Below are 576716 nucleotides of genomic sequence, written 5' to 3'. Positions count from 1 at the left end.
GCTAAGCTATATTTTTATTTGGAAAGATGTGCTATGCTATGGATACGTGCTATGGATGGCTTCCCTACTATCGATACATCGTAAACTCAACCTCATGCACAGGTTGAGTTTCCTCACACAGCTATATAGCTTAGTATCACAGGAAACGGTCACATAGTTTCACAGTTTAAAAAAAACACGTTTAACTGATAAAGAACCTTTGTTTGAAAGGCAGAACAAATATTTGTCAATTATTATTTTTTAATTTACTTAACGAATTAGACATGTCAGTTCATTTCATAGTTTTAAATCTTGTTTAAACAAATTATTAGATTGAGTACGTACTTACAAATTAATTTTCAAACGGGTCGGGGTAAATTATTCTTTGAAAGTGGCAACACTGCTTGATATTTTTTAAAGATGGCGGTTAGTTTATAGTAATTGAGTAGAATTTGATTTAAGATTGGTCATTGATTTTGCTGCCAAGAGGGGAGATTATGGCAAACTTTTTTTATGGTATAAGCCGGTAAACGAGCAGACAGATCATCTGATGGTAAGTTGTTGCCGCCGCCCAGATACCCGAAACATCAGAGGCCTTACAAGTGTGTTGCCGATCTTAGGAATGTGAAAGTTGTTGGGGAATCGAGGATTGGCAAGATTGGGAAGAGGGGTAATTGAGCCTCCGGTAACCTCAACCACACAACGTAACACAATGCAAGCGTTGTTTCACGACGAGTTTCTTTGAGCCCGTGGTATCACTGTGGTCGAGTGCCGAAGCATGGCTCTCCCACACTTAAAACTCTTATGTAGAGAAGGCTCATAGTCCAGCAGTGCAACATCACTGATTCTTGATGATCATAATGATTCTCGACTACATTATTTACGTTTAAAATAAAATAAACACAAATACACCAACGAAATCTAGAAATTATCAGTACACAGGCTTTTCTTATCGTCAAACATAATAATATAAGTAGTTTATAATATTCTAAGATTCTAAAAAAACCCGTGCTACCTGTCTTGGAAATTCTAGATAAAAAGGTTTATAAAACATAATATTTTTAGTAAATATAATTATATGAATGAGTGGCAATTATGTTGGTACCTACTGTATTTTATTATGTCTTCTTGTGGTATATTTAAATAAAAATACCTAAAGCAAATGGCTACTAAGTGCGTAGATTAAGATATTTTATGTAGGTATTTTGAAGATAGGCTTAACGGAACTATAAGTAGTACTCGTTCACAGAAGCATAATATAACTAAATATTTCAACTAAAAAAAGTTAAAAGATTAAATTTTCAAACAAAATATTAAATCCTGTATGAACAGCTCCATGTTCCTTGACCACAGAAGAGCTGTAATGTAGTAGGTTGTCTAGGAATGTTGTGGACATGCGGCGCGGCTGGTATAATGTCGTATTTGTAAAGAGTGTTCAAATTACCTCAAAGGGAATAATGCACTTTTTGGCTTACCTACTGGGCCTATTTCGCTCATTTTTCGTATATTGTCAGTCAAGATGATAACAAATAATGTGGTTTAAATTAAGTCATAACTGGTTTCCCTATACAGCATGTACCTACATAAACTATAGCCTATTGTAAAAATTAGGCTTAATTTACGACTGTGATTATACAACGCGTGTGTAAAGAACTAATTACTCGTATATTAGTTTATTTTCGTTTTGTTTACCTTCTTATTATGTCTATCTAAGATTCAAGTGATTGTTGGACACATAAAATTAAATAATCTTCACGAAATGTCTCATTTTCGTTAAAGTAAGCATATTTGCCAAATATACCTGGTATAATTCTAAAATACGTGTATTATAAGGAAGGAAAAAGAATGAAGCAGGAGTAGGAACGGGGTGGTTTTTAGTCAGTAAGAGTCTGACACTCCCTCTCGCTTCGCCTAAGGCGGGAGAAATCATTGGATGATTATCCCCTCTTCTTTTGAAAACCCGAGTAACGCTGCCGGTAAAAGCTGATTCTATAAATATTTATTACCAGATGTTGCTTCGTCCGCGTAGAATAAATACTTCTGACAGAATTTCGGTTCTTTATCAAATAAAATATATTTTTTAAAGAAATGTAGCCTAAGTTACTCCTTAATACATCAGCTACCTGTCAATAAAAGTCCCGTTAAAATCGGTCCAGTCATTTCAGAGATTAGCCAGAATAAACAGACAGAATAAAATTGCAAAAAAATCTTATTTTGTGTATGTGTATGCATGTAGTAAAAAGGTGGTTATTACAATTAGACACTCCCAATTTTATTTATTACTCTAAATCTAGACTAGGTAGATGCTGAGGACTACCTAGCGGGTTACCGGGGCTCTTCCTCGAAAAGCAGGAGTAGGAACGGGGTGGTGTTTACTCAGTAAGAGTCTGACACTCCCTCTCGCCTCGCCCAAGGCGAGATAAATTATTGGTTGATTTTCCCCCTTAAAATAAAGACTAGTTAGATAGTTAGGTACGTACTTTGAACTCCTCCTGTCTCTTCTCTAAAGCATCCAATCTTGTCTCCATCGTGTCCAGTCGTCTCCTGACATCGTCGGCGATGCAAGTGCACAGTTTCAGCGACTCACCAAATATACGCATCTTACATTTAAACTCGTTGAAGTCGTTGCGAAATCTGAAATAGAAAAATTAATTGCAAATTACAATCTAGCTAAAGGGTACTTTTCTACCAGAGATGTGCTATGTAACTAATGTAGCTATGCTTTTAAAATCATCCGTTGACTTCTCCCGGTTTGAGCGAGACGAGAGGGAGTGTCAGACTCTTACTGCCTAAAAACCACCCCGTTCCTACTCCTGCTTTTCGAGCCGGAGCCCCGGTAACCCGCTAGGTAGTCCGCAGCTCCGGATAATCTAGCTATGCCACGAAAATGTAATATAGCTGTGAAACTTCGCTACGTGACAGTTTCCACTGATACTAAGCTATGTAGCTGTGTGAGGAAGATATGCTATGAAGATACGGTTTTTGGGGGCTAGAAATTTAAGGGTTGTTGGGAAGATTGGAAAGGGGGGAATTGGGCCTCCGGTAACCTTACTCACACAACGCAAGCGTTGTTTCACGCCGGTTTTCTGTAAGGCCGTGGTATCACTCCGGTCGAGCCGGCCCATTCGTACTGAAACTTGGCTCTCCCACATTTTCTCTCAGTCAGTATGTGTCATTCTGACTTCTACTTTAGTTTTTAGTTTTTGATGTGTATTCCTGATCCGGAGCTGCGGACTACCTAGCGGGTTTACCGGGGCTCCGGCTCGAAAAGCAGGAGTAGGAACGGGGTGGTTTTTAGTCAGTCTAACACTCCCTCTCGCCTCGCCCAAGGCGGGAGAATATATTGAATGATTATCCCCAAAAAAGACTAGTAAAGTAAATACATAAATATGTATCTACACCTTAAATAAAACTAAAACAGTGAACGAAAATAAACTAAAAAAAAATCAACAATTAGTCCTCCATACTTGGTTATAGAAGACGTCAGGGAAGACCGAGAGGTACCATCATTCTTTTCTGGCAAGGGAGTCTTACCACCATCATAATTCTCTTTTAAATTAGGCCCATCACTGCTACCAGATGAGGAGTCCTGAAGACTGATACTGATTACTGCACCATTACTTATTTCATGCTCAAAGACTTTCTTGTATTTATTCTGTCTGTATTTCAAGAATTCGCGCAATGAGCTCTTTGCTATAACTTTAACTTTGTCTTGAGTTGTTTTCTTATGGTATGAGTTTGTTAAAGAGGTTTTTGGGAGGATGCTGTATGCTGGGCAAGGTTTATCCTTCCCCTTTTTTTTAAGTTGTGGGATCCTTGTTGGTGATCGCCTTGAAGACATTTTTTTTTGGTTTATTTTTCGCGGTTTTTGTTGTGTTATTATTGTTGTTGTGTAGTTGTCATTTTTGATTGATTTTGTTTTGATAGAAGACAGAAGATGGTTTTTGGTACGTGTGTATATTTTTGGTTCTTTGATAGCAAAGGCTATTTATGTAGTGAGTTTTCTTGTATAGTTGTGATATACAGAAAATAATTATATTTTAAAGTATTAAACGTAGATTATTTAGTAAAAATAAAGTACATTATTAATATTTTAATAAACAATTTTTCATTACAACAAGTTTACTAACGCCATCTATCCTCCGTATTGCTAAAACTATACGTATGGTTTCTACCTTAGTAATATTGCTATTCAACACGAGATGGCGTTGTCATAATTAGTAATGCTACTACGCACTAGATGTCTCTTACCCTTTTAGTTCTAGTAACGGATAAGAGATGGCGTTAGTAGTCTGAATATGGTTTGAAAATATTTTTTTCAATTTTTTTTCAAACGTGTTATAATTATTTGTTAATATTGCCATGCATCAGATTAAGTGAAATTATTAAGTGATATAAAATTTTGTAAGTATATTTTTTTTCTTTTCCTAGCTAAGTTCTCATAAGATTTGCATTATTTGTGTTTTAGTAATGAGATTTATTATTTTTTTCACATGCTTCTGCTTTTTCTGCATTGTGCCTATGTCAAAATAAATTACTAATATTATTGGTTCATGCTTAGCGTGAAACAATTGAACAAGTATTGAAAAAAATATTATTGACCCGAGCCAGGATTCTAAAATCCCGACTTAATATTTTATTACCAAGTAAACTATGGTCACTTCTTTTCCTTTCCCCATGTCCATCAGTTCATGGCTTTGGTCATCAACGCCCTTACCATCATCATCATCTGGTATCTGTACAATCGCTGAGCAAAGGTCTCTTCTCACAAGGAGAAGGAACGAGCATTAATCACTACACTACGCTACTAATATTATTTGGAAGTGAACCTCGAAAGAGTTAATGGGTCACCGCGGCTGTGGCTCGAAGGAGGAGTAGGAACGGGGTGGTGTGTATACTCCCCCTTTTTGGGTGGGGAAAATCATACAATGACTTCTCCCACCTTGGGCGACGCCAGAGGGAGTGTCAGACTCTTACTGTCTAAAAACCACCCTGTTCCTACTCCTGCTTTTTAAGCCAGAGCCCTGGTAAGGCTTAAGGCAGTCCGCAGATGAATTGTCCCCCCTTAATAAAATCTATTTGGAAATAAAAGTGAGGTTATAATTTTTACAGGGCATAATAAAACAAAAAAATGTTATTTGTAAAATCCATTTATTTCAATTATTTAAATCTTATTCTGTAGACAATAATTAGAAAGAAATGTTGTATAATAATACATATATTTTATTTTATTTTAATTATTATAAGTAAGCTGATTGGATATTTACTAATCGGCTATTTGTCATACTTTATAAGTATTATAAAAAATAGACTTAATTTTTATCGTTCTTACACCTCACTGGTTTCAATTTTAAATTTAAAAATGATTTTTCGTTTTAAAATTTAAAGTTCAATTTTAATTATAAAAATGATTTTTCGTTTTAAAATTTAAAGTTTATTTTTACATGTTTGCTATTTTTAACACATTGAACGTCGTGGTGGTCACCGGTGACCGACGTTAGCGGAGGATTTGCCTTCAACAGTTTTCTATTGGCAGTCAAAGACTTAAGATTAAAATCAGTGAGTTTTTTTTATTTTGTTTTTACAACTTATTACCAATCTCATTAGATAGTCGACCATGTTGGCATTTGCTTATCACCCAATATGGTCAAATTTCTAATTTTTCATATTTTTCCTTTTTACTTAAAAATCAGTATAAAAAAGATTATCAATGTAATTTACTTATACAATATACTTAGTTATAAAATAAGATTTATTAAAAATAAGAAGCTGGGACGGGGGGCGAGTAGAAAAATTAATACTTTTAATCATAATTACAAAAAAAATCTTGGCAGTTTTCAAATTATAAAAAAAAACTTAAAGCCCTTTCTTTTAAGTCAAAATATAAAAATTACAAAATAAAATAACATACTGGGAGACTAAAAAATTATAAATCATACATACATACATTACAGAAAAAAATAATTAAATATAACCTACCTATTTACAGAATCTTTATAAATATTTATTTATATTTATAAATAAAAAAATTAAAATATTAATAAACAAAAAAAATCAGAATTATTTCGCTCGCAGTTTTCTTGTACAAAAAAAAAACAACAATTATTATTATTTTAAGTATATAAAAAAAACAAAACCTAATTTTGACCAGAATGATGGTAACTTCGCTTATAGGAACTGGAGTATAACATATAACTTTCTTTCAGTAAATTTAATTTACACAAAAAAATCCCAAAATAATAAAAATTTAAATTCAAAAAAAAAAACCTAAAAAAAAATTTTATACGGTCGAAAAAAAATGAAGAAATTATGGCACATGGTCCACTCCAAAGCATTTAAGTTACCAATTTTATTTCGTTTTTTAATATCAAGTTCGTTTTTTTTTATTTTCCTTCAAGACATTTGCACTTAGCGTCGTGAACATGGCCGGCTCCCACCACTTCGGAAAAGGAGGGGTTGAAAGATACGCTAGGGGCTACCACTTGCTGATTTGTCTGACTTCCAGAGGTCTGGTAATCATACCTGATGATTTGAGGCTTAGTGGTATAAGTCACAATCTTCGGCTTAGTAGTATAAGTAATAATTTCAGGTTTTGTCGTGTAAGTTACAATTTCAGGTTTCGTGGTGTAAGTTACAATTTCAGGTTTCGTCGTGTAAGTCACGTATTTCGGCTTCGTTGTGTAAGTGAAGTATTCAGGTTTTGTCGTGAACGTGACAATTTCAGGTTTGGTGGTGAAAGTCACGATTTCAGGTTTCGTTGTGTAGCTGATGATTTCTGGTTTCGTGGTGTAGGTCACGAATTTGGGTTCGGTTTGGAAGAACTTCTTTTCCGTGATAGTTGTGGTGAAAGTCTTCTGGATAGGTCCCTTGACTTCAGTGGAGAATTCTCCTGATCCAGTGCCGAAGTTAGCTGATCCGAATTGGGTGAACTGACCTGATTGGCCTTGTCCAGCTAAACCGAAGCCTTTGATGCCTAGGCCTGCTCCAGAGCCTGATACCTCGAAGCCCTTAATTCCAAGTCCACTACCGGCGACGGCTGTGGCTGTAGCTCCTGAGCCCTTGATGGCTGCAGATGAGCCTTTAATGCCAAATCCAGAGCTACCCTTGATGCCAAAGCCAGTGGTACCCTGGACTCCGGTGCCGTAAGTGGTCTTGGTGCCAGTTCCTTGGGTGATAATCTTGTTCTTGGTGACCTTGATGACGGTGTACTTCTCGAAGCGGACGCTCTCGATGAGACCGATGGCCCATTCGTACCATTCGAGGTCGAATTTGTAGAAGGAAGCGAGTTGGTTGCCCGTCTGGCAGCCTGGAAGAGAGAATGGTGGGTTAGAACTGGTGATGGGAGAGAGTGGTCATACTCTTAGATATGTAGTGTATGTGCATGGATGTTTGTTGAGGATGCCATACCTAGATTTTATTCAAAGGTTTGGTTGGCAAAGAATATTGTGTTAATTTTTATAAATGGACATTTTGTTGTAACATTGTGTTTACCCATTTAAAGAACATTTAAAATACATTTGTGTGAAGATATACTATCGATACATCGCAAACTCGACAGCTACATAGTTTAGTATCAATGGAAACGGTCACATGAGTTTCACAGCTTAGCTATTACATCTTCATAGCATATCTACATAGCACATCTCAGGAACAGCACCCTTATAGTCAGATCGGTTAGTAGAAAAAAGTATTCTCAGTTTTTTTCCAATGTCAAAATTCTCAATAACACAGAATTTGGGAAAGTTCTCAATGGATTAATTCCCTAATATATAAAGTCTTTAGCCTAAATCTCCATGAGGAGTCAAGCACCTTGACATCCAAGAGTAACATAATTAAGATTCTGATGCTTACCAGAGTCCCAGGAGTAGATTCCTCTGAGGACGTAGTGGTTGTCGCCGGTCGTGCAGGCGAGAGCGCTGCCGATGTCAACCTGAAATTATAGCGTGATGTTAGAAAGCTCTTTATGTTGTGAGGCGAGTCACCATCTCGGCTGGTGGTGCCCGATGATGTGGCTTACGATGGAGCACTAATTCCTTAAATTCCTAACCCCCAAAAGGAAGGCAACGCACTTGTAACGCCTCTGGTGTTTCATGTGTGACGAGTGACGGTCATTGCTTACCATCAGGTGATCCGTCTGCTCGTTTACCACCTACATAAGCAACCTATTCACTCGGGCCTTGAAGACACCCAGCTTATACCCATCAGGAAATACAGACTTTGGCAAAGAGTTCCACTACCTAGCAGTTTTTATCCAGAAACTTGAGTTACTTCTTCTATAGTTTATTCACAGTTCTCAATTCAAAATCATACATACATACATAACCTCACGCCTGTCTCCCATGGTGGTAGGCAGAGACAATAGAACGCCAATTGCTACGATTCTTACACACCTCTTTCGCTTCATCAACAGTCATCAAAATCTTTGACAGAAAACACCCACGTGAAGAGTAGCGGTGCTGACTGCTGACTAAATCTCCTTACCTTGCAGATATTATTGGCTGGGTTGGTGGGCTGTCCGCAGACGCAGCTGTCCTGGCTGTAGTGTTCCAGAAGGTGTGGGTAGTCCTGGGTGATCTTGGACTCGCATTCTCCAGGGTTCAGGAGTGACACGTTCATGCTGTGCATGATGCTGCCCAGAAGATGAGCTGGAATGGAGAAAGGGGGGTTTAGTAGGAGTGTCATATTTTTTTTAAGGAGTAAGGGATTTTCTCCCGTGTCGTAGGTGCGATTATAAGTAGGCTAAGATTTAGAACAAGAATTTCGGACTACACTGTTGGACTATGAGGGTCCTCTATATAATAGTCACTTACCGCTGTACTTAGAGTAATTTAATGGTTACTTAACCCAGTCCTTAGCAATTGTTTTCGGAACAAAATCGTTAGTAAGAATTTAAGTAATCATTAATTAACTCTGAGTACGGCAGTTAGTCTACTTCATTAACATACGCGGGAAGAGACAAAAATATTTTCTACTCTTGCGCAACTGCTAAAAAGATCTATGATTATGACAGACTGGCTTCTGCTAGCTGGCTTCGCCTGCGCTCTCATTTTTTTGTGGGATGTAAATCATCCAATGAATTCTCCCGTCTTGGGCAATGCAAGAGGGAGTGTCAGACTCTTACTGACTAAAAACCACCCCGTTCCTACTCCTGCTTTTCGAGCCGGAGCCCCGGTAAACCCGCTAGGTAGTCCGCAGCTCCGATTGATATGTATGTCATGTGATTGTCATGTCATTGATCCGGATTTACCAATTGTGGTGATCTTATTTCATCAGCTCTTTGCTATTAGCTAATATTTTCATAATTCTATGCAAAGAGAAATATTTGTTTAAATAATTCTATATTTTTTATTATTTGCTATTTATAGTAATCTATATGTAACATCTTTGTGAGAAACATTGTTTGTTTGTTATAATTTTAAACACTTAAATGTCTAAATAAATTATGATAAAATTTGGTACATGATAATTTTGTACTACATAGTATAAAACAAAGTCGCTTTCTCTATCCCTATGTCCCTTTGTACGCTTAAATCTTTAAAACTACGCAACGGATTTTGATGCGGTTATTTTAATAGATAGAGTGATTCAAGAGGAAGGTTTATATGTATAATACATGCATAATATATCACCATTGCACCCATGTGAAACTGGGGCGGGTCGCTAGTAGATGATAAATAGTAGTTCTATAATATTTGAAACGGGATATTTACCATGCTTATTTATGTGTATGAGTTTCCGATATTTCGGCACTGTTGCAAGCGCCATGATCACGGATGAACTGGAGTATATGCGGGTGGATGTTTATGAGCAGACGAATCGAATATCGGATACTCATAGACATAAATAAACATGGTAAATATCCCGTTTCAAGTTCAAATGATATGTGGTAACTGCTCTACCAATTTAAATGAAATCTTGCACAGAGATAGACAAACAATAGGAGATAATTATCAAGTAAAACGTAAAGACGTGAGCAAATCCACATGCAAAGGCTAGTTGCAGAAAATTACGAAATATATTTTTGCAATCATTGGCATTTTAATGGAATCAATTTTCGCGTATTTGTTCAATGTAAAACCATCAAGGTTAATTATTTTAAACTTATAAGTAATAATATATTGATTATTCATGTTTTTAACCGACTTCGCATAAGTGGGAGGTTGTGTGTTCGACCTTTGTTGTGTTAGCGTGATTCATTGCATATTATTATGTTCTAAACGACAAATAAGATTATAACTTTGACATACTAAATTAATTATTATGTTTTTTGGCTTAATCATGCAACGGTTTTTTTAATAGATAGAATGATTCAAGAGGAAGGTTTATATGTATAATACATGCATAATATATCACCGTTGCACCCATGCAAGCTAGTATTTAATAAAATTTAATTATGTAAGTTATAAATCATATAATTTTGTGATATTTGCAAATAAAAAATCAATTATAGAAATGAAATAATTCATTAACTATTTTCACAATTTAATAATGATGTACATATATGTATAATATATGTACATATATGTTTGTATGTAAATCTATTTATTTATTTATTACCAATATATGCATAAAATCAATATTGTGTATAATAAATTCTATATTTTTATGAATATGTCGATCGTTCAAGGCGAAAGGTTTTTTTAAATTTATTAATTTATTTCTTGTCAATGATTTATTATTAGTGTTAAATATATGTTTTTATTAATTCAAATTTTTATTATTAGATAGATATGATACATAGTGATGTAAATATCAAATGACATCATTTGACACTCGATTTGTTCCCCGGAGGGGTAGGCAGAGGTATACATATACAATGTAACACCCACTTTTCACCAGTTATGTTATGAGTCCCATGTAATAGGGGGTGAGTCTATTGCCATATACTGGGCACAATTTCTAAATTCTAGCCTACTACAGAGTTTTCTGATTTTTCCTAACCTGAGAATCAAAGCTCAAACCCTTTACTAGGCACTTCTGCATGTACCAACTCAATCAATCAGATATTTCGCGACGAATAGGCCGGTTCGACCGGAGAGATACCACGGCCTAAACAGAAACCCGACGTGAAGCAACGCTTACGTTGTGTGAGTGAGGTTACCGGAGGCCCAATTACACCCCTTCCCAATCTTTCCAATCCCCGATTCCCCAACAACCCTTAAATTCCTAACCCCCAAAAGGCCGGCAACGCACTTGTAACGCCTGTAGTGTTTCGGATGTCCATGGGCAGCGGCGATTGCAGGTGATCCGTCTACTCGTTTAAATAGTTATTACTTTTAATTTCAATCTCAATTAAATGTTTAAATCTCATAATAAATCTCAATTACGTTATATATTAAAATGTGAGATGTATATAATAAATCTTATATATTATCTACTGTATATAACATATTAGCATAATATGATTTGTAACATTCGTTCATTAATCGTGAAAGAAATATATCATAAATCATAATCAATATCTTCTTTATTATACATTTTTTTTAATACAAAAAGCTGAAGAATTTGTTTATTTGTTCGAACGCGCTAATCTCCAGAACTACTGGTCCGATTTGAATAATCCTTTTTGTGTCGAATAGCGCATTTATCAAGGAAGGCTATAGGTTATGAAATATCACGCTATGACTAATAGGAGCCGAGCAGTGTAGTAACTCACGTCTCTGTCTTTTCTTAACACCTAAACCATTGTACCAATTTGAATAATTATTTTCGTGTTGCATAGTCCACTTATCGAGGAAGGCTATAGGCTATAAAACATCACGCTATGATCAAACAGTACGGAGCAAAATAGAGGGGGTGAAATCGCGCGGGAATATCTAGTATGTTTTATTATAACATCACTGGACGACGAATGACTTAAAAAATTTAGTGATGATGAGTATTCAAAAAAGTTTTAATTCTCACCAAAGTTATTTGTAATCATGAGTACAATGACGTGTTTAAATATCGTTCACTAATTACCGTGTCACCCTTATAACATTCGTAGCTGCGGACTACCTAGCGGGTTTGTGACAGGGGATCAGGCTCGAAAAGCAGGAGTAGGAACATCGGTGGTTTGATTTAGTCAGTAAGAGTCTGACACTCCTTCTCGCCTCGCCCATTTTTACATGGCGGGAGAAGGGAATTGGATGATTTTCCCCCTTAAAAAAAACACTATGATAACATAAGATAGCTGACTTAATGCGGGATGGCATCCTCTAATAGTTAACCATTGGTTTACAATAATAGCGCATTTTTTATTGTCCGTCTTGTAGATTATATGTAAACATATTGACCACGAATGAGCTCATTATAATTAAAGCCTTCACGCCGCCTACCCATTTTGGAGCGTGCAGAATTGTGAATAATGTAATACCGAATCAGTCACGGGGATTTGCATTTAAAATATGAGAGAGCTCTTTAAACCTATTGCCAAACTCCGGGCAGGATTGGGATCTTAAAATATGTGTTCTGTATTTGGTAATTGGGTCACCTCATATTACATGTAAGCCGGTAAACGAGCATACGGATCACCTGATGGTAAGATCGCCGCCACCCTTGCCCCAAACACCAGAAGCGTTACAAGTGTGTTGCCGGCTTTTGGAGGTTAGGAATTTAAAGGTTGTTGGGGAATCAGGGATTGGGATGATTGGGAAGGGGGGTAATTGGACCTCTTTATTCCCTTACCCCCCTCCCCCCCTAATTAATAACTTGTCTGTCTCTACCGAGGTTTATACTTCGTAAATTTAAGCCGAATCGTGATGTTATATTACGTAAATTCAAAAGAGGTAATTTGCATAATGTTTTTATACGAGAACAATGTAAATATATGACATTCAGATTCTTAATTGTTTAATGATATAATATTGGTTTATAATACCTAAGGAATTCACGATGTCAATATAAATTTGAATAATTTGTGATTATTTTAACCTTAAGGTACCAGTCACCCTTATAACATTCGTAGCTGCGGACTACCTAGCGGGTTACCGGGGCTTCGGCTCGAAAAGCAGGAGTAGGAACGGGTGGTGTTTAGTCAGTAAGAGTCTGACACTCCCTCTCGCCTCGCCCAAGGCAAGAGAAGTCATTGGATGATTTTCCCCCCTTAAAAAAACCCTAAATAAAGATAGATGACTTAATTGGCATCCTCTAATGTCCATTGGTTTACAATTAGCGCATTTTTTATTGTCCGTTAGATTATATTTAAAAATATTGAACGTTCATTATAATTAAAGCCTTACGCTGCCTAATTTTGGAGCGTGCAGAATTGTGAATAATGTAATACCGCAGTTACGGGGATTTGCATTTAAAATATGAAAGAGCTCTTTAAACCTATTGCCAAACTCCGGGCAGGATTGGGAACTTAAAATATTATTATGTGTTCTGTATTTGGTAATTGGGTCACCTCATATTACATGTAAGCCGGTAAACGAGCATACGGATCGGGTAAGATCGCCGCCACCCTTGCCCCAAACACCAGAAGCGTTACAAGTGAGGTGGTAAGGGTTATTGGGGAATCAGGGATTGGGAATAAGGGGGGTAATTGGACCTCTTTATTCCCTTTTATTAATAACTTGTCTGTCTCTACCACTGTTTATACTTCGTAAATTTAACAATCGTGATGATAATCATGTTACGTAAATTCAAAAGAATTAATTTGCATATTGTTTTTTATGAGAACAATGCAAATATATGACATTCAGATTCTTAATTGTTTAATGATAATCGGTAATAAACCTAAGGAATTCACGATGGAATTTTAATAATTTGTGATTTTTTTAACCTTAAGGTCATGGAAGAGGTAACAAACAAACAAACGAGTGGTAAGCGATCAGCCGCCGCCCATGGACACTCGAAACACTAGAGGCGTTACAAGTGCGTTGCCGGCTTTTTAAAAAGTGTTACTGTCTGTTTTTATTCGGACAAATTGAACGTTTTTAATTTAAAAAAAGTTGGAATAAGCCGGTAATACGAACCGACGGATCTCACCTGATGGTAAGCAATAGCAGCCTCCAACGAAACAGAACGCAAGCGTTGTTTCAAGTCTGGTTTCTAATGTTATTCAAATTGATTTTTACAAACAATTTAAAACTTTAAATCAATTAACTAAAGATTCCGATAATTGTCGATCCATTTTGCATAATTTTTGTTATTTCTTTTGTATTTATATTTAATGTATTTGCATAGGAATGCTTTTATTATATATCAATGCCATCTTAACTGTTACCTGACCCACATTTACGCAACTACGAGCCTTTTTTGAAAAAAGACGAGCAGTTATTATAATAATATTATGATCGAATTTTTAATATTGTAACTCAGGATTGTGAAACTGATTGGAAAAGAGTAACCTATGGAGTTTCTTGCTCGTTCTTCTCCATAAGAATCTACACTTTGGAACGAGCAAATAGAGCAACTAGAGGACTGACCGAAATACCAAAAAAAATTTAGGTAAAGGTGTCAAGATGTGTTGAGAATCAGAGAAAAAGGTCTTTTTCTAGTCCTATTTTTCGAGCCGGAGCCCCGGTAAACCCGCTAGGTAGTCCACAACTCCGGATCAATAGAAAAGGGCCTAGAATTTTATTTTTTGGCAATACAATTTAAAGCTTTTTTTGGTATTTTTAAGTTGTAAATAATGTGTTAGTTTAGATTAATAATTATTCCTAGCTACTTAATTAAAATACAATAAAAGGTATATCAACCTACTTAAAAGCCCGTATGTCAAATCGCAACTGTGTGTGTCATGACATTTATGTTTTAAAATCACAACTATTTGTCAACAAAAATCAAGCTCGCGTTTATTTTGAGAAATAATTTGATTTAAAGCTTCTTATGTATTGACATACAGAAGTTAAGCATTGGCTTAACTTCTGTCAATTTTCTCGTGGGAGAAAAGTATCCTATCACCCAAGTCAGCTTATACCCTGTCTGTATACCAAATTTCATCAAAATCCGTTCACTAGTTTCAACTTGATTGACTGTCAAACATCGAAACAAAACTTTCACATTTATCATATCAGTGTGATGTACCACTGCCTACTTAAACGCATAAGAAGCGACATACTATGACTTTACTTGATTATTTCATAATAACATTCCTAGGACGACATTTTAGTAATATGACCAACACCTAGACCATATTTTAGACATCTTAGCACATCTGAATCTAATCCTAAATGAATACTAAACACATTTGCATGTTTCTAATCCGTACGACATTTTCAAACTGATTACATGTGAACAAAATATTTGCAATTACTACTTAATGTGGTTTATTAACTGGTCAAATATTCAATTACTAGTTATTACAAAATTGCGTGTAAGATTTGGTTTAATTAAATGTCAGAATCGTACATCTTCTTATGTACACATACTTCTTTTTTTTTGAGGGGGAATATCATCCAATGACTTCTCCCGCCTTGGGCGAGGCGAGAGGGAGTGTCAGTCTCTTACTGACTAAAAACCACCCCGTTCCGACTCCTGCTTTTCGAGCCGGAGCCCCGGTAAACTCGCTAGGTAGTCCGCAGCTCATGTACACATACTTAGACAAATATAAGTTTTTAGACTGACAGGAGCAAGTATTTGTGTGATCCACAAATTTTTGTTTCGGGCCTGGGTGTAATGTGTATGTGAACTTGTATGTTTGTAAACGCACCCACGACACAGGAGACAATCCTAGTGTGGAGCAACGTTTTTTAAAATAATCTTTAGGTAAATTGGTAACCCCCAAAAGGCCGACAACGCACGATGCACAATGGTAAGCAATCGCCGCCGCCCATGGACACTTCAAACACCAGAGGCGTTACAAGTGCGTTGCCGGCCTTTTGGGGTTTAGGAATTTAAGGGTTGTTGGGGAATCGGGGATTGAGAAGATTGGGAAGAGAGGAATTGGGCCTCCGGTAACCTCACTCACACAACGAAACACAACGTAAGCGTTGTTTCACGTTGGTTTTAGGTGAGGCCGTGGTATCACTCCGGTCGAGCCGGTTCATTCGTGCCGAAGCATGGCTCTCCCACACTTAAATTGATCTCGTCAAAAATGTATATTAAAGTTATATTGACAATCAAACAAATATTTTAAATGGGAAAGTTTGTATGTATGAGTAACAAACGTTACTCAATCACGTCAAAACGACTGAAGCGGTCGTTATCAAGTCTTGCCTACAAAATATTGACATTATGTATAGTAAATTATCTAACAGGTCCTGTGTGAAGCAGTGTAAACATTAAATAGACGTTTTAATGCCAACTACATAGCTTCGGACATCACCTAAATAATCTTGTACTAATCAAATATTCAAATAACTGCATAAGATGGTAATTTTAACATTTCCCACTTAGCTTACATATGTTGGAATAGGGTAGATGACTAATTTTTATTTTAATGTCCGTCTTGTAGATTATTTTAAAACATTACTTTTTTTTATGGAAACAGACGTATCACCTGATTTTAGGCAACCGCCGCCGCCCATGGACATTTGAAACACCAGAGGCGTTACAAGTGCGTTGCCGGCCTTTTTATGGGTTGATGGGAAATTGGTGATTACACAGGTATTTTCTATTTTCTTCCGGACTTTTGGGGGTTTATGAATTGAAGGGTTATTTATGTACGTATTTTTTATTTTCTTAAATAAAGATCTTAAATAAGTTTGTCCGTCAATCACGCTGCAACTAGAGCAACTTTCTCCATGTGAGAAGACACTTTGGTCTGCAGTAGCCATTTATAGGCTGATGATGATGACGATGAAGCCGCTGGCAGAAGCTAGTCTTCTATTGAATTATTATAGAGAAACCGCAGTAAAGAAGCTAGTATTACATAATTTATTCAATTAAAACTATTTGTTTGCTAATTCCATTGAATCAAGTCAACCTTGAGTTTATTTATATTATTATTTATTCATTTTATAACCATTCGTATGGAGCGAGATTAGATTTACGAAATAATACAGCAATTTTATCCTCAAAAGGGTAGGCAGAGGTGCTCATTACGGCACATAATGCCGCTATACAATGTACACCCATGGGTGTGAGCCTATTGCCACATACCGGACATAATTTCAGACCCCGTGCTACTAAATTAATCAAGTATTAAATTCTGTGGGATCAGCGTCATGTTTCTTGACCACAGAAGAGCTGTAATGTTGTAGGTTGTTACGGACATACGGTGCGGCTGTTATAACGCCGTATCTGATAAGAGTTCAAATTAGCTCAAAGAGAATAATGCACTTTTTGGCTTACCTACTGGGCCTATTTCGCTCATTTTTCGTATATTGTCAGCCAAGATGATAACAAATATGTGGTTTAAATTAAGTCATAAGAGGTCTCCCCATACGATATAATATGTATTAGTCTAGTAAGTTACAGCTGTGTACAGTCTGTCACTCTCTCAGTCGTCAGTAACGGAAGAGTTTTTATATATAAATATGCATTATTTATTATGTATTGATTAATTTTAATGATGCTTCCCTTTTAATACCAAGGTTTTTGTTTACGATGAGCTATTGAGCATATTTTTTTAATGTTAACTTGACGTAATTTAGATTTCCGTATTGATTTATTTATAGAATTACTTATATATCATAATAATTATAATATCTTGTCTGTTTTTGTGTAAGGGGCAGGTAGGAGGCTTGTTGTAGTATATAGATTTTTCTCTAGTAATCTTTTTTTTTTGCCCCACACTAGGATTCTCTCCTGTGTCGTGGGTGCGTTTACAAACATACAATTTCACATTTACATGACACCCAGACCCGAAAAAACAATTTAGGGATCATACAAAGAGTTGCTCCGTGCGGGAATCGATACCACTACACGTTGCATGGTATGGATTCCCAGGTCGGGCAAAGTATTACTGGGCTTTTCCGGAGCTGCGGACTACCTAGCGCGTTTACCGGGGCTCCGGCTCGAAAAGCAGAAGTAGGAACGGGGTGATTTTTAGTCAGTAAGAGTCTGACACTCCCTCTCGCTTCGGCCAAGGCGGGAGAAGTCAATGGATGATATTCCCCCCCCCCCCCTCAAATAAAAAAAAATATTAGAGGGTGTGTCTATTGTCAATTACTAAAGCCAATTTACCATGATCTCTCTTTGTATGATCTTTCAACAAATTCGACGGTCAGTTTATACTGGTAATCGTATAATAACCTTTGCTGTTCACCGCTTCTTGGAACATAAGGCATGATGTTATATCACGTCTACAAGTCTGCGGTTTGTTGAACAAATAATTAATTATTCATTTATACCTACATTATTTTATGTCAATCTGTGTTTAATGTAAAGATGTCGACATATTGAGGTATTTCACGGAGCTTGTTCAAATCTTTTATTATATATTAACGCAACGCAATGCGCCTTTTACCCCCGAAGGGGTAGGCAGAGGTGCACATTACGGCACGTAATGCCGCTATATTATGTGCACCCACTTTTCACAATTTACCTATATTGGAAGTTCCATGTAATAGGTGGTGAGCCTATTGCCATTATAAATTAATTGATGTAATATTATATATTAATGTAGATAACTTTTTTATGGAATAGGTGGCAAACTAACAGACGGGACACCTGATGGTAAGCGATCAGCGCCGCCCATGCACACCCGCAACACCAGAGAAGTCACAGGTGCGTTGCCGGCCTTTTAAAAAGGAGTATACTCTTTTCTTGAAGGTTTGAAGGTCGTATCGGTTCGGAAATACAGCCGACGACAGCTCATTCCACAGTTTTGCTGTATGTACGAGCAAATAGGTTCATAAGAGAACTGACCGACAGACAGACGTTATTAATATTATTATATTTGCTTTGACTTTCAAAAGTGCCTTCCTGGTCTATTTCAAATAAATAATTTTGACTTTGTTGTCACTAAACACTGAATATATTTAATTTCGCGTCTTTACATATTTTCACTCAAAATTTCGTAATAAAAACGGATGTATCTTAGGTAACTGAAATTCACAGACATAAATAAGTGCACGCTTAAAAATCGCATCATTACGTCTATTTGTTCCTAATTATAGTTTCGTACATGATATGAATATTAAAGAAGAAAAAAACTACTTTTACTATGAAAATTTAAGTAAATTTTGTCATTAAGCGTTATTGTGTGGCAAATCTATGCAAACTGCTCTCATTTATTTTCATAATTTCAGAAAGTTTAAAGTAGGTACCTAAGTACGTGTGTCGCCTGGACAGTCTACGCTATATCCTTGTTGACTGGACATCTACACTACATGAGCTGCTGTTTACATGTGAACATTAGCTCATGACGATACCTAAGTACGTGTGTCGCCTGGACAGTCTACGCTACATCCTTGTTGACTGGACATCTACACTACATGAGCTGCTGTTTACATGTGAACATTAGCTCATGACGATACCTAAGTACGTGTGTCGCCTGGACAGTCCACGCTACATCCTTGTTGACTGGACATCTACACTACATGAGCTGCTGTTTACATGTGAACATTAGCTCATGACGATACCTAAGTACGTGTGTCGCCTGGACAGTCTACGCTACATCCTTGTTGACTGGACATCTACACTACATGAGCTGCTGTTTACATGTGAACATTAGCTCATGACGATACCTAAGTACGTGTGTCGCCTGGACAGTCCACGCTACATCCTTGTTGACTGGACATCTACACTACATGAGCTGCTGTTTACATGTGAACATTAGCTCATGACGATACCTAAGTACTTGTGTCGCCTGGACAGTCCACGCTACATCCTTGTTGACTGGACATCTACACTACATGAGCTGCTGTTGTATATGCCTAGTGTATAAACAGCCTAAGATGGTTAAGTGTGGTTGAAAAAACCTTTTTATTTGATTCTTCAAGGTTGTCTTAATATTTGTCAGAAATGTGAAAAACACGCGGTTTTTATGTTAATACCATTGTGTTACTATAAACAGAAGAGCTTTTAGTATGTTGTATCATTACATAATTTGTTATGTATTTAAGTACATATATATGCGTGTATTATAAGTACATATAGTATGTAAACGGAGTAAGGTAAATATGTAATCAAAAATATCGATATATTGAATGAGGATAGTATAAAAATTGTGTGTTTATAAGTGTGAGAGAGCCATGCTTCGGCACGAATGAGCCGGTTCGACCGGAGTGATACCACGGCCTTACAGAAAACTGACGTGAAGCAACGCTTGCGTTGTGTGAGTGAGGTTACCGGAGGCCCAATAACCCCCCTTTCCAGTCTTCCTGATCCTCGATTCCCCAATAACCATTAAATACCTCCAAAAGGCCGGCAAAGCACTTATATCGCCTTTGGTGTTTCGAGTGTCAATGGCGGCGGCGATTGCTTTGCATCATGTGATAAGTATGCTCGTTTTTTTATCGGCTTATACCAGTCCGGGGAAGGTTTAAATGGAGAAAATAATGTTTGAGGCGGTACGAAGTTCGGTAGGTCAGTTAGTTATTTTAAATAAAAAAATGAGGTCAATGTCACATATAAGAGATGTTTAAGAATTCACTTTTTTAAACGCTTTTTAATATCGATTTTATTAACATTTAAATATTTGTTTTTTTAATAAAAGTAAGGTTAAGTGTATAGTTAGTTTTAAATGAAAGGTTAAATATATAATTGTGTTTCAATTCAAAGTTTAACTGTCGGTTTGATCTTGGAGTACAACTTTTAAATGCGTAACGTCACGCCTTTTATCCCCAAATAGGTAGGCAGAGGTGCGCACTTAATACCGCTATAAAATATACACTCACTTTTCACCATTTGTGTTATAAGTTCCATGTAATAGGGAGTGAGCCTATTGCCATATACTGGGCACAATTCCAGACTCCGTGCTACTACTGAGAAATTTTCTAAAAACCGAAAAAAGCCCAGTAATACTTTGCTCGTCTCGGGAATCGAAGCCGTTACCCCCTAAGTAGGGATTTCCTCGTTAGCAGAATGGTCGCAAATGCGACTGCTGGGCAAAGGGTCTCGGCTTCGATTCCCGCGTCGGACAAAGTATTGCTGGGTTTTTTTGGGTTCACCGCGGCCCGACGACGACAATGAAACGATCAAATGATTATTTTTGTTTATATGTGAGCATCGTACCTCATATTACTCATAATACTAAGAAAATTAACAAAAACTAACCCGGATATAATTAGAATTATGTAAAATAATTATGTTTTGTTGTAATTAACATTATATATAGTTGTTAATTACTATTTACAAGTTATTAACTTGTAATTTATACTCGTATATCATAAGATTTTTTATCCCCGAAGAGGTAGGCAGAGGTGCACATTACGGCACGTAATGCCGCTATACAATGTACACCCACTTTATGTTATAAGTCCCATGTAATAGAGGGTGATCCTATTGCCATATACTGGGCACAATTCCAGACTCCGTGCTACTACTGAGAAGTTTTGAGTAATATTTTGCTTAACCCGGAAATTTAAGCCTCTTGTCCGGCAGTTGAACTTGCGGCCACTCGACCCACGAGGTAATCTGTAGAGTGTTACTAGAGAGGTATTATCTAATTCTTCATTATTTAACGGGAAGTAACTGGCTTTTGTCTATAATATACATAAGGTGTTCTAAAAGTATCTGCCACGGCTTTAATGGGAGGTAGTGTAGTGTTTGAAGATTACAATAGTGAAGAAATTTCGTACCCCGGACCAGTTAATTCAATTTGAGAACATAAAGAAGTTAAATAAACATTGACTCTACTCTGCATAAAGTGAAAGAGATAGCTCTTTCATAAGAAACTCATACGCAGATTTTTTATGGACACCCGAAACACCAAAGGCTTTACAAGTGCGTTGCCGGCCTTTTGGGAGTTAGGAATTTAAGGGTTGTAATTGGGGCTCCGGTAACCTTACTCACACAACGAAACACAACGCAAGCGTTGTTTCACATCGGTTTTCTGTGAGGCCGTGGTATCACTCCGGTCGAGGCGGCCCAGCAGTGCCGAAGCATGGCTCTCCCACACTTAGAGATCTTCATCACTTAAGTCTAGAATTGTGTCCAGTATATGGCAATAGACTCACCCCCTATTACATGGGACTTATAACATAACTGGTGAAAAGTGGGTGTACATTGTATATGTATTACCTCTATATGTCTGATTATAACATACATATAATATGACATCATAATATTATTATGTTACATTATATAATTAAAAAAAAAGAAATCTCAAAAACGAATAATTGACTTTTAACCCCTGACACACAAAAAATAACTAAAAATAATACATTTAAGAACTGACCAATCAGAATGCAGGATTTGTTTTTTTTTCTAGGTCACACTAATTTAGTGTTTAATTAATGATATGTTTGACCTAACCTGACCTTAGTGTTATCAATAGTTGCGTGGACCGTATACCGGCTGCTAATCGTAAGGTATTTGGTTTTTTATGTTAAATGGGCCGACGTTTGGCCGCTATCTCGCCTGATGGTAAGTGATGATGCGGCCTACGATGGAGCACGTCTGCCCATAAGCAACCTATTTACTCGGGCTTTGAAGACACCCAGGTTATACCCATCAGGAAACACAGACTCCGGCAAGGAGTTCCACTCCCTAGCAGTTCGCACAAGGAAGCTTGAACCGAAGCGCTGGTTTGTTCCGGTCAGTAAAAGTGGTATAGAAAACTAACTTTTTTATGGAATAAGCCGGTAAACGAGCAGACGGATCACCTGACCATGGACACTTGAAACACTAGAGCCGTTATAAGTGCGTCGCCGTTTGAGGGTTAGGAATTTAACCCGCCCCAGCTTCGCATGGGTGCAATGGTGATATATTATGCATGTATTATACATATAAACCTTCCTCTTGAATCACTCTATCTATGAAAAAAACCGCAACAAAATCCGTTGCGTAGTTTTAAAGATTTAAGCATAGGTACAAAGGGACATAGGGACAGAGAAAGCGACTTTGTTTTATACTATGTAGTGATATCCAACACTAAAAGATATATGCCCGAATAGGTACTCAACGCTACTCAATTTTAAGACGGTCTCAAATGTAGTTCTGTCACTATCAATTCTTTATAAAATGACACAGATAGCAATATATTTAAGTACAACTTAAAGTTGATTAGCCTTTGAGTATTCGGGCGTAACTCAATTTGAACCAGTAGTTCCGCAGATTAGCGCGATCAAACAAACTCTTTAGCTTTTAATATATTTTTAAATCAATGGATTTCCAAATAACAGACCGAATCTGTCATAAAATGGCATAATCTTTCGACATTGTTAAATTCATTGTCACGAAACTATGTCAATATGATATGTGAAATCTCTTTAGCATCCTCTAACATAACTAAACTCCTTATTCCTATAACCATAAGGTCGATATTCCAACGCAAAATGACGAAAACAAATGAAAAATTAAATTTGTATGCGAGTGGAGATAACCAGTTTATGTTGGTCTCTGGTCTAGAAGAAGTTTGTTTTAAATTGCTTTAAGGTGAGGGGTCTTCTTATGTTGGGTGCTAAAATATTATGTATATATGCATGGATTTGTCCCAATGTTTGTCTTTACATAATTCTGGTTTTTAGAACTCTATGTTTTTAAGTGTTTCATAGGTCAATTGTCAATAGATTTGTGTTACAATGATGTTTTAATTTGAACGTAACAATATTACGTACGAGTAGATGACTAATTTTTATTTTAACGTCCGTCTTGTAGATTATTTTAAAATATTACACACGTATTTTTTATTTTCTTACGGAAACAAATCTTTTCGAAGATATTATATCGATTTGAAATATCGCATGTCGTCACGTCACTTTTAGGTACGTTTTATCTAAGCATTGTTGTTTGTATTGTCTAATATTTTTTCGTTACCTAACTGACGGACTAAATAGATTTTTAATTTTCATACCCCGTCATTATAAATATTTATTCATCACGCATTTTATTTATTATAGAGATAGGCAAAAAGTCCATCTTGTACACATTTATGTACATAAAGAGCTAATAAATAAATAAAAAACCTGCCCCTAAGAATTTTCAAAAACACTTTTCTGAAAACCACATCAAAATCAGTCCAACCAATCGTGAGATAACCGCGCACAAACATACATACATGCCAAACACAGCACCTCCTTTTTCAAAAGTCGGTAAATTGAAGAAAAGAACATACTCCTTTATAAAAAAAGGCCGTTAACGCACCTGTGTCTCCTCTGGTGTTGCGGGTGTCCATGGGCGGCGCTGATCGCTTACCATCAGGTGACTCGTTAGCTCGTTTGCCTCCTATTCCATAAAAAAATTGACTTACCTTGCAAAACAGATTTGCCCCATCCAGTGACGATGCATTCACCAGCTCCATTGTAGAAGGCATCCAGGGTGTCTTTGGATGATGGAAGGCATATGGGCCAGATGTTCTTCGCAAGCCTCAGGTTTTCTGAGAGGACGAGGATAGCAGCGTCATTGACGTAGTTTCCAGCTTTGTAGCCAGGATGACGTAGGATAGTCTTCACCTGGACAATCTGGAATGGTAGGGGCTCTTCATCGATTCCAAGTTTCCATTCTCCTCCCTTGATTAGCACGTTTTCTGCTTTAAGTCTGTTGAGGATAAAATTGGGTGAGTTTTTGGGTGATGGTAGTGGAAAAAAGGTCTATTAAGGCTACAAAGTATGGTTTGTCACCACCGCTGCTCTTTACGCGGGTATCCTATACCCGAGTAAGGTACTAGTACTACTCAGTCATTTGACATGATCAACAGTATATGATAGTCCAATTCTGAAGAGAAAAAATACACTACCATAACTCTTCCCGCGGGTATCATATACCCGAATAAATGTGAACGACTAAACTTTTAAATCGCTACCTCCAATTCTGGTAAGCTGGGATTGAACTGCTATCGTCGTCTCCCAAGCGTGGAGATTATGGTAAACCTTCTTATGAACAGGAGGTTTCTGGTTTAAGCCTTAATAAAATACCTTAATAGTCTCAAAATTTTAAACAGCTTACATATTAGGTAGGTATCTATTAAAGTTTTAATGAATAACTTTGTTTACAACTTATGGCACCAACTACTAACCTATTAGTGGATAGATAACCTATCAATCCTTATTATAATAGTAATGTTTTGCTATTTAGTTTAATTATTATGTTATCGGCTTACTCACGTAACTGTTTGACGAGGAACTCGACTAGGGAGTAAGCCGATACCATAATAATTAATTTAGTATGTCTCACGAAAATTTCAAAAGTTCCTAATTTAGGATTAATTGAAATAGCTATTGGCTTTGACTTTGACTATAATAAAGGCTATTTAGTTTTTAATTTTTGATTGTTTTTATTTTTTATTTTTTTTAAACAAACTTTGCCCCACATTAGGATTTTCTCAATGTGTCGTGGGTGCGTTTACACACATACAATTTCACATGCATGCACATGACACATAGACATGAAACAACAATTTGTTGATCAAACAAAGAGTAGCTCCGTGCCGGAATCGGATTTCCTACAACTTTGGGAATCGACACGTTGCACGGCAGCCAGTTGCCCAGCCACCGCACCAACCGTGCAGTCAATGCATGTCTCACGATAGTTATCATAAAAAAAAATGTGTCCATGGGCGGCGGCGATTGCTTACCATCAGGTGATCTGTCTGCTCGTTTACCGGTTTATTCCATAAGAAAAAACCTATCACTACTTATAATAAAGAAAATTTTTGCTTTTTAATTTTTGATTTTCTTAATGATCATCAGTTTTGACTTACCCTTCGACGCAGCTAGCAGAAGTGATGACGACATCGGGTCTTGTGATGACTCCTCCACACAGGAGGCTCCTGTTGGTCTGCAGCAGTACCATCGCCTGCCAGGGGATCTCCGCGAAGTCTACCTCCAGATCCTTGCGGTTTCCGTAAGGCTTTTGCGGCTGGTGATGGAAATAGAACCAGTTAGGAGATTATGAATTTCTTTTTTATTCTATTTCGATATTGATTTAATGCATCTCAGAATACCACTGCAAAGGGCTTTGTCATAGTTCTACGAAGGTTCTCAGGTTCGATTTTAAACTAGTTACTGGGCTTGCTTTGTTCATTGTGTGGAAGTGAGGATTTTCGAGTTGGACAAATTAAATGGTATATGGCTAACGTTTACTTCCCTATCGGAGCAAATGCTTCACTAATGGAATGATCGACAGACAGACGTTTTTAATATTATAATATTGGTTTTGACGTTCAAAAGTGCTTTCCTAGTCTATTTGTAATAAAAAGGTTTGACTTTGACTAGTGTGATATGTATTTTTTCTAGTATTTTATAGCGTGTCGACTGCGAGCTTGCGTCTCGTTGGCAATGCGCCGTAAGCATGCTGGCAGCTAGCGGTTGTTAAGTGTGTTTAGAATTTTAAAGTATCTTGGGGTCGATTCTTGAGTTGAATATTGTTATTAAAATTCGTTTTAAAAATAATTCTCAGCAGAATTTATATGATCGCTTACTTGAAAATACTCCTGGCATAATAAGACTCGATAAATTAATATTATTAATATTGAGTACTCTTTCTACCTACCCCTTTTAAATGAAACATATGTATTAATTATATAATTACGACTGCTCTGTCGATGCGATGGATGAGCAACATGTAGCGGGTTCGATTGCCGCACGGAGCATGTCATGTGTATGTGAACTTGTATGTTTGTAAACGCACCCACGACACAGGAGACAATCCTAGTGTGGGGTAACATTTTTAATAAGTAATAATATATAATCACCAACACATATGTATCTAGGTAGAGGCCAAGAGGTTAATATTTGACCCCCAGTGACATTGTACATAATATATTATATAAAGTTTTATATATCTCTTTATATATTATACTTATACATATATGAATGGAATAAGGATTACGAAATGAGTCCTTGCATCATGCTGTCCTTATCTATACTTAGATCTTTAAAACGTGTGTGCGTTTACAAACATACAAGTTCACATACACATGACACCCAGACCCGAAACAACAATTTGTGGATCACACAAAGAGTTGCTCCGTGCGGGAATCGAGCCCGCTACCCGTTGCGCGGCAGCCAGTTGCCCAGCCACCGTGCGTAACATAGTATTATACAAAGCTATCCGCTGTTTGTCCCTCTGTGTGCTTAGATCTATGAAAATGCGCGACGGATTTTGATGCGATTCGTTGTTGTAGATAGAGTAATTTCAAAAGAAGAAAACGACGAGAAACGAAGCACTGTTACATGTGACAAATAAAATAGCTCTAGGAAAGTGGGTGTAAGAATTTTTTTAAAACGTTACCCCACATTAGGATTTTCTCTTGTGTCGTGGGTGCGTTTATAAACATACAAGTTTACATACACATAACACCCAGACCCGAAACAATAATTTGTGGATCACACAAAGAGTTGCTCCGTGCGGGAATCGAACCCGCTACACGTTGCACCGCACCAACCGTGCAGTCAACTAAAACCATTTAACCAATAAAAGCGTGCGTGTGAAGTTAAAGTTACATCAATTAATATTAGTTAATAACGGCATCCCGAAGCCTACAAATAACAAGGTTATATTACTTAACTGACCAGTTAACTGTGTAGTTACAATACCAGTTAAAGTAACCGATAAGTGACATTAAGACATTTATATGTACACATCTCCAAACGGTAATATTTCGACACTTTAACTGTTAGTTAATTATAAGAAGTTAAACGAAATGTCACTACGAATTAAGAAACCCTTTGACGGTTAGCGTGAGAGAATTTATTGGTTTACAGTTTGTAACTAACTTTAAGTGTGGGAGAGCCATGCTTCGGCACTGCTGGGCCGGCTCGACCGGAGTGATACCACGGCCGAGCAGAAACCGACGTGAAACAACGCTTGCGTTGTGTGAGTGAGGTTATCGGAGGCCCAATTACTTCTTCCCAATCCCCGATTCCCCAACAACCCTTAAATTCCTAACCCCCAAAAAGCCGGCAACGCACTTGTAACGACTCTGGTGTTTCAAGTGTCCATGGGCGGCGGCGATTGCTTACCATCAGGTGAAAATATGTGAAATGACTAAATCTTTACAATAATTGTATCATCTATATCAATAAGCGAATTTCAACCAAATCTGTCCAGCCGTTTAAGAGCTAGAGTGCAACAAACAAACTTTAGCATTTAAAATATTAGTTCGAATGATATTATTGATTCAAAATAAAGTTGTACTCATAAATTAAACCAATAAAAATGTCCGAATTATAACCAATGGCATTTAGTTTACGAAATAACTAATTCATTTACTGATTTATTGTTATTAAATATCATATAACGTATATATATTATAAATATATGTAACTTCTGTTTTTATTTTAGTTTATAAATATAGTGTCATATTTAAATCTAGATTTCCTAGACATAATACCTCATCTTGATTTTTTTTATATATAATCATTTTCGACATGTAAAAGTTCTCTTTTGTAGCCTATTTACAGAAAATAAATTCATTCCATTTCAAATATATCGTCAGGCCTTTTATCCCCGAAGGGGTAGGTAGAAGTGCACATTATGGCACGTAATGCCACTTTTCACCATTTGTGTTATAAGTCCCATGTAATAGGGGGTGAGCCTATTGTCATATACTGGACACAATTCCAGACTCCGTGCTACTACCGAGAAATGTTCAAACATCCGAAATAAACCTAGCGAAACTTTGCCCGACCTGGGAATCGAACCCGAGACCCCTTGCCCAGTCGCTCTTGCGACCACTGAACGAAACAGTCTACTAGAAATACAGTACTAAACAAATATATCTGGTACTCACGTTCAATATTCCACATTCTCCGGATCCAGTGTATCTGGGCAGGTAGACCCTCTGGACAGACTCTGCGAACTCATTCTCCACTCCAAATCCTCCACCGTTGATGGAGTAACTTCCACCACCCTGGATCAGCTTCTGCCCCTGACCTTGAAGAATAGCCTGTCCCTGACCCTGCTGCACTCCAAAACCAATGCCTTGGCTGACTCCGAAGCCACCACCCTGGGATACTCTGAAGCCGTTTCCTTGAGAGACGCCAACTCCACCTCCCTGGGAGATTCCAAATCCTTGTCCTTGAGATACTCCGAATCCTTGTCCCTGGCTGACAGCCGAACCCTGGCCCTGGGTTACTCCGAATCCAACTCCTTGGCTAACGGTCTGCCCCTGTCCTCTGGAGACGAGAGTTCCTTGACCCTGGGTGGTGTACTGTCCCTGGCCGCCGGTCACAGCGAATCCTTGTCCTCTGCTGACTCCAACACCCTCTCCTTGAACAACACCGATTCCTACACCCTGGGACACTCCCTGTCTTTGACCCTGGGTAACGGCGAATCCTTGCCCTTGAGTGACAACTTGGCCACCTCCCTGGATGACACCCTGGCCTCCTCCCTGAATAACTCCAACTCCTTGCCCTTGAGACACAAATTGGCCACTACCCTGTCTCACTCCCTGGCCCTGACCTTGAATAACTCCTACTCCTTGACCCTGGGATACGAGTTGCCCTTGACCCTGGGTTACAATTTGCCCTTGACCCTGGCTGACTCCGAATCCTCCACCCTGTACGACGGCAGATCCTGATCCTTGACGGATTCCTTGTCCGAATCCTTGAGAGACGCCGAAGCCTTGTCCGCGGGAGACGGTTACTCCTTGGCCTTGTTTGATCACCTGGCCACCACCCTGGGTGATGCCGAAGCCAGCACCTGGTGAAAGAGAAACCACATTGTTAACTGGTTGAACGCCATGGGAAACCATTATGGGCTAAGCTTAAGACTTCATAAGAATCTACATTCTTAAACTTCGATTCGTTTTATCTAAGCAGTGTTGTCTTATATGACAAAATAAAAAAAATACGTGTCTAATATTTTTTCATTGCCTAACTGACGGACTAAATAGATTTTTAATTTTCTTATCCCGTCATCATCCCTATTGTCTGTCAGTAAAGCTAGGTATTCGTCGTCAGTATTAAACTAGGTATTTTCGTCAATGAAGGCGTATTTTTGGTAATGGACCTAAAGGATTTTTTGTCCAATGAGACATTTCTATAATGTTCTAGCTACAATGATTTTAAAAAATAAGATCTTAAACTATATCACTAGTTTTATATACCCACACATCCAGATATACATAACCAGTATAAACTGACCGTCGAATGTACGGAAAGATCATACAAAGCGGGGTCATGATAAACTGGTATTGTGTGGCTTGATGAGCCGATGAGCGTAAAAAAGCTTGTCCCCATTAGATATTTAAATTGAAGGATATAAAGTAAAAGTGGGTATTTCCATTTTTGGTAATCAATGGTGCTAGTATGAAGTTAGGTATTTGGATCCTATAAGGCTATACGCCCATCCCATATCCTCAGAATGCAGAGACGGATTAAATGTGGGAGAGCCATGCTTCGGCACTGCTGGGCCGGGTCGACCGGAGTGATACCACGGTCGAGCAGAAAACAATCCGTGAAACAATACGTGCGTTGTGTTTCGTTATGTAAGTTAGGTTACCGAAGGCCCAAAAGAGCCCTTCCGAATCTTTCCAATTCCTGATTGCCCAACAACCCTTAGATGCCTAACCCTCAAAAGGCAAAGCACTCGTAACGCCTCTGGTGTTTCGGGTGTCCATTGTCACAATCCGGCGGGGATTGCTTACCATCAGGTGATCCGTCAACTGGATTACCGTGAAACACCAGAGGCGTTACAAGTGCGTTACAAGCCTTTTGGGGGTTAGAAATTTAAGGGTTGGCTCCGGTAACCTCACTCACACAACGCAAGCGTTGTTTCACATCAGTTTTCTGCTCGGCCGTGGTATCACTCCGATCGAGCCGGCCCATTCGTGCCGAAGCATGGCTCTCCCACACTAATCTGCTTATACTACACTATGAAGAGGTGAGCAAAAATGTCAAAGTTCAAACCGATTTATTTTGAAATTAGATCATTTATCAAATGTCTTTTGAAAGTTGAATTGCGTCATAAGTTAAGTTGGTATGCTTATGAAGCATCTCAAAGTCGCTTGTCTCATTCATTGGACGAAGCGTCGCAAGATATTATTACGACATTTTAACAGCTAATAAGTGATTGAGTTCGGTGTTTGGCAATTTGCTTGCAATAGCTTACAACTGTATTGCTGATCAAGTGGTCTTTGGTTCGTTTCCTGGGTCGGGAAAAGGATTAACCGGAATATTTTGTTTTTTTTTTCGAAAATTTTCAGTAGTGGCACTAAGTTGTGATCTGTAATCAGTATATGGCAATAGACTCTTCTCATTACCATGTAACACTTAAGTTATGATTCCCATGTAATAGGGGCGCACAGTGTTTTAGAAACCCTTGGGGGAGGACATTTTTAGCTAATAGCATATATCGATGTAGTTAGTCCTAATAACACAAATTGCAAAAGAAACCCCATGTCAATTATTTTTAGTTTTCGAGAAAAAAAATACTAAAGTTGCTAATTCGGAGTGTGGTTTAAATAGGATTTTTTTAAATTTCTCTTTTATCTTTAAAATAAAGAGCAAAATTTGATATCCGGATTTTATCACATATATTTATGTGTTATTCAAGCTTTACAACACGAATGAATTGTAACTAGGTACAAAGATATTTGCAAAAAATCCAATTTTAGTTTCTATTTTTTATTTTTTTATTGACATAGTTTCCGCACGAAATCTTCATGGTAAATGATAGTTAGCCTTTTGTACTATGTACTTAAATTAAATCAGCCACATAATCCGTGGTATTACAAAATTATGTAAAATTGAAAAAAAAACTAAGCGCCTTTATTATTACAAATAGCAAAGTCAACAATCAGCACTTTGCTTTTTAAATGATACAATAATTTTATCTAGAGAAGTCGAAATTTTAGAAGATGATGCTTAAAATAAATTCTTATTTAATCTACCATATAGATATGTTTAATATATACATGTTTTAATGTGTATTTCTTTCAATTACGTAGGTCCTAGTAATAGTCACCACACGATTTTTAATTGCAAACTATCATGACATGACTTTTGCTATATGGTAGATTAACTAAGAATTTATTTTAAGCATCATCTTCTAAAATGTCGACTTTTCTAGATAAAATTATTGTATCATTTAAAAAGCAAAGTGCTGATTGTTGACTTTGCTATTTGTAATAATAAAGGCGCTTAGATTTTTTTTCAATTGTACATAATTTTGTAATACCACGGATTATGTGGCTAATTTAATTTAAGTACATAGTACAAAAGGCTAACTATCATTTACCATGAAGATTTCGTGCGGAAACTATGTCAATAAAAAAATAAAAAATAGAAACTAAAATTGGTTTTTTTGCAAATATCTTTGTACCTAGTTACAATTCATTCGTGTTGTAAAGCTTGAATAACACATAAATATATGTGATAAAATCCGGATATCAAATTTTGGTCTTTATTTTAAAGATAAAAGAAAAAATTAAAAAAATCCCATTTAAACCACACTCCGAATTAGCAACTTTAGTATTTTTTTTCTCGAAAACTAAAAATAATTGACATGGGGTTTCTTTTGCAATTTGTGTTATTAGGACTAACTACATCGATATATGCTATTAGCTAAAAATGTCCTCCCCCAAGGGTTTCTAAAACACTGTGGGGCGGAGTCAATTGCCATATACTGGTCACGATCCTACTCTAAGTACATACTAAAAATTATCGTTAAGACTTTTCACAACTCAGGAAACGAATCCAATACCATATGAACGGCAATACAGTCCCAAGTTTGGCAAACAAAAACTAAGTTAGGTGTCTTCAATGCCCGAGTGAATTATGGGTTAGACATGCTCCGTAGTAGACTGCCTTATCGCTTATCGCTTACGACCAGACGAAATTATTACCAAATCTCAACCATACACATAAAATAATACATCAAATAAATTAAAAATGTCAACACCATAATCATCTAATCTTCAAGAGCCTTACAACATAACTTATCTTCATTAAGTCTTTGCCTGCCAATAGAAAACTGTTGAAGGCAAATCCTCCGCTAACGTCGGTCACCGGTGACCACCGGGGCGTTCAATGTGTTCTTAACACACACACATAATGTCATTCATGCCTTTTATCCCCGAAGGGGTAGGCAGAGGTACACATTACGGCACGTAATGCCGCTATACAATGTACAACCACTTTTCACCATTCGTGTTATAAGTCCCATGTAATAGGGGGTGAGCCTATTGCCATATACCGGGCACATTTCCAGACCCCGAGCTACTACTGAGAAATTTTCGGAAAACCGAAAAAAAAGCCCAGTAATACTTTGCACGACCCGGGAATCGAGACCCCTTGCCCAGCAGTCGCACTTGCAACCAACGGCCAACGAGGCAGACATAAAAAATTACATCAAATAAAATGTCAACCATAATAAAAATCATCTAATCTTTAAGAGGCTTACAACATAAGTCAGCTTCATTAAAAACTCTTCAAAAACCGATACATACCTTGGCTACCTTGTCCAGCTACTCCATATTTGCCCTGACCCTGGATAGCCACTTGCCCTTGACCTCCTTGGGAGTAAGAACCCTGTCCGTATTGGGTTTTCTGGACGAAAGACCCGGGTGTTACTGTGGTAGCGGCGAAACCTTGGGTGACCTGGTTCGGTCCGACTGGTAGAATTGGTTTGGGTGTGGGTCTGGAAAAAAGACTTTGGTTAGAAGTGGGAATACTTGTAAGTGGTTATAAGTGGGTGAATGGGATTAATGCTAATTAAGATATAAGTTGTTACATTAATGAGAGATTTGGATTAAAGATTGCGTTATCTGCCTCTATAATCATATAATCGGTTCAGTTTTTAAACTAAATTGAATCCATGTCAGGGTTTTTTGGTCAATTTTTTGTGCTTTTTAACCACAAGTGGTACTTATGGAACCCATTTTTTGCCCATTTCAAGGTTATCCGATGCACGTCGAACAAAATTTGTTTGTTTGTGTGTTTTCATGCGATCAGAGGTGTGTGTTGCGGTTTTATGTATCAATGAATTAGAATAGTTACAATATTTGCCCACCGCGTCTATAGCAACATCTTGACACGAATCCCACCTTTATACACCAGATTATAAAGGCGAGATTTGCGTCACACACATAGCTATCGACTTGCGGTTTCGTATTAAACCATTCTGTTTCTTTTACTGTGTACAATAGAGTTGTATTTTGTGTAAAAGGTGAAGGGTGAATGAAAAAAAAAATTGGTGTTGCAATGTATTTTATTTAAATGCCGTGTTTGGGTGTAATAAAAGATATGTATGTATGTAATTAATGATTTATTGTTATCATTATTGTCAATTGAAGTTGGGTCTTGATGTAGTGTATCCATTGGAGAATCAGCAACGCTTATGTGTAGATAGTCATGAGAATGTGATGTGGTGAGTGAAGAACGGCGTGTAGACCTCCAAATTGCAGTGGTATCTTCAATTCTCCTTCACCCATCATCAGCGTGAGTGATGTAGAAGCGAATGCCAAGCGGTGCGGTACGACCAAGTCAGTTGGTCGCTCTCCGCATCCCACGTGCTTTGGTCACGTAGGCCACGTCAATATATTTTGATAGTGTGTTGTTTTCGCACCGCGGCGCATCGCTTCGCGTTCGCTTCTAGATCGCTCACGCAAGACGTCGCATCAGGTCCGTCGTGAAGTCAGTATAGTTGTTTGCAGTGTGTAAATATATAACTTTACGCCCGAGTAACAAAATATGATCTTGTAGTGGTTCCGCGACCAGGTCTATAACAGGCTAGTAAACGTTTATAACCACGAGAAAGGGCCCATTTTATATGCGTACTTTTGCTAATAAAACTCTCATAGCAGACTTGGCGAGAGAAACACCACTAAGAAACAGTTACTAGAACTGTAAGCCCGTAAACCGTGTACTACAGGAGAACTTTGTCACTTGAGCGTTTATGTCTAACTTATAAACGACATAATTTAACTTCTAAATCAGTGATTACGTAATGTTGATTTGTGCAGAGAAAAAAGGCCTTTTGGCTAGTGTAGGAGCAGTGTCAATAGATTTTTTTGGGAGATAGAATAGAATAGGTTTGATTTAGAAGACTTTTGAGGTATTTTTAGGACGGATTTTTTTTGCCGTTCAAAGGGCATAGAGAGAGAGAGAGAGAGAGAGAGAGAGAGAGAGGATCAGACGATTATTGTGAATCAAATGACATTTAAAGTGTAAGAATGCTCTTCCACAAGAGATGTGCTATGCTACGTTGCTGTCGATACGTTTGGCTTCCACTAAAACCACGGTTTACTCGCGAGTAACAAAGTCTGCACGCTGCTCATGATGAAGAGTCCCTCTGTGACTCGAAACTAGTAGAGCTTTTCTCCATTAATGTACGTGAGTAAACCGTGATTTTTTAGTTAATTTAGTATGTCTCACGATAGTTATTATAACAAAAATATTATGATGTAATATGGCAAAATTGTGTAATTATTATTGTCTTATCGATAAATATATTATGTATTTATTAGTCACACACTTAATATATATGTATAGTGTAAAGTTAATAAAACATTTGAACATATAAAATGAGTATTAAAAAGATTTATTATTTAAACTAAAATTACATTACAAATTAATTATATTACATTACAAAAAATAAAAATATAAATTCGACGACAATTTTTTTTTAATTTTAGTTTCACTTTATCTTACACAAGCAGTTTTAATTAAAATAAAAAATAATAATACAAAAATATAGTAAAAAAATAATACTAAAGAAAAATAGACATGGAGGTGTTGCCCTCTGTCGAGTATTAAAAGTAATCTCTCCAGTGTTGTGTAGGGTGCGCATGCGCCGCTAGATCTCAGTATCGAGATCCACGAGCACGAGTGAATTGGCTATAATGGCAAAAGTGTAATTCTGTGTTATTTTTTAAATACATACAGTCGGCGTCACAAAAATCGCACCTCTTGAAAAATTCCCTTCAAAGTAATTTTAACCCTATTAATCAATGGCAGACATATGACTGTAAGGTATATATAGGTTATTAATTGAAAGGTCGTTAAACATGCTTTCAATTGATACCAATATTAATAAGGTTTAATGTATTCGTTACTGGCAGGACATGTTTTAAACTTATTTTCGAAGAGGTGCGATTTTTGTGACGCCGAGTGTATATGTATGTATATTGGGCCCGGTAAGTATATGGGTATGTAAAATTGTATGTATGTATGTTTGTTTGTGTCTAACACAAGAAATGCTGAACCGATTATGATGATACTCTCATGTATTAGGGGATGATTTTTGAGTACTTACTTGGATGTTTTTTCAAAAAATAAGCCAGACTTATGTCTGGTCGATTTTCTCATCTAGGTATAAAACATTTTTGCAGATCTATGTATTCGTTTTACGCAGGAATCGAACCCGCTACAGATAACGCTATGACCAATCGTTAATCCATTGCTTGAATAGGGACAAAAATATTGCCAATCTAAATGTTATTCACAAGAAAAGCTGGGACTAATTGCATTAGTAGTAATTTTAAAGCATTTTTCGAAGGGGTAGGCAGAGGTGCACATTACGGCACGTAATGCCACTATACAATGTACACCCACTTTTCACAATTTGTGTTGTAAGTCCCATGTAATAGGGGGTGAGCCTATTGCCATATACTGGGTACAATTCCAGACTCCGTGCTACCACTGAGAATTTTTTAAAAAAGCACAGTAATATTTTGCCAAACCCGGGAATCGAACCCGAAACCCGTTATCCGGCAGTCGCACTTGCAAACCACTCGACCAACGAAGGCACCAGTCTTACACGATAGTCATTTTACAAAAAAAAAACCTATAATATATAGAGGTCTTCTAAAAAAAACCCTGAAACAGGCAAAAAAATCATCAAAAACCTTACCCAAGGTTAGTGTTCAGAAGAGTGGACCCAGTAATGGGTGGCCTGACGGTCACTCCAGGCTGATTGTTGGAACTGCCACGGTTGTCTGGTACGTATTTTCCATCGTTTCCGAATGCTCCAGGCACCCATTGACCGAGCTGATTGACTGGCCATGGGTCAGTGTAGAAGGGATCACGGCAGCATTTTCCAATGATACCACTTGCGAGATCCTTGCAGTCCTGTTGTCAAAGTCAAAATCAAAATTATTTATTGCAAATACACCAGAAAGGCACTTTTGAACTCGCGGTTTCACCCGCTCTGCTCGGTTCCTATTGATCGTAGCGTGATGATTTATAGCTTATAACCTTCCTCGATAAATGCGCTATCCAACACAAAAAGAATTATTCAAATCGGACCAGTAGTTCTGGAGATTAGCGCGTTCAAACAAACAAACAAACAAACTCTTCAGCTTTATAATATTAGTATAGATTAATAACGTCTGTCTGTCAGTCAGTCCTCTAGTTGCGCTGTTGGCTCGTTCCAAAATGTAGATTCCTATGGAGAAGAACGAGCAAGAAAATCCGTAGGCTACTCTTTTTTAGTACTCCATAGGTTTACCGGGGCTCCGGCTCAAAAATCAGGAGTAGGAACGGGGTGGTGTTTAGTCAGTAAGAGTCTGACACTAACCCTTGCTTCGCCCAACGCGGGAGAAGCTATTGGATGACTATCCCCCCTTAAAAATAGGGGTGGTAGAAGGAATGTGAGGGTTACTTACAGTTAAAGGCACTCTGTAAGCCTCCTGGTCTCTCGTCAGCACGACGGTGGTGTTGGAGATGATACCTTCAGCGGTACAGTATTCGATCGGTGTGCACTTCAGGGCAGCGGCGCAACCAGCGGGCAAGTCACCTGGGGTAGGAACACAGTTATATAGCTTTGGTCTACTGGTCTTTTGGTCTACTGGTCTTTTGGTCTTCTGGTCTACTGGTCTATTGGTACATACATATGATCACGCCTTTAATCCCCGAAGGGGTAGGCAGAGGTGCACATTATGGCACGTAATGCCACTGTGTACACCTACTTTTTACCATTTGTGTTCTAAGTCCCATGTAATAGGTGGTGAGTCTATTGCCATATACCGGGCACATTTCCAGACTCCGTGCTACTACTGAGAAATTTTCGAAAAACCGGAAAAAGAGCCCAGTATTACTTCGCCCGACCCGGGAATCGAACCTCAGAGTCCGAGACCCCTTGCCCAACATTTGTGTTATTAGTCTGAGAAATTTTCGAAAAACCAGAAGTAAAGTCCAGTAATACTTCGCCCGACCCGGGAATCGAACCCGAGGCCTCTTTCGGCACTTCCACTCAACCAGCGAGACACTTAGTGTATTCTAATCAGTATTCCGTTTTCATGGAAGCAAAAAACTTACCAATAGGAACAATAGGAATAAGAGGCCTTTGAGTCGTGAGGGTTTCATCTAAGATGGTACTTCCTTCAGAGTAACTAGTAGTAAAGGTATTGACGTTGGAATCAGCTCCGGTTACATCAGGTGGAAGGTACCCAGGAGCGCCGGTTGAAGGCACATAGGGCTTAGGCGTCGAATAAGGCCTAGGGGTGGTCACAGGACGAGGACTGAAGGGGCGAGGGGTGGTAACAACAGGTGGTAAGTAGGAGGCGGTGACCACATTCGATCCACTGGAACTAGTGTCCACAGGAGGCAAGTATGGCACACCAGGTTTAAGCCCGGACCCAACAGCACCTGGGCGGTAGACACCACTGTTATCTGAACCAGCGGAGAAGGAATCAGTTTCAATGAAATTGGATTGGCTGGTCGATTTGAAGCCAGATCCGAATCCAGATCCGGACGCTCCGAATTTGTTGCTGTTGAATCCAGATCCTGATGCGAATTGGGTGCCGAATCCACTGCCCCTGTTCCCATTGAAGCCAGCTCCGAAGCTGGATTGGCTGCCTTGGCTTGAGCCCTGGAATACTCCAGATCCTTGACTAGCCTGGAAACCGGATCCTACTCCAAGGGATCCTTGGATCCCAGCGCCTGAGGTTTCGATCCTGCAGCAGATTTCAGTTCTGGTGTTGCAGTATTGTTTCTGTAACAAGAGAAAAATGGTTTTTGCTTAATTTGTTTCATAATTTTAATAATCTTTTTATGCCTAATCTACTGAAATGATTTTCATGTAATTTAACGTGGATATATGGCATTTTATGCAAAGGCAGAGGTGCACATTACGGCACGTAATGTCGCTATGCAATGTACGCCTACTTTTCACAATTTGTGTTATATGTTATGGCATTTTGTGACGATTGTAAAGTAAAATAAATCGATTTGCGTAATCTATAATATAAAAATATGTCGGGTTTTCCTTCCTATAACTCCAGAACTCACGAATCGATTTCATCTACTCTGCTATCAAAATAAGATATTTAAATAAAAATGTCTATATCCTAACTATATGTATATTGTTTCAAAGTCAAAGTCAAATCATTAATTCCAATTAAACCATATACTTAAGTACTTTTGAAACGTCAACAAAGAAAGAAATAAACAATAGTCTGTCAGTCTGTCCGTCAGTGAAGCTAGGTTTTGTATGCTAACCCATCCTTTAACGGACCTTGCAAAGCATTGCTTAACCCACACTAAAGTTCTAAATTCCTTTTGATACAAGTGACATTTATGAATCAAACCGGGCATCAAACCTGTACAATTACTTACTTTGTCGTAATTTATCGTTTAGCTGTTAAAATGTTGTAATTTTAAACGTTTGGTTTTAACTTTATCTAGTCACTAGCTATTTACACGCGGTTTCACTTGCACTGCTCAGCTCCTATTGATCGTAGCGTGATGTTTTATAGCCTACTAGCGACCCGCCCCAGCTTCGCATGGGTGCAATGGTGATATATTATGCATGTATTTTACATATAAACCTTCCTCTTGAATCACCCTATCTGTTAAAAAAACCGCATCGAAATCCGTTGCGTAGTTTCAAAGCAAAGTTTTAAGCATACAAAGGGACAGGGGTAATTGGGTTTGCGGAACCTCACTCACACAACGCAAGCGTTGCTTCACGTCGGTTTTCAGTAAGACCGTGGTATCACTCGGGTCGAGCCAGCACAGCAGTTCCAAAGCATGGCTCTCCCATACTTCACTACATAGTATAAAACAAAGTCGCTATCTCTGTCCCTATGTCCCTTTGTACGCTTAAATCTTTAAAACTACGCAACGGATGTTGATGCGGTTTTTTTAATAGATAGAGTGATTCAAGAGGAAGGTTTATATGCATAATACATGTATAATATATCACCATTGCACTCATGCGAAGCTGGGGCGGGTCGCTAGTATTACTATATAATAAAGTCGAGTTCAAAAGCTACTAAACAGTAAACAAGTTAGATAATTATTTTAAACATCTTGTTAACATTTACGAAAACATTTTAATATTATTATAATTATGTTTAAACGATGTCAATTTAACTACAAAATATAAGTTATTAGTTAAGCCAGTAGTTATGTATGTTTGTATGTATGTATGTTACAAAGTTATTTAAAATACACTTTACAATTTGTCTGTGATATTTTATTATATCGACACGCCTTTTATCCCCGAAGGGGTAGACACCGGGGCTCCGGCTCAAAGCAGGAGATGGAACGGGGTGGTTTTTAGTCAGTAAGAGTCCGACATTCCCAAGGCGGGAGAAGTCATTGGATGATTTTCTCCCTTCAAAAAAAGGAGGTGCACATTATGGCACGTATTGCCACAATACAATGTACACCCACTTTTCACAATTTATGTTATAAGTTCTATGTAATAGGGGTGAGTCTATTGCCATATACCGGGCACATTTCCAGACTCCGTGCTACTACTGAGACATTTTACATTTTCGAAAAACCGAAAAGAAGCCCAGTAATACTATCGCCCGACCCGGGAATCTAAGCCGAGACCCCTTGTCCGGCAGTCGCACTTGCAACCACTCGGCCAACGAGGCAGTCTGTCATATTATTTTAATTGTATATGATTATATATTTACAATTTATGTACTACGAATTAACATAGACACTCCGTTAATCTTACGTTAGCATTTAATATTTGTTAAATTGACAGTTCAATATTTACTATGCCGCTCGTTAGGGGAATAGATAATCATTTTACAGAGTAAAATATGTTTGTACATTTGTCCTTTTATACTCTTCTCTTCTCACTCTCCTTTTTTGAGGGCAGACTTCTCCCACCTTAGGCGAGGCGAGAGGGAATGTCAGACTCCTACTGACTAAAAACCACCCCGTTCCTACTTCTGCTTTTTGAGCCGGAGCCCCGGTAAACTGCTAGGTCGTATACCCGACTAAGGGTGGTTTTTCACCAGAGATGTGCTATGCTATGTTGCTGTAGGTGCGTTTGGTATCCATCAATCATATGCTAAGCTATGTTTTTTATATGAAAAGATGCGTGCTATGGCTGGCTCCCCTACTGGTTATTAGTCAGTAAGAGTCTGACACTCCCTCTCGCCTCGCCCAAGGCAAGAGAAGTCATTGGATAATTTTGCCCCCTTAAAAAATGGTATGTTTTTTATATTTATAGATTTGATGGGTCAACATTTGGCCGCTATCTCGCCTGATGGTAAGTAATGATGCGGCCTACGATGGAGCACGTCTGCCGATGTATAATATGAACTCGATCAAACCGGATGTTTGAAACATTTTTTTCTTTGTATAACATTTATAAATTCAAGGAAACGTTGTTTGCGGTCTAGTCTAATTAAAGTTTTTTTTTCTACGTGAGAACCATTGTCCCATTGTTTCAATGTAGTGTCAGTAGTTTTTCTTTATAAACGTATTACTTTTTTATGTAATTATCATTTGCAATCATGTTTAAGTCGTAGATCGAAGGAATTTTCATTAATATGTTTCTCTAAGTAAATCATATGCTTGACTAGCTACTTCCGCGCGGTTTCACCCGCTCTGCTCGGCTCCTATTGGTCATAGCGTGATGTTTTATAGCCTATAGCCTTCCTCGATAAATGCACTATCCAACACAAAAAGAATTATTCAATTCAGACCAGTAGTTCCTGAGATTAGCGCGTTCAAACAAACAAACAAACAAACTCTTCAGCTTCATAATATTAGTACAGATTAATAGAGAGGGAGAGCCATGATACCACGACCTCACAGAAAACCGACGTGAAACAACACTCGCGTTGTGTGAGCGAGGTTACCGGAGGCCTAATTACCTTTCTTCCCAATCTTCCCAAGCCATGATTCCCCAACCACTCTTAGATTCTTAACCCACAAAAGGCCGGCAACGCACTTGTAACGCCTCTGGTGTTTCGGGTGTCCATGGGCGGCAGCGATTGCTTATCATCAGGTGATCCGTCTGCTCGTTTATCGGTTTATACATATATATGCGGGTTGGAGATCGCAGTATAAAAGGTTCAGGTTTATCAGAGAGTGCTGCTGCTCGGTCTCTGTCTAATGTGTAGTCTATCAATCGGGTATATGCCACCCGCGGCATGAGAGGAGGTGGTGACATTTTTTGTAAGTTGTCAATGAATTTGTAATATTGACTATTTGTTTTTCGAAATTGATTTAATTATTGCGCGAATTGGTAAATAATTGAGTTTAATGAACAAACATGCTGATTGATTTGCATTCTATATACATATTTATTTATTTATTTAAAGCTAATATTTAATGATTTCTTTATATTCAGTTTTGCAATAAGAGATCGCACAAAGACGTTGATCCTAATTGTCAAATATTACATTTATTTGATTTTAGTGGACTTCGGAAAAAAAGAAGTATGCGTTTGGCTTCCACCAATCATATTAATTGGTACACATAGCTTAGCACTGGTGGAAACGGACTCAGGTAAGCTGTTTTTTTTTTATGGAAAGATACGTGCTATGGATGGCTTCCTTACTATTGATACATCACATACTCCAGCTGCGCATCTTCCTCGCACAGCTACATAGCTTAGTATTAATGGAAACGGTCACATAGTTTCACAGCTCAGCTACAATATTCTTTTAAAAAACGTTGCCCCACACTAGGATTGTCTCCTGTGTCGTGTGTGCGTTTACAAACATACAAGTTCACACACACATGACACCCAGACCCGAAACAACAACTTGTGAATCACACAAAGAGTTGCTCCGTGCGGGAATCGAACCCACTACACGTTGCGCGGCAGCCGGTTACCCAGCCACCGCACCAACCGTGCAGTCACATCATCGTAGCATAGCTACATAGCACATCTCAAGAAAAGCCCACTTATTCCCCCTCAAAAAGACCTATTGCACATAGTAGAAACTAACTCTAAAAGTCAGTTTTAAACTAAAGGGCAAAAGGGTTTGAACTATACATAAAAGGTCAAAGTAACTTTGTCAGTTAGTTGACCCAACCGTCAGTTAAGTCAGACGGGTAACGCAATCAGTAGCCTACCTGGCTATAACTCGAATTATTTAAATAGTTTAAAGACGAAAATTGACAGGGAAACGATAGCGCAATACTCATATCAAATATCCTACTTATATTGTAAATGCGAAAGTTTGTGATTTTATGGTATAAGCCGGTAAACGAGCTGACGGATCACCTGATGGTAAGCAATCGCCCTCGGCGTTAAGGCGTTACAAGTGCGTTGCCGGCCTTTTGGGGGTTAGGAATTTAAGGGTTGTTGGAGAATTGGGGATTGCTCCGGTAACCTCACTCACACAACGCAAGCGTTGTTTCACGTCGGTTTTTTGTGAGTCCGTGGTATCACTCCGGTCGAGCCGGCCCAGCGGTGCCGAAGCATAACTCTCTCACATTTAAAGTTTGTGTGTATTTTTGTTACTCAATCACGTCAAAACGGCTAAAGGGATCGGTATGAAATTTGGAACAGGGGTAGATTATTGTCTGGAATAACACAGGCTATTTTTTATCCCATATAGTACGAAGGTAAGAAAATAATGGTATAGATTCAGTACAGAGACAGTAGTTATTGTTATACTGAGCTGCGGACTACCTAGCGGGTTTATCGAGGTTCCGGCTCGAAAAGCAGGAGTAGGAACGGGGTGGTTTTTAGTCAGTAAGAGTCTGACACTCCTCTCGCCTCGCCCAAAGCGGGAAAAGACATTGGATGATTTTCCCCCTCAAAAAAAGCTATTGTTATACTAAATTGTACGCTTTGTAACGAAGCCATATCTTTTGTAACTCAGTCGGCTCTAGACAACCAATGGTTGCTGTCTCTGTACTGAATCTATCTTTATTTTCTTACCTATATACTAAATAACTTAGCTGTCAGTACATAAATCAAATATGTATGTTTAGACACGCAATATATAATAACGGTATATTATTTACACGGCATGTAAATAGCTATTATATAATCATAATGATAATCATTTTGCTATTAAGTGGCTAATAATAATGATTACTAGTTTCAAGCCTCTGCGAATATGTTAAAGAGGAATGATTTGACATGTTTGTTTTGTATAGAATATGCTTCGAAACTACTGGACTGATTTAGAAAATTGTGTTATCTTTGGAAAGCTTACTTTTTAGGGAGTAGCATAGATTCGTTTTTATCTCCTAGTTTAGTTTTTAGGCGTATAATTTCTAACATATAAGTTTGAAATCGCCAACCCGCATTAAGCAAGCGTAGTGATTAATGCTTAACTCTTCTCCGTGTGAGAAGAGGGCTTTGGTCAGCAGTGGCCACTTATAGGCTGTTGATGTGTGAATAGCACGTGTAAAGAATTAGTTTAGGTGCTACATAAAGCTAAGTGACTCTTAATTCAGTGACAGTTTCGATTGTGACAGAGCAACTCTTTGTGTGATCCACAAATTGTGTGAAAATTCTAGTGTGGGGAATTCAACGTTTTTTTAATTAAGAATAACTAGCATACCCGGCAAGAAGTCCGATGTCGCCATTTAATTTGAATTGAGAGACTTGTTACATTTCATCTTGTATTACATTTTATTTTGCAAATTATTATTAATGAGGCACTTTTGAAACGTTAAACGTTAATGAGGCAAATTGAATTATGCGTTATTATATCTGTCAGTGAAGCTAGGTGCTCGTTCTAAAGTGTAGCTTCGAATGGAGAAGAACGAGCAAGCAATTCTATCGTTACTCTTTTCAAAAATAATGTTTTTTTACAATCTCAATATACATTTGATTAGACTAATAGAAATTATTAATAATTGTATATGAATACTACCCAATTTCTATGTATCATAACGAGCAAGAAACTCCACAGTTTACAAACTACTAACTTAAACTTTACCAAGTAAAATACATTTGCTATGACTATTAAAATACTTAGACAACTATTAATCATAAAACACAGACGTGTACTGTCAGACACATAAGTGTAAACACGGTCTTTGCATTCGGTTACAAAATACGTTTGAACGATTTCGAAATTTTCGTATGGGATTTTGACCTATCGGAAGGCTGTGTCAAAATGTGAGAGAGTAGCTTTGGTCCGCGGTCGCGCACGCACTTTTTAAGAGGTTGGGAGCAGATTTACAAATAAATTATGATTTTTTTTTTAGTCATAAATAGTCAGTATACTTATTTTTTACTTTCTATACAACGTCACACCTTTTATCCCCGATGGGGTAGGCAGAGGTGCACATTACGGCACGTAATGCCGCTATACAATGTACACCCACTTTTCACGATTTGTGTTATAAGTCCCATGTAATAGAGGGTGAGCCTATTGCCATATACTGGGCACAATTCCAGACTCCGTACTACCACTGAGAAATTATCGAAAAACCGAAAAAAGCATAGTAATACTTTGCCCGACCCGGGAATCGAACCCGAGATCCCTTGTCGTTTTGTCGTTTTGTTTTCAGATCTGAACAGACAAACAAACATACTTCCCCATTTATAGTATTAGTATGTAAGTTCGATATAGTAGTTCGAAGCCCGTGTTAGGCAATAGGCTCGCTGCCTTCTGACATGATTTATTATTCTTTAGCTTTGGTATTTGGTTGTGTTGCTATCGGTAATGTACGGACATGTTTGAATGTGATACAAATCTTATCCTATCTATACATATATACGGCATAACTCAAAAGTGACTGACTGACTTAGTGATCTATCAGCGTATAGCCAAAACCACTGGACGGATCGAGCTGAAATTTGTCATACAGGTAGATGTTATGACGTGACGGATTTTTAATTCCATTAATAATTATACTTCTTAACGTGAGCGAAGCCGAGGGGAAATATTAGTTAATATTATAAATGCGAAAGTTTCTGAGAGTATGTAACTTTTGTAACTGTGTAGTGCATAAACTACTGAACGGATTTTAATATTTTTTTTTGTATAATGTAAGCGATGAAGTATGTAATCGAGCAGAAGGACGGGATCCGCCCATGGACACCCAAAACACCAGAAACGAAATTACTGAACGGATTTTGATGAAATTTGGTATACAGACAGAGTATGAGCTGACTTCGGTGAAAGGTAACTTTATTCCATGGGAACGCGAGCGAATCCGCTGGCAGAAGATAGTTATACAACATGAGAACAACATTAATCATTCTGTATGCGAGTGTACTTGAAGACAACCGAGTAAGACACCGAATCCGTTTGACTTCATACATTATGTATGAGATTGTATGTATGTATGTATGTTTGTTTGTATGATGTAAAACAAGGTTTAAGTGGTTTTAAAACTAACTGTGTATCCATTATTATGTTATCGGCTTACTCATGTAACTGTTTGACGAGGAACTCGACTAGTTTCAAGCTGTGCTAGAGGCTCATATTTATAGAGCGGCGAACTACTTAGTGGGTTTACCAGGGCTCCGGTTTGAAAAGCAGGAGAAGGAACGGGGTGGTTTTTAGTCAGTAAGAGTCTGACACTCCCTCTCGGTATTATTTGTGTGTGTATATTTGTTTCTCAATCACGTCAAAATAGCTGAAAGAATCGGGATGAAATTAGGAACAACGTAGGAACCTTTTTATTCGATGAGAACGTGGACGAAGCCGATGGCAAAGGCTTGTATTGCATAGAGTTTTAAAGTTCCGTATCATGACTATGGGCCCTTAGCGAGGCTTGAAATGAGTCGAGTTGCCTTAAACAGTTACATGAGTAACAAGGGTAATTGGAACAAGGGTAGATTATGGTTTGGAATACCACATAAGATACGGAATGCGGGCGAAGTCGCGGGACATACTAAATTAACTAAAAATCGCAGTTTACTCATGTACGGTACTTTAATGGAGCTCTACTAGTTTCGAGTCACAAAGGGACTCTTCATCGAGAGTAGCGTGAGCAGACGCAGCGACGTCAGTAGGTTGCGCGACATAAGTAAACCGTGATTTTTAGTTAATTTAATAAGTGTGTAACTGTCTGTCTGTCTGTCTCAAAGTTTGTATGTATGTAACGAAGGTATGTGAAGCGTAAATATAATAAAGTTAGTTATCCTAGCGGTTTGCCGTCGAGCCTCGAATGTTGCGACACTGACGTCGACACGACGCCGGTGTAAGGACGAGAGCGTCAGCAGAGATGTCAGATAGGAGTATTTAAATATATATGTTTTTTGTTTTTAAGTTTTTTGAAATATTTGGATTGGAATGGATTATTTTTGGGCTAAAATGGCTAATAATGATAGCGACTATAACATAATGAGGCTAGAGATGTAAAAAGTCTAAAAAAAAAGCTTTTTTTTTCACAACAGAATCTTAGTACGAATTTGAAACGAGAGCGCGTTCGCGCTCTGATTGGTTGGTTCATTCGCGCCGGCCAATCAGTACTTCTCGTTTCGATTACTTTGATCGTAATGCAAACACGTACTAAGGCCCTAGATAAAAGTGTTTTAACTGGTCAGTTGCATAGCTCAAGGCTCAAGTTCGATTTCTAGACCAATCAGACTTACTATATGTATTAAAAAAATGTACCATCAACATGATAACCACAGCCTATAAGAGTATCCACTGCTGACCAAAGGCCTCTTCTCACACGGAGAAGATTTGAGCATTAATTACCACGCTTCCTCAATACAGGTTGGCGATTTCAAACTTATAATTGGAAATTATAAGCCCAGGTTTCCTGACGATGTTTTCCTTCACCGTTAGTCAGTGGTGTCTAAATAATCTTACTATCAGCGCTGCGACTCGAGCTATCGCGCTCGGGTCACGGCATTTTAGCTGAGTACTGGCCTTTTTGCGCCGTGTATACTTTTTTTTATCAATTATTTATGTTTATTATTTTTGTAATCGGTGCAAATAAACTGTTTTTCTTTCTTTCTTTTATTCTACTAGAACAAAATTTATTTTAGTACCTAACCTAACTATTATGCTATCCCTACCTGTCTCGTTTCACAGATGGTCATCACAATATTTTCTTTACAATTGCATAAACACACAAAACGTGTTAGCTTTTTCTACTGACCTTATTACAAGCCACTATGTTTTACCCGTGGTTTGCCCATCAACAGACCGTGATAGTCCACTCTTGGACTATGAGCCTCCTCTACATGAGAGGGGTTTGTCATAATCTCCGCAGGGAGGCGGGTTGGAGATTGCAGTATAAAAGGTTCAGGTTTATCAGAGAGCGCTGCTGCTCTGTCTCTGTCTTGTAGTATCTTAGTAGAGTACGGTAGGTGATAAAATGTAATCTACTCTGCTGTTGATGATATATTTAATATTTAATTTTATACATATAAAGCTACAGAGTTTGTTTGTTTTGAACGCTCTAATCACTGGAATTACTGGTTCGTTTTCACCAAATCTTGTTTTGAAGGAATGTTATATATAGGCTTTAAAACATCACGCTACTACCTATAGGAGTCGCGCAGAGCGGGTGAAATCTTGCGAGGGTAGCTTTTTTAAGGGGGGAAAACCACCCAATGACTTCTCCCGCCTTGGGCAAGACGAGAGGGAGTGTCAGACTCTTACTGACTAAAAACCACCCCGTTCCTACTCCTGCTTTCGAGCCGGTAAACCCGCTAGGTAGTCCGCAGCTCCGGATCAGGCGCGAGAATAGCTAATCAATACATAGTATAAAACAAAGTCGCTTTCTCTGTCCCTATGTCCCTTTGTACGCTTAAATCTTTAAAACTACGCAACGGATTTTGATGCGGTTTTTTTAATAGATAGAGTGATTCAAGAGGAAGGTTTATATGTATAATACATGCATAATATATCACCATTGCACCCATGCGAAGCTGGGGCGGGTCGCTAGTGTTTAATAATATTTAGTCTTTTAGTATTTAAATTAGAACCTATCTTAGATCTTAAGTTAATTTAATCCTTTTTGAAACAATGCCAAGGCGTACCTCTTCATATTATTCGCATGTGACGCATATTATATGCTTGTTTACTACATAACATTACGACTTTTATCCTCAAAGGGGTAGGCAGAGGTACACATAAGCTGCAGACTAAACTTTGGAACGAGCACCTAGCTTCACTGACAGACAGACTGTTAAATTTGATCGTTTTAAAACACACACAACGTCACGCCTTTTATCCTCAAAGGGGTAGGCAGAGGTGCACATTACGGCACGTAATGCCGCTATACCATGTACAGCCACTTTTCACAATTTGTATTATAAGTCCCATGTAATAGGGGATGAGCCTACTGCCATATACTGGGCACATTTCCAGACTCCGTGCTACTACTAAGAAATTTTCGAAAATCCGAAAAAAAACCCAGTAGTACTTTGCCCGACCTGGGAATCGAACCCGAGACCCCTTGTTCGGCAGTCGCACTTGCGACATGTCAAATCAGTCGCATTAAAATTGTTTCATTAGTTTTCGAGTTTAGGTATAAATAACAGACAAACAGACGACGGAAAATTTGAATATTATGTTTTATAAATAATTATGCAAGATAAACCTGACTAAATAATAAAAATAAAAACGTATTCAAAAAACCGGTTTCTGCCCAATTAAAGTAGAAAAATAGTAGGTACAATAATCAATTAGCGTTCTTTTGTCAAATCTATTGTAAATAAAGAATCCGACGCGTCTATCAAAATGAATCCATCAGTTTCGTAGCTTTGTGTGGACAGACAAACAAACAGATGTGAATTATTGATGATTTATTGATAGGAGGATCCGGGTTCGAGTTTCGGTTGTGCCATTATGGATATCCTTGACATTTGTGACTAATATGCGTAGAATTTGTTTTTTTTTTTTTATAAGTCTTACGCATTATAATTCTATTTATGTCAATATGCTATGTTGGGTCTTATTTGTGTAGTGATTACTAAGCACGTGGTTTTTACGTTCGATTCTCGGGTATGGTAATTTTTTTTTTCATTGATATTTGTACTACGCGAGTCTTTTGGTCATAAATCGGGATTTACCTTATTACAAATTATAGAGAATTTTCATAAAGAAATATGTCAGCAAATTGCTTAGGATTGGATGTTTTGGATGTTTGTCCGTCAATCACGCTGAAACTACTGAACGGATTTTGATGTAATTTGGTATACGGACAGGGTATGAGCTGACTTGGGTGATAGGATACTTTTATCTCACGGAAACGCTGGAAGAAGCTAGTGTTTCATTAATATGGCAAAATCCAGTTCACACCATTTTTTCATGGAATAGTGGGGCAGTATACCGAGCATACAGATGGTAACCTGATCAGGTGGAAGCAACACCAGAGATTTCACAGTTGCCATTACCAATCTTTTAACACATTGAACGCCGTGGTGGTCACCAGTGACCGACGTTAGCGGAGGATTTGCCTTCAACAGTTTTCTATTGGCAGTCAAAGATTTAAAAGGAATACGGTCTTTTCACCAACTAGGAATACCATCACTAAATGCATGTTTTAAAGAATTTTGATAGCTAGTCAAAACTATCTATACAACATAATAAGCGACTTGTCCTTGGCTAAAAACTTGACTTCGTCAAATTGTCGGCTGTCAAGCAGGTACTTGAGAAATACTTGTCCGATGATTTAAATCATCAGTAACGCTGACCTTTGAATTATTCACATTCATTTGTTTAAATATTTGACCTTAAGATTGTACTAGTAAAGGATTGTGGCTTCGCTCGGTTTGGTATTTCATTTATGAATCCGTCTTAATAATAATTTAAGTGTGGGCTCGCCATACTTCGGCACGAATGGGACGGCTCCACCGAAGTGATACCACGGCCTTACATAAAACCAACGTGAAACAACGCTTGCGTTGTGTTTCATTGTGTGATTGAGGTTGCCGGATTTCCAATTCCCCCTTTCCAATCCCCGATTCCCCAACAACCCTTATATTCCTAACCCCCAAAAGGCCGGCAACGCACTTGTAACGCCTCTGGTGTTTTAAGTGTTCATGGGCGGCGGCTATTGCTTACCATCAGGTGATACGTCTGCTCGTTTACCGGCGTGTTCCATAAAAAAAAAAATATATAAATCCGAAAATTAGAGTGTACTCAATCGCTGTAGAATTTATCAAAATCGGTTCACTCGTTTAGGTAAAACTGCGTTACAAACATACTGACTCTTTAAGAAATATATTATTAAATACGATTATTAATTACAAAAGGGCAAATCATATATTAAAATTCCAAATGTTTGATAATATCATCATTTCCTTGATATAGTGATATGTATCATATATTTTGATTAATAAATAAATTCCGCTTCGGTAAATATTATGTTTACTATATTTTTTAATGGGACAAGTCCGCCACGTCGTTCCAAAACCGCTGCAACTCCTGTGCACCAGAATCTACAGTAGATACAACCATGAAAACACCGGAACACTGAAGTCCGACGTCTCAGGGACATGAACGAAATAAATCAGAAGATATTATTAGAGGAGAAGAAAAAAAAACGATAGTTTCCACTTGGTGAATTTAATGCCCTTAAGCAACGAGATTGCACAAAGAAGCCCAGTCGTCAAGCACCGCGGAAAATCAAAAGAAAATGGGTCCTACGTGTGGAGCTGTTATACTTGCTTCTAATAAAAGGTAACTCGAGAAATTTGAATAATAACTAAGTGGGTCCTATGTTTGGGCTGCTGAAGCAATCGAAACAATGTAACCAAGTATTGTATTGTGAATCTAATTGAAAAAGAGTAACCTATGGAGTTTCTTGCTCGTTCTTCTCCATAGGAATCTACACTTTGGAACGAGCAAATAGAGCAACTAGAGGACTGACCGACAGACAGATGTTATTAATATTATTATATTTGCTTTGACGTTCTAAAGTGCCTTCCTGGTCTTTTTGAAATAAATAATTTTAACTTTGACTTTTGACTTTTGACTTTTGTCTCTTGACTTTTGACTTTGACTTAAACTAAATCTCTTAAAAACACCCTAAAACGCTGGCAATGCCTCTAATCCTACGGAAACATACAAATGCTACAGCTGTTAACTTCTTTCCATCAGTCCAAATCATGATCATATATTCTGATATAAAGAAGACACTTACCTGAGTGTTAGCCTGCAGAAGACCACCTCCATTAGTGTTGACAACACCGTTGTTGCATTGAGACTTCAACACACACACGTATCCTTGCCCAGCGCAAGTCTGCTGCAAATCACCTCCAGAGTTATCATGAGCATTCACATTTCCAGTGCTCTGGAAGATCTCGTCAATATTCTGTTGTGTCTGCTGGGCATAGTCGAATTCGTTCTTCTGCGAGTTCTGGATCAAGTTCACGTTGGCACCAGAAGAAGCAGCGAAGGGAGATGGAGAAGAACCAGTGTAACCAGACCCGCTTGATCCAAAGTTGGAGCTTGAACCAGAGCTGAAGCTGTTGAAACCGCTCTGTCCAGCTCCGAAGTTACCTTGAGCACTGCCGAAAGAGTTCTGACCACCGAAACCAGTAGCACCTCCGCTCAAGAACGGGTTCTTGCTGATGTCGATCTCCTTTGTCGAGGATGATGATTCGAAGGACTGGCTTCCAGCGAAATTGCCACCGGCACCAGTAAAGCCGGCATTACCAGCCAATTTCGAGAAACCACCGTTCAAGAATGGGTTGGCGCCCAAATCAACGCCACCAGCACCAGTGTTGCTTGAGCTGGTGAAGCTGGAAGAAGACTTGCTGAACTTCTCAAAAGAACCACCAGCACCAGCGTTCTTGAAGGGGGAGTTCTGTTCGTTCATCCACCAGAAGGGTCCACCGTTGGCGACACCACCTTCGAAGACGCTGTTTCCAGCTGCCTGGAACTGGAATTCGTTGGCTGCGTCAGCGTTGGCTGCAGCCTTGAAAGCCTGGAGGTTACCGAACTTCTGGACAATCTTTCCATCCTTTATCTTAACTCCAGCGCATCCCTTTTCGGATGAGCATTCCTCGAAAGTGGATTGAGTGTGGACCTCAGCATTTGGGAGGGTTTTTAGCGAGGCTAGGAGTTCTTTGGGGGATTTTAAGCTGTGGGTGCCAGCGCAAGCTGTGCATCGTTCTGTTCTCGCCTGTGGCTCGCTAGCTTCTGCCTCCAGGACTGGTTCGTGGCTTTGGGGCAGTTCTTTGACTTGCTCGATGTTTTCTGGGTGTGCGTTTGCCGCGATCACCAATATGGCTACCACTATAGAGAATAGTGGCTTCATGGTTCTGTAACAAGAAGAAAGAAGATGGTTATTGCACTGTTTGGTAAAATTTTGAGATTGATTAAGTGTGGGAGAGCCATGCTTTGGCATGGATGGGCCGGCTTGACTGGAGTGAACACTTGTGTTGGTGAGTGAGGTTACCGAAGACCAATTCTTTCTCCAGTTTCTTCTATCTCTATAACCTCAAATCCCCAAATGTTTTATAACTCCACTGGTGTTGCGTTTGGCCATGAATGGCGGCGATTGCTTACCATCAGAGGATCAGTCGGCTGGTTTGCCGCCTTATGTCATAAAAATATATGTAAGGATCGTAGTGGATGGTACGTGCGCTTTTGTATGTATTGAAAGTAAAATTATAATAATATTTAATGACAAACGGTGCAACGCTAGCGGATTCTATTCCCGCACGGAACAACTCTTTGTGTGATCATAAATTGTTGTTGCGGGTCTGGGTGTCATGTGTATGTGAAATTGTATGTTTGTAAACGAGCAACTAGGGGGCCGACTGACAGAAAAATATTATTTATATTAGCTTTAGACATTTAAAAGTGTCTTCCTGATCTATTTGAAATAAATAATTTTGACTCTAACTTTGACTTTGAAAAACCCTAGACTAGATTAACTCGAATATGACTCACTATTAAAAATCAAATAACAATATCACACCTTTCAATAACCATAAATGAAATCTATGACACATACCAACACACAAATCAAATATACAGCGCGTAACAAAATACATCAAGAAGCACTGAAGAATACAGGTTGAATAGAATCTCTACACAAAGTTTCAGCTTAAAATACGTTTAAAAAAATTGGTACCAAATACTTGGTGTCGCATGGTTCTTGATTTTATAAATCATAATACAGACGTGTCACAACACTACACGGGTCACTCGCTTATTACGAAATATTTCCTCTATAAATCTGATCGCCTAGTACCTGTATCTATTTGAAATAAATAATGTTCGGTTTCTGGACTTTGATGTATTGGAAAAATTCCCGAAATAACTGTGTATCCATGAAAACACGAGTTTAAAATGACCCTTCACGTATCGTTTGTTATGTTATCTAGATACACACTTAATATGTATACCCCCTTTTGTTACATCTATGTACACAATACCAACATACAAATCATGAAGCTATATATAACCAGTTTATCATGACCCCGCTTTCTATGATCGTTTCGCACATTCGACGGTCAGTTTATACTGGTTTTGTATAACTTAATGTGCGAATGTCTACATTCCAAACGATATTGTCACCAAAATTAAAATGGCGGCTTAGCAACTATCTTGACTAGTATAATTAACATATAAATAGCTTCATTACAATACCTATAGGTATATTTATCAAGTGTGGGAGAGCCATGCTTCGGCACGAATGGGCCGGCCCGACCGGAGTGATACCACCGGCGAGTGGAAAACCGATGTAACACAATACCTTTTTTTATTGAAGGGATAAAATCATCCAATGTCTTCTCCCGCCTTGGGCGAGGCGAGAGGGAGTGTCAGACTTTTACTGACTAAAAACCACTTCGTTCCTACTCCTACTTTTCAAACCGGAGCCCCGGTAAACCCGCTAGGTAGTCCGCAGCTCCGGATCAGGCATCAGCCTATTAGGTAGATAGGCACTAGGCGATCAGATTGACAGAAGAAATGTTTCGTAATATAGAGAGTGATCCCTGTAGTGTTGTGACACGTTTGTATCATTTAAAATCAAGAACCATGCGACACCATGTATTTAGTACCAATTTTTTTTAAACGTATTTTAAGCTGAAATTTTGTGTAGAGATTCTATTCAACCTGTATTCTTCAGTGCTTCTTGATGTAAGTATATGGGTGTTTTGTTACACGCTGTATATCGTTAAAAAAACTAACGAAACGATTGAACTTATCGTCTTTAAAAAGAATATGATCAAAACGAAGATATCTGACCTTTAATGTAATAATAATATTTTGATTATCCACACAAGATAAGTCAAACCCAACAATAGTTCACGGTCCGGAATCGAACTTTGAACTTTGCGGACAAAAGCCATAATTTATCAGTTATTTTAACTGTCTAGTCTTTTAAACGAATAGCTTTTTTGTTATGTAGTTAGTTTGAAACTTTTTAAACTTTAACTATTGAAAAGCAAGATTTTATATAGTTTAGCATTTATGGTCATGCAAACTAAACGTGTACCTATTCAAAATTTCAGTTCAATCGCTTAAAGATATCTGCTTCAAAATTTGGTTGCAACATTTCATAAAATATTATATTATCATCGAAGACTGCCTCGTTAGTCGAGTGGTCGCAAGTGCGACTGCCGACAAGAGGTCTCGGGTTCAATTCCCGGGTCGGTTAAGGTATAACTGGGCATTTTTCGGTTTTTCAAAATTTTCTCAATAGTAGCACAGGGGTCTGATATTGTGCCCAGTATATGGCAATAGGCTCACCCCCAAATACATGGGACTTATAACACAAATGGTGAAAAGTGGGTGTACATTGTATAGTGGCTTTACGTACCGTAATGTACACCTCTACCTACGCCTTCAAGGATGAAAGGCGTGACGTTGTTATTATATTATGTAATTCATGCGGGCAAAGTCAGGGCACAAGCTAGTTATTTTATATATTTTCTGTTTTATATGACCGATAGAATTAGACTACTAGTTCGTTGGTGCTCAGTGAGGGAATTAAACCCGCTACACGTTGCACGGCAACCAGTTGCCTAGCTACCGCGCTAACCGTGCAGTCAAATTATCCAAAGGGCCTTTTTATAACGGGGGAAAAAGCCTCCAATGACTTCTCTCGCTTTAGGCGAGGCGAGAGGTGTGTCAGACTCTTACTGTCTAAAAATCACCGCGTTCCTACTCCTGCTTTTCGAGCCGGAGCTTCGGTAAACCCGCTAGGTAGTCCGCAGCTCCGGATCTATAGGGGTAGGCAGAGATTTTATCTATATACCCAATAATGAAACAAAACGTAGCTTAGCTACTAATTTAAGTACACATGTACTGAGATCATCAATGTGTGAACAAAATTTATAATTTTATCAAAAACCTCTGTTCTAACGTACTTATTGATTCTTGTGTGTAAACCAAGGTTGAATTCCTAATCAGGTAGAGATGACACCCATCATTAACTCAAAACACACCTTATGACTAAGCCTTAAAGTTCACAATCAAATAACAATGTCCAACTAACACCTGTCAATATGAAATTACGTCTTTATTATTAAGGTAGTAAGAGAGGTTTTCGCATAGCAAAATCTCTAAAGTAATTGTAGAATTTTTATATATTTAGAATTGACATTTAACTAAAAAAAAAGGACTTGGTGTTGACTTAATATCATGATAAAAAAAAATGAATAATAAAAATCAGTTTTCGGAATAGAAATGAACCTTCTACTCTTTGGAATAAGTATTAAAATACATTGGACGAAGAAATTTTTGATATTTTTTAGATTAGGTATGTGCATCTCGCTACATCCTTGTTGACTGGACATCTACACTACATGAGCTGCTGTTTACATGTGAACATTAGCTCATGACGATACCTAAGTACGTGTGTCGCCTGGACAGTCTACGCTACATCCTTGTTGACTGGACATCTACACTACATGAGCTGCTGTTTACATGTGAACATTAGCTCATGACGATACCTAAGTACGTGTGTCGCCTGGACAGTCAACCTCGCTACATCCTTGTTGACTGGACATCTACACCACATGAGCTGCTGTTTACATGTGAACATTAGCTCATGACGATACCTAAGTACGTGTGTCGCCTGGACAGTCAACGCTACATCCTTGTTGACTGGACATCTACACTACATGAGCTGCTGTTTATGTATCACCTAGAATCCTTATTAACTGGTCACTACATGAGCTGCTGTTTACCCGCCCCATCTATTTCTAAGCCTCAGGAAACCACAGCTTAACCTCGCTAATTCATCACCAAACATCTTAAGTCAACTTAGGAAGTTCAAATATGAGGTAGGCAGAGGCCGAACTGAGTCCAAATATTTAGTTTACGAATCACATAAATAGAATAAATGTCCTTGGTTTCACCGTGTTACCTATAGATGTTAAATGTGTTAATAAAATAGGTATAATTGAGATTGTTAGAGTATTTCAGGTGGGTAGGAAGGTAGTTCCGATATGGTTCAGTTTCCTCTTCCGACAAATATAGGTATTGATTTTTTTGAACTTGAAAATTATGTAACAGACAATTTTGGTATGTTTTTGTTAAAGAACAAATTTTATGAGGTTTCGAGTCCTATTAAGGAGTTGAGTAAACTATTATTTAGTACATTACGAATGGACTTTTTTTTAAACTTGACCCCAATGGAACATTTTTTTACCTTTAACCGACGAGTATGCATGAAAAGACTGATGACTGTTGATAAAACGAAAGAGGTATGTAAGAGTCGTAGCAATTGGCGTTCCATTGTCTCTGCCTACCCCCATGGGAGACAGGTGTGAGATTATGTATGTATGTACTTTGGCCTGCTTTAGGATTTTCTCCTGTGTCGTGGGTGCGTTTACAAACATACAAGTTCACATACACATGACACCCAGACCCGAAACAACAATTTGTGGAGCACACAAAGAGTTGCTTCGTGCGGAAATTGATCCCGTTACCCGTTACCAGCAATATTGGTTGCCAGCAATATGAAATGTATCGATATTTTTCCAGTGTAATTTAACCAGGAATCGAACCCGAACCTTTCGCTCGATATAAACAGGAGTCAAAATCAACGTAAAAGTCTAACAGTCCCTCTCACCTCGCCCAAGGCGGAAGAAGTCATTGGACAATTTCCCCTCACTCAAATAAATGGGACGTTCCCCCTCTCAATAAAAATGGTTTCCTCACGATGTTTTCCTTCACCGTTTGTTAGCAACACGTATCTTTGTAAACCTACTTCTTATTCGAAGGTCATTTCTATTTACTCATTATTACATAACTTATGTAACATTACATACAGTCAGTTTTTTTATCACCAGCCAAAGTTTTTCTGAGAGTTATGTTAAGTTGGGTTAAAAAAAAAAAACACTTTTTACAAAAAAAATCAAACATCCCATTTTTAAACAAAAAAAAAAAACTTATAAATAACCGACTTCACTGAAGAAAGACGGTTAAAAAAACATTAAAAGGATCAAATTGACTTTGATTTCGAAAGTCGTTGTTTCTCGTTATTGTTCGTTTCTTATTTAACACCGACCTCCGAAATCAACTTTGTAACCAATTTTCTTCAGTGAAATCAAAAAATGTTTTTTTTTTTTGTTTATAATAGAATGTTTGAATAATGAGATGATGAATTAATGATACCTAACTCACAGAAAAAAAATTTGGCTACTGATAAAAAAAACCAGGCTGTATTACATTATACATATAACAAAAAAAACATTACATTATCACATTACATAAGATAGGCACATAAAGTATCCTTTTTTCATTGCAAATCGGTCAAAAAAGTGAAATTTCGTTTGTACAATTATTTAGCAAGGCTGTGTATGTGTGTATGTGTGTTAATTTGCATAAGGCAGGCACTGAATCTTGTACTATACGTCTTATATAGAATGAGTACTTATGAGCTACCTACGCTGTAAAGGTAGTGCTGTAGTGTTATAATTTGAGCTATATTTTATCGCTTAGCAAGGTGTAAGCTACACCTGGTATGGTATCGTCATAATCATCATCATCAATTGGTTTATTCCACAAAAGACGGGTTTGTCTCGTTGTTCTCCTTGTTGGAGATCAGTTAAGATTTAATTAATAAAGGATAGTCAAATTATTACACAGCCACTTTAAAAAAAATTGATAATACCATTTTCTTCAAATTGCTTATCAAAGTCAACGTCAAAGCATTTATTTCAATTAATCCTCAATTGAACACTTTTGAAACGTTTAACTGAATTATCCATCAGTCTGTCAATATTTTCGGTGAGTGCGACCGCAGAGATAGATTTTTAGAATTAATAATAAAAGTACCTCAGCTACTTGCCAATAAAAAGTCCCGTCAAAATCAGTCCAGCCATTTCAGAGATATCTAAGCCAAAACAGACAGACAAAAATTAAAAAAAATGATATTTTGTGTGCATCTATAGTATCTATATTCACATGCAATTATTTCAATATTACAAATAGACAGTCCAATTATATTTATGAGTGTAGAATTACAAAATCAATGTTGTAAATTATCAAAATCATTAAGTTTTGATTGATTAGTATTTAAATAAATCAATTTATATGTAACATCTGCCGAACTGTTGAGAAATTCATCATAAATTAATGTCAAAGACACAGAATATAAGATCACGACTTTTTAACCAGAACGGGGTAGACAGAGGTGCATATATAAGGAGCTTTAAGTATCTGCCACGGTTTTAATGGGAGGTAGTGTTGTGTGTTTTCATCGCATCGTGCGTATTTGTGAACCACTTTATGCAGAGTAGAGTCAATGTTTATTTAACTTCTTTATGTTCTCAAATTGAATTAACTAGTCCGGGGTACAAAATTTCTTCACTATTGTAATCTTCAAACACAACACTATATGGGGAAAATGCACCAACTTTCACTCATCCATCCGGATGTGATCAACCTCTGTCAAATAAGTAGTCGGGTACCATACACCCACAGAAAGAGCAGCGTTAGTAACAAACGTATTCTACTTTACAAAACACAAGCTATACTATAAAAATCAGCTTAGCTTTCCATGTACAACTATACTAAGCCTCTCGACAATAACTTTCGCTCAACCTTGCGCCTACGCAGTGCTTATTTAGACAGCCTAGGACAACCTTATGACCTATTTTCTAGCTATAGTATTATGCATGTCAAAGATTCTTAGTAAGTACTTAAATGTAATTTGTATAGGCTTGCTTCTTATTGCATATATTGCTGATAAACGATGCTTTTTGTCATACATTTGGCAACCTCCCTTATTCTTCTCGTGGGTGTAGTATACCCGATTAAAAGATTACATAGCATCGCTCTCTGATAAACATCTACCCTAAGTAAAAAAAACTTCTGGGAAAATCATCCAATGACTTCTCCGGCCTTGAGCGAGGCGAGAGGGAGTGTCAGACTCTTACTGACGAAAAACCACCCCGTTCCTACTCCTGCTTCAAGCCGGAGCCCCGGTAACCCGCTAGGTAGTCCGCAACTCCAGTACGTTAACACAAAGATGTTATACATCGAGAAAGTTTATTTTTTTATTGCATTTTAACGTACCCAGTGCAGGTTATAGTTACAAGAATGAAGGACTAAAATAAACGCCGTTTGTACTTTCGTTTTTATCAGCGAAAGTTGTTTTTTTATGGACATATAACAATACGGCTTCAATTCCACGAAGTTGTAGGCAGATGTATTTATATAAGGTGTTCTAAAAGTATCTGCCATCGGCTTTAATGGGAGGTAGTGTTGTGTTTGAACCGGCTCGAAAAGCAAGAGTAGGAACGGGGTGGTTTTTAGTCAATAAGTTTTTGTCCTATGGAAACGTGAGCGAAGCCGTTGAAAGATGCTAGTTGTATTATAAATTTAACGTAAAATCATGTTTTATAATCCCCGCAGAGGTAGACAAAGGTGCACAGAGGATATACAATGTAACACCCCGCAATTAAAGCCAGTGTAAGGCAATAGGCTCACCCCCTATTACATGGGACTTATAACACAAATTGTGAAAAGTGGGTGTACATTGTATAGCGGCATTACGTGCCGTAATGTGCACCTCTGCCTCCCGTCGGGGATAAAAGGCGTGACGATACTATACTAAATTATAATATACCTTTTCACTAAAACAAAACATATATCTATAAAAGGTTAGTAATAATTTTATTAGAAATACTGTGACTCATATCTAATCGTTATACAGACGCATATAAAGCTATACCACACTCTCAATATCCATTATCAACTCTATCATAAGACATTAAAGTTCATAATCCGTCATAAAAATATGATATTTTGGTATATTTCGACCTGCTTTTGTTTCTCCGTTCCTATTGTGTGTCGCCCACGACACACCTACTGCTCTGCTTGTACCCACAAGGTTAATATGTCTAGGTCATAAAAAATAAAGATGATCTTAAAATTATCATCTACACTACATGAGCTGCTGTTTACATGTGAACATTAGCTCATGACGATACCTAAGTACGTGTGTCGCCTGGACAGTCTACGCTACATCCTTGTTGACTGGACATCTACACTACATGAGCTGCTGTTTACATGTGAACATTAGCTCATGACGATACCTAAGTACGTGTGTCGCCTGGACAGTCCACGCTACATCCTTGTTGACTGGACATCTACACTACATGAGCTGCTGTTTACATGTGAACATTAGCTCATGACGATACCTAAGTACGTGCGTCGCCTGGACAGTCTACGCTACATCCTTGTTGACTGGACATCTACACTACATGAGCTGCTGTTTACATGTGAACATTAGCTCATGACGATACCTAAGTACGTGTGTCGCCTGGACAGTCCACGCTACATCCTTGTTGACTGGACATCTACACTACATGAGCTGTTGTTTACATAAAAATGTAGGGCTTGAGATGAGTAAAAAAATGGCGCAATGTTTTCGAACAATTTATAATGTGTCTTTTTAACTGAACAGGTTAAGTTATATAACCAACTGGTATTCGATATTTTAACCACATTTTTAACTGAGCTACGGTTTAACTTTACTTATAGTTTTTATTGTTAAATTCAATCGTTAAATTAACATGCGTATAGCTATTTCTATTTATTTAAATTGTTATTGATTTATTTTATTTTATGTTATTTATGAAGCATAAAATGTTACATTTGGTTTTTTGTAATGTTTATTTTTGGTTTTTATTTTAATTATAACCTTTTTAAATGTCGAAATTTTTTGTGGTAGATATTTGAACTTTGCAATAGGGTAGATGACTAATTTTTATTTTTAAGCCCGTCTTGTAGATTATTTTAAAATATCAGACACGTTTTTTTTATTTTCTTATGGAAACCAATACTTTCGATTATATATCGACTAGAGGTGTACGATCTATACGTAGAAATGACGTATTTGCTTCCACTCCTAAACTTTGATACGTTTTATCTAAGTATATGACAGAATATATACGTGTCTAATATTTTTTCATTACCTAACTGACGGACTAAATAGATTTTTAATTTTCATGCCCCGTCATCATCTCTACTGCCGCTATACAATGTACACCCACTTTTCACCATTAGTGTTATAAGTCCCATGTAATAGGGGGTGAGCCTACTACCATATACTGGTATTTTTAATTCTTATTAATAATATTAGTCCCATATATTAATAAAAAAAATACCATTAACATATACCAATAATAAAAACTGGTCACAATAAATTTCGTAAAGCGAAAAAACCCAATAGGTAATATTTCGGCTTGACCTGTAACCTACGACCTTGCGGTCGACTGGCGAACTCGCGGCCACTGGACCAACGACACAAAAAAAATCATTATTTCTTAGAAATTTGGAATTTATAAGCCGATATATGGTAATAGGCTAGATCCGTATTATATGAATCTCAGATTTTAACAGGAAAAAGTGAGTAAATCTCTTTTTAAAAAACACGTTGCCCCACACTAAGATCTTCTCCTGTGACGTGGGTGCCTTTTACAAACATACATAAAATACCCAAACAACAATTTGTGGATCACACTACAAAGAGTTGCTCCGTGCGGAAATCGAACCCGCTAAACCGACTAAATAATAGGTAGAATAGAATACATTCATAACCACCGCTATTTTTCCCGGCGGGCGTCTTATACCCGACTAAGGGACTACACATTTGATAGAGACTACGATACATAGTTTCAAATCCTGCGAAGATTATGGCAAACCCCTCATATGTAGAGAAGGCTCATAGTCTATCACGGACTGACTATCCGTCATATACGTTAAAAATAGATTAAAAAATAAACAATTTTAATAAAAAATCGACCTTCAAAACACCTATCTAAGCTTCAATTTTCAACAACGAAGTTTAACCCCAAGATATTGATAGTGACAAACAAAAATTACGTAAGAACCAATAAGTATACGGACGGACAGAGGACGCAACCGTCTTGTGTAATATAAAGGTAAACGAGTGCCGCTCAAACGAGTTTCGGACGCTACCAAATTCTTCACTGCCCATGTAACTTTTATATGTACAGCCTTTTATATAGGTAGGCAACCGTGTATCAATGTGATGGAAGCTAAAGAAGTATGTAAGGAGCGTAGTAGGTGGCGCTCTGTAGTTTCTGTATACCATCAGATGTGTACCTATAAAATTGAAGTGTGGGAGAGCCATGCTTCGGCACGAATAGGCCGGCTTAACCGGAGTGATACCACGGCCTCACAAAAAACCGACGTGAAACAACGCTTGCGTTGTGTTCCCAATCCCCGATTCCCCAACAACCCTTAAATTCCTAACCTCCAAAGGCCGGCAATGCACTTGTGACTGGTATTTTGAGTGTCCATGAGCGGCGGCGATTGCTTATCATCAGGTAATCCGTCTGCTCGTTTACCGGCTTATACTATAAAAATGTATGTAAGGATCGCAGTTTAAAAGGTTCAGGTTTATCAGAGAGCACCTTTGTTCGATCTCTGTCAAATATGTACTATTTTACACATATAATGAAATGAACTACTCTATCTAGAAAGAAGGCATCGCATAAAAATTTGCTTAGCAGTTCATAAGTTCATCGCGAACAGACAAAAGCTGATAGAATCAATAATAAAGTTGACCCAAGATAATTGCCGAGTCTGCGTGGGTACTGAGAATTTTGGAAAAACCCCAATGACCTATACATACATATAACAATCAATCTTGTGACCCCTTGCTCGGTATGGCACATTTAACCATAAGGACACGTGGCACAAGTACTTAACAGTTGTCGTGGTGTCCCGGAGGTTTAAGACGTCCGCTTCTCATGCATGAGGATGCGCGTTCGAAACCTACCAACGGCAAGTACCAATGTGACTTTTTCCAAGTTAAATGTACTTTCTAAGATTATTTAGACACCACTGACAAACGGTGAAGGAAAACATCGTGAGGAAACCTGGGCTTATAATTTCTAATTATGAGTTTGAAATCGCCAACCCGCATTGAGCAAGCGTGGTGATTAATGCTCAAACATTCTCCGTGCGAAATATCATTTATCTACAAAAAATAATTATCAGTAGGTACCAGAAAAATGTAATGCATTTCATCTTCATCTCAAATTTGATTTCACTTTTTCGTTATTCTGAAACTAGTTAGCATACCTAAGAGTCTGGAAATATTTTAAAAGTCTAGCTAGGACTTCTTTTTAGACGGAATTCTAGACAAACTGGTTTTTTAAGATAATTATGCTAATGCAAGTAAAAGTGCCTTGGAGTAAAGCGGTGATGTCGCGTGCGTGTCTTATTTTTTTTTCTTTATAAATATTATTACATTACAAAAAATGCGTTTTTAGATATTTTGCAAAATGTAATAATACATTTGGTGATATTTCAGAAAACATACGTTGATATATTTTATTATTACACTACAAAAAATGTGATATCTATTTTTTGGAAAATATAATTAGATTTTTAAATGTCATTTTTGTTATGTTTGTTAATTAATTTAAAATGGTTTTGAATTTCTTTTTTTATCAACTGCAATTATTAATCAGACATTTGAAGGAAGGATTGCACAATCGAAGAATCAAATAAAAAATATGTATGCTTAAATTAGTATCTTATAATTCATTCATCTTTTGGAGGTTAGGATTTAAGGCTTATCGGGGAATAGAGGATTGGGATGATTGGGAAGGGAGGTAATTAGGTCTCCGGTAACCTCACTCACACAACGAAATACAACGCAAGCGTTGTTTCACGTCGGTTTTCTGCTCGGCCGTGGTATCACTCCGGTCGAGCCGACCCAGCAGTGCTGAAGCATGGCTCTCCCACACTTAAATGGTAATGGTGATGGTTTGATATTGTTGCATCATATTTGATACTATTTTTTTAACTCTTAGACGTAATAAACATGTTATGTATATGTATATGAGTCAGAGTGGCATTGGTGCCAATGTCATATAGGAAGATTAGTATATAGAGTCAGCTGATGACTGCCTTGTTGGTTCAATAGTTGCAAGTTTGGCTATCGACCAAGGAATCTTGAATTCGAGTTATCATAGCCCATGATGCCCTCATCTATAAAATGGGGGTCCAGACTTCTTAAGCGTGTTGGACTGCCTATCGGGTTTTCCGGGGCTCCAGCTCAAAAAGCAGGAGTAGGAACGGAGTGCTTTTTAGTCAGTAAGAGTCTAACACTCTCTCTCGCCTCGCCCAAGGCGGGAGAAATCATTGGATGAATTTTCTCCCCTCAAAAAATAAGTATAAAAGGTTAAAGTTTATCAGAGAGTGCTGCTGTTTGGTCACTATCAAATATGTAGTTCCTTAGTCGGGTATACGACACCAGGGGGAAGAGTAGTGGTGTTGACAAATGTATTCTACTCGAAATTAGTATTTAAATATTGCCTAATTCAGGGGTATGCGACACCCACGGTAAGAGCCGTGTAATAGTAATGTGGGGGTAAAGACGGGTTTTTATGTATGTATGTGTCCATGTTATGTAGACTTAAGAGTTTCATATAATATGAAATCATGCTGTAACTTTAAAAAAGTGTTGCAACGAAGAATCCTATAATTAATTGGTCATTTTCGAATCTGGGACAGTCCGTGATCTTGCAACCACTGAACGAAATAACGCACGTGGTTTGTGTCATCATATTATGACGTTAACGTTTGTATATTTGTGACAGTCTAACACAAAAACTGCTGGACAGATTTAGATGCAATTTTGATCACTACATAGTATAAAACAAAGTCGCTTTCTCTGTCCCTATGTCCCTTTGTATGCTTAAATCTTTAAAACTACGCAACGGATTTTGATGCGGTTAATATTTACATAGAAATGCCATAAACTTAACACATACCGGATTCTTGAAGGAAAATATCTTGATTTTTAAGTATATATTAAATAAATATATATATCTAATAAGATTATTAATATTTGTGCGGTCATCCGTTCATTAAAATAGTTGTATAAAAAATAACACACACCCTGTATATTAAAAAAAAATGTGAACTACATGAGCTGCTGTTTACATGTGAACATTAGCTCATGACGATACCTAAGTACGTGTGTCGCCTGGACAGTCTACGCTACATCCTTGTTGACTGGACATCTACACTACATGAGCTGCTGTTTACATGTGAACATTAGCTCATGACGATACCTAAGTACGTGTGTCGCCTGGACAGTCTACGCTACATCCTTGTTGACTGGACATCTACACTACATGAGCTGCTGTTTACATGTGAACATTAGCTCATGACGATACCTAAGTACGTGTGTCGCCTGGACAGTCCACGCTACATCCTTGTTGACTGGACATCTACACTACATGAGCTGCTGTTTTGCACAAGAATAATACTTAAAATATGATAATTAAATAAATTAAACATTGATTTTGCGATAATGATTGATGACTTTTAAAGAATTTTTCATTCATTTAATTTTAAAAATATGAGTTATTATTAACAGTAGAGATAGTAATAAAATCATATAATTTATGACTACGATATAACACCTTATTTTATAATAAATCCGTTTTGTAAATAATTTCCATTGAAAGAATCATTGTGGTGGCAGAACAACCAGTTTTTTTTTCTTAATTAAAATATTATACAGAAAATAAACTAGTGTCAACCCGCCACCTGGTTTGGCGTGACAAAATTTACATTAATACGATATCAATGTCTGTATGTTTATCCATCACGATTCGCTAAAACTGCTAAATCGATTTTCATAAAATTATTCAATTTTATAGAAGTGAGTCAGTGATTTAAATAAACATCTACCTAAACTACTGAATCGATTGATTGGTGCGGTGGCTGGGCAATTGGCTGCCGCGTAAATGGCAGCGTGTTCGATTCCCGCACGGAGCAACTCTTTGTGTGATCCACGAATTGTTATTTCGAGTCTGGGTGTCATGTGTATGTGAACTTGTATGTTTGTAAATGCACCCACGACACAGGAGAAAATCCTAGTGTGTGTAAAGTTCTTTTATTTTAATTAACGGCAAAGATAGATTAAATTCAGTATCAGTATTCTATGGTATAAGCCGGTAAACGAGCAGACGTATTACCTGATGGTAAGCAATCGCCGCCGCCCATGGACACCCGCAACACTAAAGGCGTTACACGTGCGTTACCGGCCTTTTTATTATTCATTATATAGATAATAGAAAAAAAACCTAAAGTATTATTGGTTTTTAGCACGTTTCTCTAACACGTGTCAACAATCAGGTTTTGCCATATAACAACCATATATTTGGTGATAAAAATGTATATTATTAAATGTCTAGAAGATATATAAAATATACCTACACTTTCACTTGTTTTTTTTTTTGTAGTCTTTCTGGTTATATTATTATCCTTATTTATAGTATAAAGTGCCATTAAACAAATGGATTGAGCCATCAGACCACCACAGATGGGGCCCAGTAGGGCTGATGATCCGGAGCTGCGGACTACCTAGCGGGTTTACCGGGGCTCCGGCTCGAAAAGCAGGAGTAGGAACGGTGTGGTTTTTAGTCAGTAAGAGTCTGACACTCCCTCTTGCCTCGCCCAGGGCGAGAGAAGTCATTGGATGACATTCCCTCCTCAAAAAAAAAAGACATATGGACCAGTAGTTCCAGAGATAAGCGCGTTCAAACAACCAGACAAACTTCTCAGCTTTATAACATTAATAGATTCCACTATCTTTCTTTGTTTTCAACTTATTGCCATATTTTATGTTAATTTTAACAATAAACTTGTATCAAATCGTTGTTGGGATGTAAGTTTAAGGTTATAGTCTTTTATAGGCAGATTTATGAGGTTATAAGCAAAGATTGTTGGCCCTGAGGCGATTAGGGTCTGATTTTATTCGTGGAAAATATCTTAAGGTCAATATGTGTGTTAAACATCATATATAAGGTGTTCTAAAAGTATCTGCCACGGCTTTAATGGGAGGTAGTGTTGTGTTTGAAGATTACAATAGTGAATATAAATTATTGATTATGAGTAATTTTGTTTTTCATACAAAAAAAATCTATGTGTTTGTTTGTTATGAAAGAGCTATCTCTTTCACTGTCTCTGTCGCTTCGTCAATGAAAACAATTGTTTTCATTGCATCGTGCGTATTTGTGAACCACTTTATGCAGATTAGAGTCAATGTTTATTTAACTTCTTTATGTTCTCAAATTGAATTAACTGATCCGGGGTACGAAATTTCTTCACTATTATAATCTATAATATAAAATATATATATTGGACTTTATTCTATACAACTTTATGTGATATTTGTATGTATATATATGTATATTTAAAAAGATTTGACGTAGCAACATAATATACATATATAAAGCAGGTTTTTCTAAGGACACAGGTCAATATTAGTTTTTGAATTAACATAACAAGTTGTTGGTGAACCCTACTGATTTGAGGTACCGTAATAAAATATGTCATTATATTGACAGATGACATCATTTCTATATTTCTTTTGTCATATTTAATGTATTATATGTAGATGTAGTTTTTTTTTTCTTGATCTTATAACTACTTTATTTTATTTTATATTATAGTAGCTGACTCGATAAACTGAGTGCCGCTTCAAACATTATTTTCTTACGTTTTAAACCTTTCCTGGACTTCCACACATAATTCAAGGCGAAAATTTGCCAAATCGGTCCAGCCGTTCTCGAGTTTTAGCGAGACTAAAAACAATTGATTTATCATCATATAAGATAATCTCTAAATATAAAATAAAGAGATTATTATACATATAAATATATAAGAAATTATGTAAAGCTGACTTATTTGTTTGAACGTGCCAATCACTGAAATTCCTGGGCCGAATTGAATAGTTATTTTTATTGGATAATCCATGCATCGAGGAAGGCTATATATAGGCTATAAAACATTGGCAACTATTCCACGCGGACTAAGTCAGAGACACAGCTAGTAACAAAATATATAGAAATATTTTTGTTTTAAAAATAAAAATATATTTAAAAAAAAACGATGTCTCATTCAAGTCTAGCTAGCTAGAATGCACCAATTAACATATGTATAAATATTTTAATGAACGAAAATCATTTTTATTGATCTAGCAATAAAAACTATTATTACTTAACAAAACTGGTCTTCACACTTTTATTTTTATTTGTTTTTTTAATATTGTAAAGTAATAAAACTCTGAGAGTAGATAAAAGTGAATTTCTACTTTATTATATTAGCTCATGACGATACCTAAGTACGTGTGTCGCCTGGACAGTCCACGCTACATCCTTGTTGACTGGACATCTACACTACATGAGCTGCTGTTTACATGTGAACATTAGCTCATGACGATAGCTAAGTACGTGTGTCGCCTGGACAGTCTACGCTACATCCTTGTTGACTGGACATCTACACTACATGAGCTGCTGTTTACATGTGAACATTAGCTCATGACGATACCTAAGTACGTGTGTCGCTTGGACAGTCTACGCTACATCCTTGTTGACTGGACATCTACACTACATGAGCTGCTGTTTACATGAGAACATTAGCTCATGACGATACCTAAGTACGTGTGTCGCCTGGACAGTCCTCGCTACATCCTTGTTGACTGGACATCTACACTACATGAGCTGCTGTTTACATGTGAACATTAGCTCATGACGATACCTAAGTACGTGTGTCGCCTGGACAGTCCTCGCTACATCCTTGTTGACTGGACATCTACACTACATGAGCTGCTGTTTACATGAGAACATTAGCTCATGACGATACCTAAGTACGTGTGTCGCCTGGACAGTCCTCGCTACATCCTTGTTGACTGGACATCTACACTACATGAGCTGCTGTTTACATGTGAACATTAGCTCATGACGATACCTAAGTACGTGTGTCGCCTGGACAGTCTACGCTACATCCTTGTTGACTGGACATCTACACTACATGAGCTACCATTTTTGTATACGGAACTCAGAAAACTAATACAACCATCTATTATTAAGTTTTATTTTAAACGTTTTGACAAATATGGTAGTGTGTTAGATACGATAAAGCATTATGATTTATTTTATAGCATGTTGAGTGGTGTTCGTATATAATATGTTATTTTATTTAAATTTATTATATCTCCGCTTCCTAATAGGGACGGGCAGAAATGTCACGTGTTTTAGTTGTTTTGGAACAACTGTAATAAAGTTATCAAATTGGTATGTGTTTTTTTTTGCTACTATTGTTTTTTATCTCAAGAACAGCTGGATAGGTTTTGGTGATATTTGATTTAGTAATGATAGGTTAGCAGGGCTCTTTGGTAATCCGATATACGTTACGTTGCCATATTCAAATAGCTTGCCAAGGATAGAGATTATAGGAAACCGTTAATTGCATCATGGTCATCAAAGAAGTGGCTGACCAGTGCTGAACTCTGTCTGTGCCTCCTCTACATAAGAAGGTTTGGCATAATCTCCACACTTAACAAACGGGTTGGAGATAACAGTATAAAGGGATCAGATTTATCAGAGAGCGCTGCTGTCCAATCTCTTTCAGATATGTAGTCCCTTACTTTTTTACTGAGTAAAGTATTTACTTTTCCTTTCCCGCACACGATATTATTATCTTAATACAGACATATATTATCTACTATTAGGAATCTGAAAGTTTGTATGTCCGTTGAAGGGATCGGAATGAAATTTGGAACAGAGTTACATTATGGTCTAGAATAACATACATACTATTTTTCCTACAGAAAAGCAAGTGAACCCGCAGGCAAAGCTAGTACAACAATATTTCGTTTTCGTATAAAGTCGTGTGTACGTAGTTTTTAAGTTTATTATCAGCGTTGAAGAACTTTCGTAACGTGTTGCGACACTGTCGAGAGACGAGACGTTTAGTGATGTGCTTGCAATGTATCGATGAGTTGTATCGATAGTATTTACTATGACCTTGATTTCTTGTATGGTGAACGTGTATATATATATGTATATATTAAATATATTTATTATTAGTGGAGGATAGGTTTTTGAGAATAATACAAATGATTTAAAAATGAAATACATATTATTTTAATAAGGACTCTTAAGGGTGACAGTCTAGTGATAGATTATTATATAATAATCAACACTGAATTAAATGACCCATATGGGTCATATGATTCAGGTTTATCAGAGAGCGCTGTTGTCCTGTCTCTGCAATGTGTTTATGATAGTCTATGTTATATGTTTCAAGTCTCTCTATCAAATGTGTATTCTCTTAATCAGGTATACGATACCCACGAGAAGATTAGGTGGTGGTCACTAATCCGCTGTATCAAAATTCTCACGTGATTCTTAATGTGAAAGTAACTATGTTTCTTATACTCACTTTTTTAAATTAGTATAGACATTTAATTGACCTTGACAAAGGAGATACAACTAAAAAATTAAATAAAACTCTTCCTAAAATGAGTATAGCACACTAATAAAGCCGCTTATAAAAGTTAGTACATTTTAAATCTAAAACCGATCGGTCGAATGACGCAATAACCTAAATCTAATCTAGTGCACCTATACCATTTATAACCAATCGGGGACAAATCTAAATACATACATTTATAATAATAAAAAATGAATTTGGATGTTTTTGACATCCAAATTCAATATTTCTCATACATTTACATACACGCTACATCCGTCGTGATATCATCGTATTGCGTAACGAAATTCCTTCGCCGCAGAACGATGACAATTCATTTTATATAATCTTGAAATTTTTGCGTATACACACACTAAATAACAATATATTTCTTTTCTCTACAAAATTGGGTAAATTGAAAGAAGAAAAACAGAAGAAAAGAAAGAAAAACTATTTATTTACACCCATTACAAAAGTTATTAACATAAAATAATTGATAAAAAAAGTATATACGGTGCAAAAAGGCCAGTACTTTGCTAAATGCAACCCTGTTCCTTAATATCATCATTGTCAAGCCTTTTATATCCCTGAAGGGATGGGCAGAGGTGCACGTTACGGTACTTAATGCCACTGTTCAATTGATTGGGAAGATTGGGGAGGAGGGTAATAGGGCCTCCGGTAACCTCACTCACACAACGAAACACAACGCAAGTGTTGTTTCACGTCGGTTTTCTGTGAGGCCGTGGTATCACTCCGGTCGAGCCGGCCCAGCAGTGCCGAAGCATGGCTCACTACACTGTTTATTAATATTGTAAGTCTATCTATGTAACTAATTCTCCAATATTTAATCATAGTTACTTAGTAAACTAAAATAATGAACTGGTAAACGGTACAAAAAGTGACCTATACTTTTTGTACCAGAAATATATACCAAAAAGATATTATAATGAATGGGTTTTAACGGCTTTAAGTCTTGAGCATCATCCGACAATTAAATATTAGGTGTTGCAGACACTTTTGGTCACATAAAAGACTAAGTTTTACACACAGCTTGGCTTGCTTAATCAGGACAAAAAGATATAAGAATAAGAATAAAAATAATAATTCCTTACTTATAAGACCGTCAATCAGACGTGCATAGAAAACAGACGTGTTGTAACATTTTGTAATATTTAGTAAATTCTTTATCAGTTAGCAAGTTTTCTTTTATATTAGGCGTTAATAAGATTGGAGGTCGTATGCGTGTACGCAATATTCACGACACATTCAAACGTAAAACGCGTCAATATTTGAGATGGGTGTCGAACTTTGTACTTTAGCTGTGTGTTTTAAAGTTTTAAATGGGATTTTGGGTTTATTTTGTGAAATTATTATGGTTAATAAAGATTTAAATTGGTAAAGATATGTTTTAATTATTGTTAAAAAAAAAAGCATACTTTAGTGTTTAGTAATTATTGACAATAGAATCATTACGATATTTCACATTATTGTGGATTTTCTACTCTTTCCTGGCTTGAAAAGCAGGACTAGGATCGGGGTGGTCTTTAAAACCATTTCAAAAATTCCATCCAAAGGTTGTCTGTAAGAAATCGCCTTATGTGATAAGCCTCAAGCCTCGCCCATTGTACTCAAGTTACTATTACAATGTAAACGTACTTTATGTATGTATATGTATAGTAAAGTATAAATGAAATTAATAATATAAATGATTATATTTATTGAAGCTTCAAAAACTTAGTGTTTCAACAAAATTCAAAATAAAAAAGACTTCGAGGCTTTTCTTTCCAACATGAGAATAATTAAAATTAATATCGAGTGTCTCCACAAGAAAACACGTGTCTATATAACCAGATAAACTAGTCACCCTAATTAAAATAAATTTTTAAAATTTCCCAATTTTTTAAACCGCACACTAATAAAGCCGCTTACTATTATTCGTCTCCAGACGTAATAACATTAAATTTATTCGCAGGAAATCACAGGATGACGTTACCAAACCACATTATAGCGTTTAATAATAGACGTCTACAAAGTCTAAGTATGTACGTAGAATATTAAAACGTGGGATTTTATGGATTTTACTAAAACAATCACGTTTTACCACTCACCACTCACATGTGTTCAGTTAATCGAAATTAAATTATGTTGTAGACATGTTAATAAGGTAATTAAAACATTTATAGCACAATTCTAAGTATTCCGATGGTGTACGGGATTTGTATCCGGTTTCTTCTTAAGTTCTTTATGGAAAAATGAATTTTAATAAGTGGCGATATAAAGAAATAGGTTACTGTTTTCTTCTATGGCTACGTTTTTATAGCTCTTTGTCTATTTTGTCTTCCTTCTCCGTGCGAGAAGAGGCCTTTGGTCAGCAGTGGCTAGTTAGTGGCTGATGACGTGATATGTGTGATGTGATATAAAAAAATTGGTTTCCGTTTTCTTCTATTATATTTTGGCTATGTCTTTATAGTTCAGACTTAAATATTTTAAACTAGCTGACCCGGCAAAGTTCGTACCGCTTCAAAAAAAATTTTGTCACCTTTTAAATCGTCTCCAGATTACAAATAATTCAAGACCAAAATTTTCCAAAACGATCCAGCCGTCCTCGAGTTTTAACGAGACTAACAGTAATTGCTTTTTATATATAGAGACAAAATATGTTTGTGAAGTAAATATAATAAATGCAGTCTTCAATAATAAACTTTTAAATGACTCAAGAAATAATTTCATAATTAGTTGTTGTTATTTCAAAGTTCCCATTCATTAATAAAATGAATAGAAAAACCACTTTTTTGTCGTAAAAAGCAAAAACTCACAGTAATAACTAACTAACTGACCACATATTATTACATTTAAATAGCAGATCATCTTGACTCCAATTAGAAGTAATTATTGTAATACCTTTAATTGCTTCGCGAAAATAATAATTATTCATGAATAATTAATTCAGGACGGATGTAGAAGTACTGAAAAATAATTATTCAAAGTGACTCACTTATTTATATGAATAAATTAAAATAACCAACTGAAAATGACGTTGTTTGAATTTAATATCATTTTATTATTCCAACAAAAAAAACTTGCGCTTTTTTAAGCTATCATATTTTGTCATATCATAAATTCTAATTTAATTATTAATGAATAGATTAACAACAACAAATTATTAATACTAATAATTTTGTCATTAATAAATTTAAGAATTCTTGTATTTCAAGTACATCAACGTATTATTACTAGTCAGGATTATTATAATATGACATTTGACATTTTTTGCTCGTCTACCAAAGTTATGCATAATTTTAAATTTCTGCTTTGGGCGTTATCCTAACATATTTTTTATGTAATATTGTGCAATGTTTAAAAACTAAAATAAATATTCCTTAAAAATGAATATTTATAAAACCTAAAAACACGTGTTTAAATGTTTTTTTTTTAATTTCCACAACAGGAAATTTTATTTTTAATAAATTTAATATAAAATGATAATTTATTTAAAATAGTATGAGAATTAAAAAAGTCAGTAATATTGCTTAAATATCGAAATTGTATAATTATGTATTTTCACTCGCATATTTTTCAATAATATTTACTTTTATTAAAATATTTACATAAATAATATCTCCATAAAATTAAAATAAAAAAAAAATATTCTCAAAAAAATCACAAAAACTTAAATTCCCATACAATAGACATCAACGCGCGTACCATCCCTGTGCTTAAAAAGTAAAAAAAAAATAGCACAGTAAAAAAGACGCTCACTATTTGAACTAAACACTAAAAATAAAAAGAAAATAAAAATTTAAATTTAAAAAAAAAAATTAAAACTCACATTAAATTATCACAGCAACCACTCTACACTGACAGTCACAACACACTGAAACCGAACCACGACAAAATCCTGCTTAATACTGTTTTCGTATCACAGATGTGTATATATTTTTTTGTAATATTAATTATTTAAAGTTCGCGTGCGGCACACCACTTTCGTCCGGCAGACATGAACAACCGTTGTTAAGATGCGTCCGACGCTTATATACAAAGGTTTATGAAACTGCTATGACCTCGCCGTTTTCATACAAACCATGCTTCGGAAATAATGTGCTGAATCAGATTTTTTCCTGTTTTTTTTTCTTAGTGAAGCGCTTCTATGGGAAAACTTTTTTAGTGTGCACTTTTTTTTATACAACTTTGTATAAATTCGTGGTATCTCGTTATACAAATATAATTGATATTTGAGTACAATATGTACTCGTATAAATAAGTGTTTCTGGAATTTTTCGGTTTGGAAATTCTTTGGCGTGGTTTGAGGCTTAATTACTGAGAATTTTAAAAGTTTTTTTGTTAATGAGTTATCATTTGCCTGTTGCGTGAAAAATGTGTGGTTTTAATTTTTTTATGGACAGATTAGACGGATCTCCTTACGGTAAAGCAATCTGCGTCTATTACAAGTGCGTTGCCGGCCTTTAGGAGGTTGGGAATTTAAGGGTTGTTGGGGAATCGGGGCTAGGGAATATTCCAGTGACCTCAGTCACACAACGCAAGCGTTGTTTCACGTCGGTTTTCTGTGAGGCCGTGGTATCACTCCTGTCGAGCCGAAGCATGGCTCTCCCACACTTAAAATAAAAGTATCCTATTATCAATGATATAGGATACATTTTCCCTTTTTAACTAATTGAATGAAGCCGCTAGCAACAGCTAATAATTTGTGATGCAGAAACCGTCATGAATTAATCAGTAACTAAGTATTAAACATAGTAATTAATTGGACGTCTCCTCAATTAAAATACTACCTACTTTTGATTAACTCAATATTAATATTACATTGATTACCTTTCAATATTTTCGTGTTAAAATTTTATTATAGAATAATTTGATTTCATTTAAATAATAATTTAATAAAAATATTGATGATTTGTAATCTGCCTCGCTGGTCGAGAGATTGCAAGTGCGACTGCCGAATAAGGGTGCGGGTTTGATTCCCGGGTTGGGCAAAGTATTACTGGGGTTTTTTCGGTTTTTCGAAAATTTCTCAGTAATAGGACGGAGTCTGGTATCTTGTCCCTATATGGCAATAGGCTCACCCCCTATTACATGGGACTTATTATACAAATGGTGAAAAGTGGGTACAAATTACGTGTTGTACTGTACACCTCTGCCTACCCCTTCGGGGATAAAGGGTATGACGTTGCACTTAAAAAAAAATCGATTAGTTATTTATTGATGTTATCTCAACAGTAGCCAAAGCAACATATTTCTCTAGAGGTCTGACTTGTTATTGTGTTCCTGATTTTAATTGTCTCTATAGGACAGATATCAACAGTAATCTTCATTAGATTTACCTCCTTACGTATAAAACGTACCTAGAAGTGACGTCATGCGATATTTCAAATCAATAAATCTTCGAAAGTATTTTGTTTCCGTAAGAAAATAAAAAATACTTGTCTAATATTTAAAAATAATCTACAAGACGGACATTGAAATAAAAAATAGTCATCTACCCTATGATAAGGAACTCTTTGTGAGAAGCTGATAAAATAATTTACCACCTGTAATGTACTACAATGCTTTGGAAATAAAAAAATCATTTCATTTCAATTAATTTCATTCCATTACTTAATAAACCTCTGTAGGGTTTTGAATTTATAAATGAAATAATCATTTGTACTAACCCAAGAATCGAACTCAATAACACAACTAGGTCAACATATTATAGTAACATAGTAGCAATAACACATAGACAAGAAACAGCAACAGTTAAGTTATTTTTTTCTCCAATAATTACAATTTTATTGCTTCAGGAAATAGTTAATTAACCGTTTGTAATTAAGCTGTTAATAATTACATTACATTATTTTTACCTCTCGTATTGATCTCGTTTTTACCTCATCTGTGTCAAACTGTTAATTACATATCATTATTAGCTTTTGCCTGCGACTTCGCTTGCGTATAGAAGTATTATTTTTAATGATATTTATGCCAGGATGTGCATCTCTGCATGCCCCTTTGGCGTGACATTGGGTTGCGTTGGGATTTATTAAAATCTTTTTTAGGGTATACCTACGTCATAGTTGCTTTATGCATGCAAAGTCTCAGCTTGATCGGTTTAAAATTGACAAAGTTTCATCCCCTTATTTTTGAACAGGGAAAGTCATGCTATGACTTCTCCCGCCATGTGTGAAACGAGAGCGACTATGAGACTCTTACTGACTAGAAACCACCCCGTTCCTACTCCTGCTTTTCAAGCCGGAGCCCCAGTAAACCCGCTAGGTAGTCCGCAGCTCCGGATCAAAAGTTCAAAAGGATTAATTGAAATAAATGCCTTGACTTTGACTTTGACTTTTCAGACTGTGTAGGAAATTGATCAATATCCTCTATTTCATTGTCTGGACTTTAAAAGAGACTATGACATCTAAGTTTGTTTCGGCATTTCTTCTCTGAGTAGTCGGATAGGAAATGCCGGCCTCATCTAGCTATTTGAAATATTGACGTGTAAAAGTGTTATTTTATAACCTATTTACAGAATTAATATCATTTATCATTTAATGCCTTTTCCGGGGATGAGGATACTCCGAAAATGATGATGATATCAAATGCTACCATATTCGGAGCAGGATTGGCAGACAACAATTAAACGTAGGTAATTATAAACTAGTCGCAATTATTTTTCGATGAATCGAGAATCGAATCTGCGTCCAAGGTTACGTGTCATTAAATAGTCTTTATATTTGAACTATTGATCTTTTCAGTCATAAATCCAGATTAAATTCATTTAATTGTTAAAAAAATATGTTTAGGTAAAGATATTGTAGATTTTATTAATTACCAGTTCTTAGGTTTGTTGGTTAAACGAATGCTTGGGTAAAGACCGGTCCTGGGTTCATTTTATTTATCCAATGAAACACGCCGGTCAACGAGCAGGCGGATCACCTGATGGTAAGTAATCCCATGGATACTTGAAACACCGGAGGCGTTACAATAAGTGTGTTGCCGGCCTTTTGGGGGTTAGGAATTTACGGGTTATTGTTTGGGAATCGGGGATTGGGAAGCCGGCCCATTCGTGTTGAAACATGTCTCTTCCACACTTATCAGTTTGGGACAGTCCGGTACACCATGTCACCACTTTTAATCCCTGAACGAGGAGATGCACATTACAAAACATACCTACTGTTAACGAACATCAGTTTTCTTTGTAAAAGTGTTTTTTGTTCCAATAAATATTTTGTACTTAATGCGTCTATAAAATGTACACTAAATTTTTACCATTTGTGTTATAAATCCCGTGTAAGTAATGGGGTGAATCTATTGGTATATACTAGGCAATATCGATAGTATCAATATGTAGTCGGGTACACGACACCCGCGGTAAGAGTAGCGGTGGTAACTTCATCCATCAATACAGCGCTCTGGTCGTGCCTATGTAAATAAATATTTTACCGTGTATTACGGGTACGTAATAAAAATATTAACCAGCAATTGAACCCGGATCTTCAAGGTTGTTGAATATCAATGATTAATGTACCATCGGAGTAAGGGACACAGAGTACAAAATATGTACAGTAAGGAGAATCATAATATCATACTAATATTATAAATGTGAAAGTTTGTTTGTTTGGATATTTGTCGGAGTGAACGATTTTGATGAAATTTGTTATACAGACAAGGTATTTTTTAAATTGAGAAAATCATGACTTCTCCCGCCTTGAGTGAGACGGGTGGGAGGTATCAGGTTCTTACTGACAAAACACCAAACAACCCGCTAGTTCGTCCGCAGCTCCAGATACAGACAGGGTATGAGATGACGCGGGTGATAGGACTTTTCATCCCACAGGAACGCGGCCGAAGCTAGTCGTTTTAATAAGGATAAATATGTGCACTTCTGACTACCCCTTCTGCTTACAAAAGCTATCCCTATATATCCCTTTTTTAATAATAGGCAGTGAAATCATACAATGTCTTTTCCCGGCTTGGGCGAAGCGTGTCAGACTCTCACTGACTAAAAACATCCACGTTCCTATTTCTGCTTTTTATTCCGGAGCCGCAGTAACCGATATATATCCTTTCGTATAATATATTACATATCGTCACGCTTTTTATACCTGAAGGGGTAGGCAGAGGTGCACATTGTGGCTCTATGCAATGTACACCCACTTGTCATAATTTATGCTGTAAGTCCCATAGGGGGTGAGCCTATTACCGCATACCGGGCACTTTTCCAGACTCCGTGCTACTACTGAGAAAAAAGTCCAGCAACACTTTGCCCAACCCATTCAAACTCGAGACCTTTTTTTCAGGGGAAAAATCACCCAATGACATCTCCCGCCTTGGGTTAGGCCACCCCGGTAACCTTTAACGTTGTCCGCAGCTCCGGAACCCAAGACCCCTTACCCGGCAGTCGCACTTACAACCACTCGACCAACGAAGCAGTCCCTTCTGCACATATATTCAATCTATGCCCCCATAGTGTCATCCGGAGTTGACATTCTTGTCTTATAAATGAGCCATCAATAATTAAGTATTATAGTTATTACTCCCAGGATTCGAACCCGGATCCTTGCGTGGGTGTAGCTACATAGTTACCTGATTACTGTACTGGGGTAACCAAATCATAATGTTGTATTGTTTAAGGTTTATACGAAAAGGAGTGCCAATACATACGAAGCGAGTCCTTTTAAATAGAATTTAAAGTTATATTGATTTAATAACTGATGCTTACGGCTTTTTTATGGTATAAGCCGGTAAACGAGCAGACGGATCAGTTGATGGTAAGCAATCGCCGCCGCCCATGGACACCCGAAACTCCAGAGGCGTTACAAGTGCGTCACCGGTCATTTTAGAAAGATGATTTTATTTGGGTAGCTTAGAAAGGGTGGTAATTGGGTCTCCAGTAACCCGACGTGAAAAAACGCAAGCGTTGTTTCACGTCGGTTTTCTGTGAGGCCGTGGTATCACTCCGGTCGAGCCGAAGCATGGCGAGCCCATAACTGACTGTTGTAACTAAAGAGTGATTCCGAAATAAAATAAGTAATTTAAAAAACTAAAAACCCGACTGCGTTTCTTTATAACATGAAAATGAAAAAACCTTAAAACAAGAATACAAGAAAAATTTAAGCAGTCGGGACCCATTCTTTAGTGAGGGCACACACGGCTGGCTTTCTAGAATTTGGCGCCAAAAATCCGCCATTTTGTTTTTTTAAACATTTTGATATATCCAGTGTCACTCTCACAGTAAATACGAATCTAACGACACCTCTCAAGTCAAAATCCATCAAGCCGTTTAGGCTGCAGGGCGTGCCAAACAATTATACATACATACATACTTACATACATACATACATACATACATACTCTCGAAAAACATAACCCTCCTTCTGGCGCAGTCGGGTAATAATGCATTTTTGCGCAACTTCGTCAGCCTTTTTTTTTTGAGGGGGAAAATCATCCAATGACTTTTCTCGCCTTGGGCGAGGCGAGAGGGAGTGTCAGACTCTTACTGACTAAAAACCATCCCGTTCCTACTCCTGCTTTTCGAGCCGGAGCCCCGGTAAACCCGCTAGGTAGTCCGCAGCTCCGGATCAGAACTTCGTCAGCCTAGGATATTAATTTTAAGACATAGTAACTTCTTTTATGTTCCAATTTTCAAAAGTAGCCTAAGTACTTAGTACGTCAGCTACCTTCCCATAAAATTCCCATCGAACTCAGTCCAATCAAATTTCGACTGCACAGTTGATGCGGTGGCTGGGCAACTGGCTGCCGTGCAACGTGTAGCGGGCTCAATTCCCGCATGGAGCAACGCTTTGTGTGATCCATAAATTATTGTTTCGGGTCTGGATGTCATGTGTATGTGAACTTGTATGTTTGTAAACGCACACACGACACAGGAGACAAACCTAGTGTGGGGCAACGATAAAAAAAATCATTTCAGAAATTTGCCGGAATTAACAGACAGACAAAAATCGGTAATAGATTCGACCCTGTTACAAAAAATATAAAATAATAATTAAAGAAGTGGGAGTAATATTAATCACTTCTGCCCACGCATTCTCGCAAATAGCGCGATGTTAAGGTTTCTTTGTTTTATTAAATAAATCTAGATTTTTTAGGTACCTATACATATATCCCTTTTTTGTCTACAATCGAATCCGGATCCTCATGGTGGGTGGATCACATTGCTAACAACTTACTGAATCAGATAGTCGATTCAGAAATCTAAATTATGACTTTTTATAGCAATCTCCAACCCGCATGCCAAGGGTGGAGATTATGGTAAAATTATGTCGTGAGGGCGTTTACAAACGTATAAGTTCACATACACAAGACACCTAGACTCGAAACAACTATTTGCGGATCACACAAGGAGTGGTTCCATACGGGAATCGAACCCGCTACACGTTGCGTGGCAACCGTTTGCCCTACCACCGCGGCAACCGTGTAGTCTTTTGGTGAAGATGCCCAAAGGCCAGCAACATACTTGTAACAAACTTGCAGATTTTTAATGTACCCAATCTTTACAACCCCGATTCTCCAACAACGCTTAAATTACTGCTCGTTTACCTGCTTAAATCACAAACAACATATTTTCAAAATACGACATTGAACCCATTTCAAAATAATTCAATCATAATATTGCAAAAACACAGAAAACCCTCAAAATCTATTGATTTAGATCATTTACCAACTACCGTGTGTAATAACCTTTAGGCCATATTACCGAGCACCATCAAATTGACCGGAAATCGAACCCAAGGTAGTTTTGAGGCTTAATATTTTGTATAAAAAAAACAGAGTTCCGTAGATCGTTTTTCCAAATAAATAGTCCTTTAGGAACCCTTTTGGGAGGTAAATCCTCAAATAAGAAATAATCGAGTTGCTAAGGAGGTATGAGGGTCCGGAGCTGCGGACTGCTTAGCGGGTTTACCGGGCTCCGGCTCTAATAGCAGGAGTAGGAACGGGGTGGTTTTTAGTCAGTAAGAGTCTGACAACCTTCTCACCTCGCCCAAGGTGGGAGAAGTCACTGTACGATTTTCCCACCTTGAAAAAAAGCAGGTATGAGAATGACTCTGACGTTGAATGATTTTGCTGACTGATTACCATCGAATAATCTATCTGCTCATTGCTTATCAATGCCTGATTCCCCAACAACCCTTAAATTCCTAACCCCCAAAAGACCGGCAACGCACTTTTAGCTGTAACGCCTCTGGTATTTCGGGTGTCTATGGGCGGCGGCGATTGCTGACCATCAGGTGATCCGTCTGCTCGTTTACCGGCTTTACTACATAGTATAAAACAAAATCGCTTTCTCTGTCCCTATGTCCCTTTGTATGCTTAAATCTTTAAAACTACGCAACGGATTTTGATACGGTTTTTTTAATAGATAGAGTGATTCAAGAGGAAGGTTTATAAGTATAATACATGCATAATATATTACCATTGCACCCATGCGAAGCTGGGGCGGGTCACTAGTATACTAAAATATAACTAATTGTAAAGAACCCATACAAAAATTATCAGGGTCTTACTAAGTACCTATTATTATGATTATTTCTAAAAATTTTCCTTCGATGAGAACCACAATCCTTAGCGGTATGACCTTTTAATGAAATGGACAAAAAGACAGACAGATTGTGCAATGTATGTATGTACCCATTTAGCCCATACATCGGCGTTTAACCACAAAATAAATAATTAAACTTTACTCGACTATGCGAAATCTATTTAAGACTAGGTCATGTGATCTGTTGTTAGTTAGGTCGGTTAAAAAGAGGTTGTGGTTTTTCTTTGTGTACTATTTCAGAACCGATAAGACCTTCAAACCTTCAAGAAAACGTCACGCCTTTTATCCTCGAAGTGAAGGTTTTAGTGAGGTAAAAATCCCACACTCCCTAGCCTTTCTCCCCAAAAAGCTAGGCGCCTTTTAAAGGTGTCCCCCATCGTCAAAGAATAAAAGGGGAACTTGGGCTATCGATATATAGCTTATTCCTCGCACAGCTACATAGCTCAGTATCAGTGGAAACGGTCACATAGTTGTAGATTACACGATTGGTACGGTGGCTGGGCAACTGGCTGCCGTGCAACGTGTAGCGTGTTCTTTGTGTGATCCACAAATTGTTGTTTCGGTTCTGGGTGTCATGTATATGTGAAATTGTATGTTTGTAAACGCACCTACGACACAGGAGAAAATGCTAAAGTGGAGCAACGTTTAAAAAAATGTTTCACAATTTAGCTATTACATCTTCATTGCATAGCTACATAGCACACCTCTGGGAAAGCTGTCTAGGTAAGCGTCCACATGTCCGCATCGTACATCGGGTATACGACACCCGCGGGAAGAGTAGTGATGGTCACAAATCTACTATGATGTCACCAAACGCTATAATAATATGCAGCGCTAGCTAGTCTAGTTCAAGCTTAGTCTGAAATATCAACTATTATTCACAAGGACACAAGTTTGATTCGTGAGTCAGACAAATTTTATATGACGGATATTTGAATACAAAGTGATAAGTGAAAAACAAACTAATATTGTTAGGAAGTTAAAAATGTTCATAAATTTTATCTTACTTTTGATATTCTTCTCATATAGTTGAACTAATGAAATAATGTAACCAAGAATTGTATTGTGAACCTGATTGAAAAAGAGTAACCTATGAAGTTTCTTGCTCGTTCTTCTCCATAGGAATCTACACTTTGGAACGAGCAAATAGAGCAACTAGAGGACTGACCGACAGACATGTTTAATTCCTGATCCGGAGCTGCGGACTACCTAGCAGGTTTACCGGGGCTCCAGCTCGAAAAGCAGGAGTATGAAAGGGAGTGCTTTTAGTCAGTAAGAGTCTGACACTTCCTCTCGCCTCGCCCAAGAGAGGAGATTTTCCTCCTCAAAAAAAAAAAGAATCGTTTGTGCAGGACGCATGCATTCGTCAAATGACGCAACGTGGTCTCTTAATATTTTTTTTGATCTCTTCCGATAACATCGTGCTATGATTATGTATTTATACAATCAAACATATACTAAGCTAAGCTTACTGGTAGCATTCACGACTCTATAATAATACAACACATGATTGAACTAATATATTATTGAAAGACTAGCCTCTGCCTGCGGCTTCGCTGTCGTCAAACTCTGTGACCGCGGTTCATACCTAGCTGTCAAGCACGCAATTTATAGCAAAACCCCTCTTTTCTAGGTGAGGCCCATAGTCAAAGAGTCAAGGCCTACGATGGAGCACATCTGCCCATAAGCAACATATTCACTCGGGCTTTGAAGACACCCAGGTTGTACCCATCAGGAAACACAGACTCCGGCAAGGAGTTCCACTCCCTAGCAGTTCGCACAAGGAAGCTTGAAGCGAAGTGCTCGTGCGAGTGGGTGGGATATCCACCATAAAACGGTAACGCCTCGCCGATTGTCTTGTGGTTCGATGATGGAAAGGACTAGGAGAAATCAAGTTGTGCGATTCGGCACGAATGGGCCGTCTTGACCGGAGTGATACCACGGCCTCACGGAAAACCGACGTGAAACAACGCTTGCATTGTGTTTCATTGTGTGAGAGAGGTTACTGAATAACACCCCTTCCCAATCCCCGATTCCCCAACAACCCCCAAAAGGCCGACAACGCACTTGTAACGCCTCTGGTATTTCAAATGTCCATGGGCGGCGGCGATTGCTTTATTAACATCAGGTGATCGGTCTGCTCGTTTACCAGCTTATACAATAAAAAGTGCTCCATGGTATGAGCAGCATTTTTTTTTAAACGTTTTCCACACAAGAATTTTCTCCTGTGTCATGGGCGTGTTTCCAAACATACAAATTCACATACATATGACACCCAGACCCGGAACAACAATTTGAGAATTGTTCCATGCGGGAATCGAACCCCCTACACTATACGTTGCGAGGCAGCCGGTTATCCAGCCACCGCGCTAACCGTGCAGTCGACTATCTATAACTTATCAAATACAAAAAAGGTTGATAAGTAAAGTCAAACAAACATACAATCAACAGTTTCTTCTTCATAACATTAGTATAGATAATCCGAGAGAAAGTATCTCGCTTTGAGGTCTAAGGTCACCTGGTCAAACTCGTCCAAATTGGACCCACATACTTTAAATTATGTAACACCGTTGGCACAGTGACTGAGTGATTGGCTACCATGCGGGTTGTAGCAGGTTTAGTTCCCATATCATTTTTATGGGGGTTTTAGTGTGTACAATAAAAAATTACACCTCGGAGCCTTGGGTGAGGTAAAAGGGACTTTTTGGAAAGGGTAAAATCATCCAATAAATTCTCCAGGCGTGGGAGAGACGGAGCTTCAGACTCTTACTGACTAAAAACCCTGTTCTTACTCCTGCTTCGTGTCAGAACTCCAGTAAACCCGCTAGGTAGTCCGCAGCTCCGGATCAGGCATCAGCCCTACTAGGCCTCATCTGTGGTGGTCTGATGGCTCTCTGAGGCGCACGCTGAACGCTTTGTGCCGTACGCAATGACCCGCAAGGTTGTCTGCAGACCCAGTATTTTTGTTTTTGAATAGATATTTGAGGTCACATGCAACCGCTGAATGCAGGTCGCTTCCAACCGACCGAATTGGAAGTCATTGGGAGAAGGCAGTGAACAGTACGTGGCTGATATGGTACGTGAATAAAGAGTGGTGAACGAACAGAAAGATCATCTGATGTTGAATGAGCTTATGTTCCCATCAACAAGGATGTAGCGAGGTTAACTGTCCAGGTGACACACGTACTTAGGTATCGTCATGAGCTAATGTTCACATGTAAACAGCAGCTCATGTAGTGTAGATGTCCAGTCAACAAGGATGTAGCGTAGACTGTCCAGGCGATACACGTACTTAGGTATCGTCATGAGCTAATGTTCACATGTAAACAGCAGCTCATGTAGTGTAGATGTCCAGTCAACAAGGATGTAGCGTGGACTGTCCAGGCGACACACGTACTTGGGTATCGTCATGAGCTAATGTTCACATGTAAACAGCAGCTCATGTGGTGTAGATGTCCAGTCAACAAGGATGTAGCGAGGTTGACTGTCCAGGCGACACACGTACTTAGGTATCGTCATGAGCTAATGTTCACATGTAAACAGCAGCTCATGTAGTGTAGATGTCCAGTCATCAAGGCTATATAGGAGACGCCCAAAAATTCTTATCCAATTTAAACTATTTTTATGTTAAAAGTAATATAAAAATGTGTATGAAAATAACAATTTTGTGCGGTCAAGGGTCAATTGCATCCGTCTTGGTAAGCAACCGATCCGGTTTGGAACGAGATGGGTGTGCAGAATAAAAAAAAATATAGTAATATTATTGTCATTCGACGATGACGCTACTGGTAGTTTTTTTATAGTAATTTTCGCATCTAATAAAAATTTCAAAATTTTATTTATTCGGAGTCTATAAAGATGTGAAATTTTGTTTTATTTTTTTATGGTTAGTTTCGCTTCAAGGTCTTGTTAGATTTTTTATTATTATGATTTCGTTAGGCATTTGCGGTTGCTAATGGATTTGGATTCAATTCTGATTCATCGGAAATATTTTTGAAAATTTTGTCTTCGGGATTTCTTATCAGTAAAATATTCCGATGTCTGATTTACTTAATGTAGGATAGACTTTGTGATTTTTTATTAGAAAATATTCAGAAATGTGATTTTGATGAAGGATAATTAATTTGAGCTGCGGACTACCTAGCAGGTTCAATGTACAGAATTGAGCCTTCTACAGATTTATTATATGTATATTACAGTTTTCCTCGATAAATGTACAACATAAACATAATTATTCGAATTATGTTTGTAGTGTTGTTCATTCATTTATTTTTATAGTTCATTGTTCATTGGTGAATTATTCAACACATAGCCTACCATTGAGTTGACTTTGTTTATAAAGCATAAATCTTCTTGTTTCAATCATTATTGAATAATTTCGGAAATCTCCTAAAGCTAAAATGTGTATTTCTTTTAATATTTATCCTTCCTCGTTTTCCTTTTTATAGCAATATCTGAATAGAGTGAGATCAAAGGCTTTATTACAAGACAGATATCACTAAACAAAATCGCTTTCTCTGTCCCTCTTTGTACGCTTAAATCTTTAAAACTACGCAACGGATTTTGATTGCATCCATGCGAAGCTGGGGCGGTAGCATTTCTATTATGACTATCATGAGACATACAATTTTTTTAGGGAACTGAGAGTAAAGTTCCCTAAGAAAGGGAAGGTCTTTCGACCAGGCGGGGTGATCCTCATACAATCGAGGTTTTGTGAGAGAGCATTAGGCCTCTGATAATCTCACTCACACGACTGTGAGATCTGAGACTGTTACACAACGCAAGCGTTATTTCACGTCGATGTTAATACAAGGCCGTGGTATCTCTCCGGTCGAGCCAACACAACAGTGCCAAAGCATGGCATTTTTTTTTAAAGGGAAAATAATCCAATGACTTCTCCCGCTTTGGGCGAGGCGAGAGGAACTGTCAGACTCTTAATATAGCGGCATTACGTGCCGTAATGTACTCCTCTGCCTACCCGTTCGAAAATAAAAGGCGCGACGATACACCTGTTTATTATAATTAGAATAATGGATTTGAATGACATTATAATACTTTGTATCAACAGAATAATGAACTTGTTCTCATTGAGTTAGGAAATTAGTGTTTTATAGACGTTAAATCATGATTTTATTGTACTTTATAAAAGGTTTTAGTACTTATTATGAACCCGTGTTGATAACTCACGTGGGCAGCCTTGCTTCGGTCCGGAGCTGCGGACTACCAAACGGCTCGAAAAGCAGAAGTAGGAACGGGGTGGTTTTTAGTCAGTAAGAGTCCGACACTCCCTCTCGTCTCGCCCAAAGCGGGGGAAGTCATCGGATGATTTTTCCCCTCAAAAAAAAACACGGAGTCTGTAAATGTGCCCGGTATATGGCAATAGGCTCACCCCCTATTACATGGGACTTATAATACAAATGGTGAAAAGTTGATGTACTATAACGAAAATGAGATTCCTTGTGCGAACTGCTGAGGAGTGGAATTCTTTGCCGGAGTCTGTGTTTCCTGATGGGTATAACCTGGGTGTCTTCAAAGCCCGAGTGAATAGGTTGCTTATGGGCAGACTTACCATCAGGCGAGATAGCGGCCAAACGTCGACCCATCAAATGTAAAAAAGTACCTACGTTGATAGCTGCTATCAATTCAATCTGCATTTGTTTTTTATTTTATCTGGGGGCACGGTAGTGCCCCCGCCAAGACGAGCCAAGCGAAGCGCAAGGGCACTACCTACCTTTTCTCGAAGCGCTTCGTCGTATTTTTGAACCTTCATAACTTGAGTTTGGGTTATACCAGATAAACAAAATTTTCAGGATATAATGTCAGTGGTAGACTTAATAAACCTCTAAAGTTTCAATTGCATAGCTCTTATACTTTAGATTTTATTGATATCTAAAATACCCCGATTTCGTCACTCACTCACTCACTCACTCACTCACTGATGATCAACAAAATTCTTAAGGTACTTCCTGAAGTCCTAGAAAACTGAAATTTGGTATGTAAGCTAGTATTAGTAAACAACAAAAAAATCCTAAAACTTGGAACTTTTACCCCCAACCCCTTAAACTAGGGGTGAAAGTTTGTTCGAGACTTCCGCAACTTTTGACGCTAGAGGTCTGAATGCGGCCGCGGAGGGGTAAAAATCTGAAATAGGGAAGCTTAATTCCCTATTTCCTGCTTGAGATCTGAAAATTATACACAAGTACATACATAGAACACAAACTTTTCATCAAATCAAAACATTATCCTACCCATAAGTACTTAGATATGAATAATATTACTACACTTCACTTCGGTAAGTGTTTATTAATCAACCTATACTTTTGAACATAAGCATCGTAAGTATAGTATGCGCCAACGCCCGCCGCCTGCCCCCTCGTCCCCGCGCAGTAGCTAAAAATAATCGGCCCGTCAGCGAGCGCGGCACCCGAACGCGGGCAGACGCGCGAGGGCAGACGTCGTGGACGGTTGTCTCGTTGAATGAAAAGTTTTCGGAATATTTCGGTGATTTAAAAGTTTGCTATCGCGGAGAAAAAAACCATTTGCCTAATATTTAATTGTTAGTAGTTTAGTAGGTAAAGGTTTAGATACTAGTGTTTTAATTTTCATTGATAAAAAGTATTAGGATTACGTTTCCAATTTTCTTATAAATTTAGTAGTTTAGTAGGTGAATTTGTCGCTCATTTTATCTTTCTATCATAAGCAACCTACAAAAAGAAATGAAATCCCACAAAAACATTTCATGTTAAATGTTGCCAAGACGAGACCATATAGCTCGCACTGTCAAAAAGTAATCAGATCCCGTGTAGAGCCAAGTTTCTAACCCTATACTTTTGAACTGGCGAGTTGGCCGCACGGAAAGAGTTTAGAAGATTGAATAGATTTTTAAGCTCAAGCCCATATGACGAATAGCAAAAAGTCCGTGCGGCCGACTCGCCAGTTCAAAAGTATAGGGTTAGAAACTTGGCTCTACACGGGATCTGATTACTTTTTGACAGTGCGAGCTATATGGTCTCGTCTTGGCAACATTTAACATGAAATGTTTTTGTGGGATTGTCCTTTGCGTTTATATTTATATTTTCCTTCCTTCCCATCTTAACCTAGAGACGTCCTTAAGAATAATAAACAAACCAGGATCTTACATAATAAGTACATACATAACATACTAATATTTGTTTTTATGGTATAAGCCGGTAAGCGAGCAGACGGATCACCTGATTGTAAGCAATCGCCGCCGCCCATGGACACTTGAAACACCAGAGGCGTTACAAGTGCGTTGCCTTTTGGGGGTTAGGAATTTAAGGGTTGTTGGGGAATCGGGAATTGACAAGATTGGGGAGAAGGAGTGATTGAGCCTCCGGTAACCTCACTCACACAACCATACACAAAGAAAGCGTTGTTTCACGTCGGTTTTCTGTGAGGCCGTGTCATCACTCTGGTCGAGCCAGCCCTTTCGTACCGAAGCATGGCTCTCCCTCACTTATGATAATACAGCTTTAAATTCATATCATAGTTAGATAGGCGGACATATCTATACAAACTATACATATATAATAAAACTGTACATATGGAAATTCTGTACATTGAAAAACGGATTAATACCCAACAGCCTCGAAAACCATCTTAGGAGGCTGGGGTTGGGCGGATGGATCAAGGGCCTGATGCAGAAGGCAGTACTCCTCGAAACGGCATTGTGAGGAGGTTTCTGTCTCTGGAGCCCTAACCACCGGTTGCTTGGACTATGCTCCCGCTACTGGTTGGCTCCTATTTTTATATTTAAAAATGTAAATTTAGAGGATTTTGAATAAATATATGAAAATAGTATAGTATTGTTGACAACAAAAGACCCACAATACGAGTAGTATCACGTATAACTTGTTCAGCAGTCGCACTTACCACCACTCGACTAATGAGGTAATCTCTATGACAACCTTTCCCTTGGGTGCGAACGAAACGGTTTGAATCCACGTTCCTAATCCGTGCAGCCAGAGAATGGAACAATCTGCCGGCTTCTATCTTTCCTGAGAAATACAACCCGGGTCTTTTCAAGGTCAGAGTGAATAGGTACTTTCTAAGTCTGTGTGCTCCATCTTCGGCCACATCTTCGCTTCGCCGTCCTGGCAGTAAGCGGGTTGGTGGCCAAACGAAGACTTATCAACGCAAAAAAAAACTACATCAAAATAAGTTCAGCTATTTAAGAGTGTGAAAAATTTAGCCGTCTTGGCATTATTTTAAACTATTACTAAGCATTACAAAATAGCGTGAAACTATTATTAATAATTATTATTATTGTGACGGAGATAAGATTTAACGATTATTACCGTAATAAACTATGAATAAATTAATATCTAATGTCTTTATTAATTATACACGGGGTTTATAACATAACATAACTGGTGAAAAGACTGCCTCGTTGGTCGAGTGGTCGCAAATGCGACTGCCGGACAAGAGGTCTCGGGTTCGATTCCCGGGTCGGGCAAAGTATTACTGGGGTTTTTTCGAAAATTTCTCAGTAGTAGCACGGAGTCTGAAATTGTGCCCAGTATATGGCAATAAGCCCACTCCCTATTACAGAGTCTGGAATTGTGCCCAGTATATGGCAAATAGGCTTACCCCCTATTACATGGGACTTATAACACAAATGGTGAAAAGTGGGTGTACATTGTATAGCGGCATTACGTGCCGTAATGTGCACCTCTGCCTACCCCTTCGGTGAATAAAAGGCGTGACGTTGTGTGTGTGTGCTACCTATCTTATTAACGTGTCTAATATTTTAAAATAATCTACAAGACGGGCATTAAAACAAAATTAGTCATCTACCCTATTTGTAACTTGCAATGGACAGTGACAAAGGTACTAAATATTTTCTTAAGTCATTGGATTTCAACATCCAGGATGAGAAAGGGTACCTTTTTACAACTCGAACATAAATTCAATATTATGACGTTACTCATATTATGTGTATTGGGTTTTAAATATTTCACAACCGGGGCATGAATCAGGGACCTTTCGTAATACATTGTAAACTTAATCTCGTTCTCAGTAATAGCTCGCATTAATTTGAAATTGTGCATCATGCATTTTTAGTGTGAGAGAGCCATGCTACGCTCTACCGAAGTGATACCATGGCCTCACAGAAAACCGACGTGAAACAACGCTTGCGTTGTGTGAGGTTACCAGAGGCCTAATTACTATAATTACCCAATCTTCCTAATCCCCGATTCCCCAACAACGCTTAAATTTCTAACCCTTTGGGAGTTGGGCCGGCAATGCACTTGTAATGCCTCTGGTGCTTCAAGTGTCCATGGGCGGCGGCGATTGCTTTTACCGGCTTATATTACCATAAAAAAGGAGGTTCTCAATTCGGGTGGTATGTGTGTTTTCTATGTATAAGCCTCCGATTAACCAATTATGCCAAGGTATGGTTGGTATAAACCTTCGAATCGATTTAGGTACGTCATTTTTTTTGGTCGACTCGTATACACTCTATCTGTACATTTGCCTACTAGAAGTAGAATTTTGACTGCCTCGTTGGTCGAGTGGTCGCAAGTGCGACTGCCGAACAAGGGGTCTCGGGTTCGATTCCCGGATCGGGCAAAGTATTACTGGGCATTTTTCGGTATTTCGAAAATTTCTCAGTAGTAGCACGGAGTCTAGAATTGTGCCCAATATATGGCAATAGACTCACCCCCTATTACATGGGACTTATAACACAAATGGTGAAAAGTGAGTGTACATTGTATAGCAGCATTACGTGCCATAATGTGCACCCCTTCGGGGATAAAAGGCATTTTTTTGAGGGGGGAAAATCATCCAATGACTTCTCCCGCCTTGGGCGATTCGAGAGGGAGTGTCAGACTCTTACTGACTAAAAACCACCCCGTTCCTTCTCCTGCTTTTCGAACCGAAGCCCCGGTAAACCCGCTAGGTAGTCCGCAGCTCCGATATCTAAGTACCTACGTCAGTTCGACATATAACATAGCGTGTCCTTACATCATAAGATATTCTTCAACAACAGTAAAAAGTAGTCCTACGTCAGAATTGAATCGATTGATCCGACCCATTGTCTGTGCATCGTGACTCTAATTATAGGTAATTATAATAATTGCTATCCACAGTTGTGTCGAACTAATGTCAGATGTGCACTTCCTATATCTAGAATAGGATTCTTGTATCGTATTTGTATTTTGTAATCTTTTTTTTTATTGGGACAAGCCCGCCACAACCTCCCATACCGCTGCAACTCCTGTGCACCAGGATCTACAGTAGATACAACCATGTAAACAGTGAAATGAATGACAATCTTGGATCCCGCAACGAAATAAATCAGAAGATGTTATTAGAGGAGAAGAAAAAGAAAACGATAGTTTCCACTTCCCTCGGTGAATTTAATGCAGGAGACAGAATGACTTAAGCCTAAAGGCACAAAAGAGATACTAAGGGTTGTAGAGGGTAATTGGGTCTTCGGTAACATCACTCTCACAACGAAATACAACGCAAACGTCGTTTTACGTCGGATTTCTGTGAGGCCGTGGTGTTACTCCGGTCGAGCAAAGCATGGCGCTCCCACACTTATGTGTGTATGTTTGTTACTCAATCACGTCAAAACGACCAAAGGAATTAGGATGAAATTTGGAACAGGGGTAGATTATAATCTGGCATAACACATACTTTGTTCCCCTCAGAAACGCGAGCGAAATCGCTGACGGAAGTTAGAATTATTGCAGATGTGTATGTCTGTTACTCAATCATGTGAAAACGGCTGAAGGGATCACGATGAAATTTGGAACAGGGGTAGATACTTTTTATCTCACAAGAACACAGTCAAAACCGCTGGCAGAAGTTATAGGAAATAGTTTAAAAAAATGTTTACCAATACAACGTCACGTACGCAACATAAAACCTTGAATTTCTCGCACTGACACCTCAGGGAAATTGTATTTGAGTCAGTATTGAGTCATTGTGTGAATTGAAGGCGATTTTGACTCATCTGCGGATATCCAGAGTATTGATTTACATATACAATACAACGTCACGCCTTTTAACCCTGAAGGGGTAGGCAGAGGTGTACATTACAGAAGTGTAGGTACATGAAGTTTCTTGTTTCATATATGTACAATTATATTGATTGGAAAAATGTATCAGAGAAATAAAATTGTAAACATATATTTTTTTATAAGAGTAACGATGGAGTTTCTTGCTCGTTCTTCTGCATTCGAAGCTACACTTTGGAACGAGTACCTAGCTTCACTGACGGACCGACTGTCATAACAGAGTTTATTTCTTTCTCTGTTGATATTTCAAAAGTATCTAAGTAAGTATATGATTTAATCAGAATAAATGATTTGACTTTGACTTTACGGCACGTAATGCCATTATACAATGTAAATTGACTTTTCAAGTCCCATGTAATAAGGGGTGAGCCTATTGCCATATACCGGGCACAATTCCAGACTCCGTGCTACTACTGAGACATTTTTGAAAAAGTGAAAAGAGTCCAGTAATAATTTGCCCGACCCGGGAATCGAACCTGAGACCCCTTCATTGCGATCACTCGACCAACGAGACAGTCATTGATTTAGTTCGAAATATAAAGATATTTTTCTTAGAAACCTCGTGTTAACTTCAAATTACCGTGAAATTGTAATGATCGAATGTTTGACTTATTGAGGGTCGACTCTAGTTGCCATTTGATCTCATAAATATTTATTTCAGTTTAGTCTAATAGTTTTTATTATACGGCCATTGTTATTGTGTTGTTCCAAAATAAAACTGTATCCATTTCTTTGTTTTTTTTTAAATGTTGCGCCCACACTTTTTCTTTATTTGTGGGGAAATCATCTAATGACTTCTCTCTCCTTGGGCAAGGCGAAAGAGAGTGTCAGACTCTTATTGAATAAACACCACCCGTTCCTACTCCTGCTTTTCGAACCAGAGCCCCGGTAAACTCGCTAGGTAGTCCACAGCTCCGGATCAGGCATCAGCCCTACTGGGCCTCATCTGTGGTGGTTTGATGGATCTTTGAGGCGCGCGCGGAACGCAATAGGCTGACATAACTTCATGCCTGTCTCCCATGGCAGAGACAATAGAACGCCAATTGCTACGACTCTTACACACCTCTTTCGCTTCATCAACAGTCATCAGTCTTTACATGCATGCTCGTCGGTTAAGGGTACTTTTAATTTGGCCCTTCTTTAATATATCGACAATCTGGTCTCTATATGTCCGTCTAGGGCGTCCTCTACCGAAACCCCATTCAAATTCGCCTTGTATATAATAGCACTTTTACATATCACGCGAAAACCCACATTACGAGTTTGGCATAAACCAAAAAAAAATAGCATTTTAAATTCAAACTACACAATTTACAAAACCAATTATCACAACGCTGATATTATCAGATTACATATAAAATATAAATATTTGACTAATGATTGTGATACTAAAATGGAGAGTGATAATCAGAGTGTGTGGGAGGGCTCATTGTGACCTCCCAGAGTGGCGCCAACATTGTTAGACCTTATTGCTCAAGTAGACCTCTCAAATGGAGGTACTGGTCCACTTTTTATGCCATCGTACCTATAAATATAATAGATATTGATGATACAAAAGAGGTGTCATAATCATCATCATCATCAACAGCCTATAAGTGGTCACATCAACGTCAACGTCACGCCTTTTATCCCCGGAGGGGTAGACAGAGGTGCACATTACGGCACGTAATGCCGCTATACAATGTACTTATCACCATTCGTGTCATAGGTCCCATTTAGTAGGAGGTGAGCCTATTGCCATATACCGGGCGCAATTCCTGACTTTGTGCTACTACTGAGAAATTTTCGACATACCTAATACTTTGCCCGAACTGGGAATCGAACCCGAGACCCCTTTTCCGGCAGTCGCACTTGCAACCGACCAACGAGACAGTCTATAAGTGGCCACTACTGAAGATTAGGAAGAGGGTTAATTGAGTCTCCAGTAACCGGTTGTTTCACGTCGTTTTTCTGTGAGGCCGTGATATCACTCCGGTTGAGCCGGCTCAATAATGCTGAAGCATGGTTCTTCCACCCGTAAAACTTGCTGATGATCATCCAATTCTTTTGCTACTAATAAAACAAATGACCTGAGAGAAAATAATAAAAAAAATCAACTTAGAGTTTCGACTATGATTACCAAAAAAAATATTTTTGGTCGAGTTTTCTGTAATAGCCTCTGGAACTATGTCTACTATGTGTAACAGAAACAAAACTAACATAACATAACTACTACCACCTAACATATAACAGGTGCGTCTCTAACAACACAACACTACACAGAACTCAAACCGAAGACCTTCGAACAGTCATCAAAAGCAAATCATAATACAAGCTCAAAGAATGTAATGACGCATACTACGACCTTTATAAACAATACCGCATCGAGCCACCCATCCATTTCCATTCCTAATTAAAGGTGACTTAACGTTGCCAACATTTTCTCTTAACCTTCAAGATAGACTTGTAATATGTGTCAGCGTAGTGTTTGTGAGTCATTCTAATATGTATAAAGTTGCATAGCTAATTAGCTATTTGTTTTTTTATGGTATACTACCCGCCCCTCGACTGCCTCGTTGGTCGAGTGGTCGCAAGTGCGACTGCCGGACAAGGGGTTTCGAGTTCGATTCCCGGGTCGGGCAAAGTATTACCGGTCTTTTTTGGTTTTTCGAAAATTAATCAGTAGTAGCACGGAGTCTGGAATTGTGACCAGTATATGGCAATAGGCTCACCCCCTATTACATGGGACTTATAACACAAATGGTGAAAAGTGGGTGTACATTGTATAGCGGCTTTACGTGCCGTAATGTGCACCTCTGCCTACCCCTTCGGGGATAAAAGGCGTGACGTTGTGTGACTGCCCGCCCCAGCTTCGCATGGCTAGCTGCGGACTACCTAGCGGGTTTACCAGAGCGCCGATTAGAAAAGCAGTAGTAGGAACGGGGTGGTTTTTAGTCAGTAAGAGTCTGACACTCCATCTTCGGCCACATCTTTGCTTCGCCGTCCTGCAGTGAGCGGGTTGGTAGCCAAACACAGACTAGTTTATCAACGCTCAAAAAAAAATAATTCCTAACCCCCAAAAGGCCGACAACGCATTTGTAACTCCTTTAGTGTTGCGGGTGTCCATGGGCGGCGCCGATTGCTTACCATCAGCTGATCCGTCTGCTCGTATGTCCCCGATTACATTAAAAATGTATGTATGTGTCTAAGTAATGATTATATTTAGCTCTTGACTGCATAGTGGGCGGAGGGCGTAGAGGTTAAGTCACTGTTAGCGCACGCAACAATTGGATGGGTGGGCGTGTCAAATGGTTTAACTTTGATGATTTCATTGGGACAGACAGACAGATGATATTTTAATTGTGAATGATTATCATATACACGGTGTAACAAAAAGGGGGTATACATATCAAGTGCACGGTTTCTAGACAACATAACAAACGATACGGGAAGGGTTTTTTAAACTCATGTTTTCATAGAACGAAGTTATGATTTTTTCCAATACATAAAATTCTAGAAACCGAACATCAAAATTAGGTAGATACAGGTACTAGGCGATCAGATTTACAGAAGAAATGTTTCGTAATTAGCGATTCGAGTGACCCCTGTAGATGTTAGAGGCTCGGGTTCCAGAACTGCGGACTACCTAGCGGGTTACCGGGGCTCCGGCTCGAAAAGCAGGAGTAGGAACGGGGTGGTTTTTAGTCAGTAAGAGTCTGACACTCCCTCTCGCCTCGCCCAAGGCGGGAGAAGTCATTGAATGATGTTCCGCCCTTAAAAAAAGGAGGTTCAGGTTTGATTCCTAGTTATAATTAAGGTAATAGGAACAAAAATATAATGATATTGTTGATCATATTAATACATACATACACACGTAACCTCACGCCTATCTCCCATGGGGGTAGGCAGAGACATTGCAACACCATTAGGGATCATAAAAATTTGGGTACAAAAATAAAAAATCTATTTAGTCCGTCAGTTAGGTAATGAATAAATATTAGACACCTTTTTTGTCATATAAGATAACAATACTTAGATAAAACTAATCAAAGTTTAGCAGTGGGAGCAAATACGTAATTTCTACGTATAAAACGTACCTAGAAGTGACGTCACGCGATATTTCAAATCAATACATCTTCGAAAGTATTTGTTTCCGTGAGAAAATAAAAAAATACGTGTCTAATATTTTAAAATAATCTACAAGACGGACATTAAAATAAAAATTAGTCATCTACCCTATTGCTAATCTTACATACCTCTTTCGCTTCATCAACAGTCATCAGTCTTTTCATGCATGCTCTTCGGTGCACGATGTACAAATCTACCTACATCCTAGGTAATTAAAAGTCGTAATGTTAAATTAATTATTGATTTGCATTAATCTATACTCAAGGTGATGAGCAGTGAATTATTACTTGGTATTGAATTCATTTCAATTGGTGTACAGACAGACAAATTATTTAGTTTGCAGGTAAGAAAATAAAGAGAGATTCAGTACCATTGCAAAGCTGAAGAGTTTGTTTGTTTGTTTGAACTCCAGAACTACTGGTCCGATTTGAATAATTATTTTTATGTTGAATAGTGTATTTTCCGAGGAAGGCTATAGACTATAAAACATCACGCTATGATCAATAGGAGTCAAACAGAGCGAGTGAAACCACGCGGAAGTAGCTAATATATAATAACTGTCGTGAGATATACTAAATTAGCTAAAAATCACGATTTAACCACCTACTGAGGCTAGGCTGCGCGTCTGCGCACGCTGCTCATGATGTAGAGTCCCTCTGTGACTCGAAACTAGTAGAGCTTTTCTCCATTAATATACTTGAGTAAACCGCGACTTTTAGTTAAACCATTGGTTGTCTTTGTTTTTGAATCTATCTGGATACTAAACAGCTGTGCTGACTGTACATAGTATGAACTATGTACTATGTATGTATTAGGAGATTGCCTAATGACCGAAGATAAGGTCAAGTAATGTCATCATTACTTGCACTGCGGGTTCGATTCTCGACGAGGCTTTTCTGGAGAGGTGAGGAAAAGATTATGTGGTTTGTTGTTTATGTTTACATAGTATTAAATTACTATGTAAGTTTGGTTACATGTCATAAAAGGGTAAGCAGATCAGGTGCCTGATTAAACACTTTTCTTTATAGTTTCAGTTGTTCAGCCGTACCGCAGACGGCGAGCAAGGATAGCTCGCCGCCTGACTTATTAGTCAATACCAGAGCCATGCATACGGGCCACAAATGGGGCCCAGTAGGGCTGATACCCGATCCGGAACTGCGGACTACCAGCCAGACTTACCGGGGTTCCGGCTCCAAAAGCAGGAGAAAGAACGGCGTAGTTTGCAGTTAGTAAGAGTCTGACACTCCCTCTCGCCTGACTTAGGCGGGAGAAGTAATTGAATGATATTCATCTCTTTAAAAAAATTAACGTCTCTGGTGTTTCGGGTGTCCATGAGCGGCGGCATTTTCTTACCTTCAGGTGATCCGTCTGCTGTCCTATGTCATAAAAAATCTTTAATTACACTTAAATGTATTAAGTGTGGGAGAGCCATGCTTTGCCACGAATGGGCCATTTCTACCATAATGACCACGGCCTCACAAGAAAACCGACGTGAAACAACGCTTGCGTTATGTGAGTTTACCGGAGGGCCAATTCTCAATATTCCCAATCCCCGATTCCATAACAACCCATAAATTCCTAACCCCCAAAAGGCCGGCAACGCACTTGTAACGCCTCTGGTGTTTCGAGTGTCCATGGGCCCTCCCCTCCTCACAGCCACCGCGCCAACCGTGCAGTCAAACTTACTACTAACTACTACATAGCTTAACAAACAAACTGACTGACGATTTATCAATGACATAGTGTATGTTCGAGTGCCGTGTCATGACACGCCGCGACTCATTGCTTGGAAAGGTCAAAATCACATCGGATAGGGCCTCAGGCGGTGGGCGTGGAGTATAGAGCTATGGAGTACTAACAAATCAAACAACGACATCGCTGAATAATACGGTAGTTTCCAACTAGTTAAATTCAATACTTTTATCGTAATGTCAAAAACGATACTTTTCTTAGAATTTTGTAGGATATCGCAACTTATGACGTCATAATTTTTTGCGTCAAATAACATACTTACTTCTGTAAAATTAGCTAGAACTATTTTGGGATATTTTATTATAATGAAACGTCATAATAATTTATTTTTGGCCTAGGAAACTGCCCAATTAATATGTAATAGTCAACATACCTAGCTGAATTAATATTGTGGAAAATGCAGGGAAAAAAGAGTATATATAAAAAAAAAACTTAACTAAGTACTTAATGCCGATCTCATCTGGATTTTTATACATAATCATTTTTGAGTATAAAAGTGCTCTTTTATAGCCTATTTACAGAAACTAAATTCAATCCATTTCTTTTCATATGTTTAAAAAGTTGTCTCCAAAAACTGAGAAAGAGCAACTAATGTTGATTGCACGGTTGGCACAGTGGCTGGTCAACTGGCTGCTGCGTAACGTGTAGCGGCTTCGATTCATGCAGAACAAGAAATTTTAAACGAGCACGTAACCTCACTGATGGACAGACTGACAGACTATTATTAATTTCTTTATTTGTTGCCATTTCAAAAGTGATTACTACAACACAATAAACGATTTGACTTTGACTTTGAGTTTAACTGTCCTCCTATCACCCAAAGTTAGCACTCCTTTCCCTCTATACTCCGTGCCAAAAACAAAAATACTTTAACTTATAGATAAAAAAAATATTTGCGGCCGTGCCTCCACCTAGCTATTGCAAAAAATATGTTTTTTTATAATCGAACCGCAACCTATAGCGGTTGCGAAACCAAAGGTCATTCAACAATTATTATTTAATTAATGTTTTCAAAACATTTGTTCGGAATGTGTGTAAACAAAGAATTCTATGTTATTTGGTCGCGTAGTTGAGGTTTCGAGTTTGGTTATCGAGTCGGAAAAAAAATTGTGATAAAATATGTTTTTTTCTGACCTGGGAATCGAACCCAAAACTCCCTGCTCGACAGTCATAGTAGTGGTAACTCCATTAAAATACTAAATTTTGATTTGATGATGATTTCAGCCATGGTCAATAAATATGATACTTAGATAAAACGAATCAAAGTTTAGGAGTGGGAGAAAATACGTCATTTCTACGTATAAATCGTACCTAGAAGTGACGTCACGCAATATTTCAAATCAATATAATATGTTCGAAAGTATTTGTTTCCGTAAGAAAATAAAAAATATACGTGTCTAATATTTTAAAATAATCTACAAGACGGACATTTAATAGTCATCTACCCTATTTATTTTCATTTGATGGGTCGACGTTTGGCCGCTATCTCGCCTATTTTTTTTTTAAAGCTAATTTGTCCTATGGGGCATCGAACCCAACACAGCGGGTCATCTGATTTCCCAATTAATAAACATTGAATGCCAAAAAAATAACATCAATTTGGTTCCCTCAATTATCAATTATAAATCATATATAAAATAAATCAATTAGACATGCCTAGTATTGTTTGTTTCTTGTCTATGATATCATTCTCGAAAACGTACTTTTGTAAAATATTTTAGATAATAACTGTCTTCCGTTTGCATATTTTTTTGGCATTACATTATACCGATCCCCCAATTCTTAAATTTCTAACCTCCAAAAGACCGGCAACGCACTTGTAGCGCCTCTGGTGTTTCGGGAGTCCATGGGCGGCGGCGATTGCTTACCATCAGGTGATCCGTCTGCTCGTTTACAGGCTTTAAAAACATATTTGTTTGTCTGTCTGTTTGTTCTGGAAAATCTCATTTGCATACTTTTTTTTGGCATTACATTATGCCAAAAAAAATATGCAAACGGAAGACAATTATTAAAATATTTTATAAAAGTTAGTTTTCGAGAATGATATCATACACAACAAACAATACTAGGCATGTCTAATTGATTTATTTGTACTTATAACTCGTTTTTTGGTGTAATACATATCGACGGTTTAAAGATTTTTTTGCGCTATGTATGGAGAAACCTCTTATGATTCAATTTAAACCACATATTTGTTATCATCTTGGCTATATCTTGACAATTAAAAATGAACGAAATAGGCCCAGTAGGTAAGCCAAAAAGTGCATTATTCTCTTTGAGCTAATTTGAACACTCTTTACAAATACGGCATTATAACAGCCGCGCCGCATGTCCGTAACATTCCTAGACAACCTACAACATTACAGCTCTTCTGTGGTCAAGGAGCTGTTCACACAGAATTTAATACTTGATTTATGTAACTTGTAGTTTCATTTCAATCATATGAGTGATCTCCATACTGTACCTACCATTAGATGGAGAAAAATTCGGTAATTCCGAATATGTATATCAATTAATATTAGTAGTATCTCTCCGGTCGAGCCGAAGCATGGCTCTCCCACACTTGAATATATAATATGCAATTAATAGAATACCTAATAAATTAGATCAGTTATACATATTGGAATTAAATACATTTTAAATATATAAATGTCAGTAGTGTAATTATTATTTCGTTTGCCGAAGCCGACATTAGGAGTGTCTATACTACCGTGAGAGGTCCTTGCTAGTCGCAAATGCATCCACTCGACCAACAGGCAGCTAACTGAAATATGATGTCATTTTAATGTAATAGGTGTTTAATAGTACTAGCGACCTCTCACGGCAGTATGGACACTCCTAATGTCGGCTTCGGCAAACGAAATAATAATTACACTACTGACATTTCATTATTTAATAAGTATTTAATTCCAATATGTATAACTGATCTAATTTATTAGGTATTCTAATAATTGCACATTAGGTATTCAAGTGTGGGAGAGCCATGTCAAGGTCGGGCGGGGTCTTGGTTCGATTCACGTGTCGGGCACAGTTTACTGGGTTTTTTTCGTAAAACAAGACTTGCGTTGTGTTTCGTTGTGTGAGTGAGGTTATCGGAGGCCCAATTATCCCTATTCCAATCATCCCAATCCCTGATTCCCCAAAATCCCTAAAATGCCTAACCCCAAAAGGCACGCACTTGTATACGCCTCTGGTGTTTCGGGTGTCAATGGGCCGCGGCGAATGCTTACCATCAGGTGACACGTCGGTTTTCTCTGAGAGCCGTCGAGCCGGCCCATTCGTGCCGAAACATGGCTCGACTCCACTCTTAAAAAGAAACCTCTCGGCAAGTATACATATTTATGCGTATAACCACTGAACTACTAGTCAATATTAAATTAAATTATTGCAAACAAAATAATTACTTTCATATCGATAACCTTCTTCGATCGCAAAAACCAATTTTGTATCAAAATTTAGGTCAAAATAACATCTTAGGATTGCGTGTGAAACCGGGTCAATTAACTATAGTGAATGTTAACTAGCTAATATATTACATATACTAGTTTTTGTCTGTGACTTCACTTATACAACGTGTAACAAAATACCCATATACATCAAGAAGCATTGAAGAATACAGGTTGAATAGAATCTCTACACAAAGTTTCAGCTTAAAATACGTTAAAAAATAATGGTACCAAATACTTGGTATCGCATTGTAACTTGATTTTAAATCACAAAACGTGTCACAACACTACAGGGGTCACTCGCTAATATACGAAACATTTCTTCTGAAATCTGATCGCCTAGTAAAATATACCTAATTTTAATATCGCATGAAAAATAAAAAATACACCATGTATATGTATGGGAGTATGCGAGAGTCACGCTTCGTACGAATGGGCCGCCGGCTCGACCGGAGTATAACACGGCCTCACAGAAAACTGACGTGAAGCAACGCTTGCATTGTGTGAGTGAGGTTACCAGAGGCCCAATTATCCCTTTACTCCCCAACAACCCTTAAATCCCTAACCCCCATAAGGCCTGCAACGCACTTGTAACTCCTCTAGTGTTTCAGGTGTCCAGGGCATTCTAAGGGTTGTTTAATCATGCCATATTGGTGATCCGAATGCTCGTTTGCCAACCTGTCCCCTAAAAATGTTAGTATTTCTTTTATTCTAGATTTTTAATATTCCTAATATATAAAATTCTCTGTCACCAATTGTTTATTGCCATACTCCTCCGTTTCAGGCTTGACCGAAGAAGGATGGGTTTTTTGTGCTTATCCATCTATGAGAACTCTTTCTTTCCTAAGCGGACGAAGTCACGGGCATGATTTAGTAATTAATAAAAGTTTAGGATTAAGATTAGCAATAACGATCTTAATAAATCTCTCTCTCTAGGCTAATATGTTACTGTTTTAATCTGAATCTAACTATGTAGTTATTAGATATTATATAACTTTGACATATTATAACCATCTCGTTAGTAGAGTAGACTAAATCGTGATGTTCGTGATTTTTATGAAACAAGCTGGTAAACGAGCAGACGTATCACCTGATGGTAAGCAATCGCCGCCGCCCACGGACACTTGAAACACCAGAGGCGTTACAAGTGCGTTGCCGGCATTTTGGGGGTTAGGAATTTAAGGGTTGTTGTTCGGGAATCGGGGATTTGGAATATTGAGAAGAGGGGAATTGGCCTCCGGTTGCCTGGGTCACACAACAAAACACAACGTAAGCGTTGTTTCACGTCGGTTTTTTGTAAGGCCGTGGTATCACTCCGGTCGAGCCGGCACAGCAGTACCGAAACATGGCTCTCCCACATTTATATGTTCGTGATTATTAAATACCATATAAGCGTAACTGGCTCCGCCTCAAAAATCAGAAGAAGGAACGGGGTGGTTTTTATTCAGTAAGAGTCTGACACTCCCTCTCGCCTAAGGCGGGAGAAGTCATTGGATGATTTTGCCTCCTCAAAAAAATATCTGAATTATCGAGTTACCAGAGATCCGGGGGCCTTAGTCTGCTATTACAATTGTGTCAGAATGGTCGATTACTGAGCAGTGCGAAAGGGACGGAGCTATGAAGGTTGTATAGCTCCGTCCCTCTTGCACTGCTCAGTGATCGACCATTCTGACACAATTGTAATAGCAGACTAAGGCCCCAGGAGTAGGAACAGGGTGGTTTTTAGTCAGTAAGAGTCTGACACTCCCTCTCGTCTCATCCAAGGCGAGAGAAGTCATTCAGTGTGTATATTTTAAAAAATAGTTACAACATATAGACCTGTGACCTTAAGATACATATTTTCGATGCTATTTCAAAACGTGATCTACATTATTTGAGCACGATTCTGCTATGATTTATATACCACTAGTTGATGGGTGTGGCTTCACTCGTGTGGATTATGGGCTTTATTTTTTTACTAGCTGCTTCCGCACGGTTTCACCCGCCCTGCTTGGTTCCTATTGGTCCTAGCGTGATGTATTATTAGCCCATAGTCTTCCTCAAGAAATGCACTATCCAACACAGAAAGAATTATTAAAATTGGACCAGTAGTTCCAGAGATGCGTTCAAACAAACAAACTCTTCAGCTTTATAATATTAGTAAGTATAGATATGGAATGCGTGGCAAACGAGCAGATATGTCATGTGATGGTAAGCGATCAGCGCCGCCCATGGACACCCGCAACACCAGAGGAGTCACAGGTGCGTTGCCGGCGTTTTAAAAAGGAGTATGCTCTTTTCTTTATGACTAACTTGCTAAATAAAATGTTTTCTAAATGAAAGTAGCCCTTTTTAAGGGGATAAAATCATCCAATGACTTCTCCCGCCTTGGGCGAGGCGAGAGAGAGTGTCAGAGTCTTACTGACTATAACACCGTTCCTACTCCTGCTTTTCAAGCCGGAGCCCCGGTAAACCCGCAAGTAGCTTCACTAGAAGACTGACCGACAGACAGACGTTATTAATATTATTATACTATAAGTACTTTCAGATATGTACTTACATAAATAGGTACAGCAATAAGTGATTGTCAGACTGATTACTTTATTATTAAAAATAGTTTCCATAATTTGATTTAGTACAAATAGTACCAAAAATTACAATTAATACCAAAAATATAAGTAAAAGTGATTTTATTTTCCATAAATACGTATTTTATTTTCTTTTTATACATTAGTATCAAAACTAAAAACCACTAAATACTAGGCCCTAAGTAACTTTAAAATCCGGCCGGATCCGTCCGGATCCGCCGGATTAGCATCAATCCGGTGAAATCCGGCCGGATTGAAAATGATACCGGATTGCAATCCCTAGTCTTGCCATTTCAGAGTTTAGCCGGAACAAACAAACAGACACACAGAAAAAAATGTAAAAAAATAACTTTAGTATGTATATGTATCGTATGTATATTCATATGCATGTAGTAAAAAGTGATTATTTCAATATTACAAACAGACACTCCAATTTTATTTTATAGTCTAGATAAAAAATTATTATTAGCATATAATAGGACACAATGTAACTTTGGATTAAAGGCATTTATTTATTAAAATATCTGTATGTTAGTATGCATGTATGTTTGTGCACGATTATCTGGCGTTTGGCTGAACCGATTTTGATGCGGTTTTCAACATAGCTATTTTTTTAAGTGGGAAAAATCATCCAATGACTTCTCATGCCCTGGCCGAGGCGAGAGGGAGTGTCAGACTCTTACTGACTAAACACCACCCTGTTCATATGAACGGGACTCCGGGACAGGAGTAGTCCTGCTTTTTGAGCCGGTCAGGCCGATCAGGCATTAGCCCTACTGGTCCCCATCTGAAAAGAAACCCGACTTTAAAAATTTTGAAGTTCTTTTTTTTTTCTTTAAAAAACGTTGCCCCATATTAGGATTTTCTCCTGTGTCGTGGGTGCGTTTACAAACATACAAGTTCACATGCACATGACACCCAGACCCGAAACAACATTTTGTGGATCAGACAAAGAGCTGCTTCGTGCGGGAATCGAATCCGCTAACGTTGAGCGGAAGCCAGATGCCCAGCCACCGCACCAACCGTGCAGTCGAGGATCGAACTTTAACTCTTTTTTTATGTTTTAGGAATCAAACTTGACGCCTCGTGATATGTTATTGCTGTCATACACGTAACTACTGGACTGACAAGTTACATTTAGCAAAAAAAAAATTGACCTGATTCTCAAAAACAGAAGCACGCATTGACCTTCCGTTAAAACTTAACTATTTATTAAACCATTACTTAGTAGTAGTTATCTTACTAATATTACATAAATGCTAAAGTTTGTACGTATGTTTGTTACTCAATCACGTCAAAACTGCTGAAGGGATTGGAATAAAATTTGGTACAAGGGTAGATTATAGTCTTTTTTTAAGGGGGAGAAATCATCCAATGACTTCTCCCGCCTTGGGTGACGAGATAGGATGTGTCAGACTCTTACTGATTAAAAACCACCCCGTTCCTATTACTGCTTTTTTAGCCGGAGCCACGGTAACCCGCTAGGTAGTCTGCAGCTCCGGATCAGGCATCAGCCCTACTGGGCCCCATCTGTGGTGATCTGAAGGCTCTTTGAGGCATATTTCTGAATGCGACGTTCCGTACGCATGGATCAGGTTCTGGTCGGACGATAAGCTACCCGATACACCCTTCATGCCTTCAAAAAAAACGCCTCCTACTCCACTCCTTTTAAAAGGCAACGCATCTGTGACTCCTCTAGTGTTTCGGGTGTTCAAGCCAATGGCTTACCATCAGATGATCCGTCTGCCCTTTTACCATAACAAATATCCGGAATTACCAGACTACTCTGAGAAATACCAAAACCTCAGAGGTCACAGTCTCTTTAAAAGTTCAAAATAAACGAGAAGTCTTGAGTTCATTCCCCGGATACACCAAGGTGCTATTTATCATATGTTTTTTAGGGTTCCGTAGCCAAATGGCAAAAAACGGAACCCTTATAGATTCGTCATGTCTGTCTGTCTGTCCGTCCGTCCGTCATAAAAAATATATGCTGTAGATTTCAATAGAAACTAACAACGAAAATTGGTTTGAACGAGATATCATGATTAGTTTTTAAGAAATAAAACATTTTCAAAAACCGCAAATATAACTTTATCGTTCATACAAACACTATGTAAAACCTAGTTATTTTACAACGTTTTTATTATGTCATCTACTTGCTGCTACGGAACCCTTCATGGGCGAGTCCGACTCGCACTTGGCCGGTTTTTTTTTATTAAAGTATTCTCAGTAGCAGCTCATAGTCGTTTAAATATAATGTATCTATTATGTTATTTCAATTTGATTGATATCAGTAGAAGCATAATTTTATTTTATTTTGAAGACTAGCATTTTGGTTGTGGCTTCACTCGTGTCTATTTCAAAAACGGTTAGAATATTAAGATTTTTTTAGGTGAGATAAATCATCCAATGACTTCTTTCGCCTTGATAGGGGAGGGAGTGTCAGACTGTTAACTAAAACACCCCGTTCCTACTCCTGCTTGTCGAGCCGGAGCCCCGGTAATCCCACTAGGTAGTCCGCAGCTCCGGATCAGGTGTCAGCCCCACTAAGCTTAACACTGGTGGAAACCGATTCAGCCATTCTATGTTCTTTTTATATAGAAAGATGGGTGCTATGGCTACAGCTTCCCTACTATCGATACATCGCATACTCGAGCTGCGCATCTTCCTCGCACCGCTACTTAGCTTAGTATCAGTGGAAACGGTCACATATTTCCACAGCTTAGCTATTTCATCCTCGGAGCATAGCTATATAGTACATCTCTGGTGGCAAAGCACCCTCATCGTCGTGTAGGTAATGTAAAAATAATCAAACCGACCAACACAAACATGATCTATTTGGACCAGTAGTTCCGGAGATAAGCACGTTCAAACATCCGGAGCTGCGGACTACCTAGCGGGTGTACCGGGGCTCCGGCTCAAAAAGCAGGAGTAGGAACGGGGTGGTTTTTAGTCAGTAAGAGTCTGACACTCCCTCTCGCTTCGCCCAAGACGGGAGAAGTCATTGGATGATTTTCCCCCTTAAAAAAACGCGCGTTCAAACAAACAAACAATTCTTCATCTTTATTATACTAGTATAAGTTAAGTATAGGAGTTTAAGATAAGATCTAAACTTGACTAATTTATAAAAGGATCCTATTTGATTGATGGACCACATTTAAATAATGATAAAGAACTTGGTTCACAGTTAAATTAAATAATATTTTTAATATAATAGTGGTGACAGCCTCGTTGGTCGAGGGATCGCAAGGTGTCTCAAGTTCGATTCCCGGGTCAGGCAAAGAAGAAAAAAGAAGGGCTGGGCCTATTTCGGATTTTCGAAAATTTCTCAGTAGTAGCACTGAGTCTGGAATTTTGCCCGGTATATGGCAATAAGCTCACCCCCTGTTACATGGGACTTATAACACAAATGGTGAAAAGTGGGTGTACATTGTATAGCGGCATTACGCGTCGTAATGTGCACCTCTGCTTACCCCTACGGGGTTAAAAGGCGTAAAGTTGTGTGTAGTGGTGACAGCAGAATAGATACATCTATCACCAGCACTACCTCTACTATTCCTGCGGGTAGCAGCGCTCTCAGCTAAACCTAGACATTTTAACGGTTGTTGTGGAATGGGGGCTTGGGGAGATTAGGAAGGGGTGTAATTGGGTCTCCGATAACCTCACTCACACAACGAAACACAACGCAAGCGTTGTTTCACGTCGGTTTTCTGCTCGGCCGTGGTATCACTCCGGTTGAGCCGGCCCATTCGTGCCGAAGCATGGCTCTCCCACACTTAATACATATAAAATACCTATGTCAGTAATGTACATGATATTTCAGATAAGCAATAATATAAAAATAATGTTTTATATAAACCTATTGACATTTTGTACAGTCTCAAGGTTTATTCAGACGTAAATCAAATTGCATTGAATGCAAGTTGAAAAAAAAAAGTTGCTTTTAAAGAGGTTAGAACTTGAACTATAGAGATTTTTAAATTCAACATTGAATAGGAAGTTTTTTTATAGAATAGAGAGATAAAAGAGCAGACATATCGCCTGTTGGTAAGCGATAAGCGCCACGCATTGACGTCCGCAACACTAGAGGATTTACAAGTGCATTGCTGGCCTTTTAGGGTATTTTTGAGTAGGGAAAATCATCCAATAACTTCTCTCGCCTTGGGCGAGGCGGAGATTAGCGAGTGCAAAAAAACAAATTCTTACATAATATTAGTATACATAGATAGAACCTATGGACTGATCCAATACCAATCAAACGGATCACCTGATGGTAAGCAATCAGCGCAGCCCATTGACATCCGCAACACTAGCGACAAAGGTCATTTTATTATGATTGCACGGTTGGTGCAGTGGCTGGTGAGTGCAACGTGCAGTGTGATGCACAAATGGTTGTTCCGGGTCTGGGTGTCATGTGTATGTGAACTTGTATGTTTGTAAACGCATCCACGACACAGGAGAAAATCCTAGAGTGGGGCAACGTGATAAAAAAAGAATTTTTTATGGTATAAGCCGGTAAACGAGCTGACGCATCACCTGATGGTAAGCAATCGCCGCCGCCCATGGACACTTAAAACACCAGAGGCGTTACAAGTGCGTTACTGGCCTTTTGGAGGTTAGGAATTTAAGGGTTGTTGGGGAATCGGGGATTGGGAAGGGGGGTTAATTGGGCCTCCGGTAACTTCACTCACACAACGAAACACAACGCAAGCGTTGTTTCACGTCGGTTTTCTGTGAGGCCGTAATATTTGTGCTGAAGCATGGCTCTCCCGCACTTATACTAATACTAAATATGTATAAAACTGAAGAGTTTAAAAAAAGATAAAATATAGATTTTAACAAAGGTAATTTTATAATAATCCCAATTATTTTATAAAGCGAGAATCAAAACCTATGACACTCGATGACAAAGCTACATCATCATCAAATGACAGTACCTACTACAAAGTTATTTTCGAAACAACCTTCAAGTAGACGAGGCCTATGAACACAACTCGACCTATAGTGAACTGATCTAATCTGGTCGAACAATTCAATTCTGATGATCTAAGCGAGGTACATAAATTACAAATGTATCGAGCATGACATTAGTTAGCACGCGTAATATTGTAAAGGTGCGTTTATAAGGCTATATGATGCATGTACTTCTCTATAATCTATACTAATACTAGTGGACCCGACATTATGAAATTGTCAACCCGCACTGAGCAAGCGTGGTGATTAATGCTCAAACCTTCTCCGTGTGAGAAAAGGCCTTTGGTCAGCAGTTGCCACTTATAGACTATTAGTGTGAATTGTGTGCGTTTATAACAAAAATAAATGTTATATTTTTATAATCATACTACTTAAATTAATTAAATATCACGTTTGCACACAGTCCATTAAGATAAAACGTACATAATCTACCCCTAGTTCTAAATTTCATCAGAGGGATCTCCTTCATCCATTTTAGCAGCGTGCGCAGACGCGGCGATATCGCGCTCCCTACTCCTGGGCCTATTCCAAAAACTAGTAGAGCTATTCTTCCTTAATGTATGCAAGTAAACCATGGTATTTAATTTTATAAAATACTAAATTGGAACTTAAAACGGGATTAACATGTTTTTAAATTTTAACGAGTTTCCGATATTTCGGCACTGTTTATAAAATAGTTTAAATACACTTATACAATGTGATAGGGGTGGGACTTCTAACCCGTTAAGGCTGAGTACTACATCTAATTTTATCGACCTACAAAAATGTGGGGTTGAACCCCTAATTGAAAATATTGAAAAATATTGATTTTTTAGGTAAAAATAATTCACAAATGATTTATTTTCTCACCAAAACATTATCAAACATGTGAAAAAAGTAATGAATTAGTTAGCCAAGGTTATTAGATACCGTTTGTAATTTTTTTTATGTTTCTACGACGCATACAACCTTTGATATCAAAAAAAGTAAAAAAAATATTAAAATAGCCATAATTTTTAGGGGTCTGGGTTCGACCCCTTCGACCCCTGACTTTTGTCGATAAAATTAGATGTAATACTCAACCTTAACGGGTTAGAAGTCTCGCCCCTATCACATTGTATATTACTTCACACTAGCTTTTGCCGGGGACTTCGCTCACAGTCCTGTGAGATAAAAAGTACATAATCTACCCCTGTTCCTTTCATCCCAATCCCTTCTCCCATTTTATTCTTATTTTAACGTGATTGAGTAACCGACATACACACCCAAACTCACCAACTTTAACCAAAGACGCGACTAAAAGCTTACTAACTAAATAAATTAATCATACATCAGAACGTACCCTAACATAGCAGCACAAATGTCAGTCCTGATGCAAAATTAATAGTCGTTTAGGCTATTTATTCATTGTTTCTTGACGGATGACCAAACACGGCAGACGGTGGCTACCTTTTAAGGATGTGGCGTAAAGGTTAATCTAGCCACACCTAGACGGTTGTTGAATGTACCTACAGACGGGCTGTAGTTCACAGTACGTTAAAATGAGTTTTTAAATCTTCTTATTATGTCTGTCTGGGGCAGACCACCGCAGATGGGGTCTAGTATTGATCAGTCCTACCTGAGTCGGAGCTACGGACTACTTTTTTTATGGTAAACGAGCAGATGTATCACCTGATGGTAAGCAATGCCGCCGCCGCCTATGGACACTTGAAACAACAGACGCGTTACTGGTGCGTTGCCGGCATTTTGAGGGCTAGGAATTTGAGGGTTGTTGGGGAAGCGGGGATTGGGAAGATTGGGAAGGAAGAAATTGGGCAGCCGGTAACCTCACTCACACAACGAAACACAATGCAAGCGTTGTTTCACGTCGGTTTACTGTGAGCAGCAGTGCTTACTTAGCGGATTATCGGAGCTCCGGGCCACCACGACATCTAAACATTATTAGATGATAATTTGTTAAAAGTTAAGGAAAAGTTGCTTTGGGTTTTTCGATTAAGGAAACTACGTCAAACACTAAGTTATTAAAAATGTCACAAATTGTCTAGTCAAAATAATATTTTAAAGGATACTTTTTTGTTTCTTTATTACCTACTATCTTCCTCTTGAATCACTCTATCCATTAAAAATCATATCAAAATCCGTCGCGTAGTTTTAGAGCAACGTAGTTCTAAGCAAGAACCCAGTCAGTGGATACCACAGCCTTAAAGAAAATCAGCCTGAAAATAACATTTTTATTTTTACCGAGGTTACCAGACGCTCAATTCTTCCCCTGCCTAATCTCTCCAATCCCCAGAACTGCAAACCTCCAATCCCTAACACCAAAAAGGCCATCAAAACACAAGTCCTCTAGTGACCATAGCAGCGCCGATTGCTTACCATCAGGTAATCCATGATTACCTTTTCACATATCCCATTTATTTTATTTTTTTAAAGTTGAAGTTCTTGTTGGTTTTCTTGAACACACAAATCTCTGGAACTACTGATTCGATTAAAATAGCGAAAAAAATATTTTTGTGTTCGATAGAGTATTTACCGAAAGAGGCTATAACATCACACCACAATGAACAGGGGCCGAGCAGAAGGGGTGAAACAGCGCGAAACTAACTAGTTTAAAAACATAATATCATTTAAAAAACAAATCCCACCTTATAAGTTTTTAAACTGACATGGTCACTAACATTAGAACTTAAAACGGGATATTTAATAATATCGGAAACTCATAGACATAAATAAACATGGTAAATATCCCGTCTTAAATTCTAAATACCACCTTACCTATGCTATCTTTCGATCAAAAAACCCAAGTTTACCTGCTACTGTAATATTCCAACCCGGATCTGAACTTTAACATAACAAATACCGCGGTTTCGCCTACATATCTACATACCTATTTGTTTTATTAGGCCGACAAATATTTATTCTATTTTGCTGGCTGCCTCAATCACGTTGTCACGGCGTGAGTTTTCATACAAATTTTCAAGTCATACTTGAAACTTTATATTCGTTTCTCATCACTTTAAATGTGGGATAGCCATACTTCGGCACGAACCGGAGTAATACCACGGCCTCACAGAAAACCGACGTGAAACAACGCTTGCGTTGTGTGAGGTTACCGGAGGCCCAATCTTCCCAATTCCCGATTCCCCAACAACCCTTAAATTCGTAACCCCCAAAAGGCCGGCAATGCACTTGTAACGCCTCTGGTATTTCGGGTGTCCATGTGCAGCGGCGATTGCTTACCATCAAGTGATCCGTCTGCTCGTTTACCGGCCTGCTCCAAAAAAGCAACTCTTGGTGTGATCCACAAATTGTTGTTTCGGCTCTGAGTGTCATATGCATGTGAACTTATACATATATTTGTAAACGCACCCACGATACAGGAGAAAAGCCTAGTGTGGGGCAACGCTTTTAAAATAAAAAGTTGAACTTGAAAGTTTGTATGAAAACGTGCGCTGCGTAAACCGTCTTAATGTTTGGTAATCCCCAAATTGTATGAATCATAGTTTGGTTTAGATTTTTTAAAGTTTTTCCTTGAGTAGGCACGGTTACTGGTATTGTTAGAAATACGGGTTTTACGTGTCATTTCTGTGTGAATTTATTGTATTGTTCTGTTAATCTGTTCTGTAGTAAGATAATAAGGCTTTTTCTACCAGATACGTGCTATGCTACGTTGCTGTGGATGCGTTTGGCTTCCACCAATCATATTCATTGGTATAGCTTAGCCCTGGTGGAAACGGACTCAGCTAAGCTATGTTTTATACCGACTTCAAAAAAAGGAGGAGGTACTCAGTTCGCATGTTTTTTTTTATTTGTTTACCGATTTTTCCGCCATTTGTGGACCGATTTTTTAAGTATTTTTTTTCGAGAGATTGTACTCCCGACAGCGTCCCGTTTCCACCAAATCAGGATCTGATGATGGGATCCTAAGGAAACTGAGGGGAACTTTCGAAAATCGTGCGAGCGCGTATGCGTACACTACAATTTAATATTAAAGGTCTGAAGATGAAGCTGACAGACAGTTGAGGGAACTCTTTAACGGTTTACAGTATCTAACTTACCAAGAGTGGAAATTAAGGCAACCCCTCTTATATGTATAGAGGAGGCTCATAATCCATAAGTTGACTATGTTTATTATCGATATTTTAATAGACATCATCAAAAATGTCAATAATTCACACTCTGCCCGCGACATTCTCTCTATAACATTATTAAATAATACTGTATCAACCGTTTCTATACGTATTATAATATATTACTTAATGGATTATAAAAAATGAACATTTTAACACAATTCTTATATAGACGCCATGTTGGAAGCCAAACTATAGGTAAATAGATATAGCTACAGGTTGTTTAAAAATGAGGATCATTAGTACCAACAAGTTTGTGTTACGTTTAACGAAAATATGAAATCGATTTGATTGACCGGCTCGAATGTACCAATCAATCAGTTCCTTTAGTAAGAATTTTCAAACTCAAACTCAAATCATTTATTGCATTCATGTGTACATTTAGATGATACATAATTAGGAGCATTTGTGTCAACATGAAACCCGGTTAGGTTACGGCAACATACATTTTGACACATTTAGTATCTAGTCACTTACGGTAGTACTTATTATACTTAACTATTATAAATTAGTCAAAACAAGGGAGCTTTCGACGCTCTGATTGGTTGGTATATTCGAGCCGGCCAATCAGAACGCCGAAAGCTCTCTCGTTTCAATTAAACATAAAGAAACTCGTAAAGGGTACAGAACGCCGAACGCGCTCTCGTTTCGTTTTCATTCAACGTAACAATGGTTGATAGAAAACTTTTTGTCAGACGATTTTATAGGAATACGCTGGCTGAAGCTAGAAGATAACAATACAAAATAAATATTTGCCTTTACTTTAACCAACTAATAACAACCTCATGGGGATTCCCTTGCCATGAGAATGAAAAGAACCTATTACTAAGCACCGGATACGATTCCGGATTTAACATCTAACTATTTTATATTTCTATGAAAAACCCCAAAGTTATTTATATGTAGGTATAATTAAGTCATCTGATGGTTTTATGCATTGTTTTAAAAACTTACATAATATTTTGTAAACTTCATATTTCTCAGATCTTTTTTTAGGATACAAGGAGATAGATCACTTGATGGTAAGCAATTAGCACACCCGCAACACTAGAGGCGTTATAAGTGCGTTTCAGACCTTTAGAAAATAATAATAATAATTATAATTCTTTAATAATGATTTAAAAGTCCAATAGGACTGAAAATTAAAAATCTATTTAGTCCGTCAGTTAGGTAATGAAACAATATTAGACACGTATTTTTTATTTTGTCATATAAGATAACAATACTTAGATAAAACGAATCAAAGTTTAGAAGTGGAAGCAAATACGTCATTTCTACGTATAAAACGTACCTAGAAGTGACGTACCGCGATATTTTAAATCAACATGTCTTCGAAAGTATTTGTTTCCGTAAGAACATAAAAAATACGTGTCTAATGTTTTAAAATAATCTACAAGACGGATGAATAAAATAACACGCTATATTTATTGTTTGAAACATAAACCCATTAGGTAAATGTCAATAATTTTAACATTTTTTACTCGTGACTTAGTTTAAAATAACCGTGATGATTTTAGATATTTTAGAATATATTGTTATTTAGAACTCACGATGTTATTTTAATTGTTTTGGCGCCTAAGAAAAAGGTTGGCTTCCTAATATATTATTGATAAATGAAAATATCATTTATCATTATATTTTTGCAAATAGGTTACAATGTGACTCTTTTACACGTCAATCTCTTAACTAACTAGATGATGCCGGCATTTCCTATCCGACTCCTCTGAGAAGAAATACCGAAACAAACTCGAGTTGGAACGAGCACCTAGCTTCACTGACAGACAGACTGACGGACAATTCAATTTGACGTTTCAAAAGTGCCTAATTTAGGATTAATTGAAATAAATGCTTTGACTTTGATTTTGAAAACTGGGAAGCTATCTTTATCTTCAGCCAGAGTAGGGGGGTGGGGGTGACACCGTCCCCCCAAGGCAGATGTAAATTAGATATTTTAATTTTAAACGTGTAAAGTATATGATTCGGCACGAATGGGCCGGCTCGACCGGAGTGATACCACGGCCTCACAGAAAACCGATGTGAAACAACGCTTGCGTTATGTTTCGTTGTGTGATTGAGGTTACCGAAGACCCAATTACCCCCTTCCCAATCCCCGATTTCCCAACAACCCTTAAATTCCTAACCCCCAAAAGGCCGGCAACGCCCTGTAACGCCTCTAGTGTTTCAAGTGTCCATGGGTGGCGGCGATTGCTTACCATCAGGTGATCCGTCAGCTCGTTTACCGGCTTATACCATAAAAAGGTTATGGTAATTCTAAGCCTACCGCAACATTGATTTTTACCATGGTTTCTACATAACTAGTAAGGTCAAATTTGAAGTATTTTGACATTTATTTTCCAACAATGTGATCGGCCTTACAATGCGGTTTATAACCATTATATAAATACATATAGGAATTTAATTATTATTTGCCTATGTAGCCACAGGTTTATTTTTTAATTAACTAGCTTATATACCCTAACTTCGTTCGTTTACACATAGACCCAAAAGAACATTTTATAGATTATGCAAAGAGTTCCTCCGTGCGGGAATGGAACCCGTTACACGATGCACGGCATTAATTTAAACCACATATTAATTTTCATCTTAGTAGGTAAGCCAAAAAGTGCATTATTCTCTTTGAGCTAATTTGAACAAATACGGCATTATAACAGCCGCGCCACATGTCCGTAACATTCCTAGACAACCTACAACATTACAACTCTTCTGTGGTCAAAGAACATGGAGCTGTTCACAAATTAATTTAATTATTTATTTTGTTAGATTTTTTTAATTTCCTTTTCATTGAAATATTATGCTTCTGTGGACGAGTACTACTTGTAGTTTCATTTAAGTCTTATGAGTGATCTCCATACTGTAAATCAGGTGATCTGTCTGCTCGTGTCAGCAGTTCTTGGTATAAAGAGTAACATACATACACACACAAAATTTATAATATTAGAAGGATTATAATATTAGGCGTGGCATTTTATTTCGGAATCCATTCTTAATTATGTTTGCAAAGAACCTCAAATCAAATCTTCGTGTGCCAATTCTATTTGGGTCACATTAAAATCTGCTTGTTTGAAACCACAGCTATTTATTTTTACTAGTGGTCGCCTAGTGGTCGAAATTCAACCACATACGATTTAATTTACAGTACCACTTAACATACGTTCAAGGATAATTTTTATTTAACTCAAACTCAAACAAACTCTTTTATAAAACTCTTTTCATATGAGACGTGAGAATATCATCGCAATGTCTATAGATTTTGACGTTTTGTCAAATACGATCAGATACTATGCATGTGTGTGTAATGTTTTATTTATTGATTTAATGTACTTTATAAGCATTATTTTTGAAAAATATTAGCATCCTGCACTTCTCCTACACATAAACTATAAGTGTACCAAATTTTATGCTCCTACGTCCGCGCAATTTTCGTAAAAAGCGGTCCAAAGTTTTTGCATCACGTATTAATATATAGATAGTAATGTCAATATAATATCACACCTTCTGTTTGTTAAAGGCGTAGGTAGAAGCTTGCAATGTCATTATTTTTAACCGACTTCCCAAAAACGAGGAGGTTTTCAACTTGAATGTTTTTATATAGTATTTGCATTATTCTCATCAACAGCCCGTGAGAAGCAACTGCCGGAGCCACCCCTCTCCCCATTCGTCATTCGTCCCGTGGGTTTCTTATACCCGACTAAAGGACTACCCATTTGACAGAGACCAGTATCAGCGCTTTCTGATAAACCTGAACCTTTTATACTACACCTGATAGTAAGCAATCGCAGCCGCACATGGACATCCGAAATAGTAGAGGCATTACAAGTGCGTTGCCGGCCTTTTGAGGGTTAAAAATTTAAGGGTTGTTTGGGAATCGGGGATTGGGAAGTAATTGGGCCTCCGGTAACCTCACTCACACAACGAAACACAATGCAAGCGATGCTTCATGTCAGTTTTCTGCTCGGCTGTGGTATCACTCCGGTCGAACTGGCCCATTCGTGCCGAAGCATGGCTCTCCCACGCTTAAATTAAAAAAGCTAATTACAAAAAAACTTGATATTATCTCAAATTACGCATTTAATCTTAACCAAGAATTGAACTGTGGAATTTACGTACCACAAGTATTCGTGGTTAGCTAAATAAAAGGATTATACAGAAATACCAACCAAATGTTTTTCAACTCATTATTATGTATTTATATTATAATACTACCGCGTATTACATACTAGTTATTTCTCGCGGATTCACTCGCAAGGAGAAGCAATATTATACGGAGCTGCGGACTACCTACTGGTTACTGGGGCTCCGGCTCGAAAAGCAGGAGTAGGAACGTGGTGGTTTTTAGTCAGTAAGAGTCTGACACTCCCTTTTGCCTCGCCCAAGTCGTGAGAAATCATTGGATGATTTTCCCATCTTAAAAAACAAAAAATGCCTCGTTGGTCGAGTGGTCGCAATTGCAACTAGGCAAGAGGTCTCGGGTTCGATTCTCGCATCGGGCATAGGATTAGTGGTTTTTTTTCGGTCTTTCGAAAATTTTTCAGTAGTAGCACGGAGTCTGAATTTGTGTCCGGTATATGGCAATAGGCTCACCGCCTATTATACATGGGACTTATAACACAAATGCATTGTATAGCGGCATTACCTACATGCCGTAATGTGCACCTCTGTGTGCCTACCTACCCTTTCGGGGATAAAAATCGAGACGTTGTTTATTTTTATTTATTTATTAAAACACATAAAATAGCTTATTTTTATCCCACGGGAATGCGACTGAAACCGTTGACAGAAAAGCTAGTTGTGATCTAATTATAACTTTATCTAATTTTTTACATGTGAAAAAGTCTCTAAAGTATGGGAGAGCCATGCTTCGGCACTACAGGACCGGATGGACCAGAGTGATACCACGGCCTCACAAATGGTCTATTCAACACAAAAATAATTTTCCAATTCGAGCCAATAATTCCTGAGATTAGCGCGTTCAAACAAACAAACTCTTCAGCTTTATAATATTAGTATAGATTCTTAGAATTCCAACTATGTATTGGGATTATTTACATAGCTATATATCATTGTATGTATTTGATTTTCCCATAAAAAACTATAGTACGTACTTGTAATGAGTCGAACGTCTCATTGCAAATGAATGAACGAAATAATACTTCCTATATTAAATATATAAACTATAAATATATAATGGTTCTGTATAGAATTAAGATTTATTTTTTGTTTTCAGTGGCAGCACGGAGACTGCAATTGTGCCCAGTTTATGGCAATAGGCTCACCCCCTATTACATGGGACTTATAGCACAAATGGTGAAAAGTTGGTGTACATTGTATAGCGGCATTACGTGCCGTAATGTGTACCTCTGCCTAACCCCTTCCCCTTATCGGGGATAAAAGACGTGACGTTGCTTTTTTAAAAAATACCCATAGTAAAGCAATTTAGTACTTCTGACGAGCTAATTCAAATTGAGAACATAAAGAAGTTAAATAAACATTGTCTCTACTCTGTATAAAGTGGTTCACAAATACGTACGATGACAGAGACAGTGAAAGAGATAGCTCTTTCATAACAAACACATACGTGATTTTTTTGGTTGAACAAAAAATACTCGTTATCAATAATAATTTATTCGTTATCGTAATAATTTATTTTGACAGAGAACCCCAAACATATTAAGATATCTACCGAATAATTGACAAAAACGTGTCTATAGTATTTATAGTAATATTATCCTCATATTGTAAAACGTTTTTAGCATAGATTCAAAGTATAACCAAATACTTCCCCAATTAGATCTATTGAAATAATTATCAATACTACTTGAATACTATTAGCTTTTGCCTGTGGTTTCGCCTGCGTTTATGTCGATAATTAGAGTTCCTGGCCATTTTGAGTGCAGGGCTTTTTTTAAGGGGGGGAAATCATTTAATGACTTCTCTCGAATTAAGCGAGGCGAGAGGTCGTGTCAGACTTTTATTGACTAAACAAACCAGAGCCCCGGTAAACCCGCTAAGTAGTTCGCAGCTCCGGATCAGGCATCAGCCCTGGCCCCATCTGTGGTGGTCTGATGGCTCTTTGAGGAATGCAGGGCTTGGTGCGATTACTGGGCAACTGGCTGCTGCACGCTGTGTAGCGGGTCTGATTTCCACACGAAGCAACTCTTTGTGTGATCCACAAATACCTACGTATTTTGAAACTTTTCGCGCGCGTGTTAATGAAACTTTATCGTTTTGTTATTGTGATAAAAATAAAACTAATGAATATACAAAAAAAGTTTCTTTGGGAAAGTTGTTTGTAATCATGAGTACAATCACGTGTTTAAATATCGTTCACTAATTACATTTATTGTGTTTGCTGAGTTCAAGTGATACAATTTTAAAGTGATCAAGCAGACCTGTCCCCCACATTACATTGATGATTCATTCTTCACACAGAAATGCACTGCCAAAACGTATAACGCAACTTCCATTTAAAAAATTTTGTGATGAACTACAAAAATGGTTGGTATCTGAAAGTTTTTATTCAATTAATGAATTTTTTTACAAATATCCATGTAAAAACTACAGTCTTGACCTAGCCTCTAAATATCGGCCTAAATATATTTGTATAAGTCCAAATAAATAATATAACGTTCCTACTCTAGTATATAGCTACAATTTTAATATGATGTTCCTATTCTAGTATAAGGCATAATTTATTGTTTTAAAGAATGTATGTAATAGCTTCATGTTTGTTACTAAAATGTTGGTGTCAATAACTGTAGTCAGATTAAGAATAGTTTAATATATTAGTATTTAAGGAAAATAACTTTCAAAATTTGCATGCTGCTATGACAGCGAAACATGTTGATCTTTTATTATATACCTATGTATTTACAACAACAACTTTGTATTTACCGTGTTTCTGGCAAATAAATATATTATTATTAAAAAAAAGAAATCTAAGAATTCTGGAAAATATTGAATGAAGTGAAGTAGGTAAAAATGGGATTTTCCTTTCCGCTTATCAAGTAAAATATGAATGCTAATCATGGGACCTTGGGTTCATTTCTCGTATGAGGATAATTAAATTAGCTCCGGTTTCCTACACGGTGCAAGTGGGACATTCTATTTTTAGTGATGACGTAGGGGTCCCAATCCTCAACTACCTATATTAATTGGTTTTAAAGTATGGGAGAGCCATGTTTCGACACGAAAGGGCCGACTAGACCGGAGTGATACCACGGCCGAGCAGAAAATCGATGTGAAACAATGCTTGCGTTGTGTTCCGTTGTGTGAGTGAAGTTAACGGAGGCCCAATTACTTCCCATCCCTATCTTCCCAATCCCCGATTCATTAAGATCCCTTAAATTACTAATCCCCAAAAGCCCGTCAACGCTCTTGTAACGTTCCTGATGTTTCGGATGTCCATGGGCGGCGATTGCTTACCATCAGGTGATCCGTTTGGTCGTTTACCGGCTTATACCATAAAAAAACATATATTTTTTGTACTAGAAAAGATTTTTTCCTCGTCAAACCGATTATCCTTGTTGAATATCTTAACTATAAAAAATGGGAAGTTTGTGAGTTTGTGTGTATGTTTGTTACTCAATCAAGCTTGCAACTTGCGAGCGACGATCCGTAAGCTGGCTGGCAGCTACTGACAGCCGCAAAACGAGCCTGAACCGAGCCGGAGCTGTGCTCGTTAAAGGTACGCGTCCACAGTTCCGGATCGTACGCATCGCACGTATCGCACGCAACGGCTTTAGTTAGTCTTGTACAGAAACTCATACAACTGCGTCCACTGATCCGCATCGGACGGACCGCATCATCGGCAATGCTTACATGCGATGCAGGCCTGTGGATGCATAGCTTAAATGTGCTTAAACCTTTAGTCGGGTATACGACACCCGCAGGAGAATAGCGGTGTAACAAAGGTATTTTACTCTGTCGTCACCTGCTATTAAAAGCTGATATATAGCTTCTAAGAAACTGTATATAAGTATGCAAATTTTCCCTGATAAATGGGAAACCATTGATCTACAACGTGTCATGTCGTAACCAATGGGTTGCGTATAATTATTGGAAGGTAATTATATCTGCATTAATTGCCTTCATTTGCTAATCTAATTATCTTATCGTTGGTCGGGCCATGAAGTGAGCGGGATATTTTAGTCAGTAAGAGTCCTTTTTAGTCAGTAAGAGTCTGACGCCTGAGACTCGCCTCGCCCAAGACGAGAGAAGACATTGGATGATTTTCCCCCACAAAAAAAGCGGGATATAAGCGTGCTTTTTCCACCAGAGATGTGTTATGTAGCTATGCTATGACGATGTAATAGCTAAGCTGTACCGTTTCCACTGATACTAAGTTATGTAGCTGTGCGAGGAAGATGCGCAGCTCGAGTTTGCGATGTATTGATAGTAGGGAAGCCATCCATAACACGCATCTTTCCATATAAAAAACATAGCTTAGCTGAACCGTCCGCACCGCACCAGTGTTACGCACATTTGAAACAACAGTCGATTGGTGGAAGCCAAACGTCATCCATAGCAACGTAGCGTCAACGTTTGGTTGTTAGGAATTTAAGGGTAGCTGAGGTAAACCGCCGCCCATGCACACTTGGTAACAGCGTCAATAAAAGCGTTAGAAGTGCTCTACCAGTGTACTGGGGTTAGGACTTTAAGGGTTGTTGGGGAATCGTGGATTGGGAAGATTGGTAATTGGGCCTCCGGTAACCTCACTCACACAAAGAAACATAACACAAGCGTTGTTTCACGTCGGTTTTCTGTGAGGCCGTGGTATCACTCCGGTCGAGCCGAAGCATAGCTCTCCCAAAATTCATCCTAAAATATTACATCGGTATAATAACTAAACCTACTGTTATATAAAAATCGCCTCAGCTTCTAAACCCGCTATTCTAACAGCCCCACACTAAGTGAACTATCTTTTCACAATAACAATGATTGTTTGTCAGTTTTTCCTTACGTAAATATAATTATTCAATCTGTTTGTCCGTCTGTCCATTATAAACACTGGTTATGTAACTCTATGTACGTAGGATACCTAAGAACTGAGGTATTTATTAACAAAAGAATTGACTGTATATTTTAAAAAGAAAATATTTGTTACCTAAGTTGTTTTAAGTGGTCTATTTATTCTCCGAAGTGGTGTGTGATCGTCATCGACATTAATAGGGATGATGACTGGGTCAAAAATAAATTAATAAAACTTTTCAATACAATATAATATTAAAAAATAATCACATTCTCATTCATAAATTTGATGAACTATGTACTTAACTTTCGATTTTTTCTAGCTAAATTTCTAGAAATAAGTTTGCTATTTGACGTAAAAAACTTATGACGTCATAATAGAGTATTTCATACAAAGTTTATTGAAAATATCGTTTTTGACATTTCGAAAAAAGTATTGAATTTGACTAGTAGGAAACATGCCTATTGTGGAAGACAGTCCACTGCTGGACTATGAGCCTCCTCTACATAAAGATACATCATGTACATCAACAGCCTATAAGTGTCCACTGCTGACCAAAGGCCTCCTTCTCGTTGGGAGAAGATTTTTTTATGAAACGAACGGACGTATCACCTGATGGTAAGCAATCGCCGCCGCCTATGGACACTTGAAACACCAGAGGCGTTACAAGTGCGTTGCCGACCTTTTGGGGGTTAGGAATTTAAGGGTTATTGGGGAATCAGGGATTAGGAAGGGGGGGACTTGGGCCTCCGGTAACCTTACTCACACAACGCAAGCGTTGTTTCACGTCGGTTTTCTGTGAGGCCGTGGTATCACTCCGGTCGAGCCGGCCCACACTTTCCAGGCCGTGGTATCGACGCAACCCTGTGGATATCAATAGCTATAGAAACCTCATACGACCTTGTTACTATAATAAAAACCACATAAACTAAATACACCATTACATTGTAGGATGTTTAGCAATATTTACTCAAGTTAAGTGTCAATTGACATGGATTTTTGACCATTAAAAATATAACTATTATGGTGGTAACATTCCTCTAAGTTTGTTTCGGCATTTCTTCTCAGAGTAGTCGGATAGGAAATGCCGGCCTCATCTAATTATATTTAAGAGACACACACACAACGTCACGCCTTTTATCCCCGAAGGGGTAGGCAGAGGTGCACATGCACATTACGGCACGTAATGTCGCTATACAAAATACAATGTACACCCACTTTTCACCATGTGTGTTATAAGTCCCATGTAATAGGGGTGAGCCTATTGCCATACACTGGACACAATTCCAGACTCCGTGCTACTACTGAGAAATTTTCGAAAATCCGAAAAAAGCCCAGTAATACTTTGCTCGACCCGGGATTCGAACCCCTCGTCCGGCAGTCGCACTTGTGACCACTCGACCAACGAGGCAGTCGAGGCAGTCAAGACAGTTATTTATTATTATTCTATTTGCAGAAATAAATATCATTTATCTGATAATTATCGCTCACGGAGCTCATTGCTGGCCTTTTTTCCATTTCTAAAATGTTCTCAGTAGTAGCACGGAGTCTGGAATTGCGACCAGTATATGGCAATAGGCTCACCCCCTATTACATGGGACTTATAACACAAATGGTGAAAAGTGAGTGTACATTGTATAGCGGCATTACGTGCCGTAATGTGCACCTCTGCCTACCCCTTCGGAGACAAAAGGCGTGTCATTTTGTTGTTTATCGATGACCAAACCTATCCTAACATACCTTTCATAATATTTGACACTGCATCTTCTTTGGAACCGCAATATTTACTGAATTTTGAGGAAAAACGCATAAAAAAAGGTACGCGTTTTGCACCGGTAAATAATTATTTAAAAATTGCGTAAGGTGCTGATCGGCAGTGTAATACTCGAAAGAATAAGGCCTTTTTTAATGGGAGAAGGGGAGAAAATCTTCCAATGTCTTCTCCCGCCTTGGGCGGGGCGAGAGGGAGTATCAGACTCTTACTGACTAAAACCGGCCAAGTGCGAGTCGGACTCGCTCATGACATGACATAATATAAAAGTTGTAAAATAACTTGGTTTTACATAGTGTTTGTATGAACGACAAAGTTATACAATGTGTTAGGGGCGAGACTTCTAACCCGTTAAGGCTGAATACTACATCTAATTTTAACGACAAAAGTCCTGGGTCGAAGGGGTCGAATCCCCTCCCCCTAAAAATTATGGCCATTTTAATATTTTTTTAACTTTTTTTGATATCAAAGGTTGTATGCGTCGTAGAAACAAAAAAAAGACGACAAACGGTAGCTAATAACCTTGGCTAACTAATTCATTACTTTTTTCATATGTTTGATAATGTTTTGGTGAGAAAAAAAATAATTTGTGAATTATTCTTACCGAAAAAATCACTATTTTCCTATATTTTCAATTAGGGGTTCAACCCCGCCTATTATTTTTTTGTCGATAAAATTAGATGTAGTACTCAGCCTTAACGGGTTAGAAGTCCCACCCCTATCACATTGTATATGCGGTTTTCGAAAATGTTTATTTCTTAAAAACTAATAATGATATCTCGTTCAAAACAATTTTCGTTGTTAGTTTCCATTGAAATCTACTGCATATATTTTTTTAGCGTTCTCACTCTCTTATTTTAAAAGTTAGTGGGACACATTTTTTTCCACTTTGGAAGCGACTTTCAAACAATTGATTTTGACGAAAAGTGCTTTTAAGAACCTTGGTGATGGGTGTCTATGGATAAGAGACCTATCCATAGACACCCATCACGGATATATAAGCTGAAAAAATTTTTTTTTAATCAGTTACATGTATGGAGTGCCCCCTTTAATTTTTAAATTTATTAATTTTTATTCAAAATTCTAATAGCGGTTACCGAAATACACCATCTTACAAAGTTTCAACTATGTAGGCCCAACAGTTTCGGAAATAAATGGCTGTGACATACGGTCGGACGGATGGACAGACAGACAGACAGACAGACATGACGAATCTATAAGGGTTCCGTTTTTTGCCATTTGGCTACGGAACCCTAAAAACCACCCCGTTCCTACTCCTGCTTTTCGAGCCGGAGCCCCGGTAAACCCGCTAGGTAGTCCGCTAGGTAGGTAAATAATGCCCAATCATACACAACTTTCCGAGGTCAAGTATTAAATTCTGTGTGAACAGCTCCATGTTCCTTGACCACAGAAGAGCTGTAATGTTGTAAGTTGTCTAGGAATGTTACGGACATGTGGCGCGGCTGTTATAATGCCGTATTTGTAAACAGTGTTCAAATTAGCTCAAAGAGAATAATGCACTTTTTGGCTTACCTACTGGGCCTATTTTGCTCATTTTTCGTATACATATATGAAATATGTGGTTTAAATTAAGTCATAAGAGGTTTCCCCATACGGTTTATATTCTGGTGTTTATTTTTACGAAATTTAAATGGTTTAACGTAATGTTGTCTTAAATTTTAATGTGCTTTCGTTAAAACAAGAATTTATTTCTTAATTTCCTTTCCTCTAATGCATTTGCATATTATAAATATAAAAAATATACTTATGTATGTATGTTTGTCAACTGACATTAAGAGTCTGACACTTCCTCTCTCCTTACTCAAGGCGGGAGAAGTCATTAGAAGATCCCCCTTCCTTCCACCCTTAAAAAATGAGTACCATAGGCAACAATTGGCTACTTTTCATTTTTTTTTTTTAAACGTTACCCCACACTAATATCGCTATACACCTGTATCGTGGGTGCGTTTATAAACACAAATTCACATACACATGACACCCAGACCCGGAACAACAATCTGTGGATCGCACAAAGAGTTGTTCCGTGCGGGATCGAACTAACTACACGTTGCGTGGCAGCCGGTCACCCAGCCATTCGCCAATCCGGATATTCTTACAGAAATGGGACTTAATTGAGAACAATCTGAATTAAATGCGGGCGAAGTCGCGGGCAAGAAGTTGATCTGAGGAAATTATGTTAATTACCTTTTTAAATTAATTGTCACGAGGGTCAATCAGACCATTTGTGACGTAAGACATATTATACAAATAATTCTTACGAAAATTCAGGTTAATCTAATCCGAGGTAACAACTTCGAACCCCGGGTCGTGTAATTAATTGGTTCTTTTTTGGTTTTGAAACTTATTTGTTAAATCGAAAGGTCGGTTCAGATTAAATTGGTGAGTTAAGTAAAGTATAATTATTAGGTTAAAACATTTTGGAGAAGCGTAACCTATGGAGATTTTTGCTCGTTCTTCTCCATAGGAATCTAGATTTTTTTTAAATCTTTATTTATTTAAGAATATATGTATCGTCACGCCTTTTATCCCAAAAGGGGTACGTAGAGGTGCACATTACGGTACGTAATGCCGCTATACAATGTACACCCACTTTTCACTATTTGTGTTATAAGTCCCATGTAATAGGGGGTGAGCCTATTGCCATATACCGGGCACAATTCCAAACTCCGTGCTACCTACCTATCAGTAGATTTGTTTATTATAGATACAACATTTACACAAACTTCATATAAGATGTATCAAATTCATATATTCCTTACCCCCAAAAGCAACGCCTCTGGTGTTTAGGGTGTCCATGGACGGCGGCGATAGCTTACCATCAAGTGATCCGTCTGCTCGTTTACCGACTTAACAATACCATAAAAATCTGAGATTTTGATTCATTTGCTAAACCTTGATACAGTATATCTGAATAATATAGCCAGTAAAAAATCTCAAGTAAACAAATCTACATAGATAGATTTGAAACCGACCGTCAGAATATTTCACACCTGCCCTTTTATTAAATCCCTTATCTTAGTTGTCAGTATTTGGCCCCTAAGTTACTTTACTTCTTTCATTCTTTGAGAAGTCCCCTATCTATAAAAAGCTATTGTCATGCACTGAACACAATACAGCATTTCATTCATGCATTTTGTACGTCGTCTTTCTTAAAGTTTATGCCATTATTATTACAGATGGGGCCCAGTAGGACTGATGTCTGATCCGGAGTTGCGGACTACCTAGCGAGTTTACCGGGGCTCCGGCTCGGAAAGCAGGAGTAGGAACGGGGTGGTTTTTAGTCAGTAAGAGTCTGACACTCCTTCTCGCCTTGCCTAAAACGGGAGAAGTCATTGGATGATATTCCCCCCTAAAAAAAGGGTGTTTTTCCACCAGAGATGTGCTATGTAGCTGTGCTGCGAAGATGTAATAGCTAAGCTAAGATATAGTCTTACGACACCCGCGGGAGGAGTGGGGATGGTGACAAATGCATTCTATTATATTCAGTTTTAATTTGAATTTTAACGTTTTACAACGTGTGAAATATCAACATGTCACCAATGTGTTTTATGATAGCAGAGTTTCGAAATGTCTACACAGATTAACATATTTAATTTTAATTATGTAAATAATATCTAGCAGAAGATTTATTTGATTTAACTTTAGCAGATAATAATATAATTGGTAGCTAAAGTATTTCATTTTATTCTTGTCGAAAAATCATCCTATCACGGGTGAGGTGAGAGGGTGGTGTTTAGTCAGTGAGTCTAACGCCCGAATACTCAATTTTAAGTTGAACTTAAATATCGTGCTATCTCTGTCATTCATTCGCCCAAGGCGAGAGGGAGTGTCAGACTCTTACTGACTAAAAACCACCGCGTTCCTACTCCTGCTTTTCGAGCCGGAACTCTGGTAAACCCGCTAGGTAGTCTGCAGCTCCTGCCCATGGACACGTGAACCACCAGACGCGTTACAAGTGCGTTTCCGGCCTTTTGGCGGTTTAGAATTTGAGGGTTGTTGGGGATTGGAAAGATTGAAAAGGGGGCTAATTGGGCCTCCGGTAACCTCACTCACACAGCGAAACACAACGCAAGCGTTGTTTCACGTCGATTTTCTGCTCGGCCGTGGTATTACTCCGGTCGAGCCGAAGTATGGCTCTCCCACACTTAATTTCATGGGAGACAGACATGAGGTTATGCCTGTATGTAATTTAAGTTATTTTATATGTTTTCTTTAAATTGAGTGTTCGTTACTCCACTCAATTCTTTTCAAAAATTTAACGATTGTAATCCATATTTCCATAGATATGTCTCATACTATCCAATCCAACCAATAATATTATGTTTAATTGAAATCAGTCATCAACCTAAGTAAAACCATGTAACGAAACCATAGCGCGATTCAGGATCCGTATGCAAATTTACAACGCCATCTAGAGAGCTTGTTAGTAACTTTTCTATTCGTACCATCATCTTTGACATTCAAAATAGCTTTTTGACGTTCAAAAGTGCCCTTCCCTGGTCTATTTGAAATGAATAATTTTAACTTTTAACTTTTTAAGGGAGAGGAAGAAAGAATAGCATTTATTTAGTAAGAGACAATAGCACAGCGGGATAATTAAATTTTGTAGTTAGCGTCGTATTAATAGTGACATCTAGTGATAAGTAGCAGAACTACAAGTCTACTTACCTCTGCTATATTTTATTGATTAAATATACATCTAACGATATTGTAAATAGACAGATAAAAAATTGCTAACGCGTTTGTAGGGATTTCCACATTGCCCGAATTACAAGAGTTCCCTACTTTATTTTCCAGTTCCTTGCATCTGTCGATAAATTACCATGTGATTACTAAACCTGAATAGCTTCTTAACTCAGTTCCGCTATTGCACAATAGATGTCGCTATTTGATGTAGACCACAAAATGAAGGAGATGCTACATAACTATGAGTCAATTTTTCTCCTTCAAATACCAATAATACTTTACTTATCATAAACTTAAAACATATATCAGTGTTCATTTGTGTTTAATTTGAACTCACTTAACTCCGGAACAACTGGTAATCGAATAAAATACGATATTTGTGTGTTCATTTATCTATGAAGCCTATTGACTACTACTATGAAACCGGTTAATCAAGAAATCATTATTATCTCAGTAAATATTTTATTTACTTATTTAACAACTCAATCTACAAGGGTGAGCTTAATGTCACAGGCATTCTTACTATCCATATATCAAAGATACTTTACCCAAAAGCTATAAAAACTTCAAAACCATTTAACACATTGAACGCCGTAGGTGACCGGTGACCGACGTCAGCAGAGCCTTCAACAGTTTTCTACTGGCAGTATAAAACTACAAGTTTTTAAACTGACATGGTCACGAACACTAATATTAGAACTTAAGCCGGGATATTTACCATGTTCATCCGTGAGCATGGCGCTTGCAACAGTGCCAAAATATCGGAAATTCATCGAAGTGAATAAACATGGTAATTATTAAATGAAACCACAAAACTAATTGAAACAAGCATTTATTACATTTATTAGCAAATATACATACACGATACAAGCGCACCTTGCACTGGGCGTTCAACAAACAATTTTTAAGTCATATTTACAGCAACGGGGAAAAATTTTGGTACAAGCACTATAGGGGCGCAACCGCGAACATTCATTATATTTTTACAAAATATTCTCAAAAAAAAACAACACATGTAGGTTTGACAGAAAATTTTCTTAAAAAATACATGTTTATGCGGAATTATAACTAAAAATCTATTATGTAATCCGGATAGATTCCGCAAAGTAACGCCTGATTGTAGAAAATTTCTTTTTGGTTCAAATACATTAAAATATTTACATTAAAATTACATTATTATTATTATATTAAACATTTAAACAGAAAAATCAAGAGACGTGGTCACAATACGGATTTATTACAAAAAATATCCAATTAAATTTCTTATCAACTTAACTGGATACAAAATGACTTTATCACCACATTTTACATGGACAAACCCACTTTTCACCACATACATTATAAGTCCCATAAGATACACCGGCAAATTTTCTGTCAAACCTCAGTTCTTAAAAGGATGTTATTCGCAGTTAAAACCCGAAAAAGATAATAATGAAAACAGTATGAGATCAAACTAATATTTAAAAATAAACCTTGCCACCTTGTGGTAAGGTTGAAAATTTATAAATTATGTTAAAAATACAATGGACATAGGTCCTTTTATACTACAAAAAAGATTTTTTTATATCTCACAGTCATAATCATTACGTTATTAATTCATAATTGACCCTGCTACTTGTATTTAGCTTAATTGACAGATAATTTAACTATATGGGTGCTTTTCCACCAGAGATGTGCTATGTAGCTATGCTACGAAGATGTAATAAGTAAGCATGTGAAACTATGTGACTGTTTCCACGTGATACTAAGCTACGTAGCTGTGCTAGGAAGACATCTATAGCACTCATCTTTCCATATGGGAAACATAGCTTAGTAGAGTCCGTTTCCACCAGTGCTAAAGCTATGTGTACCAATGAATATGATTGGTGGAAGCCAAACGCATCCACAGCAACGTAGCATAGCACATCTCTGGTGGAAAAGCACCGTAACCGCTGATTTTTCCAACATCAGATAATGATTACTTAAACTATTCCTTAGTAACGATTTTGTTGCAAAAAAAATTGCTAAGGACTGGGTTAAGTAACCATTAACTGGCAGTTAACTTATCTGTCAGTTACGCTAAAAGCACATTTAGCTAGGCCTTAATAAAACCATACCTAAAAATGAAATATGAACAGACAGACAGATTCTGAAAAATTGAAGCATGGACTATTTTAAATACTTTAAAATTTATCATAAAAACTGCAGTATTGGCTTATAATAATTCATTTTGATATTAGAGACATGTATTTTTATCAATGAGAGTTTATGATTTAGCTTAACAGATAGCACTAGTGTTTTTTAAGGTTCAATTGGCTTAGATAAAATAATCTATTGGTCAATTGTACCTTAAGCGACACAAGCGCCTCTAATGGCGAGAAAACCCTCATTTGTTGGTAAACAGTGTTTTAAATGTGATATACATATCTATCTAATATCAAAATGAATTATAAACAAACCAATATAGTTAAACAATTTAAATTACATGAGTTTATGTGCTAAAACCAATAATAATTTTAAGAATTTTCTCTTGTTAAACTAAAATCTATTAAAAATAATTACATTTTGAACCTTAATATAGTAGTTTTAAACCATGAAGGGGTAGACAGAGGTGCACATAATTATACAATGTTTTCACCACTTCTGTTATGGGTCAACCCACTTTTCACCACTTACGTTATGAGTCACATGTGAGTGAGTCTATTGACATTTACCAGACAAAATATATTGATGAGTAATAAAAAAAAATAGTTGTTAACAAGAGAAAAACATACTACAATTTTTTAAACTAAAACTTAAATTAAATTAAGAATTTTCAAACTATACAATAATTAGAGGTCATAGTGGGTAATCTATAATTTTTGACCATGCTTAGAAATGACGAAAAAACAATCGGTTCAACTTCAAACTTAATATTAATTGTTTATTTATTTAATTATTTAATACATACTAAACATTAATTCAATTTAAAGGAGGGTTTCAACACGCAATTGAGAGTTGCAATTACCAGTCGCTGTCTGTTTCTATGTATGCTTAGATCTTTAAAACTACGCAACGGATTTTGATGCGGTTTGTTTTAATGATTCAAGAGAAAGGTTTATTATGTATGTACCTACGTTTAAGGCGTGCGAAACCGCAGGCAAAAGGTTAGGTTTAATAAATTTGAGAGTGATAGACTGTACACAGCTGTAACTACTGCGCGTAGCAAGCTGTGTGACATGTAGCGCGCTAGGGGAGTGTAGGGGAGTGCTGAGAGAGTGACAGACTGTACACAGCTGTAACTACTGCGCGTAGCAAGCTGTGTGACATGTAGCGCGCTAGGGGAGTGTAGGGGAGTGCTGAAAGAGTGACAGACTGTACACAGCTGTAACTACTGCGCGTAGCAAGCTGTGTGACATGTAGCGCACTAGGGGAGTGTAGGGGAGTGCTGAGAGAGTGACAGACTGTACACAGCTGTAACTACTGCGCGTAGCAAGCTGTGTGACATGTAGCGCGCTAGGGGAGTGTAGGGGAGTGCTGAGAGAGAGATTTTCCAATTATTATATGAAATTAAGGAGTTGATAAGCTATCACAACTCTCAATTTTACGTATACACAAAAATTTTCTTCGACAACAGAATCTTAAAAGTAATAATTCTTAAATTTTATCATCTTTAATTACATTTCAATCAGTAAGATATTGAAAATGGGCAAAGCCCTTAACTATTGACGCGTCCGTAGAATGGATTTATTGACAAATAATAGGGGGGTAGACAGAGATGCACATATACAATGTAACACCCACTTTTCACCAGTTTTTACAAGCCTATGACTATACAAAGTATTTTTATGGTAAACGAGCAAACGGATCACCTGATGGTAAGCAATTCACGCCTATGGACACCCGCAACACTAGAGGCGTTACAAGTGCGTTTACCGGCCTATTAAGAGGTGGAATTATTATTATTATTTGTCTCTTTCAAACCCAAACTACTTACACATCACAAAACCGGTAAGTGATTCTTCGAAAATATTTAACAAAATATGTTTCAAAAGTACCTAATTTAGGATTAATTGCAATAATTATAAATGTGAAAGTTTGTTTCTTTGGATGTTTGTCCGTCAATCACGCTGAAACTAGTGAACGGATTTTGATGAAATTTGGTATACAGAGAGGGTATGAGCTGACTTGGGTGATAGGATACTTTTTATCCCAATATGAGTTAAAATTTTTCAAAGAACCACATCGGTTAAACAATTTGAACTTAATTATAATAATATTTTTTTACAAAACCTATACATATTACGATATTACATATTATTCATTTTCTCATAAATATTACATTTATAATATATTTGTTTTAATTACTACATATTAAAAAGAAAAGCTGCCTTATTCTATTCTTTATGAGACATCGGTAATTGGGTATACAGAAAACTTGACTTTAAAACAATCTAATTTTTGCGATCAGTAGATGGCAGCACTGTAGATTTAGGTCATGTTAGTACCATTCTTATTTTTAGTCAGATATGAGCAGACGGATCACTTGCATAAGCAATCAGCACCGTCTATGGACACCCGCAACACTAGAGGAGTTACAAGTGCGTTGCCGGACTTTGGGAGTTATCAACCCGGGCCAAGCGTGGAGATTATGACAAACCCCTCTTATGTAGAGGAGGCTCATAGTCCAGCAGTGGACTGCCACGGGTTGTTAGGTAAAAACTACAGAGCGCCACCTACTACAATCCTTACATACTTCTTGAGCTAATTATTGAAAGAAAATCAACTACACAACCTCCTACTTTTAGGAAGTCGGTTAAAAATACAGACAGCACGTCTCAAAACAATTCCTTAAAACCTAAAAATACATTACTTCTCTTTTTTTCCAAAAAATTGATATCACATAGTATGCAATGGAAGATTTCAATTCACATTTAAAGACAACAGGTTTGTTTAAACTATACTAAATATGTCAAAATCTACAAAAAGGGGTAGGCAGAGGTGTACATTTTATTTTTGTGGGACAAACCACTGTACTATAAGCTAGGATCTACAGTAGATACAACCATGAAAACACCGGAACACTGAAGTCCAACGTCCCAGGGACATGAATGACTGTCTTGGATCCCGCAACGAAATAAATCAGAAGATATTATTAGAGGAGAATTTGGGTATGGACAATGTAACACCCACTTTTCAGTAGTTATGTTATAAGTCCCATGTAATAGGGGGTGAGTCTATTGCCATATACTGGACACAATTCCAAAAAAAATATGTAATAATAGTATTTCGACATATTTAGCATATTGGTACACTGTCGTCTTCAAAAACCCTTTATTTTAATTATTATTTTCATTACCTATACAAGTTACTATTTTTTAAATTCGATTAAAAAAAGCACATTTTTAAAAATCACATTTGTTGTTAAAAGGCACTAAAATTAAGACCTAATACACTAAATACTAATTACTAAGACTTTCTCGGTTGCTTGATAAGCGTCTATACCCTTAGTATGAGTTTATTTTACGTTTAAAGTAATCGAAACGAGAACGCGTTCGGCGCTCTGATTGGTTGGTTTATTCAGAGAAATTGTAAACATAATTATATATTTTGTTTTTTATGGATTAGGTGGCAAACGAGCAGACGAGTCACCTGATGGTAAGCGATCAGCGCCGCCCATGGACACCCGCAACACCAGAGGAATCACAGGTGCGTTGCCATATTTTTAAAAGAGTAACGAATGGAGTTTCTTGCTCGTTCTTCTCCATTCGAAGCTACACTTTGGAACGAGCACCTAGCTTCACTGACGGACAGACTGACAGACTATTGTTTATTTCTTTCTTTGTTGACGTTTCAAAAGTACCTAAGTATATGGTTTAATTGGAATAAATGATTTGACTTTGACTTTGACTTTGATTCGAGCGCGTAGTTTCGATTACTTCAAACGTAAAGCAAACTAATAACTAAAGTTACTGATAAGCTTATCTGGTAGATAGAACACTGTTTCATAGTTACCGTATACTAAACTGACAAAATTTCATACCAGTGTCTTTTACTTTAAAAAACATATAAAAGTGAATGACTCGGGAAACTGTGGGCCTACTCCGGTTCTCGAATCCGAAGTTTCGTTTAATCTTCGGCCGTAGGTTTTATTGATTTACTAATAGAATTACTTGAAATAATGTTTTATTTTTAATTTCATATCAAAACCTATTTATTTATCTTCATTCAATTCGTTCATTTTTGTTCACGAAAGTTTGCAATAAATGGAATTGTAGTATGAAATCTGCGAAGTTTCGGACGAAACTTAGTTTTTCGTTGAATTAGAGTAGACCCCTGAATACGAGACCGCGTCGGTCAGCAGTAGCCGACTGAGAAGTCAAAATTGAAAAATTTTGCGAAAAAAAATTTGAAAAAAGTATTTTTTTTAAAAAACTTCGTCAGATACTCTATCATGGATATAATGAAGGCATTTTTTTAAACTGATGGTTACGCAAAGACCAAGCTAAGATATTTTGGATTTTTTTCTGTCAAAATTAGTTTTTTTTTTGTTTGGCAAAACACTGGCGCATTACTGTCAAATTTTACTGTCAAAAAGCACTGGACATGTATCATACATTGTCAGCATTGTAATTCAGTATATAGATAAGAAAATAAAGATAGATTCAGTATAAAGACAGCAACCATTGGTTGTCTAGCGCCGACTGAGTTACAAAAGATATGGCTTCGTTACAAAGCGTACAATACGGTAGATGACTAATTTTTATTTCAATGTCCGTCTTGTAGATTATTTTAAAACATTACACACGTATTTAAGAAAAATACTTTCGAAGATATATCGATTTGAAATATCGCATAACGTCACTTCTAAGTACATTTTATACGTAGAAATGACGTATTAGCTCCCACTCCTAAACTTTGATTCGTTTTATCTAAGTATTGTTATCTTATATGACAAAATAAAAAATACGTGTCTAATATTTTTTCATTACCTAATTGACGGACTGAATAGATGTTTAATTTTCATACCCCGTCATCATCCCTATTTTAGTATTAACAATAGCTACTGTTGATCTGAATCTTTATTTTCTTATCTATATACTAAATTAAAAGCTGACTACCACTTATATATTTTGCTTTACATAATATTTTTTTGAAAACGCAATGAGAGAGAAGTTATCATATTTTGTACATTTTTTTTTAATTAAAACAATATTATGACAATTATAAATTTAATCTTTTTATACATAAATCCCTATTACCCTTAAATTAATTAAAAAAAAACGACTGCACCGAATTCGATCATCTCATAAAACTAACAAGACTTATTAAAATAAATAATATTTATACTACTAGAAATACAGCATATTTCGAGAGTAACTCTACAACTTTCGAGCCAAGACCAAGACCCTTAACTACGAATCAATCACCGAAATATACAATTTTCGAGCACGCTCGTCAACTTTCGACCTCCAACGGGGCCCTTGACAATTTACGAGCGTTCTCAAAGTTATACAAACATTACTTAATCAACGAAATCTCATTAATTACTTGTCAAAAACGAGGACGAAATCGTCGCCATATTATAGAGACGAGTGTTGCTAGTTTTAAAAATTAAAATTATATATAATGTTATACCTTTTTCGTTCTTCTGTATGTCCTGTCTATTCTGATTGGTGACGTCACGGATTGAATCATCTCGGCGATGTGCGTATCGACTCGCGGCTTCTGCAATCGCTTCGCCGATCGAGTGCGGAACTTGGCCGATTCTTGGTTCTGCACTAAGTTTGGCGTTAATGATTTTATACATCTGTGAAAGAGGAGAAATATCGGTTAGTTTCACAGGTAATAGGTATATTTAAAAAAAGAGTATTTGCTTTTCTTAGGTAGGTAAAGGTATATACGCGTCGGAGAGTCATGCTTCGTCACTGCTGGGCCGGTTCGACCGGAGTGATACCACGGACTCACAGAAAACCAACGTAACACAACGCTTGCGTTGTGGGAGTGAGGTTACCGGAGACCCAATTCCCCCTTCCCAATCTTCCCAATCTCCGATTCCCCAACAACCCTTAAATTCCTAACCCCCAAAAGGCCGGCAACGCACTTGCAACGCCTCTGGTGTTTCAAGTGACCATGGGCGGCGGCGATTGCTTAAAATAAAGTGATACGTCTGTTCCTTTACCGGCTTATACCAAAAAAAGTAATTTATGGTATATATTTTTGTACTGAACTTAAGTTTAAGCTTAGCGTTTTATTACAATATTTTATCATATAACTTCTTAAGATAGTGTACGAATATAGTGTAAAAAATAAGATAGATATTTTTAAATTTTCCACCATTATAATTATAAACTTGTAACGGTGAAAGGTTTGTATACATTGTATAGCGGCATTACGTGCCGTAATGTGCACCTCGGCCCACCCTATCGGGGATTAAAGGCGTGCATTGTTTAAACTTGTTAATCTAAGAGATGTATACCTAGCAGCCTCCTGCAGCTTCCTGGCGAGCAGCTCGTTCTTCATCTTGGCGGCGGCGAGCTCGCGGCGCAGCTGCGTCTTGGTCTTGTTGCCGGCCGGGTGCAGCAGCGGGTGTCGCCGGAGACGCGCCGCAGAGGGGCGGCACGACGGGTCCGGGTCCACCATTTTCTGGGGGGAGAAAGAAACGGGAATTTTATATAAAATAAACTTGTAGAAATCGAACCCGTAACTAGTAGTTCATCCAACCACTGTATCAACACACTTTCTGTCATTTTTCCTGATTAACGCCCGAACACTGAAACGCTACTCAATTAAAAGTTGCACTTAAACATCGTGCCATCTTTGTCATTTTCCAAAGAATTTATAGCGACAGAACTACATTTGAGAGCGACTTAAAAGTGAGTGGCGTTTTAATATTCGGACATAAGTGACAAATCAGAGTCAATAGTCTATCTAACAAACAATTACAAATACTACTTATGACGGGATATTTACCATGTTAATTTATGTAATAATATAATATCTTAAGTTCTATGATTAGTGTTAGTGACCATGTCATCAGTTTAAAAACGAATAAAACAGTTATTACTAAAAAATGATAAATGATATAAATTAATGCAAATTGGTTACAATGTAACTCTTTTACACGTCAATCTCTTAAATAACTAGATGAGGCCGGCATTTCCTATCGGACTACACTGAGAAGAAATGCAGAAAGAAACAAACTCAGAGGTCATAGTCTCTTTTAAAGTCCAGACAATGAAATAGAGGATAATGTGAGAGAATAATCTATATATTTTTTTTAAACGTTGCATTTACAAACATACAAGTTCACATACACATGACACCCAGACCCGGAACAACAATCTGTGGATCACACAAAGTGTTGTTTCGTGGGGAATCGAACCAGCGACACGTTGCACGGCAGCCAGTTGCCCAGCCATTGGCCGCTATCTCGCCTGGTGGTAAGTGATGATGCGGCCTACGATGGAGCAGGTCTACCCATAAGGAACCTATTCACTCGGGTTTACATTAAGTCATAAGAGGTTTCTCCATACGGTACCTATTATTATTTTTGATCCATTCGTATTTTACCACTCATATAATAATTATTATCAACTACAACTCACCCTCAACAGCTGATTAAACTCCCGGGACAGTTTGGGCAGGTCGGGCAGCTTGCCGTCCCTGTAGTCGTGCCACTGCTGCCCGTTCTTCACTAATATAATAATTATTATCAACTACAACTCACCCTCAACAGCTGATTAAACTCCCGGGACAGTTTGGGCAGGTCGGGCAGCTTGCCGTCCCTGTAGTCGTGCCACTGCTGCCCGTTCTTCACTAATATAATAATTATTATCAACTACAACTCACCCTCAACAGCTGATTAAACTCCCGGGACAGTTTGGGCAGGTCGGGCAGCTTGCCGTCCCTGTAGTCGTGCCACTGCTGCCCGTTCTTCACTAATATAATAATTATTATCAACTACAACTCACCCTCAACAGCTGATTAAACTCCCGGGACAGTTTGGGCAGGTCGGGCAGCTTGCCGTCCCTGTAGTCGTGCCACTGCTGCCCGTTCTTCGGCAGCGGACCGCCGCCGCCCGCCTCGAACAGCGTCAGGCCTGGAATTGTTACATATTGTTAGCAAATTATGCATGCATGAAAGGAATGATGACTGTTGATGAAGCGAAAGAGGTACCCATGTAAGAATCGTAGTAAACATAAACCAACATAATTGGCAATCCATTGTCTCTGCCTACCCCCATCGGGGACAGGCGTAAGGTTATGTATGTATGTGAGATATGAGACGCTGATATTCTCGCGGGTGTCATATACCCCGATTAGAGATTACATATTAGTCAGTGTTCTGTTACAAAAGTTTGTTTTAAATGAAATCTCCAATCTCTCTCTCCGCTTGTCAAACATGGAGATTCCGGCAAACCCCTTTTGCGAAGTATCTATAGTCTAGCAGAAGACTGTCAAAATACCAAAATACATAGTCTCTTAGTCAAATAGGTATGCCACACCCGCGGGAAGAATGGTGGTGGTGAGAAATGCTGTGACGACACAATTTCGACATTTCTTTAATTTATTTTTACTATGTTTTACTCTACATACAAATATGTTATTTTAAATAATGTTACATAGTACTTGTTTATTATTTTGTCTGTACCACTGTAAATGATAAATGATATTTATTTCTGTAAGTAGGTTATAAAATAACACTTTTATACGTCAATATTTCAAATAGCTAGATGAGGCTGTACATTTATTATATTGTGCCAAATAAATCCTTTCTTTCTTTCTGACTTACCGAACGCGAATATGTCTGCCTTAGTGAGCTGCGTGAGGTCCTCCTGTAGCACCTCCTTGGGCAGGTAGCGGCAGTCGCCCTCCTCCACCGACGGAGACGACACGCACGTCACGTGGCCCAGGTCGCCTGCGGACAAACATTGGTTATATGAAATTAACTTTGTTTAAGCCAACATTCAGTGGCCTTAGTACGAGTTTGTCTTTACGTTTAACGAGATCGAAACGAGAGCGTGTTTACGTTCGGCGCCACCAACCAATCAGAATTAAAACGTCGATTGATTGGTTGTTTCATTCGGGCTGTTGCTGTTGTACGAAGCGACGTCGTAACTTGATTATGTGTGGGAGTCCTAAATGGGTCCTACAGTCAAAAATATACAACGTGTAACAAAACACCCATATACATCAAGAAGCGCTGATGAATACAGGTTGAATAGAATCTCTAAACTCAGCTTAAAATACGTTTAAAAAATGTCAAATGATTCTTGATTTTAAATCATACAAACGTTCAAACGTTTGTATGATTCCTGACCTACCTAATTTTGATTCGCATGTAAAATAAAAAAAATAGTAATAATATTGGAAAAATTCATAACTTCGTTCCAAGAAACCATGAGTTTAAAAAACACTTCCCGTATTGTTTGTTATGTTATCTAGAAACCTTGCACTTGATATGTATACCCCGAAAACGATTTGTTATACGTTGTATATGCCACTCTCCTGTATTTCCCAAGTATTTACTGGGTGATTTTTCAAAAAACTTTAACTTTTATTTAACAAATCATTAATCTCCCGCGTTATTAAGCATCGCGATAGCTTATTATCATCCTTATTTTTATTGGATTGGTTGAGAGCGGTGTCACAGCTTAATTTATCGAAACGAAATTTCGTGTTCTAATCGGCAGAATTGTTAACTTTTGGTTGAGGATAATGACGCCGTTAACATTTTGTGTTTTTTTTTTCGGAAAACCGCCCTACTACAGTATAATACAATCTCCAAGATTTGGTTGACAAACATTGTCTCTGCCTACCCCCATGGGAGACAGGCGTTATGTATGTATGTATGTTATAAAAAAACTCACCAATCTTATACTTATGATGTGACTGCGGCTCGTCGTCGTCGTAGCCGTCGTCGGAGTCGTGCGAGGGCTCGCCCTCCCCGCTGCAGATGAAGATGTTGCCCGGCTTCACGTCCATGTGCACCAGCTGCAGCGAGTGGATGTAGCTGCGGAGAGAGAGAGAGAGACATCATTTATTATTCATTTTATTTTTTAAACGTTGCCCCACACTTGGATTTTCTCCTGTGTCGTGGGTGTGCGTTTACAAACATGACTGCACGGTTGGTGCGGTGGCTGGGCAACTGGCTGCCGTGCAATGCGTCGCGGGTTCGATTCCCGCACGGAACAACTCTTTGTGTGATCCACAAATTGTTGTTTCGGGTCTGGGTGTCATGTGTATGTGAACTTGTATGTTTGTAAACGCACCCGCGACACAGGAGAAAATCCTAATGTGGGGCAACGTTTAAAAAAAAAACCCCGTTGTTGTGAAGCCACTTTTTACTGGTTATGTTATGAGTCTCATGTAATAGGGAAACTCAATAATATTTTGTCTAACCCCAGAATTCAACCTCAAACCTTCCTACTCAGATTTTTTTTATGGAATAGGTGGCAAACGAGCATACGAGTCACCTGATGGTAAGCGATCAGCGCCACCTATGGACACCCGCAACACCAGAGGAGTCACAGGTACGTTGCCGATTAGAAAAAGTGTTAGTTTCTTACCAGTTCAGTATAAAAAATTACACAAAAGAGCATGCTCCTTCGAGCAACGCACTGTAACTGTCTTCTAACTGGCCTCTAGTGTTACGGATGTCCATGGACGGCGCTGATTGCTTACCATCAGATGATCCTACTCCTTTACCATACATTTTCAATAACCTATGCATCGGTAGATTTGCTTTCTTTCTTTTTTCAAGGGGGTAAAATCTTTTATTGACTTTCTTCAGTGTCAGACTGTTACCGTTTAAACACCACCACATACCTGCTACTGCTTTTACTACTATTACCCGGGAATAGGTTAGGCAGTCTGGTAGATTTGCTTAGCAGAGAAACAATTTTTACACATTTTGTGTATTGTATACCTAAGTTAAAACATTGTATAAGTTATACACATTGTATAAGTTAAGTTAAGATATCACTAAGTTTTGTGAGAGATTGTTTTATCATAAATAAACGATGTATTTCTTCTTTTATAATAATAAATAAATAATCTACAGATAGATGTCGAAACTAGCTGGAAGACAATCGATTCACAAAAAATATTATAATATACTCACGCCAACCCATCAGCGATGTGAGCCAGTAGGAGAAGCAGTTCAGCCTCAGCCAGCGGTCCGGACTCCATCTTCTGCTGCAGCGAGCCACCGTCGCAGTACTCGTTCTGGATTATCATGTGGTCGTCCTCCGCCCACGCTGAGTAATATCTGGTGGGGAAATGTATTTAAGTTAGTGTTATAATATTTATCAAAATAATATATTAATTAATAAGACAATATGGCAATAGGCTCACGTAATAGAGCATTACATGGGATTTACAACACAAGTGGTGTGTGTCAACACATTTTTTTTATATTTATCAAAGCCAACAAAGATCAGCCCTCTAGTCAATTAATTATGGTTCACGAAACCAATATGTCTTGTATATTAATTTAAACCGAATACGGAATTAATTTCCGAATCAATTTCCAAATGATATAGTTTTTTTACCGATTTTGTCGATAACGATTAATCGATACTAAACTTGGTGTACTCAATACACTTAGTATGAGTTTGCTTTGAAAACGAAATGAGAGCACGTTCGATGTTTTGATTGCGCTGTTTTAATGTCCAGACAAATCAAATAAAGATGTAAGAGAACCGTGCAAGTTGATTCTGTAGTGATTTTATGGTAACTTTCGTGAGACATACTAAATTAATTATTATGTTATTGGCTTACTCACGTAATGTTTTGACGAGGAACTCGACTAGTTTCAAGCCATGCTAGAGGCTCATATTCATGAGCAGCATTCCGCGACACACGACGCGGCGATTGTCGCGCTGCTACTGCTAGCTAGTAGCAGCGTGACAATCGCCGCGTCGATCAAAAACATTACGTGAGTAAGCCGATAACAATAATTAATTTGATTCTGTAGTGGTCTTTTGAGGAAAAAACCACAACAGTTTGAGCGGACCTGTTCGTCAGTCCTGTCAGTTATAGTAATATCTAAGTGTACACATGAATGCAGTAAATAATTTGAGTTTGAGTATAAACTCGCTCACCTGACGACATGCGGATGTTTCCCGAGCGCGGCGTGCGCGTAAACCTCGGTGAGGGCGGCGCGCTCGGCCGCGGAGCCGGCGACGGGCCGCAGCGACCGCTTCAGCGCGTACACGCACCCGTCCAACTTGTTCACGCACTTGGTCACGCGACCGAACTGCCCGCGACCTATCACGCCTAGCTCTAGGAACTCCACGTTGTAACGGGATATGTTCGATTCCTGGGTGACGGGAAAGAAATTTGGTTAGTGTTTTTGTAAAACTTTGTTTTAAAGTCATAGTCAAATCAATTATTCTAATTAAACCATAATAAATAGTTGTTTTTGAAAAATCAATAAATAATAGTCCTTCAGTCTGTCCGTCAGTCTGTCCTGACGGACGCGACTGACTAACTGTGCAGCTAAAGTCCCCGTCACGAGAAGCTAAGTGTTCAGGAGTTCACAACGTAAAAGTAAAAAGTGATAACGAAACAATAACAAAATTAACAATAACAACCAGATCCGCGATATATGCAAAGCAATGAAACAAACTCGTAAGCATTCGAAACTCGAATGACTGTTTATTTCAAAATGGCTTCCCGATAGTTTACAATCCCTGCGACGGACGCGTTCCGGTACCAAGAAACACAAACGATAGCGCTTTGCGTCGTTAAAATATAATTCGAATAAATTAAATAGGTTGTTACTTTCATATAACCCGTCTATATTTCATGTCGATTGAATATGTTCAAGTTATTATTATCTCGCAGTATAAAATGTTTACTTAGTAAAAGATGTTTGTTTACATAATTTATAGCTTCTCGTGACGGTTACTTTAGGTGACACGATGACATCATAAATCTTACATCGCACATATAAAGTTTACATGCGAATAACATAGATAGAAAATCCCAATCATAATCTTTGAAAAGTTTTTTAGTTAAATGCATGGTTTTTTTTTAAGAGAAAAGTCATCTAATGACTTCTCCCGCCTTTGGCGAGGCGAGAGGGAGTGTCAGACTCTTACTGACTAAAAACCACCCCGTTCCTACTCCTGCTTTTCGAGCCGGAGCCCCGATAACCCGCTAAGCAGTCCGCAGCTCCGGATAGTTAATTGTATGGTAAGGTTTACATACCCTGAGCCTCTTGGCCGGCTGTTCGGGAGTAGCGTCGCCCCAGGTCGGTGTTTTTGACAACGCCCGCTTCTTCTTATTTAGGGCTTGGCCTGAAAGTAAATAAAATATATTTAGTTCCACATATTAAGTGTGGGAGAGCCATGCTTCGGCACGAATGTGCCCGCTCGACCGGAATGATACCACGGCCGAGCAGAAAACCGACATGAAACAACGCTTGCGTTGTTTCGTTGTGTGAGTGAGGTTACCGGAGACCCAATTACCCCCTTCCCAATCCCCGATTCCCCACCAACCCTTAAATTCCTAACCCCCAAAAAGACGAATAGACTGATGACTGTTGATGAAGCGAAAGAAGTGTGTAAGAACCGTAGCAATAGGCATGTTTCCTACTAGTCTAATTCAATACTTTTTTCGAAACGTCAAAAACGATATTTTCTATGAACTTTGTATGAAATACTCTATTATGACGTCATAAGTTAGTAGTTCATCAAATTTATGAATGAGAGTGTGATTATTTTTGAATATTTTATTGTGTTGAAAAGTTGTAATAATTTATTTTTGACCCAGTCATCATCCCTATTGGCGTTCCACTGTCTCTGCCTACCCCCATGGGAGACAGGCGTGAGGTTATGTATGTATGTATGAGAAGTTTAATTGAATTAGTCTTACCATCAGGTGTGAAAGGATTGATGTTGGCGACTGCTCGTCTGTTGACCCTGGACTCGTCCAGCTCGTCTGGTGGTAGACTGCCGAGCGCGCTGTCATCGTCTCCTGACGGTGGGTGCAGGTGGTGACTGGAGCCCGACGGCATGCCTGGTGGAAGATGGAAGAGATGATGATATAGGTAGGTATAAAGGTAGAAAGAAATTATATTATATTGGAACAAGCAAATAGCACTCACTAGAGGACTGACCGATAGGCATCTTGTATTTTTTTTAGTAACTATTGTAATATTTGCTTTGATTTAAATGTCATTTTATTGGAACGAGCAAATACGAGTAGCTTTACTAGAGGACTGACAGACAGACAATTTGTTTTTTTTCTTCTATTGTAATATTTGCTTTGACGTTCAAAAGTGCCTTCTCGGCCAATTTGAAATAAATAATTTAGACTTTTTTAGACTTTTATTCGACTTCAAGCTCAAGGACCTGTATATAAAAATTGTACGCATTGTTTTTTATAAGCTGATAGTTTGTTTGTTTTAGCGCTCTTATCTCTGGACTACTAGTGCGATTTGAATAATACTTTTTCCGCCGCACTCAGAGACATTAAATGATTACTTAAACAATCCCTTCGTAACGATTTTGTATCGAAAACAATTGTAAAGGACCGGGTTAAAAAGTGATCATTAAATGACTGAGTACGGCGGTTTGTGTTGGATAGTGCATTTATCGAGGAAGGCTATAAGCTATGAAACATTACGGTATAACCAATAGGAGAATCATTAATTTCAATTAGTTCAAACATTTAGTTGAAACAACAACAGGTTGAAAAATTTATGATTTGACTTTACCCATCAAGACCAGGTGCCCAGTAAAGCTTCAAAAACACACAATAACACTTCTCTTACCCGACTGCGCGTTTAATTTGGGCGGGAATAGCCTGGAGCGCGGCGGATGGTGTGATGGAGTGGAGCATTTCTCCAGCAGGGTCTTCGGCGTGTGCGGACTGTCGAATAACCTGGAAATAAGAGGCAATTTGTTAATAACAACTTAATACCATTTTGGACAAAGGACTGAGCATTTTTTGGTTGTTCAAACACTTACTTAGTAGTAGCACGGAGTCTAGAATTGTGTCCAGTATATGGTAATAAACTCACCCTCTTATTACACGGGACTTATAACACAAATCGTGAAAAGTATGTGTACATTGTAGTGGCATTAAATGCCATAAGAGTGCTTTTTCTTCAGAGGTGTGCTATGTAGCTATGCTATGAAGATGTAGCTAAGCTGTGAAATTATGCGACCGTTGCGACTGATACTAAACTATATAGCTGAGCGAGGAAGACGCGCAGCTCGAGTTTGCGATGTATCGATAGTATTGCCATTCATAGCTTAGCTGAGTTCGTTTCACCAGTGCTATGCCGTTTACCAATGAATATGATTGGCGGAAGCCAAACGCATAGACAGCAACGTAGCGTAGCACATCTCTGGTGGAAAAGCAACCTTACGTGCACCATGGCCTACCCCTTCGGGGATAAACGCAAGACGTTACGTAACATTACCCAAAAACTTTTACGCAACCCGGAAACCCGAATCTATCGCCCAAAACCGAAATCAAAAACAGCTGTTCCTTCGAAACACCGCCAAAAATAACCTTTTCAAAACATCTTAACAATACGAATGACTACACAGCCGTCTTTGGGGCACACCTTTTGGGATCTCCCCTAAGTTTTTTTTTAAACCTTGTACCTTATAAGTGAATTCAGGTGTTCGAAAATTTCTATAGTTATTCACAAGTGTTGAACATTGTTATAATAATCTTACAAGACGGGTGATTCGATACCTGTGTGTTATTATTATTATTATATATTTTAAATAGATAGGTGTTATTATTGTAGATACGGTATTATTATTATTTTTTGGTTAAGTTTAGGGTGGGTGAAACCGGATTTTTGGTGTGATGGCAAGATTTTTGACTATGTGACAACTGTGTTGGGTGGTTTACAAGTGCGACTACAGAATAAGGTGTCTTTTTTTAAGGGGGGGAAATCATCCAATGACTTCTCCCGGTTTGGGCGAGGTGAGAGGGAGTATCAGACTCTTACTGACTAAAAAAACCACCCCGTTCCTACTCATGCTTTTCGATCCGAAGTCCCGGTAAACCTGCTAGGTAGTCCGCAGCTCCGGATTAGAATAGTCTTGGATTAGATTTGTATTGAACCTGATTGAAAAAGAGTAACCTACGTCGTTTCTTACTCGTTCATCTATATAGGAATCTACATTTTGGAACGAGCGAATATCTTGACTATGGGACTGACCGCCATACAAAAGTTTATAATATTATTATACTTGCTTTGATATTCAAAAGCGCCTTCCCAGTCTATTTGATATAAATAATTTTGACTTTGACTTTGATTCTTGGGTTGGGTGAATTCCTTTTGGGGGTTAGGAAGTTAAGGGTTGTTTAAGAATCGGGGCTTGGGACGGGGGTTAATTCGGCCTCCGGTAACCTCACTCACACAACGCAAGCGTTGTTTCACGTCGGTTTTCTGCTCGGCCGTGGTATCACTCCCGTCGAGCCGGCCCATTCGTGCCGAAGTATGGCTCTCCCACACTTTAAACTTTGTATGTAAGCATCCTGCCTTTTATATCTCAACAGTATAGGCAGGTGTGAATTTATTACCTACAATTATTACAATATAACCTTTCACCAGTTATGTTATAAATCCCATTGTTATAGAAAATAAGCGTATAACCAAACACCGGGCTCAATTCCAAACTTCCGAGAACCTCAATGACACAATAATTTCACCCGACCCGGGAATCGAACCCACACATTACCTAAACGGCAAAAATACGTTAACATTATTTACTCAAATCTTCGCAAAAAAAAAGAAACCTTTTTTTGGCGAAAAAACCAGTATTCAGAATCACCAATCTCGTTTTAATGTTTTATTTAAAAACAAACTTTAAAACTATCGCTTTTGAATTCACTTTCGCGAAACGGTTTACACGTAAAACCACTTTCCAAGCTAAAATATACCATAACCCTACACATATACGACACAAAATGCCTTGCACGAGAAAAAATTCCTACGTAAAACTAACCTTACATGGTAAAATACACCGTATCATTCAACTAATAAGGCATAAAATGCCTTGTACGCAAGAAAAGGTGTGTGGGTGTTTTTTTTTTATTTGCTCACAGCAGATGTCAGCTGTTTCGATCATATGTTTTTCTCATATAACTGTAGTATAACTGATTTCAAACGAAATACCTTTGACTGAGTCACTAGTAGGTAGATTCTTTGTCAATTTTTTTTTGGCCAAAAGCTGTGCCTATGAAAATTGCGTTTTGGGTAGGAGTTTAATGTAATCTCGAAATTGGCGTGATCTCGCAAGATTTGCATTCCATAAGTAGGATTCTTGGGGTGCTTTTCCACCAGAGATGTGTTATGTAGCTATGCTACGAAGATGCAATAGCTAAGCTGTGAAACTATGTGACCGTTTCCACTGATACTAAGCTATGTAGCTGTGCGAGGAAGTTGCGCAGCTCGAGTATGCGATGTATCGATAGTTTCTTCTCTTTCTCTTTAAAAAAAAAGTTGCGACACACTAGGATTTTCTCCTGTGTCGTGGGTGCGTTTACAAACATACAATATGTGCTACGCAACGTGTAGCGGATTCGATTCCTACACAAAGCAACTCTTTGTGTGATCCACAAATTGTTGTTCCGGGTCTGTGTGTCATGCGTATGTGAACGCATCCACGACACAGGAGAAAATCCTAGTGTGGGGCAACATTCTATATGGAATTTCTTGCTCGTTCTTCTCCATTCGAAACAACACTTTGGAACGAGCGCCTAGCTTCACTGACAGACAGACTGATGGACAATTCAATTTGACGTTTCAAAAGTGCCTAATTTAGGATTAATTGAAATAAATGCATTGACTTTGACTTTGATAACTGACTGACTGACTATGAAAAAAATCTCATAATATATTACCCATATACCAATTCACAGGTCTAAAGCCACTAGTTACGTATAAAACGACCATATAAGGACATAACCTAACCTATTGCCATATACCGTACAAAACGACTCTTGCGCAGTTGTCGTGACGAACCAACTTAAATATATTCAGTTTTAAATGTCAATATGTTAAAGAGCTATCTGACATCTTCAAAATAGAAATATCACGACATTTTGAGACTATGTTTGGGCTATGGTTTCTCTCGAGTTTATGTAGATTTTTTTGTAAGGGAGCGAGAGAGTGGATTGATGATGTGATGGTAAGCAATCAGCACCGCTCATGGACTCAAAATCTTTACAATGACTATTTAAGTGTGGGAGAGCCATGCTTCGCCACGAATGGGCCTGCTCGACCGGAGTGATAACACGCCTAACACGGTCTCACAGAAAACTGTCGTGAAACTTTACTTGCGTTGTGTGAGTGAGGTTACCGGAGGCCCAAATACCCCCTTTCCAATCCACGATTCCCCAAAAACCCTTAAATTCCTAACCCCCAAAAGCCCAGCATCACACTTATAACGCCTCTGGTGTTTCGGGTGTCCATGGGCGACAACGATTGCTTTCCATCATGATTCGATGGCTCGTTCTATAAGAATATTTGTCAAAAACATGAATAAGTCTTATTTTGTATAATAAAGATCCGTGATCGGAAAAAAGTACTAAAACTATCAAAATCGACACATCAGTTTTAGAGAAACTAACGCACAAACAAATAAACATTCACATTTTATAAAATAACATTAAGATTTGAATCTTAGCATTTCGCTACGACGCAAAATAACAGTATTATGTATAGAAACAGGTTTGGCTAGTTCCAAATGAGGTCAACCTATGAATGTTGGAACAAGCTTCGTTAGGCGAGAGCAAGAGGTTTGAGGTTCGATTCCCGGGTCGGGTAACGTCTCCATCATCATTATAATCGTATCTTCGTCTACTCCTTTTTTAAGGGAAAAAGTCATCGGATGACTACTCCCACCTTGGACGTGGCGAGAGGGAGTGTCTGACTCTTACTGACTAAAAACAACAATGTTCCTACTCCTGCTTTTCGAGCCGGAGCCCCGGTAAACCCGCGAGGCAGTCCGCACCTTCGAGTCGTTCACAGCTGGACTATGAACCTCTACAAAAGAAGGGTTTGTCACAATCTCTAACTACTATATGGCAGGAGGATTGGAGATTCCAGTTTGAAAGCATTAGGTTTATCAGAGAAAGGTGCTAGCTTCTCTGATTCTCAGTAAAACTTGTAGCCCTCTAGTCGGGTATATGACACCCTCTGGAAGAATAAGTATTGTGACAACTGTCATGATATACTTTGCTTTTACTGCACAACAATGGCTAAAGTATTATTATTGTAATTTTTTTGAGAAATTCTCGATAAAAGCACTGAATCTGCAATTGTCTAATATGGCAATAGACTCACCCCCTATTACATGGGACACATAACATAACTGGTGAAAAGTGGGTTAGATAGTTACTTTGTATATGTCCTCCTTTGTCTATCTTCAGGGATAAAAACCATGAGGTATTATGATACCTAGTATAAAAAAATATAACTATAAACGAAAACTGGTTAAACAAGTTTTGAATGAGGTCAAAATATGAATGCTGAAGGGTTCCGCTTAAAATGGACATGTTTTAACATGTTAGACATATTTTAGGGTCACGAGGATGTTTCTAGAACATTCATGGGGGGGATATTGCGACTCATTTGAGTGGGGGGGTAAGTAGAAGTGTCTTGGGCTGTAATATTTTTAGGCTTTTGTGGCAATAAATCTCTATAAATCAAATCAGAAGATATATCTTATTCTTTAAAGGGTAGGCATGTAATGCCACTGTACAATGTCCACCCACTTTTCACCAATTGTTTTAGTCCCATGTAAAAGGGGTTGAGCCTATTGCCATATACCGGGCACAATTCCAGACTCCATGCGCCTAACTACTGAGAATACTTTATTAGTGAATCAATTGAAACAATGACTTTCTTCAAACTAAAAAATTCCCAAAATTCTTTGTACTCAAACTGCGAGATGTCTTACTTGGCAGACGCACTTGCGACCACTCGACTAAGGGGGCAATCGACACTGATAAATAATAATAAGAAACAGGAAATTAATAATAAAAAGATATTGACTATTGACCGTTCACAAAGACCTATTGTCAACTCCCAAAAATAGAGGGGGAGAGACCCAAAAAATGGGACTTGTCCATACTTGTTTTAATATAAAAAATCTGGAATAACACATAACTGAACTTGGTAACAAGTTAAAACCTGTTGAAACATGTTTTACATAACATCATGGTATTTGATGGTGTTAGTTGGTGAGTCATCAAGTTACAAAATGATAGTGAAATTATGAAATGAAAAAGAGGAAAAGCTTATAATATCCATTTAAATTTTACTTTTCCTTATAAAACATTGCCCCACACTAGGATAATCTCCTGTGTTGTGTGTGAGTTTATAAACATACAATTTTACATACACATGACACAGTCTCGAAGCAACAAATTATGGATCACACAAAGAGTTCCATGAATCAGACCCCCTATCTGTTGCATGGCAGCCACTTGCCCAGCTAGCATGTCAACCATATAGTCTGATTACTATTTCCTTTGAAATAACATCCTACTGCCTAATTCCTATCCCAATATATGAATATGAAGTTTGTGAGAATGTCATCTACACATTTTATCACTTTTTAATACAAGATTTATTGATTGTATCTTCATAAAACTTTTTAGTTACAGAGATAGATTACTAGTTTGGAATAACATACAGGCTACTTTTTATCCCAATAACATAGACAAAGTACATTTCTATGCATTTTAATATGAAAAAGTGTGACAAGAGAACAAATAGATAACTATGTTAAGTCAATTTAACTAGTATAATAATTTTATATACAGCATTTACTGGAGGAGGACCAAGGGGGAGGCCTTTGTTCAGCAGTGCACATCTCTCGGCTGATGATGATGATGATTTACTAAATGCAAATTACATCAAATTCTATGGAGCCGTTTATGAGTATTGAACAAAAAAATGGAATTTTTTTCACATTTATTATGAGTTAAATTTTAAGGACAGTTTTGATTAATGCCAATATTACCATTTTTTATGGCACTACTGTTATTATAGATATTTATTTCTATGCACAAAAAAAAAAACAATAGTTTTGTATGCCCAAAAGACCATCATGGCTCACTCCGGAGTAAACGCCTCTTCTAGCACGGAGAAGGTATGATCTTAATCACCACACTTGCTCAAAGCAGATTGGTGATTTCAAACTACCTAATACAAATGTATTAAGCCATAGAGTTGTTTAACAAAGACTAAAAGTCTCTATTAATTTAACTGACACATATTTTAACAATAATTCCTACTAAAATACTTTAAATTACCTACAAGTTAGTCTAAAACAAACTCTAAATTGTGATATAGTGAGGCCTTAAATTTCACTTTAATAAATTTCATTGCACCACAAACTTGGGCATTTTTTTATACAATCTCATTGTATCCTTTCTTCAGCATTAATTAATGTGAATAGACCATAATTTTAAGTTAATTTAATGGCAGTGTTCAGGTATGTTATTACCGCACTGAGAGACATTTAATGATTACTTAAACTATTCCTTAGTAACGATTTTGTTTAGAAAACAATTGCTAAGGACTAGGTTAAGTAACCATTAAGTAACTCTGAGTGTGGCAGTTAGTTTCTTACTTCTTTACACTTTATTTACTCAAGCAATTTTCTTGGAATTTTGCATACATATAGTTGGGAGTATAAAGAAAGACATTGGCTTATTCATTTAGGCAAAGCTGCTGGTGAAAGCTAGTCTTTTATCTTATATGATACTGGAATTAGGTTCTTATTTTGAAATCAACCCTTTTAGACATAAATAAAGTAAGTTTAAAGGGGTAGAAAGGTTATTTAGAGTTAAAACTTCATTTCAAATTAGATATTACCCTGGAGAATGTAAAATTGACGATCCAGAGACGAATTAACGGACTTTAATGCATAATTTGACCAATTAAAACGGATATTCTTGAATTAAAAGTTAATTAGCATCATAAATTAGTGTGAAAGTATAATTTCTAGAAAACTAGAGCTAAATAAACAACAAAAACATGAAAATCGGTCACTTGGCACCAATCCAAAACGAGAAAATTTGAAAACGAGGGCTGAGAGTTACTAATTACTGTGACATTGAAATTTAAACAGATTCTAAAGTGAAAGTTACAACGATAATTATATCATAACAACGGCCTACAAGACGCTACCGTACTTGTAGAAGCCAGGGAACCATGTAGCGTGGTGATTCTCGAAAGAAATTGCATGCTTAAGACCTAAAGACGTACCTTAAAGCCCTAACTCGTTTATACGGAGGACTGTGTGTAACCGGAGGAGGTACAGCATCCCTCATGCCGTCATCGTCATCCATGCTGCTAAAATCCAACTTCCTAGGCACTATTGACGAAGGAATCGGACTCAAATTATCCGAAAATATATTGAAAGAGTCTGACATTTCACATGAAGTTTCTGTCGACAATTCTGATGAATCGTGCTTGTTAATAAAGCCCGTCTTCATTCTATACCACTCAGTCATCTTTGTTAACACATTAAACACTTTTACAACAAAAATATCACAATAAAATCACTTTTTTATTTAACAATTTCACAAAACGATCTCACTTTCACGCACTAACAACGTTATGGCGGATGACGCATAGCACCTGTTCAATTGTTCAACCAATAAGAACGCGTTATTCGACCGGTGAGTTGAATACTCAAATTCTATTGGTTGACAGTATTTTTTTTAAATAACGAAGCTGCTTCTTTCAATGTGATTGGTCCTAATAAGGATGCGTTCGTATAAGAATTTAAAAAAATACGCGTTCAAATAAAATCTTTTAAGACAAAATTAAATCGATTACATGATCTGTATAAACGATTAACTCGATCTAGAATGAAAAGTATTTTAACCGGTTTTAGGTGTCTAGTGGCTAATATAAATATAAGATTTAGAATGTAGTGATACTTGAAAGCTAGCACATGTCGGCCATAAAATGGTATTTCCAAAACGTAAGAAATTATTAGATTTTGAGTAATCGATTTTGAATGCCATGTTTCTGTATTTATTGTGCTTTATCGAAATTTCATCAATTAATTTATTCATGCTATTATTTTAATTTTGATTAGATGCAACAATGAAAAAAAAACAAATGAAAAATAATTTACCATACATTATACATACATAACTTCATGTGTGGGACACACGTTTCCGGAACGCCAATTGCTACGATTCTTACATACCTATTTAGCTTCATCAACACTATTTTCATGCATGCTCGTCGGTTAAGAGTATTTTTAATTTGGCCCTCCTTTGATACATTGCCAATCTGGTCGATACATATTATATTCGTTTAGGGCGCCGTCTACCGACGGTCTCTCTCAATCATATCCATTAATAACTTACCATGTCAAGATAACTGTTAAAAACCTTATGATATCACGATAAACTAATACTTACTTAATTTAACAAACGAGCATGCGTGAAAAGGCTGGTGACTGTTGATGAGGCGAAAGAGGTATGTAAGATTCGTAGTAAAGACGTGAGGTAGGCAGAGGCGTATTGCTATAGGAAACAGGCGTGAGGTTATGTATGTTATGATACCTATATTAAACATTGCCCTAAGCTACTACAAACCACAAAAGACGGATAACTTATCCTCTAAACATGTGGCTTAAATCAGGTCGTGATCTAACCACAAAATCGACGACGCTTATCAAGCGTGGTGATTAAGTGAGTTGATTACCGAATATGGTCACTTCTAGAGAAAGCATATATCGAAAATCAAGCTTTTTTTAAACATTAACAGCCAAATTAACTAAAAATCACGGTTTACTCACGTAAATTAATGGAGAAAAGCTCTACTAGTTTCCCCATCCGTAGGCTGCGCGTCGTCGCCGCGTCTGCGCACGCTGCTCATGGCGAAGAGTCCCTCTATGACTCGAAACTAGTAGAGCTTTTCTCCATTAATTTACGTGAGTAAACTGTGATTTTAGTTAATTTAGTATGTCTCACGATAGTTATTATAAAAATATTAACAGCCAAATGCTAATAATATGGATTATACCAAGTTCAAAGCGATAGATATGGTTTTGATCGCCTTCATCTCCCTCCAAGGTAATATAAGCTTTTAGCGATCAATCATGCTAACAAACCATGCAGCCTGTCGAATAAAACAAATAGGTAAACATTTTTATAACAACTATCGTGAGAAATACTAAATTAAATAAAAATCACGGTTTAGTAACGTAAATTACTTTGTCTATGTAATTATTACACGACGCTGACTCCCAATATAGCTTTTCTCCATTAATTTACAAGAGTAAACCGTGATTTTTAGTTAACGGTAATAAAATACTTAAATATTTAACATCTAAAGCGTGTGTGGCTGATTTTTAAGCTGATATTTTCTATGTAAACAAGACTTAATTACCTTGATTAAACTATAAATAGACACGGCCAAAGAAGCTATCTACTTGGTATACATATAAATATCTAGTTTTAAGTACTTATGCTACAAAGTTAACTTAGCTTTATATACATACCTCTATGTTATATCTACTGCAATGCAGATGAACCATCCAAGTCGACTTTGCTAAACCTAAACATTAGCCGATTTAAAATCGATTAACACTTGAGTAAATCGACTAACGGTAATCGGTAATCATGTATTCGTTTGAAATAGTTATGTTGTGTGGTGTGTTTGTTTGTTTTTATAGAAGTATTTTATTGTTTTTTAATTAAAATAACTGAAACCTTTCTAAATGAAATATGTAATAACAAATGAATTTGTATTTTTACATACATGCTACTAAATGAATTTTTATAAAATGACAAAACTAATCTTCTTTAATCAAATTTTTATATGATTTTAGTCCAAAATCTCAGAAATACTAAACAAAAATAAATTTCATTATAGCTAGATTTAATTCGTATGTTGATTTCGATTATTAGTCGATTCCAAAACTTACTAAAATAAATCATACAAACACTTCCTTACAACGTTTTGACGTTTCGATTTGACAAATTCACTGATAAATCAATCGTGTTTGTAAAAATATCTCGTTTTCTTCGCTTGTTTGGCTCACAAATGGGGTTTTCCCTGAAGAATTTAAAATTTAATCGAGATTAGTGCTTAGAATACTTAGTAAATGACTCAATTCCACCATAAAACAGTTTAGTGCCGGCAAATCGGATCATGGCGGTCTTAGGATGGATGAAATTCGTATTTTTGTTCAGCTTTCCTTATTTGTGTTTGCAAGAAACAATAAACAAAGGAGGAATAATATTCCACTATAATAATACGTAAGTCTAAAAGTTGACTGTTGGCTGTATGTTGCATATCTTTGCCTTACTTCCTCTACTTGTTATCTTTTTTTAAAACACAATAGAAATTTAAAAATAAAAAATCTGCTGATGATTCATTTTTCTCAATTTCGTTCGTTGCCTCTATTATTACTATTCTACAATGAAACATCTTAATATTTAATTTTAAGGAGATTACTAGCAAACATAATTAAATATGACAAAAATAATATTTATTAAGGAATTTCACAATGATGGTCTTATAATTATATTTAGGTGTTAAATGTAGCGCCAGTCTCCAAGCTAGGATGATTCTGTATCTTAGATGTAAACATTTTGTTTAGTAGGATGTTTGAAGAAATAATAAATATTAAGATATCAATGGTAACAAAAATAATTTGTTATTGGTTCTTCTATTTCTAATTGAATGTTAATTTGACCTATTTGTAATTAGGAAACCAATTAAAAACTATTATGCATTGAGGGCCTAGTATGACTATGTATGACAAGATTATAATGTTAGCCGTCAGGTCCATTCAATCAAGCCAATCAGAGTGCGCAATGCGGTATAGTTTTAATAGTTAAACATAAAACGAACTTGCTCTGGGCCCTCAGTTAATTGTCTATATAAGGAAGGTTTAGTTGTTTTATTTATAATACAATAACTACCTTATTGGTTGAGTGGCATGCTGATATATGGCTGCTGTGTTAGTGGTTTAAGATATTTCGAAAATTTTAGTAATAGCACAGGGTTTAATAGGCCCAGCTACTTTTACATAGGACTCATAATATAACTGGAAAAGTGTGTTACATTGCATGTATAAGTGTTAACTCTGCCTACCCCTTTGGAAACCTTTTTGCACAGCATAAATCACAATAACTGATCTTGTTCTCAATTTAGTTAACCTTGTTAACAGATTTCTCTTCTAAAATCAGATATTAGAGGTAATACGAAGTCGACACTCGTTAATCTGAAACTTGAGGGACGGATGTTCAAATTATCATATGGTTCGAAATTTGAATTTGTCTCATTTTCGGTGCTGACCTCTGTAAGATGTGAGATTATACTGTCCCTTTCTCTCTGCAACGTTGAATCAACAAGTTATTTGATTTACTTTTTCATTCAAATTACTGAATTTAAAAAATGTTTTGATTAATTTCTAAATAGGTATAAAGAGATTTTCTAGGGACGTAGTGATAACTTTACATATTTACATTTTTAATATTATTTTATTTAAAAAAAAATAATTTTAAATAAATATATGTGATAAATATAACTAGGTAGACTGTCACCTCATTACGCAGCTGAGGAAGAAATTATTATCAAAAAGCAATAAATAAGTAAATAAAATAAAGAGTACAATGACTACCTAGTACCTTGTAATGAACAACGTTAGATAACAATATTTATATTGTTTTATCTAGAAAACGTATGATGATTCATATTTATATAGGGTGACTGGTAATTAGTGAACGATATTTAAACACGTGATTGTACTGATGATTACAAACAACTTTCCCAAAGAAACTTTTTTGTATAAGTACTCATTAGTTTTATTCTTATCACTATTGTGATAAAACGACATTTCGCGCGCGCGTGCTTTCGCATGATCAGCTGTTAGCAGCGAGGCACCCGCGTCCGCATTATCGGAAGATTAGTAGGTATATTGGACGCGCGCCTGTTAATGAATTTTTGTTGTTTGCGATAAAAAATAAAACTAATGAGTATACAAAAATAAAAGGGCTATCCTCGGGTTAAATTATATAGTTTTAAGACATATGTTTTGTCTATCTTTTTGGAGAGCGTGGCATTTTGTTATAATTTATATAATTTAAACTAGTATAGCCTTTCACCATTAATTTACGTAATTTATAGTTAATTTTGTTATATACTAATATATTTTTTGTTTCAGATATAAATATGATGTACCTTACACGGTGGCTGTGAATAAAAGCACGGAATACATACTGGAGTTTGGAGGGGTGAGTAGTAATCCATCCATTGTCATCATCATAATTATCAGCCACATGATGTATTATGCCAGCCACAACTACTTGTCACCATACTACCACATGATGTCCATTGTCCACTGCTAACCAAGGCTTATTCCATCTGGTGCTTCATCTTAAAACCAATCTCAATGTCAATGAATTACATTACTGCCGCAATCAGAGACATTTAATGATTACTTAAACTATTCCTTAGTAACGATTTTGTATCGAAATAATTTTTTAAGGACTGGGTTAAGTAATCATTAAATGACTCTAAGTGTGGCAGTTACTTTGCTTAACTTAGTTAATCAACGTCCGATTTATAATTTTTATCTTACCAAAACTGCTAATTACAATTGCCTCTTTAAAAATATTACACTTTTAAATAAACTCTCAAACAGTAAGTCACCGATAGATGGCGTTGTCCTAAACTTTTCACCTTTGTTTCCAGGAGTTGGAAGCGTACGATACTCCAGCGAGAGTGACCGTTGCCAGTGACTTCGCTAATAAAACATATCCGCTGTTCATCACTGCTAGGCAACAGAAAGGTATGTGCGTTTGTTTGGGTGAAATATTAAGAAAAAACACCTGTAATATGATTACAGACGAATAGGTTTTCTGGAGCTGCGGACTACCTAGCGGGTTTACCGGGGCTCCGGCTCGACAGGCAGGAGTAGGAACGGGGTGGTTTTTAGTCAGTAAGAGTCTGACACTCTCTCTCGCCTCGCCCAAGGCGGGAGAAGTCTTTGGATGATTTCCCCCCCTCAAAACATAAATAAATAAAAAAAGACGAATAGGTTTTGTGTTCGAAACTCAGTCAGAATTAGGAATTTAAAAGAAGTGATAAACTCAGAAGTTGGGCTCGATGAACACTCAAAAATAGCCTTTACAGGTTCAGTAACTTTAAAGGTTCAGGTTTATTAGAGAGCGCAGCTGGCTCTCTTGGCTTTAACGAAAACGAAACGAGAGCGCGTTCGCGGCTCAGATTGGCCGGCTTGAATGAACCAACCAATCACAACACCGAACTCGCTCTCGTTTTGATCTTGTTCAACGTAAAACAAACTCGTACTAAAGGTACAAATTAAAAAGTCTTGTTCATACAAATTCGTACTAAGCCCTCTGATTGGCCAGCGCGAATGAACCAACCAATCACAGTGCCGAACGCGCTCTCGTTTGCAACTCGTTTAACGTAAAACAAACTCGTACTAAGAGTTTATTTATTTATTTGATGGGGGAAAATCATCCAATGACTTCTCTCGCCTTGGGCGAGGCGGAAGGAGTGTCAGACTCTTACTGACTAAAAACCACTCCGTTCCTACTCCTGCTTTTCGAACCGGAGTCCCGGTAAACCCGCTAAAAAGTTCGCAGCTCCAGATCAAGCATCAGCCCTACTGGGCCCCACTGAATGGTTTTAATGAACAAAACATTTATTCCTGCCTCAATGGCCGACTGGTTGCAAGTGCGACCGCCGGGCAAGGGGTCTCGGGTTCGATTCCCGGGTCGGGCGAAGTATTACTGGGCTCTTTTCGGTTTTTCGAAAATTTCTCAGTAGTAGTACGGAGTCTGGAATTGTGTCCAGTATATGGCAATAGGCTCACCACCTATTACATGGGACTTATAACACAAAAGGTGAAATGTGGGTGTACATTGTATAGCGGCATTACGTGTCGTAATGAGCACTTCTGCTTACCCCTTCGGGGATAAAAGGCGTGATGTTGCTTTTTACTAAGAAATGTGGAATTTTCATACATTTCTTATTTACAAATCATTAGTCAAATAATTTAAGCGTTAAACAAACTCGTATTAATCCCTCTGAATGGATTTAATGAATAAAACATTTTTTTTCTTTAAAAAAACGTTGCCCCACACTAGGATTTTCTCCTGTGTCGTGGGTGCGTTTACAAACATACAAGTTCACATACACATGACACCCAGACCCGAAACAACAATTTGTGGATCACACAAAGAGTTGCTCCGTGCGGGAATCGAATCGAAATAAAACATTGTTTCCTTCTGTTTTCCAGGAGTATTCTCATGGCAACTGCCAATGATAGTTCAGACTCCGGTCAGCCTGGAACAGTTCACCAACATATCCCGCACGCTCTGCCCACATAACAACATGTTTACGGAGGATGAAGATACTTGTGGTGAGTTGTGCTTAGATTAAGTGGCATTTTTTGTATAATACTTCGCTTTTTTTTGTTATATTTCGTAACGGCATCAATCGGTTTTGGTAGAATTTTAACGAATATGTACGAATGCTGTGAAAAAAATTAAAAAAGAGACAAAACCTTTATCTTAAAGTGAGTTAGTGAGTTAATGAGTGACTGTGAGTTTGAATAAGAGCGGGTAAACGAGTAGACGGATCACCTGATGGTAAGCAATCGTCTCCGCCCATGGACACTTGAAACACCAGAGGCGTTGCCGGCCTTTTGGGGGTTAGGAATTATAAAAGTTGTTGAGGAAGATTGGGAAGGGGGTAATTGGGACTCTAATAACCTCACTCACACAACGCAAGCGTTGTTTCAACCTGTCGGTTTTCTGTGAGACCGTGGTATCACTCCGATCGAGCCGGCCCATTTGTGCCGAAGTATGGCTCTCCCACACTTTATAAGAGTGAGAGTGAGTGAGTTAGTAAAAGTGTGTGTGTATGTGCGTATATGTGTGTATTGTGAGTGGTAGCAGAAAAATAGTTATGCTTTTTCCTCTCCTAATATTGCTTACATAATACCTAGTTTAGTTTTTATTTATCCAATAGATTTAAGCCATTAATGCCTTACATATAGATAAGGTACAAAAAACCAACGCCCTGCTTTCTAAGTAAAATTCCGACTTTTCCGACTTTTTGTGACTCATCCGACTTTTCCGTAATTACCGACTTTGTCGACTCCCTTATATAATTTGACTTCTCTTTTTGTTCACGCTGACTTAGTCGATGGGAAACGGATTAGAGTCTACTGTGGCCCACTTATACGTAAATATATATAATTTATAACACATTTTTTTATATATTTATATTATAATAATTATAATTTGTAAGTGTACTTAGATTTTTGGTGACCCTGTGAGTTTAAAAGTTTAATAGTTGATGACAGCCCTATCAGGTCTGATTATAACTAAAGAGTATATCTAAGTTTACTTAGCTGTTTAGGAAGAAGCAATTTTTTACTTGATAAAATGATTAACATTTTTGGTAGAAATTTGAAATGAAGGTGACCACCAAGGTAGTTTTGGGTTCGATTCCCGGACACGTATAAAATATTTACTGACTTTTTTAAACTAACTTAAAATCACGGTTTACTCACGTAAATGGACTCTTCATCATGAGCGGCGTGCGTAGACGGCGACGTTGCGCAGCCTATGCATAAGCCTGTTATAATTAATTTTGTAATAACTTTTATTCCAAAATTTTGTCCTATGTTACCAACCACTATTACATGGGACTCATAACATAAATAGTGAAAAGTGGGTGTTACATTGTATACATATATCACTCACCTAGTAATATATTGTTTACGTGTTTAGAAGTGCATATTTATCTATTTATTTCCATATTCATGAAGTCCAGAGAGGTCGTAAGTATCATTATACCATTATTGTAGTTTCCCACCTCACGCACGTAAAACAACGGTTCATTGGTCAGTAAACTAAAAACTAAACAAGTCAGGTAAACTATGAATACCGTAAATGTGCCAATATATTACTAGGTGTGTTATATGTGCACCTCTGTCTACCCTCATTTGTATGTAAAATTCCATTTTTCTCTTCCAGACGTTTCAACCCAGAACACACCAATTATCCACCTAACCTCGTCATCACCGGATTCCATAAACGTAACCATATTGGTTGAGACCGTCCAAGACTTTTTCGTCAGGTTGAATTCAACCACCAATCTAACAATTACGCCAAGTCAACCTATGTACTACTTTTTTCCGTTCGACCAATCGAATAATTTAGATTTGAGCTACCAACATGCTAAAAGGAAGTATTTGTGTAATCAGATGGATGAAAATGAAGGTACTAGTTTTCATAGGTACCTTTTAAGGTCTAATTTTGAGACTAGAAGCTGGATGTCTAGACCTAAAAGCGTCATTGTCATGATTGAGTCTGATGACGATATATGTGCTGTCGTTTCTATACAGAATTTTTCGGTGAGTAAAATTATTCTTAATAATAATTATTGTTTTAATATGAGTATTATTAATTTTAAAAATAATTGTTTGTTGATAGTAGAATAGAATATACTTTTGACTGTTGTTACTCTTCTCGTGGGTATCTGATACCCCTCCTTTTTGAGGGGGAGGGGAATCATCCAATTACTTCTCTTGATTTGGGCCTAGGCAAGAGGCGTCAGACTCTTACTGACTAAAATCCAGCTCGTTCCTATTTCTCCTGCTTTTCGAGTCGGAGTCCCGGTAACCGGCTAGGCAGTCCGCAGCTTCGGGTCTGATACCCCCTTTTTTTTTGAGGAGGGAAAATCATCCAATGACTGCTCCACCCTTGGGTGAGGCGGGAGGGAATGACAGACTCTTAACTGACTAAAAACTACCCCGTTCCTGGGTGGTTTTCCGAAAAACGTTAACTTATATTTAACAAATCCAAATTCTCCCGCGTTATTAAGCATCGTGGTAGCTTATTATCATCCTAATTTTTATTGGATTTGTTGAGCATAATGACGCAGTTAACATTTTGTGATTTTTTCGGAAAACCAAAAAACTCCTACTCCTGCTTTTCGAGCCGGAGCCCCGGTAAACCCGCTAGGTAGTCCGCAGCTCCGGTTCTGATACTTCTAAGGCCCTCTCTGATAAACCAGAACCTTTTCAACTATGTTCTCTAAAATCCTGTACATCGTAGAAGCTCTGTTATGTAGAAAAGGCTCATAGTCAGTTTCTTCGGGAAAGTAGTTTGTAATCATGAGTACAATCACGTGTTTAAATATCGTTCACTAATTACCAGTCACCCTATATGAAAAATAACCCCTCTTTTCATTACAGTGTCCAGTTTTCGATAACGAGAGAGATATTCTATATGATGGGTATTATTTGACTATGACGAGAAGAGGAGGGATCACACTAACTGTAAGTATATTTTTAAGTTAATAATTAACTACAAGCAAACTCAATCTTCACCTGGGTATTAGTCACCATTTTAAGTGTGGGAGAGCCATGCTTCAGCACTGCTGGGCCGGCTCGACCGGAGTGATACCACGGCCTCACAATAAACCGACGTGAAACAACGCTTGCGTTGTGTTTCGTTGTGTGAGTGAGGTTACCGGAGGCTCAATTACCCCCTTCCTAATCCCCGTTGCACCAACAATCCTTAAATTCCTAACTCCCAAAAGTCCGGTAACGCGCTTGTAACGCCTCTGGTGTTTTAAGTGTTCATGGGTGGCGGCGATTGCTTACCATCAGGTGATCCGGCTGCTCGTTTACTGGCTTATACCATAAAAAAATCTTTTCTTTTTTTTGCAATTTCTTTGCAACGTCACGCCTTTTATCCCCGAAGGGGTAGACAGAGGTGCACATTACGCCACGTAATGCTGCTATACAATGTACACCCACTCTTCACCCATGTAATAGGGGTGAGCCTATTGCCATATACTCAGCACAATTACAGATTCCTTGCTACTACTGCGAAATTTTCGAAAAGCCCAAAATAGCTCAGTAATACTTTAACCAACCCGGGAATCGAATCCGAGATCCCTCGTCCGCAAGTTGCACTTGCGATCACTCGACCAACGAGGGGCGATTGCTTACCATCAGGTGATCCGTCTGCTCGTTTGCCCCCCCTATTCCATAAAAACAAATCCTTCTCTTTTTTGTTGACTCACAAAATTACTTTTTTCTCCAATTTCAGCAAGACACATTCCCAGTAGGATTCTACATAGTATTCATAGTGAAGACGTCTGACGAGGATTGTACGGAGAAAGGTGGCAATGCCACCCTCCCCCACGTGGCGCAGTACCTGGGCTGGTCTCAGGAGGAGCAGGTACAGGTGGTCACCAACGATGGGAGAGTGAAGACCTTCAGGTAAGTTGGTGGTCAGACCAGTTATTTAGTATAGTCTTCGGCACGTAACTTGGCAATTTTTTTTTAATAGTGAGTACCACGGCCTCACATAAAACCGACGTGAAACAACGCTTGCGTTGTGTTTCGTTATGTGAGTTGAGTTACCAGAGGCCCAATTCCCCCTTCCCAATTTTCCCCATCCTCATTCCCGAACAACAACCCTTAAATTCCTAACTCCCAAAAAGCCGGTAACGCACTAAAAATAGTAAGTTCCGCCAATCGCGCAGGGATTGATCCTCACAAGCATCGTGCGCAGACGCGGCGACGTTGCGCTAATTATTAAACGTCCGCGCCCGCGTATTTTTAGTTAATAAAGTAATTTTCTTGAAAAAAATTATAACAAAATCTTGCCAAGTTATCTGCCAACCTTTATAAAATCATCCAATTACTTCTCCCGCCTTGGGCGAGGCGAGAGGGAATCTCAAACTCTTACTGACAATTTTCTCACGGAAACAAATACTTTCGAAGATATATCGATTTGAAATATCGCGTGACGTTAACGTTCTAGGTACGTTTAATATTTAAAATGACGTATTTGCTTACTCTTAAACTTTGATTTGTGCCATCTAAGTTATACGACAAAATAAAATTATACGTGTCTAATACTTTTTTCATTACCTAACTAACGAACTAAATAGATGTTTAATTGTCATACCCCGTCATCATCCCTATTGTAAATGTCACATATTATTAGGCTATTTTACAAACTAACTTAAAAGTAAAATAAAGAAATAAAAATGAAATAAAAATTGTCGTTAGGCATCGAAGTACTCGTCCGCATCGCTGTCATTGGGGAACGTTCCCAGAAGACTGGCCGCATTGCCACGTTGTATGGCAATGCTTATCTTCTGACCGAAGAAATAGCCAGCCTTCTCGTCACGCGTAGAATCGAATAGCTTACGTGCAATCTCTCTCTCTCTCTCTCTCCCTCTTCCCCCCTCTCTCTCCCTCTTCCCCCCTCTCTCCCCCTCCCCCCTCTCTCTCTCTCTCCCTCTCTCTCTCTCTCTATCTATCCTGTTTTTTACTATGCACATTACGATATGATATGACATAGTATCAATATGACAGTTTCAGAATAATACAAACGATATCGTACCAGGAGTATGCGATAGCGGCGGGCGCGGCGCTGGCATTCTTCGGCTCGTTCTACGTGGCCTTCGTCATAGCCGTGCTGTGTCGCAAGCGGATACAGCGCACTGCTGAACTTAGCGAAGAAGGTATTTTATTGTAGTTTAACACATTCAGTGCCACCAACACGCCCAGAGAGTCCACGTAAATTTAATTCCAGAACCGTAGAGTCGCACCCTCTATGCAATTCTTTAGATTAGGGTATCTTTAGTCTTCAGTATTATTTTAAGCAGAAAATACACCATGCATTTTGGAAAGAAATAGCAAAAACATTAAACTCGCAGGGCGAGTCTACGGCATTCAAATAATATATACGAATAAAATTTACATGGACTCTCCGGGCGAGTCAGTGGCATTGAATGTGTTAAATTATTTTTTTACGGTATAAGCCGGTAAACGAGCAGACGTATCATCTGATGGTAAGCAATCGCCGCCGCCCATGCACACTTGAAACACCAGAGGCGTTACAAGTATGTTGCCAGCTTTTGGGGGTTAGGAATTCAAGGGTTGTTGTTCGGGAATCGGGGATTACACACTCCGGTAAACTCCTATATTATAACGTTCATCAGCTAATAATTAGTATATTTCCCCCCCACAGAAGGCCACCTCACCCCCCCAATAGTCCCCCACGACGCGGGGAACATAGCGCCCACACTTATATAACGTTGATCTATACTTACTTACTAATATTATAAAGCTGAAGAGTTTGTTTGTTTGTTTGAACGCGCTAATCTCCGGAACTACTGGTCCGATTTGAATAATTATTTTTGTGTTGGATAGTCCATTTATTGAGGAAGGCTATAGGCTAAAACATCACGCTATGACCAATAGGAGCCGAGCAGAGCGGGTGAAACCGCGCGGAAGTAGCTAGTCAGTTATAAAATTGTATGTTTCCCCCCACAGAAGGCCACCTCACCCTCCAATAGTCCCCCACGACGCGGGGAACATAGCGCCGGCGGGGGCGACAAGGCGACGTCACGTCCACGTCGCAGACACCAGCGGGGAGAGCACCTCGCGGCAGTGTCTCGTGGGGGAGGGGGACATCTATACTTCTACACGGACAGGTACAAACATTTGCCACCGCTACTCTTCACGAGGGTGTCATATACCCGACCCTTAACACATTGAACGCCGTGGTGGTCACCGGTGACAGACGTTAGCGGAGGATTTTGGGTACAATTATTAACCACCACCATTCTTCTCGAAGGTGTCGTATACCCGACCCTTAACACATTGAACGCCGTGGTGGTCACCGGTGACCGACGTTAGCGGATGATTTGCCTTCAACAGTTTTCTATTGGCCGTCAAAGGCTTAACATCATACAGGGTTGCTCCGTGCGGGAATCGAACTTGCGCCAACTGTGCCGTCAAGTTTTGGGGGTTAGGGATTTGATTGTTGGGGATTGGGGTAATTGGGCCTCCGGTAACCTCACTCAGTTGTCGGTTTTCTGCTCGGCCGTGGTATCACTCCGGTCGAGCCGGCCCAGCAGTACTGAAGTATGGCTTTCCCACACTCGAAAAGGGCTTAAAATATACCACCGCTCCTCTTCAAGCGGGTGTCGTATACCTACTTAATAATGATAAAGTCAAGGTCAAATCATATATTCCAATTAAACCATAAACCATAAACACGTTGTAAACGAGCTGACGTATTACCTGATGGTAAGCAATCGCCGCCGCCCATGGACACCCAAAACACCAGAGGCGTTACAAGTGCGTTGCTAGCCTTTTGGGGGGTTAGGAATTGTTGGGGATTCGGGGATTGGGAAGATTGGAAGGGAGGTAATTTGGCCTCCGGTAACCTCACTCACACAACGACAACTCGAGAAACATTTTTAGATTAGATTATTATTATTGTCCCATAGTTTTGACGTCGTATTGTCGTTACATTGTTCCTACATATATATACAATAGGTAAATGATCAAATAATGTATCAGCCATCTTGTAAAAATCATTTTTTAAAATGTGTAACGATGGAGTTTCTTGCTCGTTCTTCTCCATTCGAAGCTACACTTTGGAACGAGCGCCTAGCTTCCCTGACAGACAGACTGACGGACAATTCAATTTGACGTTTCAAAAGTGCCTAATTTAGGATTAATTGAAATAAATGCTTTGACTTTGACTTTGATTTTTGTTCACTAATATTTTGTTTCCCTTTCCTCCCACTAGATGGCAGTTCGTCATCCGACACAGAATCCGACTTCTCGACGCTAGACGATGTGAATACCGACAAGGATATATACCGGCTTGGAGGGAAACTGTGTGTCGCCAACCTGGCTAGGTGAGATTGGCACTTATTGCTATGAAGATAAGGTGTAATTTAGCTTAGAATGTGTTTTACCTCCGCCACTCTTGTTGCTGGGTGTGTGATACCCAACTAGAAGTGTGTTAGATGTGAATACCGACAAGGATATATACCGGCATGGAGACAAACTGTGTGTTGCCAACCTGGCTAGGTGAGATTGGCACTTATTTATATGAGTGTAAGGTGCAATTTAGCTTGAACTTTTGATGGCCACTACTATTCTTCCTCTGGCTAGGTGAGTTTGGCACTTATTTCTATTGGTATAAGGTGTAGTTTTGCTTGTGGTACCCAACTATAGGAGTGTGACAGTGAAATAGATGTGAATACCGACAAGGATATATACAGGCTCGGAGGAAAACTGTGTGTCGCCAACCTGGCCAGGTGAGATTGGCACTTATTTCTATTAGTATAAGGTGTAGTTTAGCTTAATTATACTTTTGTTGTCCACTACTATTCTTCCCCTCGCTAGGTGAGTTTGGCACTTATTTCTATTGGCATAAGGTGTAGTTTTGCTTGTGGTACCCAACTATGAGTGTGTGACAGTGAAATAGATGTGAATACCGACAAGGATATATACCGGCTTGGAGGCAAACTGTGTGTCGCCAACCTGGCTAGGTGAGATTGGCACTTATTTCTATTGGTATAAGGTGTAGTTTAGCTTATACTTTTGTGAATGTGTTTTAATAACGCTACTCTTGTTGCTGGGTGTGTGATACCAACTATGAGTAACAAGGATATATATCGTCTCGGGGGCAAGCTGTGTGTCGCCAACCTGGCTAGGTGAGATTGGCACTTATTTCTATGAGGATAAGGTGTAGTTTAGCTTTTAATGTGATGTTGTTGTTTGTGTTATTTCTATCGCTACTCTTGTTGTTGGGTGTGTGATACTCAACTAAGCTATTATAGGGATGATGACGGGGTATGGAAATTAACGGAACGTCACGGGTTTTATCCCCTAAAGGGTAGGCAGAAATGCACATTGCAGCACGTAATGCAGCTATATAATGTACAAACACTTTTCACTATTGATGTTATAAGGCCCATGTAATAGGGGGTGAGCCTATTGCCAACCTGGCCAGGTGAGATTGGCACTTATTTCTATGAGGATAAGGTGTAATTTAGCTTGTAATGTTTTACTAACGCCACTCTTGTTGCTGGGTGTGTGATGACCCGACTAAGGGGTCTATAGTGATGATGACGAGGTATGAAAATTAATGTAACGTCACGCCTTTTATCCCCGAAGGGGTAGGCAGAAATGCCCATTACGGCACGTAATGCCGCTATACAATGTACACCCACTTTTCACCATTTGTGTTATAAGTCCCATGTAATAGGGTGTGAGCCTATTGCCACATACTGCGCACAATTCCAGGCTCCGTGCTATTACTGAGAAATTTCTCACCCCCTATTACATGGGACATTAAAAGTCAGTATCAGGATGATTTTCCCCCTAAAAAAAACTTACTTAATATTTATCCATTTTGAGTATTTATCCCAAAAGATAGCCAATCTATATCAACTAAATACAGCTTAAACCAATACATTATACAGTTATATTTAGAATTGAAACTTAAAACGGGATATTTACCATGTTTTTCAATATTTATGCGTTTCCGATATTTCGGCACTGTTGCAAGCGCCATGATCACAGATGAACTGAAAAAAAAAGTTATATTTATATTGATAACAAAAAAAATAATACAATAATTTTAATTACTTAAGTTTGTTTCTCCTTCCCCCCCCCAGATGTCGTCCCCGCGTCCTCTCGGCCCGGTCCAAGATGTATCTGTGGAACGTGCTCACAGTGGCCGTGTTCTACACCCTACCGGTCATACAGCTTGTTGTCACGTACCAACGGGTGAGTTATTAGTTATTATGGGTCCCGGTTGTAGCTCGAAAGTAGTCGGGTGTGCTCGAAATTGGTCGGGCGTGCTTGAAAAGTTTATGTTAGGTGTAATTATTATTAAACTAATAATATAGAATGAAGGAAAATGTATCTCTTAATTGGTCTCAAGTTCGATTTCTGTTTAATAATTAGTCAAGCTTGCTTAAAAATTTTACTTGTTAAATTTTATTTAATTTTAGCACAGATAAATAACGATAAAATAATATCATGATCCAATTAGGTCTACAGAATTAAAATTAATTGTTAATAAGGTAATTGGGCCTCTGATAACCTCACTCACACAACGAAACACAACGCAAGCGTTGTTTCACGTCGGTTTTCTGCTCGGCCGTGGTATTACTCCGGTCGAGCCGGCCCATTTGTGCCGAAGCATGGCGAGCCCACACTTACACCAAAAAAAGTAATTAATGTTTTTTCTTTGCAGCTCCTAAACCAATCAGGGAACCAGGACTTGTGTTACTTCAACTTCCTGTGCGCCCACCCCCTACTAGTACTATCTGACTTCAACCACGTGTATTCGAACCTGGGATACGTGTTACTAGGGCTGCTATTCCTCGCCCAAGTCTGGAGGAGACATAATACGCATCAGAATAAAACTGCTGAACAGGTTAGTTTGTACTTTGTTTTGTCGTAACGTTAGTCTTGTCGTGGGTGTGTGATACCCTGTGAAGACCAGATAGTAGCGCTTTCTGATAAACATGAACCTTTTAAACTGTAATCTTCAACCCAATGCCTTCAGGCTTAAGTCATTCTGTCTCCTGCATTAAATTCACCGAGGGAAGTGGAAACTATCGTTTTCTTTTTCTTCTCCTCTAATAATATCTTCTGATTTATTTCGTTGCGGGATCCAAGACAATCATTCATGTCCCTGGGACGTTGGACTTCAGTGTTCCGATATTTTCATGGTTGTATCTACCTCCTGTACTCCTGTGCACCAGGATCGGGACAGTGGTTGCAGCGGTTTTGGGAGACAGTGGTGGGCTTGTCCCAATAAAAAAAACTAATGTTCCCGTGGGTGTGTCATACCCGACGAAGGCCGGACAGCAGCGCTCCGATAAATATAACCCCTTTAAACTGAAATCTCTAGTTAATTTTGTATGTCTCCCGATAGTTATTATAAAAATATTATTATTCTTCTTGTTACCAGAAGGAACTAGGTATACCTCAGCACTTTGGCCTGCTGTACGCGATGGGTATAGCCCTGGTCAGCGAGGGTCTACTGTCCGCAGCCTACCACGTCTGTCCCAATAGCATGAACTTCCAATTCGGTGAGTGGTCACTATCACTACATAGTATAAAACAAAGTCGCTTTCTCTGTCCCTTTGTCCCTTTGTACGCTTAAATCTTTAAAACTACACAACGGATTTTGATGTGGTTTTTTTAATAGATAGACTGATTCAAGCGGAATGTTTTTATGTATGCGTAATATATCACCATTGCACCCATGCGAAGCTGGGGCGGGTCGCTAGTATTATGTAAATGTGAAAGTTTGTATGTATGTCTGTTACTCAACCACGTCAAAATGGCTGAACGGGTCGGGATGAAATTTGGAACAGGGGTAAACTATGGTCTAGAATAACATATACATTTTAAATGCTTTATCCGGTGAACGAGCAGACAGCTATCGCCGCCGCCCATGGACACTTGAAACACCAGAGGCGTACAAGTGTGTCTTTTGGGTCTTTGGGGATTAGGAATTTAAGGGTTGTTGGGGAATGGGGATTGGGAAAATTGGAACGAGGCTAATAGGGTAGATGACAAACTTTTATTTTAATGAAAGAAAGAAAGAAAATAAGTTTATTTGTACCATTAAAAAAAAACAATAAACATAAAAAAATATATTATGAATCATACAAAACACATTTTTTTTAATTTCTTAAACACGTATTTTTTATTTTCATACGGAAACAAATACTTTCGAAGATATATCGATTTGAAATATCGTGTGAAGTCACTTTTGAGTACGTTATATACTCAAGAGTGACGTAACTAGTTAGCTCCCACTCCTAAACTTTGACAGATTTTATGTAAGCATTGTTATCTTATATCACAAAATAAAAAAATACTTGTCTAATATATGGCGGACTAAATAGATTTTTAATTTTCATACCCCGTCATCATCCCTATTCGGCCTATAGACTAAAACATATAATATTAACATATTACATTTTGCTTGTCTGTATGTTTGTAGACACGTCGTTCATGTACGTGACGTCAGTGCTGTGCATGGTGAAGATCTACCAGTCGCGCCACCCCGACATCAATGCGCGCGCGCACGCCACCTTCGGGGTGCTCGCGCTCATTATATTTATTGGTGAGTTTATATTATATTTTATATCATCATCATCATCATCATCAGCCGAGAGACGTCCACTGCTGAACAAAGGCCTCCCCTTAGTCCTCCACGTAGAACGACAAGCCGCCACCTGCATCCACTGGCTCCCCGCCACTCTGACGATGTCGTCGGTCCACCTAGTGGGAGGTCTGCCCACGTTGCGTCTTCCGTCTTCCGTCTTCTTATTTTATATAGTATCTTATTTATATTGTAGTAGGTTTTGTTAAACTTGTACAATATTTAGGGGATTTATAAGGTTTTGAAATTGATGGTTGAGTTTCCAATGTCACATCTTTTATCCTCGAAGGGGTAGGCAGAGGTACACAATGTACACACACTTTGCACCATTTGCGTTATAAGTCCCATGTAATAGGGGGTGAGCCTATTGCCATATATCGGGCGCAATTCCAGACTCCGTGCTACTACTCAGTTTTTTTTTCGAAAAACCGAAAAAATCCCAGTGATACTTTGCCCGACCCGGGAATCGAGACCCCTTGTCCGGCAATCGCACTTACGACCACTCGACCAACGAGGCAGTCAAAAGTGCGTTTATGTTATAAAATTGTATATTTTTATAATTTACTAGCAAACTCTCGTTCGAAGCTCGAAACTCCGTTTCGCCATCGATGTTTTTCCCTGTTTTCTTGCTTTTCTCTGGAATCGTAGTTCTGAAGTTATAGCGTCAGGAAGGAAAACCCGACTTATTTTTATATTATAAATTATATTATCGGCTTACTCACGTTATTGTTTGACTTAGGAACTCCACTATTTTCAAGCCATGCTAGCTAAGTTCATATTCACGGGCAGCATTCCGCGACTCACGACTCGGCGATCGCCGCGTTAACAGTTACGTGAGTAAACCGATAACATATATTATAATAATTAATTTAGTATGTCTCACGAAGATTACAATAAAATTATATTATTATAGATTTATTTTGTCGTGTCCAGGTCTAGTGGGCGTGCTGAACGCGAACTTCTACTTCTGGATCGCGTTCACGGTGCTGCACCTCGTCACCTGCCTCGTGATGACCTTCCAGATCTACTACCTCGGGAGATTCAAGCTAGGTGAGTCACATATTGTCCAAGTCAGTGCCAAACACCAACGCAATGCATCGTTCATGTCTTACACACACATATAAACATCTAATACAGTCCACTTATTTTCTACCCATTTGTATTAAATCAGCTGTTAAAGAAACGAAAAACAACCCTCAACCAAAAGTGCACCTTATTGCCGTGAACACATATCATTGTGGACAATTAGGAATTATTATTTTCCACCAGAGATGTGCTATGTAGCTATGCTACGAAGATGTAATTGCTAAGCTGTGAAACTATGTGACCGTTTCCACTGATACTAAGCTGTGTAGCTGTGCGAGGAAGATGCGCAGCTCGAGTATGCGATGTATCGATAGTAGGGAAGTCATCCATAGCACGCATCTTTCCATATTAAAAAACATAGCTTAGCTGAGCCCATTTCCAGTAGAACTTAGGTATGTATACCAATGAATATGACTGTTGGAAACCAAACACATCCACAGCAATGTAGCATAACACGTGTATGATGGAAAAACATCCTAATTCGAAGTCTGATGATTTTCATGATGTTTTTAGTGTTAAAATTCAGAATTTTCACATCTAACTTTTACTATGATTCACTTGGTAAATCTTAAGATTAGGCATTTTAGAAAAAAATAATGTAAAGTGGTTTACTAAAATAAAAAGATCTGCCGGATCTCATGAGAGTTTGTATGTGTGTATGTATGTTTGTTTTTCTTTCACACAAAAAAATATTGCGGACTAGAATTTTTATTTCGTGTTATTCTGAATAACACATACACCACTAGTAAAAACAAGGCGTTTTATAAGCAAAGTTTTTTTTTATGTTATAAGCCGGTAAACTAGCAGTTGGATCACCTGATGGTAAGCAATCGCCGCCGCCCATAGACACCTGAAACACCAGAGGCGTTACAAGTGCGTTGCCAGCCTTTCGGGAGTTAGGAATTAAAGGGTTGTTGGGAAATCAGGAATTGGGAAGGGGGGTAAATGGGCCTCCGGTAACCTCACTGACACAATGCAACACCGACACAACACAACACGTGTTGTGTAGGCCGTGGTATCACTATATTTTTTATTCTATGTTATTCCGATTAACACATACGCCGTTTATCCCCCCAGACGGCGGGCTGGTATGTCGCGCGGCCCGCGAGCTAGTGTCGCGCCCCCTGGCCGCCATCACGCCCACCCACTGCGGACGCTGTGTGTTGCTCATCATTGCCAACCTGTCCAACTGGGCTATTGCTGCTTATGGGTGAGTAGCCTTATAATTTATACTATTAAACCATTTTATTGTATAAAAAAACTAGGACAAGTATTGTCTCAGAATGTAAAACTTATTTCAATTTTTGAAGAATTTCTCAGTGGTAGTACGGAGTCTGAAATTATGCCCAGTATATGGCAATAGGCTCACCTCCTATTACATGGGATGATGGGACTTATAACACAAATGGTAAAAAGTAGGTGTACATTGTACAGTGGCATAATTTGTACGTCTGTCTACCCCTTCGGGGATAAATGGCGTGACTCTCCAATTTTCACCATTTGTATTATAATTCCCATGTAATAGTTGGTGATCCTGTTATCTGAAATTATTTGTTTGTAATTACACTGACATTTTACTTCTGTGTCCTAGTTACATTTTATGTGTGAACTCATGTGTATCTGTGTGAACTTATCCGCAATACAGGAAAAATCTTCCTGTGGGACAATGTTAAAAAAACATTGTTTTTTTAATCCCGATAGTCCGGAATTCGGGAACTACTAAATAGAAATTTTGTAAATCTAACAACTTGAAAAGCTAATAAATTGTAATATATAATTATAAATATTTTCCTACAGAGTGGCCCAACACAGTCGTGACTTCGCGTCCCATCTACTCCTTGTCCTCATGAGCAACCTCTTCCTCTACACATTGTTCTACATCGTCATGAAGTTGCTCAACCGGGAGTCGATCCGGTGGTACAGGTATGTATATTCCATTTCTCCATCACTACATAGTCTATACTAATATTATAAAGCTGAAGAGATTGGTTGTTTGTTTGTTTATTTGAATGCGCTAATCTCCGGAACTACTGGTCCGAATTGAATCATTATTGTGTTGCATAGTCCATTTATCGAGGAAGGATATAGGCTATAAAACATCACGCTATGACCAATAGGAGCCGAGCAGAGCGGGTGAAACCGCGCGGAAGTAGCTAGTATAAAATAAAGTCGCTTTCTCTGTCCCTATGTCTCTTTGTACGCTTAAATCTTTAAAACTACGCAACGGATATTGATGCGGTTTTTTTAATAGATAGAGTGATTCAAGAGGAAGGTTTATATGTATAATACATGCATAATATATCACCATTGCACCCATGCGAAGCTGTGGCGGGACGCTAGCAGTTTTACTTACTGCTCGGCTCCTATTGATCGTAGCGTGATGTTTTATAGCCTATAACCTTCCTCGATAAATGGACTATCTAACACAAAAATAATTATTCAACGAGTAATTCCGGAGATAAGCGCGATAAAAAAGAGACTTTTGAGTTTTTTTATGGTATAATTACAAGTGCGTTACCGGCCTTGTGGCGGTTAGGAATGTAACTAGAGGGGGGGGGTAATTGGGCCTCCGGTAACCTCACTGACACAACGAAACACAAGGCAAGCGTTGTTTCACGTCGTTTTTCTGCTCGGCCGTGGTATCACTCCGGTCGAGCCGGCCCAGCAGTGCCGAAGTATGGCTCTCCCACACTTAAAAGCTTTATCTATTATAAGTATAATTAGTTAATTTTGTCTTAATTATTATTTTAGTATGTTTATTACACATAATTAATTTAGTATCTTTACTAATATTATAAAGCTGAAGAGTTTATTTGTTTGTTTGTTTGAACGCGCTAATCTCCGGAACTACTGGTCCGATTTGAATAATTCTTTTTGTGTTGGGTAGTGCATTTATCGAGGAAGGCTATGGGCTATAAAACATCACGCTATGACCAATAGGAGCCGAGCAGAGCGGGTGAAACCGCGTAGAAGTAGCTAGTCATACATAATAATTAATTTAGTATGTCTCACGAAAGTTACAATAAAATTAATTCTGTCTGTTTGTCCACAGCTGGGTGTTCATAGCGCTGACATACTCGATATGGTTCGGATCCAGTTACTTCTACTTAGACCAGAATACTAATTGGGCCGTGAGTATATTATTCATTTCTATAAACCACTAACATTAGAACTTGAGACGGGATATTTACCATGTTTATTTATGTGTATGAGTTTCCGATATTTCGGCACTGTTGCAAGCGCCACGATCACCGATGTAACTGGAGTATATGCGGGTGGATGTTTATGGGCAGATATTTGTAAACTAGGCAATTTACTAATAGGGTAGATGACTAATTTTTATTTCAATATCCGTCTTGTAGATTATTTTAAAATATTAGACACGTATTTTTTATTTTCTTACGGAAACAAATACTATCGAAGATATATCGATTTGAAATATCGCGTGACGTCACTGCTAGGTACGTTTTATACGTAGAAATGTCGTATTTGCTCCCACTCTTAAACTTTGTTTCGTTTTATCTAAGTATTGTTATCTTATATGACAAAATATAAAATACGTGTCTAATATTTTTTCATTACCCAACTGACGTACTAAATAGATTTTGAATTTTTATACCCCGTCATCATCCTTATGGGCCATTCATAAATTACGTCACACGAATTTCATGATATTGACCCCCTCCCCCGTCCTTGTCACAATTGGTCACATTTGTGAGACCTCCCTAGTGTGACGTCACATTTTATAATTTTACATCTAGATTTCTTTGAGTGTTTCGATAATAGTTACAAGTTAGTGTTTTAACAGTTAGATTATAATTCCTCCTGCTCCCTTGTCACTTCAAGTCATACTTCGTCGACCCCCTCCCCCCTTAGCGTGTAACGCAATTAATGGATGGCCCCTATTACAAAAAAGACGTTGGTTTATTTTACGGTTTAACTAATTACTAAAACTAGTAGTCGAAATTCGAACATATACGATTTAATTTACAATACCACTTAACATACGTTCAAGGATAATTTTTATTTAACGAATTGCTATTAGTTTTGTAAAATTCAAATTAATATATTCCGACGCATCATGAACAGGAAAACTCTATTCATATGAGACGTGAGAAAATACGATCAGATACTATGCATGGTAGTGTGTGTAATGTTTTATTTATTGATTTAATGTACTTTATAAGCATTATTTTTGAAAAATATTAGCGTTCTGCACTTCTCCTACACATAAACTATAAGTGTACCAAATTTTATGCTCCAATTTTCGTAAAAAGGGGTCCAAAGTTTTTGCATCACGTATTAATATATAAATTTCTTTGCAGTTAACTCCAGCGCAGTCTCGCCAAAGCAACCGCCAATGCTCCCTACTCCAATTATACGACTCTCACGACATCTGGCACTTCCTGTCGTCAACTGCGATGTTCTTCTCGTTCAACATGTATTTAACCATAGACGATAACCTCTCTAGGACGCCTAGAAGCAATATTATGGTGTTTTAATTTTAAAATCTTAAAAAAATATGTTTTATGTGGTCCAATTCTTCCTCCCCCTTTGTAATTGTCTAGTCTACTAATGTACCCAGTTTTCCAATCCCGCAATTACAAAATCCTCTGTAACCCTTACCCCTACCTCCCTCCCTCTGCTACCCCCTACCCCTCAATCCCCCAATGAAATTAAATGAAATCTATTTCCTTCATTCATATTCATTTCATTTCATTTCATTGATCTCCCGATCCCCGGATCCCTATTTTCTATGGGGGTTGGTAATCCAACCCCCTTCCCCTCAATTGTTCGATCCCCCAATCCCTCAATAGAAAATTTTATCGAGGCTTATTTTTTATTTTTGTGAATGATAAATTATTATTTTAATGCATGATTATTTTTGTAAAAGAAATATTATTTAATTTTAATTGATAATGTTGTAATAATTTTATGTTTTGTATTGATTATGTGATTTTATGAGGTTTTTAAAACGGGTTATTCTAGATTTAGGTTAACCCCTATTACATGGGACTTATAACATAACTGGTGAAAAGTGGGTGTTACATTGTACACCTCTGTCTACCCCCTTTTAGCGATTTTAAACGAAATTTAAATTACATATCTTTGTATATATATATATATATTTAATTGGTATAATAACTATTAAAAAAAACATTAAAAAATATAAAAAGCAGTAGCCCACCAGTAATGGGAGAAATCCAAGCTATCCGGAGCTGCGGACTACCTAGCGGGTTTACCGGGGCTCCGGCTCGACAAGCAGGAGTAGGAACGGAATGGTTTTTAGTCAGTAAGAGTCTGACACTCCCTCTCGCCTCGCCCAATGAGAGAGAAGTCATTCGGTACTCTGATTTGGCCGGCACTAATCAAAACTACCGGCGGTCAGGGCACAAACCCGCATCGTACGCATCGCACGCAACGGATACGCAGTTGTGTCTTGTATAGAAACTGCATACAACTGCGTCAGGCACTTGATCCAACCATCGTAACGTTACCGCTACTCATCGGCAATGCCTACATGGTCGATGCGTTTTGATAACGTCATACGTTCGATGCGTGCGATGCGTACGATGCGGGCCTGTGGACGCTTACCTCTAACCAACCAATCAGAGCGCCGAACGCGCTCTCGTTTCGATCTACTAAGGCCTTATTTGTCACAGACGTCGGTTACCCATCCAAAATAAGACCGCGGTAAGCAATGTCTTAATTTTCATTCATCCATGACATTAGTTAGTGCTCAAAAAAAGTATTACATCGAACAAATGAAGTAGTGTTTATATAATGTCTAAATAAATTAGTGTTTCTGTCTACCTACTAAAGTTGAAGGCGTGATGTTGTTTTATATAGGGTGACTGGTAATTAGTGAACGATATTTAAACACGTGATTGTACTCATGATTACAAACAACTTTCCCAAAGAAACTTTCCTTGTATACTTTGATCTGATAGCATTAGCAGCTAAAGCAAAATACCTACCTAGTTACTAGTCTTCCGATACGGCCGCGGGCTTATCGTGCGCGCGAAATTTAGTTGTTTTGTTATTGTGATAAAAATAAAACTAATGAGTATACAAAAAAAGTATCTTCGGGAAAGTTGTTTGTAATCATGAGTACAATCACGTGTTTAAATATCGTTCACTAATTACCGGTCACCCTATATTTTGCTCAATTCGGTAGTTTCCTAGGTCAACAATAAATTATTTTTGCTTTTCAATGCAATAGGAATATCCCAAAATAATCGAGAAAAACTCAACCAGTTTCGAGTCACAGAGGGACTCTCGGCGACGTCGTCTGCGCACGCTGCTCATGATGAAGAGTCCCTCTGTGACTCGAAACTAGTAGAGCCTTTCTCCATTAATGTACGTGAGTAAACCGTGATTTCTTTTAGTTAATTTCGTACTTTCATTCATTAATTTGACGATTATACTTATTTTTTTCTTGCAAAATTCGATACAAGTAATGTATTTCACTAGTAGGAAACTACCGTATTTCATTAGAAAAAATGTAATTTAATTCTGAATTAATTAAATTTAACTCTTATGAAATTTGTAAAATGTTTAATTTTAGTTTCTTTATAGAAAAATTCATTTGAATTGTATATTTATTATTTTAATTTTGATAATAGGGTAGATGACAAATTTTTATTTTAATGTCCGTCTTGTAGATTATTTTAAAACATTACACACATATTTTTATTTTCTGAAACAAATACTTTCGAAGATATATAGATTTGAAATATCGCGTGACATCACTTCTAGTTTTATACGTAGAAATGACGTATTTGCTCCCTCTCCTAAACTTTGATTCGTTTTATCTAAGTATTGTTATATTATATGACAAAATATAAAAAATACGTGTCTAATATTTTCATTACCTAACTGACGGACTAAATAGATTTTAATTTTCATACCCCGTCATCATCCCTATTGTAAATATATTTTTTTGAATTATAATTATTAATGTTTGTTATTTACTTATGTATTAGTAAATGTTCTTATGTACATGTATATGACTATTGTATATAGTTATACATAGTTTTTGCAAAATTTAAGAGAAATATGAGATTTACTAGGGCGTCTGAAAATTTAGAACCAAAAGTTTTTTAAATTAATCTAGTTAAAAATACTAAAAACTTGCTTTTAATCAGAAGAAATGGGCATATAGGGTGACTGGTAATTAGTGAACGATATTTAAACACGTGATTGTACTCATGATTACAAACAACTTTCCTAAAGAAACTTTGTTTGTATACTCATTAGTTTTATTTTTATCACAATAACAAAACAACAGAATTGAGCGCGTGCGTGCTTTCGCATGATCAGCTGTTAGCAGCGAGGCGCCCGCGTTATAGGAAGACTAGTAACTAGGTAGGTATTTTGGAACTTTACCTGCTAACAGCTGATCATGCGAAAGCAGACTTTGGCTCTTTTTTCAGGCATCCTAGTAAAATATATCGCTCACCTAGTAATATATTGGCACATCTGCAAAAAATGCGAAATTGATTTTATATGGTTTACGTGTTTAAAAGTGCATATTAATCTATTTATTTCCATATTCATCGAGAGAGGTCGTAAGTGTCATTATACCATTATTGTAGTTCCCCCTCACGCACGTAAAACAACGGTTCATTGGTCAGTAAACTAAAAACTAAACAAGTCAGGTAAACTATGAAAAACGTAAATGTGCCAATATATTACTAGGTGTGTAATATGTACCTCTGTGTATCTTATCGGCAATAAGATGCGTGATGATATGTTTATAAGTGAAGTAAAAGAATTTTTAACTATAACTAGTGATTTTAAGATCTTTAAATATTTAATTTTTAATGTTTATACAAGGTTAGTTAAAACGCAGGATTTATTCTAAGATTATTTGGACACCACTGACAAACGGCGAAGGAAAACATCGTGAGGAAACCTGGGCTTATAATTTCTGATTATAAGTTTGAAATCACCAACCCACATTGAGCAAGCGTGGTGATTAATGCTCAAACTTTCTCCGTGTGAGAAGAGGCCTTTGGTCAGCAGTGGCCACTTATAGGCTGTTGATGTGATAATATACCAAATTGCACATAATTATTTAAAAAATATACTAAATTTTCACGCGTTAAAGCTATGTTTCGGCACTGCTGTGTCGGCTAGACCGGAGTGATACCACGGCCTCACATAACCTATAGATTTTTTCCAATATTTCTAGCGTTTTAACTAACCTTGTTGAATTTATAAATAATTCCAATATTATATAAGCTTCCCAACACGGCTTAGATATAGTCTTTATACACCAAAGCTTATTAAATTAAATGATTATATCGATCTATTTCAACCATATGTATGAATGTGATGGAAGCTAAAGAAGTATGTAAGGAGCGTAGTAGGTGGCGCTCTGTAGTTTCTGTATACCATCAGATGTATGAATGTGATGGAAGCTAAAGAAGTATGTAAGGAGCGTAGTAGGTGGCGCTCTGTAGTTTCTGTATACCATCAGATGTATGAATGTGGTGGAAGCTAAAGAAGTATGTAAGGAGCGTAGTAGGTGGCGCTCTGTAGTTTCTGTATACCATGGAATAAAGAGGGGTTTTTAAGAATGTGTGTTTCAATTAGAGAAATGAGGTGCTATTTGGTATTTAAAGTTAAAATTTTAAATTGTTGCTTAAAGCTTGTTATGAAAAGATTTTCAGAATTTTAAGTAGTTTTGTTGCACAGAGTGTGGAATTGTGTAGAAATACATTGTATAGCTGCACCTCTGCCTACCCCTTAGACTATCAGACACCTTAATTAGGAATTGTGTATAAAGTAGTTAGAAAAATTCAAAATGTTCCTATCATAAGAAAAAAAAATGATTATTTTTAAGTAATTTTATTCATAAAGATTGAATTAATTAAAACATAGTTTATAAATAAAAATATTGATTGTATTCTTACATAAATAACATTTGTCATTAAATAGAATTAACAGCGTTGCACTATGTCGCTCATTGTCATGTTTATAAGCCCCGATCTTAGCTTGAAATTAGTTGAGCTCCCTCGAACATATTCGATACGACCTTCAAACCTTCAAGAGAAGCATATTCTTTTTAAAAGGCCGGCAACGCACCTGTGACTCCTCTGGTGTTGTTGGGTGTCCGTGGCCGGCGCTGATCTGTCAAAAAAATGTCTATCTGTCGGTCAGTCCTCTAGTTGCTCTATTTGCTCGTTCCAAAGTGTAGATTCCTATGGAGAAGAACGAGCAAGAAACTCCATAGGTTACTCTTTTTCAATCAGGTTCACAATACAATTGTTGTTAAGATATTTGTCAGTGAAAAAATAGTGATTTCATCTCGAACTCTTAACAGTCGATCTCTTAGTTTTATGAATTTATATCTGAAGGCGTTTCTATGCAGAAATAGTTGTAATTATTGCACTTACTACCATATTCAGAGACATTTAATGGCTACTTATACTATTCCTTTAGCCATCAGACCACCACAGATAGGGCCCAGTAGGGCTGATGCCTGATCCGGAGCTGCGGACTACCTAGCGGGTTATCGGGGCTCCGGCTCGAAAAGCAGAAGTAGGAACGGGGTGGTTTTTAGTCAGTAAGTCTGACTCTCCCTCTCGCCTCATTCAAGGCGGTAGAAGACATTGGATGATGTTCCCCCCTTAAAAAAACTATTGTTTAGTAACGATTTTGATCCGAAAACAATTGCTAATGGCTGGGTTAAGTAACCATTAAATGACTCTGAGTAGAGCGGTTAGAATATAAGTAATGAAATATATTTTTTAAATAATGTAAGGGTGGTTTCTTCGAACAAAATGACATGTCATTTTTTTTGTTTTTAAATCTAAGTTGATTAGTAAATTCAAATTAATATATTCTTAATGGATTACTTGAGAACATATTAAACTAAATTGGTTAATTGACTAGCTTCTGCCAGTGGCTTTATCCGCCTGCCCGTGGGATAAAAAGTAACCTATATGTTATTCCAGACCATAATCTACCCCTGTTCCAAATTTCATACCGATCCCTTCAGCAGTTTTGACGTGATTGAGTAATAAACATACACACAAACTTAAGCATTTATAATATTAGTTAAAATTAACTTTACATTAAAGATGTGCAATTTTTTTCGAAGAAACAACCAATAAAGGATTTGAACCACTTTTCCATTTTGCAAATTAGCTACATAGCACATCTCTGGTGGGAAAGCACCTTTAAGGTAAGCGTCCACAGGCCCGCATCGTACGCATCGCACGCAACGGATTTTAGTTTGTCTCGTATAGAAACTCATACAACTGCGTCCACTGATCCGCATCGTACGGACCGCTCATCGGCAATGCCTACATGCGATGCGTGCCGATGACGTCATACGGAATGCCGATGCCAAAAATCCGAGTGAAAGTGGCATCGGCAATCCGATTGTTAATACTCGCGTCGGCAATCCGATCGCTGCCGATACAGTGGACGCAGTCTGAAAAATTAATCCGTTTGATGCGATCCGTCCGATGCGTACGATGCGGGCCTGTGGACGCTTACCTTGAGCCGTGTGTCGACCCGTACGTAACACAGTCACGCCATCTATCGCTAGTGTAGTGAACAAGTTTAAGACTGTCGTCATTTCTTCGTATTGTTATGAAATTGTAAATAAATATTGCTTTTTGTATATTTTTTTGTTTTATTTTTCTATTATTTTAATTACCTTGGGCAAAGGGCAGGCGAAAGCATCATGTCTTGAATTCGACTATAAAGTCGAGCAGGTTCGTTTCCCATTTTGTCTAATTATTTTGGAAAACAGTCATACTTCAGCACTGCTGGGCCGGCTCAACCGGAGTGATACCACGGCCTTGCAGAAAACCGACGTGAAACCGCTTGCGTTGTGTAAATAAGGTTACCGGAGGCCCAATTACCCCTTCCTTATCTTCCGATTTCCCCAAAAAAACCCTTGAATTAAATACCTAACCCCCATAAGGCCGGTAACGCACTTGTGGCGCCTCTGATGTTTCGGGTGTCCATGGGCGGCGGTGATTGTTTACCATCAGGTGATCTGTCAGCTCGTTCGCAGGCCTAAACCATTTAAAAAAACATTGAAGCAAGTACAAAGAGGTTAACGTTTAAAAGTTCCCGTAAAACGAAAGGAGTCGGTTTGCTATCTCGGTCTAGTCTTAGAAAAAAACTTTTCGTTTATTGAACATATTAAGGCTATTAGTGAAAAAGCCAAAAATTATTTCTATGCACTCACGCGAATTTCGAAGGCTACCTGGGGTCTCTCTTTTCTTACGCTCAAAACCATATATGGAGCAACCTACCTGGGATGCGTGTGCTACGGGGCACCAGTATGGGCTGATAGGGCCACAATAGGCGCGGTACGGCGGAAGCTTCTTCAAGGTCAGCGTCTAGCCTTGATCTTTCTGTGTAAGGCTTATAGGACGGTTAGCACAGAGGCCCTACCTGTGCTCGCGGGACTACTTCCAGTCGATCTTGAGGTGACGCCATGTACTACGGACAGTGGACAGCGTACGGACGTGCTGCCATGTACTAAATATAATGCGAGACCTAATTTTTCCGCAAACTTTCTAGCACAACGTGATCGAAACAAAATTGATAGACTGCTTAAGCCATTAACGGACGTCTTTTTTTTTTTTTTTTTTTTTTTTTTTTTCAAAATCATCCAATGACTTCTCCCGCCTTGGGTGAGGCGGGAGGGAGTGTCAGACTCTTACTGACTAAAAACCACCCCGTTCCTTCTCCTGCTTTGAGCCGGAGCCCCGGTAACCTTTTACGTTGTCCGCAGCTCCGGAATTAACGGACGTCTGGGATGAGCTTCTGATTGAATGGCAGTGCAGATGGGAATCTTCTACCAAGGGCCGTCACCTTTACCAGTTCTTTCCATCCGTGCATGAGCGACTGGAGAGGACATGGTTGGAGGTGGATCACTGTGTTGCCTAATTTCTTACTGGCTATGGCAACTTTAAAAGCAAATTGTTCTCATTTAAACTCGTTGATTCACCATGGTGCCAATGTTCGACAGCGGAGTTGCAACATGAGCAATCCGCCCATCACATACTCTGGGAGTGTGGTCTCTGGCAATCTGAGCGTAACGCTATGTTGGATAATTTAATTGTTTCATCAGGTGTAGTTTATTATACGGACCTTGTGGAGTCTAGAACAAATTTCCGTACGTTTAGGCGTTTTTGCCATACCTATTATTGGAAGCAAGTATAACAGCTCACACATAGGACCCACTTAGTTTTAAGTCAAATTTCCGTGGTGCTTGGCGACTGGGCTTCTCCCAGTTGTGGAGTCTCTTTGTGCCTTAAGGCTTAAGTCATTCTGTCTCCTGCATTAAATTCACCGAGGGAAGTGGAAACTATCGTTTTCTTTTCTTCTCCTCTAATAATATCTTCTGATTTATTTCGTTGCGGGATCCAAGACAGTCAGTCATTCATGTCCCTGGGACGCACCGGACTTCAGTGTTCCGGTGTTTTCATGGTTGTATCTACTGTAGATCCTGGCTTACAGGAGTTGTAGCGGTATGGGAGGTTGTGGCGGGCTTGTCAAAAAAAAAGTACGGGGAGAGGAGGAGATGCCATAATGTGATTGTGCACTGTGACAAAACAAATGGGCTCTGCCCAATGATATTATAAGTAAACAGGTGTAGATAGGTTATAAGCGCTCAGAAAGTGACACATTAAAATGTGGACAATTGGCAACGTGTTTGTAGTATGGGACCGCTAGATGGAATATAGAGAGTGGCGTGGTTTGTAACGTCCCGCGCTCCCCGTAAAGTGTCACGCGTTATGTTAAAGGGAAATCCAGTTATGATATCTCTTTGTATTTGCTTCATGGGCAAAACTCACATCGAGTACTCATACAAACCTAAATTATAACATTTAATTCCACTACTCTGCTATTTGGTAAATAAACTCAGTAGGTAATGCCGCGTGAGTGCGGTTACAATCGGCCCAATTCCTCCCCTCCCCAAGCCCAATCCTTAAATTCCTAAATCCCAAAAGGCCGTCACCGCACTTGTAACCTCTAGTGTTGCGGGTGCCCATAGGCGCTGATTGCTTACCATCAGGGGGCTTACTCTTGAAACCAATCTCAATGTCAACACCATTTTAATCCAATATAATCTCAATAATGATAAAATGTCAAAACTATACAGCCCCAATCGTAGGTTGATTCAGAGTACGAAATATAAAGCCAAACTCAATACCATTTAGTTCATTCAATATCCACACAATATATATATATATATATAGTCCTCCTTACCGATTTCGGTAACGGCGACCTTAGAGAAGCTATTTCCTGTCGTGGGCCCTGATGTGACTGGCCAGACCGAACTTAGTTTTAAAAATCCGATCGCAGTTAGAGCAGTAAAGCTGGCCGGCAGCGTTGTATGTGTAAATATAGGAGGGCTTGGGTCGGTCTTTACGTAATTGACGCTTTACGTCTAACGTATCTAAGCGCTGGTGTTCGTACGCTTTAATATTTTCATTGACAGCAATGCGCCAAGACTGTCGGTGGATAGCAAGCCTCTCCCATTCCTTCATATTAATGCCGCATGCGTTGAGATGCCTCTTGAGCACATCCTTATAGCGGAGATGTTGACAATAATGACACACAATACGGATGCAATGGGTGCTAGTGTTGCAACTCGAGAGTACGAAACACAGTATCAATGTTGATCGATTGGAATTGGATTCAAAAGGAAGATCCTAGATTTCTAGTGGATTATTTTTCCATTCTAAGATTACCAGGGGATCAGAACTCCTCTCATCTCCCTTTTCCAATCCCCTATTTCATCCCCAATCCCCAAATCTACAATCCTCACATCCTTAGGGATTTAAACGTTTAGCTTTTTGGATGTTAGCCTCCAAAAGGCCGGTAACGCACTTTTAACTCCTCTGTCCTGGGGCGGCAGCGATTGCTTACCATCAGGTAATTCGTCTGCTCGTTTGCCGGTTTATATACCATACGAGTTGATTCATATCTGACGTATTGCGTATCAGCGGTTACTCTAACGTATAGTATTGAGTGTGAAAAGTCAACTGTTTATCTGTTCTGGTGTTATGTGATCTATAATACGCGACGCATGTTCCGTCAGATATGAACAACTCTAAAAAAGACTTACAAGTGCGTTCCCAACCTTCTGAAAATTAGGAAAAAATTGGGCATCCAGTAACCTACTAACTTGTCATAGAAAAAAAACAGCCAAATAATTCCGCAATATGTTTTTATTTGTCATAACCTACATCTACAAGCCGACATAATGACATTATAATATATTACAGATTATCCACAGGGCACAGTGGCGCCCTCTCTGTTCCTCTTACGAAGAACTTTAAAGCTCACCATTTCACAAAGTTACAGATAAAAATTACAAGACTTACGGCCGTATTCAGAGACATTTAATGCCTACCTAACCTAGTATTTAACAGAACAAAATCGTTACTAAGGAATAGTTTAAGTAATCATTGAAAGTCTCTGAGTAAGGCAGTAAAACTATCAAGTTTGGTTTAAAAAGTCAAGTCATGGAAGATGAGAAATTGAATTCAGATCTTTAGGACTCAAAAATCTGTTATAAATACCTATTTATATGTAGATTTGGTTACAAGAGATACAATATAGACATTTTTTTTTCAAGGGGGAAAATCATCCAATGACTTCTCTCGCCAGGGTAAAGCGAGAGGGAGTGTCAGACTCTTACTGACTAAAAACCACCCCGTTCCTACTCCTGCTTGTCGAGCCGGAGTCCCGGTAAACCCGCTAGGTAGTCCGCAGCTCCGGAGAATATAGACATAAGCTCCATACAATTTGTGTCAAAATTGCTTTTCTAAGCAAATCTACATATAAACATAAATTTTTGAACTGAAACCAGAACTTGACAGAAAAAGGGGGTAAAAATACACAATTTTTTGTTACATTTTTCTTTAAATAATCATTACATTAGGTATATTTTATTTATACGCCTTAATTTTAAACCAATGAGGCAGTACTTACCTCAGTCGCTTATAACAAATTTAAATTTCAAAATTACACAATTTGGCAATGTTGTTCGCGCTTTGCGTGTGAAATTGTATGTAATATGTTATTTGTTATATCGTCTTGTATTCTCCGAGGGGTGGGCAGAGGTGTATATATACAATTTAACACCCAGTTATTTAGTATCCACATAATAGGGTAGATGGCTAATTTTTATTTTAATGTCCGTCTTGTAGAATATTTTAAAACGTATTTTTTATTTTCTCACGGAAACAAATACTTTTGAAGATATATCGATTTGAAATATAGCGTGACGTCACTTCTAGGTACGTTTTATACGTAGAAATGACGTTTTTGTTTCCACTCCTAAACTTTGATTCGTTTTATCTAAGTATTGTTATCTTATATGACAAAATAAACAAATACGTGTCTAATATTTTGGACCTACCCTGGACTTCCACAAATAATTCATGCCCAAAATTAGCCAAATCGGTCCAGCCGTTTTCGAGTTTTAGCGAGACTAACGAACAGCAATTGATTTTTGTATATATATTAAATTCAAAACATAGTAATTGAAATACATACATTTAAAACATATTACATACAATTTCACATCATAATAGTAGCAAATATTGTTTTTAATAAAATATTCAATCATTATACATTTGGAAGCTTTAACGTATTAGCTTTGAAGTTACAATTCCAAAAAGGGGTAGGCAGAAGTGTATATTATATACAATGTAACACCCACTTTTCACCATTTGTGTTATAAGTCCCATGTAATTGGGGGTGAGTCTATTGCCATATACTGGACACAATTCCAGACTCCGTGCTATTACTGAGAAATTTTCATAAAACTTCAATAATTCTTTACTCGATCCGGTAATCGAACCTGAGTCTCTTAGCTCGGTAGACGGCCATATTTTATTACTTTTTTTGAGTTAAATTTATTTTTGAAATTGTAACTTCAATCCTTTTATAAATAGGTACATAAGAGTCAGCATCAATATTTTTTTAATTAATAACTTTATAGGTACAATCGGTATATACATTTAGCAATAATTCGCTCCATAGCTAATTCAATAAGAGTCCCAGTTTGGCTCGAAACTAATCGAGCGTCCTCGAAAATTGATTTTAATTTTAATTCATTTTGTAAAAACAAATCCTGTTAAGATTTATAAAATACATACAATAGAATATGATTTTTACAAAATTTTCAAGTATTTTCAGGAGTTTTATAAGTTTTATTGTCTGACAAAGTATATTTTCAAAATCCTATGTATTTGTAGATTTACTTATTAGAGATACATTTTGTATGGAGCTTATAGGCAAGCGTCCACAGGCCCGCATCGCACGCATCGGACGGATCGCATCAAACGGATAAATTTTTCAGACTGCGTCCACTGTATCGACAGCGTTCGGATTAGCAATCGGATTGCCGATGTCTCTTTCACTCGGATTTTTGACATCGGCATTCATATGACATCATCAGTACGCATCGCATGTAGGCATTGCCGATGAGCGGTCCGTACGATGCGGATCAGTGGACGCAGTTGTATGAGTTTCTATACAAGACAAACTAAAATCCGTTGCGTGCGATGCGTACGATGCGGGCCTGTGGACGCTTAACTTATGTCAACATTGTATTTATAATAAGCAAATCTACTAAATTAGGGTCTGCGACAGTCGTCCCCTACTGTAGTCATTAGGGGGGGGGGGGACTGTGTGAGACAAGTAGACAGTATGTGGCTGATTGCATGAGGATGATGATCTATTGATAAATAGAATATTAAAATACGAGTTGTATATCAATTCCATATAGGAACGAAAAGTTTTACTGAAATATATCGCACACCTAGTAATATATTGGCACATTTACGGTTTTCATAGTTTACCTGACTTGTTTAGTTTTTAGTTTACTGACCAATGAACCGTTGTTTTACGTGCGTGAGGGGGAGAAGATACAATAATGGTATAATGACACTTACGACCTCTCTCGATGAATATGGAAATAAATAGATTAATATGCACTTTTAAACACGTAAACCATATAAAGACTCAATTTCGCATATTTTGCAGATGTGCCAATATATTACTAGGTGAGCGATATATTACATGGGACTTATAACATATAACTAGTGATAATTATAATGTTTTTTAATGGGAAAAGATCGCCACAGCCTCCCATACCGCTGCAACTCCTATGCACCATACCTCGTCATCATCCCTATTGTTTTCGAAACAAAATCGTTACTAAGGAATAGTTTAAGTAATCATTAAATGTCTCTGAGTATGGCAGTAAGACTTAAACATAACATTACGCCTATAATTTGCATAGGGGTAGACAGAGTTGTAAATATACAATGTAACACCCACTTTTCACCAGTTATGTACACCCACTTTTCACCAGTTATGTTATCCCATGTAATAGGGGGGAGGTCCATGTAATAGGGGGGGGGGGGTCCCATGTAATAGGGGGGGAGATCCCATGTAATAGAGGGGGAGGTCCCATGTAATTGGGGGGGAGGTCCCATGTAATAGGGTGGGGGGAGATCCCATATAATAGGGGAAAGGGTTAACTTTATTTAAAGATTTCTTCAAATTTCAATTAATTTAAATTCCATTTGATGCATGTCTTACTATATTCCATAATATTTGTTAGAATTATATTAAGAACGTACTATTCTATAGAATAAATACATCTTATACAAAAATATAGTAAATGCATATTTCAATGGCCACTCTGTATTCCTTGAAAGTCAAAGTCAAAATGTTTATTCGCGCCGGCGATCTAAGGGTCCAGTAATGTTATAAGTCCCATGTAATACGGGTGTAAACAATCAGGCACAATTCCAGACTCTATGCTGATTTTTTTTAAATATCATATCTTTTATTATAGAGAGCCATAATATCATCTTCCTGGATGTCCTAAGAGCTATATCTAACCAGGATACTATAATAGTGAGACTGGTCGCGTCACCATGGTGTCCGTAAGCTACCAAAGTAGACACCAGTACCCATAGTTTTTTTGTATGGTATAAGCCAGTAAATGTGCAGATGCATCACCTGATAGTAAGCAATCGCCGCCGCCCATGGACACACGGAACACCAGAGGCATTACAAGTGTGTTGCCGGCCTTTTGGGGATTGAATTTGAAGGTTGTTGGGAAATCAGGGATTGGGAAGGGGGTTAGTACGAGTTTACTTTACGTTTAAAGTAAACGGAACGAGAACGCGTTCGGCACCCTGATTGCAAGTGCGCTTTTGTTTCGATTACTTTAAATACAAAGAAAACTTATACTAAGGGTGCAGACTCTACACCAAACTGCGACAGTATCAAGATGAACATCTAAGTACTGGCGTCCTTACCGCCATATTGGTTGCGCAACCATGCGGACACCATGTGAGGAACTCTCTTTAAAGCTGTATACATGTTATTGGCAGCGGTGACCAGCCACGTCACCGTGGTGTCCCGGTGAAATATAGTCCTATGATTGGTAAATAAATGTATGTATGTATGAAAATTAAAAATCTATTTAGTCCGTCAGTTAGGTAATGAAAAAATATTAGACACGTATTTTTTTATTTTGTCATATAAGATAACAATATTATCTTACAAGGTATATGATGATTTATGAGAAAGTTTGTGAGTGAGTTTGTGTGTATGTATAGTAATTAACTTTTCAAATATAGCCAATGACTTGTACCACTATGTTTGTTACTCAATCACGTCGAAACTGCTGAAGAGATCGGGATGAAGTTTGGAACAGTGGTAGATTATGATCTAGAATAACACATAGGCTACTTTTTATCCCACGGGAACGATGACAAAGCCGCAGGCAGAAGCTAGTACTTAGATAAAACGAATCAAAGTTCAGGAGTGGGAGCTAACTATATCATTTCTACTTATAAAACATACACTAGAAGTGACATCACGCGATATTTCAAATCAATATATCATCGAAAGTATTTGTTTCCGTAAGAAAATAAAAAATACGTGCCTAATATTTTAATATAATCTACAAGACGGACATTAATACCTTTTCAAGCCCAACCTAAATGAGTTGACAAAATAATAATTAATAATGTATTATTATTAGTTAATAGTAAAGTAATAATAGTCAATAAATAATAATTTAACATAACAAGTGACTTATTTCATAAAAACTAGATCTTTTTAGTTGTTTTTTGTATATATTTTTATGTGTATATGTTTTTATTAAGGGGAGAAAATTATCCAATGGCTTTTTCCGCCTTGGGCGAGGCGAGAGGGAGTGTCAAAATCTTCACCATTTGTGTTCACGTCCCATGTAATAGGGATGAAATTTTTTTGCAAAACTCAAAAATCGAACCGGCTTCTTTAAAATAGACAGTCTCGCTAACTAAACAATATTTTCCCCAATCCGGGAATAGAACCCGTCACCCATACGACAAACATACACACATAAAAATACATATATAAAAACAAACTAAGTCATAATGCATACTTAAAGACAAAAACTTAAAACAAAAATATTTCACAATTACAATACATGAGTTTTATTTTTTCATATTTATAATAATCATAATTATAATTTAATAACAAAATTACATGGCTACTGTGATGGGAGACGGCAGAGTTGATTACATTTATCACCACCGCTACTCTTTCCGCGGGTGTCGTATACCCGACTAAAACAGTTCTTGGAAGCTATATCAGCTTTAATAGCAGGTGATGATAGAGTTGAATACATTTATCACCACCGCTACTCTTCCCGCGGGCGATGTATACCCGACTGAGCGACAACCCATTAGACTGAGACCAGGCAGCAGCGCTCTCTGATAGGTCTGAACCTGAGCGTGGAGATCTACTTGCAAAGACTTCTGGTGCAGAGGACCCTCAGAGTCCAGCTGTGGACTGCTACATGTTAATCTGTACAAGCTCAAATGCATATTTTTATTGCAGAAATTTTACTTGGCTATGATGGAACTACCATGTTTAATAAAGAATAACTCTGAACGAACTGAGGTTTGGAACTTGGCGACCATACGGTAACTTTTATTCAGCTTACGATTGGCTATCCAATGACTGTACCACCATCACACCGATAAAAAGGTGGGAGCTACAATTTGCTTTTTTTTAACGTCACGCCTTTAATCTCCGAAGGGGTAGGCACAGGTGCACATTATGGCACATAATGCCAATGGACACCCACATTTCACAATTTATGTTGTAAGTCCCATGTAATAGGGGGTGAGCCTATTGCCATATACCGGGCACTTTTGCAGACACCTTGCTACCACTGAGAAACTTTGCATCCTCTTTTATTGTATATCTTCAAATCTGATAACTTCATCAAGTCAACATAAGAAAAAAACATAGTTGTTTTCATGGAATAAAGCGAGCAAATGAGCAGATATTTATTAAGGAAGGCTATAAGCTATAAAACATCACGCTATAACCAATAGGAGCCGAGCAAACCCCACGGGAGTAGGCAGTACAATAATATAGAGTTTCCTAGTCCCCCATCACAGTTTTATTAAACAATATAAAACTAATTAATATTAATAAATACTTGTGTGTGTATGAGATTCCTTTCAACCGGAGTGCGGATGGGCTTTCTGCTCGAAGATTGCTGTCATATCTCTTATGTTGTATGAAGGTGACATCTTTTCTTTCCTATAAAATAGAAATTATAGAAATTTTAATACATATAAACAACGTAACGTGACGCCTTTTATCCCCGAAGGGGTAGGCAGAGGTGCACATTACGGCACGTAATGCCGCTATACATTGTACACCCACTTTTCACCATTTGTGTTATAAGTCCCATGTAATAGGGGGTGAGCCTATTGCCATATACTGGGCACATTTCCAGACTCCGTGCTACTATTGAGAAATTTTCGAAAAACGCCCAGCAGTACTTTGCGACACGGGAATCGAACCCGAGACCCCTTGTCCGGCAGTCGCATTTGCGACCACTCGACCAACGAGACAGATTTAAACAATTTCGTATAATAGAGATGGTGACGGGGTATGAAAATTAAAAATCTATTTAGTCCGTCAGTTAGGTAATGAAAAAATATTAGACACGTATTTTTTTATTTTGTCATATAAGATAACAATACTTAGATAAAACAAATCAAAGTTTAGGAGTGGGAGCAAATACGTCATTTCTACGTATAAAACGTACCTAGAAGTGACGTCACGCGATATTTCAAATCGATATATCTTCGAAAGTATTTGTTTTCGTAAGAAAATAAAAATACGTGTCTAATGTTTTAAAATAATCTACAAGACGGACATTGAAATAAAAATTAGTCATCTACCCTATTGCGTTGATTTACCTAAGTAAAATTTTGGATATTATTCAACAAGTCTAATACTACGAATATGTGCTACGTAAAATTTTGGTTATTGTTAAATTTTTAAAGCCAATTGTCACAAAAACGACAGATATAAGATATATAAGAGAATTGATCACAAAGAAGTATAGTATGTATAGCTTTGGAAGATATTTTTAATTCTCTATTCTATGAGTGTGATTTTAAAGTTCATTTTAAAGTTTATTTTTTCATGGCAATAGAGGTGATTTTTGCTTGATTTTGTATAATTCGACATAGATAAAAAAGTGTGTTAAGTACATACTTAATTTACCCCCCACAAAAATAAAATTGTTTAAAAATCCAAATAGTTTTTTTAAGGAGGGAAAATCATCCAATGACTTCTCCCGCCTTAGGCGAGGCGAGAGGGAGTGTCAGACTCTTACTGACTAAAAACCACCCCGTTTCTACTCCTACTTTTCGAGCCAGAGCCCCGGTAAACCCGCTAGGTAGTCCGCAGCTCCGGAACCCAAATGGGTACAAATCTATTGCCATATACCTAATATATTTCATTTTAAACACTACTCATCATAAAAGACTTAAAAATATCTTCCAAACAATCATTTCCGAAACGACACTTACCTCTCATATTGACTCCGATCATCCTTTTCACTCTTAAACTCCCTCTCATCAACAGGACTGGTAGGAGAGGGTATAGACTCCAAATTAGTACTACTCTTAGCTAAACTGAACCTAAGTCTTTGACCTAAGTCTACCGTATTCCTTCTCTCAAACTTAGGCTCTTCTTTTAACCTCTCACAAGTCTCTATTTTATCTTCTTTATCTTTCCTAATTTTGATTCTAGTTAGCTGTTCAGGGTTCGAACGGAAAGATTGAGAGCTGTACTTCTCTCTGAGGAAATTTCTCCTCTCTTCTTTATACTTCTCTATTCGCTCTCTACTCAATTTCTTATCACAATCGAAGCTGATTATGTTTTTCACGTCTGGTCTATCAAAGCGTTGTATTAAGGAGATTTTGTTCTCTGTTGTAGGTGTTATTATGACTTTATGTTCAATGTCTGTGTTTAAATTCAAGTCAGGGAGCTTTTTAGACGTTTTTACTTCTAAACTTTTACGTCTATCATTAGTTTGGTCGTTACCAAATTCTTTTACGAAAGCATTTTCATCTAAAGACCTTGCGTTACACGAGTTTTTGGACAATTTATAAGACTGTGGTTGTTCTGAGGCTGTTTTTAAGTCTATCTTTTTAATTTCAATAACTTTTTTCTCGTCTTTCCGTTCTAGGCTCGGGTATTTGATTTCAGCTTTGAATTTTTCGAATGTAAACGCTGATTTCTGTTCAGTAGGACTCTCGAAGCGAATAGCTAGTTCCCTGACATTCATAGTTTTAAAATTACCATTTTCTACCGGCTTCGTGTTATCAACATCACTGACGTCTTTATCACATATCTTTAGCGTATCTACGTTAATATTCTCATAATCTTTTTGTTTCTCAAAGGCTATATTTTCATAATGTCTATCTTCTGGTAATAACATAGCATTGACTTCATCTATACTCTTTTTAAAGAACTTCACTTGACTGTAGACATCCAAATCTTCATCTAGGTTCGTTTCTGTTGGAGTTTCTAGGATTATAAGGTCTTGTATGTCGTTTGGTTGACAAGCCTGTTGGGTGGGTAAGCAGGCGTCTGTTTGCGGAACACTCGCGTCTTCAACTATAGACAAATTCTTTTCTAAATCAATATCTTCGTAGACTGAGTCCCTATCGTTAGTCGGCGTGTCTTCAAAACCCTTGTTTTTCGTCGGCGATCTGAAGGTTATACTTATAGTAGATTTCAAAGGACTTTTTAAAGGGCTACCCGGAGAACTTTTACTAGTGCTTGAAGATTGCAAATTTATATAATTCGGCCTCGTATAATTATAGCATTCGTACAATTCGTCTCCTTTAGTCAAACTTACGTTTGAATAACTCGAAGAACTCTCATGTGATGACGTCATAACTTTCATGACGTCACTCTCATCTTTTTTTTTATCCGTGTGATCGGAATTCGAGGAGTTGGACACAGCTGATAGCCTATTAAGATTATGGTAACTTATATCAGTTGAATGCGGGCTATGTTCGAGGCTATCGTGAAGATTTTCGCTGAAATCTTTAATATTTTCGTAATCAGTCGCTTTTAGCTCGCATTTTAGACATTTCTCTTGCTCACATGAGTCGCAAATCTCACTCTTAATCTGTATAGTATGTTTGTTTGCCTCGCTGACTTCCGAATCGCTTTCTAGTGGGTCGTAAATTGGTGTTATGGGCGTTAATGGACTAGAATTTATCGTGCTTGTAGTGAGATTACTGACTGAATTTTCTGCGGGCCAATCGATTTTTATAAGGGTAGAATGCCCGTCTTTTGTAAAGGTCGAATGGCCATCTTTGCCGTGCCAACTGAGCCTGTTAGTTTGCTTGTCTGTATCAAAGTGCATGCCACTGTATCGAGCTTTGGATTTTCTTGGAGAGTTTCTTTCTCTGTAAATGTTAGATGTCAGTTGTAAAGCGGAAATTTAGGAGGTTTGGTTATAAACATCTATTGGTGTTAATTTTTTGGAGATTTTCCGTTGTTCTGGATTTGTTTCAAATGTAACCAAGAATTGTATTGTAAATCTGATTGAAAAAGAGTAACCTATGGAGTTTCTTGCTCGTTCTTCTACATAGGAATCTACACTTTGGAACGAGCAAATAGAGCAACTAGAGGACTGACCGACAGACAGACATTATTAATATTATTATATTTGCTTTGACGTTCAAAAGTGCCTTCCCAGTCTATTTAAAATAAATAATTTTGACTTTGAAGTCAAAGCATTTATTTCAATTAATCCTAAATTAGGTATTTTAAACGTCAAATTGAAGCCTTGACCTTTTATCCCCGAAGGGGTAGGCAGAGTAATGTACACCTACTCTTCACCATTTGTGTTATAAGTCCCATGTAATAGGGGGTGAGAAAATGGGAGAGCAGTCGTTAATAGTTTTTTATAGACAAAAACAACTTTAAAACTTGAATCTATAGATAAACTTGACTAATTTAGACAAAAATACTACCTACTTTGATTATATATTATTAGAAAAACTCTCTAACTATACAAAATAAGTATTAAACCCCTACTTTCTAATAATATGTACAACGTAACAAATCCAAAACAACGGAAACTAAATCTAATTGTTTAACACATAAAGTATAAAATTGCTCACACATTGTTTAATATAAATATGACATTAGACAGATATATGAGTGTAAATACTCTATAATAACTACTCCACTCTTCCCGCGGGTGTCGTATACCCGACTATATATTTGACAGAGACCGGGCAGCGCTCTCCAACTCGCCTGGCTAGTGTGATTATCCTCAGACTCTTTGATTTTGTCTGGACTTTAAAAGAGACTAAGACCTCTAAGTTTGTTTCGGCATTTCTTATCGGACTATCGATAGGAAATGCCGGCTTCATCTAGTTATTTAAGAGATTGACGTGTAAAAGAGTTACATTGTAACCTATTTACAAAATAAATATCATTTATGACATGTAGAAGAGGCTCATGGTGTAGTAGAAAATTGCTATTGGTATAAGCCGGTAAACGATCATCACCTGATGGTAAGCAATCGCCGGCGCCCATGGACACTAAAGGCGTTGCTGGCCTTTTGGGGGTTAGGAATTTAAGGATTGTTGGGGGATCGGAGATTTTGAAGATTGGGAAGGGGGTAATTAGGCCTGCCGGCTTTTTGGAAGTTAGGAATTAAAGGGTTGTTGGGGGATCGGAGATTTTGAAGATTGGGAAGGGGGTAATTAGGCCTGCCGGCTTTTTGGAGGTTAGGATTTTAAGGGTTTTTGGGGAATTGGTGATTGGGAAGATTGGGCCTCCGGTAACTTCACTCACACAACGAAACGTCGAATTTCTGCGAGGCCGTGGCTCTCTCACACTTTAAATCGTGTTACATGTTTAATTAAATAAATCTATCTATTTCTAAACTCATATCTGTCTGATGTCATAATTATTTTCGAATAAATATATACGGTGTGTAAAATTATAAATATATATATACATAATAGTAAGATATATGTAACCTATCTATTTAACAACAGCGATAGTATTCAATTTTAAAACTGTTTGAAATGAGTTTACGATTAGTGAACACTTATAATATGCAATAGTAGTCAAACCTAATAGATTTTTTTAAACATTGCCCCACAGTACGATTTTCTCCTGTGTCGTGGGTTCACATTATACACATGACACCCAGACCCGAAACAACCCTTTGATCATCACACAAAGAGTTACTCCGTGCGGGAATCGAACCCGCTACACGTTGTTTATTTTAATTTAAAAACTATTTAATTATCTTAGAGAAATTATATTAAATTAAATACTGTCGCTTTTATTATAGTTTATGTTGTACGTATCTGTATATTGTAGTAAAGTGGATTTATATTCCCTGTAATAGATGAGAGAAGGAGTTCCTATACACAACCCGGAAATCGAACCCGAGACCTTGTCACTTAATCGAAGAGGTTATTGCATTGTTAAAGTATTTTACAACACAAAATATTTTAGTAACAGATTAATTTGTAGGTCTCTATATGTCCGTCTCGCGTTCTATTGTCTCTGCCTACCCCTATGGGAGACAGGTGTGATGTTAAATTCTAGTATTATTTACAACGTACAGACACGTAATGAAATATATATGTTTATGTATAAACATAACTAAATAACAAACTATACATACACATAATAATGAAATGGTACTCAATTTTACCCCCTCCCCCGTCCTTGTCACAATTGGTCACATTTGTGAGACCCCCCTCCCTTGTGTGACGTCACATTTTATAATTTTACATCTGGATTTTTTTTGAGTTTTCCGATAATAGTTGAAATGTGACGTCACGAACTTTAAGACCCCTCCCGCCCCCTTGTCACATAAAGTCACACTTCGTCGACCCCCTCCCCCCTTAACGTGTGACGTAATTAATGGATGACCCCTTAGAGGAGGATTTGCCTTCAACAGTTTTCTATTGGCAGTCAAAGACTTAAATGACTCTAAGTACGACGTTAAGACAAATTTTACCATACAACAGAGATATTGAGTACCATTTCAATATATGAAAGGAAAGACATACACTATTTATATAGTATTTGTACATAATGTGGTATATATATATATTTACCTGAGTTTAACATTGGCTAGGGAGGTCGGGAAGTCTGTGAGGGACGCCATCGGACTGTCTCGGTCTTTGCAGAGTCTGGAAATAAAATGTAAATGAGATTTCGTCGTGTTTAAGTTAAAAAAATATAATTATATTGCATTTATTAATTACAGTCTGTTTATCAAGTATAAAGACAAGATTTTTTTTTAATGGTATATCTTTTTTTGATGGTATAAGCCGGTAAACGAGTAAATGGTAAGTAATCGTCGCCGCTCATGGACACCCGAAACATTAGAGGCGTTACAAGTGTGTTGCCGGCTTTTTGGGGGTTAGGAATTTAAAGGTTGTTGGGGAATCGGGGATTGGGAAGGGGGATAATCCAATCCCCAATTTTCCTAAGATGCGACTCTAAATACTCCCCAAAAGGCCGGCAGCGCCCATGTAATGTCTCTGGTGTTTCGGGTGTCCATGGGCGGCAATTGCTTACCATCAGGTGATCCGCCTATTCGTTTACTAGACTGTATCATAAAAAAAGTTTTTTTTTAATTTACTTTACACATATACAGGGTGTAAGCGGAACGCTCCCAAACGTCGCAAACAGGTTATGGTAAAAAACGTGTATTATTTAAAAAAAAATAAAGAATTCAATGTTTATTTTAAGTAATAATAGTTGTAATCTAATGCTGAATTTTAATATCGTATGAATAATACAAACACAAAAACGATTAAAATTATAAAAACATAAACAATTTGTGGCGTTTTTCGGAAGCGTTCCGTTTACACCCTGTATTTCCTTTTTAGTGCATCTAAACTTACCCCTTACCTAACAATCCTATTCGGTGTCACTTATGGGTTGTTGACACAAAATATGTTTAAATGTCACCTATCTTAGGTTAAGTTTAGATTTAGGAGAGGTTGTTCCTTGCACGGCAGCTGGTTGTCCAGCGCCAACAGTGCAGTGACTATGAACAGTGCAACTAAATCTATACCTCTTGGCGATGTCGGTGTGTGTGGGCGAGGCGGGCCTGGCCGAGTGTCGCTTCTCGGGCGCGGGGCGGGCGCGCGGGGACTCGCCGTCGATGTACCCGATCTGGGATAGTTGCTCCTCCAGGGCCACGCGACGGCTGCACGGGAACAAATTGGTATTAGTTGCAGTTCAATGCTATAAGTCAAACACTATTTAACGCTTGTCTACATGTAGAGTAGTAAACTAAATTCTATTGGGATTGACGTAAATTTTTACACTTGTCAGTTTCATTCTACAGGTGTCAACCTCTAACAGACAACATTCTTATAGCTGTAGCACTATATAAATGTAAAATGTTAAAAAAGGTTGTTTTTTTTTTATTCCCATACAACATTTAATTCCGATATAACATACTTAAGTAAATTTTTTTACACTCTTTATAGTCACGACTAAGTAATTTTTTCTCCTGCATTAAATATATCCCTATTTTAATGACAAAAACAACACGGTTTTAATCACAATGACATGTCCATATCATAGAAAGAAATGAGCATATCTAATGAACACAAACCACTGGACGGATCGGGTTGAAATTTGGCATGCAGGTAGATGTTATGACGTAGGCATCCGTTAAAGAAAGGATTTAAACAATTTTACCCCCAAGGGGATAAAATAGGGGATGAAAGTTTGTATGAAACTTTGTCAATTTTAAACCGATCGGGCTGAGACTTTGCATGTATAAAGCTATTATGACGTAGGCATCCCCTAAGAAAGGATTTTGATAAAAACCATTAATAATAATACTTTTTAAAGCGAACGAAGCTGCGTGCAAAAGCTAGATGAACATAATTTGTTTGCACGAAACTTAAATATAAATAAAAATATGAACAACTAACAAAAACAAGACCAGGGTCCACTTCTTTAAAATAAGTAAAACTTCATTAAATTCTTCGATTAAAAATCCACAATTAACTTGGATAAATTCACGTGCCATTTCGTTTTGAATAAATATCTGTAAATATAATACATAGAACTTCCTCAATATTTATATATATATACAATGTGATAGGGGCGAGACTTCTAACCCGTTAAGGCTGAGTACTACATCTAATTTTATCGACAAAAGTCGGGGGTCGAAGGGGTCGAATCCCCTCCCCTTAAAAATTATGGCTATTTTAATATTTTTTTTTTACTTTTTTTGATATCAAAGGTTGTATGCGTCGTAGAAACAAAAAATGTAGCTAATAACCTTGGCTAACTAATTCATTACTTTTTTCATATGTTTGATAATGTTTTGGTGAGAAACAAAATCATTTGTGAATTATTTTTACCGAAAAAATCACTATTTTCCAATATTTTCAATTAGGGATTCAACCCCCATATTATTATTTTTTTTGTCGATAAAATTAGATGTAGTACTCAGCCTTAACGGGTTAGAAGTCCCACGCCTATCACATTGTATATTTAGTATAGGTACTGCTAGTGTATTATATTAATAACCTTCTTTTTATTTCTTTTTGTGCACGCATCTACCCCTTATCTGTTTTTTTTTTAAATGTTCCATCCAAAGGTTGTCTGGAAGAAATCACCATTGTGTGATAAGACCGCCCATTGTACGCATATTACTAAAAATGTATGTAACCTAGGCTACTTAAATGTGTACAATAAATCATGTAAATAAATAAATAAACAACTTGATCATGCTTTGTAATCCGCCATATACAATGTAACACCCATTTTTCATCAGTTATGTTATAAGTCCCATGTAATAGGGGGTGAGTCTATTGCCCGATGGAGAGTACCCGATAACTATTAGCCTGACTCAGGAATCGAACACCCGGAACCATTTACTCAGCTGTTGCACTACTCCAAAGGGGTAGACAGATGCTTGTTACTCTCTCATGTATTTAGTGAACGGATTTGGATGAAATTTAATACAGAGATAGATTATAGTCTAGAATAACACAGGGTGTACTTTTTATTCCGGGATCGCGGGCGAATCCGCTGCCAGAAACTAGTTTATATATACCGTCACGCCTTTAATCCCCGAAGGGGTAGGCAGAACGTGCGCATTCGTGGCACGTAATGCGTACAATGTACACCCACTTCCACAATTTATTTTGTAAGTCCCATGTAATATCCGGAGCTGCGGACTGCCTAGCTTGTTACCGGGGTTCCGACTCGAAAAGCAGAAGTAGGAACGGGTTGGTTTTTAGTCAGTAAGAGTCTGACACTCGTCAGTCTCGTCTCGCCCAAAGCGGGAGAAGTTATTGGATAATTTTCCCCCTCAAAAAAAGTCCCATGTAATAGGACTCCGTGCTAATACTGAGAAATTTTTCAAAATCTGAAACAGACCACTCGGTCAACGAGGCAGTTAAACCAGTTTAATAAATATGTATAATGTTATTTGTGTGTATGTATGTAAGTACACTCACCGCTCAGCAAGTTCATTAGCTTGATGTATGTCCACCCTGAGGTTCCGGCGCGGACTGTTCTCGGCGCTGCATAGACCTGACTCTGGAGGCGTCGAGCATAGCGAGTCCTGTGTGACAAGCATTATTGTTTCTACTATAGTAGGGTAGATGACCAGTTTTTATTTCAATGTCCGTCTTGTAGATTATTTTCAAATATTACACACGTATTTTTTATTTTGCTTACAAAAACAAATACTTTCGAAGGTTCTAGGTACGTTTTAATCGTAGAAATAACGTATTTGCTCGCACTCCTAAACTTTGCTTCGTTTTCGTAAAAAAATACGTGTCTAATATTTTTTCATTAGGTACCTAACTGACGGACTAATTAGATTTTTAATTTTCATACCCCGTCATCATTTCTATTACCTATATTTTCGTTATATAAAATCCATAAGTGCTTCACTGACAATCGCCACTGGATTAACATTCATCATTGTAATATCAATCACCACTTAAAATCTTAATCTTAATCACCACGTAACTCCCAATCACCACTTCCCCAACATACCTGTGCATGATTGATCTGTAGCTGCGTATCGTCCTCCTCGCTAAACATGTGGTGATCTCTCTCCTGTGGGGACAGACGTAGTCTCATGTCTGCTAGCTCCGCCTGCCACGGCTCGAAGTAGGAGTCGCACGATGATGATCTGGGGATTATCGTAAATGGGGTGGTGATTAAAAGTAATTAAGTTATTAAGAGATTGAACCTACTCACTAGGCTTAAAATATACTCTTAGACATAATGTCATCTAAATAAGAATGTTTAATAAAAATACAAATGCTCACTAAATATGTTATTATAATCATAGTTAATTTAATATTTTTTGTATAAAAATGACATATTCCTTTAATGTGCCCGACAGGATCCCGTAATATGTACACTAGATTTTTTTTTCACCCGCAAAAACGAATAAACATGGGAAATATCCCGTTTTAAGTTCTATTGATAGTACTAGCTGAAATTACCATCAAGTCAAACATTTGAGAATGTAATAAAGGATTTCAATTTGACTATCTGGTAAATCTCATTAAAAATAGTCTTCGTTTTGGAGGAAAAGAGAAGAATTTATATTAAAGAAGGGCCAAATTAAAAGTACCCTTAACCAACGAGCATGGATGATAAATATTACCTGGTATGATGTTTGAGCGGCGCGGCGGCCCTCTCAGCGAGAGGGGCGAGGGTGTCGGTGTCGGACGTCAGGGACTCGCACGACTTCACGGGGCGGAGCCCTAGCGCGGGCTGGGAGCACATTGGGACGTCCTGGTGACAAATCACATAAATTATATTTGCTTTATTTTCAGTGATCAATAAAATTAAGTTATTTGTTAGCTGTAAGTCCTGCATGTACTATATTTAATATATAAAATTCCCGTGTCACAGTTTGCGTTACCATACTCGTCCGAAACGGCTTGACCGATTTTGATGAAAATTTTGTGCTTATCCGGTATCTATGAGAAGCGGCCAACATCTATTTTTCATCCCCCTAAATGTAATAACCCTAATTTTTTTAATTTTCCGCGGACGAAGTCGCGGGAGAAGCTAGTAAATAAATAAAAGAGTTATTTGTGAAAATGGAATTGTCTGCCAGTAAATCTAGGTATAACTGTAATTTCTAAAAATCATCTCCGGTCGATCCGGCCCATTTGTGCTGAAGTTTGGCCCTCCTATGACAGTTGCTATATATAAAGTACAATAATGTCCATACCAGCGGGGGCGCGGGCGGCGGCGGGGCGCGCGGCACGTGTCGGACGCGCGTCTTGTGGCGGACGAACAGCCCGCGCCACCCCGACGGGGACCGCTTCAGGCCGCGCTTGCCTGGAATACAGCATTCAAAATTAATAACAAGTAATACATAAAATCTTTTTTAATGGTAAGATTTTAATGGTAAAATCGTTATACATTAAAGAAAAAGATATAGACACACCTGTAATTTTGTACAATATAATTCCATAATTATATTGTACAAAATTACAGTAGTGTACCCACATTTCGTTTTTTCCCGTGTCCTTTTGTAAGAAAATTTGGAAAGAATGACCTATAATTCATGATCTAAAGTCAAAATATATTTATATAAAAAAAAAAATATAGAAAATAGTCCGTCAGTCCATCAGTGCAATTCAATTTAATTGGGACTTTTTTATCAAACAATACCATCTATTAACTTTTTATGTTTTTTATATTATAAAGTATAACTTACCGGGCGCTGGTAGATCTAACACGGTGTGGTACTGCGGTAAGTTGTTTGGTCCCGATCCCACCTGGAATAAATTGAATATTTTCAATATTTTCTGCGTCAGTATAATAAATAGCAAATTGCTAAGAATAACAATGTAGGTATCTTAATTCAATTGATATTACGAGTGAATGCGAGTGAGTCTGACTGAGTGATTAAAGCAAGTCAGATGGAAGGTGATAAAATGAATGAATATGATTTAAGACGTGAATTAATTTATAAGTTAGCGTAAATTGCAAAGAATGAATGAGTGAATAGTATAAGTATGCGCGAATGAATTAATTAATAAATGATTAAATAAATGTGTAATAATGAATTCAAAACGCATGAAAAGACTGATGACTGTTGATGAAGCGAAAGAGGTGTGTAAGGTACGTAGCTTCCTTTGTCTCTACCTACTTCCATGGGAGGCAGACGTGAGATTATGTATGTATAAATGAGTGTGTGACAGAGTGAGTGAGTGTGAGCGGGTAAATATGATAGCGTAAGTATTATCTATATCTATACTAATATTATAAAGCTGAAGAGTTTGTTTATTTGTTTGTTTGAACGCGCTAATCTCAGGAACTACTGGTCTGATTTGAATAATTCTTTTTGTGTTGGATAGCGCATTTATCGAGGAATGTTATAGGCTATAAAACATCACGCTATGACCAATTGGAGCTAAGCAGAGCGGGTGAAACCGCGCGGAAGTAGCTAGTTTTTTATAAGAAACACATTTGCACATGTAACTACCTCGATGTAGTTGGGCCGTAGATGTCCGGAGGGCCGCAGCTGCGTGGCGGCGGCGGCGGCGATGGCGCCCGACGGCGGCAGACGCGGGCTGCCCGGGCTGCCCGGGGCTCCGCCCGCCTGGCCCCGGCGACGGGCTTCTTCCAGGCTGGAAGGTTATCATTGTAAACATTATGTATTTGTTTAAACTGCCTCGTTGGTCGAATAGTCGAAACTGTCGGACAAATTTCGAGTTAGATTCTCGGGTCAAGTAAAGTAATACTGGCATTTTTTTCAGTTTTTCAAATATTTCTCAGTAGTTACACCGGAGTCTGGAATTGTGCCCGGTATATGGCAAATGGCAATAGACTCACCCCCTATTACATGGGACTTATAACACAAATGGTGAAAAGTGGATGTACATAGTGGCATTACGTGCCATATTGTGCACCTTTGTTTGTATCCTTCGGGGATAAAAGGCGTGACGGTATGTATGTTTTTATTTATTAAATATTTAAAAATGTGCTAAAGAAGTATGATAAATAAATAAATGTAAATAGTAACATACCTGAGTAACTTAGTAGGCGGGTTGATCGGCAAGCTCTTGGGACGCCGACACGAGTCATTGCCGCGAAGCTCTATCTCCGACTCGCAGCGGTCCTGGAAATTATTAAAAAAGTAAAATATTATTAAGTACACAATACAATATTTTTGAACCCTTATCCTACTATTTATACAGGGTGACTTTGAATTCGACATATTCCTCCGGTAACCTCACTTACACAACAAAACACAACGCAAGCGATGTTTCACGTCGGTTTTCTGTGAGACACCTGATGCTACCTTCGTGCCGAAGCATAGCTCACAATTATACCGTAAGAAATCGCCGTTACCCATGGACACCCACCCGTAACCCCAGAGATGTTATAAGTTTTATCTATAGAATATTATAACTGAAGAGTTTGTTTGTTTCGAACCGCTAATCTCCGAAACTACTGCGTCCGATTTGAATAATTCTTATTTTGCGGATACTCCATTTATCGAGGAAGGTTATAGGCTATAATCACGCTAAGACCAAAGGAGCCGAGCATAGTGGGTGAATGCGCGGAAGTACCTAGTATGGTATAGCAATCAGCCGCCACCAATGGACACCCGCAACACCAGAGATGTTATAAGTTTTATTATAGATATACTACACACCTGTTCCAAAGACTCAGGTCCAGACTCCTCTCCCTGCTCCTGAGCGAACAACTCCTCAGCGTAGCAGATCAGGAACTCTGTCACCACCGCCTGGAATAAAGACATAAGAGCATTAAATAGACGTAGGAGAATAATATTTACCTACTTTAGGTTGCACCGCCTGGAATAATGACATAAGAGCATTAAACAGAGATAGGAGAATAATATTTACCTGTACTTTAGGTGATATTGGGGGTTAAATAGACGTAGGAGAATAATATAAAGTAGGTTGTAGTGAAAGGTGTGAGTGAGTATGAGTGAATGCGTAATTGAGTAAGCGAGAGAGAATGAGGGTGTTTGTGTGTGTGTTTCAAGTCTTTATTGTATAAGTTCGACCTTAACAAACGAAATTTCAAAAACTGTAAAACTGAGTCAGTGCATGAGAGACTCTCCCCGCACTAGCTCTCTCTCTCTCTCTCTCTCTCTCTAACTCTCACTCTCTCTCTCTCTCTCTCTCTCTCTCTACTCTATAACTCTCACTTTCTCCCTCAGTCTTACTCTCTATCTCATTCTCACTCTCATTCTCTATCTCACTCTCATTCTCACTCTCTATCTCTTTCTCACTCTCTTTCTCACTCTTTATCTCTATCTCACTCTCAATCTCTATCTCACTCTCTATCTCTATCTCTATCTCCATACTATCTCACTCTCACTCTATCTCTATCTCAATCTCTCTCACACTGTCACTCACAATCTCATTCTCTATCTCTAACTCTCTCTCCACTCTCTCTCTGTACCTGTACGGCGACGCCCTGCAGCGCGTGCTGCGGTCGCGGCGCGCGCAGCAAGTTGGGCGCCCACACGATGGCCATGTTGCGCGCCGTCATACCGGTCTGCGCGCCCAGTAGCGATACGCGACGTAAATGGCGCATCAGGTACGCTAATGTCCTGTTGGGAGCATACAAATTCAAGTCTTATTGTCATCATCGTAATCAATCAGTTCCAATTTAGATGGATTTATGATAGGTTAAGTTTAAAATTGCCATAAAATCTAATAAGTTTTATCACCACCCCTACTCTTCCCGTGGCTGTGTGTTTGCCATCATTTTGTTCCATAGCCATGCTTCGGCACTGCTGGGCCAGCTCAACCGAAGTGATACTACGGCCTCACAGGAAAACGGACGTGAAACAACGGTTGCGTTGTGATACACATGAGTGAGGTTACCGAAGGCCCAAGTACTCCTTTCCAATCCTCGAATACCCCACAACCCTTAAATTCCTAACCTCCAAATAGCCAGCAACGCAGTTGTAATGCCTCTGGTGTTTCAAGTGACCATGGGCGGCGGTGATTGCTTACCATCAGGTGATCCGTCTGCTAGTTTACCATAAAATAGTAGCTTAAGTCATTCTGTCTCCCGCATTAAATACACCGAGGAAAGTAGAAACTGTCGTTTTCTTTTTCTTCTACTCTAATAATATCTTATGATTTATTTAGTTGCGGGATCCAAGAGAGTCATTTATGTTCCTGGACGCGCCGGACTTCAGTGTTCCGGTGTTTGCTTGGTTGTATCTACTGTAGATCCTGGTGCACAGGAGTTGCAGCGGTATGGGAGGTTGTGGCGGGCTTGTCTCATTATAACACAAATGGTCAAAAGTGTGTGTACATTGTATAGCGGCATTACGAGCCGTAATGTGCACCTCTGTCTACCCCTTCGGGGATAAAAGGCGTGACGTTGAATATTGGATCTAGACACACGGCCGCCAAGTTCGAGCAAAAAACCGACGCACCGGCCGTGGGTTATATTACACGAACCATTTCGGGCCAAGTTCGACCCACCTATAACTCAAAATCTATTTTATCTACGCATATGAAATTACTAGTATCTATCGAGATCTACTTACTTATCTAAAATACAAAATTTCATTAATGTACCTATTGTAGGTCTTGAGATATTGACGTCAGAAAATCGCTATTTTTACTATACACTCACTGACTGACTGACTGACTGACTCACTCACTCATCAAAAACCTAGACCACTTCCAATGGTCGTATTGACTTGAAATTTGGCATGGAGGTAGGTCTTTAGGTCAAGGTAAAGGAAAAAATCTGAAAATGGCCAAGTGTGAGTCGGTTTTAAAAATAATGAAGGTGTAAATTCATACCCCTAAGGAACTAAAACAAAAAAATTATCTATATCTTCCAATGGTCGTACCGACCTAAAATTCGTTACGAAGGTTTGTATTTAGTCAAAGTAAAGTAAAATAAGAAATAAAGAAAATAAACCTTACAAAAATAAATGAAATCCCACCCAAAACATAAATGTGAAAGGCTGCCAAGTTCGATAATATTGGAATGCTTCGCCTATAAAAGAAGTGAGATCTAAATAAGTACCAAGTTCCATACACATACCTCAGTTAAAAATGATATAACTTGGCAAGTTTTAATAGAAAATTATATACTTGACTCATTGCGTTTAGTAGGTTTATACCAAAGTGTGTGAAAACTTGCCAACTTGTTATATCATTTTTAACTGAGGTCTGTGTATGGAACTTGGTACTTATTTAGATCTCACTTCTTTTATAGGCGAAGCATTCCAATATTATCGAACTTGGCAGCCTTTCACATTTATGTTTTGGGTGGGATTATATTGACATTGAGGTTTTTTTTTTATTGTTAAATGGGTCGACGTTTGGCCGCTATGTCACCTGATGGTAAGTGATGATGCGGCCTACGATGAAGCACGTCTGCCCATAAGCAACCTATTCACTCGGGCCTTGAAGACACCCAGGTTATACCCATCAGGAAACACAGACTCCGGCAAGGAGTTCCACTCCCTAGCAGTTCGCACAAGGAAGCTTGAAACGAAAGGAAGGTTAGAGTCAAGAGTAAGTCAGTGAGTCCCAGTACCGGTAGTGCGGCGGCGGCAGCTTGACGACGGTATCCCTGACGGCCCGCAGTCTCGCGGCCTCGTCGGGGGCCTGCACGGCGCTCACGAAGCTCTCGTACAGCTGGTACGTGCATAGCGGGTTCGGCAGCTCGCTGTGGGGGGGGGGGATATATTTAACTGATACACCATTTATATATTATATATTAATACATAATTTTGGCACAGGTTTTGCTAGTAGAAAATGCCTATGGCATTAAGCCCATCTTATGTTATACATTCATGTGTATAAAAAATTCAATAAATAATTATAGAAAACACAAAAAGCCCTTTGGTTTTGCAGCAACACAAAAAGTACAGAAATGATTTGACTAATTTAAATTTTGAAATATTCGTAAAATGTTTATAAGATAAAAAGAAAATTTAAAAGTAAGGAATTCAGTAAAATAGGGTAGAAGATAATTATTTATTTCAATGTCCGTCTTGTAGATTATTTTAAAATATTACACACATATTTTTTATTTTCTTACGGAAACACTCGATAATACTTTCGAAGATTTATGAATTTGAAATCTCGCGTGACGTCACTTCTAGGTACATTTTATTCGTAGAAATTATATATTTACTCCTATTCTTAAACTTCAATTCATTTTATCTTATACGACAAAATGAAAATATACCTGTCTAATATTTTTTCATTATCTAACTGACGGACTGAATAGATTTTCTAAATAAATAGAAATCATCCTTATTGACGTTTTATAGTCTCTGTCCATGAGAGACAGGCGTAAAGATATATGTACATATGTATGAATTTGTTCTGAAAACAATGACTAAGGACTAGGTTATGTCTCTAATTACATCAAATCTCAAGAACTAACCGAAAATACATCTTAAGCAGCGAGGGCACGGCGTGCGGGTCCCGTGTGGTAGGGGGCGCGCTGAGGTCGGGCGGGGCGCCGGCGTCGAAGGCGGCCCGCAGGCGCTGCGTCAGGCCCGCGCCCCCCGACAGCCGGTACACGCCGTCCACCGCGCCCCGCGCCTCTATGGCGCGGGCGCACTCTACTAGCACTTGCGGGACTGGGGGGAAGGAACACTGATTTTATACGTGGACTATGATTTTATTGTAACTTTCGTGAGACGTACTAAATTAATTATTATGTTATCGGCTTACTCACGTATTGTTTTGACGAGGAACTCGACTAGTTTCAAGCCATGCTAGAGGCTCATATTCATGAGCAGCATTCCGCGACACACGACGCGGCGATTGTCGCGCTGCTACTGAATATGAGCCTCTAGCATGGCTTGAAACTAGTCGAGTTCCTCGTCAAAACAATACGTGAGTAAGCCGATAACATAATAATTAATACATGGACTTTTTTTATGTGTGTAATACACAAATATAATCTGAGTCTAGCTTTAAATCAGACTACTAGACTTCTTAGTTTTTACTAACTTTCCTATAGATATAGATAGATAGATAGATAACTTTGCACATAATCTAAGGAAGGGATGGAAAACAGAAGTTATGGACCTCATGTTATCACATCACACATTACAACTACTTGTAATACCTGTAAAAAATATGTCGCTTAAAATTTTAGTTAAAAGTAAAAAAAGACAGCTCTGCAGAGAACCTTATTATATTTAAATCATACATACAGCCATGCTTCGGCACGAATGTGCCGGCTCGACCGGAGTGATACCGCGGCCAAGCAGAAACCCGACGTGTAACAACGCTTGCGTTGTGTAATGTTACCGGCGGCCCAATTCGCCCCTTCTCAATCTCAACAACTCTTAAAATCCTAACTCCCAAAAGGCCGACAACGTACTTGTAACGCCTCTGGTGTTTCAAGCGTCCATGGGCGGCAGCGATTGCTTACCATCAGGTAATCCGTCTGCTCGTTTACCGGCTTATACCATAAAAAAGTCTATGAAAGTAATGACGTTAACACATTAAACGCCATGGGGGCAAAAGTGAACGGCGCTAGCGGAGGATTTGCCTTCAACAGATTTTTGTTGGCAGCCAAAGTCTTAAGTGACCTACAATCTGTTTTACAATATTTTCGTATTATTTTACAATCTATGTTTTCCTTATAAAATAACATCTAAAACATCATATATCCTCACCATCATGTCCACAATTCAGCAAATGCTCCCCAAGGTCACAGCCGAACACCCGCTCCCGAAGTATACCCTGCTGCTTCAGACTCCTGCGCGAAGGTCGGGACAGGATGAAGCTCCGGAACAGGGAGATCAGCTTGCCGTGTTTTCGTAACACTGGCTTTATTGGAGCTACTGCTACTGAGCTGTAGGGGAAATAGTAATCTATATTAATATTATAAAGCTGAAGAGTTTGTTTCTTTGAACGCGTTAATCTCCGGAACTACTGGTCCGATTTGAATAATTATTTTTGTGTTGAATATTGCATTTATCGAGGAAGGCTATAGGCTATAAAACATCACGCTATGACCAAAAGGATCCAAGCAGAGCGGATGAAACTGCGCGGAAGTAGCTAGTATAATATATAGGGTGACTGGTAATTAGTGAACGATATTTAAACACGTGATTGTACTCATGATTACAAACAATAAGCTAGTTTCCTACTAGTCAAATTCAACACCTTTTTTCGAAAAATCTATGAATTTTGTATGAAATAGTGCTTTATGACGTCAAACATAAAAGAAATAGTTTTTCACTTCAAATAGAATTAGAATTATTTTTAGAAAATCGAAGAATCGAAAATTAATTAGATCATTTAAATATTTCATTAAAACTTATGACGTCATAATAGAGTATTTCATACAGAGTTCATAGAAAATATCATTTTTGACGTTTCGAAAAAAGTATTGAATTTGACTAGTAGGAAACTAGCCTATTGAACCAACGAATCATTGTAACCAAGAATTGTATTGTGGAACGAGCAAATAGAGCAACTAGAGGACTGACCGACAGACAGACGTTATTAATATTATTATATTTGCTTTGACGTTCAAAAGTGCCTTCCCGGTCTATTTGAAATAAATAATTTTGAATTTTTTTTTTATGTTAAATGTGCCGACGTTTGGTCGCTATCTCGCCTGACTTTACTTTACTTTGACTTTGAAAAAAAAACCGTCGCGATTCCATCCTGGTAGTGAGGACCAGGTTCCTCCTACTCACCCGACAATAGGCGGCGGCTGCGTCATATGCCTGGGCACCTTGTCCCCGATGACGGCGACGCAGTGGTGCGGGAAGAACCCCACGCGGAACCCTAATCCCCACTGTCCCCTCTACTCACCCGACAATAGGCGGCGGCTGCGTCATATGCCTGGGCACCTTGTCCCCGATGACGGCGACGCAGTGGTGCGGGAAGAACCCCACGCGGAACCCTAATCCCCACTGTCCCCTCTACTCACCCGACAATAGGCGGCGGCTGCGTCATATGCCTGGGCACCTTGTCCCCGATGACGGCGACGCAGTGGTGCGGGAAGAACCCCACGCGGAACCCTAATCCCCACTGTCCCCTCTACTCACCCGACAATAGGCGGCGGCTGCGTCATATGCCTGGGCACCTTGTCCCCGATGACGGCGACGCAGTGGTGCGGGAAGAACCCCACGCGGAACCCTAATCCCCACTGTCCCCTCTACTCACCCGACAATAGGCGGCGGCTGCGTCATATGCCTGGGCACCTTGTCCCCGATGACGGCGACGCAGTGGTGCGGGAAGAACCCCACGCGGAACCCTAATCCCCACTGTCCCCTCTACTCACCCGACAATAGGCGGCGGCTGCGTCATATGCCTGGGCACCTTGTCCCCGATGACGGCGACGCAGTGGTGCGGGAAGAACCCCACGCGGAACCCTAATCCCCACTGTCCCCTCTACTCACCCGACAATAGGCGGCGGCTGCGTCATATGCCTGGGCACCTTGTCCCCGATGACGGCGACGCAGTGGTGCGGGAAGAACCCCACGCGGAACCCTAATCCCCACTGTCCCCTCTACTCACCCGACAATAGGCGGCGGCTGCGTCATATGCCTGGGCACCTTGTCCCCGATGACGGCGACGCAGTGGTGCGGGAAGAACCCCACGCGGAACCCTAATCCCCACTGTCCCCTCTACTCACCCGACAATAGGCGGCGGCTGCGTCATATGCCTGGGCACCTTGTCCCCGATGACGGCGACGCAGTGGTGCGGGAAGAACCCCACGCGGAACCCTAATCCCCACTGTCCCCTCTACTCACCCGACAATAGGCGGCGGCTGCGTCATATGCCTGGGCACCTTGTCCCCGATGACGGCGACGCAGTGGTGCGGGAAGAACCCCACGCGGAACCCTAATCCCCACTGTCCCCTCTACTCACCCGACAATAGGCGGCGGCTGCGTCATATGCCTGGGCACCTTGTCCCCGATGACGGCGACGCAGTGGTGCGGGAAGAACCCCACGCGGAACCCTAATCCCCACTGTCCCCTCTACTCACCCGACAATAGGCGGCGGCTGCGTCATATGCCTGGGCACCTTGTCCCCGATGACGGCGACGCAGTGGTGCGGGAAGAACCCCACGCGGAACCCTAATCCCCACTGTCCCCTCTACTCACCCGACAATAGGCGGCGGCTGCGTCATATGCCTGGGCACCTTGTCCCCGATGACGGCGACGCAGTGGTGCGGGAAGAACCCCACGCGGAACCCTAATCCCCACTGTCCCCTCTACTCACCCGACAATAGGCGGCGGCTGCGTCATATGCCTGGGCACCTTGTCCCCGATGACGGCGACGCAGTGGTGCGGGAAGAACCCCACGCGGAACCCTAATCCCCACTGTCCCCTCTACTCACCCGACAATAGGCGGCGGCTGCGTCATATGCCTGGGCACCTTGTCCCCGATGACGGCGACGCAGTGGTGCGGGAAGAACCCCACGCGGAACCCTAATCCCCACTGTCCCCTCTACTCACCCGACAATAGGCGGCGGCTGCGTCATATGCCTGGGCACCTTGTCCCCGATGACGGCGACGCAGTGGTGCGGGAAGAACCCCACGCGGAACCCTAATCCCCACTGTCCCCTCTACTCACCCGACAATAGGCGGCGGCTGCGTCATATGCCTGGGCACCTTGTCCCCGATGACGGCGACGCAGTGGTGCGGGAAGAACCCCACGCGGAACCCTAATCCCCACTGTCCCCTCTACTCACCCGACAATAGGCGGCGGCTGCGTCATATGCCTGGGCACCTTGTCCCCGATGACGGCGACGCAGTGGTGCGGGAAGAACCCCACGCGGAACCCTAATCCCCACTGTCCCCTCTACTCACCCGACAATAGGCGGCGGCTGCGTCATATGCCTGGGCACCTTGTCCCCGATGACGGCGACGCAGTGGTGCGGGAAGAACCCCACGCGGAACCCTAATCCCCACTGTCCCCTCTACTCACCCGACAATAGGCGGCGGCTGCGTCATATGCCTGGGCACCTTGTCCCCGATGACGGCGACGCAGTGGTGCGGGAAGAACCCCACGCGGAACCCTAATCCCCACTGTCCCCTCTACTCACCCGACAATAGGCGGCGGCTGCGTCATATGCCTGGGCACCTTGTCCCCGATGACGGCGACGCAGTGGTGCGGGAAGAACCCCACGCGGAACCCTAATCCCCACTGTCCCCTCTACTCACCCGACAATAGGCGGCGGCTGCGTCATATGCCTGGGCACCTTGTCCCCGATGACGGCGACGCAGTGGTGCGGGAAGAACCCCACGCGGAACCCTAATCCCCACTGTCCCCTCTACTCACCCGACAATAGGCGGCGGCTGCGTCATATGCCTGGGCACCTTGTCCCCGATGACGGCGACGCAGTGGTGCGGGAAGAACCCCACGCGGAACCCTAATCCCCACTGTCCCCTCTACTCACCCGACAATAGGCGGCGGCTGCGTCATATGCCTGGGCACCTTGTCCCCGATGACGGCGACGCAGTGGTGCGGGAAGAACCCCACGCGGAACCCTAATCCCCACTGTCCCCTCTACTCACCCGACAATAGGCGGCGGCTGCGTCATATGCCTGGGCACCTTGTCCCCGATGACGGCGACGCAGTGGTGCGGGAAGAACCCCACGCGGAACCCGCGCTTGCCGCGCCACCACAGCGACTCCGCCGGACCTGGCGGAACTTGGCACCATCAGCATGTGTGTGGCTAGGGGGAGGGGGGATGGGGAAAAAGGGCAAGGGAATAAGCCTCCTTTCGATTGCTATGTACAGAGTGAGAGAGGTATAGCAAGGCGAAAGAGGGTGAAAAGTATAGCAATAGGGGGGGGTGATAGGTATAGCAAGGGGGGAGGGGGAGGGGTATAGCAAAGGTAGGGGGTGAGTGAGTGGAATAGCTAGAGGAGGGGGTGAGAGGTATAGCAAGGGGAGGGGGGTGAGAGGTATAGCAAGAGGAGGAGGGGTGAAAGGTATAGCAAGAGGAGGTAGGGTGAGAGGTATAGCAAGGGGAAAAGACTCCCCTATGTCATTAAAGAGATTAGGATATGAGATATGGAAGTTAGTAATACACGAACATTCTCATTTATAATATTTTAGTAGGATAGTAAGATGACATGCCTGTAATGTTTAGTTTAGTAAATAATAATAATTTGCTATTCTGCGAGACTACAACACTGCCTCGTTGGTCGAGTACAAAATATTACATGGGACTTATAACACAAATGGTGAAAAGTGGGTGTACATTGTATAGCGGCCTTACGTGCCGTAATGTGCATCTCTGCCTACCCCTTCGGGGATCAAAGGCGTGACGTTGTGTGTGTGTGTGCTATTTCATATAATTATGTATGTAAAACTTACCAGGCATGTCTATGATCGAGATCATATCGCCCACTTCGAAACTGATTTCGTCTCGCGCCTGTAACCAATAAAAACACAACAATTCAGTATTAAGATATTAATTGATTGACGTATAAAAGAGTTACATTTTAACCTATTTGCACAAATAAATATCATTTATCATTTAATAATGCCGTACCGGTTTCAGGAACCCGGTTTCCATCGCGCAAAGGTATGAGCGGGAGCGAGTTTCTCGTCAAAGAGTTAAATGAGTAAGACGAAAATAATAAAACATAATTAACTATATATTATAAATTTGAAATCGCCAACCGGCATTGAGAAAGCGTAGTATGAAGCTCAAACCTCCGTGTGAGAAGAGGCCTTTGGTCATGATATATGTATGTATGTATGTGCGTACCTGCGAGACATATTTCCTGACGGAGTAGGCGGCGGCGACGGCCGGCGTGTTGATGGACGACGAGTCTTCGTTCGCTACCAGTAGCTTGTGGCCTGCAAATATAAGGTAAAGTATTCATATAATCTAGGCAGGCTTGATGGCAGATTAAAAGACAATTGTCACCAACCCTGGGGCCTTAGTCTGCTATTACTATTGTGTCAGAATGGTCGATCACTGAGCAGTGCGAGAGGGACGGAGCTATGAAGGTTGTATAGCTCCGTCCCTCTCGTACTGCTCAGTGATCGACCATTCTGACACAATTGTAATAGCAGACTAAGGCCCCTGGTCTTCTAACGGGTGGATTAAGAACCAACTAAGAAACAAAGGTGCTCTCTGATAAACATGAACCTTTTAAACTGCGATCTTCAACCGGTCATGCGAGGAGATTATAGGAAGTGTGGTAAAAAGTACATGTAATATGTATATATAGGGTGACTGGTAATTAGTGAACGATATTTAAACACGTGATTGTACTCATGATTACAAACAACTTTCCCGCAGAAACTCTTTTTGTGTACTCATTAATTTTATTTTTATCACTATAAGAAAACAACAAAGTATTGCTGGGCTTTATCGAAATTTTCTCCGTCAGAAGCACGGGGTCTGGAATCGCAATACCCGGTATATGGCAATAGGCTCACCCCTTATTACATGGGACTTATAACACAATTGGTGAAAAGTGGGTATACATTGTATAGCGGCATTACGTGCCGTAATGTGCACCTCTGCCTACTCCTTCGGGGATAAAAGGCGTGACGACACGCGGTTACGAACTACACCAAGTAGTTAGTTTAATTTTATTGTGGGCTCGCCATGCTACGGCACTGCTGCTGTTGGGCCAGCTCGACCGGAGTGATACCACGGCATCACAGAAACCCGACGTGGAACAACGCTTGCGTGGTATTTCGTTGTGAGAATAAGGTTGCCGGTGGCCCAATTACCCCCCTTCCTTATTTCGCCAATCTCTGATCCCCCAACAACCCTTAAATCCCGAACCCCAAAAAGCAGCAATGCACTTGTAACGCCTCTGTTATTTCAAGTGTCCATAAGCGGCGGCGATTGCTTACCATCAGGTGATCCGTCTGTTCGTTTACCGACTTATACCATTGTGGCGACACATTGACAAGTAACAAGTGACAGATGACAGAAGTCGCACATAGACTATCGACGAGCAAATCAACGGATGACGTCATAAACATTCTGCATCACACAAGTGAAATTTACATGCGAATTAACACGGATAGAAAATCCCAACGAACAACAGTGGGGCAGAAAGCCCGCCAGGCACGATCACCTCGCCTGGTCGGAGGATCCTCCTTTTCTTAGGGAACTTTACTCGCTGTTCCCTAAACCATAAAAAAGAACAAATTACCTTTATTATCCATCTGTAACCAATTCAGCACGGGCCCACAATTGATAGAGTCGTCGGCTATGATGGACAGATGATGTACATAGTCTGCTATCAGCCTCTGGTACTCCCCCTCCGACTGTGTGAGGGAGGAGGATATCTTCTCACGGAGGTTCGGTAGCCCTGATACTTTGCGGTCGTAGATACATCTGGGGGGAAACAAAATGTTTATAAATAATTTAAAATTAAATTGTCTGTACGGTTGGCTGGGTGGCTGGGTAACTGGCTGCCAGGGGCCTTATGTCCGAATACTGAAATGCTACTCAATTTTAAGACGCTCTCAAATCTAGTTCTGTCCCTATCAATTCTTTATAAAATGACAGAGATAGCACGATATTTAAGTACAACTTAAAATTGAGTAGCGTTTCAGTATTCGGGCGTTAGTCTGCTATTACAATTGTGTCAGAATGGTCGATCATTGAGCAGTGCGAGAGGGAAGGAGCTATACAACCTACATAGCAATGTGTAGCGGGTTCGATTCCTGCACGGAACTCTTCGTGTGATCCACAAATTGTTGATCACACGAAGACACAAGAAGACCTCAGATCCGAAGTCTGGCTGAATGCGAACTTGTATGTTTGTAAACGCACCTACGACACAGGAGAAAACTTTCTGATCAAGTACATACCTATGCAGCATGTCGTCGAGCTGCAGCAGGTTGTCCCTATTCCTGGTGAGGGTCCACTGCCTCACTACTTCCACATCCAGTACATACCTATGCAGCATGTCGTCGAGCTGCAGCAGGTTGTCCCTATTCCTGGTGAGGGTCCACTGCCTCACTACTTCCACATCCAGTACATACCTATGCAGCATGTCGTCGAGCTGCAGCAGGTTGTCCCTATTCCTGGTGAGGGTCCACTGCCTCACTACTTCCTCCAGTACATACCTATGCAGCATGTCGTCGAGCTGCAGCAGGTTGTCCCTATTCCTGGTGAGGGTCCACTGCCTCACTACTTCCTCCAGTACATACCTATGCAGCATGTCGTCGAGCTGCAGCAGGTTGTCCCTATTCCTGGTGAGGGTCCACTGCCTCACTACTTCCTCCAGTACATACCTATGCAGCATGTCGTCGAGCTGCAGCAGGTTGTCCCTATTCCTGGTGAGGGTCCACTGCCTCACTACTTCCACATCCAGTACATACCTATGCAGCATGTCGTCGAGCTGCAGCAGGTTGTCCCTATTCCTGGTGAGGGTCCACTGCCTCACTACTTCCACATCCAGTACATACCTATGCAGCATGTCGTCGAGCTGCAGCAGGTTGTCCCTATTCCTGGTGAGGGTCCACTGCCTCACTACTTCCACATCCAGTACATACCTATGCAGCATGTCGTCGAGCTGCAGCAGGTTGTCCCTATTCCTGGTGAGGGTCCACTGCCTCACTACTTCCACATCCAGTACATACCTATGCAGCATGTCGTCGAGCTGCAGCAGGTTGTCCCTATTCCTGGTGAGGGTCCACTGCCTCACTACTTCCTCCAGTACATACCTATGCAGCATGTCGTCGAGCTGCAGCAGGTTGTCCCTATTCCTGGTGAGGGTCCACTGCCTCACTACTTCCACATCCAGTACATACCTATGCAGCATGTCGTCGAGCTGCAGCAGGTTGTCCCTATTCCTGGTGAGGGTCCACTGCCTCACTACTTCCTCCAGTACATACCTATGCAGCATGTCGTCGAGCTGCAGCAGGTTGTCCCTATTCCTGGTGAGGGTCCACTGCCTCACTACTTCCACATCCAGTACATACCTATGCAGCATGTCGTCGAGCTGCAGCAGGTTGTCCCTATTCCTGGTGAGGGTCCACTGCCTCACTACTTCCACATCCAGTACATACCTATGCAGCATGTCGTCGAGCTGCAGCAGGTTGTCCCTATTCCTGGTGAGGGTCCACTGCCTCACTACTTCCTCCAGTACATACCTATGCAGCATGTCGTCGAGCTGCAGCAGGTTGTCCCTATTCCTGGTGAGGGTCCACTGCCTCACTACTTCCACATCCAGTACATACCTATGCAGCATGTCGTCGAGCTGCAGCAGGTTGTCCCTATTCCTGGTGAGGGTCCACTGCCTCACTACTTCCACATCCAGTACATACCTATGCAGCATGTCGTCGAGCTGCAGCAGGTTGTCCCTATTCCTGGTGAGGGTCCACTGCCTCACGGCGCTCGCCTCGGTCCAGCTGGAGCTGAGCGCGCGCGGCGACTCCGACTCGCTCGAGTTCACGTGCGAACGGACTTTCAGACAGATCCAGCCTGCGAATGTAGATATATTATAAGATTAGTACAAATATTGCAATAATGCCTTTTATCCACGAAGAGGTGCACAATAAGGCATGCGAATTCTTTGCCGGAGTCGGTGTTTCCTGATGGGTATAACCTGGATGTCTTCAAAGCCCGAGTGAATAGGTTGCTTATGGGCAGACGTGCTCCATCGTAGGCTATCACTTACCATCAGGCGAGATAGCGGCCAAACGTCGAACCAATAAATGTAAAAAAAAAATCTAATGCCGCTATACAATGTACACCCACTTTTCACCATTTGTGTTATAAGTCCCATGTAATAGTGGGTGAGCCTATTATTGCCATATACTGGGCACAATTCTAGGCTTCGTGCTACTACTGAGTAATTTTCGAAAATACGTATAAAAATAAATAATAAAAAAGCCCAGTAATACTTTGCCCGATCCGGGAATCGAATCCGAGACCTCTTGTCCGGCAGTCGTACTTGCGACCACTCGACCAACGAAGAATTCGGAGCACTCATTATGAGATTAGTAGAAATATTATTGTTTCAGCTTGATTGACGGACAAACATCCAAACATTCAAACAAACAACACGTTTCCAATATTAGTGTGATTAGCACGAGCAAATACTAGTCAATCTTTATCTTTATATTCTTTATATGTGTATAAAAATCAATTGCTGTTCGTTAAGTCTCACTAAAACTCGAGAACGGCTGGATCTGATTTAGCTAATTTTGGTCTTTGAATTGTTTGTGGAAATCCAGGGAAGGTTTAGAAGGTGAGTAAAAAATGTTTGAGGCGATACGAAGTTTGCCGGCTCAGCTACTATCTATACTAATCTATACTAATATTATAAAGCTAAAGAGTTTGTTTGTTTGTTTGAACGCCCTAATCTCCGGAACTACTGGTCCGATTTGAATAATTCTTTTTGTGTTGAATAGTTCATTTATCGAGGAAGGCTATAGGCTATAAAACATCAAGCTATGACCAATAGGTGCCAAGCAGAGCGGGTGAAACCGCGCGGAAGTAGCTAGTTTATAATAATTAACATAACCAAGTTACCTTCATCGAGCGAGTCCTGGCACTTCTCCTCACACTTGACAGTCTCAATGCTGAGCCCTCCGAGCGAGACCCTCTCGTAGTGGAAGTGGGCACACTCCTCCAGTTTTGGAAACCGGCACGAGGGCAGGGGAGGGGCCGGCTGGAAGGTACAATGTAAACAATTAATTACTTATGTTAATATGATGTTTGGTTTGTGTATTTGATCGTAAACAAACACATAACTTTTTTTCAAAATTTTTGATCTAAATGACATAAATATTAATTAAAACTTTGTTAAAACTTATTTTGTAACAAATTTTATTTTTGATATTTTTACATAAATATCAACACTTATTTTAAATATGAATTAATAACAAGACCGAGAGAGATTTTTTTATAAAAAAATAGGTAACTTTGTTAATTTAGATTTCATTTAAAAAAATCAAACAAACAACGTCACGCATTTTATCCCCGAAGGGGTAGGCAGAGGTGCAGTCAGATATGGCACATAATGCCAATGTACACCCACTTTTCACCATTTGTTTATAAGTCCCATGTAATTGGGGGTGAGCCTATTGCCATATACTGGACACAATTCCAGACTCCGTGCTACTACTGAGAAATTTTCGAAAAACCGAAAAAAGCCCAGTATTACTTTGCCCGACACGGAAATCGAACCCGAGACCCCTTGCCCGGCAGTCGCAATTGCGACCACTCGACCAACGAGGCAGTCGATTTCATTTAAATAGGTGTTTATCCTTGATTTGATGTAGTGAAGGCAAGCCTGTTCCAATGTTCATGTTTTTCTGTATATCCAACAACGAAATATACGTATCAAAACTCTCAACCATCCAGTACATTATAATGTTAAAAGTAAAACATACCGTATCCTCATCATCATAGTTGACGGAGGCGGAGGGCAGCGACTGGCTCATGGCGGAGCCCTGTGACGTCACCGGGGTCACCGTCAGCGCCGTCAGGGATATAGAGCCTGGAAATTGTAAATAATAATAAGTTTATAGCGAGAAACAAAACTACAATATTGGGTTTTAACTTTATTAAGTGTGGGAGAGCCATGCTTTGGCACATTTGGGCCGACTCGACCATGGCCTCACAGAAAAACCGACGTGTAACAACGCTTGCGTTATGTTTCGTCCTCCCTAATCCGCGATTCCCCAACAACCTAAGTAACAACACATTTAAGTGTGGGAGAGCCAAGCTTCGGTACGAATGGACCGGCTCGATCGGAGTGATACCACGGCCTCACAGAAAAGCGATGTAAAACAACGCATGCGTTGTGTAAGTGAAGTTACTGTAGGCCCAATTACCTCCTCATCTTCCCAATCCCCGATTCCACAACAACCCTTAAATTCCTAACAAAAGGACGTCAACGCACTTGTAACGCCTCTGGTGTTTCAAGTGTCCATGGGCGGCGGCGATTGCTTGCCTACCATCAGGTGATCCGTCTGCTCATTTACCATATATCACTACATAGTATAAAACAAAGTCGCTATTTTTGTCTGTTTGTCTGTATGCTTCTTTAAAACTACGCAACGGATTTTGATGCGGCTTTTATTAATAGATAGAGTGATTCAAATGGAAGGTTTATATGTACTAGTGGTCGCCTAGTGGTCGAAATTCAACCATATACGATTTAATTTACAATACCACTTAACATACGATCAAGGATAATTTTTATTTAACTCGAACGTGAAACAAACGCTTTTATAAAACTCTTGTCATATGAGACGTGAGAATATCATCGGAATGCCCATCGATTTTGACCTTTTGTCAAATACTTTCCAGATCCTATGCATGTGTGTGTAATGTTTTATTTATTGATTTAATGTACTCTATAAGCATTCCTTTTGACCCCAAATATTCAGCATTCGCCACTTCTCCTACACATAAACTATAAGTGTACCAAATTTTATGCTCCTACGTCCGCGCAATTTTCGTAAAAAGCGGTCCAAAGTTTTTGCATCACGTATTAATATATAGTTACTATTACTATATAATTATATACTACTACCATATACTATATAATTAAAATGGACTCACCAGGCGTCTCCCTTTTATTCTCCGCATCGTTTGCCCTCGTGGAGCTTCGAGAATCTGAACTGAACCGCACTGATCTGAAATCGATTAATTACAAGGTCAATATTACGCCTCAATGTAAGTTTATTTCTGATGCCTTAACACGTAAACTGCTGAATCGGTTTTGATTTATTTTAATACAGAGTTATATGGGACCTTGACAGGTCAGATTTTTGGGAAAATAAAGCTTCTGATGTAGTCACAGTTTCGTTGGTTCCAGCTCGAAAAGCAGGAGTAGGAACGAAGCGGTTTTTAGTGAATAAGAGTCTGATAATCCCTCTCGCCTCACCCGAGGCGGGAGAAGTCACTGGATCTGGATGAGTTCCCCCTCCCCCAAAATAGCAACGCAACGTCACACTTTTTATCCCCGAAGGGGTAGGTAGGATTGCACATTACGACATGTAATGCCGCTATACGACGTACACCCACTTTTCACCATTTGTGACATAAGCCCTATGTAATATGGGGTGAGCCTATTGCCATGTCCTGGGTACAATTCCATACTCCGCGCTACTACTGAGAAATTTTCGAGAAACTAAAAAAAGCCCAGAAATACTCGAGACCCCTTGACCAGCAATCGCATTGGCTACTCGACCAATGAGGTAGTCCTTCTCGCCTTACCCAAGGCGGGAGAAGTCACTGCATAATTCTCCCCCTCTCTCAAAAACATAAATAAGCATAAATAGAATTATGGTGCAATTATCTCACCTGTGGAAACCACTGCAATGTGTCATGTCCTTCTCGGGCTCGGCGAAGGCGCGAGCGGCGAGCGACTGGCACGACATCACCGATCCGTGGGGCGAGCCCTGCAAGCAACACAAATACGAAATTAAGAACAGGGATAATAGGTATGTTTCCTACTAGTCAAATTCAATACTTTTTTCGAAACGTCAAAAACGATATTTTCTATGAACTGTGTATTATTACTATTATGACGTCATAAGTTTTTGACGTCAAATAGCAGACTTATTTTTAGAAATTTAGAAAAAAATTGAAAATCCTCGGAACCCTTAAACTTAAGTGTGGGAGAGCCATGCTTCGGCACGAATGGGCCGGCTGGACCGGAGTGATACCACGACCTCACAGATAACCGACGTGAAACAACGCTTGCATTGCGTTTCGTTGTGTGAGTGAGGTTACGGGAGGCCCAATTATCCCCCTTCCCAATCTTCCCAATCCCTCATTCCCCAACAAACCTTAAATTTCTAACCCCCAAAAGGTCGGCAACGCACTTGTAACGCCTCAAAGCATACCTACGAGAATCACCATACCTACAAGACAGTCTACAAATTGTATAAAATGTACCAAATTCCATCGGATTCAGAAAGAAATGTTCGTATTTGGAGAAAATATCATACAGTGGGTCGGAAAGACGTTTATGGGTTACATTTGTGGCCTATAAAATGTTCAGGTGGGGCTTTATTGAGAGCGGGTAGCGGGTAGCGTTGCGGATTTTACTAAAGAAAATTACGGTTATTTGGCGTTATGGTGACTTGAGAATATTATGTTTAAGTTAGATTTATACCATTGCCATATACCGAGCCTATTGCCATATACCGAGCACATTTCTAGAGTTCGTGCTAAGTAGGTAACTGAGAAATTGAAAAACCAAAAATAGCCTAGCAATACTTTGCCGGATCCGGGAATCGAACCTTAGACTATTTGTCTGGCAGTCGCACTTGTGACCACTCGACTAACGAGGCATTCTACTAAAATGTAATCTTTATATATATAATTCTTCTGTAAGTGTGTATGTCACTGAACTCCTCTTAAACGAGTGGACCGATTTTGATGAACTTTTTTGTGTGTGTTCAAGGGGATCTGAGAATGGTTTAGATTCACAATTTTGTCCGCTGGACAATGTTTTTTTAATTAGTTTTTAATTTATTAGTAGTTGTTGATTTTGGAATGTTTTACATTGGATCCGACAGACGGCGCTACCATCGCAGTGTCAAATATTAATGACGTTAGATATTGTCATAACATTTGAATAACAATTTTCATCAAAAAGGTCCAGAATGTTTTAGCTTATTAAAAAATTTTCAAATTAAAGACGTGTAGACAGGACAATGTCTGTCGGGTCCGCTAGTATAATATAAAAATAAGTCGGGTTTTCTTTTCTCCAGCTCCAGAACGCACGAACCGATTCCACGCGTTCGTTGGAATGGTCTCGGACTCCGTGAGTGAGATTATAAGAAAAGAAAATTCAGGAACATTTCAAGAGAAAAGCAGGAAAAATCATTGGTGGCGAAACGAACACCACACCTAGTTTGCTAGTCTAATATAATAAACAACTACTATACAAAAATATCCACTGAAACTGCCAATATTATTATTATTTTACCAAAACCCAAATCGCTCTACACCTCCTTAAAATCGCTAACACAGGCACCACGGCGCTCTCTCACAAAAATCATAGAACGCCACGTTAACCTACATTCGCAGCCATTTTATAATGTCATAAAACGTTATGTCGGACTGTTCTCGTTAGTTATAATCATCACATTATACTGTTGTATTTGTGGACAGTGGTGTTTGTGTTCCGGTGTATAGGGAATAGATGTAGTTCATAATAATATTACCTACGTCTTCCATTCTAGCTCTGTAGTTGGTTAGGTGATTATTTATTTCAATGGATCCACATAACATATCTACACTAAAATAGAATAATCTGTCCTAAATGTGGAAGAGCCATGCTTCGGCACGAATGGGCCGGCTCGACCGGAGTGATATCATGGCTTGGAGTGAGGTACCGGAGGTGGTATCTTCCCAATCCCTGATTCTCCAACAACCCTTAAATTCCTAACTCCCAAAAGGCCAAAAGGCAATTTTCGTAGCTGTACTTAATATTATGTGGTGATGCCAGAGCAGAATACATTTGTTAGTCTTCCCGTGGGTATCGTAAGAGCCGACTAAGGGACAGGAGACTGGGCAGCAGCACTCTCTGATAAATTTGAACCTTTTATACTGGAATCTGTTCAGCGTGGAGATTATGGCAAATCTTCACATGTAGAGAAGGCCTATAGTCCAGTATTAGACTGACTTCATAATAAATATTTGAAAAGATATGATCTTGCGCTGGTATTCTAGTAAAGCATGAGAATCTCCATGTAGATTCTCGTGACTATGAGTCCCTGGCAAGGCTTGAAACTAGTCGAGTTACCTCGTCAAACAGTTTCGTGTGTAAACTGAAATTATTGTTTGTTCTCAGAATAACTAGTTACTCAGATAAAAAATGATTAACCTATCTATATAACTAGTTTAAAAAAGTGTAGTAATGCCAGTAGCAGCGCGACAATCTCCGCGTCAGGCTTGAAACTAGTCGAGTTCCTCGTCAAACAGTTGCGTGAGTAAGCCGATAACAATTAGTTTAAAAAAGACGTAAAATCGTGGTATTTTAGTATTACGTATACTACATGAGTAGAGTAAACATAATATCATTTCGATGTAAATAAAATAGGTACACTGTGCAGAATGTGCTAAGACTAAAATAAACTTTGCTAGTCTATACTAATAAATATGAAAAGGAAATATTTCAATGTTTATTTAGATACATTGAATATGCTCGCAAACTACTGAACCGATTTGAAACATTCTTTCACTATTCGAAAGCTTATTTTTTAGAGATTAACATAATATATGTTAGTATTTATCCTGATATTCCTACAGGTTCAGATATCTATAGTTAGTTAGTGATTTTTTTAAATTAGGTAGAAGACAGTGGAAAATTAGAGGCCAATCTCTTATCATATTATCTTTTTTTAACAAAGTCGGTTAAAAAGACGTTCGACTTTCGCGTCTGTCAGTCTGTAATCGAATCGAATCAAATAAAACCCAACCTAAAAATCTTACAGATGGTGTCCAGAAGGACAGATGGTGGCCCAGTAGGGCTGGTGCCGACCCAGAGCTGCGAATTACCTAGCGGCTCTGGCTCTAAGAACAGTAGTACAACAAGTGATAGTAAAACAAGAGTTAGTCAGTAAGAATCTGACACTCCTTCTCGCCTCGCCCATGGCGAGAGAAATCATTCGATGATTCCCCTCCCCCTACCATTAAAAAAACCTAACGACCTTAATCTTAAAGCAATTAAAACAGTATAGCTAACTAACTAGATTAAAATTTAACTAGTTAAATCATTTAATTGACTGATAAAGGCTAACAATACTTGAGTATTCGAGTTATCTACACGATATAGTTATTTCAAGTACCTAGCGCAGTTAACAAAGTGATAACGTTGAAGTGGATTGTTAAAAGTGTATTAAGATTATATTTTATTGTAGTTTTTGTAAAGATATAGTAGGTTTTTTTTTGTGGGGGGAAATCGTCCAATGACTTCTCTCGCCTTGGGCGAGGCGAGAGGGAGTGTCAGACTCTTACTGACTAAAACCACCCCGTTCCTACTCCTGCCTGTCGAGCCGGAGCCCCGGTAATCCCGCTAGGTAGTCCGCAGCTCCGGATCAGGCATCAGCCCTACTGGGCCCCATCTGTGGTGGTCTGATGAAGATATAGTAGGTAGGAAGTTGGCAGTAAATACTTCGATTGGGAGTAATGGTTTATGATTAGTGGATGAGTCGTTTTGGAAGCCGTTTTAAGGCTATAATCATAATTGGGTTTTTTATGGTAACTATAAGCCGGTAAACGAGCAGATGGATCACCTGATAATAAGTAATCGCTGCCGCTCATGGACACCCGAAACACCAGAGGCGTTACAAGTACGTTGCCGGTCTTTTAGGGGGGTTGTTGAAGAATCGGGGATTGGGAAGATTGGGAATGGAGGTAATTGGGCCTCCGGTAACCTCACTCATACAACGGAAGCGTTGTTTCACGTTAGTTGTCTGTGAGGCCGTGGTATTACTCCGGTCGAGCCGGCCCATTTGTGCCGAAGCGTGGCTCTGCCACATTTAACACATTAATCGCTAGTTAGTTATGGGGGCAATTATTAACGCAAAAATTACCTTGCTTAAAATTGATTTGCTTTTAAACTGCCACGTAGGTCACCTGTGACCTACGTTAGCGGAGGATTTGCCTTCGACAGTTTTCTGATGGCAGTTAAGGGCTTAAAAGATTTTTGTTGGCAGTCCTAAGTCTTAAGATCGATCGACTCAATCATAACCTTATTAAACACACATTCAAACGAACCACATCAAAGAGGAAGCGTCGCAGTTGTAACTATAACATGTTTTTACCATTCATCTAGTGGTATCAACAAACAAACTGCCTGTATCATAAGAACAATCACGTTACGTCACAGGGGATCGTTGTGTGCCAACAGTGAGCCGCCATTGAATCTCGGTGCGATAGGCTAAACTGCATTCGTCCGCCGGCCATTGTTTAGCTATGTTTTATTATCATTTAGTTTTGGTAACGGAGTGACTGTGTGGTCTGGCTACTGACTAGGTAGTTGAGCTGTATACTTGACTATGAGTACGTGGTTCAGTTTGGCGAGCTAACAAAATAAGTGTGGTAGAGCCATGCTTCGGCACGAATGACCGGAGTGATACCACGGCCGAGCAGATAATTGACGTGAAACAATGCTTTCGTCGTTCCCAATCTTTCCAATTCCGCAACAACCTTTAAATTCCTAACCCCCAAAAGGCCGGCAACGCATTTATAACGCCTCTGGAGAAATCATTGGATGATTTACTCTCCTCAAAATGCTCGCTTACTATCTCGTTGAAAGGCTTTCGAGCATCATGGTCCAAAAGTAGTTTTTTGTGATCTTTCATCTTGAATAACTATCAATCTCTACACTACATGAGCTGCTGTTTACATGTGAACATTAGCTCATGACGATACCTAAGTACGTGTGTCGCCTGGACAGTCCACGCTACATCCTTGTTGACTGGACATCTACACTACATGAGCTGCTGTTTACATGTGAACATTAGCTCACGACGATACCTAAGTACGTGTGTCGCCTGGACAGTCCACGCTACATCCTTGTTGACTGGACATCTACACTACATGAGCTGCTGTTTACATGTGAACATTAGCTCATGACGATACCTAAGTACGTGTGTCGCCTGGACAGTCCACGCTACATCCTTGTTGACTGGACATCTACACTACATGAGCTGCTGTTTACATGTGAACATTAGCTCATGACGATACCTAAGTACGTGTGTCGCCTGGACAGTCAACCTCGCTACAAACACGCACAATAATTATATGCGTTCATTAGTCAGTGTAATCTTATATCATTTGGCTTATGTAACTATATAACTAGGATACCTACAATGTGGTTAAGAATACTAAATTACTTTAAAAATCGCTTCTTAGTTAGTTGTGACTTTGATTCAGAGATTTCGCATTTTAGATAACTAAATATTTAAAGTGATGACTTAAGCATACCTGTTCTTTCCCTAAGGGATTTCCCAGTCGACGAGTGTAGTTTGAGAATACATACTTCAGTTAAGATAGTGAAGAGCATTATATAGCATTAATATTATTATATTATGTGTGTGTGTTTACAGTAAATGAAAGGAGAAACAGGCTTACATTGAAATAAAGTACTTACTCCTTCATAAGGTTTTGGTCAGACCACATCTTTTTTTTTTTAAACTGACATGGTCACTAACACTAGAACTTAAGACGGGATATTTACCATGTTTATTTCTATGAGTTTCAATTCATCCGTGATCATGGCGCTTGCAACAGTGCCGAAATATCGGAAACTCATAGACATTAATAAAAATGGTAAATTCTTATGTTAATACTACATCTTTATATCCCCTAAGGTTCCCAACTGGTGAACCATGGACCACTGGTGGTAAGCAGAAGGCAAAATATGGTCTACGAAATAAGAATGATATACAAGACAGCACCTAATAAAAATACCATTGTTAACAACCAAATAATATTGAGAGGATCAACTGATTTCTCTGTTTTAACTATGAATAGATTCAATGCAATCAAACAATAAAAATTTCCTCTTTATTATATTATACCGTACAATGATGTACAAGTAACTATATTTAACTATATTTATATATTTCCTATGAGGAAAATACCTGCTACATAAAATCAAGAGAAAACAGTATTAAAATAGAACATGCAACATCACACCTTTTATCCCCGAAGCGGTAGACAGAGGTGCACATTATGGCATGTAATACTGCTATACAATGTACACCCACTTTTTACCGTTTGTGTTATAAGTCCCATGTAATAGGGGGTGAGCCTATTGCCATATATTATGATATTGGCTTACTCACATTTCTGTTTGACTAACTTAACTAGTATTAGGCCATGCTAGAGCAGTATCAGTAGCAGCGCGACAGTGCTACGTCATGTGTCGCGAAATGCTGCTCATGAATATGAGCCTCGAACAGATAACATAATACCTAATTGATTTTCCTTGAGTTTATAGTTAATTTACCGAGAAATATTTTATGATTTACCTCAAGTAAAATAAAAGGTTTTAGCCTCATTGTTAGTCGAGTGGTCATAATATGAATCAAAGGACTTCAAATTAATTTGTGGTACACTTAATGATTGGATAGAGTTCTTTCACATTGGTCTTCATCAAGTTGAATCATTTGTGCCAAAGCATGGCTCTCACAAACTTAATAACAGCTTCAGTTCTTTTCTTTTATTATAAAGCTGAAGAGTTTGTTTGAATGTGCTAATCTCTGGTACTACTGGTTCGAATGGAATCAATTTTTATATGCTGGGTAGTTCATTTATTGAGGAAGGCTATAGGCTTTAAAACATCATGCTATAGTCCCTATTTAAAATGAGCCAATGCAGCTTGAAATAAATGGGTAAATTAAATAAATAATAGTAGAGAGTTGGTACCTAACTGTGCCCTGTGCACAGGTACTATTCAGGCACATAACAAAATGTTTGATTTAATAGCTTATTTACCTTAAAATGTTATTATATAGAGTTTGGTGCTTATTTTCCTTCAGACAAATCTACAATTGGGAAAGTACCTTGACTGATAGACGGACTGCTGGTTAATTCTCTTTTTAGGCTCCATAAACTGTAGCTGCAGAATACCTAGCGGGTTTACCGGGGCTCCGGCTCGAAAGGCTATAGTAGGAACAGGGTAGTTTTTAGTCAGTAAGAGCCAGACTCTCCCTCTTGCTTCGCTCAAGGCAGTCAGCAAGTCATTGGATGATTTTCCCACCATAAAAATAAGGCTTCATAATATGAAAAGGTACTTGTATGTGGATTACTACACAACGTCACGCCTTTTTATCCCCGATGGGGTAAGCAGAGTTGCACATTATGGCACGAAATGCCGCTATACAAAGTACTCTCACTTGTGTTATAAGTCCCATGTAATAGAGGGTGAGCCTATTGCCATATACTGGGACAAATGCCATATTATATTGTAAGTCCATGAATTAATTCAACTTAAATAGTTTTGTTTCAAATATTAACTGTTTCATTGATCTTAATATTAACTGTAGACTCCTACAATGTAAAGAAATCTTAAATCGAAGGTCAAGACCTACATTGGGTCACTATGCAACAGTCTAATTGGACATCGTAACTATTAAACGGTTCTAAAACTATCTAATATCTTAATAAAACAGTAAAACACCCACCTTATTCATAAAATACGTAACACACATCATGCAACACATAAAAAACAAAAGAAAAACACATTTAAGTATAAAATATTAAAACAACCACAAAATTGTTATAAAAAATTCTTCACAAAGGTTGTCAGTTGCGGAAAAAAAATTAAATAAAAAAGAAATAGACATACAGACAACATCTAGGACAGCCTGCTACGAATACCGCCTCACATTCTGACCGCAGAGCATCCAGCTGTCGGTGCAAACACCGAAAACCCGCCTCATCCTCGTATTTCACTAATATTCGGCAATTTATACACATAAAGTGCCATTTAGTAAAGTAAATATTCACTAGTTACAAAAACCACTACAAACTTTGAAGCACTCAAACACGCATCGCATCGAAAAAAATCAAAATTCTAAATTCAAATTGTATACTTTTTTTTTTTATTTGGTACAAAGACAATTTTTGTTTTTCTTACAATTTGGCTTATTAGGTATTCTTGTTACACTGTTAATTTTAACACTTTGGCACTCAAGTTTTCGAAACGAAATCACTTTTTGTACAACAATTGGCACCGATACGTATCTTAGAGACCTGAATTTCGAAAGTATTTCTGCAATAAAACGTCTAAACGCAACAGCTTCACGGTCCGTCGATGATCACAGTGTTAAAAGTGAGAAATAATGTGTAAAAAGCAGCACTGCACCACAATTTCGACACTTTTAAAAACAATATTTACACCGAACTGAGCTACAAACAAAAATAGCAACTCCTATGGCCACGGACGTAAGGCAATGGACCGACGTTTTTCGATGTCCGTTCGATAATTCGTGATCGCGAATCGTTAGCGAATAAACGAATACACTAATACACAGTAAATTAATTCACGAAAAAGCTTTTTTCTAATGAAAATGATCGCGAAATAATAAGTCAGGAGCGTAATTTGATTTGACAGACGACACTCCCCCCACCCCGCTCGCGGCTCACTGCGGGTCGATGACGGTGTTGCCAGCGCGCAAACATTACCTCACCGTTGCGGGAGAATTTTGACATAAATAGACCGCCGGGGAAAATGTAGTGGTAAATATAATCTTCATTTTTATTATTGTGTGTTGCGTTGAAATATTTTATTGAGTTCTATAAACGTAGTAGAGCGGAGAGGTAACCGTTTTATTGAACATATTTATCATTCTGATCTTAGTAAGAGGTTGAATTTATTTCTATTAATTTTATCTTAGAATCTTGATGTAAATCGATGATTGGCTTCTATCTCAGATGTTGATTTGAAATGCATTATAGAGATAACAAAACATATGTAATAAGTATAAGCAACCTGCATTGAGCAAGCGTGGTGATTAATGCTCAAACCTTCTCCGAGTGAGAAGAGGCCTTTGGTTAGCAGTATCCAGTAGTAGTAGCAGTGCTGTTGATGTGGTGTGATAAGTCACTTTATACGACTTGCTAAACCGCATTGAGCAAGTATGGTTATTAATGCTCAAAACTTTCATTTGAGAAGAGGCTTTGCTCAGCATTGGGTACATAAAGAGCTGTTGACGATGACTTTAAAAACACTTTTTAGATTTTTTTATGGTATAAGCCGGTAAACGAGCAGACGGATCATTTGATGGTACCCAAAATACCAGAGCCGTTACAAGTGCGTTGCCGGCCTTTTGAGGGTTAGGAATTTAAGTGTTATTGGGGAATCGGGGATTGAGAAGATTGGGAAGGCAGGTAATTGGGCCTCCGATAACCTCACTCACACAACGCAAGCGTTGTTTCACGTCAGTTTTCTGTGAGGTCGTGGTATCACTCCGGTCGAGCCGGTCCAGCAGTGCCTGTTGCCGATGACGATGATGACTTTACACGAATCACAGTAATTTTAGAGTTAAAATTGTGTTATTGTAACTTTCGTGAGACATACTAAATTAATTATTATGCGCTGCTACTGTAGCAGCGCGACAATCGCCGCGTCGTGTGCCGCAGAATGCTGCTCATGAATATGAGCCTCTAGCATGGCTTGAAACTAGTCGAGTTCCTCGTCAAAACGTTACGTGAGTAAGGCTATAACTTAATAATTGAGTTAAAATTGTCTTTCAAAGGTCACAAAGATTGACATTGATTGCACGGCAGGCTAGCTGTATCAAATACCTACGTACATATGTACCTAGGTAAATAAATAACGAGACGCATTCATAGCTGATTAGAATATAAATAACCAGAGCGACAGACTTGTGAATCTAGTCACAGATGCATGTTAGATAGAGATTACAAAATTGGAATGTTTTTCTATGTATAAGACAAAATTACGGTGTATCTATTACCTAATTGGAATATTGCCTATAAAATAGTACGACATGTTTTGATTCTTGTTTATTGGTTTTTATGCGCTAATATCCCGAACTACTGGTTTGAATTCATTATATTTGTTTTGGATAGGATAATCAATAGGAGTCGAGTAGGAGGTAAAACCGCACTGTTCGGAGCTGCGGACTACCTAACAGGTTTACCGGGGCTCCGATTCGAAAAGCAGGAGTAGGAACGGGGTGGTTTTTAGTCAGTAAGAGTCTGACACTCCCTTTCGCCTCGCCCAAGGTGAGAGAAGTCATTGGATGATTTTCCCCCTCAAAAAAAGGGAGCAAGTTAGCAAGTAGAGAAATATATATGTTTGGTAGTTTATTACCTTATAGGAGATGCAAATGACTTTGTTTTATTTAAATTTTATCATCACCATTGTTCATTGTTTAGCCACAAAAAAGGTTGACATAAAAATATACAAAATCATAGGGAAAGTAAGGAATCAACACAAGAGCAAAGCCGATACGGGTTTTTACGTATGATTACGAGCTTCAATTAGAGAAGAAAACATATAAACATAAAGTGAAGATATTTATAAACGCTTACAACTTTGATGGGCTATAAAATATTACATTGTACTTATTGGAGAAATTAATAAAGTTACAGAGTTGATCAATACTGTCATTATATCAGACTTTCTCTGTACGTTCATTGGTTATATTTTCTTCGAGATATTGTATACAGTATATCATAACAATAAATTATTTTACTAGTCATAGTGATAATTATAAGCAAGCTGCAAGTAATTTGTGTTTGAAAACTAACTTTTATTATTTACGCATTTTTCTGAAGAAATCGTGTGTGAAAGAGAAAGACTAAGTATGATTTGCCAGGATAACTTTTTTTATGGTATAAGCCGGTAAACGAGCAGACGGATTATCTGATGGTAAGCAATCGCCGCCGCCCATTGACTTTCGAAACACCAATGGCGTTTCAATTGCCGGCCTTTTAGGGTTGTAATTGGGGATAAAGAAAATTGGGAAGGGAGGTAATTAGGCTTCAGGTAACCTCACACACACAACGAAACATAATGCAAGCGTTGTTTCACGTCGGTTTTCTGCTCGGCCGTGGTATCACTCCGGTCGAGCCGGCTCATTTGTGTTGAAGCATGGCTCTCCCACACTTAAACTTAATCAATGATGCGCCAAGAAATTTTATAGGTCACATGCTATAAATCTGGAACACGGGATATTATCGAGATTCCTAACTTCGACGTTTATAGCCTAACTTCGGTTATACGTAACTGCCAAATACTATATGCGTACGTTTGCCTAACACAGGGAAAATACTATCTCTTTAACTTCTCTAAAAGCTTGATTCACGTGAAAAAAGAAATCTAGGAATTTCAGGATCTTTTCATACGAAAGCCGCTACGGAAAAAATGCCATCGTTCGACTATATTATACTTTTATTAACCGACTTCAAAAAAGGTATAAGGTATGTATGTTTGTGCGCGATTATCTTGCGTTTGGCCAAACCAATTTTGATGCGGTTTTAACATAGTTTTTTTCAGACTTAGGAGAATTTACCAGAGAATTATCAGCCTTGAAAAAATTGAGGCGACAAAGTAAACGTAAGGCGGTTCACATTCAACAAAAACAGTTTTTTAAAACCTCTATTCTCATAAAAAAGTAGACAAAACAAGCTCTTTTAATATGAAAAACCGCCGAAGAAAATTCATATCAACACAGGCAGACCGGGACACTAAAGACATACTAGTCAACAGATCTATGAGACGACTTTCTCCGACCGCTTTAATTGATTACCCACTCCGCCATTTCCACCAGTTAGTCAGCTATGGTGTTTTATGACGACATAATATTAAAGCAGTGACGTCAGCATACGGCCACGGTGCGTAGAACATATATACGGTTAAAGTAAATGAGTCATTTTATTGTAATTGATGTGTGTTTTGGTAAAAACAATATTAAATGTCTAGTTTTCCCGTAGTCACAGTAATATTACTCATGTCTTTACTACTCTATTAGATATTGTTGTTTGGTTATTGGGGCAGTTGAGAAAAGTATCTTAGATTTTATACGTTCTTTTTAGAGGGGGAAAATCATCCAATTACTTCTCGTAACTTGGACGAGGCGAGAGGGAGTGTCAGACTCTTACTGATTAAAAGCAACCACGTTCCTACTCCTGCTTTTCGTGCCGGAGCCTCGGTAAACCGCTAGGCAGTTCTCAACTCCGGGTATCAGTCCTATTGGGCTTCATGTATGGTGGTCTGATGGCTATTTGAGGCGTGCGCGGAATGCGACGGTCTGGTTCTGATTGGGTGGCGAGCTACCCGTGCTCGCAATACATTTGATACCTAGTACAGCTAAGTATTATACTATCTGTATCAAAATAAACTCGCCCTCTAAAACATTGGACCACAAAAACTGGTATAGATTCAACGTCACATTGAATTTCCATAACCCTTCCTCACTCACTCACAAATAAAAGACAAAAACCATACCAACACAGAACACACCATTTAACCAACACGACCTCTTAAAACAGAAATTACAATAATCCCCCCAATTAAACCCCTATTTTACTACAACAGAATCCAATCTACGCATCAATGAACAAGACTCCGGACTAGATGTGAACAACAAAAGGTAGGGAATGGGAGGGGAGGGGAAGGATCCATTTCAATTCTATTACCGCATTCCTATTCAATATCAGAAATTTAATATTGCGTTTAATACTGAAAGAATGGAAGGTCGAGAGCTACTGAGAAAGAATGCTGAGTCGAGCTAAGTGTAATTTACATAGACGAGACGGTTTTTAGACACCGAAGAGGTGGACAGAGGTGTTGACTAAATTAATAAGCCCCGGTTACTTTACTTAGGTAAATAGCGAAAACTGCTCCGAAATCGGATGTTTGGTTTCGAAAATATGTCTGACGTATGGAGAAAATATAAGTTTTTAAACTGACATGGGCACTAACACTATCATTAGAATGATATGGAGAAAATGTTCGATATAGGTGGATTTTAAAAGTCAATGTGAGGTGGAATTCAAAATTTAAAAATCTTGCAATGTAACTCATTACACATCACAACATTTCACTACACATCCATTGAGGTAACGCGAGGCGAGAGCGAAAGAGGTTAGCTATTTACAAAATAGTGCGCATAGAATCTGGGATTCTGGTATTTGGTAATTAGAAAATTACCAATATAAATTACCATCAGTACGAGTTTGTTTTAGGCTTAAAATAATTGTAACGAAAGGGCGTTCGGCGTTCTGAAAGGTCAATTCAGATCGCCGAACGCGCTCTTGTTTCGATTACTATAAACTTAAAGCAAACTCATACTAAGGGTACAGACAAGTCACCTGATGGTAACCAATCGAAACAACATTTAACCACGCGTTACTACAGGCATTACGAAAGATGTTACCTACCTATATTGTAAATCATTACACTAACCATACCGTCATGGCGTCGGTGTTCTAAATTAATCAATAAAACTGATGCATACATTTTCCTTATTGTTTTCCTTGTTCAATAGAAACATTTTGATTTCAATTAACGTCAACGGTGTCTACATAAATAATGTAGTTATTTGGCGTAAATTATGACATAAAATAACGTCACGTGTTTTGATCTTCGAAGACGTAAGTAGATCAAGACCCTTAGTATGAGTTTGCTTTACGTTTAAAGTAATCGAAACGAGAGCGCGGTCGGCGCTCTGATTGGCCGGCTCGAATAAACCAACTAATCAGAGCGCCGAACGCGCTACATACTAAGGGTACTGCACATGTGAAATGTAACACTCACTTTTCCCCAGTTATGTTATGAGTCCCATGTACCACATGTTTTGACGTGTGAGTGAGGTTACCAGAGGCCCACTTACCTCCCTTCCCAATCCCCAACAACCCCTAAATTCCTAACACCCAAAAAGGCAGCAACGCACTTGTAACGCCTCGTTAAAGACCACCCCGTTCCTACTCCTGCTTTTCGAACCGGAGCCCCAGTAAACCCGCTAGGTAGTCCGCAGCTCCGGATAACCCTTACCCTAAAATTGCTTAACGCTACTTATTACGTGTATTCAGCGATCAGAAAGTCCGACAACGGGTATAACCATTGTGTCACCCCTATCTGGTTGGAAAGGGTAGATCGTTATCTCATCGCAAAATACTTGGTATTAAGTTGAAAATTTAACTTCAACTTATACAGGTGAATTTCAGAAATAGCACGGAGTTTGAAATTGCGTTTGGTATATGACAATAGAGAGTCTAGTCTATTTTTTATGGTATAAGCCGGTAAACGAGCATACGGATCACCTGATGGTAAGCAATCTTGAAACACCAGATGAAGATCATTTTAAACAAAATTTTGCAAATTAAGATGTTTTTCAAATTGCCCTTTTTACTTGATATTCTACTTATCATCAAGTTGTTAATTTATTTTTTATTATTGAGAATTTTGTATATAATTTTACGTTTATGGGGAGCTAATAAACCAAGGAAGTTTTTCTAATAGTTTGTACGCTTAGTGTCATATATTTTTTTCGAAATAAATCCAGTTATCTATTGACCAAATTAGTGAAACAAAACAAAAGTTCATAGGAAATTACTTGCTATTTTAAAACGAATAATATTTCTGCCATTATTAGTATTCATAAATGATAACTGATGTATTGGCAACTGATTAAAACTAAAATAACTAAAATCCAACCAGTATTTTTTTATTTATTGATGTTTTTGTAATCAATTCGGGATATTTTTACCAAAACCAAAAATGTTGAATATCTCAGAAACTAGCCACTTTCCGCCCAAGGACCTCAGGGCTATTTTTGTAGGAAATTAGTTGTATTATCACCTCCCGAGAGGAATACGTCGAATTCAAAGTCACCCTGTATATACTGGTTATTCATACTACATATAGGTAGGTACATAAACTATGTATTACGGATGGGTAACACGCTAGACGGCGAGTGACGTGAGCGGCTGAGCGTCTCTATTATACTAACTAATCAAGGATACTACGCAGTTTCTTTATAAGTGTGAGTATTTATAAATCCTTCGTTGACATCATGAATCACGACGACATTATAATCCCTTATGGGGCCCAGTAGGGCTGAATCCGGAGCTGCGGACTACCTAGCGGGTTTACCGGGGCTCCGGTTCGAAAAGCAAGACTAGAAACGGGGTGGCCTTTAGACAGCAAGAGTCTGACACTCCCACTCGCTTCACCCATGGCGAGAGAAGTCATTGGATAATTTTTTCTCTTTCAAAAAATAAAAGAGCCGAAATTCTTAAACCAAAATAATCTAATCAAACATCAGAGGCGTTACAAATGCGCTGCCGGCCTTTTGGGGTTAGGAATCTAAGGGTTTTTGTGGAATTGGGGATTGGGAAGGGTAATTGGGCGTTATTTCATGTCTGTATTCTGTGAGGCCGTGGTATCACTACGGTTGAGCCTACAAAAATACTCAAAGGTACCTACTTATTCCTGCCAAACTTAACCACAACCAAACCCATTGTACCTGTTACGTATTCCTATTATTATTAAATCCAACAACTAATACTACAAATTAAATTAACCACGATTGTCCTACATGAAAATGTATAGTCCCAACTAATTAATGTCAATTATATAATAACAAAATGACTAAAATACCTCAATTACTAACTGTAGGCTACAATCATACCATATTACGGCGTACATCAGATTCCGTGATAGCGATATGACCAGTCCACTAACAAGCCACCTAGTCATCAATTTATATTAGTGCAATAAACTAAAGTGTAGGTGGTATTGTATTGAGGTAATGTAGGGAGAATTTGCTTGTTAGGCTGACCACACAAAACTTTGTAACCAATCAGCGTAGAAGAAAATGTAAACGAAGTTGACTGCCTCGTTGGTCGAGTGGTCGTAAGTACCACTGCTGGGCAAGGGGTCTCGGGTTCGATTCGCGTGTCGGGCAAAGTATTACTGGGCTTTTTTCGGGTTTTCGAAAATTTTTCAGTAGTAGCACGGAGTCGGGAATCTCACTCCCTATTACATGGGACTAAGAGCAGTCCCTTTGCGACTCGAAACCAGTAGAGGTTTTCTCAATTCATTCTTTTTGTTTAAGTATATCTCACCAATGGGTAGGAGGGGGAGGCCTTTGTTCAGCAGTGGACGTCTCTCGGTTGATGATGATGATGTCTCACCATACTTATTATAAGAAGAGAAGAAGAATCAATAAAATATTTACTAGACATAGCTATACTCCGGAGCTGCGGACTACCTAGCGGGTTTACTGAGGCTCCGGCTCGAAAAGCAGGAGAAGGAACGGGGTGGTTTTTAGTCAGTAAGAGTCTGACACTCCCTCTCGCCTCGCCCAAGGCGGGAGAAGGCAATGGATGATTTTCCCCCCTCAAAAAAAAAAAAACATAGCTACACTACAGGGATCATTACATAAAAATGCTAGTCTCACAGTCTCACCTATCACTTTCACAAAGCACAACAATAAACAACAGGCTTGATTGATCGAAGGACACTAATTGACTGTCGGTACACTTTTGTTCGTGACCGCACTATCTTGGAACAGGACACGGCGCCAACCTTAGCTGGCTAATGAGAGCCGGCCGCGCATATAGATTGAGAATTTCACTTTTATATAACTATACTATAATTGCTGTTGGTAATTGTAGTGACAATTTAGTACTACGATTTATAAATCCGAGCCCGATACCGTACAGCCATCGATTAGGGGCCTTTTCCGTTTAATTTATCCAATGTTTTTCCCACTTTGGGTAGGGCAAGAAACTAAAAATCAACGTTCCTACTCCTGCTTCGAGCCGGAGCTACGGTAACCCGCTAGATTGCCTGCAAGATACAGATCACAGTTTTAAAGGTTTAGACTATCAAAGAGCGCGGATGCCTGATTATGTTTTATTGTATAAGCCGGTAAACGAGCTGACGGATCTCCTGATGGTAAACGATCGCCGCCGCCCATGAACGCCCCAAACACCAGAAGCGTTACAAGTACGTTGCCAGTTAGGAATTTAAGCTTATTATACGGGTATTGAGAAGATTGGAAAAGGGGATAATTAGGCCTCCGGTAACCTCACTCACACAACGAAACACAACGCAAGCGTTGTTTCCCGTCGGTTTTCTTTGAGACCGTGGTGTCACTCCAGCCCATTCCTGCCGAAGCATGGCTCTCCCACACTTAACGTTGTCAAATGTATAGTTCCATAATAATCCATTTCTACTTAAACACTCAATACTTTACCTATGTATAAAAAAACTAGTCATATAAAAGTCGACGCGAAATCATCCACAACCACAACTAATGCAGATCATAAACTCTCACTATTCCAGTTCCTTTTGTTACGGAACATCTATTATTATATATTATATAGCACATATACAATATAATACATAATCATCATAAATAACAAACTGGTTACTGTAGCGAAGCAACGATTCGAAAGTGACGTATTACAATTCCGTCGCTTCATTTTATTGGCATTATAAATCATTGTAATGATAAATAATAGCTCTACTTGTTGTAAATGCATTAATCTAATATCTATATTTATCTGAGGAACGACCGGTTTGCTGAGTAATCGCGTGTGCTAAGGAATTCGGATGCGTTTATTTATTACGTAAGTGTAATAATAAAATTACCCTAAATACGGGTAATTTTATTGTTGTTGCAACACTGTAGCTGTCAAAATTTTGATTATCGAATTTGAGACCGTTATAATGTCAACAGAAAGTTCTTCATATCTTCATTTAAATAATCGAATAGTTACTTCATTTTTCATTAGAAGCACAAACCATTAAGTGTGGGAGAACCATGCTTCGGCACTGCTGGGCCGGCTGGACCGGAGTTATCACTCTGGTCCAGTTATCCACGGTCTCATAGAAAACCGACGTGAAACAACGCTTGCGTTGTGTTTCGTTGTATGAGTGTGGTTATCGGACGCCCAGTTACCTCCCCTCCCAATCCCCGATTCCCCAACAACCCTTAAATTCCTAACCCCCAAAAGGCCGACAACACACTTATAACGTCTATGGTGTTTTTAATGTGGACGGCGGCGATAGCTTACTATCAGGTGATTTGTCTGCTCGATTACCATTCTAAAACAAGAACTAAAGGACTTATATCATTCTAGTACAACAACTAAAGGACTAAAATAAATAATAGTCATGTTTAACACATCGAACGCCGTGGTGGTCACAGGTGACCGATGTTAGCGGAGGATTTGCCTTCAACAGTTTTCTATTGGCAGTCAAAGACTTAAGTCCGAATACTCAAACGCCACTCAATTTTAAGACGCTCTCAAGCATAGTTCTGTCTCTAAAAATTCTTTATAAAATGGCAGAGATAACGCGATATTTAAGTAAAACGTAAAATTGAGTAGCATATCAGTATTCGGGCGTTAAACACAGACATCGATCAAAATAAAGTGAAAATACCTACATATAAAACAAAAGTCGTGCTATTTAATAAAACTTTAAATTCACCTCACATGGTAAGGGAAAGGACTGTAATGAATACATGAATACATAGCCAAGTATTGGTAGACATCAAAACAAGGTCGGTTTGTTTAAAAAATACTATGTTTTGTGATACAATGAGGGGTCGAACTGTAAACAGTACGCACGGCTAGCTTCATGAACAGACTAACGGACAATAGGGTAGATGACTGATTTTTATTTTAATGTCCGTCTTGTAGATTATTTTAAAACATTAGACGCGTATTTTTTATTTTCTTAAGGAAACAAATATTTTCGAAGATATATCGATTTCAAATATCGACTTCTAGGTACATTTTATAAGTAGAAGTAACGTATTTGCTCCTACGCCTAAACTTTGTTTCGTTTTATCCAAGTATTGTAATCTTATATGACAAAATAAAGAAAATACGTCAAACGTCGGCCCATTTAACATAAAAAAAAAAAATACGTGTGTAATATTTTTTCATTACCTAACTGACGGACTGAATAGATTTTTAATTTTCATACCCCACCATCATCCCTATTCTATTTTGTTGTTATAAAAGTGTGTGTGGATTCCATCGAAGTATAGGGTATGCCGTCAATGGTACCGTTTATTGAATTAAATACTTCGATTCTAACAATAGACTTAACTAAAGTAAACAGTACTTGTAGCAGAAATCGTACTAATAAATTCTCCAAGTATGAGAGAGCCATGCTTCGACACGAATGGGCCGGCTCGACCGGAGTGATACCACGGCCTCACAGTAAACCGATGTGAAACAACGCTTGCGTTGTGTGAGTGAGGTTACCGGAGGCCCAATTACCTCCCATTCCCAATGTTCCCAATCCCCGATTCCCCAACAACCCTTAAATTCCTAACCCCCAAAAGGCCAACAACGCACTTATAACGCCTTTGCCTATTTATTTTGCCTTTGGAGTTACGGGTGCCCATGGGCGACAGCGATAGCTTACCCAATCTGTCTGATTGCATACCGGCTTATTCCATAAAAATAAAAAGAGAAATATCAGGTAGTAATTATTGAGTATCTCATGTGTAATGATTATAGCATAAATCACACCGGATAGAACACGTAAAAACCAGTCGTTTATGTTTATAAACGCCAACTGAAAAACGTTAAACACGTATTATTAGGTTTTGGCGTGCATGAGGAGACGTGTTACTAGGTTGAAATTTTTGACCAGTTTTGTTTGTATATTTAAAAGTTTATTATAGAATATTAGTTTTCCTAGTTAATACTAGTTAGTAGAGAGGAGGTTTAAGATTTCCAAAAAATATTTGAGACACGATTACACAGACTTAACTTCGAAAAAGACATATTTTCTTTTATCTGTCATTTCATTATCCCTCTTTGACTGTCACCCTGACGCTCTGACGCTTACCAACAAAAGCTTACAAATGAAAAGATCAGACCATAAAGCATAAAATTAAACAGACACTTTGACCGTCCCCTTTAAAAAGAGCAACGTTAACAGTACCCAGTACTTGAGTCACTGTTCACCCCTCGACGGAAATGGAACAGGTTTTTTAACTTTTAATTACTGCGGCCGAGTCCGTTCCGTGTGAAAACTCCATATTGTTAAGACTTGCTTTACATTAAGTATTATTTATGGTATAAGCCGGTAAACGAGCAAACGGGTCGCCTGATGGTAAGCAATCGGTGTCGCCCATGGACACTTGAAACATTAGAGGCGTTACAAGTGCGTTGCTGGTCTTTCGGGAGTTAGGAATTTAAGGGTTGTTGGGAAATTGGGAATTGGGAAGAATTGGTAATTGGGCCTCCAGTAACCTCACTCACACAACGCAAGCGTTGTTTCACGTCAGTTTTCTGTGAGGCTATGGTATCACTCCGGTCGAGCCGATCCATTCGCATTTATAATATAAGTTAGACCAAACCATTTGAGGTGCAAAAGTGACCAGAAAATCAGTTCATCTAGTAATCAGTGTTTACCCCAGTCGAAGCAATTAAAGTGTGAATATTACAACCGGTGGTCAAATTCGGCGGTCTGATTGATTGTTTCATTCGCTCAGACCTATCAGTATCTTTAGTATGATTTTGTTTTACGTATAACGAGAACGAAACCGCATTTAGCGCTGCGATTGGCCGGCTTCAATGACACAACCAATCAGAGCTCGTCTCGTTTCGATCTCGTTATACGTAAAACCAACTCGTACTAAGGGTACTGATCGCTGAACGCACTCTCGTTTCGATTACTTTTAACGTAGAGCAAACTCATACTAAGGCTACTATGGACAATAACAACGCTCCCACCCAATATGAACGTGCTCTTAGCAACTGTATCGACAACACACAGAGTAAACAACACCGGCGCGCGGTGATTGGTTGCAGTTGTTTTCATTGCTACTGTTTTGAATTACGAATTCAGGGTTGCCAGTGTTGATTTTAAAATTACCCCACCAACGTTTGTACGCAGGAAGACGTCAATTAATAAGAGTTGGTTTTGATTGTACGGTTGGCGCTGTTGTTGGCTTGCAATGCCATCAATGGCGGGTTTGATTCCCACTTGGAATAAAATATTTGTGTGATCTACAATTTTTTTTTCGGTGTCTAGTTTTCATGTGTATGTGAAATTGTATGTTTGTAAAAGTACCTACGGTACGAGACATGACATGATCCACGGGTAGGGAGCAAAGTTCTTTATTTAATCTTAAACTATTATTTAAGAAAGCGCTAATATCTGTAACTGGTCCGAATTGATTTCATGAAATATACGGCCAACGAACAGTCAGGTCACACAATGGTAAGCGATCAGCGCCGCCCATGGACACACCCGCAACACCAGAGGAGTCACAGATGCATTGACGGCCTTTTTAAAAAAGTTTAATATTATTTTTATGTTGCATTACATGACATGATGCTACGATCAATAGGAGCCGAGCAGAGGGGCTGAAACCGTGCGGGAGTAGCTAGCAATATACAAAAATACACAAAATATAAACAATACTCTATGCTTAATCCCCCACGACGAATAGCAGTCCGATATGCATTTTACTCAATAACACCGAAGAAGCAAGCCCAAATGTTTAGCTGACGCCCTCATTCAGATAGCTTAGTACAAGTTTACTTTACGTTAAACGAAAACGAAAGGAAAAGTGCGTTGGAGCTGCGGACTACCTAGCGGGCTTACCGGGGCTCCGGCTCGACAAGCAGGAGTAGGAACGGGGTGGTTTTTAGTCAGTAAGAGTCTGACACTCCCTCTCGCCTCGCCCCGGCGAGAGAAGTCATTGGATGATTTTCTCCCCTCAAAAAAAAGGCGCTGTGATTGGCCAGCTCTAATAAACCAACCAATCAGAGTGCCGAACGCGCTCTCGTTTCGATCTCGTTCAATGTAAACAAAACTCGTACTAAGGGTACAGATGTTTAGTTTCAGACGTTATAGTTCGAAAATAAAAAAGGAAATCTATTGGACATTTTAAATTACACTCTCAGAATGAGGATAGTCGAGAATTGTGTAATTTTATGTCTATTTTAAGGTGGAAACATTTGGAAATCTTATTTTTAAACATTCGTTGGGTTATTGTCTAACTTCCAGATGACACAACAACCATAAGTGGGGTTGGGAATCGTAGTTTTAAATGACCAGGTTTATCAGAAAGCGCTGCTGTCCGGTCTCTGTCAAATGTGTAGTCCCTTAGTCGAATCTTCAGGACATCTACTTACTGAAGGAATGAGAGTAGTGACAAATGTAATCAGAATAGACCATCACCACATGGCTCAAAATCAAGAAGAAAATATGTGGCATTTAAGTGTGGGAAAGCCATGTTTCACTGCGAATGGGCCGGCTCGATCGGAGTGATACCACGACCTCACAGAAAACTGACGTGAAACCACGCTTGCGTTGTGTGAGTGAGGTTACCAGAGGTCCAATTACCTCCCTTCCCAATCTTCCCAATCCGCGATTCCCCAACAACCCTAAAATTCCTAACCCCCAAAAGGCCAGCAACGCACTTGTAACGCCTCTGGTGTTTCGGGTGTCCATAGGCGGCAGCGATTGCTTACCATCAAGTGATCCGTCTGCTCGTTTACCGGCTTATACCATAAAAAAGTAGGACATGTCAAATTACACTTTAGGAATGAGGATGCATGTATGTTGTGCAATATATCAGCTTTTAATGGCGCATAGATTCTATTTTAATGCGGAAACATTAGGAAATGTTGTTTTTAAACGATTATTAGGCCATTGTTTACGTTTGGTCGTGAATCGTGATTTAATAAATGGCCATGGTGTTTGGGAAACAAGATATTCGTTGGTGTATCTGTCGCTTGGATTTAGGTCTTGTTAAATTTGTTATTAGATTTGTTGGTGTAACCTATTAGGGGAATTAGGATTACATTAGTTACGTGTCTCTCGCCTTGGGCGAGGCGAGATGGAGAGTCAGACTCTTACTGACAAAAAACCACCCCGTTCCTACTCCTGCCTTTCGAGCGGGAGCCTCGGTAAACCGGAGTGCGTAGCACCCTTTTAGAGTATAAAAAAAGTTATGTGATAATAATCGTTACTTCATAAAAAATACATCATAAATTTTATGTCAATTTTGGGGAGAATTTATTTTATTATTGGCAACCCAATCAAAAATCTAACAATTTGACTATGGTCATAAATAATATGTATTAAAAACTAATCTAACAATTTGACATTTAATCGAAAGTTACAATAAAAAAAAGACTATCAATCAACAGAACAACAGATGGTAAAAAAGTAAACAAAAATCATAAACACACAAAGATTCAAAATGAACGCTTCCATTCAAACTAAACAACTATAATACTATACTACGGTATAAAAATTAGTCTAAACAAGAAATTTCTCTTTGGCCAACATCTACGGCCTTAATTGCATCTCATTTAAAACCATTTACATATTAATTTGTCATTCAACACTCGGGCCTGAGGTTCTCAAACTTCTCTCGCGGGTAGCGGTAAAATCTAAGGTATGAATGAAATGAATTTATTTTCTGTAAATAAGACTACAAAAGAGCACTTTTACATGTCAAAAAATATTATATAAAACAATCTATATGAGGTCGGTATTTCCTAACAGACTACTCTGAGAATAAATGCCGAAACTCAGAGTCTAGAAAAGTGTTAACTTTTTAGAATAAGACATCGAAAAACATATTTTTTGCGGGAGGCTAATCATCCAATGACTTCTCTCGCCTTGGGCGTGGTGAAAAGGACTGTCAGATAGTTACTGCCTGAAAACCACGCCGTTCCTACTCTTACTTTTCGAGCCGGAACCTCGGTAAACCCGCTAGGTAGTCCGCCTGGTCTGATGACTCTCTGAGACTGAGCTCCATTAACAATTTATATCATCACTAGCGACCCGCCCCAGCTTCACATGGGTGCAATGGTGATATATTATACCTGTATTATACATAAAAACGTTCCTCATGAGTTACTCTATCTATTAAAAAAAACCGCATCAAAATCCGTTGCGTAGTTTTAAAGATTTAAGCGTTCATAGGGACATACAACATGACAGAAAAAGCGACTTTGTTTTATACTATGTAGTGATTAACATACTACAAAAGTTTGACAACCACATCTCACGAGACGGTAGGCCGCGGCCGGACCGGTATTCCGAATCCTAAGTTCAAGATCACTTTATACCGCGCCTTATGCCATGAATCCGTGGTATGCCACGCATCTGTCGTATTCGCCTCACTTCGCAATATAGACCACGAAGAAGATATGAGCGCTTTCGGGAGACATTTTGCGAATTTTGCGGCATAAAGGGTGACCTTGACCGGATTTTTGGGATTTACTTGGTTTTGTGTTATGAATTTATCACATCAAGTTTGTTTGGATGTTTGCCCGTCAATCACACTGACTAATGAACGGAGTTTGATGAAATTTGGTGTACAGACAGGGTATAAGCTAACTACGATTCTTGTCGTAGTTGTGTAGGCTAGTCATAAAATGCAGTCATGCTTTTCATTTCTCCGAAGATGTACAAATATGCCAATGTGATCCACTTTTCAACGGTGTTTTATGTATGAATCCCTATCATAGAAGATCAGCCAATAGCCTGATTGAAACTTCAGACTCCGTGCCACTAATGAGAAATTTTCAAACTTTTTTTTTTGAGGGGGAAAATCATACAATGATTTCTCCGAAGCCGAGGCGAGAGGGAGTGTCAGACTTTAAGGCGCGCGCGGAACGCGACGGACCGAAATTTTCAAACCATAAAAACTCCAATTACATTTTAATTCTGATAAACAACTTATAATAGACCATAATAATCAAAAGCACCAACAACAAAAAAAAGCCCACTCACAACATAAACCCACCATTAAGCCCAAATGACGCGGACACAAGAAGAGAAAAAAAAACTGCCAAGAGAAGCCATCGGCCATTCATCGGCACACTAGCGCCAAGAAAAAAAACCACAATGTCACAAGACGGGCCCATCTGTTGTCCATACGTGCTAATGACGTCACGGTATAAAAATATGGCCGCCTGTCACGAACGACAATGTGTGTAGTCAGCGATTAAAATTAAATTGTCGCTTAAATTGTAACTGTTGTCGTTATAAGATTGTCAGTTTATTTGATGGGAAAACATGTTTAATGTAATGATGTTTGCCATTAACTGGCAATTTTCAATACTTAGCCTATACCTGTCTGTAGACTTGCTTGTTAGACAAGATATACAATCTATGGCCACATTTTGTATGTAGCTTATGGATCTTTAATAAGCAAATCCACAGATCCATCATCCAACGACTTCTCTCGCCTTAGGCGAGGCGAGAGGAGTGTCAGACTCTTACTGACTAAAAAGTACCCCGTTCCTACTTCTGATTTTCGTACCGGAGCTCCGGTAAATCCGCTAGGTAGTCCGCAGCTCCGGATCCACAAATATCTAGGTTATTGAAAATGACTAGAACTGTGGATAAAGAGGTACAGGCAATAGACTCACACCGGAGCTGCGAGAGACCTACCCGGGCTCCGACTCGAAGCAGGGGTAGGAACTGGGTGGTGTTTAGTCAATTAGAGTCTGACACTCCCCTCTCTCCTAATACATTGGATGATTTTACCCTTTCAAAAAAGGCAATAGACCCAATATTGAACTCATAACATAACTAGCTAGCTAAAAATGGGTGTTACATTGTAAAGTGCACTTCTGTCTACCCCTTCTAAGATTAAGTAATTGATGTAGCAAATTGGACAATTGCACATTCGTGTCATCCGAAGATTTCTTGATCATACTCTAGTGATCTAACATGAATTTGTTGACATTCATAAAACTGACATAGAAATACAAAATTACGTATGTAAGAGAATCATTATGAAATCCTCCATGTCTCGAAATTAATGTCATCAGTTTCAAAATATCAATGACAACATGATTGACCTAGTCCCGATACTGTTTAAAAGGTTAGCGAAGATAGTGAAGTTATATAATCTTGTTTATTTACTTCCTAGGTAAAATCCACGGTTTTGTTTGCGTAGAAAGAATGTTGCTGAAACTCGTATTGCGGGTGCTATGTCTGAAGCAATTTCTGTCGTTTATAATGACTTAGCTAACTCTTCTGAGCCTATAGCCAAATATATGGGGATGACACTGACAAGTGTTAATCGTATACAAATTATTTTTCTTTTAATAACAGCAATAGGAGCATCGGGAGCAGGAGTAGGAACGGGGTGGTGTTTAGTCTCTCGCCTCACTCTAAGCGGGAGAAGTCATTGAATGATTCCACCCCCCCCCCCTCAAAAAAGGCAGTGTGCTTTTAACTAAGAATTTAAGAAAAACCAGAACACAGCCCCAATAATCATTTTAACTAAGATGTAAACTTTACGCGCGTGCCTCAAAGAGCCATCAGACCACCACAGATGGGGCACAGTAGGGCCCTTAGTCTGCTGCTAGTCAGGGATGATGCCCGGCCATAATCCGGAGCTGCGGATTACCTAGCGGGTTACCTCCAGCACGAAAAGCAGGAGTAGGAACGGGGTGGTTTTTAGTCGGTAAGAGTCTGACACTCCCTCTCGTCTCACCCAAGGTGGAAGAAGTCATTGGATAATTTTCCACCCTCAAAAAAAGGCAGCGTGCTTTTACTAAGAGTTTTAGGAAAACCAGAAAACAGCACCAATAAAATCCTTTTAGCTATGAAGAAAAATTGATAGGTAACAAAAATTACATAAATCACAACGCAACTGTCAAAAATTAGGTGCTCAATCTAACACAAGCAACCAACTACCAATCGAAATAAAAGGTGTGAAATGCTATATTCTACAAGTCACGTAGCTCATAGATGGAGAAACTTGTCCAGTGTTGGACAAATCATAGCTGACTTTGTTTTCAACTCTCACTAATTATTGTAAAGTCATTGTTGCGTCATGGTGCAACTGGCTAGCTGGATGCGAAAGTGTATGTACCTAAGTGTATTGCTGTCGAGTAGCCTTTGTGGATGATCATGTTGTTTTTGTGATAATATTTCTTTTCTCTCTCATTTTATAAGTATGTTCCAGTTACTTTAATTAGTTTTGTACCAGTTAGTTTACCGGTAAATGCCTCTTTTTTTAAAGGGGAAAATTCATCCAATGACTTTTCTCGCCTTTTCGCCCAAGGCCAGAGGGAGTGTCAGACTTTTACTGGCTAAAAACCACCTCGTTTCTACCCCTGTTTTTTGAGCCGGGGCCCCGGTAAACCCTCTAAGAAGTCCGCAGCTCCGGACCGGTAAATGCCTAAGTATAAGAATTAACTGTTTTGGAAAAAACGCGATAACAACTAGTCACAAAATAATTTGCTATAGTATTAAAAAATGTAAGTTTACGGGAGAACAAACTAAAAACTATCGGTGAACTTCGTGTTTTACCTCGTGTTTCATGTAAACCTTTACCTTTACCTTTTTCATTGAGCCAGTATAGTGTTACCAAATACATTTTGGATAAATCTTACCGTAGTTATTAACACGTTAAACGCCGTGGGGGACACCCGGTGACCGACGTTAGCGGAGGATTTGCTTTTAACAGTTTTCTATTGGCAGTCAAAGACTTAATATATTATTTTCAATTCATTTACCTGAAAAAAGAGAGAATTTATTTTAATTAATATATTTTTCGGCTTACACATGTTATTTACGTTTATTATATTTGATGGGGAACTCGACTAGTTTCAAACCATGCTAGAGGCTCATAGCTCAAAATTAGGGCCGCCTATGACGCCTTGGGCGTTTTCTAAATTTAGGGTGTTTTTACACAAAAGATGTGCTATGTAGCTATGCTGCGAAGATGTAACAGCTAAGCTGTGGGACGGTTTACACTAGCTGTGCGAGTAAGATTTGCTATACAGATATGCCGACGCAAAGTAGCCGCACGTGGAAGATGCGCAGTTCGAGTATGCGATGTATCGATAGTACACCCATCCATTCATAGCACACATCTTTCAATATAAAAAATATAGGTAGCTTAGCTGAGTCCGTTTCCACCAGTGCTTTATGTGTACCATATTATGTGTACCAACATAGCATAGCATCTCTGGTGGAAAAACACACTTAGTCCACCTCTGACTGGTAAAGACTGATGACTGTTGATGAAGAGAAAGAGGTATGTAAGAATCGCAGCAATTGGCGGTCTTATTGTTTCTGCCTACCGCCATAGGAGAGAGGCATGTGTTTATGTATGTATGTATTAAATTTATTTACGATTAAGACTAAATGACTCATACAGTGGAATCTACTCCAAGATAATTAGATACCGGTTGACATTGAGATGCCACATGCTAGTATGTACGTAATTATAATTATGTATCGACAACACTACTGCGTACTTTGTTAATTGATATTAAATAACTAAGTACATCTTTACTAAGGAATCAATAGAAGTGACTTAAGATAAAGATAGATAAATAAATTCAGTATAAACAGCAGCCTAGCTGAAAAGTGTAGATGACTGATTTTTACTTTAATGTCTTGAAGATTACAGTGATTACACCACCTGGATTAACAAATCCTGTTATAGAGAAGGCCAACATTTTCAGTGGACTGTCACCTGCTGTCATTAAACGCAACCAGAAACATCTTGAGAGTACCTATTCTATTTTTTATGGTATAAGCCGGTAAACGAGCAGACGGATCACCTGATGGCAAGCAATCGCCGCAGCCCATGGACACCCGAAACACCAGAGGCGTAACAAGTGCGGCGCCGATCTTTTGAAGGTTAGGAACTTAAGGGTTGTTGGGGAATTGGGGATTGGAAAGGGGGTAATTGGGCCCCCGGTAACCTCACTCACACAACGCAAGCGTTGTTTCACGTCGGTTTTCTGTGAGGCCGTGGTTTCACTCCGGTCGAGCCGGCCCATTCGTGCCGAAGCATGGCTCTCCCCCTTAAAATTACTTTCTTAAATTCTAACTATATCAATAATAACAGACGTAATATATGCCATATCATAAACACACTAATTAATCCGTACCACTTGAACAGCTAATTAATGACTAAACAAATCAATGGCCATAGATAATGAACGGGCGTGTAAAAACCTCCTTTGTTGAACAGAGGCTGCGTGACGGATACATATCATTGCTTTTACGCGTAAAAAAAGTTAACTGTTTTACTCTATTGTTAGGCTTGTTACATATTGTCGGGGAGTAATGTTTGAATTTAATTTAATTGATTAGTTTTTATTAATATTATGTATGTATTTGTGTGTTTTATTTCGTAAATGTGAGTGTGGTGCATATGAGTGGGTATTACGTAACATGCACTTTAAATTAGGCTAAATAGTACCTAAATATGTAAATATTATATAATTACTATTACAATATAAATGTGTTTGATGTATGTGTGCAATAATGTATAAAATAAATATTTTCTTTTTAAGTAGGTAGCTATGTTTTAGAGAACAGATAGTAAAATTCCCTAAGAAATGGAGGATCCTTCGACCAGGCGAGGATATCTTGCCTGGCGGACTGTCTGCCCAAATGTTGGGCGTTGGAATTCTCCGACCTAATAGTTAATAGTAATCTAACCCGCGACACGTTGCACAGCAGCCGATCACTAACCACTGCGCCAACCGTGCAATCAACAAAGTCATTGAACGACATATTAGATGAAATATTGGACAAAAACAACGTTTAACAACTTTACTTATCTATGTGTACTAGTGGTCGTCTAGTGGTTGAAATTCAACCATATACGATTTAATTTACAATACCACTTAACATACGTTCAAGGATAATTTTTATTTAACTCAAACTCAAACAAACTCTTTTATAAAACTCTATTCATATGAGACGTCAATATCATCGCAATGTCTATCGATTTTGACGTTTTGTCAAATACGATCAGATACTATGCATGTGTGTGTAATGTTTTATTTATTGATTTAATGTACTTTATAAGCATTATTTTTGAAAAATATTAGCGTTCTTCACTTCTCCTACACATAAACTATAAGTGTACCAAATTTTATGCTCCTACGTTCGCGCAATTTTCGTAAATAGCGGTCCAAAGTTTTTGCATCACGTATTAATATATAGATTCGCAAAAAACAGAAAAAAATACATAATATGCAGTATGTACGCAAATATGAACCTTATTTCTTTAGACATGTAACCTAAAATCACATGACAATGATAAACAAAAGACGAATCACACTAAATTGGAACCTAAAATCTTATAGACAGAGTACAATTTCGTTAAAACAATAAACTTCTAAATATGTAAGCAATTTGCAACCTTATTGCATTGCAATAAAACCTAGACATGTACAATTTCGTTAAAACGATAACTTCTTACAACTAAACAAAATATGCAAGCAATTTACAACCTTATTTCATTGTAATAAAGTCTGATTGTTTGCTATAAGTGTTGCCATATGAGAAAAATGCGTTTCCCATAGTTTACGGGCGCACAATGCGCGGAAGTCGAGACGCGACGTCATATGTTTTATATTTTTCTTTTTATTAGATTTACAAATGGGGGGTGAGTAGAAATTAAACGGTTTATGTATGTAAGTAATAAATTATTTTCTAGAGCAGTGATTTAACGCCACGCTTTATACGCCATGGTGGTCACCGGTGACCGACGTTAGCGGAAGATTTGCCTTCAACAGTTTTCTATTGGCAGTCAAAGACTTAAAAAGACCAAGAACTGCCGAGGCTACGGACAACCTTGCAGGTTACCCTGATTCCAGCTCGAAGCAGCAGTAGAAACGGGGTAGAGTTTAGTCAGTAAGAGTCTGACACTCTCTTTCGCCTCATCTAAGGTGGGAGAAGTCATTAGACCTTTGAATGACTATCCTACTCAAAAAAAGTCCTATAAATAACTCGAAACTAGATCAAATATACAGATTATACACATTTGACATAGACCGGGCTGCATTTCTCTGATAAACCTGAACCTTTTAATCTGCGATCTCCACCAAGGCAAGCGTGGAGATTATGGTATACCATTCTTATGAAGAGAAGGCCCACTTTATGAATAAGATGTGGTATAAAGATGCACCGTCGCAAATTAGTTGTACGAAGATGCGCAGCTCGAGCATGTGATGTAAATCATAGTAGGAAAGCCATCCATAGCACGCATCTTTCCACCTAAAAAACGTACGTAACGGATCAAATATACAGATGATACACTTTTGACAGAGACCGGACAACAGTTCTCTGATAAACCTGAGCCTTTTAAACTGCGATCTCTAGTCTCTATCAAGCCAAGCGTGGAGATTATGGTATTTCATTCTTATCTTAGGCAGAGAAGGACTATATTTCAGCATTGGACTGTCATTTTTTTTTACATTTAATGCGTCGACGTTTGGCCACTATCTCGCCTGATGGTAAGTGATGATGCGGTCTACGATGGAGCACGTCTGCCCATAAGCAACCTATTCACTCGGGCTTTGAAGATACCCAGGTTATACCCATCAGGAAACACACGGAAACATCAAAATCACCAGTTTTCCTGAGTCATAAGCAACGAAAACTTTCGCATTCATAACAGCACTAATTATAGAAATTAACACTGAGCAGACACAAGCTTTCATTTTCAATTTACATCTAGTTTTTCAGATAGAAATCTAGACTAGATTGAGCTGTGACCTAGTTAGATGACCTAAATTCAGCATTACCGGTGAGATTTCACTACTGGACTATGAGCCTCCTCTACATAAGAGGGGTTTGCCATAATTGGCAAAGCTGTAAAATTATGCATGTTTTTTCTACTAAATAAATATTCCCCCATCTCCAATGCACAAATCTCTACAACCAGCCCGCAATGCACTGTAACTCCTCTAGTGTTGCGGGTGCCCATTGGCGGCATAGCATTGCAGACGGGGCCAATTGCTTACCATCAGGTAATTCGTCTGTTCGTTTGTGTCCCTATCTAATGAAAGAAATCACCACACTTAGCAGATGGTTTAGAGATAGAAGTTTATATAGACAAAAGCTCTACTAGTTTCGAGTCACAGAGGGACTCTTCATCATGAGCAGCGTGCGCAGACGCAGCGACGTCTCGCAGCCTACTAGTTAGACCGTTGCTCATGATGAAGAGTTTTTCAGTGACTCAACAGAGTGGTTTCTAGTCAGTAAGAGTCTGACACTCCCTCTCACTTAGCCCAAGGCGGAAAAAGGCAACGGATGATTTCCCCCCTCAAAAAAAATACTCTGTTAAATACACAATACCTTAGGTTTACGATACCCGCTGGAAGAGCAGGGATGGTGCCAAATGTATTCTACTCTACAGTCACCGACGAGCATGCATGAAAAGACTGATGACTGTTGATGAAGCGAAAGAAGTGTGTAAGAACCGTGGCAATTGGCGTTCCATTGTCTCTGCCTACCCCCATGGGAGACAGGCGTGAGGTTATGTATGTATGTATGTATGTAGTCACCGCATGGCAATGTAGCGACCTAGTCAGACGACCTGAATTCAATTAGGCATAATTGAATGGGGCCTAGCGGCTACCTGTCAAATGTAGTCGGAGCCAAAAGACGACAACGTGTTTAGAATTTTTATACTGGTTTAGGTAACTAGGGCCCCTTTTTAGGGCTAATTAGATGTAGGAGCTAAAAAAGAGGTATTTAAGTAATGAGCTGCTATTTTTAAGTATAGGGTAACATAGTGTGTCTTCATTTCAGCTATGGAGTTTTTGGCTCGTTCTTCTCAATTCAAAGTTGCATTTTGGAATAAACATCTAGCTTCACTGACAGACAGACTGATGGACAATTCAATTTGACGTAAAATTTAATTTATTTAGTTCGCCTAAAAATTACATCCTTTTCCAAACTAAAGCAGTTGACTCAGAATGTATCATTCCATATTACTGAAGCACTATTCAGGATAACGTAAGCAAAAATACAGAACAGTTAAAACACTGGCACAGGGTGAACTTTTTCGTGGATAACACATAAGTCACTGTAATTTAAAAAAAAACTATAGAACTTGGATTTTTTTTACATTTTACTGACTAACAGTTGGAACCTTGCCGATCATCTGATGCCATTTGGACGTCAACTTACGGGACAGCCTGTATGACAAAATAAAAAAAAATACGTGTCTAATATTTTTTCATTACTAAATAGATCTTCAATTTCCATACCCCGTCAGCATCCCTATTGATTTAAATAAGGTTTTTAACTAAGACAATGGAACCAAAACCAAACATCTAGCTAAACCAATCTACATACATAGGTACATAGACCATCCATCCAACTTCAGCAAACTACACTACAAGTTTATGGGAACTACACCATTCACAATTCACATGCAACGCACGCGATACGACGCGGAAGCGGAGACGTCACGCGTGCACGCGCATGCGTGCTGCGCGCGCGTGTTGGATGTCGCGTCACCTGCACTCCAGAGGTAAGTGAGTAGATAGAACTTCACGGTAAAGTAAATGATGCTTTAGTAAAGTGGATTGGTTATATCTATCTATAAAAGCGGAATAATATGAGAGAAATTGTAAACATATATTTTTTTATAGTTACAAAAATATGTCAGGTTTTCCTTCCTGACGCTACAACTCCAGAACGCACTAACCGATGTCCACGGTTTTGCATTCGTTGGAAAGGTCGCGGGCTCCGTGAGGTTTATAGCAAAGAAAATTTAAATAATTGCTTTAGCCCAAATTCTGCCACAAGTCAATATTGTACGCGGATGAAATTGCAAGTAACTGCTAGTTTTTTAAATAAAGAATGGAGTTTCTTGCTCATACTCCTCCATTCGAAGCTACACTTTCTATCGAGCACCTAGCTTCACCGAAAGACAGACCGACAGACTATTATTTATTTTTTTATTTCAAGATGACGTTTCAAAATCATTGGCGAGGAACATAGGAATTGGGTGGTTTTTTGTCAGTAAGTGTCTGATAATCCCTCTCGTCTCCCTTAAGGCGGGAGAAGTCATTGGATAATTTCCCCTCAAAAAAGAGCGCCTGTGTGACCCCTTTATATAAGTTTTTCTTGCTATCCAGATAGTTCATACAACTTAAGCGACTATTATCTTAGTCTTCTACACTTTACCCAGTAAAAAAAAAAACAGTTAACCAAAAGACGATCTTCAAGTTCAAACACAACAAAACAATTTTGGAAAGCCATCAACTAATATTAGATGCCTTTTGCGTACAATAATAAATCTTACCCGACTATTAAAATGTATTCAAAACCGAACCGGTTTATACTTTCGCCTGGTCCAATCAAGCGAGCTAGGTTCGCGACCTCAGCAACGTTTGCAAAAAACATTAACATTACCGGCGAATTGTCAAAAGGTCGACGACTTATTCGAGTACTGTCAATTTTAATAGACGTATGGGTACAGCGTGTTTTCAGTTTCAGTAGGGTAGATGACTATTTTTTTATTTTAACGTCCGACTTGTAGATTATTTTAAAACATTAGACACGTATTTTTTATTTTCTCACGGAAACAAATACTTTTGAAGATATATCGATTTGAAATATCGCGTGATGTCACTTCTAGGTACGTTTTATATGTAGAAATGACGTATTTGCTCCCACTCCTAAACTTTGATTCGTTTTATTTAAGTATTGTTATATAATATGAAAAGCCTGTCAGAGCCTCCAAACGCTGCAACTACTGTGCACTAATATTTACAGTCGATACAACCATGTAACTGACCGGAACACTAAAGTCCATATTTCCCAGGGACATGAATGACCCCGTCTTGGATACCGTTTTAACGAAATTTAGACGACTTAATAACTCATGAAATTAATGTTTTCAATTCATTGATATTAAAATGAAAAGACATATATCCTTTAAAAATATTGGTATAATCTCGTATTACTAGATCATCAACATGGTAAAACTACCCCATTCTATTACCAATTTCTAATTCAATAGAATTAGTGTGTTGTCTTAGAAATATCTAAGACAACACACTGTATATGTATATGAATCGCAAAGACTATTAAAAAGTAACCACAACAAAGGAATATGCTTAGTTGTAGACTTGCAGCCATTCTTTCTCCTAACCTTTCGTAACTGGGTTAGGGTCGGCACTGAAGCTTGACCAGCTTTAGCTAAATAGAGAGATAATATAAATGAGATCTTTGTACACCTTCTACAAACTTAGTAACACTGGAGGTAAATGAGCAGACGGTTCACCTGATGGTAAGCAATCAGCGCTGCTCATGGACACCCACAATACCAGAGGAGTCGCAGTCTCTTTTAAAGTCCTTATTTGGTTTGTCTGGACTTTACCTCCTATTACATTAAAATAACCGTCCTTCTGGCGCAGTTGGGTAAAAAGTATTCTACTCTGTTGACTATAACCGGGTTATTTCGATTTTTCAAAAACAAGATTCAATAGTAGCACAGAGTCTGGAATTGTCTCCAGTATATGGCAATCCCTTACCACCTATTACATGGGACTTACAACACAAATAGTGAAATGTGGGTATACATTGTGTAGTGGCCATGCCTACGTGCCGTAATGTGCACCTCTACCTACCCCATCACATGTTCACCACACTGCTAACATCAAAAACACGATTATGTTATTAAAAACACCAAACAAATATCCGCTACCATCCATAACTTTTAATAATACCATAATAAGCATTATAAATTATGAAATAAACCTTTAAAAAAACCGTTTATCCATATGTCAAACGACACACACACACAAAAGACAAAACATTAATATTACCGCGCACGTGGGTTAATTTAGATTCTAAAACTGGCAACACCGTCGCCCTACGGACGCGTTCGGAATAAATTAAAAAATAATTGATCGCGTTCGTGTCGTTTAATGGCGTATTATTTTATTAGTATGGAGTTTATTGTGTAATATTAGAGATTATGGGGATTATTGTAATATATTTGACGGCTTCTTGGGTTTATTTGCAAATTAATATGATGTATGAGCGGCATTTTAATTTGATGTTCAATAAACTGCAGTTTTGTGTCAAAATACAAGAAAATCTAAAACTTACAATGTCATAATAATGACTTCCTAGCTAAATTACATTATATTGACATGACTGACTGACTGCCTCGTTGGGCGAGAGGTCGCAAGTGCAACTGCCAGACAAGGGGTCTCGGGTTCGATTCCCGGGTCGGGCAAAGTATTACTGGGCCTTTTTTCGGTTTTCCTAAAATTTCTCAGTAGTAGCACGGAGTCTTGGGTGAGACGAGAAGAAGTATCAGACTCTTACTGACTTACAATTACCCCGTTCCTAGTCCTGCTTTACAAGCCGTAGCCACGGTACCCCGCTAGGTAGTTTGCAGCTCCGTCGCTAGGAAATCCGCAATAACTATATCTAACGTTATAAGTAGTGAATTATTTTGTATATATCTTTAAAATAACAAAGCAAGTAACACTAACCTATTGTTATACTTTTGAGAATGAGAAATAGGAACAAAAAATCACAATGCAAAATGATTTTAACCAGACACCTAAATATTCTTAGAAACTCTCACAGCCACGAATAACAATTTTATTCTAAAAATGACTCATTGCAACACGGAACTTACAATACCAAATGATATTATAATCGGAGCTGCGGACTACCTAGCAGGTTTACCGGGGCTCCGGCTCGAAAAGCAGGAGTAGGAACGGGGTGGTTTTTAGTCGGTAAGAGTCTGACACTCCTTCTCGCTTCGCCCAAGGCGTGAGAAGTCATTGAATGATTTTCCGTTAAAAAAAGGTAATATTTATAAATGCGAAAGTTTGTGAGGATGTGTGAATGTATGTATGTAACTCTTTTTCGCAAAAACTACTGGACGGATCTAAATTAAATCTAGTGTATAGTCTGGAATTGTTGTGCCACACAGGGTCCACATTGTGTCATACTTAAATTTACCACCTAACTCTTACATGAGGAAAGCAATAAAGTATTGAGTATTGAATAACATATAGTGAACATTTTTATAATGCGGCCGCAATCAGGAGCAGTAGCTCCTCTCATAATACGTAGGTACACTATATTATGTGTCTTTTTTGATAATAACTATCGTGAAACATACTAAATTAACTAAAAATCACGGTTTACTCACATAATTTATGTGTATTTGTAAACGCTTCCACGTCACAGAGACAACCCAAATGAGGAAAAAACATAAAAAAATATATGAAAATTTGCAAACAATTTTAACTATTAAAAAACTCGGTAGTTACTTATAAATCTTTGAATACTAGCTACTCGAGTAATTTCTCTAGGGTAATTGAACCGGCGACGTCTCAATCGTTCAAACATAAGTAAACGTTGCATCAATATTAGCAATCGTGCGATCAAGTGCCATGAAGGTCTTTGACCAGTCATTCGGAGATATTGCCGGGTTTGACTCACTATCTTATATCATAACTAGTGAATGTCAATGGTTTGGCTTGCGCAGTTTGATGAAAAAAGCCTCTTTTACATCCCATTAATGTTTGCGTTGCTCCCACATATATTACGTGTCCATTTGTAGATTACACAAATAGATAATTGTTTTGTTCCGAAATCGAACACGCGACATGTTACGCAGTAGCCAATTGCCCAGCTACGACGCTAGCCCTGTAAGACTAACTCTATCGGTTACTGTGTTAACGAACGACTAGCCCTCGCGAGGGACATTCCGGGCATCGGGGATCGCAAGACGATCTCCGGCACCGTAAGTGCAGGTTTGCAGACAGCGACCAAGGGTAGCTCGCCACCCGACCAGAATCAAACCCGGCGCGTCTCAAAGAGCCATTAGACCACCACAGATAGGGCCCAGTAGGGCTAATGCCTGATCCGGAGCTGCGGACTACCTAGCGGGTTTACCGGGGCTCCGGCTCGAAAAGCAGGAGTAGGAATCAAATTACTGGCTTTTAGTCAGTAAAAGTCTGACACTCCCTATCGCCTAACCCAAGGCGGGAGAAGCTGTGTTAACGAGATAAAAAGTGGCCTATGTGATATTTCAAAGTATAATTGAGCATCATCTACCACTGCCCCAATTATCATCCATATCCGTCTAGCCGTACATGAGATTGAGTCACAATGTATTCAAACTTTCGCATTTATAATAGTAGTGTAAATGTCACGCTTATTTAACTTTCAAGTGATAGAGTTTAAGTAAATATCAAAGTTTATTTACCAATCGATTTCTTTAACTTACTTAGGCGGTGTTACATTAGAACTTATGTAAGAATTGAAGTTATAAACTACATATTACTTGAAAATCAACATTACAACATGCAGGTGGCGACTTGTCGATCTATGTGGAGGACTAAGGGGAGATCTTGATGATGATATAGTCTTCCTAGAAATATAAAATCTTTGACAGGCTGGTTAACTATCGCATTAAAAACAGTTCAAGTTTTTTTATGGTATAAGCCGATAAACGAGCAAACAGATCACCTGATGGTAAGCAATCGCCGCCGCCCATGGACACCCGAAACATCAAACGCGTTACAAGTGCGTTGCCGGTTAGGAATTTAAGGGTTGTTGGGGAATCGGGGATTGGGAAGGGCGGTAATTGGGCCTCCGGTAACCTCACTCACACAACGCGAGCGTTGTTTCACGTCGGTCTTCTATGAGGTCGTTGTATCACTCCAAGTATAAAGGTAGCCCGGTTTCTATCAAATGTGTAGTCCCATAATCAGCTCATACGACACCCACTGGAAGAGTAGAAGTCGTGAAATAAATTTTACCCAGAAGAGAAACTAATAAACACACAACCAAAAAATCATATAACACACACCCATTGTCCAGTTATTACTTAACCGACATTCAGAAACTGGATTAGCGATTACTAATCAGATTACGATTACAATGAACAAAAGCTCACAAAAACTAGCCCATTACGTTACTTGCTATTGTGTAACAATGCTCTATGTAACTGAAGCTGTTTTTTACATAAGTACGGTACATAAGCAGCTTAACTGGTACCATCTGAAAGTGAATTGTCGTTAAGGAGATGTCACTTCGTTGTGTTTTTTCTATCGCTTAACCACGAGGAGTGCTCTGCGGCATTGTTTGGTCTGATACCTTTTTTTTGAGGGGGAAAATCATTCAATGACTTCTCCCGCCTTGGACGAGGCGAGAGGGAGTGTCAGACTTTTACTGACTAAAAACCACCCCGTTCCTACTCCTGCTTGTCGAGCCGGAGCACCGGTAAACCCGCTAGGTGGTCCGCAGCTCTGCCGCTTCGTTTCGCCATCGACCTACACGACAGCACTTCCATCCACAACTATGTGCTTCTCACGAAACTTTCTGCCTCGCACAGCAAAACTGTGAAATAAGCTGTCGTCGGCGGTATTTCCGAACCGATACGACCTTCAAACCTTCAAGAAAAGATCGTATTCCTTCTTAAAAGGCCGGCAATGTACCTGTGACTCCTCTAGTGTTGAGGGTGTTCAATGGGCGGCGCTGATCATATACTCATCAGGTGAAAAGAATTGAAGTAATTCCTCGTGTACTTTGCTTAACTTTTATATCCATTTCTGTTAATTGATTCCACGCCCCTCGTTAACTGTAGCACCATCAAGTCTCTAAGGTCCTATCAATCTCAGTTTTAAAATGCTTTTAAACTACGTAATTCATCTCCGTAGACGTGCCATGACATAAGAAAAAAACAATTACTTATGCATTTATAATATTAGTACTTGTTAGATTTCCTACCCTGGCGGTTGTGAAGGGAGCACTTTAATCTCTGGACCACCGAAACATTCACTTTTTTAATTTATTTAACCCGTAGCATTCCGGGCACGCAGATCTACGCAAGATGCAATGGGTTTTCTATTGTGTCTCATATACCGACAGCAAGAGGTTAATTTAGATACGATTTTTTACCAGTTGGTAAATAATCAACTGATTTTACGAGTCCCATATAATAGTGGTTGAAGCTTAAAACATGGTTAGTGCGGTGACTGGGCAACTGGCTGCCGCGCAACGGGTAGCGGGTTCGAATCCCGCACGGAGCAACTCTTTGTGTGATCCACAAATTGTTGTTTCGGGTCTGGGTGTCATGTGTATGTAAACTTGTATGTTTGTAAACGAACCAACGACACAGGAAAAATCCTAGAGTGGGGCAACGTTTTAAAAAAAATCTCGTCCATCAAACAACCGACAATTACAGTGATCTACCGTCTCATTGTGCAACAGTTACATACCAGTAGTTTCTCTTTGCATAATTCTTAACGACGCCGCGTAATAACTGTGAACGCGTACTTGTCACATCACTTGCGTGTTTTGACAGTTGTTGGTTAGGGTTGCCATTGTAGAAAAATGTGGAGTAAATGTGGGAGAAAATATGGGTCCATGAATAACTTTTTATTTTGAGTGGGAAATTAATCCAATTTAGAATACATAGATTAGAAATGTACAATACATTAGATTAATTAACCACCTTGGGGAGAAGAGAGGGAGTGTCAGACTCGTACTTTCTAACTGACTAAAAACTACCCCGTTTCTTCTCCTGCTTTTCGAGCCAGAGCCCCGGTAAACTCACTAGGTAGTCCGCAGCTCCGGATCAGGCTAGACGTAGAAACTAACTATACCACCTATTAAAAGGAGATTAACCCCACAAATAAAAAGAAACCTTAAGACATATAAATCACAAACAAAAGTCATGTTTTTACCGTAGCAATATTTTCATAATTGGCTTTCATAAATATAATGCAATTAGAAATGTTAACTCAATAAGTGGAATGTAATACTTAGTACATCCTTAACAAGTTGAGTCTTGAAAAGCGTCGCGTCGTTACGTCTGTTTGTTCATGGCGAACTCTTAAACTACTGAACAGTATTCCATGCAATGTTCGTTAGTGTTTAAAGTGGTTATTAAGGAAGGTTCAAGTTTTATTTTGAAGTCCCTAGTGTTTGTGCTACCACTGAAAAAAGCCCAATTACCCCTCTTCCTGATCTTCCCAATCTCTGATTCTCCATCAACCCTTAAATCGGCAAAGCACTTGTAACGCCTCTGGTGTCCATGTCCATGTTCGGCGGCGATTGCTTACCATCAGGCAATCCATCAGCTCCTCTATTAGTTTGCCGGCTTATAATATAAAAAGAAAAGCAATTTGGCCTGAAAACTTCACAATTTTGCGCTATCAGACAATCTAAAATATTTTGCTCAGCAATCTTATTTGCAGTCATTCATTCCACAGATTGACAGACAAAACTTTTTTTTATGATATAACAGTACTAGATTTATAGTTAACAAGTTCCGTAATAATTTAGCCTCGCCACATTATTTTTATTAACACTATCGAGTGCCAAATTTTATATCGGCCGTAACATAAAACAGGAACTCTGCAAATAGATTTCTTTATATATTTTTGTGTTTCAAAACGTGGATTTTGATACAAATATTTTGACACATAAACTAAAAGATAATTACTATGAACGATACAAGTGCGTCGCTGTCGTTTGTGATGTGAGCATTGGAAATATTAGTAAAGAGAAGCAATCGAAACAATGTAACCAAGAATTGTATTGTGAACCTAATTGAAAAAGAGTAACCTATGGAGTTTCTTGCTCGTTCTTCTCCATAGGAATCTACACTTTGGAACGAGCAAATAGAGCAACTAGAGGACTGACAGACATTTTTTTTTATTAATTATTATGTTATCGGCAGTCTCATGAATATGAGCCTCTAGCATGGCTTGAAACAATAGTCGAGTTCCTCGTCAAAAGATTACGTGAGTAAGCCGATAACATAATAATTAATTTAGTATGTCTCACGAAAGTTACAATAAATTTTTTAATATTATTATATTTGCAGTGCCTTCCTGGTCTATTTGAAATAAACAATTTTGACTTTGAAATTCACATTGAGAGAAATTTGATCTCCGGTAACCTAACTCACGACACAACGCAAGCATGACGCCGTGGTATCACTCCGGTCTGCATGGTTCTCCCAGAGTTATCGTTCCTTACTTTTTCTTTCCAAATTCCTTTTGTTAAGCAATGGCTAACGCTAGTTATCCAACAAAGATCTACTATGTAGTTATACTACGAAGATGTAATACCTAACCTGTGAAACTAAAGCTGTGCGAGGAATGCGCAGATCGAAGATGCGATGTATCGATAGTAGCCATCCATATCACGCATCTTTCCATACAAAAAAACATAGCTTAACTGAGTCCGTTTCCACCATTGCTAAGCTATGTGTACCAATGAATATGATTGGTGGAAGCCCAACGCATCCACAGCAACGTAGCATAGCACATCTCTGGTGGAATAGTCGCCTAAGTCCGGTATAGGACACACGAAGGAAGATCATGGATGATGGTAAATGTGTTCCACTCCGCAGTTACCGCACGGCGTTGTGGGTAAAAGTCATTTAGACATTCGTTTTATGTTTACAAATACGTGATGTAGGAATGACGGGTACCGGTAACCGGCATTGTTGATAGCCCGTAAATAAACCATTCATGCATTCTTACATACTTCAGTGAAGACTGCGGTTGTTAAGTTGATTCAGGTTTTTTTTTACATTTAATGGGTCGACGTTTGGCCTCTATCTCACCTGATGGTAAGTGATGATGCGGCCTACGGTGGAGCACGTCTGCCCATAAGCAACCTATTCACTTGGGCCTTGAAGACACCCAGGTTATACCCATCAGGAAACACAGACTCCGGCAAGGAGTTCCACTCTCTAGCAGTTCGCACAAGGAAGCTTGAAGCGAAGCGCTTCGTTTTAATACGATTGGTTAAAACTAGATCCTTTCCGAGCATATTAACACATTAAACGCCGTGGTGGACACCGGTGACCGACGTTAGCGGAGGATTTGCCTTCAACAGTTTTCTATTGGCAGTCAAAGACTTAAAAGGGACTATACGATCCTGTCTTCAGCATCACAATTAGGTTGCTTTTCACCAGAGACGTCCTATGCTACATTGCTTGGGATGCGTTGGTTGTATAGATAACTAATGTACCAACTGTATAGCATGGGAAGCACGGCAAGCTAATTATGCATTGAAAACAATTGTAGGCTGATTTCTTGATGCTTACTGAGCATTTTATAATACTGATAACACAATTATACTTTAACCAACACGCGGATAGATCAGAAACCGCAGCAGGAAATTTGGAATTGCTTGATCAACGCAGGAATTCATTTCCTTTGTGGGTGCTTTTTCACCAGAGATGTGTTATGCTACGTTGCCGTAGATGCGTTTGGTTTCCACCAACCATATTCATTAGCTTAGCTTAGCTTAGCACTGATGGAAACGGATTCAGCTAGAGACATTTGATGTGGTATTTTACTGATCCCAACTTGATACTAATCGCTAGCCCTACATTACAATAGTTGGGGCTTCGCACCGCAAAACTGGTTTTTCTAACAGAAAAACCGGTATTACGTTAGATTTCTCTCAGCCGTTTGTTATTCAGTGAAATACATCGGATATATATGCCGATCGCGAGCCGTCTGATACGTTTACAACAGTTAGTCTTAATAGTTTAGTATTTAAGTTAAAGGTAGTTTTCTTTAGCGTCATTTCCAAAAAGAAATATGTAGATAACTTATAAAGCCATCAACCACTCCTAGACCATATTATCTTAACTAGAAGTGGCTTACCATGTGTCACTTGTAGATTGGTGAAAACCGAAATGTCAGTAAATGTCACCTATTTTAAGTATTTTTTTTTTATGGGGTGTTATCTAATGACTTCTCTCGCTTTTAGCAAGGCGAAAAGGAATGTCAGACTCTTACTCACTAAAATCTACCTCGTTCCTACCCACCTTACCTACTAGATAGTCCGCAGCTCCGGATCAGACATTAGCCTGGGCCCTGGCACAGGCCCTGGGCCCTATATGTGGTGGTCTGACGGCTCTTTGAGGCGCGCGCGGAACGTAACGCACCGCATGCACGAGTCTGCCTATCTTAACTTATGCGTTCCTTAAAATTTACGTGAGGTCGGTAAAAACGGGCATTTAAGTTATTTAGGAGTCTTTCGATTCAATTAAAAGATAGCATCGGCACACAGTCTATTATTATGCTCGAGAAAATGCTACATACTCCTGCCACAGGAAACTCATTGGTTCAAACTTCAAGTTTGTATTCGCAGTAGCAAAGTTTAATAGAGTAATGAATTGAAAATGTCACGGGACCGCGACTCACCCCATCACGAACAAATAGGGCGTGAAGCTGAAAGGTCATATGCATAAAAACAATCTAGAAGGTTATAGCTTTAAAAATAAATTAATATCTATAGAAGCTCCCCTAAGTACGTGTGTCGCCTGGACAGTCAACCTCGCTACATCCTTGTTGACTGGACATCTACACTACATGAGCTGCTGTTTACATGTGAACATTAGCTCATGACGATACCTTAGTACGTGTGTCGCCTGGACAGTCAACCTCGCTACATCCTTGTTGACTGGACATCTACACTAAATGAGCTGCTGTTTACATGTGAACATTAGCTCATGACGATACCTAAGTACGTGTGTCGCCTGGACAGTCTACGCTACATCCTTGTTGACTGGACATCTACACTACATGAGCTGCTGTTTACATGTGAACATTAGCTCAAGACGATACCTAAGTACGCGTGTCGCCTGGACAGTCCACGCTACATCCTTGTTGACTGGACATCTACACTACATGAGCTGCTGTTTACATGTGAACATTAGCTCATGACGATACCTAAGTACGTGTGTCGCCTGGACAGTCTATGCTACATCCTTGTTGACTGGACATCTACACTACATGAGCTGCTGTTTACTGCTCATGACGAGTCTTTCCTGATCAGAATTTTTATACGATCAAAGACCTTCCACCACAAAAAACTTATCAAAAAAACCGTTTAGCGAAAAGCAAAAACTTTGCAAACGGCTTCTAAAAAATTCAATCAACCGCACGTTGAAGAAAAAATGAAAATTTCAAATTTGTATCTAGCCTGATGGACCAAAAGAACTAGATCCCCGACCCCATTCGATTCGTAACGGTTTTTGGATAAAATCACGGACAGAATTATTATTATTAATATATGCTTTAATAGTTAACTATATTAGAAAGCTGTGGATACCGGTCGAAGAGCTATCTGCTTGATTTTAATGTTCACAATTCACATAGACCGGTTTCGGTATTAGAATTTTGATAATGGCTTTTTGGATTCAAGATCAGCCTATGCTAAATACTTGGTTTGGTCTGGGTGCTAAATGAATATAGAATGTTATGAATTCGACATCAATCGAATCTTATGAATTAGATTTTGGATAGAGATCAGTTATATCTTATAACCATCTTACCTCCCACTAGGTGGACCGACGACATTGTTAGAGTGGCGGGGAGCCAGTGGATGCAAGTGGCGGTTAGTCGTTCTACGTGGAGGATTAAAGGGGAGGCCTTTGTTCAACAGTGGACGTCCTTACAGACTAGCATAAATATTATAATATACAGTTGATTTTAGTAAATAAACTTAAGCTTATGTTAACTAGTAGCAATTTACTATTGCATAAATTCTATATGGGTATAGGTCGGCTTAGGTCACTATGTCACCTGATGGCAAGAGCTGATGCGGCCTATGATGGAGCACGCCTCTTCTTTCATATATAATCCATACTAAGAATGCCTCAAAAAAAAAATGTACCTTTCGAGAAACAAAGAGTCTGGCAAATGGAAAATAAAGATCCTTCGCTATACCAGATCGCTGAGTGACTAAGGTATGGTTTTCGAAATGCTTTATTTCGAAAACCATACCTTAGTCACTAAAACTCCTGACAATTCCACCAAAACTCGAGCCCTCTGATGACGCTTTAAACTTTAAATATATCACCAATCTGATCCCCCATGAATGGCCCGAAATAGAGCATTGACATGCAGTCTATTCTCGGACGGAGACACGACAAAAATCAAAATGTATTTTTGTACCGACGCGATTGTTTGACTCGACTAACGAGAGGTTAATTCGAGGATAATGTACCTACAGATCTTGTGAATTAAATTATATTACCATGTGGCAATGGTAGATAATATTGCATTTGTCACCACCCCTACTCTTCCCGCGGGTGTCGCAATAGATGAGCAACTAGTTATATGAAGGTTATGGTAAACCCTTTTTTATGGTATAAGCTGGTATACAAGTAGACGGATCACCTGATAATGGTAATGGCCGCCGCCCGTGGACACTTGAAACACAGAAGCGTTATAAGTGAGTTTCCGGCCTTTCGGGTCAGGCGTTAGGTTTTCCCTAAAGACTTCCAAAGTTCGAAGCTATCTGCATCCAGTGGCTTACGCCACTAAGGACTCGAGCTAAGTTTAGTAAAAATATCTTTTCAAATAATGGTTGTTGAAGAATTGGAGATTGGGAATGGGAGTAATTAGGCCTCTAGTACCTAACTCATACAACGAAACACAACGCAAGCGTTGTTTCACGTCGATTTTGTGTGAGGCTGTGGTATCACTCCGGTCGAGCCGGTCAATCTTATGTAGATGATGCTCATAATCCATCAGTGGACTGTCACGGAGTGTTAATGAACTTGAAATAACTACGCCTCTTTCATTTAATTCTTTACATATTTTTCAACAGATATTAGTATAAGTATGTAAAAAATGCATCATTATTTACGTAAAACAATTTACTTACATATAAATTCATGTTACAATAGAAAAAAGAATTATAGTAGTCAAACAATCACATGCATTCGTCAAATAGTGATGTTATATAGCCCATAACCTTTCTCAATAAATGAACTATCCAATACAAAAAGAATTATTCAAATTGGACCGTTTCCACTGATACTAACCTATGTAGCTGTGCGAGGAAGATGCGCAGCTCGAAGGAAGATACGATGTATCGATAATAGAGAAGGCATCCATAGCATGCATCTTTACATAGCTTAGCTGAGTCCGTTTCCACCAGTGCTAAGCTATGTGTACCAATGAATATGATTGGTGGAAGCCAAACGCATTCACAGCAACGTAGCATAGCACATTTCTGGTGAAAAAGCCCCTTTAGTCAGTCTTACAACACGGATGAGACTAGAGATGTGCTATCTCTGGTGGAAAAGTACAATTTTTTTAAGGGGGAAAAATCATCCAATGGCTTCTCTCACTTTGGGCGAGGCGAGAGGAAGTGTCAGACTCTTACTGACTAAAAACCACCCCGTTACTACTTCTGAGCCGAATCGCCGGTAAACCCGCTAGGTAGTCCGCAGCTCTTAATATGTTAATATTTCAACTCTTCGGAAGCAAAAAGTCCTAGTTAAATTATTTATTTATTTATTTATCATCATCATACTTAAATCTACCATTACAGTTATTATTCAGGAGTAACTACTAGTTACCAGGACTTTGCCTCACAACCACTCATGCCCGCATTATAAACGGGAACCACGTTGTTCTGAAGCCACAGTCATACTCTATTTAAATAAAATATGCAAACTAAACTAACTATTTCGAACTAACAATTGAACATAACGTTTAACCGAGAGATCAAGAGGTTACATCTATGAATAATCGATTACACACCAGTTGATGTTTACAGTAGTTACTTGTGTTCAATCGATTTATCATGCGTTATTTTATGGCTTTAGATTTAACTATGTATGTTAGTGTAACGACTGCATGGTTGGCGCGGTGGCTGGGCGATAGGCTGCCGCGTAACGTGTAGCGGTTTCGATTCCCGCACGGACGGAACAAATCTTTGTGTGATCCATAAATTGTTGTTTCGGGTTGTGTTTGTAAACGCACCCGCGATACAGGAGAAAATACTAGTGTGGGGGCAACGTTTTAAAAAAACAGCTAAGAATTTAGGTCTTAGTTTCATCATTTCTGTGATAATAATGAGTGACACCGCTTCACCGCTTTTGTGGGAAAAATTTTAGGGTTCACCAGTGATGTGCTATGTGGCTATGCTACGAAGATTTAGGGAAGGGAATGGGAAGGGGATGTAGTAGGGAAGCCATCCATAGCACACATCCATAAAGCATGCATCCATATAAAAAACATAATGTAGCTGAGTCCGTTTACACCAGTGCGCAATGTGTAGGTACCAATGAATATAATTGGCAGCAACGTAGTATAGCAAATATCTGGTGGAAAAGCACCATTAATCTTCCAGAAATCTTACTCGAATAGCGAAACAAAAAAGTGTTATTTTGCAAGGGTTATAAAACGAAAACTGTAAAAAGTCTCATCTCATCACAAGCATCGTTTGATCAAAGTAATGGCTGTCATTCAAATCCCGCCAAATCACAAACACCACAGACAACGAACGAACAACAACAAAAAACTAATGTTGCCATAAAAAAATTCGCGACCAAACTTTTTATACACAAAAAAAAAGTTTTCATTATTCTTTTTTTTACCAAATTTCCGAGAGTTGTCAGCGTAAAAAAAGTACCCAACTAAATGGGAAAAAAATCTTGTTATTTTTTTTTTCTCAAGCTTATGAAGTGGCAACGAGGCATGATGGCTTTAAGGCAGTTGGGGCAATAATAAAAAGGTAAATTAACACAGTTGTGAGTACCGCTATAGGCCGGGCGGCTGACCTTGGCAATGACCAGCGTCATTCTGTTACCAACATGGATGACTCATGGATTTCGTCATGTTTTTAGGGGCCCGTCGGACGTTTTTTAATGGTATAAGCTGGTAAACGAGTAGACGAATCACCTGGTGGTAAGCAATCGTCGCCGCCCATGTATTCCTGAAACACCAGACGCGTTACAAATGCGTTACCGGCCTTTTGGGGGTTAGTAATTTAAGGGTTGTTGGGGATTCTGCGTTTACGAAAGGGAGTAATTGGGCCTTCGGTTAAGCTTACTCACACAATGACAGCGTTGTTTCAGGTCGGTTTTCTGTGATACCACGCCCCTTTACACTTCAGGATTTTAGTCAACATTCATCACATCAACAGCCTATATGTGGCTGACCAAAGGACAGGATCAAACATGGAGAAGGATTGAGAATAAAACACCGCGCTTGCTCAATGCGGGTTGGCGATTTCAAACTTATAATTAGAAATTGTAAAGCCAGGTTTCCTCACAAAGTTTTTTCGCCGGCTCAAAGCAGGAGTAGGAACGTGGTGGTTTTTTAGTCAGTTAGAGACTGGCACTCCCTCTCGCCTCACCCAAGATTGGAGAAGACATTGAATGATTACACTCAAAAAAAAAAGAATAACAAAAAGCTAGTTATTGCCTTAATAATTATTTTATCGGCCTACTCAAGTAACTGTTTTACGAGGAGCTCGACTAGTTTCAAGCCATACTAGAGGCTCATTTTCATAGGCACCGCGACACACGACGCGGCGATTTTCGCGCTGCTGATGAGTAAACCGATAACATAATTATTAATTTAGTAAGTCTCACGAAAGTTATAATAAAACCTATTACCTCTTTGAGACAAAAACTAATTACCCAATATACCTACAGAACCACTACATAATGAACAGTTACTAACGTTTAACTCATAAACAAGCTAACAGTACAATCTATCGTCATTAACCGCCATTCTGTTACCTAGCAACTCCATAAGGTCATTTCCACGTACATTTTTGACAGGGCAATGATGTGACGATGCGGACAAATGGACAGGCGTATTTTTTGTAGGTACATAGTTAATAGAACTTGCAATGTCATTGCAGTGTCAACGTATTTGATTTTGTAGCGTATGGTGACTGTCACCGTTTTTCATTTTCTCATCGGTGTTGTAAGGCTTGACTAAGGGTGTTTTTTCACCAGAGATGTGCTATGCTACATTGCTGTGGAAGCGTTTGCTTTTGACCAATCATATTCTCTTGATGGTAAGCAATCGCCGCCGCCCATGGACACTTGAAATACCAGAGGCGTTACAAGTGCGTTGCCGGCTTTTTGGGGGTTAGGAATTTAAGGGTGGTTGGGGAATCGGGAATTGGGAAGATTGGGCCCTTCCCAATGTAATTGAACCTCCGGTAACCTCACTCATACAACGAAACACAACTCAAGCGTTGTTTCAACTGTCAGTTTTCTGTGAGGTCGTAGTATCAGCCGGCCCGTTCGTACCGAAACATGGCTGTCCCACACTTAAGAATAACAGGGAGTTAGTTATAAGAATTTTCCCCGACGCTATAATATTGAATAAATCTATGGTAAAAGTACACTAATTTCATCCCAAATAACTATATTATTCACTAATAAAGACTAGGCCTATTCAACACAGCACAATTTTCCACAGTCATTCTCACCATAATTGGTACTCCAATACATTAGCATTGATATGCCTGCTTATACCGTTTCGATTTCACACTGATTCAAAGATTATACCTTTTGTCTGCTAACAATGATCATAGCGTTAAAGATAACTGTCTTTTGTAGGGTTCTGTATAGCAAGTTAAGTGTGGGCCGGCTCGACTGGAGTGATACCACGGCCTCACTGACAACCGAAGTGAAACAATTTTTGCGTTGTGTTGTGTTATGTGAGTGAGGTTACCGGAGCCGGAGGCAGAATCACCCCCTTCCCAATCTTCCCAATACCCGATTCCCCAACAACGCTTAAATTCCTAACCCCCAAAAAGCCGGCAACGCACTTGTAACGCCTCTGGTGTTTCGGATGTCCATGGGCGGCGGCGATTGCCGGCTTATACCATAAGAATATCCCATACTCTTGGGATAGTAAAACAGCTTATAATGCATCTAATGAAGTTATCGTAGCCTATTCATTTCTTCGTATGTCTGTAACTACACAGGGGACTACAAACCACATCTTTCCTTTTTTAAGAGACCCACTGTATGTAGTTCTTTGGGCTCCGGCTTGAAAAGCAGAAGTACAGTAAGAGTCAGACATTCTACTACGCCTCGTCCAAGACGGAAGAGATCATTGGATGATTTTCCCCTCCTCAAAAAAATAAAAATCCTATTCAAAAGCACAGTATATGTAGATTTTATACAAAAACAAAAAAAGGAGTTAAAAATAACTCCATAACAATCTCTAATCTACACCAATAATAACTAAAAACGATGCAGACTTGAAGAGTTATTTGTCCAAATCATCTCTGACTCGAAGATGATGCTAAGGTCAAAATAATGTCGCCTACGCAGGCAGATTATTATTCAAGACGTTTGTACTCTATAGTACTGTGTGTAGTCGATAATATTATGCGGTATTAATTTTATTATGTTATCGACTTACTCACGTAACTGTTTGACGAGGAACTCGACTAGTTTAGAGCTCAAGCCATGCTTTTTTTAGGGGGAAAATTCATCCAATGTCTTCTCCCATAGTACTGTGTGTAGTCGATAATAATATGCGGTATTAATTATTATGTTATCGACCTACTCACGTGTTTGACGAAGAACTCAACTAGTTTAGAACTCAAGCATGTTTTTTAAGGGAGGCAATCATCCAATGACTTCTCCCGCCTTGAGCGTGGTAAGGGGAGTATCAGATTCTTATTGACTAAATACCACCCCGTTCCTAGTCCTGCTTTTCGAGTCTGATCCATAAACTCGCTTGGTAGTCCGCAGCTCCGGATCAGGCATCAGTCCCAATGGGACTCATCTGTGGTGGTGGCTGATAATAAGGATGAGATTTATAAACGAACAGATGAAACTAAAGTGTCATATAGCAAGAAATATCTGTATAGTAAGTATTATTAGTGACTATAAAACTGTGACTATTTTGTATGACAAGGGCACGGACTCGAGTCCGTGGAGAATAAAAAATCTTAACATGAAAAAAAAAGAAACTCAAATAAAAGACCAGAAAAGTTTAACAAAAGAATGGCGGAAATTACTAGTCAAGTAATTCCTTTTTCCTTGCCTTTCATTATCGAAACTAAACGTGCAATATTATCTGTTTGTTGCCACACAAGTTTAAGTATGGGAGAGCCATGCTTCGGCACGAATGGGCCGGCTCGACCGGAGTGATACCACGGCCTCACCGAAAACCGATGTGAAACAACGCTTGCGTTGTGTGAGTGAGGTTACCGGAGGCCCAATTAACCCCCGTCCCAATCTCCGATTCCCCAACAACCCTTAAATTCCTAACTCCCAAAAAGGCCGGCAACGCACTTGTAACGCCTCTGGTCATTTACCGGCGATACGTATGCTCCATAAAAAAAAACACAACACAAAATCATTAAACCCGCTACAAACTACAAGGAAACGACTATAACAATAAATAAAACCGTCATTGTTTCCCGACCATTTTAGCACTTTCTTTTTATTATACTTAGTTAAGTACCTTCCGCGACATTTCACCACATTTTACGCAACGAAACCGACAAGCATAAAAAAATTCGAATCGATATAAAAAAAATCAACAAGGAAACAATCGATTATAAAAATAAAATCGATACGATCACGTCCCTACAAACAACAATTGATCCGACGGAAGCGCCAATGAACTTGGCGGGAAGCGGTCGTGGGTAATTTAAAAAGAGAATTCTTTGCCGAGGTTAAAACCTCCTTGTTGTTATTGACATTAATCGAGGGAGACACATTTATTTGGGCTGGCAAGGACGTGTTATTTTGGGCACAGATAAAAAATTACGCGATTAAAAAATGAAGGAAGTGAATTTATCAATATATGTTTTTAAGGGTTATTGCGAATATTAATAGCTTGAGGGCATGTCCTAGACCTGAAAATTTCAGACATTATGAGTCATCATGACCTCATCCAGTCGGTATTATGGCCGTCTGCTTTATTACTTAAAAGTAAATTATTTATTACATGAGACTTATAATACAAATGGTGAAAAGTGGGTGTAACTACATTGTACAGTAGCATTATATGCCGTAATATGTGCACCTCTGCCTATCCTTTCGGGAATAAAAGGCGTGGCGTTACTTTTTTTTTGTAAATTATTTATTGACTGCCTGCCTTAGTCGAGTGGTCGTAAGTGCTACTGCCCGACAAAGGGTCTCGGGTTCGATTCCCGGGTCGGGCAAAGTATTATTGGGCTTTTTTAATTCTATTTACATTTGTTATCAAGGGTCCGTGCCCTTTTCGTACATTTTTTTACAATAAATCTTATCAATATAGTCCCTACGTTGCACACTACAATAACATACACTTGCACATGACACTCAGACCAGGAACAACAATTTATGGATCACACAAAGAGTTGCTCAATGCGGGAATCGAACTCTTTGCGTGGCAGCCAGTTGCCCAGCCAAAGCGCAAACCGTGCAGTGCAATTGCTTGATCAACGCAGCAATTCGTTTCCTTTGTTTTGTTTTATTTCCACTCAAATAACTACAGTTTTCAGTTTGTATAAGCACAGGTAATTATTAGTTAGCTGATAGGGTTTCAAAAACCCATAACTTTCTTTCTATAATCTCGTTAAGACAAATTAAGAACGGAAGGCAAGCGAAACCGTAGTACAGAACCAGTCCATAATAATTATTATTACACCTCACTTAACATGGCTGTATGTAGGCTTTCCTTCGCCTTGATTTTTGTTGTAATATAAATTCGTGCCTTCTATAGTCTATGCTCACATACTTACTAAACATTGCTTAGTCTATGTCAACTCTCTATTCTATCCTCTTTGCCATCACTAGCGTAAGAAAGCGCTGTGTAATTTTACTTTAAATAAAATTATACCATAGAAGTTTTAAGCCAAGTTATTTAATTTAATGAACAACCATTTTTTAAATATTTATGTTATCTGTGGTATCTTTAACCAAATAGGTATGGCGCTGTCGAAGCGTTTGACTGCACGGTTGGTGCGGTGACTGAGCAACCGGCTGCCGCGTAACATGTGGCGGGTTCGATTCCCGCACGGAGTAACTCGTTATGTGATCCACAAACTGTTGTTTCGGGTGTGATGTTTATGTAAACTTGTATGTTCGTCGTAAACGTATCCACGACACAGGAGAAAACCGAGTTTAGGGCAACGTTTTTGTACAAAAAAAAGTGGCAATATTGTTTCCTACGTAGATTTTCTTCAGTGTATTGAAAAAATATAGCAACTTTATGTTTTATTTACTTTACCAGTAAAAAGTTAAAACCAACATCTTGTTTATTACCTGCAAATAAAAAAGAGTATTTGTTAGTATAACATCAATTAAAATAAAATCACAATGGCCTAAATGAATCATATAACAACAAGGTAACTATGACAACGCAGTCACCGGATTTTCTAGGAAAAAAGAATGAAATAATATTCTAGGAAATAGGTGAGAATAATATGAAAAAAAAAAACAATCAGTAAACAACCTTTTGTTAAGCACTGAGCACAAAAACTCAGTGCCTAACTACCATTAGTTAGTTGCAAGTAGGGAATGCAAATCTTGTGAGATTAGGGCTTAAGCGAGATCTAGCGAGATGTTGTAGTAATAATAGTTTTGTATGTTTTTGTGCAAATAATTATAATATTCGGATAAATTATGAAAAAAGCTATAAGATACAAGATAAACATTTATTTTTACGATTTTTTCGGATGAAAATCCTTATAATATTGTACAAGCCACGAGAAATAAACCATTAAACCTATCATTATTTTAAAATATAACCAAATTACCTTGATTTACTCAATAAATCAATTATTAACATAATAAAAATACGTCACCAAATCACGACAAAACTTCCTATATAGTATATAATATAATTACCATTATCTACATAACACATATTAACTACTTATAACAAGCATAACACACAATAAATATTTACACAATTGGTTAAAAATAACTTCTTTAAACAGTTCGTAGATATAGGTCAGGTATTTCGTCAGCACTAACACAGCCCGGCTAGCTCAGTCGGTAGAGCATGAGACTCTTAATCTCAGGGTCGTGGGTTCGAGCCCCACGTTGGGCGAAATCTTTTTGTTACTGAATTTTGTATAAAAACATTTTTTTCTATATTTTTAATGCTTTTTTACTGATTTTAACCGATAATTTTGACTTAAAATAACTTATTTTTGAACATCGCGTGACGCCACTACTAGGTACATTCTTATACGTACTTAGAAATGACGTATTTGCTCCCACTCCTAAACTTTGATTCGTTTTATCTAAGTATTGTTATCTTATATGACAAAATAAAAAATACGTGTCTAATATTTTTTTATTACCTAACTGACGGACTAAATAGATTTTTAATTTTCATACCCCGTCATCATCCCTATTAGCTAGATCGGCTTTTAAATCTCTCCCATGTTTACTTACTAAGAAATATGATAATATAAACAGTTACGAAGTTATTCTTCACACTTGACTAACCTATTCGACTTCCGTCTGATGCAAAACGTTTAACAAAGAAAATACAATCTTATTTCTATGTCGCTAAAGTCGATTTTAATTGACCACGTATATACGGTATATAATATAAACGCCTGCCAAAGTAAACACAATCTTATGTCTTTGTAACTAAAGTCGATTTTAATTGACCACGTATATAATATAGCAAAATGTTTGTTAAGGTAAAATGAGACGTATTATTAGTTCGAAATAAAGTTTATTGTCGAAAACTTGACGTCTGACAAAGTAAACGCATTCTTATATCTTTGGTACTAAAGTCTATTTTAATAAAGCATTGAAATTTAACTCATTTAAAGTGTAAGAAAATCTTTGTCAAGGTAAAATGAGACGTATTATTAGTACAGAATAAAGTTTACTGTCGAAAACTTCCTCAGATAAAATTGTGTGTTCGAATTTCTATTAACTACATTTAATTTAAAATCAAACTTATTTTTTCATAAATTAAGCTTAATTTTCCTTATCAAATAAAGATAGACTTGGAGCTTTTCATGTACAATGCAATTAGAACCTTATGTATTAGAACATTTGGCATATTTCCAGAAAATAGCAAAAGGACTCATCCCGATTCCTAGAAAAACTAACTTAATCATCATTTATTTGTATTTTCACTCAAACTCATCAAGCTACGGACAACCAGTATAAACTGACCGTCGAATGTACGGAAAGATCGTACAAAGCGAGACCATGGTAAACTGGTTTTATATAGCTCGCTCAATGCGTGTCACAGTGGGGAATAAAACCAGTATAAACTGACCGTCGAATGTGAGAAAAGACCATACAAGGCGGGGTCAAGGTAAACTGGTTTGTATAGCTCGCTCAATGCGTAGTTACCCAGTATAAACTGACCGTCGAGATGTGGGAAAGATCCAAAGCGAGGTCAGGGCTGATGCCCGCTTCGGAGCTGCGGATAACCAGTATAAACTGACCGTCGAATGTAGGGACAGATCGAACAAAGCGGGGTCAAAGGGTTTTTAGTCAGTAAGAGTCTGACACTCCCCCTGCCGTCGAATGTACGGAAAGACCAGGGCGGGATGAAAACTGGTTCATTGGATAGATTTTCCCCCATCAAAAAAAAAGTGGAATATAACCCAATATAAACTGACCGTCGAATGTGTCGAAAGATCGTACAAAGCGGGTTCATGATAAATCAAGGTTATTTTCTTTTTTATCCCTTTAACTGAATATTAGTGTTACATTGTTCTCACATAGTTGAAGCAATCGAAACAATGTAACCAAGAATTGTATTGTGAATCTGATTGAAAAAGAAGAACCTATGGAGTTTCTTGCTCGTTCTTCTCCATAGGAATCTACACTTTGGAACGAGCAAATAGAGCAACTAGAGGACTGACCGATAGACAGACGTTATAAATATCAAAAATGTTTTCCTGGTCTACTTGAAATAAATAATTTTGACTTTGACTTTGCAGAAAGATCGTACAATGAAAGACCATGGTAAACTGGTTTTTATGTAGCTTCATGTCAAGTAGCTATGATGCGATATGACGTCATCCATGGGGGTGACGGCGACGTCTAGGCGGGGACGAAATACCATCGACAACAAAGGTTATGTAGGGTGGCGATTATTTATATTGGTTTGGTATTTTCTTGGCAGATTTTTACGCATCAGCGTCTAATGAGAATGCCATGTTGGAATCTTATCTATACTTACTAATATTATAAAGCTAAAGAGTTTGTTTGATTGTTTATTGAAACGCACTAATCTCCGGAACTACTGGTCCGGTTTGAATGAGTAGATTTGTGATGCATGGTAAACAATCGCCGCCAGCCATGCCACCCATGGACACCCGAAACACTACAGGCGTCACAAGTGCGTTGGTCGGCAATTCTTTTGGGGGTTAGAAATTCAATGGCTGTCGGGGTATTGGGGATTGGGAAGGAAAGTAATTGGGCCTCTGGTAACCTCAATCACAAAACGCAAGCATTGTTTTACGTCGGCTTTCTAGGAGGCCGTGGTATCACTCTGGTGGAGCCGGCCCATTCGTGCCGAAGTATGGCTTTTCCATAAAATAAAAAGTCGCACGACCGTCATACATTATTTATTTATTTAATCCGTGCTATCACTGAGAAATTTAGGCATTGGGAAGGTAGGTATTTTATTTTGGTGTCTGTATCGCAGTTAAGTATATTTATATGCATGTAATAAAATATTATTTATTATATTATTATTTATTATTATATTTATATCGGTTATTTCAATATTACAAACAGACACTCCAATTTTATTAATTAGTCTAGATTGCAATCAGAATGCACAGGCAAATTGAAAAAATAATACATTTAATTTTTTTCTCACTAGTCCCCATTATTGTAAAAATACAATACATTCACCATCCTTAAAAACCATCCACGTGCTAAACATCAACTTCCATTTAAATACCTAAATAGAATTATTCACAACGCAAAGGATTCACCACCACTTGACCCAATTCTGTTAATTTCGCCATGGAAGTTCGCATTAGCACGTGGTCGGTAGATGGTTATGGAAATGTGATTAAGTTTACTAGGGAAGTATAAAATTAAAAGACTTTCTCTTTGAACCCTAAGGTTGACTGGTAGATAATGCCATATGGCATTAAATTCGCCTTATGTACCATTATTTAAGTGTATTGTGTACTTAATGTACAAAAGTTGACTGCCTCGTTGGTCAAGTGGTCGCAAGTGCGACTGCCGGACAAGGGGGCTTTTTTGGGTTTTCGAAAATTTCTCAGTGGTAGCACGGAGTGTGAAATTGTGCCCAGTATATGGCAATAGGCTCACCCCCTATTACATGGGTGTACATTGTATAGCGGTACTACGTGCCGTAATGCTACCCCTTCGGGGATAAAAGGCGTAACGTTGCAAAAAAAAGTATAGACAGTGGCTATGGCAACAATAGATGGTTTCCTTGAACCGTGACGCATCAAAAGAGAGGGGAAATAAAATTCTCCGTACAGGGGGATAATTTAACTAGATCGCTTCTATTTTCCGAGAACGGGGGGAAGGAGGGTTGTATAGACATTCGCAGAAACAGAATGGAATCTGGCATCGTGCCCAGATTTTTGGGATGATTCGTACCCTTATTACAATGTGAGTAATAACTAGGCGCCATCATTAATATAGGGTGACGGTCCACTGCAAGACTAACGCCCGAATACTGAAATGCTACTCAATTTTAAGTTGTACTTAAGTATCGTGCTATCTCTGTCATTTTATAAAGAATTGATAGAGACAGAACTAGTTTTGACAGCGTCTTGAAATTGAGTAGCATTTGAGTATTCGGACATATGGGTCTCTACTACATAAGAGGGTTTGTTTTTATAAAAAAACTATCGGGAGATAAACTAGATCAACTAAAAATCGCAGTTTACACACGTATTAATAATGGAGAAAAGCTATATTAGTTTTCAGTCATAGAGGGACTCTTCATCATGAGCAGCGTGCGCAAATGCGGCGAAATTAGTTAGTAAACCTTTTCTCCATTAAAAAAAATAAGAGGGTTCGTCATAATTTCTACGCTTCGCATGTTTATTTATGGGATAGGATCAGCGCCGCCCATGAAGGGTGTCCATGGACGGCGCAACACCAGATAACGGAGGTGGATTGGAGATCGCAGTTTAAAAGGTTCGGAGTACTGCTGCTCGGTCTCTGTCAAATGTGCGGTCTATTGGCTACTGACTACTGAGTCTGCCAATGGTTACAAAAGATATAGCAACTGCTATTGTCTCAAGTCAAAAATCAAATTAAATATTATGATTGCACGGTTGACGCAGTGGCAGGGCAACTGGCTGACGTGCAACGGATAGATTCTCGCACGGAGCAACTCTGTGTGATCCACAAATTATTGCTTCGTGTTTGGATGTCATGTGTATGTGAACTTGTATGTTTGTAAACGCACCCACGACGCAGGAGAAAATCAAAGTGTGGGACGAAGTTTTTATTAAAAAAAATCACTTAAATGCATCCATAGTGTACAGTGTGGTTTACAATTTAAATACTGTCTCTATAGTTACTTAATTAATCTTTATTTTCTTACCTGCATACTAAATAAAATAGCCGACCACAAACTTATTTAGCAGGACAAACTACCATCCTCCGTTTTCGATCTCAACCAAACAGACAGGTTACTTATCAATTATGTAAAGTTTTATACCTTGAAAACAATAGTCAATAAACAGTATAGACAGAATATATTCAGCCTACAAATATGGTATACTATTTCTACTGACCACAATGACTTGCGGTCAGTCTGTGGTTCAAGGAACATATAGTATTATTATATTCACTTATTAGACTATACTGTTGGCTTGTTACTTCATTATTTAGGTAACCTTTATTAGGAAATAGTACAAGCAGTATGGAGTTGTCAAATTATTTGGATCATTAGATTTAAAAAATGTTTTTTTTTATAACAAACTAGAATAACATCCTCAACCGCCACTTGCATTGATAATGTTTTCTGTAATTGTGACTACAAAGAAAAACATATTATAAACAGCTTGCCATCCGACTACTGTGGACTAATGGTTGCGTATAGCTCTTATTTACCTTTGCTAAAAATTCAAATAAGATTTAGACAAACTACATTTAAAAGGGGGAAATCATCAAATGACTCCCGCTCCCGCCTTGGACGAGGCGAGAGGTAGTGTCAGGCTCATACTGACGATAAACCGCCCCGTTCCTTTTTTTTTAAGGGAGGAAAATCATTCAATGACTTCTCCCGCCTTGGGAGTATCAGACTTTTACTGACTAAAACCACCCCGTTCCTACTCCTGCTTTTCGAGCCGGAGCCCCGGTAACCCGCTAGGTAGTCCGCAGCTCCGGATTATTTAGGTGGGTACCTAGATTTGCAAGTAAAACTGTGGTTGGTGAAGATATCTGCAATTCTGTTAATCGCTTCCAACCGACCGACCTTGAAGTCATTGGGGAGGCCTACATTTTTATGGAATAGCAGACACAAACTAGCAGACGAATCACCTGATGGTAAGCGGTCAGTTGCGCCCATGGACACCCGCAACACCAGATGAGTCACAGTTGCGTAGCCGGCTTTTTAAAAAGGAATACGCTCTTGTCTTGAATGTTTAAAGGTCGTATCAGTTCGGAACGATGCCTATGTGAGCTAGTGGACGTCTTGTGACTGATGTGAGGATGATGATGTATGAAAATGACATTAATTATTTAAATATTCAAGAATAACTAGGTACTATCATTAGAACTTGAGACAGGATATTTACCATGTTTATTTATGTCTATGAGTTTCCGATATTTCAGCATTGTTGCAAGCGCCATGATCACGGATGAACTGTGATAAATATCCCGTCTCAAGTTCTAATGATAGTGTTAGTGACCTTGTCAGTTTAAAAACTTAATAATAACTAGGTACTGTGACAAAGTTCGAAACACGGGCGATGATACAGTAGGTAACTACATGTAAAACCCGGTCGCTTGCAATATTTCGACCACCTTGACCTAAAAACGTTTGGCGCAGTGCGTATATTCATTCGATGTGACGAGATTTTCTCGATCTCGTGTTGGTATAATGAAGATGATTGATCAATATCAAAGTAAGACTAGATTATGAGTGTCATGTCATGTCAACATATATCATCAGAAATATACAAAGAAAAAAATCATAATCTACACATTTTTTTTAAGGCATCAGCCGGTAAACGAGCAGACGGGTAACCTGATGGTAAGCAATCGCCGTTGTCTTTTTTATGGCATAAGCCGGTAAACGTGCTGACAGATCACCTGATGGTAAGCAATCGCCGCCGCCTATGACACCCGAAACATTAGAGGGCGTTACAAATGCGTTGCCTGCCTTTTAGGGGTTACCAATTTGAGGCATACCTTAAGTTAGTTGGCGAATCGGGATTGGGAAGGGGAGTAATTGGGCTTCCAGTAACCTCACTCACACGACGCAAGCGTTGTTTCACGTCGGTTTTCTGCTCGGCCGTGGTATCACTCCGGTCGAGCCGGCCCATTCGTGCCGAAGCATTAACTGACGCATTATTTTAAAGTGAAACCCAGTTAGTTATAACATCTCCTCTTTTTAACCAAGTATTTGCTTCACGATTAGAAAACAAGTGCGAAACAAAACACCATTAACGTCCCAACCCTTGCATTACATCACCAGGCCACAGGGGTGGTTGAAGGCCACAGCACAGGGGCTCGGCTCAAGGTCACACCACACACTATGAGTCACTGGACACGGTGAGGCGTGACGTAATGCTGAACACTTACTTTCCCGACCGGATACAATATTATGAAGTCGCGTGATCGAAATTATGAATTTTGGTTTTTGAGTCATTACATTAAAGATATTGTTGAATTAAAGATTTTTTGTGTGATTATTTGTTGTAAGCTTTGTAGTTAGATTTGTATGGGATAAGCAATTAGACGGGTTACCTGATGTTAAGCAATTATGGACATCCACAACTGCAGAGGAGTACTTAATAAAACATGAGGGTTCTCAGTTTGACGTATGTAATATATTATGTACGTTTGTCCACTATTATCTCTCGACTGCCTGAACCGATTTTATGTAATTTTCAAAAAAATATAACTATTTCACTTAGGAATAAGTTTTAGTAACTATAAGTAACTAGTAAAAAAATTCAAAAATATTTCTATTTTGAATATGATACGAAACAAAAAATTGTGGGAATCGAAACCGCGATACGTCGCGCGACAGCCAGTTGCCCAGCCACCGCACCAACCGTGCAGTCTAGTCTAGTTGACTGCGCGGTTGGTGCGGTGGTCGGTGGTTGGTCCGCTACACGTCGGCCATGCAACGTGTAGCGGGTTCAATTTCCGCACGGAGCAACTCTTTGTGTGTTCCACAAATTGCTGTTTCGGGTCTGGGTGTAAACGCACCCACGACACAGGAGAAAATCCTAGTGTGGGGCAACGTTTAAAAAATACTTTAATATCCAGGTAACTTAGGTACTAGACACCCGGAGCTGCGGACAACGTGGAGCTGCGGACAACGTAACAGGTTACCGGGGCTCCGGCTCAAAGCAGGAGAAGGAACAGGGTGGTTTTTAGTCAGTAAGAGTCTGACACTCCCTCGCCTCACCCAAGGCGGGAGAAGACATTGGATGAACCCCCCCCCCCAAGAGGTACTAGACACATTTTAAAACAAACATACTAACAAACAAACTACCTACACTAACTATAATATATCAAATCCTACAACCATAATGGACTAGTTAGAAATGTACCCCGCTCACGTATAGCTTTCCACTTTCGAGGCCCGGCTGCGCTTGCGCATACAATTGTGATCAATTTATACTTTAACGTGTAGCCAGTTAGTATTTTACTGTTTCACTTTCTTCGTGAGTTGTGTATAATTTATTTATTTAGGTTTGATTTATTCGTTGGTTTAGTGGTTGTGAATGTGACTGCCGTGCTAAGGGTCTTCGGTTCGATTCTCAGAACTTAAAGTAGTTATCGTGTAATTAGGGTTGCCAACCCTGTTATATTATAACTATAGTATTGTACTATATTTCGTAAAAAAATACTATATTTCCCTCCACTTTTTGCTTTATTAATATATTTTGAATATTAATTGAAAACTGATGGAAACATACAGATATTTTTGCATTTTAACTACCATTAAATTATTCAAATCGGACCATATACTACCATAAATTAGAGTGTTCAAACAAACAAAGTCTTCAGTGTAGAAGTAGGTACATATAGATCAAAAATGTACAATTTCTGCTTACCCACAAATTATACCAGAGGCTATCACACTAAGTATTACTTCAGATCACGTCACCGCACTTCTACAGAAGCAGAACAATGGCACGCACACATACATACTGGAGCATGTATGTACACAGTGGACACGGATTAAGTAATGAATGGAGTACTTGTGTCTAAGGTTAGTGATAAGGGGATTGTGAGAATTAGCTTAGTTACAATGTTTTTATTGATAGACTTGTAACTTAAAATGAATTAATTTAATAGTGAGTTTGATGTGGGGGTTCGATATAAAAGGTAAGTAATATCTATTACGAAAAATGTTAAATGTGGCATGCGATTGTTCGAACGAGCTAATCTCCGGAACTACTGGTCCGATATAAATAATTATTTTTGTGTTAGATAGTCCATTTGTTGAGGAAGGTTATAGGCTATATAACATCACGCTACGAGCAAAAGGGGCCTAGTACAGCGTGTGGAAACGCGTAAGAGTAGCTAGTCGGGGATTAAAATTCAATGATTGCAAAAGCGTGATGTTACATAGTAAGTATCACAAGCGAAATAAATAAACTATTTAACATCATAAAACCAAAATTCAAATTCCAGTCGGTGGCCACCAATAACATACCATCAGATGACTTTTATGATGATTTTGTATTTTTTTATTTTTGTAAGGTAGTGACGAATAAGAATAACTAAGAATAGTGTCATTGGTTCGTACATCATTTTTGTTCATCTAACTACTACTACAAAAAAAATATATTAACCCTCCACGCTACACATACTCCGTGCTACCACGACATAACTAAGAAATAACTAATTACATACCCACACTAAGTACAACAAGCTGCTACATTAACAATTAGCGAGCCAACGACCATTGACCAGCTTCCTGCGGCATCACTTGCATCCTGACTCCATTGTGTCGCAATCATACCCTGATTGTTTGACAATGGTTACCATTTCTCATGTTACGTGTTTCTCCAATCCGACTTAAGCAGTCCTTAAGTATGGTGGTTAGACCTGCGAACTAACTAGCAAGTTATCGAGGCTCCAGCTTGAAAAGCAGGAGTAGGAAGGTGGTTTCTAGTCAGTAAGAGTCTGACACTCGCTTCGTCCAAGGCGGGCGAAGTCATTTGATGATTTTCCCCCCTTGATATTGAATACTCATTCGTTCTTCATGTGAAGAGGCCTTTGCTCAGCAATGAGACAGTTGTAGATCCCCGGTAAACCCGCTAGGTAGTCTGCAGCTCCGGAACAGGCATCAACCCTACTTGGCCACATCTGTGGTAATCTGATGGCTCTATGAGGCGCGCGGAAAACGTGATGCGTCGCACGGTCTTCTAGGGCTTATAGCCATGACAGTGTTACTGTCTATGAGCTTCCTCTGAATATGCAACCCTTATAGTGTTGCCATTATTTCTACGTTTGTCCTATTACTTAATAGTTAGTCTAATTTACATGAACCATTCCACCTCACGAAACACGATACACCCAAAACAGTTCGACTGCACAGTTGGCGCTGGCTGCCGCGTAACGAGTAGCGGGTTCGATTCCAGCACGGAGCAAATCTTTGTGTGATCCACAAATTGTTGTTTTGGATCTAGGTGTCATGTGTACGTGAACTTGTATTTTTCTCCTGTGTCGTGGGAAACGCACCCAAAATCCTAGTGTTTTAAAAAAAAATGGACCATCTTGCCTCACAACACTCAAAAATCTACTAAAGACAATATACAAAATAGTACACTTAATATAATCTAAAACCCTATTCTAAACAATCCAACATAACTAGTTATAAACATAAACGAACAAACAAAACTAAACTAGAGACTAGAGAGTACAAAGGGCTAATCTGTTGTGACAATTGAGGTCAATTAATACGTAGTGCGTACCAAACGGATAGATTAAAAGAAATTTAGCGTGGGCAGACGTTCACAGCGTTTTATTGGTACATAACTTTGCTGGGCGAAGTGAAAGGGTTAGGTATAGGACGCTTTGTCTTAATCAAATAATGTATCAGAGATATTGTAAAAAACATTTTTTAAAAAGAGTAACGATGGAGTTTCTTGCTCGTTCTTCTCCATTCGAAGCTACACTTTGGAACGAGCGCCTAGCTTCACTGACAGACAGACTGACGGACAATTCAATTTGACGTTTCAAAAGTGCCTTATTTAGGATTAATTGAAATAAATGCTTTGACTTTAACAAACATGAACTAAGCAGTCGGTAATAATTGGGAATCTTTCATTATAAATATTTTGGAGTAACTATTCGAAATACGACTCTACTATCGACTTAGGTTAACTGACCACGTTGCGCCATTTTTTTTATGGTATAAGCCGGTAAACGAGCAGACAGATCACCTGATGGTAAGCAATTGCCGCCGCCAATGGACACCCGAAACACCATAGGCGTTACAAGTGCGTTGCCGGCCTTTGGGAGGTTAGGAATTTAAGGTTTGTTGGAATCGAGGATTAGGAAAATTGGGAGGGCGTGCAACGCACTTGTAACGCCTCTGGTGTTTTAAGTGTCCATGGGCGACGGCGATTGCTTACCAGGTGATCTGTCAGATCGTTTACCAGCTTATTCCATAAAAAAGAAGACATAGCTTTTTTCATATTTTTTTAAACAGAAATGATGCATAACTAATCTCCTAATGTCCTATAGTTAAATCGATTTTTTTATCAAAAGTTGATTTAGTTACTAATCAATTTTCATAATCCTTAAAAACTCATCTCTTAAAAACGCTGAATCCTGGCTATCTTCGGTAGAACTACATATCATCATCTACATCAGCCAGACAAGTAATTTACGCACCAGGCCAACTCAATGATTGTTATACCTATCAGACGCGTTCACTTGCGTGAGAGATATAATTATAGCGCGGTACCTTACACGCATGCGTCCTTCCTAATGATTCTATTAACGTCGATACACCTACCTACTATAGTTACGTTTGCGCAGCGTAAAGAACGGATAGGTTGTTTATCAATACTAGTAACTACTTCTTTTTTATAGTATAAGCCGGTAAACGAGCAGACGGATCAACTGATTGTAAGCAATCGCCGACGCCCATGGACACCCGAAACACCAGAGGCGTTAAAAGTGCGTTGTCGGCCTTTTGGGGGTTAGGAATTTAAGCGTTGTAGGAAGGGGAATCGGGGATTGGGAAGTGGGGAATTGGGCCTCCGGTAACCTCACTCATACAACGAAACACAACACAAGCGTTGTTTCATGTCGCTTTTACAGTTACGTGAGTAAGCCGATATTACATAATAATTAATGTAAATAACAACATCATTAGGAAGATTAAACTAACTATTCACCTTTCGATAGCTGAAATAACCTGTTTAGAAGTTAGTTATTATCATAACTATCTTGAAGTAGCAAACAAAAATACCCTCTTTAATATACTGCTTGACAGTATATGAGATGATGTCATGTGAACTGGACGGGCGAATACATAGCTTGCCGGAATTAGGAGAAAAATGTCCTTTGTCTTCGCGAAATTGGTAATGAGATCATACGTGGAAAGCAGGAAAGGCGTGTTGTTAGTGTTATATGGTTTAGTGGGATTATACTCTTCCGTTACTAGTGCTGAGAGAGTGTTTCAAGTGTCCATGGACGGCGGCGATTGCTTACCATCAGGTGATAAATCTGTTCGTTTGCTGGCGTGTTAAATAGGCATCCTAGAGGCTCATATTCATGAGCAGCAATCCGCGAGACTGCTATTGGCTACTACTGAGTGCTCGTTCCAAAGTGTAGTTTAGTTTCCAATGGAGAAGAACGAGCAAGAAACTCCATCGTAACTCTTTTCAAGCGTTATAGACAGTAGACCTTCTACTTTTCCGACACCCTCAAGAGTAGAGCTGGTGACAAATGTACCCTTCTCAATCACCAGTAACATTCATGATAACTGGACCACCATCAAGATCTCTTTACCTAAATACCGCACACCGAAACTACCGGCATACCAGGTCAACGGTTATCTCTCGCTAACCACACATTGGCTGGCCAAAAATTAGCAAGCACTGGGGGCCTACTCTAATTCAACGAAAACGAAGTTTCGTCCGAAACTTCGCAGATTGTATACTACAATTCCATTTATTGCGAACCTTTGTGAACAAAAATGAACGAATTAAATGAAGATAAATAAATAGGTTTTGATTTGAAATTAAAAATAAAACGTTATTTTAAGTAATTTCATTAGTAAATCAATAAAACCTACGGCCGAAGATTAAACGAAACTTCGGATTCGAGAACCGGAGTAGGCCCCCTGCTAATGGTAACACCGTTACTAACGCTACAGTTGTTTTGCAATTTTAATTAATTAACATCCGTGAAATTGTAACGTGGGTGCGTGAGTAATGAATGGATGGATGGAGAGTGAAGTGTTGAGGCTGAATGCTGTAGTGATGGGTTAGGTTAACCTCAAAAAATACAACGCAAGCGTTGTGGCACGCTGGTTTTCCTGCTAGGCCATAGTATCGCTCTGCATCGAGCCGGCTTAAGTGTAGGTAACTATCCCACATGCATTCTTTAATCATAGATATACTAAATTAGGAGATTTCAGAAGTCATGTTTTTTTTTAGGGGGTACATCATCCATTGACGAGAGGGAGTATCAGGCAGAGGTCATGCTTAAACTGTTTATTTACGACATTTTGGATTCTGGTTTTTTGAGTGATTTCGATTTCATTCATATTTCGAAACATAATTACCTACTTATTTGAAATTTAGTAATTTTGCGTAATAGTTAAGAGTTATCTGATGACTTCTTCACAATATTATTTTATTAACATTTCATTTAGTAATCTACACAAAAAAATATTAACACATTTTACAAAGTGTGCTCTCTGTCTCACTACATACTCTGTGTTTTCCGTAAAAATCGCAAGTTTCAGCGTGTTCCACTAAACTCAATTAGAATGCACTCATTAGATGGAAAGAAAGCGAAAGCTTTTCACTTAGTTACTAGAAATTTTGTTGTAATAGGTACTGCAAATTGAACTACCTACAAAATTTCACATCACCTCATCAGCCTATAAATGGCCACTGCTGACCAAAGGCCTCTTCTCACACGGAGAAGGTTTTGAACATTAATCACTACGCTTGCTCAATGTGGGTTGGCGATTTTCAACTTATAATCGTAATATAATCAGAAATTATAAGCCCAGGTTTCCTCACGATGTTTTTCTTCACCGTTTGTCAGTGGTGTCTAAATAATCTTAGAAAGTACTTATAACTCGGAAATGGACCTGCTCTGGACCCCTATAGTGCAACGCCTATTATATGTATCCCCCCTAAGCCTGGCTGTGCAAGTTGCATTGCAACATGTCACCACTACACTACTGTTTTCCCTGAGGATAATTAAGGTAACCTAAACTATAAATAATTAGTTACTACAGAACACAGAAAGCATAATGTCACATGACAACATATAACTATGACTAACTATAGCAATTATTTTTAACTTAGCACTCATTTCTAATAAACATAAAGTGTTTGATAACTAAACTGAAGTCGGTATGACATCATTAGTTCAAGTATAATGTTTAGTTATTTAACTAATAGCTTTAGTATTTAACCTGGTGACCACAATTACACTTTGGAATGAGTAACTACGTAGCTTCACTGACAAATAGACTGATGAATAATTTGACATTACAAAAGTGCCTAATTAGGGATTAACCACTTGTCTGTCGGTATATAAGACACAATAGAAAACACATTGTGTCTTGCGTAGATCTGCGTTCCGACAGACAACGGGTTAATTAAAATATTTTTTCTGATATAAGCCAGTAAACATGCAAACAGTAATTGTATGGTAATGTAATTGTGAGCAATCGACGCCGCTTATGGTCACCCGAAACACCAGGGGTGGTAGAAGTGCAAGGTTACTTACACAATTTTCAAAACATGGCATGGCTCTCCCACACTTATAAATACTTCGATTTTGACTTAACTAGTTACATGTAAACTGTATTTACAACTAGTGCAAAAAGTGCTTAAATCAAATCACTTTAATGCATTTATAGTGTGTAGCCCCAGTAACCTGTTACACCTGCAACTCTGGAGAAGAGCCCTACTTGCGATTCCAACCCTTTGCATGGAAGTGGTACATGAAACCACTTGACCTATGGCCTCATTGGTCAAGTTTAATCACACTAACATTATAAATGTAAAAGTTTCTCTGTTTAGATGTTTGTCCATCAATCATGCTGTAACTACTCTGTATTGATGGTGATGTATTTTGGTATACAGACAGGGTATGAGCTGACTTGAACGGAGGAGAAGCCACTAGCAGAAACTAGTCTATGAATAAATCTAAGTAAATACAAAGTTATGTAGTTAAATAATTTGAGTTGCATAAGGTTGCATGTGTGTAATAAATAGGTGATGTTGCCTAATTCACTCAAAGAAGTAAGTATAGTTTCGTATCAAAATATATGAATAAGAAAGTAATCAAGTGTACTACTTTACTTTATAATATTAAATCATAAGAATAGACCACGAAATCAGATTTTTTTTTCTTAGTTTTTAAATTAAAAGTTAAATTTGGTGAGTGAGTAATATATAATAATAAGGCTAATTTCGTAATATATTTCTTTGTTCTTCAGTTAATACTCACTGTAAATAAAACCCAATGACGTATATAACAGTAAAATATTCAAATTTGCCTGAACAAAGATTCGGTCGAATCGAAAAATTTTAGAGTTACGAATTAAAAATAGAATTCTATATTTTTACCTTCAAAGCAGGGGGTAACAGCTTCCTTTCAGATCCATAGTTTCATAAACACATTATTAAACATAATAATAACACTAGACACTGACACAATAATTAATAATATTAAATTATTTTTCGATGAGAAAAATACTTAAAACTGTTTACGTTTTTTTTTTACACAGACACTTCACACACAAGCACAGGTATCACGGGAAACAGCCAATAAGAATAACACGAATAGAAAATGCACGTTTTAAGTTTTCAAAACAGGATGTGGGCACGAAAACAATTTTCACCAGTCCGACACGATTCTATTTCATATTTTGCCCACAAAATAAGTCTAGTACGTCGCCTTATCAAGCTAAACTCGCGTGTTTAACGCTTATTGTTTTTATTTCATCATAATTAAATAATAGTTATTTTTCCGTGATAGTAAACGATAATAATGTTTGCTTTTATTTATAAAATTGATGCGCGAACGAAAGAGATACACCCAGAAAAGTCAACAACCGTTTGACAGGTTTTGGCACTTGGACGCGTCGCCATTTTTTTTCAACGTTACCAGTTTATTTGTGAAAATTCCCTGCTTGCGTGTTTTTCAGCAATCTTTCTTATTTAATCGTATTCCTATCATAGTACTATAATTATAAATGATTTTGTACAAAAAATATTATAGAGAAAATTAGTGTATTCTTCGATAGCGTCGAATAAAACTCGAAATAAGTGTAGAGCAAATAAAACTGTATTAATTATAAATTATAAAAGAAACTATATAAAATTGCTGCGTCACCGCCGTGGATAGAAAGAGAAGTGCGCAGATTTCTGCGCAGCGACGCCGGCAAGCCGTCTTAGTAAAACTGCCTTGTGCGCAGCTTTGGTGCGCAGCGACGCCGACAAGCCGCCGTGATACCAATTGGTAAGTGCGCAGCTTTGGTGCGCAGCCGGCGAGTCCAGCGCCCCCAGCCGGCGGCAGGCGGCAGCGATGTCTTGTATAGACATGCTCCCCGGGTTGAAGGGTACTTCAAAGAGGAAGTGGGCAGATGTTGTTGAAGCCGCGCCGAATCGTCCCTCTCTTCGTCTTCAGCTCCGCGACTCTCGTGACGCCGTCGCTGCCAGGGTACACCTTCGCGACGCGCCCCAGCGACCAGCAGAGCGGCGGCAGTGCCTTATCCTTAATCAGGACAAGCGATCCCAACGCTATGTCGCCATTCGTGGAAGCAGGCCATTTTGTTTTCTGCTGTAAGCTGGAGATGTATTCAATATTAAATCTCTTCCAAAAGTGTTGTTTGATACATTCCACACGTTGATAGCGTTCCAGACGACTGATGCTGGCATCAGTGACCTGCGGATTTGGAACAGACATTAGCGAGCGTCCAATAAGGAAGTGAGAGGGAGTGAGGGCAGAGAAATCGAGAGGATTGGTGGAAAGAGGAGTAAGGGGCCTTGAATTCAAAATTGCCTCTATTTGAGTTAGGCATGTAGCCATTTCCTCGTAAGTGAAATGAGTAAGCTGCAAAAGTCGCTTTAAATGGTGCTTAGCTGAACGAACCGCAGCTTCAGCGAGACCGTTAAAGTGCGGCGAATACGCCGGTGCAAACCTGAACTCTATTCCTTCCTGAGCGATTTCGAATGCAACGTCAGAACCCTGCAAAAATGCATATAATTCATTACACGCTCCGACAAAGTTTGTGCCGTTGTCGGACAAGATAGTACGTGGCCTACCGCGACGAGAGACAAAACGGTTTAAGGCAGCCTTGTAAGCCTCTTTAGAAAGGTCCGTGACAAGTTCGAGGTGCACAGCTTTTGTAGCCATGCATACAAAAATGCACAGGTAGGACTTGATTAGTTTTGATCCCCGACCTTTCCGGTCAGATATCAAAATAGGCCCAGCATAGTCGACACTACTATTGAAAAAGGGAAATTCTAAGTTGCTTCTGGTTTCGGGTAATTGTCCCATGATTGGCTGCACATTTTGAGCTTTAAATCTATAACACTTAAGGCATTTATTTACTGTCACCTTAGAGAGATTTCTGCCTCCCAAGGGCCAATAAGTTTGGCGTATAGTAGCTAAGAGCAATTGGGGACCCGCGTGCATTAGCTTTTTATGTTGCATTTCAAATAGTATTTTTGTTAGATGATGCTTACTACAGAGTAAAATTGGATGTTTTACATTATAGTCGTACGGGGAATTATCTAGTCTGCCCCCTACACGAATAATGTTGTCAGAATCTAGAAACGGAGTCAAAGAAATTAGCCTGTTTTTACGCGACAACTGCTTCCCAGACTTGAGCACAGCGTACTCATGTTCGAACATTTCAGCTTGAGCTACGCGTAAAATAAGTGACAAAGCATTTTTTAGTTCTTCAACAGAAAGAAAACCCGTTAATTTAGAATTAGTATTCTTTAAATTGTAAATAAATCTTAGAATGTAAGCCATGACACGTTGTAAATAGTTAAAATTAGAATATTTATGAATTAATTGTTGTATAATAGAAGTAGATGTTAGGTTACTACTAGAATTGTTATCGCTATTGTGACTATCTGCTACGTTAGATATCACCTCAGGTAGATCCTGTTTTACGGGTTTATTGGGCTGTATGGGCCACGTGTCTTCATTATTAGTTAAAAATTGCGGGCCTGACCACCAGAGTGCAGAATCGCTGATAAGATCAGCCTTCAGGCCACGAGAGATAAGATCCGCCGGATTGTCCATAGACGGAACGTATCTCCAACCACCACCAGAGCTACTTTCCTGAATCTCATTGACACGATTTCGAACGAAAGGCTTTAGTTGCTGAGAAGATGTAGACAACCATCCTAGCACTATTGTGGAGTCACACCAATATTGAACTCGGTGTACTGGCAACGTGAGAGAGTCTTTGACTTTCGTGCACAACCTGGATCCCAACAGGGCCCCACACAGTTCTAATCGTGGAATTGTAGTTGGCTTGACCGGTGCCACACGGCTTTTGGAAGCTAACAAACGAACAGTGACCGTACCTGAACTCGTTACCGAACGAATGTATACGCACGCGCCGTAAGCCCTTTCAGATGCGTCTGTAAATGTGTGAATTTCATGGGTTAAAGAATTATCACCTAAAATCCATCGTGGAATCTTCAACTTATTTAAACAAGGCAATGTATTTGCAAATAACGACCATGAGTGTGCTACCTCCTGTGGCACTTCCTCATCCCAGTCGCATTTGTTTAGCCAAAGTGTCTGCATTATTATTTTGGCTTCGACGATGCAGGGACTGACCAAGCCTAATGGGTCAAATATTTGACTAATTACAGACAATATATTTCGTTTTGTTATTTTAGTAATAGTTTCAATATTAATAAAAAAAACTAATTGATCAGACTTGCATAACCACTGTACTCCTAATGTTTTTGATGGGGTATTATCGTAGTTGTCTGAAAGATCTAATATAGCGTGACTTGATTTGTTTAGACTACCTAAATCCTTTAAAACTTCAGAATTGTTAGCCTGCCACTTTCTCAAATTAAATTTAGCCGATGCCAGGATAGATATTGTTTCCCTGCATAGCTCTTGTGCACTTGAAATGGTGTCTGCACCGCTTAGAAAATCGTCTACGTAAAAATCGTGCTGTATAGCACGCTTTACAGCAGGATTCGATGTTGTGTCAGCTAAACTAACTAAGCATTTAGTGGCCAAGTACGGAGCAGACGCTGTGCCATACGTCACAGTATTCAGTGTATACGATTTTAAAGTTTCTGTTGGAGTTTTACGAAATAATATTTGTTGTAATGATCGTTGAACCGGGTTGATTTCAATGGCGCGGTACATTTTTTCAATATCCGCTGAAACCACGAATTTATGTTGTCGAAACCGTAACAATATTGAAAATAAATCGTCTTGAACCGTGGGCCCTACAAACTGTAAGTCATTAAATGATACGCCTGTCGTGGTTTTAGCAGACGCATCAAATACGGTACGTAGCCTAGTAGTGACACTAGACTCGCGCATGACACCGTGGTGTGGCAAATAGTAGTTCACTTCGGCGTTCGGCTTTGAGCTAGAATTTACCGTCATGTGACCTAGGCTTTCGTATTCTGACATAAAATCTAAGTACATAGATTTGAACTTATGGTCGCGTTCAAATCTTTTTTCTAAAGATAGAAAACGGCGTTTAGCGATACCGTATGAATCTCCTAGTACAGAAGGATCAGACTTCAAAGGTATTGTAACCACAAAACGACCGTCGTCCTTACGCTTTGTGTTATTATAAAAGCTTTCTTCGCATGCCCGTTCTTCTAAAGAAAGGGAATGCTTTTCAGGAACTGAATCCAGTTCCCAAAATATTGATAGATCTGTGCTGGGTTTGGTTTTAGCAAGGTTACACACATGTGACGAACGTGCGTGACTACCCGTGCCTGAAACTAGCCAGCCCAGTTTACTTTCACATAGCGTTGGTTGATTCTTACCTAGCTTTATGTGATTACCTAAAATGACGCTCCAAAAAACGTCTACACCGACTAATATATCTATAGCTGAGGGAATGTTGAACGATGGATCCGCCAACTGTAGGCCTCTAGGTATAGTTATGTCTTTTAAATTTATTGGAGATGATGGCAAAACATTTGTGATTTCTGGTAAAATTAAACAATCAATATTTACCGAATAGTCACCATTAATGGATTCGATTGTGAGGTTGCAGCTTTGCGCGCTAGTGCTAGTTTGGTTGCCTACACCCGTTATCGTGGACCTCGTGTCATCTTTAGACAAACGCAGCTTGTTACATAATTTGTCTGTGATGAAGTTGGCTGTGCTCCCATTATCCAGCAGAATACGGGCCTCACACCGCTCACCACTGCCACTCACCGCTGTCACCATTGCTGTGGAAAGTAAAACAAACGAGCGAGTACATGGTTCTATGTTAGCCGCAGAGTTAGCAGAAAGAGCAATACTTTCTGACGTACTGGGCATTGGATTTTGTATGGGAGCGGGTTCTGTTCTTTCCATGTGCAATAGGGTGTTATGCTTAGCTGAACAGTACTTACAGCGCGTCATTCTACACCTTTTTTCATCGTGACCCAATCTTAAACAATTAGTACATACTTTGAGGTCGTTGGCCTTTTGCTTACGTTCCTCTATTGTCAATTTTTTGAAAGAGTCGCACATGTAGAGTAAATGATCGCGGGAACACATTGGGCATGTAATTTTATTTTTATTTATATTAGTAATATTTTTATTTATACTAGTATTGTTATTTTTATTTGAACCGTGTGAAACTATCGCATAACTTTTTTGTTTATTATTGTTGTTTATATGTTTATTATTATCTTCTAATGTTTCCAAAAGATCAGCTTTATTATTTATAAATGTAGTAAACTGAGCGAGTGTAGGTTTACCTGATAAAGTATTACGATACTCTTCCCAATATCTACTAGTGGTTGCATCTAATTTCACTGACATCATGTATATAATAATAGTATCCCAATGCTCTGTGGGTTCGTTCAGGCTTTTGAGTGCTCTAATGTTTTTACTGGTAGTATCTATAAGACGTCGCAAGACAACGCTCGATTCACTAGTGACTGGTGCAACTTCAAACAAAGCCTGGAGGTGTTTATCAATGAGAAGACGACTGTTGTCGTACCTCTCACACAGCAGATCCCATGCTAACTTATAATGGTCTGCTTTAAAGTCAATGTTTTTTATTACTTCGGCTGCCTTGCCCTTTAACGAAGCTCGTAAGTAATGAAACTTGTTTATATTATCTATGCAACTACTGTCATGAATTAAAGAAATAAAGGTGTCCCTATACTCGAGCCAATTCTGATAACTGCCATCAAAGTGTGGTAAATCAATTCTAGGTAACCTTACAAAATTGGTTTTAGTCCCACCTAATACTGTTGCCTCAGAACCTGTGGAATCGCGATGCTGAGATTTGCCATCCGTCCCGGGCAGCAAACTCCGCGCCAAGGCTACCAGCGAGTAGTACTGCTGCTCAAACTGGTCTCTCGTCGCGTATGCCTCGTCCGGCTTGTCCGAAGAAACTTCAATCTCCGTCTGTAATTCATCAAATTCTGTGTATAAGGCGTTAAATTTGTCGAAGCGGGTTTCCAATTCGATTATTTGCAAGTTTGAAAGATTGTCACAGCTCTTAAGCACATTCAAATAAGCACTAAAGGTCGTTAGCTTGGCCTTCATTGAGCTGCGTCTTTTCACTAACTTGTCGGCCATTATGGTGTTAAAAGAAATCACTAAGTAGAAAATTTAGCCATCAAAAATATAAGTAACGATTAATAAAATTATGTCACTGTGCTATCACGAATTATTATAACGCGATGCACTAAGCAATAGAAGCAGGAATAAACATGCACTTAAATTCGTTACTTGTAAATAACTCGACGCGAATAATCACGCTTTGTGCTCATGCAACATAACAAACACTGTATTTCAAGCGAATACGAGTGAAAATAGCTAGTTAACCTAATCAATAGGGCAATGAATAGGAACTATTAAAAGGAAAAACAGCGTTATACTTATAACGTGTATAGAAAGGAGGACTGGAACAACGGTTATCAAGGAATAATTGGAACGAGCTCACTAATATCCGAATCCGTTATCCGCAAAGTCCTGAATGCGACTTCAAATCTTCAACCGTAGGCGACGATGACACTGCTATTTTCTCACGCTGCAGATTGCGACGCGGGAATCCACCGACGTCTCGCACGCGTGGATGTTTCTTAACACACAAAAATCTTCTCGCTGTGTTGCAGTTGTTCTTGCGAAGGACCAAAATGTTAGTGTATTCTTCGATAGCGTCGAATAAAACTCGAAATAAGTGTAGAGCAAATAAAACTGTATTAATTATAAATTATAAAAGAAACTATATAAAATTGCTGCGTCACCGCCGTGGATAGAAAGAGAAGTGCGCAGATTTCTGCGCAGCGACGCCGGCAAGCCGTCTTAGTAAAACTGCCTTGTGCGCAGCTTTGGTGCGCAGCGACGCCGACAAGCCGCCGTGATACCAATTGGTAAGTGCGCAGCTTTGGTGCGCAGCCGGCGAGTCCAGCGCCCCCAGCCGGCGGCAGGCGGCAGCGATGTCTTGTATAGACATGCTCCCCGGGTTGAAGGGTACTTCAAAGAGGAAGTGGGCAGATGTTGTTGAAGCCGCGCCGAATCGTCCCTCTCTTCGTCTTCAGCTCCGCGACTCTCGTGACGCCGTCGCTGCCAGGGTACACCTTCGCGACGCGCCCCAGCGCCCCCAGCCGGCGGCAGGCGGCAGCGATGTCTTGTATAGACAGTATTCCTTTTCAGCCGAGTTAAAATGATCGAGAGTTTCGACATTACGAAATTCTCAAAACTCGATCTATCTTGAGTTTATCTTTTTGATTTTTTTTTCCAGGACCTCTTTTTAGTCCCGGTTGCAAAGGGTTATAATAACTTATTGTCATTCGGTACATAGAGGTAAATGAAACTTCAAAATTAATTTGCTTGGTTATATAATATTCCAATATCACATTAATATATTTTTTACAGTTTAAATAAGCGTATATATTATATTTTTACCCGAAGTACATTTTAAATATTATTTTATAAATTATAATAGCAATATAAATTCTTAAAACTAATGACTAGAATAATAGGGAACTAGAAGATACATTTCTTTGGTATCTATAAGCGTAACATTTCTACCTAGGAGGCTGGCGTTAGGTGGATGGATCAAGGGCCTGATACGCAACCTCCCATACCGCTGCAACTGTGCACCAGGATCTAAAGTAGATACAACCATGAAAACACCGGAACACTGAAGTCCGGCGGGTCAAAGAGATGAATGACTGTCTTGGAACCCGGAACAAAATAAATCAGAAGATATTATTAAAGGAGAAGAAAATAGGGCCTGTTACAGAAGGCAGTTCTCCTGGACGCGGCACGCATTGTGATGAGGTATCTGTCTTTGTAGCCCTAAACACCGGTAGATTAGACCATGCTCCTGCTACTGGGCGACTCCTATTTTTATATAATATAATTATTTATAAGTAGTATTTAATTTTTGAGGTTTTTAAACAAATATATGGAATAAAAATCCTACGATAATTATAATGAGATCATTGCATAGAATACACGTCATTATTGCTTTTACTACATTAAACATTTCCCCATAAATGGGCTAAATTAAACTTCACTACAAATAGCAACACCGAATATTGTTTTAAAAACTTTATTCAATGGCCAAGGCCATTAATTTTGAGGACTTCGTATCTTTCTCTACGCCCGGGAACACAAAACCTTTTTTGGCCAATTCTTCATACGTTATTTCGAATAGATCGACAAATCCTGCTTTCTTTGCGACCGCTTGCGACGCGCCCGCTGTGAAGACAGTCGCTGTTACCTTGATGTTGAGAGCCTTGCATAGTGGAATCCTGTTAACAATGAAATTATTGTTAGTTTAATTTTAATAATGGTGTAGCCGTATGGATATGACAGAGAGAAGAGAGAAGAAGAGGTATCAGCGCTCTCTGATAAGCCTCAATCTTATACTGACCGACAGACAGACAGATATCTATAATATAAAAATAAGTCGGGTTTTCCTTCCTGACGCTATAACTCCAGAACGCACGAACCGATTTCCACGGTTTTGCATTCGTTCAAAGGTCTCAGGCTTCGTGAGGATAATTCAGGAAAAAATCAAGAAAAATCAGAAAAACAGTTTGTTAGTTTTTAATCTGTACTAATATTATAAGGCTGAAGAGTTTGTTTGTTTGTTTGTTTGTTTGAACGCGCTAATCTCCGGAACTACTGGTCCGATTTGAATAATTCTTTTTGTGTTGAATAGTGCATTTATCGAGGAAGGCTATAGGCTATAAAACATTACGCTATGACCAATAGGAGCCAAGCAGAGCGGGTGAAACCGCGCGGAAGTAGCTAGTAGTACCTATATTATTTACTTTGACGTTCAAAAGTGCCTTCCTGGTCTATTTGAAATAAATTTTAACTTTGACTTTGACTTTAAAGAATGGATGTTTTATACAGAGACTTTTTTATATACTGTAGAAAAACCAGTAAATAGTTTTACCATAGCCACAATATAACCCTTTAAAAAAAAAGACAAATTGACATACACCTACAAGACGACATGTCAATTCTTATTTATAACAATTTTTGACAGCTACGTAGTTTACAACAACAACAATAATTATTTTTGAATATTTATTTTATTACAACAGGTAACAATTTGGTTTCCACAACCCACAATGCAACCGTACTACTCCTACTTCAAAAACAAGAAACCGGGACAGAAGCCAAAATGCCTGTGCGACACCGTCGCCATTCTCGGCAAAATAACACAAGAAAACGAACGGTTATCGAAGACAGAAATCAACCAAATCAGGTTAAACTTAATTATCATGTTATCGGCTTACTCACGTAACTGTTTGACGAGGAACTCGACTAGTTTCAAGCCATGCTAGAGGCTCATATTCATGAGCAGCATTCAACTGAGAAATACAACCCGGGTCTTTTCAAGGTCAGAGTGAATAGGTACTTTCTAAGTCTGTGTGCTCCATCTTCGGCCACATCTTCGCTTCGCCGTCCTGGCAGTAAGCGGGTTGGTGGCCAAACGCAGACTTATCAACGTTAAAAAAAATGCTAGAGGCTCATATTCATGAGCAGCATTCCGCGACACACGACGCGGCGATTGTCGCGCTGCTAGCCGATAACATAATAATTAATTTAGTATGTCTCACGAAAGTTACTAAAATTACAGGTTAAATTTATTCACGGAAAGAAATTCCGATGGCACTGGGTACCTGATGCTGCGAGGCAAAGACATTGAAGGGAGATACCGGCGTAGGATCCAGGATACTGACATGAGAGCTATCTGTGCTTACGTCCAGCAGTCCTCACGTCGCATCACAAGACTGGATCTAAGCTACAATAACATCACAGACCGTGGCTTCTTCAGATTACTAAAAAAGTTACTCATTAAAGGAAGATCAAGCATAATAAACTTGAATATAATGAATAATCGACTAACACGCCACTCGATTGCCAAGCTCGCCAAATACTCGAAGGTTTTAAAACTAAAATACTTAAGGATTAATGGAAATCGATTCGGATTGAAAGGGATTGAGCATCTAGCTAAGTTTTTAATTTATAATACATCTGTTGAGTATTTGGATATAGGCGAGACGAATCAAAATTTGTCGAGTATCGCTCAAATCATTACTGCTTTAAGAGCCGATCATGGTGGTAACAAAACAATCCGAGTGTTAGACTTTAGTCGAGTCATACCGCTGTTTAATCGATATGATTACGAATCGAAATGGTTTGCGTATCACCTCGAGTTTTTACTAGAGAGGAACTCTACTATAATCGAGTTGCATTTACAGAAAAATGATTTCATTAGTCATGATGTGGAATATTTTGCGCGCGGTTTGAGAAGGAATACTACGTTATTGTATTTGGACCTCGCTTTTAATAGGATTGGTGATTACGGAGCTGAATTGTTAGGACAATATCTAGCCGAAGGGCCGCAATTATTATTCATAAACATAGCAGGGAATGGTATTCAAAATACCGGAGCTAGAGCGCTCAGTTTCGGGCTCCCATACTCGAAAATCCGCGCTTTAGACATCTCCCGCAATTTAATAACAGATAGTGGCATAATTGACATTTTGAATACGATAAAAAAACCTTACTTTCTGCGGTTTTTAAACATGTGGGGGAATAAAATTACTCATGATTCTTGTGTTATTATTCAGAGAATGTTGACGAGTGGGGTTTTGTTCCAACATACAATGGATGTTAAAGTGTATGAAGTAGATGGTGTTTTACACGCAGCCTATTTCCCTAATCCGGCGAATCGGAATAAACATTTCTATTATGATGAATTAGAATACGGTTGCGTCCAACCTATATACCATATAACTAGGAATATTATGGAAGAAAAGAAAAAAGTTAAAGTTGATTGTAAACAACGACATAAGTTGGATAAAACTGATAAATTGAATTTTTAAAGTCTGGTAACACACTTGTAACACTTCTAGTGTTGCAATACGTTTTTTAAGGTGGGAAAATCATCCAATGTCTTCTCCGGCCTTGGGCGAGGCGAGAGGGAGTGCCAGACTTTTATAGACTAAAAACCACCCCGTACCTACTTCACCCAATCTCCGATTCCCCAACAACCCTTAAATTCCTAATCCCCAAAAGGCCGGCAACGCACTTGTAACGCCTCTGGTGTTTGAAGTGTCCATGGACGGCGGCGATTGCTTACCATCAGGTGATCCGTCTGCTCGTTTACCCCTTTATACCATAAAAACCCGTTTTCTAAGTTTCGATATTATAATTTTTTTAGATTTTTAGTTTTATACGACTATTTTAAAATAATTTTAGATTGCATATTTGTTTATATTTTAGTACTTATTGTATAGTTTTCTTAAAATCAAATCGTTGTTTGATAAAATCGAATTACTTATTAATAAATTATTCCATTTATATTATTATGTACCTTTTGTCTCATTTACAAGTATCAAGCTCTGTTGACTATTATTACAATTGTCGTGGTGGCCCAGAGGTTTAAAACCCGCTTCTCATGCATGAGTATGCGGGTTCGAAACCTACCAACGGCAAGTACCAATGTGACTTTTTCCGAGTTATACGTACTTTCTAAGATTATTCAGACACCACTGACAAACGGTGAAGGAAAACATCGTGAGGAAATAATTTGTATGTGGGCTTATAATTTTTAAATATAAATTTTAAATCGCCAACCCGCATTGAGCAAGCATGGTGATTAATGCTCAAACCTTCTCCGTGTGAGAAGAGGCCTTTGGTCAGCAGTGGACACTTATAGGCTGTTGATGTAGCTCTAATGAACTTTATGTTACACACGACTGTAACTCGGCTTGTGGTTAATTATAAAGTTGAAGACAAACTAAATCTAAAAGGGACGAGATTTCTTTTAAGTAATGGAAACGTTTTATACGTATTATTATAGAACTGAATGTAGAAGTAAATGTATTTTTTATTATTTATGTTAATGTTCCTATGAGGTTGACATAATAATTGTGTGATCAAATTCTCTCATTAATTTAATAAATATTTAAAAAAAATAAAGTATTGTTATACAACTACAAGTGTAGAACACTAAACAAGAACAAAAAGTAATGAAATAATAATTATGGATATTTTTATCCGAATTTTACGAACTTCTCTTCCAAGTTATTCTCTTCCTAATTTCTAACGTTAAAGAGGTCTTCAAGTATTTAAATCATTGTCAAACTTAAAAACTTTACACAGAAGATACAATACGCTTCGCCATAGCAATCTGATTACATAGGTAAGAGAAGCGTAAGACGGGCGGACGGTCCGTATCAAACGACGATGCGTGCGATGCTGGCCTGTGGACGCTTAACTTAATGCTACGCCGTAGCAGGCTAACTACAAAGGATACGAAATGCTACGCCGTAGTCATGCCGTAGCAATCGTTATAAACCGCAGTTTAATAAAAAAATAAAAACTTTTTACAGGGTGACTGAATCACAGAAACTAATGAGTACAAAAAAAAGTTTCTTCGGGAAAGTTGTTTGTAATCATGAGTACAATCACGTGTTTAAATATCGTTCACTAATTACCAGTCACCCTATCTTATACCAATTCAATATCACTAAATAACTATCTCAATTACAACCAAACAATTCAATAAACACGTTAATTATCCCGCAAACTAGAGACGTGCCAGTATCCCGCATTCCGGGATAGATTCCCGATAAATTCCCCATTACCCCGCGACTGAAGAATCTGAGAGGCATCCGTAATATCAGCGGTAATTGGATGGCGGGTTTCTATAGACCAGCAGTGCTATTCTGAAATTGGTAAATTCATCTCGAAAGATATCTCGCAAGTCATTGAAAATTAATTTACTTATTTTATGGGATATGTCAGTACACGAGCAGACGGATCACGTGATGGTAAGCAATCGCCGCCGCCCGCCCATGGACACCCGCAACACTCGAGTTAATGTGTTGGCAGACTTTAGGAAGTTTTTTTATGGTAGGAAAATCATCCAATGAATTCTGTCACCTTGGGCGAGGCGAGACTGAAACTATTTTTTTATTAGACTCTTACTGACTAAAAACCACCCCGTTCCTAATCCTACTTTTCGAGCCGGAGCCCTGGTAAACCTGCTAGGTAGTCCGCAGCTCCGGAGCCTTTGGGGGTTAGGAATTTAAGGGTTGTTGGGTAATCCGGGATTGGTTAGGGAACGAATTGGGCCTCCGGTAACCTCACTCACACAACGCAAGCGTTGTTTCACGTCGGCTTTCTGTGAGGCCGTGGTATCACTCCGGTCGAGCCAGCCCATTTTCAGAATAACACTAAAGAGAGGCATTCGTAATATCGTGGGTAATTGATCGGCGGTTTGTATAGAGCTGTTCGAGTCCCGGGTTAAATCGTTTAGTGAGATAAGGAGGGGAAATTAATTTGAGCCGTGTTAGGGTATCTTTCAAATGTTTTTTGTGATCTAAAATTATTAATGGAGTCTTTAAAATAGGGGTAAAATGCGCGATAATACAAGAAAAATGCGGATACTTAACGTTTATTTTAGGTACAAGAATAATGCGTCATAATGTTACACCTTGTAGAAGTCTAACTTCGATTTTTCAAAAGTTATGTCATGAATCCTATTAAGTCCTCTGAAATGTAATAGAATGCGAACCTATATACAATAGGGCAGATGGCATTTTTTTTATTTCAATGTCCGTCTTGTAGATTATTTTAAAATATTAGACACGTATTTTTTATTTTCTCACGGAAACAAATACTTTCGAAGATATATCGATTTGAAATATCTCACTTATAGGTACTTTTTATGCGTAAAAATTACTTATTTGCTCCCACTCCTAAAGTTTCATTCGTTTTACCTAACAATATCTTCGAAAATATTTTTGTAATGGCATATAAAATTTTTACCAACAAAAATGAAAGTCACGCCATTCTATAAAAAAAATCACACCCACCTAGCCAACAGCAGTTCCTTCCCAACCCCGCAGCCTCTCCAGCTGGGGTCCACCACCAGGCCGTACGCAGTCAGATACTTGTCCACCCCGTACCGCTCGAACACATCCACCGACCTCGTCACCAGGTCCACTGCGCCGAAGAGTTGAGCCCAGATTTTGTCGTCCGTCTGGAAAAGGTGGTTATGGTCTGTTTTCTCTGAAGTTAAATGTCAAAGCAATTATTTCAAGGCATATTGCATACTAGCTACTTCCTCGCGGTTTCACCCGCTCTGCTCGGCCCCTATTGGTCGTAGCGTGAAGTTTTATGGCATATAACGTTCCTCGATAAATACACTATCCAACACAAAAATAATTATTCAAATCGGAACAGTAGTTTCGGAGATTAACGCGTTCAAACAAACAAACTCTTCAGCTTTGTACATATATTAGTAATAAGTAATATGTAGAGTATAGATTTAAAGGCACTTTTAAACTGACATGGTCACTAACACTTACATTAGAATTTAAGACGGGATGAACTCAGTTCATCCGTGATCATGACGCTTGCAACAGTGCCGAAATATCGGAAACTCATAGACATAAATAAACATGGTAGGTAAATATCCCGTCTTAAGTTCTAATGTTACTTTTAAAATATCAAAAAAAAAAAGTTGTTCGTTAGTGGTCTGACTTATTTAAAACGTTGCCCCAAACTAGGAATTTCTCCTGTGTCGTGGGTGCGTTTACAAACATACAAGTTCACATACACATGACACCCAGACCCGAAACAACAATTTGTGGGTCACACAAAAAGCACTCACATGGAAAGGCTCTTCCTTATCCTCCTTGCAGACGACAGTGAGGATGTTGACTCCAACGACCTTCGGAGGCTGGTCATCATTATCCTCCACACAGACCAGGGACAGGTGCTCCTTGAGAGGAGACCTCCACAGCTTCTGCAGCTCTTTCATAGCTGAAGGATAGTTTTGGATACCTGGTGAAAGAAAAATACTTTTAAATGGGGATGGAAATTTCTTGCTTCCCTGGCCGAGTAGACGCAAGTGCGACTGGCAGGCAAGAGGTCTCGGGTTTGATTGCCAGGTCGGGCAAAGTATCACTGGGATTTTTACGGTTTTTCGAAAATTTCTCAGTACGGAGTCTGGAATTGTGCCCGGTATATAGCAAATGACTAACCCCCTATTACATGGGACTTATAATATGTAATGTGCACCTCTGCCTACCCCTCCGGGGATAGAAGGCAAGACGTTGACGTTGATAATTTCTTTTTATATGATAGTGTACCTTGCAACTAGTCCTATCACCTGATGGTAATCAATCAGATTGCCGCCACCCATGTACATCCGAAAAACCAGAGGCGTTATAAGTGTGTTGCAGGCATTTTGTGGAGTTAGGAATTTAAAGGTTGTTAGGAAATCGGATATTAGAAGGAGGGGAAGGTACTAGCTTATTACAAAAGTAAAATAAAACTCTCACCAATATACTTGCAAGGAGGCTCATCCCTCATGAAGTACCGAGTCAGGAGATCCACTGCCTCATCAAACAGATCGTCCGTCAGGTCCTGGATCCTCAGAGGACCCTTGTTAGATGAGAATCGACGCCATATCGTGGGGAAAGGAATGTCTGAAGGTCTTGTGAACACCATCTGAAGAATAGATTATAGATTAGAGACAGAAGATATAAATAAAGGGACAGAAGAGAAGAATACATTTGTCACCACCCTCACTCTTCCCGTGGGTGTCGTATACCCGTAAGGGTAATAGGGTGTTTTTCCACCAGAGATGAGCTATGCTACGTTGCTGTGGATGCGTTTGGTTTCCACAAATCATATTCATTGGTACACATAGCTTAGCACTAGTGGAAAGGCATGCTAAAGATGTGTGCCATGTATAGCTTTTCTACTATCAATACATCGTATATTCAAGCTGCGCATCTTACTCGTACAGATCATAGCTTAGTATCAGTGGAAACGGGCACATAGTTTCACAGCTTAGCTATTACATCTTCGTAGCATAGATAAAATGACACGGAAATGCATCCTAAAGTATTAATATAATTTAATAAAAAAAAGAATTGGGTAATTGGGCCTCCGGTAACCTCACTCACACAACGCAAGCGTTGTTTCACGTCAGTATTCTGTAACACCGTGATATCACTCCGGTCGAGCCGGCCCATTCGTGCCGAAACACGGCTCTCCCACACTTAAAAAACTACTTAAACTTCACCCACTTACCTTTAACTTAATCAGCTTACAAAGTTACTAAGTATTAACTTAGCAATATAGAGAACCGGCAAGGGATGTTTACCCCCCAAGATGCCGCGATATAATGCCGTCTCCAAGGGGCCGGTGCCTGTGACACAACCGGCGCAAAATGTAAGGAATTTTTCAATTAATTTTCTTAGGACACTTTGTGTTATACTGTGGTTTTGCTTGTAGGGTTATGAAATGTAGTTTTTTGGAGTTTTTGTAGTGTTCTTGTGTTTGTATATATTGTTGTCTTAATTTTTAAATGTTGTTGTCATATCAAATTGAATAAATTTTAAAAATGATCACGCCTTTTTATCCGAATTTGGTAGGCAGAGGTGCTTTAAATTACGTCACGTTTGACGAGCTACGGCACGTAATGCCGCTATACATATGTATACGTATTTTTCACCATTTTGTTTTATAAATCCCATGTAAGTGATATTGCCATATAATGGGCACAATTCCAGACTCCGTGCTACTACTGAGAAATTTTTGAAACACCGAACAAAGTCCAGTAATAATTTGGCCGAACCGGGAATCGAACCCGAGACCTCTTGCCCGGCAATCGCACTTACAATCACTCAGCCAACGAGGTAGTTTATTGTTATTATACCTATGCTATATTCTCCGTGTGAGAAGAGGCCAGCAGTGGCCACTTATAGGCTGATGATGTGACGATAAGATCTCCATACAAATTACGTCTCTATTTTGAATTGAAGATGGATAGACAAACACACATCTGTACATAATATTATATTGCTATATAATGGAAATATGAACTCCAATACACGTACCTTGGTTACGACTTTATTGGAGAATTTGGAATACCGATAAATACCAGACAAGAGCGAAATGAAGTCTCCGGATTGCGGACAACGTAGAGGGTTACCGGGGCTCCGGCTCAAAGCAGGAGAAGGAACGGGGTGATTTTTAGTCAGTAAGAGTCTGACACTCCCTCCCGCCTCACCCAAGGCGGGAGAAGTCATTGCTGGCCTTTTGGATTAGGATTTCCTCCCTTGGGGAATCGGGCGAAATGAAGGAGTATAATTCAGGATTCCACAATTACTCAAATTCTTTTAGGTTTTAATTAAACTACCTTTATGGAATTTTTTTTAACGACTTTGGATTACATTGGTAAGCAATCAGTCCGGATTCATAAAATAACTGGTGAAAAGTGGGTTGTTTCATTGCAGTTTTTTGTTTTTACATTATATACTATATGTGTTTTTATATTGTATCATATGTGCGCATTCTGTCTACCCTTTCAACTCCTCAAGAAATAAATCACGTGATTCTGTATTAACTGTGTTACTGCCTCGTTGGTCGAGGTGGTCGCAAGTCCGACTGCCGGACAAGAGCTCTCGGGTTTGATTCCCGGGTTAGGCCAAATTATTACTGGAATTTTTTTTTGGTTGTTCGCAAATTTCTCAGTTGTAGCACGGAGTCTGGAATTGGGCCCAGTATATGGCAATAGGCTCACCCCCTATTACATGGGACTTATAACACAAATGGTATAAAGTGGGTGTATGTTGTATAGCGGCATTACGTACCGTAATCGTTTACTGCCTACCCCTTCCGGGGATAAAAGGCGTGACGTCACAAAAAACTGTGTTAAATAAACCTCTCAGTGTAACCCCCACCCTTACAGTATGCCGTCATCATCTAACTCGATGCTAACCGCTGTATAATTGTAGCGGCGATATCTAGTTTGTAGTCTCGTCACGTTGTCGGCTCGTAGCTTCACCGTCTTGTCTGTGAGAGATAAACTAAAGACCTATACAGAACTTATTTTTATTTTATACTAGCTACTTCCGCGCGGTTTCACCCGCTCTGCTTGGCTCCTATTCGTCATAGCGTGATGTTTTATAGCCTATAGCCTTCCTCGATAAATGCACTATTCAACACAAAAAGAATTATTCAAATCGGACCAGTAGTTCCGGAGATTAGTGCGTTCAAACAAACAAACAAACTCTTCAGCTTTATAATATTAAGTATAGTATAGTATAGATGGGCCAAGCCCGCCACTAGCTCCCATACCGCTGCAACTCCTGTGCACCAGGATCTACAGTAGATACAAAACATGAAAACACCAGAACACTGAAATCCGGCGCGTCCCAGGGAAAACTTATTTAAAAAAGGCAGTAAGATCATGTAGATCATTCTTAATTATTATTAAGTAAGTGTGGGAGAGCCATGCTTCGGCACGAATGGGCCGGCTCGACCGGAGTGATACCACGGCCTCACAGAAGACCGACGTGAAACAACGCTTGCGTTGTGTTTCGTTGTGTGAGTGAGGTTACCAGAGGCCCAATTACCCCTTTTCCAATCCCTGATTCCCCAACAACCCTTAAATTCCTAACCCCCCAAAGGCCGGCAACACACTTGTAACGCCTCAGGTGTTTCGGGTGCCCATAGGCGGCGGCGATTGCTTACCATCAGGTGATCCGTCAGTTCGTTTACCTTACATAGATACGATCAGGCAAATCAAATGTAACAGCTACCACTTATAATCTAAACATGACATTAAACGTTTGTCTTATAACATTACAATTATAATTGTAAGCAACAAGTTCGTTGTCTTCGCGAAATCTTTGTTCGCAAATGGTATACAAAGGGAGATGCAAGGTGTAGCGCGGAGTAGGGTGGGGGGACCTGTATACGGTATAGCGAATATTTATTTATTTGTGAAAGATAAAATTGGGTGGAGGAGAAGGAAGGCTGAATATTTCGTTGGTCTAGTGAAAGAAAATAAAGAAGGAAAAAGCATTTATTTCACACGCTACATAAACCAGTAAATAAAAATTGCGGTGAAATGGGCCAAGACAGGGCCTTGTGCTGGTATTCGACAGACCCCATAGGTGACTCACATTTTTTTTAAAATGAATAAAACAAACATATTTATTATAAAAAAAAACATTTAATTAAATAAAAAATCACAACCAGGAACTGACTAAAAATGTAGCAAAATTACATTAATCTGAAAACAATCAAACATCACACAGCACATTAATAAACAAAGCGAGACGGAGCGGCCCCCTGCCTCGTGCTCTCATGATCTTAAGCGCTATATAAATATACGAAAAGGATAAATTAGGTGAGGGGTGGTATCATCTCTCGTTGACTCGCACACAACTTAACGGGTTATTTGGGCTCCGGCTCAAAGTAGGAGTAGGAACGGGGTGGTTTTTAGTCAGTAACAGTCTGACACTCCCTCTCGCCTCACCCAAGGCGGGAGAAGAAATTACCTGATGATTATCCCCTCTCAAAAAAAAGCATCCTTACTTTCTACATTCTGAACAGCCTCCAAAAATCATTAAAAAGAAATTCCAGATCCCAGTTTCCTTTTACGTCAAAACAGTTCAAAGTTCAGTTCCGATGGCCGATAAAGCGCCATCCACCCTACAACGGACGCAACGCACTTCGTATTTGGCAGAGTGCCAGTTTGGAAACCCTCCAATTACATTTATACGTCTCGACAACAGTTCAATATCGCCATTTTCACTGTACGGACGTCTTTTTAAAAAGAAAATTAACAAAACAAAACAAATAACTAATCAAACTTATTGATTTTCGTCGAATCGATATTTTGAGGTTATAATTTTTGTAGTTTGACAGGTGACAGCGCGGGAAAAGCGCGCCATTTTGTTTTACTAGACAAAGATCGTTGTGTGTTATTCCTTTGTGTTTTTTTTTTCGACGTCAGGTGGTGAAAAGGTGAGTTTCTTATTTTTATATATTCTAATACTATGTTTCGTAATATTACAGGTGCTATTTATGATTGTGTTTACAGAATTATAGGTATTTAACGAATTATTATTTAAAATTGAGCAAGCTTTTGTCTTTTGGTGTCAAGCTTCTTTGTTTCCGTGGTTTTTGAACATATTTTGTTTATTTGATTTATATTTTTATGAGATAAACCTGGATTTATTTTCGTCGTAAACTTGATTCTAATTTTGCCAAAGCTTAAACAATATTTTAAATTACTTTACTTATCCCGTTCGTATACGACCATGATTGCCTTGCGAAATACCTATTTCTAGTTTTATCTGAATTCTCAACCTAGGTAAAGCTTTATCAGGACATTTTGACATTTTGAAAATTTCACAATAATACCGTGGCATTTAAAAGTGTCCAATGATGTAATTCTGCCCTTTTCTTCAAGATTTATGGAGCGAATACCCTGCCATTTTAGACTATTGATAGTGTATTTAGGTAGTCTAAGTTCTTTTATCAAATACTAGCTGACCCGGAAAACTTCTTTTAAACCTTCCCTGGACTTTCACAAATAATTCAAAATTCAAATTTAGCCAAATCAGTCCAGCAGGTCTCGAGTTTTAGCGAGACTAACAAACAGCAATTGATTTTTATATATGTGTATAGATAGATTGCAAGTTAAAATTTTATTATTGCACCACTGAATGCTTCAAGTAATGACGTCAATGGTTTAAGATATAGGTATATATTCATGTAGTATATTGAATTATAGGTTATGCACGATTTATCTCAAAATGGTTGGTCCAGGAATAAATGCGTGGGTTGTGTTTGTAAATACCATCTGTTTTGGATTCGGATTTTCGTTTGAGGTATTGGAATAATAGATTGGAGTTTTGGATTTAAGGTTGTTGACATTCAAAGTTAATAAATTGTATAAGCCTTTAGAAATTATGGATTTCGAATTCAGTAGTATCTTCGGCCGTAGGTTTAATTGATTTACTAATAGAATTACTTGAAATAACGTTTTATTTTTAATTTCATATTAATACCTATTTATTTATCTTCATTTAATTCGTTCATTTTTGTTCACGAAAGTTCGCAATAAATAGAATCGTAGTATGCAATCTGCGAAGTTTCTTCGTTCGTTCGTTAAATTAGAGTAGGCCGCGTTGCAAGCGCCATGATCTTGCATGACGCTTTCACCGTCTCTAGTTCTAACTTTTCGAGTTGCTTTTTATGTCATCATATTGTTTTATGTCTAATATCTTTATTGCAGCCAATTAGCTAGCAATACTGCCTTGTTAGTCGAATGGTCGCAAGTGCGACTGCTGGGCAAGAGGGTTTTGTCGGACAAAGTATAGCTGGGCTTTTCTCGGTTTCTCGAAAATTTCTCAGTAATGTGCACCTCTGCCTGCCCTTTCTACGAAGATGTAATAGCTAAGCTGTGAAACTGTGACCTTTTACACTGATACTAAGCTATGTAGCTGTGCGAGGAAGATGCGCAACTCGAGTATGCGATATATCGATAGTAGGGAAGCCATCCATAGCACGCATCTTTCTAAATAAAAAACATAGCATAACTGACTCCATTTCCACCAGTGCTAAGCTTTAACCAATGAATATGATTGGTGGAAGCCAAAAACACATCCACAGCAAAATAACACATCACATCTCCGGTGGAAAACCACTGTAAATGGGTAAACAAGAAACAACAAAAAACAAAACACAATGCAGAAACATGCCCATGCATTAATTCCAACACAAAGACCAAAAATAAACACAAACACATATTTGGAAGATAAATTCAATGACTTTTCATGAACTGTTTTACATCGGGGTCACGGCCGAGGCCAACACTGCGCGCTAAATATAATCCACCATTTTGTTTTGAGCGGCAGCCATTTTGAAATGACCCGTTTAATAATATGGCCGTGTAGGGATTAAAAGTAATCCGGTGGTATGGACTATCTAGCGGGTTGACTGGGACTCCGGAAAGACAAGCAGGAGTAGAAACGTGGTGGTTTTTAGTCATATGAGTCTGATATTCTGTCTCGCCTCGCCTAAAGCGGGAGAAGGCATTGGATGATTTTTGGCCATTAAAAAAAGGGACTAAAAGTGGATAAAATGGTTTATATCAATATTTTTAATGTTATAAGCCGATAAACGTGCTGACGGATCACCTGATGGTAAGCAATCGCTGCTGCCCATGAACACACGCACGAACGTTAGGAATTTAGGAATTTTAGTGTTGTGGGGTAATTAGGCCTCCGGTAACTTCACTCACACAACGAGACACAACGCAAGCGTTGGTTCACGTTGATTATCTGTGAGGCCGTGGTATTACTCCGATGGAGCCGGCCTATTCGTGCCGAAGTATGGTTCTCCCATATTTCACAATATTACTATCCCAAACAAAACATATTTTTCAATTCGAACTTGTAGCTCCGGAGATTAACGCGTTTTTAAATAAAGAAATTCGTCAGCTTTCTCTAAATATAAAAAAAGGCGAAAGTTTGTGTGTGTATGTTTTTTTCAATCGCGTCAAAACAGCTAAACGGATTAGGGTGAAATTTGAAACAAAGGTAGATTATGGTCTAATCTAACATGTAGAATAAACACTATCCTACAGGAACGCAGACAGGAGCTAATTATTAATAAAAAGTACCTACTTAAAGATTTTTATTTTTATGCTTTCAAATTGGCACTTAAATTTAATGTTGCAGATAAATATTTTGAAATATTTGTTTGTCTTTTCACTTTTAAGTACTTTTTTGATAACATCACGGGCTATTAAACGATTTATTTGTTGATGTTTTTGGCAATGATCATTGAATAAACAGTGAAATGAATTATTAATATTGGTTTGAGTAAATAAACTGCATATGTAGACGACCAGAATAATGTCGCAGACAGTCGCTTTCGGAGCTGCGGATTACCTAGCGGGTTTACCGGGGCTCCGGCTTGAAGGGCAGGAGTAGGAACGGGGTGGTTTTTAGTCAGTAAGAGTCTGACACTCCCTCTCGCCTCGCCCTGACGAGAGAAGTCATTGTGGAGATCTGTGGGAGGCAGTGGAGAGTACGTGGCTGATTACATGATGAAACCTTGCATTTTTTAAGCTTTCATTTCAAAAATATTATTGTAATTAAAACTTAGTGTTAAATTTATTAAAAATAACGTCTAAATTACGTCAAACATAAACTCGATTAGAGCCCTTAGAACTCATAACACAGTTCCGCCTACCAATAGTGATCAATACCTAAATTAAATCAACAACTTGTCTGACCATCCAAACAACATTTGATACAATCAAAATGTTCATTCAGTCCATCATTCATCGCTTTATCTATCCCACTACACTTACCTAACTACAAACGTTTAAAATACACCAACAAATCACATTTGACAATCTCAATGAAATTAAATCAATAATTCATCGCGTGTAAACGCCCTAGCAAGGTTACGTCGTGCAGTTCGGCTGTCAAACGCGAGCGGTTGCCATAGCAACGGGCGCGTGATTGGCAGACACGTTCGATGGTCGACGTCGGCGATAACCTTGTAGCGTCGTCGTCATATAAAATTTGTTGCACGTCAAGTGTAATTTAAGCGCGGATTTTGTTATTGCCATGGTGTTGTTTATCTGTTCTTTGATACTAGTCAATATTTAATTGGCATTGGGACTGAAAAATGGACACAAATATAAATATAATAGACTGAAAATACCTGGTTTTAACTACCAAATTTATTTAATAATGTGTTAGAAACTGTTGCTAACTCATCACTTTTCCTTTATAATATAACATAGATGTATATAGGTACCATAAATAGCCCATAATTTTTCAGTTACATAAAAGACACAACATATAATTTTAATGCCTTTTTAAAGTAAATTGCCATATAACCGTGAATTTTCCACTAGAAATTGTATCGCTATGTCCGGAAATTGGATCTGTGCCCGATATTGGGTGAGGAACCTGTTTTCTAGCCATCGGCCATTAGTGATATGTGAGTGTTGGAAAGTGCATCTAAAATCTAGACTGAATTCTAGATGTTAGTCTGAAATATGAAGATTTGTTGTAAAATTATTTCTGTGAAAAGTGATGCGTCTTCGTGAAAATAATGTCGTGGGGACACATCGAGATTTCTTGGACTTGTATGTATTTGAATTTTAGTCATTTCTATCATTTTTATGCATATGATTTATTAGTATTCACTTAGCAAACACATTAGTGCTTTAAAAAAGCAGCAAGCTAAAAAACTTCCTAAACTCCCATGTTTTTTTTTATATGTTATAATGGGCCGACGTTTGTCCGCTATCTCGCCTGATGGTAAGTCATGATGCGGCTTACGATGGAGCACGTCTGCCCATGAGCAACCTATTCACTCGGACTTTGAAGACACCCAGGTTATACCCATCAGGAAACACATTAGTGCTTTAAAAAAGCTAAAAAGCTTCCTAAACTCCCAAATATAATCGTCTCGTGGTTGAACCAACCCAACATAAGAATTTCACACATTTCATCGCCCCAGTACAACAGTCACTTGGCGGCACTCGGCAATAATCGTGTCCAATAAATGTATCGGCCATATTGATTTGTATTCTGACATTGGATATTGGATAACTGTCAAAATATGCACAATTTCGTAACTTTCGATTGAAACTGTTACTTGCATATTTAATTTGTTTGCCAAATTATGTAGAGATGGTAGAATGAATGGTTTCATTCACAAAATCAGTGTGTTGTTTGTGTAGGTAGACCAAATTTATGAATTGGTTGGCATTTATCGTTAAAAATATACATATAAATGAAGCTAGCATTAGATACAGTATGTAAGATGCATTACTATTAGTTTTTTCCTTTTATAAAAGCCCGCAACGCACCTGTGACTCCTCTGGTGTTGCGGGTGTCCATGGGCGGCGCTGGTGACTCGTCTGCTCATTTGCCACTTATTTCATAAAAAAAATAATGTGGCGAAAATCATCCACTGATTTCTCCCGCCTTGGGCGAGGCAAAAGGGAGTATCAGACTCTTACTGACTAAAAACCACCCCGTTCCTACTTCTGCCCTTCGAGCCGGAGCCCCGGTAATCCCGCTAGGTAAGAGCATTGCCATAACGGTGCTTTTTCACTAGAGATGTGCTATGCTACGTTGCTGTGGATGCGTTTGGCTTGCACCAATCATATTCATTGGTACATATAGCATAGCACTGGTGGAAACGATGGATTTGGACTCATCTAAGCTAGTTTTTATATGGATCTATGGATGCGTGTTATGGAGGTGTATTATGGATTTGGCTTCTCTACTATCGATATACTACATAGCTCAGTATCGGTGGAAACAGTCACATAGTTTCACAGCTTTTGCAGGGCAGCAGGGTTTATAATCAGTAAGAGTCTGAGTCCCTCTCGCCTCGTCCAAGGCAGAAAAAGTTATTGGATGATTCCCCTGCACTGGTGGAAAATACTCACTTAAGCTATGTTTTTTATATAGATTGATGGGTGCTATGGATGTGTGCGTGAAGTATCGGGATGTTGACAAATGTATTTCACTCTAATGTCTTAACACTTTCCTTTAAATCATCACTTTTTTCAAGTCACCTTGAGCGTATAACGAACCTTTTCTAAGAAAATTTCGTCATCAAAAAAACGATTACCTCAACCATCGCTTTTCCAACTATCATCGTACGAAATTAAATTAAAAATAAACAATTTCACCTTGAAACGAAAAAGCACGCATTTTCCTATTTGGACCATTCCCAAATAAACAAAAACCAATTTACCCTGACACGTTAAAATGTACGAAATTCCTATAAAATTCAAAAGAAAGAGAGTTCTTTATAAACTGGTCGTTGTAACGGTCAATGACATTTCATTGCTTAGTTCCGATTGTCATATGGCATGGATAGGTGGCGCCACGAGCGTTTTGTGTTTACAAACAATTTCGCTATTTGCGGTGTGCGCCTACGCTTACAGTTAATTATGAAAGTTTACATAAATGAAAGATATGAAAGCACGGAGCAAGTCTTTGTGTAATCCAGAAATTGTTGTTTCGGGTCTGATTTTCATGTGTATGTGAAAATCTTTAAAACTACGCAACGGATTTTGATGCAGTTTTTTGAATAGATAGAGTAATTCATGAGGAAGGTTTATACGAGTATGTATAATACATGCATAATATAGCTGGGGCGGGTCGCTAGTATCACTATACTTAACCATAAACTATAATTTATACTCATATTAAATGATAATTTCAATAAATAACAAAAGATAAATAGCATTAAAGCAATATAAAATAAATCATGTCTCTCAACTCAAACTAATTTATTAATACGAATCTCCTACCAGTCTGTCTAGTTCCAATGATGGCGTCATTAATTTAAAAGGAGAATTACCAAAATGGCCGCCGTCCAAAATACGAGAAAATGGCGCATTTTCGCGCCAATTCTGTGAGTTTTCGTCGAAGTGTTTCCAACAACAGTATTTAATTGATTGTCTGTTTTGTTTTTGAAGTGTAATGTTATAAATATTATTGTTTTTGTGAGTAAATGTTACGATTAAATTTAGTTCACGGCATATATTTCGTTTGTAACGTAAACATTTGAGGTTATATTTTTAGGTTACGAGTATGTTAAGGACTTACTAGAAATTTCGAACGTTTTAGGTAAAACAGAGTTTATAAATATTACAACAACATATTTTGTGGGGCATGATATGGGGATATTTTTTTTAAGGGCGAAAAATCATCCAATTACTTCTCCCGCCTTGGGCGAAGCGAGAGGGAGTATCAGACTCTTACTGACTAAACGGAGCTGCGGACTACCTAGCGGGTTCCTCCGACTTGAAAACAAGAGTAGCAACGGGGGTTTTAGTCAGTAAGAGTCTGACACTCCCTCTCGCCTCGCCCAAGGCGGAAGATGTCATTGGATGATTTTCTCCACTCAAAAAAAAAGATTGTTTCTGACTAAAAACCACCCTGTTCCTAGCTCCTTCTTTACTACCAGAACCCCGGTAAGCCCGGTAGGTAGTCCGCAGCTCTAGATCAGGCATCAGGCCACATCTGTGGTGCACATAGACTGCGGATTCTAGATGCCCATCCGGCCGCCTCAGGAAAGACGGTAGTACAGTGGTCGGTTGTCACTTCGTAAATGTGTATATTCTACTTTAAAATAAGATAGGTCCGGGTTTGTTATTGTCGGAATACAAACACTGTATATAAACCTCTTGTATACATAATATATGTGTAATCTTTATAGTAAACAAACGAATTTTCGGCGCAATTCACGAATCCAAGCCGACTTTGTTTTGTTCTCAAACCACATGATTGTACTACGCAAAAACTTTTTTGTTTCAATCGTAGCAGTTTTAGAGTTCCGTATCGCAAGGGTTTATCGTCGCTCTCGCTCGAAGAGCAGGAGAACGCACTGAAAAGTATACTTTTTTTAATGGGACAAGTCCGCCACATCCTCCCATACCGCTGCAACTCCTGTGCACCAGGATCTACAGTAGATACAACCATGAAAACACCGGAACACTGAAGTCCAACGCGTCTCAGGGACATGAAGGACTGTCTTGGATCCCGCAACGAAATAAATCAGAAGATATTATTAAAGGAGAAGAAAAAGAAAACGATAGTTTCCACTTCCCTAGACGAATTTAATGCAGGAAACAGAATGACTTAAGAATGCGGGCGAAGTCGCTGGCAGATATTAGTTTATAATATTAATAAGATAGGTACGGAACCATTCGAGTGTGAGTTTGATTCTTCGTAGCTTTGTAGTGATTCTCTTTGTGTATGATTTGAGGTTATTGTTCCGAAGCTGCTCGTGGCATTTTGCCCATAACTCGACGTTGTTTTGTTTCTGCATTCAGGTTAAACCTTGTATTTGTTTCTCAATAAATTGTGTTAGTTGTACGAATTCCGAATAATCTGGAATGTTTTGGATGAATAGTAAGTTCATTTAGGTCATATAGTAATATTTTTATCGCATTTCAAGTTCAATTTACGGTTAAGGCAAAGGTATTTTCTTTTTTATTGAACGTTACCCCACACTAGGATTTTCTCCTGTATTGTAGGTGCGTTTACAAATTATACAAGTGCATGATGATGCAGGTTAGAAACGTACCAACGACAACTAGTTGCCGTGCAACGTGTTTCAGTTTCGATTCCCGCACGGAGCAACTCGTTGTGTGATCCACAAATTGTTGTTCCGGGTCTGTGTGTCATGTGTATGTGAACTTGTACGTTTGTAAACGCACACACAATACAGGAGATAATCCTACTGTGGAGCAATGATTTTTGTAAGGAAAAAAAATGTAAAAATAAATATGCGGGATGTCTATGAGCAGAGGAATAAAAAATTAAATTAAAAATTTAAAAAACCCCCGACATAAAAACTTAATTTCCCTTTAAAAAGTAAAAAATAATAAAAGAAATCTTAAAGTAGCTAAGAATGTACTAATAATTCTAAAAAAAAATCCGTCTCTCGTTGGGGGACCGCACCTAATTATTTTTTACTTATCTACGATTTGTTCATAAGTATCACATGCTTGGTGTTAACATTAAAGTAAAGCGCGGGCGGCGGTGTACAGTCCGTATGAATGCGGTCCCCCAACGAGACGTATTTTTTTTAGAATTATTAGTACATTCTTAGCTACTTTAAGATTAAGTTTCTTTTATTATTTTTTACTTTTTAAAGGGAAATTAAGTTTTTATGTCGGGGTTTTTTAAATTTTTAATTTAATTTTTTATTTTATACTTTTTATAGGTAGGTTAGGTTAAGTTAGGCTTAGTATATTACATATACTTACTATAATTTCGATTCTTGTTAAGGTAAAGATTACATCTAAGGTCAAACTCGTTCGCTTTTATTTTATTTTTTTTGACTTATTAATTACTAGTTTTTGTTTCTATAAGTAGGCTAAAGATTACATTGGTGCAAAATTTTTTGTTTATAATAAAACGTTAAATTAAAAATTTTATATTTTTGTTATTAAATTTTAAATTTAATTTTTATTTTTTAATTATTTATTTAATTTTTTATTTTTGTTAATACGAAAAAATAATATCTTTCAATATCTTCTTTCAGTGCGGTTTAATTTGAGACCCCATCTCAGTATATTTGCAGACCTTCGGCTAATCTCCCGCTTACGTCACTTTCACCGCTCATAACTTTAAAACGGTTCAACCGATTTTCATCAAACATGTCTATGAACACTCGCATATAAGTCCCCTTTCCGTTCGGGAGTTATGATGCCACAGACAGACAGACAGACAGACACGTCAAACTTATAACACCCCTCTTTTTGCGTCGGGGGTTAATAAAAGACAGTTCACAAAAACTAATAAACACGGTAAGTAAATATCCCGTCTCAGCTTCTAATGATATTACAAGTGACCATGTCAGTTTAAAAACGTATAAAGTCAGTGTTGTTGCTCAATTATCTAATTTGTAACGAATGAACTCATTTCTTTCTTGTATTGTTGCCAAATCTCTTCATTAGTAATACAGAAAACTTACTAAATACAAACATTACTAAATACTCGTAGAATAGGTACCTATCATTCTTGAATTTCCGTTAACGTAGACGGTGAGATCATTGCGAAAATTTTATTTGGCATCTTCCTCGAGTCTTCTTTTTGAAATTGGGTACTTTCCAATTAGCCTTTAAAAACACTTTTTCCCAAAAAATACTTAATCTTGTACTGCAGTATATATAGTAATATGTTATCGGGGAAAACTCCTGTGCATACGTGACTGCAAAACAGTTTCATATCTTTTTATACAATACAGATACCGGGTTACCGGGGCTCCGACTCGAAAAGCAGGAGTAGAAACGGGGTGGTTTTTAGTCAGTAAGAGTCTGACACTCCCTCTCGCCTCGCCCATGGTGAGAGAAGTCATTGGATGATTCTCCCCACTTAAAAAAAAACTTCTGCCAGCGACTTCGCCTGCATTCCCGTGGGTTGTCCTACCACCCGTATCAGCTCATGCCCAGTCTGTATACCAAATTTCATCAGCGTGATTGACGGACAAACATCCAAACAAACAAACTTACCCATCTTTGTAGTAACTATCGTGAGACATCACATTCTAAATTAACAAAAAATCACGGTTTACTCACATAAATTAATGGAGAAAAGCTCTACTAGTTTCGAGCAGTGTACAGCAGACGAGGCGACGTTTATGATAAGATTGACCTACACGACAGCATTTCCATCCCCACCATATAGATGGTTAACACTTTGGCAGGCCATAACTGTGCGCTTCTCACGAAACTATCTGCCTCGCACAGCAAAACTGTGGAATGAGCTGTCGTCGGCGGTATTTCCGAACCGATACGACCTTCAAACCTTCAAGAAAAGAGCGTACTCCTTTTTAAAAGGCCGGCAACGCACTTGTGACTCCTCTGGTGTTACCTATTCCATAAAAAAATAAAATAAAAAAAAGATGATAAGGGTGCCTTTCCATCAGAGATGTGCTATGTAGCAATGCTACGAAGATGTAATAACTAAGCTGTGAAACTATACGACCGTTTCCACTGATACTTAGCTATGTAGCTGTGCGAGGAAGATGCGCAGCTCGAGTATGCGATGTATCGATAGGGAAACCGTCCATAGCACGCATCCATAGCAGAGGTATAGAATCTTATTAAACTTCTCTTTAAATCAGTATCTTCTGACACGTGGTCACCCATCCACGAGGCGGCCGCGGTAAGCATGTTACACAATGATAGATAGTGTCACGCGTCTCCTGACGGACAGACAGACATGCGCACGTTGCGTACGACTTATTGTTAATAATAAATATCTTGTGATTAATTAGGTTTAATCGATTTATTGTCAAGTTTTATATTTAATGGCCATTTGTGATCAAGATCAATGTTAATGTGGTGAAATTGACTTGATTGATTGGTTGCCTTGTCAAGTGACCTAGGTTCGACTTCTGTATCTCCATTGTGACATAGATTTATCCTAAGTAGGATATCACTATGACCATGAAACGTCAATGGCATTTTTTATGGAATAAGCCGGTAAACAAGCGGATGGATCACCTGATGGTAAGCAATCACCCATGGACGGGTGTCCAACACTAGAGGAGTTACAAGTGCACTGTCGGCCTTTTGGGGATTAGGTATTTAAGGGTTGTTAGGGAATCGGGGATTGGGAAGGGGAGTAATTGGGCCTCCAGTAACCTTACTTACACAACACAAGCGTTGTTTCACATCTGTTTTCGGTGGTGAGGCCTTGGTATCACTCCGGTCGAGCCGCCCCATTCGCCGTCTGGGTGTCATGTGTATGTGAACTTGTATGTTTGTAAACGCACACACGACACAGGAGAAAATCCTTATATGGGGCAACGTTTTTTTTAAAGCAGAAAGCAAACCATAAAAAATGTGCATCATCATACATAAACCAGAAGATGACTTTCAAATTACATCACAACTGAACAAAACACGTGGCGTAATCTATTGTACGGACACAATCTCCACGTGTAGAAACACACGCACTTCCAAACTAAAGCATTAGCACTTGGAATTCTGCCCACCCTCACCGCTCCTTGTGTCGTAATATGCTTTCACTGCTGAACTGAAAACACATGTGGAAGCGCCATGTGGTCTAGAAAGTTGGTTTTATTTATAAACTATGTGTTACTCGCTTTTGTCAAAGGTTTAGTTCGCGTTTTTTGGGGTAAAAAATAGGATAATATGTGTTAATACAGATTTTAATCGACATTAATAACCGCAATATTTAAATGTTCAATCCTTGAATCTCTAAATATCCAATCCATAAAAGGCCGGTAATACATTTGAAACTCCTTTAATGTTGCGATAAGATCGCTTGTGAACTTATTTAATAAAAAAAATATTTTAATTAAGATTGTTTCGTTGTTTGAGTTACATAGATCTTATAAATATGACTGCACTGATGACAGATATTTAAGAAAATACCGTTAATACAATGTCTCATTAGTTATTAACTGAAAATTCAGGCTTCTTGTTTTATCCACAATTAAATTATAGGGTGGTCAAAACGGTCTTGAAATACTTAGAGAAAAGGATATTCCAGAATTGCCTTTTTGCTCAATTTGGGGAAACCGAAAACAACACCCAAATTGAGAACCTCCTACTCTTTAAAGTCAGTTAAAAATATAACTGCAAGTCTTCCCTTCACCTTTGAGCAACACGCGTGAATTCATATTACGTCTAAACAGCATCAGTTACGCAGTATTTAGTACCATAGAACATACTTACAACACATTGATACGTTGTTGGCAGGCACTCCTACACACAAATCAAATCATGTTGACTGTTTATACGTACTATTGTCACTAATATACTACTTATAATCAATCAATACTGATAAAACTCTTCCGTTACTGGCGACTGAGAGAGTGACAGACTGTACACAGCTGTAACTACTGCGCGTAGCAAGCTGTGTGACATGTAGCGCGCTAGGGGAGTGTAGGGGAGTGCTGAGAGAGTGACAGACTGTACACAGCTGTAACTACTGCGCGTAGCAAGCTGTGTGACATGTAGCACGCTAGGGGAGTGTAGGGGAGTGCTGAGAGAGTGACAGACTGTACACAGCTGTAACTACTGCGCGTAGCAAGCTGTGTGGCATGTAGCGCGCTAGGGGAGTGTAGGGGAGTGCTGAGAGAGTGACAGACTGTACACAGCTGTAACTACTGCGCGTAGCAAGCTGTGTGACATGTAGCGCGCTAGGGGAGTGTAGGGGAGTGCTGAGAGAGTGACAGACTGTACACAGCTGTAACTACTGCGCGTAGCAAGCTGTGTAACACTAGGGGAGTGTAGGGGAGTGCTGAGAGAGTGACAGACTGTACACAGCTGTAACTACAGCGCGTAGCAAGCTGCGTGACATGTAGCGCGCTAGGGAAGTGTAGGGGAGTGCTGAGAGAGTGACAGACTGTACACAGCTGTAACTACTGCGCGTAGCAAGCTGTGTGACATGTAGCGCGCTAGGGGAGTGTAGGGGAGTGCTGAGAGAGTGACAGACTGTACACAGCTGTAACTACTGCGCGTAGCAAGCTGTGTGACATGTAGCGCGCTAGGGGAGTGTGGGGGAGTACTGAGAGAGTGACAGACTGTACACAGCTGTAACTACAGCGCGTAGCAAGCTGTGTGACATGTAGCGCGCTAGGATTTCCCAGAATTCTTTTTGGGAATAAATGGGCTATTTATCCGCGTATGAATATTTTGGCAAAGACAATTGTGTGTATGTTTTTTTTATTAATGACATTGTTGACTCTTGTTATGATTGTAACGTCGTATTTGTGTCGTATATGTAGAAAACCAATTGACACTATCCGCAGTCGTATTTTGTTTTCCAATGAGTGAACATCTCTCCTAGGAAAGTCGAATTGTAATTCCGTTGCCAAAATTCTATTTGGACTTTAGTATTTGTGTTTGTGAATTATTATTTCTTGATCTAGTGTCGTGATATTCGTGTCTTAGTGTGAATTCTGAAGTGTTTTTGTTGATTCTTCGTTTGGACGAGCGGATTTTTTGGCTTTTTGCGCAAACATGCCAACTTTTATAAGTGAGTTGACTTTTTATCATTTACTTTGGTCGATTTTCTTTTGTTTAGTTAAGTTTCTGCGGTAGATTACAAATGCCAATAAGTCGGCCGTCGACACCTACAAAAAGAAATAAAAGTAAGACAACGTATGCAACAATAAAGTCGGCTCATTTTCATTTATTGCTCAAAAATTACAAGTTTTGTAAACTTATATTTGCGTCGCACTTTGAGGCTTCAATCAATTCTGACTGGGCTTTGGCTAAGTCCTCTCTCCTCTACCTTTCGTATTATGCATTCCCTATGCATTCCTTACAAAGGTCCTGAATCTATTTTAAACAGTTTGCTTTAGCTTGACGTGTTTGGTTGTTAGAACTTTAGTAATTGGCATTTACTTTCCTGACGTCCGATCGATCTGATATTTGGTACACACTCTTAATCTTGATAACTATACAATATAAGCCTATTAAAACCGTTTTATATAAAATATATTTCTATGTATTACTTACTAAAGAAAGAGAAATGAAGATTTTTTTTCTTTTCACATTACAACGGAGTGATTTTACGATGTGCATTTAGTTTTAGGAGATAGATACGAGGTTGGATAGTAGATAATATTACGATTATTATTTTAGGTGTTAAATTAGGACGTATATATTATAATACAATAAAACAAGGTTGATATTGCAACTGTTGGTTGGTTTTCGACTTTCTTTATTTATTTGTTTATGTTTTATGTTTTTGTTTACTTATGGCAAGTTTCAATAACCTTTTTAAATGTAGAATTTATTTATCTCTATATATAAAAATCAATTGCTGTTCGTTAGTCTCGCTTAAACTCGAGAACAGCTGGACCGATTTGGCTAATTTTGGTCTTAAATTATTTGTAGAAGATAATTATATGTTTGAGGCGACAAATAAATTAAGACATATAAATTGGTATGAAGCTTATGTCAATATTGTATCTCTAGTAAGAGAGACTGACTGTTATTCGTAGCTTGCTACGGGCGCTACGGCGTAGCTATATAGCCTGCTACGGCGTAGTAATTATTTATCCTTCTTTTACTAAACATAATTTGTGCGGTTCTTACCATTGACATTCCACTCCTGATCTTTAAGGGTTTTCCACCAGAGATGTGCTATGCTACGTTGCTGTGGATACGTTTGACTTCCACTAATCATACGCATTGATACACATAGTTTTACACTGATGGAAACGGACTCAGCTAAGCTGATGTTTTTTATATACGGAAAGATGCGTGATATAAATGTGTGCTATGGATGGCTTCCCTACTTTCGATATATTTGAGCTGCGCATCTTCCTCGCACAGCTACATAGCTTAGTATCAGTGGAAACGGTCACATAGTTTCACAGATTAACTTTTACGTCTTCGTAGCATAGTTACATAGCACAGCTCTTTTGGAAAAGCACTCTAACTCAGTGTCTTTAAAGTTCATTTTCCCTTGTTTCCAGTGACGATGCCTTCGGAAGTGGCCCTGGGTAAATCCCTGCAGCGGGAGCTGGCGGACTCCATCATCAGGATGGTGCCGCTCGACGAGATCCGCATACTGCTGGCTTGTGGAGCCAAGGTGAGGGTCTTTTTTTTAAGGGGGAAAATCATCCAGTGGCTTCTCTCGCCTTGGGCGAGGCGAGAGGGAGTGTCAGACACTTACTGACTAAAAACCACCCCGTTCCTACTCCTGCTTTTCGAGCCGGAGCCCCGGTAAACCCGCTAGGTAGTCCGCAGCTCCGGATCAGGCATCAGCCCTACTGGGCCCCATCTGTGGTGGTAAGATGAGGCTCTGTAGAATTTTATAAAACAGACATTTTGTGCGAAGGCCATGCTTTAGAGCTTCGGTGCTGCTTTGTCGCGTCGACCAGAGTGAAACAACACTTGCGTTTTTATTTCGCCGTGTGTGTGAAAAGTAACGCACTTGTAACTCCTCTGGTGTTGCGTATGTCTGTTGTTATATGTTTATTTTTTTATGAAATAAGCCGGTAAACGAGCAGACGTATCACCTGATGGTAAGCAATCGCCGCTGCTCATGGACACTTGAAACACCAGAGGCGTTACAAGTGCATTGTCGGCCTTTTGAGAGTTAGGAATTTAATGGTTGTTGGGAAATCGAGGATTTAGAAGATTGGGAAGAGGAAATTGGGCCTCCAGTAAGCTCACTCACACAACGAAACATAACACAAGCATTGTTTCACGTCGATTTGCTGACGATGCGGTCCGTACGATGCGGATCAGTGGACGCAGTTGTATGAGTTTCTATACAAGACAAACTAAAATCCGTGCATGCGTGCGTACGATGCGGGCCTGTGGCCGCGTAACACAACACTCCCCTTGTCCGTTTAACCCAACAAAACTAATTTACTTCCAATCCACACACACAACGTCACGCTTTTTATTCCCGAAGGGGTAGGCAGAGGTGCACATTACGACACGTAAGCCGCTATACAATGTACACCCACTTTTCACCATTTGTGTTATAAGTCCCATGTAATAGGGGGTGAGCCTTCCAATCCCTGTCTCAAAAAACCATCATCTCCTCATATCCCCAGGTGAACGAGCCAGTGACCCAGGGTCTCCGGCCGCTGCACTACGCCATCTGGCAACGCTACCTGGAGGCGACGAGGCTGCTCGTGGTGCGAGGGTGTGATGTCAACGCCAGGGATGATTGTGGATACAGCGCCTTGCATCTTGCTGCTGAGCACGGGTAGGTTATTTCCTTTTAGTCTTGTATTTTTCAATTATAGGGTATTCTTTCAATTGCAAAACTACGTACTTTTTTTGAGACCGGCCCCTCATCGCACCTCCCCGTCTCGCTCCGGTGCGAGATGCTACCGGCCAGAGTCAAAGCATTTATTTCAATTAATCCTAAATAAGGCACTTTTGAAACGTCAAATTGAATTGTCCGTCAGTCTGTCTGTCAGTGAAGCTAGGCGCTCGTTCCAAAGTGTAGCTTCGAATGGAGAAGAACGAGCAAGAAACTCCATACATACATAACTCCAATATAGATGACTCAATGAACAATAAAGAAACTATGAACAAAAAATTATGAAAATAACTATGAACAAAAAAAAAGTAGGCTTCTGACTGACTCTGATGTTCAAGATCACTGGCAATGAAGTTGTTAAGTAATAAGTAAAACTAGCTACTCCAACTCCGGCTTAGTTTACCCGCTACTCAGTTCCTGTTGATCGTAGCGTCATGTTTTATAGCCTATAGTCTTCCTCGATGAATAGACTATCCAATGCAAACAGATTTTTTCTAATCACACCACTTGTTCTTCAGATTAGCGCGTTTGGAATAAACAAGTAAACTCTTTAGCTTTGTAAGTAAAAAATAGATTCTACAAGCATTGTATTTCGTGGTGTGAATGAATTTATTAAAGGTCCTCTCGTGTCCATGGATGGCACCGATTGCTTTTTTTATTTTATTTCTATTTAAGTATATTAGTTCTCCACGGACTCTTGTTTCGTGCCCTTATCATATTTTTTTTACAATAACTCTAATCAATATTTATACCGCACCTGTAGTGTGTATGTGTTGATAACCCTTTATTCATGTATTAGTTTAAGTCAGTCATCTATGAGTCAGTCGTAATAAATCACTCGTGGCAGATACACGTATTTCATTTATCGACTCCCCGCAACTCGCACACCACATGGCGACCCTGCCATGCGCGAGCGCCGCGGTCCCTACCTACTGTTGCCGGGTGTCGCGTATCGGGCGAATTTTGCAATTCAGCGGATTCCTGTTGCTTATTTACCATCAGGTGATCCGTCTGCTCTAGACAAAGAGATACTTAAGTTAGTTAGATACCTACTTTGTATATTACAGGTACACAGAGCTGGTAAAGTTGCTGCTAGAGAGTGGAGCGGCAGTGGACTACAGACCTAACACCGGCGAGGAGTTCCCGAGGACCACACTCTGCGACGAACCTCTCAGGCTGGCCATTAGGAACAAACATTATGTAAGTTTACACCACGCCACCGGGGCTCTTTTTTAAGGGAGGAAAATTATCTAATGTCTTCTCCCAGCTTGGGCGCGACGAGAGGGAGTGTCAGACTCTTACTGACTAAAAACCACCCCGTTCCTACTACTGCTTTTCGAGCCGGAGCCCCGGTAAACCCGCTAGGTAGTCCGCAGTTCCGGATAGGCTACCGGGGCTCTGGAATCCAATTCCGATCGATTGATATTGTGAAATTTCGTGGTAATCTATACCGTGAAATGAACTGAAATGGTATTGAGTGTGGCTTTATATTCCGTACTCTGAATGCTATTTTAACAGCTACGAAAGGGGTTGTATAGTTTTGTATGTTTGTTATATGTTTGTAAACGCACCCACGACACTGAAGAAAATCCTAGTGTGGGGCAACGTTTAGAAAGAGACTATTCAGTTGCGTCTTTTTTGTTTAATTATTATTAATTACTAGCAAACCTGGCGATCTCTGTTTCGATACCAATGATTCTCCCTGTTTTCCTGCATTTCAATTCACTTTTCATAAACCTCGTTCATAAACGGAGCCCGAGACCTTTACAACGAGTGCAAAACCATGGAAATCGGTTCGTGCGTTCTGGAGTTATAGCGTCAGGAAGGAAAACACGTCTTATTTTTATATTATTATAAATTATTATGAGTTTCCACTAAGAGTTCCTCTTCATCCTTACTCATCCATCTCTAATCTTCTTCGCAGGAGGTGGCCCGTCTTCTTTTGGAACACGGAGCAGACCCAAACAAGCGTTACTTCTTCGGAGCGGAGATCAACTTGGTGTCCGACCCTGAATACTTGGAGTTACTGCTGACTTTCGGAGCCAACCCTGACTCCAGAGACAGAGCTGGTTTGACTCCGCTCATGAAGGCTGCTAGGCAGAGAAAGGTGGGATAAATTAATAGAGTTTTATAATTTACTAGCTACTTCCGCGCGGTTTCACCCGCTCGGCTCTTATTGGTCATAGCGCTATTCAACACAAAAATAATTATTCAAATCGGACCAGTAGTTCTGGACATTAGCTTGTTCAAACAAAGAAACAAACTCTTCAGCTTTATAATATTAGTATAGATAATAAGGACATTTTTATGCCCTATAGGCTAAAAGAGCAGACAAATTTTTCTTTTATGGTATAAGCCGGTAAACGAGCATACGGATCACCTGATGGTAAGCAATCGCCGCCACCCATGCACACTTGAAACACCAGAGGCGTTACAAGTGCGTTGCCGGCATTTTGGGGGTTAGGTATTTAAGGGTTGTTGGGAAATCGGGGATTAGGAAGGAGTGTAATTGGGCCTCACTCATATAACGCAAGCGTTTTTTCACGTCGGTTTTCTGCTCGGCCGTGGTATCACTCCAGTCGAGCCGGTCCATTCATGCCGAAGCATGGCTCTCCCACACTTAAAAGTATTTAGTAAAGTTTAGTTCCTTATCCAGCTCTTAGCTAGAGCAGGATTGGTGAATAAGACTTCATATTTTATTGGTGCCTGCCTCTTTGGTCGAGTGGTCGCAAGTGCGACTGCCGGACAAGGGGTCTCGGGTTCGATTCGGGGAAAGTATTACTGGGCTTTTATCGGATTTTCGAAAATTTCTCAGTAGTAGCACGGAGTCTGGAAATGTGTGTCTCACCACCTATTACAAGGGACTTACAACATAAATTGTGAAAAGTAATGTACATTGTACAGTGGCATTACATGCCATATTGTGCACCTCTGCCTACTCCTTCGGGGAGTAAAGGCGTGACAGTATGTATGTATTTTATTGATATGTCATTCTGACTTCTGTTTCCAGGGTCTGGATGCTGTGCTCCTGCTCATCAGCTTCGGAGCCGATGTGAACGCGATGGCGGACGCCAGGAATGACTATAGGACTGTCATGCATTATGCCGTACTTAGTGGTAAGGGTTTAAACACGTTTTTTTATGGAATAGGGGGCAAACGAGCAGATGGGTCACCTGATGGTAAGCGATCAGCGCCGCCCATTGACACCCGTAACACCAGAGGAGTCACAGGTGTGTTGCCGGCCTTTTAAAAAGGAATACGCTCTTTTCTTGAAGGTCGTATCAGTTCGGAAATACCGCCGACGACAGCTCATTCCACAGTTTTACTGTAATGTAACTTAACTGACTTATGAATTCAATTCCCCAAGCTATGGAGATATTTTCTTTAAACGTGATCCGTTTACAAACATATATATCATACCTACCTGGACCCATGAGAAGCAATTAACGGATCACATGTAAAAATTTACACATAAAATGTCTTGGTGGTCCGGAAGTTTAAGACGTCCTCTTCTCATGCATGCGGTTGCGGAACCTACCAACGGCATGTACCGTTGGTAATGTATGACATTTTCCGAGTTACATGTACTTTCTAAGATTATTTAGACACCACTGACAGACGATGAAGGAAAACACTTAAGTTTTCTGCAGGCTTAAAGCAATAAGATTTTAAAATGATCAGGCGGATCCGTCCTCTACTGTACATACCAAACTTTGGTAAAAAATTAAGACAATGGCATTTTTTTAATAGAACGTTTTCTTACCAATATGTTCTTTATGTCTCCAGGTAACCCAGAAGTAGTGAACCTGATGATAAAGCAGGGTGCTCGCGTCAACTACGAGTGTAATGAGTTCAGCAAGCCCAGCCCCCTGGACCTCGCCATCTTGAAGGGAGACGTCGCCATGCTGCAGATGCTTTTGGCTGCTGGTAAGATAAACGTAGTTACTGTGTGTGGAACAAAGTTTGAAAAACACTATACTGAAAACCGCCTCAAAATTGTTTTAGCTAAACGCAAGATAATCGCACTCAAACATACATAACTTATACTTTTTTTGTAGTCGGTTTAGACCGAAGTTAGACGATAACCATCGAAGTTAGGAATCTCGATAATATCCCGTGTTCCAGATTTATAGCATGTGACCTAGAAAATTTCTTGGCGCATCATTAATTCAGTTTACCTAAGTGTGGGAGAGCCATGCTTCGGCACGAATGGACCGGCTCGACTGGAATGATACCACGGCCTCACAGAAAACCGACGTGAAACAACGCTTGCGTTGTGTTTCGTTGAGTGAGCGAGGTTACCGGGAGGCCCAATCCCCCCCCTGACTATATTTCCGTCTGATATTTGGTACACACTCTTATTCTTGTTGACCATACAATATAAGCTATTAATTTATTGTGAATCTGATTGAAAAAGAGTAACTTATGTAGTTTCTTGCTCGTTCTTCTCCATAAGAATCTCCACTTTGGAACGATCAAATAGAGCAACTAGAGGACTGACCGACAGACTGAGATATTTTAAATATAATAAATAATTAAATAAATCTATATTTATTTTGACGTTCAAAAGTGCCATCCAGGTCTTGAAATAAATAATTTTGACTTTGGTTTTTAATCTAATTGTTTCTACAACTACCTCTATTATGGATATCAAACGAAAAGGCTTGATTGGTAGAATCGAGCTCATGCAATTAAATCTTGCTGTTTCCAGGTGCACAAGTGAACGCATCCAGCTCGGTGATCGGATCCCCTCTACACGTCGCATGTTCCGACAATATTACAAATAGGAAGGAGATTGTACAAGTAAGTTTATTATAAAAGTTAGTTTTTATTAAAGGGGAGGACAGAAGTGTTTCTGTGACGCGCCGGACTTCAATGTTCCGGTGTTTTCATGGTTGTATCTACTGTAGATCCTGGTGCACAGGAGTTGCAGCGGTACGGGAGGTTGTGGCGGGCTTGTCCCATAAAAATCTGTTAATAAGACTCAAAGTCAAAGTCAAAATTATTTATTTCAAATAGACCAGGGGCCTTAGTCTGCTATTACAATTGTGTCAGAATGGTCGATCATTGATCAGTGCAAGAGGGACGGAGTTATACAACCTACATAGGCAAGGCCCCAGGAAGGCACTTTTGAACGTCAAAGGAAATATAATAATATTAAAAAAAAAGTTTGTCTGTCGGTCAGTCCTCTAGTGATGCTATTTTGCTCTTTCCAAAGTGTAAATTCCTATGGAGAAGAATGAGCAAGAAACTTCATAGGTTACTCTTTTTCTATCAGATTCAAAATACAATTCTTGGTTATATTATTTCGATTGCTTCAACTATCTGAGAACAATATAAAACTAACAATGTAAACAGTCATTCATGTCCCTGGAACGCCGCTTCAGTGTTCCGTGGTTTTTATAGTTGTATCTACTGTACATCCTGGTGCACAGGAGTTGTTGCGGTATGGGAGGTTGTAGCGTGCTTGTCCCATTAAAAAAATCTTTTATATCCAGATTCTCCTAGAAAGCGGTGCTGATCCAAACCTGAAGGTATACAACGATGAAGACGCCACACAGCTGCGGCCGGCGCTCGCTGAGTACCTCGCTAGCAATCCGGAGCCCAGCGCTGAGATAGTTGCCCTGTTGCTCAGATACGGAGCTAGGGTAAATATAATTAATTATTATGTTATCGGTTTACTCACGTAACTGTTTGACGAGGAACTCGACTAGTTTCAAGCTATGCTAGACTCTAGAGGCTCATATTCATGAGCGACTGTCGCACTGCAACTGTTTGCGTACGTTAGTAAACCGATTACACTATAATTAATTTAGAATGTCTTACGAACGTTACAATAAAATTATGGGGTAAATATAGTGTAAGGAGAATGAAACCACCTCTACAACTTACTAAATAGTTTTAATATTACTAACACAAATACAATGCTTGATATTACCAATTTCTGGCTACAAAGAATACAATTAAAGAGATACGATTCAAAAGCGATATAATGCACCGGTCGCGGTGCGGTCTGGAGCGGAAGTGGGCGGAAGTGACGCTTGTCTTATCCTGTCAATTGAATTTGACAGTTCGACAAACGTCAAACCGACGACGTTCCCTTACACGGCCTCTCCTGACACACTGGCGTCCTCGACAGGCGTTGTTGCACCAACTTCTTCACCGTCGAAGACTGGAGTGCTCAGCACCTCTGTCATCGGAAGGATCTGCACGAATAAAAACACATCCCAAGCTATATTAAGTGGCAAGCAAGTGTTGAAAAGAAATATTAAGATTTCCAGTCCTGTTGAAAAGAAATATTAAGATTTCCAGTCCTGTTGAGATAATAAATGATCTATTGCAATAATAATTAGTCATATACAAAGCAACATAAGGTCTAGGTCGCAAGCAAGGCTAGACATAACACACAAGGTCAAATTATTCAGCAAGGCATAATACACAAGGTCAAGTTATTCAACAAGACAACACACAAGGTCAAGTTATTCAACAAGGCATAACACACAAAGTCAAATTATTTAACAAGACATAATACACAAGGTCAAGTTATTCAACAAGTAACACACAATGTCAAGTTATTCAACAAGGCATAACACACAAAGTCAAGTTATTTAACAAGACATAATACACAAGGTCAAGTTATTCAACAAGACATAACACACAAAGTCAAGTTATTTAACAAGACATAATACACAAGGTCGAGATATACAACAAGACATAACACATAAGGTCTAGACATCCAACTAGACATAATACACAAGGGCTAGTTATCCAACTAGACATAACACACAAGGGCTAGTTATCCAACTAGACATATCACACAAGGGCTAGTTATCCAACTAGACATAATACATAAGGTCTAGACATCCAACTAGACATAATACACAAGGGCTAGTTATCCAACTAGACATAATACACAAGGGCTAGTTATCCAACTAGACATAACACACAAGGGCTAGTCATCCAACTAGACATAATACACAAGGGCTAGTTATCCAACTAGACATAATACGTAAGGGCTAGTTATCCAACTAGACATAACATATAAGGGCTAGTTATCCAACTAGACATATCACACAAGGGCTAGTTATCCAACTAGACATATCACACAAGGGCTAGTTATCCAACTAGACATAACACACAAGGGCTAGTTATCCAACTAGACATATCACACAAGGGCTAGTTATTCAACTAGACATAATACACAAGGGCTAGTTATCCAACTAGACATAATACATAAGGGCTAGTTATCCAACTAGACATAACACACAAGGGCTAGTTATCCAACTAGACATCTGACCTATTTTTATGATATCTTTGATTGCTTATGAGCCTTTTTTTTCTTTATTATTGATTTAATTTATTTTAATTGTATAATTCTTTATTATTTAATTTGAATTTTTAATTTGATTATTTGTAATTTGTAATGTTGATTTTAAATTTGTATATCTTGTTTTTTGTTTATTTTATTATTATTTTAATTTGATTATTATAATAACTATTGATTGTAATGTTATATAGTTATGCATGTAATTTGTAGTAATTATGATTTTATTTTTCTTTTTAAATGTCTCGATACTGTATCAAAACTGGGGAGGAGCGAGACAACCCCAACACAAGTGTTATTAACCACTTTCAGGGGCTCTTTTGAGCACTTGAGACATAATACACAATGTCTAGACTTCAAGCAAGGTTAAACATGGCACACAATGTGTCTAGTTATCCAACTAGACATAATACACAAGGTCTAGACTTCAAGCAAGGTTAAACATGGCACACAATGTCTAGTTATCCAACTAGACATAATACACAAGGTCTAGACTTCAAGCAAGGTTAAACATGGCACACAATGTCTAGTTATCCAACTAGACATAACACATAAAGTCTAGTAATTCAACAAAACCAGACACAACACAAGGTCTAGGTTTTAAGCAAGACTAGACATAACACAAGGCCTAGTTATTCAACAAAACTAGCTATGGTTAGCCATTCAGCAAGTACTCACATGCAAAGAAAGCAGCACACCCAAAGGAGTCCATTTGCCATTCCAGGGCACTATGAACTGCAACACAGCAAAGTTACCTTTCCAAAAGCCACAGCAACAAGTTTCAACTCATTTCGGTCATTCTTCAAGATTCTTGTGACCCTATAAGGTCCGTGCATTCCAGGATCTGGTTATGACAATAGCAAGGTCTTCCTTTTGGAAAACATGAGGTGCTCAGCATACTGTGTCACACTCCAATGCCAATCAAAAAGTTGAGTGGAGACGCTTGAGTAGTTTCCTGATTGGTGACATTTTGCAAATGCCACAGCTCTTCAGACCACTTATTCTTCCTGTTATAGGTCTCAACCCTTAACATATTGAAAAGAGTACAAACACCGCTCCACTTGACCATTGGCATGATACATCTCAAGAGTTATGTAGTGAATGGAGCATCCTAAATCATTACCCCATTTTACAAAGTTTGCTGATTCTAACATGCAACCACAATCAGCATCTATAAGATGCAGAGTGCAATACAAGGAGATAGCATTTATAAATGCTTTCTGTAGCTCATAAGAATACTGTCTGTACAGTAGGTAAATAAGACAGCAATTACAAAAAGCATCAACCAGAACAAGAACATGCTCATAGCTATTATTCCAGTAGAGGACCCAGGACATCGGTATGAAGCAACTTAATTTAGGTATGAAAGCAACTTCTGGCTTTTGCCATGAAGTAATGGGTTGTAATGGTGCTTAAAGAATCCACTTACTAGCCATGCAAGCTAAACAATATGCCATATACTTTATCACAAAAGCATTAAGACATGGTTCCTTAACCAAAAGTGATTTGGGATCAATCCAATAGTTTTATATGCACCGATGAGACAATTTTAATTATGAAAGATTTTAAGTACCATAGCCATAACTACTAGCATCAGTATGTGCCTTCGTATTTAAATCAGTTTCAAAGATAGCGATAATAGGTTCACTCGGTGAATATTGATAGTATCAGTAAGGGCTTGATCTTTAGGAAAAACATTTAAGTGTAGGATTTTGAGCAGGTCTGTATTAAGTAATGTGATTTTACAGCCTCTTTAGAGTGAACAGTCTCGATTTACGCGACCTTAATTTTTACTCCCGACTGGTTTTACAAAAGTAGAAAAATAATTAACTAACGTTGCTAGCTTTTAAGTTAGGTTCATTGACCCCACGCATAACGATCGCGCTAATTAGTTCGTCACTTAACCCTTTAACAATTTGTAATCGTAATAATGATCATCTTACGTACTCAGCATACGTAACAAAACTATCAGAATTGGTACTCATGACCTCGTATAACATGTTCGCTACGTCAATCTCGCACACAATGATTTAAAATCTCGTTTGAAGTTACTCCAGGACCGATCCGTAGTAGGTAACCCACTCGTCTAACCAAGATTTCGCGTCGCCTTTAAGACAGTGACCGATACGTGACAAACATTCAGCATCATTCCACATATTAAGAATTTGAGCTCGGTCTACCTCATCAAACCAGGCATCAACGTTGTGTATATTCGGGTCAAAATTTGAGACGTAAAAATCACGTGTTCCGCCATATTTTAAAGAATGAATTGCCTCAACGACTTTTTCTGTCGAATCACAATTTGATGGTGGTACTTCGATATTAGACGACGTACCTAACGAAGATCTATCCTCTAACGCGTTTAGCCTCATAAGAATTGTTTGAAAGGAGTTACGTAGCACTGAATTACTCCGAGTTCGCGGGCTGCGCGCGAGACGGTTACGATGCCGACGCCGTTTTGAGTGTCGACTCCTCGAACACGGATCTCCACGGGATATGTGAGATCCACTGCGTGAACGATCACGTTTGCCCATTGTTACACGCAATTACACAGTAATCCGTCACTAGTTACGCCACGAATCAGTCTTTTATAAAGCTCAGATTTAAAAGTAATGTGGATTATGTATTAGTCACTTTCATACATAGGTACTTACAACTATTTCAGTAAAAAACCTTGGATTTTATTTAAAGATAACTACCTATTATGACATAGGTAACGTTAGGAGCTTTAGGAAAAACATTAGGGCTATACAAGTAAAATCAGAGCTAATAAAATAACACGTTTTTAAAACATTTGCGCTTTCTTCTTTCAGGTCATCATGAAAACTCAGTTCCGTGATCCGGACGGCATCCTGAACCATCTCCAAAACGTCACGTCAGAAGAGTACCAACATATCTTCTATCTCCTTCTCGAAGCAGCTGAAGCCTTCGATCTCTGCATGATCAAAAGAAACAACACAGTAACAGCCACGCAAAAAGAAGCCTTAATCCATTGCGCTAAGACCCCTATTTCCTTGCTCGCCCAAACTAGGATATTTTTAAGGAGATATTTTAAAACTATGCTTGTTGATGTAGTTCCTGATATGGAAATACCTAAAATTCTTCACCAATACCTACTTTTCAACTGCCGTTAAAAGGAGGTTTTAATATATTAAGGTTTCATTACAAGGCTGTAAAGAGGAATTCTTTTGCCTCATCCCTTTTGACAGATAGTTTTCGGTGTTGCCAGTTTATTTTGTCCCCCGGTTTTGTGGGTGATTTTTGTTGTGTCAGGATTTGGTCGGTGGAATAATGTGGAAAAACGATTTTTTGACAAGAAATGAATTGTAGAGTTCGTAAAAGGGCTAGTACTGTTAATATGTTGACAGTACGTTTTATGTTTGATATAATAATGTTCTCCTATTTTTGTATACCTAGTTCTTTGTGGTAAACTTGTATTTTTGTATCTCAAGTGAAGAAATCACATTTTTGTCGAACTTAGATGTTAAGTTTAATCATTGTATCTATGTTTAAGTATTTTGTTTGCACTGCACATTATCCATTATGTATTAGAAGAAGAAGAAGATAAAAAAAGAAGAAATATAAAAGAATAAATTTAATAATATTTGTATAACTATTGAGTAAGATCTGTCAATAGAATGATTTTAAAACGAGAAGACGACATATTTTCCAAATATCTTTATTCATGCCTTCATTATAGAAATTAGGAAAATTATGAGAAAATTATTGAAAATATATTTACATAATTGATTTGTTTTAATATTAATTCTCGTACACCATTGCACGCATGGATGATTTTTTTTTAATAAATGTGTTTTGATATAATTAAAGTGCATCAGAGAGAAGAAATTATGAATAATATTGTTTTTTAAAATGGTAAATGACGGTTCATATTATAGAAACGAAGTGATGAAAAATATTGTTTTTTAAACTGATTAATGACGTGTTTCTAGTCCACGAGAGGCGCTAGTGTAGCTAAGGGTCTATAGAACCAAGTTATATTTTCATTATTAAATCAATGCTCAGTCAACTTGTGACGATTTATTTTTATTACACATCGCCGCATCAGCGCACGCTGCTCATGATGAAGAGTCCCTCTGTGACTCGAAACTAGTAGAGGTTTTCTCTATTAATATACGTGAGTAAACCGTGATTTTTAGTTAATTGTGACGATTTAAGCTGATTGAACTTATAAATAATATTTTAAGCCGCACTAGCACAATATCATGAGTTTAAATTTTCCTTTATTTTGTGCAACCATTTATAAATAAAGTTTATTTCATGATAAATATATAAATCTACATATATGTATAGCTATCGCAATGTATTGTAGTCTGATTTCTATACTATGTGATATTTTGTGATATATTTTAATTTTAAGACTTTACGCTTGTAACATCGAAGTTACAGGCAATATGTATGTGACGATTATTTTGTAATTAAGTCAAATAAATGTGTGAAACATAATTAGTCGTTTTGTTTATTTAGTTTATTGTGTAACATAGAACTCTCGAAGAAAAATATAGAAGTGCACATAATATGTAATCCATCATCCATTTATTTCAAGTCATGTTTTGATTGTTAGGTTTTAGAGGTTAACTTATTGATAGCTTACTGCCATACTGCGTAATTACTGAGAAATTTTAAAATGTCTAATAAAATCCTTAGGTAATATTACTTCGAGCCGATTTATGCCCTAGTATTGAACTCATAACTCATCGAGACTAAGCTCTAATTAAAATCAGATAATTATAGTTCCGAACACTTGATTCACATACTTTTAAAAAAGATTATGTGCAAATATTGTATGAACTATTAAAAGATTAAAAAAAAACTATTATGAATTCATTAGCAATTTGTAAGTTTTTTTTACTTTGCCCCACACTAGCATTTTCTCCTGTGTCGTGGATGCGTTTACGAACATACAAGTTCACATGCACATGACACAGAACTGAAACAACAATTTGTGGATCACTCAGAGTTGCTCCGGGAAGGAATTGCAGCCGTTTGCCCAGTCATCGCACCAAACGTGCATTATTTTAGTGGTACGCTTTATAACGTAGCGTGTTACTTTAACTATATGTTTAATTGTTATTTATGTTTATAACAAAATAAAACAAAAGATAATTTTGTTATAAAATATTTGTATTATATAATTTAAATTCCCGCCACAGAAGAATATTAATTTATTACCACATCAAATAAAAAATCTACCAAATCCTACCATACCAATTTACTTTCCAACTATAGCAACATTCACACAGTGACTTGTCAAATCTACCAACTTGCAAGTTAGCGTCGATAGTGAATCCAAATAAACAATTTATTTCTCGATTTCTCTACGAAATATAACAAAATTAATCCCAAAATGTCTGACAAACAAAAAGTAGACCTCGGCCTTCTGGAAGAAGACGACGAATTTGAAGAATTCCCCGCTGAAAGTAAGCATTTACGACATTTTGTTTTACTATATCGTACTTTGTGAGAATTTGACTAAATTTTTGATGCTATTTTATTCTAGATTGGGGAACTGAGGATGCTGATGATGAGGACGTGTCAGTTTGGGAAGACAACTGGGAGGATGACATCGTACAAGACGATTTCAACCAACAATTGAGGTTAGTTTTGTTTAGTATGTTTTAATGACGTCAAAACACAATGATTCGATGATTAAAGAGTGTGAATTTGTATAGAAATGTATCTAAACCTATGAATAATGTGAATTATAGCGTCAGCTTGTGATATAAGTACATAAAAATTAGAATTTTCGTAGACTGTCTTTGTCTCAAGCACAAATATTGCTCAAGGAAAGGAAATTTGGATTTGTTTCCTGTGTTTACCAAATGTTAGTTTGTTTTTGAGAATGCACATGAACTGTACCTTTATTATGAATTTGGTTGGTTTATTTGAGCTGCCCAACCAGAGCATGGAATATGCTCTCCTTTTGATTACTTTAAACGTAAAGCAAACTCATAGGTGTTAGAACTGCGTTGGCAGCCTTTTGGGGGTTAGGAATTTAAGGATTGTTGGGGAATCGGGGATTGGGAAGATTGGGAATGTGGACGAAGCTGCTAGCAGAAGCTAGTATTTTATAAATAATTAGTATTTGTACTGAAAATTCATCCATATTCCATTTTGTCTATGCATTATTTTAATACATGTTTTTTCTATTTCAGGTTACAACTAGAAAAATTGAAGGAACAGAACAAGGCTTGAGTAAACTTAGCGTACCTAGGTTTAGACTTAAATTAATTATCTAAGTTTTTATAATAAACTCCAATTTTTCTCATAAATATTTTTATTTTCCATTCTGTAATGTAACTTAGAATTCATGATAAATAATTCTATTTGTATAATAACTATCATAAGACATACTTAATTAACTAAAAATCATGGTTTACTCACATACATTAAGTCTTTGACTGCCAATAGAAAACTGTTGAAGGCAAATCCTCCGCTAACATCGGTCACCGGTGACCACCGTGGCGTTTAAAGTGTTAATGGAGAAAAGCTTTACTAGTTTCAAGTCACAGAGGGACTCTTCATCATGAGCAGATGCTCGTCGCGCAGGCTACGTGATGACTTCAGTAGAGGAGTTCCTCTGTGACTCGAAACTAGTACATATAGCTTTTCTCCATTAATGTATGTGACTAAACCGTGACTTTTTAGTTAATAAATAATTATCTTGGCTTAGACTATTCCATCATTTCTATGCCCCACAGAGTTTTCACACCTGTTAAAAGTATGTTTTAGATATTTATTACTTTGCAGTACAATACTAACTGTAAAACAGGGTGAATAGAATTCGAAAGGGTAAATAGATATGGGAATGGGGTGAATAAGTGTTAGGAAAATGTCCTCACATCTATTCGCCCCCATTCCTATACCTATTCACCCTTCGATTTCTATTTATCCCCCATTTTACCGTAGTTAATTTATATTTTAAGTCTGTATAAGATGTACTGCTAAAATTCATTACATGATTATTTGCTGGTCAATCAAAATTAAAATGTATCTCCTTAAAATAAGCACTGATCAATAGAATTCATAAATAAAACGTCTATTAAAACCGATATGTGTTTTTTTCTTTGCATAGTTAACTACCTTTAACACTATAATAATATGTACTTTTTTTGAGGGGGCAAATCATGCAATGACTTCTCCCGCCTTGTATAAGTCGAGAGGGAGTGTCAGACTCTTACTGACGAAAAACCTCCCCATTCCTACTCCTGCTTTTCGAGCCGGAGCCCCGGTAACTCGCTAGGTAGTCCGCAGCTCCGGAAAATATAAACGTACTGACTCTATAAAAAGGTAGGTACTCCAGCTAGGTGGAGTGAGGGTAGCCACTGTTCTGCAATGGTTGAATGCGAAGAGCTGAAAATCGAGCGGTGGTGGAATATTGTAGTGGTTGTTTTTTATGGTATAAGCCGGCAAACGAACAGACGGATCACCTGATGGTAAGCAATCCCCGCCGCCTATGGATATCCGAAACATCAGAGGCGTTATAAGTGCGTTCTTTTGGCAGTTAGGAATTTAAGGATCGGTGGGGAATCAGTAATTGTGCCTCCGGTAACCTTACTCACAAAACGAAGCCAACGCAAGCGTTGTTTTACGTCGATTTTCTATGGTATCACTCCGGATGAACCGACCCAGCAGGTGCCGAAGCTTGGCGACCGCACACTTAATTGTGTCGCGTAGATCTATGTTCCGAGATAAGACGAGTTAAGGGTACTTTCCCACCAGAGATGTGCTATGCTACGTTGCTGTGGATGCGTTTGGCTTCCTTCCACCAATTTTTTACACATAGCTTAGCACTGGTGGAAACGTTTTTATATGGAAAGATGTGTGCTATAATGTGTGGCTTCCCTACTCTACCAATGTGTGACACTCTAAGGGATCTTTTGGTAGTTAATAAAACACAGAAATACTAAAAATAACACATTTATTACAGAAAAACACTTAACAAAATACTATTTTAATCAGTTCTTGTTAGCTCAAATAAGTTTGGAAAATATTCCTTTCTTTTCAAAAACAGCATTCATACATTAGCCTCATATACTAAGCCAAAATCAATGTGATATGTTTTAAAACAAACCATAAGTGTAGAACTATGTGTGTATAATAGAATATCTATACTAATACTAATACTAATACTAATAATATTATAAAGCTGAAGAGTTTGTTTGTTTGTTTGAACGCGTTAATCTCCGGAACTACGGGTCCGATTTGAATAATTCTTTTTGTGTTGGATAGCGCATTTATCGAGGAAGGTTATAGGCTATAAATCATCACGCTACGATCAATAGGAACCGAGCAGAGCGGGTGAAACCGCGCGGAAGTAGCTAGTATAATATATTTTTACTGACTGCCTCGTTGGTCGAGTGGTCGCAAGTGCGACTGCCGGACGGGTCGGGCAAAGTATTACTGGGCTTTTTTCGGATTTTCGAAAATTTCTCAGTAGTAGCACGGAGTTTGGAATTGTGCCCAGCATATGGCAATAGGCTCACGTCCTACATGGGGCTTACAACTAAAAACTCTTATAGTTTCGAGTCACAGAGGGACTCTTCATCATGAGCAGCGTGCGCGACGTCGCCGTATCTACGCACGTTGCTAATAAAACGGGTTTTTTAGTTAATTTAGTATGTCTCACGATAGTTATTATAAAAATTAAATTAAATTACAGAAAAGTGCGATTTGCTACGGACTCTGTAGTTAGTATACAAACATGTCACATCGATCTTGGACCTAAGTCGAGTACTAAATAGGAGTAACAATTACAAAAAACAGCTAAAAATTTTTCCTACATTAATTTATATTATTAAAAAGTTAGAAATTTAACTAAAGTTGTTAGTAGGTATCAAGAACCAGCTTGATTAGATTTTAAATTAAACTTATAAGCGACTAATGTCCGAATACTCAAACTTTATTAAATTTTAAGACATTCTCAAATGTAGTTCTGTTACTATCAATTCTTTATAAAATGACATAGATAGCACGATATTTAAGTACAACTTAAAATTTAGTAGCGTTTCAGTATTCGGGCGTAACTGACTCGGCAAACTTCGTACCGCCTCAAACATATTTTTATTTTTCTACTTCCACAAATAATTCAAGACCAAAATTTGCCGAATCAGTCGAGCCGTTCTCGAGTTTTAGCGAGACTAACGAACAGCAATTGATTTTTATATATAGAGATTGATTCTGATGATCTTACACTTATAGAAAAGTAAATACAAATTATATTTTTTTTATGAATAATGACTGAGAGAGTGACAGACTGTACACAGCTGTAACTACTGCGCGTAGCAAGCTGTGTGACATGTAGCGCGCTAGGGGAGTATGATATGATTTGGGTACTAAGTTGCAGATAAAATAGATTATAATTTATTGAAAGAGATTCGCTTTTCGCGACGTCCTACGTGAGCAATCTAGAAGCGAACGCGAAGCGACCCGGCGCGGCGCGAAAACAACAAACTCGCGAAATGTATTGACGTGTCCTACCGCACGTGGGTTACTGTGCGGCGCGGACGCGACCAATGGCTTGATATTGTCGCGCTGGACGCGATGCCGTCACGTTTTTGTTTATAATATTAGAAGCAGAAACAAAACGAAACGAATTCACATGTACGTAGGACATACCGCCGTCATACCGTATCGCGTTGAATTCGCGTGTCACTGCACCGCTTCACGTTTGCTACGAAATCGCTCACGTAGAACGTCGTGTTAGGAATATTACAGCTTGGGAGAGGCGTATTTGGGGTAGTGGACAGATTGTAGCTGATATGATGATTAATAATTCCAAAACCGAGTGTACTCAGTTTTAGAGATGTTTAAGGCACTATTTGAACAATTTCGTACACCTAGTAATATATTGGCACATTTACGGTTTTCATAGTTTACCTGACTTGTTTAGTTTTTAGTTTACTGACCAATGAACCGTTGTTTTACGTGGGTGAAGGGGGAAACTGCAATAATGGTATAATGACACTTACGACCTCTCTCGATGAATTTGGAAACTAGAGTTGTGCCGATTTATCACTATGTAGATTATGCACTTTTAAACACGTAAACCATATAAAGTCAATTTCGTATTTTTTGCAGATGTGCCAATATATTACTAGGTGGGCGATATAACTGTACTAAATATATATGAAGGGTTCTAGAAGTTGATATTCTGTCCCCCTGCGGTTCCAAACTGGTATTCCTCCTCGGTCTGCGTGGGCTGCGCGTTGGGATCGTCCTGCTCCGCAAAGTATGTGTCTAGGATGTGCAGGACTTTCTTGTAGATCTGAAATTACGAAATTAATATGTAATTACGATTGAAAAGGGAATGTTACGATGATTTGGACATGTAGAAAGGATGGATGAAAGCAGATTTAAGAAAGAAATAAAATATAAAAGGTGGCCCAATTACCCTCCTTCTCAATCCCCGATTCCCCAACAACCCTTAAATTCATCATCACCCTCCAAAAGGTCGGCAACGCAATGGTAACGAAACTTGTCTTTCAAGTGTCCATAAGCGACGGCGATTGCTTACCATCAGGGGATCCGACAGCTCGTTTTTCGACTTATTCCATAATAAAGGCGGATATGAATGGGGCCGTCGGTAGAGGGCGCCCTAGATGGATATGTAGAGACCAGATTGGCGATATATTAAAGAAAAAGGCAAAATTAAAAGTAGGTACCTTTAACCGACAAGCATGCACGAAAAGACTGGTAACTGTTTTATTTTTTTCACAATAACAAAACAACTAAATTTCATTAGCACACGCGAGTAAAGTTCCAAAATACCTATTAGTCTTCCGATAACGCGGACGCGGGCGTTTCGCTGCAAACAGCTAATCACGCGTGCGCGAAATTTAGTTGTTTTGTTATTGTGATAAAAATAAAACTAATGAGTATACAAAAAAGTATCTTTGGGAAAGTTGTTTGTAACCATGAGTACAATCACGTGTTTAAATATCGTTCACTAATTACCAGTCACCCTATATGAGTGTTAACACATACCTGTTCATTCTCATGTTGCTGTAGATTCTCGATTTGATCTAAAGTACCATTCTCTTCTAGCTTCAAGCAGAGAGCTTCAATTTGTCCGTATTTCACCGCCGCCTGCAAATTGATTATTATGATAAATGTTTATGTTATTGATGGGCTGTAAATACATAAACTGCTGAATTGATGTTGATGACTTGTCGTACAAAGATAAGTGACATAATTCTAAATGATTTCCTTGGTCGAGAAATAGGTGTGCTAAACTGATTGAACAAACAATATTCATTAGTGGTTAGCATATTCATTACGTATGAAAGTTACTGAGAATTGATGAAAAACTGCCAAGAATCGCGAAAAATGGCAAAATGTGTATATAAGACTGACTGACAACACACAGTCGAATTTACTGGACTTTAGAACCTGAAATTTGGCAATTATGTTCCTTAAGGAACTAACAGATGATTTTCCGAATTTTGACTGCTTCATTGGTCGAGTGGTCGCAAAGGATCTCAGGTCGGGCAAAGTAATACTGGGCTTTTGTCGGTTTTTGGAAATTTTCTCAGTGGTAATACATAGTTTGGAATTGTGCCCATATAGTGAAATGTGGGTGTACATTGTATAGCGGCATTACGTGCCGTAACGTACACCTCTGCCTACCCTGCAACGTAACCTCTTATATCTCATAAGAGGTTACGTTGCATATAATAAATAACATTAACAAACCTGCAGCAAATTAGTAAGTCCATCCAGCACTACGGATATGGCTCTATGGTCGGGAGCGTTGAGTAGCGCGCAGTAGGGCTCCAGGAACCCGACGGAGAGTAGTGCGTCGAGTTGCTCCGGAGTACCGCCGAGACACAGGTTCGTGATCGCCCACGCTGCTTCTTTGCGGCATCTAGAGTTGGAAGAAATTGAGTAAATATAGGTAAATTGCAAATAAGTGTAGGCCGACTCAACCAGAGTGATACCACGGCTGAGCAGTTACCCGACGTGAAACAACGCTTGGATAACTATGCTTCGGCAATTTCACGGCGTAACAGGAAATCAGCGTGAACCTACCCTTTAGTTGTTTCGCGGGTTGAGTTAATAACCTAATTCCCGCTTACCCCAATATCCCTAATACTCAAATCTCCAATCCCCGAATGTCGCCCAAAGAGGCTAACCACGCACTTATAACTGCTCTAGTGTTGCGTGAGCTCGTTTGCCGCCCCTTTTTTTTCCAGGGGGAAATATCATCCAATGACTTCTTTTGCCTAGGAGTTGGGTGAGGCGAGAGGGAGTGTGAGATTCTTACTGACTAAACACCACCCCGTTCCTACTCCCGCAGCCGGGTCGCGATAATCCGCTAGGTCGCCCGCAGTCCTAGATCCTTCCTATCAAATAAAAAAAAATTACCGGAGGCCCAATTACCTCCCTTCCCAATCTACCAATCCCCGAAAACCCTTTAATTCCTAACCCCCAAAAGGTCAGCAACGCACTTGTAACATCTTTAGTGTTAGTTGCGGCAGTAATTTCTTACCATCAGGTGATCCCTCTGTTCGTTTACCGGCTTATACCATAAAAAAACATCTCTACGCTTTAACCACTTACTTGATATCATCAATAGTAAGCACATATAGTAGATGCTCCAGTACCCCAGCCTGTATGGCCCGCTGTATCTGAGCCTGGGTGCCGGCTAGTATGTTGCTGACTGCCCAGGCCGCCTCCTTCATGAGTGAGGGTTTGTTGCAGCGGAGTAGGGTTATGATGTGGGTTAAGCAGCCTGCGTCTAGGCAGCGGTCTGTCTGTGGACGAGAAATAATGGAAATTACTGGTTATTTCTATGAACACCTGGTCTGCTCGGCTCCTTTGGTTTATAGCGTGATGTTTTTTAGCCTACAGCCTTCCTCGATACAAGATATAAATAATTATTCAAATCAATTCATTTAGAGATCAAAAGAGACTCATTTAGAGAGGTTTTTCAACTGTAACATGGAGTTAAAAATAGTGTCCAACATATATTATGGCAATAGGCTACATAGGACACATAACATAACTGATGAAAAGTGGGTCATGTCATTGTACAGAGGAGGACAGATCCGCCTGATCATTTTAAAATTTTATTGTTTGAACCCAGCATAAATATTAAGCGATACCGCATAAAGTGATAAAGTCGCAGGTTAGTGACGTAACATATGTAATTCCTTAGTCTGTGGTGCGCGTTTGAAGTTGTTTGGCTACCAGCGCCGGTATTGGCTTCGACTACCACCCCGCTTCATTCATCAATGCAAGGTCATAGGTCTGTGCTAGAGAGCAGATATCATCCGGTGCAAGCAAACATTAACTTAGTCAACATCAGGTCACACGCATGTGACCACCATTGTACATGTGCCCCTGTGTGTCACCCTTCCAGGATTAGAAAGCGTAATGGTATTCGTCAATGTCCCATGTCATGTAATAGGGGGTGAGCCGATTGCCATACACTGGATACAATTCCAGACTCCGTGCTCCTACTATAGGAATTTTCGAACCCGAGACCTCCTTACACAGCAGTCGCTATTTACTCCAGAACGCACGAACCGATTTTCACGGTTTTGCATTCCTTGAAAAGGTCTCGGGCCCCGTGAGGTTTATAGCAAAGAAAAATTAGGGAAAAATTAAAGAAAAAGCAAGGAATCAGGGAAAATCATTGTTTGACGAAACGGAACTCGACTAGGTTTGCTATACTAATATTATAAAACTGAAGAGTTTGTTTCTTTGTTTGTTTGTTTGAACGCGCTAATCTCAGGAACTACTGGTCCGAATTGAATAATTATTTTTGTATTGGATAGTTCATTTATCGAGGAAGGCTATAGGCTATAAAACATCACACCATGACCAATAGGTGCCGAGCAGATTTTTGGTGAAACTTGCTACCGTAAGCATGCTAGTCTGATAGAAAGAACCTCTCCAGACATTGTGAAACAAGTCCTGTATATTATTAGAACTTATAACGGGATATTTACCATGTTTATTCATTTTAGCGAGTTTCCGATATTTCGAAACGAAAGTATTTCTAAAATGAATAAACATGGTAAATATCCCTTTATAAGTTCTAATAATAGTGTTAGTGACCTTGTCAGTTTAAAAACTTATAAGTCCTGTATATGTGCACCTCTGTGTAACCCTTCTAAGATTAGAAAGCGATATGATATTTACCTGTTCATCAGACCCAGTAAGCATGTTTCCAATAGCTCTGAGCGCGGGCGTCCTGACGGCAGCTGAATTATGGTTCAGTAACGATATGACGCGGGGAAGCAGGTTCGGCGTCACTTGTACTGATTCTATGCGCTCGTTCGGACCGTCTGTGAGGTAGGAGAGAGCCCAGCATGCGTCCGCTGGAATGAAGTCAAAGTCAAAGCATTTATTTCAATTAATCCTAAATTAGGCACTTTTGAAACGTCAAATTGAATTGACCGTCAGTCTGTCTGTCAGTGAAGCTAGGCGCTCGTTCCAAAGTGTTGCTTCGAATGGAGAAGAACGAGCAATAAACTCCATCGTTACTCTTTTCAAAAAATGTTTTTTACAATATCTCTGATACATTATTTGATCATTTACCTATTGTATATATATGTAGGAACAATGTAAAGACAATACGACAAACAAAGAAAGGAGATTTCAGGATATTGAAAATACAGTAGGTATGTTAACTAACAGAGGGCGTTCCTGTTAACACGCAACAGTATAGCATTCATACATGCTTAAAAAAATATTACCATTTAAAAACAAAACAGTTTTGATTCTTTTAAATATGTATTAAAACATTCACCAAAGCTTTTAAATCGATACGTAAAAGAAACACTCTTTGCACGCGTTATGGAAGGAAGGCAACATTGCAATTTATTGCTTATTTTTCTATGCTGATATTTTTATTTTAATCTATTAATGATATAGATTATTACGAGTTTAAAGGAATGCCCTTTGTTAGTTAACATACTGTATGAAAGGTAGTACAATCCAATTTTAAGTGTGGGAGAGTCATGCTCGGCAAATGATACCACGGTCGAGCAGGAAACAGATGTGAAACAACGCTTGCGTTGTGTTTCATTGTGTGAATGAGGTTACCGGAGGCCCAATTACCTTCCCTTCCTTCCCAAACCCCGATTCCCCCGATCAACCCTTAAAACCCCCAATGGCGGGCAATGCACTTGTAACGCCTCTGGTGTTTCAAGTGTCCATGGGCGGCAGCGATTGCTTACCATCAGGTGATCCGTCTGCTCGTTTATCGGCTTATACTATAATAAAATATAAAGCTATATTTACCTAAGACATCTTGGTCGGGAATCTCCAAGAGATCAGCTATGTACGGCAGAGCGGGAGACACGTATTCGAACTTTACTAGCGGGTTCTTGTTCCTGAAAAGGAAATGTATTTTTTTTATCACTAAACATATTCAGTCCAAAATCATATAAGTATAAAGGTTGGCAGATAACTTGGCAAGATTTTGTTATCATTTTTTTCAAGAAAATTACTTTATTAACTAAAAATACGCGGACGCGGACGTTCAATAGTCAGCGCAACGTCGCCGCGTCTGCGCACGATGCTTGTGAGGATCAATCCCTGTGCGATTGGCGGAACTTTACTGGCTTTAATAAACTAAAGTATCTGATTTTATTTAAGGAAAATGTTTACAATACAATACTTGTCGCCTATCTCCCATGGGGTAGGCAGAGACTATGAAGACAATTTTCTTTTATTTATTAGGTACATATAGCAAACCCGGCGAACTCTTTTTTCGGCGATTTTCACAGATTTCGTGCGATTCTATTGAAATTTTGTCGAGTGGTTCGAATTCCGGGTCGGGCAAAGTAGTGCTGGGCTTTTTCGGTTTTTAGAAAATTTCTAAGTAGTAGCACGACGTCTGGAATTGTGCCCGGTATATGGCAATAGACTCACCTCCTATTACATGGGACTTATAACACAAATAGTGAAAAGTGGGTGTACATTGTATAGCGGCATTACGTGCCTTAATGTGCACCTCTGCCTACCCCTTCGAGGATAAAATGCGTGACGTTGTGTGTGTGTGTGTGTTTAATATGAAATCAATGAAGAATGAAGTCAAATATCCATCACACATAAAATTTAAATATTATACTTCAAAATTACCTGCAGAAATTACTATAAGTCCAAACAGCAGTCCTGAGCTGACTAGCGGGAGTGGTACAAGTCATGAGTGGTAGCAGCACAGCCAGGGCTCCGTGAGCCAGCACGGAGTCCCGGGTCTGCGGCCCGTCGCCCGCAATGTTGCCGAGAGCCCACGCACTCTGCTCGCCTACTGAACCGCCGCGAGCTAGTAAGGCTACTAGCTTTGGGATTGCACCGCCCTGAGAAAGAAAGATTGTTGTGGTATAAGCTGGTAAACGAGCAGATGGGTCAGCTGATGGTAAGCAATTGGTGCCGCCCATGGATATTCGAAACACCAGAGGCGTTACAAGTCGTTGCCGGTTTTTTTGAGCGTTAGGAATTTATGGGTTGTTGTTCGGGATTCGGGGATTGGGGTGGGGGTAATTGGGTCTTAGTCTTAGTTAGTAACTTCACTCACACAACGAAAGCGTTGTTTCACGTCGGTTTTCAGTGAGACTTTGATGTTACTCCGGCCGAGCCAACCCATTCGTTAATTTTATAGATAAAACAGCATAATTTTTTAAAATTAAAAACGACGGCTCGAAAGTACCTACCCATATTAATAATATGGGTAGGTACTTTCGAGCTGTCCAGTCAAAGCGCCGAACGCACAATCGTTTTGTATTTCGTTAGACGTAAAGCAAATTCGTACTAAGGGTACAGGTGAGGTATATTCATTTATTATCTTCAATACATCTACATTGGAGACACACATACATCACCCAGTAACTAACTGGATTAAATAAGACACACTGAGGAATATTTTAAAGAACAGCTTACTTACTTATCAAATCTAAATAAGAATATCTCAAGTTATAGTTTACACTTCTGCCTACCCCATTTAAACAATAAAAATGCATAATATAAATGAACTTACATCAACAACAGCCATGGTGTGTTCGTGAGTCCCAGATGCGATGTTGGTTAGTGCCCATGCTGCTTCGAACTGGAGGTCTGAGCTGAAATACATAATATCAAATGAATTAGTCAAGGGTGTCTTCAAGTCCCGAGTGAGGAGGTTGCTCTTAGGAACACGTGTACATCGTTAGCCACAGTTATCGCTCAATCCACCAGACTTTTATTATCTCCAAGCGCCATCCTATTTAGTCAAGTGCCTATGGAATTTGATAGGGTTATTTTTCTAAATGTTAAGACTCACTACTTAGATTTTATCGACAAAAGTCGGGGGTGCGTTTACAAACATACGAAATCCCCATACACATGACACCCATGGCCCATTTTAATATTTTTTTTATTTTTTTGATCACACAAAGGTTGTATGCGTCCGTAGAAACAAAAAAAAAACGACAAACGGTAGCTAATACACCTTGCGCTAACTAATTCAGTTACTTTTTTCATATGTTTGATAATGGTTTGGTGAGAAAAAAAAATCATTTGTGAATTATTTTTACCGAAAAAATCACTATTCTTCAATATTTTCAATTAGAGGTTCAACCCCCCATATTATTTTTTTTGTCGATAAAATTAGGTGTAGTACTCAGCCTTAACGGGTTAGAAGTCACATTGTATACGCCTATATGCCTATCACATTGTATAATATGGTTCAGGAGTTGGAAGAAACACAGTACAGTGGGAAGATTCCCGAATCCTCAGACCTGTATTATCCCCAAGGTAAATTAAACAAGCGCCTAGGATACCAGGTTACAAAGGGACGCCGTGAGACGCGCAAAATCGGATGTCTCGAGTGGCGACCGGGCCAAAAAAACTTTCAAAAGGCGCCTAGCTTTCTGGGGATAAAAGACTAGGGAGTGTGGGATTTTTATCTCCCTAAAACTACCCTGGTGACCACCCTCAACACCTGTAAGGGGCACCGGGACCTCTAGTAGACGATAGACGAGGACGACGAATAGACGGAGACCCCACGATGCGACGCCTGTTACTGCACATCCTTGGAAGACGTGCGTCTCCCTTCAGCCTTTGTGTACAAGTTGCACGGCAACTAGTGACCACTGTGCTACCGTCTTCCCTGAAGCCACCTAGAGTCCCCACTCTATGCACCCGTGGCCCCAAATAGCAGCGTGGCGTGTAGCATGAGGTACTTGCCTAGGGCTCTCTTTATGTTTAATCGGCCTCTGATATACTACACCCACGGGAAGACTAGAGGTAATAATAAACGCACTACAAACCTTCCCAGAAGGTCACTCACCAGTCATCTCGCTCCAGAGCCTGGATCAACGGTCCGATGACTCCGGCGGCTACCATGGTGGAGATGGGCGGGTTCTGTTCCTTGGACAGCGTGCGACGAGCTGCGCGCGCCGCCGCCGTCATCGTTGGTAAGTCGTTGGAGCGAAGACCTGGTGGGGAGATGGTGATTAGAAATTTCTGGAACACTTTCTTTTTAACTAAAAATTCACGGTTTACTCTTGTACATTAATGGAGAAAAGCTCTACTAGTTTCGTCATTAGAGGGACTATGTTCTTACTTAACCAGTAGGTTACGCGTCGCCAGCAAGCGTTTGCGCAACCTGCTCATGATTGAAGATACCCTGTGACTCGAAACTAGTAGAGGTTTTCTCCATATAGCCTATAACCTTCATTTTTAAATTAATTTAGTTAATTTAGTATGTCTCACGATAGTTATTATAAAAATTTTATTTCTTAATCGTTAACTGGCTACTTCCGTGCGGTTTCTTTTAAAAAGCTCTGCTCGGCTCCTTTTTATCGTAGCGTGATGTTGTACAGTATATTGCCTTCCTCGATAAATGTACTATTCAACACAAAAATAATTATTCCAACCAGACCAGTAGTTCTGGATATTAGAACTTTCAAACAAACAAACTCTTCAGCTTTATATAGGGTGACTGGTAATTAGTGAACGATATTTAAACACGTGATTGTACTCATGATCACAAACAACTTTCCCAAAGAAACTTTTTTTGTATACTCATTAGTTTTATTTTTATCACAATAACAAACAACTATATTTCGCGGGCGCTGGCTTTCGCATGATCAGCTGTGAGCAGCGAGGCGCCCGCGACCGCGTTATAGGACTAGTAGATATTTTGGAACTTTACACTACTTTACGCAAGACTGACTTGGGTGATAGGATACTTTTTATCCTACAGGAACATAGGTCATGCCGCTGGCAGAAGCTATACAATAGTAATCCTTACCTTGAACAATCTCCGAAGTGGTGTACACCTTGACTTCCTCTTCCTGAACCTCATCTCCAGCTTCCGGGGAGAGAGCCCTTCTCTTGAGGAGCTGTTCATCTCTGGCTTGTTTACGGAGAGCCACGCTGAGCTCAGCTCGTTTGCGGCGGAGATCCTGGTAGATAGAGATGATTGAGTTAAGTGCTGGTGAGAATTGTGTCATGGATTGGGGATTCCTTAATTTATAGCAGGGGTGGCCAACTTATATGTACTCGCGATCGACTTTTTATACAAAATATTTATGTGTACACATATTTTAGTACCAAAAATTTTGATTTTTTTTCGTTTCTGGTCCGCGATCAGTCAAAAATTCTCTAGGGATCAACCGGTCTATCGCGATCGACGTGTTGGTCACCCCTGATTTATAGGGTTCTCAAAGTCAGTCAGTTAAAATAAAGGTTGATGTTCCATGAATAACATTAAAACAAAAATGAATAAAAATTTTAAACTATAAATAAATTGTAGTGTTTTTCACTTGAGCATTCTGTTTAAAGTCACCCTGTAAAGTTGACATGCTAATTTAGTACATCAATGAGTTGATATATCATCACACTAGACTACCAATTAAGACTTATAGATATTAATTAAATTAAATTAAAAGCTAGTTTTGTTATAATAATCACTTATGTTAATCTGTACTAGCAACTGACTTGATGCTTATTGTGTCATTATGTATGTTGCCGTGCCTTAACTGGGTTTCATGTTGAAACTAATCTGTTATTGTAATACCTACATATGTATGCAATAAATGGTTTGATTTGATTTGATGCCAAGCAACTTATTTCCACCAAAACTACAAGTTGTGTGAGACTCATTCAGCTTCTCATTATATTGTGAACTGATTGAAAAAGAGTAACCTATGGAGTTTCTTGCTCGATCTTCTCCATAGGAATCTACACTTTGGAACGAGTAAATAGCTTACTCAGTTTTTTTTTTATGGCAGAAAATTCATGTAATGTCTAATCCCACTTTGGGTGAAGCGAGAGTGAGTAAGTATCAGACTCCTACTGACTAAAACCCACCCTGTTCCTATTTCTGTTTTGTATCCAGAGCCCCAGTAACTCGCAGATCAACATCAGATTATCACACTAATATTATAAATGTGAAAGTCTGTTTGGATATTTTTCACATAAGCACACTTGTATTTTTTTTGTGAGGGGGGAATTGTCATCTGATGACTTCTCCCATCTTGGGCGAGGCAAGAGGGTGTGTCAGATTCTTACTGATTAAAACCCACCCCAATCCTACTCCTGCTTTTTGAGCCAAAGCCCCGGTAAACCCGCTAGCTAAAACACAGCAGTTAATCACACTAAAACTACTGAACGGCTTTTGATGGTATACAAACTGGGTAAGAGGTGACATGGGTGATAGGATAGTTTTTACCTCATGAGAACGCGAGCGAAGCCGTTGGCAGAAACAAGTTATTCCAATTAGCAAGTAAGGGTGTGATTTTTCTCATTATTCATGAGATTTCTATAAAATTCATAGTTTAAGTGAATAAATTTACAATTATCATGAAATTTATTATACTAATAAGATTAATTCGCAAATACTAAGCTCATTATTACCCTCTAATTAATATTTAAAAATTAGAATTAGATCGAACAAAGAATTAGACGGTAGAGGATAGTTGAGTCATAATTTTAAGCTAAAACAATATCTAATCGAATATTTTACTCAATCTTAATACATTATTACAGCTTTTCATAAATTAAATGCATATTCTAAATTAAAATATAACAAAAGAAATGTCGATGGTGTTTTTTTGTCGAACACATGATTTTGATTTTTCGAATACAATTTAAAAACTTACAGTTGTCCCTTGGCCAGCATTTTTGTACGCCGACAAACGTGATGAGTTTCTCTCAGACATTATTAATCGTGATTATTTAACAAATTAAACAAAATGAACAACAAAATATATTTCTCGTGTGAGTAACAAAATGGAAACTTTTCAAAAAAATCAACGGCAACGGACGAAAATCAAATTTGATTTGGTTTGACATAAAGTTTCATGGGTTTCCAGTCTAAAAATTACAATATGTGTAAATTATAGGTAGGGATTTTAATTTTAATTTATCCTACTTATTTTTATTTATTTCATTTTTACAATAAACTAAAATATTATGTTTTGGTTATACACATTCCACAATAACAGTTTAGTTTTGATAAAAGTGTTTGTTTAATTTATGTATTTTTTAACTGGCAACTGTATTTTTAAGAAATCTTCTTTTATTTTCTTAATGTTGGTGTAATAAATATTCGTTTCCGAAAAAAAATAATCGGTTTGCATTTTGTAATCGAATAAAATGTATTTTCGGTTTCTATTTGTCAAATTGTCAATGTCAAAATACGATTTGATTTTGACATTTCAGTGGCTTCAGTTTCGTGATGCCGAAATCAATCTATGAATAGCAGACCTACATGTTTTAGAAATCATGTTATAATTATGTAATCAAACATTTAGGTATATCAAGTACCTAATTTTCATCTAATAATTATCACAAGCAGTTCAATCGAATGCCTAACCTTCATTATGTTTGACCAAATCAATCTTCAAGGCTGATTTTCAAACCAATAATTTATAGTCATCATAAATTAATGTAAATGCTAATAGCATTGCATAGCATTGTAATTAAAATCAGGAGTACAACGGCATGTGCTCAATGCATTTTAACATCGTACAAAAATAAAACAACAATAGTCAATTAAAATTTATAAACGCGATGCACACATTTAGTAAACAAGCGTTCAACAAAAAATGAATTTACAGCTCAAACGTAACTCAATTACGAAGTCAGACAAAGAGTCGACTCTATTATTAATCAAACTGCATTGCGACTGCTTTCGCATCGTATTAATGCAGTCGAGATGAACATCCAAAAAAACAGTACTGAATAAAATAAGAAGAAGTAGGAGGCGCTCGTACGACAGATATTGAGTAGTGGGATGGGCCTAGCATGCGCAAAGACGTATTACTTAAAAAATATCCCGCTTTCCATCGTAATTAATCTATCTATCAGCCGACACTTTCATCGTGCGACCTCATATACGAAACGATCGTAAATTAACGTTATTAAAACAAGTTTACAAGCGTTCATGAACGTGTAATTACGCAAAACGTTACGCCGCTGGGCGTGACATCACAAATCAGTCCGGTCGGGCCGAAGACAACACGTCTATAACCCGTCCTTGTCGCTCGTTCATGCTAGACAGAGAAAGCAACAGCAGGCAGGCCGGTGCTGATCGTATTCCGTCGAGGGTGTCGCCATTTTCGTTTTGACGAATATTGACAGCACGGCAGACAGACAGTGGCGCGGTCGTCGACGCAGCGTCTACCGGATTATTTTTATTTTGATAGTGAATCATTTAACGACCAGACTACGTTCTCTGACTCGTTACGCGTCGGTTTGCAATAAAAACTCTATTTACTACAACAGTGACGAGTGATAGACGTTTAGTTGACGAATTTTGGTGCTAACCTCTTCATTCTTTTTTTTCCTCCCGTCAGTGTTTTTGAGAACTGCAAGGCTGATCGATATGTGCAAGATTTACCACAGATGACTCTGCGTTACTCAACCTCGTGTTGATTTCTTCTGGTAAGTCGCTTTGAATGTTATTCTTATGGAGTATTGGAGTCGATAATCGTCCGCGTTCGATAAAATAGACTTCATTGGACGCATAATCGGATTCATACACAATATTATTCGGCATAAACTTAATATTTACAGCGTGAAATGACAGTCGCCCTTTGTTGCGGTAGCTCCAGTTTGTTTACGAACTGTCAGGGGCAGTACACGGCCTAAGATATATTGCCTGGGTTGGCGACTATGCGTGGGCTTTGCGCGCAAGCGAAAACCAACTCTACCGCAAACGGAATAAGGTCGAGAGTGTCGTAATTTGTAGGACGATAACGGCCCGTAGAATTAATTTATCACACGCCGCGCTTGACAAGTTGAAAACATAAATTCGACCTTGGCGCTCCACGTGGTTTGCAAGCTTTGTGCTTTCTTCTTTGTTTGACATTTGACATTGATATCGATTTTTTTATCGATTATTTTTTTCTTGCGTACAGTTGGCAGAAGTGTATCCGTGTGAAAATGTCAAAAAGTGAAAGTTATCAATGGCGTTTCGATTTTCGAAAATTAGTTTCTTGATTTTTGTTAAAATTTTAAGTTAATTGTGTGGTGTTAAAGTGAAAATTTAAACAATAATTGCCGGTGGTTGGTGAGTAAAACAACAAATTACTTATCATCTTTATAAATACGTAATATTTATCGTTTCGTAATTATTACCGGATGTTTTGATAAAGTGAGAAGATTATATAAAATATCTCCAATAATCTGCTTATTTATATTATTTTCCGATAATCTTTTGTTTCAAAATTTGACACAAGTTAACAAACATGATTTATGAAATAGTGCATTTAACACTCCTTATTAATCATACTAATTATTAAAATAAATAAATTAACTAACGGTCGGCTCGGCTTCTTTCGGATGTAATTCTTTGACTTTCCTAATGATTTGACATTTTTTTTCAATTTATTCAATCCTTGTTCTGTTTACAACAAACACAACAAAAAAGCATTTATCCAATTTCATGTAGCCATTTAAGAGTTAAGTGCAAACAAATGAAGATTCATTTTTATATAAAATTTTAATACCTTTTTAAAATGAATCCATTCATGTCTTGAATAGTGAACTTAATGATAATTAGATTTGCTACTTTTTCAAGAGGTGTTTTAACTTTTTCCTGCCCAAATCCCAAGTGACTTGTGGTCGGCACAAGTTTTTATATAAAAGAAGCAATTATAACATAAAAGAGAAAGGAGTTTGTGATGTTATGATATCTGATAGGATGGAAGGCAGGAAGAATGGAACAAAAAAATTTATGGAATAAGCTAGTAAACACGCAGATGGATCATCTGATAGTAAGCAATTGCTGTCGCCCATGGACACCCGATACACCAGAGGCATTACAAGTGCGTTGCTGGCCTTTTGGGAGTAACACATCCATAGCACATATCTTTCCATATAAAAAACACATCTTAGTTGAACCCGTTTCCAGCAGTGCTAAGCTATGTGTAATTGTGTACCAATGAATATGATTGGTGGAAGCCAAACGCTTGCACAGCGACATGGCATAGCACATCTTTGGTGGAAAAGCACTCTAATCATCAATCAATGAATGATTGGACTAAAAATCAGTTAATCTATTCTGTAACTTTCCATTCGAAAGATTGAAATGAACTCGATCGCAGTTCGCCTCTCATTGGTTGAGAGAATAATATCAACCAATGCTGGGCGAGGATGCAATCTGAATTCTCTTTTAATAGCTAACTACAATTGGGGTTGTAAAGTTTTTATATTAAATAATTATTGAGATTATATTGGATGTAGACGGACATATAGCAACCAGATTGACAATATATTAAAAAAGGGCTAAATTAAAAGTACCTTTAACCGACGAGCATGCATGAAAAGACTGTTGATGAAGCAAAAGAAGTGTGTAAGAACCGTAGCAATTGGCGTTCCATTGTCTCTGCCTACCCCCATGGGAGAGAGGCGTGAGCTTATGTATGTATATTGGATTGATATTGCAGTGACATTGAGATTGGTTTCAAGACTTACTCTTGACACACAGGTCTTTTTCCAGGATCTCTTTAATGCCTTATAAGTGATGAATAATAGGTATGCTCTTAGGGCACACCTCGATGAACACTTTAGGGGAAAAACAGATAAATTATTATTGAAATACCAAATATTTTTTGGCTTTACTGATCGATAATCCGACAAATCTTTTATCTTAAACCTAAAAAATAAGATTATCCCCTTATCTTTCAAAATTAAGCCTTTTAATCTGAAGGATTTGCAGTATAGTTAAGTCTAATTTTGAAAGAAATAGGTATGTGTTTGTTGCACTACAAGTTACAACTCCTAAATTGGTGAACAGATTTTGATACATTTTGGTGTAGAGATAGATAAAACTTTCGGAGACCGTTATAGGTTTTTGAGGAAAATTATACTGATGGGAAGATCAATTATGTAAAAAATAATCATCGACAGCCAGAATGGTTTGATAAAAACTATAATTGCATAGGTATTATTGACTACTAATTTAGCACAAGTTAGTACTTAGCGTCTCCGGCCGCGTTTCCAAAGCATAATAAGTAGCCTATCTGTTATTCTAGACCATAATCTCCCTTCAGCCGTTTTGATGTGATTGATATTCAAATATACACACAATCTCACAAAGTTTCGCATTTATAATATTAGTAAGACGAGCCATGATGTGATCAAACACCAGTTACATTTTAACTAAATAAGAAGCTTCATAATCAAGAAGTATTAAATATTTCAGCCCTCATTCAAATCAACGTGATGTCAGAGAAATCCTAACTTTAATCTCCAGGTCATGCGATCGATTTTGGATTGGCATTCTTTCCTTTACTAAATAAAAAACTCTCTTCCAAATAACTTTAAGTGTAGGAGAGCCGTATTTTGGTACTGGTGTGTCGGGTCGCCCGGAGAAGCCACGGCCTCACAGAAAACTGACGTGAAACAACGCTTGCGTTGTGTTTCATTGTGTGAGTGAGGTTACCGGAGGCCCAATTACCCATCTTCCTAATCTTTCCAATCCCCGATTTCCCAACAATCCTTAAATTCCTAACCCCCAAAAGACCGGCAACGCACTTGTAACGCCTCTGGTGTTTCGGATGTCCATGAGCGGCGGCGATTGCTTACCATCAGGTGATCCGTCTGCTTGTTAACCGGCTTATACCATAAAAACAACTTAAACCACGATCAGTCAAAAGAGGATAAACTTTAAATACACTTCTACCCACCCCTTTGACGGGTAACAGGCATATCCTGATTAAAAATCCCTTTTTAAGATCACTCTGTAAAGCTTTCTGATACAAAAATGGACTTTGTATCCTCAAAAAATATATTTTTGCAAGAGGGAAAGTGAGTGCGTATATCCAAGCCACCTCTCGGAGGCCGGAGGGTGCAAAACGTAAAAAGTTGGGAGTGAAACGATCCCTCCTTTAGCCGCTAGGTCGGAAACTTTTTTGATAACCTTAAGAAATGGGTTTGGTTAAGTAAATAGTGTGCTTCATAGTTTGAATTAGAAATGAGTGCGCTTTTTTTTCCTTTTTGTACGTAGTCTTCTGTTGTCTAGATTTTGGCCGTGATTTTGGTTTAATAAACCCTTTTTTTATAATTTGCCGCATACTATGATTTTCTCCTGTGTCCTTAGTTTGTTTACTTATACAACATACACAAACCCGAAACAACCATTTATGGATTGCACAAAGAGTTGTTTGGGTATACAAATGTAACAACCAAGTAATTTTTAGGTCAAAATTATTTATTTCAAATAGACCAGGAAGGCACTTTTGAACGTCAAAGAAAAAAAAACACTGTCTGTTGGTTAGTCCTCTAGTTGCTCTATTTGCTCGTTCCAAAGTGTATATTTCTATGGAGAAGAACGAGCAAGAAACTCCATAGGTTACTCTTTTTCAATCAGATTCACAATACAATTCTTGGTTACATTGTTTCGATTGCTTCAACTATGTGAGAACAATGTAACACTAATATTCAGTCAAAGAGATAGAAAAAGAAAAGAACCTTGAGGACAACAAAATGAGCGAGGAGATGAGTGTCAGACTCTTATTAGCTAAAAACTACCCCCGTTCCTACTCCTGTTTTTCAAGCAGGAGCCCCGGTAACCAGCTAAGCAGTCCGTGGCTTCGAGATTTCATTAAGGCGCTGTGCATAGTCAAAATAGGATTGATTCAACAGATTTTTTTGCCCAATGTTTACATGTTAGAGCAACAAAAAAAATATATGTTAATCTTGATCATTTTTATGAATGGACCACCTTCTTCAAAACACGATTTCTATAAATTTTCTCGATAAAAAAAAATCATAAACTAACCATTTAAATTGAAATTCTAGCCATTGTAACTATATTATTTATGAACATATCTTAATAAAATTAATAACAGTGACGTAATTTAAAATAATAAAGGGATCTGCCTTATTTATTTGTCGATTGAAATGAGATATTTGTAAGAATTAATATAATTCATGATAAATAACTCAGAACGAATCGAACAAAACGTTGTCCGATCATGACATCTATTCGTTTCTCTTTCATTCCTACGCGGACCGGCAGTGACCGCTGAGGCGCGCTGCTTGATGGACCTATGTCAGTTTGTGTCAATCGCCGCTCAGAAAATAATCATTCACTAACATATCTTTTTGCTGTTTGTAATATTTTATTTTGTAATTAGCTTTTTCTAAGTTGGGTTGTCAGTATATTTTTTTGTACGAAATCGATTTGAATTATAAGTTGTGTAAATACAATTATTTTTTTCATATACTATTACCGCGTAGCATGGTGCAGATGACACATTCAGTAACGTTCCGTACCATTCTTGAAAGGAGAAGGGGACTTTTGGGCCCCCCAGCAGTTAACTAGTTGAAATGTATATTAAAAAAACCGTCATATTTTTCTAAAGGAAATCACAAAATATGGTACCTTGTTTCTATCTGGGAAGCGAGAAAACTTAAATTAAGTTATAAAACATTAATGATTATTTAATCATTTATGCGTATAAGTACTCTGTGATTTAAACTTCTTACAACACTTCTGTCTGATATCAGTCAGTCATCGATTGACAGATGACACTTGTTTGTTGTGTTTCGTTCTGAGTGCGCACGTATTTTCCATGTTTTATTGTTAAACCCCACGACCTCGGCTTTATAAAGGACTTTTGACGGATCTTGCATCTCTAAATTACCTTACTCTCTATTTTGGACAACTGTTTAAGCCTATCAATCGGATATTGACGACATGGATCGCTGTGTAGATTGTACGATTGCGACTGGTCGCAGTAACTCTATTGGCAGAAGAGTCTTGGAAGATGAGATTTTATCAGTTATTCGTCAGTGGCGTGCATCTCAGCCTGTATAATATGGTATCTCAGTTGGGAAAGATACCAAGAAAATATACGTACCCCGCCCCCTACACAATTCTTAGATGACATTCTCCTAATTATTGAAGATGAATAATACATATTTTATACATAATTGGTGTTTTATTTATATATCCTCCTGTCCGTTTTTTAGTTTTTAAAAGATTAGTGCCTACTTCTTCTAAGTGCCTATGTTTGCACCACGTTTTTTAAACGCGCCGTCGATTTTAGCGATACTGACGCGATACTTGCGTGCGTATCGCGTCTGTATCGCTACAGACGCGATAGTTAGACGCGGCCTAGTAGACCTTTGCACACCTGACGCGCGTGTGTAGCGATACAGACACGCGTGTGTAGCGATGCGGAAGCGATGCAAACGCGCGTGTTATCGATACACACGCGCTGGTGCCGCGCGTTTGTATCGATACAAACGACAACAAACTGCACTGTAGGAGAAAAACGTCCGGCGACGCGCGTTTCCAAAACGCGCGTCGCCGGCCGTTTATAAAACGTGGTGTGCATAGGCCCTAAGTACAGAATATTGAATGTAAAAACTTGTCTTCGACTGTAGCGACTGTTCGGGGCACTGGAGAGCCAAACGTGTCAGATCTTCGACACGTCACACACGCTCCTTGCTTAAAACCAAAATTATTTACTTATTATTCGTCCGAACTCATATTATTATCTGAGTCAGGATCATCTGAATCTGTATCTGTATATTGACATTATATACACGCAGATACACTGCACAACTAAACAACACACTTTAATAACAAAATTAAAGAGAATTCAATGTATGCTGCGAGTATCGATAGCGATAAAAAAAGACCTTTCTAATGTCCATCCCTAATCATGTGGTACTGAGAGACGTCAACGTCATACAGGCAACTGTCACTAGCGCAAAAACTATAGTAGTAGTAAGTTTGTGTAAATTATTGTTCGATTTCGGTTTTAGTCATAAAAAAACTAATAAAAAAATAAAATAAAAATAAAATAAAAATGTATACAACATAATATTGAAAAAATAAAAAAAACAAAAACTAATACGAGTAATGAGATTCGATCTTAAGGATCACGGAACGCGAATCTAGACAGCAACGCACTGGGCCACTCGTCCATGAAACTATAGTAGCGAAATTACGCTACTAAATAAAATGGAATACGCGTATCAATGACATTTGCACGGTGCACCCCTCAGTACACGAGACCCACTTCACCTGCTTCACCCCTCAAATAGGTACATAAAAGTTGTCTATTCACCGCGCCTTAATGATTGAACTAAACTTACATTAGTTTTAATAGAATTAAAACAAAATGTGTATAATACCCCTTACTATTAATATCTCTATAATTTTTGTACCATAAAACGACAGATGTACTCATAAGTTTCCACATATCTACTTTTGCAAGACAAAGCCAAATCCTTACCTCGTATCCTTTGCGCTTTATGACAAGACTCTTACCGACGCTTACAGCTCTTTGAGATGCTTAATCCTAGCAACTGATCAAAGCTTTGTAAGGTAAAAATGTAACCATATGTGTATTTTTCAGTTACAATTTGCTCGGAAGCCTCGTCTACCTAAGAGGGCTTTAGGTTTATCAAAGAGCGCTGCTGATCGGTTTCTCTAAGTATGCTTTTCCACCAGAGATGTTCTATGCTACGTTACTGTGAATGTGTTTGGCTTCCACATATTGATTGGCACACATAACTTAGCACTGCTGGAAACGGACTCAGTTATGTTTTTTATATGAAAAGATGCGAGTTATGGATGCGTGCTGTGGATCTCGTAGCTGCGGTAGCATACTCGGCCTGCGCATCTTCCTCGCCAAGCTACATAGTTAAATATCGGTGGAAACGGTCACATAGTTTCACAGCTTAGCTATTACATCTTCGTAGCACCCTTAGCTTTTTCGACACCCGTGGACGTATATGGTTTACCTACTGATATATTTTTTAATATCAACTTAACTATCATAAACCTTGTTGGTTGAGTAGTAGCATATTTTGTTGCTTACTTTAAATCGAGATTATCTAATTATGAACTCGAGAAACATATTGAATTGTTACTATGTACACGTCGAGTCTAGATTAATCTGGAATTTATATTCTACTAGCGACTCGCCCCAGCTTCGCATGGGTGCAATGGTGATGTATTATGCAAGTATTATACATATAACCCTTCCTCTTGAATCACTCTACCTATTAAAAAAAAAAACCTCATCAAAATCCGTTGCGTAGTTTTAAAGATACAAAGGGACATAGGGACAGAGAAAGCGACTTTGTTTTATACTATGTAGTGACTAGTACATAATGATTTTTATTTATTTACATATTATATTACGTAGTTATAACAGAAAAAATGCTCTTAAAGACTGACGAGACTGATTGAGAGCTTGTTGCGAGTTCCTTTCTATCCGATATACGACAATAAGTCTCCCTATTCCACAGTACTATAAATTATAGCTGACTAAAGATAAGTAGAACCAAGAAATAAGCAAACACCTGTCTCTCCTTTATTTAAAAATGGCGTAACAACGCCGCAGTGCCACGTTGCTACACGTGTACCGAACATACATTTAAAATTAATTTACGCCAGACCTCTAGATCCCGAATCCCCCATTCCCACTTCAATATCGTCCGAGGAATATTTTATCAAAAATTTTCTAAAAAAAAAGAGAAAGGTCTGCCGACTTAAAATTTATACGGTCGCCAAGATTTTTGTCAGGAATGCAGAAACTCGAGGGGCGAATATCGTACGGATTTCCCGCGAAAAACTCGCTTTGACAGCGAAAAAGGCGGGAACGGCGGCCATTACTGGCAAGTGACGCCAGTCCGTTGTATAATTGGCGTCCAGAAGTTATGGATGAATTTAATAACGTCGGATATAGTTCCTGGGCCTTGTTTGTGGTGAAAAGACAACAGCTTTGATCTATTACCTATTATGGTTCCTTGATTAACGTTTTTGTTGAGGGGTAGGATAGAATAGGGATGATAATAGGGATTGCAATCCGGTCCGGCGGATCCGGTAATCCGGCGGATCCGGTAAAGCAAAAAATACGCGAACGCGATCGAAAAAGAAACAGATTATGAGAAAATACTTAAAAAAGAAATGACTGCGTATGAAGTAGGAGTAAAAGGAAAACACATTTCGCTGATCTACAGTTACTTGATGGCGATTAGGCCAACCAGTGTTGAGGCAGAAATGGCCTTTTCTGCCGCAGGTTATATTTGTAGTGCCATCAGAAGCAGACTAGGAGACAGTACAATAAACACTATTTGTTTTCTTAGATCGTTTTTTCAGGCACAAAATAATTTTCATTTGAATTTTGCATTGCAAAAAATAAATGCTTCTTGTTTTGTTTCTTAGGATTATGAACTGAAGTTGTTGATTTTATAAGTACAAATTTAAAAGACTGTTTTGTTATATAACTGTGTAGATTATTAATAAGAGTTTAATAGTATTATTATTACTTAAGTACTTTCAGATACTTACATAAATGGGTACATCAATAAGTGAGAGTCAGACTGATTACTTTATTATTAAAAATAGTTTCATAATTTGATTTAGTACAAATAGTACCAAAAATTACAATTAATACCGAAAAAATAATTAAAAGTGATTTTATTTTCCATAAATACGTATTTTATTTTCTTTTATACATTATTATCAAAACTAAAAATCACTAAATACTAGGCCTTAAGTAACTTTAAAATCCGGCCGGATCCGGACGGATCCGGCCGGATCAGCATCAATCCGGTGAAATCCGGCCGGATTGAAAATGATACCGGATTGCAATCCCTAGATGATGAGCGCGTAGTTATAAAAAAATAATACATTGAACGCCGTGGTGGTCACCGGTGACCGACGTTAGCGGAGGATTTGCCTTCAACAGTTTTCTATTGGCAGTCAAAGACTTAAAATCGAATTACTCCGTCAATTAGGTAATGATAAAACACGATTTTTATAATTTGTCATTTAAGAAAATGAGAATGTCGTAATCAGGGGGCCTACTCCGGTTCTCGAATCCGAAGTTTCGTTTAATCTTCGGCCGTAGGTTTTATTGATTTACTAATAGAATTACTTGAAATAACGTTTTATTTTTAATTTCATATAAAAATCTATTTATTTATCTTCATTTCATTCGTTAATTTTTGTTTACGAAAGTTCGCAATAAATAGAATTGTAGTATGCAATCTGCGAAGATTTTTCGTTCGTTCGTTGAATTAGAGTAGCCCCCCTGGCCCTTCCTTATTATATCGCCAATCTGGTGTCTACATGTCTGACTAGGGCGCATTTTCTCATGTATAACATTAAAGATTTTGTAACCATATAGCCCTTTTGATACCCGTCACCATTTAGCTCCTTACAAAGTAAATTATGGGGATCTATGGGGGTGGCTTTGGCTTGATAATAGTCAGTTTCCGGCTGATGCGACATAAATGTATGGGGGCTTATCTTGTCATGGGAGTTAATTGAAGGTTTCAGCGTTAGATGGGAAAGATTGTGGCGTGTTAAAGGTGCTGTATATTAGATATGGGTTAACATTAGAACTTAAGAAGGGATATTTACCATGTTGAAACTCATAGACTTAAATCAACATGGTAAATATCCCGTATAATAATAGTGTTAGTGACCATGTCACCGGAGCTGCGGACACTCCCTCTCGCCTCGCCCAAGGCGGGAGAAGACATTGGATGATTTTCACCCCTCAAAAAAAAAAAAACAAAAAAAGTGACCATGTCAGTTTAAAAACTTATAGATATGGCTTTTGATTAGTAAATTAAGATTTTCGTAGTTATTTTGAGAGCAAGTTAACTGATGACTTACTTCCACACTTAGAGACATTTAATGGTTACTCAAAGTATTCCTTAGTATGGAGGTTCCGAAAACAATTCCTAAGGACTGTGTTAAGTAACCATTAAATGACTCTGAGTACTGTCGTTAGTCTTTCCTGTTTCTTCTGATATTTGGTAGTGTCTAGTTTTCTTAAAGAATCTAAGGATAGAACCTTAAGTAATCTTAGTATGAGTTTCCTTTACGTTTGAAATAATCGAAACGTGAGTGCGTTCGAAGCTCTAATTGGTTGGTTTAGGTTGGCCGAACGCGCTCTCGTTTCGATTACTTTAAACGTAAAGCAAACTCATACTAATGGTACTGATGTTAGTGTGTTAAAACAACTTAAAAATCTCTTTTAAAAAGTCTTCAGGCTACAGTTAGAATACTTTTTGCGAATAAAATAGTTCTCATAGAAAATTTAATCATAAAAAATCTCATTTAATCTACGCAAATAACTTATTCAAGGTACAAAACTAAATCAACAAAATTTACGGACACTTTACTAGGAAAAAACAACAGAAAAAAAACGGAACACCCCTAATTTGGCTAACGAAATTCCTTGTTTTCATTTTATTTAAGTTAACTAGTAGCTAGTACATTTTCCTACTAATTGTGTAAACTTAACCCACAGAAGCTGCCGTATATTCGTACATCCAACCAGTTTGTACCCGGAAAGAACTCATTTCGCCAACAAGAGGGGAAAAATACCAACGAACTTCAAAAATTTTAAGTGGAACGACGGAAGGACAATCAGCCCTGCTATTCCTAATTCCGTGCAATAACTGTGTCTCTGGACCCTTTATTTTTCGGCTTCCGAAAGTAAGGGACACTATGGAAATAAAATTTGTGAGAAAATTCGTGTTTTTTTGCAAGGGACCTCTTAATGAACGATTGGGTTCGCAGATATTTCTTGATTTATGAAGCTTTTGGATTGGTTTTGACTTAATTTTGGATTTTTTGTGTCAGAATTTTTTGCAATATTTCTGTAAACTACATTTTGAGTTGAAAATATGTTTTCTACATATTACTCTTAAAGTGGGAAAGCCATTCACTAGGGTGCTATGCTACGTTGCTGTGGATGCGTTTGGCTTCCACCAATCATATTCATTGGCACACATAGCTTAGCATTGGTGGAAACAGAATCAGCTAAGCTATGTTTTTTGTATGGAAAGATGCGTGCTATCATATAAATGGCTACTATCTGTACATTGTCTACTCGAGCTGCGCACCTTCCTCGCACAGCTACATAGCTTAGTATCAGTGGAAACGGTCACATAGTTTCACAGCTTACCTTTTACATCTTCGTAGCATAGCTACATAGCACATCTCTGGTAGAAAAACACCCTTGTGCAGCGAATGGCCTCGACCGGAGTAATACCATGGCCTCGCAGAAAACTTGTGTCTTGTTTGCCTCTTTTCTATAAAATTATGATGTTAAAAGGTAATCCGTCAGTTGTTGTTCTTTATTTTTATCGTCATATTTTTCCATTTTTCTCTTCGTAATCTTCATAAGCCTCTTTTGTATATATTTATAGAAAATAATTAGGCGATTTTCTACCTCGTCTGCGCTTAGCAACACATTTATCGATTCTTTTTTATTTATAACAATTTTCACTGATTACCATCCTTCGTATAAGTCCATACGAAGGATGGTTTTTCTAAGAATTTAACTCTAGTCTTCTGCAAGTAAAATGTTACATATTATTAATATTGAAATGTGATTTGTTTTAGATTATCGCAGACATAAATTATGTATTTGGTATGATTTTATTGAGAAGACCTAACAACCGTTGGTTTTGGGATGAAAGACATAAGATTGCGATATCAAAGATGTTTTTATTCAGAAAAGAATGGACAAAGAAAGGCTAAATGAATGAATGATAGAAAATACCATACAATATTCTGTGGTACCTACTTATAAAATTCAGCTATGTGCAAGCAGCATAAATAAGACACGTATATACCAGCTTTCAGCAATTTTTTGCCGGTCGAAAGATCTTATTAATGCACTTGGGGTCCCCTAATATTATAAACTCCTACAGGCTACGGTGGACCCCTGCTCCTTTATCGTCTAATAGAATAAAATAATACAGTTCTCCCGGAGAAAATGCTTATTAAATAGGTCACCGGGTCTCAACATCGCACAAATAAAGACAGAAACCTTGTCCGTATTGTATTTAAAGACTGCAAAAATTGACAGGAGTGAATTAAACTATGCTACGAAGATGTAATAGCTAGGCTGTGAAACTATGTGACCGTTTCCACTGATACTAAGCTATGTAGCTGTGCGAGGAAGATGCGCAGCTCGAGTATGCGATGTATCGATAGTAGGAAAGCCATCCACAGCACACATCTTTTCATATAAAAAACATAGCTTAGCTGAGTCTATTTCCACCAGTGCTAAGCTATGTGTACCAATGAATATGATTACAGCAACGTAGCATAGCACATCTCTGGTGGAAAAGCATACCTATTAATCGAAATACTAGGACATCTCACACCCTATTACATGGGACTTACAACATAAATGTGCAATTTGGGTATACAACTGTACAGTGTACAGTGGCATTACGTGCCGCAATGTGCACCTCTGCCTACCCATTCGGGGAATAAAGGCGTGATGATATACTCGGACATTACATTTTGTATGTTTCTATTATACAGCTAAAATCCTAAAGGAGGATTTCTTCCTTTTTTGTGTTTTTAGCCCAACTTTACCCATACATAACCTATCCACACAATCACGGTGGTCCATTTAATAAGCAATCATAGTCACTAATACCGTCAGTCACGATCTAGCGCCTTTAATTGTTTACCCCCGTTAGTTGATGGTGTAAAACAGAACCAGTTATACCAATAATTAATAGGGAAACAACGAGTTTGGTTGTGGTACAAGTTGTGGGAGGAAGAGATTGAAAAAAATAAGAATTCAAGTACACTGAGATGTTTGCATTCTGCTATTTTGGTTATCTATAAAAAAAATAAAAAATAACTGCGGATTGCCAGAGTAGGTTACTGGGGCTCCGGATCGAAAAGCAGGAGTAGGAACGGGGTGGTTTTTAGTCAGTAAGTCTGACACTCCTTCTTGCCTCGTCCAAGGCGGGAGAAGTCATTGGATGATTTTCCACCCCTCGAAATAAAAAGTTATTTTTAATACATAACCCTTATAAAAGTCGCGTAGCGTAAAAAAGGTTAACTGAAGCGACACCGACGCGGACATTGTTGCATGGCCCATTCTGCTTGTGATTATGTATCTGATGTGAAATTAGTCGAGCATCTTTATAGTATAGTAACGTGTCATATTTTATTTTTTACTTTTCTCATCTTAAGACGTGTTATATCCCTAAAACCTTCTTCTAACTCCAATAAATACTGTGCTGAAAACTGTATCAAAATCAGCTCAGCCCAACGTGCACACAACACAAATCACATAAGTACATATAGGTCAAACTAAGAACCTACTCTTTTCTTGAAGTCAGTTAAAAATAATACTTATTCCCAACTACCCGCTTCTTCTTTCAACTTACTCCACAAAGTACTTGGGCCACACGCGCGCCACGCTCACTTAGCGGCCCATCTATACGTTTATGACCATCTTTACATCTAACGCGTGAATTGATGATAATTTCAAACTACCCACCTTGTAATGTTATTTGTTTTCCATATTTTTTTTTTTTTTAAATAACCGGTTACCGCTTCATTGGTGTAACTAGTGGTGTATGGTGATATACTAACCCTCTGTTGCTTGTTACTAAAATGGTATAACTAAGTAGAAGTTGCATTGTATATTTGTATTAGTGCTTGCTGTATCAAAGATTAACACGATTTAAAGTTATGACTGCACGCTTGGCATGGTGGCTGGGCAACCGGCTACCGTAGTGCGTTCGATTACCACACGGAGCAACTCTTTGTGTGATCCACAAATTGTTGTTTCGGGTCTGGGTGTGATGTGTATGTGAACTTGTATGTTTGTAAACGTACCCACGGCACAGGAGAAAATTCAAGGGCGAGGCAACGTTTAAAAGAAAAATAGAAATGAAATGAAATATGTATGTATCAGCTTCAAAGATTAAAAGACTGAGGTACTGTTTCATAATGCCTGCATAGCCTCCATGTACTAGATAAAGACAAATTAAAAATGTAGTTTGTGTGAACTATGTGTATTGTAGACCTGTTAAATCTTCCTAAAACTTTTAAACACATCCAAACGTCAAAACTATTTATTTCCAACTAAGATGAACTCACAATTCAAACTCAAAAATCTTTCAAAATTGAAGGTAGATCAAACGAAGCACTCCGCAATGCAGTGCCTACCTACCCTGCCTCTAGAATTTTAATGTCCACATCTTGGACTCAGCCAAATATTGTTGTTCCTGCAAAGTTTTTATTTATTTTCCGTTTTTGGCATTGCGATTAGATTCAGTGGGTTTGGATGTGGCTGCTGAGTAAGGGATCTGGAGTTTGATTACTAGTTTAGGATAATTATGTTCTTTGAAACGAGTATTGGATTTGGACTTTTAATTAGATATGTTATTCGTCTAATTAATTTAATAATGGGGATGATGATGATGTATGAAAATTAAAAACATATTTAGTCCGTCAGTTACGTAATGGAAAAATATTGGACACATATTTTTTTGACCGACTTCCCAAAACCGTTTCGTCCGTCCGTCCGTCCGTCCGTATGTCACAGCCATTTATTTCCGAAACTGTTGGGCAGCCCCGGATCTACATTTTTTTTCACCCGGGGCAAAATTTGAGAAATGCCGCCCCCACCTACTTTTTTTTTTTTTTTTTTTTTTTTTTCATTAGGATTTTGTCCTGTGTCGTGGGTGCGTTTACAAACATACAAGTTAACATGCACATGACACACAGACCCGAAACAACAATTTGTGGATCACACAGCCCCGGATCTACATTTTTTTTTTTGCCGGGGCAAAATTTGAAAAATGCCGCCCCACCTACTTATGTTTATTTTCACCTTTATCACCCATATAATTGTAAGTCTATAACTTCTATGACTTCTACGAATGAACTCCATACTTCAGATTCATCCTGGGTCATTGTATTCTAGAACAATCTATCCGATTTTAAATTTCGAATTTGAGGGCCTACAAAAGTTCTTCTTTAAGTTGAGCTTAAGAAAGTGCAGGAAATTTGTCGCATATGTATTAGCAGTCACCTTGTTTATTTTAAGCTTTGACAAAACTGCTACATCAATCCTAACTTTATGTGAAGGGGAGGTGAAAGAACTGACTTTGGGTTGGTGCACATTTTTTTGTCCCAGTACAAGTCTTTCTCTGAAAGGCCATTCTTTCTTAATGTAATGTAAATTTCGTGCTCGACTGTCCCACTCGCACAAAAATCATGGATACTTTGTAAATCCAGACTGCTGACCCAAAAGCATAGATATTATTTTGAGGTCTCCACAGAGTTGCCAACAATATTCGCTATACTTTGAATTCGACGTATTCCTCTCGGGAGGTGATAATACAACTAATTTTTGAATTCGACGTATTCCTCTCGGGAGGTGATAATACAACTAATTTCCTGCAAAAATAGCCCTGAGGTCCTTGGGCGAAAAGTGGCTAGTTTCTGAGATATTCAACATTTTTGGTTTTGGTAAAAATATCCCGAATTGATTACAAAAACATCAATAAATAAAAAAATACTGGTTGGATTTTAGTTATTTTAGTTTTAATCAGTTGCCAATACATCAGTTATTATTTATAAATACTAATCATGGCACAAATATCATTCGTTTTAAAATAGCAAGTAATTTCCTATCAAATTTTGTTTTGTGTCACTAATTTGGTCGATAGAAAACTGGATTTATTTAAAAAAAAATATATGACACTAAGCGTACAAACTATTAGAAAAACTTTCTTGGTTTAGTATCTACCCAGAAACATAAAATTATTTACAACATTCTCAAAGATAAATGAATTAATTGATGATAAGTAGAGTGTAAAGAGAAAAGGGCAATTTCAAAAACATCTTTATTTGCAAAAAAATTTTCAAAGTAACCTTCCCTACGACGAATACATGCCCAAACACGCTTCTTTATCTCTATGACGGTCACTCTTGGACTGAATATGCGTCTAATTTCGTCATTATCTTCAAATATGTTTTGGAGAAGAATTTCGATACACGGCCTATTCCATCCGTATAAACAAGAGACTTTATGTAAAAATCAACCGGCGTTAGGTTCTGGTCATTGTGCATGCACAATGACAAGGGCGGTCCCACTACATGACTACATGACATGTCATGTAGTCATGTAGTGGGACCGCCCTGTCAATCCAACGCCTGAAAACGATGTATCCAACCACTGACGCACAGTAGTTCGATAGAGCACTAAACAATCGTCGTGTTCGAATAAACTCATAATCTTGTTTCTAAATTCATATTTAAAACAATGATCCTAGCTCATTCCTTAAAAATTAATTTTAATTCTCACCATTTAAATTATTGGGTAAAAAGTAGAGCCCAATCAAGTCATTATAAATGATACCTATCCAAACATTTGAATCAAAACCGTATCCGTGGACCTGTTGGTTTTGCTTTTTTAGATTTCGTTGACTGTTTTGGGGCTAATAATGGATATTGTGATAGTTTGATCAGAGCACTATCGATCTACTGTGCGGCAATGGTAGGATATTTCGGTTCCCACGTATATATTGACAGGGCGGTCCCACTACATGACTACATGGCATGCACAGTGACCAGAACCTAACGCCGGTTGATTTTTACATAAAGTCCCTTGTTTATACAGACGGAATAGGCCGTGTATCGAAATTCTTCTCCAAAACGTATTTGAAGATAATGACGAAATTAGACGCATATTCGGCCCAAGAGTGACCGTCATAGAGATAAAGAAGCGTGTTTGGGCATGTATTCGTCGTAGGGAAGGTTACTTTGAACATTTTTTTGCAAATAAAGATGTTTTTGAAATTACCCTTTTCTCTTTACACTCGACTTATCACCAATAAATTCATTTATTTTTGAAAATGTTGTCAACAATTTTATGTTTCTGGATAGCTAATAAACCAAGAAAGTTTTTCTAATAGTTTGTATGCTTAGAGTCATATATTTTTTTTTGAAATAAATCCAGTTTTCTATCGACCAAATTAGTGACACAAAACAAAATTTGATAGGAAATTACTTGCTATTTTAAAACGAATGATATTTGTGCCATGATTACTATTTATAAATAATAACTGATGTATTGGCAACTGATTAAAACTAAAATAACTAAAATCCAACCAGTATTTTTTTATTTATTGATGTTTTTGTAATCAATTCGGGATTTGTTTACCAAAACTAAAAATGTTGAATATCTCAGAATCTAGCCACTTTTCGCCCAAGGACCTTAGGACTGATTTTGTAGAAAATTAGTTGTATTATCACCTCCCGAGAGGAATACGTCGAATTCAAAGTCACCCTGTATACTTAATTTAATTTAGCATGATTCTCGTTCGTTTCTTTGAGACAGGCACCGAACCATAGGTATTACCATTGTACAACAAGACACCCTTCAGACTTCTCTTAGAAGAATCAATAAATAACCTCCATGATGTGGAATCTTAATTATCAGCTCCCAGTTTCATGACTACTTCAGGAATATTATTACAAAACACCAGTGAACCCTCTAGAGAGAAATATTTCGCGAACTCTTTTTCACGATGCCTGTACCACGAAAATGTGGTTCTTCACGAAAATTGGAGCCAATAGATTTTTGTCTTTCAGTCGTGATCCTAGGATTTGTGCAGCATCCTTTGATAGACCCAAATCTCTCACTAAGTCATTTAAATCATCCTGGATAAACTGTTGAGGTGAACCTATATCAGGATTGAATTCATCTTCAACGGTTCTTCCGTTTGAACTTTCATCTGATGATTGCTGTTGGATGGTGGAAAGAAAAGGTGGAGGAATCGAAATTCCTGGTCCATGAGGTACAGGTCGTTTAGCAGACGGTAAATTAGGATACTAAATTGTATGTTTGTTTTTCGAATGGACACCCTTTACATCACAAGAGCAAAAGTAACAATCGACAAGTGCTAAATAGTAAACATACAAACTACTCACGTTTTTAAAACAAAACACTGTCGTGGAGACAAATCGACGAGGAAGTTTTCGAACATAGCTTCATCTCACGGTAATCAAACGCGTGCTGCCCCGATCTGCGATTCCTGCAGGCGAGCAAGAGCCGGGCGCGTATTTCTAATCGACTTTATGTACTTTTTTTTCTTTTTTGATGACGGTGGGAAACCTTCAAAAGGCACCTAGCTTTTTGGGGAGAAAGACTAGGGAGTGTGGGATTTTTACCTCACTAAAACCACCCCGGTGGCCACCTTCAGCACCGATAAGGGGCACCGAGACCTCTAACTAGACCTGCTCCGGAGCCCCTATGGTGCAACGCCTGTTACGGCACATCCCTAGGGAGACATGTACCTCCCATAAGCTTCGCTGTGGAAGTTACACGTGACCACTTTGCTACTGTCTTCCCTAAGGTCGCTAGATGGGCATCTAGAGTCCCCACTCTAGGTACCCGCGACCCCAAAGGTCTACCTGCAGTTGACGCAGGCGGGATTAGGCGTCAAGACTGTTGCCGCTTCGACGCCTTCTATGAGCAGGATCGGCCCTCTCACGATCCCGCTCAGCAGCCTCCTTTTGGGACATTACAGTCTCACAAAAGGAGGCCACCTCCCTCCAGTTTTCTGTATCTGCCAGCATAGCCTCTACTACTGCTGGCAGAGACAGGTCTCGCCCGATCTTGGTAACCAGGACCCGCCGCTCCGAGACCCACGCCGGACACTCTTCGAGCATGTGCTGTGCGGAATCCAGGTTACCTCCGCAGTGGTGGCAATTTGCCGTGGTCTCTCGCCCAATCTTGTTCAGGTACTCGCCGAAGCAGCCATGTCCGGTCAGTACCTGAGTGAGCCTGAAGGAGATGCGCTCCTCTCTTTTCAGCCAGGCTTCGAAATGCGGCAAAATGGCTTCGACAACGCGCTTGCGTGAGATCTCTGGCTGTTGTAGCCGCTCACGCCACCGCTCGAGCGCATGTCGCCTTTCTTGCCGCCTCAGCCTAACGAACGCCGCTCCTGGCACTCTACCACTGCCGTTTTGACGGACGGAACGGATTTGGTCGTAGACCTTCGCGTCCATATCCGCCAGGATATCCAACGGCGGAAAGCGAGCCAGGAGAGTTGCCGCCTCAAAGGACACCGTTCGGTATCCTCGTGCGATACGGATGGCCATTTTCCGCTGCAGACGATAGATTTTCGTTCTGCAACGTCAGACGCCTGACAGTCGAGCTGACCAAACAGGCGCCCCGTAAAGGACCATCCATCGCACGACACCCGCGTAGAGGCGGCGAACTTCTTCTCGTATGTACTATGCCTACGCACTTAGCGAATAATAAAATGTTCGGGCAGCACGTCTCACTCCGCGCTCAGGGTATCGGTCAAGTTGATATGGCCATGAAATTCCTGTACTTGTAGGTACTATATTTATTCCGTGGTCAAAATTAAATAAATGATTTTGTTGTCCACTGGTCCGTGAAGTGTGAATTTTGCCGCCCCCTAAATTTGCCGCCCGGGGCATGGGCCCCGGCTTGCCCCCTAGATCCGGGGCTGCTGTTGGGCCTACATAGTTGAAACTTTGTAGGTTGATGTATTTCGGTAACCGCTATTCGAATTTTGACTAAAAATTTATAAATTAAAGGGAAATACACCACACATGGAACTGTTTCAAAAAAAAATTTTTCTACTAACATAGAGAAAGAATAAATAAAACATTTTCAAAAACCGCAAATATAACTTTGTCGTTCATACAAACACTATGCAAAACCAAGTTATTTTAGAACTTTTATATTATGTCATCTACTTGCTGTTACGGAACCCTTCATGGGCGAGTCCGACTCGCACTTGGCCGGTTTTTTATAATTTGTCAGTTTGTTTTACGTTTAACGAGATCGAAAGGTTACCGCGTTTATGATTGGTTGGTTCATTGGTGCAAGCCAAATCAGAGCGCCGAACTACGTACAGTACGTACTAAGGCAAAAGTCAAAAGTCAAAGCATCCAACGAAATCACAAAGAAAAAAAGTCCTTATTTGGGCACTTTTGAAACGTCTGTTTGTTTGTCAGTGAAGCTAGTTCTTGTAGTATCAGTACCAAACATCAAGTATTGATTTCATTCACACTTGAGACGGAAACAAGAAAAATACCCATAATACACACGTACCTGTCGATCCCCTGAAATTGGAGGCGTGAATATAGGCAGGTTTCCATCTGGGCCCTCTGAATTTATGTTAATATTACTTAAATAATAGAAGAACTTGGCGTATAGATACAAATTCGTGTATTTTCCGAGGGTGCCTAAATAGGAAAGGGTGAATGGTTCGTGTAGGGATGTGGACGTGTCGGTAGGGATGATAGCGATGTCGATTGTTGCGTTTGGTGTTATTTGTTGGGAAGTTTTGTTTTTGTACAGATTGGCCATACTTAGTGGTGTCTTTCTTAACATATTTTTGCAAAAATCATTGTTTAAGTGTTGGTGTTACTTTCGTAAGTCAGAGTAAAAAAATATTACACGATAAAATGGTGTCTGTTAGTTCCTTAGTAAACTTATTTATTCGTTGCAAAGTATTGTATTGTGTGAGTGAGGTTACCGGAGGCCCAATTACAAATATTAAATTAATGATGTATTATACAAATTATTAAAAGAATCTTATTGCTAGATTTTCTTGAGTCGTGATAGCCCGGTGGTATGATACGACTGCTTCTCATACATAATATAAATTTGACTTCTTTCCGAGTGGGATATGTCTAAGTTTATTTAAACAACACTGACAAACGGCGAAAGAAAAAAAATATCGCGATGAAACCTGGGCTTAAGTCTGGCCATAAGTTTGTAATCGCAAACCCGCATTGAGGAAGCAAAAAGCGATTAATTCTCAAATCTTCTCAGTGTGAGAAGAGAGCTTTGGTCAGCAATGGCCACTTATAGGCTAAGAATGTGATGTAAGTGTATTTCTTAAGAAAGATTAGACTAACATCACGCTTAAATATTTACGAATAAAAGCCGTGGTGTGTGACCGAAGCTATTTAAAAGTATTATTTTAAAACCACCCACACGAATATTAACCGTTTATCCATCCACTTATAATATTGTTTTCTCCTTCAAATTAGCCTAAGGTGTGCGTAGGCATTAACGCTTTACAACTAGGTCGCTATACCAATTACTTATCACATTTTTAAGTAGGTATTTTAGCCTAGAGCTAAATATTGCGTGCTTCTTATAAATGTCAAATGTAATGCTGTTTTAAAAACAGTAGTTGAGTTTTTTTGTAACGCTAAAGTGTAGGTAGATACCAATGTAGCTCGAGTATTTAAGCTATACATAAGATGTGTGGTTCAGAAAAGAAATAAGGGTCTACACTAAGTCAAATTCCTTGCTCTTCTCTTTATTGGAAGAAACCTCGAGTTTTTTTTTTCAAAACATACTTTAAGTATTAACTGCTGAAAGAAAACTGTTGAAGGCAAATCCTCTGTTAAGCGCCGGTTACTGATCTAGAGCTGCGGACTACCTAGCGGGTTACCGGGGCTCCGGCTCGACAAGCAGGAGTAGAAACACAGTGGTTTATAGTAAGAAAGAGTCTGACATTCCCTCTCGCCTCGCCCAAAGCGGGAGAAGTCATTAGATGACTTTCCCCCCTTAAAAAAGGGGCCGTCACTGGTGACGGTTCAGTAAGTTTCTGTTAAGTAATTGCAAAAATTAACAAAATATTTTACACACATTAATATATTTTATACCTATCAATTATAAAAAGCTCAGGGTTAAACGTTTAACACTAAGTGCTAATTAAATTAAATATAATTATAGTCTATATACCCATAACATCATAATTTGGGCATTGATGATGCAAGGATAAAACATGGCGGTTTACATTGCATCATATTAAATGTATACTCGTATACAGTTATTTAACACATTATTGTAACTGTTTAAGTGATTACAGGTGAGAAGATTGTCCCTATTTAACCTTAAAAATATAAAATACCTATGAACTGCCTTTTGGTGGGAAGCATTTTCAACAGACTTTTTGTGGAAAAGCCAACGGGCTCACAGAAAACCGACGTCAAACAACGCTTGCACTGTGTTTTGTTGCATGTGTGAGGTTAGCAGAGGCCTAATCCTCCTTCCCAATCTTCCCAATCCACGATTCCCCAACAACTCTTAAATTCTCAAAAGTCGGCAATGCACTTGTAAGGCCTCTGGTGTTTCAAGTGTCCATGGGTGGCGGCGATTGCTTACCAACAGGTGATCCGTCAGCTTGTTTACCGGCTTATTTCATACACGCCAAAATGTGCTCAATTGATTTTCTAGAACTTACCATTACATAAACTTAATGCCTAAGTAGGTATTTTAAGAGGTCTTTCTTTTGACCTTTTGCTCAACTAGGCTGAGGTCAGTGAACAGGTACTTATTTCTAGAAGATCCACTGCCATTTATATCCTTTTAAACTGTCAGAAATTATTGGTTACCTATATATGTGTGGTATTCGTTTATTATCCAACAGCCTCACGCTGTCACTTTTACTCTTCTCATGGATGTTATAAGAGTTGACCAAGTTCTGTACCCTTAGTACGAATTTGCTTTACTTTGAACGAAAACGAAAGCGTGTTCAGCGCTCTGATTGGCCACTTCGATTAAACCGACTAATCAGAGCGCCGCAAGCGTTCTCAGTTCGATTACTTAAAACGTAAAGCAAACATATACTAAGGGTACTGTTTGATAGATACAGGGTAGCAGCTTTGATAAACCTCAACTTTAAAAGTGGAGATTATCGTGAAGTTTTTGGTAAACCCTCATAACTAGAGGACACCCAAAGTCTAGCAATTAATTGTCTATGGGTGTTGATATTGGGTCTGGGTCTGGTCAGGCGGCGAGCTAGCCTATGTACAGCGCGTTCCGCGCATCTGCAAAGAGCCATCAGTCCTACCACAGATGGGGTCCAATAGGGCTGATGCCTGATCCAAAGCTGCGGACTACCTAGCGGGTTTAACGAGGCTCCGACTTAAACCAGGAGTAAGAACGGGGTAGTTTTTAGTCAGTAAGAGTCTGACACTTCCTCTCGCCTCGCCCAAGGCGAGAGAAGTCATTGGATGACTTTCCCCCCCTTAAAAAAGGATGTTGATATTATATGGATAAGATTGTCTAGGTCATTCAGTTATCAAATCGATCAGGAGACATTATTCAACGCTCACCAAAGAGGACTAAGTGCTATGAATCACTGAATTTGATATAGATTGGTCGTTGATAACTCTGACATACTGGGAGGTCGATGCACCTTACATATGTGAATCATTATGAGGCGAACTTGTTTAATTTATTGAATTTACAAAAGAATATTGAAGGTTTAAAGGATAGAGAGATTATTTACACATTATTTACAACTTAATAATACAAAAAAGGAATAAAAACTAACTTAAAACTAAAATAAAGGCGTTAGGCGTCGAAGTACTCGTCCGCATCGCTGTCACTGGGGAACGTTCCCAGAAGACTGGCCGCATTGCCACGTTGAATGGCAATGCTTATCTTCTGACCGAAGAAATAGCCAGCCTTCTGGTCACGCGTAGAATAGAATAGCTTATGTGCGCATCTCTTTTAATACAGAATGTGCACTGAATGTGAAAGATAGAGAGTAAATAAATAGATTGAAAAAATAGATAACAGAATGCATATAAACAAAAAGAGGCAAAACTATGTAGTTCAATTGTATATGTGACAATCCACTGCTGGGCAATGAGTCTCCTGGTGTTTCAAGTGTCCATGGGCGGCGGCGATTGCTTACCATCAGGTGATCCGTCTGCTCGTCAATATTTACTTCATTTAACACTTACTATTTTTTGCATAATTCCGAATTTTTCACTTTACACTTCAGAATATATTTGTATATATCCTAACATGACATAGCGCTCTGTTATCAAATGTATTATGACATGTAATACTTCATCTATGTTAACAAATAAATGATTATCATTATGATATGATGCGGATCAGAAATTAAACAAAAAAACTGTCGATAAGACCCGTAAACATTCTAGAAAAAACAATAAACAACTGACAACGACTACTGGGCGAACGACGCTTCGCTTCAAGCTTCCTTGTGCGAACTGCTAGGGAGTGGAACTCCTTGTCGGAGTCTGTGTTTCCTGATGGGTACAACCTGGGTATCTTCAAACCCCGAGTAAATAGGTGCTAATAGGCAGATGTGCTTCATCGTAGGCCGCATCATCACTTACCATCAGGCGAGATAGCGGCCAAACGTTGGCCCATTTAACATAAAAAAATGTGGGCTTCACTGACAGACATAGTGACAGACAATTCAATTTGACATTTTTTAAATAAATGCTATGACTTTGTCAACTAAAAAATTCTATCGATAAACTCGCCTATCGACACTCCCACAACCCTTACCGCAGGGTACATTTTCATGTGGGTCGCATAAAAATAACCTTCCCGCTGCCAGCGCCCTACGCATCTGCTCAAATATTGAGTACCCTGCACGATCGCGAAACGCGATGAGCACATTCCTGCAACGTCAGGATTTTTCGCAAAAAAAAAACAGTTTTTTTTTTCATTTCACCACTTTCCACAAGCCAAGGGTAAGAAAAGTGAGGAGGGAAATGTAGTATTTTGGTTTTGGTGGTGTTGAGTTGAGGTGAAAGTTTTGATGCCTTGTCAATTTTTGAGTAATAATATATGGCTGTGATATACCTATGGACGGACGGATAGATAGACATGACGAATCTATAAGGGTTCCGTTTTTTCGCTATTTGGCTATGGAACCCTAAAAATGAAAGGTTAGTGTGAGTTTTTAATTGGATAGTTTTCTCGGTCAAAAATAATTACACTTTCATTCATAGATTTGATTTGATGATCTACTTAATTTTCTCTATATCATACAAAATTCTTAAAAAATATAGCTTTTGATGTTTCGAAAAAAGTATTAAATTTGGAAAGTAGCCTAGGCATGCTGTGAATTTCAAAAAGTTTACCGACCCACTGCCTGCCTTCTAAGTGAGATGCAATGAATTTTCTAAATATTTTGCCTAAGTCAGAAAGCTATGGTATATTACAGTTACTTTTGTGGCCTCCAAAATATATTTTTATTTTTTACTTTTGATGGGTCGACGTTTGGCCGCTATCTCACCTGATGGTATGTGATGGTGCGGCCTATTATGGAGCACGTCTGCCCATAAGCAACCTATTCACTCGGGCTTTGAAGACACCCAGGTTATACTCATCAGGAAACACAGACTCCGGCAAAGAATTCCACTCCCTAGGAGTTTGCACAAGGAGACTTGAAGCGAAGCGTTTCGTGCAAGTTATAATTTAGGTGTTGAAATATTGGCCTTTTAATTTCTGCACCCTATCTTACTCCATCATAGCTAAAAAGACTTAATACCCAGTATAAAACCCCGAATTCTTTGATATACACCTTAATACATCTCGGCTGGGTTTAGGCGCTTTCCTAATTAACAAGGGAACTGATTTTCCTCTCTCGATTTACTTGTGAGCGTAATTTCGTTGCGTTGTTCGTAATAATTGTCTGGGGGATCGTTGGCTGCCATCTTATTTATACTGCATTGCAAGTTGAATCGTGTTGTTTTGGGCCTGATTTGGAATTGGCTTTGAGTAATGGGGTTTTAGTTCAGTTAGTTTTGTGTAGAAGGCCCAGTAAAGAAGGAAATGATTAGGCTTTATCACATTAAACGCACTTAGCTTCACTGACGGACGGACTGACGGGCAAATCAATTTGACTTTATTGTAACTTTCGTGAGACATACTAAATTAATAATCAAGTCGATTTCCTCGTCAAACAAATAAGATATTAATTCAATTTGACGTTTCAAAAGTGCTTAATTTATGATTAATTCAAATGAATACTTTGACTTTGAAACGCCATAGAGGTTTTTTTATGGTATAAGCCGGTAAACGAACAGACGGATCACCTGATGGTAAGCAATCGCCGCTGCCTATGGACACCTGAAACACCAGAGGCGTTACAAGTGTGTTTGCTGGCCTTTTGGGGGTTAGGAATTTAAGGGTTGTTGGGGAATTGGGAATCTTTTCCAATTAGGTAGCCAAATTAAATATGTTTTTCTAAAAGTCAAAACTAATTCCGCAATTAAGCTGTGGGAAGCAAAAACGTCATTTCTATGTATGAAACGTATCTAGAAGTGACGTATTTGTTTCTCTAAGAAAATAAAAAAAATATGTGTCTAATAAAATAATCTACAAGACGGACATTGACCTCTCGTATGCCATATATGTATAAGACAACAATAGAAAATACCGCGTTTCGAACACACGAAGGGTTAAGATAAAAAAAATCATCTACCCTAATGTCTATTTTATATTTAATCAAAAGTGTCTTTCGGCTAATAATCACTCTTTTTCTCCACGAAGTATAAATCTATACAGATGTATAAGCATCACCCGTATCAAGAGTATCGGTAGAATTGTAAGCAATTCCAACTCCCTTACTGAATTATTTAGTCTCGCAGTCTCGGGGAAGAGAATGTGGTCGGCTTGAGCGGATTCTTTTTTGTAGGTTACTTTTGGTGCAAATCTCATGAAGTATTTGGATTTCATTGATTTAGTGTTTTATATAACAGAAGCGTTCTCTAATAAACCTCAATTTTGTAAACTGCGATGTCTAATCGCTTAACAAGCGTGGAGATTATGGCTTCTGTAGAGATAATCCTCTCTTTTAAGTGTGGGAGAGCCATGGTTCGGCATGATTGGGCTGACTCGACCGAAGTGTTACCACGGCCTCACTGAAAATCGTCGTGAAACAACGCTTGCGTTGTGTGACCGAGGTTACTGGCGGCCCAATTACCTCCCTTTTTAATCTTCCCAATCCCCGATTGCATAACAACTCGTTAAATTCCTAACACATCTCTGGTGGAAAAGCATCCTAAGTATTCTTTGAAGATGGGGCCCAGTAGGGCTGATGTCTGATCCGGAGCTGCAGACCTAGCGGGTTTTTAGTCAGTAAGAGTCTGACATTCCCTTTCGCCTCGCCCTGGCGGGAGAAGTCATTGGATGATTTTCCCCCGTTAAAAAAAGTATTCTTTGAAAACACATTTTCAATTATGAAATCCACGACCGCCTCGATTTTAATCTTTAATCTAATTGCGAAATTGTTGTTCGTACGTAACACTAGATAGCTTATCAAACACCTAAGTACTTAGATGTGATTGCAGATACGTGTAATCGGTTGCACCTGTCTTATCGAAGAAATTATGAATGAGGTCTCTGTAGATACCAAATATTTGGGTTTTCCCATACTAAGTACCTACACGTGTATAGTTAAGTTTAGATTTGATTTATCTACTAGCTGTTATCCGCGAATTCGTCTGCGTAGAACAATGACTTCTGATAGAAGTTGGGATTTTGATTGATTGACTGACCTCATCTACATTTTAATACTTTTGACGTATAAAACTGCTCTATTGTAGCTTATTTGCAAAAATAAATTCATTGCTTCATTGTTTTTCTAAAATAAATAAAGGTAGCATAATTTATTCCTCAGTACATCAACTACCTGCCAATAAAAGTCCCGTCAAAATCGGTCCAATCTATTTTAGAGATATAGCCGGAAGAAACAGACATACAGACGTTGACTAACAAAAAATGTGATTTGGGTGTATGTATCGTACCTATGTATATGTATTGACTACACGGCTAGCGGCTAATAGACCATCAATCTGTCCGTCAGTGAAGCTAAGTGCTCGTTCCAACGTGTAGCTTCGAATGGAGAAGAACGAGCAAGCAACTTCATTAGTTACTCTTTAAAATAATATGTTTACAATTGCTCTGATACATTTTACATACATATGGAAGAGGTTGCTATTTTTGGAGTAATGTAAAATAATCAAATGCTAATGTAATAAATACCTATCCAAAAACTCATGAACTCTCTTCTAATAAACTCAAGCAAGACTTACTCCAGAAACTCTCATGTACTCTCTTCCATTAAACTCAAAAACACCACTTTAAATAAAAAAGACACAAAACGCCACCATTTTTGACTATTATTAAACCGATACGCAAAATAGATCAGCAGTATTAGAATCACGCGCGTCCTCAGCCCGCACCGGGTTTATTGTATATTTATGCTAAACGTTTGATTTGTAAGCCTGTTCGTGTATTATTTTACTTGTAGAGTTGTGCTGCAAGACTTGGTAACGAATGGTGTGTACAAATATGGCTTTTATTTCTTGAGGTATCATCGTCATCATGATTTATTATCATCATTGATCATTTATCATTTATCCCATGATACCCAATATTTGGTCTTGGTAACGCCTCTGATGTCCATGGGCGGAGGCGATTGCTGTCTGTTCGTTTACCGTCTTAAAACACATCAATTTGCCTTTACTCTTCCAGGGATGGGAGTGCTCTTTTTAAGGGGAAAAATCATTCAATAACTTCTCCTGCCCTGGGCGAGGCGAGAGAGAGTGTCAGACTCTTACTGACTAAAAACCACCCTGTTGCTACTCCTGCTTTTCGAGCCGGAGTCCCGGTAAACCCACTAGGTAATCCGCAGCTTCGGATCAGGCAGCAAAAATTTGGTCTAGGGTCTCTGGTGTTTCTGGTGTCCATGGGCGGCCGCGATTGCTTACCAGGTGATTCGTCTGCTCGTTTACCGGCTTATTCGATAAAAAATATACACGGCCTCACCAACCACCAAGGTTTTCTACCAACGTGGAACAACGCTTGCGTTGTTTTGTTGTGTGAGTGAGGTCACCGAAGGCCCAGTTCACCATTCCCAATCACCGATTCCCCAATAACCCTTAAAATCCTAACCGCCAATAGGTCGGCAACGTACTTGAAACGCCTCCAGTGTTTTAGGTGTCCATGGGCATCGGCGATTGCTTACCATCAGGTGATCCGGCTTATACCATAAAACACATCAATTTACCCTTACTCTCCTACGGATGAGAGTGCTACTGCCCCGTTCTCTGTCTTCTGTAGTAGCTATAGGTACATATGTGAATGATCTTAAATAGCCACTAGATGTAAAATTAGACATCAAATCAATTCTAGACTGTCTAAAATAGTAACTAGGTGTTGTAACAAGTGCTAGGTCGTGAAATGTGTCTAGAATGACCTTTGTGAAATAGGACGTGTGTTGACACTGATGTGATGTGGTTGTGAGATGGGCAGGTGATTGGTAAGTCCTAGTAATGAGTCTTTTAGAGTTTTTATTAAAGTGATTTATGTTTTCGTTTGCTTATATCACTCTCATTAAATTTAATAATCTGCTTGAAAGACGATGTAGTGACAAGGATTGAAAAGGGAATGTTACGACTGTTTGGACATTTAGAAAGGATGGATGAAAGAAATATACAAGGCGAATATGAATGGGGCGGTCGGTAGAAGACGACCTAGACGGACAAATAGAGACCAGATTGGCGATATATTAAAAAAGGGCTAAATTAAAAGTACCTTTAAACGACGAGCATGCGTGAAAAGACTGATGACTGTTGGTAAAGCGAAAGGGGTTTGTAGAAGACCGAGCAAGAAACTCCATAGATCAGTCTTTTTCAATCAGTTTCACAAAACAATTCCTGGTTACTTTGTTTCATTGGAATAATAGACATTTCGTAAACAAACGATAAACGATCAAATACCCAGCAATAATCTTATTACCTACAAACGAAGTTAATTCCCAATCAAACAACACCCAATTAAATCACAAAAAAAATAAACAATCGATCCCCTATTTTAAACAACTCCATTACAATAATGACCACTTGAAAAAATAAAACAAAAAGCAAATTAAATTTTTCACTCTTGCAACACGGTCGACGGTACGTCGCGTTCAGAAATTGGACTAATTGCAAGGGCGCGGGAAAACGTCGAGTGGATTTCCGAACGTAAAAGCAAAGATGGCGGCGTGATTTTTCCTTTTTAATTATCGTTTTCGGATGGTGCGAGTTTAAATTGAAGGGCCCTCGAAGGGGATGGAAATAAAGGGCAAAAGAACTGTTCTCTTTGGGGATCTGTACTCAATAGTTAAGCTATGTTTGTAGAATATAAGTGTGGGAGAGCCATGCTTCGGCACGAATGGGCCGGCTTGACCGGAATGATAGAAAACCGACGTGAAACAACGCTTGCGTTGTGTGAGTGAGGTTACCGGAGACTCAATTACCCCCCCCTTTCCCAATCTTACCAATTACAGATTCCTCATTAACCCTAAAACCCCCAAAAGGACGACAACGCACTTGTAACGCCGCTGGAGTTTTAGGTGTCCATGGGTTGCGGCCATGGCTTACAATTGTTACAATTACAAATAGTTTTACTAGACTAGACCGAAATTAGACTAACAAATAATAAGTTCTTAATAGATGGGTTTTTCGGCCGAAGTCGACTTCGGCCCAAAAACCGAATCACAAACCAATGATTCGAAAACACCGGTCGGACATTAAAAATCTAGGTATAGCGTAATATCATCGCATATCGCTTTGGATTAAAATTGGTCATCAATTTCAGCAGATTACACTGGTCAACAAAATCTTAACTTTGTCGTGCCACACAGACTTTTTTGGTATTTTTTACTTTAATTGGTAATTGTTAGGAAAAATAAACAATGAAAAAAATTTGCTAGACAAGAATTTTATTCTATTGGGTAATTTAAAATACTAAGAAAAAACACAGATCGCGTAAATCAAAAGCTTATTTTTTTAATATGACTTTATAATCTTAAGATTTTCTTGAATGTTTAGCTTCTGGTTGGTCTCTTTTAATTGTCCAGCAGTAGTCTGCTAAAATATTGGGGCTCAATTTGCCCTGGTACCGCTTTTCCATATTAAAAATGTCCTGATGGAACCTCTCACCATGCTCGTCGCTGACAGCCCCTAAATTGTCAGGAAATAATCCAGGTGCGAGTCTAGAAAATGGATCTTTAGTGACATGTTGCAACCCAATGCTTGGTATGACAAAAATAGCTCGCTAACCAACTCTCTGTATCTCTCACTCTTGTGGTTACCCAAAAAATTTGCAACAACATTTTTAAAAGCCTTCCACGCAGATTTTTCTAAATCGCTTAATTTTTCTGCAAATGTTGTATCCTTAATTGACTCCCTAATTTGAGGGCCAACAAAAATACCCTCTTTAATCTTTGCATCACTTATTTTAGAGAATTTTTCTTTAAGATACAAAAATCCACTCCCATTGCAATCTATTGCCTTCACAAATTTTTTTATCAATCCTAATTTGATATGCAGTGGTGGTCTTATAGCTGAAGATAAGTTAGGGTAAAATCCTGTGTTTTTTTTTCTTGTTATTTATACCTTTTATGTCGGTGAGACAAAAATAGCAAACTGAAACGTGATTTCGCTGTTCAGTTCAAATCATGGGTACAGCAAACGGCATAGGTCTTACTTCTTTTTTCCAATCAGTTAAATTTTTCACACACGTTATGCAACAGATATGAGGGCCCCAGGATTTGTCTTCATGGGCGACGGAGAAACCAAAACATTGGTGATAACATTCCAACACAAGATTCGTAAAATTTCGTCTTTGTTTTTTTAATGTTAGTTATCCGCAGACGTAACAAAAAGAGTTAGGATGATTATTACACTTCCTCGACATATTCAAGGGGTTAATAATTCACAAAAAACTGTACGAATTGAACGACACGTATGAATACGACGATTTACTTATAAATGTTTATGTTAATTTTCTGCCGTAGTACTAGTTATGTGTATTACCGTATCACAACAAATATGAGGCTAATAAATGCATGACAACTGTGATTTAATAATGAGGGTAGATTGATAAAACAAAATTAGTTGTCAAAGTTCGTGTGGCAAAACCAGTGTTGACTAGTGTTATTATTTCTTACAACACCAAAGGAGTTGAGAGTGGAGAGAAATGTGATAGCAATAGGTTGCTTATGGGTAGACGTGCTCCATCGTAGGCCGCATCATCACTTACCATCAGGCGAGATAGCGGCCAAACGTCGACCCATTTAACATTAAAAAAAGCAACATATATTCTTCGTTGCTACACATCAATTGTTTAATAGGGTACGCTACATCCTAGACAAAGATACAGAACCCTTCGGCCTCCGACTCGCACTTAACCCTCGATTTCCTTCTATTTGTTTCTCTCCCATTGATTGGGGGAGCGAAGGAATTTGTATGGTGTTTGTTTTCTGTCTGTGCCGCCGTTAATTCCAAACGGTTTGTGCAATTGCACTGCCCCATTTTAAATTTTAGGGGATATTTCTTTCTTATTTTGGAGTGGGCTAAAAGTGTGATAGTTGAGTTAAAAGATCTTGATGATTCCCGGGTTGAGCAAAGGATTATTTATAGTATTATTTAGATTAAAAACAAACGTGTCAGTAGTAATTAACAATTTTTTTTTTGATGGGGGATAATCGTCCAATGCCTTCTCTCGCCCTGGATGAGGCGAGAGAGAGTGGGAGCAAATACGTAATTTCTACGTATAAAACGTACCTAGAAGTGACGCAACGAGATATTTCAAATCAATATATCTTCGAAAGTATTTGTAGCCATAAAATAATAAAAAATACGTGTCTGATGTTTTAAAATAATCTACAAGACGGACATTGAAATAAGAATTACCGCCGTACTCAGAGTCATTTAATGGATACTTAACCCAGCCAACTTTGATACAAAATTGTTACTAAGGAATACTTTAAGTAATCATTAAATGTGTGAGTGCGGCTGTTAGTCATCTACCCTATAGCTAAGGACTGGGTTAAGTAACCATTAAATGACTCTGAATACGTCAGTAAGATGATTTTTAGTTTCTTCTATAAATAATAAGATATTTGAATGAGAAATAAGATGTAAAGTTAGAGAAACATACAGACTACAGCATTGCATATAATATATCTAGAATAGAATAATTCCCTACTATTATACAGGCGGTGTCGTTAGTACGGCCAGTAGGGATGTTGCTTCCTAATATCGATAGATTGAAGTCGATAGTTTTTGTTTATAAGACTTTATATTTTATTTTAGCGTTGATAAGTCTGTGTTTAGCCACAGATGTTAAATATGTTATCCGTTATTCAAGCCCTTTTTTTGAGCAAGGAAAAATCATCTAGTGCCTTCTCCCGCCTTAGGTGAGACGACGGAGTGTCAGATTCTTACTGACTAAAAACCACTCCGTTCCTATTGGTTTTCGAGCGGGTGCCCCGAACACTGGTTAGGTCTTCTGATTCAAGCCTGGAATAAGGGTTTACACATCTTACTTTACTTGCAGGAAGAGTGAAGAGTGTTGTCAAATATATTTTAAGTTCAATCTATTTCTTTCTTTTTATAAAAACGTTACCCCAAATTAGGATTTTCTCCTGTGTTGTGGGTGCGTTTACAAACATACAAGTTCACATACACATCACACCTAGACCCGAAACAACAATTTGTGGATCACACAAAAAGGTGGTCCGTGCAAGAATCGAACCCGTTCCGGTTGCCCAACCACCGCATCAATCGTGCAGTCAAACCAATATTTTACACATACTAAAGCTAATTATTCAACTAATTAATCACAATCACCCGCATACTAACTAAGCGAGCAAACCACAGCGCATCGCCCCAAATTCCTTTAGATAAAAAAGTTTTTTTTCAAAAAAACTTTGTGTAGGCAGAGTAAAGTATCTACGTAATATTTTTTCGCAATTTTCCTGTTAGTTATCTGTGGTAGCTGCGGAATTAGGGTACCTACTGCTTACCCTTGCATAAACAAAGGCCGGAAGATATTAAGTCAGATAAAGTGAGATTCGAGCGAGAAATGGTAGGGGCAGAAGGTCCATTGGAAAATTTTTTGGTGATTTTTTGAGTATATTTTTGACTTTGGTAGGTTTTTGGTTGTGACATTATATTAAGGTATTTTTAAAGGTAATTTTACAAAGGTTATTTGGCTTAAAAATTTAACAATAAATAAAATTATTCGTAGCACACATTCGTAGTACTAGATCTGTTGAAAAATATCTAAAATTGAAAACTTAGGTAAACTACGCAATAGGGTAGATGACTAATTTTTATTTCAATGTCCGTCTTGTACATTATTTTAAAACATTAGACACGTATTTTTTATTTTCTTACGGAAACAAATACTTTCGAAAATATATCGATTTGAAATATCGCGTGACGTCATTTCTAAGTACATTTTATACGTAGAAATGACGTAGTTACTCCCACAACACCTAAACTTTGATTCGTTTTATCCAAGAATTATCTTATATGACAAAAATAAGAAATTACATGTCTAATATTTTTCTATTACCTAACTTTTTTTTTTAAGGGACAAGCCCGCCACAACCTCCCACACCGCTGCAACTCCTGTAAGCCAGGATCTACAGTAGATACAATCATGAAAACACCGGAACATCTATTACCTAACTGACGGACTAAATAGATTTTTAATTTCCATACCCGTCATCATCCCTATTTTACCCTTGTACAGTACAGAGTGAACCTACTGCCCCCTTACCTGTTAGCGGGACAACCCTAAACAAATATTGACTAAAGTGCGCTCAGTAGTTTAGATACAAATGTTTACAATGTTCGTTGCTATTGTTTTTGGAAGAAAAGGCCTTTCCGTATTATAGAGGCTTAGAATACTCTGTTAAAAGTAGTTGTTTAATGTGTTGAGAGGTAACTGCTGAGGTATGGGACTTAGGTTCGGTAAAGTATGATATTTTTTTGTCGATTAGACGGATCACCTGATGGTACTCCAAAGGCGTTACGAATTAAGGGTTGTCGGGGAATTGGGGATGTGGAAGATTGGGGAGGGAATAATTGGGCCTCCAGTAACCTCCAGTCATACAACGAAACATCGGTTTTCTGTGAGGCCGGAGTGATACAACATCACTTCGGTCGAGACGGTCCATTCGTGTCGAAGCATAGCTTTCCCACACTTGATATTTAGTACTTTTGTTTTTTTTTAGTCAGCAATATGTATTGAAAGTCATTTCAGGGCGTACGACTTACTCATAGGAAGTATTTGATCTCTGGAATCTCTACGCTTGGCAGCTGTTTGTCAAAGACCGCTGCTGTTGGATATTTAATGTAATGTGCATTCCGTACAAGTCTGCTTTAACGACACCCACAGCAAGACTAGAACTCGTAAAAAATAAACTCTACTCTATCAACACACTGCTTATAAAACGCAAAGCTACTTACATAACAAATCCACTCTAAAAAAAAAACGCCACACAAAAATTTTGCCAAAAAAATTATGAAAATTTCCTACCAAACGCAACCCACTATCGACACGTTGGCAACACTGGAAGGCGGCGCGCGGGAAATAAGTCGGCCATTACAATGCGTCCTACGTCGCCTACTCCTATTTACCGAGCACGTTCGTATTCGTTGAAAACTTGCTATTTATTGATATACGATTTGTTATTCCAGAGTATTTTAGATCTGGGGTGCGCTACAGTTTATATTTTGCATGAAAATGTTTAATTTTCGGTTGTATTTCTTTGGAAAACTTGATTATTGTATAAATAAATAAGTAGTACTTTTTTATGGGACAAGCCCGCCACAACCGGAAGGTTGTGGCAGGAGTTGCAGCGGAATTTCCATTCCGCTGCAACTCCTGTAAGCCAGGTTCTACAGTAGATACAACCATTAAAACACCGAGACACTGAAGTTCGCGCGTTCTAGGGATATGAATAATTGTTTTGGATCCCGCAACGAAATAAATCAGAAGATATTATTAGAGGAGAAGAAAAAGAAAACGATAGTTTCCACTTCCCTCGGTGAATTTAATGCAGGAGACAGAATGACTTAAGCCTAAAGGCATAAAATAGACTGCACAACTGGGAGAAGCCCAGTCGCCAAGCACCATGGAAATTTTACTTAAAACTAAATACTAAATGGGTCCTATGCGTGAACTGTTACACTTGCTTTTAATAAATAAGTACATATAGTACTTCTGGACACGGCAGGTATTGTCTGGAAATTCCTCTCGCTTGAGCCCTGACCGCGTCAAAAACACAGGCTGCTTTTTATCACGCGTTCCCGTAAGATTAAAAGTACACCTATTCCAAATTTCATCCCGGTCCCTTCAGCCGCTTTGATGTGATTGAGTAACAAACATACACACAAACTTTTACATTTATAATATTAATACGAGTAAGACCTTAATTTTGTTGTCCTCAAGATTATTTTCTTTTTCTATCTCATTGACTGACTTTTAGTTTTACATTGTTCTCAAAGCAATCGAAACAATGTAACCAATAATTGTATTGTGAATCTGATTGAAAAAGAGTAACCTATGGAGTTTCTTGCTCGTTCTCCATAGGAATCTACACTTTGGAACGAGCAAATAGAGCAACTAGAGGACTGACCGACGGACAGACGTTATTAATATTATTATATTTGCTTTGACGTTCAAAAGTGCCTTCCTGGTCTATTTGAAATATATAATTTTGACTTTAACCTATCTTTTCAAACTCCATAGTCCCATTCAATAGCGGGTCAAAATTCGAAGATCTCCCGTCAAAATATATCCCAAAGGTTTCCAAAAGATCACTAATATTGATAAGCCCCCCTTTGTCCTCTTCCCTGGCACTCTCAAAACTTTCAAAATACAATGGACCCCCGTCTATTTTCAATCTTGATATTTTACATCTTAATCCGTTTTACCTTTGGGTAGTATTTGCCGAGTTGGTAGTTCAACTAGGGCTAAGGAATACATAATCCTCCTTTTTTTAAACCTGGTTAAAAAGAGAATGTTTCTCAAAGTAGTCAGATAGGAAAAAGCCTCATGCATCTAGTTTAGTTTTAAAATATGGACGTTTTGGTTGCTTTTCCACAAGAGATGTGCTATGCTACGTTGCTGTGGATGCGTTTGGCTTCCACCAATCGTATTCATTGGTACACATAGCTTAGTACTGGTGGAAACGGACTCAACTATAGCGAGATAGCGGCCAAACGTCACGTCGGCCCATTTAACATAAAAAAAACTAAGATATGTTTTTGGTATGGAAAGATGCGTGATATGGACAGTAGGGAACTATCGACATATCGCATACTCAAGCTACGCATCTTCCTCGCGCAGCTACATAGCTTAGTATCAGTGGAAACAGTCACATAGTTTCACATCTTAGCTTACATTACATCCTCGCAGCATTGCTAAATAGCACATCTCTGGTGAAAAAGCACACTAAATTGCGGCTTTCAGAAGACCCCCAATCAGAGAAAGATTATTGAAAATTCTCAGTAACTACGTGAAGTCCTGTGTCTAGCGTATTCTCTTCATGGGCTCTTAACAAAACACTTATTCTGTACTTTGAAAAGGTCTACGTATAAAATTGATTTAGTACATACCACCCTCTTTGATTCTAAATAGGATATTTTTATAATAACTATCGTGAGACATACTAAATTAACTAAAAATCACGGTTTACTCACATACATTAATGGAGAAAAGCTCTACTAGTTTCAATTCACAGAGGGACTCTTCTCATGAGCTCGAAACTAGTAAAGCTTTTCTCCATTAATTTACGTGAGTAAACCGTGATTTTTAGCAATTTTTTTTGCATCAATTCTCTGTTTTCCTTCTACACAGGCGTTATATAATTAATCCTACCCGATTTCTACTCAAATAAGGAAAATATATACAAAAATGTATACTGTATATTAGGTATAGAACCTTTTTTGTGAGAATATTTTGGGCAATGGTTTTACTAAAGGTTTTCTTTCATTATTTGTGATGGCAAAGCTACCTCTAATCTTGCTGTGGGTGTTGTATGTAGCGATTGAGATCGATTTTTGACATATGTAAGTGTGGGAGAGCCATACTTCGGCACTGCCGGCCCGGCTCGACAGGCGTAATACCACGGCCCCACAGAAAACCGACGTGGAACAACGTTCGTTGTTTGAGTGAGGTCACTGGAGACCCAATTAATCCCCTCCCCAAACTTCCTAGTACTTGATTCCCCAACAACCCCTAAATTCCCAACCCCTAAAAGACCATTTGTTTACGCATTTGTTACGCCTCTGGTGTTTCGACTGTCCATGGGCGGCGGCGATTGCTTACCATCAGGTGATCCGTCTGCTCGTTTACCGGCTTATACCATAAAAAAAGTTCCCTAAAGCTTCCAGCGCTCTTGAGCGTGATTTATACATTTGTCACTCCAAAACTCGAGTAATTCAAATAAGCAAAACCAAACAAATTAAATTTTATAGCCCCAACGAAACTTATCACATATTTTGACGAAACGAAAACAAGAAAATAAACGAAGCAAGAACTAACAAAAACTACTGTATAACTAATACATAAATACCTAAATAAAGACAAAAAAACAATGTCACGCCTTTTATCCCCGAAGGGGTAGGCAGGGGTGCACATTACGGCACGTAATGCCACTATACAATGTACACCTACTTTTCACCATTTGTGTTATAAGTCCCATGTAATAGGGGATGCGCCTATTGCCATATACTGGACACAATTTCAGACTCCGTGCTACTACTGAGAAATTTTCGAAAAACCGAAAAAACCCTGTAACGCTTCGCCCGACCCAAAGTCAAAGTCAAAGCATTTATTTCAATTAATCCTAAATTAGGCACTTTTGAAACGTCAAATTGAATTGTCCGTCAGTCTGTCCGTCAGTGAAGCCAGGCGCTCGTTCCAAAGTGTTGCTTCGAATGGAGAATAACGAGCAAGAGACTCCTGTTAATCGAACCCGAGACCTTTTGCCAGGCAGTCGCACTTGCAACCACTCGGTCAACGAGGCAGTCGAGACTGTATAACAACTAATACATAAATACCTAGAAATAAATAAATAGAAAAATAAGAGAGCTACCGCCACGAAGCGTGGGTAGGCAATAAAAAGAGATATTAAAAGCGGCCAACACATTCATCACAAGTGTTGCCAGTGAATTGATATAAAATACCACTTAAGTGTATTTTTCTTTGCTGTTCCGCTGTAGTTATTGTAGGGACTGTTTTTAATAAAGGGAGGGAGATTTGGCGTAGTGTAACCTAGATATATGAAGCATCCTGTGTTTTATTGCCTTTTAATGACAATTTAAACATGTTACAGATATGTTGTGAGCTTTTTTTGCTTTTCGAAAATATCTCTATAGCACGAAGTCTGCAATAGGCTAATTTCGTACTAGTCAAATTCAATACTTTTTTCGAAACGAAAAACGATATTCTCTTAGAACTTTGTATGAAATAGTCTATAATGACGTTATCAGATTTTGACGTCAAATAGCAGACTTATTTCTAGAAATTTTGCAAGAAAAAATCGAAAATTAAGTAGTTCATCAAATTTATGATGAGCCGTAAAGTGCGCCTCTGCCTACCCCTTCGGGGATAAAAGGCGTGACGTTGCTTATTATTTTTTAGTACTCATGGGCTGTCGATATATCTAATAATGACTGCTCGGTTGGCGCGGCTGTCGCTTAACGTTCAACGGTTTCGATTCCCACACGGAGCAACTCTTTGTGTGATCCACAAATTGTTGTTTCAGGTCTGGGTGTCATGTGTATGTGAACTTGTATGTTTGTAAACGCACCCACGTTACAGGAGATTTTTTTGATTGCCTTGGGTAAGGCGAGAGGGATTGTCAGACTCATACTGACTAAAAACCAACCCCGTTCCTACCCCGCTCTTTAAGCCGGGGCCCTGGTAAACCTGCTAGGTAGTCCACAGCTCCGGGACTCTCAATGTAATGTTGTATGTATATCCGTGGCGCTATAGCTCCTAAACGGCTGAACGGATTTCGATACAGTTTTTTTTATTAGAAAGCATATTTTAATGAGTATATTTGTATTGTTGCAGATGAGGTAGCCAAGGTGGTGATCTTGGCGGGATGCAGGGCGGCGGTGCGCCCGCCGCGGACGCCGACCAGGCACAGTTTGAGGCGGACAAGAGGGCCGTTTATAAGTACGTATTATATTTATATATTTGATGGGCCGACGTTTGGCCGCTATCTCGCCTGATGGTAAGTGATGATGCGGCCTACGATGGAGCACGTCTGCCCATAAGCAACCTATTCACTCGGGCTTTGAAGACACCCAGGTTATACCCATCAGGAAACACAGACTCCGGCAAAGAATTCCACTCCCTAGCAGTTCGCTATAAGTATGCTTGAAGCGAAGCGCTTCGTGCGCCTAAATGTGTTGCAGGTATTAAGTCTTACCTCACTTACATGGGAGCACAAAACGCAAACGTTGTTTCACGCCAGTTTTCTGTAAAGCCGTGGTATAACTTCGGTCAAGCCCATTAGTACTGAGGCTTGGCTCACCCACGTTGAATTACGATATGGGTATATGTTTTTTATATAAAAACCGACATTCATACATGGATAGACACAAATTCACGCATTTTAATCCCCAAAAGGGTAGGCAGAACTGAGCATATTTTTATGGTGATAAGTGGGTGTACATTGTATAGTCGCATTACATGCCTTAATGTGCACCTCTGTCTACCGCTTCGGGGATAAAAGGCATGACGTTGTGAGTGTGTGATATTCCATACCATCAGTTCTTCTTTCCGACACCTTACTGGTAATTTGACTGCACGGTTGACGCGGTGGCTGAACAACCGCCTGACACGCAACGTGTAGCGGGTGCGATTCCCGCACGGAGCAACTCTTTGTGTGATCCACAAATTGTTGTTTCGGGTCTGGGTGTCATGTGTATGTGAAATTGTATGTTTGTAAACGCAGCCACGACACAGGAGAAAATCCTAGTGTGGGGCAACGTTTTTTTTTTTAAAAAATTCAATCGTTAGTTAGGCCATTGCCTACTCCAGGTAGCTTGGTGAAAGGATGCATTTTAGTTTTTTTAAGCCTAAAAAAATAAATAATATAACTTCTAATCGGAATCTCTTTGACATTCAATTTATACTTCTATAACTACTTACTAATATTATAAAGCTGAAGAGTTTGTTTGTTTGTTAGTTTGTTTGAACGCGCTAATCTCCGGAACTACTGGTCCGAATTGAATAATTCTTTTTGTGTTGGATAGTGCATTTATCGAGGAAGGCTATAAGCTATAAAACATCACGCTATGACCAATAGGAGCCGAGCAGGGCGGGTGAAACCGCGCGGAAGTAGCTAGTAATGAATAAAGTGATCTTTGATACCGTCAGTTTTCTTTCTATCCGACATTACCAATACTGAATTACTAAGCATGACCTCTTTACTTCCAGACATCCACTCTTCCCCCTACTGGCACTCCTCCTGGAGAGATGTGAGCAAGCGACAGCAGGGGCCGAGCCCCCGGCGGCCGAGGCCTTCGGCGCAGACCTGCAGGCCTTCGTCCAGCACCAGAGACGGGACCGCAGGCCCTTCCTCGTGGACGACCCCGAGATAGACGGACTTATGATTAAAAGCATTCAGGTTTGTGAATGAAATTGCTATTGGTTTTTATTAAGGGGGAATGGACATAATGGCAGGTTGCCTTCCAACCGGCCCGTCTGGGAGTCATATGTCCAGCAGTAGACGTTTTATGACTGATATGATGATGAAAGATACAGCAGAATACAGCTATGCTATAATGCATATATAGCGAGCGATAGGGAATCTGACACTCCCTATCGCTCGCGGGAGAAGCGTTAAATGATTTTCTGCCCTTAAAAAAAGCTGTTGACTCTCTTGGTGTTCTCTATCGATGTTGATCGATGGTGAAAATTATATTCTACCATAGTGGATTTTTAATAACTATCATGAGACATACTAAATTAACTAGAAATCACGGTTTTATGAGACATACTAAATTAAGCCTACGGACGCGGCGACGTCATTAGACTGTGCGACGTCGCTGCTCATGATAAAGAGTCCCTATGTGACTCGAAACTAGTAGAGCTTTTCTCCATTAATTTACGTGAGTAAACCATGCTTTTAGTTAACAAATTTCATGTGACAAGCATAGAACCGAATTGACTGCACGGTTGGCGCGGGGGCTGGGCAACTGGCTGCTGTGCAACGTGTAGCGGGTTCGATTCCCGCACGGAGCAACTCTTTGTGTGATCCACAAATAGTTTTTTCGGGTCTGGGTGTCATGTGTATGTGAACTTGTATGTTTGTAAACGCATCTACGACACAGGAGACAATCCTAGTGTGGGGCAATGTTTAAAAAAAAATTACTGAACTTACCCCACATCATCTAATTTCCAGGTGCTAAGGATCCACCTTCTCGAGCTGGAGAAGGTCCAGGAGTTGTGCCGAGACTTCTGCGGGAGGTACATAGCGTGCCTCAAGACTAAGATGCAGAGTGAGAACCTGCTGCGGACTGATTATTCTTCAGGTGGGTATTATATACCAAATAGGCATGATGACGGGGTATGAAACTCTACATAGTCCGTCAGTTAGGTAATGAAAACATATTAGTCATACATTTTTTTCTTTTTGTCATATAAGATAACAATACTTAGATAAAGCGAATCAAAGTTTAGAAGTGGGAGCAAATACGTCATTTCTACGTATAAAATGTACCTAGAAGTGACGTCACGCGATATTTTAAATCAATATATCTTCGAAAGTATTTGTTTCCGGAAGAAAATAAAAAATACGTGTGTAATATTTTAAAATAATCTACAAGACGGACATTGAAATAAAAATTAGTCATCTACTCCTTTCTTGCGATAGTCAAATCTTTAATTTCCCAATCCCCAAAACATACCCCGGTACCAAGTTGAATCGTCTACTCGTTTTTGCCCTTTTACTACATATTTTTATAGAATAAAACTGATCACCTGATGGTAGCAATTGGCGTTGCCCAACAATCCCATCCTAATTTGCTAAATACTCAGTTCCTAAAAGTACTTGTAACTCCTCTAGTGTCCATAGGATGATTGCTTACCATCAGGTGATCCATCTGCTCGTTTACCACCCTATGCTATAAAAAATTACAATTAGTAATTTACATTACCGAGAATTACGCTTCACAGACAGACAGAGTATCAGTCAGATGTAATTAGACGTTACAAAAGTTAATTATTATGTTATCGGCTTACTCACGTAACTGTTTGACATGGAACTCGACTAGTTTCAAGCCATGCTAGAGGTTTATATGCTTATAGCTATTACTGCTAGAGTAGCAGCGTAACAATCGAAGCGTCCTGTGTCGCGGAATGCTGCTCATGAATTTGAGACTCTAGCATAGCAAGAAACTAGTCGAGTTCCTCGTCAAATAATTACGTGAGTAAGCCGATAACATAATAATTAATTTAGTATGTCTCACGAAAGTTACAATAAAAAATGTTACAAAGTTGCTTGTAATTGAAACAATTTCTTTGACTTTAACAAAGTTATTCGACAAATTTCGAGCCAAATCGGGGCCCATAAATCACCGATTAACAACATATTGTTTTCGTTTCCAGGTGGTGTAGAAAGCAACAACAACCTATCGGGGTCCATAGACGAACACTCGAGCACGTCCAACTCCCCACAATATCAGGTATGAAATGTATGTTAACTTTTGTTGTATATACTCGTATTTAATAAATTAATTTAACGTTATTGAAACATTATTCATTGCTCGAAAAATCAACAACAACTCAATTTGATCCCGACTTAAAATTACGTCTGCACGGGTGGCGCGGTGGCTGGGTAACCAGCAACTCCTTGTGTGATCCAAATATTTGTTTCGGGTCTAGGTGTCATGTGTATGTGAACTTGTATGTTTGTAAACGCACCCACGACACAGGAGAAAATCCTAATGTGGGGCAACGCTTTAAAAAAAAAATACTATTTAAGTTATAAGTGACTCATTGTGACTCCTCTGGTGTTGCGGGTGTCCATGGGCGGCGCTGATCGCTTACCATCAAGTGACTCGTCGATTATGTTATCGGCTTACTCACGTAACTGTTTGACGAGGAACTCGACTAGTTTCAAGCCATGCTAGCAACTTTTCAGTAGCAGCGTGACAATCGCCACATCGTGTGTCACAGAATGCTCACCTGAAACAGAGTGGAAAAGCACACTAAAGATTGGTTTCTTATAAATTAACTTCATACATTTGTCTTTTATTTTTTTATCTGTCCTATATAAATAACACTATATGTCCATTGGTTGCAGTCGCCCCCCGCCCCGCTGGTGCCGGCTCAGTTCCCGGCGGTGTACCCGCCGCACACAGACCTGCCTTACGCGCCGGCGCAGCGGGATACACGTACGTTCATATTTATATATTTATTATTTCAAAATTGTAAGTGTACATGTGTGGGCACTATGTTTGAAATAACCCGCTTTTTTATTTTCTTTACAAATTGGTTTTATTGTCCCGTTAGTTTTGACGTATTGTAGTTACATTGTTCCTACATATATATACAATAGATACATAGTGTATCAGAGAAATTGTAAAAAACTTCTTTTTAAAAGAGTAATGATGGAGTTTCTTGCTCGTTCTTCTCCATTCGAAGCTACTACGATTTGGAACGAGCGCCTAGCTTCACTGACAGACAGACTGACGGACAATTGCAATTTGACAGTTTCACAAAGTGCCTTATTTAGGATTAATTGAAATAAATGCTTTGACTTTGAGCTTTGACTATTAGTAAAGGGTTCGACGCCGATCAGTCAGATAGGTGCGGGGTTGCTCTCAACTGACTCTTTTACTGGTAAGTTCAATGGTTAACCATTCTCATAGTTTATATAGTTCATAGTCCTATCATTAGGGTTTTTTTTATCAAAAAACCGAAAAATACCCCATAATATTTCGCCCGACCCGGGAATCGAATCCGAGACCCCTTGCCTTGCAGTCGCGCTTACAACCAACGACTCAGACTGCAAACTTTATTTTTCCGTGACATAGTTTTTGTGACATCACCAACCAATTTTTATTGTCAAATCTTTAATTTCTTCTCTTTCGACGCCTAACGAAAATTGTTAATTAATAATTTTTTTGTTTATTTTAGTTTTATTGTTTGTTTTTATTCAACTTTTTAATGGCGCCATTTTTAAGTTGTTAATTTTGTAGTGTAATCAATAGGCTACACTCACACACATGTTTGACTTACAACACAAACGGTGAAAAGTGGGTAATACATTGTATAGTTTTCATTACGTGCTCGTGATGAGCACCTCTGTTCCTACCGCTTTGTCAGATAAAAGGCGTGACGTTGCGTAAAGTGTAATCATAACAATAAAAAGAAAAATATCGTAATTGTTACGAATACTTGTTCAATTCAAAAATGTTCTTATTTCTTTAACCCTTTCCTATTGTCTCACCTTTCAATATGCAATCACCATGCTAACACTAATCCATTTGCAACCAGGTACGAACTCCAACAACTCATGTTCCTCCGTATCCGGCTCCCCCCCTCCCGAGGAGGAGTGCACGGACGAGGGGGGGAAGCGAGGGGTACTGCCGCGGCACGCCACGCAGGTCATGAGGGCCTGGCTGTTCCAGCATCTTGTTGTGAGTATATTGACATTATCTATGAATAGGCGGGGAAAAAAGGGGTCCTCTGTTTAACCTGTATGTCATGTATGTTTGTGCGCGATTATCTTGCGTTTAGCTGAACCGATTTTGATGCGGTTTAGGATTTGGGATGTTACGATGTTATACATACATATCGTCACGCCTTTAATCCCCGAAGGGGTAGGCAGAGGTGTACATTACGACACGCTATACAATGTACACGCACTTTTCACCATTTGTGCCATACACTGGGCACATTTCCAAACTCCATGCTACTACAGAAAAATTTTCGGAAATCCGAAAAAAGCCCAGTAATACTTTGCCCGACCCGGGAATCGAACCCGAGACCCCTTGTACGGCAGTCGCACTTGCGACCACTCGACCAACGGGGCAGTCTACTAATACTTTGTGTGACCACAAATCGTTGTTTCGTAACTTTCGGCATTAAACCTAGTTATTATATGCAGTCCACTATATTTAATACATTCTCCACTGCACCCAAACAAATAACAACGGTTGGTGCGGTGGCTGGGCAACTGGCTGCCGCGCAACGGGTAGCGGGTTCGATTCGCGCACGGAGCAACTCTTTGTGTGATCCACAAATTGTTGTTCCGGGTCCGGGTGTCATGTGTATGTGAACTTGTATGTTTGTAAACGCACCCACGGCACAGGAGAAAATCCTAGTGTGGGGCAACGTTTTAAAAAAAGGCTTATAGGACGGTTAGCACAGAGGCCCTACCTGTGCTCGCGGGACTACTTCCAGTCGATCTTGAGGTGCAGCGACGTGCTGCTATGTATTACAATGCGAGACCTAACTTTTCCGCAAACTTTCTAGCACAACATGAAGGAAGAGTCAGAGCCAGTCTTTTAGTGTAATACAGGTTTTTTTAAAACCATAAATAGACTGGTAAACCTTATTTTTACCCGACTGCGCCAGAAGGAGGGTAATTTTTGGCGCCAAATTCGAATATTACTCTCTAGTCTGAACGACTTGATGAATTTCAGCTTGATAGATTCGTATTTACTGTGAGAGTGACTATAGAAATAATAAAAAACCTGACTGCGTTTCTTTATAACATGAAAATGAAAAACCCCTAAAACAAGAAAGTCATCGTAAAATTTAAGTAGTCGGGACCCAGTTTAGAAAGCCAGCCGTATGTGCCCTCACTAAATGTTTAGAATGGGTCCCGACTGCTTTAATTTTACGATGACTTTCTTGTTTTTTAAAGTACTTACTAATAATATGATGTTATCACCAAATCCCCAGCACCCATACCCGACAGAGGAGGAGAAGCGCACCCTGGCTGCGCAGACGCGGCTGACGCTGCTGCAGGTGAACAACTGGTTCATCAACGCGCGCCGCCGCATCCTGCAGCCCATGCTCGACTGCGCTGATAAACCAGGTCAGTTCAATTTGGACTTTATTTAGACGGCGTAAAGATGGTATTGAACTGTTTTACTGCTAACAGCAAATCTGGTGGATTTGCACCAACAGCAAATCTGGTGGATTTGCTGTTGGTAGTAACACAATTGCAACTGTTGCAAGAAACTTTTGCAACTGTTGCAAGAAAGTCTTATTATAGTAGATTGAACAGACAATAAATGATAAATGATATTTATTTTGCAAATAGGTTATAAAATAACACTTATACACGTCAATCTCTTAAATAACTAGATGAGGCCGGCATTTCCTATCGGACTACTCTGAGAAGAAATGCCGAAACAAACTCAGAGGTCATAGTCTCTTTTAAAGTCCAGACAAAATCAATTATTCGAATTAGACGAATCATCTCTACCCGTAGTACAGTAGTACCCTTAGTGCATCATAGGCCGACTCGAATAAACCAACCAAGCAAAGTGCCGAACGCGCTCTCGTTTCGATTACTTTAAACATGAAGCAAACTTGTACTAAGGATACTGATGGTAAGCAATCAGCGTCGCAAACAGGGGCCAGACTGATCCTCGGACCAGGCAAGGTGTTCAGCCTGGCGGGCTTTCTGCCCAACTGTTGTTCGTTAAGATTTTCGATCCATATTTATTCGCTTGTAAACTTCACGTGTGCTATGACGTCAACCGTTGATTTGTTCGTCGATAGTCTATGTGCAAATTCAATAATCTATCACTTGTCAGGTGTTACATTTTTCTCGCTAAAATGGATGTTTCCCTCTTCCAGGTGGCAAGAAAGGTAAGAATGGTTCCTCAATCAGCAAGAGGTACTGGCCTGATGCACTCTCCAACCCACAGTTTACAGCCGGTGAGTAATATATATTTTTTTATGGTATAAGCCGGTAAACGAGCAGACAGATCACCTGATGGTAAGCAATCGCCGGCGCCTATGGACACCCGAAACACCAGAGGCGATACATTTATGCGTTGCCGTAATATCTTTGTTTGTCTTTCTCTCATGTCGCAATTATGCGATTTGATGGTATAATTTTTCGAGGCTGGAGAATGACAATATCCATGCGTAAGCTAGTATTAAATAAAAAGACAATTTCCCCGCACTCAGTTAGATATGATTAAATGTCTTTTTTATCGTTTGAGCCGGTAAACGAAAAAACGTACCATAAGGTAAGCAATCACCGACGCCCATTGACACCTGAAACACCAAAGGCGTTACAAGTGCGTTGCCGGCTTTTTGGGGTATACGAATTTAACTGCCGCACTCAGAGACATTTAATGATTCCTTAAACTATTTTGTTAGTTGTTGGGAAATTGGGAAGATTGGGCTAAATTGGGTCTCCAGTAACCTCACTCACACAACGAAACACAACGCAAGCGTTGTTTCACGTCGGTTTTCTGCTCGGCCGTGGTATCACTCCGGTCGAGCCGGCCCAGCAGTGCCGAAGCATGGCTCTCCCACACTTAAAAAATTGAAAATAACTCCCAAATATCATTTTAAACGTAGTTTCAGTCTATCTTTCTCTGTAAACACACACACAACGTCACGCCTTTTATCCCCGAAGGGGTACAAAGGCCTTCCCTTTAGTCTCTCTGAATACTTATCTATACTAATTTATAAACCTGAAGAGTTTGTTTGTTTGTTTGTTTGTTGTTTGAACCGGATCTACTGGTCCGATTTGAATAATTATTTTTGTGTTATAGGCCATTTATCGAGGAAGGCTACAGGCCATAAAATATCACGCTATGACCAATAGGAGCCGAGCAGAGCGGGTGAAACCGCGCGGAAGTAGCTAGTTCAGTATATTATGTATAACACTCCTCTCAATCCCCAGGTCTCCTCTCATCATCAGAGGACGAGGATCAGGAAGGCGACCCATCAGGCGACGAGCAGGACTCGACGAGCGAGCAGCCCGAACACACTAGCTACCCCATTCAACAGCCTATGCATTAAACCAGGTAGTGTTCAGTTTTAGGAACGAGTACATTAATGAGAAACTATAAATAAGGATAAATACTGCTAGGGAGTGGAATTCTTTGCCGGAGTCTGTGTTTCCTGATGGGTATAACCTGGGTGTCTTGAATAGATTGCTTATGGGCAGATATCGTATATCGTATCGACCATCGTAGGTCACATCATCACTTATAACCAGGCGAGATAGCGGCCAATTGTCGACCTATCAAATATATATCGACGGTTAAAAGCAAATAGGGTATAAGCCACAAAAAATGAAATGTTCAGGAGAGCCGTTTAAACTCGTCGGTCGTCGAAAGAATACTAGGAAAATGTTTTTTTCCATTGCTAGCGTATAAACGCTAAAAATGTCATCAGAGCCATGAGAGTAAGCGCATTCGAAAGAGCGGAAAATTTTACGTAGGAGCATAATGAACTCATTTTTGACCAAAATATCGTTTACCCTATCCTTTTAACCGTCGATATAAGGACAAATACTGAAGGGAGTGAATTCTTTGCCGGAGTCTGTGTTTCCTAATGCGTATGATCTGGTTGTCTTCAAAGCCCGAACGAATATTTGCTTAAACGTGCTCCACCGTAGGCCGCATCATTACTTTTCAGGCGAGACGGGCAAACGTCGACATCAAATATATATATTAAAAAATCAAGTAATATAATACCAGTATAAATAACCGTCGAATGTGTGAAAAGTATACCGTTAACAAAGTAAGGCTATGAAGTTGGAAATTATATTTGCTAATAATTAGGATTTAATTTAATAAGAAATTCAATATTAAAATTTTCGTATTAATTAATGATGTATTCGATAGAATCAAAGTAAAAATTAGCTGTCATTTAATAAGATCAACTATATTTTATTTATAGAACTACCGTACGCAGATACATTTAAACTAGCGACTTACCCCAGCTTCCCATAGGTAACGCATTGGTGTTCCGAAAATAATTGCTAATCACTGGGTAACTTTATTAAATGACTCTGAGTACCGCGGTCAAAATCCGTATGCGTAGTCATTAAGATTTAAGCGTACTAAGGTATTTATAGATAAGAAAGCGAATGTTTAATGAGAATTACAATTAAGTAACTACGTCTTTGTAGCACATGTTTCCTAACTAACTAACTTGAAGCTATCTTTTCAGTCAACAGAAAATTTCAAAGAATAAGTATTTAATGTGAAATAATTACATGTATGTCCATTTTAAAATAAAACACAGACTCACAATTCAATTTTACGCGGCAAATAGTTTGACATTGACACTCAATGACAGATCTAGTGATGTACCCGTTCCTAAAACTAGCCCAATCGATTGGACAATTACGAAATCGATTTAGTCGATTCCCATTACGATTCAAATGTATACGTATTAATTTTAAATGATAAAAATTATCTTTTCATGACACACGCCATGTCACAATGAATTCATTTATTTATTTATATATAAATAAATAAAAATAAAAAAGACATAATAATATAAAATATATTGACAGTATACCGTTAATTTTTAAGCCTAGAATAGAAATTATATTTCTAATAACAGTGTGTTTAATTTAATAAGAACATTTTTTTTTTAAATTAATGATGTATACGATAAATCAAAGTTTAACTGGCAAATAAATCTATAGATTTTTTATATCAAACTACTTGGCTTCGCATGGGTGCAATGGTGATTTTAAATTATACAAACCTGTCACAATCACTACAGAGAAAAAACGTAATAGAACGAAGCATTTATTCTGTCAATCTGATCGCCTAGTAGCCTGTCTACCTAATTTTGAAGTGTCCACGCGGCGGCGCGATTTGAAAAATTCATAACTTGGTACCATGAAAAAATTAGTTTAAAATAATTATTACCGTATCGTTAATGTTATGTTATCTAAAAGCCGTGCACTTGATACGATATACCCCAATTTAGTTGTATACGATTGCTGAAAAGTTGTATAACGTGAGTTGCTTTCGTATTTAATATCTGCAATGTTACACTTCATAACTACTTTTACCATGCTCAGCTCCTAAATTGGTTGTACTGTGATGTTTTAAAGCCTATATCCAGTTCCTTTGGGATACTTGATGCACTATCCAATCAGGAAAATAATTATACAAATCATACCAGTAATTCCAGAGATTATCGCGTTCAAACAATAAACTCTTCAGCTTTGTATATTACTAGCAACCTGCCCCAACTACGCATTGGTGCAATGGTGATATATTATACATGTATTATATATTATACAAATAAACCTTCCTCAAAAATCACCTATCTATTAAATAAAAAACTGCATCAAAATCCGTTACATAGTTTTAAAGATTTAAGCATATAAAGGGACATAGGGACAGAGAAAGCGACTTTGTTTTATACTATGTAGTGACTATACGTAAAAGCATGTCAATATTAAAAGGAAAGTATTATAAAACACACTGTTATTAGATAATATGTAAGAATAGAACTTTGTATACGTAATTCATACCTCAACTATTATAAACAAAAATAAACTATTTCATTATATTATCGACAAAACTAAAGGAAAATTTACTAAAAAGATGGTCTTTTTTACCTATTTACCCGACTGCGCCAGAAGGAGGGTTATGTTTTTTTCTATACTTCTCGCAGTATATAGAAGAATTGTGCACGGTGTTTGATATTTGGCTTGGTCTTGTAATAATAGGTTTCATAACATAACTGGTAAAAAGTAGATGTTACCGTATATTTCCATCTCATATCAACAGCCTATAAGTGGCCACTGCTGACTAAAGGCCTCTTCTCATATAGAGAAGGTTTCAGCATTAATCACCACGCTTGCTCTATGCGGGTTGGCGATTTCAAACTTATAATTAGAAATTATAAGGGGTCACAGAAAACCGACGAGAAACAACGCTTGCGTTGTGTTTCGTTGTGTGAGTAAGGTTATCGGAAGACAAATTATCTCATATCTCCCAAATCCTCAATTCCTCAACAACTCTTAAATTCCTAACCTCCAAAAGACCGCAATGCACTTGTAACGCCTCTGCTGTTTCAAGTGTCCATGGGCGGCGGCGATTGCTTACCATCAGGTGATCCGTCTGCTCATTTACCAGCTTATACCATAAAACAACCTACTTTTTACAGTTATTTGAAAGAATATTTACCATCAAAGCCTATATTTTGTCTTCCATAATAATATTACTTCTGAAATTAAAGCTAAATAATAATCAATTGAATTCTTTACTAGTAAATAGCTAACTAAACAATTATTATAGGTAAAAAGATCATCTTTTAAAACACTCAATCGTTTTTGGCAAACCCGCTTTTGTCGCGAAACATTAAAACAAATGTATTATACATAAATAAATTCTCGCCTTTAGACTATCAACTAACTATTTTACTCAATTATCGCATACATATAATTTTGTACCATATTTTCATTATCACAAAAGCGATTTTACCAAAAACGTTTAAACGCTTCAGTTATTACCGTACGTTTTGGCCCTGAAACCCTCAAAGAGGTGACTTAATTTCAGCGTTTTGTCAATTTTTAAATACCGGTTGTGAATTTAAACACAGTAATTTTCAAATCAATAATAATTTAACTTTCCCCAATTTTTGACCGACTGACGAAAGAAATAGTGACTAAGAATATTTTTTACATTCAAACATTAGTATAAACCGTCCACTGAATAACTGTATCTATTTATTTATAAAAAAAAACGTAATTAGTTTTCAAAATATACTCATTGTTAATTTCTTTTTAATTTTACTTACACAGCCATATTAGTGTTAGTTTCGCTCAGTTGGTACTGGAGAATCGGTATAGGCAACTTTAAAAAACTTACGGTATTTTTTTTTCGTAATAAGTACATTTTTATGTTTATTTTTTTGTGTAAAAATGGATAAGATATGTTATTTTGCTAAGCTAATGTCTTATTTTTAAGTTAGTTTAAGTAAACAGTGACCATTATATTTTTATGTAAATATTATTAATCTGTCTGAAAAATTATCGCAGTGATATTTGTACCGATGTCTCCATACCAACTAAATTAGTTTGTAAGTAATAAAAAAACGAATATACGATTGTAAACTATACGATTCCCTTTAAATATAGTAATTCGAAAAACTAAACGTTCAATCCAAAATTGTATACGCAAAAAAAAGTATTAAAAAAATCGTATTTGACATTTAAAATTTAGTCAACCGATGTTGAACGAATAATCGACTAAATATTTTCATATTTCACATCACTAAAGTTTGACAGCTTGGTAGAAATACTTAGGAGTGTAGGGCGGTATATTATTTAGTAATTATTATAGCCTCAAAACGAAACTAAACAAAACTTGCTTTGCCTTAGATGTAAATAATTCTTAACTATGTGAAAATCAACCAATAAAAAGGGGTGTTAAATTCTTAATATCTGGCAATTTTAAATATAAGCTTGTCAAAGCAAGAAATACTGATTTACCATCGTGTAAAGACATTTATTCTGTTTTTACACACATTATCGTGCTTCCAAAATATCTATAATATATTTTTACCAAGTTAAAAAACTCAGTGTTTCGATTCCATGAATAGTCAGTTATTAAAAATATTTAGTCGATTATTCCTTTCACATCTCTATTTAGATATAAAAGCATTGGCGGGAAAATCTATGGTGTGTAGATTAAAAATATCGTATCAACGACTTTTTTGTATTTTTTAGTATTATTATAAAAAAATGGACTTCCAATTATTTTTAGAGAATACCATTGTAGGTGTTATTAAAAAAGTAATTAATAAACGAATCTAAACTGCTTTTATATAATTATACATGAATGTTTTAATTATTTTTGTCATACTAAATTAACAAAAAAATCACGGTTTACTCACATACATTAATGGAGAAAAGCTCCACTAGTTTCGAGTCATAGTAGACTGTACATCAGCCTAGTCTAGCGTCTGCGCACGCTGCTCATGATGAAGAGTCCCTCTGTGACTCGAAACTAGTAGAGCTTTTCTCCATTACCTAATATATGTCAGTAAACCTTGATTTTTAGATAGGTCTGTCGAAAAGACTTTATGGGTGCTTGACTAATTTCAATCTGTGAACGGGCCTCATAAACATGAGCAAAGGATCAGCAATGCAAAGAAAGTTACTTGTAACGTCTCTAGTGTTTCAAATGTCCATGGGCGGCGGCGATTGCTTACCATCAGGTGATCCGTCTGCTCGTTTACCGGCTTATACCATAAAAAATCTTATATTTAAAGCAATGCTCTTGATTGTGAGTCCCGGTTGCCAGTAGTTACTCAATAATTAATAATTATGTGAATTTTACTCATGTAGGTATTAATTTATATAAAGAAAATGCAGTATGTAAAGTATGCAGTCCACTAAATAGGTATTCTTCCAGTATTTTTAATACACACAGTATTTAATAAAAGAAAATGTCTTCCGTATAAAATAATTATGAAATGAGCACTACAATGGTATTCTTTGAAAAAATATTAATTTTAGTTTTGAAAAAGGTCGTTGTGTTAAAATACGATATTTTTTATCTTTAGGATGGTATTTTTAGGTGGAGTTTTGGAAATTACGTTTTTAAGAGAAAGGACTATTTTACAATTTATATATGCAATAGAAACTACTTTTCTTTGCTTAGAAATTTACTAATGAAAAGATTATTTATAAAATGATTACCCGAAGCTATTACGAAGTTCACTATGTTATAAAATTATGTGGTTAAAAGGATCTATCATACTTTCTCTAAGGACTGATGGTCGATGGGCCATCATATACAGTATGATCGGGTTTCTTCGACCCTAAATTTTTCTGTCTATTTTGAAATTTCAACCAGATAAAATCCGAAAATGGTTTCCAAAACTCCATTTAATAACGAAAACACAGTGATGCGACTCTGTTATACGAAAAGAAACGAATATACGTAAAAAGGAAAGGTGAAGATTAAGAAAAAAAAATAAGATTTTTTTATGATAATATTATTATTACTATGTCCTAGCACATAATATACATCTACTTATACATTATGTAGTGTTATAATGTATTTTTAAAATGTAACTGTTTGGGAGCGCCTGTATTGATGCCTGTAGGGCTGTGTGAGGCCTATCAAAAGGTCTGATTGTTAAGAAACGTGGACGATTTTTTGACCAGAAACAGCATTATTGCTATAATTTTATTAACTACTAGCTACTTCCGCTGCTCGGTTCCTATTAATCGGAGAGTGATGTTTTATAGCCTATAACCTTCCTGAATAAATGAGCTATCGAACACAAAAATAATTAATCAAATCGGACCAGTAGCTCCGGAGATTAGCGCGGTCAAACAAACAAACAAACAAACTCTTCAGCTTTATACATATAATATTAGTATAGATTAGTATAGATTATTAGAACTTATGACGGGATATTTACCATGTTTATTCACTTCGATGAGTTTCCGATATTTCGGCACTGTTGCAAGCGCCATGATCACGGATGAACTCAAAAACATGGTAAATATCCCGTCATAAGTTCTAATAATAGTGTTAGTGACCATGTCAGTTTAAAGTATATATTATATTGAATAGTATTACTTGCCTTGAAAGATGAGCGACATGAGACAATGTTTTAAAAAAAGATGAATTGCGAATGAGGCGTTGGAGTGCCATAAAATTAAATAAATAAAGAGAAAATACGATAATTGTCAATCAAATATTTGATGTTTTGACCAGGTTGCACAAATTTTTGTCTTAAAATAGACTTAAAAAATCAATGCAACTTAGTCAAACCATCATTGAATTGTTAGAAAACGAGAAACTAAAAAAATATAGTGCATATTCGTTGAACTATTGGAAAAATATGACTTAAATCATTAAAGTATACATTGTAATTTTATTATAACTTTCGTGAGACGTACTAAATTAATTATTATGTTATCGACTTACTCACGTAACTGTTTAACGAGGAACTCGACTAGTTTCAAAAGTAATAGCGCGACAATCGCCGCGTCGTGTGTCGCGGAATGCTGCTCATGAATATAAGCCTCTAGCATGGCTTGAAACTAGTCGAATTCTTCGTCAAACAGTTACGTGAGTAAGCCGATAACATAATAAATGAAAAAGTATACATTACTAATATGTATCTACTCCAAATCACAGTCTTCCCATGTTCAAAAATATAACATTTTCTTGTCAAAAATCATTGTCCACGTTTCTCCACATTAAAAGGCCCAGCTGTGGGCAAAGTGATCGCGTTCCAGACGTCGTATAGTCAAGTCCAGACCTAGTATACAATAGTTATACGCGCTTGCTAGTTGTATAAGGATAACTTCAACGTTATATATTATGGTACGGCATAATTTTTGCTAGTCAGTAAAATAATTTTTAGGCTGATTTCTTTTGTGTTTCATTTGTGATCTTCATCAATAGCCCTTAAAATCGCCTTGTGTTGTAAGGTAAGGTAACTAGAGGCCCAATCCTCCTCCCTATCAAACCACTTCCTATCCATTTGAAGTTACACTTTGGAACGAGCTCCTAGTTTCATTGACGGACAGACTGACAGACTATTGGCGACTATTGACTATTGCCGAGCGACTATTGACTGCACGGTTGGCGCGGTGGCTGGACAACTGGCTGCCGTGCAACGTGTAGCGGATTCGATTCCCGCACGGATCAATTCTTTGTGTAATCCACAAATTGTTGTTTCGGGTCTGGGTGTCATGTGCATGTGAAATTGTATGTTTGTAAACGCACCCACGACACAGGAGACAATCCTAGTGTGGAACAACGTTTTAAAAAAAGAAAAGAAAGACCATTATTTATTACTTTATTTGTTGACGTTTCAAAAGTACCTATTGTAGTTTAAATTGAAATAACTTTGACCCAATTCCGCAAACCTTAAACCCGTGAGCCAAAAGGCTGCCGACGTACTCGTAATTCCTCTGGTGATGCGGATGTTCAATGTCCTTGGATGGCGCTAATTGCTTACCATCAGGTGATCTGTCAGCTCGTAAGCCGTAAAGTTCCCTTCCATTCCCCTCCCCCAAATAAAACATCGGTAATAAAATAAAAATACAAATATTCAATTTACAATATTTTTATTAAACAATACATTTAGATACAAAATTCCTAAAAACTATTATTTACAACATTATTATCTAGTTTCGTATAAAAATAATAATAATAGACCACCATTTTTCCTTGTTTTATAGTAAAAAAATTAAAATTTCTATCAAAAATAGTAAGAGAAAGTCTTCGTACGTTAAAGCTTGACTAAAAACTAATTAGGCATAGTTTGGTTGGAATAGTTCACTAAATAATCGACTAAATACAATGGAAAATCGACTAAATAGTAAAAAAATACATTAAAATTTAGTAATGATTAAATAGTTTTAAAAGAGTTGATTATTTTAGATATTTTCTACTTTTACATCACATAATTTGTTCATAGTCTTTTAAAAAACCAAGTTATACCATTATTAACATTAATCTCATAAACAATTTTAAGAAAATACGAAATTTGAAATACATTTTGTTCATTCGTATTCATAAATAAATTGAAAGAAATAGTTACTTATATTTTAACGAGAAATAAAGAACGAAAAATAGAATAGGAAGACAAGAATTTCAATTATACTTAATCCAAGATCGATGTAAAATATTCATAAACACATCACAAAGGTAAGACTACATTTTGTCACATAAAATAGCACTTTTCTATACCATAGGTTGGTTTATTCGAGCCGGTCAATCAGAGCGCCGAATGCGCTCTCGTTTCGATTACTTTAAACGTAAAGCAAACTCATACTAAGGGTACAGTGCTGGGTGTTTCTTCAAAAAACTTTAACTTTTATTTAACAAATCATTATTCTCCCGCGTTATTAAGCATCGTGGTAGCTTATTATCATCCTTATTTTTATTGGATTGGTTGAGAGCAGTGTCACAGCTTAATTTATTGAAACCAAATTTTGTGTTTCAATCGGAAGAATTGTTAACTTTTGGTTGAGGATAATGACGCCGTTAATTTTTTGTTATTTTTTTGAAGAATCATCCGCTTGTATTGTATAGTTTTGTCACCACTCAGAACTGTCAGTAAATAGAGTGAGAGAGAGAGAGAGTGACGTCACGCAGCGGAATTATACACACAGTTCTACACTACTTATAGTTTGTTTGTAAACATTTCACATCGATCTAGGTCTTAAGTATAACTACGAACAATAATATACAATAATATTATAATTCTAATTAATTGAGCACATTTCTTAGGAAGGAATGTCAATAATATCATGGAATGTATCTTAATAACGACGTTGCATTTCTACGGAGCATGTTTAATAATTATAACAGTAATATAGTTGATTTAGTAATCAAATAAATGTATTTAAATCACAAAGACGTAATAACCAAAGACAAATTGAGTTAACATGTGTGAAAAAGTCTTAAATAAATGATCATTTGATTTTTAGACAATCTCTTAGAGAGTCGCTGCGTCGTCTTACATAGAAATATCTGTGGTATGTCACACGATGCACCAGCCTTGCAACCACCAAGACATTGAGGATGCGTTGCGACATCGAAGCGGCTCCGTTCACTTGTTTTGCGTCACAAGGAAACTTTCATTAACAGACTGTCCATCGCTGCTACGACGCCGCTGCGACATAACAACGTTACGGCGCTTCGTGTGCTAACTGACACGGTGAAATCTTTGCAGAGCGGAGCCGCAACGCATCGTGTGCCTACGCTCTTATTCTTTAGCAGCATTTTGTTAATTATTCTGACTAAACAAAGGTATTTAAAAGTACTATCAAGTATAAAAATGTTCTACGTTTGATAAAAGAGCCACATTTTTAAATAAATACATAAACTGCTCCGTAAAAATGCAACAAATACAAATACAAAGGCTTAACACCTCAAAAGCCCATATTCCAACCATTGTCTAAAAACCGCAGCCCCCGGTCTTTTGAGCCTGTGTTAAAAAAATATGTTCAGATATCTACAGGCCTAAGACCAATTAAATTGGCAAGTTAATTACGTATAATTAAGAGTTTTATCAAGGCAATGATTTGAAGTAATTTGGCCAATATTACGTTTATATACTAATTTTGTTTCTGTCTGTATTGTAATTAAATTAAGATTTATTATTTTAGTTTATTCTGTAACGTATGAATTTGAGCACATAATACGTAGTTTTAAAGTTATTTTTCATTTTTGTAATAAAATCACACTAATTTTTTAGAAAGAAATGATTTTTCTTTCTTTCTTCTGCATTTTCTTTCAAAATGTGCATGCAGATAATGGTAAATTTGCTGAACTTACTACCTATATGTATTTAACACCTGTATCATGTACCACATTTGAGCAAATAAAGAATTTTTATTTATTTATTTATTTAGTCGATTAGTCAATTACAAAATATTGCACATCACTAAATAACGAACTGTCACTTGACATTGACAGATAAAAATAGTTGCTTTTCGCGCGCTTTATTTTGACAGATGTAAGTATTAATTTTCAAAAGATTATTTTTATTATTTACGACTGAAATTAATAACTTATCTCAAATTAAAGTAAAGAAAATAGATTTCATAAATAATAAGTAAAGCAAAGCGTGCCTTTGGAGAGGCTTATGTCCAGCAGTGGACGAGAACAGGCTGATGATAATAAAGGAAAGCAATGATAGTTTATTAATATGTGCACGTCAAGACAAATCAAAATGGCAGACATGTCATAAGCTACCACTATTTATGATTTCGCATACAAGTATTTGTTTTAATTCTATATGCATACACATGTTTGAGCAAATAAAATTTCTTATTCTTATAAACTACATTACAGACAGAATCAAAATACAAAAAAATGAGCAAAGATTCCATTAAAATCTAAGATATCATCCGGTAAAATCCGGATTTCTTTACAATCAGTCGTCGACACAACCCTATTATATTAAAAAATAGCCTAAAAACCACTAAAAGACTGGTACAAGGGACTTTTAAGTACTTCACTAGTAACATTTTCACATAATAATGCCAAAAAGTTATAAAAATTGTACTGACAAGACGTAAAAAGACAGTGGCGCCCTCTAGTCAACGCAAAAACTCCCATGGAACCTAGATTCGTTTTTAATTTACCGTTTCTTTTTCTCTAAATGTATTGTTATTTCCAGAATATTGTTTTAACAATTTCTATATGTTCAAAAATATTTGTTTTTAGGTCTTGTACCAAGTCGTTTTGTGGTCAAAACTGTCCCCGTTGTGAGTTTATTTATATATTACTTAATACCCTGATATCTAATATATAAACTGCTAGCTTTGCTTTTGTTAATCACTTTGGCTGTGTAAGAGCGATCACAGTTACTTTAACCACAGCAAACTCTGTGCCATTTTAGACTAAAAAAGTATATTGTTTCTCTAGATTACCATTTATTTATGTATATATTTAATAATTCGACTATTGTCAGTATAAAGGTAAATAATATTTTTTAGTTTTGTCGATGAAAAGTACTTAATGCGTTTTCCATGAAATCATTATAAAATAACTAGGCAATAGGGTAGATAACTAATTTTTATTTCAATGTCCGTCTTGTAGATTATTTTAAAACATTACACACGTATTTTTTATTTTCTCACGGAAACAAATACTTTCAAAGTTATATTGATTTGAAATATCGCGTGACGTCACTACTAGGTACATTTTATACGTAGAAATTGCGTATTTGCTCTCATTTCAAAACTTTGATCAGTTTTATCGCAGTATTGTTATCTTATTATACAACAAAATAAAAAAATCTCATATGTCAAAATAAAAAAACACGTGTCTAATATGTTTTCATTACCTAACTGACGGACTAAACAGATTTTTAATTTTCATACCCCGTCATCATCCCTATTAATTTTATATCTAATAAACCATAAAAACTGACGCGTCACAAACCAATCTTTGACAAAAGCAAATCACAAAACAGACTCACTACAGAAGGGGACAGCCAAAAACATAACCTAAAACCCACTAATCCTGATTAAACGTATGTTCCGACATAATAAAACTATTATCAGACCTTATTAACGATTCTCTTTCAGCTTCACTAAAACTAGACCTTACAAAATCACTTCGTAAGACACTCTTGAATTCCTTACTATCAGTTCTTACAAAACTCAGCTCTTGTACCTTGTCTCCACATTGATTTAAAGGTATATAAGCTGATTCAGCTCTATGCGGCATCATTTTATGAGAACCGCTGATAATCAGCGTTGAGCTTCGTCTAATAGTTTGTCTTCCAATCTCCATAATTTCGAGGGAATTTTGGCCTATGACGAGGCTCTTGTATGCTCGGATGAAGATAAAGGCTAGGGTAGCGAAGCCGACTATGATCATGCCTGATGTTATGATCGGTGCGAAGATGGGGCCGATGGTGGTGGCGAGGTAGATCCATCGCCAGATTGGTGTTGAGAGCTCGTGGATGCCCTGGAAATTGGATATTAGAAGGTTAAAACTAAACTAGACTAGACTAGGTTTTGACTAGACCGGAGTGATATCACGGCCTCACAGAAAATCGACGTGAAACAAGGCTTGTGTTGTGTTTCGTTGTGTGGGTGAGGTTACCGGAGGCCCAATTACCCAATAACCCTGAAATTCCTAACCCCCAAAAGGCTGGCAATGCACTTGTAATGCCTCTGGTGTTTCGGGTGTCCATAGGCGGCGGCGATTGCTTACCATCAGGTGATTCGTCTGCTCGTTTACCGATTTAAACCATAAAAAAAGAAATACTTTTCAAAGCACTTTATACTCTCTAAATGCTTGCATGTGTTTTATAATAGAGACGTATAATGCTTGATGCCTTGTCCCCTACAAGGTCGACATTGCATTTTATGGCACAAGCCCGCCACAACCTCCCAAACCGCTGCAACTCCTGTGCACCAGGATCTACAGTAGATACAACCATGCAAACAGCGGAACACTGAAGTCCTACGTCCCAGAGACATGAATAACAGTCTTGGATCCCGCAACGAAATAAATCAGAAGATATTATTAGAGGAGAAGAAAAATAATGCAATTGTAACTCCTATAGTGTTGCGACTTGCGATTGGCCATGAGCGGCGGCGATTGCTTACCATCAGGTGATCCATCTGCTAATTTGCCTACCCCATAAAATCGTAAGACGATACTCACTTCTTCGACCCACATGACAGGGAATATGGTGTCGGGGAAGTTGTTGATGTTGTTGATGGGGATGTTTGGGGCGCGGTCCACCTTCAGGTTGAGCTGGACACGCACGAAGCCTTCCACTGGTACACCGATTTTCTGGAAAGATTATTTTAGAATGAAAGCTTTTTCCAGATAAAGTGTATAAAGGATATTTCAAAACCAGAGAGTATATATTTCGGGTTTGCGGACGACGAGCAAGGGTAGCTCGCCATCCGTTCAGAACCAGAGCCGTACTCAAAGAGCCATTAGACCATCACAGATGTGACCTAGTAGGGCTGACGCCTGATCCGGAGCTGCGGACTACCTAGCGGGCTTACCGGGCGAACACAAAAAAACAGTTTCTTACATACACACACACACAACGTCACGCCTTTTATACCCGAAGGGGTAGGCAGAGGTGCACATCACATTACGGCACGTAATGCCGCTTTACAATGTACACCCACTTTTCATAATTTTTGTTTAAGTCCCAGGTATTAGGTAGTGAGACTATTGCCATATACTGGGCACTATTCCAGACTCCGTGCTACTACCGAGAAATTTTCGAAAATTCGAAAAAAGTCCAGTAATACTTTGCCCGACCCGGGAATCGAACCGGGACCCCTTGTTCGGCAGGGTCGCACTTGCGACCACTCGACCAACGAGGCAGTCAGCTTTGCTAATTACAATAGTGTAAAAACTGATATTTTTTTATTTGACTTACAGGTTGTATCATGAAATATGTTTCATGCTTCTTCTTGTTCGGCTTCAGACCCTCGAACGGCTCCAACAAGGCAGGGTCAGCGTCGTAGAAATGTGGGAAGGAAAGGTATACTGGTGCGTCTGTAATGGGAAGGAAAGAAAGATTATTGTATTGTGAATCTGATTGAAAAAGAGTAACCTATGGAGTTTCTAGCTCGTTCTTCTCCATAGGAATCTACACTTTGGAACGAGTAAAGAGAGCAACTAGATAACTGAGCGACCAACAGACATTTCGCTTTTTTTAAATATTGTAATATTAGCGTTGACGTTCAAAAGTGCTTTCTCGGTGTATTTGAAATAAATAATTTTGACTTTGACTTTGAATACTTTTTTATTATTTTGCGCTTTTCAATCCGCAAAGGGGTAAATAGAGGTGCACATATATACTATGTAACACCCACTTTTAATTAGTAGCGTTATGAGTCCAATGTAATAGGGGGTGAGTCTTATTACAATTTACTGGGCATAATCCCATATTCTATCAAAAAATCTAAAGAAGTCATAGGATGGTAGTCCCTCCTAAAAAAAAAAACTAAATTCATTGCAGAAAATATAAATGGCCTTGTCAAACTTAGAACTACTACAAAACTATCGTTTTATTTTTCTTCTCCTCTAATAATATCTTCTGATTAATTTCGTTGCGGGATCCAAGACAGTCATTCATGTCCCTGGGACGTTGGACTTCAGTGTCTCGGTGTTTTCATGTTTGTATCTACTGCAGATCCTGGTGCACAGGAGTAGCGGTACGGGAAGTTTTGGCGGGCTTCTTCCATAAAAAAAGCTACTACGAAAATATAAATATAAACTTGAATATATAAATTTGAATATGAACTTACTGTATTGACAGGGACTAATATTCTGCAATCCTTTTGGTGGGCACTTCTCACCCGGGTAGTAGCACTTGTTATCCGGATTCACATCAGCACTCTCAAACGTAGATGCTGGTGGAGTGTACAAACCAGCTTTGATGCCTGGAAGAAGCAAAACCACATTAGCTCATGACGATACCTAAGTACGTGTGTCGCCTGGACAGTCTACGCTACATCCTTGTTGACTGGACATCTACACTACATGAGCTGCTGTTTACATGTGAACATTAGCTCATGACGATACCTAAGTACGTGTGTCGCCTGGACAGTCCACGCTACATCCTTGTTGACTGGACATCTACACTACATGAGCTGCTGTTTACATGTGAATATTAGCTCATAACGATACCTAAGTACGTGTGTTGCCTGGACAGTCCACGCTACATCCTTGTTGACTGGACATCTACACTACATGAGCTGCTGTTTACATGTGAACATTAGCTCATGGCGATACCTAAGTACGTGTGTCGCCTGGACAGTCCACGCTACATCCTTGTTGACTGGACATCTACACTACATGAGCTGCTGTTTACATGTGAACATTAGCTCATGGCGATACCTAAGTACGTGTGTCGCCTGGACAGTTTACGCTACATCCTTGTTGACTGGACATCTACACTACATGAGCTGCTGTTTACATGTGAACATTAGCTCATGGCGATACCTAAGTACGTGTGTCGCCTGGACAGTCCACGCTACATCCTTGTTGACTGGACATCTACACTACATGAGCTGCTGTTTACATGTGAACATTACCTCATGGCGATACCTAAGTACGTGTGTCGCTTGGACAGTCTACGCTACATCCTTGTTGACTGGACATCTACGCTACATGAGCTGCTGTTTACATGTGAACATTAGCTCATGTCGATACCTAAGTACGTGTGTCGCCTGGACAGTCCACGCTACATCCTTGTTGACTGGACATCTACACTACATGAGCTGCTGTTTACATGTGAACATTAGCTCATGGCGATACCTAAGTACGTGTGTCGCCTGGACAGTCCACGCTACATCCTTGTTGACTGGACATCTACACTACATGAGCTGCTGTTCAGATCTTCACTTACCATCTTTGTATACATCTTTTCTGTATTGGAGTGGTAGAATCCTGCACAGATCTTTGTCATACACGTGGACTATGTCAGATTTGGTGACAGCTCTTGGAGGGAAGAAGGATCCTTCGGATGCACTGGAAAGAAGGGTTACAAATTAATATAATTATTATGGACGATAAAAGCTGTGTTGAGCAACCGCCAACCCGCATTGAGCAAGTGTGGTGATTAATGCTTAAAACTTCTCCGTGTGATAAGCTTTGGTCAGCAGTTGCCTACTGCGGTGTAGTGACGTCAGAGTACCCATACTTGGCACCAACTCTACTCTTCACGTGGGTGGCGTTAGAGAGAAAGAAACAAAGTTTTTATCAGTGATAGCTCCTACACAGTTTTACCTGCTGCTCGGCTCCTGTTGACCCTAATTTCATGGTTTTTAGCTCATATCTAGTTTTTCTCGATAAATAGTGGATCTGTAGATACACAATCATAATAATAATTTTTCAGTTCGGACCAGTAGTTCCGGATATTTTTTTAAAATGTCCGCTCGTTAACCGGCTTGGTTAACGAGCGGACGGATCACCTGATGGTAAGCAGTTGGCTATAGTCGATTGCTCGAACGATTGCGATTGCTGGTCTTTTGGGGTTTAGGAATTTAAGGGTTGTTCCGTGGGGAATCGAGGATTAGGAAGATTGACGACACCCGACTAAGGTACTACACATTAGACAGAAGCCGGGCTGCATTGCTCTCTGATAAACCTGAACCTTTTACCTATATACTACGATTGCAAAAGCGTGGAAATTATTGCAAACCCTCTTATGTAGAGGAGGCTCATAGTCCAGCAGTGGACTGTTGATGATGATGTTTTAACGGTAATAATATCAAGGCTTTCTGTTTCTGCAATATTATATTATGTTGTAATAGACTCAGAATGTCATAATGTAGTATGCTGTCATGACTATATAATTATATGTTTCGTATACTAGACGTCGTAATAGTTTTTTTTTCTTAAAGAGATTATAATTAGTAAATAGTTTAGCTTTTCGCCAGTTATAATGATGTTGTGTAACCGTCACGCCTTTTATCCCCGAAGCGGCAGAGGTGCACATTACGGCACGTAATGCAATTATACAATGTACAAACACTTTTCTCAATTTGTGTTATAAGTCCCATGTAATAGGGGTGAGTATATTGCCATATACTGCCCCATTTCTAGTCTCCGTGCTACTTCTGAGAAATTTTTCAAAAAACCGAAAATAAACTCATCAATATTTTTCATAACTGACCAAAGGCCTGAAAGCGAAGATTTTAAAATCTTCTCCGTGTGAGAAGAGGCATTTCTTTAATCACCACGCTTGCTCTTCTCATTATATTTAAGAATTCAAACTTAAGTATAATTAGAAATTATAAGCCCAGGTTTCCTTACGATATTTTCCTTCACCGTTGGTCAGTGGTGTCTAAATAATCTTAGAAAGTATATGTAACTCAAAAAAAATCACATTGGTACGGCATCGTGCATCGTTTACCGGCTTATACCTAATATAAAAAAGTCAAACTGTAATTACAAAGCACGGAGACTGTAATGGAACCCGATGTTTCCATAGGTTCACTCCCATTCACTCCCAATAATTACAACTCTGCCTACCCCTTCACGAAATAAAAAAGCCATGACATTGTTAAAATTATCATCGTAATATTTCATACAAATTATCAGATTTGAATAAATAACTCCACAAGACAACGACCTCGCGATATTTACGGAAACTGAGCACTTTGTGAGAGGATACAGCCATTTGCATTTATATATGTATTGTAATATCCGCCTTATATACTTATTATTACATAACATTCGTAATATATTGGCCTTGGATACCGTTATTTTAGTAGTAGTGCGAATTTTGAGCACTATTTCTTTGACTTAGCATCAATCCGCTTCATTTCTCTGCACGACCCTATGGTTGACTGTTAGAGAATGCCTTAAGGCATTAAGTCCGCCATTCACTGTTTTGTGATGAAGTTTAAATAAATAAATATTTCATTGAGCTTTTTTTTTTTGAGGGGGCCAAATGATCTAATGACTATTTTTTATGGGACAAGCCCGCCACAACCTCCCGTACCGCTGCAACTCCTGTGCACCAGGATCTACAGTAGATACAACCATGAAAACACCGGAACACTGAAGTTCGGCGCGTCCCAGGGACATGAATGACTGTCTTGGATCCCGCAACGAAATAAATCAGAAGATATTTTTAGAGGAGGAGAAAAAAGGGCAAGGCGAGAGCGAGTGTAAGACTCTTACTGACTAAAAACCACCCCGTTCCTACTCCTGCTTTTCGAGCCGGAGCCCCGGTAAACCCGCTAGGTTCTGTAGAGCTTAAAGATAAAATTAGCAATGCTAGCGCAGTGGTATAAAAAATTAAGTATAGGTAAGCTAATCCAGTTATGATCGGTCGCTTAGATCTGAGTGACGATGAAATTACCATGTTGTAACCTTAACTGACCTTATGTCATAAATAATATTATACAGAGTGTAGTTTTGAAACCACAACAAAACTCGGGGGCATGTCACAGTAGTCATAAATGTTCGATTTAAAATAAAGTTTCTGGTCAATCGGTAAAAACGCGGCTATAATAAATTATTTAAGTTTGGCAGTATTTCAGAATAATCCGTCAAAAAAAAAGTGTTTAGGGAATTCAAGTATTCAAGTATTTATTGCATCCATAATGTACACAGGTATTAGAAAATACAGTATTTAGTTACTTATTATGGACCCTGTCTGTTAATAATATCAAATATGTATTTGAGTTTGTGTGTGTAATGTCGCGTTTTAAGCTTGTTACATAACGTTCAAAATTATATACGGATTCCGTATTTAACAAAAAAAAAAAAAAAAATGGCCTCCATTTTATTATTGATTTGACGGGACTGAGAATCGATTGCCGAGTTACCTCCTTGAGTATTTCTCGGCTTCAAAACTACACTCTGTATATTTTTATATTTTTTTGCTCCAAAACACGTGACTGAGAACCTTCAGATTTATCGGAAAGTTTATCTCATATAATTATATGACACATTATGCCATTTTAGGGACATTTTTTATTGTTTTTAAATGATATTTTGTCGTAATTAAATGTAAGTTATGATTTTGCATAGTGTTTGTATGACATAAGATCTGATTTCCGGTAGTATGGTCAAACATATTTGTTACCACTGTTATTGTTTCTACGAATATCGTGGTACGACTAAGGAAATTGGTGTGGGAGAGCCATGCTTCGGCACGAATGGGCCGGCTCGACCGGAGTGATACCACGGCCTCACAAAAAACCGACGTGACACAACGCTTGCGTTGTGTGAGTGAGGTTACCGGAGACCCAATTACACCTCTTCCCAATCTTCGCAATCCCCGATTCCCCAACAACCCTTAAATTCCTAACCCCCAAAATGCCGGCAACGCACTTGTAACGCCTCTGTTGTTTCAAGTGTCTATGGGCGGCGGCGATTGCTTACCATCAGGTGATACGTCTGTTCGTTTACCGGTGTTCCATAAAAAAAGAAATATAGCCCTTATGTGAAGGATGATAATTACGATTTTCGCATAACTGATGAAATTACCGACCCCTTTTGGGGATTTACAGGCTAAACTAATATGTGTACAAAAATCCTTGCTTTTTGTAAACATAACCCCCCTTTTTAGCTTCTCCGTAGTCGGGTAAAAACCTTAAGTAAGTGTATTGATTTTCATGATGCAAAATATTGACTGACTGACTGACTGTACGGGATGTTGACGTGTCAACACGAAGCTTGGTAATTTGTTGTAGGATTTTTAACTTTGTTTTCTTGGTGTAAGGTTGAAAATCCAAAATAGGGATTGCTGTTTTCGTATGCAATATATTGTTAGCATGCTAGGTTAAGTGTTGTACGATTTTTAACTTTACAAGTCTTGATATAAGGTTCAAAAAACAGCATCACAGGTCTGCTGGCATCTTTAACTTTTTCAGGTAAATGACAAATATGTATATCGATTATTATTAATTATACTTAACATATATTGTCACAAGAGCCGTGACGTGTAGGCAGAGTAGAATGCATCCCAGAGGTATCGTAAACCTGACTGAGGCGTCTTTTCCTACAGAGATGTGCTATGCTACGTTGCTGTAGATACGTTAAGCTTCCACCAATCATATTCATTGATACACATAGCTTAGCACTGGTGGAATCGGATTCAGCTAAGCTATGTTTTTTATATGGAAAGATGCGTGCTGCTAATGGTTTCCCTACTATCGATACATCGCTTACTCGAACTGCACATCTTTCTCGCACAGCCATTTAGTATCAGTGAAAACGGTCACATAGTTTCACAGCTTAGACTTAGGCTTTATTACATCTTCGCCCCGCAACTACATAACACGTCTCTGGTGGAAAAGCAGGCTAAGGGACTACACATTTTCCGGAGATCGAAAGCAGGAGAAGGAACGGTGTGGTTTTTAGTCAGTAAGAGTCTGACACTCCCTTTTGCCTCACCCAAGGCGGGAGAAGTCAATGGATGATTTTCCCCTCTCAAAAAAAGGGACTACATATTTGACAGAGACCGGGCAGCAGCGTTCTCTGATAAACCTGAACCTTTTATACTGCGATCTTCAATCCTATAGTCCAGTGTCAACAGCTGTTGAATATACAGCGCGTAACAAAATACCCATATACATCAAGAAGCACTGAAGAATACAGGTTGAATAGAATCTCTACACAAAGTTTCAGCTTAAAATACGTTTAAAAAAAATTGGCACCAAATACTTGGTGTCACTCGCTAATTACGAAACGTTTCTTCTGTAAATCTGATCGCCTAGTACCTGTATCTACCTAATTTTATTTATTGAAAAAAATCATAACTTCGTTCCATGAAAACATGAGTTTAAAAAAAAACCCTTGCCGTATCGTTTGTTATGTAGTCTAGAAACCGTGTACTTGATATGTATACCCCCTTTTTGTTACACCGTGTATAGCATTACGTTTACGATATTATTACGTATCTTATTATCATTTTATCATGCACTTATAAGTTGTAATAATAATAGGGAAATGATGTGCACTTCTCAAGTGGATACTCCTTAGCAAGTGGTAGGTGCTTTAAAATTAATTAAACTATTTTCTACATACATAGTCGGCAACGCCCTTGTGATGCATCTGGTGTTGTAGTTGCATTTTTTATTTTTTTATGAAACACCGCAATCGATCAGACGGATCACCTGATGGTAAGCAATCGCCGCCGCCCATGGACACTTGAAACACCAGAGGCATTACAAGTGCGTTGCCGGTTTTTTGGGAGTTAGGAATTTAAGGGTTGTTGTTCGGGAATCGGGGTTTGGGAAGATTGGGAAGGGGGGATTGGGCCTCCGGTAACCTCACTCACACAACGAAACAGTTTTCTGTGAGGCCGTGGTATCACTCCGGTCGAGCCGGCCCATTCGTGCCGAAGCATGGCTCTCCCACACTTGAAGTTTTTGAGAGTGAGTGCCTTGGTAGAGGCGAGAGAGAGTGTCAGACACTTGCCTACAAGTGGCCGCTGCTGGACAAAGGCCTCTTCTCACAGAGAGAAGTTTTGAGCATTAATCACCACACTTGCTCAATGCGGGTTGGCAAATGGAATGGTATGGTATGGTAATGGCTGCACGGTTAGTGCGGTGGGTGGGCAACGGGTAGCGGGATAGATTCCCGTACGGAGCAACTCTTTGTGTGATCCACAAATTGTTGTTCCGGGTCTGGGTGTCATGTGTATGTGAACTTGTATGTTTGTAAACGCACCCACGACACAGGAGGAATTCCTAGTGTGGGGCAATGTTTAAAAGAATAAAAAAATACAGTGGGCACGTGTATGATCTATAATTAAGGTTTAAGGAAAATCTCATAGTAAACTATATAGGCATGTCGACAGTTGACATTTTAAACCTTTTTGTAGGAACGTGTAGTGTTTGTAATGATACATGCTGTTGTCACATATTTGCACATAATTACCCTTTGATTGTTTATGTCAATTACAGTGTTTAACAATCTATTTAAACAATGTTATGTAACGTCACGCCTTTTATCCCCGAAGGGGTAGGCAGAGGTGCTCATTACGACACGTAATGCCGCTATAAAATGTACACCCACTTATAACCATTTGTGTTATAAGTCCCATGTAATAGGGGGTGAGCCTGTTGCCATACACTGGACACAATTCCAGACTCCGTGCTACTACTGAGAAATTTTTCAAAAAACCGAAAAAAGTCCAGTAATACTTTGCCCGACACAGGAATCGAACCCGAGACCCTTTGCCCGGCAGTCGCACTTGCGACCACTCGGCCAACGAGGCAGTCTATTTAAACAACCATACCACTTATATTGTTCATTCTGTTGTTATAAATATGAGCCTATCGCTGTGGCCCGGAGGTTTAAGACGCCCGCTTCTCATACATGAGCAGGCTTTGAAACCTACCAACGGCAAGTACCAATGTGACAATTTCCGAGTTATATGTACTTTCTAAGATTATTTAGACACCACTGACAAACGATTGACTGCACGGTTGGCGCAGTGGCTGGGCAACTGGCTGCCGTGCAACGTGTCGCAGGTTCGATTCCCGCACGGAACAACTCTTTGTGTGATCCACAGATTGTTGTTCCGGGTCTGGGCGTGATGTGCATGTGAACTTGTATGTTTGTAAACGCACCCACGACACAGGAGAAAATCCTAGTGTGGGGCAACGTTTTATAAAAATCAAAGAAAAAAAAATTAAGGAAAACATCGTGAGGAAACCTGGGCTTATAATTTCTAATTATAAGTTTGAAATCGTAAACCCGCATTGAGCAAGCGTGGTGATTAATGCTCAAACCTTCTCCTTGTGAGAATAGGCCTTTGTTCAGCAGTGGCCAATGATTGGCGATTGACGTGTCAAATGTGTTTCCTGATGGGTATAACCTGGGTGTCTTCAAAGCCCGAGTGAATAGGTTGCTTATGGGCAGACGTGCTCCATCGTAGGCCGCATCATCACTTACCATCAGGTGAGATAGCGGCCAAACGTCGACCCATTTAATATAATAAAAAGGAAAAAAATAATAAAAGAAACCTAATCTTAAAGTACCTAAGAATGTAGTAATAATTCTAAAAAAAAAAAAAAATACGTCGCGTTGGGGGACCGCTCCTAATTATTTCTTACTTCTCTACGATTTTTTCATAAGTATCACATGCTTGGTGTTAACATTAACCCTTCGTATGTTTGGAACGTGGATCCACGCGAGACACAATGTGTTTTCTATCGTTGTCTTATATACCGCATACGAGAGGTTAAAGTAAATTGATGTTTGAGTACATAACTATTACGCAGAAAATAGAAATATAGCGGTGTGCAGTCCGTATTCATGCGGTACCCCAACGCGACGTATTTTTTTTTTTTTTAGAATTATTACTACATTCTTAGGTACTTTAAGATTAGGTTTGTTTTATTATTTTTTTACTTTTTAAAGGGAAATTAAGGTTTTGTGTCGGGGGTTTTTTAAATTTTTAATTTAATTTTTTATTTCATACTTTTTATAGGTAGGTTAGGTTAAGTTAGGCTTAGTATATTACATATACTTACTATAATTTCAATTCTTGTTAAGGTAAAGATTACATTCAAGGTCAAGCTCGTTCGCTTTGATTTTTTTTTTTTTATTTATTAATTACTAGTTTTTGTTTCTAGTAGGCTAAAGATTACATTGGTGCAGGTTTTATATTTTATAAAATATTTAATTTTATTTTAATTTTTTATTATATTTTTATTTTTTTATTTAATTTTTTATTTTGTTAATACGAAAAAATGATATCTTTCAATATTTTCTTTCAGTGCGGTTTCATTTGAGACCCCATCCCAGTATATTTGCAGATCTTATTCGGTTAATCTCCCGCTTACGTTACTTTCACCGCCCATAACTTTAAAACGGCTCAATCGATTTTCATCAAACATGTCTAAGAACACTCGCACATAAGTCCCCTTTAATACGAAAAAAACTAAATTGAAATCACTGCATCCGTTCGGGAGTTATGATGCCACAGACAGACAGACAGACAGACAGACAGACAGACAGACAGACAGACAGACAGACAGACAGACAGACAGACAGACAGACACGTCAAACTTATAACACCCCTCTTTTTGCGTCGGGGGTTAAAAAATAATAATTAGTAGACTTACCGTATATCATTGCAAGGCCGATCCTTCCAGTGTGGAAGGTGATCCAATCCATTGATCCTGTCCATGTATCCAAACCGATCCATCTGATGTTGCCCAGTGTACATCGTTGATACTTCGTCCAAAGTGCCGTTTCTCTGTGAAAGAAGAACATTTTTAATATTATTCATATCATATTCATTTATTTGCTTTTCACAATGTATGTTATGTACTGGATATTTTAGTCATACAGGTAAAAGTAACAATTACCTATGGACCTAGTTTGGGCACAGCAATTTTAAGTGTTGGAGAGCCATGTTTCGGCACGAATGGGCCGGCTCGACGGGAGGGATATTTTTTTTTTTTTTTTTTTTGGGACAAGCCCGCCACAACCTCCCATACCGCTGCAACTCCTGTAAGCCAGGATCTACAGTAGATACAAACATGAAAACACCGGAACACTGAAGTCCGGCGCGTCCCAGGGAAATGAATGACTGTCTTGGATCCCGCAACGAAACAAATCAGAAGATGTTATTAGAGGAGAAGAAAAGAAAACGATAGTTTCCACTTCCCTCGGTGAATTTAATGCAGGAGACAGGATGACTTAAGCCTTAAGGCACAAAAGAGACTGCACAACTGGGAGAAGCCCAGTCGCCAAGCACCACGGAAATTTTACTTAAAACTAAAATATTAAATGCTAATACTAAATGGGTCCTATGCGTGAGCTGTTATACTTGCTTCCAATAATAGGTATGGCAAAAACGCCTAAACGCACGGAAATTTGCTCGAGACTCCACAAGGTCCGTGTAATAAACTACACCTGATGAAACAATTAAATTATCCAACATAGTGTCACGCTCAGATTGCCAGAGACCACACTCCCAGAGTATGTGATGGGCGGATTGCTCATGTTGCAACTCCGCTGTCGAACATTGGCAACATGGTGAATCAACGAGTTTAAATGAGAACAATTTGCTTTTAAAGTTGCCATGGCCAGTAAGAAATTGGGCAACACAGTGATCCACCTCCAACCATGTCCTCTCCAGACGCTCATGCACGGATGGAAAGAATTGATAGAGGTGGCGGCCCTTGGTAGAAGATTCCCATCTACACTGCCACTCAGTCAGAAGTTCATCCCAGACGTCCGTTAAAGGCTTGAGCAATCTATCAATTTTGCTTCGATCACGTTGTGCTAGAAAGTTTGCGGAAAAGTTAGGTCTCGCATTATAGTACATGGCAGCACGTCGCTGCACCTCAAGATCGACTGGAAGTAGTCCCGCGAGCACAGGTAGGGCCTCTGTGCTAACCGTCCTATAAGCATCCCTCCGACCGGAGTAATACCACGACCTCGCAGAAAACCGATGTGAAACAACGCTTGCGTTGTGTTTCGTTGTGTGAGTGAGGTTACCGGAGGCCCAATTTCCCCCGTCCCAATCTTCCCAATCCCCGATTCCCCAACAACCCTTAAATTCCTATTCCCCAAAAGGTCGGTAACGCTTCTCGTGTTTCAAGTGTCTATGGGTGGTGGCGATTGCTTACCATCAGGTGATACGTCCACTCGTTTACGTCTGGTGAGTTCCATAAAAAAAAAAAAGGGATACAGGTGACATAAAATTAGTGTAAAATAAAACTCCACTTACCGCTAGAAGTAATCCCATCTGACTGTTCGGTCTCTTTCCTTTCGGGTAGAAGTAGTGAGCCAACATCACCAGCGGGTCGTTGTAGCTATAATAATAAAAATAAAGGTTAGAAAAACGTCTTATGTATCTCTTGACTATGAACCCTTGGCTTGCTTGGCTATATCTCTTGAGAGAGATATTAAATAAATATACGAGATATTTATAAGTATACCTAAATTTTGCGACAAGGTTTTAAGCTAAGCCATTTTTGTGGCCATGCAAATTAAATGTATATACAAAATTTCAGCTCAATCGCTCGAAGATATCTGCTTCAAAATTTATTTGCAAGATTTCACTTCCTGATACCATGGCCCTCACAGAAAACTGACGTGAAACAACGCTCGCGTTGTGTGAGTGAGGTTACCGGAGGCCCAATTACCCCCACCCCAATCTTTCAATCCTCGATTCACCAACAACCCTTAATTCGTAACCTCCAACGCACTTGTAACGCCTCTGGTGTTTCAAAATGTCCATGGGCGGCGGCGATTGCTTACCATCAGGTGATCCGTCTGCTCGTTTACCGGCTTATACCATAAAAAATGTGTGTCTCTTACCCAAAAACCAGTTCCTCAGCAGTGACATGGACGAAGGGTTTGGCTCTATCTCGATAGGTGATGGCCAGTCCTGACACCAGCAGGTTGAACACCCAGCTTCCAAGGTTTGGGGAGAAGGAGGTCACTGTCTGTAATAGAGAGAGAGAGAGATAGAGAGAGATGTTAATAAAAGGGGATAGGCAGATGCTTAATATACAAATTGTCGCTAAGGATATATTAAGAAAATGCTATTACTATAAAACAAAGTCTTTTTTTATAAGTCACGCCTTTGGTATTACAATTTTAAACAAGTGTTTTTTTTTATAAGTAATGTCTCGCCTATTATCCCCGAAGGGGTAGGCAGAGGTGCACGTGCACTTTACGGCACGTAGTAGGTAATGTCACTGTACAATGTAAACTCACTTTTCACCATTTGTGTTATCAGTCCCATGTATTTTAATATGGGGGTGAGCATTTTACTATCGACTCCGTGCTACCACTGATATTTTTTTCGAAACAACAATTTGTGGATCACACAAAGAGTTGCTCCGTGCGGGAATCGAACCCTGCTTTTTGGTTGAGGATAATGACGCCGTTAACTTTTAGTGATATTATTTTTTAAGAATAGCTCAAAAAATTCTAGTGTGGGACAGTTTTTTTTAAAAAGTGTAATGTGATAATTTTAAAATATTAGCAACTAGCATCTCCGGCAACTTTTGTTTCGCCATCACTGGTTTTCCCTGTTTTCCTGCTTTTGTCTTAATTTTTTTCTGAATTTTCTTTGCTATAAACCTCACGGAGCCCGAGACCTTTCCAACGAATTTAAAACCGTGGAAATCGGTTCGTGCGTTCTGGAGTTATAGCGTCAGGAAGGAAAACCCGACTTAATTTTATATTATAGACTAGCTACTTCCGCGCGGTTTCACCCGCTCTACTTGGCTCCCACTGGTCATAGCGTGATGTTTTATAGACCTTCCTCGATAAAAGCGCCATCCAACACAAAAAGATTTTTTCAAATCGGACCAGTAGTTTTTGAGATTATTGCGTTTAAGCAAACAAACAATCAAACAAACAAATTCTTCAGCTTTATAATATTAGTATAGATTACTTACCAGCAAAGGAATATTAGGCACAACCAGTTTCTGATTCTTGTCCACAGACATCTCCGGGACGAAGCGCAGTATCTTATTGTGTTGGTAGGTCACCGTGTCATTCTCGTGGAACTTTATGTTCACCTTCTCCATGTCTTCTCTGTAACAGAAGGGATTGGTTAGTGCTAGAATACATCTTTTTTGTTAAAAGTAGGACGGTATTATGCCTTTTAGATTACACCTTTTTTATTTCAAGAATAGGAAGATATCATGACGGGTATGTGGAGCTGAGTGCGACTTAACGAGTTACCGTGGCTCCGGTTCAAAGCAGGAGTAGGAACGGGGTGGTGTTTAGTCAGTAAGAGTCTGTCTCGACTCTCGCCTTGCCTAAAGCGGGAGAAGTCGTTAGATGACATTACCTTATTAGTAAAGTAGGGAACCAACCGCCATCAATATTTAATATACGAATTTAAATTTTTTATTCGGTAATATATCTAAAACCTTCTACTAAGTCTGAAAAATACAATGCTGAAAATCGCACTAAAATTGGTTCAGCCAAACGTAAAAGAAGCGCGCACAAACATACATATGTACATACAGGTCAAACTAAGAACCTACTTTTTTTAAGTCTTTAAAAAAACGTATAGCCGGTAGCTTCTTTTAAGGGGGAAAATCATCCAATGACTTCTCTCGCCTTGGGCGAGGCGAGAGGCAGTGTCAGACTCTTACTGACTAAAAACTACTCCGTTCCGACTCTTGTTTTTCGAGCCGTAGCCTCGGTAAACCCGTTAGGTAGTCCGCAGCTCCGGAATGCTGGTAACTACGTCTATAACACTAGAAGAATCGTGGTCTGGTACTGACAGAAGTTAGACATATCTGTCGACCTCTTCAACACATAAAAATCGTAATACATCTTAAAAATAATGGTCTACGTGACATAAAAAAAAACAAATGAGTTTATAGTCACCAGCTCATCAAGATACACTGTAATATCAAAAGGAGTTACAACCTTATTTTAAAAACATTAAGATTGAAAATCAATAGGACAAATGTGTAGCTTATAATGCTGTTGTTCTGTAAATGACAATACGCTGAAGTATCTGTGGTTTTTCTATATAAAAGGTATTCGTATGTAAGCCTCTTGTGTTTTTTGCAAAAAAGCATCTTAAGGCTATGTAAATACAGTGTATGTTTGCATTGATGTCTGGTGGACACTGCATTTAAGTTAAGTGTATTAGTTATTTTACTCTTAAACATACAAAAACTAAGTTTTAGGTGTATGGAACACGCAGGTAAACGTATCACCTGATGGTAAGCAATCGCCGCCGCCCATGGACACACGAAACACTAAAGGCGTTACAAGTGCGTTGCCGGCCTTTTGGGGGTTAGGAATTTAAGGGTTGTTGGGGAATTGGGGATTAGGAAGATTGGGAAGTGGGGAATTGGGACTCCGGTAACCTCACTCACACAATGAAAGCGTTGTTTCACGTCAGTTTTCGGTGAGGTAATAGTATCACTCCGGTCGAGCCGGCCCAGCAGTGTCGATGCATGGCTCTCCCACAATAGGGATGATGACTGGGTCAAAAATAAATGATTACAACTTTTCAATACAATAAAATATTCAAAAATAATCACACTCTCATTCATAAATTTGATGAACTACTTAATTTTCGATTTTTTCTAGCTAAATTTCTAGAAATAAGTCTGCTATTTGACGTAAAATCTGATGACGTCATAATAGAGTATTTCATACAAAGTTCATAGAAAATATCGTTTTTGACGTTTCGAAAAAAGTATTGATTTGACTATGTAGTAGGAAACATGCCTATTAAATCTATTGTCAAATCAATCGTTTAACAGATCCCCACTTCAGATCATGTTAAACCACCTTCTACCGTTCACACCATTATTTCGTCAGCTCATTGACAAATTGTTGGTCAACGCTTACCGTCAAATTTCCCCAAAGCCAATAGGTTATGTAATCGACTACATAATACCACTTATAATGGCTCTTTTGACCGACTAGGTAAGGTTTGATCACATTGGTTAAAGTTAAACGATAATAATATGATTCCCGATATTTGTAATGAGTTATAGTAGTAGTAACGTCACGCCTTTTATTCCCGAAAGGGTAGGCAGAGGTGCTCATTACGGCACGTAATGCCGCTATACAATGTACAGTTGTACACCCACTTTTCACTATTTGTGTTATAAGTCCCATGTAATAGAGGGTGAGTCTATTGCTATATACCGGGCACAATTCCAGATTCCGTGTCACTACTGAGTGAATTTTCGAAAAATTGTAAAACCCAGCAGTACAGCCCGATCCGGGAATCGAACTCGAGACCCATTCCGAAGAAGTCCGCAGCAAAGCAGGAGTAGGAACGGGGTGGTTTTTAGTCAGTAAAGTCTGACACTCCCTCTCGTCTCACAAGAGAGGATAAGGCATTGGATGATTATCTCCCTCAAAAGAAAAAAAAGTAACTCTCTGTGGTTTATGTCGACGATTTTTTATCAACTTAGCTCGACAAACAAGTAGACGGATCACCTGATGGTAAGCAAAGACACCCAGACTTAGGTACAAATACGAACAAGAGTAGAATTAAAAAAAAACAGAAAACTTCCTTCTTTTTTGAAGTCGGTTAAAAACGTATAGCGTTTACTTAGGTTGAATTACTTATAGCTAAGTTAGATGCAGTATAAATAATCATTTCTTCGCGTCATTGCGTGCAAAATCATTAGTTAGTTATGGTCATCAAGTGGCCATGATTACAGCTGATGATCACAGAGGAAGTAATAGACTACCGGTTCTTAATCAAGGTGACAAAATAACTCTGAGATCTTTGTTTTTTTGAGGGGGGAAAATCATCCAATGACTTCTCCCACCTTGGGCGAGGCGAGATCCCTCTCGCCTCACCCAAGACTCTTACTGACTAGAAACCACCCCGTTCCTATTACTGATTTTCGAGCCGGAGGTAACCCGCTAGGTAGTCCGCAGCTCTGGGTCGGGCATCAGCTCTACTGGGCCCCATCTGTGGTAGTCTGATGGCTCTATGAGTCAGAGCGATACCTACTATTAGAATTCTTATATGCTTAGACTCTATAAAGTGCTGTTTCTCATAATCCCCACGTTTGGTAGACGGTTTGAGGATTATAGTCAAGTAATAGATAAGCGAATGCTATTGCTAAATAAAATATACAAGACATAAGTATTTTACTACTGAACTGAGCAATTTAGCAAATCCCCATTTTGAATGGCCCAGTAATCGAACCTAAGACACTATTCCTCGCCTATCCACTTAACCCTCTACAGACTTAGCTGGTATTCAAATTATGTATTAATTTGTTCCGTTTCCTAACCCTTGAAGTTAACCTTGAAACGCCATCAACTATGTGACATTGGGTCTTAAGTACCAAGGTTGAATATGTAGCGGAAAAACTATTTTTCCTATTTCCAATAAAAATAATAATAATGATTTAGTACTTGTCTATACTTCTATCTTATTAATCTTACTAATATTTTTATTGTAACTTTCGTGAGACATAATAAATTAATTATTATGTTATCGGCTTACTCACAGTAGCAGCGCGACAATCGCCGCGTCGTGTGTCGCGGAATGCTGCTTATGAATATGAGCCTCTTGCATGGCTTGAAACTAGTCGAGTTCCTCGTCAAACATTTACGCGAGTAAGACATAATAATGAATCTTACCAATATTATAAATGTGATCTTACAGAAAACCGACGCTTGCGTTGTGTGAGTGAGGTTACCGGAGACACAGTTACCCTCTTTCCCAATCTCCCTAATACCCGAAATATCCTAAATTCCTAACCCTCTAAAGGGCCGGCAACGCCCTTGTAATGTCTCTGGTGTTTCGGATGTCCATGGGCGGTGGCGATTGCTTACCATCAGGTGATCCGTCTGCTCGTTTACCGGCTTATATACAATGTGATAGGGTTGAGACTTCTAACCCGTTAAGGCTGAGTACTACATCTAATTTTATCGACAAAAATAATAATATGGGGGGTTGAACCCCTAATTGAAAATATTGAAAAATAGTGATTTTTTCGGTAAAAATAATTCACAAATGATTTTTTTAACTCACCAAAACATTATCAAACATATGAAAAAAGTAATGGGTTAGTTAGCCAAGGTTATTAGCTACCGTTTGTCGTTTTTTTTTGTTTCTACGACGCATACAACCTTTGATATCCATAAAAGTAAAGAAAATATTAAAATAGCCATAACTTTTAGGGGAGGGGATTCGACCCCTTCGACCCCCGACTTTTGTCGATAAAATTAGATGTAGTACTCAGCCTTAACGGGTTAGAAGTCTCAACCCTATCACATTGTATAATAAAAAACGAGTAAAGCCGTGGGATAGCTAGTATAGACATAAAGTCAAAGCCAAAGCATTTATTTTAATTAATCCTAAATTAGGCACTTTTGATACGTCAAATTGAATTGTCCGTCAGTCTGTCTGTCAGTGAAGCTAGCTCGTTCCAAAGTTTAGCTTCCATAATATATTTAAAGGTATCTTTAACTTAACAAAAAGAAAATATCTATTAATATAAATATGACAATTACTTGGTTTTTGTTATATGTATTGTTACTTATATATAAATTATATAATTGTATTGTAATGTATATTATGTATTATATAAGTTTAACGTAAAAATATCAGTTTTTGCTAATATATGTAATATGTTATAGGCCAGAAAATCAAGGATTCATTGGAAAAAATTGTTTGTGACAATACGTATAGGACAAAAACAAAGCCTATTTATATATAGGTAAATACTATAGCTTTTGATAGGCGCTTCGCCCGTGTTTTCGTGGGATAAACATGTAGCTATACAGTGTATGTACCTACTAGGAATGTTATGAACAAAATCTATCTATCTATCGATATGCGTAAGTGGTTAGTGTATTTTTTTTATGGAATAGGGGGTAAACGAGCAGACGGATCACCTAAAGGTAAGCGATCAGCGCCGCCCATAGACACCCATAATACAATGCCTATATGTTATTCCAGAAAATAATCTACCCCTGTTCCAAATTTCATCCTGATATCTTCAGCAGTTTTGACGTGATTGAGTAACAAACTTACACACAACTTACAAACTTTCGTATTTTTAATATTGGTAAGAAGACTCAACGTCATACCTTTTTATCTGCAAAGGGGTTAGGCAGCAAAGTGGGTGTTACATTGCATTTGTGCACCTCTGTCTACCCCATCGGAGATTAAAACAATGACGTCATGTAATCAGACGAAAGACAAAGTAAAAACAATCCCTTTTCCAAAAAAAAAAACTCATCATTTTTAGTCCATCAGTTTCGTAGTTTTTATGACACATACAAACAAACAAACGACATTGTCATTGTATATAATACGTGTATTTACGTATATACAAATGACTACATAGTATTTTACAAGAATTATTATTATCATAGTCATAAAAAATTCGGTCAAGGGTGAATTTTGTTTAAAATTGAATTGTTCCGCTTTTGACTTAAAAGGTATAAAATCTTCATTTCTGATAGTAATATCTCGATGGGGGTTGAGGGAGAAAAATCATCCAATGATTTCTCCCGTCTTGAGTGAGGCGGGAAGGAAAGGAAATTATAAATTAATTTTTCTAAGTTTTTAAACTGACATGGTCACTAACACTAACATTAGAACTTAAGATGAGATATTTACCATGTTTATTTATGTCTATGAGTTTCCAATATTTCGGCACTGTTGCAAGCACTATGATACATCCGTGATCATGAAACATAATATAAACATGGTAAATATCCCGTCTCAATTAACATTAATTTATCTAAACTAGGAATTGAATCGAGGGTCGCGTAATACATCCACCTACACAATAAATCAATAGTTAAGGTAATACGTTAGTTTAATTATATAACAATCTAATAAAAATAAAATAAATGTCCTAATACGGTGACCGAGGTTGTCAAAATTTGGCCAATGTATGTATGACTCAGATTTGGACAACCTTCTGCGGGGTTGCGGGCGAGGCTAGGCTATTACATCACTGATCCGGAGCTGCGGACTACCTAACGGGTTTACCGGAGCTCCGGGTCGAAAAGCAGGAGTAGGAACGGGGTGGTTTTTAGTCAGTAAGAGTCTGACACTCCCTCTCGCCTTGCCCAAGGCGGCAGAAGACATTGAATGATTTTCCCCCCTCAAAAAAGGCCATTACATCATGTCTTCGGCTCTAAGCAGGAACGGAACGGGGTGGTGTTTAGTCAGTAATAGTCTGACACTCCCTCTGCCCTGTCCCAGCTAGGCAGTCCACAGCTGTGGGTTGGTATCAGCCCTACTGGGCCCCATTTGTGGTGGCTTCTGAGACAAGTGTGCGCGAAACGCGACACGCTGTACACACGGGTCTGGTTCTGGTCGGACGGCGAGCTACCCTTGCTCGACGTCCGCAGGCCCACACACTTTTGATGATCCTTCTTTTTTAAGGGGGGTGGGGGGGGGGAATCATGCAAAGACTTTTGCCGCCTTGGGCAAGGCGAGATGGTGCCAGAGTCTTACTCACTAAAATACACCCCGTTCCTACTCCTGCTTTTTGAGCCGGAGCCCCGGTAAACCCGTTAGGTAGTCCGCAAATGTAACACTATTACCCCCATTATGGATATCAAATGTGAGAGCTTGATTGGGTGAGTTTTTTCATTAGAACTAGTATTTTAACATAATAAATCGATATAATTATGTACTCGAATACTTGTTTTATTACTTTTTTTATTTATAACTTAGATTTTTATGTGTGATTGAAAGGGGTACTTAAGCATCCTTTTTCAGTCTTTTTATATTGGATATTGTGTCTGGAAATAAATCATTATTTATAAAGGCTGGACACTGATGGAAGATATTTTTAAACCGCAGGTAACCCCCAGTCTAAAATTAAACATAAAATAAAATAAGGTTCACTGACACGGTTGTTTGTTTGTAAGCGACGATCTTAAAAATAACTGGACCGATTATTTTGTGGTTTTCATCAGTGGGTAGATTGGTTCTTGAGAAAGGATTAAGGATAAATATTTTTGTGGAGATTCATGGTGTTTTTCCATCAGAGATGTGCTATGCTACGTTGCTGTGGATGCGTTTGGCTCACTTGGCTAACACCAATCATATTCATTGGTACACATAGCTTAGCACTGGTGGATGATCCGGAGCTGCGGACTACCTAGCGGGTTACCGGGGCTCTGGCTCGAAAAGCAAGAGTAGGAGCGGGGTGGTTTTTAGTCAGTAAGAGTCTGACACTCCCTCTCGCCTCGCCCTGGCGAGAGAAGTCATTGGATGATTTTCCCCCTTATAAAAGATAACTAGTGGAAACGGGTTCAACTAAGATATGTTTTTTATATGGAAAGACGCGTGCTATGGATGGTTTCCCTACTATCGATACATCGCATACTCGAGCTGCGCATCTTGCGTCGCTTGCATCTTCCTTGTCAAAAATGACTTTCATGTTTTGTTGTATATAAAATTAAGTAATTTAATCACGAATGTGAAAAACTTTACACACGACATCCGTACCTAAGCATGCAATGTAAAAATTTAATGAAACCCAAAATTATATAAGGTGTTCTAAAAGTATCTGCCACGGCTTTAATGGGAGGTAGTGTTGTGTTTGAAGATTACAATAGTGAATATAAATTATTGATTATGAGTTTTTTTTTCATACAAAAATATCTACGTATGAGTTTGTTATGAAAGAGCTATCTCTTTCTCTGTCTCTGTCATTTCGTCAAATTGATAGCAATTGTTTTCATTGACGAAGCGACGCATTGTGCGTATTTGTGAACCACTTTATGCAGAGTAGAGTCAATGTTTATTTAACTTCTTTATGTTTTCAAATTGAATTAACTGGTCCGGGGTACGAAATTTCTTCACTATTGTAATGTTCAAACACAACACTACCTCCCATTAAAGCCGTGGCAGATACTTTTAGAACACCTTATATTTTTTTGTCAGAATCAAATCCCAACACGTTGGAAAAGGTAAAATATTTTATTTTATGAATACAAGTTAATTATTTTGATGACGCAAATGGTTTTGGAACAATCGTCCCATTATACCGAAAATAACAACTCTGAAATACCTATGTACCTACCTACCTACATGATCAGGAGGTTAAGCTAACAATCTGTCAATTTCTCACTGGATTTTCGACTTAATTTTGATAAATTTAAAGTTCAAATTCTAATGAAGACTGGGTTCAGCAGGTTAAGCTAACAATCTGTCAATTTCTCACTGAATTTTCGACATAATTTTGATAAATTTAAAGTTCAAAATCTAATGAAGACTTGGTTCAGCAGGTAAAGCTAATAATCTGTCAATTTCTCACTGGATTTTCGATTTAATATTTAAAAAAATAAAGCTCAAAATCTAATGAAGGCTGGGTTAATCTGCTTTTTTATTGATTTTTTGAGAGGGGAAATCATTAGAAAATGGCTGGGTTCCTCGGACTCCAGTTTCGGCTCGAAGAGCAGGAGTAGGAACGGGGTGGTGTTTAGTCAGTAAGAGTCTAACACTCTCTCGCCTCACCTCGTCATATCATGTTTAATTTTTGTTTTATTTTTAAAAAAGTTACCCCAACACTAGGATTTTCTCGGTTGTCGTGGGTGCATTTACAAACAAGGCAGTTCACATGCACATGACACTCAGACTCGAAACAACTATTTGTGGATCACACAAAGAGTTAATCCCTGTGAGAATCGAAATCGCTACACGTTGCACAGCAGCCACCGTGCCAACCGTGCAGTCAATCTTCTCTCTCAAAAAGATAGGCAGCGGCAAGAAGCGTAACTTTTTTTTGGAACACCGGTAAACTAGCAGACGTGTCCCTTGATGGTAATCAAGCGTAACCGGCCTTTTTGGGGTCAGGAATTTAAGGGTTGTTGGGGAATCGGGGATTGAAGATTAAGAATTGGTAATTGGGCCTCCGGTAACGTCACTCACACAACGAAACAACTCAAGCGTTGTTTCACGTCACGTTCTGTGAGGCCGTGGTATCACTCTTTTGCTACACTTATTCTACTGTAACTGCTTTCTTTTGACCTTAATGGTATAAAAGAAAACGATGAACACTCACCTATAAACAAACGGCCCGACTTCCACCAGCTTAGGTTTCTCTCCATTCTCCAGGAACCCCTGAGGGTTGGTCACATTGAAGATGTAGACCTTGGTCAACCTGATGACACCAGGCTTGTGCCAGTAGCTGTAGCTTAGTGAGCCGTTCCATAGCTTCAATTCCTGAAATAAGAGGAACTGGTTAGATGGTACTTATTGCAGCACCAGCGGTTGAGCACTGGAGGACTTTTGCGCGCGCCTCAAAGAGCCATCAGACCACCACAGATGGGGCCCAGTAGGGCTGATGCCTGATCCGGAGCTGCGGACTACCTAGCGGGTTTACCGGGGCTCCGGCTCGAAAAGCAGGAGTAGGAACGGGGTGGTTTTTAGTCAGTAAGAGTCTGATACTCCCGTCTCGCCCAAGGCGGGAGAAGTCATTGGATGATTTTCCCCCATAAAAAATAAATTAGTTATAGAGTGCATATTGTAGCACTAACGTTTAACCGCGGCTTTGCCCGCGTTCCCGTTGAATATTGTGTGTCTATGTGTTATTCCAGACCATAATCTACCCCTGTTCCAAATCTCATCCAATCTCTTCAACCGTTTTGACATGATATTAGAAAGATACATAGCATCAAGGCACCTTTTATCCTCAACATTTTTTTATTATGGAATAGGGGGCAAACGAGTATACGTATCACCTGAGTGTAAGTGAGTACTGGACTAGGGGTCTCGGGTTCAGGTCAGGCAAAGCATTGCTGGGCTTTTTTCGGGTTTTCGAAAATTTTCAGTAGCAGCACGGAGTTTTAAAATTGTGCCCAGTATATGTCAATAGGCTCACCCCTTATTACATGGGACTTATAACACAAATGGTGAAAAGTGGGCATACATTACGTGCCGTAATGTGCACCTCTGCCTACCTCTGCGGGGATAAAAGGCGTGACGTTGCATATAATAGAATTATAGGATACTAGCAAACCCGGTGAACTCCGTTTCGCCACCAATGATTTTTCCTGTTTTCCTGCTTTTCTCTTTGCTATAAACCTCACGGAGCCCGAGACCTTTCCAACGAATGCAAAACCGTGGAAATCGGTTCGTGCGTTCTGGAGTTATAGTGTCAGGAAGGAAAATCCGACTTATTTTTATATTATAGATAGTATACTTACCCTAAATATGATATAGTCCAGCCAGGGCACAAACGATAGTATAATTCCTAGTACCACGGTACAAATACTGAACATCACCACCGTCAGCCGACCTGAAACAAACAGAAATACAGATTTAATATCAAAGTCAAACATTTTGAAGATCAAATGTTGTAATACTTTTTTTGTTTGAGGGAGGAAAATCATTCAATGACTTCTCCCGCCCTGGGCGAGGTGAGAGGGAGTGTCAGACTCTCACTGACTAAAAACCACCCCGTTCCTACTCCTGCTTGTCGAGCCGGAGCCCCGGTAAACCGCTAGGTAGTCTGTAGCTTCGGATCAAAATGTTGTAATACTAGCGACCCGCCCCAGCTTCGCATAGGTGCAATGGTGATACATTATGCATGTATTATACGTATAAACCTTCCTCTTGAGTCACAATATCTATTTAAAAAAACCGCATCAAAATCCGTGCTAGAGGTTAATATTCATGAGCAGCATTGAATAGCGGCGCAACAATCGCCGCGTCGTATGTTGCAGAATGCATTTTTTATGGGACAAGCTTACCCCTACCGCTGCAACTCCTGTGCACCAGGATCTACAGTAGATACAATCATGAAAACACCGGAACACTGAAGTCCAACGTCCCAGGGACATGAATAACTGTCTTGGATCCCGCAACGAAATAAATCAGAAATGCTTATTATAAAATTATAGTTACAATGTATATTATTATAGTTAGAATCTGAGAATCGGTCAAGGCTTTGTTTAAACAGTGACATGCTTAAACCCTTTGCATGATTCTTGTAAACTAATGTGTAATCATTTTAAGAAGGAAATGACAGATTACTTGTGTTAACTGCAAGTTACAAACTTCTAGCGATAAGTACGTGTGTCGCCTGGACAGTCTACGCTACATCCTTGTTGACTGGACATCTACACTACATGAGCTGCTGTTTACATGTGAAAAATAGCTCATGACGATACCTAAGTACGTGTGTCGCCTGGACAGTCAACGCTACATCCTTGTTGACTGGACATCTACACTACATGAGCTGCTGTTTACATGTGAACATTAGCTCATGACGATACCTAAGTACGTGTGTTGCCTGGACAGTCCACGCTACATCCTTGTTGACTGGACATCTACTCTACATGAGCTGCTGTTTACATGTGAACATTAGCTCATGACGATACCTAAGTACGTGTGTCGCCTGGTCAGTCTACGCTACATCCTTGTTGACTGGACATCTACACTACATGAGCTGCTGTTTATATGTGAACATTAGCTCATGACGATACCTAAGTACGTGTGTCGCCTGGACAGTCTACGCTACATCCTTGTTGACTGGACATCTACACTACATGAGCTGCTGTTTACATGTGAACATTAGCTCATGACGATACCTAAGTACGTGTGTCGCCTGGACAGTCTACGCTACATCCTTGTTGACTGGACATCTACACTACATGAGCTGCTGTTTATATGTGAACATTAGCTCATGACGATACCTAAGTACGTGTGTCGCCTGGACAGTCCACGCTACATCCTGGTTGACTGGACATCTACACTACATGAGCTGCTGTTTACATGTGAACATTAGCTTATGACGATACCTAAGTACGTGTGTCGCCTGGACAGTCAACCTCGCTACATCCTTGTTGACTGGACATCTACACTACATGAGCTGCTGTTTACATGTGAACATTAGCTTATGACGATACCTAAGTACGTGTGTCGCCTGGACAGTCTACGCTACATGCTTGTTGACTGGACATCTACACTACATGAGCTGCTGTTTACATGTGAACATTAGCTCATGACGATACCTAAGTGCGTGTGTCGCCTGGACAGTCTACGCTACATCCTTGTTGACTGGACATCTACACTACATGAGCTGCTGTTTACATGTGAACATTAGCTCATGACGATACCTAAGTACGGGTGTCGCCTGGACAGTCTACGCTACATCTTTGTTGACTGGGCATCTACACTACATGAGTTTACATGTGAATATCTTATGAATTGTACCGTGTGTAGTCGGGTGGTTTACCTGCATATAACCATTTTGATTAATTACATATGTACGTTAGGTTTCTGTTTACGGAGAACACGTTTTTAAGTACCAGTGCACGTGTTTGTTACGGCGCTGATTGTAGCGTGATGGGTAGGTAAATAGAATAGTTTAGTTGTAAGAATGTAGTGTAATATTATGTATTGTTTTTTATATATTTCTCAAGCGGTTTTGCGAGATGGTTGATGGATACAAAATGGGATCAAATTAATGACCAAAAAGGCAGTTTTGAAGGTGCGTGTAGCGCGTCGCGTTCCGCGCGCGTCTCAAAGAGCCATCGGACCACCACAGATGGGGCACGGTAGGACTGATGCCTGATCCGGACCTGCGTACTACCTAGCGAAGTTTTACCGGGGCTCCGGCTCGAAAAGCAGACTGAGTAGAAACGGCGTGGTTTTTAGTCAGTAAGAGTCTGACACTCCCTCTCACCTCACTTTGGGCGGGAGAATTTATTGGAAAATTTTCTTTTTTTTCATAGTAGGTAAGCCGGTAAACGAGCTGACGGATCACCTGATGGTAAGCAATCGCTGCCGCCCATGGAAACCCGAAACATCAGAGGCGGAACAAGTGCATTGCCGGCCTTTTGGAGGTTAGGAATTTAAGGGTTATTGGGGAATCAGGGATTGAGTACATTGGGAAGCCTCTCATGAGAAGTCATTGGATAAATTTTCCCCCTCAAAAAAAAGCATCACGTTTTTAAAAACAACTGCGGTTGATGACGATTACATTGAAATACCTATTATTAAATTGTTATTATGTTGCGAAAAACACGAGTTAAATGCGTACTACACCTTGCATGACCCTGCTTACCCACTATCGTCAGACAATAACACAATTATAAGTACCTACAATGTCACTAAGTACTATAATGCTTCTAATTGCTGGGGTTAAGCAGTCAAGGTAGTTTCTAGTAAATAGTTGTATTACCTCCGTACTTTGTACTCACTTGTCAATAAGATAATTTGTTTTTGAAGATTTTAATTAATACCTTCATAGAAATAAGGCTTAAGGCTTCAGAGAGAGGGATTTAAGTTTCGGACTACCTACTACCTAGCGGGTTATCGGGGCTCCGGCTTGAAAAGCTGAATGGGACAAGCTCGCCACAACCTCTCAGAACCGCTGCAACTCCTGTACACCAGGATATACAGTAGATAGAACCATGAAAACTCCGGAACACTGAAGTCCGGCGAGTCCCAGGGACATGAATGACTGTCTTGGATCCCGCAACGAAACAAATCAGAAGATGTTACTAATAACATCTCCTCTAAAGGAGAAGAAAAGAAAACGATAGTTTCCACTTCCCTCGGTGAATTTTATGCAGGAGACAGAATGACTTAAGCCTAAAGGTACAAAAGAGACTGCACAACTGGGAGAAGCCCAGTCGCCTACCACAGAATTTTTACTTAAAACTAAGCGGGTCTAATGTGTGAGCTGTTATACTTGCTTCCTATAATAAGTACGGCAAAAACGGGCCAGAGTAGTAATGCCAGGGACCACACTCCCAGAGTGTGTGATGGGCGGATTGCTCATGTTGCAACTCCGCTGTCGAACATTGGCACCATGGTGAATCAACGAGTTTAAATGAGAACAATTTGCTTTTAGAGTTGCCATGGACAGTGAGAAATTGGGCAACACAGTGATCCACCTCCAACCATGTCCTCTCCAGTCGCTCAAGCACGGGAACTTGTATGTTTGTAAACGCACACACGACACAAGAAAAAATCCTAGTATGGGGCAACATTTACAAAAACATTGCAAAAATCGCTCCGCTCACCGCCCCGCTTATCGCTCAGCTACCCAACAAGGAAGCAGCCTTATAACTATTTCTATAGAATAGAGGTGAAAGATCAATGCCAGTACTTTGAGACAGATACCTCATTATCAGTAACATGGGATTCCCTATAATAATAGATGTTTTACTTCCTAGTAAAATACTAGCATGTCGACCAGGCGTCGCCTGCGTAGCTTGACATAATATTGTAATAACTGATTTATTTTTTGACAAGACTGCTTCGTTGGTCGAGTGGTTGTAAGTGCGACTGCTAAGTAAGGGGTCTCGGGTTCGATTCCCGGGTCGGGCAAATTGTTAATAGGCTTTATCATTATGTTATGTTATTAATGATAGTGTTAGTGACCATGTCAGTTTAAAAACTTATATTACTGGGCTTTTTAAGGTTTTTTCCAAAAATTTTCAGTAGAAGCATATAGTGAAATTAGGTCTCCGGTATTCTCACTCATACAACAAAACACAATACAAGCATTGTTTCACGTCTGTTTTCTTTGAGGCCGTGGGGAGAAGTCATTGGATGATTCCCCCCCGCCTCCCCTCAAAAAGTCATTGCCTATACAATACAAACAAACGAACAGACAGATAAATCTTCCTTCTTCATCATATTGAAATATGGAAATATGTGGATAATTAGCAACATTATAATTGATTCTTAGTAAAATACATTTTCTCATAACTTTATTTAAATGAAATATTAACGTTGTGGTTTAGTGGTTATAAAGCGTGACTAGTGACTGCAGTGATGCGGTGGCTTTTTTTACGGATCACCTGATGCAATCGCCGCCACCCATGAACATCCGATACACCAGAGGCGTTACAAGTGCGTTGCCGGCTTTTTGGGGAGAAATTTAAGGGGTAGTCGGGGAATCGGGGATTTGGAAGATTGGCAAGCGGGATAATCGAACCTCCCGTAACCTCACTCATACAACGCAAGCGTTGTTTCACGTCGGTTTACTGTGAGGCCGCGGTATCACTCCGGACGAGCCCCACACATAAAATAAAGAGTTGATAGTTATCTACTTATACAATGTGATAGGCGTGGGACTTCTAACCCGTTAAGGCTGAGTACTACATCTAATTTTATCGACAAAAATAATAATATGGGGGTTTGAACCCCTAATTGAAAATATTGAACGTAAACTGTATGTAATTTTTGGTCTTGTAAAAATAATTCACAAATGATTTTTTACGCTTAAACACGGTGTATCAAACATATGAAATATCAAGTGCACGAATTAGTCTAGCCAACATAACAAACGATACGGGAAGTCGTTTTTTTCATGTTTCTACGATGGATACGAACCTTATGAATTTTTCAAAAATTTTAAAAAAAATTTTAAAATAGCGAATTACAATTAGGTAGATATCGACCACTTCGACCCCCGACTTTTGTCGATCAAATATAGGTGAAGAAATCAGCCTTAACGTAATTAGAAGTCTCGACCCCTGTCACATTGTATAAGTAGATAACGTTTCATATGATTTATAAAGGGGAAGAACCATGTGATACCAAGTCACATTCTGGCCCAATTTTTCTATGCACGTATTACTGATGAAACTTCGTCATAGAGATTCTATTCAACCTGTATTCTGTCATGTGCTTGGCTTGATGTATATGGGTAATTCTCGTGGTTACTCATACGCTGTATGTATCGTTATAATTGTTTTAATGACATATGTAAGTTGATAATTAAATGCAGGTATATTTATAGAGTCACGTAGTTACGTTTGTAAACAACTCTAGTCGTGTTGCGGGTGTCAAATACCTGGCTAAAGGATAGCCTTTTTTTGAGCGGGCTAAAGTCATCCAATGACTTCTCCGGGCTTGGGCGAGGCGAGAGGGAGTGTCAGATTCTTACTGTCTAAAAACCACCCAGTTCCTACTCCTGTTCCTTGAACTGGACCCCGGTAAACCCGCTAGGTAGTCCGCAGCTCCGGACTAAAGGATAGATCAGCACTGAGAAACGGTGAAGGAAGACATCGTGAGGAAACCAAGGCTTATAATTTCTAATTATAAGTTTGAAATCATCTCATTTTGGGCCGCGACGTCTGTTGACGTTGAGCGGGCTCCACTCAGTAGTGAGTTTTGCCCACCACTCGTCTGACATGCGGCAGACATGACCAGCCCAGTTCCATTTCAAGCTTGCGGCTTTATGATCGACGTTGATGATTTTAGTCATCATTTTACTATACCTAGGTATTTTAAAAATCTATTCAGATGAAAAATAACAAAGAAACGTCTAGAAGTGCAATAATATTTAAGTTTTAAGATTTACATCTTAACTTAATGTTTATTTATTTAATTTAATTATCTTTTGTTTAAGATTTTATTCGTAAAATTATATAATTATGTTTAAAAGATTATAATATACTAAACAAATAATTACATAAGTGTGGGATGACTATTTATCATTTTTTAGGGGGGACAAAATCTCGAAAAGCAGGAGAAGGAATTTTGTTCCCCCCACTTTTTTTATCATCCAATGATTTCTCCGCTTTGGGCGAGACGAGAGGGAGTGTCAGACTCTTAATGAGTAAAAACCACCCCGTTCCTACTTCTGTTTTTCGAGCCGGAGCTCTGGTACACCCGCTAGGTAGTCCGCAGCTTCGGATCAGAGGATGACTATCCTAACCTATTCTACACGAAAGTGCTCGACTGGAGTGATACCACAGCTTCACAGAAAACCGACGTGAAACAACGCTTGCGTTGTGTTTGGTTGTGTGAGTGAGGTTACCGGAGGTCCAATCTTCCCAATCCCCGATTCCCCAACAACCCTTAAATTCCTAGTGGCGGATTTTTTTTTGTGGGGGGAAAATCATCCAATTACTTTTCCTGCCTTGGGCGGGGAGTGTCAGACTCTTACTGACTAAAAACCACTCCGTTTCTACTCCTGCTTTGATTGTGGAGTCTACGCTGCCTATACGCTGGACAAACGCTAGCGTGAAGGTGCTATAACTATTTATTATGACTGCAATGCCAATGTTTCTGTACCTAAAAGTTTTGTAATTGTCATGCCACATAAAATATGTCTGAGAAAATAAAATATGAATACAAATTGTCTATTGTTAGTCAAATTCTTCAAATATTATGCATTTTACAAAATGGATTAAGTATTTTTGTGTAGTTTTTAGGATACAAGTGTGGGAGAGCCATGCTTCGGCACGAATGGGCCGGCTCGACCGAAGTGATACCACGGCCGAGCAGAAAACCGACGTGAAACAACGCTTGCGTTGTGTGAGTGAGGTTACCGGAAGTCCAATTATTTGCCTTCCCAATCTTCCTAATGTTAAACAACCCTTAAATTCCTAACCCCCAAAAGACCGGTAACGCACTTGTAACGCACTTGTAAACCTCTGGTGTTTGGAGTGTCCATGGGTGGCGGCGATTCTTACCATCACTCGTGTACTTTTTTTTAAGGGGGAGAATCATCCAATGACTTCTCCCGCCTTGGGCGAGGTGAGAAGGAGTGTCAGACTCTTACTGACTAAAAACTTCCCCGTTCCTACTCCTGCTTTTCGAGCCGGAGCCCCGGTAACTTATTACGTTGTCCGCAGCTGATAAATACATATACCTAGTCTCAAGATGTATGTGTTTTAAAATAATTATTACAAGCTCCTTTCCAAAACTCAATCGTTGGCATTTTATCTAGGTAGTCATACCTGTTTATTTTGAAATTACGTTTTGTATAAGATATCGGTATTTTAATTTTGAGACTCGTTTTTGTTTTATTATTAAATTATTGTTATACAGGGTGACTTTGAATTCGACGTATTCCTCTCGGGAGGTGATAATACAACTAATTTCCTACAAAATTAGCCCTGAGGTCCTTGGGCGGAAAGTGGCTAGTTTCTGAGATATTCAACATTTTTGGTTTTGGTAAAAAATTCCCAAATTGATTACAAAAACATCAATAACTAAAAAAATACTGGTTGGATTTTAGTAGTTTTAGTTTTAATCGGTTGCCAATACATCAGTTATCATTTATAAATACTAATAAATGCAGAAATATCATTGGTTTTAAAATAGCAAGTAATTTCTTATCAAATTTTGTTTTGTGTCACTAATTTGGTCAATAGAAAACATGATTTATTTCAAAAAAAATATATGACACTAAGCGTACAAACTATTAGAAAAACTTCCTTGGTTTATCAGCTACCCAGAAACGTAAGATTATTTACAAAATTCTCAAAAACAAATGAATTAATTGATGATAAGTAGAGTGTAAAGAGAAAAGGGCAATTTCAAAAACATCTTAATTTGCAAAATTTTGTTCAAAGTGACCTCCCCTACGACGAATACATGCCCGAACACGCTTCCTTATCTCTATGACGGTCACTCTTGGACTGAATATGCGTCTTATTTCGTCATTATCTTCAAATATGTTTCGGAGAAGAATTTCGATACACGGCCAATTCCGTCTGTATAAACAAGGGACTTCATGAAAAAATCAACCGGCGTTAGGTTCTGGTCATTGTGCATGCCATGTAGTTGGACCGCCCTACTAATCCAATGCCTGAGAATCAATGTATCCGACCATTGCCGCACAGTAGTTCGATAATGCACTTGACAATCGTCGTATGGAATAAATTCGTCAATCAAATTAATAAATTAATTCAATAAGTAGAATAAGTTAATTCATCTTGTTTCTAAATTCAAATTTAAAACAATGACCCTAGCTCATTCCTTAAAAATTCTTCATAATTCTCACCATTTAAATAGTTGGATGAAAAGTAGGGTCCAATCAAATAATTATTTATGATACCCATGCAAACATTTGAATTAAAACCGTATGCGCTATGGCATGCACAATGACAAGAATCTAACGCCGGTTGATTTTTACATGAAGTCCCTTGTTTATACAGACGAAATTGGCCGTTTATCGAAATTCTTCTCCGAAACATATTTGAAGATAATGACGAAATAAGACGCATATTCAGTCCAAGAGTGACCGTCATAGAGATAAGGAAGCGTGTTCGGGCATGTATTCGTCGTAGGGGAGGTCACTTTGAACAAAATTTTGCAAATTAAGATGTTTTTGAAATTGCCCTTTTCTCTTTACACTCTACTTATCATCAATTAATTCATTTGTTTTTGAGAATTTTGTAAATAATTTTACGTTTCTGGGTAGCTAATAAACCAAGGAAGTTTTTCTAATAGTTTGTACGCTTAGTGTCATATATTTTTTTTGAAATAAATCAAGTTTTCTATCGACCAAATTAGTGACACAAAACAAAATTTGATAAGAAATTACTTGCTATTTTAAAACTAATGATATTTCTGCATTTATTAGTATTTATAAATGATAAATGATGTATTGGCAACCGATTAAAACTAAAACTACTAAAATCCAACCAGTATTTTTTTAGTTATTGATGTTTTTGTAATCAATTCGGGAATTTTTTACCAAAACCAAAAATGTTGAATATCTCAGAAACTAGCCACTTTCCGCCCAAGGACCTCAGGGCTAATTTTGTAGGAAATTTGTTGTATTATCACCTCCCGAGAGGAATACGTCGAATTCAAAGTCACCCTGTAATATTTCGTCACGTGTTTCTTTGGTCACGAGTCCGTCTAGAAATAGTCTTATACCTAAAACTGTAGGTACCGGAGCTGCGGACTACCTAGCGAGTTTACCGAGACTCCGGCTCGAAAAGCAGGAGTAGGAACGGGGTGGTTTTTAGTCAGTAAGAGTCTGACACTCCCTCTCGCCTCGCCCAAGGCGAGAGAAGTCATTAGGCGATTATTCTCACTCAAAAAAAAAGGAAAGAAAAAAGGTATAGGTATTTGAATTAATTTTTCAACCTCATGCATTATAAATTATATAATCAAAATGCATTTTTCTCACGAAAAAAACATGAACAATTCTTGTGTAGTCAACCTCGCTACATCCTTGTTGACTGGACATCTACACTACATGAGCTGCTGTTTACATGTGAACATTAGCTCATGACGACATATAATGATATATTATATCTTATAATACATAATAATGATGTAAATATGAAAGTTATAAGTATGTGAAAGTGTTCATCTTGTAGACTAAAGCCGTAGCGCTAACTGCCTCAGGTAATATAGAAACTATGTATGAAGTAGTAAGATTGCAAATTTGACTTTTTAATGTTCAAAATTTCGAAAATACTTTTAGTTTTTCAATTATGTGTTATGTCAGAGATGTCACGCATATATTTCTTTTCAAAAAGTAAAAAGTAGCTAGAGAGTTAGATTAAGAAGCCCCCAGACCTTACAGACATAAGTGTGGGAGAGCCATGCTTCGGCACTACTGGGCCGGCTCGACCGGAGTGATACCACGGCCCACAGAAAACCGACGTGAAACAACGCTTGCGTTGTGTTTCGTTGTGTAAGTGAGGTTACCTGAGGCCCAATTACCCCTTTTACCAATCTTATCAATCCCCGATTCCCCAACAACCCTTAAATTATTAACCCCCAAGAGGTCGGCAACGCACTTATAACGCCTCTAGTGTTTTGGGTGTCCATGGGCGGCAGCGATTGCTTATCATCAGGTGAACCGACTGCTCGTTTACCGGTTTATATCACAAGAATATTAAAAAAAAAAAATCTCCTGATTATAAAAAGCAACGTCACGCATTTTATCCCCGAAGGGGTAGGCAGAGGTGCTCATTACGACACGTAATGCCGCTATACACCCCACTTTTCACCATTTGCGTTATAAGTCCCAATAAGTGGTGAGCCTATTGCCATATACTGGACACAATTCCAAACTCAGTGCTACTAATGAGATTTTTTTCGAAAAGCCCAGTAATACTCTTTGCCCGTCCTGAGAAACGAACACGAGACCCCTTTGTCGGCAGTCGCACTTGCGACCACTGGATCAACGGGGCAGTCTCTATCAAAACATTTTGATCCTTTCAGGAGATTTAGGATTAATTTCTTCGTTAGAATACCATAAGAAACAAGTTTGACACAGCTAGACAAGCCTACAACGTCTGTGCATCTCGAAGAGTGAAAGTCTATCACTCAGCGGCCGGCTTGGAATTATAATAACCGGTTTTAGAGACAAGGTCAATGGCATGACCGCCTGTTGTAATACTGGGGAAAACTGCCCCATTAGTGGGCAACAAAATTAGGAACAAATGTTATCAGTAGTTATAATTTTATTGTAACTTTCGTGAGACATAACTAGACTAAATTAATTATTATGTTTTTCGGCTTACTCACGTGCGTGACAAGGAATTCGACTAGTTTCAAGCCATACTAGAGGTTCATATTTTGTAAGTAAACGCAATCACGACATAGGAGAAAATCCTAGAGTTAAAAATGTTTAAGGTGTTTTGCATCAGAGATACATATGTGCTATGAAGCCATGCTACGAAAATGTAATAGCTAAGCTGTAAAAATATGTGACCGTTTCCACTGATACTAAGCTATGTAGCTGCGCGGGGAAATTACGTAGCTCGAGTATGCGATGTATCGAGTAGGTAAGCCATCCATAGCGCGCATCTATCTGTCCATATGAAAAAAACATAGCTTAGCTGAGTCCGTTTCCACCAGTACTAAGATAGCTTAGTACATATGTATACCAATGAATATGATTGGTGGAAGTCAAACGCATCCACAGCAACGTAGTATAGCACATCTCTGGTGGAAAAGCACTTCGAACAAAATATAGGCTACATTAATTCATCTCTCGGAAACGCAAGCGAAGCCCCCTTTTTTTTTTTTTTTCTGGGGGGAAAATCATCCAATGACTTCTCTCGCCAGGACAAAGCGAGAGGGAGTGTCAGACTCTTACTGACTAAAAACCACCCCGTTCCTACTCCTGCTTTTCGAGCGGGAAAAAAGCGAAGCCGTTGGCAGAAAATTTAGATTAGAGTTAGAGTTAGAGTTCAGCCATGATCGTCCCACTGCAGGGCAAAGGCCTCCCTACCTTCCTTCCATTCCTCTCTGTTTAAAGCTTTTTGCGGCCAATCCAAGAAAATTTAGTTATACATATTTTAGAATGAAACCCGAGTTTGTTTGTTCAGCAAGTGCATTTGTAAGTTGACAATGCAGCATTAGTTTAGAAAGTCGCCGGCGGCCGCGCCCGAGGCATTGTCAACCCAGTGACCTAAACTATGTATTTGTTACTTTTTGCACCTGTAGCCAATGAATGGATGACTTTGATTGTATTTCATTACTTTTATTATGTGCTAAAAACTATAAATGGTTGCGTTTTTTATGGTATAAGCTGATAAACGAGTTGACGGATCACCTGATGGTAAGCTATCGCCACCGCTGAAACACCAGAGGCATTACAAGTGCTTTATCGGCCTTTAGGGGGTTAGGAATTTGAAGGTTGTTGGGGAATCCGGGATTGGGAAGGGAGGTAATTTGGGGTTGTTTCACGTCGGTTTTCACTGTTCAGTAGTTTCAGCATGATTGACGGACAAACATCCTGACAAACAAACTTTCACTCTATACTAATATTATAAAGCTGAAGAGTTTGTTTGTTTGAACGCGCTAATCTCAGGAACTACTGGTCCGATGAATAATTCTTTTTGTGTAGGATAGCGCATTTATCGACGAAGGTTATAGGCTATAAATCATCACGCTACGATCAAAGGAACCGAGCAGAGCTTTGAAACCGCGCGGAAGTAGCTAGTTTAGAATATTAGTGTGGTAAGATCATAATCAACAGTCCGTGACAGTCTCCTCTACATAAGACGTTTTGCCCACGCTCGGCAGGCGGGTTGAAGATCGCAGTATGAAAGTTTCAGGTTTATCAGAGAGCGCTGCTGCTCGGTCTCTGTCTAATGTGTAGTTATTTCTCACAACACCTCCTGTGTTTATTCACCTTATATTTAATTATTGTAAACTGCGTTTTAATAAAAGATTTTTCCTTAAACCAAAATATGAAACAACAATGAACAAAAACAACATTTGAAAAATAAATAATATTAGGCAGTCAAGTCACTCCAAAATTAAATTAAATTTCGTTTAAAATAAAAGTCGATGACCGACTTTTAACTTTCAAGACTCAAAACTGTAAGTTATAAATTCTTTGCACAATTTCAAAACCTATTTTTAAATTAACTAATTACAGCCCTGTCAAATGAGTCTAGCATCAATAGGATACCTATTTTGAACTGGGCGTCTGACAAACTGACTATTTGCGTCAATATTTTTTGCTCATCCGAACTGGAATCTTCTCAAATGAAACGGTAAGACCAATCTACATACTTTGGTAAACAATTTTTTGTTCATAAACCAGAGTGTAAGTGAAGAGCCATGCTTCGGCACGAATGGGCCGGCTTGATCGGAGTGATACCACGGCCGAGCAGAAAACTGACGTGAACCAACGCTTGCGTTGTGTGAGTGAGGTTACCGGAGCCCCAATCTTCCAAATCCCCGATTACCCAACAACCCTTAAATTTCTAAACCCAAAAAGCCGGCAACGCACTTGTAATGCCTCTGGTGTTTCGGGTGTCCGTGGACGGCGGCGATTGCTTACCATCAGGTGATCCGTCTTCTCGTTTACCGGCACATCACATGTGCAGCAGCTCATGTAGTGTAGATGTCCAGTCAACAAGGATGTAGCGTGGACTGTCCAGGCGACACACGTACTTAGGTGTCGTCATGAGCTAATGTTCACATGTAAACAGCAGCTCATGTAGTGTAGATGTCCAGTCAACAAGGATGTAGCGTGGACTGTCCAGGCGACACACGTACTTAGGTATCGTCATGAGCTAATGTTCACATGTAAACAGCAGCTCATGTAGTGTAGATGTCCAGTCAACAAGGATGTAGCGTGGACTGTCCAGGCGACACACGTACTTAGGTATCGTCATGAGCTAATGTTCACATGTAAACAGCAGCTCATGTAGTGTAGATGTCCAGTCAACAAGGATGTAGCGTGGACTGTCCAGGCGACACACGTTTTAACTACATTGCAACTGTAGATGATGCATAAAACGTATTTGTATAGAGGGAAATACCATTGTTTATTGATGGGAAAATTCGTAAGTACTTGTAAACATAGTATATGTTGTAGCTATTGACTATATCACAATAAAGCAAAGGTCGAGGGCACTAACGATGTCTAACATATATACTATGAACATATGACAAAATTATTATTAACATAACATAACATATATGTATGTATGTATGTAACTGTGATTTTGAAATTTGCTACTATGTTTATTGAACCTTGTACTTTTGGCAGAGTAGAATACATAATGTCACCATCCCTACTCTTCACGTGGGTGTCATATACCCTACAGAGACCGGGCAGCAGGGTTCTCTGATAAACCTGAACCTTTTATACTGCAATCTTCTATACGACTGCTGAGTGTGAGGATTATGGCAAACTCCACTTATGTAGAGGATGCTCATAGTCCAGCAGTAGACTGTCAGAATCCCTGGCGGCTAGGGCGTAAGGAGAGCGTTGTTTCTTCACGCACCCCACCTTCTCCTTAGCTCTCATGACAGCTTCGCAGAAGGAGGAGATGACATCCAAATCTCGGACCTGTGGTCTACCTAGTGGGTTACTCGAAGAGCATTAGTAGGAACGGAGTGGTTTTTAGTCAGTAAGAGTCTGACACTCCCTCTCGCTTCGCATAAGGTGGGAGAAGTCATTGGATGATTTTCTTCCCATAAAAAAGATCATCATTTTTGGAGCTTGCTAGATTAAAAAAATATGCCAACCTCATCTAGTTATTTCAAAGATTGACGTGTAAGAGTGTTATTTTGCAAACTACTTGCAGAAATAAATATCATAAAAAAAGTCAACATTATTTATTTCAAATAGACCAGGAAGGCACTTTTGAACGTCAAATCAAATATTAATAATGTCTGTCTGTCGGTCAGTCCTCTAGTTGCTCTATTTGCTCGTTCCAAAGTGTAGATTCATATGGAAAAGAACGAGCAAAAAACTCCATAGGTTACTCTTTTTCATTTATTATAATTTATCATTAATGTTCCGAAGTTCAAACTAACCCAAGTTCTGCCTGCACGAGGAAGCTATCCACATTGTCTCCACATTGGACTGAACATCTGGCTATCGGCCAGTTAGTGACTAACTGTTAACAATAACAGTCACCAACACCTTTTGTTCTACTACTTCCTATATCTGCCATTTTTGACTGAATACATTTAGTATTTGTCATAACTTTAAAAAAAAACGTTACCCCACATTAGGATTTCCTCCTGTGTCGTGGGTGCGTTTACAAACATACAAGTTCACATGCTCATCACACCCAGACCCGAAACAACAATTTGTGGATCACACAAAGAGTTCACCAAAGGCCTCTCTTCTCAAATGGAGAAGGTTTGAGCATCTATGTTTGTTTATAGTGTCATTTTTTGCGTTATGTAGATGGCGTGGTATACGTTTTGTGTCTTGTATCTTAGTTTTTTGCTATTGCAAACATTGTATCATTTTTCAGAATAAGAAAAGTTTTTATTTGATGTTTCATAATTGTAATTCTAGCATGGCTTGAAACCAGTCGAGATCCTCGTCAAACAGTTACGTGTGTAAGCCGATAACACAATAATAATTAATTGCAGAACTTAATTATAACACCATCTATCGGGTTGATTTGTAAACAAATCACTCCCAATACGTAAAAACCTGAACTAAAAGTAGTCTAGCTGTTTTAGAGTTCAATGACATTTAGACAAATGAACGGAACAATTATATTTATGTTTATAAATACTAGCTACATATATCCAGCTTCGCTAATATGCAATTTAGATGTCATCTTTCGAGTAGATCAGTGTTTGGGAGTGTCATGCTTCGGCACGAATGGGCCGGCTCGACCGGAGTGATACCACGGCCTCACAGAAAACCGATGGAACGTCTCAGGGACATGAATGACTGTCTTGGATCCCGCAACGAAATAAATCAGAAGATATTATTAGAGGAGAAGAAAAAGAAAACGATAGTTTCCACTTCCCTCGGTGAATTTAATGCAGGAGACAGAATGACTTAAGCCTTTTTTTTTTTTTTTTGAGGGTGGATAATCATCCAATGCCTTCTCCCGCCCTGGGCAAGGCGAGAGGGAGTGTCAGACTCTTACTTACTTTACTAAAAAATACCCCGTTCCTTCTCTAATAAATCTACCAATCTCGCTGGTTCGAATAAATCTACCAAACAGAGCGTCGAACGCGCTCTTCGTTTCGATTACTTTAAACGTAAAGCAAACCTATACTAAGGGTACAGATGATATCGTTTGGCAACCAATTCGATTAAAAAATGCTGATAAAAACCTGATATTCTACAAAAAAAAAAAACATTTTTAATTTATAAGGAAACCTCCATTTATTTCAATTTGTGGAAAACCCGAAAATCCCAAAAGAATAATATATCATTACCAAACCACTTACTTGGCGATTGTACCTGCGCATACGACGAATGCATTAAAATTAACATAATTATTATACAGGGTGTCCCTGAAATCGACGTCCAACGGGCACTAGATGATCAGCAAGGTTCCAACTGTTATCAGAAAAATATAAAAAAAAATCTAAGTCCTACAGTTTTTAAATTACAGTGACTTATGTGTTATCCACGAAAAAGTACACCCTGTGCCAGTCTTTTGACTCTTGTTGCTACAAATCTTTATTTTTTCGTCTGCAGTCTTCCTTACATTATCCTGAATAGTGCTCCAGTAATATGGAATCATAAATTCTTAGCCAACTGCTTTAGATTGGAAAACATTGTTAGTTTTAGAGGAACCAAATACTCTGAATAAATTTTTCACCTTACTTTAAGTGACTGTACTGAATAAATAATGTATTGCGCTAGTAGTGGCAAATTTCACCAAAGTTGGCGCATTTAATAAGGATTCTAAAATGGTATAGCACTTTGCACATTATTTTTTAAATTCGACACAAAAAAAGATTTTTCAACGAAACTCGGTTTCGATGAATTTATTTGAACTTACTAATATTTCTTCTAGTGTACTCAAATCATACGTTATAACCTCGTATGCACTAGACAACACTTTGCACGCGATTTGTTATCATCATGTTGATAATCAGCGAGGATCTCTTGTCAAATAATATTGTCTGTCTACTCATGCTTGCAGCTTTCGTTGGCAATATTAATAGACTTACTAAAGGAACTGATGTTGTGTATCATGTTTCACTAAATAATATTGAATTATTGCAATATGATGTTCATAGTGTATCAAACACATTATCAAATGTGTAGTAAAATCAAAAGGAACGGACGCGGCAGATTCATGTACACAGCATATCGACGCGGTAGTGGTATGGTGTACATGAGCCCTTAGGCACAATTACTCGTCATATCCCCATCAAAAAAAAAAAAAAAGAAATGGGTGAATCCTCCGATTAAGTTACGTGTTCGTGTCTTATGATCAAATGCGGGATGAAGCATCAAATATTATTTAGTTTGTCGAGAAAGACTTATTTGCACCGTTGCAAGGAATTGCAGGTAAAGCAAAAAAATATTTAAAAAAGAAATAATCAACACGGCGCAAAAAAGCCAGTGCTCAACTAAAATGCCGAAACCCGGGTACGATGGCTCGAGATGCACAACGCCAGTTCTTCTAGCGATAATATTGCAGACGAATGCTGCAAGCGAAATCACGGGTAAACAGACAATGTTGTTTGACAAGAGATCCTCGCTGATTTTCCACATGATGATAACAAATAGCGTGCAAAGTACTGTCTAGTGCATACGAGGTTATAACGTATGATTTGAGTACACTAGAAGAATTTTTAGTAAGTTCAAATAAATTCATCGAAACCGAGTTTCGTTGAAAAATCTTTTTTTGTGTCGAATTTAAGAAATAATGTGCAAAGTGCTATACCATTTTAGAATCCTTATTAAATGCGCCAACTTTGGTGAAATTTGCCACTACTAGCGCAATACATTATTTATTCAGTACAGTCACTTAAAGTAAGGTGAAAATTTTATTCAGAGTATTTGGTTCCTCTAAAACTAACAATGTTTTCCAATCTAAAGCAGTTGGCTAAAAATTTATGATTCCGTATTACTGGAGCACTATTCAGGATAATGTAAGGAAGACTGCAGACGAAAAAATAGAGATTTGTAGTAACGAGAGTCAAAACCACTGGGTGTACTTTTTTTGGATAACACGTAAGTCACTGTAATTTAAAAACTGTAGGACTTAGAATTTTTTTTATATTTTTCTGATAACGTTTGGTACCTTGCCGATCATCTGGTGCCTGTTGGACGTCGACTTCAGGGACACCCTGTATTAAAACATACAATTAGTTTTAATCTAGTCAAATACTTTTTGAAACTAGATATTTTTTGGGAATAAACACGTGACCAATAAGGTTTTATTTTATTTTGTTGTTTTATTATAATATTACACACGTGAGCTAAAATGTGACTGTTGCTGTCGCTTCGTATGCATTTTTATTGAATTGTGTGTTGCCGGACTTTTAAAAAGGAGTACACTCTTTTCTTCTAAGTATGAAGGTCGTATCGGTTCGGAAATACTTGCATTAATGCACTCATTTGCACAAACAAGACAAGTGTGGGAGAGCCATGCTTCGGCACGAATGGGCCAACTCGACCGGAGCTTTACTTCACAGAAAACCGACGTGAAACAACGCTCGCGTTGAAATTCGTTGTGTAAGTGAAGTTACGGGAGGCCAAATAACTTTCCCAGACCCCTCATCCCCAACAAACCTCAAATTCCTAACCTCTAAAGGACCGGCGCAACGCACTTGTAACGCCTCCGGTGTTCCGGATGTCTATTGGCAGCGCCGTTTGCTTGCCATCAGGTACTCCGTTTACCGGCTTATAACATAAATAAAAAATATAGCAGTATAAAAGGTTCAGGTTTATCAGAGAGCGCTGCTGCCCGGTCTTTGTCAAATGCGTAGTCTCTTAGTCAGCTCTTACAATGCAAGACAAGTGCGTTACCGGCCTTTTGGGGATTAGGAATTAAAGGGTTGTTGTGGAATCGGGGATTGGGAAGATTAGGAACGGGGGTAATTGGGCCTCCGGTAACATTCACACGATTCGGCCCGTTCGTGCCGAAGCATGGCTCCCCCACACTTCCACACAAATCTATCGCAGAGATTATGGCAAACCCTCTTATGTAAGTTTAGCCTTAGAGTGGAATCCCCAAGGGATAAGGAACGATGCCTGATCCGGAGCTGCGGACTACCTAGCGGGTTTACCGGGGCTCCGGCTCGAAAAGCAGGAGTAGGAACGGGGTGGTTTTTAGTCAGTAAGAGTCTGACACTCCCTCTCGTTTCGCCCAAGGCGGGAGAAGTCATTGGATGATTTTCCCCCTCAAAAAAAAAGGGATAAGGAAGCCTTGCTATCCTCGGCAAATCTGGCGACGTACTGTAGAGGATTCGGTGCCCCTTATAGGTGCTGAGGGTGGCCACCGGGGTGGTTTTAGTGAGGTAAAAATCCCACACTTCCTAGTCTTTCTCGCCAAAAAGCTAGGTGACTATTAAAGGTTTCCCTATATCATTAAAAAAACAAAAAAAAAGAAGTAGCTCAAGACCGATCGAAATGGATGAGATCTGTGGACGCCCTCTGCCCTATCTAGGGGACATAGGTCCTTAACTCAATTATCTTATGTAAAGGAGGATCATAGTTCAGCAGTGTACCATCACGCTCTGTTGATGATGTCATCATTACTTTTTAAATATAAAAATAGTTATTTTAATACAATATGAGTATCTGCGCAACATAATATGATCTGAGACAGACACAAACATTGGAAAAATACGGATTGAAGCATTTATAATAGGTAAATGGCGTGAATTAATAAGAAATTATAATTTTGTGGTTTTCCTATGAATTTATAATTAATATACTTCTTGTTAGAATGTTATTATTATGATACTAGGTATTTATCGTGACTTTGTTTCATCATCTGCCTAGCCTATAGTTTTTACGGAATTAGACGACTAACATGCGAACGGATCACCTGCTTAGCGATGCCGCTCCGACGTCGCAACGCATGCACCCTCCTCGCCTCGTCTTGGTGGTTGCAAGTCCGGTGCATCGTGTGCCATGCCAAAAATATTTCTATGTAACACGACGCAGAGATACCGCTCCGGCGCCGCGAAACACGCCAACCATATAGCAAGAGTAGACGAGTAGACGTATCTCCTGATGGTAACCAATCGCCGTCGCCCATGGACACTTGACAGACCAGAGGCGTTACAAGTGCGTTGCCGGCTTTTTGGGAGTTAGGAATTTAAGGGTTGTTGTTCGGAAATCGGATATTGGAAATTGGGAAGGAGGGAATTGGGCCTCCGGTAACCTCACTCACACAACGAAACACAACACAAGCGTTGTTTCACGTCGGTTTTCTGCTCGGCCGTGGTATCACTCCGGTCGAGCCGACCCATTCGTACCGAAGCATCTCTGGGCTCTCCCACAGTTTGCGTGCCCCCACTCTGACGCGTGAATGAAGTTACCGGAGGTAAAATATCCCCTCCCTACTCTTCTAGCGTATCAGTCATTCAGTCATCAGTATCGAAAGACTTGAATAGATATTGATTATAATATACGGTGCATTCATTACATTTCATCACCTTCAAAATTAGTAATGTTATTTGTACCGGTTTTCAAATTTTAAAATAGATTTTATTACAAATTGGTCACGTTAGAATAATGTTAAGTTGTTTCCAAAAATACCCAGTTTGGCTGACAAGGATTGGCCGCAAAACAGCTTTAAACAGAGAGGAGTGGAAGGAGGGTAGGGAGGCCTTTGCCCTGCAGTGGGACGATCATGGCTGGAATCTAAATCTAGGTTGTTTGAACGCGTTAATCTTCAGAACAACTGGTTCGAATTGGATAATTCTTTTTGTGTTGGATAGTCAATATTTTTTATGGAAAAGGGGACTCAAATGCTGCTAGAAGTAATTATTCCACGCGGTTCGTAGTCGTAGTCGCGGACAAAAGCTAGTTAAATAATAAGCCTTCTGGGAAAGCCTTGTCAATGTACAATCTACTATCTCTCGTATCTTTTTTATGGAATAGGGGGCAAACGAGCAGACAGATCACCTGATGGTAAGTGATCAGCGCCGCTCATGAACATCTATGTCTTTTTGAGTCTACCAAAATAAGATTTGACATCAAACCTCCCACCTCTAGCTCAGCAGTACCACTAACAACCACTGGACCAAGAAGACATTAAACAAATATGTTTAGCTATATAAACACAATATGTCAAAGTATAGAAAATAAATATATTTACTTGGAATTACCATTTCAAGGAGAACAACTGTACTACGTTTATATTGTTAGCGATTTCATAGACTTAGCGAGAATTGTTATATTTTTTTATGGTATAAGCCGGTAAACGAGCAGACGGATCACCTGATGGTAAACAATCGCTGCCGCTCTGACACTTGAAACACCAAATGCCTTACTATATGGAATAAGCCGGTAAACGAACTGACGGATCACCTGATGGTAAGCAATCGCCGCCGCCCATGGACACTTGAAACACCAGAGGCGTTACAAGTGCGTTGCCGGCCTTTTTGGGGTTAGGAATTTAAGGGTTAGGAATTTAAGGGTTGTTGGAGAATTGGGGATTGGAAAGATTGGAAAGGGAGTAATTGGGCCTCCGGTAACCTCACTGCTGTGCCGACTCGACTGGAGTGATACGACGGCTTCACAGAAAACCGACGTGAAACAACGCTTGCGTTATGTTGTGTGAGTGAGTTTACTGGAGGCCCAATTACCCCCCTTCCCAATCTTCCCAATCCCTGATTTCCCAACAACCTTTAAATTCCTAACCCCCAAAAGACCGGCAACGCACTTATAACGCCTCTGGTGTCTCGGGTGTCCATGGGCGGCGGCGATTACTTACCATCAGGTGATCCGTCTGCTCGTTTACCAGCTTCTACAATAAAAAGGGGTAGGCAGAGATCTACCTTATCGAGAGTTAAAAGACGTGATATAATATTTATTATGATGTTTATATTATATTATGTAAAATTCTCCGCTAACATACAGACATCACGTCAACATAGTAATACATACATATACATAATATATATACACAAATAAGTACATAAGTAAGTAACACATTGTGTATATAAAGATTAGGTAAATATTTACAAAGTATTATATAAAAATTGTTACCTTTCTATGTGGGTTATGGCCAGATTTGAATATTGACCAAATATTCATAGTCAGTCTATACTAATATTAAAGCTCAATAGGTTGTTTGAATGCGCTAATCTCTAGAACTACTGGTTCGAATTAGATAATTCATTTTGTGTTGGATAGTCGATTTATTGAAAAAGGCTATGATCCGTAAAATGTCAGGCTACGACTAATAGGAGCCGAGCAGCGAGCGAAACCGTGTGAATAAAATATCCGAAATAACTAGTTATTATTTATCTACTATTTTTAATAGCTTTTGTTGAAACATCCAATATATCTTGACCTCTCTCTATACGATCTTTCCACACATTCAACGATCAATGTAAACTGGCGCTTTATAACTTGGTCTGTAACATACAATAGCCGCCTACTGGCTAGATAAAGGCAAATTGTACATTTTTAAGATAAAACACAGCAAGTTCAATGACAACATTATCGAGAAAGGACGTTTGTCTGTTTGTCTGTCACATTTTATTTTATAGTTTTTCTAATCGCTTCGTCGTATCCCGTGCGATATTCATATTGAAATTGTATTGATTTCGGAGTTGCGTGTGGGTGTATAGATAGGGCGGTGGCGATGCCCCGATGTTATGTTTTTTAAAGAGAAATTGTTAAGATTTTTTTTTAATATGAGTGGGTAGCTGTTTAAATTAATAAGTTATTTTTTTGAGGGGGAAAATTCTTTTCTTCTCCCGCCAGGGTGATTCGAGGACAAAAAACCACCTCGTTCCTACTACTGCTTTTAGAGCCGGAGCCCCGGTAAACCCGCTAGGTAGTTCGCAGCTCCGGATTAGGCATCAGCCCTACTGAGCCCCATCTGTGGTGGTCTGATGGCTAAAAATCTTAAGGATGCTTTTCTACCAGAGATGTGTCATGTAGCTTTGCTACTAAAATGTAAAGCTGTGAAACTATGTGATCATTTCCACTGATACTAAGCTATGTAGCTGTGCGAGTAAGATGTGCTATGAAGATGTGCCGCCGCAAAGTAGCTGTGTGAGGAAGACGCCCAGCTCGAGTATGTGATGTGTATTTTGCCGTATTTTGACGGATATTACATATTTTGACGAAGCTGCTGGCAAAATAGCTTCTGCCAGTGGCTTCACTCACGGTGCCGTGGGATAGAATGTAGCCTATGTGTTATTCCAGGCCATAATCTATCTCTGTTCCAAATTTCATCCCGATCCCTTCAGCAGTTTTGACGTGATTGAATAACAAATATACACATAAACTCACAAACATTCGCATTTTATAATATTAGTAAGATTTATTCATATTTTTTTTAAATAAACTTCCGATATTTGATAGGAAATAATCATATTATATAATATAATTATGCATTTTGTCAAATTATGCCTAAGTTTTATATTTCATACATAATTAATTTGATTGAATACCTAAATCACGATTAATATGAAAATCGTGTCGATCGAGGTTAAGCTACTCTTGTTAAGGTTTATTTTTTGATGGGTGATAACTTTTTTATGCTATAAGCCGGTAAACGAGCAGACGTATCATCTGATGGTAAGCAATCGCCGCCGCGCATGGACACCCGAAACACCAAAGGCGTTACAAGTGCGTTGCCGGCCTTTAGGGGTTAGGAATTTAAGGGTTGTGGAAAATCGGGAATTGGGAATATTGGGAAGGGGGTAAGAGGTAACCGGGCTGGGATTAGGAAGGGGGTAATGGGGCCTCCGGTAATCTCACTCACACAACGAAACACCACGCAAGCGTTTTTTCACGTCGGTTTCCTGTGAGGCCGTGGCATCACGCCTATCGAGTAGGCCCATTCGTGCCGAAGCATTGCTCTCCCACACTTCAAATCGATCTCTATGGAATTCAGAGATTGGGTGCACGACACCCACGTGAAGATTAGCAGTGGTCACTTTATTTACTTCTGCCAGTATTTATATCTAATATTATATAATAAATATTTACATAAACAAATTCAGTTTAGTCGGTAGGTCTCAAGGCGTAATGCGTTGGCCTAAAAGGTTATATTATTATGTAAAGTATATAAGCGTGTGATCAACTTGTTAGATTGAACCTTACCTTGACAGGTAGATTACATGTATAATCACGACTTATTTACTTGCAGGGGGTAGGTAGAACTGTGTTAAATATGTTTATTAACTTTTTTAACGAGCAGACGAGTCACCTGATGGTAAGCGATCAGCGCCGCCCATTGACACCCGCAACACCAGAGGAGTCACAGGTGCATTGCCGGCCTTTTAAAAAGAAGTATGCTTTTTGTTGAAGGTTATGTTATGTTAAACTTTTCACCAGTTATATTATGAGTCCTATGTAATAGAAGACTATATATTATTATATAATTATCATATTATAGTGATAAAAAACTAGAATAGGTACATGCATGAGTGTGGGAGAAGCATGCTTCGGCATGAATGGGCAGCCTCGACCGGAGTGATACCACCAAAAATTTTTGCTTCGCAAAAACTGTTACTACTAACTGTTACTACGTGAACACAACGCTACAGTTTTTATTCCAAAAAATAAATCCGTATTCGTAATTAGTTTGAACTTGAAGATAAGTTACTTTAGTTACTTTTTTACACATACATTAAGTGTGGGAGAGCCATGCTTCGGCACTGCTGGGTTTCGGCATTACGGGAGGTCCCCAATCTTCCCAATCCCCGATTAACACAACCCTTAAATTCCTAACCCCCTATAGGCCAGTAACGCACTTGTAACGCCTCTGGGGTTTCAAGTGTCCATGGGCGTTTGCCTCCAATATAAAAACAAACTGTATAACCACCCAAAAACTATATGTTTTTAATGACGTGTTAACATTATAATTAAAAAAAAAAGATATTTATTACAGGTAATCTTTCACCTTGATTTATTATAGGTTCAAGATTCGACTCCCGTTCACTACAAGTTTGGAAACGACAAGTTATGCTTATGACGTCAAGGATCACAGATTTTTATTTTTAGTATGAAAAATTCCACGTAATAATACAACTTGTTTATTTTTATTTGGAAAGGACATTTTTGTAAGTTATTAAATCAAGATATTAATTACACTAGCGACCTGCCCCAGCTTCGCATGGGTGCAATGGTGATATATTATGCATGTATTATACATATAAACCTTCCTCTTGAATCACTCTATCTATTAAAAAACCGCATCAAAATCCGTTGCGTAGTTTTAAAAATTTAAGCATACAAAGGGACATAGGGATAGATAAAGCTGTTTTTCTGAGCTGAAAGAAATTTGTTTTATATTATTTTTTTCTTCTTCTTTTTTTTAATGTTCCCAATCCTCAGATTCCCCAAAAACCCTTAAATTCCTACCCCCAAAAGGCTGGCGACGCACTTGTAACGCCTGTGGTGTTCCGGGTGTACACGGGCGCCGGTGACGATTGCGACAGGGTAATTGGGCCTCCGGTAACCTCACTCACACAACGCAAGCGTTGTTTTACATCGGCCCATTCGTGCCGAAGCATGGCTCTCCCACACTTAATGTATGTGTAAAAAAGTAACTAAAGTAACTTATCTTCAAGTTCAAACTAATTACGAATACGGATTTATTTTTTGGAATAAAAACTGCAGCACTGAGTTCACGTACTACCTAACATACAAATTATATTCTATATGTATACGTAATAAGTTACTTTTTTGTGCAGCAACATTTTTAAGCTCTTTTTCTTACATTTTTAATGACATGAGTAATGTTATTTTAGTTTGGTGTTCAGAAGAATTGTTTTTTATGGGACAAGCCCGCCACAACCTCCCATACCGCTGCAACTCCTGTGCACCAGGATCTACAGTAGATACAACCATGAAAACACCGGAACACTGAAGTCCGGCGCGTCTCAGGGACTAATGATGATGATTGGCTGCAAACCCAATTGACTGCACGGTTGGTGCGGAGGCTATCGGCTACCGCGCAACGTGTAGCGAGTTCGAACTTTTTGTGTGATCCACAACTGGTCGTTTCGGGTCTGAGTGTCATGTGTATGTGAACTTGTATGGTTGTAAACGTACCCACGACACAGGAGAAAATCCTAATGTGGGGCAACGATAAATTACCCGCCTTCCCAATCTCCAATATCCCCCAATGCTCAACAACCCCTTTTTTTAAGGGGGAAAATCATCCAATGACTTTTCTCGTCTTGGGCGAGGCGAGAGGGAGTGTCAGACTCTTACTGACTAAAAACCACCTACGTTGTGTACTCCTGCTATATTCGAGCCGGAGCCCCGGTTAACCCGCTAGGTAGTTCCTGAATGCTCCGGAATCCTTAGACATTACTAGCCCCCAAAAGGCCGATCCAACCATCTAACGTATAGCCTTTAGGCGTCGACATGTGTCCATGGGCAGCTAAATGCAAGATACTATTACATTTGATAAACTACTCAGTCCTTTCTCCATTAATTTCGGAATTATAATTTTTCAAGTTCACCGTGAGTTTTAGTTAATTTATTATGTCCACGATAGTTATTTAACTATAGTCCATTTATTTATTCACCTTAGAAAAAAATCTAAAACATTTAAAAATATAAAAAGTAGTAGCCCACCAGTAACGGGATAAATCCAAGCTACCGGAAGTCAGGGCTCAAGAGAGAGGAATTTCCGGACAATACGCGCCGTGTCCAGAAGTACTGCCTTCTGCATCAGGCTCTTGATCCAACCGTCTAACGTTAGCCTACTCAGGTGTTGGTCGAGGCTTTTGGCTATGAGACCATTGGCAGATACGACTATCGACACAATGATTGCTGAATCTACATCCCACATGTCGACAACCTCATGAGCTAAATTAACTAATTATTACATTTGATGAACGACCTTCCTTTTCAGACTGTCGTGTCAGATTATAATTTTTCAAGTTCACGGTAGTAAAGGTTAATGTATATAAACAACCAAAAATAACATATTATAATTTATAGTGTCAAAATAACCAGTGGAATATATAATTACTAGCTTATTATTTTTAATCTAGATACGTAGTTAAGTTTAAAACATAAGTCAAAATGTCACAATGATTTATTTCAAATAGACTAGGAAGACACTTTTGAATGTCAAAGCAAATATAACATTTTTTTTATAACGTCACGCTTTTTAATCCCCGAAGGGGTAGGCAGAGGTGCACATTATGGCACATAATGCCAATGCCTTCTATTAATCTTTAAATCCTTAAACAGACAATTTAATTCAAAAAGGATTTTGTTTAATGATATTTTTTTAATTTCAAAAATATTTCAAAGTGCCTAATTAAGGATTAATTGAAATAAAATGCTTTGACTTTGACTAATGTTTTTAATTAAAGTTAAATAATAATTTTGTAATAAAAATATGAATCTCCATTAATTTTCATAATCCATGTTTTTTATCAAATGCATTTTTAGTAATAGGGGTCAAAGATCATTCTTCGTTCATTTTAAATGTAATCTTAAACAAAAAATCTCGCTTTGTTTTGTTTCTGAAAAAGTTTGTGCAGTGAAAAAAAATACAACATTTTGGAAAAACCGAGTGGTAGCTCGGTCAATAACTGTCTAACAGCAGAAATTTATATATATATGCAACGTCTCGCCTTTTATCCCCGAAGGAGTAGGCAGAGGTGCACATTACGGCTCGTAATGCCACTATACAATGTACATACACTTTTCACCATTTGTGTTATAAGTCCCATGTAATAGGGGTGTGTCTATTGCCATATACTGGGCACAATTCTACTACTGAGAAATATTAGAAATAAGTATTATAGATGCGAAACAAATATTATAAATGCGAAAGATTGTGAGTTTGACTGTATGTTTGTACATTGTACAGTGGCATATCGTGCCGCAATGTGTAATTCTACACAGTCTGCAAATATCAGGCTTACTACTAATTATCTAATATATATTTTTTATCCCGAGAACGCAAGTAAAACCGCTTGTAAAAGCTAGTTTTATAATATTTTACCTTCAATTCTATACAGCTACTGGTAGAAACGGATGTAGCAGTGTTGATGACTGACCTTATTTCAATGTGGTTTGTGCTTAAGCAAGAAATTGGCTTGTGGCTTGGATATAGTTTATATTGAGCCGTCGGTAGCCAGTCTATCATAGAAATTGAATATTTTCTCTTAAGATAAATCATTGGTTCTTTCACGCCTTTTTATCTGCGAAGCGGTAGGCAGAGGGAGCTGTAGATTACGGCACTTAATGCTACTACAACGTACACCCACGTTTTATTATTTTTGAGTAGTAGTACGGAGTCTGGAATTGTGCCCAGTATATGGCTCAATTACCCCCCTTCACAATCCCCGATTCCCCAACAACCTATGAATTCCTAACCCCAAAAAGCCAACAACAACGCACTTGTAACGTCTCTAGTGTTTCGGGTGTCTCGGTTTACACAAAATAGGACCTCACGCAAGCCATCAGACCACCTCGGAGCTACGGACTACATAGCGGGTTTACCGGGACTTTGATTCGGAAAATAGGAATAGGAACGGGGTGGTTTTTAGTCAGTAAGAGTCTGTCACTCCCTCTCGCCTCGCCCAAGGCGGGAGAAGTCATTGGATGACATTCCTCCTTAAAAAAAGGACCACAATCTACATTAGCGCCATCAGCTGGTCATAAAAGTAAGGTCTGGGTTATATACCTTTTACGTAGACGTCATGAATCACGTTTTCAAACACTTGACTGATTAAAAACTTGATCTTAAACAGTTAATACTAGCGACACGCCCCGGCTTCGTACGGTTATTAGTTTTTCTATATAATTTATGATAGACGTATGTATTACTTATACATACAAATAAGGTTTAGTTTCGTTGCTCCAAACTAGGTTTTTGTTCTGTGTCGAGAATTCGTTTACAAACATACAAGTTCACATACACATGACACCTAAACCCGAAATAACAATTTGTGGATCACACAAAGAGTTACTCCGTGCGGGAATCGAACCCGCTACACGTTGCACAGCAGCCAGTTGCCCAGCCACCGCGACAACCGTGTAGTCATTTATCAAACGCTTCAAAGACCCACCAGGGCTCCGGCTCCAAAAGCAGGAGTAGGAACGGGGTGGTTTTTAGTCAGTAATAGTCTGACACTCCCTCTCGCCTCGCCCAATGCGAAAGAAGTCATTAGATGATTTTCCCCCCTCATAAAAAAAGCATAATCTACCCCTGTTCCAAATTTCATCCCAATCCCTTTAGCGGTTTCGACGTTATTGAGTAACAAACATACACATAAACTTTCGCATTTACAATATTAGTTAAGATAGTGTAGTCAGTTAACTAAACCGAGGCAGTCTAGTTTAACTAAGTGTCCTTATAAACTAAACAATTTAACTTTGAACTTATATACCTAAGGTTATTATAAATAATTAACCTTTATATATGAATTAGTAGTTATGTGATATGATATAATAAGCAATTAAATTATATGTCACGACTAATTTTAGCCCGCGGCTTCGTTCGCGTTAAGAAGAATTATTATTAATGGAATTCATCAAAATATTTGTTAAGGAATGTTTTTTTTAAACGTTGCCCCATATTAGGATTTTCTCCTGTGTCGTGGGTGCGTTTACAAACATACAATTTCACGTGCACATGACACCCAGACCCGAAACAACAATTTGTGGATCACACAAAGAGTTGCTCCGTGTGGGAATCGAACCCGCTACACATTGCACGGCAGCTAGTTGCCCAGCCACCGCACCAACCGTGCAGTCTACACAATGGTTACGTTATAGTAGCTTTATGCATGCAAAATCTCAGCCCGATCGGTTTAAAATTGACAAAGTTTCATTCAAACTTTCATCCGCTATTTTATCCCCTTGGTCAAAATCCTTTCTTAGCGGATGCCTACGTCATAACATCTACCTGCAAGCCAAATTTCAGCCTGATCCGTCCAGTGGTTTGGGTTGTGCGTTGATAGATCAATATGTCAGTCAGTCAGTCGAGTTATATGTATATACTAGCGGACCCGACAGACGTGGTCCTGTCTACACGTCTTTAATTTGAAAATTTGTCGGATCCAATGTAAAACATTCCAAAATCAACAACTACTAATAAATTAAAAAAACACAAAAATTTTCATGAAAATCGGTCCAGTCGTTTAAGAGAAGTTCAGTGACATACACACTCACAGAAAAATTATATATATAAAGATTTAGATATAATTAATTACTTATTATATGAGTGCTGTCTGACTTTGACATTTGCAAAAAATACTTAGATAACTTTTCTACATAACATAACGTCATGATTTTTATTTCCCCGAAGGGTTAGGCAGAGGTCATATGCAATATTAGGTTTTGCTAGCGACTTTACCTACGTTTCTGTGAGATAAAAAGTATCATATCACCTAAGTCAGTCCCAATTTCATCAAAATCTTTTTTTATGTTAAATGGGCCGACGTTTGTCCGCTATCTCGCCTGATGGTAAGTGATGATGCGGCCTACGATGGAGCACGTCTGCCCATAAGCAACCTATTCACTCGGGGTTTGAAGACACCCAGGTTATACCCATCAGGAAACACAGACTCCAGCAAGGAGTTCCACTCCCTAGCAGTTCGCACAAGGAAGAAAATCCGATTTTGACTCGGATTTTACCCGGACAAGCATCCAGATAAACAAACTTTCACATTTATAAGATTAGTGTGATAACACCAGTTATAAATGTGCCATGTAATAGGGGGCGAGTCTATTGCCATGCACTTACTACTCAATAGTTATGTTTCGTTATGTGAGTGAGGTTACAGGAGGCCCAACTACCCCTCTTCTCAATTCTTAAATTTTTCACTAAAAGGCCGGCAACGCATCCATGGGCGGCGGCGATTGCTTACCATCAAGTGATCCATCTGCTCGTTTACCGGCTTATAACATAAAAAAAGAAATATCTAACCATTAGCTAAGATTTTCACCCTAACCGCATACCACAATCAAACCGCAATCCTTTTACTCGGCAAGCCCACTAGTGGTCACTCGACCAACGAGACAATTTAATAATATCCTAAGATATTAAACACAACAATAAGCAACCTAATGCTTGTGTTATGGTGACGAGATGGCTGATAAACTACTTATATACATTTTTTTTTGTAAATACATACATATTATAGATAGAAAAACACCCAACCAAAATAAATATTTGTAGGTCTTACAAATATTTGTTCTCTGCGGGAATCGAACCCGCGACACGCAGCACAGCAGTCCAATTTCTCAGCCACTGCGCTAACCGTGCTGTCGTCAATCTAATAATAATAATCCCACTTTCCCAGCTTATACTGTAATTAGAAGCGTCGTGATGTTAACATTATAATCTATCTTACGTGCTAATCTTTACACTCTCTTAAATCGGGTAAGCAGAGGTGTAGCTATAATACAAGTAAAATTAACTAATAATCTTTTATTGTCATTGTCAATTTACTTAGGTAATATATGCAACGTCACGGCTTTTATCACCAAAGGGGTAGGCAGAGTAGTAGATACAATGTACACCTAACCCAATTTTCAACATTTATGTTATTAAAGCCATGTAATAGGAGGTGAGCCTATTGCCATATACTGGGCACAATTCCAGACTCAGCGCTATCATTGCGAATTTTTCGGGAAACCGAAAAAGCCCAGGATTTATTTGCCCGACCCGGAACCCGAGACCCATGACCCAGCAGTCGCACTTGCAACCACTAGACCAACGAGGTAGTTTAGTGGTTAGGAAATAAGAAGCGGTGCCGTTATGTCTATGTACCTACCCAATTGAACATTAAACAGAACCTTTTAAGTATGGGAGAGCCATGCTTCGGCACGAATGGGCCTGCTTGACTGGGCTGATACCACGGCCTCGCAGAAAACCGACGTGAAACAACGCTTGCGTTGTGTTTCGTTATGTGAGTGAGGTTACCGGAGGCCCAATTCCCCCTTCCCAACCTTCCCATCCCCATTCCCGAACAACAACCCTTAAATTCCTAACTCCCAAAAAGCCGGTAACGCACTTGTAAAGCCTCTGGTGTTTCAAGTGTCCATGGGCGGCGGCGATTGCTTACCATCAGGTAATACGTCTGCTCGATTACCGGCGGTATGTTTCATAAAAAAAGGAAAATTCATCAGGAAAATTTATAAAAGAATGCCTAAAACAATTCCTAAACGGAAAATCCCTCAATAACACATGTACGACCCAAGAATCGAACCTAAGGCCTCGTGCCCGATTATTATTATAGTATTTAACGCTTTAAAACCGCGGCAAGTAAATGAATACTAATTCAACTGGTCATTACGGCGAAACTGACTTTAAGTGGCGTGCATTACAATTTGTATGTGATTCAAGTGTTAAGCGATTAGCTTCTATCAGGAGCTGCGGACTACCTAGCGGGTTTACCGGGGCTCCGGCTTGACAAGTAGGATTAAGAACGGGTGGTTTTAGTCAGTAAGAGTCTGACACGGAGAAGTCATTGGATGATCCCCCCCCAAAGCGATTAGCTACTAACTTAAGTTACGAAGACTTATGAAAAAGGTAACCGCTTTAAATTTTCTTTATCGCCTTTATTTTTAAGTCTGGTAATATCCCTAAAACCTTTTTCTAAGTTTGAAAACTAGATACTCCTCTTCTGAAGCCCCAGCCGTCGCGAGAAACACTAGCTATAATATAAACTAGCTTCGGGGATCGCGGGACGATCTCCGGCCATCATAAGTGCGGGTCTGTGGACTGCGAGCAAATGATTTGACTTTGAGCTCGTCTGCCCAGAACCAGAATCCGTGCGTGCGAACGGTCTAAATGAGCCATCAGAGCACCACAAATGGGGCTCAATATGGCTGATTTCTAATCTGGAGCTGCGGACTACTTGGCGGGTTACCGGGGCACCGGCTTGAAAAGCAGGAGTAGGAACAAGGTGGTTTTTAGTCAGTAAGAGTCTGACACCCCTCTTGCCTCACTCAAGGCGGGAGAAGAACTCCAAAACACCGGCAACGCACTTGTAACGCCTCTGGTGTTTCGGGTGTCCATAGGCGGCGGTGATTCCTTACCACCATAGGTGATACGTCAGTGTGTTTACCAGCTCATCTCATAAAAACAGTTTAATAATTTTAGTTTTTCAGTTTTCTAGTTAAGTTGTAAATATTATGCAGTAGTATGCATATTGAATGTTTCTAACGTAAGTAAATTCAAAAATAATAAAAATATGAATATTAAACATTAATACTCGAGTGTACGATTGCTTATAACTTGTACAGCGACCAGTTATGTTACGAAAATCGGATGGCAGAGTGTTGCAAGTAAAAATTACACAAATCGTATCGTACGATGCTAAAATTTCGTTTCATTGGTGTTTTGGAGCGGTTTTATTTTATGTGCGTGTGAAAAAAGGGTGGGCAGAAAGACTTTTTACGGTTCTGTTTTCACCAGAGATTTGCTGTGGTACGTCGCTGTGAATGCATTTGGTTTCCACCAATCATATTTATTTATTTATTAAGTGTCACCAACATAAATACAGCAATATTGCACAATAAAAATAACAGTTACATACAAACTACCTTAGGCTTATCTGTATTTACAATTATGGGTAACCACAGCATGCATATTATGATTTTAAGTTCACAATAATATATAAAAAAAAACTAAATAATCAAAATAAAGTGCGAATTAAAAAAAAAAAGAAAAATAATCTCAGCAAAAAATTAAGAAAAACAGAATGAATTGCCAATCTCAAGCTAAAGTACGTTACTCTCTGATAATTCATTGGTACACATAGCTTAGCACTAGTAGAAACAGCTAAGTTTATGTTTTTGTATGGAAAGATGCGTACTACGGTTGGCTTATTTACTACCGATACATCGCATACTCGAGCTGAACATCTTGCTCGCAAAGCTACATAGCTTAGTATTGGTGGAAACGGTCACATAGTTTCACAGATTAACTATGAGAAACAAACTCGGAGGTCATAGTCTCTTTTAAAGTCCAGACAATGAAATCTATACTAATATTATAAAGCTGAAGAGTTTGTTTGTTTGTTTGAACGCGCTAATCTTTGAAACTACTGGTCCGAATTGAATAATTCTTTTTGTATTGGATAATGCATTTATCGAGGAAGGCTATAGGCTATAAAACATCACGCTATGACCAATAAGAGCCGAGCAGAGTGGGTGAAACCGCGCGGAAGTAGCTAGTAAAATATAATGTGAGAGAACCGTGCAAGTTGATTCTGTAGTGGTCTTTAGAGGAAAGAATCATAACAGTTGAACAACGAGATATTAATAGCATCAAATTATCATGCAAAAACGGTCACCCATCGGATTCCTAACCTCGGTAGCCGACGCTTAACAACTTTCCCAGATAACTTTGCGAGTGTAATTTAAATATAATAACCTCGAAGGTAGTTTTCGGAAATATTGCAAGGCCGCCCATCTTATTTTTAACCGCAGCTCACGTTGCTTAACTTGGGATTAGTCATGCATAAATATGACGTGGGTAAAAATTTCCGTTACAGTTCAAAATTAATATTTATGTCACGATCGATGAATTACCTAGATATATGACATAATATATAATCATGCTTATTTTTAGTTTCTGGGTAAGTAGAGCTGTCCTTTAATACGCATTAATTCATATTAAAAACATACACTTACAAATACTTTTCAAAACAAATAATGAAAATAAAATCGACAATATCGAATGCAATGTACATAATTCAAAAGATAACATTAGAACTTAAGACGGGAATATTTGCCATGTTTGTTTATGTTCTATGAGTTTCCGATATTTCGGCAACTGTTGCAAGCGCCATGATCACGGATGAACTGGAGTAAATATCCCGTCTTAAGTTCTAATGATAGAGTTAGTGACCATGTCAGTTAAAAAACTAAAAATAATCGAGTCGAGACCGATTTTTTCGAAACCGATTTTTATGACATACCGAATTTTCCGAAAACACGTAGAATTTTCTGAAAACTGTATTTTTTAGGCGAAAATTCTTATACTCATTAAACATTGTGACATATCAAACATTAAGAAACAATAAAAAAAATTACATACACAACAAATAAAATTGAAAAAAATGATGTCAATGCATAGATAATTTAGGAGAGATTTTTTCCTAATCCGATTATTATAACATTTCCGAATTTTCCGAAAACCGTAAATTTTTATACGAAAATTCCCACACTCATAAAAACAATTTTAACCTATCAAAATATAAAAAAAATAGTACATACCGAATCCTAACTTCTTCTGCTGCGATATAAGCATACTGAGCGGTACGCGACGGTCCTGGTTCGGTGCCAGCCCGAACAAATGGTTCCGGGCTGTCTGGGTGACTGTCAATCGCGTCATCTTGCTGGTATTGTGACCTGGTCTCCGCTACATGTGTGGTGGATCTGGAAAGAAGGAGAAAGAAGATTAGTATTATGTATTTTTTTTTAAGCAATCTTAATTTTTTATTAAGGCTGTTTTCCTAATAGAAACATAGAAGCCCCCATTACATAATACAAAATATATATCGTATATGTACACAAAAATAAAGTAGCTAAACTGTTTACAGGTTTAGCTTGCCCTTAACCTTAAATATGAAATAATCAAATGATACAGAGATCTAGCCTGTTTAGTGTAAAATCAATCGGCACTGAATATTCGTAAAATAGGAGGGATTAGTTTTAAGTTTGTTTATTCGCCGACTCATAGTAATAAACGTAATAATAAAGTGTGGGCTCGCCATTTTTCAGCACTGCAGGGCCGGCTTGACCGGAGTAATACCACGGCCTTACAGAAAACCGACGTGAAACAATTCTTGCGTTATTATATAAATTTTTTAAGTGGGATAATCATTCATTTATTTTCTCGTCTTGGGCGAGGTGAGAGCGAGTGTCAGACTCTTACTGACTAAAATCACTCAATCCCGTTCCTACCCCGTTCCTACTTTTCGAGCCGGAGCCACGGTAAACCCGCTAGGTAGTCCGCAGCTCGGGATTAGGCATCAGCCCTACTGGGTCCATCAGATGATATTATTATTAGAGAAGAAGAAAACGACGACTAAAAACAAATTTAGAAACTACGCATTTTGTATTATTATGACTCAATTCGACCAACATGTTATTGGGTCCAATTATATATAATCTATCGATTTATTTACATATTTTTTTCAAAACTATATGACTACCGTACCGTATATTATTAATTCTTAGTAAATTGTATGTATCATGATATTTATATATACAAGTATATAAGTATAAACAAGTCTCATAATTATATTTAGAGGTAATAAATAAATACATAAACAGTTTTATATAAAAAAAAAATTTAATACCCAATTGATTATTATTTTTTCATTGAAATTAACATCATATTATATGGATATGAAAACAAACCTCATATTAACAGATTGACACGTGTCGTTTATCCAAAAAAAAATATCGGTTTTAATAACATAATTTCGCAAAAAACTACATCTTAAAAAAAAACTATTAATGGTTTGGGAAATCGTAAGCCTATTTGTTCGAAAATACTCAGCAATCGTCAGTAGAAGTTTTATGACTAATAATTAACAGTAATAGTTCTTGTTTGTGACGCACAAACTGACCTGTCGAATTATGCCTACATATAGAATTAAACTACATAATTGCCCGTGACTTTGGTTGCGTTTGTCGATTTAAATTTTTTTTATGGTATAATCCGGTATATGAGCAGACGGATCACCTGATGGCAAGCAATGGCCGCCGCATATGGACACTTGCAACACAAAGGGCATCAACATAAGTGTGTTGTCGATCTTTTGGGATTAAGAATTTAAGGGTTGTTGTGGAATCGGGGATCGTAAGCCTATTTGTTCGAAAAACCTCAGGTAATCGTCAGTAGACAGTTTTATGACTGAAAATTAACAGTAAGTAGGTCTCGTTTGTGACGATATTATAAAATAACCTGTCGAATTTATGCCTATTTTAATAGAATTAAATATTATGAAATTGCCCGTGACTTTGGTTGCGTTTGTCGATTTAAATTTTTTTTATGGTATAATCCGGTATATGTGCATACGGATCACCTGATGGTAAAAAAATCGCCGCCGCCCGTGAATACTTGAAACACCAGTCAGGTAGATCACCAGAAACATCGTGAGGAAACCTGGACTTATAATTTCTAATTATAAGTTTGAAATCGCCAACCGGCATTGAGCAAGCGTGGTGATTAATGCTCAAACCTTCTCCGTGTGCGAAGAGGCCTTTGGTCAGCAGTGGCCACTTATAGGCTGTTGATATGTGGTATATTTTCTTGTCTACTACTAGCAGACGCGGAAAACGCAATATAAATTGTTTCTAGTCGCCTTATAAATGTATTTTTTAATGCCACATTATAATAGTCACACAAAAATTTCGTTAAAAAATGTAAAACAAAAATTAAGTGTAAACAACAGGAAAAATATAGAACTAAGGAAGTCTCCGTTTCTATTTTCTGTTCTTCAAAGTTTAGGCTAATAAGCACTACTCCTATGCTATTCCTATCACTATACCTACCACTGCTTATCACTTAGGGGTATGGAAAATAGATAGTAGCCGATTCTCAGACCTACTGAATACGCAAATAAAATTCGGTGAAAATCGGTAAAGCCGTTTCGGAGGAGTACGGTAACTAACATTGTGACATGGAAATTTTAAAAAGTCAAAAAAGTCAAAATTATTTATTTCAAATAGACCAGGAAGGCACTTTTGAACGTCAAAGCAAATATAATAATATTAATAACGTCTGTCTGTCGGTCAGTCCTCTAGTGAAGCTATTTGCTCGTTCCAAAGTGTAGATTCCTATGGAGAAGAACGAGCAAGAAACTCCACTCCATTTATGTATTAGACTAGCAAACCAGACGAACTCCGTTTCGCCACCAATTATTTTCCCTGTTTTCTTGCTTTTCTCTTGATTTTTTCCTGAATTTTCTTTGCTATAAACCTCACGGAGCCCGAGACCTTTCCAACGAATGCAAAACCGTGGAAATCGGTTCGTGCGTTCTAGAGTTCCGAGAAGCGTCAGGAAGGAAAACTAGACTTATTTTTATTATGTAATAGATTTATCATTACCAGTTTTTTCAAAATGTCATATAATTATCATTTTCAAAAATAGACTTAACTGATTAATAGCTCATTAATATGTTATTATTCATGCGCAGTTTTTATTTTTATCCAAAATTAATCGGAATCTACTGGAACATCTATGCAAATAATTAAAAAAAACCAACAGTATCTTAAATTACCTAATTAATATTTGAATTGTGTTTAGAAAAAACTGAAACCCGCCTCGCGCTACTAGTTTTTCAAAAATCTCAAAAAAAAAAAACTAAAATGTTCAAAATCTTAATGTCACAATAATTACTAGAAGTAGTCATAAATAAGATACCTATTTTTGAAACAGATACAGTAAAAAAAAAGTTGGTAAACGAGCAGACGGATCACCTGATGGTTAGCAATCGCCGCCGCCCATGGACACTTGAAACACCAGAGGCGTTACAAGTGCGTTGCCGGCCTTTTGCGAGTAATGAATTTAAGGGTTGTTGGGGAATCGGGGATTGGGAAGATTGGGGATTAGGAAGATTGGGAAGGGGGATAATTGGGCCTCCGGTAACCTCATTCACACAACACACGCGTTGTTTCACGTCGGTTTTCTGTGAGGCCGTGGTATTACTCCGATCGAGCCGGCCCATTCGTACCGAAGCATGGCTCTCTCACACTTAATTCAAAATCTTAATGTAATAATAAACACTAAAGCTAGTCATAAAATAGGTATACGGTACCATTTTTTTACAACAGAAACAGTCAAAGACAATAATTTATCATCTACAATTTAAGAAAAAGAACAAACGCATTTGTTTGTTAATTATCACCGTCACCTTTTTAATATTTTATGTTTTCTAATTTTTTTTTTTTTCGTTGTCCGTCAGCGATATCCTTGGTAGATAACAGATTACACGCGTCACAGAAACTACTTTTTATAAATTAAAAAATAAAATATCAATACCAACATATTATAAAGCGGAAAGATTTGATTATCTGTTTGTTTGTTTATTTTGACTGCACGGTTGGTGCGGTGGCTGGGCAACTGGCTGCCGCGCAACGGGTAGCGGGTTCGATTCCCGCACGGAGCAACTCTTTGTGTGACCCACAAATTGTTGTTTCGGGTCTGGGTGTCATGTGTATGTGAACTTGTATGTTTGTAAACGCACCCACGACACAGGAGAAAATCCTAATGTGGGGCAACGTTTTTAAAAAAAAAAAAAAAATTGCACTGAATAGGCTTTTTTCAATTGAGACAAGCTCGCCACAACCTCCCATACCGCTGCAACTCCTGTACACCAGGATCTACAGTAGATACAACCATGCAAACACCGGAACACTGAAGTCCAACGTCCCAGGGACATGAATGACTGTCTTGGATCCCGCAACGAAATAAATCAGAAGATATTATTAGAGGAGAAGAAAAAGAAAGAATTGAATAGGCTGTGAAACTAAATCCTTTTATCCCCGTATGGTAGGCAGAGCTGATCCGGAGCTGCGGACTACCTAGCGGGTTTACGGGGCTCCGGCTCGAAAAGCAGGAGTAGGAACGGGGTGGTTTTTAGTCAGTAAGAGTCTGACACTCGCTCTAGTCTTGCCCAAGGTGGGAGAAGCTATTGGATGATTGTCCCTCTTCAAAAAAAAAAAACGGGCAGAGATGCAACTGCTCATTACAGCACGTAATGCCGCTATACAATGTACTTACACGCACTTTTCACCATTTGTGTTATCCTCCTCCTTGCGTCGTTTATCCTCAATGCTGAGGGTCGTGACCCCGACGAATAACTCTCTGGTTCACTATATTTCGCCATGCTGTTCTATCTTCGGCGATGTGGATGGCGTCGCAGACTGTGGTCTCCAGTGTGGCACGGATTTGGTCCGACCAACGTATCGGACTCCTGCCCCTTGGTCTTGCTTGTGTTATAAGTCCCACGTAATAGGGGGTGAGCCTATTGCCATATACTGGGCACAATTCCAGACTCCGTGCTACTATTGAGAAATTTTCGAAAATCCGAAAAAAGCCTAGTAATACATTCTGTATACATATTATTTTAATGTATTTTTATTTAAATTAAAACTTGATATTGATATACAACGCGTGTAAAGTCGTAGGCCAAAAGTTGGTCTTAATTAAACATTTACTAGTACATTAAAAACAGGATTGAATCAAGTGCGTCAAAGATTGAGAAAAAAACAACTTTTTTTTTAAAGAATAATTATATTTTTTCTTTACTGACGTTGATTCACGATAATTGTAACGATTAACGATTACCCGTTGATTTTTGACCCGGATCATTAATTTATTAACGACATTAAAACATAACAAATTAATCGTAGTTACATTTCATTAAAAAATGTAATTAAATGCATCATGTCAATTTACAACACGTTATTCAATGTTAAATATAAAATAAATTAACGTAATTATAATGCAAAATAAATTAATTAGGTACTAATTCATTAGTTAATTAATTTTATTTATATTTCATTTTAGTGTTTAATCGTTTTTTATTGGAGTTATTAAATGGTAAATAATTATAAATGCATTAATATTATGTATTTATTTATGGTAAACTGAACAAATTGACTACGTGTAACCATGAACTATTTAACATAAACTATAGTTTTTTTACACATAATGTATTTTAAGTAGGTAATAAATTGTTGCTAATTTACAGTCACACAACTTGAAAATAGGTTAAGCAGTGCTTCCCAAGGTTTTTTTATGGTATAAGCCGGTAAACGAGCAGACTGATCACCTGGTGGTAAGCAATCACTGCCGCTCATGGACACTTGAAACACCAGAGGCGTTACAAGTACGTTGCCGGCCTTTGAACGAGGCTCATAGTCTTTTTTTTGTGGGGCTAAAATCATCCTGTGTTGACTTCTCCCGCCTTGTGTGAGGTAAAAAAGTGTTGGACTCTTACTGACTAAACACGGGTGGTGTTTCTGTTCCTACTCCTGCTTTTTACGAATACGCAGTACGCTCTTTTCTTGACTGCTTAAAGGTCGTATCAGTTAAATACCCTTAGTACGAGTTTACTTAACGTTTATAGTTATCACATCAATCTGATTTGTTGGTTTATTCGAGCCAGCCAATCAGAGTAGCTCTCGCTAAAGCAAACTCATATTAAGGGTACTGAAATAGCACTAGCAACAGTTTTTTTTATACTGGTGGACGTTTTATTAGTGGTATCTGTCTACTACTGGGCTTTTTTCGGTTTTTCGAAATTTTCTCAGTAGTAGCATGGAGTCTGGAATTGTGCCCAGTATATAGCAATAGGCTCACACCCTATTACATAGGACTTATAACACAAATTGTAGAAAAGTAGGTGTACATTGTATAGCGGCATTACATGCCGTAATGTGCACCTGCCTACCGCTTCGGAGATAAAAGGCGTGACGTTGAGAATCCGTAGTCTCGCTGTTACTGAGATACACAGTTTTTACTGAGACTCTTTGTTAAAAAAACAAAAAAAAATAGTTAACTTTCAATGAATTAACAGCAAGTTACGTCAGTCGGTTACCTAAGTGCCAATAAAAGTGTGATTATGTATTTCTGTGCACCGGAGCGTTGCAGTAATGCAATTGAGGATACTATTATACTTATAAACATTGAACATTCTTTTAGATTTCTAAATGTACTGCTGTTTTTAAGGAGGATAGGCAGAGGTGTGTTGAGAGGGAATTACCTGTGTGATCTAGAAAATTGTTTAATAAGTGGGACTCTTAAATAAAATAAATTATTTCGACTTATACAAACAAATGTTCAAAAATAATCATACTTTCATTCATGAATTTGATGATTTACTTTGTGTGATCCACAAATTGGGCAATGACTTCAGTCAATAATAAATTGTTTCGACTTTTCGATACAATAAATTATTCAAAAATAATCACACATTCATTCATACATATGACGATCTAGGTACTTACTATATATTTTCTATTTCTAATTCTAGGTATTTTCTAGAAATAAAGTCTACTATTTAACGTAAAAATCCGAAGACGTCATAACGCACTATTTCATACAAAATTAATAGAAAATATAGTTTACCGGGGCTAGGCCGCAAAAAGCAGGAGTAGTAACGGGGTAGTTTTTAGTCAGTAAGAGTCTGACACTCCCTCTCGTTTCACACAAGGCGGAAGAAATTATTGGACGATATTAGCCCCTCAAAAAAGACTATTAGTTATTAGCTTCTTTACATAACAGGGCTTGTCATAATCGCAGTATCTTTTTTATCAGAGATCAGGGGCCTTAGTATGCTATTACAATTGTCAGAATGGTCGATCATTGAGCAGTACAAGAGGGACGCAGCTATGTAGGTTGTATAGCTCCGTCCCTCACGCACTGCTCAATGATCGACCATCCTATACAATTGTAATAGCAGACTAAGGCCCCAGGTTCAGGTTTATCAGAGAGCGCTATTGCCGGCTCTCTGGGGACCTGGTAGCATCGCTAGTAGCATCGCAAAAACTACAGTCCATTAGTCAAATCTTACGACAACCCCAGGAATAGTTAGGAGTGACGACAAATGTTAAATCCCCTCTCTCTATCAAATATTTGACTGCACGGTTGGCGCGGTGGCTGGGCAACTGGCTGCTGTGCTACTGGTAGCCGGTTCGATTCCCTCAGCAGCTCTTTGTGTGATCCACAAGTTGTTGTTTAGTGTTTAGGTGTCATGTGTATGTGAACTTGTATGTTTGTAAACGCACCCACGACACACAACAAACTCCTAGTGAGAGGCAACGTTAAAAAAATGTGTAGTCCCTAAATCTGATCTTATGACAACCCCAGGAATAGTTAGACAAGACGACAAATAAATCAAATCTTTTCCTCTCACTCTAAAATATTACAATACATACCAATTTTCAAAATGAGCCCTAAATCAATTGGACCTCGCATTCAACAGCCGAAACAACAACCACTGAACACATTAAAAAAGAAATACACAATAAATATCATAAAACACACTTAAAATATTACATAAATCGTCAAATAATTGTAAAAACCGTTACGACTGTGTTCAAATATGGAACGTCGCGACGTCCAATCAGAGGCGAGCGTGGATCCTTGACCAAAATGCGCGCACGCAATAATACGTACGCAACTTGTGTTTATAGAGATTTATGACTTTAGTCCATCGGTGGGTCGTTGTGGATAAAAGTTTAATTTTATTATACTATCTAATATCTAACTTAATAACACACAAAGCGGCAATTGTCACGGAATCCTGCTCATGAATATGAGCCTCTAGCATGCCTTGAAACTAGTCGAGTTCCTCGTCAAATAGTAACGTGAGTAAACCGATAACATGATAATTAATTTAGTATGTCTCACGAAAGTTATTATAAAAATATTATAGTTTATATATTTTTACTATCTAGCTTGTTTTTGGAACTAGCGTTATGATACCAATATTATGATTATTACATTTCAAGCAACGCAACGTCACGTCTTTTACCCCCGAAGGGGTAGGCAGAGGTGCACATTACGACACGTAATGCCGCTATACAATGTACACCCACTTTTCATCATTTGTGTTATAAGTCTCATGTAATAGGGGTGAGCCTATTGCCATATACTGGACACAATTCCAGACTCCGTGCTACCACTGAGAAATTTTCGAAAAACCGAAAAAAGTCCAGTAATACTTTGCCCGACCCGGGAATCAAACCCGAGACCCCTTGTTCGGCAGTCGCACTTGCGACCACTCGACCAATGAGCAGTTATTACATTTCATTCAAATAATAAATATCAAAGGAGACTCTTTAACATAAAATGCTGCCAACTCACTTGTAACTTCACTGGTGTATCGGTCACTTATAGCTTTATATGCACTTTATGACTTTTTTTTTCTTGAATTGCAAACGAGTCTCCAATATAGTGTTGTCGACTATACTGCCGGTATCTTTTTGACTTGTAATCCGGTAAACCGTCTGCTCGTTTTGTGATATATAACATAACTGGTAAAAAGTGGGTGTTACATTGTATATTATAATACGTTAGGACAAATCCCTCAGAGAATTGTAGTAAGAAATGTGTCATGTCATTTGGTCTAATAAATAGTAAACACGGGATTTTGAATAAATTCACATACAATGTCATAACCATCACGGTTCGTTTTTCCCCGAAGGTTAAGCAGTCATACATATTTCACCAGCGGTTATGAATCCCATGTAAACTAGTTAGTCATTTATTTAAATACGGATTATAACCTCATTCTTAGAATGTTTAACATAAACCTTATTATTTTCCTATAAGTATGGTGATGTCATTGGAGTGTGGGAGCCATGCTTCGGCTCGACCGGAGTGATACCACGGCCTCACAGAAAATCGACGTGAAACAACGCTTGCGTTGTGTGAGTGAGGTTACCGGAGGCCCAATTCCCAATCTTTCCAATCCCCGATTTCCCAACAACCCTTAAATTCCTAACCCCCAAAACGCCGGCAACGCATTTGTAACGCTTATGGTGTTTTGGGTGTCCATGGGCGGCGGTGATTGCTTACCATCAGGTGATCCGTCTGCTTGTTTTTGAGGGAGGAAAACTATCCAATGACTTCTTCTACCTAGGGTAAGCCGAAAGGGAGTGTCAGACTCTTACTAACTAAAAACTATCCCGTTCCTACTCCTGCTTGTCGAGCCGGAGTCCCGGTAAACCCGCTAGGTAGTCCGCAGCTCGCTTCGAATCCCTTTATTAGAAAATTCTTCGAAGTTTAACAAGCATGTTACCATCATTCTTCTAGTACAAAAAATATACAAATCCTCAATTAATTATTCTCCAAGGGCTTATTACTACACTTCCTGCCTACCTTAATTACAATAAGCATGCTTCATAACGATTATAATCGATGTATCAGTAATTACGATTATCGCAATCGGTTTCATTTGAATCGATTCTATTTTTTTTCTAATCTATTCTTGTTATGAGAAGTTTTTATGTTGTCACACATAATATATTGCTGACTGCCTCGTTGGTCGAGTGGTTGCAAGTGCGAATGCCGGACAAGGGGTCTCGTATTCGATTCCCGGGTCGGGCAAAGTATTGCTGGGTTCTTTTCGGTTTTCGAAAATTTCTTAATAGTAGCACTGAGTCTGGAACTGTGTGAAATGGAGAAAAGTGGGTGTACACTGTATAGCGGGCATTACATGCCGTAATGTGCACCTCTGCCTACCCCTTCGGGAATAAAAGGCGTGACGTTACATGGAATAATATTATGACATCTTGTAATTTTCCAAGGGGTAGACAAAGGTGCAGATATTTATTTATTCCGGTAACCTCACTCATACAACGAAACATAACGCAAGCGTTGTTTCACGTCGGTTTTCTATGAGCGTAGCGTGGTTTTTGCCATAGTATTTTCAGACTTACATCACCCGACTTAAAAAAGCGAGGTTCGCACTTTAATACGTTTTTTTTTGCGATTAGTTCGCGGTTTTATGTCGGATTTTTTAAAAGTAGTTTTTAGAATTGTAAATAGTTTAACTTGTAAAATCCTAGTCTTCTGAAAATAACAAAAATAGCGCGGGCAATGATTATCTTCTCTACAATAGTAATGGGAAAGGGGGGTAATTGAACCTCCGGTAACCTCACTCACACAACGAAACAACGCAAGCGTTGCTTCACATCGGTTTTCTGTGAAGCCGTGGTATCACATGACCCATTCGTGCCAAACCATGGCTCTCCCACACTAGATTGCTTTCCATCAGTTAATCCGTCTACGCCTTTGTCGACCTATACCGTAAAAATGAGTAACAAGAACCATAGGCGTAGCCAGGTTTTAGTATCAGAAGGGGTTCAAGAGAGTAAAACGAACAAAATTTCGTTTATGAACTTCCTTCATTCATGAGAAAAAAAAAACAATTTATGTAATATGTAATAAACAGATTCATAAGTAGTCATAGAGACCTTTGCCAAACAGGGGATGTACTATGCTAACTAGAAAAATAACGCTCTGTAATGTCTAGGTACGCATTTTTCAGGGGGGGGTGCCACGCTTGAACCCCGAAACCCCTGGCTACACCTATGACAAGAACCCACGATACGTTACTTAGCAGCCGTTCGCCCTTCTACTGCACCTACTGTGCACTCAATTAACTTGTTATGGTATATGACCATAGTATAATTCGGTTCAACGTCACGCTCTGATAGAAATTGAGGCAACGAAGTTATAAAGTTAAGTTGGTCATTATATTTCAAGGGTTTTGGTGTTTTTAACTAGATTAGTAGGTACATTGTTGGTCGTTTGTGTTAATTTAAGTCTTTGACTGCCAATAGAAAACTGTTGAAGGCAAATCCTCCGCTAACGTCGGTCACCGGTGACCACCACGGCGTTCAATGTGTTAAGACGGCGTTTTTTTACCGACTTTAAAAAAAATGGCATTGTATAGCGGCATTACGTGCCGTAATGTGCACCTCTGCCTACCCCTTCGGGGATAATAGGCGTGAGCGCCTAGCTTCACTGACGGACAGACTGACGGAAAATTCAATTTGACGTTTCAAAAGTGCCTAATTTAGGAGTAATTGAAATAAATGCTTTGTCTTTGACTTTAACGATACAGTTAAAAAAAGGAGGTTCTTAGATTGACCTGTATGTATGTTTGTGCGTGATTATCTCGCGATCGGCTGAACCGATTTTATTGCTGTTTAAAAAACAGCATAGTATTTTTCAGACTTACATCACCCGACTTAAAAAAAATTTGGTTCGCACTTTAACACCGTTTTTACGATTAGTTCGCGGTTTTAAGTCGGTTTTTTTGAACGTAGTTTTTAGAATTGTAAATAGATTAACTTGTAATATCCTGGTCTTCTGAAAAAAACATAAATAGCGTGGGTTATCTTCAATCCTAAGATCCTCAATAAGATACCAAGTGTGAGAGAGCCATGCTTCGCATGTCTCGACCGGAGTGATACCACGGCCTCACAGAAAACCGACGAGGCGAAACAACGCTTGCGTTGTGTTTCGTTGCGGGAGTGAGGTTACTGGAAGCCCAATTAACCGCCTTCCCAATCCCAATTCCCTAACAACCCTTAAATTCCTAACCCCAAAAAGCCGGCAACGCACTTGTAATGCCTTTGGTGTTTGCTTACCATCAGGTGATACGTCTGTTCGTTTACTCCTGCTCTGTCTCGGCGACTTCCATAAAAAAGGTATCCTCAAATTCCCAATTCCTAAATCTAAGGCTAGCAACGTACTTAAAACTCCTCTAGTGTTGCGGGTGTCTATAGGCAACGCTGATCGCTTACCATCAGGTGATCCGTCTGCTCGTTTACCGACCTATTCAATATGAACAAGAAAGGTATGTCTTAACCTTCGCGGTTGGCTTGGCTAGCAGGTTGGAAACTCGCAGTTTACAAGGTTCATGTTTATCTCAAGCGTTACTGAAGGTGAAGCCAATGGCAGAAGTAGTAAGTAGCTTCTCAAGTAACAAAGTATAATCTTGTAGTGGTTTCGGGGCCAGGTTTATAACTGACCCCAAACTGCGACTGCCGGACAAGGGGTCTCGGGTTTAATTCCCGGGTCGGGCAAAGTATTGCTGGCCTTTTTTCGGATTTTCGAAAATTTCTCAGTAGTAGCACGGAGTCTAGAATTGTGTCTAGGTCCATCCGGAGCTGCGGACTACCTAGCGGGTTTACCGGGCTCCGGCTCGAAAAGCAGGAGAAGGAACGGGGTGGTTTTTAGTCAGTAAGAGTTTGACACTTCCTCTCGCCTCGCCCAGGGCGGGAGAAGAAATTGGATGATTTTCCCCCGCAAAAATAAAACCCTCATGCATGAGAAGCGAGCGTCTTAAACCTCTGGGCCTCCACGACCGCCGTTCTTGTTTAGAGTGTAATGACCTTAAAACCATATACTTAACAAACACTTACCTACCTACAAAGTGCAGTTTCGCAAAACTACATTAATTTTAATTTCAATTGCGAAATTGTACCTTAACCTTATGTAGTGTAAGTTACACTTTCGTTTCATATTTCATTCATTCATAAGTACATACATATACACGGTGTAACAAAAAGGGGGTATACATATCAAGTGCACGGTTTCTAGACAACATAACAAACGATACGGGAAGGGTTTTTTAAACTCATGTTTTCATGGAACGAAGTTATGAATTTTTTCAATACATAAAAGTCCAGAAACCGAACATCAAAATTAGGTAGATATTGGTACTAGGCGATCAGATTTACAGAAGAAATGTTTCGTAATATTAGCGAGTGACCCCTGTAGTGCTGTGATACGTTCGTATGATTTAAAATCAAGAACCATGCGACACCAAGTATTTGGTACCAATTTTTTTAAACGTATTTTGAGCTGAAACTTTGTGTAGAGATTCTATTCAACCTGTATTCTTCAGTGCTTCTTGATGTATATGGGTATTTTGTTACACGCTGTATACATATGTTGCAATTACAAAATTTTGCAAATAAAGGGATTATTATGTCGTCCCAGTTATTTACACGTGTGTGTTTATGAATTAGCACTTTTTTTTAATCGTCTGTAGTTTGTAAGGTTTGTAGACGGGCGGTTGAAACGCTGCGTTTTTGTGCCATAACACTCTCTAAGTGTGGGAGAGCCATGCTTCGGCACGAATGGGCCGGCTAGACCGAAGTGATACCACGGCCTCACAGAAAACCGACATGAAACAACACTTGCGTTGTGTGAGTACAGTTATCGGAGACCCAATCACCCTTTTCTCAATCTTCCCAATCTTCGATTCCTCAACAACCCTTAAATTCCTAACCCCCAAAAGGCCGGTAACGCACTTGTAACGCCTCTGGTGTTTCAAGTGCCCATGGGCGGCGGCGATTGGTTACCATCAGGTGATCCAATAACTCGTTTACTTATATGGCTTATACCATAACAAAGTATCAAATGTTTCGAATCAAACTCAATGTAGTCAAATCATTTATACCTTTGCCATCAGGGGATCCGTCTGCTCGTTTACCGGCGTATAACATACAAAACAACACACGCTCGTCTGCACAAAACCGAAAATAACATGAACAGCATAAAACTACTTCGCTAATTACACATTTTTATAAAGTAACGACTCGACAGTAATTGGAGCGTACCTTTTAATTAATTTACGACCATTTTCATATTATATTAATATGTTAATGTAACACCTTTCGCTTGTTAGGCTTGTAATATGAGTCTCTTGTCTAGACGGTGAAAAAAGTAGGTAGGCAGAGGTGCACATTACGGCACGTAATGCCGCTATACAATGTACCTACAGCCACTTTTCACCATTTGTGTTATAAGTCCCATGTAATAGGGGGTGAGTCTATTGCCATATACTGGACACAATTCCAGACTCCGTGCTACTACTGACAAATTTTTCGAAAAACCGAAAAAATACCACCAATATTTTGGGAACTTACTCGGTACTTTGAATGAATCAGGAATCGAATCATTATTTATAACATAAGTAACATAATAATTATTTCGCCTTATAAGCCAGACAGTAGTAGTAGACAGAGGTGCATTGTACGGTATGGGGAAACCTCTTATGACTTAATTTAAACCATATTTGTTATCATCTTGGCTGACGATATACGAAAAATGAGCGAAATAGGCCCAGTAGGTAAGCCAAAAGGTGAATTATTCTCTTTGAGTTAATTTGAACACTCTTTACACAATGGCATTATAACAGCCGCGCCGTACGTCCGTAATATTATAGTATTTCTAGATAACAAACATACATTATATTTGTCGTTTATCGTTTTAACAAAAAGAGATGAAACAACATAATAAAATTAGTATTTAAAATGACTCCTTTTTAATGAACCTGTTTTTCGTTTTACATAAAAACTCTTCGTGCGTAAGTCCGAATCGCAATTAATTGCCTTTTTCATTTTGCACTTTAAAAACAAATAATTTATAACATACACTTGCTACTTCCGCGCGGTTTCACCCGCTCTGCTCAGCTCCTATGGATCGTAGCGTGATGTGTTTATAGCTTATAACTAAATGGACTATCTAACACAAAAGGATTTTTTCAAATCGCACCAGTAGTTCCAGAGATTAGCACGTTCAAACAAACAAACTCTATCAGTTTTTTATATTAGTGTAGATTAATTCATTCAGAAATAATAAGGAAGCACATTTTTATCTTCACTGTACTTCCTTAATATAAATCTAGACAGTGTAGTATATAATAAAATAAATAATCATTACGGGCAATAAAGTATGCAAGTAAGAAAATAAAGATAGATTCAGTACAGAGAGATACTATTAGACCATTGGTTGTCTAAAGCCGACTGTGTTGCTGTGTCGTGGTAGTCCGGAGGTTTAATGCCCGCTTCTCTTACATGTGAGTGCCGATTCGAAACCTACCAACTACAAGTACCAATGTGACTTTTTCTGAGTTTTTATTTTCATCACATCGTGAGGAAACCTGGATAATTTCTAAATTATAAGTTTGAAATCGCCGACACACATTGAGCAAGCGTGGCGATTAATGTTCAAACCTTATCCGTGTGAGAAGAGGCCTTTGGTCAGCAGTGGCCACTTATAGGCTGTTGATGACTGAGTTACAAAGCGTACAATTTAGTACAACAAAAGCTACTGTTTCTGTACTGAATCTATCTTTTTTCTTAACTGCATACTTAATTGACTGTACATACATTATACATTAAATTAATTGTTGTAAATAAGTCCCTATGACACTCTTTGAGCATTTTATTACAACATGTGTGACAGTCACTTATTAATATTGTTTTTTATAGTTCAATAATACCAAGAAATGAAATACGATATAATTAAAATACCTACACTACCATTGATTACATTTTAAATTACTTATTTACATAAATAACGTCACGCCTTTTATCCTCGAAGGGGTAGGCAGAGGTGCACATTACGACACGTAATGCCGCTATACAATGTACACCCATATTTCACCATTTGTGTTATAAGTCCCATGTAATAGGGGGTGAGGTTATTGCCATATACTAGGCACAGTTCCAGACTCCGTGCTACTGAGATATTTTACATATTTCGTATGCAAAATTCTGTAGTAATGTTGAAAAAGTTTGTCATCTCATTCTCTTACTGAGGGTTTCGCTATACACGACTAACGGACTACATTATAGACAGAGACCGGGCAGCAGCGCTCTCTGATAAACCTTTATTTTTGGGCGAGGCGAGAGAGAGTGTCAGACTCTTACTGACTAAACACCACCACCGTTCCTACTCCTGCATTGAACCAAAGCCCCGATAACCCGCTAGGTAGTCCGCAGTTCTGGATCAGGCATCGGCCCTGCTGGGCCCCATCTGTAGGTGGTCGTGAGTTAAGGTAGGGTCCCTCTGTATAGTATACTAGCTACTTCCGCGCGGTTTCACCCGCTCTGCTCGGCTTCTATTGATCGTAGCGTGATGTTTTATAGCCTATAACCTTCATCGATAAATGGACTATCCAACACAAAAAGAATTATTCAAATCGGATCGGTAGTTCCAAAGATTAGTGCATTCAAACATACAATCAATCAATCAAACAAACAAACTCTTCAGCTTTATAATATTAGTATAGTATAGATAAATGATAAGCCCAGGTTTCCTCACGATATTTTCCTTCACCGTTTATCAGTGGTGTCTAAATAATCTTAGAAAGTACATGTAACTTGGGAAAAGTCACATTAGTACATGCCGTTGGTAGTTTTTCGAACCCTCATTCATGAGAAGCGGGTTTGTTAAACCTCCGTGCTAACACGACTAGTCAAGTCCAGTCCAGTTATAGATTAGCAATAAAATATGTCTTAATCTTTGAAATGAGCTCTAAATTATGCAGAATGTGTAAGATGGTATTTCGTCAAGATATTTCGGTAATACTTTCAAAAAATTGCATAATTCTAGTATCGTACGATGTTTATAATGATGCTGTACGGTTAGAAATCTTTGTTGGATTAATTATACAATACAATGGTTGTAATTGGCGACTGGGCTTCTCCTAGTTGTGCAGTCTGCAACTGTTTGACGAGGAACTTTTGTCTTCCGAAGGGGTAGGCAGAAGTGCACATTGTGGCAAGTAATACCATTGTATAATGTACACCCACTTTTCACCATTTGTATTATAAGTCCCCTATGGCCATATTCTGGGCACAATTCCAGACTCCGTGCTACTACTGGGAAATTTTCGGAAAACCGAAAAGGTTCAGTAAAACTTTACCCGACCCGGAAATAGAAACCGAGACCCCTTGTTCGGCAGTTGCACTTGAAACCACTCGATCAAAAGACATCATCAAAATATTATTAAACACACAACCATTAAAATCATATCACATTTCACCATTTGTGTTATAAGTCCCATGTAATAGGATATGAGCCTATAATAATATTATAACCTATATAATACAGAAATACCAAGAAAATCTACAAACTAAATAAGTAAGTACTTAAATAGTCTATCTAGAATATATCTTTATAGTTTTTATATACTTATATAGTACTTATTCCTTTTTTAGGTATTTTTAAGTTGTAAATAATGTAAAAGTAATCGTAACAATTTAGTTCTAGTAATCACTTTATTTCTCAAAATAAAAAAGTGCCTATATAACTAGCCTTGAATAAGAAATACACAAAAAAAACAGTCATTCAGTTAACTTTTAACCGAGGCAGTCAAGTTCACAGTTATCCAATGAGTACTTTCTAAGATGAGGCGAGCAAACTGGGTCAGCTGTGTTATTTCACACAATCACACAACGCTCGCTTGTAGGAAAGTGATCGAAAGTTATGTCTCTATGTTTTGCTATTATTACTTTACTTATTAAACGTTGGTTGGTTGCTAGTGCGATTGAGTGGGTTCGATTCCCGGGTCGGGTAAAGTATTACTGGATTTTTTTTCGGTATAATTTCTAAGTTGCAAGTGCGATTGCCGGGTAAGGGTCCTCGGGTTCGATTCCCGGGTCGGGGCAAAGTTCTACTGGTTTTTGTTCGGTTTTTTGAAAATTTCTCAGTAGTAGCATGGAGTCTAGAATGTAGAATTGTGTACAGTATATGGCAATAGGCTCAACACCTATTACATGGGTATAATATTATAAAATATTAAAAAGTGAGTGTACATCGGATACAGTCATTACATGCCGTAATGTGCACTTCTGACTACCCCTTCGGCAATTAAAGCCGTGAAGATACACTTTTTGACCATCAATGTAAGTAGTTTAATAATTAAAAATCTACAAGTACTTACGTGAATTCGCAGTTTTGTTGAAGTTTTTTATACTTAGATATTTTTTGAAGAGCAAATACCTATGGAGTATACTCGTAATATGGTTGTTTACCTGCAACAAAAATAAAACATTAAATATAAAACTTTAATATACAGTATGGAGATCACTCATATGATATAAATGAAACTACAAGTAGTACTCGTCCACAGAAGCGTAATACAACTAAATATTTCAACGAAAACTTAAAACTAAAAAAAAAAATTCAAACAAAATAAATTAATTAAGTATTAAATTCTGTGTGAACAGCTCCATGTTCCTTGACCACAGAAGAGCTGTAATATTGTAGGTTGTCTAGGAATGTTACGGACATGCGGCGCGGCTGTTATAATACCGTATTTGTAAAGAGTGTTCAAATTAGCTCAAAGAGTGTGAATGCACTTTTTGGCTTACCTACTGGGTCTATTGTGCGCGAGAAGAGCTACTAGCGGGTTATAAATGATTAAGGATGCTTTTCCACCAGAGATGTGTTATCTAGCTATGCTACGAGGATGTAATAGCTTAGCTGTGAAACTATATGGCCACTGATACTAAGCTATGTAACTGTGCGAGGAAAATGGTAAAGATTGATATTATATGATAAATAAGTGCATCATAATTATGTAATTTAAAATTATAACAACTACTTAATAACAAAAAACTGCACTCGATTAACTTATAAAATAAATCAAATTGTTATTTTAATCCAACAACGATAGTAATTATAGTGTTGAGAAAAAATATGATTGATTTTATAATGAAACTATAAATCTTTAATATTTAGTTGAGAAATATTCACGTGTACCAGCTCACGTGTTGAAATACCTACGTCATTACGCATGTTCACATGTAAAAAGCAGCTCATGTAGTGTAGATGTCCAGTCAACAAGGATGTAGCGTAGACTGTCCAGGGGCCTTAGACAAAGTAACATCGCTTGGTAGCGAAACGATATCTAAATTCGTCATCGTCTCAACGATAACGACAAACATTTCTTAGACAAAGTAACATCGCGATCGTGATCGTTGTGTCGAATCGATTATTCGCTAAAAAGCAAAAATATTGTTTATGGTAACGAAGATTTAGCTGTCAGTGTCACTCAAGAAGTTCAAATCGGATTATTCCCGCGAGTTATTACTGTTTTCGAATTTTACTGATAAGAATAAGTGAGTTGTTGGCGATCGCCGTACTTCGTGAGGGTGATGTTATCACAGTCAGAGACGTTGGATTGCTGGGTGACGTCACGGGATCGACACTGTGGTCGCCGCGCCGGTGGGCTTCAAGTGGTTGTGCTGCGATGTCCTTAGCCCAGACGTAAATATCCGAAAACTGTTGGGCTCAAGTGCTTCCCAGGAGAAATATGACTTTATTAGTTCAATTTCGAACTAGCCCTCGCATAAGACAGTCCATGTTATTTCTAGTAAGTTATAATATAGTCTTTGTTTTAAGTAGTCGTTTTACTTGAGTGAAATCATAGCTCATGGAGGAGCTCATCAAGGACTAGCTAAAGTATTGTAAATTATAATAAAAACAAAACTTTATACTAGTAAGTAAGTGAATAGAGTATTATTATTCTAAATTGTTGTTCACATGTAAACAGCAGCTCATGTAGTGTAGATGTCCAGTCAACAAGGATGTAGCGTGGACTGTCCAGGCGACACACGTACTTAGGTATCGTCATGAGCTAATGTTCACATGTAAACAGCGGCTCATGTAGTGTAGATGTCCAGTCAACAAGGATGTAGCGTGGACTGTCCAGGCGACACACGTACTTAGGTATCGTCATGAGCTAATGTTCACATGTAAACAGCGGCTCATGTAGTGTAGATGTCCAGTCAACAAGGATGTAGCGTGGACTGTCCAGGCGACACACGTACTTAGGTATCGTCATGAGCTAATGTTCACATGTAAACAGCGGCTCATGTAGTGTAGATGTCCAGTCAACAAGGATGTAGCGTGGACTGTCCAGGCGACACACGTACTTAGGTATCGTCATGAGCTAATGTTCACATGTAAACAGCAGCTCATGTAGTGTAGATGTCCAGTCAACAAGGATGTAGCGTGGACTGTCCAGGCGACACACGTACTTAGGTATCTAACACATTAGACTAGATCTTTTTAACTGTGTCGTGTAATGAACTTTGAGAAGAACAAAGAAGTAATTATTACTGTTTCCTTTGAACCGTTTCAAATGATTGACGTCATAAAACTAATATTATGAAGATTTTTGAAGCAATTTCCTTGGAAAACGGTATTTTTTTGACCGACATGTTGTAGGTAAATACTGCAGGCGTGTTCTCGATGCGGCTCATTGCACGAGTGATGTCAAGAGTCCACGGACCAGTAGATTTTCGGTTCAAACCTCTGAATGAGACAATATTTGTCTTTAAATTGAACTTCTTAGAAAAAACTACGGAGTTTGCAATTGTGACTAAAGTCCCGCTTTGTTTGATCTTAAGGAGACTATGCTTAACACACTTTTTTATGGAATAGGGGACAAACAAGCAGACGGGTCACTTGATGGTAAGCGATCAGCGCCGCCCATGGACATCCGCAACACCAGAGGAGTCACAGGTGCGTTGAAAAAGGAGAATGCTCTTTTCTTTAAGGTTTGAAGGTCGTATCGGATCAGAAATACACTTTTTTATGATAAGGAAAAACCTTGGCTATGGACAACCTACAAGTGTGGGAGAGCCATGCTTCGGCACAAATGGGCCGGAGTGATACCACGACCTCACCGCCGAAATTTTCTCAGTAGTAGCACGGAGACTGGAATTGTGTCCGGTATATGGCAATAGGTTCACTACCTATGACTTGGGAATTATAACACAAATGGTGAAAAGTGGGTGTAAATTGTATATTACGTGCCTTAATGTGCACCTCTACCTTTCGGGGATAAAAAGCGTGACATGTTGTAAAAATCATCCAATTTAGTGCAGTCGTTTAGAAGTTATGCGCGTACATACATTTTGACGATTCATTTTTATTATAAAATAGATAGAATAATTATTTTGATTATGATTTCTACTTTGACCTTGAAATTAATAGACATTTTGGCTACCAACTAGATGAACGACTTAGCTAGTTGATTTTTTGAAACTTGTTTGTTTATGAGTCTTCACTCAGACGTGAGCGAGAGAGAGAGCAGTGTGGTTAGAGAGAGAGAGGTCTTAGAATTGGTTTTCTATTAGAGCGTTTTTTTTAATTCTTAGTAATCATTGAAGGCGAAATTAATGAATGATCTCAATAGTAATCTTTAGATTAAGATTTGGGTTTAGACATTTGTTTCTGTCAAAAATGTAGATTAGTTCTTAATTTTTAGGGTAATAGGGATGATGACGGGGTATGAAAATTTACAATTTATTTAGTCCGTCGGTTACTTAATGAAATAATTTTAGACACAAAGGGCCTCTTCTCACGCGGAGAAGGTTTGAGCATTAATCACCACACTTACTCAATGAGAGTTGGCGATTTATACGACAAAATAAAAAATAATATCTGATCAATTTTTTCATTACCTAACTGCCCAGGTTAAATCACGATGTTTTAATTTCACCGTATGTCAGTGATGTCTAAATAATCTTAAAAAGTACATATAACTCGCCATTGGTACTTGCCGTTGGTAGGTTTTAACCCGCATGCATTCAAGCGGCCGTTTAAACCTCGATATCACCACGACGGTGTGCAGTTTATATTGCTTCCTTGACACTGATTTCCAACTACGTAAGCCGAATAAGAGTAACTCGTAATAGAAGTGTAAAGTATCATGCGTTTATGACGCACACAACCCCAGTCCGTGAGGTTACCTGTATGTACCCTTAGTATGAAAGTGACCGAATCCAAAAACTGCAAGTTGTGGGAAATGAGCCAGAAACTCTCAGAAAATTAAAGTATTCAATACATTTTAGTATAATTCTTGGTTCCATTGATTTAATAGAAATTATGGATTATTAAGTCCCAGATATTATGGATTAGTTACTTTGCAAATGATAGATTGTATATTTTATAATTGCCATTCGATAAAATCTATAGTGTTACTCTGAATATTTTGATGATAAGTCATTGACATGTCTAGGGGTGCGACTTGTAGGCACGTTTAGAGGCGTGTAACAAGTCAATTTGATAACGAAACTCAAGAGAACTATTTCAAAAATAAACACACTTGAAATCGGTTTTGTATTCTATAAAAAATAGTAAGAAGTGTCGAGTCTCACTTAACTTCGTTATTTCGTATTAATTGTTTATGGAATACAGAACCAAATTCAAGTATGTTTGTACCTATTTTCTAAATTGTCCTTTCAAGCGTCGATATCGAATTGGTGTTTTGACAAAAGTGATACCACTGCCTCACAGAAAAATGACTGTCTAGAGTAACGCTTGCGTTGCAAGATTGGCTCATATGTGAGCGAGGTTACGAGGCTTTATCGCCCTCCCTAATCGTCCCAATTCCTGATTCCATCAACAACCCTTTTATTCCTAAGAAACCTAAATAGCCGGCAACGCATCGTTGGACCGCCTCTCAGTAATCAAGTGTCCATGGATGCGTACGATTGCTTACCATCAGGTGATCCGTCGAGCTTATTTACCGACTTATACCATTTTCCGGTAAAAATAAATAAGCAACATTTTAGAAAGACATACTTGGCTATACTACACTAAACATGTTTCAACAAACATACAATATACCTATTGTACCTATTTGTCATTAACTATGAAATACATATTTTTTTCTTTGTTGCAACTGAACTCTTTACATCCTCTTGTACTGTCTATTTATGGTACGTAATTAGCACATACGTGAGATGCCAATGTTTCCTCTAAACATATTGTTCGTGACAGACCAATTGACTGTAAATTATACCCAATGACCTTCGGTTCAGTCATTTACTTAGTATTGGTTAGCACTGCACTGAAAATAGCTCAGTTCATTATTTACATAAGATTCATATAGTCCAAGATCCAAAGCCAGAACTTTCGGTTCTCAGTAGTCTCAAGTACTCTAGATATTTTTTTTTTACATTACTTTAAGTGACTATCCTGAAAAAAGTTGTGTTGCGCTAGTATTGGCAAATTTCACCAAAGTTGGCGCATTTAATAAGGATTCTAAAATGGTGTACTACTTTGCACATTATTTCTTAAATTCGGCACAAAAAAATATTTTTCAATGAAACTCCATTTCGATCAATTTATTTGCTCTTATAGTTACTAAAATTTCTTCTAATATACTCAAAGCATGCCTTATAACCTCGTATACACTAAACAACACTTTGCACACGAATTGTTATCATCATGTTGAAAATCAGCGAGGATCTCTTATTAAACAACATTGTCACATTCACACAGTCACATCAAAGTCCAGGGAAGGTTTAAAAGGTGAGAAAAAAATGTTTGAAGCGTTACAAAGTGCGCCGGGTCAGCTAGTAGTATCTATAAATAACTAACCGCGCTTAGTTCAATTACAGTAAACTTATCTTTTACTCCTTTAAGTCTCTACATAGCACATTGGTTTGATAACGTATCAGACACTCATGAATCACATATACACAGGTATTTAATTCGCAATTGCAGCCAATCATACTTGCAAGTCAGATAAGGGCGGGTTGCACTAAGATACCATTTAATATGTTGAAAATACCTATAGGTAAATAACCGATAATATATCGCAACATCATGTCTATTATTCTCGGATGGGTAAGACAGATTTTATTTATCAGATATTAGGTTTTGGCCGCGACATCGCACGTGTAAACAAGATAAGCTTTCCATTCGTCTCTAAAACTCCTATCAAAATCTGTTGTGTAGTTTCAAAGTTCTAAGAAAACATAGGAACAGACAGCGGGAACGAACTACATTTTGTACCACACTAGTTTTTACCCGCAGCTTCGTTTGCGTTAAGAAGTATTAATTATGAATGGAATTTATCAAAATCTTTTCTTAGGGGATGCTTACGTCATAGTAACTTTATGCATGCAAAGTCTCAACCCGGTAGGTTTAAAAAGATTCATATAAACTTTGTAGAATTGATCTAAATCCTTTCTTAGCGGATGCCTACGTCATAACATCTACCTGCATGCGAACAGCCTGATCCGTTCAGTGATCACTATGTCAGTCAGTCAGTCAGTCAGTCAGTCACCTTTGTCGTCGGGTATATGACACCCGCTGGAAGAGTAGGGGTAACAAATACCTATATGATTATATCTTCATAATTTTTTTTTTGAGGGGGGATAATCATCCAATGACTTTTCTCGCCTTGGACGAGGCGAGAGGGAGTGTCAGACTCCTACTGACTAAAAACCACCCCGTTCCTACTCCTGCTTTTCGAGCCGGAGCCCCGGTAACCCGCTAGGTAGTCCGCAGCTAGTAGCGTAGTCCATAAAAGGCGTTGCACCTCCGGGGTTGGTCTACTAAGAGGGCCCGGTGCCTCCTTTAGGTGCAGATGGTAGCCACCGGAGAGGTTTTAGTGAGGTTTTAGGTAAGAATCCTACACTCCCTAGTTTTTTCCCCAAAAAGCTTGGCGCCTTTTGAAGGTTTCCCCCGTCAACAAAAAAAAGGTAGTCCGCAGCTCCGGAGTGGATCTTTATACTTACTACTATACGTGTGTGTACAATACGTCATAAGTTGAAAGTTCAGAACAGCAAGAAGTGAAATAAAACTTTCTCCAATGATTGTGGATTACCGTAATTATACTCGACGCGATGTGAACGTTTCTTTTTCTGTATACCTGTGTCAATTAGATAAAATAGATGGATAGGCATTTGAATCACTGAATACGGTCTATTATGGAATTTATCAAAAGTTCTCCGCAATCGAACGGATTCTGTACTCTTAATAATAAAAATAATTTGCGGCTCTCTGATTGGTTGGTTTATTCGAGCCGGCTAATCAGGAGCGCCGAACGCGCTCTCTTTTTGAATACTTTAAACGTAAAGAAAACTCGTACTAGGGGTACTTTTTTTTTTCAGGGGGAAAATCATCCAATGACTTCTCTCGCCGAGGGAGTGTCAGACTCTTGCTGACTAAAAACCACCCCGTTCCTACTCCTGCTTGTCGACCCGAAGCCCGGGTAAACCCGCTAGGTAATTCACAGCTCCGGATTAAGCATCAGCCCTACTGGGCCCCATCTGTGGTGGTCTGATGGCTCTTTGAGGCGCGCGCGGAACGCAACGCGCCGCACGCACGGGTCTGTACTAAGGGTACTGGGTACGAAAAGCAACGTCACGTTTTATCCCCGAAGCGGTAGACAGTGCACATTACGGCACGTAATGCCGCTATACAATGTACACCCACTTTTCACCATTTAATTTTGTGTTATAAGTCCCATGTAATAGGGGGTGAGCCTATTGCCATATACTGGGCACAATTCCAGACTCCGTGCTACTACTAATCAATTTTCGAAATACCGAAAAAAGTCCGTTCTATTCAATTAAATGAATAAATTAAGTGAATAATAATAGTATTAATTATACGTTCCCCAGTGACAGCGATGCGGACGAGTACTTCGACGCCTAACGCCTTTATTTTAGTTTTAAGTTAGTTTTCATTCCTTTTTTTTGGTATTTTTAAGTTGTAAATAATGTGTAAGTAATCATAATAATTTACTTCGATTAAATTAAGTGAATATGAGTTCCTCCAAGAACAGGTGAAAAGTGAGTGTTACATCGTATTTAGAATCTTGTTTTACCGCTTTTACATGCATGTATAAAGAAACCGGTTATTTCCAAAAATGGTGTCACTAAACATGTTTTTTTTTGTATTTTTAAGTTGTAAATAATGTGTAAGTAATCATAATAATTTACTTCGATTCAATTAAGTGAATATGAGTTCCTCCAAGAACAGGTGAAAAGTGAGTGTTACATCGTATTTATGCATCGCTGCTACTGCATTAGATCCGGTTATTTACAAAAATGGTGTCACTAAACATGTTTTTAGATATTAAAGTCAAGTTTATATTTTAAATTATGACTCAATTCACAGATGAGGTTAGTGTTAACCAATACTTTCGAGCATACAAGTTCACATACACATGGCACCCGAAACAACAATTTGTAGATCACACAAAGAGTTGCTCCATGCGGGAATCGAACCAGCTACACATTGTGCGGCAGCCGGTTGCCCAGCCATCGTACAGATTATTGCTAGTAATGGTCATAACCCATTAAAATGGTTAGCAGTATGTTATTACCAATTATCCCCCCAATTTTCCCAATCCCAGACTACCCAACAACCCTTAAGTTCCTAACCCCAAAATACGTCGGCAATGCCCTTGGTGTTTCAGGTGTATCCATGAGCTACGCCGAATGCTTCCCATCAGTTGATCCGTCTGCTCGTTTACCGGCTTATACTATCCAAAAAGAAAAGACTTTGCATTATTACCCAACAAGACTTTGGAAATCTGAAACTCCTTAAAACTCATAAGAAATAATTATGTCAAGTTATCATATATCCATTACACACATACGAACATATTCTAAATCATATACATACATACATACATATTATATAGATATATACACATAGCGAACGGGCTTACATAAGCGTTACATAAGCACTGACATACAGACATACATTCTTGGATGTTAAGCAAACTTATATATAGGCTTTAAAACCGGTATGTTGCAATATATATAGTATCTTAGAAATTTTACCGGGTCACGATCATTTTTGAGAACAACGACATCTAGTGGGCGGTTCGGTGTTAAGTAGTTGTTTTTTTATGTTCAAGCAAAGTTGATTTGATATGTGATCTACAAATGATATCGAAGACCAAAATATAGTTTTTAGAATGTTTGTTTGTTTATCTATATGTATGTATGTCTAAGCTAAGCTCTAAAAGTACTGCATGGATTCACTTCAAATTTTGCATGAATTTTAACTAACAGGTCGGGTTAAGCAAACTTATATATAGGCTTTAAAACCGGTATGTTGCAATATATATAGTATCTTAGAAATTTTACCGGGTCACGATCATTTTTGAGAACAACGCCATCTAGTGGGCGGTTCGGTTTCGAAGTTTTGTGTAGATTCCTAGGTTGGTGAGATTTTCCGAGTTTTATTTTTGTTTAGTAGTTTTTTTTATTTTGATTTGTTAAATGAAATTGCTATTAGACTTTTATTTTCTTTCAGAAACAAATACTTTCGAAGATATGTCGATTTGACAGATCGAATGACGTCACTTCTAGTTACGTTTTACACGTAGAAATGACGTATTTGCTCCCACTTTTAAACTTTGATTCGTTTTATCTAAGTACTCTTAAGTAATTTTTTTGTATTTTTTTTTATTAATTTTTATTTAAATATTGTTAAGAAATTTTAATATTTAATTTTATATTTTTTCATTACCTAACTGACGGACTAAATAAATTTTTAATTTTCATACCCCGTCATCATCCCTATTATGTACATATAGCAAACAAAGCTGCTTGTAAAACCTAGTATTGAATAATAAGTAATGCATATCCGTTTACACAATAGAATGTGAATGAAACAAATAAATAGAACCTTACTTGTCACTTATTATTATGAAAAGGATTGAAGATTTTATATTGACATTGCATTTATAACCTTAAAAAAGTGACAATTGAGGTCATAATTGAATGAATGGCTTTGGTTGTTATACTGTTTTTTTTTGGTGTTAAAAATTATGCATTGTTAAAAATAGTGTTGGGGTGATTTTCCACCAGAGATGTGCTATGCTACGTTGCTGTGGATGCGTTTGGCTTTAGCTCATAGCTTAGCACTGGTGGAAGCGTACTCAGTTAAGCTATATTTTTTTATGGAAAGATGAGTGCTATTGTGGATGGCTTCCCTACTATCGATACATCGCATATTCGAGCTGCACATCTTTCTCGCATAGCTACATAGCTTAGTATCAGTGGAAACGGTCATATAGTTTCACAGCTTAGCTATTACATCTTCGTAGCATAGCTGTATGGCCATCTCTGGTGGAAAGCAACCTTAGGAGTAGGTTTTAGTGTATTAACCGACTTCAAAAATGGAGGTTGTAGTCAGTTTTTTTAACGTAGTTTACTGAATAAGAATTGTATGGTAAACCTGATTGAAAAAGAGTATAACCTATGGAGTTTCTTGCTCGTTCTTCTCCATAGGAATCTACACTTTGGAACGAGCAAATAGAGCAACTAGAGGACTGACCGACAGCCAAACATTTAGATTTTTTTAATATTGTAAAATTTGTTTTGTCATTCAATAGTGCCTTCCCTATTAAAATTTGAAACAAATAATTCTGAATTTGACTTTGACTGAAAATTTTACACCGATATTTTTGTGAGACCGTGCTATCACTCCGGTCGGCTCCATAGTGACGAAGCATGACACTCCGGCATTATAACCTAGTTTAAGCCCGTAGTACATGACTATCTGGCTTTACGACCTACTTTAAACCTTTTCTGAACAGATGTCATTCATTTTAGAGTACCTATCCACCTTTTTTTTCACCGCCTTGGGTGAGGCGAGAGGGAGTGTCAGACTCTTACTGACTAAAAACCACCCCGTTCCTACTCCTGCTTTTCGAACCGGAGCCCCGGTAAACCCGCTAGGTAGTCCACAGCTCCGGATCAGGAAAAGCACCCTTAGGAGCAACCTTTTTGTATATTAAGCGACAAAAAGGATTTTTTAAACGCAGCTTATTAAAAACTAGCTGTGCCCGCGACTTCGTCCGCGTGGAATAGTTATTTTAGGCATTATATTTATTTTTGCAAACAACTTTCTCAGCTTCATAAATTATAGCTGTTACCCACGGTTAATTTGTGCATTGAAAATTCGTGATAACACTGGATTATGATTATAAGGAACAATCCACACTCATTTCTATACTATATGTGTTTCCACTGTTTTCCGGAAACCTGCGCCTATAGGTTGGGTAACCGCCACCCCGGTTTGTGTTTCAGAAATAAAATTCCTAGGGTACTTTTTAGATGGGCTCGCTACATACGCGTTATAGCAGTGGTAAGTCCCCTCTTTGAAGAATGGCTTGAGAGGCGTCACGGCGTCCTCACCTACCGCCTGACGCAGGTACTTACCGGACACGGAAGTTTCGGTTGGTACCTGTTTCGAATTCGGCGGGAGGAAACACCCGGGCGTTTCGTCTGGGTGTCGTCATTGCGAGGACCGCCCGGAAGATATGGTGGAGCATACAGTGGCGGTGTGCATTGCATGTGTTGAGCATCGCCATGTCCTTAGGGATGTGAATAGCGACGGTAACCTCTCACGTCCGGCTCTAGTTTAGGCTAAGGTGCGGAGCGAGGGGGAAAGGGACACCGTCTCCCCCTTCTGCGAAGTAGTCATCCTAGCTAAGGAGGAGGCGGAGCGCGTGAGGGAACGATCCTCACCACGTCCCAGCCGCCGCAGAAGACACTCCGGGCGTCGAGGATCGTGTAAGCGCGGGTCTGCGGACGGCGAGTAAGAGTAGCTCGTCGCCCGATCAAAACCAGACCCGTGCGTTCCGTGCGTCGCGTTCTGTGCGCGCCTCAAAGAGCCAGGCCACTACAGATGGGACCCAATAGTCTAACAGACAACGTAAAAGATTACCGGGGCCCCGGCTCAAATCAGAACGGGGTGATTTTTACACTCCTTCTCGCTTCACCCAAGGCAGGAGTAGCCAACGGATGATTTTCCCCCCTCAAAAAAAAAAAAAGAAAGAGTACTTTCTAGAACAAATGTTTTCTTTCATACATGGTGACGCAAGGTTATGAAATCCTTAAGGACCATATTTTTATACCCTATCATATTTTTATGACAATAAATTGAAGAATTGGAATTGTTTGTTTGTCAAATGTTTCAGCCGATATTATTGCACTATACGTAGAATCTGGTTGTACTTTGTTAGACAGCCACAATTAAGTGTGGTAAACCGCTTTTTTGCCATTCTACGCTGTAAACAAACGCTTTCGATGGTCTATGATCAAAAAATGTTTTACATACTTCGTTACTAAGACTATAATTTTTTTGAGTATAGTTACACCAGCACTGTTATGACTGCACGGTTGGCGCGGTGGCTGGGCAACTGGCTGCCGTGCAACGTGTCGCGGGTTCGATTCCCGCACGGAACAACTCTTTGTGTGATCCACAGATTGTTGTTCCGGGTCTGGGCGTGATGTGTATGTGAACTTGTATGTTTGTAAACGCACCCACGACACAGGAGAAAATCTTAATGTGGGGCAACGTTTTTTTAAAAAAATAAAATAAAAAAAAAATAAAAATAAAAAAAAAACCAGGCTCCGCGTCGTTCGCAAACAATGCCTCTCCTCCTGGCAGCGTCGTGTTTCGCACAACATGCGGCGCGGGTGAATTTTATATCGGAGTTATTTTAAAATAGTAATATCTTCTAAGATGTTTATTGAAGATTAGTGATGTCAAAGTCAATTTTGTTCACAATTAAATACTCTTAATGAACACCACATTTATTTCGATAAAGATTAATATTTTTTCGTTAATACAACACTTAACAAATAATGCATTAATTTTGACCCAGTTTGATTACCATAAAAACGTTTCTAGTAAGTTAATCCTAAAAGATAGACATATACTGTCGCGGACTTTTTTAGATCATTTTAAGAGGAATAATTCTCTCATACATATAATTTTCGTATCTTGAACCATTTTCGCAGCGCACGCAACGGAAGCCCTCAAGAATTAATAATTTCCCCCGATTTGTCCACATTTTCCTTTATTTCTTCGCTCCTAATAATTATAGCCTGATGTTTTATAGCCTATAGCCTTCCTCGATAAATGGACTATCCAACACAAAAAAAATTATTCAAATCGGACCAGTAGTTCCGGAGATTAGCGCGTTCAAACAAACAAACAAACAATCAAACAAACTCTTCAGCTTTATAATATTAGTGTAGATTATACGCCTATCACTCCGGTCGACCCGACAACACAGTGACGAAGCATGACTATCCGGCATTACGACCTACTTAAAACCTTTTCTGAACAGATGTCATTCGTTCTAGAGTAGGTATCTACTTTTTTATGACTTCTCCTGCCTTGGGCGAGGCGAGAGGGAGTGTCAGACTCTTACTGACTAAAAACCACCCAGTTCCTACTCCTGCTTTTCGATCCGGAGCCCCGGTAAACCCGCTAGGTAGTCCACAGCTCCGAATCAGGAAAAGTACCCTTAGGAGCAAATTTTTGTATATTAAGCGACTTCAAAAAGGATTTTTTTAAACGCAGTTTATTGAAAATTATACGCTGATCACTCCGGTCGAGCCGACACCGTAGTGACGAAGCATGACGCTCCGGCATAACGACCTACTTTAAACCATTTCTGAACAGATGTCATTCGTCCTAGAGTAGTATTCTACCTAGGTTCAATTATAAACCTAAGTCTTCAAGGTTTAACTCATTTCTAGGTCTCGACCGAGACCTACAAATGTAACCTTGTCGTCTTGAATCTCAGTATTATTGTGAATTCATGCAGATTTTAGATAAAATTGTAGTTACGCGATACTTCTTGTAAAGTGCATCATTTTCTATGGATTAAAATTATTCTTATGGCTGTTCTGTCATTGAATTAAATTGTTTTTTAAGTGAGTTGGAAGGGTATGATATCATAGTTAGTGATGATAGTGAGGGTTTGATTCGAGGGTCAGGCAAAAACATTATGTAGCGTCGCGGCTTTTGATCTTCGAAAGGGTATTTTTATCGCCTTTACCTACAGTTATCTAAAACTGCACAGTTAAATTGTAAGGTGTGTAGCGTGCATTAGTCTGCGCGCGCCTCAAAGAGCCATCAGACCACCACAGATGGGGCTCTGCCGCCTGATACACACAACGAAACATAACGCAAGCGTTGTTTCACGTCGGTTTTCTGTGAGGTCGTGGTATCACTCCGGTCGAGCCGACCCATTCATGCCGAAGCATGGCTTCAGTGTCCCGGTGTTTTCATGGTTGTATTTACTGGAGATCTTGGCTTACAGGAGTTGCAGCGGTATGGGAGGTTATGGCGGCCCAAAAAAGATGAAATAAATAAAATGTTTTGGCACAGCAAAACTGTGGAATGAGCTGTCGTCGGCGGTATTTCTGAACCGATACGACCTTCAAACCTACAAGAAAAGAGCATATTCCTTTTTAAAGGCTGGCAACGCGCCTGTGACTCCTCTGGTGTTGCGGGTGTCCATGGGCGGCGCTGATCACTTACCATCAGGTAATTCCGTTTGCCCCCTATTCCATAAAAAAACCGGGCATAATTTCAGATTCCACACTATTGGGAATTTCCAAATAATCTAAATACCGTATAATAAGTATCTCAAATAGAACACCTCTATATTCTCATACTAACCAGATAACGATTTTAAGGCCACCGACTTTTGTTCAAAAACTTGACATATTATATTATATAACATATATGTATATTATAATATACAGGTTATATACCAAACGATCATCTACCATAGTAGTCATCACACTTATCTATACTAATATTATAAAGCTGAAGAGTTTGTTTGTTTGTTTGAACGCGCTAATCTCAGGAACTACTGGTCTGAATTGAATAATTATTTTTGTGTTGGATAGTGCATTTATCGAGGAAGGTTATAGGCTATAAACATCACGCTATGATCAATAGGAACTGAGCAGAGTGGGGAAACCGCGTGGAAATAGCTAGTTACAAATAAATGTGAAAGTTTGTTTGTTTGGCTGGATTTTCCGCCAATCACGCTAAAACTACTGAACGGGTTTTTATGAAATCTGGTATATAGAATAGGTATTATATTTTTATATAGAAAGTATTTTATTTTTATTTTATGGTATAAGCAGGTAAACGAGCAGACAGATCACCTGATGGTAAGCAAACGCTCATGGACACCTGAAACACCAGATGTGTTACAAATGCATTGCCATTCTTTTGGGGGTTAGAAATTAAAGGGTTGTTGGGGAATCAGGGATTGGGAAGGGTGTGTGTGATATCTAATTGGGTCTGACTATTGAGCTGACTTGGGTGATAGGGTAATTTTTATCCTATGGTAACACGGACGAAGCCAGTGGCAGAAGCTAGTATGTTATATAAACAAAAACGAATCACCGAAATGTGTATACGTCCCAACTTCTTAACGACTGTCCCAAATTGGATAAGAATTTTTAAGAGTCCTTTTTTAATGATCCGAACCCAAAGAGTATAAATAAATATATAAAGAGTGAAGCGAGATCCTACAATTAAGACTCTGGTGTGCTTCTGTTTGTTTGTCTGTCAGTCTGTCGATCTCATAAACCATAATAGGTTTTTTTTTGAAGGGGGAAATTCATCCAATGTCTTCTTCAGCCTTAGGCGGGGCGAGAGGGATTGTCACACTCTTACTGACTAAAAACCACCCGCCCGCCGTAACCCGCTAGGCAGTCCGCAGCTCGGCAGCCGTAATAGTTAGGCAACTGAATTATTCACAGATCATATTAAATTTATTTTGCCGAATAAACAAAAATCATCAGCATCATCATCAGCCTATCAGTAACCACTGCTGACCAAAGGCCTTTTCTCACACGGAGAAGTCTTAAGCATTAATCACAACGCTTGTTCAATGCGGGTTGGCATTCCAAACTTGTATACAAAAATTATAAGTCCAGGTTTCCTCATGATGTTTTCCTTCACCGTTTGTCAGTGGTGTCTAAATCATCTTAGAAAGTACGTATAACTCGGAAAAAGGGCTTATATAACGTCACGCCTTTAATCCCCGAAGGGGTAGGCAGAGGTGCACATTATGGCACATAACGCCAATGTACACTCACATTTTACAATTAATGTTGTAAGTCCCATGTAATAGGCACATTTCCAGACTCCGTGCTACTACTGCAAAATTTTCGAAAATCCGAAAACTGTCTAGCAATACTTTGCCCGACCCGGGAATCGAACTCTTGTTTGGCAGTCGCACTTGCGACCATTCGACCAACGAGGCAGTTATTTTAAAGATTGCCGTGTAAAAGTGTTTTTTTTAACTACATATTTGCAAAAATAAATATCATTTATCATTTACCCGCTCGAAGCCGGGGCGAGTCAATAGTATGTTTAAAAAACAAAATGAATATTAATATAAATGTCGGTTTTTTCTTCGTTTCGATTCGTATGACGTCAATTGACAAAAGCGAAATAAAAAGCTTCCTATAACGACTTTGTCGTTTATATATTTTTATATTTATTGTTTTACGGACAACATAATAAAATAAAATAGTCATTTAATTGGTTCATTGATGTTCTGGTTGATGTAGCAGGTTTGATTCTCGTGTTGGGAAACGATTTTTTTAAAAAACGTTGCCCCACACTAGGATTTTCTCCTGTGTCGTGGGTGCGTTTACAAACATACAAGTTCACATGCACATGACACCCAGACACGAAACAACAATTTGTGGACCACACATAGAGCTGGAATCGAACCCGCTACACGGTACGCGGTAACCGCAGCAATCCCTGATTCTCCAGAAGCCCTAACCCTAAAACCTTCGGGTGTTAATGGGCGGCGGCGATTGCTTAACATCAGGTGATCCGTCTGCCTGTCAAGTGACACTAAACTATGTAACTGTGCGAGGAAGATGCGCAGCTCGAGTATGTGGTGTATCGATAGAGGGAGTGTCAGACTCTTACTGACTAAAAACCACCCCGTTCCTACTCCTGCTTTTCGAACCGGAGCCCCGGTAAACCCTAAACTAAGCCTAAGCTTAGCAAGATGATTAAAAATCATACATTTTTAAATTAAAAGGATTATTAAATTCGGAGTAGTTGTTTTAATGGAATAGGTGGCAAACGAGTCACCTGATGGTAAGCGGTCAGCGCCGCCCATGGACACCCGCAACACCAGAGGAGTCACAAGTGCGTTGCCGGTTTTTTAAAAAGGAGTATGCTCTTTTCTTGACATTTTTATAAAAATTGTATTATAAATCTGATTGAAAAAGAGTAACCTATGGAGTTTCTTGCTCGTTCTTCTCCATAGGAATCTACACTTTGGAACGAGCAAATAGAGCAACTAGAGGACTGACCGACAGACAGACGTTATTAATATTATTATGTTTGCTTTGACGTTCAAAAGTGCCTTCCTGGTCTATTTGAAATAAATGATTTTGACTTTGACTTTGACTTCGAAGCCTAAGCTTCGCAAGATGATTAAAAATCATACTTTTTTAAACATAATAACATTATTAAATTCGGACTCGCAGTTCCGGAGATTAGCGCGATTAAAGAAACAGAGTAAGATTAATTTTTATTAATCGATCGCAACGAATTATTTATTTACACAATTTTTAACTTAATGTCAATAACCGGAAAATGGCGCTGACCTAAGAAAGTTAATATATTTAAAAGATTAAACCAATTTTTTATCCTAAACTACAGTTCAAAACATATGCACACGAATCTGACACTTATTCTTTAAACATTAGAGTCCGTATTAGCATTGTGTAGTTCATACCTCCTATATTATAAGTTCAAATTAGTTTCAAACGATTTTGACACTTATTGTCTAGTAAATAGAGTCGGTTTTAATATTCTGTAGCTAAGTTAATTTTTAAGAATGATAGTGTAAAGGAATTTGGCTCTTATTGCTTAAGAAATAGAGTTGGTTTTTTGGTATTGTTAATTTTTAACAACGGTAACATACGCTTTGGTTATCAATCATTAGTTGTCAATATACTCATTAGTTTAGTGGTTAGAAATGTAGGTTTTGAAATGACGTTCGTAGTTCGATTCTTTTTTTGTTAAGTATACTAGTTAACCCGGCAAACTTTGTACCGCTTTAAATATTTTTTTCTCCCTTCCCTGGACTTCCACAAATAATTCAAGACCAAAATTACCCAAATCGGTCCAGCCGTTCTCGAGTTTTAGCGAGACTAACGAACAGCAATTGATTTTTATATATATTTACTTAATTTAAACCACATATTTGTTATCATCTTGACTGACGATATACGAAAAATGAGCGAAATAGGCCCAGTAGGTAAACCAAAAAGTGCATTTATCTCTTTGAGCTAATTTTACAAATACGGCATTATAACAGTCGCGGCACATGCCTGTAACGTTCCTAGACAATCTACAACATTGCAGCTCTTCTGTGGTCAAGGTACATGGAGCTATACATATAGAGTATATACATACAAAAAAATAATACTTGACTAATTTGATTGAATTTTTTTTTAATCAGTTTTGTCGAAATATTTAGTTGTATTATGCTTCTGTGGACGAGTACTACTTGTAGTTTCATTTAAGTCATATGAGTGATCTCTATACTGTATAATAGTATCGATTATCCTATGTGTTATATGTATATACATAAAATATCACATAAAACATTTAAAAAAATATACTTTATACAAACATTGCACCAAAGATTACTTTTTAACATCTACCTAGTCAATATTGCAGACAAAATGCTAGATATTGACCCAGATTCGAACCTGTTCTTACGTCTAGGAGCTACGAAGTATAAACCTACTAATATTATACATAAATACTAAACTTTGTGAGGATGTTTGTTACTCTTTTACGCTAAAACTACTGAAGGGATCAGGATGAAATTTGGAATAGGGATAGATTATGGTCTGGAATAACACGTAGTATGTAGACATAATAATACATTTGTCACCAACCCTGCTCTTCCCGTGGGTGTCGTATACCGGACCAAGGTGCTTTTTTTAACCGACTTAAAAAAAAGAAGGTTCTTATTACGACCTGTATGTATGTTTGCGTGCTGCCATCATCTCACATTTGGCTGAACCAATTTTGATACGGCTTTTCAGCATAGGTATTTTTCTAGACTTAATAGAAGGTTTTAGGGAACTTCACGTAAAAAAAATGAGGCGGTAATGAAAATTGAAGGCGGTTCCCATTTTTTTTAATAGAAAACGTTTTATTATCAATGCTATGTCGTGTGCTATAGATTAAAATTGATGAATCTATTATAATAACATTATTTAATTATTATAGAACTGCATTAAATTTAATAGTAACCACAGATATGCGTTAAAAATTAACGCACTTTTTACCTTAATTACTGAACAGATTATGATAAAAATTTCATCGAAATCGGTTCAGTAATTTAGAGAGATTGTTCTGTATCTGCGAATAATTAGAGAAACTGGTTTTAACAAAAATAATCGGCTCAGTAATTTAAATTCCAGTGTGACATTTTATTGACCGTGATAACACTGGTAATATTTTTTTTATGGAATAGGTGGCAAACGAGCGGACGAGTCACCTGATGGTAAGCGATCGCCGCCGCCCATGGACACCCGCAACACCAGAGTCGTTACAAGGGCGTTGCCGGCCTTATAAAAAGGATTTGCTCTTTTCTTAAAGGTGCTTGATCTCTGTCAAACGTGTAGTCCCTTGGTTGGGTATATGTCACCCGCGGTAAGAGTCGCGGTGGCGCGGCAAATGTATACTTTAATATATATTTTAGCATTTTTTTCTGGTTTATACCAGAAATTATAGCTTATGCTAAACGAAAATGAGCTCACGTATCACCTGATGGTAAGCAATCGCCGCCGCCCGGACACTTGAAACACCAAAGGCGTTACAAATGCGTTACCGACCTTTTGGAGGTAAGAAATTAAGTATTGTTGGGTAATCGGGGTTGGGATGATTGAGAAGAGTGGCTAATTAGGCCTCCGGTAATCTCACTCACGCAACGCAAGCGTGTGTTTCACTTCTCCTCTAATAACATCTTCTGATTTATTTGGTTGCGGGATCCAAGACAGTCATTCATGTCCCTGGGACGCGCCGAACTTCAGTGTCCCGGTGTTTTCATGGTTGTATCTACTGTAGATCCTGGCTTACAGGAGTTGCAGCGGTATGGGAGGTTATGGCGGGCGGGCGGAAGCATGATTCTCCCACAATTATACCGTCTGCTAAGCGTGAAGATGACCACCGTGCGTGCGGCGCGTCGCGATCTGCGCGCGCCTTTAAGAGCCATCAGACCACCACAGATGGGGCCCAGTAGGGCTAATGCCTGATCCGGAGCTGCAGACTACCTAGCGGGTTTACCGGGGCTCCAGCTCGAAAAGCAGGAGTAGGAACGGGGTAGTTTTTAGTCAGTAAGAGCCTGACACTCCCTCTTACCTTGGCGAGAGAAGTCATTGGATGATTTCCCCCTCAAGAAACAAAAAAAGCATGGAGATTACTAATACTAGAACCAGCTTGATATTAATTATACCTTCTCAATTTTATATCTTAATTTGTTGGTAGCAATATTTTAAAGTATTTTATTATGTTAACAGTTTACTCATAACTTTAAGTAACTGTTCAACTTAATTGGCTAACTTAACTACTCTTAGATTTATTGTAAACTAGCTTCGCTCGATAAAACCCTATCTCCATATACATATAACTCAAGTGTGGGAGAGCCATGCTACCGGCATCCCAATTACCTCCTTTCCAATCCCGGATTCTCAAAAAACCCTTAAATTCCTAACCCCCAAAAGGCCGGCAACGCACTAGTAACGCCTTTGGTGTAGTCTTAATCGGGTATACGACACCCATCGAGAAGAGTAGCGGTGGTGATAAATAGTTTCGATGTCTGACGTCACCACGCGACCTGTTTATATTACGTATAATTTAGACCTGTTTCTTATTTATGTTGTTCGCCATTGAGATCGGATGACGTCATAATGTTTTTTCGAAAAACAAGAAAATTTAATAATTTATTCCGTATGTATTGGGTTTTTACAATGTACCTATTTATTTAATATATGACTGTATATTAATGACTTATTTAAATGTATGGGACAAGTCCGCCACAACCTCCCATACCGCTGCAACTCCTGTGCACCAGGATCTACAGTAGATACAAACATGAAAACACCGGAACACTGAAGTCCAACGTCCCAGGGACATGAATGACTGTCTTGGATCCCGCAACGAAATAAATCAGAAGATATTATTAGAGGAGAAGAAAAATATTTTTTAATTGTATATTAATTTTATTCGGAGTGCCTCGTTGGCCGAGTGGTTGCAAGTGCGACTGCCGGGCAAGGGGTCTCGGGTTCCTGGGGCGGGCAAAGAATTACTGAACTTTTTTCGGTTTTTCCAAAATTTCTCAGTGGTAGCACGGAGTCTGGAATTGTACCCAGTACATGGCAATAGGCTCACTACCATTACGTGGAACTTATAAAAGAAATGGTGTAAAATGGGTGTACATTGTATAGAGCGACATTACGTATCGTAATGTGCACCTCTGCCTACGCGTTCGGGGATAAAAGGCGTGACGTTGCGATATAATAATTTTATGTTCTATAACTAATGTTTGTATACAAAAAAAAATTAAAAAATAAGAGGCTTGAAGTACATACCCAAATATCCTGTTTGGTTAAATTTTATTTAAATTTTTCAAATTGAGTGTTGAAAAATATGTTTACCTGTAACAAAAATAAAATATAAATTTAGAATATTAATAAAAAATAACAACAACAGATTATCACCGACATGTTTCTTCCCCACTCAGAAATCAAACCTGGAACTGTGGTGCGTTTACAAACATCAATTCACATAGGATCACACGCAGACCCAGAACAACAAAGAATTGCTCCGTATGGGAATCGAACACGTATATTATATCTCAACTAGCTACTCCTGCGCGGCTCCTATAGATCGTAGCGTGATGCTTTATAACCTATGTACCTATAACCTTCCTCGATAAATGAACTATTAAACACAAAAATAATTGTTCAATTCGAGCCAATAGTTCTGAAAACTAACTAACTCTTCAGACTTATATATATTAGTGCATAAATATACATACTAGCTGACCCAGCAAACTTCATACCGCCTTAAACACTTTTTTCTCACCTTTCAGACCTGCCCTGGACTTACACAAATAATTTCAGGACTAAAATTAGCCAAATTGGTCTAACCGTTCTCAGGTTTTAGCGAGATTAACGAACAGCATTTGATTTTTATACATAATTATAATTGTTATACATAGTATCAATTGGAAATGGTAGAATTAAAACGGGTTTCCCAACGTCATCGGTGAGTTTTTTGACCATCAAAACTGTCAGAAGTATGCCACATACATACATACATATATTGATAGACACTTCATATAAACTGTACCGGTTTTTTTCAAAAATCACGTGACTTTAAATCACGTGTTTATATTCATGCACGTGTCTGTAAGTATAACATTTCAAGGCGATTTTTCTTTAAATTTAATGTCATATAAGTTAATGATTAAAATTGGATCGACAGTGGTGTTAAAATGTAACACTTACTTTTCACCAGTTATGTTACAATGATATGAGACCCATAACAATAAGGGTTTTTTGTATGAAACACACCGGTAACCGAGCAGACGTATCACCTGATGGTAAGCAATCGCCGTCGCCCATGGACACTTGAAACACCAGAGGCGTTACAAGTGCGGTGCCGGCTTTTTGGGGGTTAGGAATTTAAGGGTTGTTGTTCGGGAATCGGGGATTGGGAAGATTGGGAAGGGGGGAATTGGGCCTTCGGTAAAGCGATGCAAACACAACACTACCTCCCATTAAAGCCGTGGCAGATACTTTTAAAACACCTTATATATTATGTTAATAATTAATAATTAACAGAACTGATTTATTAATTTTACGCAATCATCGCGGGTCCTTAACTTCCGCGATAATATATGAGTGTATTATTATATACATAATCATATATATATATTGATTATTTACTATAAATATTATAAATAGTCAATATATAATATATTATATTTATTTAAATGACAGGCATAAACCGTTATATCCGCGTTTTTGTGTATATTTTTCTTGTTTTTAAACGGAATTATTCTTGTTTTGTTTACGTGTTATTAATAAAAATAAATATGAATGGCAATATGTGTTGTTGTTAAGCGCGTAACTCAAGAACGGCTGAGCCGAATTTGATAATATTTTTTTGCTGTATCCCAAACTAATATTTTGTGACAGTAAGTTTGTTTACCTTTTCAAAGTCAAAGCCAAAGTCAAAGCTTTTATTCGAATTAATCCTAAATTAGGAACTTTTGAAACGTGAAATTGAATTGTCCAGCAGTCTGTCTGTCGGTGACGCTAGGTGCTCGTTCCAAGTTTATAATCGAAATCTGATTATGGTAAAAGAAACATTTTACTAAATCCCCGAAAACCCCAAAAATAGAGGAAGATGCTTACGTTGTGTTTTGTTGTGTGAGTTACTGGACACCCAATTACTCCCTTCCCAATCTTCCCAATCTCGGATTCCCCAACAACCCTTAAATTCCTAACCGCCAAAAGGCCGGCAACGCACTTGTAAGAGTTTGACACTCCCTCTCATCTCACCCAAGGCGGGAGAACTAAATGGATAATTTCCACTCCTCAAAAAAAAAGTATAACTTATAAAACTTGTCCAACTCACGCTTGACCAGCAGCTTTTTGTTTCATTTCAATATAATAATTATTATTATCAATAAAATAATTTAACGATCCCTTTTATATTTTCAGAATCAAAATGTCAATGTCTTTTGTATTTAAGTTTAATAATATTATATAAATAGGTACATAACGTGTCATATAATATAAGTATATAATAAAAAAATTAAAGATTTTTTTAAAGGACGCTTTTAGCGACGGTTTTGTTTCAAGGTGACCATTTTTTTAATAGGCTAGCTTTTGACTGGCTTCGCCTGCGTTCCTAAGACAATATTAGGCATTTTTTAAGAGGGGAAAATTATCTAATGTCTTCTCCGCCTTGGGCGAGGCGAGAGGGAGTGTCAGACTCTTAGTGACTAAAAACTACCCCGTTCTTACTCCTGGTTTTCGAGCCGGAGCCCCGGTAAACCATACCAACGATGAGACAATATTAGCCTATATTTTATTCCAGATTCTATATCTATCTCTGTTCTAAATTTCATCCAGGTTCGTCCAGTAATTTTTGTGTGAAATAGTAACATAAATCGTCATAAACTTTCGCATTTATAATAAAATTCTTTTACATAGAATTGGACAGGATAGACTAGCAAAATAGACACATTGTTTATTTTTATGGGGAAAAATCATACAGTGACTTCTCCCGACCGGGTGAGGAGAGAGGGAGTGTCAGACTCTTACTGACTAAAACTACCCTGTTTGTTTATATCCGGGCCTATCATCATAGTGTATACCTCTACCTATGACTGTGTGTGACTACATTACAAACAAAATACCAAACTCCAATAAACATCTTCATAACCCAAAAAAAACTTCAATAACATTAAAACTAACACCAAACATTTACTCATTTCCCCTTCATGCCTCGTTGGAAAGTACGTCTTACATATTTCATGGCAGTAACTGGCGCAAGTTCACTAGTCCACTTGTTGCATTGCTCGACTCGACCGGTGTGTTACGACAGACCTGCCCATACTAGTTTACAAAAACGTTGCAACGTGTACAAATTCTACGTACGGCATACTTCAATTTTGTTTATTTAGGTAGTGTAAGATTGGAGTTTATTTCGATAGGTAACTAATGCCCGAATACTCAAACGCTACTCAATTTTAAGTTATACTTAAATATCGTACTATCTCTGTCATTTTATAAAGAATTGATAGGGACAGAACTACATTTGAGAGCGTGTTAAAATTGAGTAGCGTTTGAGTATTCGGGCGTAAGTGTGGGAGAGTGATGGTTAGGCACGAATGGGCCGGCTCGACCGGAGTGATACCACGGCCTCACAGAAAACTGACGTGAAACAACGCTTCGATAGTTTTCTAAGTGTGGGAGAGTTATGCTTCGGCTCGACCGGAGTGATACCACGGCCGAGCAGAAAACTGACGTGAAACAACGCTTGCGTTGTGTGAGTGAGGTTCCCGGAGGCGCAATTACACCCTTTCCCATTCCTTCTTATCTTCCTAATCCCCGATTCCCCAACAACCCTTAATTTCCTAACCCAGAAAAGATCGGCAACGCACTAGTAACGCCTCTGGTGTTTCAGGTGTTCATGGGGGCTGGCTTACCATCAGGTGATCCGTCTGCTCGTTTACCGGTTTATACCATAAAAAACAAATAATGTTTTTAAGTTTTTTTAGTTGAATTGTCGTTAATCCATCGATTATATATGTATAAAATATATAATATGTTTGTTATTGTCGTTACAAAGTTTGGTGACAAATTATGTGCTTACAAAAAATAGTTCCGTGAATTTGTTTTTTATATATACAATGTACCTAATTAATCCTTATTTTATTTGGTAAAATAACAAACAGACATCATCGCTAATTTTATACTTAGCACAAAATTTAGCCTCGAAGAAGCTTGGCATGTTTATTGGATTGAGGTAGAAGGTCACTCCAGCCCATCCCTTGCTGGGACTGCAGATAATTATAAGGGTTACTCAGGCTCCGTCTAGAAGCAGGAGTAGGAACGGGGTGATTTTTAGTCAGTATCAGTCTGACACTCCCTCTCGCCTCACACAAAACAGGAGAAGGCATTGGATGGTTGGGTTCCCTCAAAAAAAGCTTACAACGATACCTAAGTACGTGTGTCGCCTGGACAGTCTACGCTACATCCTTGTTGACTGGACATCTACACTACATGAGCTGCTGTTTACATGTGAACATTAGCTCATGACGATACCTAAGTACGTGTGTCGCCTGGACAGTCTACGCTACATCCTTGTTGACTGGACATCTACACTACATGAGCTGCTGTTTACATGTGAACATTAGCTCATAAGGGGTGAACTACCACCATTTTGCCCAAATGCCAACCTCACCTGCCCGTGGTGCATCCTGCCGATTAAGCGAACGAGGCTCTGGCGACCGACTGATGGCGGGATAACCATCACTATTAAGGCGTAAACTAAATTACAGGCCAGTGACGGGCAGCAGCATCACTGGTGCGAGAAGTTTACGCCCTGCGATCGCCAACCCGCCTGCCCAGCGTGGCGATTACGGGCAACTCCTCCAATGTTTAAAAGAACAAGGCCGCGGCCCCTAGTTCCCGGCGGCCCCGCTAGGCCTGGCCACGGTGGCGGTCATGGTAGCGGCGGGGCAGGGGGTGCGAAGAATCCCCGGGTTATGGGAGGCCACCAAAACAAATTGACCCTGGCGACGTACAACGGACGCACACTACGGCTTGACTCGCATCTGGCGCAACTGGAGGTGGAGCTTGGGAAGATTAGGTGGCACGTTCTGGGGTTAAGCGAAGTCCGAAGAGAGGGGAGGACACCGTAACCCTAGAGTCCGGCCACCTAATGTACTTCCGAGAGGGAGACCAACAATCCCAAGGTGGCGTTGGGTTTCTGGTCAATAAGTCTCTCTCTGATAACGTTGTGGAAATATCTAGTGTGTCGAGCAGGGTAGCGTACCTCATTATCAAGCTCACCGAGAGGTACAGCCTTAAGGTGGTGCAAGTGTACGCACCGACCTCGGCACATTCAGATGATGAGGTGGAGGAAATGTTCGATGACATATCGAGGGCCCTCCACTTCACTACTAAGACCCACTACAATGTTGTCATGGGAGACTTTAACGCTAAAGTGGGAGTACAGAATTGCAGTGAATCGGTAGTAGGATCCCATGGTTTTGGAGTCAGAAACCATAGGGGGCGGATGCTGGTCAACTTCCTCGAACGAGAGGGGCTGTTCTTGATGAACTCGTTTTTCAAAAAGCAGCCCCAAAGGAAGTGGACCTGGCGGAGCCCCGACACTATGACAAAAAATGAGATCGACTTCATCATAGCGGACAGGCGATACATATTCAGAGATGTCTCCGTGATCAACAGGTTTAACACCGGCAGTGATCACAGACTTGTCCGAGGCACTCTGAATATCGACTTTAAAGCCGAACGTGTCCGTTTGATGAAGTCCAGGCTCCGACCTACTATGCTCCAAACCATCACTGGATCTGAAACGTTCCAGCTTAATCTGGAAAACCGATTTGCTGCCTTGGAAACCACAACGGACGTTAACCAGAACCTAGAAAATGTAGTTCGAGTCCTCAGGGACGAAGGTACGAGATTCTGTAACATGCGACGTAAGGGCAGGAAGTCTAAACTTTCCGAGGAGACCCTGGGGCTGATGAGGAAACGACGTGAAAACCCACCCGTCACTTCGTCAGGAAAACGAGCACTGAACCGGGAGATCAACAAACGCGTGCGGCACGACCTCCGGTGCTCTAATACCGCTTCTATTGAAAAAGCCATCGAGCAGAATCGGGGGTCTAAGGTGTTCGTACAATCTCTCGGCAGAAGCCACCTGACGAAACTGACCACAGCAACTGGAGAAGTTGTTGCCTCTAAGCCGGCGGTTCTTTCGGAAATAGAGGACTTCTATAGCCGGTTATACGCTTCGCATGCATCTCGCCCTGATCCCGAAAATGAGGACTCTAGAGCTACATTAACGCGCCATTTCACTGAAGACCTGCCAGAAGTCAGCATTGGCGAAGTCGAGATTGCTCTTGGGCAGCTTAAAAATGGAAAAGCCCCTGGAGAGGACGGCGTTACCACAGAGTTGCTAAAGGCTGGAGGCAAACCCGTACTGAGGGAGCTCCAAAAGCTTTTTAACGCTGTCCTATTTGAAGGGAGAACTCCAGAGGCGTGGAGCAGAAGTGTGGTCGTCTTGTTCTTCAAGAAAGGGGACAAAAGCCTTCTGAAGAACTATCGACCCATTTCGCTTCTAAGCCACGTCTATAAGCTGTTCTCAAGAGTGATCACGAACCGTCTTGCGCGAAGACTCGACGAATTCCAACCACCGGAACAGGCTGGATTTCGGAGCGGATACGGCACCATAGACCACATCCACACAGTGCGGCAGATTATACAGAAAACCGAAGAGTATAATCAGCCCCTGTGCCTAGCATTTGTGGACTATGAGAAGGCCTTTGACTCGATAGAAATCTGGTCTGTCCTGGAGTCCTTGCAGCGATGCCAGGTTGATTGGCGATACATCCAAGTGATGAGATGTCTTTACGAAGCCGCCACTATGTCCGTCCAAGTACAGAATCAGCAAACACGTCTCATACCATTGCATCGAGGAGTGAGACAAGGGGACGTCATATCCCCGAAACTGTTCACTAATGCAATGGAGGATATGTTCAAGACGCTGCACTGGAAAGGACGTGGCATCAATATCAATGGCGAACACATCTCTCACTTGCGATTCGCAGATGATATCGTCATAATGGCAGAAACGCTGCAGGACCTACAAGGGATGCTGAACGACCTGGCTGACTCCTCTGCACGCATCGGCCTACGGATGAACTTGGACAAAACCAAGGTCATGTTCAATGAACATGTTCTACCGGAACCGATTGCGACTCACGGAGCCGTCCTCGAAGTTGTTCAGAAATATGTCTACCTCGGGCAAACGTTGCAGTTAGGTAGAAACAACTTTGAGGATGAGGTGAATAGGAGAATTCAGTTGGGTTGGGCAGCTTTCGGAAAACTCCGTCGAGTCTTCTCATCGTCAATCCCACAGTGCCTAAAGACGAAAGTCTTTAACCAGTGCGTCCTACCCGTAATGACATACGGTGCCGAAACGTGGACACTTACGGCTAGACTGGTCCACAAACTCAAAGTCGCTCAGCGGGCTATGGAAAGGGCTATGCTCGGTGTCTCTCTCCGAAATCGCATTCGAAACGAAGTGATTCGGCAGAGAACCAAGGTGATCGACATAGCCCACCGGATCAGCAAGCTGAAGTGGCAGTGGGCCGGCCATATTAGCCGCAGGACCGACAACCGTTGGGGTAAGCGAGTCCTGGAGTGGAGACCGCGTCTCGGTAAACGTAGTGTAGGACGCCCCCAGGCGAGGTGGAGTGACGATCTGCGCAGGATGGCTGGCAGGAGCTGGATGCGAGTCGCTAGTGATAGAGCAAAGTGGCGAACAATTGGGGAGGCCTATGTCCAGCAGTGGACTGCTATAGGCTGATGATGATGATGACGATACCTAAGTACGTGTGTCGCCTGGACAGTCTACCTCGCTACATCCTTGTTGACTGGACATCTACACTACATGAGCTGCTGTTTACATGTGAACATTAGCTCATGACGATACCTAAGTACGTGTGTCGCCTGGACAGTCCACGCTACATCCTTGTTGACTGGACATCTACACTACATGAGCTGCTGTTTACATCAATATATTTAATTCCGGTTAAATATTTATAAATGTATATAGACGTTATGTTGTTTTACATAATATAAACTATATATTAAGCTATATATTTTCATAATATAGTTCTAGAATTTGTTTATTTGACAACTGTGGTGTCAACAGTCATAAAGCGATCTTATCGCGTAGCTAAATATATGCGAATATGTGATTTACAATATATGTATGTATATATTCGAAGCCTATGTATTTTTATAAGGTCATTTAATTTAATGAAGTAGATCTTGTCTCTAGGCAAAGTCATGCCTTTTATCTCCGAAGAGGTAGGTGTAACAATGTTTACCCACTTTTCACCATTTGTGTTATAAGTCCCATGTAATAGGGGGTGAACCTATTGCCATATACTGGGCACAATTCTTATCTTATTGCTCTTGTCTCTGATTGCTAAAAACGTTATAACCATGAAGCAAGTACAAAGAGGAGATACCATAATGTGATTGTGCACTGTGCATGGACACCCGAAACACGAGAGGCGTTACAAGTGCGTTGCCGGCCTTTTGGGGGTAAGGAATTTAAGGATTGTTGGGGAATTGGGGATGGGGAAGATTGGGATGAGAATTGGGCCTCAGGTAACAGGTCACTCACACAACGCAACCATTGTTTCATGTCGATTTTTTGTGAAGCCGTGGTATCACTCCGGTCGAGCCGGCCCATTCGTGCCAAAGCATGGCTCTCCCACACATATTATTATTCTAGGTATTTTACCTTAAAAACCTTTTTTATTTACTAAAGATTTATAACACATGTTTTAATATTTCATTATACAAGTAATTCTATATAAATAAAAGTGTTAGACATTATTCTTATATAATTTATGTTTCCTGTATTGAAAAAATCATGTTTTTAACAAAATTTGCGGACAAATTATGTAGAATTATAAATTAGTATTGGTTTAGCAATTTATGAGATAGATAGCAGAAACATACATACATATATATAATATAACTTTAGACCGCGGCTTCGCTCGCGTTAATAAGTTTTATTATTGATAGGTTGTAGAGTGGTCGCAAGTGTGACTGCCGGACAAGAGGTCTCGGGTTCGATTCCCGGGTCGGGCAAAGTATTACTGTGTTTTTTTCGGTAGTAGCACGGAGTCTGGAATTGTGCCCAGTATATGGCAGTAGGCTCACCCCCTATTACATAGGACTTATAACACAAATGGTGAAAAGTGGGTGTACATTGTATAGCGGCATTATGTGCACCTCTGCCTACCCCGATTCGACCAGTGGTTTGGGCTGTGCGTTGATAGATCACTATGTCAGTCAGTCAGTCACCTTTGACTTATATGTATATATATAGCTGTTTATTTATATATAAATTTATACAAATGTACTTTAGGCAGACGGTTTATAAAAAAATAGTTATGGACAAAAAAAAAACAATTAATCGACATTGAATTGATTAATTGGTCTCTTCTTTGCATGAATGTCACGCTGTTTATCAAACATAAAGCTTCGAGTTTGATTCCGGATAGAACAAGGTATTTCTAAAAAAATCAGTAATAACACGGAGTCTGTACTGAACCTATGTCAGATAGATGACCAACTGCAATTGTAACTACCGTACTTAGAGACGTTTAGTGGTTACTTAAACTATTCCTTAGTAACGATTTTGTTTTGAAAACAATTGCTAAGGACTGGGTTAAGTAACCATTAAATGACTCTGAGTACATACGATATTGTTAACCGACTTCCTAAATAGGAGGAGGTTCTCAATTTGGTCGGTATTTTTTTCTATGTATGTAGATACACCGATTACGTCGAGGTATATGGATTATAATTGTTTATACGAGGTTTTTATACTAAACGCAAAGATAAATCTATTGACTTCTCCCGCCTTGAACGAGAGGGAGTGTCAGACTCTTACTGACTAAACACCACCCCGTTCCTACTCCTGCTTTTTAAGCCGGAGCCCCGGTAATCTGTCAAGACTTCCGTATCAGGCATCAGCCATACTGGGATCCATCTATGGCTATTCTGTGCTATGGTGGTCTGATGGCTCTTTGAAACCTACCATACGCTCGGTAGGAAGGGACTAGCTTCTCCTATTAGAAGATTTCTTTCAAGTTGAATGAGCTGTATGACGAGAGGGAGTGTCAGACTCTTACTACTAAAAACCGCCCGTTCCTACTGCTGCTTTTCGAACCGGAGCTAAGGTAACATGCTAGGCAGTTCGCAGTTACAGAGACGGTGCATGTCGACTGTCCACCGTGTGGGTGGATATCCATTAGATTTTTAGGGTTCCGTAGCCAAAAGGCAAAAAACTGAACTTTTATAGATTCGTCATTTCTGTCGGACGGACAGACATCTACTTGCTGAACTCTTCATGGGCGAGTCCGACTCGCACTTGGCCGGTTTTTTTATTTTACTAGATTTATATCATAATGGTTTATAGTTTTATATTTCTGTTAAAGCGTGGGTGTTGATTTAATTATTACTAGTTTGAAGAGCACCTTTGTAATGTTATGTTTTTACATAATTTATTTTGCTATGTTTGGGGTGACTTTAGTGATAAAATTATAACAATAGCTGGTGTACCTATTTGTCCATTCTTTGTATTTTTTTAACCTTTTACAAATATATTGTTCCTTAATAAGTGATTCTAAAATTATTTAGTCATCACTATTTAGACAAGTGTGCACGAGCACACGGTAAGCAATCGCCGCCGCCCATGGACACTTGAAACAACAGCGATGTTACAACTGCGTTGCTGGCCTTTTGGGTGTTAAGAATTTAAGGGTTTTTGGGGCATCGGTGATTGGAAAGATTCGAAAGGGTAATTGGGCCTCCGGTAACCACATTTACTCAACAAAACACAACGCAAGCCGGTCGAGCCGAAGCATCACTCTCCCACACTTAGAAAACTATCGAAGCGTTGTTTCACGACAGTTTTCTGTGAGGCCGTGGTATCACTCCGGTCGAGCCGGCCCAGCAGTGCCGAAGCATGGCTCTCCCACAATTACTCAATCGAGTAAAAAGGGCTGAAGGAATAGAAATAAAAAAGTAGCTTATAGTCTGGAATAACACATACTTTTAATAAAAAACTGAACTGATAGGTCATCATAATATAGTTGATCATGGCGCTTAAAATAAACATGGTAAATATCACGTCTCAAGTTCTAATATTAGTGATAGTGACCATGTCAGTTTAAAAACTTATATCGGGTGGGTTATGGTCTGGAATAACACATAGGCTACATTTTAACCCACAGAAACGCAAACAAAGTCACCAGCAGAAGCTAGTTTACCATAAAATGTTCTAGAATGTACACAGATCGTAAGCGAGCATAGTCATCAGTGGGAAGCAAGTTTCTTACACACAGCTGACAGTGGCGAGACTAGCAGTTTCGACATATAATTACGCCATGGCCAAAGAGCGGTCAGCAGATACCTTTCTCAAGATATTATTATATACAGTGTGGGAGAGCCATGCTTCGGCACGAATGGGCCGGCTCGACCGGAGTGATACCACGGCCTCACAGAAAACCGTCGTGAAACAACACTTGCGTTGTGTGAGTGAGGTTACCGGAGGCCCGAAAACCCCTATTCCCAATCTTCCTAATCTCCGATTCCCCAACAACCCTTAAATTCCTAACTCCCAAAAAGCAACGCACTTGTAACGCCTCTGGTGTTTCAAGTGTCCATGGGCAGCGGCGATTGCTTACCATCAGGTAATACGTCTGCTAGATTACCCGCGTGTTTCATAAAAAAAAATACAGCGTGTAACAAAATACCCATATACATCAAGAAGCACTGAAGAATACAGGTTGAATAGAATCTCTACATACATAACTCATAAGTCATAAATAAAGTCATAAATAATTTTGATTTTGACATTGATATTTACCAAATTCTACTCTCTACTCCTCTCACTACAAACACTACTCTGAAACTATCATTAGCTCGTTTCGACCCGGGTATTCACCTCAAGACCGCCACTTCAACAGTCATTCTTCTACCCACTTAACCGACAAGGAAGTATATAGTGTACACAAGAAATGAATGTCCTAACACATTGCAGTAGTAACATACCAGTTGGTTATATAACAGCTTCTGACGCAGATGACGACATCTGGCTAGATCTAGATATTACTTAGGCATTAACTGCATGGTTTGCGCAGTGACTGGGCATCTGACTGCCGTGCAACGTGTATCGAGTTCGATTGCCGCACGGAAAAATTCTATGTGTAGAAGTCCAGTACAAGCGCGACAATCACAGTCTCGTGTGTCACCTGATGGTAAGCAATCGTCGCTGCCCATGGACACTTGTAACACCAAAGGCGTTACAAACGCGTTGCCGGCCTTTTGGGGGTTTGAAATTTAATTGTTAAATGATAAATGAAATTTATTTTTGCAAATAGGTTACAAAATAACACTTTTACACGTCAATCTCTTAAATAATTAGATGAGGCCGGCATTTCCTATCGGACTACTCTGAGAAGAAATGCCGAAACAAACTCAGAGGTCATAGTCCCTTTCCCAGACAAAATCAATTAAAGATGTCGGAGAATGAGATGTCGGAGATGTTGTTATGGAAGCGGGTTACCGGAGCTCTGACTCGAAAAGCAGGAGTAGGAACGGGGTGGTTTTTAGTCAGTAAGAGTCTGACACTCCTCGTCTCACCCAAGGCAGGAGAAGACATTGAATGATTTTCCCCCTCAAAAAGAAGGCCACTTGCTCTGCAGTACACACAATCACAAGACCAAAACGAAACGATAAACATATATTAAACATTTTAAATTATTAAAAAGCAAGAACAAGATAATTTTGTAATATTTAAAATATCAATAAAAAAATATATTTTCGACCCGGAAATCGATCGAGTTGTACAGTCGCTCTTGCAATCACTGGACCATCGAGGTCATTGAAAATCGTCGTATAAGGTAAACACATATTATAATATAGACATAAGATGCCATCTGAACAGGTCCGCACATACTGTTGTGGTTCTTTCCTCTAAAGACCACTACAGAATCAACTTGCACGGTTCTCTCACATTATCCTATATTTCATTGTCTGGACTTTAAAAGAGTAGTCTCTTTTAAACCTCTGAGTTTGTTTCGGAATTTCTTCTCAGAGTAGTCAGATAGGAAATGCCGGCCTCATCTAGTTATTTGAAATATTGACGTGTAAAAGTGTTATTTTATAACCTACTTACAGAAATAAATATCATTTATCATTTATTTATGATTAATAAGTGCCTGCCTACCGCATCGGCATCGGTCGCAAATGCGACTGCCGGACAAGGGGTCTCGGGTCGGCCAAAGAGCTGCTGGGTATTTTTCGTTTTTTTTTAGAAATTTCTCAGTAGTAGCACGGAGTCTGGAATTGTGCCCAGTGTATGGCAATAGGCTCACCCCCTATTACATGGGACTTATAACACAGATTGTACAAAGTGCGTGTACATTGTATAGCGGCATTACGTGCCGTAATGGGCCTGCCTACCGCTTCGGGGATTAAAGGCGTGACGTTCCATATATTGCACATAAGATAAAGCCAGTATACATTAACTGTCGTACTCAGAATTATTTAATGGTTACTTACCCAGTCCTTAGCTATTGTTTCCGGAACAAAGTCGTTACTATTTTTTTATATAATAAGCCGGTAAACGAGCAGACGGATCACCTGATGGTAAGCAGTCGCCGCCGAATATGGACATACGAAACACCTAAGGCGTTATAAGTGCATTGCCACCTTTTTAAGGGTTAGGAATTTAAAGGTTGATGGGGAATCGAGCGTTGTTTCACGTTGGTTTTCTGCTCGGCCGTGGTATCACTCCGGTCGAGCCGGCCCATTCGTGCCGAAGCATGGCTCTCCCACACTTGACAATAGTACTAGACATTGATGATGATGCGATTTGATGATGTCTTGGAAAATCCAGTAGCATTATATAAATAAAAACTCTAAACTATGCAACTATCGTAAACGTGTCAATTACTACATGTAATAACCTCACACAATAGCTAAACAAAAAAACATAGGTACACTTGATATGGTTAAGCAATTTTCAATCTTATTCTACTATGTTATAAAGTTGATATTGTTTTAAAGATCTTACTTGCATAGGTACACTTGATAAGATTAAACAAATTTCAGTCTTATTCTTGTATATTTTAAAGTTGATATTGTTTTAAAGATCTTAGTTGCTACACGGTTTACAGATTGACACAAATCAACAGCTTGACAATATATACTCAATTGTGCATCTTTAATCGATTTTTGATCTTATGACTTTGTTTTTAAAGTCGAAATTGTTTTAAAGACATTGTTTAGATCTAAAACTAATTAATGTATGTATACTAAATTCTGCATCTTTAATCGATTTTTGATCTTACACCTTAGTTTTTATAGTCGAAATTGTTTTTAAAGGCAATATTTAGATCTAAAGCTAGTCAATGTATGTATATTAAATTGTACATCTTCAGATAATGTTATAGATTTTCAATCTTACGCTTTTCGTGATAAAGTTGAAGATGATTTAAACTGTCACGCCTTTTATCTCGTTGGGGTAAGCAGAGGTGCACATTACGGCACGTAATGCCACTATACATTGTACACCCACTTTTCACCATTTGTGTTATAGGTCCCATGTAATAGGGGGTGAGCCTATTGCCATATACTGGGCACAATTCCAAACTCCGTGCTACTACTGAGATATTTTCGAAAAACTTTTCTTGACTTGACTCACCCCCTATTACATGGGACTTATAACATAACTGGTGAAAAGTGGGTGTTACATTGTATATGTGTACCTCTGCCTACCCCTTCGGAGATTAAATAGCGTGATACAGCAGCTGTACAACATCTTACATTAAGTAATCCATTGCTTAAGCATTACCTAAAGGTCGCAAGTTCGAATCCCGACTGGTGAACAAACTGGTTCTATAAATACGGACCAAATGTAATGTTTTGTAATTGTCTGTGCTGATTGCAATTGCACCTGTTTAAATGTGAGTTCCTGGGTTCGATATTGTTTAAGTCTTTGACTGCCAATAGAAAACTGTTGTAGGCAAATCCTCCGCTAACGTCGGTCACCGGTGACCACCGCGGCGTTCAATGTGTTAATAAAAAACTTATTTATTTGTTGTGTTATTAAATTAATGAAACATTTAGGTGTTGTTTTAATAAACATAAAACCTCCTTTTTACGGTAAACCGTAACCGTAATTAAAAACAGGTAAAATCTGAGATATTTTTGGAATTTTATAGTATACCTACTAAAAATGTTACTCACGAAAACGTCAATAACATTCTGCCTTTTTTTAAGGGGGAAAATCATCCAATGACTTCTCCCGCCTTGGGCGAGGTGAGAGAGAGTGTCAGACTCTTACTAACTAAAAACCACCCCGTTCCTACTCCTGCTTTTCGAGCCGGAGCCCCGGTAAACCCGCTAGGTAGTCCGCAGCTCCAGGAATAATATTCTAGCTGACTCAGGAATCGAATAAAACAAGACTCTCTCAATCTTTATAATTGCACACATTATCACTCAACCAAAAATTTTCAAAAATCTTTACCAAAACTAAAAATCAATATTACTGTTGTACTCATAATAATCTCTTTCTCTCTTTCTTTCTCTCTCTGTCTATCTCTCTCTATAATGATCAGTTAACCCAGTCCTTAGCAATGTCCTTAGCAATTGTTTTCAAAACAAAATCATTACTAAGGAATAGTTTAAGTAATCATTAAATGTCTCTGAGTACGGCAGTTAGACCACTTTACGCACATTCATAACGAGGTCAAAGTTTAAAAAAAATACCGGAAATAAACTCAAAGGAAACCTTGACACACTTTATATTATAAATATATACATATATATGCCGTCACTTTAACCTATATAAAATTATATAAGGTGTTCCAAAAGTATCTGCCACGGCTTTAATGGGAGGTAGTGTTGTGTTTGAAGATTACAATAGTGAAGAAATTTCGTACTCCGGACCAGTTAATTCAATTTGAGAACATAAAGAAGTTAAATAAACATTGACTCTACTCTGTATAAAATGGTTCACAAATACGCACGAAGCGACAGAGACCTCTTTCATAATAAAAGAACACAGATTTTTTGTTTAAAAAAAAATACTTATTTTCAATAATTTATATTTCGCATGGGTGCAATGGTGATATATTATGCATATATTATACATATAAACCTTCCTCTTAAGGCCGCGTTTCCATTGACGCGGAGCGGGGCGGAGAGGAGCTTAGCGGTGCACGAATTGACCAATCACTATGCTTGAAATCTCCGCACCGCTTCAATGGAAACAGCATGAGCGGGGCGGAGCAGAGCTGAGCGGATATTCATACAAATATTATAGCGAGACGATGCGGTGCGGAGTACAGCGGGGCGGTGCTGTGCGGATGACAGCGGAGCGGTGCGGTGCAGCGCGGTGCGGAGCGGACTGTACTTAAGACAGAGATAGTGACACTAACGTAAAACTAACGCTAACTTGTGACAGAGACATAAATATAACCGAGTACCGAGTATTGCCGAATAAGCACGAAGATTCACGAAGTAACCAAAAAGGGATGTCCAAGTAGCGTGTTTGAGGGTGTTGTTTAATCGATATTCTTAAAATCAATTACTACGAAACAAATTACTTTTCAAACAAAAATATATTTATTTTCAATGTTATATTGATGTTTGGAATTTTCTTAAACAGTCGTTACTCAATCAAATAGTCGTTAATGATAATAATTGATATTCAAGTAAATCATAACTTTCAATTGAGAAAATACTTTCTTATACTTTTATTTTCATGTCGAAATATCGTTTATTAATGACAAAATTAACTATATTTGTAAATCTTATTTCGTTTAATATACATATCATATAAATAAAAAACAATTAACTCTAAATAAAAATATCGATTACGATATTTGATCGATAAAGGGTCAATTGTATTTAGACATGGTCAATCTCTCAATATGATTCCAAAAGTATGCTCCGCTCCGCCTCACTCCACTCCGCTGACCATTTTTCACCGCTCTTCACCGCTTCTCTCCGCCGAGCTCCGCGTCAGTGGAAACACTAACCACTTTTCACCGCTCTTCGCCGCTCTTCTCCGCCCCGCTCCGCGTCAATGGAAACGCGGCCTAAGTCACTCTATCTCTATTAAAAAAATCCGTTGTCTAGTTTTAAAGATTTAAGCATACAAAGGGACATAGGGACAGAGAAAGTGACTTTGTTTTATACTATGTAGTGACTATTGTAATCTTCAAACACAACACTACCTCCCATTAAAGCCGTGGCAGATACTTTTAGAACACCTTATATACTAAACACATATAAACCTTATTTAGCCGGAAGTTTGTATATTTAAATATTTAGCCAACTTTGAACTTGAAAATTGTCTTTAAATGTAGGTTTACGACTCTGATAATGTGACAAGGTCAGACTCGGTAGAGGTTTTTTTTTATGGGACAAGCCCGCCACAACCTTCCATACCGCTGCAACTCCTGTGCACCAGGATCTACAGTAGATACAATCATAAAAACACCGAAACACTGAAGTCCGGCGCGTCCCAGGGATATGAATGACTGTCTTGGATCCCGCAACGAAACAAATCAGAAGATATTGTTAGAGGAGAAGAAAAAATTTAGGTTACCAGGGTTCCGGCTCGAAGCAGGAGTAGGGACGAGGTGGTGTTTAGTCAGTAAGTGTCTGACACTACCTCTTGCCTCACCGAAGACGGGAGGAGCCAATAGATGATTTTTGCAATCAAAAAAAGGAATGTCGTAGATTCATCTCCATCACCATCAGCTCGTGTTTATCCATAGCTGGAAATCATCAATAGTCTGTGACAGTCCACTGCTGGACTATGAACCTCCTTTTCATGCGAGGGTTTTCGTTAATTTCCATGCATGTATTCAAAAAAGTGCCAAAATCTGAAACTTTTAGACAGCGACCTCTATTTCAGAAAATCTAATTGGGTTAAACTGATTTTTTTTATCTTAAAGGTATAGATTTATGAAAGAGCGCTGCTGCCCGGTCTCTGTCAAATATGTAATTTCTTGATCGAGTATACGACAACCCCGGGAATAGTAGTGGTGGTATATACTTCTGCCTAACTCTTCAAAAATCAACAGCCGTGATGTTACTATGATGGCATCTACAAACTATTCTAGTGCCCTTGAGATTGGCAATCAGGAATCTAGGTCAGATAAACAGATAAACTAGATTTTAGGTACTAATTGATAAGATATAAGCACTAGATAGCGGATATCAATCAAATATCTTGATAATTTTAACCATCGTATTCGTGTTAGAAAATGTTTTAACTTACTAGTTTTAACCAGTCACTTTGTACGTATTGAAACTTCGGTATTTTTTTAAGTTTAAAGTTGTAACTTAATTCAGAACCAAACTTAGGGCCTATCCGAGACGGAGTGACAGATGAGCTATACATACAGTATGGAGATCACTTATATGAAACTACAAGTATTACTAGTCCACAGAAGCATAATACAACTTAATATTTCAACGGAAACCGAAAAAAAAAAACTGAAAAAATAAATATTAAATTCTGTATGAACAGCTCCATGTTCCTTGACCACAGAAGAGCTGTAATGTTGTAGGTTGTCTAGGAATGTTACAGACATGCGGCGCGGCTGTTATAATGCCGTATTTGTAAGGAGTATTCGAATTAGCTTAGAGAACAATTAACTTTTTAGCTTAACTACTGGGCCTATTTAGCACATTTTTCCTATATCGTCAGCCAAGATGATAACAAATATGTGGTTAAATAATGTAAACCTCTAATGACTTAATTTAAGTCATAAGAGGCTTACCCATACGGTATAATGTATGTTATTGATATGTATGACTTGGTTATCAGCATTTAGTGATTAAATGATTGTAATTGTAAAGTGCATTGTTTTAAAGTACTGTGACGTAATATTTATAGATAGCCTATAACCCTCCATAAGAATAGGACTATCAGATCTTTTAATAAACCCTTTTGTGGTGTTAAATTAGGTAGTTAACTACAGAGCGCCACCTACTACGCTCCTTACATACTTCTCTAGCTTCCACCACATCCATACATCTGATGGTATACAGAAACTACAGAGTGCCACCTACTACGCTCCTTGCATACTTCTTTAGCTTCCATCACATTCATACATCTGATGGTATAGGTACAGAAACTACAGAGCGCCACCTACTGCGCTCCTTACATACTTCTTTAGCTTCCATCACATTCATACATCTGATGGTATACAGAAACTACAGAGCGCCACCTACTACGCTCCTTACATACTTCTTTAGCTTCCATCACATTCATACATCTGATGGTATACAGAAACTACAGTGCGCCACCTACTACGCTCCTTACATACTTCTTTAGCTTCCATCACATTCATACATCTGATGGTATACAGAAACTACAGAGCGCCACCTACTACGCTCCTTACATACTTATTTAGCTTCCATCACATTCATACATTTTTTTATTCAGTCCATTTACTAGAAACCAAATAAATAATATAATTAATTGACCATTTCTATTCAAATAAGAATGCACTACAAAAACTATGGAACGGTAAAATCAACTCTTAGAGTCTTAAAATAGATTTTAAATCTCTGTAACCAGTTTTAAAGCACATGGCTTTATGCTAAGCTATGAGCTATGGGGACGGTAGAGTGGAATACTTCTTTCACCAATCACCATCTAAACTCTTCAGCAGGAGACTACTAGTCACCCAACTAATTTAAGTGTGGGAGAGCCATGCTTCGGCACTAATGGGCCGGCTCGACCGGAGTGATACCACGGCCTCACAGAAAACCGACGAGAAACAACGTTTTTTTTTTTAAGTGGGGAAAATCATCTAATGACTTCTCTCACCACGAGTGAAACGAGAGGGAGTGTCAGACTCTTACTGACTAAACACCACTCCGTTCCTTCTCCTGCTTGTGTTGTGATTCGTTGTGTGGGTGAGGTTACTAGCTACTTATGTGCGGTTTTTCCTGCAATGCTTGGCTCCTTTTGATCATGATGTTTTATAGCTTATAACCTTTTCGATAAATGAACTATCCAACACAAAAATAATTATTCAAATTGGTACAGTAGTTTAGGTGTAGAGTCAGACAAGTGAGTTACTTTTGCAGTTATATCATTTATCACCCACTGCTTTGCCCCTATTAGTCATAGCGTGATGTTCTATCGCCTATAACCTTCCTCGACAAATGCACTATCCAACATAAAAAGGATCATTTAAATCGGACTAGTAGTTCCAGAGATTAGCGCGTCCAATCCAAACAAATACCCAAACAATCTCTTCAGCTTTATATATTACGTACATAATAGATTTCTACACTACACTACTTATACATAATTACGTTTAATCATCACTTATGTAAGCATCCTACGCCAGTTATTATTTCAATCATTTAACTCTTGTCCATTGATTGAGTAAGACTTTGCTAATTATCGATCATTTTTCTTTCATAATTGTTTCAGATCAGTCTTCAAACCTTTGAGGCATGCTTCGGCACGAATGGGCCGGCTAGACTAGGTGATAGATAGGCCTCACAGAAAACTGGCGTGAAAGAACGTTAGCATTATGTGTGTGAGACTACCAGTACCCTTAGCATGAGTTTGCTTAATTAACAAAGTCGAAACCAGAACGCTCTGATTGGCCGGCTCGAATAAACCACCCAATCAGAGCACCGAACGCGCTCTGGTTTCGGTCTCGTGTAAATGTAAAACTAAGCCCTCAGATGCCTGACAATAGGCAACTACACTTGCTACTTGCTACTATTGAGAAATTTTCGAAAAACCGATAATTACATAGCAATAATACTTTGCCCTCTGGGGCGTCATCACACGGTTGACTTTGAACATGAGTACAATAGTCATTAAATTTGATGCTTCCAAATTGTCGGGCTTATAACAAACTATTGCTCAAAAGACTGACGTCTGCAATCCCGTTGCAACGGTGTCTAATAACTCAAGAGATGTAATTTTGTGGACGTGTACAGTCGGTATCAAAATTATAGCTCGTATCAAAAAAATCTAATCGGTTTTATTTCGTTATTATACGATTATAAATAGTTCTAAGTGTGGGAGAGCCATGCTTCGGCACGAATGGGTCTGATTAACCGGAGTGATACCACGGCCTCACAGAAAAACGAAGTTTGCGTTGTGTTTCGTGGTGTGAGTGAGGTTACCGGAGGACAATTACAATCTTCCCGATCCCCGATTCCCCAACAACACCTAAAGTCCTAACCTACAAAAGGTCGGCAAAGCACTTATAACGCCTCTAGTGTTTCGGGTGTCTATGGGTGGCGGCGATTGCTTACAATCAGGCGGTACATATTTTCGTTTACCGGCTTATACAATTAAAAAGCCGCTTTTCACTACATGCACATAAATATACTTACGATACATACCCCAAACTAATACTTTTTAATACTTAATACCATAAAAAATTGCTTTCGATGACAGTAATTTAAAACAAGCAGACAGAACACTTTTAAAACCGACTGTACTTTTAAAAACGCAAAGACATTCTTCAAGCAATTATAAAACCATATTCTGACCACTGTTTGGTTTAGATTTGAGATACAAATTCGTCAAGCACGAGTCGGACTTTCACGGTAATTACTTGTACCGCTATTTTTCTTTTGAAATTCCAAAATGTAGCTTCGAATGGAGAAGAACGAGAAAGAAACTCCATTCGTTTAATTCTTTAAAAAAAATACATGTTTTCAATTTCTCTGATACATTTTTCCAATCATCAAAATAATTATAAATAATTATAAAATATAAGGTATTCTAAAAGTATCTGGCACGGCTTTAATGAATTATTTATGTGTTTGAAGATTACAATAGTGAAGAAATGTTCTACCGCGGACCGCGGAATTCAGTTTGAGAACATAAAGTAATTAAATAAACATTGACTCTACTCTGTATAACGTGGTTCACAAATACGCACGATGCATCGCTTCGGCAAATGCAAACAATTAATAGCGATTGTTTTCATTGACGAAGCGACAGAGACAGTGAAAGAAAGAGACAGCTCTTTCATAAGAAATGCACATATAGATTTTTTTGTATGAAAAAGAACTCATAATCATTCATTTATATTTGCTATTTTAATCATCAAACACAACACTACCTCCAATTAAAGCCGTGGCAGATACTTTTAGAACACCTTATATATGTGAGAACAATTGATCCGGAGCTGCGGACTACCTAGCGGGTTTACCGGGGCTCCAGTTCGACAAGCAGGAGTAGGAACGGGGTGGTTTTTAGTCAGTAAGAGTCTGACACTCCCTCTCGCCTCGCCCAAGGCGGGAGAAGACATTAAATTATTTTCCCCTTCAAAAAAAAATGGAGAACAATACAGATACATTGCAACACTGAACTGAACATCAAATACTTTTATTAAAATAAGCTTTAATGACAACTAGGCGAAAGGATTGAAGCCTTGACATCTATTATATACATACATACGTAATTTCAAACAAATATAATAGATATATAACACTGGCTGATGTCCGCGGCTTCGCTCGCAAGCATTGCGAATTTTGTGACTAATAAAAGTAGTCTAAGTTACTCCTTACTACATCAGCTAGCTGCCAATAAAAGTCCCATCTAAATCGGTCCAGCAATTTCAGAGATTAGCCGGAACAAATAGATAGACTGAGAAAAATAAAGTATCGTATGTATATAATTTTTTTATGTTATAAGCTAAACGAACAGACGGATCACCTGATGGTAAGCAATCGCCGTCGCCCATGGACACCCGAAACACCTGAGACGTTATTATGGCATAAGCCAGTAAAGCATCACCTGATGGTAAGCAACCGCCGCCGCTTATAGACACTTAAAACACTAGAGGCTTTACAAGTGCGTTGCCGGCCTTTTGGGGGTTAGGAATTTAAGGATTGTTGGGAAATCGGGGATTGCGATGATTGGCAAGGGGGGTAATTAGACCTCCGGTTACCTCATTGACACAACGCAAGCGTTGTTTCACGTCGGTTTTCCGTGAGGCCGTGGTATCACTCCGGTCGAACCGAAGCATGGCTCTAACACTTAAAATTAATTTATTTCAATATTACAAACAGACACTCCATTTTCATTTACTTATTAGTCTAGAGTGGTAGAATATTTATGTTTGTCCAATCGTAAACTTTTAGTATTTGAAATTATTTCACAACTATATAAGTATTTACTTTAAAGATCAAGTGATCTTGAATGTAAAATCATTCTTCTTAGTTGAGCAAAGAATCATTAAGTTTTAACGACATAGTGTAATGTCCGAATACTCAAACGCTACTCAATTTTAAGACGCTCTCAAAACTAGTTCTGTCCCTATCGATTCTTTATAAAATGACAGAGATAGCACGATATTTAAGTACAACTTAAAATTGAGTAGCGTTTGAGTATTCGGGTGTAAGTGTCATGTTCGTGAACGGGCGCCGTCAACCGTATGGGGAAACCTCTTATGACTTAATTTAAACCACATATTTGTTATCATCTTGGCTGACGATATACGAAAAATTAGCGAAATAGGCCCAGTAGTTAAGCCAAAAAGTGCATTATTATCTTTGAGCTAATTTGAACACTCTTTACAAATACGGCATTGAAACAGCCGCCGTATGTCCATAACATTCCTAGACAACCTACAACATTACAGCTCTTCTGTGGTCAAGGTACATGGAGTTGTTCACACAGAATTTAATACTTGATTTATTTAATTATTTATTTTGTTTGATTTTTTTCGGTTTTCGTTGAAATATTTAGTTGTATTATACTTCTGTGGACGAGTACTACTTACTTGTAGTTTCATTTAAGTCATATGAAAGATCTCTATACTGTATAAAGTTTATACTTTGAGCTAAGTAAGTCAAAGTTAAATATAAGTTAAATATTTAAGGTCAAAAATAAACATTTAAAAGTCAAGTATATAATAAAAATATTTTACTCTCATTTGTCCTTTATAAATAAGCTGTTCTTTCCAAATTATAATAAGTCGATGTATGAATGTGATGGAAGCTAAAGAAGTATGTAAGGAGCGTAGTAGGTGGCGCTCTGTAGTTTCTGTATACCATCAGATGTATGAATGTGATGGAAGCTAAAGAAGTATTTTATTTGTACCTACACATATTAATTTATTTTAATAGCATACAAGTTTATATTACTTACGTATGTATAATTTTAACAATTACATGTGAAAATTTTTATTTACTTCATAAAATTTTACTACATATTGAAGTAAGAAAATAAAACTGTATTTTTATTATTATTTATTAAACATAAATAAGACTATCTATGTTATATTATTATATCGTAATGGCCCGGAGTTTTGAGTCGCTCGCTTCTCATGCATAGCATCATCACATCAACAGCCTATAAGTGGCCACTGCTGACCAAAAGCCTCTTCTCACACAGAGAAGGTTTCAGCATTAATCACCACGCTTGCTCAATGCGGGTTGGCGATTTGAAACTTATAACTAATTAGAAATTACAAGCCCAGGTTTCCTCACGATGTTTTCCTTCACCGTTTGTCAGTGGTGTCTAAATAATCTTAGAAAGTACATATAACTTGGAATAAGTCACATTGGTACTTGCCAGGTTTTTTATGGAATAGGTGGCAAATGAGCAGACGGATCACCTGATGGTAAGCGATCAGGGCCGCCCATGGACACCCGCAACACCAGAGGAGTCACTGATGCTGGCTTTAAGCCTTGCCAGGTTTCAAAACCACACCCTCATGCATCAGAAGCCTTCGGGCCATAATAACATTATTTATTCATATTTTAAAAAGCTTTAAAGGTATTTATTTATCTTTACAAAGAAAGTGCATGCAACAAGAGGTAATTTTAGAAATTTAGCCAAAGGCTATATCATTATTTTTGGTGACAAACTTAAGCCTTTTTTGAGGGGGGAAAATCAGCCAAACACTCCCATCTTGGGCGAGGCGAGAGGGAGTGTCAGACTCTTACTGACTAAAAACCACCCCGTTCCTACTCTTCCTTCAAGTCCCTGCTAGGCCGTCCGCAGCTACGATTTCTTTGAAGCCTTTTTTTTTTTTGAAGGGGAGAAATCATCTAATGACTTCTCCCGCCTTGGGCAAGGCGAGCGGGAGTGTCAGACTCTTACTGAGTAAAAACCACCCCGTTCCTACTCCTGCTTTTCGAGCCGGAGCCCCGGTAACCCGCTAGGCAATCCGCAGCCCCGGTATTCTTTGAAGCTTAGATTTTTAATGTATAATACCTAAAAGCAATGCGGCCAGTCTTCTGGGAACGTTCCCCAGAGACAGCGATGCGGACGAGTACTTCGACGCCTAATGAGAATTTTTATGTTATATACACACACACACTCAACGTTACGCCTTTTATCCCCGAAGAGGTAGGCAGAGGTGCACATTACGACACGTAATGCCGCTATACAATGTACACACACTTTTCACCATTTGTGTTAAACGTCCCATGTAATAGGGAGTGAGCCTATTGCCATATCCTGGACACAATTCCAGACTCCGTGCTACCACCGAGAAATTTTCGAAAATCCGAAAAAAAACTTAGTAATACTTTGCCCGACCCGGGAATCGAACCCGAGACCCCTTGTTCGGCAGTCGCACTTGCAACTACTCGACCAACGAGGCAGTCTTTATTCAGTTTTTATTTAATTTTTTCTTTATTTTAGTTTTTATTCCTTTTTTTAGGTATTTGTAAGTTGTAAATAATCTGTTATCTAAAATCTAATTATACGATTAATAAAAGTTTCCTAAAAGTTATTTAAATAAGTGTTATTTATTTTGAAAATGGCATATTTTATGCTAAGTTGATGAATTGGGTAATTAAAAATGCAACTGTGAAGCCTCGAGGCTATAGATTTGATTCCTGTGTCGGACAAAAATATTTATTGAATTAATAATTATAAACTTGTTTGTTTAACTCACTATCCTTGCTCTTCTAATGATTTATTTAATAGTTAATTTAATAATTAGTATTTTTTTATTCTTAATAATTAATTTGGCATTAGTTTTTTGTATAATTTGTCATTTTGATAATTTTTTATATGAAACTAACTTTTAAAGGTTTAATTTTTATTATTATCACGCCTTTTATCCCAGACGGGGTAGGCAGAGGTGCACATTATACAATGTACACCGATTTTTTGGTTTTTATATTAAAGAATTTCTCATTTTTGGTGAAACTAGTTATAATATTACCGGGCACATTTCCTGACACTTACCGTCTAAGTACTGAGATATTTTCGGCAAGACCGCGAAAAAAGGATTTGGATGAAATTTGGAACAGGGGTATCGATTATGGTCTGCAGTTAACATATACCGGCAGCACTCTCTCTATAGTGTGGGAGAGACTTGAGACATTGCTTATCTGAAACCCTGCGGCCTCACAGAAGAACATAGACCAGTGAAACTACGCTTCTCTGTGTTTCGTTGCCTGTAGTCGAGGTTACCGGAGCCCTAAGAGTCCCCCCTGGTAACAATCTTACGCATGCCCGATTCAACAACAACCCTTAAATTCCTAACTCCCAAAAAGCCGTCAACGCACTTGTTGTATATCATTAGTCAATCCATGAAAACGCCTGTAGCAATCAGCTTGACCATTTGGAACAGTGTAGATGCGTCTGTTCGATTACCATAGGCGTGCTTCTAAAAAAAATATTGCAGGGAAACACAGGCGAAGCCGCAGGCAAAAGCTATAGCAGATAATAATGTGTTTTATCAATTAATAAAGTCAATGAGTCAATCAGTCTAATGGGTATATTAGAAAGATAGCATAATATCACGTTTTGGGAGATAAGATATTATTATCAAACCTTTATACCTCAAAGAGATAGGCAGACCTCATCATCATAACAGCCAAACTCGTGTTTCGTGAATGCTTTTCCACCAGAGATGTGCTATGCTACGTTGCTGTGGATACGTTTGGCTTCCACCAATCATATTCATTGGTACAAAGTTTAGCACTATGGAAACGGACTCAGCTTTTATTTAAATGAGGCTAAATCATCCAATGACTTTAAATTATAGCCTTGGGCGGAGGCGAGAGGGAGTGTCAGTATCTCACTGACTAAAAACCTAGTTCCTACTCCTGGTTTGAGCAGGAGCCCCGGTAACCCGCTAGGCAGTCCGCAGCTTCAGCCTCGCCCAAGGCGGGAGAAGTCTTTGGATGATTTTCTCCTCCTCAAAAAAAGTTAGTTATTATAACATTTATAACTACGTCAAATGAATGGGAAATGTCTTTGTAACTATTATATTATGTATTTAAATATATAATCACTTCTCGGGTAGATTCTTTTAAAGATTTATCAATGTATTTACCTACTTGTTATTTAGGTATATTATTTCATTTGCTGATACCCGCAGTTTCGCTTAAACTCGTTTCAGACAATAAAAAAATTATAAACCCAAGTTTCCTCACTAATTTTCCTTAACCGTTTCACAGTGGTGTCTAAATAATCTTAGAAAGTACATACATATAACTCGGAAAAAGTCACATTGGTACTTGCCATTGGAGGGTTTTTTTATGTAATAAGTCGGTAAACGAGCAGACGGATCACTTGATGGTAAGCAATCGCCGCCGCCCATGGACACTTGAAACACCAGAGGCGTTACAAGTGCGTTGCCGGCCTTTTGAGAGTTAGGAATTTAAGGGCGAGGATTGGGAAGATTCGGAAGGGAGGTAATTGTGCCTCTGGTAACCTCAGTCACACAACGAAACACGACGCAAGCCGTGGTAACTCCGGTAGCCGGCCCATTTACCGAATATGGCTATGTTTACGCGTATATAGATATTATTAATCCACGAAAAAACCCAATAGACATGTTGCAAATAATATGAACCGGTTTTTTTACGCAGCATAAATAAACATAAATTAATATTTAAAAAAGACAAAAATTCAATTTTTTTTAATATGTCACTGTTAGAATTACCTAATTATTTTTAACGATTTTAAAATAGAAATGTACCTACTTATGATTAAGTATTATTATTATACATATCCTAAAAGTACTATTACCTACTTATTACTTTGATTGAAATAAATTGTTTGATTTTGACTTATTTTTGTTTCGAGAGTACCTTGTAAAAGGTACCTAAATATACCTATAATTGAATTCAATAAATTAGTAATTGATCCAACTAATGTTATAAACGCGAATGTTATGTTTCTATATAGTCAAATAAGTAGGCTACTTTTTATATTGCGGGCGATCTGACCTAGTATCATATAATAATTCTTCTGAAGAGATGAACTTAAACGATGAAATTTTGATGCATTTTTTTGTATGTGTTCAGGGGTAGATAATAGTCACAGGAAATAATTTTTATTTATTAGGCCTTTTTGTTTTATTGGATCCATTTTCAAAAGGCGGTAGCGAAACTGCTGACAGATAGCAAAGTAGTATACTAGCTATATATATTTTTAGTAAAACAATAGCATGTCTTCAAAATTCAGAAATTTTAGCCGATATTTAGCAATATAGAACTCATAATATAACTAATGAAAAGATAATTTGTACACCTCTATCTACCTCTGCAGAGATAAAAAGGCGTAATGTTATGTTATATGTAAATGATATGGGCATAAAAAACGCGATATTATATCTTTTTATGTAAATAACTAGGCCATAAAATAGCTATCTTCTATCAAAGTTTTTATCAATACAATGCGTAAAAATAGAATTATTTTTAGCATAGTTACAGAATAGATATAATTCAACATCACGCTATAGAAGCCGTTATAGAAGGTACACCCATTTTTCACCATTTGTGTTATAAGTCCCATGTAATAGAGAGTGAGCCTATTGCCATATACTGGGCACAATTCCAGACTCCGTGTCACCTCTAAAATTAACATTATATTTTAAAATAATTTAATAAATCTTTTCATTCAAGAATAGTTTATTGTGATATGACATAATTTCAATTTTAATGTTTAGTTTTTTTAAATTCACTTCATATTTTTATATATCACATTTTTCAGCATAGATATTTAACAAATTACTGGCCTAATTTATTAAAAAAGAAAAACCAAATTTAACAAAAATATCCCACCATTAAAAAAATAAATTACATTTCTTTTCACAAAAAAATAAAATAATAAAAATAATCATTTTAAATGAATGAAAAGCTAAGTACGTCGCGTATAATACAAGAAAATGAAAGTGAATCTCAAGTAAAGTGCTTTATCGTTCATCTGTGAGTACTTTCATGGCACACTGGCCCAAATACCCCCCCTTCCCACCTTCCAACAAGTGAAAGCGAATAGCAGCAAATAGTATAAATATGACATAATAATGCATAACATAATATGCAAATACGATTAAAAAAATACCGATTACTCCATTTTTTAAACTAAATAGGCATTCGACCGACTTCAGTTATTTCGACGCGGCGAATTATTTATAATCGGTCGCATAAATTTTATATGGCTATTAATATGTATATTTTTATAGTTTTGTAATATATATTTGGCGTAAACTTGTGTTGTAATTTGTTGGGACATTTTAATTTTTTTTTGATTGGTACATTTTTTCGTTACATTTAATTTGATTCCCTGTAAAAAAAATGTATGTATAATATTAATAATAAAATAAAAATATTAAATACCTGAACTTGTATAAAAATCCGTGTTTTTTTTTCCACAAAAAAAAACAGCAGCAAAAATATATAAAACGTTCCACAAAAATAAATCCACACACACAACTTTACTAACTGTAGAGATAAATCACAACATAAAAAAAATAAATCACAAATAATCAAAAATAAATTTAAGTACACAATAATTTTTTTTGAATTACGAAAGCACTACTCGGTATTTTCGTTTGGCCAATCCGCGACGCGTGATTTCTGAACGGGCTTAGGCGCCCGACTGCAATGCAACATTCACTTCAGTTGTGCCTCGGCAGTATTATAACGCCATTTTTCTCAACTAAGCATAAACAGAAACAAGAAAACAAGTGAATCATCGATTATTAATAATATCAATTTTTTCTGTTCGTAATAAATAATGAATGGGGATTTTTCGAGATTTATTTTTTGAGTCATACTTAAATTATTTTTTGTAGGTTGGGAAAGTATGGAAAAATTTGCGTGCGCTATTATTATTTATATTTTTTCTTTTTGTAATCGGTTGGAAATTAAAACAGTTCTTTTGTTTTTAAAAGCGGAATATTTTTCATGGCCTTTCCTGTTAAAAGATTTATTTATTTGATGACTTTTACCTTGTTTGTAAAGACTAGTATTTTTTGATATAGATGGGGTGTTCAGTAAATTTCTTTAATAAGCCGGTAAACGAGCAGACGAATCACCTGATGGTGATGCCAGCCTTTTGGGGATTAGGTATTTAAAGTTTGTTGGGGAATCAGGAATTGGGAAGATTAGAAAGGGAGTAATTGGGCCCCCAGTAACCTCACTTACACAACGCAAGCGTTGTTTCACGTCGGTTTTCTGCTCGGCCGTGGTATCACTCCGGTCGAGCCGGCCCATTCGTGCCGAAGCATGGCTCTTCCACTTCCAAATATCGGGTGACCTTTAATAGTCTAGGGAATAATTAATTTTATGTCATACAAACAATACTTGACTGCTTCGTTGGTAAGGTACAAAGGTCCCATGTTCAGGGCTCGGGCGAAAGATGATTGTATTGTTTTCAGTTGAACCAAAATCCTTTATAGAGAGGGCCCTACAATTGTATTACAAAGAAAATAATTTGGCCTCACTAAAACCACCCCGATAACAGCTCTCAGCAACTATAAGGGGCACTGGGTCCTCTAATAGACCTGCCTTAAAGCCCCTCGGTTCTAGGGGTCTATTAAAGGTTTATTAGGGTATACCGACACCTACCCAACCACGCCAACATACCTGGATTAGAAATCATAGTTGTAAAGGTTCAGGTTTATCAGAGAGCCCTTGATCAACTCTTATGATACCCGCTGGAAGAGTAGGAGTAAGGAAGTAGTGACAAAATTAAAATATATATTCTCCCTTGCCGCCATAATACGTTACATTACATTCAACGCCATCTATCGAAAGATTTGGTAAACTTTTAAATTTAATTGCACAGTCGGTGTGGTGGCTTGGGAACCGGCTGCCGTGCAACGTGTAACGGGTTCGATTGCCGCACAATGCAACTCTTTATGTGATACACAAATTGTTGTTTCGGGTTTGGGTGTCATGTGTATGTGAACTTGTATGTTTGTAAACGCACCCACGACACAGGAGAAAAACCTAGTGTGTAACAACGTATTTTTTAAGATAAAAGTAAAAAATAAAAAACATTCCAACCGAATTGAGAACCTTCTCCTACTTTTTGGTAAGTCGGTTTAAAAAAAAAAATGTTTTCTCAACACCTAAGAAACAATAGCTCAATAACACTTTACCCGACCCTATTCTCAGCCGTCACGCTTGTGTCAGCCTACGAGGCAGAAATTACAATAAAAAAAAAACAAACGACTGTTAGCATAATTGTTACATTTAAGTATCGAGAGATAAAATGCTAATTAATTTAAATATTACAACACATACATATTCATTTATATGTATTTAACGCTGTAACTGACATATTTTATCTTATCTATACAACGTGTAACAAAATACCCATATACATCAAGAAGCACTGAAGAATACAGGTTGAATAGAATCTCTACACAAAGTTTCAGCTTCAAATACGTTAAAAAAATTGGTACCAAATACTTGGTGTCGCATGGTTCTTGATTTTAAATCATACAAACGTATCACAACACTACAGGGGTCACTCGCTAATTACGAAACATTTCTTCTGTAAATCTGATCGCCTAGTACCTGTATCTACCTAATTTTGATGTTCGGTTTCTGGAATTTTATGTAAATTCATAACTTCGTTCCATGAAAACATGAGTTTAAAAATCCCTTCCCGTATCGTTTGTTATGTTATCTAGAAACCGTGCACTTGATATGTATACCCCTTTTTGTTACACCGTGTATATGTATAAGGTGGTCTAAAAGTATCTGCCACGGCTTTAATGGGAGGTAGTGTTGTGTTTGAAGATTACAATAGTGAAGAAATTTCGTACCTCGGACCTGTTAATTCAAATTTGAACATAAAGAAGTTAAATAAACATTGACTCTACTCTGCATAAAGTGGTGTACAAATACCTACGCACGATGCTCTATACCTAGAGCCAGACAGAAGAGACGACAGAGACAGTGCAAAAAATTAGAGTTTTCGTTTTTCGTGTATGAGAAAAATATTACTCATGATCAATATTTTTTACTATTGTAAGCCGTGGCAGATACTTTTATAACATATATAATTATAAATATCTGCCACGGCTTGAATGGGAGGTAGTGTTGTGTTTGAATATTAATCAATGTACATGGTGGCATTAAATTAATCTCCATGAAAAATAATAACTTAAATAAGTTTTTTTCAAAATTGTAGGAGAGCCATGCTTCGCCACGAATGGATCGGCTCGACTGGAGTGATAACCACGGCCTCACAGAAAACCGACGTGAAACAACGCTTGCGTTGTGTTTCGTTGTGTGAGTGCGGTTACCGGAGACCCAAATACCCCCTTCCCAATCTTCCCAATCCCCGATTCCCCAACAACCCTTAAATTCCTAACCACCAAAAGGCCGGCAACGCACTTATAACGCTTCTGGTGTTTCAGGTGTCTTATCAAGTACCTTAACTCACTATGTAGTATCTTTGAGCAATTTCTACACTACATGAGCTGCTGTTTACATGACGACACCACAGAAATATGTCTGGCTTCTTACCTACCGAAGGTTATCAGGAAAACCTGGTTCGCAAGTATTTAGTAAATTTTAAATTCATATTTCTACCTACACTACGTTTGTCGTCATAAACTTGAGTATTAATGACTTAAAAAAAAACTAGTTTTAATCCGACCGTTTGTTAATGAATGGCTGCTTAGTTTATACATACATAATAATAAAATATAGATAACATAACAAACGATACGGGAAGGGTTTTTTAAACTGATGTTTTCATGGTACCAAGTTATGAAATTTTCCAATATTTTTTATTTTTATTTTTCATACCAATTAGAATTAGGTAGAAAGGTACTAGGCGATCAGATTTACAGAAGAAATGTTTTGTAATACTAGCGAGTGAACCCTGTATTTGGTACCAATTTTTTTTTAAACGTATTTTAAGCTGAAACTTCGTGTAGAGATTCTATTCAACCTGTATTCTTCAGTGCTTCTTGATGTATATTGGTATTTTGTTACACGCTGTATATATACAATGTCAAAAGTTTTTGAGATGACGTCAGATAATTGGAAATAGCTACATGTGTCTGGTGAAAAATTTCGTTGTATGGAGTCTGGGGCTTAGGCCGCTATTGTGGTGTGTCGTGCCGCTGACGCCTTGACGCTCCAGATCTACCAAAGGTATTATCACGCTTGTACGTCCCGGATAATTATTGCTGAGGTAAAAATGCCGTGCCTTCATGTCGTACCGTCGCAAGGCGAGAAAATGATAAATTATTTTCTGCCGCCTTGGGTGAGGCGAGAGGGAGTGTCAGACTCTTACTGACTAAACACCACCCCTTTTCTACTCCTGCTTCGAGCCGGAGCCATAGTAAATTATAACGACCAACCCGTAACCTTAGCAGGAAAGCAAGGGAATTCGATTCTTGGGTCGGGCAAAGTATTACTGGGCATTTTTCGATTTTTCAAAAATTTCTCAATAGTAACACGGAGTCTGGAATTGTGCCTAGTATATGGCAATAGGCTCACCCCCTATTACATTGGACTTATAACACAAATGGTGAAAAGTGGGTGTACATTGTATAGCGGCATTACGTGCCGTAATGTGCACTTCTGCTTACTCCTTCGGGGATAAAAGGCGTGACGTTATAATATAATTGGACTATTAACTATAGGTGTAAACCTCATCTTATGACTTCCTCGTAAATCATGCTATAGAGGTACTTATTTGCGTAATCGTGATTTTATTAAAGGTTTTTATAGTCACTATTAATTTATTATGGCTACACGTGTTACAGAATGAATACAATGCAATTATAATGTAATTAATAATTATATTATTATAATAAAATTAAAACCGCTACTGGTGACTTTTTTTGAGGGGGGATCAATTACTTCAGTCATTACTAATCATCTAATTACTTCTCTCTTACTGACTAAAAACCACCCCGTTCCCTCCTTTGAGCTGGTGCCCCGGTAACCAGTTACGTTGTCCGCAGCTCCGGGTCGAACCCTACTGAGCTCCATCTGTGGTGGTCTGGGTCTTTGAGGCAGGCGCAGATCGCGACAAACTATCACATGCACATCAACAGCCTATAAGTGGCCACTGCTGACCAAATGCCTCTTCTCACACGGAGAAGGTTTGAGCATTAATCACCACGCTTGCTCAATGCGGGTTGGCGATTTCAAACTTATAATTAGAAATTATAAGCCCAGGTTTCCTCACGATGTTTTCCTTCATCGTTAGTCAGTGGTGTCTAAATAATCTTAGAAAGTACGTATAATTTGGAAAAGTCACATTGGTACTTGCTGGGTTACAAATACACGCCACGATGTATCAAGATATTTTTACCGACTTTAAAAAAGGAGGTTCTCATTTTGACCTGTATGTATGTTTGTGCGCGATTATCTCGCGTTTGGCTGAACCGATTTGATGCTGTTTCCAGTTCATCCGTGATCATGACGCTTGCAACAGTGCCGAAATATCGGAAACTCACAGACATAAATAAACATGGTAAATATGCCGTCTTAAGTTCTAATGATAGTGTTAGTGACCATGTCAGTTTAAAAACTTATTTCACGGTTGGCGCGGTGGCTGGGCAACTGGCTGCCGTGCAACGTGTCGCTGGTTCGATTCCCGCACGGAACAACTCTTAGTGTGATCCACAAATTGTTGTTTCGGGTCTGGGTGTCATGTGTATGTGAACTTGTATGTTTGTAAACGCACACACGACACAGGAGAAAATCCTAGTGTGGCGCAACGTTTAAAAAAATTTTTTTTTTTATTATTCAACACTAAGGTCATTCAATTTATCTCACATCTATTCTAGTTCTTGTGCATCCGTCTGGTGACTAATAGCTTAGAACCAAGGTTTTCTAAAGTACCTCTTAATCACGCGATGTTAAGAAAAATAAGATAATTATTTTAAAACATGTTTCCTCAATGAAAACTATTATTAATGCTGTGTCACTTTGTTAGAGTAGTTTGTGGTATTTTTTTTATGGTATAAGTCGGTAAACGAGCAGATGGATCACTTGATGGTAAGCAATCGCCGCCGTCCATGGACACCCGAAATAGAAGAGGCGTTACAAGTGCGTTGTTGGCCTTTTGGGGGTTAGGAATTAAAGGGTTGTTAGGAGATTTGGAGATTGGGAAGGGTGGTAATTATTATTGAGCCTCCGGTAACCTCACTCACACAACGCAAGCGTTGTTCCACGTCGGTTTTCTGTGAGGCCGTGGTATCACTCCGGTCAAGGCGGCCCATTCGTGCCGAAGCATGGCTCTCCCACACTTAGAAGTTATTATTAGATTCGATTTTATTAAGCCCCCGTTTGATTTTCTCCTATGTCTTGGGTGCGTTTACAAACATACAAGTTCACATGCACACAAAGAGTTGTTCCGTACGGAAATCGGTACACAGCAGCCAGTTGTCAGCCCCCGCGCCAACCGTGCAGATAAAATTTTTCACCACTCCTACTCTTCCCGCGGTTGTCGTATATCGACCTATGGGACTACACATTTGACAGAGAGAGACCGTGTAGCAGCGCTCTCTTTTAAACTTAAACCTTTTATTCTGCGATCTCTAAACGAGATTGAGACCGAGACTAGAGTTATGGCAGCACATCGTATGTAGAGGAGGCTCATAGTCCAGCAGTGGACTATCACGGACTGGAGTTGACTGGAATGTCTGGTTCTGTCTTCTCTAGTCGAAGCTACACTTTGAAACGAGCATCTAGCTTCACTGACAGACTGATGGACAATTTAATATGACGTTTCAAAAGTGCCTAATTCAGGGTTAATTGAAATACGTGCTTGGACTTTAACTTTGCGGTATAACTCGGAAAAACTCACATTGGTACTTGTCGTTTACAGTTTTCGAACTCCGGGCCACCACGACCATTCCGAATAGTATGATCTACGAATAGTAAACCAATCTACACACAAATAAGTTACTGGAAACCTACCGTTAACTAACCATTAATTTATAAATATTTTGCGTCATTGATTAAACACACATTAATTTAATTTAATTTCCAAGAATCACACATTTTTTATTAATCGTGTTTTACCTTAATACCTTTATTATAATATTTAACCAATTAATTAAGTTAACTACTTATTTGTTTTAACGTATAATAGTTAATGATAACTGACAGTTTATATTTAAACTGTAAGTGGTTTAACTGGTTTTTTTGGTATAAATATGTGTCCGTTTTTAACAACGTTAGCACCGTGAAGCAAGTATATAGAGGAGATGTCATAACTGTACCCTTTTTTAAGGGGGAAATATCATCCAATGACTTCTTTCGCCTTGGGCGAGGTGAGAGGGAGTGTCAGACTCTTACTGACTAAAAACCACCCCGTTCCTACTCCTGCTTTTCGAGCCGGAGCCCCGGTAAACCCGCTAGGTAGTCCGCAGCTCTGGATTAGGCATCAGCCCTACTGGGCCCCATCTGTGGTGGTCTGATGGCTCTTTGGCGCGCGGAACGCGACGCGCCGCACGCACGGGTCTGGTTCTGATCGGGCGGCGAGCTACCCTTGCACGCCGATAACTGTACCCTTAGTATGAGTTTTCGGCGCTCTGATTGGCCGTCTCGAATAAACCAGTCAATCAGAGCAAACGCGCTCTCGTTTCGATTACTTTAAACGTAAAGCAAACTTGTACTAAGGGAACTTGATTTGCCTTTAACATAATGCGTGACACTTTACGTATAGCTCAAGACGTTACAAACCACGCCACTCTCTATGTTCCATCTAGCGGTCCCATACTACACACACGTTGCCAATTGTCCATATATACCGCTTTGTCAATGAAAACAATTGCTTCATTTTCTTTGACGCAGCTACGCATCTTGCGTATTTGTAAACCACTTTATGCAGAGTAGAGTCAATGTTTATTTAACTTCTTTATGTTCTCAAATTGAATTAACTGGTTCGGGGTACGAAATTTCTTCACTATTGTAATCTTCAAACACAACACTACCTCCCATTAAAGCCGTGGCAGATACTTTTAGAACACCGTATCATATATTGTTATTGAAAAAAAAAACTAAACTAATATTTATAAATCTACCTTGCTTTAATAAAATTGCTTTATGTATGTAATGTAGTAATAAATTACATCTATTATATTATATATGCAAAACTTTGTGAGGATGTTTGTATGTATGTTTGTTACAAAATCACGTCGAAACGGCTGAACAAATCGGGATGAAATGCAACAGTAGATTAGATATACTTTGGAATAATTAATGGGGTATTTTTGGTCCCGTTAAGTAGTTATTAGTTATTTACCTCTTTACGCTTTATTCACTCAAGCAACCTTTTTGAAATTTTGATTACATAGTTTTTTTATAAGAGGGCAAAATCATCCAATGTCTTCTCCTGCTTTGCGAGGCGAGAGACAGAGAGTGTCAGACTCTTACTGACTAAAAACCACCCCGTTCCTACTCCTGCTTGTCGAGCCGGAGGGGCTCCGGCTCGGTAGTCCACAGCTCCAGCGGGCTTACATAAAATTAAGAGCACTGAAAAGAACATAGACAAAATTATATTATTATAGCTAGTAAAGCCGTGGGGAATATACGTTCATAGGCGGACAAAACCGCGGGCAGAAGCTAGTAGCTAGTATCTAATAAAGAATAAATAAATATGTTTTTTTATGAATGAATCAACTATTATATATTAGTCGTTATAAAGATTGTAATTTTTTTTATAAAAATACTAGCTTCTTGCCCGCGGGTTCGCATGCGCTTTTCAAGTGATTGCAGTAAGAAGGATATTTCTAAAAATATAAAAGTTTATTTAAAAAAAGTAAAAAACTCTAAAACAAGAAAGTCATCGAAAATTCGAAGCAGTCAGGACCCATTCTAAATATGAAGACTTCGTGAGGGTACATACGGCTTGCTTTCTAGAATGGTTCCCGACTGCTTCAATTTTACGATGACTTTTCGTTGAATTAGAGTAGACCTCCAAGCTTTACATGTATGAACAAAAAAAAAATATATAACCTATAGACTCATGAATAATTTAGATTACTAAACTATCAGGATAATTTATTATTTATGACAACTTCCATAACACGTGATGTCAATAAATAATCACTGTCATGGCTCAGCTTCTCTTGGTCACATTAATACAAGTTTTTATGAGGTGGGGGTTAACTATTAATTATAAATATGTAATAACATATCGTCACGTGCGTGACACTTTTTTATGGCATACGGGGGCAAACGAGCAGACGGATCACCTGATGGTAAGCAATCGCGGCCGCTCATGGACGCTTGCAACATACATACGTACATAACTTCACGCCTGTGTCCCATGGAGGTAGGCAGAGACTTCGACTTCACGGTTGGCGCGGTGGCTGGGCAAATGGCTGCCGTGCAACGTGTCGCGGGTTCTATTCCCGCACGGAACAACTTTTTGTGTGACCCACAGATTGTTGTTCGGGTCTGGGTGTCATGTGTATGTAAAATTGTATGTTTGTAAACGCACCCACGACACAGGAGAAAATCCTAATGTGGGGAAACGTTTTTTAATAAAAAATGGGACAATGGAACGTCAATTGCTACGATTCTTACACACCTCTTTCGCTTCATCAACAGTCATCAGTCTTTTCATGCATGCTTGTTGGTTAAAGGAACTTTTGATTTGCAAACTAAAAATACTACTGCTTGCAACACTAGGGGAGTTACAAGATCGGAGCTGCGGACTACCTAGCGGGTTACCGGGACTCCGGCTCGAAAAGCAGGAGTAGAAACGGGGTTTTAGTCAGTAAGAGTCTGAAACTCCTTCCCGCCTCGCCTAAGGCGAGAGAAGACATTCAATGATTTTTCCCCAAAAAAAGGATTGCTTTCTCTTGAATCCAATTCCTATCGATCAATGTTGATATTGTGAACGTAATCTTGAGTTGCAACAATAGCGCCCATTGCATCTATATTGCGTAGATATTGGGTTTGGCTTTATCTTCCGTACTTGTGAATATTATTTAGTATTATTATAGTAACAGCTAGGATTGGGGTTGAATAGTTTTGACATTGAATAATTATTGAGATTATATTGCATTGAAATTTGCATTGACTTCAAGATTGGTTTCAAGCGTAAGCGCCCTAGCTGGGCCTCCGGTAACAACGCAAGCGTTGTTTCACGTCGGTTTTCTGCTCGGCCGTGGTATCACTCCGGTCGAGCCCGCCCATTCGTGCCGAAGCATGGCTCTCCCACACTTCTTGGTTGTCTACAGCTAAGGTTTCCTTTGACATAAAAAAGTGTATTTCTGATCTAATATGACATTCAAACCTTGAAAAAAAGAGCATACTCCTTTTTGAGCCGGCTTATTCGTGCCGAATCATCGTTCTCCCACGGTTAATTAATTATGGGAAAACTAAAACAAATAAATGTATTCATTTAACCTAACAACGTATTATATTAAATTAATAGTTTTAATAAAATTATATTATTTACCTAGTATATTTTTATATTTATTTCTTTTATTATAGTTACGTAATCAAGAAAAACCCGTATGTATGTATGTACGTCATAATATACTTATATAATATACATATAATATGTAATTGTTGATAATAGCTACAATTGTTCTGAAACACGCCATTTTTTGAGTGCTTTTCCACCAGAGATGTGTTATGCTACGTTGCTGTGGATGCGTTTGGCTTCCACCAACCATATTCATTGGTACACATAGCTTAGCACTGGTGGAAACGGAATCGGGTAAGTTATGTTTTCTTTTTTATAGGAAAAGATGCGTACTATGGATGGATTCCCTACTATCGATCGGATACTCGAGCTGCACATTTTCCTCGCACTGCTACATATGTAGCTTAGTATCAGTGGAAACAGTCACATAGTTACACTGCTCAGCCATTACATCCTCGCAGCATAGCTACATAGCACATTACTGGTGGAAAAAGCACCCTATCAATGGAGTTTCTTGCTCATTCTTCTCCATAGGAATCTACACTTTGGAACGAGCAAATAGAGAGTAACCAGAGGACTGATTGACATTAAGACTTATTTAGTTTAAATATACCTACATTTTGGCTTTTTTTATGGCACAAGCCGGTAAACAAGCAGACCGATCACCTGGTGGTAAGCAATCGCCGCCTCACGCACATGGACTCCCGAAACATCAGAGGCTTTACAAATGCGTTACCGGCCAAAAAGTTTGGCTTTGAAAAGCAACTTATTACTCTAGGATTTGACTTTTTTATTTAGGTACAACATCACATTCAGACATCATTAATCAAAAATATTATGTACTTTAAAACGTGTGAAATTCCTACTAGATACCTAACATAGAAAAAAAAAATACTTTAATCTTCAATCTACATATATATCTCCAAACCAGATATGAGTTAGAAAAAAATCTCTCAAACGATTTTTGTTATGATTTATGCACGTCACGTGTATTAGGTCTGGGTCGGCTAACGGACCAACCCCGGTGATTAAAGTATGATTGCCAAGGTCGGTTATTAAACTATTTTTTTTTAAACACGTGCGTACAAAACCAGAACAACTATTGGAGCCCTGGAGAGAGTATTTTTTTTACATCAACGCAACGTCACACCTTTTATCCCTGAAGAATTAGGCAGAGGTGCACATTACGGCACGTAATGCCGCTATACAATGTACACCCACTTTTCACCACTTGTATTATAAGTCCCATGTAATAGGGAGTGAGCCTATTGCCATATACTGGACACAATTCCAGACTCCGCGCTATTACTGAGAAATTTTCGAAAAACTGAACAATCTTCAGCAATGCTTTGCCCGACTCGGGAGTCGAATCCAAGGCCCTTTGCCCGGCAGTCGCACTTACTACCACTCGACCAATGAGGCAGTCTTTTACATTACTCAAATATTAAACCAGCTTAAGATCAGGTTGAAAGCAGTTAATATATGTTATAGTGTGGGAGAGTCATGCTTCGGCACGAATGGGCCGGCTCGACCGGAGTGATACCACGGCCTCACAGAAAACCGACGTGACACAACGCTTGCGTTGTGTTTCGTTGAATGTTACTGGAGGCCCAATTACCCCCCTTTCCAATCTTCCCAATCCCCGATTCCCCAACTATCCTTAAATTCCTAACCCCCAAAAGGCCGGCAACGCACTTGTAACGCCTCTGGTGTTTCAGATGTCCATGGGCGGCAGCGATTGCTTACCATCAGGTGATCCGTCTGCTCGTTTACCGGCTTATACCATACGTATTGGTTATTATTTACATTGGTCACGTGGTCAGAACCGTGATTATATAAACGTGACTAACAGCAAGGGGTCATTTTTTCAATTTTGGGTCAGCCAAAGATCATCTTGTATTAAAAACTACATACCTGTTACAGAGTCAAAAGAAAAAAGTTGTCTGTATCACTCCGGTGGCCCGGAGGTTTAAGACCCCCTTCTTAAGCATGAGAGTCCGGGATAGAAGCCTACCACTGCCTTTTCTCTTTGAAACGGCACGTGTAGTAAGGTTTCTGTCTCTGGAGCCCAAACCACCGCTAGCTTGGACCATGCTCCCGCTACTGGTCGGCTCCTATATTTTAGACTACTTTAAATAAATATATGAGCATATTTTTCATCCGGAGCTGCGGACTACCTAACGGGTTACCGGAGCTCCAGCTCGAAAAGCAGGAGTAGGAACGGGGTGGTTTTTAGTCAGTAAGAGTCCGACACTCCCTCTCGCCTCACCCAATGGGAGAAGTCATTGCGAGATTTTCCCCCTTTAAAAAAGCTTACTTTTAAATGGTTTTATTTAGCTTGACCTGTTTGTTTGGGTCAAATTTAGTAATTGGAATTTAACCCCTTCCTGACGTCCGATCGATCTGATATTTGGTACACACTCATAATCTTGATGACCATACAATATAAGCCTATTAAAACTGTTTCACTTAATTTTTTGTGTATAACTTTTTATATCATTATTGGAACCATATCCAATTAATTATTTGATTAAGAGTTAAGCTTAAGTTTTTTATTATAATTTATTACTTATGTCTCACGTTTTTAGCCACGTTGATCACCTGATGGTAAGCAATCACCTCCGCTTATGACGCGCGTAACATCACAAGTGCGTTCGTAGATCTTCCACGCGAAGGCTTGAAGTTTTTTTTTATATATTATAAGCCGGTAAACGAGCATGGACATTTGAAACATCAGAAGCGTTACAAGTGTGTTGCCGGCCTTTTGGGGTTAGGAACTTAACTTAAGGGTTGTTAGGGAATCGGGGATTGGGAAGATTGGGAAGGGGAGTATTTGAGCCTCTGGCGTTGTTTCACTTCAATTTTCTGCGAAGTCCAGTGGTATGACTTCGGTCGAGCCGGCCGCCCATTAATTGTGCCGAAGCATGGCTATCCCACACTTCGAATCAAGGCTGATGCCTTATCCGGAGCTGCGGACTACCCAGCGTTTACCGTGGCTCCGGCTCAAAAGCTGGAGTAGGAACGGGGTGGTTTTGGGGTGCGGTGCCAGAAGACCTCCCCGTGGTGCACCCTGGGTACAGGTGATAGTCCCCCTGACGGGGGCGATAGTGTTGGAGTGACTATTACCTGTAGCAGACTTCTGGACAGGGCGGGCGAACCCGAGATGGGTTCTGGAAGCGGCGGGCTACACATAGCCCGCGCTACCGAGGGTCGTTTCTCCGCCCGTCTCTCTGAACCTAGCAGAGAGCGTGGCGGAGAGGCAAGGGCGGTGCTCGTTGCGCACTTACCCTGCCAACGAGTAGCATTGGGACACAGGCTGTCCTCTACTGCAACTGCCGATATCGTAATCCGGGAAGAGGTCATGGTCATGTTTTATGACTCCTAACGGGACGAGGGTCTTGGCTTGATTGCCCGGACCGCGAGGAAGATAACCTCTATAAAAATTCCTTCAATACCAAGTTCTGGTGCGCGGCGAGGGTATGCGTGGCTGAGGAGTAGTGTCAGTCTTGAGCGCACCCCCAGCTGGGGGACCGGTGGACCCCCAGTTGGGAACAAATGTACACTTACCCAGGTACAGGGGCACTGCCTGGGTGGACCGTTTATTTCCCCCATACTCGTGGGACTTGTATGGATTTAAATCAAACACCACCAACAGAAGAGGAGGAGAGGGCAGGTGAGCTCAGCTCGCCTGCAGCTGCAGCGGAGCTGCATGCAGAAAGCGGCGAAAATCGCTCGCGTAGGACGTCTTCCACCAGGAAGCGTCCAGTTAATAAGTCATCCGACGAGGAAGGCCTGCCGGCTCCTAAGTTGCCGACCTCGAGGAGGGGACGACGGCAAACAAGAGAGGCGAGTGCTTCGCAGCCGCGGAGGGATAGGCACGGGCGTTTCGTGCGCTCCGATACCCCGGCGGCTAGCGAGGTAGAGAGTGACATTGGGGTCACTATAGAGGACCCATGTGATGGCGGTGAAAGCACTGCCTCACTGGGGAGCTCAAAGGCGGATCTCAATGCCGCCAAAAGGGAGCAGCGCAAAGCCGTCGCGGCCGACGAAGTGTCGGAAATGGCCCGACGCGCTCGCGAGCGGCGAGCCGCTTTGGCAGCGGAAGGGGAGAGCCATCTGCGGTGGCCTTGAGCCAGTTGGCTCTTGATGGGGTGGACTTGGTCCTAAAGGTTGCCACCAAGTCCGGCAGCCTGAAGGGCACATTCACCCGTGGGTTAAAAGAGGCTGCCGCAGATATCAAGGAGGCGGTTGCCCTCCTCCTCAATAGGACGACCTCTGACGAGGTCGCCAAGTTACGGGAGGAAAACAGTCGCCTCCGTAACGACCTTGACGACCTTCGGCGGCAAGTCGCTGAGTTAAGCTCTCAGCAGCGACCCGCGGCTGATGATGCCGTACCTGCTCCTGCACCGCCGCCGCAACCCAATAGCCTTCGCACCGACGAAGAGGTCGAGCGCATTGTCCGGCTCTGCATGCTCCAGTGCGGGAGCATGGTCAATGCTCGGCTGGAAGCGATCTCTCGTCGTCTTCCAGCCGAAACCCTCCGCCCTCCTCTAGCCGCCGATGCGCGGAGGACTGAGGAGCGGCCGAGACCAGGGCCTCCAGTAGAGAAGCCGGCGGAAGGAGCCCCTCTGCGCGGCCAGCCCACGTCTGCCGGGTCCAAGGGCGAGACTTGGGCGAAAGTCGTGGGCCGCAAGAAAGCCCGCAAGGCCGTCAAAAAGGCCGCAGCAGCCGCACGCGTCCCCGGTAGGACCGCTAAAGCGGCTGCGCAGCCTGCACAGCAGACTACCAGAGGCGGACGCAAAGGACCAAAGATACGTGCCCCGCGCTCCGAGGCTGTTACGCTTACGCTACAGCCGGGGGCCGCGGAGCGTGGCGTAACGTACCAGTCTGTCATTGCCGAGGCCAAGGCCAAGATCAAACTACCCGATCTTGGCCTCGAGTCCGTCACCCTCAGACAGGCTGCCACGGGTGCGCGGCTGTTCAAGGTGCCAGGTGCTGTAAGCGACAGTGCCAAAAAGGCGGACGCTCTGGCCGCCAAAATTAGGGAGGTCCTCAATCCGGAGGACGTCCGGGTCTCCAGGCCAATGAAAACCGCAGAGCTGCGGATTGCTGGTTTGGACGACTCCGTGACCACCGAGGAGGTGGTGGCGGCCGCTGCCCGAAGTGGTGAGTGTCCGCCAGACAATGTGCGGGCCGGCGATATACGCGCTGACGCCTCTGGACTCGGCGTGGTCTGGATTCGGTGCCCCGTGGCGTCAGCGAAGAAAATCGCTGAAAGTGGCAGGTTGCTGATTGGCTGGGTTGCAGCGCGGGTAAAACTGCTGCAGCCCCGGGCTCTGCAGTGCTTCCGGTGCCTGGAGAAGGGGCACGTCCGGGCAAAATGCACCGCCGAGATCGACCGTAGTGATCTTTGCTATCGCTGCGGTCAGCCCGGCCACAAAGCGACCCAGTGTTCCGCAGCGCTCAACTGCAGCCTTTGCTCGGCTGCAGGGAAACCGGCGGGACACAAAGTGGGCGGAGGGGCCTGTGGTGCACCCGCCACCAACAAGGCCCAAACGAGCCGACAAACGTGTCGCTGTGGAGGTGGAGACGCTATCGGACCACCGATACATCCGGTTCGACGTCTCTGCCCGGACCGCGAGCGGCCGCCAATCAACAGCCCCGATTAACGACGGCCCGCGCTGGGCGCTCAAGCGCATCGACAGGGAAATACTCGAAGAAGCTGCCTTAGTCCAGTCCTGGAACTGGGAGTCGACGACGACCGGCCCCGTCGACGTCGAGGCGATGGCACTGCGATTTCGCGGGGCGATGACGCAAATTTGTGACGCGTCCATGCCCCGCGTCCGCCCACAGTCCGCAAGGCGCCAGGTGTACTGGTGGACGGACGAGATCGCGCAATTGCGCGTAGCGTGTGTCGCGGTTCGCCGCCGGTACACCCGATACCGGAGACGACGACGACGGGATCCCGTCGAGGAGGACGCGCTGTACCAAGCGTACCGCACGTCCAAGGAGACTCTGTGGCGGGCCATCGCCGACTCAAAGTCGCGTGCCAGGGAGGAGCTGCTTGGGTCCCTAGATAGGGATCCGTGGGGACGCCCCTACCGCTGGGTACGGGGCAAGTTGCGTCCATGGGCACCCCCACTAACCCAAAGCATGGATCCACAGTTGTTGGAGGCGGTGGTATCGGCTCTCTTCCCTGAGCGAGCTGAGTACGTTCCCCCGGCGATGGCTCCGCCCTCAGCCACAGACTCTCCAGCAGAGGAGAGCACCGACGTCCCCGAGGTGACGCAAGCAGAGATGAGAGCGGCCGTGTTGCGACTCCGGGCAAAGAACACGGCGCCCGGACCCGACGGAGTTCCTGGACGTGCTCTCGTCCTTGCTCTGAAGGAGCTAGAGCCCCAGCTGAGAGGGATCTTCACAGCATGTCTCGGGCAGGGTCAGTTTCCCAGTGTGTGGAAGGAGGGGAAGCTGGTTCTGCTGAGGAAGGAGGGGCGCCCAGCGGACTCGCCGTCCGCGTACCGGCCCATAGTGCTGCTCGACGAGGCGGGCAAACTTTTCGAGCGCATTATCGCGAATCGCCTCGTCAGCCACTTGTGCAGAGAGGGGCCGAACCTGGACGACAATCAGTTCGGGTTTCGTCAGGGGCGCTCCACCATAGACGCCATCATGCGCGTGAGGACCCTGGCGGAGGAGACGGTGTCCCAGGGTGGGGTGGTGCTGGCGGTGTCTCTCGACATCTCCAACGCATTTAACACCCTACCCTGGAGTTGTATTAGGGAGGCACTAAGTTACCATCGCGTGCCTTCCTACCTCCGCCGCACAGTAGGGGCTTTCCTAGAGGGTAGATGCGTCATATATCGGGGACGTGACGATGCAGGTCGGCACCTCGTATCTTGCGGTGTTCCACAGGGATCGGTCTTGGGACCGCTCCTGTGGAACATCGGCTATGACTGGGTGTTGCGAGGCGAACTCCCGCCGGGCGCTGACTTGACGTGCTATGCGGATGACACGCTAGTGACTGCCCGGGGAGCTCGCACAGGGAAGCGACGTTGAAAGCTACGGCTGCGGTGTCACAGGTGGTGAATCGCATCCGGCGCCTGGGCCTGGAGGTGGCCCTGAACAAGTCGGAGGCCATGGTGTTTCATGGCCCCCGGCGTGCGCCGGCGCCGGGATCGCACATCGTGGTCAGCGGGGCCCGCATAGCTGTCGAGTCTACCATGAAATACCTGGGATTGGTGCTCGACAGCCGATGGGAATTCGGGCCTCACTTCCGGCGACTGGCGCCCAAGCTGATGGGCGCTGCGGGCGCGCTTTCAACGTTGCTTCCCAACTTGGGGGGCCCGAGCGCCGCCTGTAGGCGGTTGTACGTGGGAATCGTGCGATCCATGGCCCTGTATGGGGCCCCTGTTTGGGCAATGGACCTGACGGCCAACACCCTCGCCATTCTGCGTAAACCGCAGAGGGCGATGGCCGTCAGAGTCGTCCGCGGGTATCGCACGATTTCCTACGAGGCGGCTTGCGTTCTGGCCGGATCCCCGCCCTGGGACCTAGAGGCGAAAGTACTCGCGTCATTGTATCGATGGCGCGAGGAAGAGCGCGCACGGGGCTCGACGCCGATTCAGCGGCAGATCGAGCGACGCCGAGAAGAGCTCCGTCAGATCTTGGTGGCGGAATGGCGGCAAAGGCTTCTGCGCCCTACCGCCGGCCTCGCTACCGTCGAGGCGATCCGGCCAGTACTCGACGACTGGCTCGGGAGGAAGCACGGCTCCCTGTCGTTCAGGGTGACGCAGGTGCTATCTGGGCACGGATGCTTCGGCAAGTACCTGTGCCGCATAGACAGGGAGCCGGACGCTCGGTGCCACCACTGCGTCCATTGCGGGGAGGACACGGCGCAACACACGCTCGCCGAGTGTATAGCTTGGGAGGAGCAGCGCCGTGCCCTCACAAACGAAATAGGAGGCGATCTGTCGCTGCCGGCCGTCGTACGCAAGATGGTCGACAGCGCGGAGTCGTGGGACGCGGTGGTGTCCTTCTGCGAGGACGTGATGTCGCAGAAGGAAACTGCGGAGCGGGAGAGGGAGATCACGACTCCCCTCCCCGCCCGCAGTAGGCGCACCGGGCGCAGGAGAAGGGCGGACAACGCCCTCTTCCAGCCCCCATGAATGGGTCCAGGGGCGCGGGACTTGGGGAAGTCCCCGCCCCTATTCCATAGACCCGAGGTGATGGCGTGCGCGGGTGTCGGCGCGCGCCTCCGAGACGATGCACGGGGTAGTCCAAACTTACCTACCCCGTGCAAGAGATGAGGTCAGGACGGACCTGGCCGGCATGTGATGTGGGGCTGCGGACGAATCTGGACTCTCGCGCCCCCCCCCACGATCACGTGCTGAGTAGACACCGGGGGGTTTAGCCGGTAAGAGTCCGGCATACCCCTCCGCCTTTCCCCGGGCGGAGAAAGTCCATGAGGATTTCCCCCAACAAAAAAAAAAAAAAAAAAAAAAAGGAACGGGGTGGTTTTTAGTCAGTAAAAGTCTGACACTCTCTCTCGCTTCGTCCAAGCTGGGGAAGTCATTGGTAGATTTCCTTTCTTAAAAAAAAGGTTTCCTCACTATGTTTTCCTTCACCGTTTGTCAGTGATATCTAAAGAAATAAACTTAGAAAGTACATAAACTTGGAAATAATCATAATACATGGTGAAAAGTATATGTCATATTTATTTTTGGTGTCCAAAAATATCGTTGACTCATTTTTATTTAAATCTTTTAAAGTTTATTAGCATTTATATAAAGATGGCCCTGCCTTAGTGAGATTAACGGTAAAATATCACTATATCAATCTCAAAAACCTTGCACAGCAGGTCAAGCTACTCTAAATTGCCAAATATTTTATTGAATTCTCAGCTTTAAGGCTTTGTTATAAAGCAGAAAATAGTTTAAACGAAATGGTGTATGTGGATGTGCTTTGTGGGCAGATAAATCCTTGTTATTTTTGTGGACATTTTCTGTCAGATTTATTTATTAATCTACTAGTTTATACTGGCGGCTTTGTCTGCGTAAATTAGATTATGTCCTTTTCCGTACTTCCAAATATAATAAGGTGTTCTAAAAGTAAGTATCCACGGCTTTAATGGGAGGTAGTGTTGTGTTTGAAGATTACAATAGTGAAGAAATTTCGTACCCCGGACCAGTTAATTCAATTTGAGAACATAAAGAAGTTAAATAAACATTGTTTAAAGTAGTTCACAATTAAGCACGATGCGTCGCATCAATTGTTATAATAATAATTGTTTTCATTGACGAAGCGACAAAGACCGTAAGAGTACAATGAAAGAGATAGCTCTTTCATAACAAACTCACAAGTAGACGTTTTGTACGAAAAAAAAATTGCTACACTAACAATACAGTAAGATTTTTAGTTTTAATTCCGCTTATACATGTATTTTTTAACATGCGGCGTGCAGCACCGCCCTCCCGCCCGCAATTAAATGCTCATGCAGCAGAGGTGCAACATAAAACACACACATAACATGCAATATACCACTCGACATATTATTATGTTTCGCTCCTCCACGGAGCATCCTCAGGAGGTGTTGACTCGGCGGCTCTCGCAGCTCGAATGATATTTTATATAGAAACTAGCTTCTGCCCGCGACTTCGTCCGCGGAAAATCTACCCCTAACATTTAGGGGGATGAAAAATAGATGTTGGCTGATTCTCATAGATACCGGATAAACACAAAAAATAATCATCAAAATCGGTCAAGCCGTTTTGGAGGAGTATGGCAACGAAAACTGTGACACGAGAATTTTATATATTAGAGATTGCTCATTATCAATAAGTCAATAAACCATCTACACTTGTAAGTGAAGCTATTGTGAAACACACACACAAACCATTATAGGGTAGATGACTAATTTTTATTTTAATATCCGTCTTGTAGATTATTTTAAAACATTACACACGTATATTTTATTTTCTTATGGAAACAAATACTTTCAACGATATATTGATTTGAAATATCGCGTGACATCACTTCTAAGTTGTATATTAAAAAATTATGCAGCTAACTCCCGCTTCTAAACTTTTATTAGTTTTTATTTAAGTATTGTTTTTATTTATTTATTTATTTATTATAAAAAGAAATACAGCATTATACTTAAGACAATCTCCCACAAAACCGGTTTAGCGGTTTGACTGTGGGTGTTGCGCCGCATTGAATTGTTATCATAATATATGACAAAAGAAAAAAAAAAACGTGTCTAATATTTTTTCATTACCTAAATGACGGACAAATATTTTTTTAACTTTCATACCCCGTCATCATCCCTATTACAGATTTAATTCTATTATGATATAAAAAACTATACAATAATACATATTTTTACAACGCCCAAAGTCAACATATAAAAATTATTATTTTTTCTTCTTTGGTCTTCTTTAGTCTTCTTCGGTCTACTCCAGTCTACTAGAGTCTCTTTTCAAGTATACATATCTAGATCACTCCCTTCTATCCCTTGTGTAATTTATAAGCACACACTAGGAACAGAAGACAGGGTCAGTAGATCTGTAATAATCTTCTGAAGTCTTCTTCTATCATCTTCTCTCTTCTTGCATGTTGTAAAACCCAGCCTTCTTCTTTGGGAACCGAGAATCCAATGACGTGGTTTCTTCGGTTCCCTAAGAAGACGACTTGAGTCTTCTCTTCTTAGTTCTTTTATTAAAAGACCAACAGATATAATGGACAATAGCAATATACATTTTTACATAGTACTGAGTAACAAACATACACACGAACATTCTCATTTTATATATACATATACATATGACGTCAAGCCTTTAATCGTCATCGCCGAAGAGGGTAGGCAGAGGTGCCATTAAAGTCAAAGTCAAAGTCCAGACTCCGTGCTACCATTGACAAATCGAAAACCCGAAAAAAGCTGAGTAATACTTTGCCCGACCCGATAATCGAACCCAGACCCCTTGCCTGGCAGTCGCACTTCACTCGACCAACGAGGCAGTCTCATAGGTTGTAAGTCCCATGTAATAGAGGGCGAGCCTATTGCCATAGCCATGCCATTACTAGGCTTTTTTCGGTTTTTCGAAAATTTCTCAGTTGTAGCACGGAGTCTGGAATTGTGTCCAGTATATGGCAATAGGCTTACCTCCTATTACGTGGGACTTTACAATAACACAAATGGTAAAAAGTAGGTATACATTGTAATTATAGCGGCATGTGTGATGTGCACCTCTGCCTACCCCTTCGGGGATGAAAGGCGTGACATGAAATTTTTATACAACAAATATGACCAAATATACAAAATTGTAATTACAGTCCAGCAGTGGACTGTCACGGTCTGTTGATTAATGTCTTCTAGCATTTCTCTTCTTCTATTCTTCTGTCTTGTAGCTTGTAGCATGTAAAATGATCCAGTTAACCCTTGCTGCCCCTGGTGGATTTACCAAGCAACCACCAGGACCAGAAAGTGTGTAAGTGAAAATTGTAAATGTCATTTCTAAAGAAACATAACTTATCACTTAGAATAAAACATGACAAATAAAATACCATATGGGAAAACCTCTTAAGACTTAATTTAAACCACATATTTGTTATCATCTTGACTGACAATATGCGAACAATGAGCGAAATAGGCTCAGTAGGTAAGTCAAAAAGTACATTTTAACTCTTTGAAAATAATTATGAACACTCTTTACAAATACGGCATTACAACAGCCGCGCCGCATGTCCGTAACATTCCTAGACAACCTACAACATTACAGCTCTTCTGTGATCAAGGAACATGAAGCTGATTCCACAAAAATTAATACTTTATTATTTTCATTATTTTGTTTGATTCAATTGAATTTAATTTTTTTTGTGTTTCTCTGGACGAGTCCTACTTGTAGTTGCCTTAAATAGTATGTATCATGTATATAAATAATCAAGCTTTACTTTGCAGTAATCCATGCTTCATTTACTACTCCTAATTATACCCTCATCATAGTTCGAAACTAGTCGAGCACTTCGACAATCAATAAAGTAATATTTCATAAAAAAACAATAATTTTTCTTCATCTTACCCATAAAACTGGAATCTTCTGTCTTCTGTCTTCTATCTTCTGTTATCTGATATCTCAACCCACTCTTTCTGTTACTGTTGCAGTCAATGCTACCACCAGTAGCAGGAAGAGGAAGCGAGAAGATGCATTCTTCTCTCTCTTTCTTTCATTCTTCTGAATTGATGATTTAGTAATAAATATTTTCGTATCTTATAACCAACAGTCGGTAATATTCGAGGAATATTTTTCTCCTGTCTTCTAAAGTAATAAATAACAATTGGAGTGTCTGTTTGTTATATTGAAATAACCGCTTTTTACTAGATACATACACCAAAATAATATGGATAATTTTTACAATTTCTGTCTGTATCACTGTCAGTTTGTTTTAGCTTCTCTGAAATGGCTGGACCGATTTTGACGGGACTTATTCGCAAGTAGCTGATTTACTAAAGAGCAACTTAAGCTACTTTTTAGTAAATCGCTTGCTTCTTCTTCGGTAGATAACCCATGCGACCGAAGTCGCGGGCATCAGCTAGTATTGAATAGATTATATTCACTTACCTGGTTCCTCAATACGCAGTCTTCTTATAATTTCTCTCGGCAGCAAGATGCCATCCAAATCAGAAAGTCTTCTTAACTCTTCTTTTGTCTATTAGGATCCAGGTCACTCAGTAACTGCAAGGGTTGAGCTCTCCTTGAAAAGAAACGAGTCAATTATAGGTTATATGCAATAATATGCAGTGGTTTTAAACTCATGTATAAGAATACTGGTTCGATACCTACCAAGTACCAATGTGACTTTTTCCGAGTTACATGTACTTGGCTGGGCAACTGGCTGCCGTGCAACTGTCGCGGGTTCGATTCCCGTTCAGACAAACTCTTTGTGTGATCCATAAATTGTTGTTTCGGGTCTAGGCGTGATGTGTATGTGAACTTGTATGTATGTAAACGCACACACGACACAGGAGAAAACCCTAACGTGATTATTTAGACACCACTGACAAACGGTGAAGGAAAACATCGTGAGGAAAGCTTTTTTTTTTGCCATGACCCTTTGGGACGTGAGCAGCGCCCGAGCTGGCCGCCGCATCAGGTTCGGCGCCCACACAGGGACTCCGTAGAGGGCCATGGACCGCACGATCCCCGCGTACAACCTCCGGCAGGAGGCGTTTGGCCCCCAGCGGTTGGGCAGGAGCCGCTTAAGCGCAGCCCCCGTCCGTTCCAACTTAGGAATCGTGAGAAAACCTAAGCTTATAATTTCTGCAACCAGAGTGCGATCACATCAATGTCTCTAGCTACAACTGTGTCCCTACTCAGCTCTTTTCCGCACCACCCATGAGGTAGAGCTGCAGGCGCGTTTTTTTTATAGTGGTGTCCCTTTTCAGGCCTAGTCCACTTGATTTCGATAATCTTTGTACTAACAACAACATTGTACCAACATAAAATATTACAGTAATTTGCCAGCTCGCGATTTTAGACAGTAATACAGAAGCATTAGAGAACATTTGTTAAAATACGTTTTACTTAATCCTACTTAGTTTAAGCATGCTCTTAACCTATTAATTAAGTGTTTAAGGTACTCACATTTCTTTATATATCCATGCCAAGTTACTAAGAACTTAGGGGGAGGCCTTTGTTCAGCAGTGGACGTCTCTCGGCTGATGATGATGATGATGATTCATCCGTC

The 576716-nt window shown here is 38.8% G+C and overlaps 13 protein-coding genes, 2 long non-coding RNA genes and 1 other non-coding gene across 39 annotated transcripts in view; 7 read left to right on the top strand and 9 right to left on the bottom strand.

Moving 5' to 3' along the window:
* Positions 1-3835, bottom strand: part of LOC118280378 (choline/ethanolamine kinase) — a 43599-nt gene extending 39764 nt beyond the window's left edge. Inside the window, exons 1-2 of the mRNA XM_050701899.1 lie at positions 3447-3835; positions 2460-2613 (exon numbers count right to left, since the gene is read on the bottom strand). Coding sequence (XP_050557856.1) covers positions 2460-2613; positions 3447-3820 — 528 coding nt within the window. The 5' untranslated portion in view covers positions 3821-3835. The remainder of the gene's footprint in view (positions 1-2459; positions 2614-3446) is intronic.
* A 1688-nt stretch (positions 3836-5523) lies between these two features.
* Positions 5524-75713, bottom strand: LOC118280292 (uncharacterized). The gene is made up of 12 exons (XM_050701783.1): positions 75531-75713; positions 52122-53244; positions 38154-38829; positions 37502-37632; positions 36748-36965; positions 33344-33534; positions 28685-29595; positions 25652-25809; positions 24203-24489; positions 8461-8624; positions 7831-7909; positions 5524-7285 (listed from the first exon to the last, which is right to left on the bottom strand). Exons 2-12 carry the CDS (start codon positions 53238-53240, stop codon positions 6363-6365), a joined length of 4857 nt encoding a protein of 1618 aa, XP_050557740.1. The 5' UTR covers positions 53241-53244; positions 75531-75713; the 3' UTR covers positions 5524-6362.
* Positions 75714-133946: 58233 nt separating this feature from the next.
* LOC118280505 (wee1-like protein kinase) lies at positions 133947-155321 on the bottom strand. Its single transcript, XM_050701928.1, has 11 exons — positions 154945-155321; positions 147469-147578; positions 146568-146711; positions 145902-145990; positions 144791-145008; positions 143809-143955; positions 142556-142698; positions 141478-141603; positions 140658-140785; positions 139163-139329; positions 133947-138493 (listed from the first exon to the last, which is right to left on the bottom strand). The coding sequence occupies exons 1-11, from the start codon at positions 155190-155192 to the stop codon at positions 138316-138318; spliced, it is 1698 nt and encodes a 565-aa protein (XP_050557885.1). The 5' UTR covers positions 155193-155321; the 3' UTR covers positions 133947-138315.
* Positions 155322-157673: 2352 nt separating this feature from the next.
* Positions 157674-180137, top strand: LOC118280485 (SID1 transmembrane family member 1-like). Its single transcript, XM_050701886.1, has 20 exons — positions 157674-157961; positions 159875-159944; positions 160405-160501; positions 161978-162100; positions 163725-164104; positions 164948-165031; positions 165810-165982; positions 167090-167238; positions 167748-167799; positions 168104-168213; positions 169320-169431; positions 171202-171313; positions 171786-171968; positions 172509-172629; positions 173553-173675; positions 174648-174764; positions 175878-176010; positions 176598-176723; positions 177853-177931; positions 179126-180137. Exons 1-20 carry the CDS (start codon positions 157855-157857, stop codon positions 179300-179302), a joined length of 2628 nt encoding a protein of 875 aa, XP_050557843.1. The 5' UTR covers positions 157674-157854; the 3' UTR covers positions 179303-180137.
* Positions 180138-181525: 1388 nt separating this feature from the next.
* LOC126911994 (uncharacterized) lies at positions 181526-185441 on the top strand. Its single transcript, XR_007706582.1, has 2 exons — positions 181526-183254; positions 183334-185441. It is a non-coding gene; the product is annotated as an uncharacterized LOC126911994 (long non-coding RNA).
* A 9432-nt stretch (positions 185442-194873) lies between these two features.
* Positions 194874-296624, bottom strand: LOC118280207 (GTPase-activating protein CdGAPr). 21 transcript variants are annotated; one of them, XM_050701787.1, is made up of 26 exons: positions 296116-296624; positions 226449-226546; positions 225705-225778; positions 224528-224634; positions 223665-223803; positions 222455-222611; positions 220330-220514; positions 218919-219010; positions 218522-218579; positions 217714-217849; positions 213850-214028; positions 212601-212799; positions 211743-211874; positions 209631-209781; positions 208855-208944; positions 208223-208314; positions 207679-207823; positions 206908-206968; positions 206416-206525; positions 205840-205970; positions 205218-205356; positions 204671-204777; positions 202258-202392; positions 201290-201364; positions 196706-198601; positions 194874-195419 (listed from the first exon to the last, which is right to left on the bottom strand). In XM_050701787.1, exons 2-26 carry the CDS (start codon positions 226523-226525, stop codon positions 195338-195340), a joined length of 4749 nt encoding a protein of 1582 aa, XP_050557744.1. In that variant the 5' UTR covers positions 226526-226546; positions 296116-296624; the 3' UTR covers positions 194874-195337. The 21 variants fall into 21 exon arrangements, with proteins under 21 accessions (XP_050557744.1, XP_050557743.1, XP_050557741.1 ...); XM_050701786.1 differs by lacking the exon at positions 296116-296624 and adding an exon at positions 234460-235270; XM_050701784.1 differs by lacking the exon at positions 296116-296624 and adding an exon at positions 234500-235270.
* Positions 281147-281219, top strand: Trnak-cuu (transfer RNA lysine (anticodon CUU)). Its single transcript has one exon. It is a non-coding gene; the product is annotated as a tRNA-Lys (tRNA).
* LOC118280249 (scavenger receptor class B member 1) lies at positions 281393-553219 on the bottom strand. 2 transcript variants are annotated; one of them, XR_007706557.1, is made up of 14 exons: positions 552944-553219; positions 484271-484432; positions 449166-449257; positions 448022-448182; positions 438932-439070; positions 437841-437968; positions 437248-437332; positions 435632-435765; positions 427444-427565; positions 426341-426475; positions 425467-425585; positions 424728-424859; positions 423394-424022; positions 281393-281475 (listed from the first exon to the last, which is right to left on the bottom strand). XR_007706557.1 is itself a non-coding variant. In XM_035600180.2 (13 exons), exons 2-13 carry the CDS (start codon positions 484386-484388, stop codon positions 423567-423569), a joined length of 1821 nt encoding a protein of 606 aa, XP_035456073.1. In that variant the 5' UTR covers positions 484389-484432; positions 552944-553219; the 3' UTR covers positions 419643-423566. The 2 variants fall into 2 exon arrangements, 1 of the variants encoding a protein (XP_035456073.1); XM_035600180.2 differs by lacking the exon at positions 281393-281475 and having other exon boundaries at positions 419643-424022.
* Positions 296815-303317, bottom strand: LOC118280784 (uncharacterized). The gene is made up of 2 exons (XM_035601159.2): positions 300734-303317; positions 296815-297436 (listed from the first exon to the last, which is right to left on the bottom strand). The coding sequence occupies exons 1-2, from the start codon at positions 302297-302299 to the stop codon at positions 297116-297118; spliced, it is 1887 nt and encodes a 628-aa protein (XP_035457052.2). The 5' UTR covers positions 302300-303317; the 3' UTR covers positions 296815-297115.
* LOC118280445 (uncharacterized) lies at positions 303548-312409 on the bottom strand. The gene is made up of 5 exons (XM_035600481.2): positions 312311-312409; positions 311554-311722; positions 310881-311053; positions 310081-310247; positions 303548-304485 (listed from the first exon to the last, which is right to left on the bottom strand). The coding sequence occupies exons 2-5, from the start codon at positions 311720-311722 to the stop codon at positions 304284-304286; spliced, it is 711 nt and encodes a 236-aa protein (XP_035456374.2). The 5' UTR covers positions 312311-312409; the 3' UTR covers positions 303548-304283.
* LOC118280444 (leucine-rich repeat-containing protein 34-like) lies at positions 305186-307381 on the top strand. The gene is made up of 2 exons (XM_035600480.2): positions 305186-305453; positions 305829-307381. The coding sequence occupies exons 1-2, from the start codon at positions 305317-305319 to the stop codon at positions 307078-307080; spliced, it is 1389 nt and encodes a 462-aa protein (XP_035456373.2). The 5' UTR covers positions 305186-305316; the 3' UTR covers positions 307081-307381.
* Positions 315796-344143, top strand: LOC118280341 (ankyrin repeat domain-containing protein 50-like). 3 transcript variants are annotated; one of them, XM_050701940.1, is made up of 10 exons: positions 315796-316039; positions 331046-331161; positions 332138-332292; positions 333420-333552; positions 334277-334459; positions 335363-335468; positions 336139-336279; positions 337064-337155; positions 337851-338000; positions 342490-344143. In XM_050701940.1, the coding sequence occupies exons 2-10, from the start codon at positions 331051-331053 to the stop codon at positions 342808-342810; spliced, it is 1392 nt and encodes a 463-aa protein (XP_050557897.1). In that variant the 5' UTR covers positions 315796-316039; positions 331046-331050; the 3' UTR covers positions 342811-344143. The 3 variants fall into 3 exon arrangements, with proteins under 3 accessions (XP_050557897.1, XP_050557895.1, XP_050557896.1); XM_050701938.1 differs by lacking the exon at positions 315796-316039 and adding an exon at positions 320141-320189; XM_050701939.1 differs by lacking the exon at positions 315796-316039 and adding an exon at positions 329403-329595.
* LOC118280503 (importin subunit alpha-1) lies at positions 347602-360982 on the bottom strand. Its single transcript, XM_050701936.1, has 11 exons — positions 360796-360982; positions 358944-359097; positions 357978-358125; positions 356688-356769; positions 355793-356010; positions 354950-355041; positions 353846-354024; positions 352259-352452; positions 351392-351563; positions 350684-350785; positions 347602-349964 (listed from the first exon to the last, which is right to left on the bottom strand). Exons 1-11 carry the CDS (start codon positions 360853-360855, stop codon positions 349836-349838), a joined length of 1530 nt encoding a protein of 509 aa, XP_050557893.1. The 5' UTR covers positions 360856-360982; the 3' UTR covers positions 347602-349835.
* On the top strand, positions 362134-411965 carry LOC118280247 (homeobox protein PKNOX2). The gene is made up of 12 exons (XM_050701986.1): positions 362134-362581; positions 402664-402768; positions 404038-404227; positions 405005-405134; positions 406210-406286; positions 406907-406997; positions 407268-407271; positions 407375-407445; positions 408103-408245; positions 409516-409651; positions 410422-410502; positions 411485-411965. The coding sequence occupies exons 2-12, from the start codon at positions 402695-402697 to the stop codon at positions 411601-411603; spliced, it is 1116 nt and encodes a 371-aa protein (XP_050557943.1). The 5' UTR covers positions 362134-362581; positions 402664-402694; the 3' UTR covers positions 411604-411965.
* A 13384-nt stretch (positions 553220-566603) lies between the features above and the next one.
* Positions 566604-571172, top strand: LOC118281551 (uncharacterized). Its single transcript, XM_050702243.1, is given in 4 exon segments — positions 566604-567038; positions 567146-568351; positions 568467-570003; positions 570006-571172. Coding segments are annotated over 4 exon segments (4311 nt in total). The 3' UTR covers positions 571139-571172.
* A 5442-nt stretch (positions 571173-576614) lies between these two features.
* Positions 576615-576716, bottom strand: part of LOC126912004 (uncharacterized) — a 1038-nt gene continuing 936 nt past the window's right edge. The window contains exon 2 of the long non-coding RNA XR_007706613.1: positions 576615-576716. This exon is cut by the window's right edge and continues 34 nt beyond it. This is a non-coding gene — a long non-coding RNA (uncharacterized LOC126912004).

Source organism: Spodoptera frugiperda, chromosome 21 (genome assembly GCF_023101765.2).
Source record: "Spodoptera frugiperda isolate SF20-4 chromosome 21, AGI-APGP_CSIRO_Sfru_2.0, whole genome shotgun sequence".
Taxonomy (NCBI): Eukaryota; Metazoa; Arthropoda; class Insecta; order Lepidoptera; family Noctuidae; genus Spodoptera; species Spodoptera frugiperda.
The sequence above is the reverse complement of the archived record's forward strand: the minus strand, read 5'-3'. Positions and strand labels throughout refer to the sequence as shown.

Excerpts from the sequence above, each read along its gene's own strand:
- LOC118280503 (XM_050701936.1), bottom strand. The coding sequence starts at position 360,855 with ATGTCTGAGAGAAACTCATCACGTTTGTCGGCGTACAAAAATGCTGGC. Across the intron at positions 359,098-360,795 it reads ATGCTGGCCAAGGGACAACT|GATCTCCGCCGCAAACGAGC; the intron begins GTAAGTTTTTAA and ends TCTATCTACCAG. Across the intron at positions 355,042-355,792 it reads ACTTATAGTAATTTCTGCAG|GAACAAGAACCCGCTAGTAA; the intron begins GTAATTTTGAAG and ends TTTCCTTTTCAG.
- LOC118280247 (XM_050701986.1), top strand. The coding sequence starts at position 402,695 with ATGCAGGGCGGCGGTGCGCCCGCCGCGGACGCCGACCAGGCACAGTTT. Across the intron at positions 407,446-408,102 it reads CTCAACTGACTCTTTTACTG|GTACGAACTCCAACAACTCA; the intron begins GTAAGTTCAATG and ends ATTTGCAACCAG. Across the intron at positions 408,246-409,515 it reads GGCTGTTCCAGCATCTTGTT|CACCCATACCCGACAGAGGA; the intron begins GTGAGTATATTG and ends CCAAATCCCCAG.
- LOC118280445 (XM_035600481.2), bottom strand. The coding sequence starts at position 311,722 with ATGGTGTTCACAAGACCTTCAGACATTCCTTTCCCCACGATATGGCGT. Across the intron at positions 311,054-311,553 it reads GCCTCCTTGCAAGTATATTG|GTATCCAAAACTATCCTTCA; the intron begins GTGAGAGTTTTA and ends TTCTTTCACCAG. Across the intron at positions 310,248-310,880 it reads ATAAGGAAGAGCCTTTCCAT|ACGGACGACAAAATCTGGGC; the intron begins GTGAGTGCTTTT and ends CACCTTTTCCAG.
- LOC118280341 (XM_050701938.1), top strand. The coding sequence starts at position 320,156 with ATGTCGTGGGGACACATCGAGATTTCTTGGACTT. Across the intron at positions 334,460-335,362 it reads AGGCTGCTAGGCAGAGAAAG|GGTCTGGATGCTGTGCTCCT; the intron begins GTGGGATAAATT and ends TTCTGTTTCCAG. Across the intron at positions 335,469-336,138 it reads GCATTATGCCGTACTTAGTG|GTAACCCAGAAGTAGTGAAC; the intron begins GTAAGGGTTTAA and ends TTATGTCTCCAG.
- LOC118280207 (XM_050701784.1), bottom strand. The coding sequence starts at position 234,553 with ATGAGGCGGGTTTTCGGTGTTTGCACCGACAGCTGGATGCTCTGCGGT. Across the intron at positions 204,778-205,217 it reads TACAGATCAATCATGCACAG|GACTCGCTATGCTCGACGCC; the intron begins GTATGTTGGGGA and ends CTTGTCACACAG. Across the intron at positions 195,420-196,705 it reads GATCGGAGTCAATATGAGAG|GAAAGAAAAGATGTCACCTT; the intron begins GTAAGTGTCGTT and ends TCTATTTTATAG.
- LOC118280444 (XM_035600480.2), top strand. The coding sequence starts at position 305,317 with ATGCAACCGTACTACTCCTACTTCAAAAACAAGAAACCGGGACAGAAG. Across the intron at positions 305,454-305,828 it reads ACAGAAATCAACCAAATCAG|GTTAAATTTATTCACGGAAA; the intron begins GTTAAACTTAAT and ends CTAAAATTACAG.
- LOC118280505 (XM_050701928.1), bottom strand. The coding sequence starts at position 155,192 with ATGACTGAGTGGTATAGAATGAAGACGGGCTTTATTAACAAGCACGAT. Across the intron at positions 145,991-146,567 it reads CAATCCTTTCACACCTGATG|GCCAAGCCCTAAATAAGAAG; the intron begins GTAAGACTAATT and ends ATTTACTTTCAG. Across the intron at positions 138,494-139,162 it reads AAGCTGCAGGAGGCTGCTAG|ATGTATAAAATCATTAACGC; the intron begins GTATACATCTCT and ends CCTCTTTCACAG.
- LOC118280485 (XM_050701886.1), top strand. The coding sequence starts at position 157,855 with ATGGCGGTCTTAGGATGGATGAAATTCGTATTTTTGTTCAGCTTTCCT. Across the intron at positions 174,765-175,877 it reads CCTCGGGAGATTCAAGCTAG|ACGGCGGGCTGGTATGTCGC; the intron begins GTGAGTCACATA and ends TTATCCCCCCAG. Across the intron at positions 177,932-179,125 it reads ACCAGAATACTAATTGGGCC|TTAACTCCAGCGCAGTCTCG; the intron begins GTGAGTATATTA and ends ATTTCTTTGCAG.
- LOC118280292 (XM_050701783.1), bottom strand. The coding sequence starts at position 53,240 with ATGAAGCCACTATTCTCTATAGTGGTAGCCATATTGGTGATCGCGGCA. Across the intron at positions 8,625-24,202 it reads GGGCAAATCTGTTTTGCAAG|CTCATCTTCTGGGCAGCATC; the intron begins GTAAGTCAATTT and ends TCTCCATTCCAG. Across the intron at positions 7,286-7,830 it reads AATCTACTCCTGGGACTCTG|GCTGCCAGACGGGCAACCAA; the intron begins GTAAGCATCAGA and ends TCTCTCTTCCAG.
- LOC118280249 (XM_035600180.2), bottom strand. The coding sequence starts at position 484,388 with ATGACGCGATTGACAGTCACCCAGACAGCCCGGAACCATTTGTTCGGG. Across the intron at positions 449,258-484,270 it reads GCAGAAGAAGTTAGGATTCG|GTCGGCTGACGGTGGTGATG; the intron begins GTATGTACTATT and ends TGTTTGTTTCAG. Across the intron at positions 437,333-437,840 it reads GCTGAGGAACTGGTTTTTGG|CTACAACGACCCGCTGGTGA; the intron begins GTAAGAGACACA and ends TTATTATTATAG.
- LOC118280784 (XM_035601159.2), bottom strand. The coding sequence starts at position 302,299 with ATGGCCGACAAGTTAGTGAAAAGACGCAGCTCAATGAAGGCCAAGCTA. Across the intron at positions 297,437-300,733 it reads CCATTAATGGTGACTATTCG|GTCACTGATGCCAGCATCAG; the intron begins GTAAATATTGAT and ends CCAAATCCGCAG.